General features: G+C 46.2%; 3 protein-coding genes, 1 non-coding gene and 2 pseudogenes across 6 annotated transcripts; 4 read left to right on the top strand and 2 right to left on the bottom strand.

Moving 5' to 3' along the window:
* Positions 1–7,689: 7,689 nt before the first annotated feature.
* Positions 7,690–8,651, bottom strand: LOC136142786 (poly(rC)-binding protein 2 pseudogene; annotated as a pseudogene).
* A 38,759-nt stretch (positions 8,652–47,410) lies between these two features.
* NHS (NHS actin remodeling regulator) lies at positions 47,411–391,218 on the top strand. 2 transcript variants are annotated; one of them, XM_065900994.1, is made up of 9 exons: positions 47,411–47,939; positions 330,850–331,002; positions 345,987–346,120; positions 378,312–378,374; positions 380,379–380,571; positions 383,460–383,591; positions 384,563–387,547; positions 387,847–387,973; positions 390,536–391,145. In XM_065900994.1, exons 1-9 carry the CDS (start codon positions 47,411–47,413, stop codon positions 391,143–391,145), a joined length of 4,926 nt encoding a protein of 1,641 aa, XP_065757066.1. The 2 variants fall into 2 exon arrangements, with proteins under 2 accessions (XP_065757066.1, XP_065757067.1); XM_065900995.1 differs by lacking the exon at positions 378,312–378,374 and having other exon boundaries at positions 390,536–391,218.
* TRNAR-UCU (transfer RNA arginine (anticodon UCU)) lies at positions 353,003–353,075 on the top strand. The gene has a single exon. It is a non-coding gene; the product is annotated as a tRNA-Arg (tRNA).
* A 7,803-nt stretch (positions 391,219–399,021) lies between the features above and the next one.
* SCML1 (Scm polycomb group protein like 1) lies at positions 399,022–407,699 on the top strand. Its single transcript, XM_065901062.1, has 6 exons — positions 399,022–399,051; positions 400,611–400,688; positions 403,837–403,941; positions 404,340–404,832; positions 406,114–406,265; positions 407,547–407,699. The coding sequence occupies exons 1-6, from the start codon at positions 399,022–399,024 to the stop codon at positions 407,697–407,699; spliced, it is 1,011 nt and encodes a 336-aa protein (XP_065757134.1).
* A 24,040-nt stretch (positions 407,700–431,739) lies between these two features.
* On the bottom strand, positions 431,740–433,320 carry RAI2 (retinoic acid induced 2). Of its 2 annotated transcripts, XM_065901261.1 has the most exons (2): positions 433,186–433,320; positions 431,740–433,035 (listed from the first exon to the last, which is right to left on the bottom strand). In XM_065901261.1, the coding sequence occupies exons 1-2, from the start codon at positions 433,318–433,320 to the stop codon at positions 431,740–431,742; spliced, it is 1,431 nt and encodes a 476-aa protein (XP_065757333.1). The 2 variants fall into 2 exon arrangements, with proteins under 2 accessions (XP_065757333.1, XP_065757332.1); XM_065901260.1 differs by having other exon boundaries at positions 431,740–433,320.
* A 129,836-nt stretch (positions 433,321–563,156) lies between these two features.
* Positions 563,157–564,605, top strand: LOC136142789 (protein Mdm4 pseudogene; annotated as a pseudogene).
* The last annotated feature ends 12,111 nt before the right edge of the window (positions 564,606–576,716 follow it).

A 576,716-nucleotide genomic window follows, 5' to 3' on the forward strand; every position in this document is an offset into this window, starting at 1 on the left:
CCATGAATATAAATTGTATCTTATTACAACACTCATAAGTTCTTTAGGGACGGAGATCATATTTTTATTCATTCATGCATCCATGCACGCATGCATTCATGCATTTACAGTAAGTCCCCTACGTACGAACCTTCAAGTCGCGAACTTTCAAAGATGCGAACACGCGTAAATTAGTAAATGTGTAAATTTACATGCGTAAATTAGTTCAAGTGTCTGGCGTACCTTGTCACGTGCGTGCATCCTCTACAAATGGTTGTGCTTTTGTGTACTTTACTGTGTTTGTTTTTTTATGTATTATTTGTGTGAAAAGTATTATAACCCTATTACAGTATAGTACGGCACTCTATAGCCAACTGTGTTAGTTGGGTACCAAGGCTAACTTTGTTGGACTTACGAACAAATTGGACTTACGAATGTGCTCTCGGAACGGAACTTGTTTGTACGTAGGGGACTTACTGTATTCAACAAATGTATTGAATGCCTACTATGAGTCACTAGGGATGGGAGGGAGTGCAAGGTGAAGCGGAAGAGGAGCTAAAGATGTCCCAACCCCTCCAGTGCCTGCCCATATCACTCAGAGTACAAGCCCAGGTCTTCATAACCATCTTTAAAATCTGTCCTGATTCCCAAGTCCTTTCCCACCCCTCTGGCATCTTGATATCCGTGGTCTGGCTGGAAGAACAGAAGGCTGTTACGTGAGGTTAGAAGGGGTGACTAGTTTTCATTAATTTAATTTCACTTGGTGTAATTGATTTATTCATGCATTCACTTGTTTGACACGCATTTATTGATTATCACCTCCATGTCAGGGCCTGTGCTAAACACTGGGTTATCGGTGGTAGATGATGTTTCAGTCCTCATGAACCTTATACTGTAGTCTGTAGAGAGGAACCCGAGCAATAAGCAGATAGGCAGCTGTCTAAGCAACCATACCTGGTGATAAGCTCTCTGAAGAAAAAGCAAGACATAGGGACAAGAATAATGGGAGAAACCTAATTTGTACTGAGGGTCAGGAAAGGCATCCCTGGGGGGAGTAGCCTTTAAATTGAGGCCCTAAAGAGAAAGATAAGTCAGACAGGGGTAGAGGTGAGAGCGGAGGTTTTTCAGCAGAGGTTCTGAGGATTGCCAGGGAGGTTCTGAACTTGGCACACTGATATGCCTCTGCTCTACCCTTGTGCTTCGGATCCACTCTGCATGAGGCATCCTTGTGGACCACTCTGCCCTTGAGAAACCAGCAGAGGCAGGTGTGTGGAAGCAGGGAGGTTGAAATATATGGAGAGTCTCTGGAGACGGAGCCAACTCAACACACAAGGGTTCTGGGAGGAGAATTATAGAGAGTGATCGCATGAGGCTGACCATCTCCCCGCCACACACACACACACACACACACACACACACACACACACTCATGCTCGGACACACTTAGTTGGCCAGAAGTAAGTAGGGTTTACTCCCATTTCTATCAGTGACAAAATGTGCAAATCAGGAAAATTTCTCTTTGTTTTCTTCCTCAGCTTCCCTAGGATTTCATCCCACAAAACTGACCTCTGTTCTCTGCACACTGAGCTTAGAATCAGAAGGCTCTCCCACTTGTTACTTGAACGTGAATTACTTGAAGCTTAATTTTCCTTGTCTGTAGCATGAGGATACTGTATTTGCCCTATCTCTTCACAGCAACTTTTATGCAAGGGCTTTAGGAAATATAAATCACTATACAATATTTTTTAATTTAATAGACTTTTAAATTGTGTGTATATATAATTTTTAGTATATTTATTTATTTATTTTCAGCTGTGTTGGGTCTTCGTTGCTGCACAAGGGCTTCCTCTAGTTGCGGCGAGCGGGGGCTGCTCTTCGTTGCGGTGCGCGGGCTTCTCATTGCGGTGGCTTCTCTTGTAGCGGAGCACAGGCTCTAGGTGCGCGGGCTTCAGTAGTTGTGGTGTGCGGGCTTCAGTAGTTGTGGCACGCGGGCTTCAGTAGTTGTGGCGCACGGGCTCAGTAGTTGTGGCTCGCGGGCTCTAGAACGCAGGCCCAGTAGTTGTGGCGCACGGGCTTAGTTGCTCCGCGGCATGTGGGTTTTTCCCAGACCAGGGCCTGAACCCGTGTCCCCTGCATTGGCAGGTGGATTCTTAACCACTGAGCCACCAGGGAAGTCCCTATGTATATATTTTTAATTGAAGTATAGTTGATGTACAATAGATTTTATTTTTAAAAGCAGTTTTAGGTTCACAGCAAGACTGAGTAGAAAGTTCAGAGATTTCCCGTATAATCCCTGCTCCCCGCCACCACACACACAGCTTCCCCGTACTATCAGTGCCCCCCGCCAGAGTGGTACATCTGTTATGATTGATGAGCCTACGTTGATGTATCATTGTCACTCAGAATCCGTAGTTTACATTAGGTTTCACTCTTGCTGTTGTACATTGTGTGGGTTTTGAGCATTGTAAAACATAATAGTAATAATTGTGCTGGCTATTCTTCACCCCCACCCCCAAGATGCGTCCTCCACCCTCTTTGCCTGGTTCTGTGCCCCTAGAGGCAGACTACATCACCCAGATTCCCTGGCAGCTGACTTCTGATGGGGTTCTGCCAATGGGTGGGCCCAGCAAGAGATCAGAAGACAGGAGGAGAGAGAGGCTGAAATATTGCTTCCCTGGTCCTTGCCTGTTTCAGCGCTCCATCTCTGGCGAGAGCTGGGTCCCCCCATGACCACAGAATCTGACCTGTGGCCCCTCGGCCCCAGCTCTCACTGCAATCCAGTGATGCCGTGTCCTCCCTTTGTCCCCTTCAGCACATGGTAATGGCACCTTGTCATAGTCTCTGGACTTTAACATCTCTCGTTTGTTCCCTTAACCTGCCCACAAAGTAGTCCCTTCACTGGAATCTCTTCATTTGAACCATTTGGGCTGAGTTCTGTTTCTTGTTGGAATTCTCACTCATATAATCATAACAGCAAAAGTGGCAATAACAACTCAACCACAACTTTATTACGTGTTTGCCATGGGCCAGTTTCTATGTTAATTCTTTCAAAAACATTGGCTGGATTAAAGGTTAATTTTCAGAACCTTAGCATACGGTATTTGTTTTTCTCTTTCTGACTTACTTCACCCTGTATCACCTAGGGGCAGGACAGGAATAAAGATGCAGACGTAGAGAATGGACTTGAGGACACGGGGAGGGGGAAGGGTAAGCTGGGAAGAAGTGAGAGAGTGGCATGGACATATATATACACTACCAAATGTAAAACCGGTAGCTAGTGGGAAGCAGCCGCATAGCACAGGGAGATCAGCTCGGTGCTTTGTGACCACCTAGAGGGGTGGGATAGGGAGGGTGGGAGGGAGATGCCAGAGGGAGGAGATATGGGGATATATGTATACGTATAGCTGATTCACTCCGTTATACAGCAGAAACTAACACACCACTGTCAAGCAATTATACTCCAGTAAAGATGTTAAAAAAAAATAAAGGTTGGGCTTCCCTGGTGGCGCAGTGGTTGAGAGTCCGCCTGCCGATGCAGGGGACGCGGGTTCGTGCCCCGGTCCGGGAGGATCCCACGTGCCACGGAGCGGCTGGGCCCGTGAGCCACGGCCGCTGAGCCTGCGCGTCCGGAGCCTGTGCTCCGCAACGGGAGAGGCCACAACAGTGAGAGGCCCGCGTACAGCATAAAAAGAAAAAAAAAATAAATAAATAAAGGTTAATTTTCAAGAAAACCTCATCTATGACTTTCATACAGATGTAAAGGGAACACACGTTGACTGACAAAGACTCTCTCCTCACCCTAACTCTAGTCAGGCTCCTCTAAGTCCTCAAGGCCCAGCTTTGGGCGCTGTCGTTGGTCTGCTTATTCAAGAGTCTCACTGAGTCAGTTTAGCCACAGTCCTCCACTGTTTGAATGCCACCGCTCTTGTATCCGATCATATTTCTCATCCCCTCTCCCTGGGCATCGTATGACCCTGGCCTGCCTTCAGCAAGGGTCCTATCAAATCAGTTTAGCCAGAATCTCCCTCATCCCTGATCCTCTCAGCAGTTTTCCATCCACTGACCCCCCTGGCCCCACCTTTGGCTATAAACCTTCACTTGTCCTTGTTTTTGGAGTTGAGTCTGATCTCCCTCCCCCTGTGCAAAACCTAACCCCCCTGGATAAAGTCTGCCTTACTGTCTTTAGTAAGTGTCACGAAATTTTTTCTTTAACATGACAAAGACTCTTTCCTTGACCAAACTCGAGACAGGCTCCTCTGAGGTCTCTTTTTGACTAGGCCTCATCTTTGGGCCTTGTCGTTGGCCTGCCTAGTCTAGTGTTAGCAAGAATCCTTCTAAATCAGGTTAGTGAGAATCACTCCATTCCTGATATCTGATCACCCTCGATATCTGATCAGATTCCCCATCGTCCATCCTTGGTATCTCATCAGCCTGGCCTGCGTTCACCAAGAATCCTCCTATACTTGATGTTTCCTCTTAGTAATTTTAGACCCACTGCTTCCTTCACTCTGCTCATTGGCTGTAAATCCCCAGCTGTCTTTGCCATATTCTGAGTTGAGCCCGACCTCTCTCCACCATTGTAGTAGTCCTGACACCTATCGCAATAGTGTTGAATAAAGTCTTCCTTACCATTTTAACAACTGTCAGAATAACTTTTTCTTCAACGATATTAAATATTTTATTCATTAATGAGGGAACTGATAGGATGGTAGAACCTGTTCAAGAACAGACACATTTATAGATCAGGGATGTTGAAATGAATATGCAAACACGGGCAAATTTGATCTCTCCCACGGGACGGGCGGCACATCAATGGAACCTCTAATGGACAGAATTTGCATGTCTATAGACAAGAACAATTTTGCAAATCCAGAGTCGTAAAATGGCTCAATGGCTACTGAGAAAGGTGTGCTCTAGCCTACTGCCCATGGGCCAAATGCAGCCCACCGCCTGCCTTTGTCAATAAAGTTTTATGGGAACGCGGCCACGCACATTCATTTGTGTATTTCCTCTGGTTGCTTCCATGCTCCAGTGGCAGAACTGAGTAGTTGCAGCAGTGGCCAGGTAGCCCACAAAACCTTAAATATTTACTCTCTGGCTGTTTACAGGAAAGGTTACTTGACCTCCCTGCTATGGAGACTGTATTGTTTTCCATTGGAGCTGATAAGGAATATATCAGTATGGGCTCCATTTTACAAGTAAAAAAACTAATACCAGTTAAGTGACAGAGCCTGAGCTCTAACCTAGGTCAGCCTGATTCCGTCCTTAGTGCTGGCATCAGCAAGCAGTTTAGCTGACCCTAATAACGAAAAACACCTTAGAAATTATTTCACCTTTAAGAAAGAAGATGTCTTCAGAAAGGCATGTGTGTGTGCGTGTGTGCGTGCGTGTGCGTGTGTGTGTGTGTGTGCGAGCGTGTGCGTGTGCGTGTGTGTGCGCGCGTGTGTGTGCGTGTGTGTGTGTGCGTGTGTGTGTGTGTGCGTGTGTGTAGTGGGGGACACAGTTAAGAAAAGAGTGACTGCTTTGATAACTGCTTAGCTTAATTTTACTTTGATTCCTTGGTGTAAAACTACTTTCACAAGAGCACATGAACTAAATTGTACAAGGCAGGACACGGGTTGTACATCGCTGAACGAGGATCTGAACCAGAAACTGAAAATTCTGAAACAGTTTTGTACTGTTTTTCTTTGGGATGTTTGCTCTTTCTGAACCTAGCCGGCGTCAGAGTCCCCCATAGTCAGTGCGAGTTAACATCTGTGGTCGCCTTCTTCAATAGTCAGCTCCTCCCTCCCTCCCCGTTTATTACATTTTTCTTCTAGTTTAAAGCTGTTGAAAGTGCTAGTCTCTGAAAGGGATTAAGTGGGTTAATTAGCATTAAAAAGGCCCTTGATTTAGGCGGTATTTAAAATCTCGAAACACTGCCTCTGCTGGCCACCCCTCCCCCCATTTTGTGAATGGGAAAGTGGGCTGGAAAAACTCCAGCTATAAGGAGAATGTCTGAGCCTCAACCCAGCCCAGCCCGTTCCCCAGTCCAATTCGGAAATCATCTCTTTCGTATCAGGTTGCACGTGAAGTCTTTGTCAAATCTTTTTCGGTACGCGCTCCTAAATAATACTTCCCAGAGTATGACTAATAGTCAAAAGACGCAGTGGGTGAATTTCAATGGCTGAACCGCTGGGGAGAAAATGAATGGACTGTTAATAGGATCGCTCTGGAAATAATAAATAAATTATTAAACTGTAGTGTGGTGGGTGTCCCTTCCTCTGTGTGGCAAATTAGATTGGAAGGTGCCACTGTGAACGTCTCAGGAATATTACATTGCTCAGCTCTGTGGAGGGATTTAAACCTTTTCTGTAGCCTTCTCTCCTTCACCAGAGTTCGTGTCTATTTCTCTTTTTCTTTAGCTTTTATTAGTAGAGGGTGGAGCAGACAGTGTTGGTTTTCTGCCACACCCCCTCGGTACCCACCTCTACGCCAAAGGCTCTTTACTCCAAACACCTGCAAGCCTCGGCCAGCAGGACCTTTTTGAGCCCTGAGAGCATGTGGGTCCACCCTCAGGGGAAACCCAGAGTTCCTGAGAACTAATCCCTCCATGGCCGCCCTCCTGTAACGATGGGTGTGAATCGGTGGATAAAAACCCAGCCTCCTAACCCCTCCATTGGAGCAACGATGGGTAACTCTAAGGTAGAGGGCAACCGGGGGCTCTGGGATTCCCCAGCAGGACTGCACTCCAGTGACCCCAGTGTTTGATAACGTTCCATTTATTGGCTGCCTCTCCTTCCTGTCTCACTTCCTCTACTGCCGTTTCCTGGAATCACCACACAAAGAAACGATTTGCACTCAAATCCTCGTCTTAGGTCCTGCTTCTAGGGTAACCCACACCAAGACAGAGAGTCAGTAGAAAGATTTTTCCTCACCAGTTATCCTGCAGCAAAGGGGACACTTTATAATTCCTTTTCACAGAAGCACTTCACCATGTCCCCTGCTCCGACTGGAGGGCGGCATGTTGCAGTGGGAAAGCCGTGAGCTTTGGGGTGAGATTCAATCTGGAGTTCAAATCCCGCCTTTGCCATTGGCCGGCTGTTTGACCTGTGTGACCTTGCTGAAGTGATTTTGCCTCAGTGACCCTTCATTTGCCCACTTATTTTGAGGGCAAAAAATACCTCCCTCCAGAATTGCTGAGAGAATTAAGGACGTAATGTAGGTCCATGGCTCAGGACAATGCTTAGCGTATAGGAGTAAACCGATAGATGGCCGTTCTTTGACCTCCAAAAGGCTGCGCCACGGTCACTACCAAGAGAATGTAATGTTCTTGTCCTTGAAGCTTTTGTCATGGGAGAATAGAGCAAACGGATACCCAGTCCATCTTTTAATTCGTTTTTGAGAACTTTCTGACATCATGGACTAAACCGCATTGTATTAATATTCTAGTCTTCTAGTTCTATGACAAACAAAAAAATGCATGAGCACAAAACCCCAAAGTAAAACAAAACAGGGAGAAGCTTAGAAAACTAAATATGGAACTCAGCTCTAACAGCTGAATGGAGAAAGGAATTCGAATAATTTAAAAATCACAAGTGGATGTAAAGTGTAAAGAAATGGAAACTTACAGACTATTTAAAACCTGGAATTGCTGACTGTTCAGAAACGACACAGATGGATCAAGAGTGGTGAACAGCCAGAAAGGATTGTGGATGGATCTGCATTGCTTTAGCGGCTCCCCGTGCCACCTGTCTCTGAGGACAGCCAGACAATTTGGGATGGAAGCAGGCTAATGCTGGCAGCAGATCCAGTGACGGTAACCAGCCTAACGGTAGATCCTTCCACTGGGTTTGCAATGACGAACTGTGCCCCAGACGTCTGGTGGCTCTTATTGATTTGGGCGCCCTAATGCCCCATTGTGCAGCCAATTAAAAGGCTTGAAATGCGAGTTTATGAGTAGTCTCAGTAGATACATCCAAACCTGCCCAATAGCCTTTCATCTCTGGAGAGTGGATTCAATGTCACCGAATCCAGGGTTGCCACGCATCATAGGAAAACAAGACTGTTGCAGTGCCGGCCTCCAGAGAGAGTTCCTCTAGGTCATGGTTGAGGCACGTGGATGGGTGGGGAGTGGGGGTGAGGAAAGCCCACACCGTTGCTGCCTGTGTGGCATGTGTCCTGACCACCTGCAAAGATGACCAGAGAGCTGGTTGGGGTCAGGGTGACTCCAACATGACTGCACAGGCTTGTTGGACACACTCAGTGATGGCTTGCCCAACACCAGCAGTTATAATGGCCTGCTCAGTTGAGTCGGGAGGCTTATTCTCTGCCACCTGGCCCTGAGCCCCTGTACTCTCTCGTCATATTTCCTTGATCTCGAAACCTCCTTTCCCAATGAGAGAGCCACACTGCTAGCAAGGACCACCAGGCTCAGGGTGACCAGGGTCTGCTGGCAGCTGTGCTGTTGTGCTGACGTCCTCTCCCAGTGCATCCGTGATCATAGCAAAGGCTTTAAAGATGGCATTCATGGGTCCAGCCAAAGTGATAATGTTGATATGTACAACACTCTCCCCACACATCTTCTTAACTGATTCTCTGTTCTTTCTGACGAGGCTGCCAACTTCCTTTCCATGCATAAAGAGCTGTATGGTGAAAGTGACATTCAATCCACTTGCAGTCATACCCTCCATCCGCCCCTGTTGCCTTCTTGACAACCCCTCTTGTTCCTCCTCTGGCCTTCTACCCTTCCCCTTCCCACCCACTCCCCTTTTTTTCTCCAGCCTACAGTTTTTGGCTTTGACCACCACCAGTGACCAATGACTTGACCATTTCAAGTCTAGCTCCTTGGAATACCGCTGGACATAGAGACAGATATTATTACAGGTGTCACACGAAGCACGAAGCATAAAAGGAAAACAACTGATACATTCGATTACGTTTAAATGAAGAACTTCTGTTCAACAGAAGACCCCATTAGGAAAGAGAAAAAACAAGCCGAAGAGCAAGAGAATACATTTGCAACTCCTGTACCCAACAAAGGACTTCTATCTAGAATAGATAAAGAACTCCTATGCATTAAGAAAGACATAGAAACTCTGTAAAGAAGTGAGCAAAAGGCTTGAACATGAGCTGCACAAAAGAGGCTATACAAATGACCAGTAAATGTAATGAAATGTGCTCAGCCTCCTTACTGAACAGAGAAATGCAAATTCAAAACTCCACCGCCCATTGAGTAGATTGGCAAAAAATGAAAACATCTGACATTACCAACTATAACCTAGGATGTGGAGCAACTGGAACTCTCGTACACTGATGATAGGAGTGTCAGTTGGTACCCTTTCCCTCAATTTGGGAAAGAGTTTGACATCTGTTGAAGTTGAAGATACTTACACCCTCCGCCCCTCCAATGCATACCGTGTAATTCCATTTTTATAGCTTTCAAAAATAGACAAAGCAAGTGTATCATTTAGGTATATGTACTAGGTGGCAAAAGAATAAAACACTGCAAGGAAGTTATTACCATAAAGTCTGGGAAATGGTCCCCTCTGGAGAGGAATGAGGAAATTGTAATGGCCCAGGAATGCACAGGGGTCTGGTGGAGGTGTTGACAATGCTCTACTTCTTGAGCAGGAGGGTAGTCAAAAGAGTATTTGGTCTACGGTAATTCATTATGCTGCCTGTTTGTGCTTCATCTACTTCTCCATATGTGTGCTGTATTTCACTGTAAGAAAGTTTAAAAAAAAACTTTCTCAGAGTGTTTTCTGAGAAACGTTGCGTAATGAGGTCTTAATATATGTTACTCACAAAAAGGATTCTATGGTCAAAGACATCTCAGCACTGGAATAAGTGAAGACAAATAGGTCTTTAATATGCCAAGGTACATTGTGAAATTCCAAGAAGGATCAAGAGTATACAATAATTTATATGACCACGGAACCCTTTTCCTAAGGGAGATTTTACAGAGCATATACTTAGGAAAAGTAGATGGAAAAAAATCATAGAGCAAGTTTCAGTTTCACGAGCCAGTTGACCTGATCCAACCAAAGGCTTCAGGAGCTTTATGCAAAGCGTGAAATACAAAAGAGCAAACAAATGACGTTTTAGGTGGCGCTGAACTGGAGGCTCTCACTATTGCTAAAATCCTCATAATTTCAAGTGTCGGATCCCAAACGCTGAAGGGGTTAGCCCATCCCCGTCCCCCTCCTCTGTAGTTATGTTTGTTCCAGTTTTCATAGTCACCGTGATGTAACTGTGTGTCTGTGGATGGATGGACCAACTGGTGTTTGCTCACTTGTTTTTATATCGATGTCCATCACAGCTGTTTATAAACAAAATCGTTCTGATGGAATCCAACTTCTGCCCCAGTGCTGGTGCTACAACCCTGCTCTCACTGGGACACGGGGTCAGTTAGCTTTCACTGTGTAACAAACCACCCCACAGAGACCTAGTGGCTTAAAACAATGACCACAATTTTGTGCTCTGGAAATTTGGACTGGGCTCAGATGGATGAGCCTTCCGCTGGTCTCAACTAGGTGTCACTCACATGTGTCTGCAGGCAGCTGCCGGGTCAGCTAGGATGTTGGCTGGCCGTTAGCTGAGGCAGCCATTTGAGTTCCCGCCATGGTTTTCTCTTATTCATCAGGCAGCCCTAGATGGGCTTGTTCACGTGGTAGCTATAACAAGAGTCCTAAGAATAGCAAGAGAGAGATAGCCCCAATGTGCACGTGTTTTTCAAGTCTTTGCTAGCATCACGTTTGTTATTGTGCTGTCGATCAGACAATCACATGGCCAAGTCTAGGGTCAGGGTAGAAGGAGACTACCCAAGGGTATGGATACAGAGAGACTTGAACAAATTGGGAGCCATTGCTACATCAATCTGCCACAGGTACTCTGGGCATCATAGTCATTCATTATCAAAACTATCTCTAAAACTGCACTGACTTACGGTACCTCTGATACCAGTCGATTTCACTACTGAGCTGTATTTTTAAAAACAGATGTGTTGGGCTTCCCTAGTGGCGCAGTGGTTGAGAGTCCGCCTGCCGATGCAGGGGACGCGGGTTCGTGCCCCGGTCCGGGAAGATCCCACATGCCGCGGAGCGGCTGGGCCCGTGAGCCATGGCCGCTGAGCCTGCGCGTCCGGAGCCTGTGCTCCGCAACGGGAAGAGGCCACAACAGTGAGGGGTCCACATACTGCAAAAAAAAAAACAAAAAAAAACAGACGTATTCGTCAGCCTTTTAAAGGAATGATCCAAATAGGAAAGCTTGATTAAAATAGAGATCGATTACATTTTCAAAGATATGATGAAATGTAAACGGTTTCCCCTAAGGAAAGTATGCAAGATGATTGTTCAAGGAGAAATTTAATTACCACCTAAAAATCACAGGGATTCTCGCAGATACAGATTATCGTTAGATTGTATTCGTTACAGAAATACAAAGATGATGACCTTTCCTTTAGTTTCACTTGTTTTTATTTAACAAACTCTGTTCCTTGGCTTTTTTCAACATGACTCTGTTTAATTGTTGCAGGCTTGAAATTATTATCTAAGCCTGCACATATTAATCCTGTCTGTTGGAAGAAAAGAAGCCTGTCACGTGGGGTAATTGTGGCTGCGGGGGGCAATAATGAATGGGCAGAATAGAGCCAGGCCTGCTTTCTGTTGTCCTCAAGCATTGACAATCGATGGCTGTGGCCATGCTGAGTTGGGAAAGGATCACACCTCTAAGTCACAGCAGTATTTGGGGGTAATTTCTCAGGAAATGACAAGGATCATGAGGTAACTCCAGATGGTATTACCAATCTTTTTTTTTTTTTTTTTTTTTTTTTATAAATTTATTTATTCATTTATTTATTTTTGGCTGTGTTGGGTCTTCGTTTCTGTGCGAGGGCTTTCTCTAGTTGTGGCAAGCGGGGGCCACTCCTCATCGCGGTGCGCGGGCCTCTCACTGTCGCGGCCTCTCTTGCTGCGGAGCACAGGCTCCAGACGCGCAGAGCTCAGTATTTGTAGCTCACGGGCCCAGCTGCTCCGTGGCACGTGGGATCTTCCCAGACCAGGGCTTGAACCCGTGTCCCCTGCATTGGCAGGCAGACTCTCAACCACTGCGCCACCAGGGAAGCCCGGTATTACCAATCTTGATTCCATTTGACCACCTGAGGCCACCATCTTGTACTGATTTTACACTATCAAGACCACAAGAAAGGTTTGTCACCAAGAATTTTGGACTCTCAGTTCTGTCTTCCATGGCAGAGTTCTCCTTTTTCTTTGCCTTGGATGACATTGAAGTCTGTGGATGATTTAGAATGTGATGAAATCATAGTTTCTAAACTTTTTATTGCTAAATTGAGATGATGATGGTGATAGAGAGGAGCAGCTCTTGCCAAGTTCTTGACAAGAATCGTATCATTTAGTCTTCACGATGCCCTCTTATCTCTATTTGACACCAGGAGATTAACTAATGTGCCCAAGGACCCACGACTTGTAAGTGGTGGCAACAGAATTTGAACCCAGGTCCAATCTGACTCTGAAGTTCTGCTTTTAACGAGTCAGCCACACCACCCCCCTTCTGAGAGCTGGCTAGGTATGTCTGAGCCTCCTCCCCCTCCTCACCTATACTTCTGTTGAGCATTCGCTGTTTGTAGAGTGTACAGAACTGTGTTAGAAATGCGGTATAAAAAATGCCTCTTGTACAGTAGAATATGGGATAAACAACCTTATAAATAGCTTTCTCTTGGTGGTGGTCTTGGTGGAGAGGGAAAGCAGAAATTATAAGGACCTTGTCAACTGACAAACCTGTTCTTAGGTAGAGGTTTCACACTGTCCACCTCCCTCAACACATCCCTCTCAGAGAGTTGATAGCAAGCAACACGATGGAACCATTTGACAGCTAGCACATCTTCACCACCACATCCACCCTCGTACTTTATTGCTTGATGAAATCGTATGAAGTTAGGAAACCCAAGAGAGACCAGGGAGCATGCTGGATATCTCATAGCTGTAACTTTCAGATACCAACTCATTAAGAAATAACCTTGCGTATTTACATATGGTTTTGCCTCTGTCTTATGCCAGTTAAAGGCACAGACTCAGGAAACAGACTGCTTGGGATCAACCACAGATCTGCCATTTTACTAGCTGTGTGACCTTGCACAAGTTATTAAACCACTCTGAGCCTCACTTTCCTCAGCCAGAAAAAGGAAATGATAATAGTGTTCTTTGCAAAAGAATACTGTTTTGCAAAAGAATGCAAAACATGTAGTGCCTTGGCACATAGCAAGTGCTATTTAAATGTTAGCTATTAATACTATTACTCTGTTAAACAGCTTAAGTCAGGTATAGAGTTTCATTTCTTTTATTTAAAAATTTTAAAAAGTAATTAAAAAATTTTTTATGTTCTTGGTGGCAGCCAGTTATTTTATTTAGAAAGATTCATTTAGCATCCAGCGGTTGTACGCTAGGTATATTTTGGAATAAGTGTGTCACTTCGATATTGATTTACGTACATTAAGATCATTCAGACGGCTAATGATTTTCTTTTATTTTTTCTATTTTTTCCTTCAATTTTTTTATTGAAGTATAGTCGATGTACAATATTATGTTAGTTACAGGTATATAACATAGTGATTACAAATTTAAAGATTATATTCCATTTATAGTTACTACAAAATACTTGTTATATTCTCTGCTGTACAGTACATCCTTGTAGCTTATTTATTTCATACATAATAGTTTGTACCTCCCAATCCCCCACCCCCACATGGCCCCTTCCCCCTTCCCTCTCCCCACTGGTAACCACTAGTTTGTTCTCTATTTCTGTGAGTCTGTTTCTTTTTTGTTATATTCACTAGTTTCTTTTATTTCTTAGCTTCCACATATAAGTGATATCATACAGTATTTATCTTTCTCTGACTTATGTCACTTAGCATAATGCCCTCCATGTACATTCATGTTGTTGCACATGGGAAAAATTCATTCTTTTCTATGGCTAATATTCCATTGTATATATGGCACATCTTCTTTATCCATGCTCCTGTTGATGGACATTTAGGTTGCTTCCATATCTTGGCAATTGTGTATAACACTGCTGTGAACGTCGGGGTGCATGTATCTTTTCGAATTAGTGTTTTCATTTTTTTCGGATATATACCCAGGAGTGGAATTGCTGGGTCATATGGTAGTTCTATTTTTAGTTTCTTGAGAAACCTCCGTACTGTTTTCCACAGTAGTTGCACCAATTTACATTCCTACCAACAGTGCATGCATACCAGCAGAGGCTTCCCTTTTCTCCACATCCTCACCAACATTTGTTATTTGCGTTCTTTTTGATGGTAGCCATTCTGACAGGTGTGAGGTGACACCTCATTGTGGTTTTGATTTTCATTTCCCTGATGATTAACTGTGTCAAGCATCTTTTCATATGACTCCTGACCATCCACATTTCCTCTTTGGAAAAATGTCTATTCAGGTCTTCTGCCCATTTTAAAACTAGGTTGTTTGTTTTTCTGATGTTGAGTTGTATGAGCTGCTTATATATTTTGGATATTACCCCTTTATCAGTCACATCATCAGAAAATATTTTCTCTCATTCAGTAGGTTGTCTTTTTGTTTTGCCAATGGTTTCCTTTGCTGTGCAAAAGCTTTTAAGTTTAATTCAGTTCCATCTGTTTATTTTTGCTTTTATTTCCTTTGCTTTGGGAAACATATCCAAAAAAATATTGCTATAATTTATGTCAAACAGTGTTCTGCGTGTGTTTTCCTCTAGGAGTTTTATAGTATCTGGTCTTACATTTAGATCTTGGATCCATATTGAATTTATCTTTGTATATGGTGTTAGAGAATGTTCTAATTACATTCTTTTACATGTAGCTGTCCAGTTTTCCCAGCACCACTTATTGAAGAGACTGTCTTTTCTCCATTGTATTGGTAGATTCTTGCCTCCTGTGTTGTAGATTAATGGACCATAGGAGCCTGGGTTTATTTCTGGGCTTTATATCCTCTTCCACTGATCTATGTGTCTGTTTTTGTGGCAGTGCCTTACTGTTTTGATGACTATAGCTTTGTAGTATAGTCTGAAGTCAGAGAGCATGATTCCTCCAGCTCTGTTCTTCTTTCTCAAGATTGTTTAGGCTAGTCAGGGTCTTTTGTATTTCCATACAACTTTTTAAATTATTTGTTCTAGTTTTTTGAAAAATGCCATTGGTATTTTGATAGGGATTGCATTGAATCTGTAGATTGCCTTGGGTCGTGTGGTCATTTTAATAATCTTAATTCTTCCAGTCCATGAACATGGTATATCTTCCAATGGTTTGTGTCATCTTCAATTTCTTTCATCACTGTCTTATAGTTTTCTGAGTACAGATCTTTTACCTCCTTAGATTTATTCCTAGGTATTTTATTCTTTTTGATGTGATGGTAAATGGGATTGTTTCTTTCATTTCTCTTTCTGGTGGTTCATTGTTGGCGTATAGAAATGCAGCAGATGTCTGGGTATTAATTTTGTATCCTGCGACTTAATCAAATTCATTGATATGCTCTAGTACTTTTCTGGCGGCGTCTTTAGGATTTTCTATGTATAGTGTCCTGTCATCTGCAAACAGTGACAGTTTTATTTCTTCCTTTCCAATTTGGATTGCTTTTATCAGCAGTATGCTATTTAACAACCAATGTGTCACTAAAGAAATCAGAAAATATCTGGAGACAAATGAAAACAAAAACACAAAGATCCAAAATCTGTGGGATGCAGCAAAAGCAATTCTAAGAGGGAAGTTTATAGCAATACAAGTTTACCTCAGGAAACAAGAAAAATCTCAAATAAACAATCTAACCTTACACCTAAAGGAATTTAAAAAAAAGAAGAACAAACAAAGCCTAAAGTTAATAGAATGAAAGAAATCGTAAAGATCAGAGCAGAAATAAATGAAATAGTGTCTAAAAAGACAAAAGTAAAGATCAATGAAACTACAAGCTGGTTCTTTGAAAAGGTAAAGAAAATTGATAAATCTTTACCCAGACTCCTCAAGAAAAAAAGGGAGAGGGCCCAAATAAAATCAGAAATGAAAAAGGAGAAGTTACAACCAACACCACAGAAATACAAAGGATCCTAAGAGACTACTATGAACAAGTATATGCCAATAAAATAGACAACGAAGAAGAAATGGACAAATTCTTAGAAATGTACAATCCCCCAAGACGGAACCAGGAAGATATAGAAAATATGAACAGACCAATTACCAGTAATGAAATTAAATTAGTAATTTAAAATCTCCCAACAAACAAAAGTCCAGGTCCAGATGGCTTCACAGGTGAAATCTACCAAACATTCAGAGAAGTTAACACCTATCCTTCTGAAACTATTCCAAAAAGTTGCACAGGAAGAAATGCTTCCAAATTAATTAGCCGAGGCCAGCGTCACCCTGGTACCCCAACCAGACAAAGATATCACCAGAAAATGAAAATTACAGGCCAGTATCACTGATGAACTTTGATGCAAAAATCCTCAGCAAAATATTAGCAACCTGAATCCAACAATACCCTAAAAGGCTCATACACCATGATCAAGTGGGATTTATCCCAGGGATGCAAGGAGTTTTCAATATCTACAAATCAGTCAGTGTGGTACACCACATTAACAAATTGAAGCACAAAAACCGTATGGTCATCTCCATAGATGCAGAAAAAGCTTTTAACAAAATTCAACATCCATTTATGATAAAAAAAAAAACTCTCCAGAAAGTGGGCATAGAGGGAACATACCTCAACATAATAAAGACCAAATATGACAAACCTACAGCTAACATCATACTCAATGGTGAAAAGCTGAAAGCATTTCCTCTCATATCAGGAATAAGAGAAGGATGCCCACTCACGACACTTTTTTTTCTAATATAAATTTATTTATTTTATTTTTGGCTGCGTTGGGTCTTCATTGCTGCGTGCAGCCTTTCTCTAGTTGTGGCGAGCGGGGGCTGCTCTTTGTTGTGGTGCACAGGTTTCTCATTGCGGTGGCTTCTCTTGTTGTGGAGCATGGGCTCTAGGGGCGGAGGCTTCAGCAGTGGCTTGTGGGCTCTTGAGTGCAGGCTCAGTAGTTGTGGCTCAAGGGCTTAGTTGCTCCGCGACATGTGGGATCTTCCCATGGGCTCTAACCCATGTCTCCTGCATTGGCAGGCAGATTCTTAACCACTGAGCCACCAGGGAAGCCCCTCGACACTTTTATTCAACATAGTAGTATTGGAAGTTCTAGCCATAACAATTAGACAGGAAAAAGAAATTTTAAACTTTTAAATAGAAAAGGCGGTTTTTTTCTTATTTTAAGAGTAATGCGTGTTCATTGTAAAAGTATAGAAAATACAGTCATAAAAAATGGCCTTAAAATTTTCAGTGTTCAGTATTTAAATATAGCAAACCAGAACTTAGTAGCTTGAAACAATAATCAATTTTTACTTCATAATTCTGTGGGTTGGCAGGTTGGGCTTAGCGTATCTATGTAGTCTTTTGGAGGCTTGGTTGCGGCTGGATGGTGGAGCATGACCTCACTCACAGCCTGCAGTTGGCAGGCCGTTGGCCACGGCACCTCAGATTTCCTCCACATGACCTATTCATGCGATGTTCACCTGCTGGAGAATAAACAGACTGTTCTCCTATTCATATGGTGGTTTCAGGATTCCAAGTGCAGCAACAAGAGTCTGAGCACAAGAGCCCAAGCATTTTTCAGGCCTCTGCTAGTACCATATCTGCTGATGTCCCCTTGGCCAAACAAGCTACATGGCTAAGTAAGCACAAATTCAAGGGATCAGGACAGACATTTCACCTTTTGATCTGAGGAGAGCCAAAGTCACATTCCAAAGGTACAGGCATGCAGAGATAGGAGAAATTTATGGCTATTTTTAGCAATTCACCACAGATAAATACTGTTAAAATTACATATATATAAAATACATGTATGTGTATGTGTGTATTATACATTTACATGTGTTTCACACATAGAAATACATGGAAAAATATATGCCCAAACAAAAGTGATCTTATTAAACATTTTTTACCTTTTTTCCCGCCATTGATGACTTCCTAAGGTCATTTTAATGTCCTCATTTTAAGATGTGCATAATACTACATTGTATAGACTTACCATGAAATATTTAAGCCAAGTCTCTTGTACGACTTTTAGGTTGTTTCCAATTTTGCAATAAACGGAATATGTAGAGTTTTCTACGTTTTCCTCATTAGTTCCTTATTTTGACCTCTGACATATTGTAAGAATACTCTACTGAAAGATTGCATCCAGAGATAATATTCAAAATACTCAACAACATTGTAGATCCTGACCTTAGCATGGAGCAAGGTCCTGAGGGTAATCCTTTAATTGCTAGATTCGGAGGTCCAGGTCCCAAGGGAGAGGGCCATGCAGGTGGGGTAGCGGGTGCTACTCAAGGTGGTTAGTGGTGGGATAACCGTTATTTACCTTTACAACCATACTAAATATCAACCACAGAGAAGTGTGTGGGAATGTCTGTTTCCCAACACCTCTCCAGCTATCGATGTCGTCCGTCTTTTTAATCTTTGCCAACCTGACCTGTGATAACAACAAAAATAATACCATCTTTATATTGAATTTTCCTAATCACAAGTGAGGGCACTTTTTTGTCTCATCACCATTTGTATTGGGTTGTTATTGTTGATTTCAGTGAATCACCTGTTTACGTCATCGGTCCATTTTTCTTTGAAATGTTACTCTTTTAATTAGAAAGCTAATATTTATTGGTGCCTTACAATGTGTCACTATTCTAAGCCCTTAATAGGCATTATCTATTTTAGTATTCATCATGACCCTATGAAGTTATTATTATTCCCATTTTAGAGATGTAAAAATAGAGGCAGAGGTGCAGTAATGTGTCCACCAGGATCTTGTTTGTAAGTGCTGAAGCCAGGATTCAAAACCAAGCAGGCAGATCCCATAACTCAGGTTCTTAATCATTCTTATCTGTTCTATTGCTCCTGCAGTATTTACTTATAAGAGCTTTTTACATAGGGATATTAATTTTTTAATACGTATTGTACATTTTTCCTAGTTTGTCCTTCTACTTTTTACTTTCCTTATTGTGGTGTTTGCTATACAGAAATTTAAAAATCTTATGGATGCGCTTTTCTATATGAATTTTTCAGCTTGATAGAGGTTTAATTGAGAAATAAAATTGTAATATATTTAAAGTGTACAAAGTGATGATTTGATATATGTATACATTGTGAAAGGATTCTGACTATTGAGTTAATTAACACGTTCATCACCTCACATATTTACCTTTTCTTTGGTGAGAACACTTAAGTTCTACTCTCAGCAAATTTCAGTTATACCATACAGTATTATCAACTAGTTACCATGTTATACATTAGATCCTTAGAGCTTATTCATCTTATAACTGATAGTTGTATACAGTTTAGGAATATTTAATATGGTCAAATATCTCATGCTTTTTTCTTAGTGGATTTTGTCTGTAATATTCTCAGATGTTCCTATCTAAAGGATATAAAAATATTCATGTGTATTTTCTTCTATATAGAGCTTCAGAATTGCCTGTATTAACAAAATATACATGCTTAGGCCCCAACTCAGACCTGTTGAATCAGAATTTGTACAACAAGAACTAGATGTTTCTGCTTTTAAAAAGATACACAAAATTACAGTCCAGAGAACTGCAAATACACACATTTATCTCTTTTTATTTCCCTAAACACATGACATTGAAGAAATAATAAATTAAGAATAGATCCACAAAATCAATTCCAGATGGGTTAAAAAGTTAGTTGTGAAATCCCAAACTTAACTTTTAGAACAACACATAGGAGAATATCTGTATTAGTCAGAGTTCTCTAGAGAAATGGAACCAGTGGGATGTGTGTGTGTGTGTGTGTGTGTGTGTGTGTGTGTGTGTATGTAAATACTCGATGTATGTGTGTGAAATATATACGTGTGTGTGTGCGTGTGTATATATGTATGTATAAGAGAGAGAGAGAGATTGATTGATTTAGTTATTTTAAGGAATTGACTGACACAGTTCTAGGGGTGGGACTGGAAAGTCTAAAATCCCCAGGGCAGGCCAGCAGGTTGGAAATTCTGGCAAGAATTTGTGTTACAGTCTTGAATCTGAAGATGGTTTGGAGACCAAATTCCTTCTTCCTTGAGGAAGCTCAGTCTTTTAAGGCTCTCAGCTGATTCGATAAGGCCCATGCACGCTATGGATGGTAATCTCCTTTAGCAAAGTCTACTGATGTAGATGTCAAATCACATTTGTAAAATACCTTCACAGCAATATCAAGACTGGCGTTTGACCAAATAACCGGGCACCATAGCCTAGCCACGTTGAAAAATTAACCATCACAATAGCTTTATGACCCTGTGGTAGGGAAGGATTTTTAAACAAGATACACACAGGCCTTGATAAATGGCTTGAACAGAGGAAAAATGTTGTGTTTTCCTACCTGTGCCTTTCTTCCCCTTCATGTGAGATGCCCCCAAGCAGAGCAGAATCCGTATGAGATGATATGCTTCATGGGATTATTCCAAGTTGCTTCCCTGCCAAAGAGCTCTTGTCTTTCTTTCACTTCTGTGATTCCAGGTAAACACCAAGAGACACAGTGCAAGAACATAAAAGAGACAAGTGTGTTTTAATTTAGGTTCCACAAACCTAGATATTACCTGTGGTGCCACAGTATCCCAAGCCAAAATGCCAAACACTGATGGATTTATCGTGGCCCTAACTTAAAACAAGCCTGATTTCTTTGTTAAAATGCAACCTCAAAACACAGCTCAGCAGACGTGATTAGGAATGTATTATATGCCTAACCAGAAAACAAAACACTCCTCGCTACAGTGGACTTGAAAATTGTCTTGCTATTAATAGATCTCCCGGACGGTATGATCTCTGGGATTTGATATGTTCAGATTTTGGCAGCCGCTGAGGACTGAAAACAAGACGTTCCATGTGTTATTACTTAATCAAGAAACTAGGCCATGAAGTAGCCCTTTGGTCATTTTTTTAAAAAAGATTTTGAAGAGCCCAATTCCTCTTTCATAAGTCCTTGTCACCAAGTATGTTTGCCACAACAGCAATGTGATTGGCAGACTCCTTCTCCAGAGCTGTGTGAAATTGAGAGCAACTTGGGGAACCTGTTACTTTCATCTCTCCATCTGGCACAGATGCCTCAAACACTGTACACCTGCAACAAATATTTGCTGAATCGAGAAGCATCCCTGTCTTTCCTTTTTATTTTGAGGGCCTGACACTGAGCTGATTCAAATGTTTAGACTGAGGACCTTGGCGAACATATCTGTTCGACAGAGAACACCATTCTCAAGAGTTTAAGATAACACTGGGGGCTTCCCTGGTGGCGCAGTGGTTAAGAATCCGCCTGCTGGGCTTCCCCAGTGGTGCAGAGGTTGAGAGTCCGCCTGCCGATGCAGGGGACACGGGTTCGTGCCCCGGTCCGGGAAGTCCCACATGCCGCGGAGCGGCTGGGCCCGTGAGCCATGGCCGCTGAGCCTGCGCGTCCAGAGCCTGTGCTCTGCAACGGGAGAGGCCACAGCAGTGAGAGGCCCGCGTACCGGTAAAAAAAAAAAAAAAAAAAAAATCCGCCTGCCAATGCAGGGGACACGGGTTCAAGCCCTGGTCCGGGAAGATCCCACATGCCGCGGAGCTACTAAGCCCATGCACCACAACTACTGAGCCCACATGCCTAGAGCCCGTGCTCCGCAACAAGAGAAGCCACCGCAAAGAGAAGCCCGCCCACGGCAACGAAGAGTAGCCCCCGCTCGCCACAACTAGAGAAAGCCCACACGCAGTAACGAAGACCCAACGCAGTCAAAAATAAATAAATAAATTTAAGATAACACTGATCTCTTCTGATATGCTCAAAATATTTAAAAATGTTTAATTGGATATTGCTGCCCACTCGTCTCTTTAAAAACAAAGCTTAAAAAAAGAGAGATTACAAACAAAAAACAAACAAGGAGAAGAAGCTTTAGAGGATTTTAAGGTTTGGGTTTTTTATTTCAAGAAATACTTGTTTTAGGTTGGATTCCGCAGTAGTAGACTCTGAGATGAAGGTTCATAAAAACCAGTATGGAAATGGAACTGGAAAGGGAAGAACTCCAAGGAGGGGTGATACATCAAGCCAAGTCCCCGGGAGGGTAACCTCGCTCAGTCCTGGTCTGGGGATAGTGTAATTCCTCATCAGGGGATGAGGGAGCTGGAGTAGTTATAGGCCCGCATCCCCCGCCATGATAATCAGTGGATCAGAACTCACCGCACCATAGATTCCCAGGCACTTCTGTACCTTCTTGCATAGACAAAGTGGGTTCTAGCAGCCTGAGGACTTTCCTCCAACAGAGATGCAGGCTCCAGCTGGAGGGGGATGGGGAGTGACAGATGTGCATGAAGATGGTGGAGGCCTCTAAGGGGACATGTGCCGACCTCACTATTAAACTAGGGATAGTTTGTCAAGGTCTCTCCACAAATTCAGAGCAGGCCTAGGGACGAAGGGAAGGAGGGGTACTGTGTCCCTGATGTAAGGTTTGCGACAAGTCACCGTCTTTTCTCCAGTGTCTCCCCTGGTTGAGTCAGTAGGAAGGAGGTTAAAGAGGAGTTTGGTTTGAAGACAGAGAGCTCTGTGGTCCTTTCCTCATGGGGCGACCCCACCAATAGATCCCAAAGGCCGGGAGGCGGTGGACAGCGCGCAGGTCTGGAGAACAGGCAAAAAGTCAATCCTGAAGGGGATACTTGGGTCAAAGACAGGAAAATGGGCTCAAGCCAGGGCTTCACTGGGGAGAAGAAGGAAAAGGGGATTGGGGAAAATGCTGGCACTGGAATAACCATTCTTTTAATTATAATATGATTATAAAGCTATATTTAACAGCATATATAATAATGTAATATATGAGTTATTTAAATAACTGTGATACATATCGAATGCACGTTATCCACATTTCAAGTACTTAATAGCCACATGGGGCTAGCAGCTACTGTATTAGACAGTGTAGCTCTAGAACATTCCATCATCACAGAAAGTTCTGTTGGACAGTGCTTACTAGAGCTTACTGAATGGATCAAGGGTCAAGATGTAATGGGCCTCCTTCTCATCTCAAACTCTCATTTTCTTCCTTCCCGTATTCAGCTTATAAATTTTGCCACTGGGACTTTCCTGAAAAATTTGGAGTAGCTAGTTAAAGGACAATCATTTAAAGATAATTTTTAAACTTGCTGCGTGGAGTTACCTTCGTTAAATGACTTTTGCCTCCTTGGGTCTAACCTGAGTTTTTAGCAGTTAAATGTTAACTCAGATTTCGTATACGCTGAGCTTCCAGTGAGCTATTACAACAACCCAACAGTCATCTTCTTCGATTGCTGCTCTCCCTGACCTACTTGTGTGTGTACATTTTAATCTTTACAAGGAAAAGGAACAAAATGTGATCTTAAGAGGCAGGAGGCAAGAAGCCACGCAGGAGTAGAAGAAGTGGTCGACTCTAACTTGCTCACTCTTTTCCGATTTCCACACGGCCAGGGCAGGACAGTTCTGCTTAGCTGCTGGGACAAATTCTTCTGAGATCCAGTGACCCAGTCCGATTTGCGCACAGTATTTCCAACAGCATGGGACTGTCTGCTGCTCTTGTTGCTATCCAGGAGCACTTTTAAGGTGCAGATTGCCTCCTGGGCCACCAGTCAAAAGTCCATGTTTGAGGAGATCCTGTGTTTTCTTTGATCACCTTTTCTTCCAAAGTTGAGTTCCAGAGTATCTTAATCGGGGCACCCCCAGAAGAGGACCCTGACACAAGGATTCAAGTGCAAAGTACTTTGTTTATGGGGTAACTCCAGGAAACACCAGTAGTGCGTGGTGGGGAAGAGGGAGGAAAAAGAAGGAAGCGTATTAAGATACCCTGTCAAGCAAGTTTCCCCCCGGGGGAGCTCTGGGAGCCACTGCCTCAGAATTATCCCACTGAAGGGTGAGAAAGCTGGAGCATTTATCCGTCATTTCTCATCAGTCATTGGTTGAGGGATGGTGGGGGAGAGGCAGTACAGGACCTACTGTGTGCATGAGCCGAGAACGCCTTCAGACAAAGAAATACACATGCAAGCACTCGGACTGACGTGCAGGGATATGCCAGCATGGAAGCACGCGGGTGGGGCATTTACAGTATTGGCTGCACACACTTTAGTTTTAAATGGACAAAATAGACCTAAGACTCTTAGTGTCCAGCCCATCCACGTCCTTGTAGGGCTGATCTACTGGCGCAGAGGAGATAATCACTGCCAAACGGAGAAACAAAAGGATCTTTAATGGGCAACTTGACCTCTGGTCAGAACATCCCAGACAGTGGAGAGTGCGGACAGAGCCTTTGGTATTAAATGCCTCTGAATGGAAAGGGCGGGGAGGCAGCGTTCAGGCCTTCGTGCTTAAGACGAGGAGTAAGTTCTTTTAACCGCTTGTCAGAGCGTACATGCGTGGCTCGTGCATTCTGGAGTTTCGGAGAGAGTCTTACCAAGTGCTTTCTGCTGAGGCTGACGAAGCCAAGCTGGGGCAGCTGCATGCCAGGAATCTATGGTTGCATATGTGCCACTGTTTATCTGTTTGCAAAATATGCCATATGTTGACAGCCTGACATATGTTGAGCTATATGGAAGACGAGTCAGAGAGAAAGAGCCAGAGTATAAGAAAGAGAGGGAGAAGGAGAAACAGGAAAGTGAACACAAACGCTGGTGACTTTGGCTAGATGGTGAATTCCTTGAGCGTGCGGGGTTTATCTCGATCACCTTTAATCCCTAGTGCCTGCAGTTTTGCTGGGCACGTAGTAGATGCTTAGTTAGTGCATCCTGAGGATGAAAAGAGCACATGCCAGGTGCCTAGAACCACGTCTTCTAGCATATATGATGCACGGTAAGTGTAGATTGAATTAACCCATGAGAGGATGCTTAGAGCTAGAGAGACTCTTGGAGTTTCATTCTATCACGCTTTTACACATAAAACTGAATCTTGGAGGAGCATGAGAATGATGGCAGCCACAGTAACCTCTGGGCCTGGCTGTTGGAGCTGGTGCTTGTGTCCCGAGGTGTCATCCGCCATCTTCTTTGCCGCACTGCTCTTGCTGCTGGTGTCTGGACCCCACGTGTTCCTGCTGTAGCCACCTCTGGTGCCCTCGGGCTTCTCACTGCAAGCCAAGGCCCTGTGCAACTGGTAAGTTTTTGGGCTGGTGACGTTCAAAACGATAAAACTCCTGGAAGAAAACGAAGAGAAAAGGCTTCATGACACTGGATTTGGCAATGATTTCTTGGATATGACACCAAAAGCACAGGCAAGAAAGGCAAAAATAGATAAACCGGACAACATAAAACTTAAAAACTTTTGTTCATCAAAGGACATAATCAACAAAGTGGAAAGGCAACCTGCAGAATTAGAGAAAATATTGCAAATCATATATTTGATACGGGGTTAATATCCAGAATATGCAAAGAACTCCTGCAACTCAACAACAAACAAAAAAAATCAAGTAACCCAATTAAAAAATGGGCAAAGGACTTGAATAGGCATTTCTCCAGAGCTGATATACAAATGGCCAACAAGCATATGAAAAGATGTTCAACATCACTAATCATCAGACAGATGCATATCTAAACCACAATGAGACATCACCTCACACCCGTTAGGACAACTACTATCGAAAACCCAGAAAATACAGGTGTTGGTGGGGATGTGGAAAAGTTGGAACCCTTGTGCGCTGTTAGTGGGAACGCAGAGCAACGTAACCGCTATGGAAACACGATGGAGGTTCCTCCAAAAATTAAAAATAGAACCACCATATGATCCAGAAATTGCACTTCTGGATATATCTCCAAAAGAATCGAAACCAGAGCCTCAAAGAGATAGCAGTGTCCAACGTTCTCCATTCCTAAATGACGAAACCGAATCCGGAGGTCTCGTGAGCCAATGAATAGAAGATCAGGAGGAGAACACCCAGAGTGCTGACTCCATCCCAACTCTCCTTCCATTCTTGGCTTCAGTTTCGTGCAGGTCCACATGCCGGCCCACCTGCAGCCTATCTGCCTTGTCTCCTCCCGTCCATCCTTCCAGTCCCTTGGTCTCCTGTCATCCCTAATGCCCATTGTGCTGCAGCTGAGCTTCTACATCCACTCTTCCCAGGCATAACCCTCCCCCCATTTGCTCTGGGCCTTTGTCCCCTTTGTTTCCCTTTGCCTCCCTTCCCTCCTAATCTGACTATCAAAATCCCAACCATCTTCTGGGTCAATCCAAATGGCACTTTGGCGTGCATCCTTCCCTAGAATACAAGACTGGAAAGAATTTCCCCATCCTCTGTATTTCTATGGCATTCTGTGTTCCAATCAGACCATCCATTAGTTCTGCCTCGTATGATCGTTGTTTATGCTCATTTTTCTCTATAAAATTATAATCCACTTGCATGCAGACATTCTTTCATCTTTGACCCTCCTCAGTGCCTATCACAGAAGCTTCAACATAGGAATAATAATCAGTGGCAGTCATTGAGTGTTTACTATACGTTAAGCACCCCATGAATTGGTCATTTACTTCTCCCGGTAACCCTATGAAGCAAATACCATCATTAGTCTCATTTTACACATGAGGACCCTGAAACACAGAGAGGTTAAGAACCTTGCCTGAGATAACACAGCCGGGGAGTCAGTCTCAGGGGTGCTGATGCCAAAGTTCAGGGTCTTACCTACAGTGCTACACTTCCTTCTAAGGACCATCTGAGGATTTGGATTTATTTCACTGTTATCAAATACTGAAAAGATAATTTTTATTTAAAAAATAATTCAGGGGCTTCCCTGGTGGCGCAGTGGTTGAGAGTCCGCCTGCCGATGCAGGGGACGCGGGGTCGTGCCCCGGTCCGGGAAGATCCCACACGCCGCGGAGCGGCTGGGCCCGTGAGCCGTGGCCGCTGAACCTGCGCGTCCGGAGCCTGTGCTCCGCAACGGGAGAGGCCACGGCAGTGAGAGGCCCGCGTACCGCAAAATACTACTACTACTACTAATAATAATAATTCAATATTGAAATCTATAAGAAGAGTTGTCCTGCCAGAAAGAAAGCACAGAATAAAAGGTTAAGATTGCCCAGATTTTCCTCAGTAAAATGTTAAATGAGCTTCATCAAATTATTTAAATTTTTAAAAATCTCCTCCCTCTATCTAAAGAGCAAAGTCTGAGTCCTCATCCCTGCCACCCAAATGATTTTATGAAGTGTTGTGTTGTTTATGAAACCTTTAAAATCCAAGGAAGGATAGAGAAAAACATGAGTCATTATTAGTTGGCTTAAATTTTGTGAGACCTCTTGTGGCTTCAGAAGGGCAGGAATCAGCTCAGTCTGCCTTTCTTGGGTGGATGTAGGCTTATTATGCTTTAGTTTTATCACCTCAAGTGGGACATAGCCAACGACAGCAGTGTCAGCTCTGTGGGAGCCTAAAGATTAGTATAGGGCTCCTTTTCCTCCCCAAACCCCTAAATCGCTAGCTAGCTGAAGGGATCTTAAGGGCAAGGGTACATAACCAACCACTCCTCAGAACAAGACCTTCTGAAGCATTTGGCCTGAAAAAAAGAAACCTGAGGAGTTACATCGCAGTTGGCTAGAGTAACTATTATACTTTGCCTGGAAAACTGACAAGGGGATGGGTTGGCAGGTGGGACACAGCTTTGGGTTTACCTGAGAAGCTGTGTGGTGAAGTGCCGAAGCAGCAGACCGAAGCCAGGCCATCCAGCCATTTAGTAGTTTGGTGCACTTTCCTCCTGTGTCAGGTAGGGAGAATGATACTCATCTTAAAAGGCTGTTATTATGACAAGAGCACAGTTCAGATCCCCTGTGGGCAGGGTTCAAGGAAACCGGCTAAGGGATAGTGCAAGGATCCAAGACTAGCAGTTGTGGGGAGGTGTTATCATGCCAGGCCCGAAGGGGGCAAGAGAAGCAAGCATGGGCAGAACTGGGGAGCATATAGAAAAGGCTGCAAGACCGGGGCCCAAGCAAACTGCAGCGACACCCACTGGGGAGGAAGCCGGGGACTGAACTAGTACACCAGCCTCACTCTCCTGCTCCCCCGTCTCCTGCTGGGGCTCCCCATTGGCTGAACCCAGCCAGAAGCAAGGGAGCCCATGATATGACCAGTCTCCAGGGAGGAGGAGCGAAGAGAGTGGGTGGATAGGGAGGGGCCGATGGAACCAGTGCCACTCACCGCCTCTATTAGCATTTTCCCATTTCCCCCTTTAACACAAACGCCCTTTTATTAACTGAAATATAGTTACTTTAAAAAGGGAACTTTTCTTTTTTTTTTGTTTTTTTTTTTGCAGTACGTGGACCCCTCACTGTTGTGGCCTCTTCCCGTTGCGGAGCACAGGCTCCGGACGCGCAGGCTCAGCGGCCACGGCTCACGGGCCCAGCCGCTCCGCGGCATGTGGGATCTTGCCGGACCGGGGCACGAACCCGTGTCCCCTGCATTGGCAGGCGGGCTCTCAACCACTGCGCCACTAGGGAAGCCCTAAAAAGGCAACTTTTATGGTTTGTCCTAAGCAGAGATATCTGTGAAACCACAGACTGAACGTGCTGGTTTTTTCTCTGTAATATATACTTCGGGAAGCTCTGCCTCAGTTCAGCATTTGGAACATAGTAAATACTCAATAAGTGATCATCTCTGTTGCTAGGAGTCACAGATGAACGCACAGTGGAGCACATTGTGCACATTGAAACTTTTTTTTTTTTTGGCTGCGTTGGGTCTTTGGTGCTGCATGCGGCTTTCTCTAGTTGTGGTGAGTGGGGGCTACTCTTCGTTGAGGTGCGCGAGCTTCTCATCGCGGTGGCTTCTCGTTGTGGAGCACGGGCTCTGGGCGTGTGGGCTCAGTAGTTGTGGCTTGCGGGCTCTAGAGCGCAGGCTCAGTAGTTGTAGCGCACAGGCTTAGTTGCTCCGCGGCATGTGGGATCTTCCTGGACCAGGGCTCAGACCCATGTCCCCTGCATCGGCAGGTGGATTCTTAACCACTGCGCCACCAGGGAAGCTCCTGAAACTAACTTTTAAAAACATATGTTACTATCAACAATGCGATCTTTTTCCCAATATATTTGCTAACTGGAGATTGCTAATTTATAAAAAAAAGAGGATAGAAATGAGTTTTGTGTATATGTTTTATAAACGGCCCATGTTAATGAATTTGATTATTTGGCCCATTGGTTTTTCATTAGATTCTTTGGTTTCTCAGGGCAAACAAGTAAATCATCTGGGAATGCTGATAAGTTTTTCCTTCCAAACTTGTTGCTGTTTAAGGTCTTATCATAGTGGCTAGAACCTACAGGGCAATGTTCAACGACAATGAACAACAATGAACAACAATGGTGATATCAGGACTTCTTTGTTTCTTCCTTGCTTTAATGGAAACTTCTAGCTCTTTTGTTGTTCGTTTATTTGGTAACATTCAACATGATGTTGGCTGTTGGTTTATGAGAGAGATTCTTTATCTTGTTAAGGAAGTGTCCTTATATTCTTGGTTGACTAAATTATTGTCAGGAAGGGGCATTATGTCTTATCAAATGCTTCTTAGATGTCTATTGAGACCTTACAATCCTGGAATAAATCCTGCTAGATTAAGATGTATAATTCTTTTAGTATATTGCTCTATTTTTTTTTCCTAGAAGAGCTCCATCTTGATGAGAGAAAAGGACAGTGTATGTGCCTAAAGTCATTTTCAGGATTTTGAGGAACTAAAAAAAGTGCATAAAATTAAAATGCAAATTACTTATAAAGAAAATAATAATGTAAAATTGTATATTATACATACAATAATGTTTAAAATAACATTGTATGAGAAGTAACTGTTGTTGTAGGCTCCCAACAAAATGGGAACATTCCTCAACCGCCCGCAGGCCACTGAGTCTCCCTTTTACCTCCAGCACCTTAGCAGTTTCTCGAAGAATATAGAGACTGAAAAGTTGGAAGATGCTGGATATTGAAAGTTGAATATTCAAGATAGAATTCCAAGCTAAGGTGAATTGGGGTCTTGCAGATCTGCCTATGTTTCTGAAACTAGATGCAACTTGAGACTTTTCTCTTTGTCTTTACTTAGGGTAGGTAAATTTAGCCCAGTATGAGCAAGGACAACTAACTAAGCAAGTGACAAGCCAAAATATAAGTAAGAAAATTAAGCGTATGTTGTAACAGTTGTATGTGGGATGGGGGTGGGGGGGGACGTGCATAAATCCCAGCCACCTTCCTGTCCACCTCAGCTCAGTGCTACGTTCACAAGAAACACCACTCCAACAACCCAAACTAACTGAAAAGCTATTTAAATTTTTCGTGTCATATCAACAAAACGTAAAGAAGGAATAGCATTTGTAGCACACAGCCAAGTTCCTCTTCACTTATCTTTCTCCCCAAAGCTCCATTTCCTTACAGCCCAAAACTTGCCCCTCTTTTTCCCGGTGTCTCTCTCCCAGCATCCCTCGACTTTGTCTCCAACTCAGCCTGACCTGGCGTTTGTCCTCTTTCCCCTCCTAGATCCATTCTTTTTTCTGCCCTTGTCATTGTGAAGCAGTCAAGTTCTTTTTGGTTCAGTGCCTCGCCCATTGCCCCGATCTGCACATTAAGGCCCAAGAACTATCAGGCAAAGGCAGACCTCTTAGCAGGCAGGATTTTTATTGTGTTTTGTTTTATTTTTCTCTCACACATGCAGAAACAAAATTCCCAGGCTGTCCCCAAAGCTCTGCTTACCCGGGACTTGAATTGTCCTCCCCCAGTGAACGTGTCACCATGTTCTACTTTGCCAGTCTAATCTCCCCACCCCCACCAATTCAGTGACAGAACTCATAAACAACGAAGAGGTCAAGAGCAGGGAGACAAAGAGAGACCTGGGTAGTCCAGGACCTGGGAAAGGAACTCTGTGAGTAATGGGGGGTTGGGTCTGTTGGCCAAATTATGGTCACGAAAAGTGCCGTCTCTTCTACTTGGCCTGGTTCCTCTGAAGCTGAAGTTTCCCCAAAAGTATTATTAAGGCCTCAAGAAAGAGGAACAAGGCGGCATTAAGCTGTCTTTCTGCTTCCTAATAAAGCTGGAGGTTTTTCAAGGGCCGAGGTGCAGGGAGATAGAGGAGGAGGGTCCTCCCTGCCTTGCGCGTCCGGCCTTTGCCCTCTGCCACCCGCTCAGTCTCTAAAGCCCCCTCCAGCAGAGTGAGGAGCCTGTTTTTAAAGACCAGGCCTACTCTGAATGAATAATGACTCCGCTTTTTCTCCACCCGGTGCCAATCAGTGACTCATCAACCATTTTCTAAATGACTATGTTTTCATTCCCCAGTTTCCTTCGTGCTGCGGTATTAGAGAAGATTAAGTGCAGCCCCTAGCTGCCTCCCTCTGCTTTTCTACGTCTTGTTCCAAAGATGGTAATGCCCCCCAAATAGAAGCATTTCATTGAATGCCGATCATTTAGTGACAAGTGAACACACACACACACACACACACACACACACACACACACTGCTGTGCTAGCGAAAGCTCTGTCCATCTTCCAGGAGGACATTGGGTGAAAAGAGAAGGAAGTGGAGTCTTGGACTATGAAAAATGAGATATCTCAACTGGACCCCATTCCCTGCCCCCACACGTCACCCCCGATTTCCAGGCCGAGGCCCTTTATCACAGACCCCGACTACACGTTGTACAGCCCCCTTCTAGTCCACGCTCTTCTCTGCCCGATATTTGTTTTCCTTTATGAGCCCTTCTGCTCTGTCCCTCCACCCTGGCACCTTTTCTTGCCCCGACAGTACCCTATGTAGTTCCCTGTGGTCCTCCCAGCAGCCCCGGGGGAACTTGACTTCTTTGCCAGGCTTTTCTCTTCCTACTCCTACCCCTGGGTGTGGCTCTTTTCAAAATGAGGCTTGTCTTTTGCCCCGTGAGCGGAGAGAGGGTTTGATGGTGAATATAAACCCATCATCATTTCTGAGATAAAGTCAGCCTATCCTGCTGCTGATGGGCCTGTGGTCTTATCTTTACACACACACACACACACACACACACACACACACACACGCACGCACGCACCCCAAAAGAACCCATCACAGATTTCCCCACTATCTGAAAGTAGAGTGTTTTACGAAAACTTACATAAGCAAAAAATGGCGTAAAGCAAAGAAGCGACTACCTTAGGACACATCTTGCTAAGGGACGCACAAAATAAATCGAGATACAGCACAGGTGCTCACAGACACAGGTGAAAGCTCTGGCGGCTGGATGCTGAGATGCTGAGCGCGGTTCCCGGGAAGGAGCTTGGCGGGGCCACTCTCGCTGCTCAGGATGGGCGCTGCCTCTGTAACGGCTGCTTGCAAAACAAACGCTGAGTGCTATTTCCGATTCTCACCCTTTTTCGTAAAAGTGAGAATCCTCTTCGGATTTCTTTCGGTTAGGGAAAACAGGTATTGATGTAGGTCTTTTGTAAAAGCAAAGTGCCATAAGGCGAACTTGCCAAAAGCGGGGGGTGGGGCGGGGGGGGCGGCCGTGGGGATACCTGCCGTCAGCCTTATGTATTCCTCATCACCCGGGCCGGATGTCTGCTGCTTGCCGTCTCCATCCTTCTCCAGCCTGCTCTGTGGCCTGGGTACTATGTGGATTATGTCAACAGGGTTCCCTTGTGCAGAGACTTCCAGTTGGGTTTAAATTATGGGGAGTTCTGGCAGTAGATCAGAAGGTGGGAGGACAATAAGGTCCAGACATTTATTCTGCTCAGTTGCCTCTTTGGGCTGACTCTGTCCCTTGACCTAAGGCCACTGCTTCTTTCAGGGAAGGCTGCGTGACTCTCTTCTTCCGGAAACCTCTCTCCCCTCACCTCTGTAGGCCTAGGGGTGGTAACAGCTCTGCTGCCTGTTGCCCCGAGTTCCCGCATTTTCCCACCCACTGCCATTGGTCGCTGCCAATGTGTAATTAGCCCCTCTGTAAAAGAACCCTCTTCAAATCACCCTCATTTGAATATGCCATCTGTTTCCTGTTGGGACCCTGACTGGCCCTATCTCCCTCTCCTCTCCATCCCCACCCCACCTCTTGGCTCTGTTTTGCTCTGATTTTTCTCCCGCAGCGTCTTCTGCACTCCTCAGGCAGTGGTCTGAGTGTACGGCACACAAACATCAGTTGCCCAACACATACTTGCTGGGAAGAAAGGCTAAGGATGGATGTGGAGCTGGATTATTGACTCTGTCCTTAAACCCTCCACGTTACAATCTACTTGTTCTGAGCCTGCGGGCCTTCTTACTCTGTGAAACATTCTGGGATCATTTAAGGCCACGGGATATCTATAGCGACTGACTCGCAATCATCATAATCGTCATGATCACCATCATGGCTGCCAATTGCTGATCGCCAACTCTGAACCAGGCACTGTGCCTGGTGTTTTGCCTCTGTACATCAGATGGAAGTTTCCATCTCACTCTTCAGGGTTGCTTCCCCACCGTATTTGGGAAAGGGATGGATTGAATCCCAGCGCCCTCTCAAGCTGTCCACCGGCGTCGCTCCACTTCTCTGCGTCGTGTGTTACTCCAGGCTCCACCAGGGGGCGCTGCAAACGTCAGTTGGGGTGGAGGTCCACCGCTCGGGAGGACCTTCCCCTTGGTAAGTCGCTGTTCCCTCTGCAAGGATCTTTGGGAGCTTTAGGAAGTAATTGGAAGGCCCGGCTCTCACTTTCCTCCCTTGCACAGCCACATCCTTATGCGGGTCTGTCAGTCTGTGCTCAGGGTTTGAGGAGCATCAGAGGGGAAAAACCATATGTGAAGGAAAGACTGTGAAACCTCGGAAACCCGCGAGGACTTTAAGCTTTCACAAGGGGACTCTTGGAGGCAGACCCCGGTTCCTGAGCTTGCTCCCTTGCCCTCAAGTCGGCTCCTTTCTGTGGAATACCCTCCTTCTACCTCTGCCTTTTGGAAATGTTTATCCACTGGAGCTGTTCTCACACCAGGATACATTCCTTTTCCCCCAGTGGGACCCTTTCCCCCCGTGTGAATCAGTCCACCAGCGGTGTTCTGTTCACTGTTCCTCCGGATCTGCCTCCCAGGTGAGGGGGACATACATGCGTTTACTCTTCAGATTATCCAGCAGTAGCTGTGGATCTTGTCTCTCTCTCTCTCTCTCTCTCTCTTTCTCCCCACCCCCCACTCTTTCCCCCTGGGCCTGTGGCAACAGGGTCTTTAGTGGACTCCCCTTTAGCTATATGAAAACCCAGCCCAGGGACTGAAATGACCACTTGTGAGAGCCATTTCATTTCTTAGCCAAGGTCCCTCCTCTGCCCTCATCTCTGAGATGGGGGTTGGTTTCATTGCCCCAGTTTCATGTGCTTTGGCTCTAGACCCTCACAACCTTCTGGGGTGGCTAAGGTTCTTTTCTCACATTCTGCCCCAGTGAATGACCCCTCAGTCTTGGCACCTGGGAATTGGCCTTCTTCCCTTTTTCTCTCTCATCCCTATATCATATCCATCACCAAGTCCTGGAGATGTTATCTCCTTGACTTTTTCTGGAACCTATCTACTTCTCCCCATCCCCCCCTTCTCCACCCCACTCCCCACTGCCTCCGTGTTGGCTGCCAGTCCCTCTCATTATCCTCCCATCCTTTATCTGACATTGCTATTTAATTTTCACTACTTGTATATGGTCACGCCTCCCCCAACTAAACTGTAAGCTCCACGAGGGCAGGGAGTCTGTCTATCGAGTCTGTACCCCTGATGCCTTGCACAGTGCCTGGGAGGTAGTAGGCACTCTATACTTTTTGCCAAATGAATGAATAAATTGTTAAGTCCAATTCACTTATCTTGGAAACTGGAGAGAGAAGGTCCCTAGCACTGTCTTACACACAACAAGCTGTCAAGGAATACCTATTGGATAACTGAATATTTCTTTTGCTCAAGGCTACAGAGCTAATTAGTGGCAGTATTTAAATCAAATCTCCTCACTCCAGTTGATTCTTAGCCTTGGTTGAATATTAGAACCATCTGGGGAGTTAAAAAAATTCAGATGCCCAGGCTGCACCCTAGACCAATTAAACCAGACCTTCTTGGTGGGGTTGGTGATAGGAAGCCAGGTATCAATCCTTTTTAAAGCTTTCCAGGTGATTCCAATGTGCAGACAAGGTTGAGAACCACATAGAATCTTGAAGTAGGCCCAAGGTAATCCCCTGTTTCTCATACTACATCTAACAGAAAATTATTGAGAAAAATAAGAAAACCTTACTGAATTCAGATGTGCAGAAATAGTGGCAGCTGTGGGAGGAGAGGAGCACGTCCTCGTGTTGGGTTGGGACCACACCGTGGTAGGAACCAGCATGTGTTCATTTTTGGAAGTATACCCTGAAGGCAGAGAAATGGTTTTGTAAGGTGGGTGGAGGCACTGGAAGAAAGTAAGTAACGGGAATGTATTTGGGACTGGTTACCGGGAAGCCATTGCCTAATGAGTCTCTTAGACCACAGAAGAGTAACTCCAGAGGTTTAGGGAGGATTCTTTGCTTTGCGTCATTTGAAATGGACAAACCTCCAGTTGTGTGTACCAAGGAAACCATTTTAGACAGTGATGGAGAAAAGGCTACAGGAGTCATTTTCTCCCAGAAATGCATCGTGCTGGAGACTGCAGTACTTGGTGGTTCATTTCATAAACAAATCGCCAAGCCCCTTGGTTGAGGCTTGGTTTCGGAACTGCCATATGTAAAGATAGGAATTATGACTTGAAAGAGAAGCAAGATAAGAAAGGACGAGTAGCTTGCCCAGGGAATGTCATTGAAATCCCTGAGAGAGAGTGCTGTGCCGAAAGAGATTCTGAGTCCCAGGCTCCACCGTTTGGACGCTACCCTAACCATGGGGGGCTAACTTCATACCATTTGAACTCTTTACAGTGACAACTTCTTAAATCCATTATAGGATGTCTTAAAATGTGAGGAAGGAGGAAAGGAAACCGCCCTTCAGTAGCACAGAATTGGATTTGCTTTTGTCTATTTGCAGCATATATAATAAATAGATGTCAACATTAATATACAAAGAACTCATATAAAGTACTTAAGTTAGGTATTGTAACTCAATATAGTATTTAATCAATATGCTATCTTTAAAATTGATCAGTACTTCTATTTACAAAGAATTGCCCGGGGGGGGGGGGATTTTGCAGAGCTCTGGCGGTGCACGGGCAGACCTGTCAGTCAGTTCTAGGTTTTAGCCACTCCGTTGACATGTGTGGGAGAAAGAGACTAAGGAGGAAGAAAGGTCATACAGATTTAATAAGGCTTAATAAGATGGGCTTATTAATAAGCTTTAATAAGATGGAATCCTGTGTTTTTGGTGGGAAAACCCACACCAGTTGTTGTAAAGCTGATGAGTTAGTTGGTCCAAATGGAAACTTGATTTGGGTATCTTTTCTTATCTTCCAGATCACAGTTTTCTCTGGTTATCTTCACTGTACGCATTGCTCTGTGCTTGTTGGCTTGGGTTAATATTGAGCGTCAGTGGTTGGAAACATGTAATCTTAGAATTGAAAGGGTCATTTAGTTCATTTCCTTCCCTCTAGGTATTTGAATGTTTAAACACCAAGATGATGAGTTTGGAGACATTCTAAAATATCTCTAGGGCTGGAGAATCCATAAACTCAGTTCAGGGTTTCACCAGTCAAGAGACTTGTATTGCTTGGTTCATTTCACATCCCAGTGTACTTTTTCCTTGAGTAAGTCTAGTATTCTTGTTTCAAAAAATACAGTACGACAAGACACGTTCTAGGGCAGAGGAAGGCTCCATGAGTTGTAGGAGACCAACGAGGGAGTTAGCTTAGAGGTGGGCAATAAAAGAATGGGGCAGCGTGGGAAAATGTCCTGTTTTTAATTACCTAAGTACTGTTAGCTTACTACCTACTAATATAATGGCAGATAAATAAAGGTCCCTAGGCATGCTACAGCTCCCAGTTCAAGTTATGACAGGACAATCATAGTTATTCAGATCATATGCAACTCCAGAGAGCAACTATTTCAGCACTTCCATTTTATGGACACTTGAACCCCTTTGAAAGTGACCTGCCATCTTTTCAGTCCTTTAAAATGTTAAAAAATCATTTTATCTTTTTTATATAGTGGACGATAAAATATCTGATTTTAAGCAAATACTGTTTAATTTTGGATTAACAGATAATTAAAAGTTATACTAGGAAATTCATTTTAAAGCAATTTTAACACTATTCAAAATCTAGAAAGATAAATTTTGATATTTTTCTATTTAACAAGTGACACAATTTTATTTACCCTAAGTTGCTTATATAAGAATGTCAACAAATTCATTTTAAATTGATATATTGTTTCATATGTGGTTTTAGACCGAATGTATATTAAAGTTTAGTGAAAATTTAATGTTCAGGCATCAAAATAGACAAAAACTATTTTCATGACATGATTTTAATAATTCTTTCATTTTGTGCTTTTTATATGTGACATATTTGTTGGGTTTTGGTCTTGTTTTGTTTTTTTACTTTTGGCTGCACCACACAGCATGTGGGACCTCAGTTCCCCTACCAGGGATCGAACCTGCACCCCTGCATTACAAGCACGGAGTCTTAACCACCGAATTGCCAGGGCAGTCCCAGGGGGGTTTTAAAAATAATATTGGAGGTGAGGTCTTTGGGAAGTGATTAGGTTTACATGAAGTCATGAGGGTGGAGCCCCCATGAGGGGATTAGTGCCCTTATAGGAAGAGAAAGAGACCAAAGCCCTTTCTCTCCACCATGTGAGGACACAGCGAGAAGGCAGCCTACAAGCTAGGAGAAGGGTCCTCACCAGAACCCAACCATGCAGGCACCCTTTCAGACTCCCAGCCTCCAGAACTGTGAGAAATAAATTACTGTTGTTTAAGTCTCCCCGTCTATAGGATTTTGTTATGGCAGCCTGAGCAGACTAAGACATAATATGAAAGTTTTGGTGCTATTATTTATGAGTATAACAAATCACAGTGTGCATACTATTTATTCCCAGTAAATGCAAATGCAAGATGGATATAATCATCGTGATACTTTATTATTTTTTGAGGTACCAGCAACATCCTGATGTGTGCATAAGATTTGGATCAGTTGAATACTGGTCTAGAGGAAATTTTCATAACTTTTCTTGTTTTTATACTTCTCATGAAATTCTCTTTCAACATTAAGAAGCTTGATGCATCTTTTCTTATCTGGTGGTCAACAGAAGGTGAAACTTAAATGGTTTGCTATTGTTAGAACAATTAGGATGTTGTACTGGTCAGAACCAACATGGTGGCTAGCTGTATTTAGCTGAATAATAATAAACTGAGTTATAAGTCAGCCCCTCTAATATCTGTGAACCTTAATTCAAACAAGAAAGTTTTCAGACAGTTTGTTCAAATGGGGGAAATGAAAACATTATACTCTGCCCCCTGGAGGCAGACCCTGTCTTTGGTAGGGTTCTCAAGAGCAGAGCCTGAGGTGGGGAGTGTTTGGTGCAGATGATGTAGTGAGGGAGCAGAGTTGAGGTGTGAGGGAAGCAGGGCTGGCAGGGTAAGCAAAGATGTGGGTTCAGGACAAGGCAGCCTCAGCCCGAGCCTACAGAGAGCTCTGGGGTGTGGATACTGGCACAGAGTGTGTTCCACACCGTACCAATGAGTCACTGGCCATGGGCTGCCCTTCTGGAGGGATGTAACTTCCCCGGTAGCTCTGGTGAGATACAGGAAATCCTCCGGAGCGGGTTGCAGCCAACATCCACGGCAGTGTGGGGCTGGGTGCTCCAGCCAGGTGAGGGAATTCTGGAAGGAACTCTGCTACAGACATCACTTCTTTTGATTATTTTAAGTATATGAACCCAGTAGAGTCATCTTCTTTCCTTCCAGTTTGATTGAGGTATAATTGACGTATAGCACTGTATATGTTTAAGGTGTACAGCATCGTAATTTGACTGACATCCATCATGAAATGATTATCACAGTAAGTTTAGTGAACATCCATCATCTTATACAGACACAAAATTAAAGAAATAGAAAAAAAGGTTTTTTCTTGTGATGAGAACTCTTAGGATGTACTCTCTTAACTTTTGTATATAACATACAGCCGTGTTAATTATATTTGTCAGGTTGTACATTACATCCCTAGTACTTTATCTTAGAACTGGACTACAACCACCTTTTTTTGTTTGTTTCTTTGTTTTTTTGCGGTACGCGGGCCTCTCACTGTTGTGGCCTCTCCCGTTGCGGAGCACAGGCTCCGGACGCGCAGGCTCAGCGGCCATGGCTCACGGGCCCAGCCGCTCCGCGGCATGTGGGATCTTCCCGGACCGGGGCACGAACCTGTGTCACCTGCATCGGCAGGCGGACTCTCAACCACTGCGCCACCAGGGAAGCCCTAAAACCATCTTTTGAATACATAAACTTTTGTTATTGGACAATGATTATTTAATGCTGTTTAACTGGAAGGGAAACACCTTGAGGGCAGGTCTTTGTTTTGTTTCATTCAAAGATGATTCCTTGTTTCCTAGAAGAGTCACAGACACGTAGTAGGTACAGTATTTGTTTCTTGAATGACACCTGTGCAATGAATGAATGAGGAAGATCCTGAGCCCTGGTATTCTGAATGTTAGAGCGATGCTTTGTAAGGAAGTGGTAATCCAGTCGGTCAGAACTGCATCTGACCATGTGTAGTAGCTGACCCGAATACAGGGTTATTTTTTTCACAATACAAGAACTCTGGAGTGGGGGAGGCTGGGTCTGGGGCAGCACTCTGCTCCATCATTTACATTCCAAGAGCCTTATCCCTTTGCTTTCATCCTCATGTATGTCACAGTCGCAGGACAGCCCTTCTCTGTCACCCTCGAGTCCATTCTCCAGGGCCAAAGAAGAAGAAGGAAGCCTATCCAGGACTGCATCATCTGGCCAATCCTGAATGCAAGGGCGTCTAGGATGGGTAGGAGATTGGCTGGGGCCATTGCCACCCAGAACAAAATTGAGATTCTGTTAGAAAAGGAGAAGGGGTGAGTGGGGAGGCTGATGACAGTGTCTGTCACTGTAGCAAAACTGAGCAAGGCTATGAGTGGTTGAAAATGAACACCTTCTCAAGGGCAAATAGAGGCAAAATTCAAATAAAAATGGAAAATAACTTAAAAACCTCAAATCCCTTTTTTCTCTTTTGCTCCTTCCCCATCCTTTTATGTTGACTTTCCTAGTAACCAGGGCTGAAGTTCTTCCCAAAGTCCATAGGAAATACTTGAAACATGTTTCAAAACAAATCGAGACGAGCCTATAATCCAGGCACTCTCGCTTACCCCCTTTTTTTTCCCAACAGAATTCTCGGACAACTGTTTTATTTTTGTCTTGGTGGCCTGATACTCCATCTGTACACTAGTGAGTGTGGATGACGATCACCTTTAAAATTCTTTTTCTTTTAAGGAGGAAATTCGGACTGCTGCAATGTTTCTGCTGCTGTTGCCGTTACTATAGGAGACTCCTAGGAGCTGCCGTTTCTTATGGTGGGTCTTGTGTTTCTCCACGGAGAAGCTTTCATTATTTCCAGATTCCTATTGAACCCACTATGAGACCACTGAGACAGGATGGGAAATAAAAATGTCTACTTTGTTCACTGGGCTGTTATTCCTGGATCTTTACAATTGAGGTGGAGAAAGAAAACACCTCCTGAAAAATAATTTAAGAGGCATGGCTGGTCGGTTGTCTCCTGTTTGATCCCAGGAGCCCTGCAGTTCATGCGCAAATATGAAAAGGGCCACGGAAGTAAATTTCAGTGACATTTTTTATTTCAAAATCTCCCGCCGACAAAATCACCTTTCCCACCAAGGGTCATTTTGGTGCACGATTTAAAGGCTTGGCCTGTCCAGTGAAGTACCTTTGTGCCAAGAATTGTGGATTTTTCTTTACAGGGTTCTTTCTCTGAGTGGTCGTGCTGGGTTTGAATTAGTGCAGTGACCTTTTTCAGCCTTTGTGTTCCCCATTCATAAAAAAATTGGCTGTACTTCTTGGTTATATTGATGTGGAGGCACCAGGTCAATTATCCTGACCCCAAAATACCTACCTCACACCAGCAGCATCATTTTGCCAGGCAAGACACCATTTCTGCAAGTAGATTTATAAGCCAGTTTTATCTGAAGGGTGTAACAGTTTCTTATCATTTATACAAGGTTCGTATTCTTCCCTGACCCCCTGATCTCGTAAAGGAAATAGAGGGGAAAATGGGGAGGGGGAAGCGAGGAGGAGACACAAATCAGGCTGAGCCATAGCCGTTTCCAGGGCCTGCACTTAACATCAGTGATTAATCAAACTAATGGGGATTTCTAATTCGGTGCTCTGCTACCCCTAAGCCCTGTAATTGCGGTGTCTCTGAACCCAAAGGAAACACGTTGCGCTCTGCGTGCCCAGGCACATAGCTTTTAAATCTTCATAACTCTGTAATTACTCCAGCGCTTTCCTTCAAATCTGGCTTCATTTCACTTCCTTAATGAGCACGACGATCTTGATAAAAGTTTGAAGTTTGCTGCCTCTGCCGTTCCCAAGGACTCAATCCCAGACTGATAATGTGAGTTGTAGATTTCACTCCCTCAGGGTCCTCTCAGAAAGAGCTGATTTATTTCAGGACCACCACAGTCCAAAGCACTTCCTGTGGGTCAAGGCCAGCACTGGGTGTTTTCATCGCAGAAGGGTGCTTGGAGAGCAAATTCTGAACAGTTTAAAAAAAAAAAAAAGAAGGAGGTGCAGGGAGTGGGGAGGCGGGAAGCTTATGAACCCTTGGGAAATGGCTGTTTCACTTTATTAGCGCCATGTGCTCCAGAGACTGTGGTTCATTTTACCCAATCGAAGACTTTGCTTTATAGTAAATACATTAAAAATCCACTTCCTCTTTCTAAACCGAGCCCTGCCAAAGAGTGAACATTTCATGTCAGCTTAAAAAAAAGCAACATAATTTCCACATTCTTTCTGCTACCAACTGGTTTGCAGGATTTGGAAAAGGTTTGTTGGAAATGCCCTTTAATGATACTAGTCAAAAGCTCATCTTCTCCTAAAGCTGGTTGGAGGGTCTCAGTTTTGGCCACCCTGTTTCGCTTTTAACCATGTGGTGATGCTTGGTCTCAGCTTCAGTCTTTCCTTTCTAAGCTGTAAGAAGCAGCCCTGAAAGCCATGTTGCTTTTAGAATCCCTGCTCCAGTCTGTATTCCCCCCAGACAGTGTTAATCGCTCTGGGATTCTGGGCAGCACGTAATTCCTATCTCTATTATAGCTTTTGCCGGCATTGAGCTGCCATTGTTTGTTTACATGTCTATCTACCCTACTAGACTCCACCCTTTGAAAGCGATGTTTGTGTCTTCTTTCCTTTTATATATCCCTGGCAGCAAACAGAGGCCTGAGCACCCAATAAATGTTTGCACTCAGTAAATAAAGCTTCCGGTAAATGTTTGTTGCATAACCAGAGGAACGAATAAGTGAATGAAACTCCCTTGTTGTTTGCTCCATCTGCTTTAACTCTGTCCGTTATTTTGATGTATTTGCAGTTCTGACTAGATCCAGATTTGGCATGTTTAAAATTACATTCAGTTGTAAAATGTGAGGCTAGGATTTTTGAAGATAAGAAAGAAATCAAAATCTCTCCCATTGGAAACAATGTGAGTAATCAACAGTTCTTTGCAGGGAAGATAAAAAGGCTGGTTGGAACAATCTTTGGATTTGCTGTCTTTGGCATTTTGGGAAAACCATTTAATAGCATCATTGTTTTTCTCCCCATGTTTCCCTGCCAGTAAAACGCAGAGAAAAACCTCTGTCCTGCATACTTAATAGACTAGATGAGGATTTTTTGAGGAAGAAAAGCACAAAGGAAAACAAAGGAAACCCTTTTGTAGTGGTATATAGTCTTTTTACCCCGCCGGTGGTTCCTGGGAACACGGGTACACGAGACCAAATTTAAGGTTCTTGAACTAGAAGGACTTGGACTTTTGAGTTTCAAAAACAAAGCCATGAAGGCTTTGGACATAACGTTCACGGTGCGAACCACAGATCTGGGAGAAAGCATGCTCCCCCCCGACAGTATGGCATAGAAGCACAGGCTGCCGGCTTCCTCCCGGGACCCAGCACAGCTAAAGGAGAGAGGGAGCTGGTGAATCTCAGAGCTCAGCAACTAACGGAACACTGGGGGAGAGAACCTCCTTGGGAGCACTGATGTGGAGGAGAGAGGGGCCAGTAACATCTTCTGTTGGTTGTGCCTATGTCTTCTTCCCATATGTTTCACGGCTCTCTCATCTTCAGCTTTTATTTTGCCCTCAAGGTGTTTTTCTGTGCCCTAGCTTTATTCGAGGGTACAGTTTGAGTATAGGATAACGATGAGCTCCAAAAAGTGTTCAGCTTGAATGTGAGCCACATGACTCTCCAGTAGTTTCCCAAGAATGGCAACCTCTCCGTTCTTCTCCAGCCCTTGCTACAGACTCTGAAATCTGTGCTTCTGCCTCTAGCAAGTGTAAGGCACCTCCAGTTACAAGATATTTTCACATTACGTTTTATGGTTTACGTTCATTCACTTTCAAATTGTTGCTTTTTCCTTATGTAAACGTGATAGATTTTCCTATCTGCGAAATGGTTTGGGTAACTTGGGTTGGGATGGGAGGCTCATAATTTTGCCCAATAAAATTACTGAAAACGTTTTTTATTTAACAGCTTTTTACTCAGCGGCAGGGCTTTTCGGAGTGAATTAAAGTGATTCAGTGAGGAATAGGTGCAATTGGGTGAAGGAAGGGAGACTCCAGCCACTGTAATTACATGATTATGCTAACAAGCCCGTGTGTCTCCCGGAATTTCTTGGACAAAAGCAATATTTTTCAAGTATAAATAATGGCGGTGCAGTGTCTATGCTGGAATATTTGAAACAGAACAGACATTTTTGGTGAAGGAACTTTCAGGAATCTCTGCTTTGTTGCTTGTGAGGTTCCAGAGGGCGGAGGGGCTGTGTGGCTTCTCAATGCCAGTCCTTTCCTTCAACAAAGACCTTGTCCCCGCTGGCCTGCAGCAGGCAGGAGTGTAACTGTGGGGCGTGGTGACACAGGATACTTCGTTCGTTTTACAATGGCAAAGGGTATATACTGACCGAACGTTCGAGTTTATGGGAGAATTGTGCTGGCCTTTGAGCTGCATGAATGACTGCCCGGAATTAGGCAGTGGGGTCATTTTTAAATGCTGCCTTTCTTTTCCCTTTTGGCTATAAGCTCATGGTGATAAATATGTGTACATGGCGTGGGGGGTGGGTATGTGATCTCCAGAGATCAACACACACATAAGTAGATGTAACAGTCTGGCTTCAGATGTCAACCTCGATTTCATCAGAGCTTTTTGTGGGAAAACTCGGAGTCAAATGGGGCAATCCGGGATTTGAGTAAGAGCGACACAGCTCCTGGATGTATGGAAAATTCATCAGCACGAAGAATATTCGTGCACCCCATCACCATGACATGATTTAAATGTTTCGGGTCTATAAAGTAGCAGCCAAACTGAAGCTGTGGGCGTAGGGTGAGGGCGGAGCTTGAAGTGGGAGGGGCACAGTGAGGCCCCCAGGTGGTCTGAAGCTGCCCTTGCAACAAGGCTAGCGCACAGTTTTTTAGGCAGCGTCTCGGATGTTTAACGATCACTTCTCTAAAAGTGCCTTTATTCACACCTTCCAGTGGACCGAGAAACACATCAGCCCACCGTGTTAATGCATATTTTAATTAGTATTAGTTTTATTTTTGGTGACTTTGAAAGGAAAGCTGTCCTTCAAAGTCATCAGAAATAAAATACTGAAGTGACCTTGGAGAGGTCCCTTGCCGACTACCAAAGAGGGTCCAGGGGCAGTGAGAACGGAGGCGATCAAAGGCCACAATCAGAGCTTTTTATTTTGCCCACATGGCTTTATTAGCACATGACCGGGAGGCCAGGAGATTCCAAAGAGTTTCTCTTTTTACACCGCTGAACCGTACTTTGAATCGTTTGAGATGTTGACTTGAGTCTCTGCTGGCCATTTTGGGGCAGACAGCAAGGTAGCTAGCGTGTTGTAGAACTTAACTACCCCCTGGAATCCTACCCCTCCTGGGCCCAGAGGAGGGCTCCCCCTCCCATGGAATTTTTCCGTCCTCCCCTTCAATCACCTCTGTCTGGTGGAGAGGACCCCTGGATGCTGGGACTAGGGCAGTGCCGGGGGAGGGGCAGTGAGCAGTGGGGCAGACTTGCCACAAGGGCCTCTAACTGGAGGCCTTTAAATACCCCTCATTGTTCTTTCTGCCTCAGTGTGTTTAGGGAGGAGCACGTGGCTTGGCTACCTAGCAGAACTCATGTTCGGAATTGTGAACATATTAAAAAAGTCAAGCTAGATTTGAAAACAGCCAGCTCTAAGCTCTTTAGATTTGTGAGATGAAAAAACAACTCCCCAAAGACCCTTTTACAAAATATTCTTTTTTTTCCCCACTTTTTATTTGGAAACAAACCCAAATTTAAAGTTGCAAGAAATGTACGATGAATCCCAATCTGCCCTTCACCTAGACTCAGTATTTACCTATTTTGTCATATTTTCTTTTGTCTCCACATACATTATTATCATCACTCTTCTTGTTGCTACTGAAACACTTATGTGTACCTTGCAGACATCATGACCTTTTACCCCCAAATCCCCAGCCTGGATCTTTTATGAACAAGCATACTCCCTCGCCAAAAATGTTATATTTTGAGGTAGAATAGGAAGGGGGGGGGTCTATTGAAGCCTTTATAACTGAAGTCTGGGCCAGTCCAGAGTGCCGAGTGGCGGGCCCCACCACCGGTCTGGAGGGCTTTATTGTTGCCATAAAACATATTTTTTCCATGTTCTCTTTAGACACATGAAATGAAGTCTGCATTCCCAAGATCTGGCTTGTGGCTTTAAAATAAAAAATATTTTTACAGTATTCTTTTTGGAGGGATGAAAGCATGCATTTTATTAACATTTCTCAAACTCTTTTTTAGGTTTTAGGCTGACAGCATCCAGCCTTCGACTGCTGCAATCGAAATAGTGTACATGCCTTTTGAGAACTTATACCTTTCAGTTAACCAAATGGGAAAATCTTCCTTTCTTCCGTGAATCATCAGCTCTCTGATGGAGAACTTTAACATTCCCGTGTCTGATCAGCAGAGTAGGGTGACAGGGAGATAATATGGCTTATCCTACCTAACGCGTCAATGAGTTTGGCAAGCAGTTTTCTGGGGGTTTTGCTCATGGGTGGTTTGGGTCTCATTCATGATGTTCTATAGAGACCTGGCCCAGCGTAGCGGCCGGCCGAGGGATGCCCGGGAAGGGGTATAAATAGCGTCCTGCCCACTCTGGCCACCCCAAGATGCGCCCACGCCCCGTCACCCTCCCCAGCTGTGTCACAGCGCTCACAGAGCCCAGGGCACTCTAAGGGGCAGCCCAGTTTTCCCAGCTAAGAACCCAAAGAACTTGCTCAGAGCTGGAATTCGGCGAAGCAACTTGCTCCAACACGTCAAATCTGCCGCATCCCCAGCACCCCACCCTCCTGCCTCTGCGCTCGCCACCCACACCGGCAACCCCAACTTGAGGACTCCCCGCCCTCACCGCGCTGACAGTCTCAATCCTCACCCCTCGGATGCGAGGAAGTGTCTTTAAAGGCATCAGAACAAGCCTGGAGAGGCGAGGCCACCAGTGACTCCCAGCGGCCGCACAGGGCGCTGCGCCCCGCTCGCCCGGGCCTCTCCCCCCCACCCCTCCCCTCCCTTCCCCTGCCCTGCGTCCGCCCCGCCGCCCCCGCGCCGCCTCCTGCGCCTGGGCTGGAGGCGGATTCCTCTCTCCGGGTTTTCGAAGCGCCTTTCCGAAACCTCCTCCCAGCCCAGAGAGGGAGAGAGATCCCGGGCGCAATTGCTCCCCGGAGCGGCCGAGGGGCGCGCGGGGAGAGGCCTGCGCCGGGGTACTTTCAAACTGAGGCGCGCGCACACCCACCCACCCAGACACACACGCGCGCGGGTGCGCGCGCACACGCGCACACACACACACACACACACACACACACACACACACGCCCATTTATATAGGCGGTGGCGGCGGCAGCGGCCGGGGCGGCGGCGGCGGCGGCGGCGAGCGCAGGAATGATGGAGCTGAGCCAGCCGACCCGGGTTGGAAGCAAGTGAGGAGAGCCAAGGCGCGCCCCGGGATTTCTGTGCCCCGCGCTTGTCATCCTCCTCAGGGAACGGTGCACGCGGAGGAGGAGCGGCTGGACTGATTTGCTAAGGGGAGGGCGGGGACGAGGAGGAGGCCAGGTGAGCGAGGAGCCCCCTGCGTATCCGGACTCCCCGAACGCGCCTTTGCCCGACTCCTAACCCCTCTCCACCCAGGTGGGCGCGCCCGTTTCCCCGCTCGCCCGGGGCGCTTTGAGGAGACCAGAAAGTCGCGGCCCGGCTGCGCGGGATGCCTTTCGCCAAGCGGATCGTGGAGCCGCAGTGGCTGTGCCGGCAGCGACGCCCGGCGCCTGACCCGGCGGAGGACGCGAACAGAGGCAGCGCTGAACCGCCGCCGCCGCCCCTGCAGCTGCCCGGCCGACGGGACGAGGCCGTGGCGCCGGCGCCGGAGGATCCTCCCCGCGCGCCCCGCGCGCTGCCCGCGCCAACCGACCAGGCGCTGCCGCCGCACGGAGAGGCGCCCGCGGCGGGCGAGGAGAGCGCGGCAGGGGTTTTGGAGGCGGCGTCAGCGGCCGGCGAGGCGTCCTCGGCGGCGGCCGCGGCCGTGTTGCTCATGCTGGACCTGTGCGCGGTCAGCAACGCGGCGCTGGCCCGCGTCCTCCGGCAGCTCTCGGACGTGGCCCGGCACGCGTGCAGCCTCTTCCAGGAGCTCGAGAGCGACATCCAGCTCACTCACCGTCGCGTCTGGGCGCTGCAGGGCAAGCTCGGTGGCGTGCAGCGCGTGCTCGGCACGCTGGACCCCAAGCAGGAGGCAGTGCGTGAGTACCCGCGCCGTCCTCCCGCCCGCCCGGCGCTCCGCGTCGGCGCCGCACCCTCGCGCCCTCCGCGGTCGCCGCAATCCCGGCGCCGCGCCTGCTGCAGCTTTGCACCTTACGCTTGCCTCCCCTGAGACCCACCCCAGGCCTCCCGGAGTTCGGGGCAGGGACGCAGACGCGGAGGGGAGAAAGTTAAAGGGGCAGTCTCGGGACTCGAAGGCAGCCGTGGGCTGAGAGGGAGCATTTATGGGGACACAGGAGACAGAGGGGCCTGTCATTCACCTCTGGGGCTCGGTTTCTCGGTCCCTCCCCGGCGGGGCGGGAGGTTGGTGCAACTTCTGTGGTTTCCAGTAGCCCATCCCGGAGCCCTGTGGTCCCCCCACCCCCACCCCCACCCCAGTGCGTGCTTGGGCCGCTCGAGGAGCAGTGAGTGTCCTCTCAGGGCTTCTGCAACGCCGTGGCGTTTTTGTCCCTCTTACTGTGACCTCACGGGCTGCACCAAGCCCCGAACTTGTGCCTTGCGTTTGTGTGCGACGTAGCGCGGCGCCATTCGCCTCCCGGAGTGAACTCCGAAGAGCTCTGCTCCAGCCTTCTGGCCTGGGAGGGGCGTGGATGGAGGAGTGTCCCCGGCCCTGGGGAGATCGATGAGACCCCTGGGCATCTCTTCTGCCCTGAACAGAACAGGGTTCCTACTAAATGGCTGTCTGTGCCATCTTCCCTCCGAGAATCTCGGAGGGGTTCCGCCCCCCTCCCTTTCCCCCAACGTGGAATGTCGCCCACATTCACCCGTGTGTACAAGACCCCTGGACACCTTTGCTGCCCGTTAACTTCACTCTTGCGACATCCCAGGGCTCCCAATAAATGTCATTCTGGCGCTCGGGAGAGTCCCCTGGCACACGGTTGGCTAAATCGGGAGGCGTTGGAGTCATTTAGGAACAACCGGACGGTGGGCGGGGGCCGTAAGCCAGCACGCCGGTCCTTTGGCGCCTAGTCCAGCGGCTGCGACGCTCGCAGCGAAGGTGATGTCAGCGGCTCTGACTTACATAAGAAGCTTCCCCGGTTGCTGCAGCAGCTGCGCCGGTGGCGGTGGCCTCGGAGCGCACGGGGCGGGGGCGCCCTCACGGCATCCTTCCCCGGGGACTTCCGGGCACCTCAGTCCCGCAACCCGCACAGCCTCCTGACCGACCCCCCCCGCCCCGTTCGCGCACTCCCCCCTCCCAAAAAAAACCCCTCTGAACCCCGCCCGGGGAATTCACTGCTTTTCTGCAATAACAATAATAATAAGCGTAATGAATAAATGATGTGCGCGATCGGTTTTCGCAGCTATGAAAGACCCGGAGTTGGGTTAATGACTGGTTGTTTAAAAGGGCAATTCTGGGGATGAGTTCTGGAAAGAATTAGGACTGCCGTAGGCCAAGTCGTATTTTACTTCTGGGACTTGAAATGAGCGCTTTAATCCTGCCTCCTTTTTACCTCAAACCACACAGCAGGGACCGGCCCTTCACTTTCAACAGCGCTGATATCTGGGGAGTGTGGTCGGGGTGAGTGGTGATTTCACTTCAAAAGAAGTGGAGGGAAGTTTTGCAGACTGTTGAGTGGTGCATACATTTCCCGTATGTGTGTGTGTGTGTGTGTGACCCACTGCACCTTAAATTAGATTTCTCACAAGTGAAACTCAGCGATGGAGCAGAATGAGTCCTCTTCTCTCCTTTTTCTTCAGAGGCAGGAGTGGGTAGTTATGTACCCAGAATTTAATATAATCTTTTTCACTGTTTGGAGTACAAACTAATGGTGAATGGAGAAAAGAGGGGATTTTTGGTGTGTGCATACGATTGATGAACATATACTCTATTTGTGCATATTTATACGTGAATAAATAAATGAAGATGGAGCTCATAGAATACAAGGGTTAGACTTAAAATCTATTATTTTTACGTTTTTCAAAAACGGTATCTCCATACTTCGTGCACAGACCTCTCCTCTTGTCCAGATACATTTAGGATGGCATTGTTCCTGTTTGATGTCATAAAAGGCATTACCTTCGGGAGGAAAAGCACAGTATTATGTATCTTAATTTGGGCTTCCCAGTGTGCAGAGACGGAGGCAAGGATTTCTGTGCAAGGAGTTTATTTGAGAGGGGATCCCAGGAAGCACAGGGAGGGAGTGGGGAAGTGGGCAACTGGGGTTCAATCCAGCACACACCTCAGAAGTGTCCCACTGAGGAGTGAGGAAGCTGCAGTATTTCTCCAGCAACTTCCATCGCTCACTGATGGAGAGCACCTGGAGTATGAACTCCCTGGCTCCTGGGGCCTGCCCCCGGGGTGAGCTCAGCAGGCTCCCAGGCCAGGTAGAAAGATGCTAAAAGCCTATGGTGTGTACCGGAATGTCTGCAGGGGTTGCCTGGGGAGGGGAGAGGGGCTGTGTGTGGGTGGAGTACCAGTGGCATCTGCTACCTCATGCATCTCCCTTTAGCATTGCTCAAGGCCTCGGGGAGTTTCAAAGGGAGAGGGAGCCTGGAAGTGACCGAAGTTCTCTTTTCTCTCCCTTTGAATGTGTCTGGGTGCCTCCATACCCCCTGTATAGCCTTCCCACCCGGGTCACCATTCTCCATGCTGCTTCATCCTTGGACAGCTGCTTCCTGTTGCCCTGAGACAGGCTGGAGTGGTTTTTGCAGGGGTGACATGATCTGACACATGCTTTAGCAAAGTCGCTCCGGAGGCAAGTCCGGAGCTGGTAGACCAGTTAGACAGTGTGAGTGGTGACCGTGGCTGGGACTAGGGTGACAGTGAACAGTGCTTGGATTCTGAATTCATTTTGGAAATAGAATTGACGGGACTTACCAGTTGGTTTGGGTACAGGGTATAAGAGCAAATAATGATACTAATTGTGGATGACACCCAGTGTTGTTGTTGTTTTTGGCTTAAACAGCTCACAAAAGGTCCATTTCCAGAAATGGGTAAGGTTCGTGGAAGAGTGGATCTTTTATCTTTGGGGGCGGGGATGGAATCAGTGCTTTTCTGTTTGTGTCATGTTAACTTGAGCTGCTTATGTCTTAGACAATTAGACGTGTGAGTTCAGAACTCAAGAGAGAGGTCCAGGCTGGAGATGTAGATGTGAGATGTAAGGGTAGAGACGATACGCGAAGCCCTGGAGCTCGGGACCATGTAGAGAGTAAAGGAAAGGGGACCAAGATTTAGCCTCGGGCAGTCCAACTTCGGAATTTTAGTACAGGAGAAGAAAGACTGAGGAAGAGCAGTGAGCAAGCTAGAAGGGAAATCAGGAGGGCATGGTATGATGGAAGCCAGGAGAAGGTGTCTCAGGAACGGAGGAGGAATCGTTTTGGTCAAATGCTTCTGAGAGGAAGATGAGCGCTGAGGCAAGGCCATTGAGCTTGGTACGTTGTCAGCAATGAGCGGCCCTGCTAAGTGCTGTTTAAGTGGAGAGGTGGAGAGGAAGGCCACATAAGAGAGGATGAAGAGAGAACAGGTATGGTATGGTCTTTTTTATTTTTACTTTTTACATCTTTATTAGGGTATAATTGCTTTACAGTGGTGTGTTAGTTTCTGCTTTATAACAAAGTGAGTCAGTTATACATATGTTCCCCTATCTCTTCCCTCTTGCGTCTCCCTCCCTCCCACCCTCCCTCTCCCACCCCTCCAGGCGGTCACAAAGCACCGAGCTGATCTCCCCGTGCTATGCGGCTGCTTCCCACTAGCTATCTACCTTACATTTGGTAGTGTATATATGGCCATTGTAGCTACTCTGTGGGTAGCTAATAAAAATCTCATTGTGGTTTTAATTTGCATTTTGCTGATGGCTTGTGAGATTGAACACCTTTTCATATATATTTTTGACCGCTTGAATATTCTCTTTTGTGAATTCCCTGTTCGAGGCCTTTACTCACTTTCCAGTAAGGTTCTTTGTATGTTTTTTTCTTGTAGGAGTTCTTTATATATTGTGTATGTGAGTTATTTGTGAGCTATAGATATTACAATTACCGTCTCTCTGTTGTGTGCCTTTTCACTCTTAGTGTTACCTCTTGGTGAGCAGAAGTTCTTATTTTTATGTAGTCCAACTTATGGATCCTTTTCTTTATGGTTAGTGGTCTTCGTGCTCTGTTCTGTTTGTTCTTAAATTCTTCACTGACCCCACGGTCGTGAGGATATTCTTTTATGTTCTAGAATTTTTTTTTTCTTTTGCCTTTGTCATTTAGATCCATGATTCACGTGGAATTGATATTTGCAAATAGTATGAGGTAGGGATCAAGATGCATTTTTTCCACGTGGATGCACAGTTAATCCATTGCCATGTCCTGAAAAGACCATCGTTTTCCCATCTCACTGCAGTAACACGTTTGTCATCTAGCGAGTAGATTTATTTTATTTTTAGTTAACATTTATTCAGTTCTGCTCCATGTCGGGCCCTATGCTAAGATTTTATATGAATCGTCTTATTTAATCTTCACAGTGACTCTATGAGAGTTATTTTCGTACTTTACTGAGGACTAGCAACTTGCTCTGGGGAGCAACAGCTAGAAAGTGCTGGAGCCTAGAGTTAGGGTCCAGGTCTGAGTGCACAAACTGTATTCCCAGACATCAGTCTTTTCTCCCACGCGTTGCTGCACAAATCCAGGGGAATTACGGTATTAAAATCAAGGCCCTTCTCGATACGCTTCCGTCCACTTGACATGTCCCTCCCTGCCTCCCCCACATTCCACCCCAGTCCAGTCACACTGAACTACTGGCTGTACCCCAACTTGCCAGGCTTTCTCATTCTTCGGGCCAATGTGTATACTACTCTTTTCTTCTGGAACATTTTACTGGCTCATTTCTGCTCTTTCTTTGATAATCAGTGGACACGTCATCTTCTCTGTGAAGTGGAATCTGATTCCTTGCCTGCCACCTCCCGCCTCCGAGTTTTCTAGAACCCTGTGCTAACCTTTATCTTAGCTTTTCTCCTTCTGGACAGCAGACTGTGTTGGCGCCCTGCTAGATTCCTTCAGCCCTCACCTCTCATTCTGATGGCTGCTAACTGCCAACTCCTGTGACTCTGCCTAGGGCTTTTTTTCTTTTCTGACTGATGGACCGCGCTGGGCCTCGCACACAGGGAAAGCCAGAAGTGCAAGCGAATCATTGCCTCTGAAGTAGTACTCGATCAATGATGGACGGGACGTTGGTGGACCAGTGGCCTCACTTCCTTGCGCCTTGGAGGAGAGAGCTCTGAGGCACGTTCTACACCATCTCTCAGAGTTCCCAGAGGACTGAGCCGCAGTTGCCCACAGTGGCGACTTACTTGAAAACACACTGTGTATTCACTGCCTTCTTTTCTCCGTCTCACTTCTGAGTTACCTATGGGTGCTTCCTGGGGTCGCCTCCCGCAAAAACTTCTTGCACCTGAACTTGCATTTGTACTCATCAGGTCTGGGAGAACCCATGTCAAAACAACCTGTTTAATCTTTGAACTGTGAGCACAAAGACCTAGGGCTGGGAGTGTGGTAGAGGTGACGCTTCTCATTCTTTTTCCCTAAACTCCTTCCCCAAGGGTTATTAGATTCGTCACATGGCCAAGCCCTCCAGTCCCTCTGTGCTGGGTCTGGAAATAACTTACTACCCTTGAGTGGGCTCACAGTCTAACCTCTCATTGGCGTAGGAGGAGATCGTCAGTGCTTCAGAGGTGAGAAGAGGCTGGAAAGGAGCTCAGGTCCACGATGACCAAGACACACCCCCTCAGTTCCTCAGCGTTTCCTCGGCCAGCCTTTGAGAGGACTGCTTATCGTCCTGTAGAATGGGCAAGTGATGACGGCCCCGAGAGATCCACGCTCCCTGTGTGAGATGCGCCATTTCAGCCAGAGCAGACCCAGGAACTGCTAAGCCCAGAAGTAGACTAGGAAGTTACACAGGGGGTGAATCGATCATTTGGGGTCGGTATGGCAGTGCTAATTGTGGGTTCAGCCTGATTTGGAAGGATCATCCTTTTCCTCCCCGTTCTGTTCGTTCTACCACTCACAGAAACCCTTTGCAGTCTGCTTAATGTGTTTTTAGTGGGGGTTATTTTCGTAACTGTCGTTAGGTGTCTTTTCCTCCTGGCTCTACTCAGTGAGTTCTTTTGAGGCATTATGATATCCGAATAGCTCCATTGAAAGCTGCTTTTAAACGCATCACGGAGCTACCGAGAAAAACACAATCTTTCAAGTGTTAATAATTCATGGGTGTCATTTCCTCATAACCAGTAACAGCAGCACATTTCTTTCTGGACTTTTCTTGTTGTACTGGATTGGGTATTTATTTATTTATTTATTTAGCCGTGCCGGGTCTTAGTTGCAGCATGCGGACTCTTAGTTGCGGCGTGCAGGATCTAGTTCCCTGACCAGGGATCAAACCTGGGCCCCCTGCATGGGGAGCGTGGAGTCTTAACCACTTGGGCCACCAGGGGAGTCCCTGGATTGGGCTTTTAAATCAAAACTACCAAACTACTTTACCTAGGAAATCCTTGAGGTTCTGTTGGGCTGACATTGCTAAGATGGTAACAATGAAGATTCCTTTCTTCCCGTTTGTGGAGGCGTTTTCCACACAATGCCATCGGGAAAGTGTAAATGCCGCATAAGTGCTCAGAAACATCTTCAGTCTCAGGGCTTCTGGTCTACGGTGGGCATCACCTTTAAGTTCCAGTCACATATGACATCTTTCCTGTTGTCCCACGTTAGCGCAAACGTCTGGAAGATCCATTGACTTCATATAATGCTTTGAATTTTTCTTTTGTGGCCGCATCCGTGCCTTGCGGGATCTTAGTTCTCTGACCAGGGATCAAACCCTGGCCCCCTGTAGTGGAAGCGCAGAGTCCTAACCACTGGACTGCCAGGTAATTCCCAACGCTTTGAAATTTTAGAACAAAGGCAGTTTTAAATGCAGTTGGGATTTTGTTTTGATAGTTCAGTTGAATTTCATTTTACTCTAGTAAAAATCGTGAACCAAAAGATTTTGTGGGACCCTCGGTTAAAAACAATCATGGGAAGAGTGTCTCAAGACCAAACTATCAATCACAAAAATTCCTGCAAGTTCTTTTTGCATCAAGAATTCCTCATGAATCACATCTTGATAGTTAAGCGAAAACAAAAGATAATGAGGTGAGAATGGTTTCTGAATGTAAGGCTCTCATTCTAAGGTCTAAATTTGTTGAAATAAGGTTTTGGAGAGCACTCTTAACCAGACTGTAAGCCCACAAAGGGCAGAGACCCTGTCTAGCTCATCTCTGTAAATGACTAAGACAGGCAGGGTCAATTTTTGTTTCTGACGCTAATGTCTGTCCCTCAATCTATTAATGAACATGAGAAGGTTTGAGTGTACTGAAATAGGAATCTGAGGACCTGGGCATCCGTGTGCTGAAAAATTCCTTAATTATGAAACACCCAAGTCCTTCAAAGTGAAATTAACCAAGAACAAAATGAGGTTAACAAGTGTTGGACAGTCTTGGGATCTTAGAGTTGGGAAAGACCCTAGTGTCCCTCAAATCCAGCCTCCCACTCAGGGTGAGACTCTTTTTTAAAGATGTCCCAAGTGGAAGCCCATCTAGTTTCTGTGCCCTCTGAGACTCCTAGGCGTGGCCACCCACACCCCAACTTTATTGCTGTATAGCTCCCATTCTCAAATAATCCTTATCTACACTGAGACTAAATCTGTCTTTTGGCAATGCCTGCCTTTCAGTCCTAATCTGCTGTCTGGAGCCATATGGAATCTGCTTATAATCTCTTTTCCAGGACCTCTTTAAGTGTCTAGAGGTGACTGCTATTGTCCCTTCTAAGCTTTCTTCATCCCAGGTGAAACAACTTCACTTCCTTCAACCAGGAATCTTAATGCCACATTTCCTATCCCCTTCCAGTCTGGTCGCCCCCTGCCACAGGAATGGACCCATTCCTTTCTCCATCTTCACGCCCCTCCTAGGACTAAGGGGGCCCTTGTTGCCTTAACCTTTTGCACGACACCACTGGTGCGTGATTGCTCTTATAGCCCAACAAACCCCTTTCCTTTATGGTGGCAGTTCCTTTACATGAGGCTTCCTCTGTTCCATTTGTGTAGTTGGTATTTTGAACTTAAATTTCACAGGACTCCCCCATTGTCTCTGTTAAATTGAATCTTGCTTGCTTTGCTCTTTCATTTCCAGTCAGTGGCGATGGTTTACAATCTTGATTCGGTGTGTCAGCTACTGCCCACAGCGTTTTGCTCTTTGCAGACATCCTCAACATGACGCTACCCCATCACCCACGTCCTTGATAAAATTATTGTTCCGATGTACTCAAGGCCGGAGCACACTGGCAGGCGGTGCTAACAACATCCCTCCAGGCTGACGTCTATTAATCACTGTTCCTTGGGTACCATTGTTGCAGCAGCCCCGAACGCTCCCCCTACCTTCCCATTCAAACCACATTTCTCCACCTTGCCCACAAGATCTATCATCATGAGTGATTGTCAGATGGTTTGCTGAAATCAAGATACCATATGTCTGGAGCATTTCTTTGATCTCCCAGTCTAATAACCCTACTCAAAAGGGAAATGAGGTTAGTCTGGCTCACACTGGACTCACAGCCATCAGAGGGGCTATTTAAATTTCCTTGTGTATAACGGATAAAGAGTTTATTTGGGGGAACCTGCTTTGGTGTTCGCCATCGAAGGACTGTAAAGCTGGACGGCAAGGGAACTCTCTGGGTCCTAGAGTCCATTCCTCTGGCTCCAAAGTGCCTGGTTTGTCCAAGGCAGAGAATCCAAGTGCCTGTCCCTGCCTTTCTTTGAGGATACGTGGTGAGAACTTTATGTCCTTGTGCTCTGTTCCTTCAAGAAAGGTTTGGAATTCACAACCTTCGGAGTTTGCTTGGGCTCAGTTTGAGCAAGGTTGTCAGGTATCTGGTTTATCTAGTTATCGAGAGGAAGCTAGTGCGTGGTTAAGAGTACGGATGCTGAAGTTAGACCACGCGCTTCAAATCCTGGGTCCCTGGTCTTCATCTATTATGGGGTGGAGATAAAAACAGTACCTGCTACATTCGTTTGTTGACAGGGCCAAAGGAGTCAGGTTGAGCGCTCAGGCACTTAGAGCTGCGCCTGGTACATGGTGAGCCCCTGGTAATTATTGGCTGTTATTTTATTGGTACTATAATTGGATCATGCAGAGTGGGAGGCCTGTGTTAATTTTTTCCAAGCAGGTGTAAACCTGTACCTGAATCTGTGAAATGCTGGGTCAGGGGGAAGGAGACAGCTGACCAAGCAGTTCTCTGTCCCTCTCTGTGGTCAGACGGCTATTAAGATCTCTGTGTTCTTTGTCGCCTCTTTTTTTGTTTGTTTGTTTTTGCGGTACGCGGGCCTCTCACTGTTGTGGCCTCTCCCGTTGCGGAGCGCAGGCTCCGGACGCGCAGGCCCAGCGGCCATGGCTCACGGGCCCAGCCGTTCCGCGGCATGTGGGATCCTCCCGGACCGGGGCACGAACCCGCGTCCCCTGCATCGGCAGGCGGACTCTCAACCACTGCGCCACCAGGGAAGCCCTCCGTGGCCTCTTTTTGTTATGCAGAGAGGTATCAAAATAAAATGACCAATGATCTTAGCATCCAGGGTCATTCATTTATTGTATTCCAGGCACTCTTCTAGGCCCTTGAGTTTCACCAGTGAACAAAAAGTTCCAAACAGTTTACAGAGGAGAGAGAGAAACCATAAACAACAAACCTAGTGTTACTTGTAAGGAGTACAAAGCACGTTAGCAGGTGTTAAGTGTTATGGGCGAAAAGCAACTAGCGCAGGATGAGGGCGGTCCAGAGGACTGGAGTGAGGTTGCCGTTTTCAGTGGGGCGGTCAGGTGGGCCTCATTGAGGAAACGGCATTTGAGTGAAGATTGGGAAAAGGTGAGGGAGTTAATGAGGTAGTGCGCTGGAGGACGTGTTTCGGCAGAGGAAACCGGAGATCCTGCCAAGGCCCTGAGCTGAGAGCGTGCCTGGTGTGGTGGAGCGCTGGTAAGGAGGCCAGTGTGGTGGCTTTGGGGCATGCAGGGAGGAGAGTGGGAGGAGAGGAGGCCGGGGAGGGGGGCTGGACGACGGCCCGGCGGGGTAGAGTGTAGTAGGCCATCGTGAGTGAGGACTCTGCCCTTTGCTCTGAGTGAAGTGGGGACTCACTGGACGGTTTCAAGCCTAGCAGTAACATGATTGACTTCTTAGAGGTTAAAAGGATCACTTTGGCTACTCGGTCAAGGAGAGACTGTGGGAGAGGCAGGGGTAGAAGCAGACAGACCCAGTCCGAGGCTGTCCTGGTGAGAGACAGTGGTAGTTTGGTGGAAGTAATGAGAAGCGGTTGGATCCAGCTTAGAGCTGTTGGCATCTTTTGTTTCATGTTCAGGGCTGGGCACCTCGGCCCACACAGAAGGGCATAAAATTGAAAAGGAAAGGACCTCCCCACCCCTCACTCTGCCGGACTTGCTCCAAGGGAAGCCATGTTATAACGTTTCACGCTCCTGCTAGGAGGAGCGAAAGCAAATTCTCACACGTGTCTAATGCGTTTTGCAAAGCCAGTTCTTTATTTTTACTTTTTTTTTTACATCTTTATTGGAGTATAATTGCTTTACAATGGTGCGCTAGTTTCTGCTTTATAACAAAGTGAATCAGTTATACATATACATATGTTCCCATATCTCTTCCCTGCAAAGCCACTTCTAAACGTCCAGGCAGGCACTTCTCTGAGAGCCTTGTTGATTAATCTTATTTTGCTGTCTCAGGGCAATCGAAAAGGTGTCCTAACAATAGTCCTTTTACAACAGAAACTAACACAACATTGTAAAGCAATTATACTCCAATAAAGATGTTTTTAAAAAGTCCATGTATAATTTGCAGTGAAATGTACAGCTCTCAAGTGTGTAGTTTTGTGAGTTTTAACAACCGTATTCACCTGTGTAACCGACCCTCCTATTAAGATGGCGACTCTTCCGTCTCTTCAGAGAGAGAGTACTCTTTTGAGTACTAACTGTTAGAAAACAGTTTTTGAACTCTGGTGCCCTCACACCAGCCCCTGTCAGGCGTGTTGTATGAATGTGGGCGTGGAAGATAAGAATTCCACAGAAACTTCGGGACCATCCAGTAGGATCAGGCTAAGAACTAGCGATTCCATGTTTGAGATTTGCAAGGGAGCAAACTTCCAGTTATAACATAAAAGTCCTGGGGATGTAATGCACAGCATGGTGAGTATAGTCAATAATAACGTACATTTGAAAGTTGCTAAGAGGGTAGATCTTCAAAGTTCTCATCACAAGAAAAAAAAATTGTCACTGTAAGATAGTGGATGTTAAGTAGGCTTCTTGTAGCAGTCATTGCACACCTGAAACTAATGCAATGTATGGCAGTTGTATCCCAATTAAAAAAAGACAAAGAAAAAAAACAGATTTCTAACACAAACTGGGACAGTGGAGTTTCCTCACTTTGGTCTGATGGCGCTGACTGTTTATAACATCTTGGTGCCGAGCTCTAGGGAGAGCACCGCTTGACACAAGGATAAGAATCTGGCCTCAGAGGCCCCAGGGGTAACTTAGAAGTAGGAGTTTTTCTAAGATAAAGCTAAAATAACATTTAAAAAGAGGCGGGAAGAGAAAGAACTTATTACTCTTAAGCAAACTTGTAAGTAGCAGGGAATGCTGATTTGTAACTGTTTTCAGCTGATGCTTGAAGCCTGGCTGGAGGATGAAGAAAGTTGTTTAAAATGTGATTTCTAATTATTATATCTAAGTGCATTTATCTAAGTGATTTCTAATTATTATATCTAAGTACATCTAAGTTGTTTAAAATGTGATTTCTAATTATTATATCTAAGAAGCCCCACTCTGGAGTTCAGCTACTCTTGATTTTTACTACTAGACAACTGAGGGAGGAAAGAAGTAGGAGCTATGAGGAAGGATGACAGCCAGTGAGACAGTGTTCATTAGATTATAATATCAATATTTATGTTTCTCTCCAAAGTGCATCTGGACTCTGTTCCTCGAGCCTGGGTTTATATGTATATATTTTAACATCTTTATTGGAGTATAATTGCTTTACAGTGGTGTGTTAGTTTCTGCTTTGTAACAAAGTGAATCAGCTATACCTATACATATGTCCCCATATCCCCTCCCTCTTGCGACTCCCTCCCTCCCACCCTCCCTGTCCCACCCCTCTAGGTGGACACAAAGCACCGAGCTGATCTCCCTGTGCTGTGCGGCTGCTTCCCACTATGGATTTATATTTTAATAATACGAGTAAAGCTGTATTTTCCATGTGAATTTCGCATCAAAGTTCTGCTGCCTCAGCCAGCCCCCTCCTCGCCCCTGAAGTGCTCCCATTTACAAGATGGTACATGTTTATTGAGACTTTGATTCTAGGGATGAACTTTGGGGGCGGGGAGAGTGCAGCATGAATAAATAGCACAGAAATCCTTTTCCATGTGAGAGTCATGGGGCTTTCTGCTTCATAAATAGGAGAGAAGGATGCTTCAAAGTTTGGGGCAGTGTTGGGGGAAAGTGGGCAAACCAAGAAGAGACACCGGGAAGGCTGTCGTGGAAGGCTTTCGGAGAGTTTCACTTGGGTTAAATGCCTTCAGTGTGAGAGAAGAGATTTTGGAGCCTTGCTCAGGTATCAGATGTCACTAGAGCTCATCTGGCAAAGTTTGAGCTTTCGCTAATTAAAACTAATCCAGTTGCACGAAGGAAAATATATTGCATAAGGTTGCTGCTTGTGTGGCTTTATTTTAACCCTTTCCCCGTAGCCTAGGACCGGCGAATCTCAGGCTGGTGTTAGGGTGGGAGGTGATAGTGAGAAATGAGATTCACTTACACACTCGTTTGAGTAAAGACAGTGAGAGGTGTAGCCTATTAAGAGTATTGGCTGGTCAAGGTCAATTTGGAAGCCCTTTTGGGTTTTCTTGATTGATTTGCCGATTCACAGTTTTTAACAGCTGTTGAGTGAGAAGGAAAATTTAAAACAAAACAAAACAAAACCCAAACCAAAGAGACACCCTCCTTTACTTCTCAGGTTGGACTTTCTTTCCAAGTTGCTCTGTATACTTTTCTGTGGCCTGTTCACCTTGGTTGGATCAAGCCCCCTTTAGGAAGCTTGGGTTCAAGGTTTGTACCCTGAGGGTCTGGGATTTTTTGTCAATGATCACAGGCTGTGTTCCTAATCGCAGTTGCCTTTCTAGTGAAAGGCCTTTGATTCTCTCAGTTCTGATACTTGCCAGCTATGCAACCTTGGACAAATTTGTAGCCTTTTTGTCTTAGTTTCCTTATCTGTGAAATGGGGATAGTGTTAGGACTCACCACAGAGAATGGTTGTGAAGACTGAGCGAATCAATCCATAGACGGGTCCAGCCGTGTGTGACTATTTTTGTTGTTGTTTTATCATTATTATTATCAGGGGGCTTGGGTAAAGGAAACAGATGTGAAAATGGATAATACCCAGCCCCTGTCGCTCCTCAACCAGCATAAATATTCTGGCTGGCTGGATGCAGGGTGCAAATGAGAGCAGAAGAATCTCAGCCCGCTTTCTGGCTTGGCTAGCCTAACTCATGTCATGGGATACTGCAAGGACAATTTAGCGTCGGCTGCCATTACACCTTCATTGTTTTGGGGGACGTGGACTTGTGCCGATGGCGGGGGAGGCCCGGCTGAGGACGTGTACCATTGTGGAAGTGGTGCTGAGTGCAGACACCCGTGCCCTCACTTTCTGGGACTGTCTCTATCATGTCCGGTAATGACTTGCTTTGCCCTTTCCGAACCCTGGGCAACACAGACTACATTTCCCAGCCTCCCTTGCATTTAGGTGGGACCATGTAACTGAGTTCTGTCCAATGGAATGTGAGAGGAATAATTGCTCTCCTCTGGGATGGGCGTATAAAAGCTCCTACCTGATCCTCTGCAGTTTATTTCCTCCCCGCTGTGCTGGTTGCATGCAGAGGACCCAGCAGAGGACTCCAAGGCCCTGAAGGATGGTAGAGCCACCAGACAGAAGGAGCCTGAGTCCCAGGATCATCACATAAAAGGCTGTATGCCGCCACCTGATTGGCTTTCACATAAGGGAGAAGTAAACTTTCCTTGTGAGGTTGAGAGGATATTTGTTACAGCAGTTAGCTGACCCTGACTAATGTAGAGATACAGCACAGGGAGAAAAAACGACTGGTTTTCCTGAAAATGAACAGGTGACGAAAGTACTCCAGAGTACTTTCACGGAATAAAAGGGGCTCTAAATATAGAGTCTTTTCCCCTGAGACACATAAAGAGTTTCTGTGTGTGCCCAGAGCAGTGTAACAGCTTTCCTCAAGTAAGCAAATGGAAATGAAGACTTGTTAACAGAGTTCTGGTTTCTAGAGAAATGTTGCTACCTGTAACCAACAGAATTCATTCCTATTCATTCTCTTTCTCTCCCACCATATAAAAACGACATACGCATATTTAATTATAACACAAAGCAATGTGCACAAGTTATAAATGTACAGCTCAATGAATCTTTACGCATTGAACGTACCTCTTTAACCAGCACCTGGAATAAGAAACAGCATTCACAGCCCTCTGGAAATCCTGCCAGTTCCTTTCCAAGCATGCCCCCCGCTCCCCACCTAGTTGGCCATTATCCTGACTTCTAACAGTCTGTTTTGGTCTGTTGTGTCGTCATCCAGTATGTGCTTTTTTATATATGGATTTTTTTGTCTGCTCAAAATTATATCTGTGTGACCCATCTATGTTGTATGTAAGTGTCGTTCGTTTATTTTCGTTGCTGTATAGTATTCCTTTGTATGACTGTACCGTGATTTATTTGTCCATTCTGTTGTTGATGGGCATTTGGATAGTTTCCTGTTTGGGTTATTCTGAATAATGCTGCGACGAACATTCTAGTTCCTATCTTCTGGTGAACGTACCTACGCTTTTCTTTTGAGTGAAAACTCCCTGCCTTGTAGTTTTACAAAACTCTCTTCCTCAGTAAGGTGTTTCAAGGCTCTGACAGCGACTGTTCTTATTCCTTGCCGTCTCTTGGCTTCTAGGCTAAGCAAAAGTTTCGTTCTGCTTTTCTGGAATGGAAAGATGATGACTGATCTGTAATGGCAAAGTTTGGGCGTCTAAAATGAAGGAAATGTGATTTACTTCAAAGGACCTTGTTTCCGCCTCTTTTTATATTAAAGCATAGCCATGGAGCCTTTTGATTCTCAGACGAGGGCTGTTCACAGAGCTGTGTTTCAGATCGCTTGGAAACCCCTTGTAATCGGAGTTTGCCATTGGAATCTTTACTGGCGCCGCTTCAGCTCTTCCTCTGTGAGAAGGAGAATCCTTTTGGATTTTCAGATCGCTTCCTTCCCTTGGGGAGGGAATGGAGGACAAATCGAGTGATGAGTCCTCTAATCCCTTGGAGGGATTAGCTTTAGAGCTGTCGGGAGTTGCCTCCTCTATTTGCCCCTACTGTCAAGATTTTATGCAAAATCTAGGCAAAGCAGAACATTTCCTCAGGAGGGCAAGAGGCAACGAAGAGTGGAAAGCCTTTCTGTCCCCCTGAGAGGGTTTCTTCTCGTGGCTCTGCTTTCAGGGCCTTGGATATCTGATCCACAAAGTAGCAACCCGGACTAGACGGAACTTTGTGGATTCTGGGGGTTGAAAAGGCGTCAAGCAGGTTCTAAAAAGCCACCCACCGGACTTTCCTTCAAACCTCCGACACAGGCTCAGCTTCCCAGACGCCACTGCTGAGGCTAGAAGTCCTGGACTCAGTGAGTAGTGTAACCCCCGTAACCCCACCCCAGCCCCCCAGGCTTCCTCACTCTTTGGTTTGAAATGACCAAGACTGGAGAATTGAGGCCCGACTGTTTGAGTCTGAGCCTTTTCCTTCAAGCCTCCTGGAAATATCCGAAACATCTTGGGGGCTCCAGCAGCCGTACGGCCGCCTGGTGTTTCGACGGAACGTTTGGTTCCTTTGGGTGTGAAAGTGTGTGAAGCCTTTACAGTTTAGTCTGACAAATGGCTGTGAAAAGGCCCCGGGGACCCCTGCTGCCGAGTGACACACAGCTGAGCCTTTGAAAGGGGGGGCGGTTTATGATAAATTTGAACATGGTTTTCAGCTTCACTGTACTTTGCGATATTCCTTCTCCCAGCTAGAGGATAAGTGAGCTGATTCTTTCCATGGGGGAACTGCTTTGGACCGTTAACCCAGATTTTCTTCAAATGCAGAGAAGACTGTAACTGACTTTTGGCTTTTAAAAGCTGGAGGCCTGATGAGACGGCTCTGTGAGGTCAGAAGTTGCAGCTGGGGCCAGGGTATGCTCTTCTCTACAAACCAGGTGTGAAATGCGAAAGAGATTTATGCAGAATAAGGGGCCTTTAAAAACCCAGATTTACTCTGAGGACCGGGGTAGCTCTTGCTTAAATCCACTGCTTGGCTCGAGTTGCCCTTCTCTTCTGGGGGGGCCCCAGCCGAAACCAGGGCCTACAATTACTTCTTCACCCCTGAAATTTTTTTTGTGTGGCCAGCCCTGCCCCTAGTTTTTAGAAAATGGCTGAAGTTTTGCATGAGCTGACTGTCATCAAGGAGATTCTTCTGGACCTGTTGAGGCGGACATCAGGCAAATTCGCGGGCACACTCACGTTTCCTTTACATTTGTTGTGTGACTGCTTTCTGCTAGTACATGTTATTCATGTTATTTCACAAGCCCCTCAGAATGCTGTGATGGAAATGTGATTTTTTTTTGTAGATGAGGAAACGGAGGCTCTCCTGGTGGCTCTAAGAGCACACTGCTTAAAAGGGCCTCAGCCAGGATCCAGACATGGCTCTCTGTCTTCAGCTTTGGTCCTCTGTTTACCCTGCCCAGCTCCTTATCGCCACTGAGATAGCCTTCCGCCTCCAGTTGATGATGGGGAAGCAGAGGCATTAAAAAAAAAAAAAAAAGACATACGGACGATGTCCAGGTGGGACCTTGGATGCTCAGAAGGGCTGGGATTGGGACGTCTGGACAGAAAGGTTCACGAATCAAGGAGTACCAGCCATGCATCTGATGGCAGGCATATGGCTTTGTTGGATGTTAGCACGTGTGATGGGGCCAGGCAGTGGCTACGTGTCTGGCTGTAACTGGTTGTTTGATGGTAACTTAGTAGATTGGGTAAAATAAGGCATTGGCTGTAGCAGGAGTCATCTTCTATATCAAGGCCTTTACTACCTGGACCCAAAAGATTGCCCTCCTGGATACACGGGATTCTTTCCTAGCTCGGTGGTTGCCTATTTGTATTCTATAGTGTTGCTTGAAGGTGGGTGTAAATTAACTGTGAGTGACCTCAATTCAGATAACTAATCAAGCCAAAATAAAATAAGTTGCCATTTTTCTCATTTATTCAAGTAGGCCAAAATGAAATACTGATAATGGTCAGGTTTGGGGTGGGAATGAGGATGGGGTGGGTATAAGGGTACTTTCAGACGCTGCTGATGGAAGTGTGAATTGGTATCATTTCCAGACACTGCTGACAGAAGTGTGGAATTGGTGTAAATTTTCTAGTAAGCAGTGGGCCTTTATGAAATTAATATACAAAAACACCGTATGCAAGAGACGTCACTGAGAAAATAAGTATCTAAGTAAAAGAATGTATAGATGCCTCAGTGTTGCTTATAATTAAGAATTATTGGAAATACATTAAATGATTAGCAATAGAAAATTGATCAAACAAACAACACTACTATACATTAGTACAGCAAACAACATGACTACATGCTGGAATGGTGAAATAGTCTACTGCCATTAAAATGATACAAATAGATATTGATTAACTCAAAATTGTGTTTATGTTATATTCCAAAGTTAAAAACTCTTACTACTAATTAGTATGCAGATTATTGCATGTTCATTAAGAAGATGTAAGAATATAGGGAAAAAACGTCTGGAAGGATATATACCAAATCAGTACTTTTTTTTTTTCTCACTGTTGTGGCCTCTCCCATTGCGGGGCAGAGGCTCCGGACGCGCAGGCTCAGCAGCCATGGCTCACGGGCCCAGCTGCTCCGTGGCATGTGGGATCTTCCCGGACCGGGACACGAACCCATGTCCCCTGCATTGGCAGGCGGACTCTCAACCGCTGCGCCACCAGGGAAGCCCCCAAATCAGTACTTTTAAAACATATTTTGATCATGATCCACAGTGAGAAATATGTTTTACATTTGTGATCCAGTAGATGCCTGTAGCTGAGACAATAGTTTTAGCAACAATACTACTTTTCTCTATGTAATGCGTTCTGATATATTTATTTTTTTCTTTCTTTACTATATTATTCTATCTTTCCCTCCTGTATTTTACTTTATTCCAATTCTATTCCTCTTCTCCTTTTCTCTGTTTCATTTTTTAAGATGCTGGTCATGACCCACTAAGTTGATTTCATGATTTCCTAATGGGCCACAAGCCATAGTTTGAAAAACACTGCTCTGGAATGTTAACAGTGGTGATCTCTGGCAGGTGGGATTATACTAGATAACTTTTTTTTTCTTTTTGAGAAGGGAGGTCCTTTTTGCTTTTCCATGTTACTTATGTAATACAAAGGCTAATGAAAATTTTAAATTGACAACGATTCCATTGAAAAACAAATTGATACCCTGCAACTTTTAAGGAATGTATTGATTGTATAAAATAAGATGCCTACTCTACACCATAATTATTGGGCATGCAGAGTATTCTGGGGACCTTAAAGAACTTTACGGCAGGACAAATATATCCACTGAGGCACAGAGTTTAAATAATAGAATAACAAGACAGTGAAACGTGGCCTTATCTCTTCAAACTCAAAAGGTCACCAGGCATCCCTGCTTGCTGTTTTACCCCAGTGATGTTGCATCAGTTCTCTGGGATTTATTTCTATTTCTGTTCCAGATTGCACTTTGTTGTGCTCATTCCCCACCTTAAAAGAAATAGATATTAAATTCATCAGACTACTTTCTGGCCAGATTATCTTGGCTTACAGCACTGTCAAACTTAGCATCCTTTAAAGCTAAAGATGATTTTAAATAGTCGTTAAGAACTTAGAGCAGGAAGCAGAAGCTTTAAAGGAGGACAGGAAGAATCCCTGGCCTGAGTCAATGCACTTCCCTGTGGGCTTCCTGCTCTCGACACACAGCTGGAAATCTGTAGACCCACCTGCATCATGGCCACTCAACCAAAGTGGGTAGCATACGAAGTGAGCTTTCGCTGGGAAGACAGTGGACAAGTGGGGCAGAGATTTCTGCAGAAGGTTCTGTTTATGTAGGGCACAAGTAAGTCTTTGGGCATGTGTGCGAACTGCCAAGTCGGGGAGGGTGATCCATACGGTTGGGGCTGGGGAGAGGCTGGCTGACATTTGCAGAGTTGGGGGCCTGAGAGATGCTTCCTGACCTTGAAAGGAATTGATAGGAAATCTGAGAAAATAACTGGGGTTGCTTTCCAAGAGGTACTAATTTAGTTACCGTTGTTTCAGACTGTGCCAAGAGCAGTCTGACAATGCTAAAAAGGTTATTGGGAGCCTGGACTTCCACTGAGGGAGAAGGCTAACATTCATTCTGTCTCTGAAAGATTGTGAATAACGTGTCAAAGTTATTCATGTACTCATTTATTATCCGATGAATTATCGAATCATGTAGTCATTTGTCTATTCATTCATTCTTCCATCCATCCATCCATCCATCCATATATCCACCCACCTACTGATCCATTTATCTAAGCATCCAGTTACATGGCCAGATGCTTTGTACTGTGGGGCAAGCAGCAAGCATGGGGGTAGGGAAGGAACTCCAAAAGGGGGAAGAGCAGTCTGTGTAGTTGAGTTGCTCACAGTCTGGCAGAGCAGACAGACAAGTAAACAACTAATTCCCACATAGTGTGGGCAGTGCTACCAGAGGGGCCAGCCTGGCTTGATTCATGCAAAATTAAGTCTCCCCTTCTGGCCTGGACTCACGGAATGTTAGCCCGAGAGAAGCCTTAGGAAAACTGAATGGCACAATGCTTTCCAGACTTTATCCACAGAGTTCTGGGGTGCCACTTCAGGGAGTGGAGGTGGGAGAAAGAGGGGGGAGTTAGAGGGAAGCTGAAAAGATGGGGTTTAGCTTCTTTGAGAACCAGGGCAGGTCCTTTTTTTATCTGTTTCATATATTGAGGTTCCTTGGAGAGTATCATTTGAGGAAGGGCCTTGTCTGCTTAACGATGTTTGCAAAACACTGGGCCAGTCCACCATCTTTCCTTGTGTCTCTGGTTTAGAAACTGAGGCCCAAAAGGGTGGAGTGACTAATCCAAGGTTAAAGAATTGGTTAGTTAACAATCCAGGAATAGACCTGGGCTTCTAATTTATGTGGGCATAAATACATTACTTCAGTTAGCTTCTGCTTTGTAACAGATAACCCCCGAACTTAGTAGCTTAAAACAACCACTACTTAGGCCATAATTCTGTGAGTTGGCAATTTGGGCTAGACTCAGCTGGGATCGTTCTTCTGGTCTCAGCTGAGCTCACTCATGTCTGTGATGAGCTGCTGATCCACTGGCAAGTCACGGTCGAACAGGCCAGTCTAAGATGGCCTTCCGTCCAAGGGATGGCTGGGAATTGGCTGGGGTAAGCAGGTAACTGAGTCCGGAATCTCTCATGATCAGGATTCCAGCAGGGAAATATCCATAACCTCTTGAGGCCTAGGCTTAGGGCTGGTCAAAGCAAACCACAGGACCAACTCAGACTCAGGAGGTGGAGAAAGAGGCTCTACTTCTTCACTGGAGAATTGTAAGAGTTGTGGTTACAGGAAGGAAAGAATCATTGCCCTTTTTGCTATCTACCACAAGAATACTGAGTTATTACCGTGTCTTCTCTTCTTAATTTGGGCATTGGAAAAATGTGTGTTTGAAAATACTATCTAGGGCTTCCCTGGTGGCGCAGTCGTTGAGAGTCCGCCTGCCGATGCAGGGGACGCGGGTTCGCGCCCTGGTCCGGGGAGATCCCACATGCCGCTCACGGGAGCGGCTGGGCCCGTGAGCCATGGCCGCTGAGCCTGCGCTTCCGGAGCCTGTGCTCCGCAACGGGAGAGGCCACAACAGTGAGAGGCCCGCGTACCGCAAAAAAAAAAAAAAAGAAAATACTATGTAGTTCCAAAGCCATCTTTATAAGAAGACCATAGTCATGACTCTTTCTATATGCTGTGAGGCCTCTTGCTTACTTGAGTGTTTGAGACAGGTGGTATTTACTGCTTGTAGTAAGGGACGTTGTACCCTAAGAACATCCCTACCTTAATCCCAGTCACAGTCTTTGCATCAACAGCCCTTTCCATGGAAAGGACCCTTCAGCTCTTGGTTACTGTGATTCTCATCATTTCCATAAATATTTATTGAGTGACTCCTATGTAGCAGACACATGACTAGATATTGAGGATATAAATGTGTCTAAGGTGGGCCCCTAACCTCAGGTAACTCACAGTCTGGAAGGGAAGGAGGAAGGGTAAATACATTATTGTAGTGAAATATGATGGGGAAGAGGGCTGGAAGTTGAATTTCTTTTTAGTGGTCATTATTACCTTTGTAATTAGAAGGTGCAGCCACACGGTCAACTAAGTAGATGCAGAAAAAAATTCAAGAAAATTCAGCACCCTTTCTTGACAAAAACATTTAACAAACTAGGAACAGAAGGAAACTTCCTCAACCTGATAAAGTACATCTATGAAAACTGACAGCAGGCATCATACTTTGTAGTGCAGAATTGAATGATTTTCCTCCTAAGATGAGACACAGGACAACACTGTCCATTCTTGCCATTTCTATTTAACATTATACTGGAGATTCTAGCCAGAGCAATTAGGAAAGAAAAAAAAGGCATTCAGATTGGAAAGGTAGAAGTAAAAGTATCTCTATTTACAGATGACATGATCTTGTATAAAGAAATTCCTAAGGAATCCGTACGCGCGCGCACACACACACACACACACACACACACACACACAACCATTACAACCAATAAATGAATTTAGCAAGCTTTGAGGATACGAGATCAATATACAAAAATCAGTTGTATTCTGTACATTAGCAAGGACCAATTAGACAAGGACAAGAAATGAAGAGAACAACTCCTTTTACATAGCATCTAAAAGAATAAGATACTTAGGAATAAGTTTTACAAAAGTGCAAGACTTGTACACGAAAAAGTATGAAACATCATTAAAGAAAATTAAGGAAGACCTAAATAAATGAAAAGACATTCCATGTTAATGGATCAGAAGACTTAATACTATTAAGATGGCAGTATTCCCCGACTGATATAGCGATTGGTTTCAATCCATATTAAAATCCCAGCTGATTTTTGTTTTGCAGAAATTGATAAGTTGATTCTAAAATTCATATGGAAATGCAAGGTACCCAACATAGCCAAAACAATGTTGAAAAAGAACAAAGTTGGAGGACTCACACTTCCCAGTTTCCAAATTTATAACAAAACAACAGTAATCAAGACAGTGTGGTAGTGGTGTAAGGGTAGACCTATAGATGAATGGAATAGAATCAAGAGTCCAGAAATAAATCCTTACATTTATGGTCATAAGATTTTTGACAAGGGTATTAAGATAATTCAATGTGGGAAATGATCATCTTTATAACAGATGGCTCTGGGACAACTGAATATCCATAGGCAAAATAAGTTGAACCCCTCCCTCCCCCACATTATTACAACGGAAATTAACTCAGAATGGATCACAGACTTAAATTTAAGAGTTAAAACTGTAAAACTCTTAGAAGAAAACATAGGAGTAAATCTTCATGACCTTGGGTTAGGCAGTGATTTCTTAGATATGACACTAGTAGAAGTGACGAAAGAAAAAAATTAGATAAATAGCACTTCATCAAAATTAAAAACTTTTGGCCCTCAAGGGATACCATCAAAAACTGAAGAGTCATCCCACAGAATGGGAGAAAATATTTGCAAATCACGTATCTGAGAAGAGACTTTGTATTAGTTTCCTAGGGCTGCTGTAACTACCTACCACAAACTAGGTGGATTAAGACAACGGAAATTTATTCTTTCACAGTTTATGAAGCTAGAAGTCCAAAATCATGGTGTCAGCAGGGCTATACTCACTCTGAAGGCTCTAAGGATGAATCCTTGTTTGCCTCTGTCCTGGCTTCCGGTGGTTGTCAGCAATACTTGGTGTTCCCTGGTTTGCAGACACATTCCGTTCTGTCTCCCTCTTCACGTGGCGCTCTCCTCTCTGTGTGTCTCAGTGTCTTAATATGCCCTTCTTATAAGAATACCAGTCATTGGAGTTAGGGCTAACCTTAATCCAGTATGACCTCATCTTTACTTGATTCCATCTGCAAGGAATGTATTTCACTTTCATCGGTACCAGGGGTTAGGACTTCAACATATTTGCGGGGGGCAGGGGCAGCACAATTCAGCCCACAACAGACTTGTGTCTAGAATTATAAAACAATCTTAAAACTCAACAGAAAAAGACAATTTAATTTTTAAAAGGGGTAGAGGATTTGAATAGACATTTCTCCAAAGAAGACATAAAAGTCGTCATAAGCACACGGAAGGATGCTTGATACCGATCAAAACCACGAGATATCATTTCATACCCATTAGGATGGCTAATATAAAAAAGACAGTAATGTGTTGATGAGGATGTGGAAAATTGGAACCCTTACACATTGCTGGTGGGAAGGTTCAATAGTGCAGTAGCTTTGGAGAACAGTTTTGGCAGCTCCTGAAGATGTTAGACATAATTACCTTATGACCCAGCAGTGCTCCTCCTACGTGTGTACATACCCAAGAGAACTGAAAACATATGTTCAAACAAAAACATGTATATGAATGATCACTGCAGTATTATTTGTAGTAGTCAAAAGGTCAGAATAGCCCAAATGTTCATCAACTGATAAATGGATAAAGAAAATGTGGTATATCCATGCAACGCATTATTGTTTGGCAATAAAGGTGGTAAAAGATAATACAAATGATTGACACATGCTACAACATGGATAAACCATGGATAAACCTTGAACACGGTTATGTTAAGTGAAAGAAGCCAGTCATACAAGAATACACACTGTATGGTCCCGATGATATGAAACGTCCAGAACAGGCAAATTCATTGAGACATAAAGCAGGTCAGTGGTTGCCTAGTGCTGGGGGATGGAGAGAAAAGAAAGTGACTGCTCATGAGTTCAGGGTTTCTCTTAGGGGTGGTGAAAATGTTCTAAAATTAGACAGTGGTGGTGCTTTCGGAACTCTGTGAATATGCTCAAAACCACTGAATTGTACATTTTAAAGGGTGAACTTTGTTGTGTGTAAATTGTATCTCAATAAAGCTGTTAAAATCACTGGCATAGAAAACGACCTAGCAGCATCATATGCTATCACTTATATGTGGAATCTTTAAAAAAAAAATGGTACAAATGAACTTGTATACAAAATGGAAACAAACTCACAGACATAGAAAACAAACTTACGGTTACCAAAGGGGATAGTGGTGGGGGGGAGGATAAACTAGGAGTTTGGAGTTAGCAGATACAAACTGCTATATATAAAATAAACAAATAGGTCCTACTGTAGAGCACAGGGAACTATATTCAACATCCTATAGTAAATGATAATGGAAAAGAATGAGAAAAAGAGACATACATATATATTATATAATGGATAACTGACTCACTTTGCTGGGTACCTGAAACTAACAACATTGTAAACCAACTATACCTCAATTTAAAAAAAAAAAGGTGCACTTCTTTGTGAGGGGAAGCGGATGTTAGGAAACTTGAGGAAAGTGGTAACAATTTGGAATCCTCACTCAAAAGAATGGGGGAAAGAGCTGTGTGAGTTATGCTAGGTCAGCTACAGCAACCAGCCGCCCCCAACTTTCAGTGGCAGAGCACAGGAAAGTTTCTTTCATCCAGTTGTCTGATCCTAGCCAGGTCACCATCCTTGGTGGGTATTCTTCTCCAAGTGGTGCCTCAGGGACCTAGGTTCTTTCCATCTTTTGTCTCTGCCCTCGTTGAGAACTTGGGCGCCCTCTTCTTTCAGCTGCTGGCTGGGGAAGGGAGAGTGGAGGGTTGAGAGTTTTGTGATCTAGGCCTGGCTGAGGAGCTGGAAGTTCTCTTCCACTCACAGTGCACTGGCCGGAACTGGGTCTCATGACTACACCTCCCTGCGGGGGAGATTGGCGCATACCATCTGCTCGTGTGTCGGAGAAGAAAAAGGAAACAGGTGTGCTGACCAGCTAGCCAGCCTCTGTCACAAGGGCTGACCAAGGGCAAGGAGAAATGTGGCAGGCTCAGAGCCCAGCTGGAGGTGGCATGGGTTTGTGGTCACCAGTGAGAGTAGGCCTGCCTCGTCCCCCCCACCCCCCACCCCACCGCTCTTCTTGGCGGTACAGTCCCAGGTCGAAAGTACTGCTACGGGGCACATTCCTGCTGGTGCTTGTAGCCCGGCTTCCATTAGTAACGCCAGGGGAAGGATGTAAAGACCAGGGCAACCTGGAGCATTTTAGCATCTCACCAGTGGAATGACAAAGCCACATTGTCGGTCAGAGGGGAGCAAGAGATGAATGTGGGAAATAAACCGCTGTTTCTTTGCACTTGGACATGGGATGAATAAAAATACGAATCTGTCCCCTTTTAAGATTGTGCTTTAAATAGAAATCTGCCCCAGGCCCTTCGTGATCTTTTTCTTCTTGGCTTGCTCGGAGTGTCCTTCACTCCCAGCCACATCTGCTCCTTTGTGGCCGAGGGACTTGAGCTCTACTTGGGAACCAGGTCGCTTGAGTGGATCCCTCCGATGGAAGCTCCCTCCTCCCAGTACCTTATGTTTTCAGGGCTGCCATGACAGGCCGGCTATTTTAGTGACATTTCTGTAGTGATTGTCCCTGCCCTTCTAGATGAGTGCTGCCTGTCTTTCTGACAGCCTGTTTGTTTGTGTCTAGCTGCTAAGGCCATAGTGAAAGTCACCTTTACTGGCCTGTCCTTGTTTTCAGTGGCACTTGTCTCTTGGTGTAATGCTGGATGTTTAACGAGCTTTGTTTATGGAGAGTGTAAGATGGGATAGGACTGCCTCTTCTTTTGTGGCATCAGCCCCCGTGGGCTTTGCTGAAAGGCATGCTGGGACCTTGAGGACAGGCTGGCAGGAAGAGGGGAAGGGGGAGCACCAGGGCCAGGGAGAGTGATTCTGCTGAGACTGGGCCCTTAGAGAAGACGGCCAACTGTCCAAATCACAATGGCCGAGGTTTGGGGTCATGGTGGGTGGGGTCTGGGCTGACGTCAGTGCCCAAGGGTCTGGTGCATGGAAGAGGTTTCCGGTTGGTCACTGTGTTTGCCTGTCTTGTCCTCCCCTAACCCGTTGTCTATACTCCTGCAGAGTGCAAGGCACAAATCCAGTCACATCACTCCCCGGTTCACATTCTTCCATGGCTTCTTATGGCTCTTCCTGGTAGCATCTAAATGAATTGGTTTTCGAGATCATATGAGTCTGGTCCCAGCCTCTCTGCAGCCTCATCTCTCCATCTGTCTCCCTAGACTCATCGCTTTGGTCCCAGTTCTAAGATTGCTCGGGATCCTCTTATATGGAGAGCTCTCTAGCTCCTCCAGCTTCACCTGGTCCTGGCCTTTGTGCCCCTTTCTCCTAGTTGCCTTGTTGACTAACTCCTTCACTGAGCCAGCAGCCACTGCCCTGTGTCTCCCTCTCCACGCCAGGTATCTCGCTCTGTTGTAATTTCCTGTTTGTTTTTGCGCACCTCCACGAAACCGAAAACTTTGTAGGCTCAGGGACCATGTCTCGTTCCCCATCATACTCCCAGGTGTTTTAGACAGGGTGGACTAATTTCTGTAACACAGACCCCCAGACATCTAAGTGACTAATTTCTTGCCCACATGACAATTCATTGTGGGTGTTCGGTAGATGGCCTTCCACACAGTTCCTCAGAAATCTAGGCCCCTTTCTTGTTGTAGCTCTCTCATCCCCTAGGGCTGTTCTCTTTTTCCAAGTCTGCCTCCGACAGGCAAATGGGAGAAGGGACAATGGAGATCATATGAGTGTTCTTATGGGTCATGCTCGGAAGTTATTCAGTTGGCCAGAACTCAGTCACATGACCACATATAATTGCAGGGGATGCTGGGAAATGGCATCCAGCAGTGAGCAGGCTGGGTGAACAAGTAGCTGGTCTCTGACACCCCAGTGCTTGCCTCGCGCATCGTGGGAACTGAGTAAATCTTTGTTGAATTTGTTGAACGGGTGAACATTGTATGCTAGGCTCCATCTTGATTCTTAGGTGATTTAATTTACTCATCAGGAGGGACATGTGATAACAGATCACAGAGAAAGAGCCCAGTGGATTCCAGGGGCCCGAGCACCGTGGAAGTGTTACAGACAGTGGCAGAGGGAAGGGCAGTGTAGTCTGGGAATCTGGCACCCAGACAGCGAGGTGCTACCCTTCCAAGTCCTCCAGGGGGACAGATTTTTATTAATACTAAAAGTTATTTTCTCAGAGGGGACAAAAGAGATAACAGAGAGGAGGAGTGAGGACTGCTTCTTTAATTTTGTAGAAGGTAATGGTGTCAGCTTTTTTCACACGTTGCTGCTAGGTGTATGTGGAGGAAGAGCGTGGCGTGCCCGTGCATGTGCCCGGCTGCCTCTCTCTCTCCTGCCCGGCGGGGAGCAGGTGTGTAACACATGTGACGTGGCCATTCTCTCTTGCACGGTCAGAACATCCCTGAGGCCATGCTCCCTTCTGATTGGAGTGTCCACCTGGGCTTCTCCTACGACCCAGCCCCCTATGGGTGCAAAACCTCATTCCCCACACAGATAGGAAGATGCAAGAGAACCACGCGGTGATAGCTACCGGTGACCAACAATTTAGTTTGCAAATTAACCTCCAAAGACTCACCTTCTGGATGGGCTGGGATATAGTAACTCCTTGCCTGTGGGTGGCTCTAGAATCTTCCAAAGCACTTTCTCACACCTTATCTCATTTCACCCTCATCACAACATGGTGAGGTCAGAAAAGCCAAGGGTGATTATGTCTACTTTACAGGTGAGCAAACCGAGGCTCACGTACCTCAGCTGACTTTCTCAAGCCCATGGGGCTGCGCTTCCACACTGGCCATTTCCACCTCGGGCCCCATCGCTCAAATCTGCAAACTGTGTTCCAGAAGATTCCCTCATAGCTTGCGATTCGGGAGACTGGAAAATATGTCTGATGGCCGACCTTCCCTCTCAACACTGCCCGGGTCTTTTCCTGTCTAAACAAGCGGGTCTGCAAGAAGCTACCACACGATCCTCCCCGGTGTTTAGATCCTGTGTGCTGTGGATTGTGACCTCCCTCCGAGTGCTGGCAGAGAAAACCAAAGACAGCTAAAACCATTTCCTAGTTGCCGCGCCCCACATCCCAGTTAATTAAAACAGGGGCTAGGTGGGGTTGTACCTTGGGACTCTTTCTTATTAAAACAAAACCAAACCAAATGCCCAGAGCTGGATGTTTCCATAACTGTCCACGTGCACGCTTGCTGGCAAGCACGAGTGTCGTATTCCCAGGACTCTTTAGCACTCTCTCCCGACCTCACTCAGACGGAAAGCCGACATTAACCTTGCTATCCTATCTAATTAAAGGTGAAGGCTGTAGTTTGCGCAAGTCTGTCATAATCTGGTTTCTGGTTTTGCCAGCACAGAGGAGGAGGGAAATGCTGAAGGCTGGCTATAATGTGGGAGGATGCAAGAAAGGGCAGAGGGGGTCAGGATGAGTTCCTTACCCCACAGAACCTAAAGCAGAATTTCTACCATCAGAATCCTCACAGCGCAAAGAAGGTATCCTGGTGGAGGAAAGGATGGCTAACGTCAGTTCCTAAACCTCCCTCCCTCCGTCCCACTGGCTCAGGTATACCTGGGAAACCCCCATCTTCTGGCATGGTCTCCCATGCATTGTTTTCTCAGGAGCAGAGCATGACCGCCGTCTAGTAGAGTCTATGTTGGTATCTGTCTCAGCAAATCCCTTTCCATGTTAAAAGATTAATGTGGTACATCCAGAGTTAGTGGGAGACTGTGATGTTTCCTCTTCTGCCATCAGAGACTTGTTTATTACCACTGTTTTCTGTGTTCCTTTTCTGCTCTCCCCTCACATCCCGATAAACCATATTTTGAAGCCGTCCTCCAGTTTCTCACTTTTCCTAATAGTAATAAAAAGCCCAAACAATTTGGATGGCATCTGTGCTTCGTCTAACAGAGAAGTTACAGGTCTATATGATCTGGCCTAAGGTCCCTTGTGTGAGGTTGACATGAAGAAGTAATGCTTGGTCCGTAAAATTTGAGGAAAGGCTCTGAATAGCGGGCTGTCTCTGAGGAACACTGATACTGCTTTTTGGAGGGATTATTTTGCCACTGTTCAGGTAGGAATTCAAACCTGCTTCTGTCACTCTTCCTGACAGCCTCGCGGTGTGCTTACTTCAGATACTGTGCTATGTGCCACGCAATGACCACTTGCTTTGAATTGTACATTAAGACGTGTTACCACAGAAGCTTTTCTGCGAGCCGAACATTTGCCTAATGGAGCTGAGGATGAGGCTGTTACTCGTTCATCTTTTGCGAGCACCTGCTGTTCACAGGGCACCATACTGGTCAGACTCCTTCCTTTCGAGATATTCCCGGGTAAGTCAGCCAGTCCGAGACCAGCTCAGGGAGAAGATGGTGAGATTCTGAAGACCATGTGGTGAGAAGGCCATGGGGTGTTTGTCCCCCAACCTACCCACTGGTTATTGATTCTGCCCATGGTTGAGCAGTACGTGCACCTCTATGAAGAACAATGAGTTGATCAATAATTGTGTATTACCTGGTTCAACTGCCAGCACCATGTTTAATAGCACGTGGTAGGTGCTCAGCGAGTGTTTGTGGGGTTGAAGTACAGTAATATGTTTGCTCAATGTATTTCCCATTAGATTTTGAGTTCTTCGGCATCAGGGCCCATGTATCATTGGCATTTGTGTCCCCAGCTCCACGCCCAGTGCCTGACACATAATGAATATTTATTGTGCTCCCACAGAACACCTATCTGTCTGTTAGGGATCGTTCAAATCCCCCCTTCCTTATGATGAGCGCTTTTTCATCCTAGTGTCTTAGTCCCGAGAGAAATTCCTTTCATGTGATCACCAACTCATCTCATCGTATGCCCACATGACTAGTCCCAATGTGTATTAGTCAGATCAGGCTGCCATAACAAAGCACCACAGACTGGGTGGCCTAAACAACAGAAATTTATTTCTCATAGTAACGGAGGCTGGAAGTCCAAGGTCAAGGTCCCGGTCTATTCAGTTTCTGGTGAGAACTCTCTTCCTGGCTTGCAGATGGCCCCATCCTCACTGTATCCTCACATGGTAGAGAGAGAGAAAGAGCTCTCTGGTGTCTCTTCTCATAAAGACACTAATTCTGTTGGATCAGGGCCCCATTCTTATGACCTTATTTAACTTCAGCTACCTCCTTGGAGGCCCCATCTCCAAACGGAGTCACACTGGGAGATTAAGACTTCAAAATATGAATTCGGGGTGGGCACAAGCATTCAGTTGATAACACAATGTACTTGTTGCCTAATGTAACATCTGGAATTTCCTGGTCAAGGAAAGGGTGATGAAAAATAAACGCAGTACTAGACTGTTCCTGTAAATAAGCATAGTACCATGCATGAAATGTCTGAAAGGAGTCAGGTAGGAGCACTTAATGAAAGTCTGTGGTTGATTGAACCTAATTTTACCATGCCCTTGTCTTTCCCTTTCATTATGAATTTTTTTTTGAATCCACGGGAATTTTCCCGAACGTGTCTATTGCAGAAAGATACTCATGTTTTGAAGACAGGGCAGCAGTAGTCAAAGGAAGTGGAATAGGAAAGTCAGGATAAGCTGGGTTATGCTGTGATGATAAACATCCCCCAAATCCCAGCGGCTCACTGTGACAAAAGTTTGTTTCTCCTTCCCACTCCGTGCCTAAGGTGTGTCAACAGGGGTGCTCTGCTGGTTGTAATTGTTCTGGGATCCAGGCTGACGGAGGTTCCATTTTGACACATGTGTCACAAAGGGGAACGTAGTAAATGGCATACTGCCTCTTTAAGGTTTCCCCTTCATGCTTATCGTTGATTGGCTAAAGTAAGCCACATGGCCACATCTAACCGTAAAGAGACTGATGAAATGAAGGAGGAAAGGTAAAGTGTTTGGTGCTTCAAAAAGGCTTTATCCTTATGATGGGGTAATAATGAGGCTTAGGTAAACGTGGATAGAACTTGAGCAGAATTTGTGGCACAAATGAGAAGTTTTAAAATTCTTTAAAAAAAAAATCTGTTTGCAGAAGAGCTCTCACAGCTAGGATTTCTTGCCTAGCTGAGCATTTCTGTGCCTGGAATGAGATCCAGAGAATGAAGCCATTTTTCATTGAGATCATGAGAGTTGCCTTTCAAGTGTCCATAGAGTATAAATAACAATAGCCTCAAAGAAACAATTAAAAGCTCTCCAGGTGGCTTATCTCAGATCCACTGAGAAATGAAAACCCCCAAACATGCCAAAACATTAAAAAAAAATGGCCATGTCTGAGGGTGGTCTCCTTGTAATGATAAAGCTTTCTCCCCATCCTTCCTGAAAGTGATACCAGTGTGATGTTAGCAGAGTATCGCTGTCTGGAAGGGGATGGCTGAATCTGGTGGGATTACGTTTGAGCTGCATAAACACAGGTCGAATTAAGCGTGGTGAGTTGGTGATGGGGAGCGGAGAAAGAGTCAAGACCTTCCGTTGAGATAATAACTAGTTCCTTATCTACCCAGATAAAAGTCCTACAGGCTTTCAGCAACAGCATGGAAAGGAGACTAGACTGACCTTTCTGACAGCAACTCTCTGCTCCATTTTTTTGAAAAACAGACCTTAGAACACCAGTGAGTAAGGAAATTATTGTTCCTTCTGACACCCTTCCTTCCCCTTCCCTAGCCTGTCCAGTACACAGGCCTTTCACGCCCATTGATTTTGGAGTGGCTGCCTTTGTTTAAACTACTTATAATGGAAAATTCCTGGAAAAATCTCAAATAAGCCCATGAATAAATGTTATTAGATTACATCTCCGGCATTTTTTTGTTTTTTTTTTTTTTTTTGTGGTACGCGGGCCTCTCACCGTTGCGGCCTCTCCCGTTGCGGAGCACAGGCTCCGGACGCGCAGGCTCAGCGGCCATGGCTCACGGGCCCAGCCGCTCCGCGGCATGTGGGATCCTCCCGGACCGGGGCACGAACCTGCGTCCCCTGCATCGGCAGGCGGACTCTCAACCACTGCGCCACCAGGGAAGCCCCATCTCCCGCATTTTTACACACTCTTTTCCACCTCTTCCTCACTCCTCAATTTTGTCTTCACATCAAAAGGCAAAAATGCTGTCACTTAGTCAAAGGAAACTTCTGCCTCTTGTCCTGAATCTTCCAGTTGTCCTTCAAAGAGCCCATTATGGATCGTTGGAAGGAGGCAGCCTGCCGTATTATCTTTGTGTGGAACTTAGCAAGCGTTGTGGTGTGGATGGGGTACTTGCGCTCGGAACGAGAAATGATAGTTCCAAGGGGCTTTCAAGACATTCAGGGTGTTTTAGCATCCTGAGTTAAGCAACAGCAGCTTAAACTTTTCCCGGGAGACGGTGCTTTTGGCTAAGTGTCATAAAAGTGTTACCCCAAAGCCAGAGATGCCGATGACGTTTCAAGTGAATGATTTTTCCCTTATTCATTTTGCATAATCGTTTTAATACACAGTCATTTTAATATGTTCTGTAACGGACTGGCAAACCCTGGGCAATATATTTTCTTTCCACTGCCTTAGAAACCTTGTCAGTAAAATGAAGACTAGTAATACAGATTTCTTACGTGACAATCATTTTTCTTTGTGAGAGGAGTTGCTTCAGTAAGAGGAATGGCCTGTGTTGAATGCCAGATCATAACGAGGCCTGCTGGCTCCAATAAATTACATTTGCTCTAGGTTGACTATCTATGGAATGAGGTCACGTACCCTTGATCCAAATCATGAATGTGACAGTCTGCATCTACATACAGAATAACCCAATCATTGCTACCCTACAAAATTTCATCACCGTCTCTGTCATCTGTAGGGCATGGGTTTGACGGAGGATGACAGGAATGATGTGTATTATGCTCAGCCCTTAGCCTCAGACAGTCAAAGCCTTACATTTAGATTTTTTCAAAAAGATAATTTCATATCACCTAGGGATAATTAATGGGTTCCGTGTGAGAAATGAAATGAGAATTGTTAAATTTAGAAATAGAGGGGAAAATGGAATATTCCTTGAAATAGATTCAGATAGTATAGAATAAGTTGTGACCAGATTCTGTAACCGTTTCCTCTCCCTGGCTGCCTGCCCCATGTTTATATTCGCCCCACATGCACTTTTAAACACACAACATGAGAAAAAAGAACGTGAGCGATAAGAACAAGTAATTTTGGGGGGAAATAGGATCATCTCATCTGGTAAGGGGTAAGTGGATGTTACACCCAGGAAAGATATGTGTGAGAAATGTATTTCACAATGGTATTAGAATTACACGTAGCTTCATACCTTTTGGTGACAGGGGGTTTCAGTTGGCTGTTCAGTGGTCCCTGACTGTTATACGTCTTCCTGAATTTTGCACTGAGATAGAATGAAATGAAAGTGAACGATAGTAAATGTAGTTATGGAGTTGTGTGCGTCTGTCCATATGAAATAATAGGAAAAATCCTGTGCATGTATGAAGCTCTTGAAACACATTTGAGTAATATTTGTGTAGCTCCATCTCAATGATACTTATATGCTTAAGTAATGTATTTATAGTACATATTATATGTTAGAGTAATATATATCTATTACAGCATCATATCAGGAACATAGCTCAAAAACATTTCCAAAGAAATTAAGGTTCAAAATAAAGATAGTAATTACACTAAGTCTCAAAAGTTTCTCTTACCCGAATTCTTAGCCTGTCATGATACTTAACAACAAGCTTCCAGTAATTTGGGGAAAAAAAGGGTTTAGAGCTTGTTGAATCAGACCTGAACAATGAGTACAGGCTGACTTATGTGTGAGTGAGAAGGTATTCGTTCTCTTCATCAGGGATTGGCAAACTTTCTCTGTAAAGATTTAGATAGTAAATTTTTTAAGTTTGCAGGCTATACAGTCTCTGTTGCAACTTCTCAACTTTGTCATTGTAACTCAAGAGCAGCCATAGACAATATGTGAGTGAGTGAGCACGGCTGTGTCCCAATAAAACTTTATTTATAAAAACAGTTGATGGGCCAGTTTGGCTGGGGGCCTGAAGTTTGTCAGTCCCCGATCTTTAACCTAGGAAGCTTTTTAAGTGTAGCCTAATTGAAAAGCAATGTATAGATGGCACCTAGTTGAATCTGAGAATACCTGTATATTTAGTGCACGCACGTGCACCCAAACGTGTGTGTGCGAGCGATGCACACACACAAGAATAAGATGGAGTATTTAGAGGCCTTTTAAAGATCAGTCTAGAAGAATTCCTGTATATGTAATTTTGTCTTACAGTAAATAAACATGCCCCATTTTCTAAATAAATATTCTGATTCTCTCTGGGATTGTGGCTACCTTATCCATCTAAAGTCCGTGCCGTGTTGTCATTGCTGTCTTTTCTCCTCTCAAGTTCATTGCTTCATGATCATAGGGGCTGCTTAATTAATACTCTTTAGTGGTGATGATGTTACTCACGTGGGCTTTTTTTTTTTTTTAATGTGGGCTATGCAAGTCGCCTTTGTCATGAGTCATTCTCTATTGATGTCATTATACAGTTTTCGAGGAGGCATTAATTGAAACGAAACCACAGGTTTGGTCAGACTGATCAGTCTTTTCAGACTCTCTTCAAAATACTTTTCTTCCTTCCCAGAAAAAACAACAACAACAAAAAACTGTAGTCATTTGCCCAGAAATGGGAGAGGACAGTGCTTTCCTACACGATCAGTCTGTTTGCTTTGAGAAGTGGATTTACTGGGATGATAAAGCTGGCTTGTACTACGAGCTCACCTGTTTGTCCTCAGGGGAACTATCACTCTTTATTAATCCTTTTACACTGGAAACGTTGAAATGATAGACAGTTTCAAAAGTTGGACTAAAAAAAGCTGATAAGGATTGAAAAAAAATGCCTCTTCTACTTCAGATACGTGCTGGATCAGCATCCGGGAGCGTCTCCTTACGAGAGACAGGCAGTCAGATGTGCTGTGCCTTTTTATAGCTGGGTCTGCCTTGTATTTGTGAAGCTCTGTCTTTAAAGAGATTCAGGCAGCGGGTCTTACTTTCTAACTCTTGGACTAAACATCTTTCTTTCTTTTTTTTTTTTTTTTTTGCCAAAGAAACAACTGATTTGTTTTCCTAAATAGGAAGAATTTAAGTTAAAAGGCTGATTTTCACTCACGAAATGACAGGGCAGGTAAGTTTAGAAGTTCAAATAAGAAATGCAGATATCATTTACATTTTATTTCTAGGAAATGACCTTTTATTTTCCTAAAGAGTTTTCTTGAGATTCCCTCCCTACAAGAAGGGGTATTCTGCCCCCCTCCCCGCCTTCAGCCATAACGGATACCATCTGAGTTTTCTAAGGCAGCACAAAGCACACACAAACGGTCAAAAAAAAAAGAAAAAAACTAAGAGAAGAGTTAATGTAGACCTTTTTGAGGCACCCCTCAAAAAAACCGTCAGAAGGCATATGGAAACAGAATAACCCCTTCATCACGGGAGGGAGCTCATTTTAGCAAAATCTAAATGAAATCCAGTTAGACACTTCTTAACATGGGCAAGCCTGAGGAAACATTCTTGTAATTTTTTTTTATTGATCCTCATTTCCTTTTGACGCACCTCACATCTCCACCGAAAGCCTGGAAAGCCACACCAAATGACATTGGCTCATCCTTTTTTATTATTAATTTTTATTGGAGTATAGTTGCCTTACAGTGCTGTGTTAGTTTCTCCTGTACAGCAAAATGAATCAGCTATATGTATACATATATGCCCTCTTATTTGTTTTCTTAAAAAATTAATTATTATTATTATTTTTTTTTGCGGTACGCGGGCCTCTCACTGTTGTGGCCTCTCCCGCTGAGGAGCACAGGCTCCGGACACGCAGGCTCAGCGGCCATGGCTCACGGGCCCAGCCACTGCGCGGCATGTGCGATCTTCCCGGACTGGGGCACGGACCTGTGTCCCCTGCCTCGGCAGGCGGACTCTCAACCACTGCACCACCGGGGAAGCCCCTAATTATATTATTTATTTTTGGCTACGTAGGGTCTTTGTTGCTGTGCGCGGGCTTTCTCTAGCTGCGGCGAGCAGCGGCTACTCTTCGTTGCGGTGCGCGGGCTTCTCATTGCGGTGGCTTCTCTTGTTGTGGAGCTCGGGCTCCAGGTGCGTGGGCTCAGTAGTTGTGGCGCACGGGCTTAGTTGCTCCGCGGCATGTGGGATCTTTCCAGACCAGGGATCGAACCCATGTCCCCTGCATTGGCAGGCGGATTCTCAACCACTGTGCCACCAGGGAAGTCCATCCCGTCTTATTTGGATTTCCTTCCCATTTAGGTCACCACAGTGCCTTAAGTAGAGTTCCCTGTGCTATACAGTAGGTTCTCATTTGTTACCTGTTTTATACATAGTATCAATATGTATTGATATGTATATGTGTCAATCCCAATCTCCCAATTCCTCCCACCCCCTCCGTTTCCCGCATCCTTTTTAAATGTTAGCACCCCTTGGGGCCCGGGCTACTACTTCTGGGCATTTTTTCCACCAGGTTTTATTAGGGGGGACTGGCCCAGACAGTGTCCAGATGAGAATTTGTTTTCCCTTGCTTGCTTCTGTGCCAAACCACCCACGTTCTCTTCACCTTAGTCCGCTTCTTTGTAAAATGAGCTAATCCTTAGCATAAGACGGCAGCAAGCAAAGATGTAAAAGTCACCTTGAGGGGGTAAGGAGAGAAATGAATCCGTGTGGCTCCGGGTGCAGTGGTGCCTCCGTAGATCCCCTCAGCACGTGCAGTTACGGATGTTAGTGTGACAGTTCAATCCTTTCATCATTGGCAGTGGTGTGCTTTCCTGTGCTATCTGTTCTTAAAAATATGTGCGCTTTCAAGTTTTTCATTTCATAACGTTTTCTCCCCTCGGTGAAATAATTGGGTAATATGTGCAAAAGGGTGCCTCTTCTTAGCGGGGCCTCTTGGCTCCAAGAGGTTCCTCGCTGTGTGCTCGTTAGCAGCAGCAAGGAAATGGCACCCTTGCAGCTTTTGCGAACGGGATCCACTGGGACCCGAGAGGTGGGCGACTGGCTGAGCGGCCAGGGCCGCAGCAGTTTTAGCAGAAGGGGAAAAGGGAAATAAGGACTTGTCTAGCCTCTGATGTTTTCGTGCATCCACTCTGCAAAGCAGGTGAGGATAATGAATTCCCCTTTAAGATGGGCAACACAGAGGGAAAGACAGACAGATGTGCACACGCACACTGAGGCTGAACAAAGAGATGAGAGATTCAGGGTGGAGCAGCAGGGCCCTCAGTCATGGGTCTTTGGAGTCATCTTTAATCTTCGTCCTTCCAGGAAAGGGGGGTAGAAAGGCAGAAGAGAAAACGGTGAATATTACTCAGCCGTAAAAAAGAATGAGATATTGCCATTTGCAGCAACATGGCTGGACCTAGAGACGATTATGCTTAGTGAAGTAAGCCAGACAGAGCAAGACAAATAGCATATGATATCACTTAGATGTGGAATCTAAAGAAATGGTATGAAAGAACTTATTTACAAAACAGAAATAGATTCACAGGCATAGAAAACAAACTTACGGTTACCAAAGGGGAAAGAGGGAGGAGGGATAAATTAGGAGTTTGGGATTAACAGATACAAACTACTATATATAAAATAGATAATCAACAAGGATCTACTGCCTAGCACAGGGAACTCTACTCAGTATCTTGTAATAACCTCTAACAAAAAAGAATCTGAGAAAGAATAGATATATATATGTATATACATGTATAACTGAATCACTTGCTGTACACCTGAAACTAACAGAGCGTTGTAAATTAACTATACTTCAGGTAGAGAAATGGTTATTAAAAAAGAAAAAGAAATTGGCACAGCAGCAGTTCTCTGTTGCCCTTGGCAACACTGCAGGAGGTCGGTGGGGGGCGGGGGACGACTGGCGTCTTGGGAGCAGGCCTGCCCTGCCCTGGGGAGGTCACGGGACATCACAGAGGGGTGGACACCTCTCTGGGGAGGGCTAAGCAGTGTGGTGATCACAAGACTGCGCTGGCAACAAGCAAACCTTCCTTGCTGGACACTGCGGCTCTACCTGGTTCCTTCTAGCACCTTCTGAACATGGTCCCTGGGGCAGTCTATAGTCCCCTTATGGACCCTGTAGGACTCCCCGCCCCCACCCCGCCCCAGTTCAGTGTATCAATTCATCAAAGTAAAATCTGGCCAAGAATAAGAGTGGGGAATGAAACAATCCCCCAGACTCCTCTCTCCTCCCCCTCCTGAGTCTCCATGGTGTCGGATGGCTGGTTGCAGCCATTTACTTCTGATTGAGCGCTCTGATTTCTTTAGTCTCTTATCTCCTCCTCCCCCACCCCATTCACCCCAGTCCCCTCTGCTCTCCTCTCCCCACAGCGTTGGTAAGAAAGAGCCAGCCTTGAATTCAAACATAATTGCTCGGTAGGGGGGACTTCCTTGAAAAAACCTCAAATTTTTGGGCTGTAACAGTGGAAATCTGTTTGAACCCTTGAACTTCCTTTATTGTTGAAATGACCACCTACAGAAACATGCTGGGGGAAAGTAGCAGAAGCACAGTGGTCCCTTTTATGGGAAAAACAGTAGCTGGAATTATTTCACTTTTGCAAGAATTCTATAATGAGGAGGCATTTCTGAAGGGGAGTGTGGAGCAAACATTCCACAAGTTGGAGATGTCTGGGCTGCGATCGGGATATTGTAATAATCGATGCTTCTGGGGCTTGGAAACAAGAGTCTTCATTCTTTTTTGACCATGAGTACAAAAGCTGGTAACTGTGGCATTTCTGTCTACTTTTGTTGCCATTTGCAGGGCTCTGCTCGGGATACTGGGGATTTTCAGACACACAGCGACAGTAGGGAGGAGAAGGGTTTTCGCCTCTTATGAAGTATAATTGGCACGCTATGACTGTCCTGTAGTTTCCAACGAACAGATCGCGTGAACTCTCTCTTCGGTTCACCCAGGCACTAGGATATCTTCCATTTATGGAGGCCCTTTCACTGGGTGTGCTGGGGAGGGCTCGTGGGTGGACACACACTGATAAATCTGGGAAGATGTTGCTTTATGTCTCTCTCCCCCTTCATCCTCCTCCAACTCACCTCCAGTGTTATCGTTTTTTTTTTTTTTTTTAATCTTTGGGCACACTGTACAGCATGCCGGATTACGGGATCTTAGTTCCCTGACCAAGGGTCGAACCCGTGCCCCCTGCGTTGGAAGCATGGAGTCTCAACCACTGGACCACCAGGGAAGTCTCCAATGTTATCTTAAAACAGAAAGAGCCTGTCATTTCTCTGCTTAAGAAGCGCCTATAGCCCCCACCTTTAAAGATAAAGGTGAGACTCCTTAGCAGGGCATAGGTCTGACCCCAGCCCACTTTTTCAGCTCACCCCTTTGAACTTCCCCGGAGCTCCAACCCGCACACACAGTGTGTATGTATCCCTGCACCCGCCATGTCCGTTTCACTTCCCTGCCTAGGCTGTTCCCACTGCTTCCGTGCCCTTTGTTCTCCTCTTCACTGGAAACAACTCCTACTCAGACTTCAAGCCCCAAGCCAAACGTCACTTCCTCCCTGAAGTCTTCCCTAATTTCAGCATCTGTTCTCTCCCTCCATTTTGCTGCCAAAATATTCTCATATTTTACAGATATTCCTCTGGACAGTACTTACCACATGGGGCCATAATTATTTGTGACATGCCTGTTGCAGTCCGTTGCCAGCCTGGTGAGGGCGGGGAGCAGGTCTTCTTTCTTCTGCTTTGGCTTCTCGGGGCCCAGCAGAGTCCCTGACATCCAGTGGGCGTTCAGTAAATATTTACTGAATGAATGAATGGGGCCCATGAGGAAATTGTGGAAGTGTGTGTGTGTGTGTTTGTGTTTGTGTGTGTGTATGAGAGAGGGAGAGAGAGAGAGAGAGAGAGAGAGGGAGAGAGAGAGAGAGAAGTTACTTGTATTAGTCTTGTCATCTAATTACAAGATTACAAGAGTCATCGTTTTCTTGAAATGAGCATTGAAAGAGGGGATGTTTCCTTCCAGAAATAGCAAGAAAATTACATCTACCCTCTTTATCAGCCTTCTGGACAGACACCCAGTATTGCTAGGAGATGACACAATGCTTCTGTACTTTACTGAGATTTGTGGGTCTGTGTGAATTTCAGAAGACACACATACGCAAACTCTCGGTTTAAAAAACACACACATCGACATTTTTTTTCATTGCGTAATTACATACCAGGGGTCAGCAAACTTTTTCTGTAAAGGGCCAGATAGTAAATATTTTAGGCTTTGTGAGACATGTAGTCTTTTTTATAACTGCTCAAGTTGGCCTTGTAGAGAGAAAGCAGCCATAGACGATACATAACTTACAAAACATAATTTTAAAAAAAAGATTTTTAACTTTACATACAAAGTCTCTGCTTTTGAATAGTGAATACTCAGCAATGACTTTATCTTAAAATTATTTTTTCCTGCAACTTTTTGGGACTACATAAACCACATGAAGGGAGATACAGTGGGAGCAAATGCCCTGAGAATGGGCGATCAGAAGATTGGAATCAGTTTTGTTTTCATGTCAACCACAAATATTTATGATGAAATTCTTCAAACTGCCACAAGTAAAATAAAATGCAATACAAAATCCAAGTTTTTGGCAATAAGTTTACTTACTTACGCCCTCCACGGTTCATTTTCTCATTTGCAATGGTTAAACATTGGCTTATCTGAGAAAGATGAATTTTTCCAGAGAAGATTACTGTTTCTTTTTGGCATTGCGTTGATCAGAACATTTAGAATTGGGCATCAGAAATATGTTTGTAGAAGTTACAGCATGGCCAGGGTGTCTGCATATTTGGTAACAGCGCTGCAGAGTATTCCGTGAACCACTCTAGCTAGCGATGTGCGTTTGGATGAGGAATAAGGGACCATGGGTTTTGTGCGTCAATGTCATGCCTTTGGTTAATTTTGCAATTTCTTGTTTTGTCAGCTGTGGCCTTCCTTTGCAGCCACATTCACAAAGGCCTCACTTTAGGCAACTCAGGTCCGGATCACGTGTGCCACCTGAGAGCACGGGGACAAGCAGTCCGGAAATGGCAAGTCCCACAGAAGCGTGGGCTTTGATGTCACTATTTATCACGGGGCTGCTCGCATCTCCACTTAAGCGTGGAGCTCACTGACTTCACTGCAGCATATTTGCAAGGTTGTAGCCTGTTCTTGTACGTCGAGAGCTTCTGACAACACTAAGCAGTAAGAAGTCAATGCAAAAAGAAGAGATAAACCACAAGGAGCTGAATGATGAACGAATGTGTTAATACCGAAATATTGTGAGAAAGCAAGATGGTGCATTCAGAGAATTCATTCCTTCTCTGAGTACTAGAGTCTTTTCACGAGTGCTCATTTTTAAAAAAGGGTTGGAGGTGTAGCGCTGACCTCTTCATCACCCTAGCAGGGGCTGGCCCTTCCCTGCTCCTCCCTTCCAGCGTGCTCTGGCCTCCCCAGGACATGCCTGCTCTGCCCAGGGTCCCTACCTGCCTGGCCCAGGCTGGTCTGTGTCATTTCCCTCCCAGGAGTCCTAGTTTCTTCTGCTGGGCCTGCCTGGAGCCTGTCCTCAGAGGCCTCAAATCCAGTCTTTCGGGACACCAGAGTTTCTTTCTTCTCACGCTTGGCTGCCCTCAATCCAATGCCGAGGAGGCTGGGAAGTTCCCTCAGCTTCTTGCATGTTCACGCCAACTTTGTAGAAAGAAACGTCTCTACCCTCTGAGGATTTGTTAATCCTCAGATGGCTGGGTGGCCTTGAAGCCTATGATACATTTTCTTGAAGGCCTGCGCCAAGGGTTCTTGCCAGTGCATTTTGCCGGGGCTTACCTTCGTGATGATATTCATCCAGCCCATATAATAGTAAGTGAAGGAAAGAGATTGCAAGTCGGAGAATGATTAAGGAAAACTAGAAGGAGGAGGAGGAGGGAAAGAAGGAGCAAATCTATCGGCAAGAGGCCAATAGAAGAAGACACTGACGTTCAGGCTGGTGACTGATAAACATAAATTTCACAGCTAAAGCCCTCGGAGCAGAGACCTCTCCTTCTGGCTCATGTACATGGATTTGTGGATAGGACCGCAAGTAAGTGGGACTGTTCTGTTGTAAGTATTTTTGTTGCAGTTTTATATTAGCGACTTCATGGTTCAACATACATCTTTGCTTTGATGAATATATCTTAAAGGCAGCAAGCTTTGCTGTAGACTTCTAAAACCAGAATTTTCTCTTTTTAGTGTGGAGCCTGGAAATCTAAAGAGCATGGTCCTTCTGGGCAGTTCTTTTGTTTAAAATCTAGAGTGACTTGTCATCAGCACCAGGAACATTTTCAAACTGGATTCTGGACTATTATCTTTGGTTTGCGTTAAAATTCTCGACGGAGACTTTTTTCTTTTTCAAGTGGAACTTCTGAACTTGGATGTAAACTTCCACAATCTAGCATATTTCTCAGAATAGTAACACTCAAAGAAAGCTTTTGTCTAACTATCATTTCCGGCTTGAAGTGAGAGCAAAAGTGTAGACACAGTGCACAGGTATGAAACACGAAAAGACAATAACTGTTGTCTTTAATGTCTGTGGGAAACCTGGGTGGTATTTGCTCTGGGCCGCTTATGCTTATATAATGTTACTTAAACTTGGTTTGATGCTTCAGGAACCATCTGTGTGTCCATGTGTGGGCATGTGTGATACAAAGAATATCTCTGGATTTGGTGTATAAACAATAATTGGTTAGAAGGTGAGAAACCATTAGTTGTGACCACGATCCGCCCAGCCCAGGGTTCTGCCGTCGACTACCTTTAAGGCATGTGCCATAAAAAGCTAAAATTGTTCCCTGAACGTCACTTTTAAAGGTGAGGCGTACGATACCTTCTTTCTCAGTTTTGAATTATTTAAGTGTCCTGCTTATACACACTTTAGAATAAGTGGTTGTGCAGATTGTTCCTAACATTTCTAAATGTGGGGAGCAATCTGTGTTCACTTTATTCCGGCACTTTATGGATTTACAGATTTCTGTTGTATTAACCTTGGCTTTCGTCAACAAATCTGATAGCTGAATGGCAGCTGTAGACTGTTTCTTTAACATCTCGGTGTCATGGTGTTCTGTCTCAGTATGCGATCTGCTCATTCCTTCACTTCTGTAAAATATGGTTCTATTTTAATTCTTAACATTGACAGGTGTTAACTAAGGACCTACTATGAACCTGACGCTGAGAAACGTTGTAAGTAGATGTCTATGGAAACAAGTTGGGAAGCTAAAAATAGTTTGCCAAAGTATATAATCCGTCTGATAGCACTTTGTTCGTTCATCCTTCACCCACTAACCTGACGTTCATCTTCTCATCCCTCTACCTGCTCTTCCCATCACTCGTGCATCCGTGCATCCATCCCCACATTCCTTCATCCTTCCCTCTCCCCATCCATTCATCCCCCCATCCCTTTATCCCTCCTTCCCCCATCTGTGCATCGTCCCATCCATCAATCATTCACCAGACAGATGCTGAAGGCTGATGATGGTTTTGCACATGTCTTGGTATTTTAAATACAAAGTTGACAGAATAGTCCCTGTCCTCTGGAAGCTCAAAATCTGAGTGGGGAGACAGGATAAATAAAAGAATTCTTTATAAAGATTTTAAACTAGTGGAAAAGCATTCTTCAATCGCACAGAGGCCTAATCACAATAAATGTGTGTTGGGCATTCTTTAATAGTTACTGTTTTAAAAGACAGTACTAAGGTTTACTTTGGCAACTGAATATCCTCTTCCTGTCCTCTCTGACTTCTTCTATACAGGTAGAGCATTTTTATAATCTATAAGGTATGCTTTTAAAATGGAGGTAAGAAATATAGAGGCAGGTGTTCCATGGTGTTAAGGGGCTACCGGAATGTGGGAATTGATTAGGGGGACATAGCTGAGAATTTACTGGTTTTAAAAAGACCATCTTCTTTTCAGTAGCAGGAAACCAGTGATCTTTTTATTTGTTTCTTGGGAGGGAGCGGGCACAGACAGTTTCTTAATTATGAAATGCAATTGCTTAGATTTTACGTAGTAGTATTTTTGTTATGAGCTGCCCCAGGCAGCCACATCAGAGGCAGTGCTGTGTGTGTGTGTGTGTGTGTGTGTGTGTGTGTGTGTGTGGTGCTGGCTTGGATCTTGGAGACAGATCTGGTCTGTCAGACTTGGATTTAATTTCATTGTTTGAATGGGAAATAAGTTAGTGTGTTCTTTCTGGCTGAGAGAGTCATTTTTTCCCCCTGCTTTGTTTCCTAGCGATCAAGTCTATATTTGCATTTTAATTAAGAAAGACAACTCTTGCGGCTGAAATTTGGATGAAAGCTGTGCATATCTATCATTGGAAAGAACCTTGTTAACATAAGTCTACCTGTTTAAAACCGTAGTTTTAAACTTTTATACTGTGGCTGAGTTTTGTACTTTGTGTTTTTAATTAATGTTTTCCTTTTTAAACGGATCTTAAGTGTACAGCTTGGTAAATTTTTGTGTGTTCACACACATCTGACCACCAACCAGATCCATATGTAGAACATTTCCAGCGTTCCAAAAAGTTCCCTTGTGCCCATTTCAGTCATGAGTTGTATCCCACCTCTTGCGACAGTAACCGCTCTTCTGACCTCTCTCATAGATTCATTTTGCTTATTTTTGAACTTCATAAAAATGGAGTCATACAGTATATATCTTTTGTGTCGAGGCTTCTTTGATCAATATTACACCTCTGTAATTCATCTATGTTGTTGTGTATTGAAGAGCTGTTCTTTTGGGGGGAGGGGCGGATTGCTGTGTTGTATTTTTATATAATGACTGACTTTTTTTTTTTTCTTTTTGCTGTACGCGGGCCTCTCACTGTCGTGGCCTCTCCCGTTGCGGAGCGCAGGCTCCGGACGCGCAGGCTCAGCGGCCATGGCTCACGGGCCAAGCCGCTCGGCGGCACGTGGGATCCTCCCGGACCGGGGCACGAACCCGTGTCGCCTGCATCGGCAGGCGGACTCTCGACCACTGCGCCACCAGGGAAGCCCCTATAATGACTGACTTTTGACAGCTTCCCCGGGTGTGTTATCTTAAAACCATACTGAGATTGAGCTAAAGTGTTCTGTTTCTTTTTCCATTTATATTCGGTTGTTTGCCCCCCTCCCTCATGATGTAATTATGGTCCGCGATCGGCAGTCAATTAACGAATTTTCTTTACACCTACTATGTATCCAGCATCACTGGGGATAAAGGAAGTATATGCCGTGATCCCTACCATCAAATATCTCATAGTTGATTTAAAGTAGATAAACTATATGCTTTCGTTCACAGACAGAATGATCAGGGTTTCTGCCTGGGTTCTAAGAAAGTGGAATTGCTACCTGTGTTGCTCTTAGTTGGGTGTGTCCGATTTCTTCATTTTGTTGTGACAGCGGGGGCTGGTCCCAGTGATAGAGGCGGCTGATGGTTTAGTCCGTCAGGCTGTCGGGGTTTTATTGAAATCTCACTTACTGTGTGCTCAGCGTGTGCTTCACCGAGATGGTTCTCTTCTAATCCAGTTTCTCATCCTCAGCACTATTGACACTGGAGGCTGGCTCATGCTTTGCAGTCGGGGCTGTCCTGTGCACTGTAGGCTAACCAGCAGCATCCCTAACCTCTGCCCACTAGACGCCAGTTGCATCCATGCCACGCTCCCGTGCCAGCCATGACAACCAGAGATGTCTCCGGACGTTGCCAGATGACCCCTGGGGGCATAATCACCCCCAGTCGAAAACCACTGACTTCAACGTAGCGCTGCTGCTTCCTCCATTTTCGTTCGTATGCCTTTTTGGATACTTACTGCGCGCTTCTAATCGGAAGGACCTACGAGGGGTTTTGGAGGAATGGGGAGGGTGGTCTCCACCTTCGCCATTTGTCACGTACCTGGATGTGCGAAGCACGCAGAGTTCACTTCTAGGGCTGGAGGATAGTGTGAAAAAAAAGCACGACGGTAGAAATTGGTAAGCTTGGATGGTAGCTGGCGACAGGGCAAACGGTCAGACTTAAAAGCGGCAATTCTGAAGACTGTGCTAGCAGTCCGAATCTCCAGGAGATTTTGAGAGCTTTTGAAAATTCAAGCACTTCTGAGACCACCAGAGTTTGGAATTCTGCCTTGAGTAATAGGCCTGGGGTAGACATCAAGTTCCTATACTGCATTTAATTGTGAGGTTTTGACCAGGGTTCCAACTGGCTTTTGCAGCTGAGGTTTTGGTCAGAGAAAGTCTGGTCCTCAAATAGGAGAAAACTTGGATAATAAAAGCACCGTGCTGATGCCTTTTCATGTATTTGTTAAGAACCTGCCTTGGGTCCAGGACGGGTTTAAGGTGGCTGTCCTTCAGCGCATATGCCGTCTTCAGCATTGGTTGAAAATTCCCAGGAGGGTGGCGATCTCGAGAGAGGAACGTCAGAGTCTTGGCTCAGAAGACGACTGGAGAGGCATCTGTTCTCCATCCTCCTCCATCTAACCTTCAAAAAGAACCTGCCCTAACCAGACAGTTCAGTGAAATCGTGAATTAATTATGGACTCGGAAGGGTTAGCATGAGAGTCTTGTCTCTCTTGCCTCTGGCTCTCTGTCTGCTCGGGCTCCCTCCTGGTTGGGAGCTGTTGGCAGCACTCAGGTTGGGGATGAGATACCTCGGCAGGCCTGGGTGGGCATCAGAGACACTGGCAAGGAGCCCAGCCCAGGTTCTGGCAGTGTTGTCTGTCACCGGCTTTTATGCCCGTGTTCAAAATACTCCATTTCCCCATCTGTGAAATGGAGATAATCCTTCCTCACCTTGCAGGGCTGTTGGGAGGATCAATTAGCTAATGTTCCTCAAGTGCTTTGAAGATGAAGAAGCCTGTGGAAATGCTAAGCGGTCTTAAGGAAAGGCAGAGTGCCTGTTGGAAGGGCCCTTGTTTCCCCCATTCTCTTTTCAGCAGTTGCGTCTCTCTTGACTTTTAAGTGCGTTTCATGACACAGTGCCGCCTGGTGGGCAGGACGGGGTGCTGATCGCTAGAGAACAAAGGCGGTGCCGCCCTGTTTTATGCCTTGGTTCTTAATCTCCTTTGGGGTGGAGGGTTCTCTCAAAATGGAGGTCAGTTTCGAAGTTATGAAAGGCGAGAAAGACGGCCAGGGAGAGAGAAGCTGAGCGGAAAATGCTCTGTGTCCTCCTCCGCACTTTTGCAAACAGCACTAGGACTTCCACTGTCCCAGCGGCAGCTTGCTTCTCCAGGCTGTCATGCCTTCTGATGACGTCTTTCAAGAGGTGAATTTCTCCTTCCTAGCCCAGACTTAGAAGAGGGATTCCATGCGGGTGCCCAGACCATGAGGAGGATTGATTGGTCATGACGGTGGCGGCTAATCAGTTCGTCCTTTGCTGCCCTGAGGTTTCTGCATCTGGGTGGAGCTCACGGTGACGGGGCTGTGTTGAGAAGTATGTCTCCTACTCTTGGACTGGTGGCTTCTTTAGATCCTGCAACTTCCCGAGGGTCTTTTCGAGGCATGTTATTGTTTGTGATAACCCCCTTGAGCCTAAAAGAAGAGAGGTGGTAGTACCAGCTGTACTTGAGTTGAATATTGTCATCTTAGAAATTCGATCTCATTCTTCTGAGAGGTTTCTGTGGTCGTTGATTTTGAAGACCACCTTGCTTTAGAGAATGCGTATGTTCCTGAAATGCTGAGGGCAAACCAGATATTAGTTAATCAGGTTATCTTAGGGGTCCCACAGGAGTTTGTCAGTTAAATGATGCTTAGAGGGAATCCTTGTCTAAGGCAAAGTATCTTGTGTATTCTGTATCTTTCAGGAACTTAGATCTGTTGACTTTGTCATGGGTGTGTGGGGAGATGAGACTAAAGACCAATAGGCAACATATGGCAAGATGTCCCCCCAAGTGACCCTCTGGAAAGGGTTGCAGGTATGTCATTTTGGTGGGGTGGATCATAGGGTCAAGAAACCAGGGAGAAAGCTGAGAGACTGGCATTTATAGGTCTTTCTCTTTAAATCAGGTCTGCTTATGATCTGTCTGGTATTTATTCTCCTCCATTTCTAAAACCGAGGCCCCAGATTCCCTTCTCTTCAACGGCCTCTTGGCAACCTTCCAAGTAATGGCAGAGTTCGTTCTGATTGGTGTCCGGTGAGTGTAGCTCAACTGTGATGGAGCTCAACCTGTCAGACTCGCAGAAAAATGTCCATTACATATTCCATCTGTTCCTTAAACATGCTCCCTAAGAGCTATTTCCATTTGTTAGCTGTCAGAACCATGTAGAGGAATTGCTCCAGACCCTCGGATGTCATCAGCCACCTTTGTTTATACACCATTGTTTTTTCTCCATTAGCCAATCAGTGTTTGGCAAAGAGGACGCACAGGCTAAGAACTTTGCCTGATGAGTTGCTAACCCCAGCCTTGGAGCTCTTCTCAGCGAAAGGAAATTGAGAGGAATTTGGTTTTTCATGTTTTCCTGCCTATTTATGAGACCTGTGGAGGGCTGCCCAAACTGAATGCGAGCACCCCCATTGACATTGGCAAACATGGAAACTGGATCCCACTGCTGCTGGGAAAGGAATGCTTGGTTGCCCAGAGCATTAAGATAGGTAATGTTGAATCCACCTGTCAACGCTCCTGCCTGGAGTCATCAGAGATGCAAGTGACTTTTCGAGACTTTGATTCTCTCTGGGTCCCTTGGACATTGGAACTGGAGGCTTTGGGGTTCAGTGAATGAGGGGGTGGGGTATGCTGCTAGAATTTTTCCGACAAACCTGGATTTTTTTTCCTCGTGAGGCGAAAGGTCATTCTATCTTCCAATCCCAGTCATTTGGACTTCTCAGAAATTCCAGTGGCGTGCCGGCGTCAGCTTGCACCAGCCCTCGAGAGCTGATTGTAGACATCTCTCCCCAGCTTGTGTTCAATGACAACACATCGGTAGCTTGAAATCTGCCATGGAGGGAGTGTTTATACCACAGAAATAGACACGTGGTGGAAGTCAGCGTTCCCCACCACCCAGGCTGGTTGTTAAATGTCTACTAGCACAAACCGGAAGTTATCCTCACTCCTGACATCCCCTCAGCCTCAGTTATGGGACTGGTTAGCTTAGAGGGAAGAGATTCCCTTTGCTCTGGTTTCATTGTGTGTACCTGCTGTGAACAGGCAGACCGCCCGTTGTTCTCTCATCTACAGTACTCAGCCTGAGAGAGAGGATCGCAAGGTGAGGCTGTGTGGCAGAAGATCACCAGGGTGATGATTCTGTTCCTTTCACTAATAAGCTGCATGACAGGTCATTATACCTCTCTAGTCCTCAGCTGCCTCTTCACCGTAATGAAAATAATTTGAATCATTAGCTGGTCGCTCAGTTTCCTTTTAGCTCTGACATTCGGCGATTCAGTGAGGGCTTAGCTGCTGGGAAATGGCATGTCTTTTAAAGGCTCGGGACCCTTCAAAGCTCTGTTGTTTTCTTGTCGGATTTTGGGCTCCCAATCATTTCACTTCTATCTAGACTTCTACCTCCATCATGAATGAATGGGGGCTGCTCCAGGTGAGAACATCGGTAATTAGTTCCTTTTCTCTGGAGGTGTCAACGCACTTTCGAGGCAGCAGCCCTGAGGAAGGCTGCGTGAGTGTGCCTGTTTTGCAAGGGGTCTATGATGGTAGTGAACTGAGGGTCTGGAATTAGTGACTTCTCTTCTCTTGATCAGAAGAGAGGCTACTTCTTGGTCTTAAAGAAGTTCCAGTTTTGAGAGTAATCGGCTGTCTCTAGCCCCCGATAATGTGGCCTGGCTGACTTGCCAACAGAGCTGTGTATATTTTCCATCTCTCTGAAGTGGAAATACGCTCGAATAGGTTTTGGCTAGTCCAGAAGATTTTGGAACACATGTTTAAATAAAGCTTTCTCTTCAGATTTCTTTAAAAAGAGTGGTGTGGGTTTGTATGGGGGATTGAGGGTAGACTTAATGGGGGGGGCGTGTCTGGAAGGAGAAGGGTGAGTGATGGGGAAGTTGGGACTGACTACAGATTTGGGCAGCTTTGCGATTTTGCTAAGAATCTTGTCAAGACATGTAGGCCCCTATTTCAGCACTTGTAGAGATATACGTCCATGGGATGAGCCTTCTCTGCCCAAATGTGCACATTGACATGTGCCAATTCATACCAGCTGTTACTGTGATTGCGTTTATGGGCCATTCACTCTTTAAAAAAATTTTTTATTGAAGTATAGTTGATTTACAGTGTTGTGTTAGTTTCGTGTGTACAGCAAAGTGAAAGAGATTCAGTTATACATATATAATATATACATCTATATATTCTTTTTCAGATTCTTTTCCATTATAGGTTATTGCAAAGCATTGAATATAGTTCCCTGTGCTATATGGTAGGTCCTTGTTGGTTATCTATTTTATATATAGTCGTGTGTATTTGTTAATTCCAGGCTCCTAATTTATCCCTTCCCTGTCCCTTTCCCATTTGGTAACCATAAGTTTGCTTTCTATGTCTGTGAGTCTGTTTCTGTTTTGTAAATAAGTTCATTTGTATCATGTTTTTGGATTCCACATGTAAGTGATATCATATGATATTTGTCTGTCTCTGTCTGATTTGCTTCACTTAGTATGATCATCTCTAGGTCCATCCATGTTGCTGCAAATGGCATTATTTCATTCTTCTTTATGGCTGAGTAGTATTCCATTGTATATATGTACCACATCTCCTTTATCCATTCCTCTGGCAACAGGTACCTAGGTTGCTTCCATGTCTTGGCTATTGTGAATAGTGCTACTTTCAACATTAGGGTGCATGTATCCTCTTGAATTCGAGTTTTCATCTTTTCCAGACATTTGCCCGGGAGGCCACGTACTCTTGAATCAGGAATCCTGAGTGCTTTACTGACTGTTATAGCAAGGTTGCTTACCCACCCTGACATCCCAGCAAGGCTCTTTGCATTCAGCAGCTGCGGCCGTGATTCCCACACCTGAAGGTTTGGGCCACTGAGTCTGCCACCAGAAGCGTAAGCTACACGAAGGGCTAGCAAAGCAGTAAATTCCTCTGGGATTCAACTTCAGAGGAAAAGTAGAGTTCTTCCCTGCACGGACAGCAGAGGCTGGATGCAAACCTCTTATCCTCAGACTGCCAACAGTGGCCCAGATCAGAGGTCCTCAAACTTTTCTTACAGGAATATTTCGTCAATATATTTTAAAAAGTCAAGCACCCCTTATACATTTTATATTTGATATCTGAATTTTTAAATAAGTTGAATTCATTGCAAAAAGTGTATCTCCCAGCACATTTTATATTCTCACGGTTCAAAGTGTGATTCACGGACCAGTAACCTCAGCATCCTCTGGGAATTTGCTAGAAATGCAGAATCTTGAGTCTTCCCTAGACCCGCTAAATCAGAGTCCGCATTGTAATAAGATTTCCAGGTGATTTATATGCACATTAAAGAAGCATTGGTGTATGTCATATACGTGCTTCAAGTATATCTTCATCGAAACCTTTCAATTTATGAAGAAAGGTCTGTTATATGCCCTCATGGGAGAAGCCATTTCTTTTTGTCCAACCAGTCAGCCAAACTAGACTTGCTTTCAGTCAGTAAAAAGAACTGACTTTCTTTGTTGATTCACCTGAATGTGTTAATAGGTGTGCTCGGCCAATCTTCTCCCTTCTGAGTTCTGATTCTAGGATGGGTGGGTGGCTGCATTGGCTAGATAAATATGTAAGGCGCAAAGCTCTGCCGTGAATTTGTCACCTGAATAAAATACGGCACTGTAGTCTTCAGTATTTTTTTTTTAAAAGAAGGATATTTATTTATTTAATTAATTGATTTATTTTTTGGCGGTCCGCGGGCCTCTCACTGCTGTGGCCTCTCCCGTTGCGGAGCACAGGCTCCGGACGCGCAGGCTCAGCGGCCATGGCTCACGGGCGCAGCCACTCTGCGGCACGTAGGATCCTCCCGGACCGGGGCACGAACCCGTGTCGCCTGCATTGGCAGGCGGACTCTCAACCACTGCGCCACCAGGGAAGCCCTCTTCAGTATTTCTTATTGAAGCTTCCTTTGCTTGACTCTTGGGATTGGCCCTGTAAACTGTTGCTGTCTTAAATTATTCTCTTTGTTTGGGTACCAGGAGATGTTTACTCCCTGGGTTAATGCACCCTGGCAGGGTTGAGGATAGGTGGGCAATACACATTTCTTTAGGAAGCGGGGAGGGGGAGCTGTGAAGGAGAAGCAGGAGACCACAGACCTGGCAGGTCAGCTTTCAAACAAATGGAAACTGAAGATCTGGATACCCAGCATACTGCCAGAAAGTCTTTGGGGACCCCAGTGGTAGGTGAACCTCAGTTTAGATATACTGAATTGGAGAATATTGATACCCCTGTGGAACTTACTGGATTCAAACCTTTTAGTCTCTTGAATTCGTGTGTGCGTGTGCGTGCGCACATATGCACACGCACATATGCACACGCACATATGCACACATGTACAAGTATGTTAAACAAAAGAAATTTAGCCCCGGTTCACCAGGACCAAAGCTTCTTCCTTTTCTCTCATCTGCTCTTGCATCCCAACTTCAATTGAATTGACCAAATATTTAACACCTGCTGGGCATCGGGCACTGCACCATGCATTGGGGATGTAGAGGTTACCAACGTATACACGGGGACAGTCATCATTTAGTAACCAGTATGGAAACGGTTGTGGGAATCATACAGAGATTTTCATAGGATTCCGAAAGAAGGGCTGGCGAGAAACTCCCATCGTTAACCTAGCAGCTCAACCTCCTTATTGGGGGAGGTTCCTCAAGAAGGGATAATGAAGTATCTTAGAGGAAAGATGCATCCTCCCTCCTGTGTGTGTGTGCGTGCACGCACACGTGCGTGTGCCTTGTAGCTCAAATGCATCAGACATGCAATGTTATCCGAGTGCTTTAATGTTTAATTCCCTTTGATTTGGTCCACGGTAACATCAAGTGTTTCTGCGGGCAATTCCAAGGCATCCGAGGAGCCTTGCTGGGAATCAAAATCCAGTAAGACCTTCAGAGAAATTGGAGAAGGGGAACTTTATTGGTTTTTTAGGCCAGTCTTATAATTTCATTCTGTTTTCCATCTGAGACAAACATGCACAGAATCTTTTATCACCCGTTAGGCATGTGTCCTGCCAATCACAAGATTTAAGATGCGAAAAAGAAGCAAATGCTTAATTGGGAAGACAGCAAGCAGGGCCATTAGGGCCCTGGGGCTGTACCTGCACTGGGCCGTCAGACAAACCCAGGATCCAGGTGTCAGAAGAGAAACGCTACAGAGGCTCTAATGCCCTCCTTGAGCTGTGACCCACGGTAACTTGTCAACTCTGGTCCTGGGGTCAGGTTACTGCTGAGCTGCTGTTAGCATTAATAATTGTAAAATGGCCCTTTTATTTTTCTACCTAAGGTGAGATTATTTGGGTGCTTGTAGGGAGAATGTTCTCTGGGCGGCAACACAGAACTTCCCGCCAGTACTGTTTGGGGGACCCTTGGCCCCAGGCCCCTCCCCACCGTGCCTGTCACTGCAACCCAGCCTGTGGCACTTGTCGCCTTCTGCCCTCCTCCCTTTGGTTAACTTGACCGAGGGCTGGAGAGCTCATGAAGGAAGCTCACGGCTGTAAGGGGGCGGACATTTGGGCATTGTTAAATACCTAGAGACCAGAAGCGGTTACTGCCGGCTCGCTCTCTTTCTTCTTCTTTGTCTTTAATTTGATAATTTAACTTTTTAAAAATATCATTTCAAACTTACAGAAAAGTTGCAAGAATAATACAAAGGGCCCTTTCCTGACACTGACGTTGACTTTCATAACATGGATATCTTTGACGAGTTCAGGCCAGTTACTTCATAGAATTTTCCTTATTTGGAGTTTGCCTGATATTTTTGCATGAAATTCAGTTCACTCATTTAAAGCATACGGTTCAGCGGATTTTAGTAGATTCATGGTCGTGCCACCCTCGCTACAATCTATTTTAGACAACTGTCGTTGTCCCCCAAAGAAACCCTGTACCCATTGGGAGTCACTCCCCAGTTGCCCCTCCCCACAGCCCCTGGCAATCACTCATCTCTCTCTGTCTCTGCAGATTTGCCTGTTCTGGACATTTCACATAAATGGAATCACATCATACGTGACGTTTTACGTCTGGCTTCTTTGACTTAGCGTCATGTTTTCAAGGTTCATCCATGTTGTAGCCTGTGTCAGTATTTCGTTCCTTTTTACAGCTGACTAACATTCCACCGTGTGGCTCCACCACATTTTGCTTATCCAGTCGTCTGCTGGGTTGTGTTCTTGGCACTTTTCGACCAGTATGAATGATGCTACTGTAGCCATTTGTGTACAAGGTGTTGCGTGAGCACATATTTTCGTTTCTTTTTGGTCTGTGTCTACAAGCGGACTCGCTGGGTCGTATGGTAGCACCGTATGACTTCTGGAGGAACACGTTATGCAGTTGTGACCTGTTTTTGTCCGCTGAGGCTTGAAGGTAGGAAAGGGGAGGGTAAGTTGTTATATATAGGGTACAGAGCTAGGGATTTTTTATTTTTAACCTCTCTTGAGGGACGCCTGTGAAACACGACCCCCTGGAGTGCTTGGTGGACTGTCAGCCCCGTATCTGTGGGGAACACAAACCAGCTAGCTGTTCAGCTCCATTAGCTCCCGTCTTATCTCGAAGTGCCTTTGGTAGGTCCCCCCGGAACAATGGCCCAAGTGATAGCCTTGCAGTTGCCAGCCCCCTTTAATTGGGTCCTTCGTTTCATAGCCTGTTATTTGCATGGTGTCTGGGCCTTGACTGGAGGGCCACGCTTTCTCTGAAACTCGACAGTTTAGTAAGATGTTTGATGGAATCCGGTGATTCATCTATTCCATGAAGAATGGGAGGGGTGCATGCGTGTGTGTGTGTGTGTGTGTGTGTGTGTGTGTGTGTGTGTGTGTGCAGTGGTGAGGGGGCACACGGGGCACCAAAGAGAAGTCACCTTTAAAACAGAATCAGATCAGGCTGGAAACACCTCTGCTTTCCATACAGGACCCCCTTCCGAGGGCCTTTCATGACTAAAATGACAGAAGTGTCTGGTCGCGTAGTTTCACTGATAAATGTCCCCCCCCCCCCCCCCGGCATGGATTTCCATGGCACTGGCCATGCCAAGTGAGACCTTCATCACTTACGTTCTGGGGCACATAGAACAACCTTCTTGTGCTTTGTCGAATCGTCCTGTATTTGGGGTGGAAGGCCTTCCCTGACTTGCGCCACTGGCAGGTTTACACAAGTTGCATTTATGTGTTTTCATCCCGTGCGTAGCCCTGTCTCAGATCATGGCAAAGACTGGGCTTGAAATTCTTTGCCCTGGAATTCCAGACCATTCATGATTTAGGGTGTGGTGGATAAGAGCGAAGGCCGTGGAGTAAGACTGCCTGGGGCTAATCCGGCTCTGGGTGACCCTGAGCAAGTAATTTAACCTCTTGGAGCCTTCCTTGGTAAAATGTGAATAAAAATACCTACCTCGTGCAGTAGTCCGGTGGATTAAGTAGGTTGACAGATGTAAGACACTTAGAATGTGCTTAGGTCGTGCTCAGTTGCCTCTGTTGTTATTTTCCTCTGCTCCATCCACTGATGGCTACTGGCCCAGCTCAGGTGCCGCCTCCTCTATGGAGCTGCGCCTGCGCGTGTGTCTGTCTGGCTCTCTGCTGCGTGCGCAGCACCAAACATGGTGCCTGGCGTATAATAAATGCTCAATAAATATTTGTTGACTGAATGTATGCATGCCTTTTCCTCTCTGGGAGCAAGCCACTGCTCCTCGAGGCCTTGCTACCACTTTGTCTCTACCTCCTTTTATGGCGTTTTATACATTTCACCTTTATTGGAGTTAATTGTGCTCTAAATGTAACTCCCTTATCCAGATGGTCAGCCCTTAGGGAGTGGAGCCTGGCTCAGTCATTTTGGTATTTCCTGTGAGGCCTTGCTTGGAGGGCAATAAATATTTGGTAAATAATTAATCCCTTTTGGAAGTGATGGTCTTAAGCCATTAAATTGCTGGGTGTTTTTGTTTTTGTTTTTTTTTTTACTGGATGCAAACACAGAAACGTAAGCATACGGAGAGGGTATCTCTCCAACAGTTTCGTGGCATGTGGCTTGCTTTCTTTTTTTGCTAAAGGAAGTGATAACGGTAAAAGTTAAAGAGGTGGGTGACAGTGGGAGCCAGAGACTCGTAATAAATAAAAATGTGAGTTCAGTTCAAAGAACAGGTTGATGTTAAAGTTTTATCAGAGTCTAGCGATTTTAGAAAATATATAGGTTTCATTCTGCTTTGAACTCCTGCAACTGTTGCGTTTAAAAAAAAATAAAAGCGCATAAAAATCCTTTGGTTCTATCTGAAAAATAATGGATTATTTGCATCGGGTTCTAGATTCTGAAGCTAATCACCGTTGCTGTGCTTCTTTGGTTCATGGTCAGGAATGCTGTGGTTATCTGGTTGGGAGGCAAGGCCTGTCTCTTCTTGGGCATAGCTGGTTAGAGAGAACAGAAGTGGTGCAGAATAGGGCAGACTTGGTCCCCGCGCAGGCCGGGGTCCTTCCCGGATTCCCAGAGGACAGGTGATCGGTCAAAGGGAGGTGGATGCCAGTGGTACCTAAGGATACCTCCCCATTGTATTTAGGGTCAGGTAACGCTTGGCCAGGTTGGGAGGTAGAGAAGTGAGTTACCCTGTACCAGACCCCACATGTTCTGCGGAAAGAAGCCTGTGCATCGGAACGGCAGTATGGAGTAAGTCAGGCGAGTTTTCTTCCCTTTGACCTTTGCATTTATGCATTCCATGTACCCTGAAGTTTTGGTAAACTGGTGAAAAAAATTTTTAAGTACAGTCAACCTTTGATCAACACGAGTCTGAACTTACACGTGGGAGGTTTTTCCGTAGTAAATACTGCATGACTTGTGGTTGGTGGATTCTGCAGATGCGGAACCTCAGATACAGAGGAACTGCAGACGGGGAGGGCCGAGTGTCAGTTACACGTGGATTTTTGATCACGGGCGCCGTCGGCGCCCCTATCCCCGGCGTTGTTCAAGGGTCAGCTGTGTGCTTCCCACGGTCAGCTACCTGATGTAGCACCCTCGAACCTCAGTGACTTATCCTGGTAAATGTTTGTCACTCACGCCGCAGTCATTCAAGGCCCCAGGCTCCTTCCATCTTGTGGCTCCACCCTCCCTAAGGGCCTCAGAGTCCTCCACTGGATCCCCAAATTCCGCCAGCGGTCAAGAGACGAGAGAGAGCGGGTGTGGGCAAAGTGAAGGCAATTTTTATGGGCTGGGTCTGGCAGTGGCATTGCTCGCTGCTCCCCACACCCCAGTGGCCAGCCCCAGTTCCTGGCCACACCTAGCCACAGGGAGGCTGGGACATGTGGTCTAGCAGTGAGCCCAGAGGAAAGGGAAATGGTTTGGTAAAAAACTAGTCAGTCTCTGCCACCACAACCGAACTGGAAACTTCCCCTCTCAGTTGCCCTAAAGAGGGTCAGGGTATCTCACTGTGCTTTGGAAGACGCTTGATTTAAAATTTGCTCCCAGTGTGTCCTAGGGAAGGCGGCCAGCAGTGACTCAACCAAGGGCAGTCGTTCATTCAGTTTTCTGTTAAGCATCTACCCGGGATCGGGCATCCTCTTGGGCCCAGGGGCCGTGATGGTGAACAATACCAGAACCGGTCCCTGTCCCCTTAGAGCTGACGCCTGTCAGATGGCAGGCAACTGGACGTGCATGGGGTGTACGGAGGGATCACTTCTCCCCAGAGCTCTCGCGGGGCTCCACCGACACCGAGACCCGCCCCGCAGGGCCTAATGGACACACCACCTTTGGTGGTTTGGGGGAAGGTAGGGCCAGAGGAAGGTTGGAGTATGTAAAAGTCGGCCTCTCTCTCTGATTTCTTAAGCAGAGAAGGGCCACAGTCAGGCCCTGCCCGCCACCGGCTGGAGCCTGTGTTCCCCGGGGGCCGGGGCTGCAGCTGCAGCCCCGGAATTGTGGGCCCACCATTCAGCAAGCTGGCCAGCCTTCGGGCAAGGGCTCCTTTAGAAGGAACCCGTTGGGATTTATCTGGTCAGCATGGGGTCCTGCGCACAGTGGAGGGGTTCACAGGCTACCGTTTCTAGCCCCCTCTCGGGCCTGCCAGTCTGCTCCCTCAGAAATGAGGCGAACACAGAGGCCCTAGGCCTCATGCCTTCCCCAGGATGCACCGTTCTGCTCATGTATTGGGAAGCTCCTGGAACATCCTTGGTAGCAAATACGCACCTGCTCACCCATGAAGAGTGACCTTAACATGAAAAGCAAAACTGTGCTCCTTTTTGGAAAGCATAAAGCCTTAACCTTACAGTTTTATCATCCAAACGGCAGAATTGGAGGCATAAAAATATTGGGGCCAGGTATGGAATCAGAGTCAGAACTGTGTCTCTCAGAAGGCTGTGAGGTCTGAGGGGATTCATCCCAAATGTAGAGGTGAGCTTGTTTAAGAATAAAACTGAAGGCAAAGTTTAGACCCGTTCTGCCCTCTCATGGTGTCCTCTTGGGCACACATTTTTCCAGGCATCCTGGATGCTGGGTGTGGGGAAAAGGTTTGGAAATGGTCTGTCTCTGGCTACTTACATTGTAGATTTATATGAATATCTAGAAACTGCCTTAAAATAAAATTATGGTGATCATATACTACAGCCATTTGGCCAGAAGATTTCAGGGAAACATGTAGGCTAAAAAAGTCAAGCCCCGCTCCCCCATCAGTTTGCACTGTGGGTGATCAGCCACTACGGCAATATGGCACCCGGCTTGGACTTTCTCAGGTATTGCAATGTGACACCCGGCTGACTGGCCGGGTCACCATTGCCAGACAGCAAGAATGAGCCGTGGCGGACAGGAAAACCTGCTAGAGTCCAAGACGTCCAGCAGAGTCAACTTGGCTTCTCTGCCAGAAACAACCCCCTTCTCCAACTCAAGGGCTCTTACGTCTCAGTTTTCCCACTTGACACATGGAAAAACAGAAGAGCTGAGAGGTCAACGACCCGGTCCAAGGTCAGACAACTGTTGAGTGGCAAAGCCGGGACTAGAAACCTGGTCTCCTGAAGCTCAGGGATAACTCCTTACCTTAACAGGGATGGCAGTCAAGTTTTCAAATGCATGCCTGTCTTCATCATTTGATAGCGGTTGTGGAAACACTGTGTTGAGAAGGATTCTGAGGCTCAGTATTCACTGACTAAGAAGTGCCCTGAGTCATTAGCTTGGTCTGCCTCGGGTATAGTTGAGAGGAGTTGCTGCACTTTGTGTCTCCAGCTGTTAAACCATGCTGTGTTTTTAACTTTAGAGTAGGTTCTAGAGCTCCTGTTGCCTCCACTCCTCTGGTAGTGTAAGCCAAGCTTCTTCAGGGTAACCTGACAGCTGCGTTTGCCGGCCCCGCAGGCAAGCCCTGGGGGAGGGCAACAGAGGCTTCTCAGGCTACCGGGGCACTTTCTCTTGACGCTTCTGAATGAGGCCCAACAGAACTCGTGGCCTTAGAATGTTCCACTCGGCGTCTCTACTGTACCTTTCAGGGAGTGGAAAATGAAATCAAAACAATGCTCTCAGCCACCCTGCTGAGACAGTGCTGACAACACTCCAAGGCAGTGGCACTGCGGAGGTTTGCTGTCGAGTACACGAGATTGCATATCGGTAAGGCTAGTGCCTCTGAAACCTTAACATGCGTGCGGGTCGTCTGGGATCTTACTTCAAATGCAGGTCCTGACTTAGTAGATCTGGGCTGAGGGCCTGGGCTTCTGCATTTCTAAGGAGCTCCCAGGTGATGGTGATGCTCCTGGTCTGTGGACCGCACTTTGAGAAGCAAGAGTTCAGAGGACCATAGGCCAGCGCTGCCCTGTAAGTTTGGAGCAGCCAGAAACTGCATGGCCAGTTTGGTGGACTGGTGTTTCCTGCAGTGGTGACCTGCTGTAGATGAATGGACCAATACTGAAGCCCAGCTCTGACAAGCCAGGTTCCCGTCCCGGCAGAGTACTGAGGGACAGTGAGCGTGCCCCTTCTATCCCTCGGCCTTGGCGGCTCTCCCGTCTTTAAAGAAAACGGCAGCTTAGGTATCACTCTTGCCCTTCCCAGATTGGTCCTCAGCCCGGCATCACTGGGTTGCCTCAGACCTCCTGCACCTGAAGCTGCATTTTAAGAAGATCGCCAGGGGACTCACTTGCATGTTAACGTTGGAGGAGCGCTGGTCTAAGACTCCTTCCAGCCACACGATTCCGTTTATTTGTTAGGTTCTAACTCTAGCTGTGAGGACAGAAATCTTAGAAATCAGTCACTCCATTTACACAATAGATAGGCCTTTATCAAGAAATATCCTCTTTTAGTTCAACATTCTCCTTGGCGATGTACAGAGAAGGTCAAACCAGTAAAATTCATTCCAAAGCAGCCCTTGCCTGAACTCGATCGAGCGAGACGGGAGGGTGTTGAGAATCCCCGTAGAGTTGGAAACCAGGTGCTGGATGCCATATGCATCATTAGGGGCGGTGCTGATCGACAACAGACTTTGTGGCTTAGATTCTGCAGCTCTTTTGCACTATGTTCCCTGGAGTAACGGCTTCCGCTGCCAACGCACCTCTCAGATCCTCGATGAATTGCAGCATGGTCTCCCTGTCTTTCCCGGACCTAGCACCAGCTGGGTGCTCGTTTTTCAGGGCAGGATTTTTCAGAGTGCGTTGTGACCCATTGATGGGTCATGAATTCAAACCAATGGGTTGTAACTGGCACGGAAGAAAGTGGAATCGAATCGGAAATAGAATCAGACACATTAGAGAAGATCAGAATATGTTCCCCATGGTTAAGAGGAGTCACTGTTTCATCAAAGTTGTTTCAGTGACAAGGTGACATAGTTTACATTGACACGCAGTTACCTTGTCATTGAAACAAGTTCGAGGAAATTAAACTCACTGTGGATCACAGTCAGCCTAGGGATGGGCTTGCTCGTTGGAGGCCGTGTGTATCTTTGGCTTTGGTAGACCTTGCCAAATTCCTCTTCTAAGTATACCAGTTCCCCTTCTGTGAGTTTTTAAGTCAAAAAGCTCAAGGAAAAAAGGACCCCAAGGTCAGAGGGAAGCTGGAGGACGAAGAAGAAAAAATGCTGACAGTTTCCACGCTCGTCTTGCCTGCTTTTCCAACCCTAGGCAGACATTGTGGGGGGGTTTTGACCTTGTAAATTTGCTTCTCATCTTAAAAAAGAAAAAAAGTTTAGAAGGAAATTCCTCGTCTTCCTGTCTCTCTCGCCTCAGTTCAGGAAGAGGCGAGCTAGAAGGAGGTAATAAATAAGCAACCCCCTTCCTTTTTGGAATCCAGTAATAACAAGTCTGACGAGAGCTGTGTCTAACCTTTGCTCTGGAACTGCCGTGCTCAGGTTCTCACAGTTGGACAAAGATTTCTCTGGGTCATCAGCAATGGTGCCATCGTTGTTGCTTGTTTAGAAATGAAGCAGGGATTTGGGGAGTCTGGTCAGTTCCCGCTCCAGTCCTGAACCCCTGCAGGAAGGCCAAGCCCTCTGTGAATGGATTGCTGGCTGGCTTGCACCCTGTTTTCCTGGAAATGTGTACCCGTGTATTCTCTCCCCCCACCGCCCCCTCCCCCCAGCGCTGCACAAACAAGACCTCAAGTTGCAAAGAAGGCAGGTTTGGAGGGGAGGGAACCCCTGAGCCCTTGACCTGGCCCCTCGTCCATGCCAGTCCCTACCATTCACCATCTCAGTTGATCCTTACAACACCCCATTCTATAGATGAGGAAACTGAGGCTCAGAGGTGGCTTGCCCAGGTCGTTCTAGGATATCACTCCTAGCCTCATCGAGCACTTTCTTTACACTAGGCATTGTTCTAAGCACCGGACACAGTTCCTCTTTAAATCCTCATCCCAGTGAGGGTAGGTACCATTTTTATCCCAACTTCACAGGTGAGGAAACCGAGAGACCAAAAGGTTAAATCACTGGCCTGAAATTGCACAGCCAGTTAGTACAGAAGCCCAGATTTGAGCCCAGAAAGTCTGCCACGCTTGGGAAATCACTGACTGAAACAATAGGTAGGATTTTGAAAAGTGCAAGGAATAGGAAATGAGTCTGATCTGTGTATTAGTCAGAGTAGGTTAACTCTCCTGACAAACAAGCCCTAAAGTCTCCTCGGGGTGATGCGGTAAAGCGTTATTTCTTGTTTTGTTACAGTCTGGTGTGGGTTTGTCGGGGAGTTCTCTGCTCCATGCAGGCATTCAGGGCCCCAGGCTCCTTTGCTCTGTGGCTCTGCCGCTCCCTGGGGACCTGCAGTCCTGCATTGGAGCATCTGAATCTAGCCAGCGGCTGAGAGAAGAGGAAATGGAGAGTTGTTCAGCAGGCTTTTATGTGCCAGGCCTAAAGGAGAAACGTGTCACTGCTGCCCACGTGCCATTGGCCAGAACTCACACAGTTCTGCTTTACTGCAAGGCAGTCTGGGAAATGTGTTTCAGCCGAGTGCCTGGGTAGAAAAGGGAGCAGAGAATGAATATACAGCAGTCTTTGCCACAGCCTATTTGAGGGTCCTCAAGGAACCTGATTTGACTGGAAAGGAACCGTCATGGTGAGAGAATAAATGAACGTCTCGTGCTCTTCCAAGGAAATCTGCTACAGACAGTTCAGCTCATTATTTAGCATCATTATAGCGGAGCTGCAGAATGGGAAAAATAATCACCAGATTTAGGCCCAGACGCTCGTCATTGAAAAACTGTTACATAACTTCTCTGTACCTGTTTTCTTCCTTATAAAAATTGGGATGAGAGTTACGAAAGTCGCTAGCCCAGTGTGAAGCACATAACAACAGAGAGTAGTTCTTTCCGTGTTTCCTGCGCTTAGACGGACAGACGGACCCCAGCTGTGTGGCACTGGGCGCCCCTTCACATGGGCAGCTGTGGGATTCAGCTTTTACAGAACATAGGCACAAGCCCCATCTCAGCAGTTAGGCGGCTGTCCCGGAGGCTGCAGCGTGGTGCCTCAGACATAGCCCAGGGAATCAGGCCCGAGGGCGCCGCCCGCCGGGCCTGCGTCCACAGCGAGATTCATTTCATACTTGGCCTTGGGAGTTGCACTGCCTGGAATCTTTGTGCCTCGGCTTCCTCCTGTGTGAAAAGGGGCTAATCGTATTACCCACCTCCTATGACTGTTGTGACGATGGGATGAGAAAAAGCTAAGGACTCTGCTGAGGAGTAGGGGATAAAGATTCATGAATTGCCTCGTCCGCCATTTCTCCCTCTTGGCGTCATTAGCTGAGGCCAGTATGGAGGTTCTTGGGGCATATAAACCCCTTAGCTTTTGTTTGATCTTAGGGTGGCCGTCCTCGGCCTGGCAGAGTCCTGCCCGCTTCCCACAAGTTGAGTGCCTTTCAGTTATTCAGAGAGGGCCCTGAACTGTCGATGGACGTGAACTCAGTCTGCGGGAGGAGGCGGTGGGAAAGTCTCTCAGCTCTTCCTCCGGGCTGCGCCTGCCTGTTTGATCAGTGGACCGAGCAGCAGAGAGGAAAGTCTCCTGGGCTCCTCGAGGGCAGTACTGAGGCCCGAAGGTCCCCCTGACATTCCGGCACCAGTGCAAGTCTCCTTCACTTCACCTTGTTATTGGCTCCCCTCAGGTCTGGGCCCTTTAAAAGGCTTTCTCTCCCCCTTGTTCAAACGGTGCAATTGTGGGTGATTGAAAACACATTTTTATATGTGTCAAAATCAGTTCAGCCCTTCGAAAGAAATCATAGTATAAATTGGATCATGTATCCTAAGTGGATGCCACCAGCTAATTCGTTTGTTAGACTGTTCAGCTACATAGGATTAAGTGAGCGTTTACTCTTAAGCAGTCCCATGTGGGTCTCATTAATGCAGACTCTGGTCTGGCTTGTGCCTAATATCTTGTCAAATCGGGGGGCATAGGGAAGGCCCTCGTAAACCACCAAACGGCAGGGAGCCCTCACTTCCCGAGCAGCCTCTAGTGATTAATGGGTCGGGAGCCAGGAGGGGGCTGGCTGCCGTTCTCTGACTTGACGTTCCAGACACTTGGTGTCCTCCACTTCTGTTGACCTCTCTCTAAAGCAGAGGAGGGCAGAAGCCTCCCGCACATCTGCTTTAGTCCAAAGGGACGCAGACTTGGAATCCCATTGTGTGTACGTGGGCATAAGGGGCTAGGAAAGAGCTTGGGAGGAGCGTTCCCTCCGCCTTACTGAAACGCACACTCAGTAAGTTGCGTGCAGCCTCAGAGGCTGTGGTCTGTACCCTTGCAGGTCCAAGTGGGGTTCAGGAGCGGAAAGCACCAGCAGCAGCGCGTTCTCGGGCCCCGCCCAGACCTACTGAATCAGAATCTGATTTTTCCTATGCGATGGAGACACATTAAGGTTTTGTTTTGTTTTCTTTTTTTTTTGCGGTACACGGGCCTCTCACCGTTGTGGCCTCTCCCGTCGCGGAGCACAGGCTCCGGACGCGCAGGCTCAGCGGCCACGGCTCACGGGCCCAGCCGCTCCGCGGCGTGTGGGATCTTCCCGGACCGGGGCACGAACCCGCGTCCCCCGCATCGGCAGGCGGACTCTCAACCGCTGCGCCACCGGGGAAGCCCCGCCCCGCCCATTAAGGTTTAATATGTGCTGCTCTAAACCGTTGCTCTCAATCTTAGCTGCACATTGGATTCATCTGGAGGGTTTTAACGATGTTAATGCCTGCATCCCATCCCCCACCCCCAGAGACTTAAAGGTCATTGTTTTGGGGTCGGGCCTGGGCATCGGGATTTTTAAAAGTTCCCTGGGCGATCATAACGCACAGCCAAGGTCAGGAAGCACTACCCTAAGGGCTGTGCCTCAGTCCCCCAGTGTTTAGGGGAGATTGCAATTCCCCAAATCCTCCCAGCTGCCTGGACACTGAGTGTGAGAATGTTGGGAACCGATGCTGAGAAGCGTTCAGGAACGCGTAGGCATTATTTTCATCCAGAACTGTCTTGTTGGCTGTCCTTGTGTTTTTTTGCAACATGACAGCAAAAGCTTCATTTGTGTGTGTGTGTGTGTGTGTGTGTGTGTTCATCCCTGTTTCATTTATTTATTGTGATTTTGCATAGCCAGCCAGTGGGAACCCAAGTGTGGAGAAGAACGAGTCTGGAAACACTCCCTTCCTGGTACGTGTACTGGAATCCAGATTCATATAGTGTGTGTGAAATTCCGGATGAGCGTGTTGTTGGCTGGTCCTGGCGTAGATCAGAGCCCCAAGGGCACAGCAGGCATGTCATTTGGCCACCAGATCTGTCTTTTATGAGGGGGTAGGTCAGGTGTTTTGACACAGGACTGACTCCTGGCCTGGGTGGCCCACACGAGCTGCCAGAGATTCATCCCTCCCAGCTCCCCGCCAACTAAGTACAGCTAGAAACACTGCAAGACACTAAATCATGCTCTGAGGCCTCACTTAGCCCAAGGGTAACTCCCGCCGTAACTTCTGACGTCATAGTGTTGTTTTCGTGTTTTAGGTAAATGAATCATTTAGTTTCTGCGCTTTTGTGTCTGACTTCTTCCGCTCAGTATCGTGTTTGTGAGATCCGCCGTGTGCAGTTGTAGATTGTAGTAGGGAAGAATTTCAACCAACTGTTGATCTTGGACTCTCGGCAGAGTTAGGACTTGAGTAAAACTAAATGTAGCAGCGTTTAAATTTTTGTTTCTTAGTATAGAAGCCTAAGACCTGCACAATGAACCAAATTTTAAAAGATCAACACAATAAAATAATAAAAGTAATCCCTACATCTGTCACCCAAAGAGAATCACTCTTAATGTTTTAGCGTGTATCCTCCAGGTCTTTTCCGACGTATTTTAATAAAATGGGCTTATAATCTACGTATTGCTTTGTTAACTGATTTTCACTTATTAGAACAAGGACATCTTTGTGTGTCAGCAAATATTCTTCTGTAACATCCTCTTTAATGGTTCCATTGTTTTTGTTTGTATAGCCAAATTAGGCTTAATATATTAAAAAAAAAGTTTTTTGGCGTGAGGTTTATGAGCTGCCTTAAACAGCTTTTATTGTCCTAAGAAATGTAATCAGTAAGTCACATCGCCAACTCTTTTGAAGGAAAGCAGGCTTTAATTTGTGCCTTAATGATGTGTTTGCCCCAAGCTTTTGGGTGCCAGTTGGTGTCTGCTGGGTGGCGAGAAGCTGGGTGGGCACAGTTGCAAAATGAGAAGGTCTCCATGTGTTTCTTTCTTTTTTTTTTTTTTTTTTTCTTTTTTGCTTGCGGTACGCGGGCCTCTCACTGTTGTGGCCTCTCCCATTGCGGGGCACAGGCTCCGGACGCACAGGCTCAGCGGCCATGGCTCACGGGCCCAGCCGCTCCGCGGCGTGTGGGATCTTCCCGGACCGGGGCACGAACCCGCGTCCCCTGCATCGGCAGGCGGACTCTCAACCACTGCGCCACCAGGGAAGCCCTTCATGTGTTTCTGAAATGAAGGCCAGCATTAGGTGTCTAGTGTCCTGATCTCAGGTTACTTTCAGAAAGTAAAGAGCTAAGGGGTGATTTTTCATTAATTCACCTTTAGGTTGGGATTAGGAATTTTCTCAGCCCGGCCTGCCAAAAAGTCAGGCTGTGTCCGCTAGGCATTAGGGTCACAAGATTCTCATTTTGAAGGCATACCTTTTTAATTTTATGAAATTATTCACCTCTGTTCACTAGCACCTGTGGGCATTGGTTGCCCTTTTTCCTTTTTACTGAAAGAGATTAAATGGTAATCAGTTCCCTAATTCTTATGCACTCTTCTAAACTGAGGCCCAGACAGGTGGACATTGTCATTTTTATTGGGGATGCTATTAGAATGTTTATAAACCACGGAACTACTTTGGAGGACTTTAAAGCGCTTTGAGCCAGTAAGCTCATTAATGATGAGGAAAAGGAAATAAAATTTCATTGTCTTTATACACATGCTGTGGCTAAAGTCCAAGTCAGTTTGGCTTCTGTCAACGCTTTGAGAACAGATAGACACAGTCTTAGCAAGATTTTGAGTCAACAGTACAAGTGGGACTGTGGTCACACGCACACGGTGAGGGGCTGGGGATGTGTGTGTGTGTGTGTGTGAGAGAGAGAGAGAGAGAGAGAGAGAGAGAGAGAGAGAATGAGAAGGTTTTAGTCCTTTCTCCATTAATCATAAAAGAAGAAGAAACTGCTAGTTCTGAAATTCTTTGAGGCCCTTCCTTATGTGTGTCCTAAAGAGGTATAACTATTTCTGCTTAGAAAGACCTTTTAAAATTTCGTACAATAAATACCCGGCCTTCCTGGGATTTCAGGAGTCTTTAAGCTCCATCACTGTCCCATCACCCCGACCCCCTCCCCCAACCCCTGCCCCTTGTTGAACTGACCTTTAAGGTTGGGTTTTGAGTTGCTTCCTTCTGACCCTCTTGGGCAGTAAGTATAACAGTATATTTTCGTTCCATGCTCACCTCCTGGGTGAGATGCCTGAGAGAAATACGTTACGGGAGGTTTGTAATAATACTAGAAAATGTTGGACTTCCCTAGTGGCGCAGTGGTTAGGAATCCGCCTGCCAGTGCAGGGGACACGGGTTCAAGCCCTGGTCCGGGAAGATCCCACATGCCGCGGAGCAGCTAAGCCCGTGCACCACAACTACTGAGCCTGTACTCTGGAGCCCACGAACCACAACTACTGAAGCCCACGTGCCACAACTACTGAAGCCCGCGTGCCTAGAGCCCGTGCTCCGCAACAAGAGAAGCCACCGCAATGAGAAGCCCGCGCACCGCAATGAAGAGTAGCCCTCACTCACCGCAACTAGAGAAAAGCCCGCGCGAAGCGACGAAGACCTAACGCAGCCATAAATAAATAAATAAATTTATTTATTTTTAAAAAAAGAAGAAAAGAAAATGTTTTAGTAGGAACGTTTCTTACTTTGTTCATAGCACCTCTGAAAATTTTCAGTGCCGTCTAGGAAAAAAATCTTCACAGCTGTTAAATGTTCCTTGATGCTGCCGAATGCCACTTACCCATCTCTCTGCAGCCCTGGGGCTTTGGGACATTTTGTAGGTGGTATGGAGTTCTAGAGGTGGATGGAATTCCTAAGATGATATCCTGGGACGAGTGGATTTTAGATCTAGTGTTCGCTCTCGTGCGAATGAGAATAACCCACTTCCCTTTCTCCTCTTCTGAATACCCGCTCTGGTTTGGGGCCAGAAGTCTTGTCTCCCGCCAGTATTTTAGGGCCATTTTGTGAATTCCAGCTCACACAGTGTCACCTCAGCACGAGCGAACCCAGCATGCATTCAGGGAGTGAGACGTTTGCGTTCCCCAGACCTGCTTACGGCAGATATGTTCCTTTATGAATGAGGTTCCTCTCCCCGTTTTACGCTCTGTTTACTTTGATCTTTTGCCTCTGGGTTTTAATGAGCAGGAGCTTTTTAGGAAGGTTGGGAGGATCTTTGTCACCTGTATCCTGAGATGAGGGGAGTTGAAGGTGCATTGCACCTTCGTTGGTCTATACTCTACCCTTCAGATGTCTCGCATGAAGGCATGAAGGATATTGTCTAATAATAAGAAGAATGAGAATCAGAATAGCTCATCTTTATGCAGTACCACATTTCAAGCGCTGTTCTAGGCATTGAATCCTTACAACGCCTGATGAAGTAGGTACTGTTGCTATCCCCATTTTTCGGGGGAGGACACTGAGGCACAGAGAAGTGAAGAAACTTACCTGAGGTCACACAGCTAGGAAGTGGCCAAGCCAGCTTCAAACCCAGGCTGGCTGGCCCCAGCTCTTCACTTGCATGCTCGACTGAAAAGGAGGTCCCCAGGAGAAGCAACGCCTCCTCGCCTGCTGCAGCCCAGCACCTGCTGGCTGTGGATGACGTCCTCCAGAGCAATACCAGCAGTGGATTTGGACACCTGGGACAGTGTGTTGACGCATTGGAGTCAGTGGACCTGAGAGGAGCTGTCGGGATGTCATCCTCTCGAGGGCTGCTTCGCTGGTGCCCTGTTGGGGTATCAGGTTGTAAAAATGAGATAGATCTTGTGTCCTTGGTCACTTTCTCCTGTTCCCTTTCCATAATTTGCTTAAGTACGTGCTCGAGGACGCCGGAAAGAGAAGGGAGGCATATTTATATGGAGTTCAAAACCAGGCAAAGCTAATCTATGGAGAGAGAGGTCGGAGGAGTGGTTACAAATAAGATTTATGTGAGTGATACCTCAAGAAAAAAGTAAATAAAAACGGAGGTGTCAATATTGACGTGTGACAGTACTGTTGAAGCCTGGCCAAGGAATGCCGGGGAGGAGAAGTAGATGCATCTGAGCATCGGGAGTTTAGAGGTGCAGGTAGCTCTTCACCTGTGAGAACCAGAGGTTATTTCCAGGAAGACATAATTGCTTGTATTCAGCAGACGCTAATTTTATTACTCTTAATTTCTTCTTTATTTTCATGGTTTGTATTCTGGCTTCTAACGCCCCTGACCACTTGTGTGTCTGGCCTGTCTTCATTTGATCCTGGCTCTGCCTTTTAAAACGGTTGCTGCAGCTGCCTCTCCCAAATTCAGAATGACTTACAAATGTTTGAACAGAGAAACAAAGACAGAAAATGGGAGACATGGTCTGGTTTGTTGCAAATGGCTTTTCCTGCCAAGCTGTGGGGAGTGGTGTTGGGGCCAGCTTTGCCTTCCTAATTGGAACCATAGCTCCTCAGATTGCCTCTCGATTACAAACTTGAGGGCCCGCCACCCTTCAAGGGACCATTTCCCTCTGGGACGCTGTGTACCGGGCTTCTCACTTGCATTGGCCTGTAAGAGAGGACAGCAGAGTTGCCTACTCCGTTTGGGTAACACCGCAAGGGAAGTAGCTAACCTCTAAACCTCTATAGGTTTTATACTTCTTTGCTGATCTCTTCCCGCCCCGCTCTGGAGCTGTAATAATAACACTAGTTAACATTTATTGAAAGCTTACTACGTGCCTGATGCAGTTCTAAGCATTTTGCATGTGTTAGTTCATTTACTCTTCAACTCTGGAAGCTGGTATTGCTATTGCCCTGTTACAGATGAAGAAGTTAGACACAGGGAGATAAAGTCCCTTGCCCAAGGTCAGACAGCTGGTAAGTGACAAAGACAGCCTCCGAACCAGAGTCTGAGCTCTTATCCACTGTCTAAATAAAATGTAGACAGTCTGATTTCCAGTGGGGCGATCCCCATAGCTCTCACCATGCTAGCTAGACCAGTATAGCAGCCCCTAGCCACACGTGGCCATCGAGCACCTGAAACGTATCTAGAAGATCACTGTGCGTGTAAAATACACACCCGGCTTCTAAGACTTAGTATGAGAAAAATAATGTAAAATATATTATCAATACATTTTTATATTGATTGTATATTGAAATAACATTTTAGATGTATTGGGTTAAAGAAAAAATATTAATTTCACCTGTTTCTTTTTACTTTTTTTTTTTTTTTTTTTTTTTACTGTGGCTCCTGGAAAAGTTACCATTACTATATATGGCTCGTGCTGTATTTCTGTTTTGCTCTCGGGCACTGACCTAAACCTTCTTTCCAGCATGTTCCAAGTAGAGTAAAAGTTGGTTCCAGCACAGTCACGGGTAGAATGGATTTAGGAGTAACATGCCACAGAGCAAATTCCTGTTTTCTACCGCTACCACCACCTTGCTGACTATGTACAATTAAAAAACTTGTATATATGAGGGAAAAGATCTAAACCTTTAATGAATGTTATGTACCAGTTAGTGTACCAAGTCCTTTCACATAATGGTTGCATTTTCATCTTCCTAACTCTTCTACAAGATAAGCGTCATTAGCCCCATTGTACGACAGGGAAATGGAGGCTTGGTCTAGCAACTTGTCTAAGTTTCTTTCCTTTTTTTTTTTTTGTCATTTTATTCTTTAGCTGTTCCTAGAATCCATTTCAAACAAAAGAATAAAAGCGATCATATAAATAGGTTAGGGAAGGGGAAAGGAAGATAGAAATGCTTACAAGTTGCAAACAGGAAAAAGAAATTAGGACATCAGGGCTTCAGAAAGGCTGCAAACACATTCATGAACAAAGACTGCCCTGGAGCAACCCTCATGTTTGTCTTTGCTCTGATGGTGCGGTGTGGTCTAGTGGTCTGACCAACTGGGAATCCAGCGCCTGGGTTCTCAGTTTTGCTTCAGACTCACTGTTCTGTACTGATTGGCCTTGGACTGGATGGTCTTGGACAGGGTTTCTTGATCTGAGAGATAGGCAGATTTCCCAGGTGAGAGGCTCAATGTTTATAAGTGGAAAGGTTGCAGAGGGGTGAAGAACATTGTTCCAACTAAAGCAAGGCTGTCATGGATGAACTATCAATGCGAGGTGTTTTATTTTTACTTGCACGTTTGGAGGCAAAACGCCAATCTTCTCCGCCCCTTATAGTGTGGTTGTTTGTTTTGTTGAGGTCCCTGCTAATCTAGGCAGTTTGCAAAGGGCTGGGGAGTGTGTGTGAGGAGCAAAGAGAATCACCTATTGTAAGTTTCTGTTAGTAATAAGTGGTGGGGCCGGGATTTGGATATATGTCATCTGACTCTAGTGCTAATGGTAGTTTTCCCCCAAGATGATCTATCTTGGACAGTATGTATCTCATGGTATATGCATTGTGTTGGAGATGTTTCTCCATGTCTTACTCTCTCATATTAGTTAAATCCTTATGGGAAGTTCACAGTAAACGTTCATTGAACTGAATTGCCTTAACAACTGTTATGTGAGAGGCCTTAATTCTAATATTCTCCTATAGGGTTTGGTATCTGCTCCATTATTTTCCTCTTTAGAGCTGTGGCTAGGTCACTAAGCTTCCATCATTAAATTATTTTTGTATACCTATGACTTGCTGTAGAAACTTCATTCATTGATGGATTCAATAAAATTATGAACTACAGTATATACTGTAGGACATTTACTGTGCCAAGCCCTGGAAATCCAAAGGAGACCAACAGGGTTCCTGCCCACAAAAAACTTATGGTCTGAAGTGAGATAGAGATAGATACGTAGGCATTACAGTGAACATTGTCCCTATGTTGTTAAGGAGAGGGGAAAGGGGCTTGTGAGCACATTGTTGGGGCACCTCACCCAATCTTCGAGTTTATAGGAGGCTTCCCGGAGGAAGGGGAAGAAGATGCTAAGTTTCAGTTCCAGGTTAGTGAAAATTAAAATGTGATTTTTTTTGCCCCCCATGAACCCTCTGAATTCCATTCAGAGGACAGAAGTGGAAGGCAGGGTGAATCTGAGGCCACCCTAGAGACCCATCATTGGGGCTCATGGTCTCCAGTGCAGTGCTCCACCATTAGTTGGACTCAGATTCTTTCTGGGTTCTTCCTTCTTATGACCCTGAGCCGTTCTTCCTTCTTACGACCCTGAGCCAAAGTCTGGCTTGCTTCTATGTTTTCTTTTAGCTTTGACTCCCACTTAGAATTGCCTCCTTACGGTACGTCTCAGTCCATATTCTTGAGCAGAGTATGAGAAAGAGAGGCTGTTTGACCCAGATTCTCCCCCCACCCCCACCCCCCCAAAAAAAATCAAGCTATATCATCGGCTGCTGACCAGTCAGTAGTTAGGCTGCTCTTGAAGCTGGTGTTCACTCTTGATCCAATCAACCGTGGCATGAGGAGGGGTGGGGACATGGTATAAACAGTGGCCGCCAAAGTCAGCCTCCTACATATATACCTTTTCTGGTCTGTGGTGGGTTGGACAGTTTATCCAAGGATGTGGCATGGCGGGCCTGATCACTGGTCTAGAAAGTTCTTTTAATACAAAGAGAAACAATATAATGGATAACAAGTGAGTGAGTTAGAAGCCTCCCTCTTTCATTTTACCAGGGCAGGTCTCTGCATCCCTTGCGTTGGGATTGTTTTAGCTGTGGTTTCACCATGCTTGTAAGGCCATGCCCCAGAACATCATCTTTTCTTCATTGTCAGGGGCTCAGTTCAATATTTAGAAATTGTCCCTCTACCCTCTCCAACAACGACTAGTTGTTGGCATACTCCTTATTGGTGTGCATGGCTCATCCATACCTCCTTCAGCAATCCATCAGGGTAGCCTCTCTCTGGGAGAAGAGTTGATCCTAACCTGGAATGACCCTGCCTAAAGTGGTATGTGGATAGAATTCACGAAGTTTGGGAGGAAATGACATCTTCAGTTTCACTAAGCTTAACCTGAAATTTGGCATTTCCTTCAATTCTGAATAAAGCCATAAACCACAGGAGTGTACTTGTGACTTGGTTGCTGATAGAAATCATAGACATTGATGTATTGTGTTGCAACTACTAGAGAGATCTCAAAATAGGCTCATTACTTCAAAATCATGGTGGTATTAGACTCACCATTAGATCTTGTTATTTCACGTGTTAGAGAAACAAGCACACGTAATACTCTATGACCAGTTTTCTGTTTAGTATTCAGATGACTGCGTTTTTGATAGAATTGATTTGCTCTGTGAGCCTATATATTTTATTTTACGCATAAAGCGTTCTGAGGAGGCCTTCCCCAGCCCGCCGAAGGGGGCACGGCACAGCGAGGTTTAGGAACTCCTGCTAAAGGAAGCCATCCTCTGATGCACGTACTCATTGTGGAGGCTGCCGCTCACCCCGGGGTCTCTAATTCATCAGAGCTGCACTGGTGTGTATTAGTCTGAAGGAGCGAAAGACTGAAGCTGAAATCCTACCGTGGTCCTGGGGAGCATGATTCGGGTGGTTTGCAGTCTAGGGACAAAGCTATCAAGGAGTGGAGCAATGGCTTAAAGAGGACAGTGGCGGGCAGCCTTTAATTAAAGTCACCCTGGTGCACTCACCCTGTGGTACGTGTATGAACGTGCACCATGGAGTGCATGTCTTCTTGTCTGGCGTTAACTGGCCCCGTATGCTTTGTGTTATGGAATGAACTGAGACTTTAATTGCCTCTCTTTCCTGGTTTAAAACGGAGTAGAGTGGGCACATTTTTGTTCAGGAGCCCAAGTCTGAGTCTTTGGACCTTTGTTAATTTCCTAGGCTCTTTGGTGTCATTGGCGCTCATTTAGGCTGGGTTATCCATGCCTTAGCCATTGGAGAGCCACATAAGGGAAGCTACTGGGTGGGCTGGCATGAGGGAATAAACTCGGGGCAGAAGGGGCCACAGAAGATATGGGCTGGAGGCAAGTTGAGAACTTTTCATGGATACCGTCTTGTCAGTGTCCCTGGCCACTGCCAATCCCAGATGCACATTCACGTAGGTTAGCTCTGGGGCCCCCCTGATACCTACACTCAGGGCTACTGGCTTCTCCCCTATTCTAGTCACAAGCGATCCATCCTCTCATTCTGCCGGTGAGGAGTTCAGAAGCTCAGTTCAACAGCTGAATGTTTCCTGGGGGAAAGGAGCGCAAGTCTGGTGTAAGGAGACTGAGGTTCTAACTTTTCCTGTTCTGGTGACAGCTGTGTGACCTTGGGAGTGGCGGATTGCCTCCGTCCACTTCAGTTTCCTGACCTGATACGTGAGTTCCACCAGGGCCCCGCTTAGGATTCTTACGAGCACCGAAGGATATGAAAACACGTGGAGAAGAACAGAACCTGGCGAGAGCACGAGAGAATCTCCTAAGGCACCTGTGGGCTCCATCACAAGAGCCTCATGGCGATTGAACCTTGTCTTCCCACTTCCCACTTCTCCTCTCTTCCCACTGAAGAGAAGAGTCTAAAGCCCTGAGGTTTGTTTTCTGCCTGGAACACGTCTAGTGGTCAGCTGGCAAATTACAATGAAAGGTCTTCATTTTATGCTTAATTACAGCAGGGTCCCTGTTGGTTTCTCCCCTTACCGGGTTGAGCACCAAGCTTGAGGACGAGGGTTGGGGAGTGGGTGGGTTTCTTTCTATTCATGGGTCCAATTTGGCCATCACAGAGGGTACCAGAAGAGAGGGGATCGTGGGGACCGGTGGAGAGCAGAGTGGAATCCTTCTCCTCCTCCTAATCTTCCTCCTCATTCCCATCATCATCACATTATCATCACGATCACCACATATCCTGTAGTTCACCCCTGCGTGGGGCACCGTGGCGTTTAGCTCCCACACCTGTACTCCACTGCCCTTAGGCACCTGAGGCTTAGAGAAGCCACGTGACTTGTCCAAGGACACAGCTGGTCACATGGTAGAACTGGAAATCGAGCAGGTCTGCTTGAACACAAAGCCTCTGCCGTCAGCCATGATGCCCTATGTGGTCTCTTTGGTACTTGACTGAAGTGTGATGAACACATGAGCAAATGGATAAAAGAATAAATACCACAGGGTGAAAAAAAAGGACTGGAGGTCATAGTCGTAGTGGATTTACTGAGGTGTCATTTATTCTTTTGTTGTCTCTTCACTTCCCATCCCAACTAGTATAAACACTGTTGCTCGGTTCCTGTAAATCTCAACTCAGCGTGTGTCTGCCTTTGCTTCTTGTGCCAGTTGAACCTCTCCCTAAAGGGCCCTTGAGCCATGGATCGGGGGTGGTGCTCAGTTTGTAGCCAAGGCAGGCAGAACTGAGTCCCTCACAGAATTTCCTGGAGATGTTTACAGGCAAGTAGACCCCTCCTGAGAGGAAGGAGTGTAGAATTTGCAGAGAGAATGTGAGTTCCAGTTTGTTACCTGTCGTCTCGGCTGGCCAGATACCAGGCTGGACACTGTCTTTTCGAGGCGGGCAGGCCAGGAGTGTCTTGGTTTGGATAAACTGTGAGCTCCTGGCCCCTGGGAGGCCTTATGCTAAATTATAACATGAAGTCCGTTCGTTAACCCAGAAGAGTTTGGCCTATAGGTTTATAAAAACATGCCCATGGCGAGGCCTCTGAGCCGGTTGAGATAAATAGAGATGGCGAATAATTGTCTGCAGACCTGGGATCTCAGACAGGGCAGGGGAGAGAGGGAAGAGGGCTGAGCTGCTATCTTTTAATCTAATTGTCCTCAATTCCATGGTGGGGATCAATAAACTGTGAACACAGGAAGTAAAAGCTCCAGGGGAGAGAACCAGTTGCAGCTGGCAGAAGTGGCCCACCATGGCAAGTGGTAATGCCATTTTAATTAGGCGAAAGCCTGAATGGGAGCCGCGTGTAGACCTTCTCCTGGGTGCCCTGGGTTGCTGCGAGAGAGAACATGTGCCCTTTGTGTACTTTGCCAAAACCCACCGGCTGCCACCTCGCAGGAGACTTACATTGGAGTCACTGGTTTCCAGAAGGGTGACAAGCGCACTGTGTGTCACTGAATGAGGGGGCGCGTCTTGCCTGACCCTGCCAGCTTGGGCCTGGACTCGAGCCATTGCGGCAATGGCCCTGATTTCTGAACGGGTCGGGTGTTTCCAGAAGCTTTTGCGAGAGCCGATTGGGGGTGAACAGGAAAAATAAGGGTGGAGGAAGGAAGCGGTAAGGCTGGGCTGGGCCTTTCCAGGCTCGGAAGGCTTGTTTTATCTCCCCACTTCTCAGTTTCACACCTTATAAGCCGAATAGCTTTTATTGTCCTAAGAAATGTAATCAGTAAGTCACATCGCCAACTCTCTTGAAGGAAAGCAGGCTTTAATTTGTGCCTTAATGATGTGTTTGCCCCAAGCACTGAACAACCACTTTCTAGGTACCAGGCACTGTTCTGAGTGCATCCATCTGCACGCTAGTCCTTTCACAGGGTTTCTACTGTTAGCCCCGTTTTAGGGATAAAGAAACAGAAGCACAGAGAGGTTAAGTAACTTACCCTAAGACCCAGAGCCGGCAAGCCAGGATTCAGATCCAGGGACTGTGGCATTCCAGCCAGAGGTGGATCTCAGAAAAGGCTCCAGTGTGCTCTGGACTCAAGTATGGAGAACGTCACCTGCAGAGGAACCTCAGACTCTCAGCTTTAGGAAAGCAGGAACCACATATGTCATGCTCACTGTGGGATCCAGGACAGAATGTTTTAGGCACAGTCCTTGTGCTCTTTCAGTGCTTTTTGGTACACTGATTTTTGACAAGGCCGAGAGATGCACTACCAGGACCTGCGATTTTTGTTACATACAGTTCAACGGATGGACGCTTATTCATTCACTCATTCACTCCGTAAACATTCCATCGAGCATGTGTACCAGGCATTGTACTAGGTGTTAGAAGTAGAGAAATGAATGCGATGAGGTCTTTGCCTGCAGAGAACTCACGTCTGGAGGTAGATGCACACAGACGTAACGTGCACACACAGGTATTGCTTCGGCCCAACCTCTCCTCGCCGTTTCCCTCACTTGCTGCCTGGGTCTCTCCTCAGGCTAAGACTTACCACGTTTTACACCTACGTGTCTTGTGTCCACCAAGACATTCATGGCTCTTTGAGGCCAGCTGTGCCCCTAGAACAGTGCTCCTCCAAGTCTGGTCCACACACCGGCGGCATTAGCATCACCTGGGAGCTGGTTGGAAATGCTGACTTTTACTGACTGAAGAGCTCTGGGGGTAGGGTCCAGGAATTCGTGTTTTCCCGTTTCTCCGGGCGATCCTGATGCGTGCTGAAGTTTAGATGAGCTGCTAGGGTAGGGAGCCCAGGTCCTGTCACGTGTGGGTGCTCCATAAATAATCTTTGGATGATTGCATGCATATTGACGTTGAGTGGGGGAGCTGGGTTGGTCTTACTAGGTCTGGGCAGGACTCCAGGTATCCGGTTTGCCAAGTACGAAGAGGCTGTGGGGAGATGGAGTCATGTTTCTTCCCCTCTCAAAAAATTTGGATGGAGGCACTAAATGGCTGGGAAGATCGACTCCACCAGCGTTGAAGAGCAACTGAGCATGTGACCTGATGGGAACCGAGTGACCGGGCCAGTTTATAATGAAGGCCAGGAGATGAAACAGGGCGGAGTGAGAACTCCGTGCAGATGGTTTGGGACAGTATGCTAAAGCCACAAGCGGAGAAGAATTGTATGTTTGGGACTCTTGTCTGCTCCAGGGCCTTATTGCAAATTAAACCTCCCCTCTTCTTGCCTATGTGGCAGAGCCTTGGTGTAAGTCTATTTCAAACTAGGGTTTCTCTCCCATCCCGTTTCCCTTTTCACTTTCTTGAACTCTCCCGTTGTTCCTCGGCTCCCTCCTTGTTTCTGCCCAAGAGGGTATTGTTGTCCAGACTTTGATCAGGATTCAAGCTACCCTGTGGCCTGACATTTGTCAAGGGCAGGGATGTGTGGGCTTCTGTGAGTAATCAGCAGCTGTTTCTGGAGTCATGGTTTTAAGGAATCTCCCTCCCTCAACAGTGTGATCGTCCCCCCACAACACCTCCCCCTCCCCCTCCCCCCCCCCCCCCGAAAAACCTTGCCTAAGAGCAGTTGGCTCAGTATAATAAAACCCAGCTTGGCATCAGGAGCTACATACACAAGAGACATTTAATAACCTGCGTAGCATTTTGGCAGTGGGAGGGACAGTAGCACCCAAAGAGACACGTATGGTGGGCTTCACAGCGTCCTGGACTCATGGGAAGAGGAGCCCTGGGTTTAGCTGCCCGGGGTGAGGAGGTGTGGTGAACAAGGGGTTAGAGAGACTAGGCTGGTTCAGCGTCCTTGGGAACACTGCTCTACCTAGGTTTTCCCAAGGACAAGGCTTATTTATGTGATCTGATAAACACTTAGGTACTGGTCATTTTCGGCCAGGCACTGTTCTCTAAACCCTTTGCATATTTTAATTTTTTTAATTTTTTGTCTTTTAATGGCTTTATTGACGTAGAATTCACCTACCAATTTACCCGTTTAAAGTGCAATTCAATGGCTTTTAGTATATTCACAAAGTTGTGCGACCATCACCATAATCTAATTTTAGAACTTTTTTTTTTTACATCTTTATTGGAGTATAGTTGCTTTACAATGGTGTGTTAGTTTCTGCTTTATAACAAAGTGAAGCAGTTATATATATACATATGTTCCCATATCTCTTCCCTCTTGCGTCTCCCTCCCTCCCACCCTCCCTATCCCACCCCTCCAGGCGGTCACAAAGCACCGAGCTGATCTCCCTGTGCTATGCGGCTGCTTCCCACTAGCTATCTATTTTACGTTTGGTAGTGTATATATGTCCATGCCACTCTCTCGCTTTGTCCCAGCTTACCCTTCCCCCTCCCCGTATCCTCAAGTCCTTTCTCTAGTAGGTCTGTGTCTTTATTCCTGTCTTACCCCTAGGTTCTTCATGACATTTTAAAAAAATTCCATATATATGTGTTAGCATACGGTACCTGTCTCTCTCTTTCTGACTGACTTCACTCTGTATGACAGACTCTAGCTCCATCCACCTCATTACAAATAGCTCAATTTCGTTTCTTTTTATGGCTGAGTAATATTCCATTGTATATATGTGCCACATCTTCTTTATCCATTCATCCGATGACGGACACTTAGGTTGTTTCCATCTCCGGGCCACATGTCCTTTGCATGTTTTTAAAGAGCTTTCTTGAGGTGTCGTTTACATACCATAAAATTCACCTGTTTTGAGGGTACCATTCAATGATTTCTTTATAGTAAGTTTACAGAATTGTGCTACCATCATCACGATCTGATTGTGGAACGTTCCTCTCAGCCCTCGTGCCCATTTACAGTCAATTCCCAATCTCACCTCCAGTGCCAGGCAACCACAAACCTACTTTCTGTCTCTATGAATTTGCCTTTTCCAGAAAGGTCGTATAAATGAAATCATGTAATATGCGATCTTTTGTGATTGGCTTCTTTCACTGAGCGTAACGTGCCTGAAGTTTATTCCTTTTTATTGCCAAATAGTATTCTGTGGTATCGTAACTGTGCTTTATATTTATCACGTCGGTTCTTCCTCACGACGGCATCATGACTCACAGACGTGGAAACTGAGGTGCCGTTAGTACTTCGGAGGGTAATGATTCAAACCCAGGCCGTCTGGCATTAGAGTGCGTGCTCTTATTTAGTCTCTCTTGCTGTGCTGCCTCTCCATGGGTACAAAATATGTCTTCATTTCTAACTTGGGGAGTTTCTTTTATGTAACGACCGCTGGATTTCTAAAACTGTAATGCTTAGTTTTATGCAATCTGATAAGATTTTCTTGAATGCCTGATTTGTGCCTGGAGCTTTACTAGGTGCTGTGAGGGATGGAGACAAGTTTCTGCTTTCGAAGAATTTAGCGTTTTGCTTGGTAGATAAGACTCAGATGCACACGGTAACATAGCTCCCCGACGGCCACGTGGGATCATATACGATCTAAAGCCTAAATGCGTACTCCAGGTAGAGGAAGTCCCCCAAGAAGAGGCTGATGTCGGTGAGAAGAGCTGAGGACAACTTTTCAGAGGCCATGGCTGTGAGCCAGTTCTAGCCCCTTGGCCTAATCAGTCCCAAGTTGCATGAGTGGAAGCTTGTAATTGTCGAGAACCCGCACTGTGTTTTAATGTCCCTTCCACCCACAAAGTTTTCTGCTTGTTATGTTCCAACTTTTAGATGCCATCTGTGTGTCTATAATTATACCAGGAAGCTTTTCCTCTTAAGCTGTTTTTAATAGAAATGTCTTGAGGGGGTTTTGCTCTCTTTAGAAAAACTGGTTAGCCAAGGCACAGGGCTTGATGTGTGTGTGTGTGTGTGTGTGTGTGTGTGTTTATTGTAAAATGCCTTATAGCATCCACTTGTTAGGCTGGCCACCGAAGCCTGGCAGACAAGGATTCAGGAGTAAGAATAGTACATGGAACTGCATTTAAACTCTAGAAGGCCTGGTTTAGGTAGCTTGTGCTGTGTAACAAACCACCTCAGAACTTAATGGCTTAAAACAACAACCATTTATTTGGCTCCTAATTTTGTGGATCGTCCGGGCAGTTCTTTCTGGACTGGCTCAGCTTACCTCATGTATGTATCTGTGGCCAGCAGGCGGGTCAGCTCATGACTGGGCCGCAAGTCTGCCTCTTGGCAGGCTTTTGGTCAGGGTATGGCTCTTGGCTAGGGTGCCTTAGTTCTCGTCCATGTGGCCTCTCATCTCCAGCAGGCTAGCTCAGGCTTGTTCACAGGGTGGACACAGGGCTCCCGAGAGCAGCAGCGGAGGGCAGGTCCCAGTTCACAAGCGCTCTTCTAAGCCACTGCCGCATAGTGTTTGTTAATGGTCCGTTGGCCAAAGCAAGTCACGTGACCAGCTCCGATTCAAGGAGTGGGGAAATCAGCTCCACCGCTTGATGGGAGATCTGCAGTGTCATATTTCAAGGGTGTGAATGCAGGGAGAGGATGAATCTGTGGCCATTTTAGTAATCATTCTCAAAGTCAGAGCATATAATGGCAATAAGGTTAGCCAACATCTACTGAATGCTTACAAGCTGTAGGTACTATTAGAAGTAGTTCATATATGTATCTTAAGTCATTTCAATCACACAGTGGCCCTGAGAGCTAGGTGTTAACCATTTCCCGCATTTTTCAGAGGAACAACTTGAGTCTCTGAGAGGCTAAGTAACTTGCCCAAAGTCACACAAATAGTGAGAGGTGGCCCAGGATTCTCATCCAGGCAGCCTTGCTCCAGAGCCTGTGGGCTCTCGCCCGTTGTGCCATCTTGCCCGGTACAGGCTTAGTGAAATTTAGTTGATTCGCCACCAAACTACAGCAAGAAGACTAATATTTACTAACGTGTATTGAAGACGTAGGATATGCCTGGCTCTGTTCCAAGCACTTTCCACACATCGTGGCATTTCGTTCCCATGACCGTCTGCCCCATCAAGGACTGCGTTTATCCCCATTTTCTAGATGAGGAAACCCAAGCTCCGGGAAGTAATTTATATGTCGTAGGCCGCACAGCTTGTACACGGGCAAGCTGAGATTCAACTCTCCAAAGCGTCTACACTCTTAGCTAATTCGCAGCCTCGTTTCACTCACCCAGACTTTATTTCATAGTCTCAACTTACAGTGGTGGAGGAGCGGGATCTGGGAACTCTCCAGAGCATAGATAATAATAAAGAAGAGGAAAAAAGACATCTAGAGTTGCAGCTAGAGTTGTCATCACGAAGCCCATGCATTTGCCGGGGGAGTTTATTAGTTCGTTGTCCACTGTACCAAGTGGAGCCAACTGTGCCCTGTCCCCACTCCAGGGCCTGGTTTTCTACCTTGTAGAGATTAGGGAAGCAAATAAAACAGGATTAGGTTAAAAAGTCTGACGATATCTTGTAAGGGGGCACCACCATCGGACAATGAAGGAAGAGTCAGAAGAACTAGTTTACCAAAAGCACAAGAAGTCAAAGTACGAGAGTTTGGGGGTGTTGGTGTAGGGCCAAAGAGCCCATAAAAAGTTCCGTAGCTCCTGGGAGGGGGTCACCATCTTACTACTTGGTATAGTAATTGGTTTTTAGAGAGGAAAAACGGTTAGGTTACATTCAGATGCTTCGTTGATCAGGGAGGGAACTAAATAATGAAATTTTGAAAGATTTGTCATAGATGATGACGATGAGATGAATGTTTCTTGGGTGGAGCACCTCATACCCTGAGATGACAGGCAGATGAGACTTTATGGAAACTGACATCTCAGGGTTGCAGTGGCCTCTTGGGGTCACTTTGACTTTTCCTATTTTTCCTCTTGGGTTTCTGCAGGGTGGATGTAATTCTAAATGAAGATGAGTGAAGGCTCTCAGGGATCAAGGCGGTGGCCAACGACCATTAAGACTTGTGCAAAAGCAGCTTTTTGACTCCAGAGGTGGGTTTACACCTGGCCTTCGGGGTAGTTCTTCAAGGCAGATAGAGTCTGATGGTCTGGCTGGCAATATTTGGACACTGGTATTATGTTGCAAAATGCCTTCAGTTCCTGGGATGAAAGATGCAGAGCAGAAGATGGGCATAGTCTCGCCACCGGATTGTGGGAGCATTCTCAGCAGCTGGTGAGTCATGGACGCACATGTGCGTCTTCAGTGGGGCCGGGAGAGAAAGGAGACCCACGTTTCAAGGTAAGGTGGTTTGAGCGATTACACGTGTGGATTGTAGGTGTCTGGGGTGCAGAGTTTGACCAGGACTCGGGAGCTTTTGGATGGGTTCGGTGAAGGTACGATGATACTAAACGATGCGCTTGGCTGTTCAGCTCGTTAAGGTCTTCGTGAATGCCCCAGAGCCAGAAATATGGAAAGAATTAAAGTAGCCCTTTGGAGGCCTCCACTGAAATTTCTTCTCTGTGTGTCACATGTGGTCAAGACAGCAGCAGACAGCATGAAAGGAGAGGGCTCTTTGTGCCCTTGTCAGTGTGGGGCTCAGATGGGGTGAGCTTGTTCATCGTTAATCCTTGTAATGATATCTGTGGAGGCGAAGAAGAAACGAAATTCCCTTCCAGCTAATTTCTCCGATTGCCGGAGCAGTCGATGGAGGCTCAAGAACTGGGTTGCCTGAATCTCGGAAGCATCTGCTCTCCCAAGGGAAAGAAAATGTCCTCCTTACACAGTGGAGGCTAGCGTCTAGGAGAGCGTTTTCTTTCTCTGGGAACACACCATTTTCTGTTCCTGTTTTTCACCCTTCCGTACTTGTATGTGCAGAAATTTCCATTGGTCTGTTCGCCTTGTCTGTTTTTAAAGCATCAGGTTTTTCGGTGTACGCTGCTGGTTCATTGTGAGTAGCATCCAGCCCGCCAAAGCTGTTTCATATACGTTTCCCGGTGGCGTGGAAATCTGGCTAGGTGCTTATCCAGCAGCGCCCTTCTGGCCGCCAGGCGAAGCGGCCTTTTGCCTGTCCCTTCTCTCGCGTGTGGCCTGCCTTTGGTGTATAATGGGATTTGAATGTGTAGCCTATGGGAATTAGCTGTGACACCGGCTGTGCACGAGTGTGCTGTGAAATGACACGTATCCACATGCATGTGCCTTCCTGCAAAGGCATGAGAACACACATGCTTATTGTGGGGCTAATCAAATAAAGTTTTGCCCTCCTGCCCCTGCGGGCATCATATTTACCTCACTGAGCGCGAGAGAGCTGCAGTGGAGCGGGCGGGTGGGCAAGGACGGGGAGGGGAGTTTGAGATGCCATATGGAAGTCGTTGCAAAACAGATGGGGGAAGTCTGGAAAAATCCAATTTGTTGTCCTCGGGTATTTTAAGGAATGTCGTGACATTAAGGTGTTAGAAAGGATTTCAGTGCCCAAGACGGGTTAGAATTAGATGGTACAAAGCAACTTCCCAGGTAGGATTGGTATATAACTAACCACTGAATAATGATGTTTCATTCGGGGCCGATGGGTCAGTAGAAAGGCTAGTAGGTCTGTCTATTAGGCAGGGTTTGGGTGGAAGGAGTTGGCCAGAGTTGGGGTAGTCACGCACCTCTTAGTGGAAAGAAAGAAGTATGCAGATAATCTTATTGTAATCTCGTCAACAGTAAGAATGGAAGGGAGGAACAGAAAGTTGCTTTGCATCGCTGGGGAAGGAGCTGTTGCCAGTAGATTGGTTATACGGCGTCAGACCCCAAATATGTCATTTTTAATGATCGTCTCTGAGGGGGATTTTGATGCAGTCCAGAAACGTAGACCTTCCCGCCCTGGACCACGCACCCATCCAACTTGGATGCTATTGACTGTACCTTTAGAGGTGATGGAAGCTCATTTGATGTGTTTGATCCCATGATGGGAGCAATACCACACCCTCTTCAGGGGTTCCTTTCGTGGGCTTCTATTGAAGAAATCCCATTTGCGGTCACATGGAAGCCTCGGATGTCCTTGTGAACCAGCTGTTAAGGGGTCATGGCCAGTGGCTCCACTCGGAGTGAAGGCTTTCTCTCTCTTAGCTCCCATGCTCAGCATCTAGTCCCAGGGCTGGAGAGCTTAGAAGGCCTGGGAGGGCTTCAGACCTCTGGATCTTAGCCGTGCTGACATGACGGAAGTGCTCCTGGGTCTGCCTCGTTCCTGATCCAGTGCCCCTGCTGTTCTGCTGTCTGTTTGCTAATTTCTCTTGTCCCCTACATTACCGTAATGCTCCTAAGGAACGGTGATGGTCCTATCAGAGTTGCCTTTCCTTTCCTTTAAATTTCAAAAGAAGACAGAAATGCACTTTTACTTACTACAGGGGGTGCATCTAGTTTCCCCAACCTCTCGCTCTTTCCTTTTGGTGTCAGATGTGCATCTCATCTCTTGGTTTCATCTCCAACTGAACAAATGAACTTAATAAGGTTGCATTGTAATAAGAGCTGGGCATATGGGTTCCTACTATTTCAGGACTTTTTCTTGAGGGCGGGGATCATAGAGGGGTGACATCAGCTTTCATAGTAATTCAAGTTGGATTTGCAGTTTACCATTCTTCAAAATGATAATTTTGCCAGTTGTAATCAAACATGTTTTAAGAACCTGAATTTTCTCACTTAAAGTTATTCCCCTAGACACACTTTAAAAATTTTAAATTAATTACCATTTCACTAATTAATTACTTAATTGGCTCTTAGCCCAATAACTGAATAGATTTTAACAGAAAAAGCCAAAAAGAAAACAAAACCAAAGCCAAACAAAATCTACACAAGGATTTTTTCTTAACTAGAAATATTTCTGGAATGATCAGACATTAAAATCTGTACTACACAGGTGAAACTGGGATTTTAAAAATTTTTGAGGAAAAGACATATCATTGTAATTGATAGGAGTCAAGATTTCAATCTAATTGATTGGCTTTTAAAATTTTGGGTCAGTTAAAAGCACATGAAATATACTTGCTCTTCATGGGAAAGAACAAATTTACAGATTTGAACACATTCATGTAAATCATCGTTTTGATTTTTCTCTCTCAGCATACCCACTCCTACCCTGGGCACTTGGGAATGGGCTGTTTCTGGTTATATTATGAACATATAAAACTGGACTCACTGATCTACTGTAACAGACCAAGGAAACAAAGCCATGTGATTTCTAGGCACGACATGGTATTTGTACACGTACTCTTTTCACCTACCCAATCCACTGCTGGCTCTTCTGATAGTGCTATTTGCCAGTATTAAAAAAGAGGTGGGGCTTCCCTGGTGGCGCAGCGGTTAAGAATCCGCCTGCCAGTGCAGGGGACACGGGTTCAATCCCTGGTCTGGGAAGATCCAGCATGCCGCAGAGCAACTAAGCCCGTGCGCCACAACTACTGAGCCTGGGCTCTAGAGCCTGCGAGCCACAACTACTGAGCCCACGTGCCACAACTACTGAGCCCACGTGCCACAACTACTGAAGCCCCTGTGCCTAGAACCCACGCTTTGCAACAAGAGAAGCCACCGCAACGAAGAGTAGCCCCCGCTCACTGCAACTAGAGAAAGCCCGCACGCAGCAACGAAGACCCAATGCTGCCAAAAATAAATTAATTAATAAAAAAAAAATAAGATACTAAAAAAAAAAGAGGGAGAAGAGGAATAAGCTCTCCATGCCATCAAAATATAAAGTCCCTCACCATCCATCGCAGTCCATATAATTCTTGAAAACCTTTCTCTTGAGGTGTGAGCCTTTGGCAGGTTCAGCCATGTACAGGGTGGCCTGAAAGAAGCAAGTATCTGTCAGGGTGGGGTTTGCTGTCCTTTTCACTCCCAGCACGCTGTTTGAAGGACTTCGGAGAGGGTGACATCCTGGTGGTGGCACCAAAAGCCGATGATCACACGAAGGTCTAGTTCCCATCAGAGTTCGACCTCACCAAGAATTCTTTTCCAATACACTTTAAAATTGAAGTAGAACCTAAACATAGAAGAGGGACCACAGTTAACAGTACAGCTTGATGAATTTTCACAAGCTCAACACGGAACAAGCAACAGAATGTTACCAGCACCCAGACGCCCTCGTTGGCTCTATCCACACACCGTCCCCTCGCCCCCCGCCCACAGGAAAATCGTATTCTGACTAATAACACCATGGATTCATTTTGCTTATTTTCATACTTTATATAAATGGAATCATACAGTATGTGCCTTTTTGTATCTGGCCTCTTCTGCTCCACATATGTTTGTGAGATTCAAGCCTGTGGTGGGTAGAGCAGGGCTCATTCATCCACATCGCTGTATGGCATTCCATCGTGCAAGTAGGCTGTGGTGCATTTATTTATCCAGCCTGTTGTCCATGGGCATTTGGGTCTTTTATGGTTTAGGGCTATTCCTAATAGCGCTTCTATGAACATTCTTGTCCGTGACTTTTGGAGAACATGTGTTTCTGTTTCTTTTGGATGGATATATATCCAAGAGGGGAAATTCTGGGTCATTCAAGAGGGATTATTTATCCAGAAACCTTTTGTTCCCCCGCCCCCCATCATCTGCTACAGGTGAAGGTACTTATGGCTGGTGTTTTTCTCATTCTTGCCCCCTGTGCTCTAGAGCTCAGGGGCTTCACTGAGGGGAGGGGGAGCTGAGCTTGGGTGGGTCCCTCGGAGCAGTGGCCCTTTTATCTGGCTCAGAGAGCTGTTGGAATTCCACACAGTATCTTGTTTTAAGAATGAGTTCTATAGGTTTAAAAAGATGAGTTTGGAAACAGGTGATTTTGGTTAAGAGAGGGCAAACAGGCCTCCATGGCAGCCTGCTGCCACTTCATGGCTTTTCCTTCGCTCAGTCCTCACCTCAGTCCTGCGAGGCTGCCACGGCTTCCTCCCTAGTTTACAGCTGAGGAAACCAAAGGGTAAAGCGGTTAGGTGACATTCCTACAGACACACATCTGAAAGAGAGCTGAACCCAGGCAGCCTGACTCCAGGACTCCCCTCCTTAATTATCCAAACCAGAACAGTCTGCTCCCACGCACTGCCCATTTCACAATCTCTCCCAGACTGTCAAGGGCCTGCGTGATACATTATGGTGACAGTGGTTGACCTTTTTGGTCCAAATTTTCATTTCTCTGGTAAAGCTATTGCCTAACGAGCCACGGTACATAGGGACAGGCCCAAATAAAAATGATCCCACTAGCTTTCCTTTTCCCCTAAGTCCATTTCAGAGCAGAATCTCACCCTTTGTATTTGCCCTTCTACGTGCTCAGTCCTCTGTGATTGTTGCTCTAAACCTGGGAGATAAGCACGATAAATATTACTAGCCCTTATTTTGTCCTTCTCCCTGCTCAGATACCCCAACCCCTTCAGTGCGCTCTAGCCACACTGGCCTCCTCAGTATGCCTCAGGACCTTTGCACTTGCTATCCCCTCCGGCAGGAATTCTATTTCCCGCATATTCTCATGGCTCACTTTCTCATTTCCTTCAGGGCCCTGCTGAAAGTCACTGAATTAAAAGAGACCTTTTCTGACCTCCCTGTGTAAAATGAACTCTTCGTTGCTTTCCACTTCCTGAGCCACTTTACTTTTCTTTCAGGTATTTCTGCTACCTGGCATGTGATATATTGATTTGCTTTGTTTGTTTTATATCAGTTGACAGACAAGGTAGGCTTCAGATGGGTTGGGGCGTTTGAGATCTTGGGGCGTCCCTGGCACACCAATAAATATTGAATGAATTAACGAAACTGGCTTTAAAATTCAGAAAATCGATACCCAAAGAGGGTAGCTGGAACTGACGTTTAATGGGGGAAACTCTTATGTGCCATATCCCTTTATGTTTCCAATATTATTTATTTTTGCGTTCTTTCTTTTTTTCTTGATTATTCTTACCAGAGGTTTATCTTTTCAAAGAACCAGCTTTTGGTTTGGTTGAGCCTTTTGTTCTAGGCCTTTCTTCTTGTTCAGCTCTGTATTCATTTACTTCGGTTTGTATATGTCTGTTTTATCTCCACACATTAAAGGTTGTTTGAGTGCTGAGACCGTAGCCAACCACAACTGTGATGAGGCCTGCTGACTCAGTTAGACCTTGAACCTCCGTGTCTGGGAGTCTGTGCTTTAGGCCTATTCTCCTGCCCTCCTGGTTTTACATGAGCCACTGGAGTGGAAAAGAGCAACACTTAGATTTTTAAAAAGGAACAGATGATCCAGTTATCATTTAAACCAAGCTAGTTTTAAACAACATCCCAATTGCTATGGATCGGTTTCTGACCTGCGAGTATGATTGCTATTATAGTATCATTTGTTAATTCCCTTCTAACAGACGTCTTCTGTTATTTGCAGTGTTCCTTGTATGATTTTACTGTTGTAATTAAAACCATGGGGAGATGAAGGTGACGCTAGAATGAAAAAGTTCAAACCACATTTTGAGGTTCTTTGGCTCTAAGTAAAATCTAACTATGTTAGAGTAACAAGATAGAAAATCGATCTCTATAATTAGGAAATGAGCAGAGCCAGAATGAAGTAGTAGGAAGGTACATTGCTAAGGGATGCTTCTCCCAGTGCATACAGAAGCCAGTAGCAATTAAAACCTATGTGGACAAGGAGAATCCTGTGCACGGACCTTCAGGGGTGGAGATGTGTGCTTGAGGGGCAGGGAAGCGACCGATGGCAGCCTAATATCTAGTTAAAGCGCTTAACCTCCGGGGTGAAATCTTGGTCCAGAGAACACTGAATGGTTTCACAGGAAAAACGATGAACCCCGCCTTGTAAAGCGGTGGAGGAGTGATCATAAATTTGTTCGGAGATTCTTATGTCTCATTCTGGCTTTGGTTTGCAATCCGATAGGCTTGATTTTCCCCGGGAGTCTCCCGACACCATGTCCGTTTGTGTTAAGATTAAGCCATTTGGTTGCTATGTGAAACGTGATCAGGGAAAGCACCAAGGATTCTGCATCTTGGGGGGATCATCTCTGACTTGAGGGGAAATTGGGGGCAAGAAATAAAGAGAAAGTGAAAGGGGGGAGAGAGAGGTGACGAGCAAGCGTGGGAGACACAGCAACAGACGGACACATTTGGGCTGTTCAGGATAATGAAAAAGTGGATCTGTACTGCCCTCCCAAAGATGAAAATTTCTCCCAATCCAACTTTTCAGACTCCCGCCACCGAGGTGCACAGCGAGAGGTGAGTTGATTCCTAGTGTTCCTTCCAGCTGGAACCTCCTTTGATTCCAAATACAAGAAGCACATTGTCTGCGAGGCAGGATAGCTTTCAGCATACCTTGAGAGGTCAAAGGTCAGCGGTTGTCACCTAGTGCCGTCCAACTGTGAATACAGGAAATGTTCCCTGCAGGTTCTGGGTACAGGGGTATTTGGGTCCAGTGTCTAGACAGTCATAGATCCAGGATAAGGGACTTTGTCCAGTCCAGTGGGAGTCAGTCTGGATTCTTTGGACTCCAGGTATGCTGATCCAGCGCGATGGTGTAGCCACTACGTGCAGAGCTATTTTCACTGGTCAGTCCCTCAGTGTGTGATACTAAGGCGATGTTTCCTTTTAGCAAATGGAATTTAAGTTCCAGATAGCAGCTGTAGCAGGAGGAAAAGGTTATGTTCTACTTCTTCAAAGGTTTCAAAGGAACAGAGTGTATTAAGTACAAGTCTGAGTGTAAAGAAGATTCAGATTTTCCAATGATACGCAGAGAGTGAAAACTTTCAATGTAAACACACGTGATTTATTTACCACACTGTATCAAGACTGTCAAGCCAGGCCATGAGGCGTGAGTGTGCCAGTAAAATCTTGACAAATACCGGAAGGAAAATGAGAACCCAACTTACTAAGTGGTGGGAAAGAATCAGTGGTGATAGATGGAATTCTTTTTATAGAGCCCATGTAGAAATAAGTGTAGTGTTCTCAACAGTGGCCCATTTACACCGGAAGATTTCTCTTTGACGTATACAAGCAAGCCAGATCACGGAGAGGGATGACGCTTCTCCCCATCGGAAGAGTAACCTGATTGTTTTTTTCTCAGCTAAATAACTAGTTTATTATCGACCCAGAATATTCAGTTGTCAAGGACTCTAAGGCTGTGCTATCCAATATGGCAGCCCTAGCCACTGGTGGCTATCTGTATACTTGAAATGTGGCTAGTGTCATTAAAGAGCTGAATTTTAAATGTTATTTCATTGTAAGTAATTTCAATTAAAAGACTGACATTGGATTCGGTTATTGGGCAAGGTTCAGTATCTTTGGAGCAGTCATGATACTGTGAATCTACTTTTCCAACTGTCTATTTCATGAAATCAAAATGCAGCTCGGGTATTTCTGATGAAAATTTGCCACCCAAATTGAGACGTGCTTTAGGTGTAAAAAACACATGGGATTTCAAAGACTTAATATGAGAAAGAGAACGTAAAGTATCTCGTTAGTAATTTTTTACATTGATCACATGTTGAAATGATAGTATTTTAGACATTTTGAGCTCAATAAAGTCCATTATTAGACTTAATTTCACCTGATGCTCTTACGTTTTTTTTTTTTCTTTTTAAAATATGACTACCGGAAAAAGTAATGTTACATATGTGGCTTGTATTCTTGCATTATAGCTCATTTGCACAGTCCTTTAGGCACTGCATTGGATGGTGAAGGCTAGCTTTGCCGCTGAAGTTTGAAATGAATTGGAATCTCAGGAAAACGGTGGCCCCTCTAGCCTCCCGTGGAACTGGAAGCTTGCCCTGCACTTTCCTTCTGTTTCTGAACCCAACCATTAGGTGAGTTATCTAATGCAAATCTCTGTGTGAGGAGAAAGCTAGGTTTTACTGGATTCTGGTGTTACGTTTAAGCCTTAAGCTCAGTGAAGAATCTAGTTGGTAAATGGTTTCAGGACACTGGGCTTCTTCCTAGCAGTTCTCTTAGGCTGGGTTCCCTGGACAGACTCTGAGACGGAGGTTTGTGTACAGGAAGCTTACTGAGGGTGTCTGTGGGATCAACGCCTTCTGTGGCAGTTCTCAGAGCAGGAAACAGCTGTGAGCCCTCAGCAGCCCACACCCCCAGCAGCTGGGGGAAGGAGTCGCTCCATCTAGAACGTGGTGTCTCGGTGGCACAGCACAGCGTCCACCGCAATGTTTCAATCTTGCTCTAAGCATCAGCCCCCCCCCCAGCCAGACTCTGCCACGCCACACCTTTCAAGCGCCGCCATCCTAGACCCAGCCCAGCAGGCAGTCAGAAACGTGGGGCGGGACGGGCAAGGAGGAAACTGGTCCCAGAGCAGACACCCTGTCCCGATCCGTTTAGAAGGAAATCAAGACCCTCAGTGTAGACTAGTAGTCCAGTGGCTTCCAGCCACACAGAGGACGAGTGTCACTCAGGTGACAAGCCAAGAAAGAGAGCAGGTCCCGGTCCCCAGGGGTTCCAGAGAGTGACCCGCCGTTGCTGCAGTGGAAATAAGAGCTTAGGGGCCACTTGGTCCCGGAGACGTTGACTCTGATTTTTTTTTCTGTGTGTCTGTCTATCCATCCATCCATCTGATTGTTCTGTTTCCTCTTTTCTCTTTTGTCCTCCGGGCCGAGTTTACATCATGGTACTACTTCTTCCCAAGCATCTCCCCTGCCTATTTGGAAATGCCCAGTAGCCTGTGATCATTGGACAGGAGCATTTTCCCATCGGCCTCTTCCGCTTCTCCGGCTCATTTTCCATAAGTTAACAGCTGGGCGTGTCACACGTGTCTGTGCTCACACAGGGAGGCGCACATTCTAACTCGTACACACCTCTAAAAGCGTGCCAGTGCAAACTGGGTTAAAGCTGCCCTCAGCTACCTCATTTCCCCTCCTGCCCCCCTCGTCCCTTTCCTATCTCCAGCCGCCTCGCTCTTTGCCTCTCATTTCACGCTGCCTCTGAGAGAGAAATCTCATTATTTCTGATTCAGGGCGTCCTGTGCCCTCCCCTGCTACATGTCATGCCCATTGCCAGCTTATTACAGCATCACAAGGGAATTCGGAGCTCTGATTTAGCCGCCAGAGGGAATGACCGGAGGGGGGATTGACAGAGAAGAACCTCAGTTTTCACAGCTTCGGGATGCTTGGATTAGTTGGGTTAGGTCACGTGACGCATGTAGTGCATTTGATCAGTAGTCTAAAGAAGAAGCAGGGCAGGCTTTATTTAATTTTAGAGATGGGCTGCGGACGCGTCACTGGGGCTCTGGGAGAGCTGTTGAGGAAAGCTACGATGGGCTTTTTAATCCTTCTCTCCCTTTTCGTCCTGGAAAGTCGTATGTGGTGTGGATGGTCATATCGTTCATAACTTAACAGCTTCATGTCTCCCTCTGCCCCACTCATCAGGCAGGAATTAGACATCTTCTGTTGGGCTCAGTACATGGGTCTGGCACGTAGTGGGGGCTCAGAAAATGTCCGCTCAGCGTGTCATCAGCCAGGTCTCTCAGCTGTCTTGGGTTTGGTTCTCCCGGAAATAAACTCGAGACAGTGAGGGAGGTATATAGGTAGTTTACTTGGGGGATTCAGGCACACTGATAGATCATGAGGATATGATACAGGGAAGCGGGGAAGCCAGTAAAGGGGCATTATCAGGCTTAGTCCTGCAGGAGAACCCAAGGGGCGAGGGAGCCCCGGAGTATTTATACTCCAGCCTCCTGAGTCCTTGGCTGGGGGCTGCTTCTGGGGGTGTTAGTTCCCCAGCATTTCTGGGCCACGTCACGCACGGGCACCGTACTGGTTCAGGAAAATTGGCCCTCAGGCTCAGAGATGCAGGCGCCAGCAGCTGGAAACCTACTGGCACTTGCCTGAAAGGTCTGATAGGCATGGAGCGCTGACAGGGTCATTCATTCACTCAACAAATATTTGTTGGGCCGCCTCCGTGTTCCTGGCACTGTCCTAAGTGTTGAGGATAGAGCAGTAAACAAAACACATGCAAGCCTCTGCCGACAGAGAGCTCACAGTCCAGGCAGGAGACTAGACTATGAGGAGACCACCGTAAACAAAATACGTACATTATATAGCTTGTCAGGTGGTGAGAATGCCATGAAAAGAATAAAGATGGAGGGTGAGGCTTGCTGAGGGTGCCGTATCAAATCAGGCGGTCGGGGGAAGCCTCACTGAGATGTGAGTAAGAACCTGGCGGGAGTGAATCATGTGGATATCTGGGAGCAAACAGTTCCAAGCAGAGGCACCCACTCCTGCCTCAGGACCTGTGCACTTAGTATTTCCTCTGCCATTTACTCGGAATGAGATGGGGAGCCATCGAAGGGCTTTTAGTAAAGAAGGGACGTATTCTGGCTTACGTTACTGTGTGGAGGACATACCAAGGCAGGGCAGGGGTGGATGGAAGCAGGGAGGCTCATCAGGAAGCACATCTTCTAGAACCTTCCATATTACTGCATAATAAATGAATAAAAGTTAAGAGTCAGAACAGACCTCTTGAGGCTTACATGTGGTATGACACAGTTTCTGCTGCATTCTGTTGGCTGAAACAAGTCAAAAAATAAGCCTCGATTCAAAGGAAGGAGAAATGGTCTCACCTCTTGATGGGAGGAGCTGCAGAGTCGTTTCGTGTAGGGGTGTGGAGAAAGGAAGGGGAACTTATCGTGACTCTTTTGGCAAACAGTCTACCGTGGCAGACAGTGTCATGTTGAACTTCCAATATCCCTGTTCTTAGAATATCCCTGGGCCGCCCCACCTTCTATGATGGAGTACAGTGGAAGGTCCAGGAACATGTGCCTTGTCCATTGTAGACCACGGTGACCATCTCTGCCAGTGGGTGTGCGTATGGGGGCGCGGGACAAATTGGAAAAGCACTTCACGTGATTGCTTTGCTCCTCTTTGCCCTATGACATGGCCCTTTGTTAGCTCCCTTCTTCCCTTCTCATTGCTGCCTCTTCCAGGCCTCCATGTGCTCCTTTCTTGAGAACAAACACCCATCCCTTGTGTCACAAAGAGCACTTCGCCAGATCTTCGGTAACTTTGCTCTTGACCACTTTGCACTGAATCTTCCCATCCACTTCCAGTAGCTTCCAAGGGACTTTTCCCAGCCAAAATCAGGACCCCCCAACCCTAACCCCCCACATGATTTGTGTGCCAGTTATTGATACTCCTTTTCCACCTGCTTCGCTAATGGATGGGCTTCATTTGAGAACTGAAGCTGTTCGGGGTTGTTCTCTGTGTTGTGTGCAGACTAGTATTCTGAACGTCGTGTTGACCAGAGGTCTGGTACTAGGTTCTTGTATTCGAGTAATCGACGGGTACGTTTCTTGAAGCCAAGGTCTCTACCTGTTTCTCTGATTTTCTTCCCAACACCTAGTAGCTGGTAGAGTTTCAATTAACGCGACCGTGGAATTGAAGTCAGTTTCTCCAATAGTCTACCTGATACCTCAGACCTTCCCCTCTTCTTGTCAAGATAGGAGGGAAGGATCTTGAAGCATCTCTGCAGATGGACCAGATTTTTGTAATCTGGACCAGCGCTGTCCCATAGAACTTTGCGTGGTGATGGAAATGTTCCGTATCTGCGCTAATATGGTCGCCACCGGCCACTTGTGGCTGCTCAGCACTTAACATGTGGTTAGCGCAACTGAGGAACTGAATTTTTAACTCGCCTTAATTTTATTTAAAATTTTAATTAATCTAAATTTGAACTTAAATACCAGAGTAGACTGTGCAGTTCTAGATGGTACTTCTCAAACTTTTCTACTGAAGCGTTCTTGGTGGTAGAGAAAAGAGAATTAATACCTCGATGGTTTGGGGGGTACAAGTTTTCGAGTACAAAATTACTTGGAAGTCTTAGCTTGAAAATACACGGCGATTTTGCATTTATAATATGTGTGTGATTTTGAGTATGTATACTCTACTTTGGAGCGAAATGGTCTAGGGAAGATGTATGCCCGACCTCCTTAGCACACGCTGCCGTGTACTCTTGGGAGCTCATGAGTGCCGGTTGAGATAGGTGAATGCGCTGGCTTAAAGTTGAAACATCACATTCTTCCTATTTTGAGCGCAGCCTGAGAATGAAAACGTCTCATCCGACACCCCTTCCGTGTTAGGAATGACCTCCCAGCTGGGGTGAGATAGAACCTTCGTGCTGCAATGCAAACCTATCGGTTAAAAAAGAATTCTCCCCCAGAAAGCCCTTCAAGTGCATTTAATGAATAAGGTGGGGTCCGTAACTTTCTGTGACATTTACTTTAAAAGCCGTGGGAGTGATTTAGTGGTCAGTGGGCACTGACATTTGAGGAAGGAAAGACAAAGTTGGCTTCTCCTGACGTGACTTTTTTCTTCTCCTCTTGACTTACGGCCTTGCATCCATGGAAACTTTGTTTCCTGAGAGACATATTGTGTTCTCTGGGTTTTGGAATTAATCTATTTTTTTTCTTTCGATACGCAGCCACAAATTAATTTCTCCTTTGTGTGTCTGATGGCGCAATTATTTGTAGTGAGTAGAGTATGTTTTCTATGGTATTTGAACTTGGTCTTGTTGTGAGGGGTGTGCATGTGTATGCGTGTGCCTGTGTGTGTCTGTGTGTGTCTGCACATGCTTTTCCTCAATATAGAATTTGCTCCATCTTGTTTAGAAGAAAAACACATGGAAAAAAGAGGATTGAAGAAAGCAGATTTGAAAATATTACACAGATGCATATATAACTACACCTATAACCATGGCTCTGTACAAGTGTATGACTACCTCCCAGATCAAGATAGAGAACATTGTCAGCACCCCCACGAGCGTCTCTTTTGTCCCCTGCCAGTCCATATATCCCACCCAGAAGTAACTATTCTGACATCTGTCACCAGAGATTAGTTGTGGCTGTTCTTGAACGTCACATAAATGGAATCACACAAAATGTGTTTTACAGCATTTTGTCCTTAAGACTCATGCATGTTGCTGTGTGAATCAGTCCTTTATTTTTTAATTGCTCTTCAGTATTTCGCTATATGAATATACCACAGTTGATTTATCCATTTCCCCGTTGATGGATGATGTTTGGGTTGGTTCTAGGTTTGGACTATTATGAGCAAAGCTGCTGTGAATATTCTTGCACCTGTCGTTTGTTTGTTTGTTTGTTTTTGCGGTACGCGGGCCTCGCACTGTTGTGGCCTCTCCCGTTGCGGAGCAACAGGCTCCGGACGCGCAGGCTCAGCGGCCATGACTCACGGGCCCAGCCGCTCCGCGGCATGTGGGATCTTCCCGGGCCGGGCCACGAACCCGTGTCCCCTGCGTCGGCAGGCGGACTCTCAACCACTGCGCCACCAGGGAAGCGTGCACCTGTCTTCTGATAGGCTTCTGCCCTCCTTTCTTTTGGCACATACCTAGAAGTGGAGTTACTGGGTTGTCAGATTAAAAGGAAGGTTTGGTTACTCTAACAAAGACCCCACCTAACAGTGGTTTAGACAAGGTAGAAGTTTACTTCTTCCTCATATGGTAGTCAGAGACGCAGGGTCTGTCCATCGGGGTGCTCTGTCACTTCCAGTGAGATGCCCCTGTTCTGGTGGCCCAAGATGGCTGACCACCATGCCCACATTCCAGGCTAAAGGATGGGAGTACAAGGGGGGAAGTCGGCAGCATGCACCTTCCCTGCAAAGACAGACCTCCTGAGATCGGGGCACATGACTTCCACTGAGACTGCCTGCGCCAGAACTTGCTTTACCGCCACTCTCCCCCGAAATGCCAGAGGTCATCTTTATTTTGAGAAGCCTCGTGCTGGGGGAGAGACACTGAGATATTATGAAAAGTCTCTGCCACAGCTTACTTCTTGGTGTTGGCATCCACCCCAACAGGGGGAATAAGAGTGCAGGTGTCAGTGTTCAGCTCTTTTACACCCCGGACCAGGAGAACCTCCGAGGACTTTGCTGACTCCTTGGAGCAGTTAAACCAGCCATCCCACCTAAACTCTTTTACTAATCATGGATTGTGTTCACTCATCACTTGTATACAGATGTCTCCCCAATAATGTTTTGGTTTTGTTGGTTTTGTTTTTAATATTCTGAAAACAGAGTGTTACTACTCTTATTATTTTCAACATTATTACTCTTTTTCTAGTAGGAGCCTGCATCTTGGCTCAGTCACTTATAAGTTTGTGTGGTCTGGGAATAGTTGCTTGTTCTCTCTGAGCCTCTGTTTCACCATCCACAAAATGGGAATAAAAATGTCTACCTTGAAGAACCGTTTTAAGTAATATATTTTACAGAGGTAATATATTTTACACCCGGTATAACTGGAGCTCCACGTGGTCCAGTCTTGGTATACTGTCATGATAAAAACTATCTAGCAACCAGAAGATTAAATATAATTTTTGCTTCTCAAAATGTTTCTCAAAATGTTAAAGAAGATCCAAGTTATAACTCAGAGAAATAGTTCTCAAAACATACACCCCCCCCCCAAAACCTTCCTCTTTTCAGCTCTCAGACACACCTAAGCATCTTGAAAGCTTCTCTCTCTCCTTGCCCTCAGTTCCTCTCAGTTCTCGCAAACTCTCCCAGACTGTCTCCCCACCTACGTGAGTGCTTATCTTTCGTCCCTCTTCCCATTTCTTTCCACCTCTGTTCTTTTTCTCTCGCTCAAGTAAATCTGAGGGAGAGAGGTGGTGACTTTTCTTACATCATTAGCGTTTTCTCCTGTAACACAGGTCAAATATCTGTCACTTAGTCCACAATCGGTGGTTGCTATTTTCGTAACCATCCAGATGATGAAGACTGTTAGCTCTCTTTGCTTATCTAGGACCCTCCTAAGAGTTTGAGTGGAGGTGAATGCCACTGAGGTTGACTCTGAGAGCGGGGGTGTGCGATGGGTGGCTGTGTGCTCTGTGACCTCACATCCGAGGTGGAAATAGGGGCGCTCTGCCTCAGAAAGCCTTGCTGGAGGGATGGCGTGACAAGGAGAGCAGTTTACCAAGTGTTTGCATTTCATTCATTCATTTGTCTCACTGATACCGATTTGTTTATTTATTGGTATCCTGGAACAGCTTTGAAAGAGTCGACAGAAAATATATCTAGCATAGGATGAAGTGAATAAATGCTGAGTACGATCAAAGGGAAATAACACCGAGGCCCGAAAATGCATCCCCCAAGCTGGTGCTCATCTCAGAGGCATTGGGGAAGCTGGAGGTATGAGCCTCACTGTTATTTTGAGGAATGAACCACGGGAATACTTTCCCGGTATAAAGTGCTTGCCAGTTAGGTAGCGGAATGAGCTTTGTGCCGTCTGTGTACAGTTTTCATGACTGTGGTGGATGCCCGGTCTTTCTTTGCCTGATCCCAGCATTTGCTGCCCCAGCAATTGGCTTTGACCAGAAGAGGTACAGTGCTATCAGCTCCCAAGATCTTGCTGCTCAGCTGGGTCTCAAATACCTTTAGTCACTTGTTATTCATCACGGACCTGTAGCGAGTTTTTGGTATTCTGAGAACTATTAAAAGACGAGCTTTTTCATAACACGTCTGGGTGCTGGGTCCCGGGCTGTGGTGTCCTGGAGCCAGCTTGTACCGGTTCACAGAAGCCATCCGTGCACATGTCTTACCAACTTGGCGTTCGGTGACATCAACTTGGTAGCTTGAAATCAGCCAAGGTGTGGGTATTTACGTCACAGAAATCAGCAAACGCTACAAGTTAGGGCGTTTTCTTTTTCCTGTGCGACGTCAGTAAAACATTCACTAGCGTATCACTGGTGCTCAGCGTATGATTATGTCAAGTAAAACAGATGCCACTGTTCGGGAAAGGAGATGGTCACAAGGCCTTCTGTGGACTCAAAGGCACTGCGGGAAATTGCAGAAGAATTCTGAATAATGCTTATATCTGATCTGAGAGCATCAGTGAATCTATCAGAATTTTAGAGTGGGCAACTCAGAGGTTGAACGCTGTGATGAATGCTCTTGATTTGTTTGAAAGTCACATGGGAGAAAGGAGGTCGGGGTTTTCTGCTGAAGCTGGAAGCGGAAAGCCTGAGACCACCGAGGGGCAGACTCACCTCAGGACACCATAGAGTTCAGCTGAAATGATCCTTCCTGACACATCCCTGGAGGAGAAGGAAACCAGGAAGGGTTGTCTCCGTGCAGCTGATGCCCTCGTCATAGTAACTCAGCTGACAGAGGCATCCTTTGGCTCCCAGTCGTCCGATCAACCAGCACTTTCGTCTCTTCAAGTTCAGTATCCAAGGCTGATGTGTTGACTATAGCCAAAGAGTTATCCAGGATCAAAAGTCCACTCATTTGAAAAGAGACACGCCCCGCGATGTTCACGGCAGCACTATTTACAATAGCCAAGACGTGGAAACAACCCGAGTGCCCATCAACAGATGAATGGATAAAGAAGATGTGGTAGAAATATGCAATGCACTACAACTCGGCCATAAAAGAAAGAATGAAAGTCTGCCATTTACAGCAATGTGGCTAGACCTAGAGAGTATTGGGCTTAGGGAAATACATCAGAGAAAGATAAATACTGTGCCGAGGTTGGTCAAGGAGAGGGGAAGACGGTGGGCAGAAGCTTTTTACTGTGGTTTCCAAGGGAAAGCACGGGTGAGACCGAGTAAGCAGATTTAGGATTGGCCACTTGGACTAATGTCACCGGGCTCTGGAGTATAGGAGCTGTCCCTAGTTGACCTGGGGTGCTGAGGGCAGGTGGAGACTGGCCTGGAGAGCAAGAGTCCGTAAAGGAGGCGGGTGCGAGTCTGGGCTGTGGATTGGTTAGCTTGCGTCGGAGAGATGGGCTCCCAGGGGAGTTGTTGACTGTCTCGAGGAATTAGCGAGCCCTGGGAGAGGCAGTCCCTCCGGGGTCATCAAGGCCCCCAAGGTGTCAAAGCATCAGAAGTAGAGAATAAAAAGACACGACTAATACAGAAGCCCACATTGTCCTGAGAGTAGAAGGCCGCAGCGTTAGATTGGCGTGGTTTCCAAATAAGTGGCGTGAGATGCCCGCCTGCCGCCTTGAGCCTCCGCTGGTGAGAATGGCTCATGTTGCACACGCTGGCAGCTACAGCTGTCCTCGTAAGAAGCGTGACAGAAAGTACGCGCGGAGGTTTACGGCCAGTTTAGAGCTTGAGGTAACTGTGCTATCATCGGTCTACGAGGTCCCCAGCCTCAGCCTTCTGTGTGCGTGCATTCAGACTTTAGGGGACAGACATTTTACATTTCCAGAAACCAAGTGAGTGTTTAGAAGAAATAAACACTCACCGGTTGTTTTCACGCTACCACGTTCTGTGTTGCGCTTAAGAAGAGAAATATGCCTTCTAGAGAGTTGTAAACACGCTGCACCCGAGGCCCATTGTTCCAGGGCTCATAGTGGAGTCCAAATGGAGTGGCCTGCAGACTAAACCCTTTCTTTATCCCCAGGGCCGAGGCAGAGGGCAGTGAGGGCAGCACGGGTGAAATGGCTTCTCAGGTGCCGTCTGACTCTGAAATGTGCTGACCTGGAGTTTCGCCAGTTGGCGCAGGTTGGATAATAGGCTCTTAGATGGCCTACATCGAAGGGATGATAAAATAGCGGCTTGGCCCTTGATCCCTGCCCCTGCCAGGTTCTAAAGAGCATCATTTATTGGAGGAGTTTCCAGATGGACTGCTTTGCAATTCCCCCGAGCCTCAGAAAAGATGTTGGCCGTTAAAGACGGGGATTGCTTTAGCCTGAGGGAGAGAGAGAGATACAACTTACCGCCTTTCCCATCCCAGGTGCGAGCTGGGTTTTAGCCAGGAAAAAGATGGCAGTGCTTTGGATTCTGAACATCAGTGGCAACTTGGAGGCTGTAGAACTTTCCACAGAGCTGAGAGGATCCTGGACACTGACAGCCTTCCTGCTGAGCAGACACATGCCTGGCTAAAGACTTCGGTGGATTCCAGTGGTGATCATGGCATGCCAGCCTTCCTCCCCTGGCCAGGACTCAGGCATCACAGGGCACGATTTGGCTTTCTAAGAATCAGCGTGTTAGGCAGTGGAAGGTGGTTTCACTGCAGGAATTAAATGCGGATACTGCTGAAGCAGGTGTTTCCGCAGCACCTAGCGTGGTGCCTGTGTGTAGTAGGTGCTCAGTAAATGGTGGTCGAGTGAATGAACAGATGCTTGTTTTATATATCCTGTAGCGGAAAGACAACTGTTCTTCTTCTTGTTTCTTTTTTAGAATGAGTGTTGTCCAAAAACAGAATGGAGTGTTTTAAGGTTTAGCATTAAAACCTCCGAAGTATCCAAGCTGTAGCTGACTTGTAAAGCTAATGATAATAACTAGCAGTCAGCCATGGCTGAGTAACAAATAACCCCCAAACTCAGTGGCTTAGAACAATTAGTATTATTCTTAGGCTTCCAGTTTTGCACGTCAGCTGTGGTGACTCTGCTTTGAGCTGCAGGTCTGCAAATGGGCTAATCTTGTCCGGGCTTGGCTCTGGTTTTCAGGTTTGATTCCAGTCGGCTTCACATGACTTCTGTCCTTCTAGGACCAGTGGCCTAACCGGGGCTCATTCTTTTCACAGCCATGGCAGAAGCACAGGAGGACCAGCCCCGCAGCTCAAGCACATTTGAAGCTTTAGCTTACATCAGATTTTTCCAACTTCCCCTTGGCTGAGAAAGTCATATAGCCAAGCCCAAAAGCCATAGGTGGTAAAGTATAGTCTGCCCTCAGTGGGACCATGAGGGCAGTGGGTGATCACTGAGCAGTAATTCAGACTCCCATAACAGTGACCGTTTATTGACTGTTTCCCTGTGCCAGGCACCACTCTAACCATTTTATATAGATAAACTCGTTTAACCATCGTGACGACCCCAGGGGGTAGGAGCCATTGTGTTTAAGCTCCATTTTACAGATAAGATAGTTGAGGCACAGAATTACCAGTGAACTTGCAGGAGGACACACCTGTAGGAGGCAGCCCAACCAGGATTCACACGCCAGCAGTCCAGTCACAACACCTGCTCTCTTAACCCCCCTGTTCTCCCACTCCAGACAGCAGGAAGCGTGCTGAGCGACACGGGAGCGCCTCCAGGTCGGCTGCATGCTAGCACAGGTATTAGCTCATCTACCTTTTGTGGGAGCCCAGGTAGCGGAGGTCTTGCTCTCTATGTTTACTATGGATGAGGGGCCTGAGGCTCAGAGAGGTTAAGGGACTTGGCCACGTCACACAGCTGGGGAGCAGCTGAGCCAGCACAGCGGCCTGGGCCTGGCTCCTGGCGGGAACTTCTCCTCTGAATGAGGAACGCACTCAGCAGCTACCAAGCGGCTTTTTCTTCCTCATTGTGCCTTCGGTCCTTGGGAGGCTTCTGAGTTAGGGCTCCCACCCTACAGGGCAGCCTTTTACTTTACTTCTTTATTTATTTTCCGGCCGGGGGATCGCGCCCTGGTGCCTTGGCATGGGCTGTGTGCCGTGGCCAGATAGCTGCGCGTTAGTTCCCACGGTCTCCAAGTCCTTAGTTTCTCATGACATGGCATATCCCTGAGTGTCCCCGGCCCTCCCCCCCGTGCACCCCGCCCTGGCTGGCTTCCTCCATCAAGTACTGTGGCAGCCCTGGCTGTCCCAGGGTGTCCGGTTACAGGCTCCGAAGGGCGAGGCCAGTTGCGTGGCTGTGATTTTAGTGCTGGATGAAAGGCCGGGGAAACGAAGGGGCTCTTTATGTCGTGTTGACAGGTGTCCCCAAGCCACAAGTCTCTGTCTCCTGGAGCTGACGAGATAGCAATGTTTTCACCCCAAAGACAGGAGAGGATCCGAAGCCACCGGTTTGGGGGAGCTCCAGGGACTTGGAAGCTCCCAACCCCCAAACGAAGCGCACGTCGGCAGCTCCGAACATAACCTTGTATTTGCTGCCCATCAGCTGGGGAAGTTGTGCCAGTATATCCGCCCACCCTTGCAACCGGTTCAGAAACATCTCCAAGCCAGCAAAAACCCGGTGCAAGTATTTCCCCTCACCTGTTTCTGCTGGCGTCTCACCTGGCCCTTCCTTCCCACCTCCCAACTTCTGTCCTGTCACAATCTGGCTGCGACAGCCCTGCCACTCTGGAGTCTTCGCTACAGGCAGAGATCCCCATAGATAAGGCACAAACAATCCAGAAAGGGCAAGCAGAGAAGAGTGGTACTTTTCTTTGGCCCGCTGCCCCACGTTTCTTAACCCATTGCCTGAATTCTCTTTGGTACCAGAGGCAGGGCTTATCTCCAAGCCACTGGAGGCTTCCAGATGCTCCCAGCCCCCTGCCCCCCTTCTCAGTGCTCCAGTCACAGTGACATTTGGGCTTGAAGGCTGAAGGACCTACATTTTTTGGAGGGGGAAGGGACGGGAGATTTAGGCCTCCTGTGGGCACGCAGGGGCGTGGGGCGGGACAGCGCTTCCCCGGGCAGGTGTGCAGTCCCTCTGTGTCCTGACCTCGAGGTGGGATTCCTAACCTTCTCTTGGCCATGGACCCCAGTGGTGGCCTGGCGAAACCTGGACCCTTCCCCGAGTAAGATTTGAAAATGTAAAAACATCTGGAATTACCAGGGACCAGCAGTTACTAAACACAGTGACTAAAGAAACAGGGTTATTAAAATATTAACATAGGAATTTGTGATGTAGTGAAATGAGAGCTTCTTATTAACTCACTAAGGATCGAGATGTAGTTGAAGGGTTAGAAGAGTGGTATTTTGAGATCCTTGGAAGGACAGTGACTAGGACCTGAAAATGCCTGTGGTTTCTCTTGGTGACAGAGTCCTGCTTATATCACTGTGGTTTGCTGCCTGCATGCATAACTGAAAGAAATTCAACCCTTTAGTTAGAGGTGAGTGAAGTAAGATGTCAAACTCCCCTCCAGGCCCCTGGGCCCCCTGAATTCTAGGTTACGAACCCCTGATGTAGGATCGGGTTGCACGGCAGTTTGTAAGTTCTTTGAGGGCAGCTGTTACGTTCAAACCACTTACATACTTGAATTCTGCTTTTTAAAAAGAACAATTTTTGGAAAACGTTGAACATACAATAAAGTAAGCAGAACAATCCGGTGACCCTCTCCCAGGTGTCCACCAACCCAGCCCCAACTCTTACTGACTCCAGTCAGTCACGCTTCACCTGTACCCTCACCCTTCCCATATTATCTTGAAGCAAATCCCAGACGTTGTATCACTTCATCCCGTACTTTGATTTCTATATAGCAGATGGGCCACTAAATCTCTACGGATTGCTAGAGGCTTAATTCAGCAGTGCCGTTAGCAGCAATTGGTTCTCATGGCTCAGTGTCCCAGGAACATGGAGCTGGGTCAGAGGACCGCATTCCCCGTCTCTGTCCCTCCTGTGCTTTCCAGCCTGTATGTGATGCTGTATTATTTATTTGTTTACTTCCACGTAGATTTTTTGGGTCTCTTTCCACCGCATGGAAGCCCCACGTGAGAAAAGGCACGGTGCCTGGCACAGTAAGTGCTTAGTAATCGCGGCACATTTTGAATGAGTGAATGGCTGAAAAGAGAAAAGTAGGCGATGGGGACACGTATGATGTTACTACTCAAAGTGGGGTCCCTGGACCACAGCATCTGGAAGGCTTGCTGGAAATCCAGAATCTCAGGTCCTACCCCGCACCTCCTGCATCAGAGCCTGCATTTTAATGAGATTCCGGGTGACGCTATAGGAACATCACAGTTTAAGGGACCCTGATTTGCCCCCTTCACCCGGAAGAGTGAGCATACCAACCAGGAAGAGCTTCCCACTGTGATTTCAAAGATCTCACCCACCGGGAGGGGCGGGGAGTGCGTTCACCTGTGAGTCAGCCGTCCCCGGTGTGAACTCACCTTTGCCCACTTACTGGTTATATAGGCCTCTATTTTCTCATCTCAGAAATGGGGTGAATGAGGCATATCTCCCAGAGATATCATGGAAAGATCAAGTGAGGCAGTAACTGCGGTATGGAGTACAGAGCAGGTTGTAAATAATTCCTGGGCTAATTCCACTTGGCTGTCTTCGCAAAATACGAGGGAATGACATCTTTCGAAAGCTCTCATAATTTTGATTTCTGGTAATTTTGACTCGCTTTGCAAGTCCTTTCCCCTCTGGTTTGATCATGGTAACCGAGGGCGCTTAGCAAACTTGTGAAGTGGGAAGCGTGGCTCGGGTGCCCCAGCCCCTCACTTTCGCATCTTTTCCCCTTTTCTGTGACATCCTTCTCCTTCCGGGACGTCACATATCCTGTCTCCTGAGAGCCTGCTTCCAGGCAAAACACCCTATATCAGCGATCACAAAGCATTCCATTCCCTAAGGACTTTGGGTCCTTGATCGTGGAATTAAAGTTTGTTTTTTCCCCTGATGTAGGTATCAGGAGACTGGTGGGGGGAAAACTTAAAAAAAAAAAAAACCAACTTTGCGTGTGTGTGTGTGTGTGTGTGTGTGTGTGTGTCTAGAATCGCATCCCATGGACAGGTGATGGTCACGTCTACCTTTAGCTGGAACCATGGATCAGCAAGTTTGAGTCAGTTCAGCTCAAGGGTAGTCAGAGAGTTTGGGACAACTTCTCCCTTTTCTAATCTGGAGGGATTCTTTTACAACTGAGCCCTGCAGGGAGGCAGAACCCAAGATTTTTAATAATTCCAGGGAATAGTGATGGCCAAGGTGAATGTTTCACACTGCCCTCCCCACCGCCCATCACTCCCCAGGCTTGCCTCACACATCCATTACATGATACACTGTGTTTACCTAGGGCTTGTTCCAACAGAGCTCAGCAATCCTACTTCTAGCTGGGCCTGGCTGTGTATTTACACGGTAAACATTTCTACAAAAGAAAGGGAAATATTCACTTTAAAATATCTTATAAAAATTGCCCTTTAGAGGTGAGTGGATAGGAAAGAGGAAACATTTCATATTTATAAAATGAATCGTTTTATAAAAATGTTACCCATAGACCAAAACTTAATAACAACAATATTGCTGAGAGTATAGTAATACTTGCTTAGGTTTCTTTAGCATTCTGTAGATACAGAGGCCCTTTCCTATACATCATTTCATCTAAGCTTCTCAGCAGTCAATCCAGTAGACACTGTCAGCTCCATTTAAAAATGAGAAAATTAAGGCTTAGAAAGGTTATGTAAATGGCCGATGTCACAGCCCTTGGCAGTGAGAGCAGGAAAATGAGCCTAGGTCTTCTGACTCAAAACCAAATGCCACATCAGCCAAGAGTAACTTATAAGCCAGCTGTAAACGATTTGGTACAGAGCTGCCTCCGAGTGTGTGTACCATTCAGCATTTAACCAGGATAATGGAACCATTCTAGGTATTTCACAAAGAGAGAATTTAATACAGGGAATTGGTTACGCTGACTGTGGAAGAGCTGAGAAGCCAAACAGAGAATGACGAGGGAAGCCAGAGAACTTCTTCCCTCCTCCGCCCTCCAGCCTCCTCTCAGGCCCTCCCATTGGCTGTGCCTAGCCGGCGGCCAAAGGCCCTGGAAGATGCAGCCTGCAGGGGTGAGGCTTCCCTGTGATGCCCAGCAGAGCAGGGGAAGAAGAGGAATTGATCTGGGGGTAACAAGCCCAGCGCGGCATCTTCCACTCCTGGGCATGGGTATACTCCCAGAACTAGGCTTGTGGTCTTCCTCCTCCAAGGATCCCCGATTCCCCCTGGTTTCTTGGTGACACCCACTCCCATTGACCTTCCTCCCTCTCCAGCAGGTTTGGTAGACATCTATTTCTGACTACTCTTCAGGGCCAAAAAAAAAAAAAGGAGCTTGCAAAGATGAGCGAAAGTGGTTTAGATAGGTCCAGTTACACATTTAAGGCCCAGACAGAAACTTCTGTCGCTCTGGGACACGGAGACCAGAGCTCCAGTGAGCCCACAAAGGACTGCGTCAGTGAGTATCTTGGCAAGCAGATGTCCACGAGAACGCTGCCAGATGCCCCGCCAGGAGAACTGGTTTGGCAACAAGCTGATAGGCCCCAAGGACTGGCATCCATCGCCCATTCTTCTGGATACCACTTAATTCGCCCGATTAAAATACTCATTTCAACCTTTGTCGTTTTGTAAAACTACAGAGTAGTTGTGTAGTTTTGTAAAACCCTCTCCCCATGTGCCGGATTCTGTAGGCTTGTTGTTGCCCTCTGTTTACCACCCCCCTCCACCCCCCAGGGCTCCATTTTCCATCTGTCTTTCTCTCGTAAAGGTAAGCTTGTTTGCCGGACCTGTCCCCCCTCCCTTCCAGAACCTTCTGTGTGGATAATTGGACACGTCTGATGCCCTTAAACCAAAATGGCGTAAGAAAAATCATTTCTGTGCTTCATAGCACAGTTCTGTGGACTCTTAGCAATGAAAAGGGAAACTCGTGGTCATTTGGGTTCACGATTGGGAAGAGATAAAAGGGAAACCCTACACCTCGTTCAGGGCCAGGCGCACAATAGGTTCTCAAAAAAGAAATGCTCGCTGAGTGGATGGGAACGTGCAAAATGTACAGTACCCTGTTCATTTCCTTCGACAGGCGCCTTTTTGTTTTAAATACACATGGAAGCATTTGATAGCAAGGAACCAACGTCTTGGAGTTGTTCTGAGGATTTGTAATAAAGTCTGTGCGAGGTTTCGTTTGGTTTCAGTTGTTTCAGGGAGTTACTACCTGCGCTCTCTGTACTGTTGAGTTTATGATGAATTTGCGGGCTTCCGTTTACGTTGAGTCATTTTATCAGCTTGATCATTTTTATGTTCTGTAGCTTTAAATATTTACTGTGCAGGCTTTCAAACTGAGCATAGCATGACAGCCACGTACCCACCCTCCGATTCTATCAAAGCTGACGTTTCTCCCGTGCTTGCTTTGTATTTGTTGAAAGAAAGAAAATGTTGCAGTTACAATCGAAAGCCCCTATGTCCCCTCTGTAATCTGATTACCCCCTCCTTCCCCAGTGGTAACTGTTATCCTCATTTTGGTGTTGGTCAGTCCTCGCCTCGATCTGTCTGAGTACTTTTACTGCAATACTGCGTGTGTCCTTCTGTAACTTGCTTTATGACTCAAACATGTTGGCCCGCATGGCTCTACTGGATTCATCTTTCACTGCCCTGAGGAATGCTGTTAGAGGGATTCAGTGCAATTTATTTATGCCCCCTCCTATTGATGGGTATTTAGGTTAGTCCCCATTTCTTGCTCCTGCAAACAATGTTGCCACAAGCAATTATGTCCAGCGTCCTTATGGCACGTGGGAGAAAGAAGGTCTCGAGGCGCTGGATCTCAACCTTTCTCTCCATATCAGAATTGCCCAGGGAGCTTTGAACCGTCCCGGGGCCAGGCTGCACCTAGCCCGATTCAATCCACATCACCGGGGCTGGGAACTAGGCACCTGCATATTTTTTAAACTCCCCCAGAAAATTCCGCTGTGCAGCCGGCCTTGACAACCATTGCTTTAGGGTAGCCGGCTAGAAACCAAATTCATGGGTCCAGGGGTTTGTTCCTCTTCAGCTTTGTAGATGTTGCCAAATTACCCTCCAAAGTGGTCCCTCCGGTGGCAAGGGCACCAGCAGAGTATGAGGTCTCTTGTCCCTGTGGCTCGTCTCCTCCCCTAGACTTTATTGATCTTGTCACCTCGGGGATCTCCAAGGAGACAGAGAGCTATCCCTTTGATGGCCTCCCACGCCTGCCTCTACCTGATTCATACCCTGATAAAATCTTGCCTGGCCCCAGGGTTGCAGAGGAGGAAGTGTTCTCACAAAGCATAACTCAAAGCTTGGGGCACCTAAAATGCCACGCTATTTTGCAACTTAAAGTGCTGCGGTCAACAGGTTCCTGCCATCCGTGCTACTCGGTGTAGTCGAAGAGGCTTTTCAGGGTGTGGTTTGGTGCTCATCTGTGTTGTCTAGTTTGGGGGGACCAAGTAACAAAGGGCACAGGCCAGGTGGCTCTGGTGTTGAAGCTGGAGAGACAGGATGTTCAGCCAGGCCCAGACTTCCATGGTGGTTCCATCAGAGCGATTGCAGACACACATCAAAGAGAGCCTAGTCGTGGGCTTCCCTGGTGGCGCAGTGGTTGAGAGTCCGCCTGCCGATGCAGGGGACACGGGTTCGTGCCCCGGTCCGGGAAGATCCCTTGTGCCGCGGAGCGGCTGGGCCCGTGAGCCGTGGCCGCTGAGCCTGCGCGTCCGGAGCCTGTGCTCCGCGACGGGAGAGGCCACAGCAGTGAGAGGCCCGCGTACCGCAAAACAAAAACAAAAAAGAGAGCCTGGTCGTGGCCTTTCTCAAACCCTGGCAGCGTAGACATATCTTTTCGCCGTGATCTTCTTTCTCTTTGGACATTATGGACGGTTCGCTGAGGCTTTCTCACCTGCTCACACACTGAAAGCTCATACTGGTCTTCCTCTCTCTGGGTTTGGGAAGATTTGGAAAATTGAACGGGTGAAAATTGGTGAGGCTGTCCTTGTTTTCCACTTTGAACTTAGCCACCTTAACCCTCATAGAGTCAACTTCCTCGTGGTATGCACGTGAGGACCAAAAAAATGGTTCAAACGTGTAAACTTCTGGGCCAACGAAGTTAAGGAAAAATGGAGCGAGTCTACATAACTACCTGGCCAGGCGTTCAAGGAGTCTGACTGTGGGATCCGGATCTGTCCCAGTGCAGTGTCTGGTGGCATTCTCTGGTGGCAGTGGCCCCCTCTGGCTTAAATGTCAACAGGGGCCATTCTGGGTCCCCTGGGTGGCTTGGGTATTCCAGGAATCTCCTGGTGACTTGGCACCTCTCTTATTGGCCTGTCTGCCAAGACTAGACCGGGAGAATCCTGGGGACTTGCAGGACTAACTCTCCTCCCCCCTCCCTGTGTCATTTGCCGAGACACAGTTGCCTACCTTTTCCTGGTCCAGCCTCACCTTCCCGTCCGTATTCCTTCCATCCCTCACCCCCCGAATGAGAGCTTTGCCTTTCTGTTTGAAGGCAGAACCATCGCCAACCGCACTGCTTAACGTTGCTTCTAACTTTGTGTCTTGGGGCAGGTTCCCGAGAGGCAGCGCCCGAGGCAGGGATTCTAGTGTGTGGGGTTTATCGGGGGAGGGCTCTCAGGAGAAACGGCTGAGGGCATGCAGGCAGCCTGATGGGGCAGGGGCTGTTGCCAAGCTGCGGCGTGCTCTCAGATAGAGCCTGGCTTTGCTCTCAGCTCTAGAGACAGGGCTTGTGTACCTTCTCTCAGGCAGTCGGTGGCTGGGAGCTGCCCGTGAACGGCGTGGCCCTAACGTCCCAGGCCAGGTGGCTTTGCTCAGCCAAGGGCACCTCTCCTGAGAAGGGGGCAGTTGGGAGCCGCTAGCAGCTCCCACTCACAGCAGCTAGAGGACGGGTGCTGCGGCCGGTAAAGAACAGCTGGGTGGGGCACCATTGTCCCTACTGACCCCCGGGATACCCGGTAGACTGGCAACAGATGATAACACTCCCAGCTCTCATGTACTGCCATGTGGGGCTCTGCAAGGAGACAGGCTTCACGTAGGTAGGCAATAGAAAGCACGATCTCCTATCGTGGACATAGTGAAAGGACTATGTTTAAAAATGCATCTTTGGGACTTCCCTGGCGGTCCAGTGGTTAAGACTTCACCTTCCAATGCAGGGGGCACGGGTTCGATCCCTGGTCGGGGAGCTAAGATCCCACATGCCTCGCGGCCAAAACAACCGACAAAACATAAGAAAACCAGAAGCAATACTGTAACAAATTCAATAAAGACTTTAAAAACGGTCCACGTCAAAAAAATCTAAAAAAAAAAAAAATAATAATAATACGCATCTTTCTTCTGGCTCCAGATCTGAGTATAGCTTTGCTATTTTCGTCGTGATCCTGGAATTGAGTCTGGGACTTTCATTGTGCCTGTGAGCCGCTGTGTATGTTGAAAAGCGTTCTAAGGTACACGTGTGAACTGAGAACCAGAAGTGTCGTGATGAGATTAATCCCCTAGTGGATGGAAAAGGAAGGCCACTGCCTTTCCTAGTCTGGGCTCCCAAGCTGGGAGATGATTCACAAGCTGGTGCTTTGAGGCCTGGAGAGCAAACAGCAGACCCGGGAGCCTTGGATGCAGTCGCTTCCGTAAGCCATAAACCTGGGCAACCCAGATAACTGAAGTGAATGTTTGCTGGGCCGAGGTCAGGTCTTATTTTTCTGGGAGCCTTCCTTGATCCCGATCGTGTCTTATCATTTGTTTGTCAGCTGGAGGTTGTGCTGGGGGCGGCGGGTGAGGAGGGGGGAAGGATTCATCGAACGGCTGAGATCCTGTTGTTGCCTGTTGTAAGTGTGCGGCCGTGTTTCCTCCTGGGGTATTTGGTTAGAACTTCCACTCTGAAGAAACAGCACCAGAAATAAAGAGCTAAGATTGCGGCTCCCTTTCTGTGGGAGGTGAGAGAAAGGAGTCTGTGAGCGTTACATGGCGACTCAACGGGGAAATGACGTCTCCGCGGATATCTTCAGCTATTCCTTCAGGACAAGCGTGTGGGGACTGGTCTTGACCTCGGTTCCACCACTTATCGACTGTGGGAGCTTCCTTAGCTGAGGCCCTTCACTGCTCCCAGACTCTATTGTTCCACCTGCAAGTGGGGAGAATAACACCTGTCGGGGGGGCGGTGGTGAAGGATTAAGTTAGATAGTGTATAAATTACCTGTCACATTGTAAATACTCGATAAATGGCAGCTGTGATGGCTTCCTAAGAAAGTTCCGTTGCATTCCTGGTTTATGGGAGCCTAGACATAGACCGGAGCTCACGGCCCTTCTTGGAGAGACCAAGAAAGGTATTAGGATATTTTGAGAGTCTCCCTTGAGACCCAGCCACAGCAGGAAAAAGACAGGTCAGAGGCATCCCATCCAGATGTGCGGGCAGGGTGGCCATGTGTCTCGAGTATTCCAGGACAGTTACGATTTCAGATATTCTGCCTCAGGGGGCAACCAAATGTACAGATTCGGCGTTCGTAAAATATGATCACTGTTCTTGTGGGAAAAATACAGCTCTGGACCAAGCTGCCTGGGGATATGAGGAGTCCTTGGAGCGTCTTCAAAGAAAGCGGTTTCCTCACGGGGTTACTTTTGGTGTTTAGGACTGCACTTTAAATTGTTTGGTGGAGAGTCCATGTACGTCAGTGGATTCCTTTTTTTTTTTTTTTTTTAACCTCAGTGTTCAATATCATAGGCCAAGTCAAGCACCAGGTTAAATGGATGCCCATTTCAGCTCAGGAAAAAAAGAGTCCATTTGTCTCTGGTTCCTGCCATCTTTTTCTGTCTGCGTTGGTTGACGTCCCGCTCTCCCCACCGAATATTTGGAAGCACTCTTCCAACGCTCGGGAGGGACCCGTTTCCCAAGGATGGTCGGGTGAATGAGGTCCCAGGAGCACTTTGTCATCCTTGCCCAGCTTTTCACTCTGCGGTTGGGGAGGGCGAGCAGGGGGCAGTGGAGAGGCGGCCACTGGCCCTTCTTCTCCTCTTTCCTGTCCCTTCTCTTTCTGGAGCCTTCTCCACGCTCCAGTTAACAAATCCGCATTTCAGCGTTCAGGCTGAAAGTCAAGTGCTAACACGAGGCAACTAATGTCAGATGACTGGAGCAGAGCCTGTATGTAAGGAGTCAGGGCTTCCTACTCAGCCCAACACACCTGCCTGAAAACAAATTAAAGGGGAGGGAGAAACCCCAGCCCATCTTCAGAATGCTGACTTTATCCACTTTGCTCCCAGAAACACCTCCATGTCCCTCTGAGCTCCACTAACCCCACATTTTTTTTTTTTTTGCGGTACGCGGGCCTCTCACTGTCGCGGCCTTTCCCGTTGCCGGAGCACAGGCTCCGGACGCGCAGGCTCAGCGGCCATGGCTCACGGACCCAGCCGCACCGGGGCACAAACCCGTGTCCCCTGCATCGGCAGGCGGACTCTCAACCACTGCGCCAGCAGGGAAGCCCTAACCCCACTTTTGACTCTCCCCTCCTGTGTTCTGAGTCTATAGTTCCCACCCTCCCATCCCCAATGCCGAATGTGAGCATCCTTTTTAAAAATGACCTGATCTTTCTAGAACCTTAAGCCTGGCAAGAAAAACAAATCAGTGTATCCCTTGCCTTCCTGGCCCACATATATATACTTATAATTACACAGTACGTGTTTCTAGAGGGAGAAGTGTTATTTGAATTCTTGAGATTTGCTCTGGCAATGGGGAGTTAGCTTATCTAGCACTTACTGTAGGCCAGGCATTGGCCTGTGTGCTTTACAAATAACAGCTCACTTAATCCTTATCTCAGTCCTCTGTGGCAGAGACTACCGTTATCTTCATTCTTCAGATAAGGAAATGGGAGGCCCATAGAGGTCGAGTAACTTGCCTGAGGTCCTGCAGGATGCTGGGGTTAGAACCCAGGCATTCTGGCTCCAGAGTCCCGGCTCTGAACCGCTGGCTCTGTTCCCTTTTGAGGATTTTCTGGGGCTCCATTTCCTTATTTGTATGATGAATTTGGGGATGAGCCATATTCTTTCTAAATTCTATTCTAGGACTGATGTGATGGAGGACAGTGATAGCTTCCCAGGGTTTCTTTAGCCGCAGCACCTGACTTTCATCATTTTTGCCCTAATCCACATGTTGAAATAGTGCTTTCAGGTACCATATTCTGTGGCGTAGCTTCTACTTCCCATACCCATTCTCTGATCTCAACGTTGAGGAGGAGAAACAACCCCTGAATGAACTGACTTCTCAGAGCTCATTCCGAGGCTCACTAATCCAGCACCAGGCTTAAAAGAAAGGGTTCCCAGGCAGGAATTTGGGGAAGCACTGCAGGCCGTGTCTCACCCTCTGGGAATTCACAGTGCACGTGAACTTGTGAAAGGAACCTAGATGTTCCACAGTTGAGAAACCAATTCCACTTTGATTATTCAAGTGTTTACCATCCTTGTGTTGCCATGGAATCCAATCTTGGGGTAGCGTTTTATTAATGTCCCCCAGAGCTGGGGTTCTGGCAGACTCTAGGGACACATGGCTTACTCATTCTTTGTAAGTAGTGTCTCCAGTTTTGAATCTGCAAGGATTTGAAAGTTCAGCTCTTTTGTCCTGGTGCCCATCTGTGTATATATAGCTGAATAAGTATTAGGGACAACAGGAGTCTTCTGCTACTTCTTGGGATTCTCAGCTAACAAGAAATGTGTGCTTCACCCACAGCCATCCTTGTGGTGAAAATAGTCGCTTGAATACAAATGGTACGGGCTTCCCTGGTGGCGCAGTGGTTGAGGGTCCGCCTGCCGATGCAGGGGACGCGGGTTCGTGCCCCGGTCCGGGAAGATCCCACATGCCGCGGAGCGGCTGGGCCCGTGAGCCGTGGCCGCTGAGCCTGCGCGTCCGGAGCCTGTGCTCCGCGACGGGAGAGGCCACAGCAGTGAGAGGCCCGCGTACCGCAAAAAAAAAAAAAAAAAAAAAAAAAAATACAAATGGTACGTTTCAGATGTGAAGTTGTCCCCCGAGGCATCTCTCCCGTCACTGCCGCTCATCAGCTTGAGAATACGGTTCTCTGTTGATTTCTCCTCACCCTCTTCTTACACCTTATTTTCTCCCCATTTATTCCTGGGCTCCTTCCATATTTATTTTCCTTGGCTTTCCACTCCAGTTTCCCTCTGCCACCTCTACCTCTCAGGATTCCCAAGGACAAGGGTGTCCAGGGAGAGAGGACCGGCAGCTGGGAGAAGAGTGTTTCCTAAACCCTGAGCCTGGGCCACCTTGTGCCGCATCCCGGTGTTTCCATTTGCTATTTCTTGGTTATTTTTACGACGCCCACATGCAAAAAAGGCTTCTTTACTCCATTTGCTGGTTTTCTTTTATGCTGTGTAATTTGAAATTAAAAACAAAATAAAGTAGGTGCACAGGATTACAAAGAAAACCTCCAACTGCAAAGAAAGGAAGAAAATAAAATGAGACGTGAAAGCCTTCCTCTCCCCTGAGTTGGACTTCTTCTCTCCAAAGATAAGCACCCACAACGGGTTCACGTGTGTCATTCCAGGAAGGTCTTACTCAATTACCTGTGTGTGTGTGTTTGTGTGATTATCTCTCAGTCTATCTCATACTACACACGATTTTCATTATCTGGCGTTTTAGTTAACTTAATAACAAACCTTCAAAATCTTTCCAGGTCCGGATGAGCTACTTATTCTTTTCATCAGACGCGTAGTATTTACAACTCTATAATTTATTGAACCAGTCCCCACTGATAGAGATAAGATTTTCCATTTTCTGCCACCAGCATTGCTTCATCGTATGTTCCTTTACTTAGAACTTGGCTTCCTTTTGCAAGTATATCTGGGAATTGCCAGTTCAAAGGGTGCCACGTTTTGTAGCTGGAGAGATACTGCCAAATTGCCCTCCGATTAGGTTGACTATTGATGCTTTGCCCCTGTGTGGATGAGAGCCTTCTTTATTCCAACCTGCAGCAACTCTGAGTCTAACCAAGGTGTTAACCTTTGCTCGCCTGAAATAGGTGACGCCAGGAATATTTACCGATTTCAAACGACACCGCTCACGTTTATTGTGATTTCTTTTACAGAATACCTCAGACTCCATTCTCTTGTTTAATCTGCAGAATGAATGGTAATGTTAGGACTAGTGTTGTTTTCCATACGAGGAAGCTGAGGCTCAGAGAGGAAAAGTGGCCAGAGCCAGGCACTGAGGGAACAGAGAATCAAAACCAGGTTTCCTGCCTCAAGATTTAATTTGTTTTCCCTAAATTGCATTGTCCCTCCAGCAGGGCTGAGTGTGGAAACATTGTGTGGATGTGCGGCTAATATGGCACCAGGAGCTGAGAAGGAAGATGGCTGAACACAGGCTCTTTCTCTTCTGCTCCCAACCGTTCCCCTTAATACCCTGCAAAATTTGCATTTGGGCCTCAGGTCCTTCCCGCTACATCATCCGCTTTAGTTCTCACACCAGCATTCTTATTCCTCATCTGACTTCCAGCCAGATCATCACTGTGGATCCCACCGAAATAGAACCAGGGAATAGGAAATTAGGCGCCATGTGTGAAATTTAAGCTAGAACGATCTAAGAAATTTGTCACCTCACATCTCGAAAGCACTCAGTCCTAGAAGCAGCGTACACAGGCTGCCTCTCCCATCTCTTATTCTCATAAACATATTTGCCAGAAAGATGCGAACATTACACACGACGTGTGATTAAAGGCAGGTGACCCTTGCGCTGCTAGCACCGGAGAACCTTTGGGGACTTTTTCATCTCTGCTCTTCTCTCCTTGTGACTGTTGGTAATTCCTTGCGAGCGGGGAGCTACAGGAGTCTCTGTCTCGCTGATTATTGACAAGATGGTGCATTGGCCCCTGGCAGCCAGTTTTACCTCCTTGTAGCAAGCTTTCCTGTCCTTTACTGGTGACGCTGGAAAGCTCGAAACTACATTTCCCAAACTCTCCTGCAGGGGTCCTAGCTGGAAATTAGATTTTGTCAAGCAGATATAGCTGTGCCTTTTGGAATCTGCTGGCGGTTTTTCAGATTCACTGGTTTCTAGGGAATAAATCTGAGATGTATCTTCCCCTGGACACACTTAAGGCTGAGGAGAACACCATTCATGTTAGATGACCAATCTTACATGATAGAGTGTATTTTGAAGTGTCTACTTTTAAGGTTCCTTACTACCTTCTATAGTTTTTTTTTTTTTTTTTTTTTCAGGCTGTATCTGAGTTTCTACAATCCCGTTGGCTAGTCTTTATTAGGCTTTTTGCTAAAACAAACAATCCCCGAATAGCCAATAAACAAAACTGGTACAAAAAAAAAAGTCTACCCTTTCATTTGTAAAAGGTGACATCTTCAGATGCCATATTTCATGGGCTTCATAAATGGATACTTAGCTCATGGGTCATTAACAATCCTGAAATGAGTGAAGAGAGGGTTTTATTGCTGTTTTGACATTTGGGGTATTTATGTGATGACATCTTTTCTACCGTGACTTGTACGCTCCTGTGAACTTGTCTGTCACACCTTTCCCGGTCTTTACTTGTGCTGGATTTTTGCTTTGAGCTGGGAAAAAAAACACAAAACACAAATACCTAAAACCACACCTCACCACACTGTAATGAAGATCAAAGTGAAACAGTGAAGAATGGCAAGGCATCCCAGGTGTGTCTTTAAATCTCTGGAAAATTTCGCCCCTGGGGATTCTCCATGCTGCTTGCCAGAAAGAACTTTCCCTTTCAGAATGTAAAAAACAGTTGCTTCTTTTTCTGTTGTAGATGGGGAGTTTGAGGGGAGACCCGGCCTGCTGTCACCCTGGTCTACCTGGGGCACCTGGTCACTGTCATATTGGCACTTGCCCAAGACTTAGACAAAACCGCTAGAGGACCGTGGGGTTCATTAGGTGAGGTAAAGGGATATGTTCATCTGTTTTTAGAGTACACGTTAGATGAGCTTTTTTTTTATTAGGAGCCAAGAACGACATTCACTGTGAATCTAGTTCGTCCCTCATAGTGTCGCTTTGCTGAGTGTTTCACCCTCTTCCTCTGAGAGGTGTGGGCAGGTGATAAAGGTCAGCATTTATTGAGTGTTTACTCTGTGCCAGGCCTAGTGCTAAGTGTTTTCACACGCACCGTCTCATTTAACCCTCATAGTCAGCCCGAGGGTGGGATTGTTATTGTTTTTAGAATCGTCTTGTTTTAATCGAGGTGAAATCTACATAACGCACAATTCAGCATTTTAAAGTTAATGATTCGGTGGCATGTAGGACATTCACCGTTGTGCAACCACCACCTCTATCTAGTTCCAAAATATCCTCATCACCCTAGGAGGAAACGCCATACCCATTAAGCAGTTGGTACCCGTGTCTCCTTCCCTCAGCCCTGGCGACCCCCAGTCTGCTTTTCAGTTCTCTGGATCTGCGTGTTCTGGGCATTTCCCAGAATTGGAGTCATACAATATTTGTCCCTTTGTGTCTGGCTCCTTCCATGAGCATGATGTTTTCAAGGTTCATGCGTGTTGCAGCCTGTGTCGGTACTTCATTCCTTTTGATGGCTGAACAAGATTCCATTGTATGCACAGACCGTGTTTTCTTGATCTGTTTATCCACTGACGTCCCTTTGAGCTCTTTCTACCTTGTGGCTACTGTGGAGAATGCTGCACGAACATGCGTGTACAGGTGCTTGCTTGCCTACCAGTTTTCGTTTCTTTGGGGTTTATATGAGGTTGGTATTATTTCCATCAGTATTTTATGTGGAAACTTGATACAGAGAAGCTACGTATGCTAATAAGGTGCTGTCCCCGGCATCCTTCCTGGGGAACTAACTTGCCCACAACACAGTCTCTTTAGCATTGACACCTGAAGTCTAGCGGCAATGGAAGGACTTCATGTGGGATCCCCTTAAAGCTTCCACTGCTCTCCAGTAAAAAGTGTTGTTGGGAGGCATCCTTCTTTATTCTTGAACTTCAGCTAACAGTTAAAACTAATTTGAATCTATATGGCAAGTTACTTTTATAAAAGATTTTTGCACAGGGTTTTCATTTGGCCCTTAGAACAGCCATCTGACGTCGGGAGGGCCAGCTTTATAACTTGCATCTCCGTTTTGCACGTGAAGAAACTGGGGCTCACAGAGGTTAAGGAACTTGCTCAGGGCCACACAGCTTAAAGGTAGGTGATCCAGGGCTTGTGCTGCGTTTCTGTGGTCTTTCTGCTGTGCCATGCAGTTATACAAACTGCCTTCTTTAAATCGAAAGCCAGTTGTAATAAAGGAATGTAATTTTAAAGCGATCACATATAATCCAGCACAGTAACCTTCTGCCGACATGTGCTCATCGGCACCTTAGTATTCAAAATAAGCATCATAAAAGCTCTCAGCCCCCGAAGGTACACCTCGTACCCCAGGGTCTATCTCAGAGTTTCTCTCTGGAAGCTGTTCACCCTTGGTGACGTTACGGTTTGGCTACAAACCGTAGTTATTTTTAACAAAAATAAATAACAAAAAACTTTGTTATTTTTTCTCTTTTTAAATACCTTCCCCTATCTTCCAGTTTTCTCAGGTCATAGGGACCACATCCTTTTTGAGATGAGGACCCTGGAAATGAGAGACATCGGGTGGGCAGTAAGAGCTGGACTCAGAATTCCAGGCGCCTTTCTGGAACTCCCCACATTGTTTTGCCTTCCCATGGAGGGCCGGTCCCACCACACTTCACCCCAAGTAATGGACGTGGGCTTTTACATAGCCTCTGGTCTGTCTCATTCCTCATGGCGGGTTTACTGGTCTACCGCTACCCACCTCCTCCTTTCCTGCTGGCATATTTGTTCAGAAGATGTCGCATGGAGGTGGGTTCTGTGTGATGAACTGCCATTAATGAGCACCGGGGAAAGCACTGCTTTCCAGGATGCCCAACACAAACACAGGGCCAAGGTTAGCACTGTTTCTATAGCAGCAGCCGAGGTGGTACTTAAGTAGTGAGATTATAAATTGAGTGGTGAAGCTGTTTAGATTTTCCCAAAGGAGCCCGAGTGGCTGGTCTCTCCATCTTCCCTTCGCCATGAGGGACGATTCTGCCCTGCTGACTCATACACTGCCGCGTGTAAAAATAAACTCCAGCCTCATTACTCGGACATTTTATTTCTGGGCTTTTTGGATGCAGCCATAAGGCTTCGATGGCCAATTTAACTCGAGAGCAACATTTTCCATCCAGTTATTTCATTCCGTTTCATAGAGGAGGAGTTTGTTCGCCTGACCGGGCTTGGAAATGAACCGTATTTCGGGTTAAGGAAAAATAAGGAATTGAAGCTGATGCACCCCAGATTGACCCTGGTGGTAGATGGGGCTGCAGAATTCCAGCTCTGTGCCTGACCGCGGTAGTGAGGTGCGATTGCCTTGGCCGTAAGCTCTAGAAGATTAAATGTACAGCAATTTCCTGAAGCTGAGTTATCTCGAGGATGAGAGGAGCTATTCTGGGGCCTTAAGTGACCTTGCTTGTGGGCGGGCAGGATGTGACCTTGGACGGGAGGCCCGCGTGCCTGGTCCCTCGCTCTCCATAAGCCACTCACTGCCGTGGAAGATTAAGGCGAGAGGCGAACGACGACAGCTGGCCTGCCACCCCATGTTGTCTTCTGAGAGTGGGTGCAGTGGGGGGTGGAGGGGCTGAGCCTCATCACCTCAGGCCTCTGCCACAGTGATTTCTAGTCCCTCTTCTGTCCCTGGGGCTCAGCACGGGGACTTCTGTGGCCAGTAGGCATCTCGCAGAACTAGAGGGTTACTGGTTTGGCAATGTTTCCCGAGCTTGCCGCTGAGGCAGTCACCTTTGGAGGGTGGCAGTGGTGGGGAGGGAGTGTTGTGGACCGTAAAGAAGCTCCGTAGGCTCTTCCTCTGGAGAATTTGGTTCAACGGATGTGGGGTGGGACCCAGGAATCTGTATTTTAACAAGCCTCAGGTGATTCCTTGTACCAGGCATGCTTGGAAGATGCTGGCTTATAGTCAGAGGCCCTTGTCTTCTTTTCTTCTGCAGTGTTTTCCCCTTTTTTGCCTTCATGGCTCCTAGGGAGATGACTCACATCCCATGGGTCTTGCCAGTTCAGTGTGCTCCGGGGGGATTTCCATCTGTCAACCAGTGCATCTTCTTGCCTTCCCGAGGGCTCAACAGGCTGGAATTAACACCCCCGGGAGCAGCCCTCACCCGGGACTGGAGAGGAGTTGGTGTATAAATACCGCTGCTCCCTCGCCTCTCAGGTGGCATAAAATCTGAGCGGCATCTCGTACCACTGGGCTTGAACTCCGGTCTCCCACAGTAGTAACGTGCATGACAGCGTACTCTTTATAGGCTGCCTTTCCTTCCTGTCTCACTTCCTCGTTTCCTTACCCGCATTCCCCTTGCCTCTCAAATTTTCTCCAGTCAGTTCTACTATAACATGGCATGAGTTCCTAGAAAAATCACGCCACTTAAAAACTTAGTAGCACATGAAAAGTAAGATGGGAACCTAATAAAAATGATAGCGCGGTTTGGCACGTGTTGTACGGTTAAGAAATGCATAAGTACAATAGTTATGGCGCTCTACCTAGAAAAATCCCTGCAGGCGGCTTGCGGAAGTGGGCATCAGAAGGGTTGCGACTTGTGAGTTATTGTGAAGGGGTAGTTGGAGGATTATTGGGAACCAGACGGGCAGTTGTAACCCCAGGTGTGGATGGCAGGGGATCCTGATGTGAACTGAGGGAGCTGTTAGATGTTTGAGGTGTGTGCATTTCGTAAACGTGGCTCCATTCAGCTGGGTGCGCTTTTCGTGTTCCTCTACTGTTTCTTGCAGGCAGAACTGCACATAAACAGATACGAAATTTGCGTGATGTTCAAATCCTTCCCTAATACATCAGTCAGGTTGGAACGGATGTGTGTTTTCAAGAGAAGGGTTAAAGCAGCGACTGTACTTGCATAGGCTTCCCGGTTGCAGGGCTTGTTTCTAAACCTAAAGTAAGATACCTATTGATGGCAGCTTTATGTTGGTTTTATTTCTTAATTGGACCTTTCTTGGGTTGAACAAAGGTGCTCTCAAAACACAGGCCCCTTCACACCCAGATGAGTTCAACAGAGACTGTGGCTGGAGGTAGGAAGTGGCATCTCCAGCCAAAATGTCCCCACAGGAGGCTCTGCACCCCCAAACCATACGGTCTCACCCACCCATTATCTTGTAAGTCACTAGGGGACTGCGACCCTCTAGTACAAGTCCTCAAAGTCTTGGTTGCCTATTTGCAGTTTCTTGCAACTGATTTAAACCTAAAATCGAATGTCAGATTACCATGAGCTGGAGCAGAATTCTGCAGATGCTCAGTTCCTTCCTTTATTCGGAAAAAGAAAGGTTAACATAGAACCTTGGTAGATACATTATTCACCTGCATTCAGTGCTTCCCAGGAGGTAGAGTTACAGCATGACCTCAGCTCATTCTAAATTTCCCATGGTAGGTTACGAATGGGTTCTTTTCTGTTCTACAGCTTCTTTAATCTCAGTACTGCCTGATTTCTCCCACATGTAGCTGTACACAGTCAAGCAACTTTTATACCACATGGCTTATTTGTTTAACCGGTCCTGCTTTAGTTTCAGAGTCATACCTTCTGTAGCCTTGATTTTTGACCTGGGCACGCACCCAGGCTGCAAGATCAATGTTTTTCAGAGTGTGGACTTTCAGACCACCCACATCAGAATCCCTAGGGAGCTCGTTATAAACACAGCTTCTTGGGCTCCACCCCAGACCGCCTGAATCAAAATATCTTGGGAGTGGGGCTCAGGGATGTACCTTTTCTACAAGCTACCAAATGATGCTTATGTGCACTCAAAGTTGAAACTCAAAGGTTTAGGTCAGTGAGTCTCAACTGGGGCCAGCTCTGCCCGCACACACCTGCCGCGGGGATATTTGGCCGGGTCTGGAGACATTGCGGTTGCCGTAGCTCAGCGGGGAGTGCTAGTGGCATCTAGTAGGTGGAGGCCAGGGATGCCGCTGAACATCCTACAGCGCGCAGGACGGCCCTACCGCAAAGAATGATCTGGCTCCCGATGTCAGTGGTGCCAAGACTGAGAAACCCCGGTCTGGACCCTTAGGGATTTCTCCAGAGTTGGCTGCACTTACAGGGCTGTTTCCTTTGTCATTATTGGCCTTGGTTTCTTCACATCTGGGTGGTTTAAAAGTGACAGAGTTCTCTGGATGAGCATGTTGGACAGCCTGGCAGCTTCAGGTAGGTGGAGTCAGTGTGGTTCCAGGTGGGGTTGATAGCTGATTCTTTTTTTTTTTTTTTTTTTTTTGCGGTACGCGGGCCTCTCACTGTCGTGGCCTCTCCTGTTGCGGAGCGCAGGCTCAGCGGCCATGGCTCACGGGCCCAGGACCGGGGCACGAACCCGTGTCCCTTGCATCGGCAGGCGGACTCCCAACCATTGCGCCACCAGGGAAGCCCGATAGCTGATTCTTAAAAGATGCCTTCTCCAGCATCCAGGAGTCGGACTGAAAATCAGGTCAGCTTAAGTCATCCTAGAGATTAAGGGCTCTTGCAGAGTTGAGCAAATACCGCAAATTTGGAGATGTAGAAATGGGCCTTGCTGCCGGTGTGTGTAGATTTTTTTGTCAAACATAGTCGATTTTTCGTACCTCACTGATACGTGCATGATACAGTGAAAGCTAGCCCTATCTGTCAGCTAGGATAGTGCCTGCACTGGGACTTGCACGCTTCATTTGTTATTGACCCTTGCTTACTGAAAGATCTGGAAGCACCTTCTAAATCATCAGAGAGGAGTTTGTGTCATTTCAACACTGGGAGTATTCCATTGTGCCATGAGTTTTGGAAAACTGGTAATTCACGTATCGCATCTCTATCATATGCTGAAGAAAACGTACCTCCATTATAAGCCCGTCATGCAGTGATAAGGTTTCTCAGGTAATCTACAAAGAAGGATGGCTGGAGTGCTACTTAGTGATATTTTACAAGTTCATGTTTATTATTAAAATGTTTTGTGTATGTCCTAGCTTGACGGTGGAACCTCTTTCATCCGTAGCCTATTAAAGTCTGGAAAACACTTTGGGATCTTTTAAAATTCTGGAAATGTCAACATGGTTGGGATAATTCGAATACCTGACAGCTATTGAGCGCTCACACCTGCCGGGTGCTGTTCTAAACATCATCTATTTATTTTGCTCATTTAATACAACTCTGTGGGGTAGAAGTATGATAATTACCGTTTTACAGATGAGGTTAAATACCAGGCATACACAGAGGTCCAGCGGGCCGAACTCCAGTGGGAGCTCAGGCAGTCTGGGTTCTTAACAAGAGTATTATTCTGCCCCAACCTCGTCAAGTGTCGTCAGCAGTTTGTCACTTGTGGCTTGAACCAAGTGGAACAAACATTAAAATGATTCTCTTATTCCAACACTATCTAGTAGAAGTAGAACACAAGTCACATATGTAATTGCAAATTTTCTAGGAACAAAATCCTTTAAAGAGAAGTTTTAAAGACATTTTTCCAGAAACAGGTGAAATTTTTTTGGAGAAGATATTCTGTTAACTCAACATATCTAAAACATTACAGTTTCAAGATGTGATCACGATAGAATAGTATCCATGAGATATTTTACATTTTTATTTTGTACTCAGCCTTTGAAATCCGCTGTATATTTATTTTATACTTAAGCACTTCTTAATTCGGACAAGCCATGTTTTAAGTGTTCAAAAGCCATGTGTGGCTAGTGGCCACCATATTGGACGGTGCTGATACTGGCCTCAGCCGATACTTGATGAGAACCTTTAGGCTTTGAAAAGTGAGCTGGAATGATTTTTGAAAAGGCAGAGAGGTGATTTTCCAATCCTGCTTAGCTCGAGTCAGAGAGAGACGTTAAATGGCTCTCTGTATTTTGACAGAGTTTTGTGGTTACTTCTGTCCAGGGGCAGGCTTCTGCAAATGGGCCCAAGCATTTATACTCTTCTTTGCACACCCAGCGATATTTAACTGCCAACGAATATTCTTGAAAGGGGGTTGAACTTACAAATACACACACACACACACACACACACTTTTGTCATCAATGTACTGATTTTCATTTTCATTGGATTGAAGATTTAATACAAGTGTACAGGAAGGGAGAGATGTTTTATTTGTACTTATATGATCCTTTTCTTCGTTTGGCTGACCTTTCAACATTCACATAACTACCATCCTGGCCCCAGTGCAGTCTAAATGGAATATATATTTTTAAATATAGGTATTATATAAATTAATAGATAGTATATAAATGTATAGTATATATTATATAAATTGAATGGAATATATGTTCTATTTTATAATATATGTTTATATAAATTATATACACACACACACACACACACACACACACACACACACACACACACACATATATACACATACGCACCCAGCAGTGGGAGTGTATGGATTTACAGCCTTAAGGGCAAACAGGATTGTCGTGTAGCTAGCTCAGAACTCCAGCAGAGCTCCCATGCCTGTCTAATGATGACACTAAGCTTCACGAAAGACATCAACTCAGAAAAGTACAGGGTTGTTTTATTAAAGTCTTGAAAAGCAAGTGCGTCTTGTGTGCCTTTCTAGCAGAAGATAGCAATCCCTGATTGATGACTAAAATACACAGACGTGCCCTTGAACGCTCAGACAGGCCAACAGGAGCGCTAGCCGTTGGTACTGTCACCTTTCTGTTTATTAAACTCATGGGAGCAAGTGAGAAACAACATACTCCAGTGGGAAGGTCATGGACCAAAGGATTTAGTCTTGACCTCTGCCATTAACTAGCTATTTGACGTCCATCCCTCTGGGCCTTTGGGGTAAGAAAGGGGAGTGGGGTTAGATTCCAATCCAGGATGCACGTTAGAGACACCGGGACCTGCTGATGCTCAGGCCCAGTTCTAGACCAATGAAATCAGAATCTCTGGGGTTGAGGCTGTTGGTGTCAGAAATGAGCCCTCCCTTTTTTGGGGAAAATTAGAGGACCAGGGAGAGAGAAGTGGGGCATGGAGGTATCTAATTTCAAATGCTGTTTGTTTGTAATGTACTTAGAGAAAATCCATTTGTTTTAATTTAATTTCAATTAGGCCGTTTCTCATCTCAGAAAGGACTTAAGGTATCAGGGGAGGGGAACTAATATTGAATGTCTCCATCTCTTCCTCCTGGGAAGAGTTTCATAGAGAAGAGAATGCTGTGGTGTATCTCAACTCTAAAGCATAGATGAAATCAGAGTATTCTAAAGGTAGTTGATTGTATCAGTCAGGATAGACCTGGTAACAAGTGACCCCCCCCCAGATCTCAGTGGCTTACAACGGTAAAAGTTGATTTCCTGCTCGTGAAAAATGTCTCTCGTGAGTCAGCTGCAGCTCTATCCTTCACTACCTTCGCTCTAGGACTGAGGTTGATAGGGTCATTGTCTGCCTAGAACGCTGCTGGTCCAAGTGGTAGGTGGGGGAAGAGAAAATGGCTATCACGCGCTTGCTTTTAACGCTTACGTTGGAAAGTGACACAACATTAGTGCTTACCCTTAATTGGCAAAAGCAAGTCATGTGGCCAGGCCAGCTCTGAATTTAACATAGCAGAGATGGGGATGTGTCAACCTTCTGCAGGGATAAGGGTGAGAACAATAATACAACCCATCACAGCAGCAAAAGATGATGTAGTAAGAAGCGTGCTAAACTCCCATCTACCCAAGTGGTGCCCGAGTGGCCACAATCTGAGGTTGGCTCGTAGCTGGCATGGCCCGCCTCTCTTTTTCCCCCTGGTGGTCTACCAGAGTTCACTTTCACTCTGAACACACCAAAGGAGAGCCCCTGAGGCCTATTATAGCAGTAACTCCTGTCAGGCTGGCCTCTGCTGACCTTTGGCCTTTCCAAAATCCTTTCATCTGCTGAAAGATACTCGTTTGCTCTCCACGTGGACTTGCTGATGACCTGAACAGAGACCTAGGCTGGGCCCAGCCTATTCAGCGCTTCTTTCTTTTCTGAAGAGGCCGTCAAGAGCGATGGTGGGCGACATTGGTTCTCCAGTTTGGTTGCCCCTGAAAGTCACCTGAGGAGCTTTCCAAACTACTGATGTTTAAATCCTACCCCCAGCTTGGGCCTGGGTGATTCTAACGCAAACTCTGAGGACCTCTGGTTCAAAGCACCTGCTTCCGAGCCGGCTGAGACCTGGGTTCTGAACCTGGCTTCTCCATTTCAGAGCTGTGTTGCTTTTGTCCAAGTTACTTTATTTCTCCACTCCCTGACTTCTTTTTTTCCTCTAAGTACAGTTTCTTCTTTAATGATCCTGAAGGTGGTAACTACTTCGAACACAGATGTTAGAGTCGAAAGAGAAGTGTCTAGAGATTCCCGCTGTTGTCAGAAGTAGTTGCTGATGGTTTGGGTAGACTTTGGTGGTGACGATTATACGTTTTTGTTTTTTGTTTTTTTTGCGGTACGCGGGCCTCTCGCCGTTGTGGCCTCCCCCGTCGCGGAGCACGGGCTCCGGACGCGCAGGCTCAGCGGCCATGGCTCACGGGCCCAGCCGCTCCGCGGCACGTGGGATCCTCCCGGACCGGGGCACGAACCCGCGTCCCCTGCATCGGCAGGCGGACCCTCAACCACTGCGCCACCAGGGAAGCCCGGTGATGATCGTATGAGAGGTGGCTAAAGCAGTAAGCGTTGTGCTGCCGCAGCGCCTTCTGGAGAATCCAGCTGTTCTCAGAGGTTGGCTGATGAAGGAATGGGGTGCTGTAAAAGCCACGCTGTGCTAGTCAACATGATTGCACTTAGCCATGGTCTGGGTTAAAGTAATGAAGGCAGCTCTCAGCTTTCCCTGACTTCTCAGGGCCTCAGAGAAGAAAAACGGGTCGGGATCTCCTTGGGCCCTCACTGCTCTTTCTCCCGTATGCAGCCCGGAGGGCTTCTTTGGGGAGGAAGCTTTTATGTTCAAAGAAAAAAAGAATGAAAAGCAGCGATTTCAAAACGTCTTTCCGTGGCTCTGCTGCTCGTTTGACTTTTTCCCGCATGAATGAGCGGGCTGTTTGGAAGTGGGGCTCGTTTCCCTTTCTCCCAGGGCCTTCCCCAGCCAGCTGGGCTCGGACCACAGGAGTGCTTGTTCCCCGGATGTTCCTGCATGTGTTTGGGTTTCACTTTGAAATTAAACAGGACGCGTGAGAAGTGCCGGGAAGAGGCTGGGTGGCGACCAGCTTAAAAGAGCTCTAACCACTTGCTTCTGATCTGATCATGTGTCTTTGTGGTTAATGATAACCCGCTGGGACCACCATCCTGGGAGACTTCCCTTAGGGAGGGGGGAGGTTGTCACTGTGGTACCTCCCATCATCCCTACTCCTTTTAAAATAAGCCTGCACGGCTGTTCAGCCTTTGAATGTTGATTTGGTAAGTTCCTTGCCTCTTAGTGTCTCAGTTCCTGAGATTGAGTCTCCCTGCCCACCCCACCACCCCATTTTTGGTCCTGGAGCTTTAAATAATTTAATGAGTCAATGTTACGACTTACATTTCTGTTTCCAGGAACTATTTCCCGATCGTTCCTAATTCTTTGCATATGATACACACATCAGAGAGTTAGTTCCGTTTGACATTTACGAATTTATGGGAAATCTCATCTTTGTAGACATTTAAAACTTGGCCGCACCCATCGAATCGGCCCGAGGGAACAATTTTGCAAGAGTCCCTGAAGGATCAGGCCAGGTGACCAGTGAAATACCATCTCTGTAAATTCTGATTTCTGTGGGCTTTTGGTGAGAAAGATTTTTTTTTCACTTTCCTTCCCCCCCACCCCACCAACATGGAAAAGAGGAATGTCTCGGAATGATTAAGATCTAAGAGTGGATGACGAAAGCACAGACAGTGGTAGTGTCACGGCTGCCAAGACGGCCGGCTCTGTAGGGATTTGGGGCTGGCTCGGAGCACAGCCTGGATTGCTCACACTCTATTTAGACAGAAAGGAGAGCGGCGGGACCCACAGCATTTTACCCCTTTTAGGAATTGCTTCTAGAGTTGTGGCCCTCCAGCTGGGCTGGCTGCAGGACATCAAGCTTAAGGTCGTGTTGAGAGGAATCGTAGGGGGAGAGACGGAGAGGGTGGATGGAAGGAAATTAGCAATTTGTACGTGGACTTTTCTGAAGAATGACTGGAAAGCAGAAACACATTTCCGTCCATCCCGAATGACGCCCTCAGTGTAATGGGATGAGATTTTGCAAGCGCGACCCCTCTTTTGTAATTGAAAGTTTGATTGGAAGATGGAGGAGAGACCGGAAGGGGAGAGCGCATCCGCAGCCCTTATCCCCTTCGTTGCTGGCTGTATTTTAGAGCCTGGTTTCTCAAAGTGGGGTCAGTGGAACCAGCAGCGTTGCATCGCCTGGGAGATCGTGAGAAGTGGAGGCCCTCAGCCCCGCCTCAGACACCGTGAATCAGAGCCTGCATTTCAACAAGAGCCTGGGCTGCGTGGACTGCATGCACAGTACGGTCTAGGAGGCGTTGCTCTTGGGAGTTTCCAAAAGCCACAGAGGGTTCTCTTGCTGGGTTGGCTCTCCCTAACTCAGTCACGTCCCATGTAGGGGCCCGATTGGGCCCTCCCCGAGGAGCACGGAGCGAGAGGCTGGCTGTGTGCTCTGTGACCTCACATCCGAGGTGGAAATAGGGGCGCTCTGCCTCAGAAAGCCTTGCTGGAGGGATGGCGTGGGCAGGGGGCGGCAGGGCATCAGTTGGAGGCTCCTCTCCTTGTCACGTGTGACCCGTGAGACCTTGCAGAATTAAACTGGGTTCTCCCAGTTCTCTGTTTCTGCCACTGAGGACATCTCCTGCTGACTATCCCCTTCCCTTGCCACGCAAATATTTGTTGTCTGGTGCCTTACGTATTTCCAAAAGTGCTTCTTTGGGAAGAGATGGTGCTTTCGCTGGCTGAATTTTCTTCGTTCACTCATTCATTCATTTGGCAAAACCAGATCTCTTTTTATTTGCTGCTAGCGCACTCCGAATATCAAGCTGGCTAAGGCCGGGGTGCCCGTAGCTGAAGCAAAGTGGAAAATTAAGAAATGACCTCCGTTTTGCTCTGTGGCCTTGGCGGGTCGGGGATTGGCTCCCGTTCTCTGGACAGTTGCCTCGTTGCTGCGTTGTGCTTTGCAGGGGAAGCAGCCCCGCATGCTTGGCCCGTAACTGTGTTTCGTGAAATCAGAACAGCTCCGTCTCTGCCCCCCTGGAGGCTGTGGGGGACTTGGAGGACAGAGACAGATGGGCCCTGGGCCGTAGCCACCTCCAGCGCCCGGGCCACTCGGGAGATGCAGTCCACTGTACTCCGTGGCATTTTAAGGTCGTTCTTCTCGAATCATCGCTCTGTCCAGCCCCTGAGTCGCCTGGAGCCAGCTGTCACATTAGCGTTTGGATTCCGGCCTCAGAGAAGTGCAGGGACTCCTCCAGCCACCAGGCTGTCCTGTCGATTGTGTGGGCCGCGGGGGGACTGACTTGGGAATGTTGTGGCCTTGGCTGTGTCAGGATGGTTTGGCCTGCTGGGTGCCATAGACTCTGAAGGGAACCTCTCGGGGGCGGGGGGTGGGTAGGGCTCTGCGCCAGTCCCACAATTTCCCCCTGGGGCAGCGCACACACATCTGCTCAGAGAGTAGCCGGAAGCCTCTGCGAAGCAGCCCAGAACCCTCTGTGGTCCAGGTTTCAGGAGCAGCGGCCCTGGCAGCTCTTCCGAAGCTCCTGGTGCTGCCATCTGGGAAACCCGGCCTGGACGCTGCTCAGGCCGGGCTCGGAGCAGCTGCGGCCTTGCCTGGAGCAAGGGGCCCCTTGCTTTGTGAAGCGTTGGCTGAAGGGCCCAGAACGTTGGCTTCTGGCTGTGGCTGCTGGCCTGCGAGGAGCTGTCTTGTGACACTCTCCCCGAATCTCTTTCCTTTCTTAGAATAATTCCTCTCGAAGGTACACGGGAACCCAGCACCTGAACCCCCAGTGACCGTGGTTGGGGCGGTGATGCGGCTCCTTTGTGCAGTTACGATGGACCTTTTTCCTGGTGCCTGCCTGGCCCCACCCAGAAGTCAGGTTTGCGCGGCAGTGAGACTCTAGAGGTCGGGGGTCATCTCTGCGGTTACTCGATCCAAGGCTTGTTAGGAAAAGAATGGATAGGGAAGACGCTTAACCTGGGAAAAACTCTCACGTTGGTGACTGTCCTTTGAAGGGTTGACCTTTCAGTTGACCTTCGCAGCCAGCAAGGACGCTTCCGGCACTGTCTGAGCATCCTGTGTCGGGCTGGGGTACTCACGGAGGTGGAGTCTGGTGAGAGGGGGTGACAGCAGGCAGCGCGACGCGCAGCAAACCAGTAGGTGGCACTTGAGCGACAGAGACCTGCTTCTCCTGGCAGGGATGTTCTTCCAGGGCCCACCCCGCCCCAGGGTGGCAGGGCCCACACAGCAGGATTGCTTATCTCCACTAAGCAGATGAGAAAACTGAGCAGCCATGAGACCTCCAAGGCCCCCGATGGCCCAGAGGCAGAGCCGGTAATGGGGACAGTTACTCCAGATGAGCTGCCCGCAGTGGATCTTTCCGTGGAAGGTGGAAGACCGTCGAGACGGGGTAGCAGCCAGCACCCCAGGGGACCATCTCGGGACCTGTGAGTTCTAGCCTGTCTCTGTCTCGGCTGCCCAGGCCCCTTGCGCCTCCGTAAAAGCACAGGCACTCTCACGGCGGTGCCAGCACGCGAGCCGCACAGCCTCCAACCACCAACATGGAAAAGCCCCAGGAAGAAAATGTTCAAAAGGAATCGAACTGTGGCCTGGAGTGGTTTCAATTTCCTTACTTTCAAGACGCACGTCGTCCCAGAGTGCCAGGGGCCTGTGGTCACAAAGGCTCCATCTCAGAAGACTCTAAGAGGGGGTCCTTTCTGGGGAAGGCTCTGGACAGCACCTCGGAAGGTGGCTGGGAAGGGAACCTGCTCCCCCCCGGTCGACTGCTCGGTGGGTCCAACCTGGCCATGCCCGCCGCTGGCAAACCTCCGAGTTTGTGACGTTGCTTGTCGGTTTTCCTTTTTATTTCTAGGAAAGTCGCGTGAACGATACGAAGAAGTCCTGGATATTTTTACCTAGGTTCACTACCACATTCCTGTTTTATCTCTTCGCTCTTTCTCCGTTTACGCGGACCTGTGCTCAGACACACACACACATTCATGTATATATGGAAATTTTTTCCTGAACCATTTACCGGTAAGCTGTTGATATCAAACTCCCTTTCCCCCTTGTATTTCCTAAGAACAGGAATATTCTCTTACGTAACTACAAACGGCTATTAAATTTAGGAAATGTAACATTGATTTAACACTTCTGTCTAATCCAGAGTCCGTATTCCAATTTTGTCCCAATAATGCCCGTGATAACACTTTTCTTATGATTCGCAAGCTAGTTCCGAATCCCACGTTACATTTTAATTGTCCTTCTCTTTCGTTTCTCTGAACCCACAACAATTTATGTTTTCCTTTGTCTTGTATGACCCTGGCCTTTTTGAACAGTGCTGGCCAGTTATTTTATAGAATGTCCCTTAATTTACGATCCTCTGATGTCTCCTTGTGTTTCAATTCCGATATATGCATCTTTGGCTGGAATGCTATGTAAGTGATGTAGGTGACCTGTCCTTCTCTGGGGGCCGTATCAAGAGGCGCAGATGTCCATTTGCGCCTTATTGGTGATGTCAGGTCTGATCACTTGGTTCGGGTGGTCTCTGTGTAGTCACTCTTTTCCCTTTTGGGATGAACAAGTATACTTTGTAGGAAGATACTTTGACACTATGTAAATATCCCATTCCTCCTCAGATTCTCTCCACCTGGTCTTAGTGCTCATCGATGATTCTTGCCTGAATGATGGTTGACTCTGAAGGTTGCATCCATCGTCCCTGCTGTCTTTCTGAATGCAGAGTAGTCCTGGATGGGGTGGGCAGGCACATCCCTCCTGTGGAGCTCAGTAGCTGAATTCACGGGGAGGAAGGGCCTTGACATCTTCCTTCGGCCCTGTAAAGCAGTCCTGGTCTGTTGCGTGTGTTTTGACATGTGTAGTAACTCATTTTGGAAATACTTATCGGATACTAGATGACTTTGGAATAACCTTCTTTTCTTTCCAGTTTTATTGAGAAAGAATTTACATACATCACGACGTAAGCTGGAATAACTTTAAATGCTCTACGAAAAAGGGTGGCTTTTGGTCACATGTGTGATAAATTATTTTTGTGGCATCTGCTGGTAAAATTACACCTGGACCTCTTACAAAGTGTTGATCAGCAGAAATCTGATCGTAAAGAGAGTATTATTAATACCTTCTCACCGTCTGCACCCTGCTCCAGAGAACGGGGGGAAATTAGAGAGACTGTTTGAACTCTGAGAAGGAGGGTTGGGCTGGAAAGGAAAACTAGCTATTAGAAGCAGATGAATTAAGTAAAAGATGAACTTCCAGGAACGCTTCACAGTGCTTGTGTGGGAGCTCTATTGGGGGTGGGGGGGGGGAGGTGGGGTGAAGCCGTGAATGGCCTTGCTAGGAGTTTGGGCTTTTGACTGATTGGATTCGAAATGCTTAACCAGTATCTAACTCGTTTGTTTGGCTCTAGTTTTTGCAAGCCATTTACTGCCACTTGCAGAAGGGGTTTCTGTGGGAGAACCTCTGTTGTTTTACTGGGGCTGGAATATTAGGTTCTTGGTCTTGAGTTTTACCTTTTCAAATAGTTCTGTATAGCCCACCGAAGGATCGAAGGAACTGTGTGGGAGGTTTCTCAGCTCTTGTGTGCTGTTATAACACTGGTCCTTCCAGTTCCCATTAAGGTAACTTTTTAGAACGGCAGTGAAAGCTGAAAGTGGACTGTGAAGGAGAAGCGGCTGTTTTCCATAAAACCTACAGATGAACAAACGCCAGTGAGTCCCGTGATGTGTGTCCTTCTGGAGCAGTCCTTCCCCTGTGTTCCGCGGGATGTGCATATGTGTGGACGCGGAGAACAGAGAAGAGTGAAGGAGAGAGGAAGCTTGTGGTCCCAGACATTTCAAAAACGCTGCGAGTCCTAACTCCCTCTCGGAGGATCTGCAGGGAAAAGAGTTCGGTCAGTGCTCTGCAGGGAAGAGAGCTCAGTCGGGGCTCTGCAGGGAAGAGAGCTCAGTCGGTGCCCTGGACGGTACGCCTTTGCCGGGGAACAAAGCACCCCACAACTTAGCGGCTAGAAACAACAAACGTGTATCTCGTCTGTGGTTGAGCTGGGTGGCTCTCCTGTCCGGGCCTGGCCTGGCCCCTCTTGGCTGGGTCCGTCATGTGCCCACAGTCCACTGGCAGGTCAGCTGGGGACTGACTGACCTCGACTGGCCTCGTCCAGGGTGTTTCTCCTGGAGGTGTTCGCTTGACCTCCAGCAGGTTAGCCCAAGCTTACTCACGTCCTGGTCACAAGATTCCGAGCCCGTGGGCGGAAGCCCCGCTGAGACTCAGGCTCAGAATTCATGCGACGCCACTTCGGCCGCAGTGTATTGGCCGGAGCAAGTCCCGTAACCGAGCCTAGATCCGGGGGTACCAGAGAAAGACCGCATCTCTTGATGGGACGGCCTGCAAGGTTCTCCTTGCAAAGGGGTGGAGATGCCGGGAAGGGATGCTGGGGGCCATTTTCGCAGTCTTGCGCAGAGACCAACTCAATCCGTGGCTGGTTGTTATTTTTAGCTACATTTCTGCATTTGGGAAAATGCATAGGGAAGGAGGAAAATTAGATACAGATACTTTATAGTTACAGAAGTCATTTAAAAAGCTTCAGTGTGGATCTAATGAGTGAATCCAAGTTAGGCGCTTTGAACTAGCATGCAGTACGTGCTCTGTAAGCGTTGATGCTGTTACTATTATAATGAAGGGGTGTGCGGCCTTACCTAGAAATGAAGGTGAGGATTCACTTGACACAAGGTGAACAAGCTTCAGATACGTTCGCAAAATGGATAACCGAATGCATTGCAGCAACAGTTGAGTGCGGACCAGACAACTTCTTCCTCTCGGGCGCCGGCTGCTGGAAGAGATGTCCAGCGTCGCCTTCTCTGACCAGTTCACCCTGTTTGGCTTGTTTCTGACAGAGGTCAGAGTTTGGCGGGGTTATTGCTAGACTGGAGTCTGTAATAAAGAGGGTACCCAGGTGTGCAGGTTTTTATTTTCTCAAGACTTCTTCTTTGTTTATTTAGTTAGCCTTTATGAAGTGCTCTGCAGGCTCCTTTGTTATTTGATGAAGACGGCGCCTAACTTTCCAGTGACTGATCTGGCTCCTGAAAGAGGAGGGGGTGGCCTTGCCAGCTTCCCCAGACCTGTCCCTTCCAAGCACCTGGGGGAGCAGTCCACCGACTACAGCCAAATGCCCTTGAATTCTGCCCGCGCTCTTGACTCCAGGGGTGGGGGGCCTGGGAAGGAAACCTTCTCTGCCCCTCTTTCACTTGTTGGTCTCAGCGGTTCCCCTGCCCTCCCTATGCCAACCCCCCTGCCATTCGGCGTGTGTGTGTGTGTGTGTGTGTGTGTCTAGAAGACAAATTCTCGGAGGATTAAAAGCAGACACGATAGAGGGAGTGCTCCCTCTTGCTTTAATCACTTCGGGGTGCTATGTGTTGGCAGAAAGTGTGGTTACTCTTCAGGTTTAAAGAAAGGAGCATTCAGGCTGGCGCTTGGAGTCTTTTTATTGCGTGGAATTCTTCAAGTAAGTTTGATAAGCTATCTGCTGAGCCTCGAGACACTCCCTTTTTAATTGGCTTCTCTGCCCCTTTGGCCTGCTCACAAAGGCACCGCTACCTTCCAAGGGCCCCATATCCCGGCGACTTCTTGGGTTGGAAGACTCTCCTCTCCCTGGGTCTTATCTGCAAGTTGAACTGGAATTTGAATTCTTCTTGGCCGCAGCCTGTGAGGTCTTCGTGTGTTTTCCTTCCATCTCTGTTCCCCCTTCTCTATAATTCTTCCTCTCTTCTCTTTTGTGTCCCCACCCCACCCCCGCATTGATTGGTGCCTGGTGACTCGTTCCACTGTTCCCTCTTGTCTCCTTTGGCTTCCGTCTGGGGCCCTGCTTCCCAGCTGGGGTGTGACTCTGCCCCACTCGCAGTGCGGCCTCTCGCTCCCTCCTTCCAGGAGAGGACTGTTCTTGTGTCTTGTGTTGCTTACGTCATCCCAGCCTTTAAATAAGTTAGATCCCCAGAAGGAGAGAATACTCCCTTCAGGGTGCTACTGCCCCTTGAGTCCTGAAGTCCGCAAGAATAACTGGCTCACGTCAGCACTGGGAACTCGGAGCGGAAGTCCCAGTTCCGGGTGGCTTGGGGCGGCAGCTGTGTCGGGTTGAGCCACACGGGAGCTTCATGGCGGCTAATCTCTGACTCTGCTCTGCGGAAGCAGTTCTCTCGGGGAGTGCTGACTAACTCACCCCTTCTTCAAAGAGTGCTTGTGTGGCTTTAGGGTAGGATCGCTGGCTTCAAAAAAACAACAAAAAAGGGAAGAAATAAATGAAAACACCCACACTTCAAGGCGACCCCTATGAATATATGTTACACTGGCAATGCCCCATTTCTCAAATATTTATAAATGTGTGGTCTCCTCAGAATGTTCCAGATCTGTCATTTGCAAAAGTTAGCCAGCCCTGGGCCACCATCCTTCTTTGTTAGCGTGGTACACTGTAACCAACCCCAGACTTACAGCTGACGGAGGCCCAGGGTGGTGGTGGTGGGTTGACCCGTGTTGACCCAGACCTGAGCCGTGGAGCTGGCTATGCCTTTCCTGACACCAGCCCGGCAGCAATATTGTCTGGAAGGTGGCCACTCCCGGGATAGCTCCTTCGTCTTCCCCTCTCCTAGGGTCATTTCAGTAAACACCGAGTCATGTCTGTGGCGTGCGTCCTGTGTGCCAGGCACCCTGGGAGGCTTTGGAGAGGTGGCGGTGAACACAGCCGTCAGAGCCTCTGCCCAACTGGAGCTGCCATTCTAGCGGGGGGAGACAGACAATGCAGGATGCACAGAATGATGTGTGATGTGATGCCAGGTAGTACTGAGTGCTCCGATGAGCGGGGATAGAATGTGGTGGTGGTGGTGGTGGGGGGGGGGATGAGGGCGAGCTCTCAGGGGAAGTGGCATTGAGCAGACACCGGAAGGAGGCAGGGGAGCCAGGCCTGAGTGGCTCGCTCTCTGGGGAAGAGCATTCCGGCAGACGGACGTGCAAGGGCACAGGCCCTGAGGTGGGGACGTGCTTGGCAGAGCCGTGGAGGAACCACATCTTCGGCCCCGGGAGGCCAGGGGCGGGAACTTGGGTGTTGGCTCTGAGCGTGAGAGGGGCCAGTGGTGGCTTTGTGGTGGGGATTGACATGCCAACTGTGCCTCCCAGAAGGGGCGCTTTGGCAGGTGGAGACTAGACATCGGGAGGCCAGGGCCCCGGCAGGGAGCCAGTTGCGAGGTCACGGCCGCAACCTGAGAGAGACGCTGGTGGCTTGGACTTGCCTGCCCTTTCTGGCTCCCAGGCTCTGTCCATGGCCAGTGTGCTGCTTTGTTGTCGGTTCCCTCCAGGGGAGGGAGTCAGGGGAGGTAGAGTCACCCTTTGTCTTCCTGGGGTAGACCGATGAATCTTGAGAGCCCCCAAAGATGCCGAGGAGGGCCTGTGCGCTTAGGGTCGGGAGAACAAGGACCTAGCGGGGGTTTGGGCCCCTCCCCCCTCCCCCCTCCCCCCTCCCTTTCTTAGCACATCAGCACGAAGGGACCACAGCTTGACTTTCTGAAGCCGGTCAACCAGCATGGGCTGCTTGTCAGGAAGGGTGCCCCGTAAGCTGAAATGCTGCTCTCATTTCCACATTAGCCCTTCCTGCTGCTTGGTGAGTTTTTTAATTAGAAGACGCCGTATTTTCTAGGGAAAACATTTTGAACAGAAGAAGACCTGATTTAGCTGGAAACGGATGCCTTTATTACGTGTCAGGGAGCTAAAAAAAAAATTGCCCATGAGCTGTCCATGTGTGGATGTCTCCAAACACAGGACAACACGGCACCAGAGCGATCAGAAGAGACACAGGGAGGGCTAGGGGCACGGTGGATGGCCTGATCCCCGCTCGGGAGCGTGCAGGCTTCGGCTGGCTCCAGTCTGGCTAACGCTCTGAGCTGGCCCAGAGAGCTGACTCGCTGGTTTTCCAGGGGAAAAACTCCGCTCCCTCTACATTCCCGCTGCAGACAAGCAGCGTAAAACCGAAATGAGACCCAGCCGCCCAGAGTCCACAGAGACTCCAACTCAGAGTCTTTGAATGATTTATTCAATTCTTGCCACTTTGCACATTTTCCTTAAAAAAAAAAAAAAAAAGAAAGAAAAGAAAAGGAAAATCAGTTTACAGTAGCTGTTAAAAGCAGGAAGGTGACCTTCTCATCAGGATTCGACTGGTCCCAAGAGAGAACTTGTAAGTGTCATTCTCGTGAGGAGATTTCATGTTTGGGAGATGACAATGTGAATTTCACCGGACAGGAAGTCAGCTAAAACTCACCTGCTTTCTGTTTACCTGTGTTGTTTCTCTGTTTGTTTTGTTTGTCCTCCCCTTTGTGTCTCCTTTTGGCCTGTGCCCTTCACTCACTCTGCTTCCAGGCTCCCTGGATGGCCGTGCGAGTTTGTGGCTTTTGGCGCCTTGGTGGCAGCCGAGGGGGATAGGATCCCTCTATTTCTGGGCCACAGAGAGGAAAGAACAGAGATGCTTTCCCTGCAAAGATGCTTTCTCTCCAAACTTGAACTAATAAAACTCCCCTCTTAAAGGACCTAATGGTTTAAAAATAGCTCGAGGAGAACTTGAAAATGAATTTCAGCAAACACACCTAGTAATCTCTGGATTCCAATCTCTTATGTCCTCTCCAGCCAGGCTGTTGGATGGGGTGGGTTATTCTGATCTCCTGGGTGGGTTTCCAGCCCTGCTGAGTGAGGGGCCTGTGTTGGGCTTTCCCTGGAAGAAGTTGGGCTAAAGAGCATGCCGTCTTTCAGGTTTCTGGAGAGATGATGATCTGGCTTTGTGTTGACAGCTTTTTTGTCACTGGTGAGCACATGAATGGTCTGCTCACCTTGGACCCTTGGACCCTCGCTGCTCAAAGTGTGGTCCTGCTGCTAGTAGAATCATCACCTTGGGAACTGGTTAGAAATGTGGGATCTTAGGCTCCACCCCTGACTACTAGAGTCAGAACTTGCTGTTTAACACGATCCCCAGGGGATTCATATACACATTAGTGGTTCTCAAACTTGAGTGTACATCAGAATTGCCCACTTTAGCCATCATGCTGAAACATGGATCTCTGGGCCCTGCTCTCGGATCCATCAGGTCTGGAGCAAGGCCCGAGAATCTGAATTCATTCATTCATTCATTCTTACTCAGCTTTACTGAGGTATAATTGACGCAACTGTGAGGTATTTAAAGTATAAATCATGGTGATTTGGTGTCTTTCTACACTGTGAAAGGACTCCTCCCATCTAGTTACTTAACATCATCCATCACCTCACATATTTACCTTTGTTTTTTTTCATGAGAACATTTAAATTCTACTGTCTCAGCAGAGTTCAGTTATACAATACAGTGTTGGAAAATCTGCATTTCTAATGGGTTCCCTGGTGATGGCGTGGGGCTAGGGTCTAGGACCACACTTGGAGATCCCTGGACCCTCGCTCAGCCCGTGTTTCCCGTCTCCTTATAACTCATCCACACTAACGCGGGCCCCCCTACTCTGTCCCCTTGATTCCCCTCTTTGGGGAGGCAAGTTCCTCCCCCTTAAGAACCTCCCCACTTCGTGCCTCTGAATCCAGGCCCACCTCACCTCTCTCGAGCCCTCTGAGCTTCCCCTCCCCCTCCAGCAGCTTCCCAGTTCTCCTCCAGTGCCCCCAACTTCCCAGTTAGGTTGTAAGTCCCCTGTGGACCTCCCTCCCCGTCCCCCCACATCCCATCTATCACCAGATCATTTGTTTCACCTCCCAAGCGCCTCCCCTCCACCCTGACCACCTGCACTGTGGTCTCCCTGGCAGCAGTCCTCAAAGTGGTCTGCCTGTGGCCTCTCTCGCCTTCATCCAGTTTTTTTTCCAGCCGCAAGTTCCAGTGACCTTTTTAGAGTCTCCCTCACCATCACTCCCTCTCCTCCCCTGCCACTGCTTCAGCCCTTTCAGTGGCTAACCATGGGTTAATACCAGTCAAGCCCTTCTGTACGGGGAAAGACGGAGGGATTTGTCCAGTAAAGCATCTTACACGTCTCATAGAAAAGCCTTGTGCAGCCGCTTGACGTGTTACAGAGCCATTGTCACCTTCACACCTCTCTCTACAGCCAGACTGTCCGGGTTTGAGTCCCAACTCTGCCACTTAACTCCAGCCAAGTCACTTAACCTCCCCGTGCCTCGATTGCCTCATCTGTGAAATGGGGATCTTAGCCTACAATCCCGAGCATGGCCAGGAGTCACTGTGGGTGGCTCCTGCTGCGCTCACCCTGCTCTGCCCTCTGCTCCAGCCACACTAGCCTACCGTCAGGCCCCACGGGGCCTTTGCACGAGCTGAGACGCCCCCCCGGCAACCTCACCTGATTAGTGCCTCAGCAGCCTTCAGATTGCTCTCCAAGCTTCCCCAGGGAGGCCTGTTGTGACCCCTTCCCAACTGGGGCTTTCCTTTGTTACAGACCCACGGTCTCACGCTCAGAGTCTTTCTTGCTCTTTGAGATTGTACATTCAGAGTGTCGTGATTGAGTCAGTGGCCGTCTCTGCTCGTGGACTGTAAGTTCTATGGAGCAGGGACCCGATTCATTTGTGTTGGTCCCTGTATTTTCCGGAGCGGGCGTCCGGAATGCACCCAGTAAACAGCTGCTGATGAAGTCAGCGGCATCCTTTGCGACTCGGTGCAGTGGCGTGCGCGCTGTGCCCATCTCGGGTGGACCGTGTGCCTCGGGTAGGGGCTGTAGGGGAGTACAGATCTCCTAAAATATGATACTGAGAAACAAAAGCCAGACTCCCCTCCAAATCTTTAACAACTGTCTTTTAAAAACTGTCTTACATATATAAGAATTCGGCTGTGAATGTCTCCGTAATTGGTAGCACGAGGCGGCCCTCGAAGTCAGGAAGGTTTCTTTGCTCTGGCTTTAATTAGGACAAGCGGAAACCACTTCTCTGTGAATTAACCAGGCCATCGATGTACGCTTCTTCAGCCCTGACTGTATGCCAGGTGGCGGGCTGCAGCCCTAGGAGACGGAGCTGAATGATGCACTTTCTGCCCTCGAGGGGCCAGGAGGCAGGTGGCAGGCCCCAGAGAGTTTAACCGCGGGGTGGAATTCGGTAACACTATGGACGAGGGCGTCAGAAGCGAACTTTGACCTTAGCCCCAAGCTAACTTTTGCAAATGACAGATCTGGAACATTCTGAGGAGACCACACATTTATAAATATTTGAGAAATGGGGCATTGCCAGTGTAACATATATTCATAGGGGTCGCCTTGAAGTGTGGGTGTTTTCATTTATTTCTTCCCTTTTTTGTTGTTTTTTTGAAGCCAGCGATCCTACCCTAAAGCCACACAAGCACTCTTTGAAGAAGCAGCTGGAGCTGGGGAGCAATCCTGACCCTGTCGCTCACCGGTGCCCAACTTGAACACTTTTCTGACCTTCTCTGAGCCTCAGTTTCCTCATCTGTGAAATGAGAATAATAATATCTACCTAGAGAGCCACGGTGAGGGAATGAGCAAAATGACCTATTTAGCACAGCGCCTGTAGGTAGAGACGCTGGATGTCTTGTCAAGATCCATTTCAGGCCTGCAGAGCAGTGCCTACCGAAGACTTATGTGGACTTTTCTATGAGGAGCAACAGCCATCACCCAGCCTGTGAAGTTGCTGGCAGGCATCTGCCCTGCCCACCACACAGGACTGCTGGGGCATCAAAGAAGTGCGGGCGGGTCAAAGCTCTTGAAACAGTGAAGGTCACTGACATGCCTTTATATGGCATCTTTCCTAGTGCCTGAGTCCATGTGCTTCCACAGTTTATTACTCTAAGTCCTTTACTTATTTTTCAACAACCTTTTTTGTAAGGCTTCTTGTTGTCTTGTAAAATTATGGATTGAAAAAAAGTATGTCTAAAGCCATCAGGGAATCATCACTTCCAAGTACTGGGCACAAAGTGTCGACTCCTGCTAGGTAGGAAGGTAGGTGGGCCTTCGAGGCGCGGGCATAGCCTTGGGTTTCAGAGAACCGGGTTTGTAACCTGACGCAACCCCTTGGGCTCTGTGACCTTGGGCAGGCCCCGTGGCCTCTCTAAGTCTCGTTTTGTAGCCTGTACAGTGTGGTTTATAGTAATGCTTATTCCAAGGGCTGTGTTGAGGAGTAAATGACATAGATAGAAAAGTGTCTTAAAAACCTGTCCAGTGAATTGTCAGTTTCCCTTCTCTTTCCATCAATATGCACTTTCTCTAAGCGGAAGTCTTGTCAGCACTTAACAGAATTAATTACAAAACCAAATTAAGAGAGTCTGTGAGTGTGATAGTTTACTATTTTCTCTTTTTGATGATGATTTCTCTCACCTTCTGAGGGAAGGAAAGGCTTCTGCAGAGTCTGTCTGAAAAGTCGTGTGTGTGTGTGTGTGTGTGTGTGTGTGTGTCCACCCCCATGTTAAGAAACTTTTCCCGGGACACACTCATGACGCCCTGGCAGCTGATGGGTCTTTGGAAGGATTTCTATAGGTTTGGGACCACGACTTAATTTCGTGAGCCAAAAATTGTATATTTTGATGATGGAACGTTAGAGGATGCCTCCTGGTCACGAGGAGGCCAGTGTGGCCAGTGGTGCCTGGGACATTGGCTTCTGGGAGGCGATGCCGTGCTTTCCTTCCCCCTGCCCCGTGGCTACCTTTGTTCACCACGCACACACCCTCAGGAACCAGTGTGCTTAGAAACCTTGGTGGCCTGTGCTGGATTTTGTGTTGCTGTAGCTCTCCTGTTTCGAAAGTTAGGGACTGGGGCTGGGAAAGCCAGCAACCACTTCAAAGAGAGAAATGAAAAGTGCAGTTATGGCTCTAGCGGCCGCATAAATGGCAACGCCCTGGTGCCTGGGGCTTCCTGAAGGACCCTTGGCCAGATCTGCTTTGGGGGTCCAAAACTGAACAGTATAAACTGTTCCACACGTAAAGACAAGCGTTTAAAAAATAATCTGGGCAGTTTGAGCCCAGGTTGTTTGATTCACATACTAAATAAGTGACTGGAGGCACTGTTCAGCTTAGGTCTTGGCATCTCTAGCAGATGCTACGGGTGCCCACCCATGTGTTCTTTTTATTTTTTTTAAATAAATTTATTTATTTATCTATTTTATTTTTGGCTGCGTTGGGTCTTCGTTGCTACACGCGGGCTTTCTCTAGTTGTGGTGAGCGAGGCCTACTCTTCCTTGCGGTATGCGGGCTTCTCATTGCGGTGGCTTCTCTTGTTGCGGAGCATAGGCTCTAGGCATGTGGGCTTCAGTAGTTGTGACACGTGGGCTCAGTAGTTGTGGGTCGTGGGCTCTAGAGTGTAGGCTCAGTAGTTGTGGCGCACGGGCTTAGTTGCTCCACGGCATGTGGGGTCTTCTCGGACCAGGGATCGAACCCGTGTCCCCTGCATTGGCAGGCGGATTCTTAACCATTGCGCCACCAGGGAAGTCCCCACCCATGTGTTCTTGATGTCTGCTGTTCCGGTACATACCTGGACAGCGTCCCACTCCAAGGAGCTACAATTCTCAGCCTGAGAGCTTTTTCTCAGCCTGCGAATTAATGCCCCTGGGAGCAGCCTTCAGTCAATAAAGAATGAAGCCGGAGGATCAATACCCCAGCTTTCTCACTGCTCAGGTGGGACACATCTGAACTGTGTTTTACAGTATCCCCCCAGAGTCCCCCAAAAAGATGGAACCTCTGTGGCCCATGGTGGGAACCTGTTTGATAACCTACCCTTTATGGCTGCCTTTCCTTCCCCGTGTCACTTCCCCACTTGCGCTACCGCGCTTCCCAAATATACTACTTACACTTGAATCTTCGCCTTGGGGTTGGCTAATTCCCAGGGGGAATCCATCCTAAGGCAACGTTTCAGGGTGCCCCTGAAAGAGAAAAGTGATGATCTCATTTACTGCAGTTTAATATAAAACCTGGGTTACCAATCCCAGCCACGTTGCTGTCTCCGGCCTTGGGCAATTCACTTCATTTCTTGAGATCTCGCCTTCTGTAAATGAGGGTCATGGGGTGCTTCAGCCGGGGTGCGAGAGGTGGTTTGGCTGGGACAGTGACTTGTGTGGGATGAACTGGGCATCCCAGGTCATCTTGCATCTCTGGCCATGCCTGCTAAAACCAGTAGTAGTGGGAGGCCCTCCCCTAGTCATAGTGAAACAAAACACCCCCCGCGCTGCCAAATACCTGCAAGAGGCAGTGCCACCCCCCAGTCGAGAACTGCTCCTAGATCATTTCTGAAGTCCTTTCTAGTTTGGACATTCTCCGATTAGTTTATCCACCAAGAACCTCAGACATGGAGCGGCGTCCACCATGGCATATTTCAGTTGCGGGGTGTGGTTCAGTGATGACTCTGGAGTAGATTCTGTGATGTCAGATATAACCGCTGACTTGCCTCCTCCTTAAAACGTTGAAGAAGGAAACGTTTAACTCGGTCCCTCTGCCTCCTTAAATTCCTTGACCCGTTTTCCCCTTTTTTTCATTTGTAGCCAGTGAGGAACTTTAAAAGTTTGCATTGGCTCTTTCTTAGAGCAGGCTCACCCTTGGGTAACAGCATCTCTGGTTATCTCTACCTTGTCAGAGACCCACAGGTATGGTATAGAAGAAGAGAGAAGGAGAGCGTTCTAGAAGGTTGGCTTTGCCTTAAGCAGAGTCAGATTTGCGATTTATTCCCGAGCCATTTATTGTTCTACCACTGGAGTGTTCTGGGGCCACCACCATTTTCCTTTTCATTTCTTACAAGAGGGTGCCAGGACCCCAATAAATTGCTTCTTTTTCTTGAAGAAAATCTAAAAATATGTCCCAGTGTGGGAAAGACTGGTCTCGTTATGCCACACACCTAGCCACTGTCTGACAGGTAGGAAACTTTTCGTAAATGTGGACTGGACTGACTAATCAACAAGTTGTTCACTACAGGAGACCTTTGAGAACTTTTCTTTGCAAAGATTTTTTTTTCCATTCTAAAAAGGCATTGGAAGACCATGCTACCATGCTTCTTTGGTGTGAGGTGAGCTTAATATTTCCAGGACGGAAAGTCTAGGGGAATTTTTATCTTGATTTTCCATAAAATGATTGAATTGTGGAGATAAAGTGAAATGTGAGTCGTAAAACTTATTGAAGTAGCAGCAAAGTCCTGCCAGATAGGAAGCAAAGCAATTACTCTTGTCATGTCCAGGCAAGACAAGGACCAATCCAAAAGGGGAAGAAAAAAGGGGGCATTTTGCTCCCATCTTTCAGGCAGGCATATGGCATCAACCTCGAAGTGGAGTTTCTGGAAGACATTTTGCCTGTTCTGTTAGGCTTTGGCGTCAGCAAAGTTCACCAGCCGAGCGCTGGCCAAAGCACCACGGGGAGATGGGGGAGCTTGATCTTTAGATTGGATTCCAAGCATAATGAACGATGAAATAGCTATGATGACCAGTTTAAGTGGGGGGCAAATCTACCTGTAGAAGTAGAACAAGACAGAATCTCTTTGCATAAGGAGGAGAAAGCGAAATGAGTTAGAACTCGGTTATGTAGAAACTGAAGATTTTCTGGAAAACATGCTTCCCAGTCTGTCCCAGGCAGAGGTAACCACAGGGTCCTGCCTGGTGTTACCCTGACGATGTCAACTTTTCACAACTCTTTAACTAACCCTGAGGAGGTTAATTTCTGTAAAAGGACAAAGCCGAACTTCAAAAGAGGAAGGCTTCCGCTCACAAAAAATGGAGGCTCAGCACAGGGGCTCAGGCCACCAGTAAATGCGACGTCTGGCCTGGTGGTGACAGGGGAGCGCGTCGAGACAGAGGTCAGCAAAGCCAAAGGGTTTCAAAGCAGTGGGGCATGGGGACTGTCCTGATCAGCGTCCTGACCCGCCAGGCTGATGTCAGAGGGTTTATTCAGATTTGAGGGCCTTTGTTTGGGGGGATTGGAGTGGTTCCTAAGAGACAATACCGGACTGGAGGCTGGAGGCGCACGACGCCGGAATTGAATTTGGACAGTTGCTGAGCAGATGGGGATCAGAGGGACGAACAAAGGGGAGGCTGTTCCCAGCACATCCACAGGAAGGGGGTGGGGGAGCGGCAGAGCCAGCCACCGGCAGGAGGGCTTCCTGCGTGGCCTGGATGGGGGGCCGCTGGGCCCCCATCTTGTGGGAGACAAAGCCTCCCCGGGGCTTGTGGGGCTCTGCCCGCTTTGCAGCCAGGTCCGTGAACTTGTCCCGCAGCTCACATTTCAGGGGTTTTGTGCCATGGCCTCATCTGGGGGCTGGGGAGGTTCCTGGCTGCGTAGGCTGTAGAGCAGAAAGTGGCCCCCTGGCTAATCCAGTCCCACACCCTCCTTTTAAGTGCGTTGAAGGCAACTTTCGAGACTCGGGCGTGAAATGCTTTTCCTGGCTCGGGCAGTGTCTCCGACGGGCTTACTCTAAAGACAGACCCAAGGCCGCGTGGAGCGCGAGCCGTGTGTTCGGAGGTGATCCCAGGAAGCCGCTCAGGGACTGGGGAGGGGAACCAGGGTCCCCACGGTCGTGAGCAGCGACCAGTGGGCAACCGGGGCTCAACGTGCTGGGGACCTCGGAAGACAGCAGCACACGCTTCAGAGCTTCCCACCCGGAGGGGCCAGTTGATCCACAATTCCTGCCCCTCGTCGGTTGAGAGCTGCTCTCAGAGGCCTGGAGCCCATGGCGCTTCTGAGCTCCCGTGGCCAGAGAAAGCCCTCGGGCAGAATGTCACAGGTGCCCCGGCCATGTCCAGGATGGGGTGGATTCACCCGAGGGGGTCTTAGTCAAGCTCTTGCCAACCCCTCCGCCAGTGGGGAGGCCGGCCTTTCTGAATCCAGGCACGCACATCTCTGAGTGTTCAACACCCCACAGATCAAAAACGCTTTTCTGTGCTCTTCGGGGTGCACGCTCCTCTCTTCCTGGGAGCACATTAGATGTTCAAGTGACACGTCCAGCGACTCTCCCTCCAGCCACTGCCCTTGTCTCCCTGCCTCGCTTTTAGCCAAGCTTTAACGAAGGCTGCGTGCCCGGCAGAGCCCTCCACCTGCATGGCTCGCCTATTTGTCCTCTTTATCCCAACTGAACTGCCTCCTTGTTATTGCTGGAAACACACAAGGTTCCGCCTCAGGGCCTTTGCCCTTCTGGTCCCCTCTGCCCCGAGCCCTTTCCCCTACTTTACCGTCCTCTTTAGGGCGTCACTCTCAGCTTGCCCTTCCTGACCCCTTCATTTAAAATGTGACACACACACACACACACAAAATAAATTAAAACAAATAAAATAAAATAAAATGTGGGGCTTCCCAGGTGGCGCAGTGGTTGAGGGTCCGCCTGCCAGTGCAGGGGACACGGGTTCGAGCCCTGGTCCGGGAAGATCCCACGTGCCACGGAGCAGCTAAGCCCGTGCGCCACAACTACTGAGCCTGCGCTCTAGAGCCCGCGCTCCACAACGGGGGAAGCCACCGCAATGAGAAGCCCACGCCCCGCAACGAAGAGTAGCCCCCGCTCGCCGCAACTGGAGAGAAGCCGGCGTGAAGCAACAAAGACCCAATGCGGCCAAAAATAAATAAATTAATTAATTTTTAAAGAGTTAAAGGGCCTGAGTTGTTAAAAATAAATAAAATAAAATGTGCCGCAACCACTGGCCTCCTCTGTCTTCCTCCCCTGCTTGCTTGTTCTCCGTAGCCCTCAGTGCCCGTGGCACGCCGTAGAATGTTGGTTTAGTTTCACCTCACCCATCTCCTTGTCCGAGTGGCCTCTCTAGAATATAACCTTCGTGAAGGCAGGGACCGCTGTCTGTTTGGTTCACAGTTGCGTCCCCAGTGCCTAGAACCGCGCCTGGCACATGGTAGATGTGAAATAAAATGGTTGACCCAGTGAATGGTACCATGGGGGTCCACGGAGATTAGACGACATTCCTCCTTTCCCCGAAGGCTCACAGGCTCTCTCCGCCCTAAAGCTGAACCGCCACAGAGCCTTCTCCTCGTGCAGTAGACAGAGGAGAGGCTTTGGGAGCCAAGCGACCTTGGCCGGAACCTCTCGGTTCAGAGCCCACTTCCCTCAATGTCCTAGATGTTAGTCGCTCACCAGTATCCAGCTCTCCTCTCCTCCCGGGCACGTGGAAGATTACACTCCTCGGCACTCTTCAGTGGTGCAGGGCCACGTGACTGCTTCCGGCCAACAGATTTTCAGTGGAAATGGCTCGTCACTTCCTGGCGGAGGTATAGCTGAGCAGGTGTGAAGCCTCCATGTGCCCTGTCGCCTGCCTCAGTAAACTCTCAAGCCAGCATGTGGAGATGGTGGATCTTCTGAGTAATGATGTAGAGCAGAGCCCCCACTCTCTTGCTTTGGACATACGACATGGGCCAAAGCAAACCTTTAATTTGGGGGTAATTTTGTTATTGTGGCATGACCTAGCCTATCCCAACTAATATCATCAAGTACTAGTGGTAGTGTTGTGGGTAAGTCAGTTCACTCTGAACCCCTGTTTTCTCATTCACAAAGTAAGCAGTCTTTGTACCGTAAGGCAGATATTCAGCATGGGGGAGGGGGCGGTGCATGGGCGAGACAGGGCACATGCTTTAACTTGTGCCTTCCACGGTAGCCCTAGGGAGGAGATAGTATCTCGTCCAGGTGGAAATAGCATGCTGCCTTTGGAGTCAGAAGAGGAAACAAATTCCATGATGTCAGACTATCAGGGCATCAGGGGGTTTCTTGGTGAATTTGTACCTTGACCTGGATTCTTTAGATCGAAGAGATTATCACCAGGAATGGCAGAACCGATTGTGAGTGATAAAAGCTAAAGCATTCTGGGCTGGGACAGTTAGATATGACATCTGGGGCTACACAGCAGGTGACTTCGGTATTTGAGAAGGTGGAATGTCGGCCCGAGGGAAAAAGATTAGTTGATCAGACCAGGACCACCAAGCATCTGTTGTTGTTCTCGTTGTTGTTTTGCTGTATTTTATAATTTTTTTCACGTCTTTATTGGAGTATAATTGCTTTACGATGGGGTGCTAGTTTCTGCTGTACAACACGTTGAATCAGCTATACGTATACATATGTTCCCATATCTCCTCCCTCTTGAGCCTCCCTCCCTCCCACCCTCCCTATCCCACCCCTCTGGGTGGTCACAAAGCGCGGAGCTGATCTCCCTGTGCTGTGCCGGTGCTTCCCACTAGCCATCCGTTTTACATTTGGTAGTGTAGATATGTCCATGCTGCTCTCTCACTTCATACCAGCTTCCCCTTCCCCCCACACCGTGCCCTCAAGTGCATTCTCTACATCTGTGTCTTTATGCCTGCCCTGCCCCTAGGTTCCTCAGTACCGCCTTTTTAAATTCCATATATATGCATTAGCATACGGTATTTCTTTTTCTCTTTCTGACTTAACTTCACTCTGTATGACAGTCTCTAGGTCCATCCACCTCACTACAAATAACTCAATTTCGTTCCTTTTTATGGCTGAGTAATATTCCATTGTATATATGCCAAGCATCTGACTTGGGTGGTGGAGAGAGGGCGGATAGAAAGAGACAGCAATGGGGATCCTCGTTCTTGATAAACAGTCAGCCCTCTGAAGAGATTTGGAAAATTAAACCTGGTTAGGGCAAAACACCAGGCATTTCCCAAGAGGCTGTGAATAATGACGTCATCACGACCGTAAGAGTTCCCACTGAGTGAATGTTCACTGCTCGCCAGCAACTTGGCTTCAGTGGGTCACTTGACTCACCTCATGTCACTCTCTCCATCACGCTCCGAGGGGGACAATGCTATGATCCCCATTTCACAGATGAGGAAATCGAGGCACAGAGAGGTTAAGCGACTTGCCTGGAGTTAAGTTGCAGAGTTGGGATTCAAACCCAGACGCTCTGGCTTCCGAGTGAGGTGTGAAGGTGACAGTGGTTCTGTGATGCATCAGGTGACTGTACGAGGCTTTTCACGAGATTAGTAAAATGCTTTTAATGGAAAAATCTCTCTTTCTTTCCCTCTGGAAGAGGGGTTACTTGGTATCTGTCTTTTGTCTTCCTCATGGGCGCATTGTGAAGGTGAACAGCTTGGTCAGTTGGTAGCCCATCACTCAGTTCAGTGAGCGTGCTCAGAGATGCTAATAGATGTTGATAACGATAGTGATGATTTTTAACTCACAGGTGACACTTACCACGTTTTTTTTTTTTATTGAAGTACCCTTGATTTACAATGATAATTATCACTGTACAGCAAAGTGATTTAATGATATAAACATTTTTTTATATTCTTTTCCATTATGGTTTATCATAGGATATTGAATATAGTTCTCTGTGCTACACAGTAAGACCTTGTTGTTTATCCATTCTGTATATAAAGGCTCACATCTGCTCACCCCAACCTCCTACTCCATCTCTCCCCCAACCCCGTCCCCCTCGGCAACCACCAGTCTGTTCTCTGTTTCCGTTATCAAATGTTAATAAAACGGGAGGAAAGGTGTGTGTGGTAAAGGATGTAGGGGTTCTGTCTAGACCCTCAGAATTCTTTTAGGGTGCCCCCAACACTCCAGCTTTGATGGCTCTCTCAGTGGCACGCACCCCTGGTTCATCTTCCAAGGACCGTCCCTGGGCTTCTAGACCTGCTTTGCCCACAGGCTGGCAGAGACATATACACACACTTGCATGCACAGACGGACATGCCCACGTACACACAGGCTTTAGCTAAAGACTGAAGAAGGGGACAAGAGCCCAGCTCCCTTGCCACAAGCTCCAACGACTCTGAGCTGCAGCTTCCCCTCCAGAGTTCCCCACAGCCTCGCGGGAGCTTTGCCCGAGACCCCACCTTTGCTCGGCTCTTCCCCTTCTCTGTCCTGCTTCTCCTGCCTTACCTGTCTCTCCTGAGAGCATCTCTTTGATAAATCACATGCGCATGAATCTTCTTTCAGGAGTCTTTTGGGGTCTGCTTTCTGTAGAACGTGACCTAAGAAAGCGGAATACCAAAGGTCAAAAAAACTCTACCCGGTAGCCGATAATCCCAATTGCAACGGGGAAGGGTGAGAAGAGGAGACATTGAAAAACACCCCTGTAGGGGCATCTAAACATTTCAGAGAGGTGTGGCGGAGAGAGCTGAATCTCCTTGGTGTGGTCAGGCATCGCCCGCTTAGTTGTTCCGGAGCTGGGCCTGCTGCGAACTGATCTCCACCCTGGTGCCCTTCCAGCAGCATCGTGCAAGGCGGCCAGAGCCTTTGCAAGCAGCCTGCGGAGAGCCTGCCAGGGTTCGCTGTGCTTGCACACCCGCTCCCCAGTTGTGAGAAGCAGTTTTTACATTTCTGCCGCTTGCCTGACCTGCTGTGGCAAAGCAGCCCGCGCGGGGGCGGGGGTGCGAAGACTGGAGGGGGATGGCCATTTCCTTACAGCTTCCTGTCTCCTAGAAGTTGTGGCTTCCTGGGTCAGCCTCATAGGCGTGTATTGTTCAGATGCCTGAATCCAACAAGGAGATACCTCAGGGGCCTTTTCCTCGAGGAAGTCCTGAATCGAGAGAGGGAGAGAGGGAGAGACCGGGGGGAGGGGGGGGGGGGGAGGGGGAGAGAGGGAGAGAATATGAATGGTTTATAAAGAAACCAGTGCTTCTCAAACTTCAGTATGCTTAAGGATCACCAGGAGAGAGTTGGTAAAAATGCAGATTTCTGAGCCCCACCCTCAGAGATTGTGATTCCACAGGTCTGCCTTTCTAACAAGGTCCTGGTGATGCTGGTGCTACTGGTCCACGGACCATACTTTGAGTAGCATCGCTATAAACCACAGGACAGCATTATCCTTACCTGCAGTGGATATTCTGAAGCTTTGAGGGTTGGATGCGATGCATTTCATCTTAGCCCACGCCACGAGCTACGCGTGGGATCGTGTGACTTTGACCTGACTGCAACTCCTGTTTCATTTGGCTGCAGAGTTCATGCTTCACGTTGTCCTAAGCACTGGTAAGACAGGAAGGCAGGAGCTAATGCCGAGGAGAAGTGACGTAACTAAGAAAGGCCGAGAGCTTGAAGGCTGATCCCGCCTCTGAACTTGAACGTAGTTAGGAGTCAGAGCGTATTGTCATCACAGAGGAGTGAGGGTTCCCCTTCCCCGGGAAGGCAGTGGAGCTGATGGAGGGAACTGTGTTCTTCTCTGCTTTTCTTGCACAGAGTTCGTGCAGAGAAGAAAATAAGAGTGCTTCAGAAATACTCTTTGGGCAGTTCTTGATTTATTTTTTCTTTTGTAGTTATGAGTCATGCAAATCAAATACCGCACCTATCAAAATAAAGGGCTAGATTGCCCTCAGTGTCCTGTCCGTTTCCCCTTACATCTTCCTATGCAGCGCCTTCACGCAGAGTTTGGGATTTTGCTCTCTTCTCCATATCCTGCCTTTTTTCCCTTGATACCAGAGGCTCCTCCAACTCACAACTGCCTGGACTTGGGGAGTTCCAGAGTTTGGATCTCCCTGAGGACAAAAGGCAAGAGAAAGGGAGCTATAGGGCATCCAGAAATCATGGTCTCTTTTTTTTGTGATGTCTTGCCACATTTTCCCAATAGCCTACCATGAGGAAATATCACTTATATAATCAGAAAGCCTCACTCCTCTTTTCTTTCAATCAAGATTGGTAATTCTGTACATAGTCTACAGCAACAGCTGACATTTCCCAAGTGCTTTGCCTCAGCCGGGCAGACACTGTGCTAAGCGCTTTCAAGCATGCCATCACTGGATTCTTGCCACGAGGTGAAACGAGGTGTGAATCATTCTCCCCATTTTACAGGTGAAGAAATGGAGACACAAAGAGGTGAAGTCACTTGTTTGAGGCTGTAGATCTAGGAAGGGGCCGAGATAGGCTTCAGATCTGATATTTTGAACTCAGTTTTGAACCATAATGCTTCAGTTGTATATAACTATAACCACGTAAAAAATATAAGCCGGGCAAAAATTCTGGAAGGAAATATAGCAGCATTTTGACGCTGATTTGTCTGCATGGTGCAGTCATACAACTGTGCACCTTTTCCATCTGCTCTGATTTTCTGGTTGCTGTTCCCATGACCGTGTATTAATTTACAATCCATAGACTTACTAGTTGAAAGAAAAATCACTAGCTCAGTCTCTTTCTCCTAGTTCAGTGTCTGAAGTCATCCCAGGCAGGTGATCTTCTGTTGTTCTGTGAGGGGTCCCAGGAATACAGACTCTGCAGGAGCCCATCAATTCGGTTAATCATTCTGTAGATTGACCTGCGTGAGGCCCCCGAAAGGGGCTGACTCCATGCATTATCTGGATGGAAGGGCTCCTTGTAATCATGCTCTTTCTTGCTGGGCAGGGACCAGCTGTCAGGAGGCTGTGCCCTTTGAGCTGTTCTTCCAGTTGTTCAAAGGAGCTTCTGCTGATCACCCAAATTCCTGTTTAGCCACCTTCATGCCCCGAACCCTCCCGCAGAGAGCTGGACGTCCAGGCCTAGAGATCAAACTCACGCCCTTGGCCTCTATTGGTTGGGGTTTATTGCTGCAGCAAGCAGCCCTCAAATCTCCGCAGCTTAGTGCGATAGGCGTGTATCGTGTGCTCAGCTAAGAGTTTCATTTCATCGTTTTCTATTTCCACATTTGGCAGGAGATCCTCCCCTTGGCCCGAGACTAGGCCCTTCCCCCTTGTGGTCCTGCCTCACAGTCTTCCTTATCCTGTACATCTGACCAGTGGACAGGGGAGTCTCACCCATGGGAGATGTCCGTGGGCCAGGTCTGGAAGTGGCACAGATCACATCTGCATTTTCCATTGGCCAGTACCTGGTCACATGGCCACCATAATTGCAAAGGAGGCTGGGAAATGTAGTCCAGCTGTGTTCAGAGAAGAAGGGATAACAGGTCCTGGGGAGCACATAACAGTCTCAGGTACAGGCACATTCATTTGTTCAATGAATATTTTTGGAGTGTCTGCTGCGTCAGGCCCATTGATGCCGTGTGTGTCCTGTTGGCTGTAGGCATGAGTTAGTTTTGTCTTTTGTCTTTTTGGTCAGAGCCGAATTTGGAGGGTCCTACTCTAGACTACGTAGAGGTCCCTGTGCCTGACTTCGGGGAGTGCCCAAGGCACTGCTGCCCCTAGAAACACCCTGGTTCCCATATCAGTCAGGATGCAGCCAGGAAGAGAGCGACCATGCCAACTATTTTAACCGAGGCCATTGGTTAAGCAGGCATTAGAAGTGAAACAGAGGTGGGAACTGCAAGAAGTAGTGACCACCCCTAGGACTGGGGGAACAAAGGGAATGGGTCGAGGTTATCAAAACTGAGAAGTTCGTGACAGAGGATTAATCTCCAAAATATACAAGCAGCTCATGCAGCTCAATATCAAAGAAACAAACAACCCAATCCAAAAATGGGCAGAAGACCTAAATGGACATTTCTCCAAAGAGGATATACAGATTGCCAACAAACACGTGAAAGGATGCTCAACATCACTAATCATTAGAGAAAGGCAAATCAAAACTACAAGGAGGTCTCACCTCACATCGGTCAGAATGGCCATCATCAAAAAATCTACAAACAATAAATGCTGGAGAGGGTGTGGAGAAAAGGGAACTCTCTTGCACTGTTGGTGGGAATGTGGATTGGTACAGCCACTATGGAGAACAGTATGGAGGTTCCTTAAAAAATCTAAAAATCAAACTACCGTACGACCCACCAGTCCCACTACTGGGCATATACCCTGAGAAAACCATAATTCAAAAAGAGTCATGTACCACAATGTTCATTGCAGCTCTATTTACAATAGCCAGGACATGGAAGCAACCTGAGTGTCCATCGACAGATGAATGGATAAAGGACATGTGGCACATATATACAGTGGAATACTACTCAGCCATAAAAGGAAATGAAATTGAGTTATTTGTAGTGAGGTGGATGGACCTAGAGTCTGCCATACAGAGTGAAGTAAGCCAGAAAGAGAAAAACAAATACCGTATGCTAACACATATATATGGAAACTAAAAGAAAAAAAGGTTCTGAAGAACCTAGGGGCAGGGCAGGGCAGGAATAAAGGCGCAGACATAGAGAATGGACTTGAGGACAAGGGGAGGGGGAAGGGTAACCTGGGACGAAGTGAGACAGTGGCATGGACGTATATACACTACCAAACGTAAAATAGATAGCTAGTGGGAAGCAGCCGCATAGCACAGGGAGATCAGCTCGGTGCTTTATGACCACCGAGAAGGGTGGGATAGGGAGTGTAGGAGGGAGACACAAGAGGGAGGAGATATGGGAACATATGTATATGTATAGCTGACTTACTTTGTTATACAGCAGAAACTAACACAACATTGTAAAGCAGTTATATATACTCCGATAAAGATGTGGGAAAAAAAGAAGTCTGGAGGTGATACCCAGCAGAGCTGAGACCCAGAGCCCTGAGGACGAAACGCTGCCTGGCTACTGTCGGTGTGTCAGGGGTGTGTGCGAGGCTGGTTCCGGGATTGCCAACAGAAAACAAAACAAAACACAACACAACGATTCTGGAACCTGTGGCCGCTGCCCTAATAAAGGGCTGTTACTGAAGGGATGCTCGTGGAAACCGGAAGCCAAGAGGCAGAAGTTCCTTCTTCCTGCAGTCGCCAGTCTCCCTCTAGCTCCCCCTACTGGCAGAGCCCAGCAGGGAGCAGCTGGCAAAGCAGGAAGGAGGTGTGCAGAGTCCCAGCTCCAGCATTACAGAGCAGGGTGTAGAAAGGGTGGATTTGGAACTGAGAGACAGTAACTTAATAACTGGTGCCAGCTCACATGATTTATGTCTTGGTTACATGGTGCAACCACAGTGGAATCTCACAGGGTCACTCAGAGAGACCTCCAAGTACAGTCCACTCGTTCATCGGTTCACTGAACACATTCTTGCATGCCAGGCGTGTGCTCGATATTGGGGATGGAGCTATAAATAAGGCAGCTCTTGCCCACAAGGAGTTCACACCACATGCACGTGTGTACACATAAGCAGGCATGCACACACGTGGTATAAATGAGGAATAGCAAAGCACTGAAAGCCACCTGGGCTTGAGAGTAGAGTGTGGTTCTTCTTCGCTGCCTCCATTAGAGGATTGTGTGGCAGTGGGTTTAGCTCTTCTCGTTGGAGAAAAGAGAGGAGGAGAAAGTGGCAGTGAGCGCGGCCTTGGCCTGGCTTGGAGAGCATCGATTGTTCTGCTGCCTGGATTTGCCCTCCAGCGAGCAGCCTTCCTGTTCAGGGGGCAAATCAAGGGGAGGTTGACCGTGACCGAACAGAATGAGAGAAGTAGAAATTAAATGAGGGCAGTCAATGCACGCCGGCCTCTTGGAAGCCTGTGCTTTCCGCCCTGGGGTGCGCAGGGGAGTCTGGCCCTTTGATTTGCGTCTTTTAGGCATTTGCTGCTGAGCTCTCAGAGCTGAATTGTTTCTAGCACGTTGGGAAGGTGGTACGTTTTCTGTGACTCTGTGGGGGGGGAGAGGAAGGGCCCTGCGGTTATGAACGGTAGATTGTTCCTTTAAGTTTTCCGCATTCATGGCCTCATTTGACATTGATTGAGCACCTGCTGTGTGCCAGTGACAAAGAACGAGAGAGATCCTGTGGCCTTGAATCCGTGGATGGTGTGTACTGCGGAGGCTCACCGCCATCCCTCTGATGCAGGAAAGTCACCAGTCATCCAGACACCCCCTTTATAAAAATATGAGTGTCATCTTGCAGAGGAGGCCTGCCATTAGTTTTAGGACTGACGGAAGCCATTCACCTCCTTGGGCCTCTGTTTTCTCATCTTTAAAACGGCAAGTCAGATTACACTATCGAGAGTTCGGGATCCAGCCAGTACGTATTGAGGGCTTACTCTGTGCCATTTCTACGCTGTTGTTACGGTGACGTGTTTACCTTAGCATTTCTGAGACGGTCCTGATTTCCTGTAATTTGATTCGTTTCAATAAAGGCAACCTCTAAACAGATAACCCGGTGCGATCTAATGTTTTCTCTTGTCTGTAGACTTTTTTTTTTTTTTTTTTTTTTTTGCGGTATGCGGGCCTCTCACTGTTGTGGCCTCTCCCGTTGCGGAGCACAAGCTCCGGACGCGCGGGCTCAGCGGCCATGGCCCATGGGCCCAGCCGCTCCACGGCATGTGGGATCCTCCCGGACCGGGACACGAACCCATGTCCCCTGCATCGGCAGGTGGACTCTCAACCACTGCGCCACCAGGGAAGCCCTTGTCTGTAGACTTTTGATCTGAGTTAGAAAATAGTGAGGTCAGGTTTAGAGGTGGTGGCTGTGGTGAGGTAGTGGAGGTTATCTGTTAACTTTCGCTGCAACTTAGTGACCTACAGGCACACATGCTTATTCTTTCCCATGATCCTGTAGGTCCGTGGGCAGATCTGCTCTGGGCTGGCCTGGCCAGGCCAGAGCTGGAAGGTCTAGGCTGGCCCACCCCCAGGGCTGGGGTCTCAGCCTGGACGGCTGTGGTAGCTGGGCCTCCTCCCCACGTGATTGCTCATCCTCCAGGGGGCTAGCCCAGGCTGGTTCCCGTGGTGGGGGAAGGCCCCCCAGCAGCAAGAGAGGGCAAGCCTCCAGGTCCTTCTGCCTTTCTCTCTTTGAGTCAGGTTTGCTGTTGCTTCTTGGGCCAAAGCAAGTGGCAAGGCCGGAGTCAGCATGGGTGGGGATGACCCAAGGGCCACATTGCCCACAGTTTCCACAGGAGGTAAGAGAGGCTTGAGACATTTTGGCGCCTTGTTTACAAGTGGGCGCCAGTGAGAGAGACGCGGGCTGTGAATGGTGTCAAGGGCAAGGACCAGATTCGCCGAATGAGATTTTGTTTCTTCGCAGGTTGAGGTGCTCTCACCCCACTATGAACAGGCTACTCGGGGTCGTTCCACACATACTTCCTGAGCGCCGTCTCTTTGCCAGATCTGCAGATCCCCTAGGACAGAGGCTGAGGTGGAGGCAGTAATGTAGTGGAAACGTACGAGTTCTTGCCATGGAGATGATGGGAGAAGAGATGAGAGACTTGAGACTCCGCTGGAATCTAGAGACACACGTGCATACAGGCACAAGCGTGCGGGGGCCCTACTCGTGTGTGCTCAACCCCCCTACATGTCCACGCGGCCACGTGTCTGCACGCTCACACACCGCCCATGCGTACACACACCACGCACACGCGCGATGTGTACCTGCATGCACGACCTTCCAGACAGTCTCAGAGGACTTACAGAAGCTGGTCCCAGGGGATCCTTGAAATGCCAAACCAAAAGCAGGCTGCGCAGACGGGAGAGGGAAGAGGGTGGACAGTAGGCCCCAGGGGAGAGCGGCCCCTCTTTTCTTGAAGTTGAACGTAGATTCCGGAAACCACCACGCTCTGCTCTAGAGAATGGTTCTTGAAGTACATTTTTGTGTATGAGACTTGTCCCGTCTCTTTAAAGAATAGGGTTGACACGTCTGTTTAAATGAATTTTCCCGTCTCGATGGACACATTTTGGGGGAACAAGTTTTCATGGTGATAACAGAGAATCAGGGCGGTGGGGTGGGAAGAAAAAGGGGAGGAGACCTATTGAAAAAGGTTTCAAGATGAGTAGGCCCCTCATTTAAAGAAAAAAAAGGCCAGGCTGGACATTAGCATCAGAAAAGCAGCCCACTTCAGTGCCTGCTTTCCATTAGGGCCTGCGGTGGCCAGTTATGTTGGTGGCTGTGAATAATAGGCTCTTTTGGAAAATGGGGAAGCCACCGAGCTTCGTCCCTGCTTCCCCGAGGGGCTTAGTTTTTTCCTGTAAGTCCTCCCCTGGTCTCATCATCCCGGACACTTGTCAGTCAAAATGTGGGCCTCAGCCCGCGGGATGCAAGAGAAAGGCGAGCCGTCGGTGGCCCCTCCCAAGCAGCTGGGGCCTTCCTCCTGTTTGTGTTTCGAGGTTTTCAGATCACCGGAGTGTCATCTTCCATCCAGCACTCAATGGCTTTACAGCCGCTCTCGGCGGTGGTGAGTGTGAGAGCGCCGACGGCAGGAAAGCTCGGTCCCGTTTGGCAGAAGCGAGAGGGGACAGGGTGGCGGCTGAGGCCACGCTCCCTTACAGAAACGGCCACTGTTGTTTCTCCCAGGGGAAGCTGATTTTCTCCGAGGTGGAAGGCCCGCTGAGAGCAGCACCGGGGAAGCAGCTGGGGGACTTGGGGGGCAGGGGTAGCGGAGAGAGAGAATTTATAAAGCCCTTAAACCCCAGCTCAGGAACAAGTGTGTTCAGATCGGGCCACATCTTTGGTCTGGAGGAGAGGACTTGCCCGAGACCCGTTGAGCCTGCAAGGGGAGTGAGATAGGCACCACGAAGGCTTTGGAAGAAACACTGAAGTTCAAATGCTCGGCCTTTGGGCTACTAACCATAGGGCTGTGGTTTTCCTTAAGAGGAAAAAAGTCAATGTAAAGAAACAGGTAAGGAGGTGATTTCTTGATACCCCAAGCACCCAGAGACAATTACCTATTTTCTCTAGTTCTTTCACCATCTTGTGTGTGTGTGCGTTCATTCACACACACACACACACACACACACACACACACACACACACACACACACACACACACACACACACACCCCACACACACACACACAGCCCAGCCAGCTGGCTCTGTGAGACAGAAAGGAATTCACCTCACAGGACTTTCTGAGCTTCTTCCTGACCACAGGTTTAACTCTTCCTTTTTAAAAATTATAAACCTTCCTTGGACTTGGCATCACCTCTCAAGGTCATACCCTAGGGAGACGACTGCTTTATTGTTTGGGTGCCTGTCAGGATTCTGGCTAAAGATCGGGCTGGCAGGTGCTTGGGTCGGCCTCTGGTGGTACCATGGTGTTGCAGCAGTGAACAGTCCAAGGCGCGATGTGGCCTGGGGCACCCGGCTTTTGCTGTCACTTAGTCACAGAGTAGCCATTGGACACCCAGGTCTGGAGGCGATCTGCTCCAGGTGGAGCCTGGGGGGGGGGTCCTGCCTGGAGGGACAGAGGTGGTCTGTTTTTATGCCCACGGGGCTCCTCGGGTTGCCCCAGCTCTACCCCAACGCCCTGGAGTTCTGGAGCTTAGCAGGGTGAGGTGACGCAAAGTGCCATCATCTGGCCCCGTGGATGACTGCGACGGCCTCCTGTCTCCCTGCTTCTGCCCTTGCCAGCATCTAGTTCGTTCTGCATACAGCCGCTAGAAGAGGCCTTTTAGAACAGGTCACATCGTGTCCCTCCTCTGCTCAAAGCCATCCAAAAGTCACGTGTCTCACTGAGGGTAAAGCCCGACCCCTCACCTTGGGGCGGCCCACAAGCCCCGCACGATGGGCCCCGGCATCTCTCTTCCCCCGCTCCCCTCGCTCTCCTGCTCTGGCTGTAGTGGACTCCTGGCCGCTCCCAGAACACACCCAGCACTTCCGCCTCGGGGCTTCCGCTCTTGCTGTTCCTCTGCCTGGAACACTCTCCCACCAGATGTTTGAATGGCTTCCTTCCGTCGCCTCCTTCAAAATTCGCCTTCACAGTGAGGTCTTTGCTGACCACCCTCTAGGCCCTCTGAATCCCCCTTCCTCACTTAATTTTTCTCCATAGCGTTGATCACCATCTAACGAACTATATATTTTACGCCTGTATTTTATTCTCCTCCTGCACTAGAATGTAAGCTCTGTGACGGCAAAGATTTTTGTCGTATTCTCCACTGTAGCAGCAAGGCCTGTGACAGTGCTCGGTGCATAGAGGAGCTCAAGAAATATTCGTAGAAAGGATGAATGGACCCACACCAGAGGCTGCTTTTCGGGATGGTACTAGAATGGTCCTAAATCCTGGTGCTTCCACTGAGCTGCAGAAGCCAAGCTCTCTCTCAGCTCCCGTGGCCACACCTCTTGGCACAGAGAGGGATAGCGTGTTTCCATGGCATCTGTTAGAACTCCTAGGTCTGGTGATGAGGCGGTTTCCCCAGGACATGGCCTGAATTCACAGCTTGACAGCGGTGGGGTGCAAGGGCTCCAGTGATGAAACTGCTGTCCCCATAAGTGGTGGCACACACTAGACGCTCCAGGGCAGGTGATCAAGTGGAGTAGGGCAGCCTCTGAACGGGCCTCCCTGATGTACAGACATCCCTCTCCTCCCTGCACGCCCCCTCGCCCTCCCCGCACCCCTCCACAGATGTCCCCGGCAGAAGCCTGGGCCTGACACACTGCAGCTGTGCGAGCAGGAGACCCTTATCTAGGCTGCCATCATTCAAGGCAGGTGCTCCAAACAGACGCCAGCACAGATCGAGTGCCGTTTTCTGTAATAATATCTGCTATTTGTGGTGTATCTGCTATGTGCCAGGTGTTTTACACATATCTTTAATCTTTACAAGAATCCTTCTGAGGAAGCATTATTATTTCTCTTTAAAGAGAGGGAACTGAGGCTCAGAGAGGTTACATAGCTGGTCCGGGGCCAATTAGGAGAGCAAGTAATGGAACTGGGTTTCTACCAAGGTCTGGCTCCAAACACCATGTGCTGCGTGACCTCCAAGATCGCCTTGTACGGGAATGCAGGTGGTGCACTGCACAGCCCCTAAGGCATCGTGAATGATGCTCTGTAGGGGACACAACCCCCCTGACTATCTGCTGGAGTAGTACTTGGCTTAGGGAGGCTGGTTGTATCGGTTGGGAATGCATCGCACTGGAAGGAATAGAAAAGCTGAACTCTTGCGGGGCGGGGGCGTTGAACAGTGTGGGATTTTGGTTTTCTCACACAGGCAAAGGTCTGGAGGAAGGTGGCTGCCGAGATTGGGTCAGTGGCTCAACAGTGCTGGGTTTAGTGCCTCAGATTCTCTTGGCCTTTTCGTCATTGTTGCAAGATAGCTGCTGTAGCTCAAACCATCACATCTGTGTTCTAGGGAGAAAGGAGATGGGGAAGGGGGCTGTCAGTCGCATCGGTTCCCTTTTTATCATGAAAACTAAACTTTCCCAGTCTTCCATCTCCAGCTCCCAGAAGGTTTCTGCTCATGACTCATCCACCAGAGCTCGAGAACAGGGGCACCCCTAACTGTAGACTGGAAAGAAGTATTTTAAATTTCAAGGCTTTGAAGTGGATGGCAACAAGGAAGAGGGTTGGAGAGGGAACTGCGGACCAGCAGTGCCTGCCACAGCAATGTTTCCGACTCCCTGGCCGGGAGCATTTTCAGCAGACCCTGTGGCCAGCAGTGTCCCATTCTTTATTGGCTATGCCAAGGCAGTAGGACGTACTCGTCCTCCTGGGCTGAAGTGTGGAAGAGGGATTAGGAGGCAGAGGGATGCTCTGATATGGTGTGTGACCTTCCTCAAATAGGCAGTGATTCTAGATCCCTGACGATGACGTCAGCCTGGACCCTCTAAATCAGAATCTGCACTTGAGCTCAATGCCTGGGTGACCCACGTGAACATCAGTGTTTCTAGAACATAGACCAAGAACACGGGATCTTCTCCCTGGCCTCCCCCAGCGTTCTCACAGCTTTCAACTCTAGCATGACTGACACATCCCAGTTTGCCCAGGGCTGTCCTGCTTTTAGCACTGGCAGTCCCATGCCCTGAGAAACTCCCCAGGCCTGGGCAAACCACCCTCTATCAGCTTTTGTCTACGGAGGGTTCCTTGTCTCCCGCTGCCTTTACGAAGGCAGAGCCAATAGCTAAACGCCTAGAAAGCTTCCTTGCAGAGGTCAGGAAAGACAGCTAGAAGGCCTTTCGCTTGGGATATGGGATTGAACAAGGCCTGAGCTGTGACTTCTCAGCAGAGGAACATGGTGAGGCCCTGCCCTCCTGGGGGAAGGTGTGGAGAGCTGGCGAGGAGACGCTTAAGAACCCGGTGGGCTTTTCATCCGGGTGGTTCGGAGGTATCATTACTGGACTTGATCACACATCGACAGCCAGCATGAATGGGCTTTGGGTTAAGAACCCGGTAACACAGCAGATTAACTCTTTCCTCACTCCTTTCTTCCACCCCTTCGTGTTGCTTTCTTCCTTCTGCCAAGAAAACAGAAGAGAAATGCCTGAATCCCACACAGGAAGCACTTGTCGTGAGTCGCACTGGTGACTCAGAGTTATTTTTTAGTCCTGCCAGCCAAGAGCAACAGGAATGAGCTGGAGTGATCTGATTTATTAGTGGAAAAAACCCAACTTTTCCTGACCTCGCGCCTCTTCTGAGCCCTCCCCCTCCTGCTTCATGCCCTGGGCGGCCCGTGTGGCTGCCCGGAAACTCCTGTGTCGGGGGCCTCGGGGCCGACGGATTTCTCAGGCCTCGCGCTCCATTAACAAGTATGTGCCCCGGGCCTGCTGGAGTGGAAAGGAGAAGACGGGGCCCGGCTACTGAAGCCCGGTGTCTGGGAGCCACTCGGCAAGACACACAGTGCCACACGCTAGGACTTCTGTATGCCGCCTGTGGGAGGGGGCGAGAAATCCCAGAGCAGCTGGGGCGACTTCTTTAAGAGCTTGGATTTGGTCCTTTAGCGCCACCGTTCTGATCGTGAGCGCGGTGGCTCTCTGCCACACAGCCAGGGACAGAGAGTACTGTCCCCAGGGCCTTAAGTCAGCTCACTGAGGCCAGTGCCTCTGTGTTTGTCCCCTTAACCGCTTTGCTCTTGTCTGAGCGATGTTTGGGACCCAGACAAATGGCACAGCCAGGAGCCTTGCTGTAGAATTTGCTGCGTTGCTTCAGACACTCTCCTGTCGTCTAGAAAGACAGCTGTGGGGTATCGGGGTGTAGTTCCTCAAGCCAGGCTTCTGTGATTGAGTTTCGCCAATGCCTGTCCTCAGGAAACTAGACGGAGACCTTTTAAATGCCTCGTGTCCCCAGACACAGGCCAGAGCTGCAGGGGGACATAGGTCATGATGACGGGCAGGGGTGACGAGGTGGGTGACACAAGGGCAGCGGCCGCCGAGTCTCCCGCCTGGAGTGCAGAAGCTCCCTGTCGTGCCGAACTAGGAACCGCGGTGTGGTCGGCCCGATAAGGACCATTCTGGAAGGAGCCATTTCTCACTGACTGGGATCCGGTGAGATGAAGTGCTGTCTCATTCTTCATTGTTTGGTCTCTAAGAGTTTGAAACCCAACTGGAAGACATTTGTCGCTGTTTGCAGTACCGGAAGAAACAGCTCAGGGTCAGTGGCCGTGTTTACAACCCTGGTGACCATTCACCCTCTTCCAGTCAGAAGACCCTTCCTGTCAGTGAGCGCGTCGTGTGGCTGCAGCGAGGGGCTGCCCGGGGGCTGCTGAGCTAGTGGGAGGGCCCGCAGGGGACTGTGGTCTTTCGGCCCTTGGTTTGGATTTGATTCGCATTCAGTAGTTCATCTGTCCCCTCTCCAGACTGCAGTGACGGATTCGAGCTCCAGGGTCACGGGTCTCCGCTGTGTGTGGCCGACTACCTAAAGCAGGGCTCCTCCTATGGGAGCGTGCACAGAATCACCTGGAATGCTTGGCAGCGCCCAGATTGCGGAGCCCCACGCTCAGAGATTCAGATTCAGTGGGTCTGGAGTGGGGCTCGAGAACTGACAGCTCTTGTAACCTTTTATTTTATACTGGAGTATAGTTGATGGACCATGTTGTGATCGTTTCAGGCATGCAGCGGAGTGATTCAGTTTCGCATAGACACGTATCTCTTCTTTTCCAAATTCTTTTCCCATTTAGGTTGTTACATAATATTGAGCAGAATTCCCTGTGCTCTACAGTAGGTCCTTGTTGGTTACCTATCTCATATATAGCAGTATGTGCGTGTCAATCCCAAGCTCCCTAACTATCCCTTGAGAATCGACATTTCTGAAGGCTCCCTGGTGATGCCCAGGGTGCTCGTCCAGGGGCTGCACCTGGCGTAGCAGTGGCTCCACAGAGATGCCGAGTGCTCTGCCCCTCACTAGCCACACCCCCGTAGCACGGATTGACTGTACCAGGATAAGAAGAACTCCTTTGCTTTTGAGCCTAGCGCTTCATTTCCGCTCCCCCAATCCTCGTTTATGGGGGGAAGTTAAGATACCATTTCGGAGTGTGAAGCGGGAATCCGAGGTGCTCAGGGCTCAGCCCGGCCGCCCCCCATGCTTCCCCTCCCGTCCACCCCCCCCCCCAGGGGACCTTGGGGGCCCGGGAGTTCCTGCTGGTGCTGCGGTAGCAGGCAGTTTGCATCTGGAGTTACACCCTTCAAAGGTCTCTGGAGGAGCAGGAACAAACCGGAGGAGAAAATTACATTTGAAATAATTTATTTTCACATGCAGGGGAGAAATCACATTTGGTCTAGATTCATGTAAAGAAAACAGAGATTAGATTTTAAAAAATGTGTTGCTGGCAAGAGAGAAGAGCAGACGGGTTTGGATAAAATACACTTTCTGTTGAACCTGGCCTTCAGTCCCAGGCTGCATTTAAAGGGGCTTGGAGTTAGATTATGGAGGAGAATCAAGGCTGGATTTTATTTTCAGTTCATTTTTCTTTTGAAATACTTCCTAGGTTGGGACTGGAAGTGACAGAAACATTTACACTGCAGGAAAAGGTTGTTCCTAGAATTTCGAGCTTTTTGGGTCTGCTGTGGAGGAGGCTGATTTAGAAGTCTCATCTGAGGAGAGAGAGGATATTCCTTTGGGATTTCTAGCCGAAACCCGAGGCTCAATCCTGAGGAAGGCGACAGGGGGAGGTACAGTAAGAGCCCCCGAGCAGAGTGAAGGACACACGTGCCAGTGGCCACACCCCAGAGGCTGTCTCTATAGGCCCTTGGGGTGGCAGTGGGTCACTGTCAGGGTAAACCCATCACGGGGATGCTTAAGGAAACAACCACAGCACCCGCTCTCGTTTATTGGGTTCTCAGCATGTACCTGGCTGAATGCACATCATCGTGTTAAAACCTCACCTATCATCATCTCCGTGTTTTAGATGAAGCAAATGAAGAGAAATTATTTTCGATAAAGCCCCAGCATTATCATTGTGAATAAAGGGCCATCGTTTACATGTCTGAAAATTTATTAGGTTGAATCAAATGAAAGAGCTATTTTTGTAGGTTAAAAAGATGGTTGAATATTGGTAATTTCATATGGCTCAACCAAATATACATATATATGCAAATGTATGCATATATGTATATATGGCGAGAGAGAGAGAGAGAGAGAGAGAGTGTGTGTGTGTGTGTGAGGGCCACATAGCAAGCATATATGTATGAGTTCATTGTCTAGAGAGGGGATAAATAAATTGTGATGTAAGTAAATGATGGATTTCTATAAGGAATGAAAAATGGATGACTTTAAGCCATTAATGACTTAAAATGGTTGTATATAAAAATATACTACTGATCGAACTATCTAGTTGCAGAAGGATACAGGGACTATAATACAATTTATATATAGATGAATATATAGAAAGCTATATTTTGTTAAGGGGTATATATATACACACATACACACACACACACACACACACATACATACACACATACATACATACATACATACATACATACATACATACATATATCTTGCCTTCCAGAGTCTGGTTCCAGAGAGTGGTTACTTTTGGGGTGGGAGGCCAGGAAGGGAATACGATTAAGGTGAAAATACAAAATGGACTTTAAGTGTGTTTATAATTTTTTTCTTAAGCTGAGTGAGCAGTAGACAAATACTCACTATATTATTCTTTGTACCTCTTTGTACTAGTTATCTATGGCTGCATAACAAATCATCCCAGAATTTAGTGGCTTAAAACAACAGCATTTATGATCTCAGTCTCTGTGGGTCAGGAATCTGGACACAGCTTAGCTGGGCCTGTCGCAGGCAGCATCAACGTGTCAGCTGGGGCTGCAGTCATCTGAAGGCCCAACTAGGGGTGGGTTTGCTTCCAAGCTCACTCAGTGGCTGTTGGCGGGATTTGGATTTATTGTCATGGGCTGTTGGACCGAGGGTCTCAGCTCTTCGCTAGCTCTTGCCTAAAGGCCACCCTCAGTTCCTTGCTACATGGCCCACTTCAGAGGGCAGCTTACATCGTGGCAGGCAGATTTATCGGAGGGTTTTGAGAGACAGAGGGTGGGAGGGGGTGGGAGGAGTTACAATCTTTTATAACCTATTTATGGATGGGATATTTCATCATTTTACTAGAAGCCAGTCACACTCAAGGGGAGGGGATTACACAAGGGCATGAATACCAAGAGGTGAGGAACATTGGGGACATCTTAAGAGGTTTGCTTATTGTAATATGCCTGAAATATCTTATAATAAATTTTAAAAGAAAAATCTGTTCACAGGTGAAATATAACTGACTGCTGGCATTGTAAACTCTCTAATCCTCCATGGTAGCCACATATTTGGCTACTGCTAAATCTTGCCCAGGCTCCCACCCCCATCTCATTCTCCCCAAAGGACATCTTAATCAACAACACAATCAGTTAACGATGTTTTTCTCATTACCGGAATTAGAGAGATGTCAGTGTCATATCAAAAGTGCTTTTCATTTCTTCAACTATACTTTTGCTAAGTTGCTAATTAATATTTTAGAAGTCTGTCCTCTCAGATCCCCCACTGGCCAGGGCAGTGGGGTGTGCATGAGCTTTGCAGCCAGAGTTGGGTCCTGACCCCTGTTCCACCCCTTACCAGCTACATAACCTTGGGAAAGTTACACTCTCTGAAAATTAGTCTTCTCATCCAATAAATGAGAGGAATAATACCCGTCTCAAGGATTCCTGGAGGATTAAATACATGAGGAAAAAAACCATGTGCAGATGGAAGAGCAGTGCCCAGCACGCAGTAAGAACTTGACAAGGTGAGGAAAGGCTCCTGCAGACCCCTTCCCGCCCACTTCACGCACACGTTGCGCAAACTGTGCTTTGGAAGGTGACGAGGTGGGGATGCCGTAAAAAGACCAGGTGTTCATCGTAATTTCTCATTTGATCTCAAGGTGAATCTCCTACTTGTAGACTTGAAGTTTGTTTCATTTATTCACTGGTTGTCTGTTCATTCCTGTACTCATTCAACAAATAGTATTTCTTGAAGAGAGGGAAGACCAGTCTTCTTCAAAACTCGGATGCCTTTTGATCTCCCAGGAGCGGGAAAGGGAATCTGACTTAATTGGTGAGCAGTTCCTCATGTCCAGGGTAGCAGAAGCATCAGAAGTGGCTCCGATCTACCTCTTTTCTGTGCGACTACTTGGGTAGGGTTGTTCTATGAAGTGAAGATGCTCCAGTGAATGCTGGCCTTTGGGATTTTTGCTTAGCAGAGGACAGGAGCTGATGGCCTGAAAGAAATGCAGCACTGTGGATGGAAGTCAATGTAGACGTGTTCTCTGTGGAGCCCTGCCTGCCACTAGGATGCCCGCCATCCCTGCTCGTTGACCGAGAGCTAGCCATCGGCCTTGGCATCTGAAGGAGGTTGTAATGTTTGACTCTGGAGACCTTTAAGTAGAGGCTTGATTCTGGCCTCACAGCTAAGGCAAAGAGAGGTGCTCTTAGAGCATGGGTTAAAGCAGTGGCCTCCATGCAGTCTGATCAATGTGAAAACAATAGAGCCCACGGTATTTATTTAGAAGTTGTATGCATGGGTAGCTGTAGTAATATGTCGCTTTCTGTAGCAGCCCCTGCCCACCTCCCTGAGCCTTCACACTTACGGCAAGCCTTCTGATAGCCAGCTGCCAGATTCTCCATCTTTTTGCCTGTGGGCTTTCTCTAAAGATGCGGAAGACCCCTCTGCTTGCTCCCTGGGCAGGCCAGAAGTGCAGGGGGATTCACATACCCCTGGAGAGTTCTCATCCCATTAATGATGGGGGCCGGTGTATAAATGCCTCAGCTCCCGTGGAGGTGTCGGTTCTCTGCCGCTTTTGCGGAGTCTCCCAGGGAGACTGAGCTCCAGTTACTTGCTAGCCCTCTCTTGAGTGGCTTCCTTCCCTTCTCTGTTTTACTTTGTCACGCCCCTCCCGGGAGTGCCTTGCCCCTCCCCAATAAACTTGTTACCCTTGAATCCTTGACTCTGAGTCTGCTAGAGAAACCCAATTTACTTATATTCTCAAACAATTACCTCTTAAAAGACACGTAAAGATAGAAAATGTGAAAGGAGGAGATGAACATACATACACACATCCGTGGCCTGATGTTTTTCTTTGCTCGCACTCTGCATTGCAAAGGCCACTGGTTTAAGGAAGCTGGGAGCTCCCCTTCCAGTCTCGCGAGTTGTCACGAGGTTGTTGTCCCAGCACTCTCTCCGTGGGTGCCTGCTTCCAGGACCCGTTTGACTTATTTCAGGTGGCTTGCTGGACTTTCACATTGATCTGTGGTGGCGGTTTGGGGGTCACAGGCTACCCGACTGAAAGATCTTCAGGACTGGTTGCTAGACTCTCCTGTATCTGAAAGAGTAATTTCCGTACCTTGGACTTCCAATGATGTAAAAAGAAATCTCCAAGTTCAGAATCAGGGAAAAGTTCCCCACAGATGCTTGGCTGCCCTTGGGAAACCCATGGTTCTCTCTGTCCAGCTCTCCATGCAAGGAGGACCATGCAACGTGTATATGTTGAATGGGCAGCCTCATGGTCTCAGGGTGGCGTGAATATTCTCATTTGCCAGCTGTCACTCCAACACATGGCTCGGCACTGTGTAGACATGTAAACATACGCAGTCTTCAGCTTGAAAACAGATTCCATTGGCCTCAGGATAAAGATTTGGGAGGGCAGAATGCTCCCTTATTTTCTGTCTTCCTGGAACAAAGCCTCCTATTGTCTTTCAGGTGATCACATTTTGTAAGCCGTCCAGATTCGAGTTGCTCCTTAACCAGTTGAACTGTAGAGGCCCACTCTGCTGGCTCGGCCAGGCTGACGGGGCAGCACGAGCTAACATTTTCCCCAGGGCCTCCCGGTGGCCTTTAAATGAGGTGGCCTTCACCATCCTGAGAACAGTCTCCAGACCACTCATCTGAGGAGAACTTTGCAGCCAGAGTTGGGTCCCGACCTCTATTCCATCCCTTACCAGCTACGTGACCTTGGGAAAGTTACACCCTCTGAAAATCAGTCTTCTCATCCGATAAATGAGAAGAATCGTACCCGTCTCAAGGATTCTTGGAAGATTAAATACATGAGGAAACTTGTGCAGATGGAAGAGCAGTGCCCAGCACGCAGTAAGAACTTGACAAAGGCTGCCCACTAGTTCTGCTCAAGAATAACTCCCATGTCTTTGTACAACAGCTTATTCCCTTGGCGATGAAACTGAAGCAGAGGGATGTCCAGTGAGGCCTGGTTTATAGGGAAAGCCTTGGGCATCCCTCTGCCCTGCCAGGTTGACCATCCAGGGCCTGAGGTCCACGAGCCTTGTCTTGCTCTAAGTTCCCTTGAATTTCCCACTGACGCCGTATTGCTCAGCTGGATCGACGTCATGGTTGTGTAGTAGTGGAAAACAGTATCTGTGATGATGGAACAGGCAGAAATACGAACCTTTCTCTTGCTGTTTCCTCATTCCCAACCCCCATGGGCCTCTCCTTTTACTTTTGCCAGATCACCCACTTGGGAGGGGTGCAGAGGTATGTCTCCACTCCACTGTCTGGTGGGGGGGGCAGCGTTCACACAAGTGTCGTGAGTGTATTGCAATGAAAAGTCCTCCCTTGCGGGGCCTTGGAGGGAGTGAGAGCAAAGAGGAGCCCTCTTGCCTGCATTCTCAGCTCTTGACTTCTCAAGCCAGTCGATAGGGTCACTTTGAGGTCTACACACATGCAGGTGTACACACACACACACACACACACACACACACACACAAATCATGCCTTCTCAAAGCATGGTTTGGCTTGGCAGGGCTGGATTAGAGCTTGGAGAGCTGCCCACAGTGTGGTGCCAACTTTTAGAAAGAAAAGAAATAACCCAGGCTCATGGGCAAAGTTCTGATGAGAAATAACAGGCACTGAAGCAGTCAGGGAAGAGACCCTCTCCCTGGGAACAGAAAACATGATGTTAATTTCCCCACAATAGGGCACTGAAATCTTGAAAAGCTTTTAAGGGGTTGTGAGAGGAAAGGTTAGGGAGTTGAGGGTACATTTGTCTAACCTTGGATGATGATACAAGAGATCTAAATGTGTATTTTGGTCAGGAACAGAATCCTAGTCCAGGTGAACCAGGGTCTGAAGTGTCTGGCTTTCATCTTTCCTGAAATTTGTTCTCAGCCTTCTCCCTAATACGTGTGTATGTGCACAGAATGTAGAAAAACCCTGTGCTACTGCTCCCAAGTGGCAAATACTGTAAGTGGTTTGTGGATGGTCATCTTAGTTTGGGCTCCCCAGAAGTAAACCTTGAGACAAAGGCTGAAGTGCAAGTAGTTTACTTGAGAGGTGAAGGAAACACTTGGTAGTAGAGTGGGTAAGGGAGATGGGGAAGGAAATGCAGCCATGAAAGGGTTATCAAGCGAATTACCACTGTGAGCAACTGGAGCTGAATCCCAAGGGAGATGCCAGGAGTGAAGAACACTCAAGAGTGCTCCCGCCTAAGGGGTGAGGGAGCTGGGGTATTTATACTCCAACCCTGAATAGTCATTCGTTAAGAGATGCTCCTGGGGGTTGCTAATTCCCCAGCATTTCTGGGCGAGCCTGTGGATCGAGTGGCCTTCCTCAGTTATGGAAAGAAAATCCAGATACACAGATGCAGATAGAGACCTTTGGAAGTCAGGTGCAGTACACCGAGGTGAGAGGTCCAAGGGCTATGGGGAGGAGGGGAACCTCTGGCAGTGACTGCTACAATCACATAGGGGTATGTATTGTATGTTGTTGGGGAGGGGGACTTTCTCACAGTTAAGGTATCTATAAACATTTCTACCCTTTAATTAGATACAACAGAAGATTTGGAATAATAAACGAAAACGTTTTTTGAAGAAAGATTTTCAAGGTATGGGTTCCGTGGTATATATTTACACATTTGTCAAAATTACTTATATTGTACGTTTCAAATCTGTGCATTTTACTGTGTGTGAATTATACGTAAATAGAAAAAGAAGCAAGTGTGAAATTCTAGATTTTAATACCTTTCAGTAGAATCCTTAGTTCCTGCATATTTGGGGTACACTTGCCTGAATCCTTAAAATTCTGCCTGTGGACCAACAAATGAAGCCCTTGCTCTAGAATTACAGTCAGGTAAAATTGGGGTCCTGGCAAATCAGTGACTTCCCCCCCCCCCACCCCGTAACAAAGCAGCCTCCTTCAGCTACTTCTGTGCCATGGTTTGTGCCCAGGCAGCCACGGCTAAGTTCTCCCGGTGACTGTGGGCTGCATTTTGTGAAAGCAGTGGCTAGGGATTCCATATCTGAGGCCACAGGTCAGACATCTTCAAGGCAGAAGAAACTGACAGAGGGTCTGATCTTATGAGGCCACAGCTGGATAGGGAAATAAGGACGAGATGATGTTTTAGGATGGGCACTAGGCCAGGTTCAGTTTCAATGCCTGGCACATAGTGGGCACTCAATAAATGTTTGATGGGACGAGCAGATTCCCTCCAGCTCACTGATACCTCCTGGGACCAGCCTCAGCCGAGAACAGAAAGGGGTGGAGGTGGGGTGGAGATGGGAGAAGCACCGATACAGTGGAGGCCGTTGGGCCCTTCTTTTCTTTCTCAGAAGCCCCAGATCTGGAGCTGACGAGGTGGGCCTTCACAGCGGAGGGCCTTTCTAATGACTTCTCAATTAATTGACTTGACGCTGGTGGGGAGAACGCCAGAGGCTGCAAAAGATGAAAGGCATTGAAAGGGAAAAGCTTTGATGTCACTGCAGTCCTGTTCAGATTCGGGAAGGTTTTTTCAGGAACTTTATATCTTAACCACAAAAGCCTCACAGGGTCGATCAGTCACGCAAGAAAATTTTTGTCATTCTCTGGGATTGCTGGGTGATGAGAGGGTGAGTGGAAAGCCAAGAAGGAGGGGCCAGGTATGGTTTCTGTGGGTGGCGAGTGTGTGTGGTGGTGGGACGGGGCGGGAGAGCAAAGGTGCCCTAGGAGGGGCAGAGCGTGAGGCAGTGTGTAGGCGTGAGTCACATTTGTAGGCCAGCGGTGTGCTTGTGCTACAAAATTGGCACAGATGTGTGTTTTTCCAACAGGTTGTGTTCTCCCAGACTCAGTGTCTTCTTACTGGGTTTGTTCCTAAAGCTAATCTACTGATCACCCGATACCATCTGGCCATTTAGATACACACACCCCTAGGCAACTTCTTCATACGAAATCTAAATGATCAGGAAACTCGAAGAAGTGCGTCGTCATCACAGATACATAATATGTAGAATTTTAGAAGTAGACAGAACACCTGAAAAGCAATTGTGTTATTTCCTATTAAAGATGAGGAAATGGAGCCCGGACATGGAAATTGACCTCTCAGCTACCTAGACCAGGACTTCTTAACTTTGGCACTAGTGACATTCAGGGCCACGTAATTCTCTGCTGTGGTGGACTGTCTTGGGAATAGGTGTTTAGCAGCATCCCTGGCCTCTAACCACTTGATGCCAGTATCACCTCCCCCGAGTTGCTGCATTCAAAAATACCTCCAGACGTCGCTAATATCCCCAGAGGGGCAAAATCGTCCCTAATCGAGAGCCACTAGCCTAGATACAGGCCTAGTGGGTCCTAGGATCCAACGCTCTTTGTACTGCTCTGTGCGATTTGGGGGTTCACATGGTGCCTCATATATCTTCAGAGTCAGTCACATTTAAGTGGAATGATTCCACGTGTGGTGTGCATGAGAGAATTGGCAGTGTTCACACGACCCACCAAGATTCGTCTTAGCAGGCACTCCATTCTCCAACAGCTCTAAATCAGATGGCATTTTTTTCAGCATGGCTTAGGTTAGAGCCTATGAAATGGCCATTTTTTGAGGCTCAATTGGTCAAATATCAAGCAGTTTTCGTATGGTTCAACCTAAACACACAGTCTTAAGAGGTACGTCCTGAACACCTTTCAGAACTCCCCAGTTCTGGGATGTGGAAATGTTTCTTTAGGCTCAGGACTCTTCTCAGGCACATTTCTAAGGTGAGTCCAATGTTTTCCATGCAGAGCCTCATACCCCAAGCTAACCACACTGCAAAACTCCCCTCCAGATTTCTCTCCCACTCTGCAGTGAATTCAGTATGGCCACAAATTCTTTGCAGTGATTCCCATTAAGGGGTGGAGTCTGTGCTCCACCCTGTTGACTCTGGGCTGACCCTGTGACTTGTTTTGAGCAACAGAATCTGGTGGAAGTGGCGTTGTTCAAGTTCTAGAGCTTAGACCTTTAAGAGGCCTTGCAGCTTCTGCCTTGGCCCTCCTGGCCACTGTCCTGAGACTTCCCTGGAAGGAAGATGGCATCACTTACTGGCGGATGAGTGGCCACGTGGAGGAGGGCTAAGGCAGCCCGCTAACAGCCAGCACCACCAGCCGGACGTGTTGGACCTTCACGGTCTACTCCCCCCAGGTAAATGCAGTCACATGAGTGAGGCCACGTGAAACCCGCAGGACCACCCAGCGGATCCATATAATCATGAGAAATGATAAATCATTGCTGTTTTTTTAAAAATAAATTTATTTATTTTATTTATTTATTTTTGGCTGCGTTGGGTCTTCGTTGCTGTGAGCTGCTGCGTGCGGGCTTTCTCTAGTTGCGTTGAGCGGGGGCTACTTTTGGTTGCGGTGCGCTGGCTTCTTATGCGGTGACTTCTCTTGTTGCAGAGCACGGGCTTTAGGTGCACGGGCTTCAGTAGTTGCGGCACGTGGGCTCAGTAGTTGTGGCTCGTGGGCTCTAAAGCGCAGGCTCAGTAGTTGTGGCACACGGGCTTAGTTATTCCGTGGCATGTGGGATCTTCCCAGACCAGGGCTCGAACCCACGTCCCCTGCACTGGCAGGCGGATTCTTAACTACTGCACCACCAGGGAAGTCCCATCATTGCTGTTTTAAGCCACAAAGTTTTGGGATGGTTTGTTAGGTAGCAGTTGATAACTGATACACACCTACTGGCACTTTTATGGTTTTTAACAACCTATGAGAGCGTGACTTCAAATAAAGAGCAGCAAAGCCATGCTCGCCTGGACTGCCAGATGGTTGGCTGACATCACTCACTAGGCAAGTGTCTCAGGCACTCACACCAGCCTCCCCATGGGCACTATTTGGTCACATTCTTTAGGAAAACTGCTGATTTCTATATTTGGAAGCCACAAGAAAGGCTCAAAAACTTATGAGTAAAAGCTACAAAGGCCAAGTGTGCTGTACAGAATGACGCCCTGCAGAGCGTCTGGATGTAGGGGACGCCTCACCGTCCTGCTCCTGCGTATATACCACGTACCAACGTCACACATACGTAGCCACTTTCACCATGCTCGGCTTGACCGTGACACATCTCCTAGGCACGGTTATGTGATGGAAAATATCTTCAGCCTCCATTTCCCACTGTCACACTTTGGAAGGGGATATTTCAAACATTTGTAAGAATTTCCTCACAAATGGTGGACATTAATCGACTTTTTATCTTAATGCTTTCACTGAATATTGCTTTTGATCTAAAGCAGATGCCTTAGGAAGCCCTTGCTTTATTATCTAAATAAAGCTGTAGTTAGCACTCACGACGGTAATTCTTTGTGAGTTCGTTGTTTAATGTGGCACATACCGGCACCCACCGGGCTTTACTTACATGAGAAGAGAAATTCTGTCTTTCTCTTTGCTCATGGCATCCCCGGCACATAGCACAGGGTTTGACTCCTGGTCGCTCCTCAACGCATTTGTGGGTGGATAGATAGATGGATGGATGGATGGATGGATGAGTAAATGAGTGAATTAGAGAAGCTGAGATCTGGGAGAGGGCTTGGAATTCATCACCTTCCATCTCCTGCTCCGCTTGATGGGTGAAGACACTGAGATTCAGAGAGGATTAGCGTTTGTTGTTTTTTTTTGTATTCCAGGACTTTATTCCTTTAAAAAGCCACTTGACACACCTGATGGTCTGATCTGTCACAGCTTGTGATTATGGGAGAGGAAACGTTGAGAATTCCCTCTTGGGCTCAGTGGGACACGCTGTGAACATCCCTGATTTGGGCTGGCTTGGTGCCATTGGGAGCAGGCTTCTGCCCACCCTGCTGGGCCCTGTGAGGGGCAGCCAGGCCCACCCGGGCACTGAGTAGGTGCCAGATGTACGTCTCTGAGTTACATTGGTATTACTGTTCGTCAGCCTGGGAAGCCGCGTCCTCTTCTGTGCTGCAGAATAGGAAAGCAAAATTGCCTTTTCTGAGATGAAGCTAATAATAGTTCTCATCTCGAGTCTACTTAACCCTGAACTGAAGATTTGGCCTGTAGGGTGAGGCTTATAGTTAATTCATTCACTTTGAAAATAATTACGGAAGGCATAAAAGAAATGTCCCCACGCGGGCCAAGAATGGGCTGATTCTCCGTGTTTCTCAGTAACCAGTTGTACGCTGGGTGCTTGAAAGGATGAGACCGGGGCGACCCTGCAGCCTTGGGCGGAAGGCAAAGCTGCAGTGGGAGGCGCTCTGCCTGTCCCCCTGCCACCCTCTCACTCCGTTTTCTCTGATGACCTAAATGAGAAAGACAGTTGGTTTCCTTCCCCCTCAGCTCGGTCTCCCACACAGACAAACAGGCTGTGTCTCTGGCAGACTGCACTGGGGTTACATGCTGTCTCCTCTACTCAAGGGTGATCTATAGCTTCGAAGGGAAAAATAAATAAACAAGCAGCGTCCACCCTGCCCTTTGTCTCAGAGGACATAGATGGGCTCCCCGGCTTCCACCACCTCCCCTCCATGCCGCCCTGCCCCAAGCCCCAGCGAGGGGGCAGCCAGGGAAGAAAAGAAGCTGTTGCCAATTGTGTGTGTGTGTGTGTGTGTGTGTGTGTGTGTGTGTGTGTGTGTGTGTGTATGTGTGTATGTGGGCACGTGAGACAGAGACAGAGAGGTAGAGTGAGAGAGAGGGAGAGGGAGACCTGGGGGAGAGCGAGAGAGAAGAGAAAGAGAGAGGGGGAGACAAAAAGAGGGAAGGAGCCCTCGGGGAGGGGGAGGGAGGAAAAGCAAGCCAGAGGGAAGAAGACAGGGAGCGAGGAAAAGGGACCCCCTGAAAAGAAGGCAAAGGGGTGATTCAAAGTGTGACTAAAGCTGTAAAAGTATCTTTCCCCTCCCTAATTTCCCGGCCTTGTCCTTCCAGGTGGAGTGGTAGGTGCGCCCCCCGCCCCCCATCTGTCCTCAAAAGCAGTAGATAAATCAGGCATCCCCATGGGAGCTGCCCCTCTGCCGCACTGCCATGTGGCCGCAAAGGTCAAGGCGACAGGACCCCATGTTCCCGGGGTGTCAGCCAGCTCACCTGAAAACCACCGGTGGGTCGCTGGGCTTGCCGGACAGAACCGGCCGTGTCTCGACTCTTGTAATCTCAGAGTGTCACCTGGGTGCCCCGTCCCGCGTAGAAGGCGGTCCTGCAGAGGGCCTTCGCCCTGCACGCAAGCTGGATGGAATGTTCCTAGTAGCGCCGTGGAGAGCTCATGTGGTCTGCCGTGTGTATTAGTACCATTTAGGGTAAAAACTAAGCGAGATCATCCACGTCACGCATATGGCACGTAGTAAGTGGTCGGGAACTATTAGTTCCTGCGACCTGATCGCACCATAATAATAGCTAACAGTTTTTTTCGAGCACCGTCTGTGCCAGACACAAGCAAGCCTTAACCGTGTGGTAGGCGCTATTTCATCCTCTTGTAACAGACGGGAACTGAGGCACGGGATAGCCCCGTTCCCAGGATCTAGACCTGAGGCTCTGTTTTAACATGGCATCCAATCATCACGAGGCGAGCCGGAGACAACAAGGGCAGAAGAGAATTCACTCCCATCCGCCTCCTTTTCTCCCCCTCTGACACCACTGCCCCAGACCAGGCCACCACCTCCTCTGTGCCTGGACCACAGAAGTCGCCTCCTCTCTGGCCTATGTCCACTCGTGGGCCGCACACTGGCCTGCCCCTCTACAAGCTCTTCATCATTCCCTTCCCATTGTGCTTGGAATGAAATCCACGCTCCCCCGCCATGCTGGCCTGTCACCAGTCCTTAAATCCACGCAAGCTCTTTCTTGTATGCCGTTCCTCTGTGCTTTTCCCCATCACTTCATCTGTCAGAACCCTGCTCATCCTTCAGTAGCCCCTCCTTTCCCATTTTTCTCTATCGCAGCACCCTCTTTTTATCCTTCCTTGAGCTTCTCACAATTGAGAAGTATTTTTATCTGCTTGCTTACGTCCTTGCTTTCTTTCTACTTCCCTCACTAAAATGCAGGCTTATAATCATGGTGATATTGTTTGCTCTTGTGTCCTCAGCCCTTAGCATGGGGTCTGGCTCCTGGTAGGTGGTGTGCAGTCAGTATTTGTTGGTACACGAATGGCTGGTGTATCTGGAATGTCTGGGATGTGTATTTGGAGATGTGACAGGCTGTGGCTGGGGATCACCTCGCTTCACTCCCCCGGCTACCAAAAGTCTTACTTGCACACTGTCGCCTGCCGTCATGTGTTTCAGACCCGAGTGTGGACCTCTTTCATTCCAGAGAGTTGTGCCCTCATTGGAATTTCAATGGAAAGAGCCCACAGATCTCTTGCACGGCAGGAAAAGAGGGTGTCTGTGGCTGTCGGTTCTCTTGGCCTGTGGCAGGACGCAGAACGAGAGGTAGAAGGATATTAGATGTTCAGTAGTTCTCCTGTTGTCCCGCGTGTCCACACGGTAGTCAGTCATGTGTATATTCATATTCACCCTCAAATAATAGTACAGAACGTGAACCAGTAACCTAAAATTCAGTGTCCACTTGAGAACTTGGCTTGGTACCACTGGCAGTTCATTTCTCCTTTGTGTCACTCGAGACATTCTCTGATAAAAGGAAAGAGGTGGATAGATTTCAGTCTCTGTCCACCTTCCAGACATTCCTTGAATTTTTCTTAGAAAGATTGATACAAGGCAAATCTCAGTTTTTCTTACCCCCCCCCACTTTTGTCCCGGCCGAGGGGTGAACTGTGGGAAGATCTCATGGGTGGTGTTCTAAACAACTTTCCCTTGATTAAATAATCCTTCTCCCAAGGGCTACTTGTGTGGTTTAAGTTACTTAAAAAACAAAACAAACAATCCAGGGTAAGAGAATCAGTCTGAAAAAATAGAAGGTTACCAACAGACTTGCCGTGTACAGCTGGGAAAGATGTGAAAAGCACAGGCTCCAAGCAGCAAAGAGGATAAATAAATGTGTCGCAAGTGCCGTTAAGAAAACACATCTGCACACTGTCAGCAGTAAGGATAAACACCCAGTTGTTTTCCCTTTCACAGGGAGCAGTGACGGGGAGAGGCGACATGATGGACCCCATCCAGGTCTGTTCCGCTTACATCTTCTTAAGGTTGAGGGATGGGCACTTATCTAGACTTGATGCATTCCCAGAATCTCTCATCAGAAGGAAATCTTCAAACAAAACAAATGGTATATTCATTCTCCTCCCAGCTCACAGACAGGAAAACAAACAAGAAAAGAAAGAAAAGCTTATCTGGTAGACCTCAGTGGCCCAAGATTGGGGTTTTGGACGTGACATCCTTCTCTGGTTTGCTTCCTTCTCCTAATTGGCCCTGCCAGTGGGAAGAGCAATTGGAACTGACGTGACTGTCCCTTATAGTTGTTGAATGTAGCCAATGTTTCTTCCCTTAGCCCGCAACTCAAGACTTCCAGGGTCCATCAACTTCCCTTGTGTCTCAGTGAGTAGCTTTATAAGTTGGTATGGACCATAATGAGAATTCATGAATGGTAACTAGGAGCCTAGGGAGTTGTGATGGATCCACTGAAATCCTCATGGACCTAATTTGAGAAAAGGTTCAGATGCACAAGGAAATAAAGATGACCTCTGGAGATGCCAGCATCCTGGAACCTCCACGCTGTCTATTCCTAGGGTTACTGACAGTTCACTATTTAAATTTTAAATGGAACCTTGTTCGTTTTGATTAGGTCAAATACGTCTTCTATTATGTGCCTAAATCAGGGAATGAAATATGATGACTGTCTTAAAGCAGGCTTAGATTCTAACATCTATGTGTCCTTAGTCACCCAAATTTCAAAATTTGGTCTAGAATGAATGAAATACAATTCCAACCTCAATTTTTCATACTATTAGAAAGTGGCCAAAGACAAATATCATATGATATCACTCATATGTGGAATCTAAAAAAAAAAAACGATACAAATGAACTTATTTACAAAACAGAAATAGACTCACAGGCGTAGAAAACAAACTTATGGTTACCGAAGGGGAAAGAGGCGGGAGAGGGATAAATTAGGAATTTGGGATTAATGGATACACAGTACTGTATATAAAATAGATAAATAACAAGGACCCACTGTATAGCACAGGGAACTATACTCAGTATTTTGTAATAACCTATAAGGGAAAAGAATCTGAAAAAAATAGATACATATGTACGTATAACTGAATCACTTTGCTGTACAGCTGAAACTAACACAACACTGTAAATCAACTACACTTCAATAAAACGTATATATAAAAATTTTTTAAGTAGCCAGAAAATTGCCAACACCTCAGAAATTATTCACATTTGACTTTGGAAGGTGTCCCTGGTCTGTTAGCTGACATGCTGAACGTTGGCTTCCAATGCCATCATGGAGAAATGGCAGGAACCGAGTCAGGTGGAGTTAGAAACCTGTCTTCTCTCCCCTCCCCTCCCTTCTCAACTTCATTAAACTCTATTTCCTCATCTCTACAAAGGGGTGGGAGTAGAGAGTTAGATTAGAGTATGTCTAGGGACTCTGGCAGTACCATAGTTCTGAGAAAATGGATGCCCTGATTTAACTCTCAGCTATTCATTCATTTAACAAATTTGTTTGAGTGCCAGTTAGGTCCTACTGTGCTAGTCAAGAAAGATAAGGGTAAGCTGTGACAAAGCGAGAGAGTGGCATGGACATATATACACTACCAAACGTAAAATAGATAGCTAGTGGGAAGCAGCCGCATAGCACAGGGAGATCAGCTCGGTGCTTTGTGACCACCTAGAGGGGTGGGATAGGGAGGGTGGGAGGGAGGGAGACGCAAGAGGGAAGAGATATGGGAACATATGTATATGTATAACTGACTCACTTTGTTATAAAGCAGAAACTAACACACACCATCGTAAAGCAATTATACTCCAGTAAAGATGTAAAAAAAAAAAAAAGATGAGATGCCATTCTTATCCTAGAAAGGGTATAACTGTCTGTTAAATATGCAGCGAGCACTTCATAAATGCCGATGAAGGGCGTGCAAAGTTGATGTTATACCAGCCGTACTGAATGATGCTAGAATTAATGATGCTGTTTAATTTTGCCAACATTCAATATCTCATATTAGAGACTTACTTAGCTTTTTCCAGCTGTTGGAAATGATCAGAGAAGTGTATACACCCAATAACTGAAGAACGCTCTCAGACACAGAGGCCCGGAGGATTCTATACCACGTCAAGGTTACACGTGGGTAGAGGTCGAGCCTGGCCTAGGGTCCAGCCCTCGTGCGTCCCAGCATTGGGTTAGTTGATCGTTAAGAAAGTGGGCTTGGAGCCCAACTGCCAGGTTCAGATTCTGGCTCTGCCGCTTACAGGTTTAGTGACCTTGGGCAAGTTATTTCACTTCTCTTAGTTTCCCTCTCCATCACATGGGACTAGAAGAGTAATTGGTTGCATAGGGTGTGTGGATTAAGTGAGTTCCGACATATCAAAATGCTCAGAGCATAAGTAGTATAGTTTCATATTTAATAACAGCCGTTAGCAACTAGAAGTAAGGCTAGAATGCATTCTGACCTACAGCCTAAAATCAATTGGCAGTACGAAACAATCAAAACTAGTAGTATAGCCAGGTCTTAGATCTGTCTAAGATATTTCATGAGTAAGTTGTGTCTCTGTCAAAAATGAAGACCCTCTCGACAGTGGTACCTGGCACATAGTAAGTGTTCAAGAGGTGTTAGCCGTTACCTGTGTCGCGATACTGCTTCCCTTTCCTGCAGTGTTGGACAGGAGGTTTTAAGAGCTTCACTGGAGCCCAGAGATGCTGCTGCCACCCCGCCCCCCCGTTCTGTGCGGGCACGTGTGAGTGTGTGCCCGTGGACAAGGTGTGTGTGTCGTGGCTGAGATCAGCCAAAAGATCCATTGCAGGAGATCAAATTCAGATCTGTAAGCCTGGTGAGATTCAAATTCCTTTTAAACACTTATTGCCGTTTCTAGGCAAGAAACATTTCCCCCGATCAGATTGTTTTGGCCAGGAAATCTTGCATTTTCAAAGCAAGTAAGAAGTGAAAAAAAATAATTCTCGGTACGTGACACAATTTACAGTTAGCTTCTCAGGAATGTGTGTCATGTTTTAAACTTGAGTAGGTTGATGCTCTGCAAACATCCCAGTGCCTCACATTTATAGCGCGCTTTATTTTAGTGTTAACAATGAATGAGGGAAAAAAGCGCGGAACTTTCTGCAGGCACTTTTTTGTCTTGATGCTGTTTTGATTTGGAGGCGGTCTTGTTTCTCCTCTTTTTCAACCGCCACAGGATTCCATTCTCTTGCTCGCTCTCTTTTATTCCCCAAAGGAAACACTTCAGTTGCTTTTATTGATGAGGAGAGGAAAAATCTAAACCATAGGCAACTGGGCTAATGAGAGACAGGCTGATGTGAAAACTAACGAAGAACAAAACCAATTACGCCTCGTCATGTAGGTGTACCGGGCCACCCGGGGGTCACCTGTAGCTCAGTAGACAGTCCGCTGCCCACCTCAGCTTCTGACTGCAGCCTCTCTGTCCGAGGGCTTTCTCAGGAGTGTGCTCCACACCTCTATACACACACACACACACACAGCAACCTTCACCCGAAGAGAGTAGGGAGATTTGGTAGAAGAATACTCTGGATTCCTCCTCCCCACTTAGTGGGACGATCCTGAGATGCACTCCACACTCTCTCAGAGGGTCCACTGCGGAATCGAGCCCGCATCGCCCACAGTGACTTGCATTGGCTTCCTTCCTTCCCCTGTCTCTCGCCCAGCCCCCGCCCACTCTTGCTGGGCTTTCCAGAATCACATCTTGCACCTAAATCATCCATTCAGGGGCTGCTTTTTTGGGGAACCCCAAATAGGACATGAACCTAAAAATATTTACCCAGTTATATGCCTTATCCCGTCCCCCTTCCCCACGCCGTCTGAGTGCCAGAATCAAAGATGGGAAAAGACTGTACATATAGCTAGAATTGGGTCCCTCTCGTTGCAGCATTTTTAATGCCATACTCTAATGTGGAATGTACAGTTCTCTTTAGGTTCGGAAGCTAAGGTTTCTTTGCCTGCTGGGTTTCATTAATTCACTCGGCAAATCTTTATTGAGCACCTACTATGTACCACATACGATTCTGGGTGCTGGCATTATATCATTGAGGACAGGGGTCCTGTCTGCAATTTTAACTTGGCTTGTCAGTCACTTTTCTGTCTCCTGCAGAGGGGAAATGGTGGAGCTTGATTCTGGGACCAGCCGCCCCCCGCCTCCAGACAGCCCCCTTCTCTCTCCTCATTTTCCAAATCAGCCTCCAAGGAGAAGCTAAAGACAGGAAACAAATGTCTCTCTTCTCTGCAGATGAAGTTTCTTGCTCACGTTGACTTCTTTGCTCATAACCTGGAGCTTGGCTAACACTCCTGTGTTAGACTTGATGTATTTCCACCAAGAAGGAAATGGTCAATGCGTGACGCATGCGTGCCAGGAACTGCCTCTCTGTCTGAAGCCCAGTTGAACTTTCATGGCCAACCTTGCCAGAGCCCGGGCCGCTAGGGCAGGAAGGGCAGGGAGGAAGTGGGAGAGCATGCCTGGTCCCAGTTCCCCCGTAATTACAAATGAAGCTTAATGATTAGTTTCAAGGGCGGGGCGGGTAGCTCTCGTGCACAGTGGAGAAATTTGAGTTTCACCCTCTCTTGCCTCCTGGGACCAGGCGTACATGATACTGGAACAAAGGGCTGGTCTCAGAGGTGCAGCATTGGACGTGGTTACCAAGGAGACAGGGAGCAGGGGACAGTTTTCATATCCCTCCCCACACGGTGGCATCGGTGGTTAAGGACGGAGCTCAGGTTTCTTATGATAGCCCCTATTCCAGGGGTTATTCCCAGAGAGGAGGAGAAGTGTGGCAAGAGAACTGGGCCAGGTCAGTGGTTGGGGAGGAAGATGGCGGGCTGGTGTCGGGGCAGGAATGGCCACTTGCACCGAAGGGCTGGCCGTAGAGAACTCCCCCTCCCCAGAGGTGGGAAGAGACCCGGGGGGGCGGGGGTGGTGGTGGTGAGAGGAACCAAAGAAGCCACCTGGGAGGGAGGGCGTTCGGGGCACTGGGACCACCAGCCGTGAAGCGAACTGAAGGAAGAGTGTCAAGTCAAAGACACAGCAGAATCCTGTTGGAGTTGGCTAATAATTCCAGAAAAGTAAAATGAGATTGTCTGCTTTATCCTCTGCTGTGTGATGTCTGTGGAATTGCTTGGGGGAAAGGCAGGCTGATCTAGTCTTCGAAATTAAGGGGTTAATTAGAAAATGGGGATTTCCTGCTTCTTTGAGTTGCCTCTCACCCCAGCCCACCCCCCGTCCCCCCCTCAGTGACTTGAGACGTTTGAAGGCAAGATCCTCCGTGAACGTTTAGGATGAAACACTTTGTCGGGAAAACAAGCAAATAAATTTGACAGCTGCTTGATGTAGGACGGTCATTAAATTTTCAAGAGTGTAGGTCTTCTATTATTTAGTGACGTTAATCTCTCTTCCAAAAAAGAAAAAAAAAAGTGGAGTCCAGGATTGCAGAGTGAGGAAGTTGTGTTGTTTGCTTTGCTGAAAGTTGCCAAGGGCTCTGCCTCCGCCCCCCGCCCCGCCCCTGGCTCCCTTTCTTCACGGGGCTACTAAGCTGGGCCTGTCGGGCCAGCATCTGTCAATAATTTGGTTGGGTTTTCAGGGGCTGGTGTTCAGACCTTGCTTTCATTCAGTCCCCTCACTTGCATCCTCTTTTTCTATGCGTTTTTGTCTATTTCTTCACTTTTTAGACCCCGCCCCCAATGGGGGAAATGGGATGAAGAAATAGAACTCAAGTCAGTCATTCATTTTGCTGCTTGGGGTGTCTGTGGGAGGAAGATGTGGTAGGAAGTGCAGCTGAAATGCTGGCCAAAAGGAAAGTTTAGAAAAATCTGTGCCTTGCTTTGTGCCCTGGTACTTAGGGGGGATGACTAAGAATTGATGTATTTCTTTTCCAAGAAAGGCTGAAACACCAGAGGGGATTTTTGTTTGTTAGTTTGGTTTTTTTTTTTTTTTTTTTTTTTTTTTTTGCGGTACACGGGCCTCTCACTGTCGTGGCCTCTCCCGTTGCGGAGCACAGGCTCCGGACGCGCAGGCTCAGCGGCCGTGGCTCACGGGCCCAGCCGCTCCGCGGCACGTGGGATCTTCCCGGACCGGGGCACGAACCCGCGTCCCCTGCATCGGCAGGCGGACTCTCAACCACTTCGCCACCAGGGAAGCCCACCAGAGGGGATTTTTAAGAAAAGGTTATAGAGCAGTGTTCCGTCTCGACTCCATGCAGCCCGGAAGTGAGACGGGATGTCCAGCTGGCGGGGGCAGGGTAGGCGGCAGGGAGGGTTGACAAGGACTGCTCTTCTGGTGGCTTTGAGAAGAAGAGAGAGACCTTTGAGCTTTTCCTCAGACATGGAGGAGAAGGATGGCGCTCTCCCTGGGCCTGCGGGGGCACAGCCGGACTCTGTGCTGAGAGGCCTCCTGGGTGCACTGTCTGGTCCCCCGCGGTCTAGGTGGGTGCAACTAAGTGAATACATCGGTAACCGAGCGCTCAGGGGTGAATCCTATCTTTGCAACTTGCCAGCTGCATGAGCCGGGTCTAGTCGCTAGTCTCTGTGTACCTCTTCTGTCCAATAAAGATAATAAACCCAAGTTCTAAACGCTGTGTCCACAGGCAGACACACCCACCCACGTGTGAAACACTCCATGAGGCTCTTCCTTCATGCCATTTGGGATGCCACTCTCCAATGATATCCCATAGCTAATGTAGTCATGAGTCTCATTCAGCAAGTATTTATTAGGTACCTACTACATAATTCTAGGTGTTGGAGATATAATGGGTTGCTAATCAGATAAGGTCCCTGACCTCATAGAGCTTATATTCCAGGAAAGAGAGGCAGGCAATACACTATGTCAGGTGGTGATATGTGTCAGGAGTGCTACGGAAAAGATGTCCCAAGTCCATCTCTCAACAAGTAATGCCTTCAAATTCATTCCTTCATTTCTTCAGAAGGTCTTGAGGGAGCAGTTGGGGGTGTGAAGAGCTGTCTGACCTCCAAGTGTTGTTTACACAAATCATCCGTCGCCCCTTCCTCCCCAAACTAGGCATTTTGCATTCAACAGAATGACCCGGGGCAGTTAATCTGGAGTCAAAGTCATTCAGCGCGGCGGTGTCCGCCAGGCATGGCCACCCCAGACAGATGACTTCCGGCAAAGGAATTATACACGTGCATTTTGTGGGCCTTGAGCTGAACTGGCAGCTGGGGAAGGAATTCCCAGCACATACAGGACTCCAGAAGGAAATGAGGGGAAGTTGGTCTTCATGCTGCCCCAGAATGTCCCTCTTCGTGCTCAGGCCAAATGTGCCCCCGTGTGATTGTAGATTTCCCTGTACTGTTTCCTTTATTGGGCTGGACTAGGTATCATCTCTCTAGTGAGGATTCTCTGCTATTAAGTGAGTTGTAAGTTGACTCTTACCGAGTTTTCAGGACAATGTTCACGTAAAAGTATGTTTAGGCCATTTCCGAAATGGAGATTATTGATCCAATTATGCACGCGTCCCCGATTCTTTCTTTCTCTTTGTTTTCTGAGAGGGCTGGAAGTTGGCACAGAGGAGGCCCTGATCAAAATGGATAAGTTCGTCTCTGAGACAGGCCGTTTGTGTCTGTGTCAGAAGACAGGACGCTTTCCTTTTGAGGGGATGATAGACAGTGAGGAGAGGTGGGGTGGCCGAGTTTTCTAGATTCTCTGATTTGAAAATCAGGGACTCAAAGGAAGTCTGTGCTTCCCAAGTAATTGCATCCCGACACTGTCGAGCTTCCTCTGGGTTTCAGCTTTCACCCCAGCCAGGCTACGAGGAGGGAGGACAAAGCAGAGGGTGCCCAGCCCGGCCCCACAGGCTGCTCCGGGTGACTGCAGCTCCGCTTCCTGGGCAGAGGAGCTGGTGTCCTGTTTCTCCTTCTCTTGCTGGACGCCTCTGTGGGCCTCTCACTGCCTTTTGTGCACGTCGGTGTCTACAAGGTGGCCGCCACACAAAGTTGTGTTTCACAAAAGGAGGTGACACCAAAGGCATTTGCAGTTGGGTTTGGCAGTAATGCGTGAATTTCATTCAGCTGCTCTGTCCTTGTAATACGAACAAAACTTATTGGACCGGAGGCCACTCGTGTGGAATCTGAGATGTTGGTTCACCAAGAACCAGAAAAAGAATAATGCTGGGACTGCTGAGAGAATGCATAAAATGCTTCTAAAGAGGACCTGGCTTCGACACTTAAAGATGAAAAACTCTACTTTTGAAAGTAATATTTCACAGCTTACGCTCATTGCTAACATAAGGACTTACCGTTTTTCCAGTTAGTCTTAATGAGGTTCACTTTACAGTTTGCTTACCTCTTTTTACTTAAAGAAGTAATATCGTTATTTGCTTGTGGCAAAAAAATATAATAAGGTAAAACAGTAAGGTATACAAGTTTTCAGAAGTGGAAAGTGGACTCTCTTCAAACCATTCCCCAGCCTTAAGCATGGTTTATTGCTCCAGCTGTGTGTCCTTGGGCAGGATGCCTGACTCTTCTGTGCCTCAGTTTCTCCATCCATAAAAGGGGGATGATATTAGTACTCATCTCGTAGGTGGTTGGGAGGATTTAGTACACCGTCTGACCTATATTCTGACTAGAGCAATATTAGCTGCCGTTGTCAGTAGTATGCATTTTTTCCGTACATCAGTGTTGACTTTGCATCCTTCCTGGATTCAGACCTTTCAGGGTATGGCCAAGCCTCAACGAGCAGTATTATGCCAACAGCATTTTCACTCAGGATAGGGTCTGTGTAAGTGAAGGAGTCCCGCCCTCCACGTGACTGTCTCTAGAGGGATCCACTGTGGTTCCATTTTCTTCATGGCTTCTAAGGAACGCCAAGCTTTCTTGAGTAGGAGAGGGGACAACTTGGAATGGGCCTTTGGCTCCGAGGAGGGACCTGACAGATCACGCCCTTCCTTCCCTTGTCAGCCCCTGTGAGGCCTTAATGTGGGTACCATCACCCAGAGGAGCCTCCACTTCCCAGGAATATGCTGGGGGACTGACAGCCAAAAGAATAGCTCAGAGCGACTTAGCTGGAAAGAAGAGGGGGCCAAGGTGTCGTGCTTGACGAGCTGATGGAAAATTATATGCGGGTTTAGTTTTGTTTTCTTTTTTTTAATGAAGTGGGAAAAAAGAGCTGTGTTTGTTCCTTCTGCCAATTTCACTACGAGAGACACAGTAAGACTATATGTGTGCGGTTGTTCGTACACCTGACAAAAGGCAAGACCAGACTGGAGAGAGTTGTTTGCTTGCTTGCTTGTGTCTCTCTCCAAAACCGAGGGCATTTGTTAACAGATCACTTTTCAGTGAAGGAGTCAGAACCTGTCTCGTTGGCCCTGTCCCACCATGTGCAGCCGGGACCGAGTTACTTAACCTCTCCGGGCCCAGGTGTCTCACCTATTTAAGAAAATGGGGCTAGAAGTGCTATTTGCCCGTGGTGGGGGGGGTTGGGGAATGAGAGAAGTGACAGTGGGTCGCGCTGTCACCTTGTTGGGTGAGTGTGGGCATATCTGTCCATTCTCTCCTGGAGGCTTTCCTCTCAGTGTGGAGAACTCTGGGTGCCCGGCCTTAGAAGGGCTACGAGAGAAGCAGAAGACGAGCCACTGCCCTCAAGGGCCTTAGAAACAAAGAGGACCCAAAGCACAGGTGTAAAAGCTGCCTGAACACTTACTAAGGCAAAGGATAAAATGAGAGTCAGCACCAGAATATTTCAGAATAAGACGATAGATGCCGAGAGAAAATATGGCTGGAAACGCACATGGAGTCGACAGAGTGACAGGATACCTTGTCAGTTGCTTTTTCAGTAGAGAGATCAGGTTCCCCGTTTGAGCCACATTTCCCCTGGTCATCTTCTGTGAACAAACACAGCCATAGACTTGAGGTCTGAGAGTGCCCCTGATGTTGCTTGACCTCTGATAGGACCAGAATCCATGACTTGCCCTCTAATCAACCCTGCCTGCCTACCAGGGCTTGGGAAGCCAGGCTGAGATGCCATAAACAAAAGCCTGCAACAGCAGTGAGAAGCATAGGCGCACTGCTCTGTGGGCAAGATGGTGGAGTAGCCCTGAAATCAATCCTTCGCTACGCTGTGGGCTTTGCGTAGACTCGTGATGTTTCTTTTCTGAACCTCTGAGGTTGACAGGACAGGGAATGCTAATGAGATTTTTCTCTGAACTTCGTGTCTGACTGGTTTATTAGAGAATTGTGCGGGGGAGGGTTGAGACCTAAAACATTGGTTTTCCTCATACCGAAGACGGTGCTGATTTGGTAAGTTGGTGTTCCTAGGGGAAGATACAAATACGTTGACGTCTATTAACTTACTGAGTCATTAATTTATGCAGTGACTGCAAGCCTACATTAAAGAATGCAAATTTTTTTTCACTTAATGATAAAGTGAATCGCCTCTCGTACTCTTCTTTAGCGTCTTCCAAAAACACACTACCCAACTGGTAACCGTCCAGTTGGAAGTGGAGTCAGTCAGACGGGTGCCCAAGTTAATTGTTGAACTGAGCAGTATAAAAACCACATAATAACCACCTAGCACAATGAGTCCGTTCCCCTCCTCGGCGGGTCTGCTGCTTTGGGGGGTAGGGGGTAGGACCCTCAAGGTTTGAGTCTACCAAAAATCACTTCCTTGGCCACGTACTAAAAGCGAGTCTTCCATGCAATGCCTTTTGGGCTGAAGCCGGTGGTCCACTAAATCTGCTTGGGAACCGACTTGTTAATTATTCTTTTCTTTTCGTGACATTCTTCAAGATAAACTTGCTTGGGCCAGCCTCCTAGAAAACCTTTGAAAATGCTAATTGTGCAGTTGTGCGAATGATGTAAAAATAAGTCATGTGGTGCACTCAGCACTTGACTGATTAACGAGCACTAAATGAACCCTTGCCTGGCGAATTCTGCCCTGGACTGTAGGAATGGCAGAGAGCTTCATGGAGCCTCAGTTGGAAGAGTCTGGTTTTAAGTTAATAGGTTCTTACAGGAATTGGCCAGTGAAAATCAAGTATTTTGGGGCATAGCGCTATCTTTTATCAAAGTTGAACGTAATTGGTGGATTCAATTCAGGGAGTGTTTGCTGAGCGCCTGGAGGGCCCTGTGATAGGCCTGAGGAACAGGGATAGAAAGGTGAATTAGACACAAAGGATGCCCTTAAAAGTCAATAATCTAGTGAAAGACAGTGGTGAGTAATCAAAGACAGTAGTAGGATGCTTTGACAGAATACCCAACTAATGGTGGCTTAAATGATAAAGATATTGAATTATCTTAGAAAATATAACGTCTGAAGGTAGGTGGTTCTAGGATTGGTTCAGTAATTTGACAGTGTCGTTCCACCAGGCTCTTCCCATTCTTTTGCTTTGCCATCCTCATCATGTGGGCTTTCTGTCTTAGGCTTGTTGTCTCATAGTTGCGATATGATTGTCTTGCTCCAAGTATCATATTCTCAAATGACAGAGCTCATAAGCAGTAAGCAAGACAGGGGGGCGGTGGTATGGGACTTCCCTTGTGGCGCAGTGGTTAAGAATCCGCCTGCCAATGCAGGGGACACGGGTTCGAGCCCTGGTCCGGGAAGATCCCACATGCCGCGGAGCAACTAAGCCCGTGCGCCACAACTACAGAGCCTGTGCTCTAGAGCCCGTGAGCCACACCTGTTGAGCCCGCACGCCACAACTACTGAAGCCCACGCACCCCCACGCACCTAGAGCCCATGCTCCGCAACAAGAGAAGCCCGCGCACTGCAACAAAGAGTAGCCCCTGCTCGCTGTAACTAGGGAAAGCCACATGCAGCAACGAAGACCCAACAAAGCCAAAAATAAATAAATAAAATAAATTAATTTAAAAAAAAAGGCAGGGGCGGTAGAAGATCTTGTTCACTCACATGCTATTCACCATAACAAGTCACCTGGCCACACCTACCTGCAAAGGGGGAGGTTGCCTAGAAATCCCCTTTGGCTGGGCAGCAGCCGCTTTCCGTCATCAACTCAGTCCCTGTGATCCATCCCTACGGAAGGGATTTTAAAAGTTTGTTGGGCAATGAGACATCTCTGCCACATAATACCATAAGTGCTCGTAACACACTAAGTGCAGATGTGTAGAGTATGGAGACAGTTAATTCTACCTGGAAAAATGATGGAAGGTTTTGTAGAGGACCTGACATTTGAGCTGAGTCCCCAGGTGGATGGGGAGAGAAATCCAATCAGGAAACCCGATGGGCAGAGACATAGAGGCACGAAACAGCTTGTCAGATTCTTGTGCTGTTTGTTTGTATTTTCTTGCCCTCTTCCCCCCATCTTTTGGTCAAACCTCTAGCAGGTCATTGAACTCCTCGGGGTCTCAGAGTCCTCAGTTATAAAAATGAGGCGGTTGCATCCTGTAGTTGTAAACAGGTCTCCAAAGTGCTCTCATTCATTCCTTCTCTAACTTCCCAGGTTTAAGGAGACGTTACCAGGCAGTCTCACACCATTTCTTACATGGACAGCAGAGTCGTTCTTTAATCTTACCTCCTCTATAAAAATACATTTCAAACATTTCTCGGGGAAACAGTACGGTTTCGTAGGCAGAGCATGAGATTGGGAATCACAGATCTGAATTGAACACCAAACTTTGTCATCTACTCGCGGTGTGACCTTGAGAAGACGCTTCAGATCGCCACACCTCAGTTTCCTCACCTGTAAAGTGGAGATGATGGTATTTTTCTTGCTTGGTTCTTTGGAAGACTTAGTTGTTATTAAACATGGAGCACAGTGCTGGATGCTTATTAAGGTCTCAGTAACGCACAAGGAAATAAAAATGGCCGATATACAAAGTTTTAAATGTTCAGTGAGAAATAACTGTGTGTGTTATTGTACGTGTATAGCAAACGGGCAAAGGATTTTTAAATTGGTGATCCCCAGGGTGGGCGAGGTTACGGTGGGACAGGGACTCTCGGGGACCGCTAATGAGAATATGAGGTGATAATGACGCTTCTCGGGGACAGTGTGGCCATTAGAATCTGTCTCTTGAAAATGTTCAAACCCTTTGACCCGGTAATTCAAAATCTAAGAATTTATGCCTGGTGGATAACCAATGATGTGAACATAGGGTATGGTTTCATAAGGCTGTTCGTCCTGGTGTTGTTTGGAATTAAAAGCATCGGCATCAACACAAATGGCAAACATTAGACGGTCGTTAAATGAATTAAGCTCCGTTCACATATTTTAATATTACCCAGATATTAACAGTCATGTTTTTGGAAGATATTTGATGATATGGGGGAAACGGCCATGATATAATACTTATGTGAAAAGGGCAGTCTTTAGAACAGTATATGCAGTATGGTCTCAGTTTTGTAAAAGTAAATAAGTACCATGCTTAGAAAAGTGACTGGAAGGTAAAACACCAAAATGTGAGAATGATTATCTCCGGTACCAGAAAAACAAGGTGTTTTTATTTTTTCTATGCTGCTCTGAATTCTCCAGGTTGTCTTGCACTGCACACGTAATGACAAGGAAAAACACTTATAAACTTAAGAGAAAATATCAGGTTAGAAAAGTTACCCTCCAAAGCAGAATACACGGACCCTAAGTATGCAAGAATACCCACACCTCCTAAAAGAAAAAGAAGATTGGAAGGAAATATGTCCAGATCTTACCAGTGATTTTTTCTGGATGATGGATTATTGCCATTTTCTTCTTTATGCTAGGTTGTATTTTCCTACTTTTCCATGAATGGTATATATTATTTTTATGAGCAGAAAAAGAAAATCACCATGCCTCCTGAATACACCAGGTCCCACATTCTCAAAGGCAGAGGGATAAGGTCAGAGTCCCTGGTGATGGGGCAGGTGAGTGAATTTTGCTGGTATAAGAAATTGCAGTAGAACCCGTGCTCCAGGCTGCAGGCACTGAGGAGCAGCCTGCTTTTTTAAAAACGTGTGCTTGCTGATCCAATAGGTGCCTCTGGCTGGATGCGTGGAGCTCTCTGGTGGCCAAGAGGTGTCAACGCAACAATTTTTGTACTCCCGGAGCTAAACCCAAGACCTGCTAGCCAAGCCAGAATGTTCAGAAACTGCTGCATACTTGCAGATTAACTTTCAAGCCCTCATAATGGGTAGGAAAATATCTGTCTCCGTGATTCCCATAGCATTTCCTATGAAGGTGGAACCCTCCGTACCTTCCGGATAAAGTGGGCACCTTCTCTGACTTCCTGGCCACGTCACAGTCACTTGACACTGCTTGGTTTTGTTACAGCTGTTTCTTAACTTGCGCAAGGTACACCAACTCATGTGTGAGCCTTGACTGCGTTGCTTGTCCCAGAAGTCCATACTGTGGGAAATTGCCCTCGTGGGTTATTTTTCAAGGGGGTCTTGATAGCATCGTAGAATGTTGAGGCTGGAAGGAGCCTTAGGACCAAAGAGACTGAGCTCCAGTGAAGTCGAGCGGCTTAAAGAAATGACTCATTACTGGCTGATCCAGGAATGGAACGTATTCCAATCTTAAGAATTTTGTCCAGCAGACTCCCCCACTTCCCTGATGCTGCTTTTAACCAAGGTCGCCGACTTGAAACCCAAACTAAGGCTTCAGACTCTCATTGTCCCTGGGTCATCTTGTGTTTCTCTATGTTTGCATCACACTGTGACTATGGGCATCTGAGATGGGGTGGTCAGCCTGTGTGTGTGTGTGTGTGTGTGTGTGTGTGTACACGCGTGTGTGTAGCACTGTGCGGTCATAAGTCTATGTATGTAACTGTCACTGTATTTCTGTGTATCTCTGTCTTTTTATTTGGGCGTATTCTTTACACTCAACCATATTATAAATTCCTTGAAAGTGATCTTCTGTGTCTTTTGTGTTCCAATATAATATTCTCTAGAGGTGTTGGGACCATTGACACAATTCATTTTACTTTCTTTGTAACCCATGAATAAGAATAATGTCAGAATCATTTGGGTCCTTAGACTCAGGACTTTGTTTATAGGATATTGTTCTATATTTAACTTTCGTATTGGCACTGGCATTTAGAGGAGCCTGAAGATTTGTGGGAACTTACCCCTGGGGTATTCCATTGAGAGGTAATTAAGGGAAGGAAAAGGAACAATTTGTACTGCCCAACTGGCAAGCCAACTATTTGGTTATATATTTATTTTTGCTAGAGCAAAAGTCGTCTCAACAATCGCCATGGTAGCTTAGCGATGGCACCTTAGAACTTTGCCAGGCGGTTGGAAGTCTGAGGTTAAGCCTTGAAATGTTCTCTACAGTCAATTTGAATATTTTATCAAATATATTAATTGTGACAAGTTTCCTTTAAAAAAGAGAGAATGATACGTAAGAAATGATCAGATAAAGTGGGCCCTGGGAAGTGCTGCAGTGGTGCTCAGTGCTAGGAAGAAAGCAGGGACCAGCATGGCAAGGGGTTTTGGAGCCAGACCTACAGGGTTTGATTTTTGGCATTGCCAGGAAAGGAGGGTGAAGTGGAAGGGGGTGTGAATGGGGCAGATGGACCCTGGATGGTTGTCGTATATGTGTGATGAGTACCTGGGGTTTCACAGTTTAGTTCTATCTACTTTGGGGATAAATTAGAAATTCTCCATAAGAAATGAAACTGCCCCCCCCCCAATAAAAAAGAAATAGAAGAAACTTGGCCAAGGTCACTTAACAAGTAAGTGGCAGAAAAAAACAACATACTTAATACAAGACTATAGTTACTAAAACACCATAGCACAAAGGTTATCATAAGCACAGACTTTGAAGGAGGACGTGAGTTCAAATCATGTGTGTTACTCCAAGACCCTGGGCAAGTCACTGACCTTTGGTTTCCTTGGCTGTAAAATGAGAATAAACATCCACCTCCCAGAGCTGTTGGGACCGTGAGAAATTAACATCTGTCCATCACCTAGAACTCTACCTGGCCTTGGTACGCATTCCCTGAAAGTGGTCCCTGCTTTTTTTTTATTAATACTCTAAGTGGATTAAGAGTCCCACTGGATTCCAGTGGGCCCACTGGGAGGGAGCCTGTTTGGGAGCAGTTATTCCTTCAGTGTTCAGGAAAACAGCAGCTCTCAGGTCACACACAGAGGACCGGCCCAGCAGTTCCAATTTCTTGGAACTTGATGATTTGGGAGCCTCTTCCAGGCTGCAACAAGAATTCAATGGGGGAGAATTTCCCATCAAATCCCAAGGGATACCTAGTTGTTTCATTGGATGGGAGTGCAAGAATCCTACACACAGGAAGGACTTCTGAAATAAATGATTTCTCAGTGTGGAACAGAGCCCTAAAACGGACCTGAGGAAAAATGCCTGTTCGTCTCTGTGTTCCGAGAGTAGGGTTTAAGTTTTCAGTTTCTTTTTTATACCTTACTTGTCTTTTAAGAAAATTCTCACTGGGCTTCCCTGGTGGCGCAGTGGTTAAGAATCCGCCTGCCAATGCGGGGGACACGGGTTCGATCCCTGGCCCGGGAAGATCCCACATGCCGCGGAGCAACTAAGCCCGTGCGCCACAACTACTGAGCCCGCGTGCTGCAACTACTGAAGCCCGTGCGCCTAGAGCCCGTGCTTCACAACCAGAGAAGCCACCGCAATGAGAAACCCGCGCACCGCAACGAAGAGTAGCCCCCGCTCGCCACAACTAGAGAAAGCCCGCGCGCAGCAGCGAGGACCCAATGCAGCCAAGAATTAAATAAATAAATAAATAAATAATTCTCACTAAGAAGAACCGGTGATATACCAGATAGTCTACCACTGGGTGCCTTTTGTGTACCAGGCAGGGTATCAGTGAACCCTGAGTTTTTGTATCATTTAATGCTCACAACACTCTATGAGGTTGGCCTTATTAATATCATTTTACAGAAGAAGAAATCCGCGCTCAGAAAGATTGAAGAACTTGCCCAAGTTCACATACCATGTAAGCCCATGCTCTTCATGTACGTCATGCAGTGCAGGCATAATTACAGCAAAAACCATTGATATAGAAGTGAGGAAGAAAGTCACTAACCCAAACACGTTGCTAAGAGGCAGGGGGTCACTAATCAGAAGAAAGTCCAATGGAAGAAAGAGCGTCTTCACTTGGATATACATTGGAGGGTGGGCGGCAGATGAGAGGAGGTCATGGATCAATGGAAGCAGCAGAGAGGTATCAGCCAGTCTTATGCTCTCAGGCTTCTCCTCCAAGTGGAATTCAGTCACTGGTTGGAAGGAGTCAAGTGGATTCCTCTGTCTCAGTTCTGCCTGGGGTACCTCTGGGTTGAAGCTACTGCACCTGCCCACAGGGGCAGCCTCTGCACACAGATTCTCAGGCAGCCTGGAGATGGTGAAAGAGGACCAGACGTCCTGCCTGTCCTGCTGTCCTTGCACCAGATTCGGAAACAGGAGCAGCACAGGAGCAGAAACTAAGACATTGCTTTTTGTGCGTGTGCTTCATCAAGGGCGTGCTCTCAAGAGACGGGGAGGAAGGGAAGCAGGACAGGGCAAAGGGAAAAGATCTGAGCACGTCTGTGGTAGAGACCACCGCAGCGTTGATCCCACCGTGAAGCAAGCGCTGGCCTTCTTTTCACCGGATTGGTCAGTCGCTAGCTGTGGGCTGCCCCTGGGGAAGGGGGCATGACCTCCTGGGCTGGGTGACTCTCATTGACTAAGGACAGTTCTCCAGAGAAGGGATCAGCCATGAGCTGCCGTTATCAGCCGACACTCGTAGCAGCTGGGGAAGGGGATTTCAGCCCAGTTAAGGGGATCTGGGTAGGGCATCAACGGTATCCACTACACCCACCAAGCGCCGTCTGTGTACCCGCTGGCCTGGAGTGTATGCGGAATTTCTGCGGGTATCTTGGCCATCGCCCTTCTCATCCACATGGAGACTGACTTGTTGAGATAGCCCACCTGGATGTTCATTCTCTGACCCTGGAGGAGAGGGGGTACCAAGCAAGGATCCTTCCCAGGAGCCTGTCAGTCTAGAGACTTTCCCCACTCTTTATTGGCCGTCTGCTGCTGGGATTGCCCCCACCCCCAGACTCAGCTGAAACTGGATGTCCTTGGTTAAGTCTATCCTAGGGTTTTTACTCTAATGGCATTTGTCATGCACGGTCCCCTTTGATGGAGGGCAGCCACCATCATCACTTCTAGGCGATACCTTCTATTCCCAAGTTTTATTTCTCCTTTTCGTTCACATGTTCCCCATATTCCGGCTAAACTCCTATCCAACCCTTCCCTCTCTATTCCTCTTAATACTTAACCAGGGCTCAAGGTTCCTTTGGGTGAAGGACAATGAGAAAGCAGTCAAGCTGGCTTGGAGTGCTAAGGGAATGAATATTAGTTGTGTGTCCAGTTCCTAAGAGTGTGCCTTTCTTTCTGCTCAAGATTGAAAGAAACCAACGGATGTAGACTTTTTTTCTTGCCTTTAGACCTTAAGGATTAGTCATAGGGTTTTTGTGAGATTATTCGATTCAGAAATAAGTGATTAACATTTAACTTTCTTAATGGGCAGTTAGTCAACAGCTATGCCAGTGGGTAAATATTTACCCATCACCTATTCCGAGGAGTGAATGTTGAGTCAAACAGTTACTTGTGTTGGTTCTTTAATAGTGGAAAAGTGACTTTCGTGTAGCTCTAAGAGCTCCAATTTCCTGCCAAGTGAGAACTGACGGAAGGATGTTCAGAGCCCTGAGGTGGGCTTAAATTACAGAAAGTTTACTCACCTACTCCCTCACTCCAAAACAATAACAGAGAAACAAACAAACAAAAAAACACTGAAGATCTGTTATACTCACGACTATTCACTGAAATCTGGCAGCCCCCAAACTCACAAAGTCAAATATAATAAATCAACTCAGTTTCTCAGTCTGTAGGTCTGTGTCAGCCTCCGTTTACCACAAGGCTGCCTGTTTCTTGACATTATGGATGCAAGTCAGAGCACCGGAAAAGCCAAGATGCTGAGCGGCTTGTTCTTTGTAATGTGTTTGTAATTATTCTGCTTTAGAATGGGAAGAGTGGCTTGGGAGAACTTGTCCAGCTTGGAGGGAGTTGGCAGCTTCCAGTCTCTTTATTGTTTGTCTACACCGCAGCCAGCAGGACTAATTCAAATATCCTGAACATGCCCACGTGGACACACAGAGCATATGGCCTGACGACTCAGTTAAGGGAATAATGGTCACCATTTCTGAGACTTTGAGTTCGCTTCCAACAAGTACATTTTAATCAACAGGCAGAAAACCATATTTAAAAGTTGAAACATGAACCAAGGTTACAGGTGGAGGGTCAGGACTTGGGACTCTGATGCTAATACTCCAGGTACAGCCTACCATGCAGAGAGTCAAAGACACCCGCACAGGGAACCACTGAGAGGACCGGAGTGTCCACCCTGGTAGAAAGAAGTTTGAGAGTCTGGAACTTGGTACATTAGTCAAGGTAGGCAAACTGCTTTGCCAACTACTCCAAGTCTCAGGGCTTCATACAAATTAAGGCTTATTTCTTGCGCATGTCACATTCCAAGGGAAAGAGGGCTGCCTTCCTGCAGGCGTTCAGAAATCCGAACTCCTAACATTTTATGGCTTCACTCTCCCCTGGGACCTTCCAGTCCTCTCTACCTCCAGATCTGCTGCATCCAGCCAGCAGATGAGGCCAGAAAAGAGCATGGGGACTTCCCTGGTGGCGCAGTGGTTAAGAATCCCCCTGGCAAAGCAGGGGACACGGGTTTGAGCCCTGGTCCGGGAAGATCCCACATGCCACAGAGCAGCTAAGCCCGTGTGCCACAACTGCTGAGCCTGTGCTCTAGAGCCTGAGGTCACAACTGCTGAGCCCTCGTGCCGCAACTACTGACGCCCGTGCGCCTAGAGCCCGAGCTCCGCAACAAGAGAAGCCACCGCAATGAGAAGCCCGCGCACCGCAACGAAGAGTAGCCCCCGCTCCCCGCAACTAGAGAAAGCCCGCTCACAGCAACGAAGACCCAACGCAGCCAAAAATAAATATAATAAATAAATAAATTTATTTTTTTTAAAAGAGAGAGCATGGTGGGTAGCGCGGGAAGTTTTACGGGCGCGTCCACATTCTGGCCGGAGCTGTCACATGACCCCCACAGCCATGCAAAGGAGGCTGGGAAATCTGTGTGCCCGAGACGTAAAGAGAAACGGTTTTGTGTAAAAGCAGCCAGTCTGCCGCACATGGTTTGAAGAACTTGAGACCATTCATCTAAAAAAAAAAAAAGGAAAGGAAAAGGGTGGGAGTTGGGGGGATTCTCTCCTCCAGCCAGCGTTTGGAAGAAAGCTGGAGAAAAAGCTGAGAAAGAGGGCAGGCAAGAAACTAGTTAACAGTTAGTGGGCTATTCCAGGAGAGTTGCCAAGTTAGAGTAGATTCACTTACACACATAATAGGAGATAAAAATTGTTCTCATTTGGGTTATTTTGTTCAGGCACAGGCTTTAGAGGGTGAGTTCAACTTCCTGAAGCAAAGGATGAGATGAGAGGGAAATGTGCTTTGATTGAGGACCCAGCTGAGTCAGAAAGTAACCAGGTGAGAGGAGCGGGGCGAGCCCCGTGGCAGGCGCCTAATTGTCGTGGACTCGGGGGGTGACCTGTAGCACTGGAGGCTCCCCAGGCCCCTCGTTCACTAGGGATGTTTTGGGAAGAACAGACTCAATGGAGAGAGCGGTTGGGCCCAGGCTCATTTCTGGAAAGCTAGGACCCCCCTGCTCTGTTCTCTCTCTCTCTCTCGCTCTCTCTCTCTCTCTCTCTCTCTCTCTCTCTCTCTCTCTCTCTCTCTCTCTCTTTCTTTCTTTTCTTTTCCTGTCTGTGAATGCAGCCCTGTCCCTGTCAGCTTTTTGGGGGAGGAGACCTGTGATGGAAGGGAAGGTTCTGGCAGGGAGCTGGAGGAGAGGCAATGGCTCAGGTGGCGTCAGGGGGCCTCCAGCCTGGCGTGGGGCCTGGTGTGGCTCTTCACTGCATCGTGTTCTCCCTCCCCAGCAATTCCCACAGGCCCTCTGGGGCGGACTCTCCTGTGGCAGTTTCTGGCAGTCCCAAATGTGGCTCGTTGTCAAGTCTCTGGACTGGTTCCCAGGAGCCTGTTGGAAGTCCAGACTCCCAGTAAAGAACAGAATTAATTGGCTGAGCACCAAGATAATATTTTCCCTCATAGTCAAGAACTCTGCCCAGGAAAGAAGTTCAACCCCTCTTATTTTCTTAACTCTTCTTCAATCTCCTTTAGAGTGGTGATCATTAAAAGGCTTGTTTTTAAAGTGCACCCCCCCCCAAGAAAACTGTTTTATTTATTTAACAAACACATATGGTACTTAGTCTGGGCCTTACACTATTCTAAGTATGGTACAAATATTAACTCATTGGATCCTCACAACAATCCCATAACATAGGTACTATTATTATCCTACTTTACAGGTGAGGACAGAGAGGTAAGAAAGGCTTAATGGCTTACCCAGCACCATGAAACTTATAGGTAGTAAGCCTAGAACTTGAACCACGGCCATGTAGTTTCAGAGTCTGTATTTGTAACTCAACTAGGCCACCTCTTTATATGTTCTTTCCCCGAAGAGAATGTGGGTTGCTTTTGTAAAACGGTATCACACACGTGCAGAAAAATGCACAAATCCTAACTGTACAGCTGAATGAATTTTCACAAACTGAACACACCCAAGTACCCAACATCCCCCCACAAGCAGAGCACCACCAGGCCCAGAGGAGCCCCCTCACCTCTACCTTGACCCTAAGGGTAACCCGTATTCTGACTTTTATCAACATGGATTAGTTTGAACTGTTTTTGAAATTTTATACAAATAGAATCACGTGGTATGATTTCTTCCGTGTCTGATTTCTTTCCCTCTGCAGCAACTTTGTTATTGGATACGGTTGAAATGTATTTGTTCTCATTGCTATGTAGTATTTCAGCTTTTGAGCGTATCACAATTGATTTGTCCATTTTATTACTGATGGACATTTTGCTAATATCCAGTTTGGGGTTTTATGAATAGTGCTGCTATGTACACATCTTTTGGTGAACTCACAGACATATTTCTGTTGGGGATATACCTAGAAGTGCAAGATCATAGGGAATAGAAATATTCGGCTTTAGTAGATACGGCCAAGCAGTCTTCCAGACTGGGTGTACCGTCTTGTAATCTCATCAACAGTGTGAGAGAGCTCCAGTTGCCCTACACTCTTGTCAACACTTGGAATTTTCTGTCTTTTTATTTTTAGCCATTCTGGCAGGTGGCATGTATCACACTTTTCAAAAACAAATAGCCTATTTATAGAAGAGTTTTAGACTTACGGAAAATTGAGAAATGGTACAGAGAACTCCCACGTACCCTACACCCAAGTTTCCCCTACTGTTAACACCTTACGTTAATATGGTACATTTGTTACAATGATTGAACCAGTATTGATACCTTATCCTTCATGTAATGCTTGTTAAACAGCAAACACACCTGAGAAATGGATTAACGGTGTTAATATCTTCTCCCAATGTCAAATTGAGGACTGTTAGGTAACAGTTTCACGGTCAGATTATTCAAATGGACCAGAGCGGGGTTGATAACGCTGGTGAATTCTTTGCTTGATAAAGTCAAACCCACCAGATGATGTGGGACGTTGTTACCTGGTATAAACCTTTAGGATCATTGTTCTTTTTTTTTTTATTTTAAAATTTTATTTATTTACTTTTACAGCAGGTTCTTATTAGTTATCCATTTTATACATTATTAGTGTATATATGTCAATCCCAATCTCCCAATTCATCGCACCGCCACCGCCACCACCACCACCACCACCACCCCACCCCACCCCACCCCACCCCACCCCACCCCAGCCACTTTCCCCGCTTGGTGTCCATACGTTTGTTCTCTACATCTGTGTCTCAATTTCTGCCCTGCAAACCGGTTCATCTGTACCATTTTTCTAGGTTCCACATACGTGCGTTAATATACGATATTTGTTTTTCTCTTTCTGACTCACTTCACTCTGTGTGACAGTCTCTAGATTCATCCACGTCTCAACAGACGACCCAGTTTCATTCCTTTTTATGGTTGAGTAATATTCCATTGTATGTATGTACCGCATACGATCACTGTTCTTGATTGGGGTTTCTCCAAACATGGACCGTAGAAGCGCGTGGGGCTCCTGTTAAACTGCCTGTTCTTGGGCTCCATCCCACACTAAGAATCAAAACCTCTGGGGTTGGAGGCCGAGAATGTACCTTTTGAACAAGAAACTTCAGGTGGTTCTAATGCACGCTAAATCCTTATAGCGTGTGTTCTAGACATAGAAAATCAAGCCCAGTTAATAGTGCTGTTATTGTTACACGTCCAGGGGGCCTATTTTCCAGGCTGGGCGTCTAGTACTAAGACACTCATTTGGTTCACATTGTATTTATTTTCATAAAATAAAGGCTTATGGGCAAAAAGGCAGCCTATTAATACCAGCGTCCTAAGGAGGATGACTCTTGAGTTAGGTTTCCCAAGACCTTGACTAGAAAAGATTGCATCAGAAAACATAAATGGTGCAGCTGGTCCCCAGTGGGTGAGGAAGCTTAGGCAGAGGGTTAGGGCTCTTGGCCCTCTTGGAATCTCAAAAGGAACTTTCATGTCAAAGAGGGTGTGGAGGACAGCAGGAAGAGATCAGTGTGTAAAATATTCCAGTGGCAAATTCCAGAAAAGCAACAGTCAGAGCTAAATGGGACAAGAGACAATACACATTAATTTAAGATGACGTCATCAATTTCATGGCATGTTTATTGAAACAGCCCTCCATGTTCTAAAAATAACACTGGGGTACAGACCTCTGAATCCCTGCAGGGAACTACAAATTCCTGGGAGGGGACAGCAGCCCCAATCCTGACTTTAATAACAAAAGGCAATTATTTTTAGTATTTTCCAGTAGATCTCAGCTGTCTGGTATCGTCAGGCTCTGTTCCTGGAGAGGTGGCATTTAGAGAGACCGAATTAAGTGAGTGGGGATGGGAGGAGAGAGGGGATAAAAGAAGGAAAGAGAACGAAGGAGAAGATGAGTGGGTGCCTATAAGCTTTTTCACTCTGGTACATCATGCGACGTGGCGGACCCCAAGACAGAGGTGCCAGTCATATAATAATAAATGCCGAGACCAGACCTCCAGGAACAAATTTACGGGGGCTCTAAAAGAAGCAATGTGTCAGACTGGTTTCGGGGTACAGGGGAGTGTAAAGAAACTAGAGAGAAAGTAGGTCAGTGATAAATTCTGGTGGAAGCACCTGGGAAACCATCGTGGGTGCTGGCATTGCCACTCACTAAGAAGTGGTGAGACCATGGGAGGTGGTGGCATCGCACGGGGTGGTGGCAGGTTGTGGAGGGGAGGAAGGGGATGGAATTCATTTTTTAAGCTGCTTGGAAAACCCCAACTTGTAGGCTCAGCCGATCTGATGAATGAATAGCTTGGCTGGTGGAGAAATGGGCACCCTGTCTCTTTCCAGTGTTTTGAAAAATCGTGGGGAAGCAGGAAGGTTGTCGAGTAGAGAGATGACCTTGCAGAGCGTTTGTGTTTCATGGCGGCGGGGGGACGGGGCACGTAAAGCACTGTCTCGCCCATTTCAGGCCAGAAAACCAGCCTTAGTTCCCTATCGAAGTAAAGAATAAACCCCGAAGGAAAATAGTAAAAGATCTGGGCATTGCAGAATTGTTTGCTGTGGGCAGCTTACACATCTTAAATGAAGATAAATGGATTTGATGGTGGAAAAGAGCCGTTATCCTCAAAATTACATAATTATTGGGCGAGGAAGGAGAACGTTACGTCTGGAGCTTTAAAAGATGTTTCTGTGCTGTGTTAGAAAATCTTGCTTGAAAAACTCCTTCAGGTTGGCCTGGATACCAGCAGTCTCACCTAAGTTTTTAAGCGGCCAAAGGAGCACAGTCCCCAAACGATAACTTACAGAAACATTTCCACCTGGGATGAACACGGGTACTTGTTTTTTAAGGGTTGGCTGTTAAATGGCACTTCCACTGACCTCACCCTCGTATTCTGGGAAAAGAGCAACAAGCTGACAGGTCTTTTTAGCACGGTGAGAAGAGGGATCAGCCTCTTTTACGTAAAAGGAGATTTCAACTCAGACGTTAAGTCACTGTCTCAAGTCACAAAGCGCATTAAAAAAAAAAAAAAAAAAAAAAAACAGCTCAGGACTTCCCTGTTGGCGCAGTGGTTAAGAATCCGCCTGCCAATGCAGGGGACACGGGTTCAAGCCCTGGTCAGGGAAGATCCCACGTGCCGCGAAGCAACTCAGCCCGTGCGCCACAACTACTGAGCCCGCATGCCACAACTACTGCAGCCCGCACGCCTAGAGCCCGTGCTCCGCAACAAGAGAAGCCACCGCAATGAGAAGCCCGTGCACCGCAACGAAGAGTAGCCCCCGCTCGACACAACTAGAGAAAGCCCGCACGCAGCAACGAAGACCAAACGCAGCCAAAAGTGAAAATAAATAAAATAAACTTATTTTTCAAAAACCCAAATCAAGTTTTAAGTGCTGTTATTTAAACTGAGAGTCACTTTCCATCAGTTCTCTTATAAACTGGAGTGTAACGTGTAACCGGCAGCTGGCCCTGCACGCCAGGAAGGAAGCAGGACCAGTAGCAAAGTTCTCCTGAGGAGCTTAGAGCTATCGGGTAGGACAGTGAACACAATTTCTCCTTCTAAATAATGCAAGCTAGGCTTCCTAAAGAACATGTATCTCTCTCTTTCACACACACACACATGCAACATACACACACAAACACAACCAGAGAATCAGACCTATGTGATCCTCAAGCTCTTCCTTGGTGCACTAGAGAGAATCTGAGAAATCCTTTTCGAGTCTTCCCGGGAAAGCATACTGAATACTTAGAATTGGTGAGACAGAAAACGGATGGTGAGTCACAGCTTCCTGCCACACGGGCCTCTGGTCTTTGGTAGTAACTAAAGAGGCCTCATCACAAACTGGGTCAGATAGGCTTCTGGCTAAGAAAAGAGAAGATTGCTCCACTGGAGATGGCCCAGTACCCTGGAAGGAAGGAAGGGAGGGTGGAAGGAAGGAAGGTGCCGTGAGACAGCACTAGAGAAAGGGGGTGTGTTTGCTGTGACTGGAGACGAGGTACCTTGGGGAGGGACCTGTGGCCATGGTGGCAAGCAGTATGGGGTGGCCTAGCGTGGATGCTGAAAGTTCGGCTCTGCTTGCTAATAAGCAGGTCACCTTTCCCCTTCTCTCTCTGAGAACAGTGTTTAAGGAAAGAAGAAAATTCTTTACACTTCTCTAAGTGGGGTTCCTCCTCTGTGTGGGAGTCCCTTAGAGCGTAAGGCTACTTGGCAACAACCCAGCTACTGTTAACACGATACACTTACTAAACGTTTAATTTCCACTCTTACATACATTCGCACACACGCTTGCACTTTTTTCCCTCAGGCATTGAGCAACAGTGATTTCAGGCTTGGGTGTGTAAATCAAGATAAACCACTTTCCTTCTTTCTGAAGGGCAGGATTCGAGAACTACGTCAGCCAAGAGCCAGAACAGCCTCAGACAAAACACGCTGGCTTCGTTTGGGGACACTGAATTGATACTTGCCACAATGTCAGACTTCTCTCCAAGATATGTCAGAGCTCAGAAAAATAGAACAAAAGGAATTTGCATTCTTTTCTTCTCTCTCCAGAGTCCGCAGCTTCTCACGACTGCCTGCCAAACCTACTATATACTTAGACATTCATTCAGTCATCCCCATTCCCATTATTAATGGTTCAAACAAAGAACATAATCAAATATAGTTATCAGTCTAAAAGATGTTGCTATGACTTTACACCATGGCTCAACACCATCCTAATGTTCCTGCTTCCACAGCCAAGTCATTCAGCCTCTTTAGTCCTAACTCTGATTGGCACCCAAAGCTCAAGTGGCAGTAAGAGAGGGGCACATGTTTTAATAAGCTACTAGAACTTTCTTTGCCCAAGCCCCTGGGACCCACGGCCCCAGAGGAAAACAAATTGGCTTGGTTTCAGTGACCTCTCAGAGAAGACTGTAAATTCCTTGAGGGCCATGAATTTGCCTCTTTGATGACTTAGTATCTCTACCCCACAGCATCCTACTCTTGGCCCTTAAGAATCTCACTTAGACCGTTCTTGTGTCCTGATAATAAACTATGTTAATAGTATTTTTAATAAGAGTTAAAAGACATTGGTCAAGTTAACAATAATGTAAGGCATTTTATGTATGTACGAGTATATGTTAATAAATACATCTCCAGGGCTTCCCGGGCAGCGCAGTGATTGAGAATCCGCCTGCCAATGCAGGGGACACGGGTTCGAGCCCTGGTCTGGGAACATCCCACGTGCCACGGAGCAACTAAGCCCGTGCGCCACAACTACGGAAGCCCGCGCGCCTAGAGCCCGTGCTCCGCAACGAGAGAAGCCACCGCAATGAGAAGCCCACGCACCACGACAAAGAGTAGGCCCTGCTCGCCGCAACTAGAGAAAGCCCGCGCGCAGCAACGAAGACCCAACACAGCCAAAAATAATAAAAATAAACAAATGCATACATACATCTCCAGACTGGGAGACAAGTGAAGGGTGCATTGTTTCAGTGAAGTGTTGCCCAAACTACGTGGGTTCCTCAGGATATTAGTAGGTCACACACATTTCTGTGGTCAAGAAGGTTGGAGAAAACTGGATGAGTTAAAAAAGAAAAAAAGTTGCTTTACTGCAGAACCTATGAGAGCCTTTCATAATCTGAAGTACATTGTGACTCTCTGAGAAGGCCCAAGCAGGGAGCATTTCCGAAATTCATTTGACCATAGGGATCCGTTAACACATTTGAGTCTTGGGTTGCATGAAACACATTGCAGGAGAAGCTGTTTTAGAAAGCCTCCAGCAATAAAGAATTGCTGGGGCTTCTCAGGGGGAGGAAGAGGGGAAGGAGTTGGGGAAAGAGGGTGATCAGGTATCTGAGTTAGCAAGGTCTTGAACTCTTTGAGGCCAGAAACTCCATGAGGACCCCTTGAGGTCACTCTTACCAGCATCTGACATAAGCCTTGGATACTTGATTGTTGGCTGAATGAATGCTTTCTCCAAGCTTGAGTTAAGCCAAGCACCAGCTGATCCTGGTTATCCTTTGACCCAAGGGGTCATATGAGAATATAAAATGCATCCTGAGGGTTTGGGATCCCATACACTAGATAAATGACCAAATCAGGTGAAGAAATACCAGAACTGGCTCACCTTGGGTGTCCTAGAACTGTAGCCTGACCCCAATAAAATACTCCAGAGCAATGCAGGTTGGGGCAAGAGGTGCCTGCTGCTTCCCACTCTGACGTGGGAAAGATGAAAGCATGTCTGGTCTCAGTTTGAGGGGGGCTTGGAGGGCGGCACGGGAATAGTCCCCCTGCCCCGTGCTGCTATAATGGGACATTGGTTCTCAGACGCAGGTCCCCTGACACATCCGTGTGTCGCTCGTAGGCTCAAGTTGTAAGCCTCAAGTACTTTGTTATTGCTGGCAGACATTTGGGAACGATTTACTTTTAAATATAAATTAGGGTGGATTTAAGGGTACAGCTAACATCACTTTCATCCTATTTTGATATGCTTTTTCAAGTGAGAGAGGAAATAGCTTGCTTACTAGGAACTGTAAAGGCGTGCTCCAGCCTGGAACAAAAACGGTGAGGATGCTGTAGCAGACGTTAGGGAAGTGCGCCTCCACGCAAACGCTGAGCCAGGAAACTAGGTAAAGAGTCCGTCCCATGACCCTTAAATGCAGGTCAGTGAGTTGCTTGGTTAACGTAGATTTGCTTTCCTTTCTTTGGGGTTCCTCGTGTTTTCCCTGGGGCGCGAGTCATGATCCTTCCTCCTCTTGGGGGCCAGTGGTGTGGCAGTCTTAAAGACCTCTCACCTGTGGTCTTTCCCTCACGGGATCAGCCCTAAGTCCAATCCTTATCATTCGTTGCCAAGGAAGCCCCAGTGGCCACCCTTTGCCCCCAGGCCGGGGTGGGGTCAAGCTTTTCTGCATTGCATCCTGTCCCGCGTCAGTTAGCAGGGAGTGGCAGGCCTCCTTCTATGGAGGTTTATCACCGTGCGTAAAGGGTTGACAGAACCCTTTCCCCTTCCGTGTGGAAATCGGTCCCTATGTTAACTTCCCAGCCCTGTTGCCCTGGAAACCTGGTAAAGGTGGAATGTCAGCCGTGTTACCGAGGCTATGTTGCTTATAGTAAAAATGAGCCAATCGTTAAATTGCTCTGGTGCAGCAGGATTGTAAACGAAGCTGAATAGCTGGCAGGAAGCCGTAGCTTGGGGCTTCCCCAAGTGCGCAGCGCTGGGTACTGGCATGTCCCTTCTGGAGCGCCTGGAAACTCTAGTTGCTCACTATATTGGATATGCACTCCCGTGGGGCAGGCGGCTTGTAAGCCAAGATGGACCCTGCCCTCTCTGACGTGCATCTTGTCTGTTTGCACCTGAGCTGCTGCTTGCGGGGCCAGAGACCAGCCCCTGGACAGCACGTGAGCACGTGTAAGGACCTCCACAGACGAGGGGTCGGTGCCGGGGGCTGCCCTGCTGGCCAGTGGCGGCTCCTCGTCAGTTTCCTTCTGAATTGGCTCCCACCCATGGTGTGGCCTATGGGGCTGCCGCAACCTGTTGTCTAACTGCCACGTTTCAGAACCCAGGCTGGTCTGGCCCTTCAAATCTCAGTTCGTGGGGAGCCCTTCCTGTGTCACTGGAAGACATTCAGAGCCCATTTCCATTCAAAACAACCCAGTGGATTTATCTTCCTGGCACAAAAGTGACCAGCTGGAGGGACGGAAAAGGATTTCCACCCTCACTTTTTCGGAAAGTTTTATGTTTCTTATTGATGGAGTGGTTCCTTCTGCTTTTAAATCTCTCAAATACCTCAACACTCCCAGAAGCCTCCTAACATACATGCTTCGGGTGGCTGGAGCAGATTTTCAGTGTTTCATCTTATTCAGCACAGTCAGCTCTGCTGCTCTTGTGAGTTCATTGGCAACGATGCAGACTGAGGCTCCTCATTTAGCAGGATGGGCTTGGCAGGAGCAGTTCAATAGCTAACATGTCTTGAGCACTTATTACGAGCCCAGAACTGCTCCAAGTGCTTGATGTGGATTAACATGCAAACAACATCCCTATGAGGTAAGAGCTCTCATTTATCTTCCTCACTTTAAAGACCAGGCAACTGAAGCACAGAGCAGGTTAGATGGCCTCCGCCAGGGCCACGCAGCTCATAAGTGGCAGAGCCAGTGTTCGCACCCACGGAGTCGAGTTTTCAACTCCTACGGCAAGCTGCCCCTCCCAGTCTCACAATGAAGGCAGGATTTTGTCCAGCCTCGGGGAGTTGAGGATGGAGGCTGTTGGAGAGTGTCCCTGGTGGTCCCTGGTATACTTGGTGGCTCCAAACAGCAGCTTCCCCCCCGACCAAGCGGAAGATGTTTTAGTTTCCTGCCTCATAGAGGAAATTAGCGACATCCCACCCCACTGGGATCACTCATCCAACCAACACTTACTCAGCACGTGCCCTTAAGCACTGACGTGGCTGCAAAGGCTACAGCAGTGAACCAGAGGGCTCCAGCTCCCTGCCCTTGAGGAGATTCCATTCTGGTGTACATCCTGATCAGATTCTCCCATCCACAAAGATGAGGAAGAGGGGAATCGGGTAGGAAAATAAGTAGAAAAGCAGGGAAAGAGGAGGAAGGAGAAATGTTCCAGGAGTTTCTGTTCCCCCCCCCCACCCCGTGATAAGGAGTTTTCTGTTTCCCAGCAAGACTCTTCCCACCCCCATCCCCCCACCCCAAGCCAAACAAAGTCAAATCACTGGTAACACTGCCCAATAGAACTTTCTGGGTGATGGAAGTGTTCTTCATCTATGCTGTTCAATAGAGTAGCCCCGGGCTTCCCTGGTGGCGCAGTGGTTGAGAGTCGCCTGCCGATGCAGAGGACACGGGTTCGTGCCCCGGTCCGGGAAGATCCCACATGCCGCGGAGCGGCTGGGCCCACGAGCCATGGCCGCTGAGCCCGCGCGTCCGGAGCCTGTGCTCCGCAACGGGAGAGGCTGCAACGGTGAGAGGCCCGCGTACCGCAAAAATAAATAAATAAATTTAAAAAATAGAGTAGACCCTAGCTATAAGTGGCTCTCAAGCACTTGAAATGTGGCTAGTGTGACTAAAGAACTGAATTTTAAATCGATTTATTTTTAATTAATTGAAATTGAAATTGAAATAGCCACGTGTGACTAGTGGCTTCTGTAGTGGACTGCAGCCTGGTCCAGATGATTCTAAGTTCCTAAATTTCACCAGGAAAAGTTTGTATAGGGGGGCCAGAGCTGCAGCTTTCAAATGTGCACTGTTGGATTAAAACTTAAATCCATGAACATGGGCCACAAAACCCCGAGTTCAGTCTTTCTCTTCAGAGTTGAATTTCTTCCCACTGCTACTTACTTTGAACACATTTCCAGGTGGCTAACAGGAGCTGCTTCAAATTTGTTTTTTTTAAAAAAAAAGGCAAGTGGAAGGTAAGAGAAAGGGCAGGAGGAGAGTGAAAGAAAGGCCGATATTGTAGCATCCTACCAGTCTTTGTTTCTAAATCACAGCGGCCTTGAAAGAGAACATTAAGATATCTTTTACTCTCCAGCCTGGCTTCCCAGAAGGGAGACGTAAATGAAAGCCCGCTTTGTGTGGTTATACTGTGACTGCACAGACAATGAAAAAGCTTTCGGGGGGAGGAGGAATATGTGTGTGTGTGCTGAAGCCTTTGCCACTACAAAGCAGTCAGATGCTGTCCACCTTTTTGGCTCCAGTCTTTGTAAAAATGATGAGAGTAACTTTTCTTTAATCTTTCTTTTCTTTATTGACGTATAGTTGATTTACAGTGTTGTACCAGTCTCTGCTGTACAGCAAAGTGACTCAGTTTTACACATACAGACATTCTTCTTCTAATATTCTTTTCCATTGTGGCCTATCCCGGGAGACTGGAAATAGCGAGAGTAACTTTTTTTAACCTTGTGTCTACGCTCAGGGCAATCTGTTGGATTCTGAAGGATTCAACCAGCAGTACTCAAGGTGTCAGGCCCTAGCTAACCTAATCAGCTTGAAACCTGAGCGGTTTTTAAAGACTGAATCAGACCTGGGACACCCTTCACTGAAACCCTGATCACTGGGCTGTGGCCAAGGTTGATCTGCAGTTGGGATGCACCAGCCCAGCCAGGAACCCACTTGATTGGTCAGTGCCCATGCTGCACAGTTATTAAATATTTTTAATATCACCCCTGGATATCATGGGTGTGCCCAGCCTCCAGGAAATGAAATTAGTTCAGTGAGAAGGCACTGAGCCACCCCGTCATTGACTTATTTAACATCAAATTGAGTCAGACGGTGAGGGAGACAGACAGGCAAACAAATAATTACCTTATGGAAAACCTGAGCCAGTGCTAAAATGGAAGTGTTTATAAAAAGCTGCGGGAGAGGGGCTTCCCTGGTGGCGCAGTGGCTGAGAGTCCGCCTGCCGATGCAGGGGACACGGGTTCGTGCCCCGGTCCGGGAAGATCCCACATGCCGCGGAGCGGCTGGGCCCGTGAGCCATGGCCGCTGAGCCTGCGCGTCCGGAGCCTGTGCTCCGCAGCGGGAGAGGCCACAACAGTGCGAGGCCCGGGTACCGCAAAAAAAATCTGTGGGAGGCCAGAGGAGGAGGAGGTCTTTACTTTGACATGGGGGTATCAGGGAAGTGGGAAGAAGAAAGTGATATTTGATCTGGGTCTTGAAAGATGAGTAGACGTTCATCATGACACAGGGCATTCCAGGCAGAAGGTGCAGTAAGTGAAAGCCCCAAGGTGTGAAACAGGAGAGAGGACTTACAGGGCCATGTGTTTGGAGCATAGAGTTTGGATGGTGGTGATCGGGGTGGGGAGTCCAATAGGAGATGAAGTGGGAGATCTATGTTGGTGTCATGTTCTGGCGTGCTTGGAATGTCATGCCAGAAATAGACTTAATTCTGTAAGCACCAGGGAGCCAATAAAGTTTATTTTAGCACCTAAGTGATGGCAGGGTTTGATTTGAAGGAAGATGACATTTACAGGCATGGGAGAGAGTGATCAGAGGGGAGAAATGGACCGGTGTCAGGGAAACCAGCGAGGACGCACCAGTTACCATGACAGTTACAGGGACCATTGGCCTCTAGCAGCAGCTGAGGCAACAGAGAGGAGGAGATGGATAGAGTGGAGAGCCATTACCAGACAGGATCCAGAGTGGTTGGTTATTGGATTCGGAAGGCAGGGAGGAGGTGAAGATGGTTCTGAGGATTCCGGCTCAGTGGACCTGGTGGAAGTGGACGTTCTTAACTAAGATCCATCAGCCTTGGGTGAAAATGGGATTTTCAGCCCTGGAGAGGAGACTTTGGAGGTGCTTGGAAACCTATCAGCATGGTTTTCCAGCCCTACAATTAATTGGGTATGAAGTCTTCTCTATTTCGGTTCTTTCTGAGTTGTTAATGATCTGTTCTCCTTGACTGACTTTCCTCATTCATCCAATCAAATAACCAAGGTCCCATGGTGACTGCGGAGTTTCTACCTAAGAGGACTTAAAGATGCCTGCCTGGCTGGAAGGGGGGCTTCTCTGGAAGCGCTGTTGCATAGGAAGCACGTTGCTTTTGACTGAATCGTGTATTACAGGTTTATAAAAACAGGGCAAGGAAGAAGACAAATATAAAATAAATCATTATAGAAATATTACCAGAACACAGTTCTTTACTTCCTACATGAGTGATGTCACCAGCCGCCCAGTACTGATCAACACAAAAGGCAGAAAACAGACGTGGTTAATGAAAACGCGTAGCTACGCACTTTGTTCTCATTTCAAACGATACTTAAATGGTTTAGAGAGGCCGAAATATTATTTGTTCATTTCAGGGAGGTTTTGGTGGGAGTTGATGGCGATTTGGAGGGACTGACAGCCCTCTAAGCTGTCCTTTGGTGCCACCATGATAAAGACTTCGTTCCAGTATGTCAGGCCGAACAGTTTCTTCACTAACATCCAGGTTTATCAGTGCGGTGGCTGCGCTGCTTCTTGAAGATCCTGTTTCCACTGCAGAGATTTAGCTACTGAAGCTTTGCTTGTTTCTACTGGGCTGGATTCTCTATCTCTTGAACTGTTTCTCTCATGAATCATTCACAGGATATGGCCAAAGTGATGTAACTTTGTCCCTCTTCATTAAGGCTTTCATTCCCCCTAGTCTCAGCAGAGATAACGCTCGTTTCTGGAAAGGCTGTGAGAAGGCATTGTATGCAGTGAATTTAGATCCCTTCGTGCGTCTGCGATCTGCAAACTTCGCTCCGTGTAATCACATAGATCTGTAACCGCTCCTCATGTATGAACTTTGGTGCAGTCCTGCTAGAGATTACAGCAGATATGCCCATTTAGGAACTTTTACTGGCTACTGTTTTGTTTCATGATGGCTGGCGGAACCACAAATTGAGCTTAAGATGTATCTTGAAACCCTTTAGCCATGCCCCACATTTGATCAGAATCAGCAAACTCCTTTGAAAGTTATCAGGAAACAAATAGGGGAGATAAAAGCGAAATGCTGAGTGGCTGAGGTGAAACAGACCCCTTGTTTTGGTTGGTTATTTGATCTCCAACCGTATCCTGTCATTAGGCACGTTGTCAGATTTAAGAACTAACTCCAGACTTCCATTTATGTGAGGGAAGCCAGTGAACGCAGTGGAGGGGAGGGGAAACCTACACAATTCCCTGGATTCCTCCCCCAGCCTCTGTTCTCCTTGTTCTAGAGGCACCTCTCCTGCACTCAGGCCCAGGGCTGTGCCTGCAGAGAGGCACACAGGGACCTACATCAGAGGGCAAACTGGCCTCTTGGACAGCCGAAGGCTCTCCAACGTAACATTTGATTCCCTGGTTTAAAGCAAAAGTTGAGGGGAAGAACTATCAATGGGAAAGAAACATTTTTTTAAGTTTTTCTTTTTACCTAATAGAACCTTGCTTGGGTTTTTCATCATAAAGTTGACCCAGCAGTGTTAGTTCCATTTAAATTCCCATTCATTGGGAATTTAGGGAAGACAGTAGGGCAAAATTCTCAAACTTGCAATGTTTTCAGCAAACAAGAGCTAAATTATCCATACCCAGGTACTTAGAAGAAGAGAGGAGAGTCTTTATCGGGTGGCTAAGTTTCGAAATATTGTTTTACCAGCAGAGAGCGCTTCTCTTGGTTTCTACGTGAATGTGTGAAAGAGTGTGTCCCCTTGGGGGTGAAAGGCAGGGGTCTTCAAATCTACACTGTCCAGCCATCAAGCAGGGGACCTTGCCAGATTTGTGTGTTCTCAGGGAGCATAGACATGGCCAGTTAGAGAACTGTCAGGGAAGCAAATGATGTCAGTCTCCATTGCTGTTCGGATCCTGTGCATTGGAAGTAAACTAGAATTGAAGTTTCAGGAGGACATAGATGCGTGGTCGGTCGATGAGATTCAACAACAGTTTCTTCTAGGACTGTTTCCCCTGCCCCCAGTATTTTATTACGAAAAATTTCAAACAGCACAGTTTTTCCGGAGTACCCAGCATCACCTAGCTGGAGCAAATAGCAGGAATTCAAATCAGATGGACTCAGACGCCACATTTACTTTGTGTATTTCCCCGTGAAGCTTTGGGTGCTTGTTATTATCGTGAAAAGATGGTTATTCATCTTGTTGGAAATAGACACACATCGCCTTCTGGCACTTTGAGCACCAGGTCTTTGAAACACACCCTTTCCGCCCCCTCCCCCAGGTTCCATGTTCCCACTTCCCAGACCCGAAAATTCAGAGCCACCTTTGGTGTTCCCTGTCCTTTTCTTCCCCATGTCCAGCTAGGTCCTGACGGGTCTCCCTTGGAAACATCTCTCCCAGCCTTCTCTGTTCCTTTTAGCTGCCACTGCCCTTCTGCCCCCAGATGTGTTGAGTGTTTTTCCTGTACCGGCCCCCATGCAAAGCACTTTTTACATCTTATCCCATTTAATCCTCACAGCAATCCAACGAGGAAGGTAATTATTATCCCCATTTTACAGATGGAAAAGTAGATCCGCATTTATGCCCAGACTGCTGTAGCATTCCCCACTGCACCCTGGAAATGCCTTGGATCTTCCCATTTCTTGGCCATTGTTTCCCCTGTTTTATGTGCCTTCTGTCGCTACCAACCAAATTCTACTCATTTCTCCAGGCCAGCCTGGGCTTCCACAGCTGGAAGTGACCTCCCCTTAAATTACAGCTCTAACCGCCTGTACCAGTCCCTTGGTTACCCTGAGACGCAGCCTTGCAAGTCATTCTTTCCCCCACGTGCGTGTCTCATCTCCCCGACTAGATGCATCCCCTCCGCTGCATGTGGGTAATAGGTATGCCGTATAGATGTATTGAGCGATTATTTTTCAGGAGTAACCAGTGTTGTCATCACTCTTGCACACATCTCATAGGAATGGCACGATAATGACACTGAACCAAAAAACTGCCGGTGCTAAGGGGCTGGTGAGGGCGGCGTCTCACTCTCCGTCTTTACGGTAGTGTTGCAGTGCTTTCAGACTCCAGAATCAAGATCTGAGTGGCCATTTTTACTAAAAGTAATAACTCCCCCAGATTCGGTTCATTTGGAGACCTGGCTTCATTTCCTTTAGACCTTGTACTTGTTCTGATTGTTACATGCGTGGAACAAGTGCTCTTTCTTTCTTTCTGCCTTTGCCTGTGATGAAAGCAGCATTTTCCAGCCCCCCTTTTTTGAGCTTGAAATACTGAGTTTCTGAAGGCACATCTAAAGGCACAGCAGTGAGAGCAAAACGATTCCCTGATGTCTGACTTCAACCCAAGTCCGTGTTTCAAGCACCCCCAACTTCTGTTTCATAATTTCCCCTCATAGAAGACCCTTCCCCTCCGCAGGACATTGGCTTCGTTCAGTTCCTCTCAAGATGTCCTTTGAAAGAAGTTTTTGAGGTTGACTGTGACAGTGGGATAAATGCGGAGAACCAAGTTAAGCTCTTGGGACTTTCACTTTGCCCAATGGTCGTCTGGATCATTCTGACCAACGAGTCTGTTGAAGACAACTAGAAATAATGGATAAAATGGAAAGAAGCTTCAGCTCCCAGAGCTCCTGTGAAATGGAATTAATGAATGGTTTTGTGGTTTATCTGCTGGTAAACCTTCTCTTTCGCTCCGTATGCACTTTCTTTGGCGGGTGGGAACAGGAACACAGTGTTTGGTTTGTTCTCGTGAGATTAAAAGAGACGCCTGGTATCAGTTAGTATTGATCGGGGTGGCGAGGTGCTGTTAAAACGCTGAGCGTTCTCCAGAAGGTCTGCCTTGTTGAGAAGTGATACGGGGAGAGAGTGGGGATGAGTGATCACTGGAAGCAGTGGCCCTCACTTTTCAGAGGCATGGAGCTGTTGACAGAACAAATAATCACATCGGAAAGACTTTGAAGCTCCCCACATGGTCAGCAGACAAGGGGCCACAAGGCTCAGCCGTAAACGCTGGAATTGGTTCAGAGATCGGGAGGGGCTTGCGTGCGCTTCAAGCCAAAACCAGTCTGAAAGCACAGAACCTCTGCCCGAGGGCTCGGCCAAGAGCTCGCGTTTGAAACCTGAGCTCCTGTTGCTGTGGGAGTGGGCAGCCGGGGCAATTGGTGTCTGTTCCACTTGTACAAGCAATCCCTCTGATAATTTTGACCCCGCAAAAATTACATAATCCTTTCATCACAGTGGGTTACATTTTCCAAGGGCAGAGCTTTGATTTTCAGCTGATTATAGGTGTATTGTTAGGACTCTTGCAGCCACGCTCAACGTGTGTTTGTTTTATTTCCAGTGTTTCACGTATTAAGTGTCAACAGTCTACACTCATGCTCCCTCCTGTTTGAAAATTAACTCAGGAAATTCCAAGGAGAAGATTTTCCCCCCTTGGCAATTTCCCATCTTCGCTGTATGATAAAAGTTTTTGGTAACAGCCAAGGCCAGCACTAGGCATACATGGGTCTGTGGGTCTGTTATCCGTGTCCTGTGTTAACCCAGACGTGCTTCCAAAGAGTTTGCAGTGCTGCCTTTTTACACATTGTGTCAAATGTTTTCTTCCTCCCATGCTCCTTGATCTTGCTTCACAGTACCACCATTAACTCCATCTTCTCTTCCCTTACTGCCAACGATAGCCCGGTCTTCCTCCCCGGTGCCTTTTGCAATATATGCCCCCTCTTTGCCATTTTTCCTTCCCCGGTGCCAGGGCAGGCTGCAGACATGTATCGCTTGGAATAATGCTCTGATCTCCGTGAGCCTGTCATTCCTGTCTTCGAAAACCACACTGGTCCCAAATGATTCGTTTCGTGTACCTGGTTCTTGATCATCTGGCCTCTTTGGACATTTCCAGCCTCATCCTTTAGGACTTCCCTCCTTTACCCCCTCACCATTCCCTGAACACACGGTGCACTAACCCACGTCCTTTCCTGGGCTCGGGCTGTTTCCGTCATGTGCGATGCCTCCTCCCCCTTCCCCACTGATAAAGTCCTCCTTGTCTATCAAGGTGCATGTTACACGCTACCGCATGGAAAGCCCACCCTGATCTCCCCTCATCAGTCTTCATCCTGTACTTCTGGAGCCCTTTGACGTGAGCTCAATTTCAGCATTTATTTCAACCTGAAATAAGTAACTAGAAAACAACCCAGTTAGTTAATTACATTCATGGAAACAACTAGACTGCAAGCCTGGGGCTGATGTCTCATTTGTCTCTGGGCCCTGCTATAGCATCTAGCAAGTGGCCAGGCCCTAAGGAGAGCTTGATAAATGAACTGAGTGAACGATAACCCAGTGTGGGAGGTAAAGGGGGGTTAGCATCCACTGCTACTCTTGAGTAGCACCGTCCCATAGAAACACGATGTGAACCATAGATGTAATGTTTTAAAAATACTTATTTACTTGGTTGGGCCGGGTCTTAGTTGTGGCTCGCCAGCTCCTTAGTTGCGGTGCGTGGTTGCGGCACGCGGGCTCCTGAGTTGCGGCGTGCATGTGGGATCTGGTTACCTGACCAGGGGTCGAACGCGTGTCCCTGCATTGGGAGCGCAGAGTCTTATCCACTGCGCCACCAGGGAAGTCCCCGTAGATGTAATTTTAAATTGTCTACTACTCAAACTTGAAAAGCAAAAAGGAGTGACATTAATTTTAATAATATATTTTATTTAGCCCAATACATCAAATCTGTTGTTTCAGAATGCAACAATTATTTAAAAATTATTAATGAGGTGTGCCACATTTTTTGGTCCCGAGTCTTCAAACGCCATGTGCATTATATACTTACAACACATCTTCATGCGCGTGCTAAATGTTCATCAGAATGTACTTGATCTGTGTTTAGATTGTGTAAAATTCACAGTTGAAAAAGTAGACTCACATATCCACGTTCTTCGAAAATGCGTTTAAATTTCTTCCAGTAAGTGAACTTAACAGCAGCTTTTAAATTTAAACTAATTAAAATGAAATAGAAATTTAAAAGTCCATTCCTCAGTTGCACTTGTCGCATTTCAAATGCTCAGTAGCCGAATATGTGGCGAATGGCTACCATCTTGCGACTCGCAGCCCTCGGGTCCAAAGATTCCTGAGTGTCATTTTGCTCATTCCTCTTCTACAGCTTAATGTAAAAAAAAAAAAAAAAGAAAAATGTGAGGGAGCGAGCTATTAAAGAACTCCGATTAGCCAGCCTTGCCCCCAAGTTCTTCGTGAAACTGGGGCCTGCTGCCTGCTGGCTTCCCGGGGGGAAATGACCCGTGTAATTCCCAGGCTTGTTGGCCAGGCTGGATTGAGGATCGGGGTCTGTGTCTACACAGCAGCTGGCCCACACAACCACACTGATCTGTGCCTCCTTGTGCCATCGAGGTCTACACCAGCGTCTGACAGCGCGTGTCGATCGCATGTTTTATCATCCGCGGCACTGGGATGACACGTTTTTCGATGCTCTCGGTTTTTATCGGGTTAGAACATATTTGAGGTTTCAGTGCTGAACTGCTTTGGAGTGATCAAATATGTGGAAAACATCTTTCTCTGCCAAACAGCATATTTTCCAAATCCAAAGTAGCCGAGTATATCTTTTCCTCTTCCTTCAAGTTTCCCATTGAATGGTACCCCAGAGACCGATTTAAAGGGGGAAAAGGTGAGAGCAAAAATGTTCTGGAACAAAGGAAAATGAGGTGTGTCACCTCACCCGGTATCTAGCCGCTGTGTCTCATGGAGAGCCGTGAAAGCATTCGGCATTATTTATACTAGGAAACCGGGGTTAGGCATTGATTTCCCCAGAATTCTGTGAGTGTGAGGCATGGCCCCATGGCTGGCTCTGATGTGAGATTTGAGGCCTAAGGGGAAACTTAAAGTGACTCTAGACCCTTAAGGGTTTTGAAACAGGTGCGGCGTCTCTTTCCCTCCGGGAGCTGTGCTGTCCACAGTCGGATGAGTACTTCAGCGGCAGTTTGTCGAGCTCGTGCGTGAAAATGGCAAATTTCTCCCCAAACGAGCTTATTATCTGCTGCTGTTGGGTGCAAGGCATCCTTGAGCTATGGCGGGAATTACAGCTTCCATCTGTTCCTTAATGTGAAAAGTGTGCGCAGGCCTCTGTGCTACCACGCTCCATGAACTTGAGCCATTCAGATCTGCTGACACATTTGAGTCACAGCCCTCGAAATCGCTTTTGTCGGTTATTTCATTACATATCCAAACAACCATCCTGAGGGTGGTCTGGATTTGTCATCTGTGATGGTGTGTTGCTGACACATTTCTTGCCCTTGGAGCTATCTGTTTTTTTGGCTTTGTTTAGGAATAGTTACAGCCAAATCTGTATCATGAATTCTTGGCTTCTTCCCAGCATCTCCAGTCTTTCACCTTGCTCCGTGATTTTGTTCCAACATCAAATAATGCTTTGTGCTTAGAGAGCAACTTTCATCAGAAGATTGCAAGGTCCTCTGCAAACTTTTGTTTCTGTAAGCACAAATAGATACCTTCAGAGAACCGTGTATGTTTAAGTGTGTTTATTTGCGCTGGGTTTTTTCAACAAGCCGAGAAAAATGATGGCCTTCTATGTGTTCACTTTGGAATGTAGACACGTAATGTGCAGGCTTGTCCGGCTTGACGTATTTAATAAGTAGCCCTTGAGAAAGTGATCAGCATTCGTTTCTTCTACTAAGTTTATACACGTGAACATTTCTAGGGTTACATCCTGTGCATTCGATGGAAAAAATTACTTTCATCTGTTAATAACTGTTTGTTTCCAGTTGTCAACTGGAAGAGAAAATGCTTTGAGTAAGCAGGATTAACTCACCAACTGGAAAAAGCAGTCACCATGGTTTAATTCTTTGTGCTCAGTGGTTAATGGTTTGCTTTGCACAATGCCGCCGCTCTATTGTCACTGCATTGACCCGGTCTGTATCTTTTCTCGCTGTTAAGTGTCCTTGTGGCAGAGACGACGCTAGGTGTTCACCCAACCCCATTTTCCTTTCTTCCCAGACACACAGATAGACTACATTCCCCAGCATTCCTTGTAGTTAGATGGACCCCTGTGACTGAGTTATGACCGATGGGATGTGAGCAGAAGTAATCGAATCCTCTTTCAGCCCTGGCCTTAAACTCTTTCCTTTCCACCCTCCACACACTCTCTCTTCCTTTGCCCGTTACCTAGGAACAGAGAATCTGGTGGAGGACCCCAGGCCCCTGGGGGACGGTGGGACCACAGTACTGGCGTCTGGTTCCCTGAATGACTGCATGGAGCAGAGCATCTCAGCTGAACCGTCTCGAGTGTGACATAAGCAAGAAATTGAATTTTGTTGTATAAAGCCAGTGAGATTTGGGGGTTTGTGACACGAGTTAGCCTACCCTAACTAATATTCTTATAGTTGTAGCAGAGAATCAATACTCTCTTTATGCACGTTCCACATCTTTCAAGGGGGCATGGGACAGGCAGAGCATGTTGCTGGTGTGGTTGTGAAAATGCGTAACCAATGAGCCATGTGGCTCTTTGATCACCATGTCCAATTAAGCCACATGGTTACTGTGATTTTCCGGTTTGAGTCAACCTTTTATTTGGGGCAGATGCAACCATGGGCAGTTTCATGTAGTGGAAACTGATCATTTCGGTAAGCAGCTTCCCCAGAGGAGGGTGGGGAGGGTGCAGAAATCCACATGAATTACCAAGGACTTCAGGTTTTAGCTTCAATTTTTTTTTTTTTTCTCTGAAAAGACTTTCCTAACTCCCAACCATGTCTGGTTTGCTTGCCGCCCATGCTTCCCACTCTGTGGTCTTGTCACCGCCCATGTGCTTTCATCAGACTCTTACCTCACTGGCTGGTAATGTCTCGCTTGCCTCTCTTCCCCCTGTGGACCACATGAAATGGCAGAGTTTGTTTCAGGTTGCCTCACTGTTGCCCCCCGCCCCCCCGTATTCTGTCCAACGCCTGGCACATGCGTGCTGTTGACTGAGTGATGGAGGCAATGAATGACAATGTGATTCTCCTTATCAGGGACGAGCAATAGTCAGGATTATCACGAGCTGGTCCTCAGACCACTTAAGTGAGACGGGCTGGATAGACTTTTTCCTTTTTCTAAACAGGAAACTTGAGGAGGTAAACTGACTTCAGCTTAATCCTCAGTCAGAACACAAATCGGTACTGTATTAGGAACAAGAGCAGGACCTATTTTTCAGGTTTCATTTTTCTCAGCCGCCGTGAGTTTTTGAGAGCTGGAGCTCAGTTAATTGATGGCCCAAGTCCCTTAGTGAATACATTTGCGAACAAACATACAAGTAGCAGTTAGAGCCAAGTCACCTTGTTTAAGGCCCAGGACGGATCTTGATGTTTTACACTTTCACGCATTCATCTGCCAAGCATTTATTGAGCTTCTTCCAGGGCGCAGAGCCTGCTTCCAGATGCTGGGACGCAGTGGCGCACAAGACGAAGAATGGCCCAGTGCTCCAAGTGGGGGACAGACCAACAATAAACACACAAGAAAATGTCCGATGGAGAGAATGTTCTGTGAAAAGAAATCCAAAGAGGTCAACGTTATTGAAAATGCCCAGGTTAGGAAGATTCCATCAGTGGTGAGAAAGGCCTCTGGGAAACAGGTATTCCCATGACATGTAAGCTGAAGCCTGCATGACAGGCAGAAGCCACCCATATAGGGAAGAGAACATTCTAGGCAAAGGGACACGCTAACGGTTTTATGTGGCCCTGAGGGTAGAGAGTAGCTTGTCAAGGACTAGGAGAACGACTGGAGTGGCAGGAACAGAGGGTGTGTTTGGTGTGGAAGGAGGGGGGTGGGAACGCAAAGGGAATGATGGCGAGAGAAGGAGGCAGAGGGCCGTTTGCGGAGAGCCTTGCTTGCTGTTTCCGGAATCTGGACTGTAGCCTGTGAGCAGTGGGAGGCATGAGAAAGACTAAGCGGACCGGAGAAATGAGCTGCGTGTTTCAGGAAGGGCGTCACATCGGCCGCTCTGTGCAAAAACTGCCGCGCCCCAAGCCCCCAGTGGAGGCCTTCGTAGCGGGACGGTCAGAAGTTGTGAAAGGGAAAAGCCAGTTTCAGAGCTCCCTGGGAGATGGAATTCACGGCGCCCGGAAATAGATAGGATGTGGGGACTGAGGCGTTCCCAGGTGTCTGGCTTGGGCAGTGGATGTAGACATGGGGGTGCTCTCCTCTGAGACGGGGAACCCTGGGGAGGAAAGGCTGTGCACGGGAGACTGAGGGCTCCTGGACGTGGCGAATCTGAGGTACCCGTAGCCTCGCCGGCAGGGAATATTCAGGAGACAACTGAACATGTGGCTAGGCCAAGAGCCGAGGAGCGCGTTCTGAGGAAGCAATCAGATGTTAAGTTAACGAAGAGGAGGGACGCGAGGGAAGGAAGTTCGAGGTCCGATTCTGAACCCCAGCCACTTGATTTCAGGTGACATCTGACTTTTTTTTTTTTTTTTGGCCTTCCTCGCCCATCTCCTTTTCAAGATGCTGAAGAGTCATTTCTGCCTCTCCAAGCTAGTCTGCCCCCATCTTTTTTTTAAAATTGAAGTATAGTTGACTCACGGTGTTTCAGGTGTACAGCAAAGTGATTCAGATATATATATATATATATATATATAAATATCTTATATAGAGATATAATATATAGAGAGATATATACTTTTCCAGATTCTTTTCCATTATGAGTTATTACAGGATATTGAATGTAGTTCCCTGTGCTATACAGTAGGTCCTGTTGTTTATCTGTCTCATATATAGTAGTGTGTGTATGTTAATCCCAAATTCCTAATTTATCCCTCCCCCCGCTTCCCCTTTGGTAACCGTAAGTTTGTCTTCTATGTCTGTGAGTCTATTTCTGTTTTGTAAGTAAGTTCATTTGTATCATACTTTAGATTCCGCATGCAAGTGATATCATACGGTATTTGTCTTTCTCTGACTTACTTCGCTTGGTATGAGATTCCGGTCTGCCCCCATCTTAGCTGCTTCTGGTCTCCACGCTGCTTCTAGCCCCTTCCCCTCACGTGGTCTTGCTGCTTGGTTCATTCCTCTTCTGCAGCTCTAAGGAACGAGCCCCGAAGGATGGCTCACGGCCTGAACCCCACCGATGAGTCAGGCGCCGCTGGGGTCTGGCTGTGGCCTGGGTCGAGGCCTGAGCTCTGGCGCCCTCTAGCTGCGTGATCCAGGCTTCTTTTCCTCATTCCTACAATGAGGGGATTGGATTGAAGAGTACTTTGAGCTGTAACGTTTTCTGATTGTAAGTTGTCTCGGCCCCTCAGGGTGAAGCGAGTCGCCTCTTCCAGAACTGGCAGTCGGAGCTGGTATAATAGCCATCAGTACCTGAGAGAGAATAGCTTTTGTTCTTTTGCGTGAGGCCCCGGGGAGGCTGGGTGGGCTGCAGCTGTTCAGCTCAATTAAAAACACACACAAGCCTCCCACTTTGTTTCGGTTTCCAACCTCGGCCGTCTGACTGAGCACATCTGAATTCCTCAGGCTCTGGTGAAGGCGTGAGGAGGCCCCAGTCCATGGGCCTCATTCCACCCTTCCACCCGCTAACCGAATTTCATTTACTGAGGCCAGGAGAGGTTTCAAAGTCTTGGGAATACGAGGAGAAAACATACCTTGGCTTTGAAGCCGCCGGCAAGCAGATTCCAGCACACAGTGATCCATCCCCAGTCGAGGGCTCCCTAAAGGCCCTCGAATGCTTATGCGCCCTGGCGTCTGGGCAAACGTTTCTCAGTAGCTGAAGAGAGAAAATGGGTCTGTCCGTGATGAAGACAGTCTCCCAGCTGGGTCTGCGGTCATCCCGAAGCGACGTTCCCTCCTCCAGCCCAGACCAGAGTCAGGACTTCCGAATGGAATCTTGCTGTGGAACGTCGGGCAGCTGTCACGTCACTTCATGGTGTGACCGTGCACAGGATTGAGGCAGCATGTGTCCCCGCCCGGGCATCGTCTCCAGGCTTTTGGGGCACAGGGGGTGACCAGGGCAGAAGCAGAGATGCCGCTGAGCGGCCGTGGTGGCCCAGCCACAAGGATCCGGGCAGGCGTAGGATACGATGGGTGTCGTGGTCCTGCTAGCTGCGGGTTCAGGGAAGGTCTGAGAGGTCGAGCGGGCGGCAGACTTGAGCCCAGAGGCCAGGTGACTGGGAGCGCTCCACGTGAGTCCCGGTGCCTTGGCAGAGGGGAACCTCTCTTGTACGGCCCCCGCCAAGTGCTGTTGGCTCTCCAGGAAGGAAGAAGGGAGTCCCCATGAGGCGGAGACGGCCCCTCAGCGGTGTGCACGCTCTCCTCGTCCTCCTGGGCACGCACCAGGTGTTTGAGTGGGAAAGTGTTCACAGCAACTGCCGGAGGACTCCGAGGTGGGCGAGGAGATATGGGATGGGCCGTCAGCAGCACGTGCTACCAAGTCCTTCTAGAATAGCAGTTCTCCAAGTTTTGGATCTCAGGATGCCTCTACACTCCTTGTTTTTTTAAAAAAATATTTGCAAATTATATATATTTTTAAAAATTTTATTTTTATTTGGCCGCGCCGGGTCTTAGTTGCAACATGCAGGATCTTTAGTTGCGACGTGCGGGATCTAGTCCCCTGACCAGGGATCGAACCCGGGCCCCCTGCACTGGGAGTGCGGAGTCTTACCCACTGGACCGCCAGTGAAGTCCCGCCTCTACACTCTTAAAAATTATTGAGGACCCCGAAGAGCTTTAGCTCTTATGAGTTAATATCAATCTTTATTTACTTATTAGGAATTAAAACTGAGAAGTAAAAAAGATTTACTTGGTAGTTTATTCCAAAATTAACAATAATAAGTACATGTTCTACATTATATATACTACATGTTTATAAATAAAATACTTTGAAGAAAAATAATTACATTTTCCAAGACGAACGTAAGTGAGAAGAGTGACGTTCTTTTACCTTTTTTTTGCAAATACCTTGCATAGAAGGCTGGCTTAGTAGAAGGCTGCCGGATTCTCACATCTGCTTCTGCATTCCAGCTGGTATGGTATCACATGTCACCCAGGAGAGAATGAGAGCAGAAAAGGCAAGGAATGTCTCCGTATCATTATGATCATAGTTTTGACTTTACAGATTCCCTGAAACGTTTTCAGAGACCCCCAAGGGTCCCCTGACCAAGACTGGAGGACCACTGTTGTAGAACACGCCAGCCAGCCCGGCTTTAGCCTGGAAACCTCTAGTGAACCGGTGCCCCCGAGTTGGCCCACTCACTGAGGGGTTTTGCTAACTTACTCCAAACCACCATGAGTTAATTCACTTTAGCTGATTAAAAACTCATATTTTCTTCTTGACGTATAATCCGTACTTTTACATGCAACGATTTGGAATGTTTTGATTTTATTCATTCAAAATCAGCGATGACCATTAGAAATACAATTCAAGTCACTTACATATTTTAAAAATGTTAGTAGCCGCCTAAAAAAGTGCAAAAGAAACAAGTGAAACTAATTTTAATGATGCATCTTGTTTGACCCAATAGTTATAAAATATTCTGTATCATTTCAGCATACAAGATCAACAAAACATCATATGAAAATCAAATCATAAAATTGATACAAAACATTGATGACATATTTTTACACCCTTTTTTCGTATTAAGTCTCCAGAATCCAGGGTGTATTTTCTTGTATAGCGCATCTCAATTTAGATGCTAAATTTGCATCCAAAATACTTGATCTGTATTTAGATTTCATGAAGTTCTACAAAAATTGAAAAAGTAGGTTCATATTCAAGTTCTCCCAACAATTGGAGTGTGAGTATTCAAGTTAAAATTAAATGAAAGAAAAAATTCGGGGGATTCCCTGGTGGCGCACTGGTTAACAATCCGCCTGCCAATGCAGGAGACACGGGTTCGAGCCCTGGTCCGGGAAGATCCCACAGGCCGCAGAGCAGCTAAGCCTGTGAGCCACAACTGCTGAGCCCGCATGCCACAACTACTGAAAGCTGGGCACCTAGACCCTGTGCTCCACAACAAGAGAAGCCACCACAGTGAGAAGCCCACACACCGCAACAAAGAGTAGCCCCCGCTCACCGCAACCAGAGAAAAGCCCGCGTGCGGCAACAAAGACCCAATGCAGCCAAAATAAATAAATAAGTAAAATAAAGATAATAAAATAAATTAAAAAAAAATTCAGTTCCCCATTCACAGTAGCCACATGTCAAGTGCTCGATAGCCAGATATAGATAGTGGCTGTCATGTTGGGCGGAGCAGGTCTCAACTTTTCCTCTGTTTCCCTTATTCTTCCCATCCTGCGGTTCTTTCAGTGCTTAGAAGCCTGGTTAGGAAAGGTTAATCATTCTCATTATTTTTCTAGAAAGCTGGCACCACAGTGGGTTTCTTCATAGGCTGGTTAGGATGTTTGACAGACAGCTGGGATTGGGAGAGGCACGCTGCAGCCACAGCTAGCAGTGGCAGATTCCCTTTTGGCTTGGCTTCCAGGACCTTCTCGTTTGATGTCTTCACGTGTGTAGAATAATCTCACATTGTTACCGATGCAGCTGTGACATATACTGCTGGGCACGGCCAGCCCTGGAATGGATCTCTCTCTGATTGGACATGGCAGAAGCTTAAATGGGATGCCACCATGAAGGCCTTAGGCTGGTGTGCTTGTTGGGACCAAGCCCTGGAGACTTTGCTAAGTTCTCAGTGATGAACTCCACATCAGAACTCCAGGAAGACCAAGGGCAGGTTTGCTGGCCCTTGGTCTTCCTGTCTTCATGCATTGGTGTGCTTTCCAAAAGGTAAAAGAAAGTCAAGACTTTGTCCTGTTTGTGAATTGTTGACACATCCTCTCCAGAGCATTTCAAATTCAAGAGAATGAAAAGCTACCACCTTTGACACATTGGGGGAATCTCTTACGTGTACTCCCCAAATGAAAAAGACTAGAATTCCAAGCCTAACCATTTGGTCCCATTACTGCAAGTTTTGTGGCTGGTGGGGGTTGGATTCCTGTCGTTGTGTGAGCAAATGAGAGAAATGACTTTTACCTCTTTCACATGTTCTTTGTTCCCCACGTTGACTACTTAAGCTTTTAGCCAGTTTTATCATTCCATCATATCCATTCTCCTAGTGTTGGACTCCCTCAAGAATCCTGAATCTGAGTGCATGATGTCATTTCTCATAAATCTGAAAGGAACTGGAAAGCTTCTGGAATTTACTTATCTGAGGTAGCCAGACTAGCTCAACTTAATTCACATCCATCAGGAGCTCAGTGAAAGCTAGCACCATTCCGGTTGAAGTGATTTCACACGAAATGACACTGGCTCCTTATGGAACTGCGTGGCCTAACTTTCCTGTCTCCAGGTCCACAAAATGCCTTTCAATTCATACACTCAACTGTTAGGGTCAAGAATTACCTACGACAGCAGTTGTGCCGCCATCTTGAACACATCTGGATTTGGGGAAGCCAAGTCTTTTCTTCAGCACTTAACACGAAGGAGCCAGAGTCATAAAAAGATGAAAAGAAAGAAAAAGTTAAATCAGAATGTTAGAACTATTAGGGACCTTGGAGATTTATCTAATGCTCTCTCTCTGTCCCTGAGTGATCTTTGCTCTTAAGACCATTTTAGTGTTCTTTCCCCTTCCTGGGTAGTTTTGCTTTTGTTCAGATCCCCCAAGAAATCTTAAGTTAAGGTTAGCTAGTTCTAGAATTATAGAAAGCCCACTGGTTTCTCCTCCCCTTCCGTGCCCACATTCTCTTCCACCTGCTGACTTTTCAGGTTTATCCTTTCAGCATTAGGCCTGTAATTGCTATTAAAATGCAAATTCAGTAGGGAAGGCTAATGCTTAAACCATTGTGAGGTGTTTTCACTTTGGAGCTGGGAAGGATCAAAGTAAAGAATGGTTAGTTTTTCGGGGGTTTTTTTTGTGGTTTTTTTTTTTTGCGGTACGCGGGCCTCTCACTGTTGTGGCCTCTCCCGTTGCGGAGCACAGGCTCCGGACGCGCAGGCTCAGCGGCCACGGCTCACGGGCCCAGCCGCTCCTCGCATGTGGGATCTTCCCGGACCGGGGCACGAACCCGCGTCCCCCCTGCATCGGCAGGCGGACTCGCAACCACTGCGCCACCAGGGAAGCCCAGGAATGGTTAGTTTTGATTCAGTAAGGCGAGGGGGTCGGAGAGGAGGAGGGAGTGCCAGCGTGAAAGGTAAAGAGACCCAAAGTGGAAACTTGGGGGCCCTACTTGTGACTCAACAGACTCTGGCCTCTTCTCCCCAAACATTTGCATTTGTATGAATTTATCCTAGACTCCTTGTGGAGATCCAGGTACTCGATAGTTGTTCTTGTCAACTGGAGCCCCTGCCAAGTAGAAGGTTCTGGTACTGAGGCCCAGGGTGAGGGTTCCCAGCCTTGCCAGAGTGGTATGTTAGTGGCTTTCCCTTCCCAGTTTGTGGAAACAGCAGTGGGGAGCCATGCAAGGTGAAGGAGGTTGGGGTCTCGTTTTCAACTTTATTATGAATGGGAAACACTCATCCAGGCTCAAGGGAGAGCTTTACATAGGAGTGTATATGTAGCCACCCATGCATGCACACACCCGTGGACTTAAAACACACGCACACGCACACACACCCAGAGCTCCATCTGCACATAAATGTTCCTCCTGAAACACTCAGCCAAGCAAGTGACAGGTATTTCCTGTGGGTAGCTGGGATTTCAACCCTGCTCTTGCCTCATTGTTAACTTGGGTTTGGGATGTGAGTGATGGGAGATGGTGAGTGTGTGCTCATAGAATAGTTGTGAGAATTAACTGCAATAGCACATACGAAGCATGTAAAACAATGCTTGACACCTAGTACGTGCTCAATAAATATCTGCTGAATGAATAGACTATTCATTTTATCATCATTATATTATTACCATGAGGAAACTTGACATGGTGGCTTCAGATTTAGTGGGCAGAGCGAGGAGAGCTCTATTAGGAATCGTGACTTCCGTTCTTCTGGTAGGGCCAGATTGCCACGCAGATTCACTGCACAGAATTCTCAGTTTATGAAGGAAAGGAAAAACAATGAAATGTCTCAGAACAAAACAAATGATGAAATCCGGGATGAGACCGAGAGGGAGATTGACATCTTACAATTAAATAAAGGCATTGCCACAGAGCAGCTTCTGGAGAGACAGTCGAGCCAGGCCTCGGTTTTTCATTTTCCTAGCTCCAGACTTGGGTTGGAAGTGTTGAGCTTCCACTTGGATTTGAATGAACCACAAAAGGAAAACATTCCCTTTTTTTTTTTTTTTTTTTTTTTTTTTTTAGCACTCCTCACTCTTCACTCCCTCCTCTGCTTCCTTTCCTGGAAATCTGCTCCAATATAAGAAACAAAACGGTGGCACCTCCTTGATGAGAGCAGAGACTGAGTCGCGGTGGGGTGGGGCTCTTTAGGGGGATGGAGCGCTACGTACACTGCACTTGGCTGATCTCCTGACGAAAAGCAACTGAGAGATGGGGAACTGAGGAGTGCTTTACCATTAAACAAGGAGAAAAGGCGTTCACCCAACTTTTTCCTGAAGTACCAGAGGAAAGAAACAGGTCAGTGGTGAATACAAAATTAGCTTTTGGCCAGTCTCCAGAGTGATTTGACCTATTTAGGAGTCATTGAGAACAAGCCAGAGGAAGCTCCGTAGCCTGCATCTTGATTTGTCAGGGGAGAAGAGAGATGGGACGGGCCGCCAGGTGTCTGGAGTCCCTGAGTGGCTTGTTCGGGAACATATGAGTGAATATGGCTGGAACTCATGAGAAGGACTCTGGGATATTGACTTTGGGCCAGCTCCTGGCGCAACTTAGCAAGCAGATGATAACCCCAGCAGATGCATTGGTAATTGGTGTGCCCACTCAGGCGCCCTGATCCTTGAAAGGACCGTATCGGATTCTGAAAACCTTCCTACAGGTTAAACTTTTCTCCAAGACCCTTGTGTGAAAGGTAAACTCAGGCCAAGTCAGCAAGGGGAGTGTAGACGTGAAGGTTTCCATGAAGAGCAAAGCCACGAAAGTACTGAGGCCAGCTCCACTCCGGTCTAGCAGGTTGGAGTTGGAAGTGGTTGCTGTTGGTGCCCTGCCTGTATCTCCTTTATCAGCTGGCGCCCTCCTCCTCCAGCTGCTGGGAGTGTTGGCCATTGAAGGCTACAGCTGCCTTCCCCAGAGCACTGCTGTCTGCCAAATGGTGTAACCTGTATTACGGAGCTCCCTGCGGGATCAGGCTGAACCACATCTCCAGCTGAGGCCACGTCCCTGTCGAGTCCCGTGCCCACCCCCCAGCTGCATCCTGCTTCCCTGTGCCCCCTCCACTGAGAGTACCCCTTCCATCCGTCATGTGAATAAGAAGCCCCATCATAGACTTCACTTCAAAGTAACCCAACCTAAGAGAGAGTTGAGGGGAGGGGGGCATTTCAGAACACTTCCAAACCTGACTACACATCGGAATCCCCAGGGTAGCTGTAAAAACACAGATTCCTAGGGCTTCCCTGGTGGCGCAGTGGTTGAGAGTCCGCCTGCCGATGCAGGGGACAGGGGTTCATGCCCCGGTCCGGGAATATCCCACATGCCGCGGAGCGGCTGGGCCCGTGAGCCGTGGCCGCTGAGCCTGCGCGTCCGGAGCCTGTGCTCTGCAACGGGAGAGGCCACAACGGTGAGAGGCCCGCGTACCGCAAAAATAAATAAATAAATAAATAAATAAATAAATAAATACAGATTCCTAGGCCCTACACCCAGATATTCTGATTCAGTGGGTCTAGGGTGGCGCCTGAGATACTGTAGTTTTCCTACATGGATCCTTGGTAATTTGAATGCAGCCAGTCCTTTGACCAATGGGAACCACGCCTGCTAACTCATGGCATTTATTTCCTTCCTTAGATCTTTTAGGAAACGTTTATTGATTGAGTTCGGGAACAAACCACACAATCTGTGAAAGGCACTAAGAAGGGGAGATTTAAGTAAAAGGATCCACAGTTCTTGGCAAGTCTCTTGAAGTCCAGCCTACTACGCTTGACTCTCAGAACTTTTTAAGCAAATAGTATCTTTACATTTTTTTCGTGTGTGTCCTGAAACGTAAAGGTCTGTCTGGTTGGGAAAAGGGAGTCTCTTTTGAGGCACTGAGTTGCCATGGAGCTTTCCAAAAAGGGGCATTTGACCGAACTTAGAGTTTAATTAAGGCTTTCCAGTCACCACGCTCAGAAGTATTAACGTCCTAAGCCCTCCCCTCCCTGTTTCATTAAGAGGCCTAGATTTTCTTTTATTGGTTGTGTGGATGATTTGGTGATGAAATTCAGAGGGAAATACTTTGTTCTGTTATCAGGGACCCTGAGATAGAAAGACTCATGAACAGGTTCTCATGAAAGACACAATACTGAGGAATTTTTTTTACAACTCATTAATTAAATAACTGAATGAAGATGGTTCAGCCTGATGCAGAATAAGGGAACATTCTGGATTTTGCAACAATAATGATAATAGTGATAAGAATAGCAGCAAAACTTGCTATCGCTAAGATTTGTTTGAGTGTTTACTATGTCTAAGGCCCAGCACTGATTACTTGGTCTGTATTATCTTTTTAATCCTCCCAGCAACTCTTTGAGGTAAATATATCCATTGGGGATTAACAAAGGCTTCAAAAAGATGGAACTTTATTCCTCTCTTACGTAAAAGAAGTCCAGGGCCTGTATGGAGACCAAGGCTCCTACCAGCTCTTGGTTCCACATCTTTGTGGCCCTCATCTTCTCAGTCCAAGATGGCTACTGGAGCTCCAGCCATCACATCATTGGCCCAAACAGGAGAATGAAAGGAGCATGGCTCTTGTGTTCTAAAGAGACTTTTTAGAAATCCCACAGCACAATTGCCTTGATCTTATTGGCCACATAGCAGCCCCTAGTTACAAGGGAGGCCTGGACATGGAGCCTTTTGGTTGTCTGGCAATGGACCCAGTTTAAAAAATTGAGGTCAGCAGCCGCATAGCACAGGGAGATCAGCTCGGTGCTTTGTGACCACCTAGAGGGGTGGGATAGGGAGGGTAGGAGGGAGACGCAAGAGAGAGGAGATATGCACATATATGTATATGTATATGTATACCTGATTCACTTCGTTATACAGCAGAAACTAACACACCATTGTAAAGCAATTATACTCCAATAGAGATGTTAAAAAAAATTGAGGTCTTATGAATTTGAAAGGGAAGGCAAATATGGAAGATTTAGTAGGAAATGAACAGTTTCTGCCATAGTAGGTAATATTCTTATCACCGTTTTGCAGATACGGAAAATGAGGCACTGAGAGAGACTGTGTGACTTAGCCATGTTCACATAACTCGTAGGCAGCAGAGCCACGGCAGAAGCCCAATCTCTCTGACTCAAGGGTCCCTCTCTTTTTTTTTTGGCTGCGTTGGGTCTTCATTGCTGTGCGGGGGCTTTCTCTAGTTGCTGCGAGCAGGGGCTACTCTTTGTAGCGGTGCACGTGCTTCTCATTGTTGCAGGGCACAGGCTCCAGGTGCGCCGGCTTCAGTAGTTGTGGCACGCGGACTCAGTAGTTGTGGCGCACGGGCTTAGTTGCTCCGCGGCATGTGGGATCTTTCCGGACCAGCGATCGAACCCATGTCCTCTGCACTGGCAGGCGGATTCTTAACCACTGCGCCACAGGGAAGTCCAAGGGTCCCTCTCTTAACTGCTATTCCCTGCTAGCTCTTTTGCTACTCCCTCCTGCTATTTTTGCCATTTTGTAAAACAGTTGTGTTTCCTTAGAGGTTCGTTTATTCAGTTCCTGTTTTCTTCCCAGTGTGCCTTTTACCCTCTTCTTTGCAAACATCCCAGCCGTGCTTCCCAGCTCATCTCCAAGGCCCCAGAAAGCCCCTCCTTGCACCCCAAGCTGCTTTCTTCAGTAAATATTTATTGAACACCTACTATGTGCTAGGCACTGTTCTAGGCGCTTGGGCTTCATCGGTGAAAAAAAACAAAGACTCCTGCTAGCTTAATAGGTGTGTGGTCTTGATCAAGTTCTTTAAGGTTTCTGGGCCTCGGTTTCCTCATCTGTAAAATGGGAATAATAAAACTCACTGCACAGGGTTACTGTAAGGGTTAAATAAGATATTATACGGAAAGCTCAGTCAGTGGTACATCATTATATTTTGAAAAATGGTACCTATCGCCATTATTATGGTGGTTATCCTGAACATGTCTGTCTTGCCCAATAGGCTGTAAACTTCTCATGGGCAGGAATCGTAGCCAAGGCCTCTGGTCTCACCCAAATATCTTACTGACCAAAGAGGGAGGGCTTAGTAAATGTTTGTTGAGTGGTTACAAAGGGTCCTGGTGTGGAGAGAACTTCCTCTTTTCGTATGCTGCTAGATTTAGGAAACCGAGAAACAGACTAGGCCCCATAGGAACTTTTTTTTTTTTTTTTGCCTGATTTAAGCTGTGAGTTGTGGTGGGTGGTATGCTAAAGAGAAACAAGACTGAAAAAACCGAACACTCATCTCGTCCTCATACTCTCCTGGAAGGCTGCAGAAAGAGCATATATTCTTTTCCTTTTAGGGTGGTTTTTTTTTTTTTTTCCACCTTCTCTGATAGATTAGACTGAGTGTCCCAGCAAGTCCTGCTGACCTCTTCTTGTGTCTTTTCTGTCTCCTAATTCTCTCCTCCATACTTCTCCATTGCTCACCTTGGTCTCTGCCTCCTGTGGGAATAGTGCTGTTGGCCTACTGTCCACAGAAGCAACTTCTGGAAGTCCAGAGGCACTGTGCATCCGGGGTCCCAGAGCTGTTGCACTCTAGTCCCACAGGCAGACGCCCACAGAGAGCTAAGCAGCAATTCCATCAGGACCACGTGCTGAACTTCCTCCATTTTGTCTTCTCAGCCCGGCCTTCCCCTCGGCCCTTCTGCAAAGGTGAAAGGCAAGTTCGCGGGATACGGGGCCTTCTTTCTTCCCTGACATCTGGTTTGATTCTGGGCCGCTAAATAGTGGCTTTGCCATGAACAACAAAAGCTAATTCACTGTGGTTTTTAAACACCAAGTGCAAATATTTTTCCTTTTCAGCTTGGGGTCACTGGAAGGGAAAAAACAGGGCTGAGAAGGAGACTAACCTTTTAAAAACTCTTACGAGTTCCCATAGAAAATAAAACAACGGCCTCGTTTCCTTCCCTCCATGAGTCTTTTTATGAGTGATTGTTGTTTGAGGCAAGACTGGGAATCCAAAGGTTTTTAAATACTTTGTTAGCTTGGTTTTCGACTCAGAAGCCCACCGTGAGGGCTTTTAAGGGCCTGCACAAATCCCAGGATAGCCCAGGGCCACCCCCTTTGCTTTCTCTCTGCTCCCCCTTCCTCCCTGGCTGGCTTTCCCTCTACCTTCTCTCCAGCCCTCAGGATTGGAGGAGGCGAGGGTCAGGCCAGCCACTGATGCTGCTCACAGGTGCTTGGAAGGCTGAGGAATCGGTCTGGCTCCGGGTTCCAGGCAGACTTTCTGTTGATCTGGGCTGTCCTAACGCATCCCGAGCCTCGCGCCCAGCAGTTGCTCTTCAGACACGAAGTCGCGCCCGTTCTGTTAGTTGTTTCAGCGTTCTCTCTGGACTGCAAAACAAACGCTCTTCTCGGACCTTCCCTTCGTTTCTCTCCTTTCCTTGTCTCCTCCCTCCAGCTTTTGTGCATGGATTCAGTTGCTGGGTTCAGCTGGGAGGTGAAGCACGTGCTGGGATGACATAGAGGCTGTGAGAGCAAAGCGGTCGAAGTCTCTGACTTCTCCCTTTCTTGCCAAGGGGACGATCTGAACAGGCTCCAGGATGGCTGATGTCGGTGAAAGGGCTCGCAGATACTTGCCATGTACTATTACTGTTGTTATTGCCCTCGCAAGAGTCTGACATGTTGATACAGGTGGTGTGTGCGCTGGGGCTGGGAGGGGATCCGATATTGGTTTGCAACCTGCAAAGAGCAAACTTCAGTTGTATCCTTCCCCTCATCCTTTCAGCGTGTGCACAGATATTTGCAGACCTGTTGAATGGCTCAGCCTCGCACCAACCTAGCATTTTTTCACAGCCAAGTGAACCAGCCCCAGCCGGGTGAGGAGGGTGGGGGGAGGGGAGCGACGTGGGGCAGCCGTGGGGTGATGGGATGGGGTGTATCCCTTCCCGCGGCTGGACACTTGGCACCGGGGCTGGGCTGCTGTGGCTCCCTGAGTGTTAGTGTTTGGCCAGCTTCCTGTCTCTGGCGGCGTGCTAACAGTTGCCATAGCCACGTGGCACGTGGCAGAGCTTCTCCAACTGGCAGGGCCTGAGAGTCTGCATTTCTAGCAAGCTCCCAAGTGAGGCCAGTGTGCTGCTGACTCCCTGGCCTGTATTGCACTTGGAGCAGGGAGGCTGTAAAAAAGTACCAGTGCTTTGGGAACTCCTCCAGGGCTGAGGAAGGAGAGTGCAGCTAGGCCCCTCCTCTGGAGACAGGGTGTGTCGAGGCTGCCCTGGAGTCCTGATTTGCCATTCAAGTGAACCCCGGAGGGATTAGCAGCTGGCCCAGCACTTGGGTGAGACCATCTCCCCCTCCAGGGGGGGAGTCCCGGAGGCAGCGCAGATGTTGTGTGAAAATCTGCCACCCTCCTTGCCGAAGGTTGCCCTCTCTCGCCCTCCCACCCCCCCCTGCTCTGCCTGCCGACTTAAGCAGATCAGCTTTCAGCTCCCTGGGACTCCAAGAGGGCTTTGGAATGAAAGAAAAGGCCCGTCCTTAAGAAGCAGAGCGGGAATCCAAGCATGCCTCTCGCCTGCTGCATGCCCAAGAATGCAGGTACTTGGGGTTTGCAACATTTCCTGGCAAGACAAAGGGGAAGGGGAGCCGGCGTGGGGGGCGGGGGGTGGGGGGAGGAGGCCGGCCTGATGGGAGAGGGGCTCGCGCTGCAGCAGCGTCCTAATCTGGGGGGAACGAGGAGAAAGCGAGCCCTTTCACGGGAACAGACGTGAGCAAGGGAGGCCATGCCTGACCCTCAGGGATGACCTTCACTTTTGTGCCCAGCGGCTCCTAAGCTCTGGGGACTTCGGGTTGTTCTTTCTGGCTGGCCAACTTGGCGACTCTGTGTTCCTTCTGAGCTGCTGGACCACTTAAGACAGAGAGGACAAGCCTTTCTTCCTCCTCGTCTTCTGCTCTGACGGTGGCCTGTCTTCCAAGAGGGCGCACAGGGTATCCCGAGGTGCGGTCGGGGCAGCATTCTCGGGCTCTGGCCTGGGCGGCTGGGGGAGGCCAGGCTCGGCCCCGCGTCCTGCACCGGCTGGCGCTGGGCCTAGCCTGCTGGCCCCTCGCTTCTCCTCCATCACCCCGCCCCCGCTGTCTTGTTGAGACTCCTCAGTATCCTGCCCTCATCCTGAGGTCACACACAGAGACTTCTTTCTCTCCCTGTGGCTCCCAAACAGCCCTGAAGTGGGAGTCCCCAGACCCAAGTTGCCCAATGTCTAGTTTCTATTCCACCTCCAGTGGCCTTAACCTATTCGGGGCCATCTTGACTTCTTTGGTCCTAAACCCCTCTTCCTGATAGTTCTTCACTGTATAAGGTCAGCCACACAATCGAACCTGTTTGAAAAGTGTTGAACTCTTTGCAGTATTCGTCCTGCACTGTGGTTAGTCCTTCCGTTTTAACTCGGGCTCCGGCATGGCAGGGACAGTGCCTTTCTTATATTTCTTCTAGAGACGCCACCACCGTCCCCGTCACGGTGAGCGTTCGGCAGGGCGGGGGCGGCGTGATGGCTGAGGCTGGCACTCTCCTCGGCCCCGCTAAGCCACCTGAGTGCACATTGGCCTCCACTGTCTCTGCGGAGACTGAGGCAGTGCGTGGCCACGCTCTAAGGACCACCCGTTGGCCTAACCACTACTAACATGGTCGTCTGCAGCCCCGCCCAGTGACAGTGTTGTTCTGCCCTGCCATCTGGCAACACTCCCTCTGAGTTGCTTTTCCAGGTGTGGTGAGGGGAGGAAACAGGCCTGTGGACCAGGCGGCTTCTGGTGGGCACCACAGAACCTGCGTCAGCTGCTTCAGGGCATCGCGGTTTCCGAATTTGGGGGGTGGAGAAATTGTTCAGTCCGCATCTCAAATATCATATATGCTCACGATAAATAGCCATTATTTGATGTGCAGGCCAATTCAGTCAGAATCTCTGGGGATGGACCCAGGCATCAGGGCGTTTCTTTAAAAGCTCCCCAGATGGAGTCCAGTGTGCAGCCAGGGTTGAGAACCACTGCCTTAGGTAAGAAGTAAGAAGTTCGCCCCCACTCTAACGCCCACTTTCCCTCAGGGAACCGAGTGAGACAATTCAGGACCTAAATTCACACATTCTCATGAGGATCAGTGGATTCAGGAGAGAGAGAACAGCCAGGGAGTGTTCATCAGGCTGGAAGGAGTGAGTAATGGGAGGGGGTGTCAAAGGAATAAGGCCCCCCCCTCCAGGTGCCTGCCAGAAGTTTCCAGTCTGTGCTCAAGGAGAAAGATGGGGAAAAGACCTTTAGGACAGCTTGACCCAGTTTTCCTTGGAGACCTGAAGATGCAAGGCATGGGGGTTGCTGGCAGGCCACGGAGGGATGGAGAAGGTTGCAGGGCCACGTGGCAGAGGACTCAACCTTCACAGAGCGGCTGGCTCTTTGTGAACTTGGCCATCTTCTGGCATTAGCTTCAGCAAGGTCATGGCACCCCCGCCAGCTGTGGACAGCTCACAAGTGGGGAGACCAGGCCCTTAATCAAAGATGCCTCCAAGTAGGACTTGGCAGCTCTTGCATTCAGCACAATAAAAGCTGAGGGGGAAATGACTGCTTTTTGCTCCAACACAAATTTTATTACACCAGGTTTCATTATAAAAATGTAATAGTTTTGGGTGTGTGTTTCTTACATAAACAGTAGAGTTACTGTGATCTTCACCATCTTTCAACCCGGAATCGCAAAGGGAGTCTTATTGACTAGATTTAAAGCCATGGAACAATTGTTTCCTACGATTGCCTTATAAGCACAGGAATAATTCAGGGAAAAATAAAACTCTCTGCTTTCTTTCCTCCTCAGCCCCTGCTGAATCTCCCCAACCCAGAGGCAGGCACAGCCATGCGCTGACCGTGGTAGATCCCGTAGCTGATAAGCTATATCTGGGTAGACTTCAGTGGGATAGTGAGGTCTTCAGGAGGACAGGAGAGTGGGACTCAAGCTTCAGGCTCCTGTTGGGTGTCATGGTGGCTTGGGCAGGTGTGAGAACCACCTAAGCTGATCAGGCAAGGTCTTAGGGCCCAGACCCCTACACCAACCCCTAGTCAGGGGCCAGAGGGCCCAACAGCTATTGCCCTTATTTATGCCCCGATCTCTGGGCATCCATAGTTACCAGAAGCGAAGCTTTCACATTAATATGAATGTCAGCTCAGGTCCGTTGGTTCGTTCCTGGGAACTCCACATTCAGAGGGCGTGGGGTGGAGACTGCCACCATCTTATGACAAAGTCTGTTTTGTCCATTTTATTGGTGTTTTCCATTTTTAATTCGTTTATCTGGTTTTATACCCACTTCCTTGAGATTTTAAACCTTTTTTTCTGTTTCTTAAGTTGAATCCTTAATTTAAGAAATAAATATGAGAATCGATAAGCTATAAATTTACCTCAGAGAACAGCTTTGGTAATTTCCATTGGTCTTACTATGTGGGCTCGTTGTTAAGGGTTTCGTCCTCTAGATCGTTAGGTTTTATGAGAGGCAGCATGGTGTGGGGATGCTTTAGTATCTGCCAGATCTGGATTTGAATCCTTACTCTGCCGTTTATCAGTTGTGTGACTTTGGTCAAATTACAGGATTGCGACTTCCTTGTTTCTACAATAGAGATGGTGAAAATCTGCCTCGTATATTCTTTAAATGAGGATGAAATGAACGAATGCAGGCAAAGGACTTCGCGTAGCTCACCTAGTAACTGCTCCAACCGTAGTAGCTATGGACGATAATCATATTTAAAATAATATGCCTTTGGCACAGGCAAAAGCTTCATGGCTGGGAAGCTGCTCTCCATTTGCATGTCTTAGGCAGAGGGCCAGGACAGTGGGCATCTTTTCTGGATCAACCCACTTATCCTAATGTCCTCCAGAGGCACTAGCAGATGGGACATGAAAATACCAACAGTGTGCCTAGGGAAGGGCATGCAGCCAAGTGTTACACTGGATCGAGCGTGCCGAGGCAAGCCGGGAAAACACTCGGCGTAACACAGAAATTCACCATTGAGAGATTCCTCCAAAATGTCTTAGTCTCTGTCTCTTGTGGAATGTTCCTCAGTAGAATATTTGAGCTGCTCTGTCCCAGACCTGGCTTCTTTCCCGGCCGCCCAACTAGGTCACTTCCCACTCGGTGAGGGCCTTGACTTCTTGGCACGGCCAGGGCCTTGAAGGAGGCGAGCATCGGGGGAGCTAAACTGTATGGAGCAGCATCTCTGTGCAGGGCACCAGGCTTGGCTGTGGGCCTCAGACATGACTAAGGCACTCTTCTGCCCTTGAGGACTTCCAAGTCAGGAGGATACTGACCCGTGAGCACCAGAAAGGCCGGTCACGGTACCTCAGGGCCCAGCCAGAGGAAGAAGGGACCAGCTCTCCCTCGTCGGGTGTGGCATGGCCGGCCAAGTGTAGCCTATGGCGCAGAGGACCTTTGAACTGACTACGTTAGGGTTAATAGGTTAAGGTGTATCAAGTTTCGGGTGGATTTCTGTCTGTGGGGTTTTTTGTTTGCTTGTGTGTTTTGTAAACTTCCGTGGAAGTTACTTGTCTGTGATTAAGGCAGAATCTCTGGGTCTTCTCTGAAGCTGACCTGTGCTTCTGAATACTCTGTCGGGTAGCCTGGCTCTCTCCCTCCTGGGTGCCTCTTTTTGGGTCAGCAGGGATACTGAGAAAGTCTACTCTCCTGAGGGATGCTGGCCTTGCATGTGGCTGTAACTCACTGACCTTGAGTGTGTTGGCAGCCACTGGCTCCCAAAATGGCAGAAAGGAGATGTGGAAGGGAATTCATCTCAGCCGTATCCTCTCACATCTGAAACACAGGACTGGTTCTTCAGCGTCCAGAGGCCAAATGTCAAACGCCAATAAGGGGAAAGATGCAAATGTTTCCTCAGCTTTGACGAACTGAGGCCTCCCGGGAATGTTATCTTTGCTCACCTCTGGCCCCCCGCTCGACAACAGAGCGAGGAAGAGGTTTTGATTTATTCGTAAAGATAGAGTACATCGCTCTCCTCTCACCACCTCGTCTTTGTGTCATGCTTGCCATGGATGGCATTTGGCCTTTAACAACTAGGATCCCTCTTGCATCTAAGTTTTTATCCCTGGAAACCTTCACCAGCAAGATAGAGCCGGATGATTAATTTTGAAATAAGGACGTGCTCGGGAACAGGCCGGGGGCACACATCAACAGCCACAGGGCCCTTGGCTTAAATGGTTAATAAATTACTCATCCCAACTGATGCAGGCCTCTAGCTCCTGCTCTGAAAGCCAGAGGTGATGATGGGGGCCACGGGTTTCTGGTACTTTCCACAGCTACCTTGGAAAGCAAGCAAAATGGCCATCTGGGAGAATTAAGATTAATTGTGTATTGAATGCTTTTCCTTGAAAAGAAGTTGACTTGTAGCTTTTCTTGATTAGCCTTTTTATTTTTCCCTTCTGCCTCTCTCCTCGTGGCATTTACTTGCTTCTTCTGCTGCCGCTTTTCTTTTTACGCTAAAGACATCATGGGCAAGAAGAGGAGATTTTATTTTGAAGAACAGTGATCACAGTAACAAGGTGACAGCAGATAAGCTGAAAGTCGCTCCATTGTCTTCTGGGGAAAAAAATGTGCTTTGCCGCCAAATCACATCCGCTTCTCTTTGTCTCCTTTTAGAGGAGGGTGGCCGGCCCAGCCACTGATGGACTCGAAAGAAATCACTGGCAGATAAGATGTACCCTTGATTCATACAAGAAGAGAAGCTTTTGAGTTCAAGGATAAAAAATGACTTCCTATCCTGTTCCACAGCATTCTTGTGGCTGGAACTCTCTGTACCACGGTGACATTCCTCTCCCCTTGGTCCAGGGCATCAAGCCGAAAATAACTATGACATTTGAAACTTGGTAAAAGGCGAAAATCCAACTCATTGCGGTTTCATAGGTATCTAGGCCTGGATCAGACGCTGTAGGTACAGAATCTCCCTACATCCTGCCCCATATTGGGGGCAAAACTGAGGACTCGCCCTACCTTTAAGGTATTGTAGCTACATCCAAAGATACAACCAGCACTCAGTGAAAGAGCATTCGTCTGGTGTATGACTGCGAGTCCAAGCGTGTCTATTAAAAAACAAACAAACCAACCAAGCTTCAGAATGATTGAAGAGAAAGTGAATGAGGGATGGAGGAGGTGAAGAGGGAAAGGGAAGGAGGCTCCCTGAGGGAGGTGAGCTTTACTCTGATGGATTGGTAGGAATTTGTTGGCCAGTAGAAGCATTCCAGGGTCATAGCTCTCTAAGCTGAGGTTCCTTTGGCAAAATCTCATAGGCTTGTTGTGAAGACTGAATGATGTAATGAAAATAAAGCACAGGGCACAGTGCTTGGCAGGTGACGATAAGGACTGGGTAACTGTTTGCTGTCGTCGTCCTCCTCATCATCAGATGGGTCCTTCCTAGGGAAGGGAGGCTATTAGAGGTCCTCTTCCCTCTAATTTTACCCCTTTTTCTGAGACTTGACTCTCATCTTTATATCTCGGCAGACTTTGGTCAATATTAGTTCACCTCTGGCAAAATGAAAGCAGATTCAACCAAGTATCAACAGATGTTTTTAACGCTACTCCATCTCTCGATATAACACCTTATATACGCTGGTTTATAATTTCAGTAGTGGGTGGATATTTGCGTGGAGGTAGAAATATAAAACCAGTGGCTTATGCTAGCATTTCTCTTGGGTCTTTGTTTTCAACAACTCATTTCAGCGACTTCAAAAAGTATTCACTCGATATGTTTTTTCTTCTAATCTGTTTATCCTCCTGTGGTTTCACTTGGGTCACAGAGGAAAGGTATTTCTGGAAAGAAGCAATGAAACTTATTTCTTCTAAAGTTTAGCGGTTACAATAGAAGGCTACGTACTTTGCCATTGCCATTGGGGGCGGAGGAGATTTGGGGCCCAGAGGTTGGGGAAAACCAGATGTTAATATTAAAAGTCCTTTAACGACCCCTTATTGTGTGCTCAGCAGGGCTATGCAAGTTGCGCTGTCACACTCGCTCCTCATTGCGACCCTGTGAGGCAGGCAGAACGAGCTCCTCATGCTCGTTCCCTAGATGAGGAAAATGAGGCTTAGGGTATTTACATAACTCGCCCACGATTACAGCTCAGACGATACAGAGCCAGGACTTGGACGCAAGTCTGTCTGGTTCCGAAGCCCAGGCTTTTTACCTACCACCAGGTTATACTCTGCCCGTAAGGATTGGAAAATAATGACTCCGAACTAAATGTGGGAATGATATTTTTAGGTAATCATACAGGTTAAGAGTTAAAAGATGTGCTATGGCTTACGCTACAGTCTCTGCTTAGGTCATCCAAAGTGAAGGAAACTTAGTTTTTATTTGAAGGAGCAAAAGCCGATCAGCAGAGGTGGCCCCGGTCAAAATATGAGAATGTGAGCTGAGGTGTCAGGCGAGGGACAGAACCAGTAGTGTCCCGTGTCTTCAGGAAACAAGAGTGGAATAGGTAAGGCCTTTGACTTTCTCTTTCAGTTCCTAAGCTAGTTCACTTGACGGCCTGTAACTGATATATTTATTACCCGGCATTGTTTATCAGTGACATATTGTCCAAATATTCATTTCCTAGGAGAGGGCTGTAAATGTCTTCTGGAATCATAAAAGGTGATGGATTGACAAGTGCTAGAGGTGGTGGCAGGTCAAGGAGTTACGATGCAGGATTTCCCACACCGCTGCTTGCAAGTGTTGGCAGTTCAGATGTTGTTTCTCAGTGGTGAGGAAGGGGATAGCCTGTCCTCTGATGTCCTAACTTCAGCGTCCCGGTGAAGGTGTTTGCGGGGATCATACTTTATCTCATTCAAAGTTTCTGAGCAAAGTAACAAGTAGCAGGTACGATTACAGCTCTTCCTGGAGTTGCAAAACTCTGATTTTAAATGTCTCCCTTCTACACTTGGCCATCTTCATACCATCATCTGCTTTCCCAGAGTTCCCAAGGCCACTTGCTCTGGATAGCTACCCAGCTGCTCTGTGCCGACAGCACTACCTGTTGGTTAGAAGAGAGAACTCCCGGACTCATCATCCTTTCTGGTACTTTGAGATGAAAATGCATGTGTCTCTGAAGTTCCCTACACCAGCCGGGAGTTTCAGCCGTGCAAAACCGTTTGCATTTTCTCATCACATCACGCTGTCTCACACACCCCCAGGCCGGTATACACTGTCCCCTCCCTAGAATGTTTTTGTGACCAGTTTCATCCTAGTCCATTTGGAAGCCTTGGCTTAAGCATCACCTTCCTTGGGAAGCCCTTCCTGAAATTGCCCAGGGGGATTTTGACATCTCCCCTTCCATAGCCCATATGCTATACGTGCCTATATTTTAGTGGTGCTTCCAAGGGCAGGCAGAGGATGAACTAGTACCCCTAAGGTGGAGCTGGAGACGGGGAGACTCAGGTACGGCCCAGAGCAGCCTTCCAGAGATCTTTAAGATTTCTTCGTAATTGTATGCATCTATAAAATCTGCACTCTTCTCTACATTGTTTAATATAAAACAGTCTCCCCCCAGACAATTATTGAGTAGAACTAGCGGTCCAGGAAGATTCCCCACGTTTATCCTGTGGCTTCCTGAACCCTCAGACACAACACACTGTATCTCGGGAGTATGTGTAAGTCTCTCTGAAAAGCGTGTATAGCAGTGTCTTTCTAGTCGGCTGTTCTGTGAGCTTCTTCAGAGCAGGGTCTAGGTCTTTCATCTCTGCTATAATATTTATAAGATTTTGGATACTCAAAAAATGTTCCTTGAATGAGTGAATCTTTCTTGTGATCTTGGGCATAATAAAGAACCAGTGTTATTAATCCTCCAAGAGATGAGACACTCCAGTTGTAGACCCCAAGGTCTCCATCAGCCCGCTATTCTGTCTAGTTATTCTTGCATTTCGTTGGGCACTGGCATTTAAGATTAATTTTTGAAACCGTCTTCTGGGGAGTTATGTTAACATTTATTCACTACCACGATACCGGTATTGTTTTCAACTCCTGTTCATGGCAAATGCATATTTCCCCAGCAATACTGCGGAAGAAAGAAGCCTTGATGGGCAGACTTGGAACTCTAAATGCTATTTGTCACTTCTTTTCTATGGGAAAATTTGTCTTGAATTAAAAAGAAGAACTTAGAGATGAACTCTGGAACACTCTGAGGCTGGAGACTGACTGTATTCAAGCTTCTGTTTATAGGGCTTTACTGCCCACAGCCTGAGGGAAGGGGAAGGAGGCCTAAAGCCCGAGTCACAAAGTGACATCCAGAATCACTGGAGTGGTCAGGGATGACCTCAGATTGGTCCTTCCTTCGGGTCTCTCGGGTTCTACCAGCATCGTCATTGGGCTACCTTGGGTGTGTAATGTACATCCCAGGAAGCCAGAAACATTCATTTTTACGCATCCTACTGACATTTGCATCTGTGTAATCCTAAACTCTTGTTTCTCTCAGGTTCAGACAAGTGAACACTTGAAGCATCTATTATCTCTCCTTTAAAAAAAAACTCAATTAAAAAAGTCTTAAGTTTCTTAATAAATATTTGAGTAAAGGAGCTCCTCTGTACAAAGCAACTTTCAACACATGATCCATTTATGATGAAATTATTCTTCAGAAACTTCCCACTGGTACCCTTCCTTCTTTAGAAATCAGTTACTCTTCGTAGAAATGAAACACCCTGCAAGAACAGGCCAAACTATGCCTCAGTTGTCCTCTGTGTCGCACTCCAGCTGGCTTCTCTAGTGTACCTCCTGGTACGTCATAGGGAGTGCACCCGGTCATTTCTCTTTCTGTTGTTCAACTTGACCCCATCCTTCAATGAAGGAACCTTCCCTCCCAGCTGGGCACGTAATAACTCCTTTTCTGTTTCCTCTGATCCGGATGTTTCAGTTCTGATTCCACCTGGAAGGCAACTCATGGAGGTCCCAGCCCAGAGCCTGAATCCATGTTCTCAAACTGGGCAAAGCTGTTGGGAAGCAGGGTCAGAGCCTGAAATGGGCAAAGCTGCAAACACTGGTATAGAGAGGGTTGTTTGTTTTTTTTAATTCGTAAAGTTTCTCAGTAAAACATCCCCTTTTCGGGAACATAATTAGTACGTGTTGAGCCACAAATGTAGAAAAATCATTGAGGGCACAGACCAACATATTTTCACAGAGCTACAAAGAAGGTTTCCTATTTCTCCTTTTCCTTTATACGCTCCTTATAAAACCTTGCCGGAGTCAACTAACAGGGACCCCCCCCCCTTTCATCACATACACTTTTTCCCAAGAAGTAAAATAAACTAAATTAATTCATTCACTCAGTACTGTAAATACCGAATGAAAAAACCATAGGTATATAGATGTCAATACTGCCTCTGTAATTATGTTTTGTGTTTGTATAACTAGAGGACACCGAGAGAAAGAAAAGAGAAATTATTCGAAGTGCAAAGGTTCCCGGGTTTACTAAGAAAATTAGAAAAGAAAAGAGCCCAAGCACCCACACGTGAAGATAGCTGAATACTCAACTCACGTGTTACTTTCCAGCATTTTCTTCAAAAGAAGTGGCTTTTGATGAAACTGCTAGGAACTCCAAATGCTGAACGTTTTTCCTATTGAATAAAGTTAGTAATTAATGTAGCAATTACGAGTGCAGGAATTGAGTTCACTATGTTGAAATTGCAACGTACAGCCAAGGTTGAGGACTACTGTTGGAGGTATTGAGTTGTAACCGTTATTTCTTCCTTTCTTAGATTGTCGAGTGTGGCCCTAATTTAGTTTGTAATCATTCTTTTCTTCCTTTTGAGGGTCTCCATCTGTAAGTTTCCCAGGTGTGTGGGAAGGAGAAGGGTATGCATCTCTTTCCCCCTGCCCACCTGTGTCTTTGGATACCCTCTCTTCTTAAGAAGACGGCCATGACCGCTGTTGTTGACTATTACAAAACTGACACCACACCCTAATACACTGTAGTTCTTCTTGTTCCAGGGCGTTACTCCTCTTTTTCCCTGAGGGGGTTCTGGGGTTGAACACATCCTCTCCCTTCACTTCCTTCTGTCCACGGATCGACTCTTGAGGGTGGCTCTGGGCCACTCCCCTTGGCGAGTCTTTTCCCCGGACCACGTGACCCAACATCAGCCTGGCCAGCCCAGGACTGAGGAGGGGAAGGTGGGTTTCTGGGGCCGAAGGCTATTCATAGGAAGCGTCGCTGAATTGGCACTTTCACGGGATGAGAGTGCCGTGATAAATAAATGAGATGATGTGAAGACTTTGAGCTGTGGCAATATTTGGACCCACCAAAAAGAAATGCGTTTTTTTAAAGAAGGTTTTAGTTGATTGATATCTGCACTTAAATGAACAATCCTCAACCCTTAGCATCTGTTTTGACAAGTGGTTAAAAATTTAATGAACTTCCTCAGTTGGTCTTTTCTGGGTAACAAAACACCCCAGTATTTAGTGGCTTAAAATTTAATGGGTGGTCCTTCTGGTTGAGCCCTGCAGGGCTTGCTTATGTGTCTGTAGTCACTCAGCTGGCACTAGATGCGCTAGGGTGGCCTCATTCACATGTCTGGTGGTTAGCAGGCTATGGGTCAGAATGAGGGGGAAAGTGGGCCCCGTGTGTCTCAGCAGCCAAGAGAATAGCCTAGCCCAGCCTTCTTCACAGCGTGGCAGTAAGCCTGGGTAGGCACCAAGATCAGCAGAAGTAGAAGTTGGAACGCATCTTGAGGCCTAGGCTCAGAACAGGTTCAGTGTCACTTCCACTACATTCTGTTGGCCAAATTAAGTCACAAGGCCTGCTCAGATTCAGGGTGGAGAAATAGATTGCACCAAGAGCTGAAAAGCACTGTAGCTCTTTTTGGAAATCGATACAATAACCAAGCACCCTTATTTGCAATTTTTTAAATATATAAATGAAAATGGATTTGGATTCCATATATATGCGTTCAGAGTTCTTCCACTAATAAGGTAACTCTCACCTGCGTTCAGATAGACTTTGTAAGTGGGACAGAAGGGGTAGGAATTGCCCGTGGCGATGACAACGAGTGATCCATGTAAATACTATCTACCGTGTGGGTCATAGTGATAAAGGATTGTGAACAGCTATCCAAAAGGCAGTGTGGCGAGGTGGAAAGAGCATGAATCTTGGAATCAGACAGATCCAAGTTCAAACTCCATCTCCCCACCTTTTAGCCGGATGGCCTCGGACAAGTTACTTAACCTCTCTAAGCATCAACTTCCTCAACCATAAAACAGGGCTAGTAATACCTAAGGCATAGGGCTGTTGTGAGGATTAAATGAGATTATGGTGTAACACCCAGTACACAGTAAAGAGCCATTTCATGCTAGTTTCCTTCCCCATCCCCTTAATTTTTTTTTTGAAATTCACGTGCAGTGGACGTAGTAACTTCTACTTAGAATCAAAGCTGCCCAGTTGCTTTCTCTGCCAGCTACCAGTTTTTCTTTTTCCACATACTGTCTATTTTAGAGAGATGACCGTGCTATAGTATTTTTCAACCTGGGATCCTGGCAGTATTTGTAAACATAAGCTTACAGCTAACAATTCCAAGCCAATTCTTAGTTTTGGTGCTACAAATTATTTCACATTTTTGAATTGTACATAGGTTGGTTTTCTTGATGGTCTGGATATGCTGAGGAATTCTGGAAACTCACCATCAGGAAAGAAGGCTTTGAAATGATGATGGGAATGATGTTCTCTCAGAAAGGATGCATCTACGTTGGATAAAGTTTGCAAACATCTAGGAGCTCTGAATAGTGAGGCTGGTGTTTGGGGGCTTAAAGCAGGCCAGATTGGGCAAAACCTGTGCTTCTCTGATGCATTCCGTGGGGCTCCATTTTGGCTAAATCATCGTAATTCCCATCAAGACAGCACAGAATGATAATGGTTTTATTTATTATTTTATATGCACTGCCAGTATATGCAAAGCTTTACAGCTTGCCGTAAATCGAGAGGGATTATCACAGCTGTTACTTATTTTAACAGGTTACAATACAGTAGTTGATGCCAGATGGTTTTGAGAATTTTGAGAGAGAAATGTTGTACAGGCAGCCATATAGATACTAGCTTGGGTAGTTGGGCCCCTGAAATTAATTTACATTTGTCATGATATAAAATATACATGAATAAACACATAGTTCCTTATGAACGAGTGAGCCACTTTATAGCAGTGATTTCTTGTGGAAGTCGCGGGGTCTCCTGGGAGCAGTGGGCGGGGGGCAGCAGTAGCGACGTGCTCCTGCTAATAGGAGAGATCAGGAGTAAGGCTCCGCCGCAGCCACAGCTATGCGGGGGCATCCAGCTTGCTCCAGGGAAATAAACTTGGGCGGCCAAACTGGGTTTCTGGCATTGGAGCCAAAGAGAGTAAAGCGGGGAAGCCACCTTAGGGAAACATACGGAGAGGGTGTGTATCCTGGAGAGTGGAGCTGGAATTGGGATCCCCAAGGTCACCAACAAGGTCAGCCTGGGGCAAAAAGGTTACCCAGGCTGGGCAGATGCCAGAACATATTATTGCCCTTGCAGATGCTGAAATTTACGCGTAGGGTGGTCAGTTCTGGATGATCAGTAGAAATGGCAAGAAGAAATAAGCACTGATGTTGAGGAATCATTTCAGAAGGTGGTGCTGGTTCCAGGTTTCATAGAACAATAGGCTTCCAGCGTGAGAGACCTAGCGAAAACCTCCCAGATCTCATCTCCACCCTCCTTGTTCTCTAGATGAAGAAACAGACCAAAAGGATCGCTTACATACGGTCATCTTGGTTCTTTCCATAAAATAGTGAAATCAGACTGTCAGGGTATGTGGAGTCTGTAGGCCTCTCCCCAGATCTCTCCCCGTGATGTGCCCCACCAACGTGTTTCCTGCTGCCCATCTCATGCTGGGAGAGGACCGCAGCCCCACCGATGAGAATACTCCAAAGACCAGGTCTAAAGCACAGCTGGGCTTCCTTGCTGAATTGTCCCAAGATATAAAGCTAATATACCACCTCTGGAACAGGAATAAAATTGTTTAGCCTTTTCCAGTCGATTCTTCTAGCTCCTATAATATAGGTGTCAACAAAATAATTAAGCAGGAAAGGCGAGTTTAAAACAGATTTGGGGGCTTCCCTGGTGGCGCAGTGGTTGAGAGTCCGCCTGCCGATGCAGGGGACACGGCTTCGTGCCCCGGTCCGGAAGGATCCCACATGCCGCGGAGCGGCTGGGGCCGTGAGCCGTGGCCGCTGAGCCTGCGCGTCCGGAGCCTGTGCTCCGCAACGGGAGAGGCTGCAGCGGTGAGAGGCCCGCGCACCGCAAAACAAAACAAAACAAAACAAAACAAAAACAGATCTGGGGCATATGATGGGTATCCTCTATGTGTAGAAAATGAGGAAGTGACAGTATTTTGAAAGTTGAATAGCCCATGCATGTCAAGGGACGGAATTAGAACCTTTATTGTAGATTCCCCCAAGATGACTAGTAGGAGAATTAAAGCTTTGAAAACTTGTAGGCTAGACAATACCAAAATGCCCCACTCTTTTCAGAGATGCTGAGCTTCCAATAACTTCAGCTCTCTGGAACACAGCACTAAGCCTGAAAGTAAGTGCAAGGAGTTTCCCAAGGCTGCAAATGGTTGTCAGCAAGCCCACGCTTCTCACTTAGGTTCTCGGTCAGACCACTAGTAACTCTTCTTCAATGGGCAGATGTTACCCAGCCATGGTGTCTGTTTTCCTCAGCCCACCGTGGATTCAAACTATGGGGAAGGACCTAGAAGAAGGGTGAGAGAGGAATGACAGTGGGGACTAAACATGAGGGAAAGAGCTTGGAAATCCGAAAAGGAGTCTTTGAAATGTGTTGCCATAGAGACCAATAATAAGCCTTCTTAATAAAGACCCTAAGTAATCAATCAGCAAAGCATTAAATTGTGTTTTGTAGCATCTGATTAAAGAGATAGGAAAGTGAATTGTTCAAGGTAGGCTAATTCTGGTAATCAACCCCCACCATTTCAGTGGCTTCGTTCTCACACTGCAGTCTAATGCAGGTCGGCATGCAGTCATTTGGTACCCAGGCGCCTTCCATCTTGGGGTTTCTCCACCCTGTAGAGCCTCTGTGTTCCTCCTGCGGGGGAGAGAAGGGAGCGTGTGTAGGAACGGGCAGGAGCTCTCCCGGGCCAGACCTGGAGGCACACAGCCCTTTCCCACATCCCCCTGGCTAGCACACAGTTACATGGCTGCGCCTGACTGCGAGGGAGGCTGGCTGGAGGAGAAAGGCGGAGACAGTTTGCTGAACAACAAACTAGCCAGTCTTTTCTGGGGAAAGTATAAAATATGCTCTAACAAACACAACAGGGAGCTTCAGTAAACTGCTCTTGGTTGGATAAACTTGAATTGTATGGAAAATCACCTATGTAGACTTATACACTTCCTGGTAATACCAGTGAAAGGGAATAGTCCTGTCCCGAGTCACACTGAAGGATCAGAGGCTGGCAAACTAGGGCCCTCAGGCCAAATCCCACCCCCCACCCCCCACCCCCCGTCTGTTCTGTGCATACAATTTTATTGGAACACAGCCACATCCATCCATTTATGCCTTTTGAGCTATAACAGCAGGGTGGAGTCATAGCAGCAGAGACTGCAGGGCTTTCAGAGCCTGAAATATTTATTACCTGGCCCTTTACAGAAGGAGTTTGCTGATCCCTGCTCTAGATCATCACTGTCCTAAAGGGAGGACACATTTGCAGTTCTTTTCCTCCTGAGACCTGGTACCCTTGGCTTACAGAAAAAACAAGCAGGACACCCACATGGGCTGGGACGTAAACTCCGCCCTTTGAATGCCAGCTCCAGCAGGGCTCAGAGTCTGCTCTTTCCCCGCCAGAACCCAGCACAGTAGCTGGCGTCTAAGAGACGTTCAATAAGTACTTCTTTTTGGACCCTCAAGCCATAGGAAGCAACAGGGACCCCAACCACCGTGAAGCGGGTAGGGAACTCAGAAAAACTCCAATATGAGCGTGTGCGGGGAGGTCTCAAGGAAGGAACTACCTTCACTGGGCTTTGATTATGTGTCAGGCACCATCGTGGTGCTTGGTATCTATCATTTTATTTCCTCTTTCTAACAACCCTATAAATTAGGCATTCCTCTTTACATTTTACAGGTGAGGAAACCAAGGTTCAGGGAAGTCAAATGATTTTCCAGAGGCCATACTGCTGAGAGTGGAGGAGCTAGGATTCAAACACAGGTCTTTCCGGGACCAAAGTCCAGGGTTGTTTGGGGGTTTTTTTTTCCTCTCTCTCTTTTTTCTCTATACCGCAGGACTTGCTAAAACCTTATCCAGATGTAAGTAATCTAGTTATATCATTATTTTCATCACCACTGTTAACAACCACCTCGTAATTGTAAAGATCAGTGCGAAGGGCAAGACACGGATGGCCATTTTCATCCCTTAATAGAGTCCTGCAGGCCTCACTGCCAAGGCTCTCCCTTGATAGAGCAGCCCTGAGAACCCGGAGCAACGCGGTTCATCTCCTTGGGATGTGTGATTAGTAATTTGGCCACCAGCTCCCCACGATCTTGCCAGGGATCGCTGTAGAGGGCGGCCATTTTGCTTGTCCGAACATAAACTCTCGTTTCGGGGCCTGAGCGGCTTGAGTCCACACACGGCGGGGCTCCCCATGCCCTAGTGGAGTCTGTCCCGGAGCTCTCTGTGTACCTTTAACAGGCTCCCGGGTGCTGCTGGTCCTTTGATGAGCAAGTCTAAGGGAAAGACTTCCCTTTGCTTTTCAGCAGCTCTGACTGGCCTCCCCGCCCACCCCACACACCCCCGTGGCCACTCCACTAGGCCTCCTGGAGACTAAGGAGCGGTGGGTACTGCCCCCACTGACCCCTCAGTGACGTCTGGCATTCTTGATCATGCCGCCTTCGTGAAACCCTTTGGTCCCTCGGTTTCTAAGAGGGGGCCCTCCCTCCCTCCTGGTCTGTGTCTCTGACTCCTCTCTCTCTCTCTCTCTCTCTCTCTCTCTCTCTCTCTCTCTGTCTCTGGGGGGCTCTTTTCCCTTGCCTACCCACCCCTTAAACTTTGGGGTTCATGACTCTTCTCAGCCTCACTGGGGGAGTGACAGTGCCACCTCCTCCCACTCCATCCTTCCTGACCTAGCCACGCTCTGTCTTCCAGGGGGGACTCCAGCCACATCCTCCAGTCTCTGCTGGAGGCTGGCAGCCCTCTGAGGAGGTTGGTGTGAGTGGGGTCAGGGGAGAGCAGCCAACCCAGACTAACTTGGGTTGCATGTGGTACTTTATGTGACCACAGTCATAATTCATAGTAATGCCAATTAGGAAGTACTCTCTACCAGTGCTTGCGCAAACCCTGTGATTTCTTGTGACCTTGGCAAGTCGAGTGTTTCACCACAATTTGTGAATTATGGAAGAGTCAGGGGCCTCGTGGACGCAGTACTGCTCTGGCATGCAAATCTGCCCAGGGCGTAAATCTCCCTATTTGAAGATAGGTAGCCTGGTCAAAAAATAGTCAAGTTTTCCCTAAATGGGTTTCCGAGGCATCAAGACAAATTACCGAAAACTGCCTCCCACAAGGCACATTTTGGATAATTTCATTCACTGGTTTTTCCCTTGTTATATATTAGGATATATCCCATAAGTGTTGTGTTTTGCGTGGCCCTAAATGGCTTTCTGTCTTCTGCATGTGGTTGTTACGTAGAGAACCTGCCAGCCTAAGGCATGGGCACACACTGCCATGGCTTTTAACCCTGGTTCATCCTCAGAGCTGGTTGAATTACCCTTCCCTGGAGATCAGCACGTCGCTGGGAAGGCACTGTCTTTGCAGTGTTTTGAAGCCCGGGCAGGGTGACTTGTGTCTAGGCTGCGAGGTTTCGGAGATGACTAGGGGGAGGGACGCAATGTTACAGTATTCGGGCCGCTCTGATCCCGTTACGCGCGTGGGCACATGCTCCACGCCAGTCTCTGCCCTCCCTCTTGCCCCGGCTGGAGGAGTTGGCACGATCGGCGTCTCTGATTCCTCTGCTGTTGGCCAGAGACCAGGGAGCCGGGAGGTGAGAAGGGAGCCACGGGGGTGCGGTGCTGAGCAGCCGCGGTCGGTCCAGCCTGATGGTGATGTGCCGAGCCCGCCGCCACTCTGGGCACGGGTAACGCGCAGCACCAGCGGTCGCGCTACCGGAGAAGGAAACGCACAGGTGCCAGAAATCCGGATCCGGGATCCTCCGCAGCCCCCCGCTTGTCTCAGTGCACAGGGCCCGCGTCGTGGCCGGCTCCCGCGCGCCACCGAGTTTGGGGCTGGGGTCTGAGTCCTGCAGCTCACTGCGGCTGGCAGCAGGGGACGGATTATTTTTAGCAGGTTCCCTTTAGCCCAGTGGAGCCAGGAGATGCTCACAGAGCTGGGCGGCTGTCTGCAGAGCGTTGGTGCAGCCGTGCCTGCTGCCCGGGAGGTTTGGCTGCCGCAGTCCCCTCCATTCCCTGGGCTGTAAATCGAAGCTGTCTACACAGGCAAGGCGCTCGATCCCGGCGTGGCCCTGGGGCTACGTCCCGCCCAGGTCTCCGGGCACCTGATTTCCCAGTGGTCAATTAGGTGTCTCTGCCTGCAGCACTGAAGCAGTGGAGGGGCCAATGCCCGGGCTTTGATGGAGTGCGCCGTGCGCAGAGACCTCCCCAGTCGACTTCCTCATCAGAAGGCAGCATCCATTCATAATTCTCTCTCAGCCTGTGGACCGAGTTTGGCTGGAGCTGGGCATGGACTCCTGCGATCTCCCCTTTTGCATCTGAAGCAGAAACTAATATAAAAAGGAAAAGGAAGGGGGAATGCGGTCCTAACGCAACGAGGCGCTGAAAAGCCCCCGAGAGGCCTCTCCTTTGCGTGGAGAGGGAGAAGAGGCAGATCGCGAGCCCCGCGCCCCAGCCAGCTGCTGCTTCGCTGCGGAGCCGGCACGCATGCCTACCTCACCTGACGGCCGAATTCCTGGGGAGCCGGCGCGGGGCCCGGCGGCGCGCCCAGGGCGCACGGGCGGTAGGATTTCTGCAGCGGGGGAACGATGCGCCGGCGGGCTTCCCAGGGCCGAGCCCGAGCCTGAGCCTGAGCGGGCACCCGGGGAGGCTAGCCTCGGCGCGGCGCCCCACCGCAACCCCCCGGGATGCTCTGCGACTCACAGCCCAGGCCACGCGGGTGTGTTTGAGATGGGACCAGCGTGGGGAGGGGGGAGGGGGTGTGGGTAGGTGACATCATTTTTAACTAATTTTTCACACCTCTGGGTGGTGGGTGAACTTAGGCAACGGAGGAAGCAAGAGCCACAGCCCCGCCGCGCGCTAGCCTGAGGAAATAACCCCGGCCGTGGTCTGAGAGCCGGGTTCCCTTGGCAGAGAAGAGTGAGGATGAGCGGGCGGTCAAGGTGGACCGCACATAGCTCCAAGGGAGGAGGGGAGCCTCTCTGGCTTTCAGGGGTCTTTCTTTTTTCTTTCTTTCTTTCTTTTTTTTTTTTGAAGCATATCGCAGCTGCAGTTTTGAAGTTTGCCGCCTCCTCCCCACCCCCCAGCCCGGGTTTGGGGGAGGGGCGGCACTCTTCCACGCCGCTGCCAGGGCCTTTACTAGCTGGGTAGAGGGGGCTGCAGGGGTTGCCTGGTCTGGTGGCGACAGGGACTCGAAGGCGCTGTTAAGTGGGGAGGGCACCCTGAGGCTCGGCCTTCCAAGGGCTCTGAGGGCTAGGGAGAAGTTGGGGGATACCTCTTGGTGCCCCATCCTGTTTTCCTGCCCTGCCACTTGGTGTTGGGTGACATTCTGCCTGTGCAGGGGTTTCACTGTCATGGAGCTGGCTGTGATGCTGTAAGGCAAATGGACTGTTAAGGATGAGCTGGAAAAGAGAGGCGAGAGAGCTGGAGCTTTTCCTCCTGTGGCAGTGTTAACCCCATCAAGCCTGCTCCCTTGGCACACCTGTCCACCTGGGTCACCGTCTGTGGGTGTGAGTAGGGCTGCCGGCTGACTAGCCCTGCCGGCCGGTGGGCCAAAGCTGGACCTGCCCAGGGCCTGCCAGGCCCGGAATGGGTGGACAGTAAAAGAGCAAAGCCCCACCTGGTGCCCCCTCAGGGGAAGATTAAGCAGGCCCGCCGTGATGGTGCGCAGTGTTTTAGCCATAGTGTGCTCTGCTCTTGAGTTCGGGAGCTCTTGCTTTATGAGGTTTTTACTTTATAGTTTCGTGCCTCCTGGTCACCAGTTTGTTTTTCACAGCTGCTTGTGAGCAAGACAAAGATAACAGCGTCTAAAAATACCCTGCGGCTGGAGGCGCAGCTTAGCTTGACCCCACTATTACAAGGATGGGGTCTCCCTTCCCAGCTGCGTGAGGGTGAGCCACACTGGGCCCCCAGACAGCCTGTGACCAGGTGCACACATCCTTCAGAGCAGTTCAGCCACCAGTCTCAGGACAGGGTGGGCATGCTAGGAAGCTGATCTGTGTGAGAGAGCAGCAGCCCATCCATCCCTCTGTGAGGTCCTAAGCAACTGGGCTGCAAGATTGGGGGATGGGAGTCCAGACAGAGACCCCTCCCCAGCCCCCAGCCATGGGTATCTGCAGCTTTACATTCCCTCCGAGTTCTGCCTAGCCACGTGTGAGGCTTCCTCCTCTGTGCCTAGGGGCCAGCAGGCCACTCCCCGCAGTGGAGTTTGGCCCAGAATACACAGAGGCCAAAGGGTCCAGGTGGTGCTTAAATCATGCCAGCTTCCTGGGTGCAGGTAGTAGCTGGGGTGCCCCTCTTTCTTTTCCAGATGGAAATCCCTGGAAAGCCACATGTGGGGCTTCCTCCTCTGTGCCTAGGGGCCAGCAGGCCACTCCCCGCAGTGGAGTTTGGCCCAGAATACAGAGAGACCAAAGGGTCCAGGTGGTGCTTAAATCATGCCAGCTTCCTGGGTACAGATAGTAGCTGGGGTGCCCCTCTTTCTTTTCCAGATGGAAATCCCTGGACAGTTGAGTGAGGAATCTCTTCTTGGAAATTGAGAGGTACCCAGTCTGTCTGAAGGGGACCAGCCCCAGCTGATGGGGAAGGTGCCACATGGAAGGGAGACAGGAAGGGACTGAGGACTTCAGTGATCCTAGTGGATGGTGGGAAGCTCAGATCTCTTCCTGCGGGTTCTGGATCCCTTGAGCCTGCCAGGGCTCTCCCGTTATTTATTTTCAAAAGCCTTAATTTCCCCCATGTTCGCCTTTTCTTTGGCAGCAAAGATGGCAAAGTCCAGCTTGAAGAAAACAGGCCCCATCTGTTCTTGATCTGGTTGAATGATAGGATTTTTTTTTTTTTTTTTTTTTTTTGCAAAAATGCATTGGTAACGGCTGAAAAAATGTAAATGCCTAACTTTTTAACCGTGAAAGAAATAAACTAAAGAGTATGGGAATTTAGGAGGGAAGGTGTAAATTACCACCATCAGTTCGCTATTCAAGATGGAACCTACTGGGTGATTCTCTCCTCCTCTTCAAAGTGAATTTTGATTTAAAAATTTTACCTTTATTTTCTGTAGGTAGGTCAGAAATATAATCATCGGGACAATATTAAGATAGAGTTTGATTTGGGAGAAGGAAGAGACTGGGAAAGAAAGCACCTCTGGTAAATCCTCTGATCATTCCTGATTAGTCTTCTCTTAGAGGCTTGAGAGTATTTGCTGGTTTATCTTTAAAATGCCCCTCATCTTTGTGTTCCCTACAGAAGATGCAAGATTACTGATGATTCAGTGTAGCCAAAAGGCCCAGTGCAACAGTGGCTAACTCTTTGGCACCCTGAGAAGGGCCCGTGGGAGGGCCGTGAGTTGGGATTCAGATTTCCTAAAGACTTCATTGTCTTGGCTCTGCCTCTACAAATAAGACGCCAGTGATCTCTTGCACTTAAACAGAAAAAGGCTGCTTCCTCTTGAAGCTCAGAACCCGAATCAGCCATTAACTAGAGACTCACACTGAGTGTATGGATTAGGTTATACTGTAACAAGTCAGTCCCAGATCTCGGGATGTTAACACAATGCAGTTTTTCTGTTTTTAATCATATAAAGTCTAATCAACTTTTGGCTTGTGATGACAAGGAACCTGGTCTCATGCCCTCTTGCAGCTCTGCTATCCCCTGGGGCCTTGGAGTCCCTCCTGGGTTCCTTTGTATCTAGCCAGCAGAAGGGGAAAGAGAGAGCACGGTACGGAGGACTGGAAGTAGCACACCTCACCACCACCACCCACATTCCACTGGCCAGAACTCAATCACATGGCCACATCAAACTGCAAGGGAAGCTGGGAAATGTAGTCTGTGCCGCGGCAATAAGCTCTCTGGCACGGAAGATGCCCCTGTTCTGCTCTCCTTTGGGATTGGATTTGGCTCTGGGCAAGCCACGTGGCCAAATACATATCTCCATCTTTAAAACGGTCGTCATTCCACTTGCCCTCTCCTGTCTCAGGATTTGGAAAGGTATTGAGACATAAAAGGTTCCTAGAGGGACCATCTGGTCTAGCCTCTTTAGGCAAGGTCACTGTATCATCCCCCATGTTATAGATCACTTGCCCAATGTGACACAGCTAGTTTATGGCAGGGCTGCAGTTAGAATGTAGGTCTCCATCTCTTGGCTCAGTGCTCCTTCTGCCATGCTCGGTTCACTCTGCCCTCTTATGAAAAGTTATATGGGATATAGTTTCAGAAAGCTGATACACAGCCCCTAGATAGCCTTCATCTTGTATAGTCCCTAGAAACAGCTATTTGTGTTACTTAAGGTCCATGTGAGTTTTTGTTTTTTGGGGGTTTTTTGTTTTGTTTTGTTTTGTTTTGTTTTGTTTACTGTAGAACCACTTAGAGTTAGGCTCAGAAGAGCCAGGCACTGGTCTATGCCCTGTACATATATTATTAACTCACTTAATCCTCACAGTAACCCTGCGAGTGAGGGACTATTATTATCCCAACTTTATAGATAAGGATGCTGAGGCACAGAGAAGTAACGTAACTTGCCCAGGGTTTTACAGCTAACAAGTGACAGATCTGGGATTTGATCCCAGGTGATCTGGCTCCAGAATCCAGCCCTGGATCATCTTGCTACACTCCATCTCTGACCTGGTGGGCTCCGTGTGCAGCCCTCCCTAGCGTGTCCAATCAATGCTGACCCTGAATCTCAGGATTCAATATTCTGAGTTTCTTCTCTTAGTGAATGACCTTGGAGGTCCATGACAGGGAGCCATTTGTAAACTTACTGGGGCATGAATTTGAGCCCCCAGCATATGAAAATGATACACAGGATTAAGCTACATGGCTAGTGAGAGAGCCCAATCCCTGACCTCCGGCGCCGACAGCCTAGTGAGGATTAGTTTTCTCCTTAAAAATTTTTTGGTCTATTCATCACTGGGTAGGCGGTAACTATTAGGATGTAATAAAAATGTCGGTTTCCTTGTGAAAAGCGGCCATCAAATGAGGAAGGACTCTTCAGTTCAACCTTAAAAGGCAGTTGACTTGATAGGGGTGGGGCGAGGCCAGCATAGCCCTTTGACTCGAGGTAATTGCTAGTTAGGGTTGTTTTGTCTATCTGTTGTTGTGTACGAATCCATCCCAAAACTTAATGGCTTAAGAAACAACAGCCAATCGGCTGGTCCAAGATTCTGCAGTGTCGGACGCGCTCACTGGGCAGTTCTTGTGATAGTCTTGCCGGTGGCCAGTCAGTTGCTGTGTCACCTGGGGGCTAGGCTCCGCTGGGATGCTGGGTTGGCTGTGCTTCTGTCTCTTTCTGTGTAGTAGTCTCAGGGCCTGGTCCAAGTGGCCTTGCCAGAAGTCCAGAAGCTGGACTTCTTACCTAGTGGCTTAGGGTCCCCAAGAGCGCAATGGCAGAAGCTTCCAGGCCTTCTCAAGGCTGGGCCTGTGACTTGTTTTACCCACAGGATGACACAAGTCACAGGACCAGCCCAGACTCCAGGGCAGGGAATTAACCAAGGGCGTGAATACCAGGAGGGGTGGAAACAGACGACCTAGCACAGTGGTGAACTCTGAAGCTTCTGTATTTACAGATTCGAGCATTCCCAAAGGTCTCAGGAGAAGCTGACTGTACATGGAAATGTAGGTTAAATACATCTATTCCTTTTACTCCAGTGGAGAAAGACAGTTATATATGCCTGGTGCTTTCTCCGTCCCCAGACTAATGAACCACTTGTGACCATGGAAGCAGTGAGGCTGCACGTGTGACTGCCCAAAAGCAAAGGGAACTGAAGTGTGTGACTTCTGTTCTCTGGCCCCTTGCAGACTGTGTCTCGGAGCTATTGATTTTTTTTTAAAGTATCAGTACCCACCCTCAAGGCAGGAGCATGCCAGTTGGATCAGGGGACAAGACTATTTCTGATCTCCACCTCCTCTTTCCCAGCAAGTCACACATTCTGAGGTGACTTAGCACGCACAACAGGATGGAGAGCTGCTCTCCTGTACACATGGGCTCGTGGGTTCAATCTGTCAGGGTTCCATTTCGGATCATCTTCCCCAGGCCCTTGAGTCGCTGTAGCCAGTGGAGGTGCAGTGGCTACTTTGATGCACCACCTATATCCCCCTTCCTCATCAGGACTCAAGCGCTTGCTCCCCAAGCACTCATTCGTCAGAGCTGGGCACTGGTGGCTGACGCCTCACAGCCAAGTCCCTCTTTGGGAATTGTCCTTGAAGAGAGCCACCTTGCCCAAAGGTCACAGCCCTTCCCAGGTCAGCGCACATCCAACGACTGGTCACGCGGCAATTCAGGACAATTCTGCAGAGCTATCCCAGCTCCAGAGCTCCCCCAATGGGGCTGGCTGATCCTCTGTCGTGACGGTATCACAGCGCAACTTCTCTCTCTGCCCAGTCCTGCTTAATTCCCTCCAGAGGTCTTGACCTGAAGAGCATTTGCTAGTAAGCTTCCCACACACCACTGTCTATCTCAAAGTCTGCTTCCAGGAGACCTGACCCAAGATAGGAGGCTTGTAGACCACGTTACTTCCTGCTACGGACTGGGCCACTGTGAGCACACACAGAAGCAGGACACACAGCACGGGCCTTCCCCAAACTCTTCCAGTTGGGAAGAGATGACAAGTACTTAAGCAACAATATGAGAAAACGAGCAAACATAATGTAAGTCTGGTGCCTCAATGATTTCTTCCCCTCCTTGCTCTACCCCTCACAACTTGCCCCAAAGTTATGTTTTTTAGGGGATGGGTGATCCATGACATTGATTATATGGTTAACGATTGTGCCTAAGCGCTCTCCCACCTGATTATTCCTTCCTTTCGGCATGGCACCGGCAATCAAAATTTATCTTTCGAATTAAGGCTATAATTATATTTTGATAAAGATCTAGCAATTCAATGAGAATGAAATTCTGAGGGTTGCCAGGATACGGATGACTCTGGGTTATGGAGAAGGGTTTGCATGCAGAATACTAATAGGCGGTTCGGCACTCTTATCTAGACCTTTCCAATAGAGTCTGATAATGTAGGCCCGTCAAGTACTGTTTCTCTGCTATTATTCTAGGAGGATAAAAGCGATGAAAGATATAAGCAGGGTTTTATGAATGAAAAGGTGATTCATCAGATGTCTTTTGGTCTCTCGCACTAGAGTTAAGAAACAGAGTAATAATTATGTGGTGTCACCTCAAAAGGAGGTAGGAGACAAAAGCTTTCTCTTATTTCCTTGCCTCTTTTTATTGTAAATAAAAGCAAGATGTCTTAGACATTGGGTTATTGTTATGTGTTGGGAGACAGGGACCTGCGTTTGCAATGGTGTTCACTCCCGGAAAAATGGAAACAGTGGAATTACGTGTGGTGTCGTATTCTGGTTTTCCTTTACCTTTTATTTCTCTTTTACACTGTCTGATTATTACTCATTCACTGATTCGACAAATATGGAGTCCCAAGTATCGTGCGGGTCCTGCCGAGGGATCTAGGAAAGTTTAAAATGGATAACTGCATATGAAAATCATAACAGTACATTACAGTAGCACCCAACAGGGTTTTCTGGGGGTGGTGGAAGGAGTAATTTTAAAATTGAGATATAGTTTAACATACAGTTAAGTTGTGTACACATTTTAAGTGTTGAGTTCAATGAGCTGTGACATATACGTCTGTGCAACCACCTCCCAAAATAATATATAGTACAGTTCCATCACCCCCCAAATTTTAGTACCCCTTTCCAGTCTTCCACCCGCTTTGTCAACCGTTATTATGATTTCTGTCACATAGATTAGATTTGCCCGTTCAAGCACCACATGTAAATTGAATCGTACAGTATGATTTTTAAAAAATATCTGGGCTCTTTCATTCAGCGTAATACTTTTTGAAATTTACTCACATTGTTTTATGTATCAGTAGTTCATTCCTTTCGACTGCTGAGCCAGTAATCCATTGTAAGAATACAGCACAGTTTACCTATTTAGTTGAGCCGTATCCAGTTTGGGGCCGTTATGAATGAAAGCCGACAGGAATACTTTTGTACAAGTCTTCTTGTAGATTTACATTTTCATTTCTCTTGGGTAAATATCTAGGAGGGAAAATGCTTAGTCACAGGCTAAGTGTATGTTTAGTTTTATAAGAAACTGGCAGAGCTTCTTCCAAAATGGTTGTACCATTTTACACTCCCACCAGCAATGTGTCAGAGCTCTAGTTGCTCTGTATCCCCGCTAACGCTTGGTACGTCAGTAGTCGTTACAGTGGATATGAAATGGTATCTCATTGTGGTTTTAATTTGAATTTCTCTGCTGACAAATAACGTTGAGTGTCTTTTCACGAGCTTACTAGACATTCATATATCTACCTTCTCTTCTGAAATGTCATTATGCCTTCTCCTCATTTTTAATTGGGTTCTTTGTTTCTTTTATTATTGATTTGTAGTAGCTCTTTCTATACTCTGAATGAAAGTTCTGTGTCAAATATATGGATTGCAAATATTTATTCCCAGCCCGTGCCTTGCCAATTTATTTCTAAATGGCATTCTTTTGCTGAGCAGACATTTTAAAAATTTTGACAAAGTCCAGTTCATCAGTATTCTCTTGTGTGGCTAGTCCCTTTGAACCCTGTCAGAGAAATCTGCTTCCCTTAAGTTCATGAAGATTTTGTCATGTATTTTGTTCCAGAGATTTTACAGTTCTAGCTTTTGTGTTTAGGTCTGTGATCTTCATGTAATTACTTGTGTATGGAGTGAAGTAGGGGTCAAAATTAATTTTTTCCCATACGTATATTCATTTGTTCGAGAACCATCTGTAAAACAAACAAACAAAAAACCAAAAACCTTTCTTTTCCCCCACTGAATTTTAACGCCTTTTTCGAAAAATCAATCAGCTGTTTGTGTGTGGTTCTATTTCCGGACCCTTTGTTCTGCCCCACTGATCTGTACGTCTGCTCTCTTGCCAAAACCACCCTGTCTTGACCTCTGTAGATTTATACTAAGTCTTGAAATCGGGTGGCATAAATCCTCCCAATTTGTTCTTCTCTTTCAAGATTATTTTAGCTATTCTAGAACCTATGCATTTTCACATACATCTCAGAATCAGCCTGTCAATTTCTTTTCAAAATGCTGGGATTTTGATTGGCCATTGATTTGAATCGATAGATGCATCTGGGGAGAATAGACATCTTTAACAATGTTGTGTCTTCTAATCCCTGAATATAGTATAGCTTTTGATCACCTAGGCCTTCCATAATTTCTCTTAGGAATGTTTTGCAGTTTTTAGGGTAGAGGACACACAATCTTCTGTTAGACTTACATATTTGATAATATTGTAAATGGTATTCCTTTTTATTTAATTCTCCACGTTTTGATTACTAGTATATATATATATATATATATATATAGAGAGAGAGAGAGAGAGAGAGAGAGAGAGAGAAATACAATTGATTTTTTTAATATACTGACCAGTGACTTCTAATTTTACTCTTTAGTTCTAGCAGTTTTTGTAGATTTCATAGGGTTTTAAACCTACACAATCATTTTGCTGAAAATGACAGTATTTGCTACTTCCTTTCGTATCTTTGTGTCTTACTATACTGGTGAAAGTAGATGTTTTGATTTCTTCCCTATCTTAGAGAAAGCAGCCAATGTTTAACCATTAAATATGATGTTAGCTATAGATGTTTTAGAAGTGCCTTTCATCAGGTTTTGGTGTCAAGGTTATACAAACTTCATACAATGTATTGGGAAATGTTCTCCTCTATTTTCTGAAAGAATTTTTGTAAATCGGATTATTTCTTCCTAAAATGTTTTATGGAATTCACTGGTGAAGCCATCTGGGCCTGGAATTTCCTCTGTGGGAAAGGTTTTGATTTAGAATTCAATTTCTTTAGGACATATAGGACTATTTCTCTTCTCTCTCTCTGTCCCTTGCTAGTTTTTTTCCAAGGAATTGTCCGTTTCATCGAAGTTGCTGAATATATTAATACTATAGACTGGGGTAGACAGAAAGACCAAAGATATCACTTGAGGTGGGACTCTGAAGAGAGAAAGGGACTTAGGCAGACAAGGAGGGGAATTCTGAGGAAACAGTGGTGTGAGAAAAGACATGGGAGTGGGATCACCAATGGTGTGGGTTGCTGGACACGGATTATGCCAATCTGGTTGAAGGAGAAGAGGAAAATAATGTTAGAGAGATAGCTCAGAACTGGATCAATGCCAGATTAAAGAGTTTGGACCTTATGTGGGCAATGAAAGAAAGACCCCCCCCCGCCGCCCCGAATGATTTTCAGACGGGGGCATGACCTATAGAAATGGTACTTCAGGGAGATGGATTTGGGATGATGGGCTGGTAGGAAGGACAGAGTGGTGGTGAATGCAGTTTTTGGTTTTGTTTTGTTTTTTTTTTTTAGAACTGGCACAGTATGCAGGGGTGAGCACTGTCTAGAAAAAAGGATAAAGAATGAAACTAGGAAGAGAGTATAGTTGAAGTTTTCTAAAGGTAAAGGCCTCTGAATGTTTATTTCTCTGCACATAACACAATGTTATGCACCCTGTACACACTTATCACACTGTATTATTATCATTATCGTCTCTGCTCCCATCTCCATCTCCTCACCTAGATAGCCACCTCTTCTCCAGGGGAAGAACCCAAGGTATATTCATGCTAAAGTACTAGTGTCCAGCCATGTAGTAGGCACTTAATTAATATCAAGTGAACCAATGACATCTGAATGAGTGGATGAATGAATGAATAGGCAGAATAAAAGAGAATGTATTAGTCAGGATAGGCTACGCTATGCTATGCTAACAGACAAACCAACAAAGCTCAGTGCTTTAAGACAATAATAGTTCTGTTTCTTCCTCACACGCAGTCTGACGTAAGCCTAGAATGTGCAGTTCCCAAGCAGTGGAGGAAAAGAGAGAAGCAAGGCTCCTGGGAGGTTTTATAAGGACCAAGCCTTGAAGTGGTGTACATTAATTCTGCCTGTGTCCCGCTGGCTAGTAGCTGACACTCTGTCGTTCGGCCTCAGTCTGACTACGTAGGAAGCTGGAAACGTAGATGTACACATAGACATTTGGTAATCACTAAGGACAAGAAAGGGGGTGAAACGGAGCCCTAAAAACTATCCGTGATTGCTTCCAGCCTGAGAGAAACCGGAATCCTAGAGACGCTAGGGGACTTCCTGGGGACCACCCACACAGACCGCAGCCCAGTTGTGCCCACCTTTCAGGCCTTCATAGCTAACACCTCAGGGCTCGCTCACTGCTAACCAACTTTGAGACGCCAGCTCCTCCACCAGGAACTCTGAGCCAAATGAAGCACTCATAGACTCCCACACGTCGGTTACCTGGTAGCTCCCGCCAGAAGCACAAATGGAGAGAGTCGCGATGTGGGTCAGGGCAGGAGGTTTTGATGATGGACCTCCCAGGAGGCAGCAAAGCAGTCCTGCTCCGGGAGGCATCTGTGCTAAGCTCATGCCAGCTGCCTAAAAAGAACTGCACATCCCGTGTGATCTGGAGTCTCCTATTCAGGATCAAAGTAACTGCCTTGGCAGGGCCCAGAATGCATGGTGAGGGCACTGTGGCCACGGGAGTCGCTGCTGAGGTGTGTCCCGTGTAGCCAGAGGAATGAGGGGAGCGCCTCGGCCGCTGTGGGAGGGAAGCTTGCCTCCCTGGGCTGGGCTGTAGTTACTGTCTGGTTTTCAGAGTTGGTGTGAGGGTCAGAGATGATGACGGTCAAACAAATGGCCCGAAGTTCAGCAGATAATGGGTTCTCAGGAGAAGGTGTCCTTGACAATGATGATGGCGATGGAGCAGGAGAAGATGATCTGTCTCCCATCTTCTAAAAGAATTTGGGGGAGGGGGGCGCCACTGCAGGGAGCCTGCGGCTTTTCGCCTGGAGGCTGCCTCCCTAAGCAGGGCTGTGGACGGTCCAGCTTCCCTGCCCCAATCAGTGGTAGACGCATTTTATTTAAATGGCAGAACTCTCAGAAAAAGAGCCATCAGAGAAACGAGAAGTGAACCAACTGGAGGAAATAGTGAAAGAAAGGACTAAAGGAGATATCGTAACTATGAGATGAGGAAAGTGAGAAAGATGTTCTCTAATACCTCTTGCTTACCCCGCTTGGGGACCAAGCGTTCTCCCACGGCCAGAAAAATAACTGCCCCCAGGCAGAGGGCCTCAGGGGCTCACGGGGAGCAGCCTCCGCGTGCCCAGGTGAATGCCGCGGGGATGCTGGCAAGGCACCGAGCCCGTCTGCTACACCAGTCTTTAGTCCTTTACCCCACTTCTTTGCTTCCTCACAGAACATATACCACCTGATATCGTATCTATGTGTTTATCTGTCCCCTGTGTCTCCTACTAGACAGCAAGCTCCAGGAGGACAGAGACTTCATACCTCAGTGCCTCAGGGAGGGAGAGCACTCAGTGGATGCACAGTAATTATTTGTTGAGTGAGTGTTCAGAGAAAGATGGTAATTATTTGTTGAGTGAGTGTTCAGAGAAAGATGGCAAGTTGTTGTCGACATCACGATCATCGTCCGCACGTGAAAGCGGGAGAAGCAGGCCTGAAGTAAGTTGTAGGAACAAGGGTGAACGTTACTCAATGGCGGGCCATGCAGGTGCCTGACTAATACCTGTTGCGTGAGCATCGTTGGTGTGTGTGTGTGTGTGTGTGTGTGTGTGTGTTAGTGGATAAAGAGTGAAGATCAGAGAATGACAAGTCATTCCTTTCTTGGTTTGACTTTTCTCAGTACTCAATGATTTCATTCTTGTCATGGCCATAATAGCTACTACTTTGGCCCTGTACACCAAATGGAAGAAAAACCCCAACAAAAAAACCCCACCACCACCAGGACTTTCTTTACAGGCTGAAAAATGTAACATATCCAAAAAGGGCAGGCTAGTCTTGGTCTGTTAGTCTGTTAGAGACCCAGGCCCTCGCCCAGGACAAAAGGGAAAGGAGTGTGAAGGGGACAGAGAAAGGAAGTGGAGTAAGAGCGTGATGGAGACGTGCGGTCCAGGGAAGCAGGAGGCGAAGGGAGGGCCTAACGGTCTGGGAGTCCTAGCTAACAAGTAAATATTCAACTAGGATTTTCTCAATTGTTGAGATGAGCCTTTTGGGGTCTATCCAAATCAATACAAAAGCTCAAGTCCATATTTGTTACTAGAAAGGCCCTGACAGTCCTACAGTTCAGACCCTGAACGGCCTGCTCCGGGCCACTGGCTTGAATGCACCCCAGGAGGAGGGATCTTCTGGAGTCTGCTATCCCTGAAAAGGCAGTTTGCCTGGAAAGTCCCAGTAGATCCTGCCTTCTGTGGGTCTGCAGAAAACGCCACCACACAGGACACTGGTATTTCTGGAATGGGCTTTAGCCAGTAGCCAATACCTGAAGACCTGGGAGGGCACACTGGTAAGCTGACGCAGTGGTGAGAGAGATGGGAATCTGGACACCTCTGCATGTCACTTGTCCCAGGTGGCTATTGTTCTGGAAAGAACAAACCTTTACGCGTGGATAAAAGGTAAATAAATGTGCTCACCGAAGCTATTGCTTTGACAGCCTTTATAGAAAATTTGTTTTAAGAAAAGAGAACATTGGCTGAACCTCATTCTTAACTAAAAGGAGATCGCCACGTTTTGTTTAAGTACCACCTGCCTTCTCTCCACTCTCTTCACCTCTTCATGTAAACATCCTTGCCCTAATATCTAATTCCCTGCAGAAATGACAGAAGGGGGCCCCATGACAGCCCACTAAAAGGGGTCTGTCCCATGTCTACGCAGGACTGAATCTATACCTTTGATTGAATTCACTGGCAGCTTTCGGGAAACAGCCAGTTTAGAAGGTGGTCTATGGGTTGGGTAAGTGTAATGAAGTAATAAGTGCTTCTCATTTATTACTGGGAAGAGAAACGGACTAGCCAGCTGTTTCTTCAGTGGGGGAAATTCTGTCAGAAGTGCCTCTTTCTGAGGTCAGTCTGTTGTTAGATCAAAGCAAGGTGACCTACGTGTGACTTGGACGGTTGCTTGGGCTCAAAACAGGTCTCGGAGCTGGTGTCACTGACTCATGCCATTTGGTGTGCAGGTCAGTGGCATCTGTGTTTTAACCTCAATTCGTACTGCTGCGTGGGTCTGAGGCTGTAAAAGAAAAACAACCGTAAAAGAATTGCTTTACTCTTCAAGGTTATACAGTATAGCCTGTTCTTTTCCTGATCTTGCTCTTTTGCCATATCAGTCTGGCCTTGGTGTCTCTGACCAGCGAAGCTCTGCTTTGTGACACTCAAAGACAAGTTGCTATCTACCTGGAGCAGGAGGGCAGTGTGAAGGCGAGAGCCTGTGTGGGGCTGGGCGACTTGCTCTGAGGGCGCTGAGAAGGCACTGCCTTTCTCTCCAAGGCCAATACCCAGCTGCGCGTGCATTGCCTGGGTATTGGCCTTGGAGAGAGATCGAGCCCAGTATTTTGGCTGAGTGGGTGCTTGCAGCTTTCACTGGGTAGGTGACTTCGGGAGGCGTGTGTCAGGATAAAGAATGACTCTGCCTGGAGACTCCCAGGGATAATTTGGAGGTAGAGTTTGGGAAGAAAGAACAAAGGTGGGGAAAAGCCAGCACTTAGCAAAGCAGCAGGAAAGCAGAGTCCTACTTAGTGTGCCCTCCCGCACAATCCTCATTTCTTTGGACGCCCCAGAGCGACTCGGAATTCAGCCTGACTTCTATGCATTCGGTTTTCAAGGAAAAGCTTTTGTTAATGCTGACTGTAAACTGACGGGGCGGGGGGCGGCGGGGGGGGGGGGCTTTAAAGATGCTTCCTGAAGAACAAAAACTTGTGCAGATTACGTCCATAGCACATCAGTGTGTTTAACAACATTAAATAACCCTATTCGTTCCTTCAGCAAGCATTTACTGAGCACCTACTATGTGCCTGACTGTGCCTCGTGCTGAGATATAGACAAGAAGTACTCTTTTTGTCCTGAAAAAGTCAACAGTCTGACAGGGAGATAAGCAGCTATACCTGTGTAAGCAGTACTGTCATATTGACCAGGCCCCACCAATTCGGAAATGATCATAATTCGGGGAAGGACTGTATTTGTGGTAGTCTAGAAAACACGTCTTCTAAGCCCACTGAAAGAGAAAACGTCGATCATTCCCCTACCTAAAAGTACAAACGACTCAAAGGGCCATAAAAGCACCCATTGACAGGATGCAGCAGTGAAAGCGGAATCCCGCTTTAATGAGCAGATAAGATATCAAAGCACTCACCTTGGAAGGGCAGGCCTCTGACTGCACTGTTGCCATCTGAGTTGAGGGGGTGCGACCTACAGAAAGAAAAAGGGAACTAAGGGTACAAAGGTAAACAGTAATATGATAAGACCATGTCCTAGGCTGAGAATGGGTCAAATGAATAGCCATGGCAATGACACAGTGACTTCAGTGACTTAGTGTAACGTGAGCTGTCAAAACAAATAACCCCCACTGTTTCACTGGCTTGATAAAATTCAGGTTCATTCTTCACTTGCATAATGTCCAAAATGGGTTTTTCGTCACTGGTGGGTAGCTGCTCTCCGAGCCGGAGTTCAAGGATCCAGGCTCTTTTTTTATCTTGTGAAACTACCATCTTCAGTATATGGCTTCTAAGGTCTCAAGAACATGCAGGAAAACATGTGGGAGATTTTTACGAGCTATGCTGGAAGTGGTGCAGATCGCTTCTGCTCACGTGTCACTGCTAGACCTCAACACATGGCTACACCCAACTGTAAGGGAGGCTGGGAAATGTAGTCCAGCTGCGTGCCGAAAAAGAGGAGATGACTTTGGTAACGAGCTAGGCCAGACTGCCACACTCAGCTAGAGGAAGAGCTCATTCCTCTAGAGGTCAGCGCCACATGGACAGGCACCCTCTCTCTCTCCCTTACTTTGGCATCTCTGATGCCTAGTTGAGAATCTCAGGCCTTCCTGGTCATCTACTGTCATTTACTCCATGCCGTGCCTCCCAGTAGCCTTGCTCTCTCTCACCCCCGTGCTTTATTTCATCAGAGTGCCTATTATTACCCGATTAGATCCTTCCTTATCAGTCAGTTTTTTACTTCCTAGCCTTCCTCCTTCCTGGATGTGACCTCCACGAGGGCAAGGACTGTGTCTGTCATGTCCACCACTGGCAGTGCCTGGCACACGGCAAGTCCTTAATCACTCACTGCTCAATAAATGAATGAACCTATTGGGCCCTGGGGTCCATGAATCTTGAATGGATTCATGGAGAAGGTACAACTTGAGCTGGGCAGTGAGTAGAATTTATAAAAGAAAGAAAGGTAGATTAAAGGAGAGAGAAAGGGCCACAAAGATGTATAGCCTGAATCATTTATGGAGTTGAATCACATCCATTCAACCAAAATACTTGAGCTCCTATAACATACAGGTCCATATTCTAGACCCGTTGCTTAGGTGGAAGATGCAAAAAATAAACAAGGAAGCCCATCTCTATCCTTAAACAAACAGCTTGTCTTGAGCTCTGCTGTGGGGCACCTACGACACTCCCCGTCATATAGCAGGTTCCTCAACCCGGCCAGCAGGGCTCTCCACTGAATGACTTCAGTCTTCCTTTCCAGGATGACCGTGGCCTTCCCGCACAGATATCTGCTCCTGTGTGGGGCAGTGGTGTGGGTTAGAAAGCCGGGTAGCAAGGCAGAAAGGGGTATGGGGCTTCGGACTCAGATGTACTCACCTTGAGTCCTGGCTCTCCCATTTATAACCTCTGGGGCCTTGGGCAAGTTCTTAACCTCTCTGTGCCTATTCAGCAAATTAGAGATAATCAAATGTGTTTCCTGGGTTTACTGTGGGAACCAAATGATATTATCCAGAGCCTATCTCGGAGTCTGGTCCCTGCACATCATGCTCACTAAGTAGTGTTGTCTTCCTTCCTGGCAGCCCCTAACCTGCCCCCTTTGCTTCACACAATCCCTGGTCCAGCGGCAGTAAACTCCTCCTGGGACCTGCACTGACACTCTTTCCAACCTTCATACTGGGTTGCCTCATAGGAAATCGCCAATATTCAGACGTTTCTTACCTCAAAATGGAAATTTCATACGGTTCTCTTCCAGCGTTTTCCAACCTCCCTGCTAATTCTATCAACCCTGACTCCACTTCAAGTACTACCTCTTCCCTGTACCCCTTCCCGAACCAGAGAGCGTTTCTCTTAGACCTGTATGGCACTCTGTACCGTTCGCAGGGGGCACACTTGGTCCCACTGGGCTCATCATCTAATCTGTCTAATGTGGCTACCAGGTTAGACATTCCTGAGGGCACTGATGGCATCTCCTTCTCTTTAAAGTACACCTGCACAGTATGTACCTTGAACTTAATAAGAGGTTACACATTCCGTTTCCCAGACCCAAATGTGATTAGACAGGGACTCCGGTACGCTCGGCAGGACTGGGGTCAAGATCTACTGGTGAGCCTCTGAACTGTGCCAGCCAGCGCTGGGGCCCAAGTCCCTTGTCCTCTAATGCGACCCTCTAGAACCAGCTGCCTGCTATAGCTTTTTTCTCTCTTTTCCTCTCACTCTACCTGCCTCCTTAGCAAATCAACCTGAGAAGAGAAACATGACAAATGCCTGAAACCTGGGAGGGAGAAGTAGGGGGGTCATTTATCTCTTTCGAAAGATTGCTGAGTTCTTGGATTCTCATTTGCTTATTTAAGGGCTATACAGTTGAACCAGATGAAATCAACAATATTTCTAACCATTTTGACCTACAAAAATATCCATTTCATATGGTACAGCCTAGTGTCTTGGTATTTGGACTCATTTACAGACATTCATAGGTGACGTAGTCTGATCGCTGTGTGTGGTCCACTCACCCACATCCTTGGAGAGATTCCCTAGGACAGGCTACTCAGCTTCTGATGGGCCCACGGCCTTCCGTAGATTCTGCCATTGCTTATGGAGTTTCCATCAGAGGCTCTGGATTCAAAAATGGCTAGTTCATTTCCCTCTTCCCTGCAGGTACCAACATACGTGTTTGATCTCTGGGCTAAATGTCAAGACCTCCAGGCTTGAGTTTTCAAGTCTTCTGGAGATTAAAGGCTCTCCTCATCACTACGTGGGCTTCTCTGCGCTGGTACTCAACAAAGCCAGTCCAGCCCCTCCGAGGGCCAGTGGCAGAACATCCCAGAGGCAAGGAGGGAAGGGAAGGAACTCCTAGTTTTCTAAATATGGCAACACACGGGGCAGATGAGCGTGAAGGACAAGAGGGCTCGTATGTTTTTCTCAAGTAAGCCGTAAATTAAAAATGCAGAAGCTGTAGACGGATTTTTAGTAATTTACGAACTACATCCACCTGAATGGGGCAGTCGGGAGCCTCTCTTGTTTCTCTCATTTCACGCACCCAAAGGAATATACAGAACCTTAACAATTATTGGATTCAACACCTTCAATCATTTCATGTGACTTTTAAACAGAGTACTTCTTACTGTCCACCTCTAGTAGAAAATATCCTAAAGACAAAAAGCAAAACAAAAAGGTATCTAAAACTGAATTCAGTTGTCTTATTGTAGTCATTTTGAGACTACTCAAGTAAGAAATTATGCCACTGTCGTTAAGAATCAAGATTTTCAGCCTAAGAGAAAAGAGATCAATTATAAAATCAAGAAAGTTAGACTGAAACCCGTAATCTTAAGATTTGAATTGGAAATAGCGGTTTCAACACATGATTTATCTTCACCTTCGAAAACTCACCTATTTTCTAGTCTTGTCTATCGAAGAAGCTTAGAGTCAACGACAACCCAGCAACGATGAATACCCCTGGCGTGCAGAATGCGGTCCCTAAAGCCTGTTCCCTCCGAGAAGAGCCAGGACTTCTTGGGGAAAGGGCTGATTCCAGGTCTGGGGCAGCAAGTATGCAAGAGGAACCTGGGCTACCATATCATGCCTAAAACTCCAGAGTTGGAAAGAGACTGTAGGAGGTCCAGTGACCTGCCCAGTGCCACACAGGAGGCAGGACCCTGGGCATAGCCAGAGCCCCTAGTCCATGCCTCTACAGAAGGCAGCCTCCCCTCAGCCAGGCCTCCAGGCCGTGGCCCTCCCAGCTAATGTTCCAACCAGGATCCAGAGTTGTGTGACCAGGGGTTTTTCACTGCCACTCTTGGGGGATTTTTGACAACAAATCCACGTTAAGCTACTTTGGCACTGGAGAACTTTAACAATTAGCCAGGAGAGCAATCAAGACCTCCCCAGTCTGAAGTGCAAACGCTTGTCCTCTAAGGGCCACACTCCTAAAACCCCCAAGACTATTAGTGCTCTGTCCACATTCCCCCACCCTTATTACTTCAGTGCACAGCAGCCTGACTTACAGCTCCCACGCCCTGCATTCCTTCTCTGACTAAGGAGCCTGCTTTTCTGGAAGTACCAGGGAAATACTGTTCTGGCACCTAGGCAGCCTTCAACCAATGATTGATAGGAAGTGGTAGATAAATATCCCAACTCCCTCGCCTCTAAGGGGTGTGTTCTGCACTAGCTCCCCCAAGGGGATCCAGCCCCAGTTACCTACCATGATAACATGCTTATACGTACACCCTTTATTGGCTTCCTTCCCTTCCCTTCCTCACTTCCCTCCTCCCCCTACTGGTAGCTTCTTAGTATCACCTCCCGAACCTTTGCCTCAATGCCTGTCCTGGGGAACCATTCTCTGAGCCTGTCCTCCCGGGGGCAGATCGAGAAAGAGCCATTGTCCATGAAGAGTGGGCCTCCTTCAGTATTGCTGCAGACTCGGCTAGACTCAGGCTGAGCCAAAAGACCACACATCTTTTCTGACTCCAGATTCAATATATCATGTGTTAACTATGTGTGGCTTTTATTGAGAGCACCCAACTCATTATAAACGTCTTGGCTTTGGGAGTGGAAAGGTCCTTGGAAAAGAATTCCTTTTGGCTTCCTTTTGGCTTGCAGGCTCATATATTTATTCCTTCTTTGTTGGCCCAATAAAGGGCATCACTTCTCCGCCTATGAAGCTACTAATTAGCAAGTAAGTAATTCTAAGTGCAGTGCACTGGAGGTGGTATGTGGGACCTTTTGTAAGTATTTTTAAAATTTCCATCCTTGCTGATGATCTCTAAGTAAATTTTAAGAGACTAACTAACCTCTACGTAGGAGAAGAGACTTATTAGCATGTGTAACTGGATGTCATGTGCTAATTACCTTACCGCTTCACGATTTAACCAAGCCAAGGGCATCTGTCCAAGAGGACCAGAGAGTCTCTGGGCACCATAATGGAAACGGAAAGAACCCTTCCCTCTTACATCCAGTGGCTGTATGCAGTGTCTCCTGAATAGAAAGGTGATTTTCACATGCTTTTTCTGATCTCCCTCTCCCACTCCAGCTCCACGTTCTTCCCTGGAATGTCAAAGGTACCTGTGTTCATAACAGCACATCTGTAGTTTGAGCAGGAATGAAGGGACTTTAGAACACTACATTCATCTTTGTGGGTAGAGTGCCTTCCTTCCTCTCCATCTTCCTGCTTTCAAGGAACCAAGGACACCGAAAGCTGATACTCATGTCCTCCCTGTAACCAGCCTCTCCTGGTTCTCTGCAAATAATGAAAATAGCTTTGTGACAATTCACCCTTTTCTGAATCTTTGAAGTATTCCTTAGCGATCCATCTGGCTCTCCTGAAAGATCAGATTCCTTGTTTCTGATGGGTATTATCTTTTCTATACGTTAACTTGTTTGCGAACAAACATGTAAGACTGCCAGTGTCTCTTTAAGGCAAGGGTGGAGCCAGGCTCCCACTCTGATTTAAGCTCAGGCATGCAAGTCTTGAAAGCTGGCACCAAGGTGTCATGACTTGGTGGTGGACTGGTCATTTTCAGCCCAGGTTTGCTGGAAAGCAGGCGTTTTACCACTGTCCGAGAACATCACGGCCCCCCTGGTAAAGCTAACCTTGGGGTTGATCTAATTGTTAGACCGCGCTATTGAGATGGTTTTTGTAGAGCAAAACAGTTGAGTGTCACTAATTTAATATTGTTCAATCTAATACCTACCCTGTTGCCTCAGCATCTATAAACCAGTGGTTTAGTCCATGTGTGGGAGCATCGGCAGCCCCGGGAAACTTGTTCTTTGCTCCCCGGGCCGAAGCGTTTCTGGCGTCCCGAAATGAAAACAGCTAGTTTCTTAGATGACAGGTGAAAAGCGTGTGTTGTGAGTTTCGGGTTTTGTTTTCGGAAGGACAACCCGATAGATGTGACAGATAGCAAATAAGCACTGAGAGAGACGAAGGGCGCAGCGGCCAGGCTGAACGTTGCCAAGGGAAGTGCGCGTGGACCCGGGGTCAGGAGACCTAAGCTTTGTTTTTGCCTCTGCCAAAAATCAACTCTGTGATCTTGGGTCATATCTTTGAACCTTGATTTCCTCCTCAGTACCTGCGAGGGGTGGCCTAAACATCAGCTCTCAGTGTGTTGACTGCTGCCCAGAGCAAGAAATACATGTTTACATCACTCCCCGGCATGCACACGTATGTGACAGAACCAAGAGCGTCACGAAACAGTACTACATGAGGTGCACTGTGGTATTTTCTATTCTACTCTCTTCTATTTCATTGTTTAAAAAATGCTCGTCTTGATCTGCTGAACGGATTTCACAATCCACTAAAGGGTCACGCCCTGTGGCTTGAAAAAACACAGAACGCCATAATTTCCGAGGTCTCTTCAGTAGTAGAATCCAGTGACTCTGCTAGATGCCTAAAGGAATTTTCTGAAAACAATAGCCGAGCTGTGACAGATGGCTACGTGCTTGCATTCTGGAGGAAGTGCGTGGTGTAGAACATGGCAGCAGAGTGACCCAAAGATAAACAGGAGAATTATAAATCGTTTCCCAGGAGAACGTATAGTACTGCAGCTCTGACAGTGACTCAGAGAATTAGGATCTCTAAGTCATTACACTGAACGCTGCCCAAGTCAACTGGTATCAGAGACCGGGGACATCCAACCTGTCAGAGAGGTCACAGGCTCCCTGGTTGTAGGCAGCTTTCTTTTCAGTTTCCAGATTGTAAGATACCCACCCCCCCCCACCCCCCCCCGCCGACCCTCCACCAAGAGAGTGATCTCTAGTAGCCTCATTTTTGTTTACACTTGACTCACCATGAAGACGGGAAAATAAAGAAAACAGGGAGTTGGAGAGCTCCAGACTTCCGTCTTTTGAACTTGGACCCCAATCCTGGCTTCTTCATCTTCTTCTGTTCCCACCGCAGGAAGGGGAACTAATATTTAGTAAGCAAGGGACATGTCAAGGACTTCATCATCTCCCTGGATCCTACGAACCATTCTGTGAAGGCTCTAGGATCCCCACTTACAGAGGCCCAGAGATTTCAGGCCCTTGTTCTGGATCCACTGCTGCTGTGCTGAATCAGCACCGTTCCATCCCAGAGGCCAGGCTCTTTCCCCCAGTGCATCCTGCCATAGCTTGAATACAGAGTCTTTCTGGGGGGGCTGATGCAACCTCATTTAATTTCGGTGACTGGTAGAAAGCAGAGGCATGAACAGAGCAGACAGGACTCTGTCAGACAGCAGGAAGGCCAAACCCTGATTTGTAAAGATGGGGAACTTGAATCCTGGGAACGTTCAGTGACTTGCCCAAGGGCACAGAACTGCGAGTAGAACCCAGGCTTCTGGTGGCCTTTCCACAGGATGTCGAACATTGAAACAACAGCAGCAATAATTAAACAGTACTCCTAGTGTGAAGCATCATTTCGTTTTAGAAGTTAGAGAAACACTTACATGGGAAAAATCGCTCTGGCTCCTCTTCGCGCGTAAATAAATACACAGCCACGTTCTCCTATTCTGTGGGTGCTGGAACTTGGCAGGAAGCCTAGGTTTTTCCGATGCTGAGGGGTCCATGGTGGATGCTTTGTCCACAGTGGGGAACAAGTCTGAATTACTGTGGTTCTGCGGAAAAGGAAGCCCAGCAGGGGCAGACTGTGGGCACCTGGCTCTGGCGCTGGGTTGTTCAACAGGTAGCAGGAGCCTTGGTGCTCCCTACCCTGCTCCCTCCTCCACACTGCCAAGCAGAGTTGGCGGGGGGATGAATAGTTTCGAGTGGAGAAAGCCCCTCCCTTGCTCCCTAACGGATCTGGGAAGTCAGGCAGTAGCACCAGAGACGCTGAGATTTCCATTTTGCTTACCAAGCTGGTGACTGCTGAGGATCGGCTGCAGCCTAGCAGGGACCCAGAGAGCAAACCGCCGACGTATCTGCGATGCAATTTCAGATGCTCATTAATACAGTGATGTGCTAAACGTGTTCCTTGCTGCTTCCTGTCAGAAGGCATCGGGATGGACGGTTTGTGTTCCCAGCAAGAAAGCGGTGTGATGGGGGTGGGTGTGATGGGTGGAAGGGTGGGAAGGAAGGTTAGCGAGGTACATGTGGGTAGTTAGTCCTGTGGACACTCTAAGAACATTTTAAAAAAATCCCTTCCCCCCCCCCCCGAAGGGGTAGAAATTCCGTGTCTGCGTCGCTCTGCACATTTTTCTGAAATTTTCACGACATGTAACATTCAGACTTTGATTTCAGCTGTCACCTTCCCCTTATAAATTCTTGAGAGCCTGGGAGAAGGAAGAAGGAGTAGCTTGCGGAGAGAGCCAGCGGCAGGTATGGGGACTCGGGGTAGAGGGGCCTTCTAGGAAGAGAGGCCAAGAATAAGCATTTTGCACTCCTCTAAGGGCAGTCAAGCTTTAAGGGAGTGATAAGCTCATGAGGCCAGGAAAGGCAGTACTGAACAAGTACCAACCCTAGACCGGGGGCTGGAGAGGCATGGCGCAAGGTTGTATTCGCCCCTGATTTTTACCCCCTCCCGACAATTCCTAAAGCCGAGCCTCCACCCGTCCGTAGAAGTGAACCTGGGGACTTCCCTGGTGGTCCAGTGGCTAAGAATCTGCGCTCCCAATGCAGGAGACCTGGGTTCGATCCCTCGTCAGGGAACTGGATCCCGCACGCGCATGCCGCAACTAAGAGCCGGCACAGCCTAAATAAATACATACGTACATACGTACTTAAAGAAAAAAAAAAAGAAAGAAATGACCCTGGCCTTTCCAAGAGAGGGGCAGATGCCAATCTTCCTCAGTTTCCAAGTCAGCTCATTTCAGATGAACCCAGTGACCACATCCATGCTGTCAGTACATCACTACGAGTCAAGGTCTAGACAATCCCATTATCTTCAGAGTTCGACAGGGGGATCAGCTAAGTTCAGTCTAGAAAGACTTTTCACTGCCCTGTGGATGTTTCCTGCAATGGCATTTTCTTTCAGCAGTTTGGTTTTATGGTATCTGTTTGTAGTGCTGTTTGTATTTCTGGAATATGACATATCTCCTGGGCACTTTGTGAAAGAGTCACTCACTTCTTGGTTACACCTAATGCTATGGGTGACTGACAGAGTAGCAGTTATGAATCCTTTACTTCTTTCTTTTTTTGAGAAGCACTAGATACTTTTCACGTGGCAGACAGCCACTTCACATCCCCCTCCCCCAATCAGCCTTAGTTTAGGCAAATTTATCTCAATATCGGTTTGGGGAAAAACAGCAGCTTGGAAGCCAGAGATGGTTTCTAATCCCAGATCTTCTACATGCCAGGTGTGTGACTTTGCACATTTACTCACTTTCTCTGGGCTTCTGTTTCCTCATTGGTAAAATGGGAGCACTGCTTTAATCTCTGGGTGGTGTGAAGGTACCATGAGTATAACGCACCTGGCGCAGTGCTTGGCATACGGCTGGAGCTCCCTGCAAGAGCCTACAGTCTTGGACAGGAAAACTGGTAACATGCACATAACCTTTTTCCTGTGTAGGGGATAAAAACGAGACATATATAGCCCTATTTCCCACTGTAACCTGTGCCATTATCTGCCCCTTCCCTGGGAGGAGTGACAGAGGAAGGAGAGGACAAATACCAGGCAAGGCAAGAAACTGGCTGTAGGGAAGCAGATGAAATAGTGGGAGGGTGTGTTCCTTTTCTAATATCGTACAACATATTGCCACAAACGTAGCAGCTTAAAACAGCGCCCACTTACGATCTTGAAATTTCTGTGGCTCAGGAATCTGGGCACGGGGTTAACTGGGTCTTTTGCTCAGGGTCCCCTTGGCTTGCCATCAAAGTTTTGGTTGGGGCTGAGTTCTCATCTGAGGCTCAGGGGCCTCTGGGTTGTCGGCAGAATTCAGTTCCTTGAGGTTTGTAGGACCGAGGCCCTCAGCTCCTAGAGGCCCCATTACTTGCCACCTGGCCTTCCCTACAATGTGGCAGTTTGCTTTTTCAAGGCCAACAGGAGAGTATCACTGCTTCTGCTTGTCTTTTTTTTTTTTTTTAAGGGCTCACCTGATTAGACCAGATACACCACACTAGTTATCCCCCTTTTGATCAACTCAAAGTCAGTTGAAGAGGGATCTTAAAATCCCATAATTCACAGATTCCACCTACACTCAAGGGGAGGGGACTATACAGGTTATGTACACGAGAAGGCAGGAATGAATCTTGGGGGCTACCCCAAGAATTCTGCCTACCGGACAGTTCCCTGGATATACCCAAATAAGCTGAGGAGAGACCTTCTTGCTTCTCATTGTATTATTTTTATGAGACCAAACGTTAAGTAAGAGAACTAAACCTACTACCTTGCATGGCTCAGCCAGGGTGAAATTGTTAAGTAGGGAAGAAAAGGGGGCAGGGTGAACCTGAAGATGTGGGACAACCTTGCACTGGCAGTGGCGCAGCGAGCTTATGAGTGAGTGGATTCAACTTTTGTTGAACTGTTACTTAGGAAAAGGAATCGACTTTTTAAAGAAGGAAAATGGGATAGTTTTCCCTAGAAGAGCTCCATTAGTGCCTGTCTGCCTGCCTCTGGTGGACACACAGTACTAGGTAATGAATGCTCTGTAACCAAAGGACAAAACTGAAAGCAAAAGCTGTTCCCCACACAAAGATGGAGGGGCCACGGCCACTCAACCTCGTTTCTGAGGGGCTATCAAAATATAAGACCCTGAGCGTCTGGTCTGTGGTGCTGAGGGAATGAGGGGCTATAAGGCTCTCTGGTCTACCCCCAAGTCACCTGGGTCCAGCCCCAAATCCTGGCTTCTGCCTTCCCGCTGAAAGGATGAGCCTGGGAGAGGAGGTGCTCAGAAGTCCCTCTACTTCAGGGACTTCCTGCCTCTTCTTTCCACCAGGCAAGCTTTCTGCTCTGTCCCTTCTCCCAGCTGTCACTAGCACATGAATTCACAGCCATCTCCGCTGAGTTTGGTAATGACCTCTGTCCTGTTGGGTGGGAGCTGACCTCTGCATCCAGGGAGAGGCTGACTTTTCAATCAGTCCTGGTCACTGAACCAGAGCATTCCTCTGAGGGGGGCTAAATAAAGGCTCTGTCTTCAGCACTTCCCCCTACTCTACACATGAGAGAAGGAGAGCTCTGATCCAGATGTGGCCCACCCTTTCTACCCCGAGGCCTCCCACACCTCATCTCAATGACCCCTGACTGGTTCACCAAGCACTTATGGTTTCCAATGACAGGGTTGAGGTTATAGAGTAACGCAAGAAAGAAAAGTTGCTGCCTTTATTCTTGGCCCCATAGAACCTTCCCCTAAAAATACTCTTCCCCTACCCAGGAAGATAATCCTGTGATCTCTAACCCTCGGGCTTGAAGTCCTCTCGGAGATAAAACACCAAGTGAGAATAAATCTAGGTCAAAGGGAGTCATCTGCTCTGTAGCTGAGGGTGCAAGAATATGATAGATAGTACACTCTGGTTACGGTGGTACAATACAATAGCTACCTGTGGCTATTTAAACTTAAGTTAAATAAAATTAAAGGTACTTGGTAGCCAGTGTGGCTAGTGGTTACCACATTGGACTGTACAGCTAATACAGCATTTCATCATCACAGAATTCTATTTGACGGCACTGTTTCAGAGGCATAGATAGCATTGTCCCTTTGACCCTGTCCATGTGATGTTTCTTTAGCATCTCTGGAAATATGTCCTTGTTTCTACCGGTGGTCCTTGTGGTTAGGATGTATTATTCTAGGGGGGGGAAAAACACTGCTAAAGACTGCTTAAGAAAACAAAAACAAAAACAACTGCTGTAAATGCAGTGCCGGGGGAGGGGGGGACTAATATCAAAAGGCTGCGTTTTCCCAATTTTCTTTCTTCTATTCCCGCCCGCCCCTTCTACAAAAGTATCTTCCCTTCTTTTACGTTTGCCTTCCTGCTTTATCTGTAGAGTGTCATGTTTTATGTAAGGCTTCCCAGACAAAGTGAAATGCTAGACCAGATTTCAAAAACAAAAGGATCGGACAGGAACCAAAAGTTTGTTTGCGGCACAGGAATAAACAGTGGGACAGAATGCGCCCAAATCACACCCTGGGAAGAAAAGGAAAAGCAGAAGGAGAGGACGAGACTTGGGAGATGCAGGGTAGGTCTTGTCCAGATAGTAGGTCTGGAGGGTAAAGCAGACTGGGGCATCTCGCCATTCCTGAGGCTGGCAGGCTGCCCAGGTGCTCAGGAGCTCCTCTGTGCAGTAACTTCCTAATCAGACTCTTCCTGCTTAGGAACAGTGCCTTCCATAAGAATTGATCTTTGACTCACGGGTGACCTCCGTCTTAGGCTCAGTGTGTGCATGAAGAAGACATAATAGGTTAAATGCTGTGTTTGCGGGAAGGAGGCCTTCTTCCTTGAGCTCTTGGAGGAGTCGCAAGGACCGTGTCCCTCTCCTCGCCAGCACTGTCTGGTTTCCCTCCCTTAACACCAGTCACCCCTTAATGGGTTCTTTAATGCCTGTGCTCTCCCTGGGCAAAACTAGGGAAGCTAAGCAATGCTTTGAAAGAAGGCAGACAGTGGAGATGGCAAGTAGAAGGCAGGATAATGCTCAATAGTGAGGGTCGGGGGCCGGGGGGGTCACAGGAGACAGAAAGCAGGGCAAGGGAGGGGCAAAGTTCAAGTGGGCATCAGGAGCAGGTGTGCAGAACTATAGTTCTGAGGGCCTGCGGCCAGAAGACTGGAGCTGGGGCAAGCTTTTCCGCTCACTCCTGAGGCTCTTCTCTGCCTTCTTGGAAGGCAGGCCCTCACCCCACCCTGAAGCATGGCTGGCCAGGGGCTTGTCCAGGTTCACGAACAACCGTGTCAGACAGTGAGAAGTGAGGGTGTAGAGAGGAAACTGGCTGGTCGCAGACAGATGGTTGGTGTCCCGGGGTCTCCCACCCCTTGGCTTGGGGGCCCTATCTGTATCTATCCTATCTGTATCGTAAACTTCAGACCTTCCTCCAGCCGTAAGCAAGCTCCTCTTGTGAATGCAGCAGTCTGGATTTCTGCTCCACTCCACCCAGACTCCACCCCTGTCCCGCCCCAGGGTCTGCCAAATGCACAACTGAAAGCTTCGGATGGATAATGCCCTGTTTTCCTCTTTTGTCTTGCAGCTGTCTCCAACCTGGACATCGAGAGCAAGCTGAGCGTGTACTACCGTGCACCGTGGCACCAGCAGAGAAACATCTTCCTCCCGGCCACCAGGCCGCCCTGCGTGGAGGAGCTGCACCGCCACGCCCGGCAGAGCCTGCAAGCCCTGCGCAGAGGTGACTGATCTCGGGCTTGTGGGCATTTCGGGGAGAGAACTTGGAGCTCGTACCATCAAGGGGTTGTTTTCTGTCCCCTCGGTCCCGATACCTCCCCTTGTTAATAGCGAGTACTTTGAAATGCTCCCGTTTTCTACCCTGAAGTGAAATTCATGGGTAATATAACCTGCCTATTGATGTAACTAAAAATAGCATTATGGCCTGAATATGATAATAAAGAGAACTTAAAAGGAAAATTATTTATAATAATGATATTTGCAATATGCAAATGCCCAGGCACAGCTGCAGTAGAAGACATAATGAAGAAGTCAGATGTTTGTGCCTATCAAAAGTAGGTTTGGATTAAGTAAAGACAGAGGTCGTTCTGAACACAAAGCACAGAGAAATGAAAGAGTCAGGGGGCAGGAGGACACAACCATAGAAACTGGTGCATTCAGCACATATTATACGTGAGCAAAAAAAAAAAAAAAAACCCTCTGGATTTTAATTAAAAGAGAATTAGTTTTGACTCAGAAGTAGGTTCTAGGCTTTTCCCTTACAAGAAATTCTGGCGGGCTATCTGTGGGACCTGGGGCACTGTTTCAGTGTTCAGGACTGTACTACGCGTTGTAGGATGGCTGTCATCCTTGGCTCCAGCCCAATCATCTAACAACCAACCAGAACCTTCCCCAGGGGGTTTCTTCTGCTGCTGTTGAGAACCAGTGATCTGGTCCATTCTGCAGCAGAGCAGAGGTCTGGTCCATTCTGCAGCAGAGCAGAGGCCCTACAGAGGTCAGGACACTTGCTGAGGGTCACATGCAGCAGGTTAGGTACAGTGCCAGGACCCAGACCCCGCCCCCACCCCCGCCAGCCAGAGCTCTTTTCCTCCGCACCATACACTGTGTCCTAGGGAAATAAATAGTTCTAGTTCTCTCACAGTCCCGAGAAAGCCGGAGATAGGCACACAGCATTCAAGGTAGAAGATACAGCCTCCTCTTCCACTGGTTACTTTTCAGTGCCTTAAAGCCACTCTAATTAGGACAAGGAGATTAAAAACTGGCATCATCCTTTTCAGAGCCCCCTCCCTTGGTGTCAGAAGTCGGCATGCCAGCTTTTTTGGCCTTTAGATTTTTGCTATGGAGACACATGGGGTCTGTACATTCAGTGTCTTTGTTCCAAATTCCCTATGCTCCTTTAAGGAATGGTATTTTGCGGGAGTATTAAAATTCAAATAAAATATTTTTATGTCACTATCAAGATGATGGAGAAATAAAACGACAAATGTTGTTTTCAGCTTTTTTCTTCCTCACGTGTATGACTCCTCCCTTTTGCCCATCCCTTGTCTTTTTTTCCTTTTAATGAAAGAGCTAACCTACTAATACCCCTAATGCAACTGTTTCTAAAAATTCCCCTTGGTTATTAGTAGCAGATACTGTGACCCTTATAATGAAGGGTGACAGTATCCTCTCAACCTATCGCTGGCATTCTTACTATTCACTTCAATTTTATAGTTGGCTGAAAAGTTCTTTACCAAATTTTTAGTGCCAGCCACCTTCCAGAAAGCTCCGTTAACACTCTTACTGTTCCTCTGCAGCCTGGATTAGGCGCCCGTGCCATAATCGCCTGTGCATCGCCCCACTGTGCTGCGTATAAGCTTACAGCCTAATTAACCACTTACGGGCTTGTCTTCTACCATTAGTCCATGAGCAACTCAAGGACAAGGATGATATCTTATAAATTTTTTTTTTACCTTTTTCTTTTCTTTTTTTTCTTTTCTTTTTTTTTTTTTTTGGCCACACCACGCGGCTTGTGGGATCTTAGTTCCCTGACCAGGGATTGAACCCCGGCCCTCGGCAGTGAGAGCACAGAGTCCTAACCACTGGACCGCCAGGGAATTCCCATAAATTATTTTTATTCAAAGCATTCAGCATGACCCTGACATAATAGTAGGTCCTCAATGAATGTCTGTGCAACTGAATCAAATTCTGCAGAAAACTGGTCGAGTACTGAGGGCAGAGAATGACGACAGAGGAATCTAATCATTCTCACTAAATACTTTCTCTGATCCCATCATTAGAGAGCTTGAGTAACGTTAGCCCTTTAGACATAATTATTTTTATCCCTTTATTATTATTCATAAGTCATCTCTGATTAGATTTTTCCAGATTCAACCAGATAACATTAAGCTGCTCGTAAGCTATCACGTTGCACTGTGTTGTCAGCTTTGGACTTAACAGCAGAACTAAGGAACAGCAAGCGCCAATATCAATTTTCTCAGAACTTCCTCCTGGGGGCTGAGAGATGGATATGGGGCCTCCTGGGGTTTGTAAGGAAGACGGAGGAGCTGCATCTTGCCCTCCACAGACAGGCTTGCTTTGTGGTTGTCTCAATAGCAAATCTTGGGTGTAGGAGTTTTAATGGCACTGCAGAGAGCCATAAACAGGAATTATAGGCATCACAGAATTAAAAACATGCAGTGTAGAATTAAAATTAGAAAGGGACTTTTTTTTTTTTTTTAACTTGTCCAAGAAAGAGTAGCTTAGTAGTGCATTCATCAGAATACCACTTCTGCCATCTGGTGGCCATGACTAATACTGACCTATCAGACAAGGCCTTGCTCACAAATGAGCTTCCCTGTAGGTTCTCTATTTGGACAGCTGGAATGTCCTGGCTTCCACCAGGAGGGAGTGGATGATGAAGCACAGACAAGCCAGGCTGTGGTGGCAGCAGCAGCGTGCTCCTTTTGGAAATGGGGCTATAAGGAGGGAGCTGGGGGACTGAGATCAGAACCGAGAAATTGGCTGCCTTCGAGATCTGCTCAACAGCCAAGCCCTCAACAAAGTCTCTCGAGGGCCAGGCACTGTGCTACACCTAGGATTCAGAGAGCAACAGTGTGTGGTCCTTGCCCACAAGGAATTCCTGGTCTACTGAGGGAGACAGGCAAGTAACCAGGTAATTTCAACACAGTGATATGGGGGCTCAGAGGAAAGGCACTGATGATGCCATGGAGCTTCAGGGAAGGCTCCTCAGAGGAAGCAGCATCCTAATGGATTTCAAGTTATTTAGAATCTGATTCCTCTTTTTTTCCTTTTTTTCTTAGCAGTTCTTTATGCTCAGAGCCAATAATGGCTTGAAGTGGTACCAATGTTTATGTTTGTGAGACAGGGAGAGATTACTAAGAGGCGATAAAGAGAGATTTATATTTTATATTTCCTTTCCTTTCGAGTTTCAGGGCTGGGGTCTAAATTTCATTGGTCTAAGGGAATAAGCACCAAGAGTCTACTGCAGTTTCAGGCTCTAGTTGACGAATGTTCTCCTCACACCACCACCAGAAAGAAGTATTAGGGACCCATTAATCTACCTGCCTACTCCCGGCCTGGGGCAAATGAAAGGGCAGGAGGGGAGAAATTGAATGGGAAATTGAGTTGATATCTCCCTCCAGACTCCTCCCTTCCTTCTACCTTTTCCTAGCTAGTGACACCTATATTTTACTCTTCATTATGCATTTAAGAATATAAAAGCTTTTCCTTACACGGCCCATTTAGAAAAGCCCACTGTTTCCTTGCAGAGAAAAATGAGGGTGGTGCTGGAGGTGGGCACTTTAACACGGAAGACATTTATCTCAAAAAGACCTCTTGGAAGGGAGATCAAGCTGGCAGAGTAGGACGTGGAGCTCACTTTCCCCCCTACAAATACATAAAAAAAATACAGCTTCACCGGGAACGACTCTCACAGGATACCAGCTGAAAGCTGTCAAAAGATCTCATACAACCAAAGCTGCAAGAAAGATCCCCACATAACCGGGTAGGACGAAAGGACAGGAAAAAAAGAAGGAATCAGGATGGGACCTGCACCCCTGGAAGGGAGCTGTGAAAGAGGAAGGGTTCCCTCACCCTGGGAACCTCCTTCGCTGGCGGGAAGGTCCGCCAGGACAAGGGAGCTGCAGGGGCCTGGAATTTGCAAGAGAGGAGTGTGCCCGGGCCGACTTGCTGCCAAGCAAGATACAGAGGGACCGGCTGACAGCTGCCGTGCTGCCACACTTCCCGGCCTGAGATGCGTGCCTGCTGGTATGCACAGCTCGTGGGTGCTGAAACTCAGGCTTCAGTGGACAGACACGGGAAGAGGACTTGCTTTGGCTGCGCAGAGACATCCTGAAGAGCCTGGAGTGTGGTCTGGGCTGTAACTGGGGCTGCACACAGGACAGGGCACAGGTCCGCCAAAGGACCCCATTATCGACGCATGAAGGGCCGGGTACGGGTCCACCATAGATGCCTCACTGTCAGTGTGCTCGCTGCGGGGGTGCGGCTCCAGCCACACCAGACTTTGGGAGCACGCACGTACCGGGGCTGACGCCAGAGCCAATTATCAGCACTCCCACCACGGGGCGCAGCTCCGGCAGGCCTTGGGAGCTCATGCTTTGTGAACCTGCACACTTCAAAGGCAAGGCTGACGCTCGAGCCAATTATCAGCGCTCCCACAGCCGAGACGGGTCTCAGGGCGGCACCAGCAGCAGCGGATCTTGTGGGTGTGCACACCGGGTGGCAGGAGGCCTCACAGAGTCACAGGTCCTGGCGGACAGCTCCTGAGGAGGAACGCACAGCGGCTCCCAGAGGGAGTGCTCCGGTCCCGCCTACCTCACACTGCAGCTGAGAACCAGATCTCAGGGCCTCCCTGCCCCTGACAGGGCTGTGACAACCACAAAGCAAAGACGAGGCCCCACCCGACATACAGTGCAGGCTCTGGCCAGCACAACACCAAACACAACCCCATCAAGGGGGAACAGTGGCCAGCACATGCTGAGGAAAGATGTGGCAGACATCCATACCAAATAGAGCCCTCACGCCAAAAATAATGGACTCACACAGTCTACCCCAGCACACTCCCACATAAAAACAGCCTTTCAAGACCACAGCAGATAACTGTTTCTCCTAAATTCGTGGAGTTAGAGAAATATAAGTAAAACAAAAATGCAGAGGAACTACTCCCAATTTAAAAGAATAAGAGAAATCCCCTGAGAGAACGATGAAACAAACCTCGCCAGTCTACCAGGCCCTGAGTTCAAAAAGGAGGTAATAAAAATGCTAAAGAACCTAAGAAACACTACTGATAGAAATGTAGATCACTGTAACAAGGAACTATTCAATAGAAACCACGAACAGGAGCCAGTCAAAATTAGACAACTCAATTGCCAAGCTAAAAACCGAGCTAAAGTCAGTAAACAGCAGACTTAAATAAGTCTAAATAGCAGAATGAATAAGTCATCTGGAAGATAAAATAACACAAACCACCCAATCAGAACAGCAAACAGAAAGACAAGTGAAAAAAAAAAGTGAAAGCAACATACGAGATCCATGGGATAATATAAAGTGTGCACATAATACGGATTCCAGGAGAAGAAGAAAGAGAAAAAGGGATCGAAAATGTACCTGAAGAAATTCTGGCTGAAAACTTCCCAAACCTAAAGAAGGAAACAGATATCCAGGTACAGGAATCACAGACCATCCCAAACAAGATGAACCCAAACTGATCCACACCAAGACACGTAATTAAAATGGCAAAAGTGAAAAATAAAGAGAGGATTCTAAAGGCAGCAAGAGAAAAACAGAGTCATTTACAAGGGAATATCATAAGGCTATCAGCTGACTTCTCTACAGAAACTTTGCAGGCCAGAAGGGAGTGGCAAGATACATTCAAAGTTCTGAAAGGAAAAAACCTGCAACCTCGGATACTCTGCCCAGCAAGATTATCATTCAGAATAGAAGGAGGGAGAAAGAATTTCTCAGACGAGCAAAAAACTAAAAGAATACAGCAACACGGCAATACTCATGAAAAGATATTCAGCATCACTAATTATTAGAGAAATGCAAATCAAAACTACATTGAGGGCTTCCCTGGTGGCACAGTGGCTGAGAATCCACCTGCCAGTGCAGGGGACACGGGTGCGATCCCTGGTCCGGGAATATCCCGCATGCCATGGAGCAACTAAGCCCATGCGCCACAACCGATGAGCCTGTGCTCTAGAGCCCGCGTGCCACAACTACTGAGCCTGCATGCTGCAACTACTGAAACCCGCGTGCCTAGAGCCTGTGCTCTCAAGAGAAGCCACCGCAATGAGAAGCCCGCGCACTGCAACAAAGAGTAGCCCCTACTCGCCGCAACTAGAGGAAGCCTGTGAGCAGCAACGAAGACCCAACACAGCCAAAAATAAATCTGTAAAAATTAGTAAATAATAATAAAAAAAACTGCATTGAGATATCACCTCACACCAGTCAGAGTGGCTATCATCAAAAAATCCAGAAACAGTAAATGCTGGAGAGGGTGTGGAGAAAAGGGAACCCTCCTACACTGCTGATGGGAATGTAAATTGGTACAGCCACTATGGAGCAGAGTATGGAGGTTCCTTAAAAAACTAAAAATAGACCTACCGTATGATCCTGCAATCCCACTCCTGGGCATATATCCAGAGAAAAACATGGTCTGAGAGGATACATGCACCCCAATGTTCATTGCAGCACTGACAATAGCCAAGACACGCAAGCAACCTAAATGTCCATCAACAGAGGAATGCATAAAGAAGATGTGGTGTATATATACAATGGAATATTACTCAGCCATTAAAAAGAATGAAATAATGCCATCTGCAGCAACATGGATGGACCCAGAGAGTGTCATACTGACTGAAGGAAGTCAGACAGAAAAAGTGAGATAGATATCATATGATATTGCTTATATGCAGAATCTTAAAAAAAATGATACAAATGTACTTATTTAAGAAATCAAAACAGACTCACAGACTTAGAGAACAAACTTATGGTTCCAGGGCAAGGGTGGCTAGTCAGGGAGTTTGGGATGGACATGTACACACTGCTATACTTAAAATGGATAACCAACAAGGACCTACTGTGTAAAACAGGGGACTCTGCTCAATATTATGTAACAACCTAAATGGGAAAAGAATTTGATAAAGAATAGATACGTGCATATGTATAACTAAATCACTTTGCTGTATACCTGGAGCTAACACAACATTGTTAATCAACTATACTCCAGTATAAAATAAAAAGTTAAAAAAAAGAAGAATATAGAAATACTAAGCCTATCCTAAAAGAAATATTGAAAGGTCTCCTCTAAACAGAAAAGAAGCAAGAATCTATAGGAAAGGGAAAATCAGAACAGAAAGGCAAATATATAAAAGGACTGAAGATCACTTAAATAAGCCAGTACATAAACTTTAAAACAATCAAAAAATTTGTGAAAGCAATTATAACTATAAGGAACAACAAAAGGATAAACATGAAGACGTAAAAGAGGACATCAGAATCACATAATGTGGGAGAGGGGAGAAAGAATATGTCGTTTTTTTAGAATGTGTTTGAGCTTACACGACTATCAGTCTAAGGCAAGAAGATACAGTTACGGTTTAACATACTTGAAAACCAGGGTAACCACAAATTAAAAACATACAGTGGTCTCACAAAAGCCAAAAAGAAAGGAACTCAAGCATAATACAAAAGAAAACCATAAAACTACAAAAGGAAAAACAAAAAGAAGGAACAAAGAAGAAATACAAAATCAACTGGAAAACAAGGTTTAAAATGGCAATAAATACATACTTATCAATAATTACTTTAAATGTCAATAGACTAAATGCTCTGATAAAAAGACATAGATTGGCAGATTGGATAGTAAAACAAGAACCTACAATCTGCTGCCTATAAGAGACCCACTGTAGGGTTAAAGACATGCATAGATTGAAAGTGAGGGGATGGAAAAAGATATTTCATGCAAATGGAAATGACAAGAAAGCGAGGGTAGCGATACTCATATCAGAAAAAATAGACTTTAAAACAAAGGCCATGAATAAAGACAAAGAAGGACCCTGTATTAATGATAAAAGGATCAATATAAGAAGAGGATGATATTACACTCATTAACGTATATGTATGCAATATAGGAGCACCTAAATACATGAAACAAATACTAACAGACATAAAAGGAGAAACTGATGGGAATACGATAGTAGCAGGAGATTTTAACACCCCACTGACATCAATGGACAGATCTTCCAAACAGAAAATCAATAAGGCAACAGAGACTCTAAATTACACATTACAACAGACTTAATTGATATCTACAGGACACTACATCCAAGAAAACCAAAATACACACTCTTTTCAAGTACACATGGAACATTCTCTAGGGTAGACCACATACTAAGACACAAAACAAGCCTCAACAAATTTAAGAGAAAAGAAATTACCTCAAGCATCTTCTCTGACCACAATGGCATGAAACTAGAAATCAAACACAGAAAGAAAAATGAGAAAAAAATGATTACATAGAGACTAAACAACATGCTACTAAAAAAAATGAGTCAACAATTAAATCAAAGAGAAAATTTTTAAAAATACCTCAAGACAAAGGAAAATAAAAACACATGGGCTTCCCTGGTGGCGCAGTGGTTGAGATTCCACCTGCCAATGCAGGGGACATGGGTTCGTGCCCCAGTCCAGGAAGATACCACATGCCGCGGAGCGGCTAGGCCCGTGAACCATGGCCGCTGAGCCTGTGCTCCGCAACGGGAGAGGCCACAACAGTGAGAGGCCCGCGTAACACACACACACACACACACACACACACACACACACACACACACACACAAAGCCCACAGCCATCCGAAATCTATGGGATGCAGTCCTGAGAGAGAAGCTTCCAGCAATACACGTTTTCCTCAAAAAATAAGAAAAATCTCAAACAACCTAACCTTCCACCTAAAAGGATTAGAAAAGAACATACAAAACCTAAAGTCAGCAGACGGAAGGAAATAAAGATCAGAGAGGAAATAAATAAAATAGAATTACAAATAATAAAAAAGTCAATAAAACCAAGAGCTGTTTTTTGAAAGGGTAAAACAAAATCGATGAACCTCTAGCCAGGCTCACCAAGAACAAAAGAGAGAGGACCCAAATAAACAAAATAAGAAATGAAAGAGAAACAACAACCAATACCGCAGAAGCACAAAAAATCTTAAGAAAAAAACCATGAACAGTTTATATGCCAACAAAATGGACAACCTAGAAGAAACTGACAAGTTTCTAGAAACATACAGCCTGCCAAAACTGAATCAAAAAGAAACAGATAATTTGAACAGCCCAATCACTAGAAGTAAAATAGAATCTGTATAAAACAACAACAACAACAACAACAAACCTCCCTGCAAACAAAAGTCTAGGACCAGATGGCTTCACTGGGGAATTCTACCAAACAAAAAGAAGAACTCATACCTATCTTTCTCAAACTATTCCAAACGACTGAAGAGGAGGGAACACTCCCAAAATCATTTTATGAAGCCACTATCACCCTTATACCAAAACCAGACGATACTACAAAAAAACAAAATCACAGGTCAGTATCTTTGATGAATATAGATGGAAAATTCCTCAACAAAATATTAGCAAACTGAATCCAACAACACATAAGAAGGATCATACACCATGATCAAGTTGGATTCATTCCAAGGTCACAAGGATGGTTCAACATACACAAATCAATCAACATGATACACCGTATCAACAAAAGAAAAGACAAAAACAACATGATCATCTCAATAGATGCAGAAAAAGCATTTGATAAAATTCAACATCCATTCATGATAAAAATTCTCACCAAAGCAGGTATAGAGGGATCATATCTCAACATAATAAAATCCATTTACAACAAACCCACAGCGCATATAATACTCAACAGTGAAAAGGTGAAATCCTTCCCACTAAATTCTGGAACAAGATAAGGATGCCCACTCTCACCGCTTCTGTTCAACACAGTATTGGAAGTCCTAGCCACAGCAGTCAGACAAGAAAAAGAAATAAAAGGTATCCAAATTGGAAGGGAAGAGATAAAATTGTTATTGTACGCAGATGACATGACACTCTATATAGAAGACCCTAAAGACTCCACACAAAAACTGTTAGAATAAATGAATTCAGCAAGGTAGCAGGATACAAGATCAATATACAGAAATCTGTTGCATTTCTTTATACTAACAATGAAATATCAGAAAGAGAAAGTAAAAAAACAATCCCGTTTACAATTGTGCAAAGGGCTTCCCTGGTGGCACAGTGGTTAAGAATCCACCTGCCAACGCAGGGGACACGGGTTCGAGCCCTGGCCTGGGAAGATCCCACATGCCGCGGAGCAACTAAGCCCGTGCGCCACAACTACTGAGGCTGCGCTCTAGAGCCTGTGTGCCACAACTACTGAGCCCCCGTGCCACAACTACTGAAGCCTGCACACCTAGAGCCTGTGCTCTGCAACAAGAGAGGCCACCGCGATGAGAAGCCCGTGCACTGCAACAAAGAGTAGCCCCCGCTCGCCGCAACTAGAGAAAGCCCACACGCAGCAATGAAGACCCAAAGTAGCCAAAAAGATAAAATAAAATAAATTTAAATAAATAAATAAATAAATAAAACCTAACCAAAGAGATGAAAGACCTATACGCTGAGAACTATAAAACACTGATAAAGGAAACTGAAAATGATACGAAGAAATGGAAAGCTATCCCATGCTCTTGGATTGGAATAATTAATATTGTTAAAACAGCCATACTACCCAAAGCAATCTACAGATTCCACATGATCTCTATCAAATTACCCGTGATATTTTTCACAGAGCTAGAACACAGAATCCTAAAATTTATATGGAACTACAAAAGACCAAGAATTGCCAAGGCAACTCTGAGGGAAAAGAACAAAGCTGGAGGCATAACCCTCCCAGATTTCAGACAATACTGCAAAGCTACAGTAATCCAAACAGCATGGTATTGGTACAAAAACAGACATATAGATCAAAAGAACAGAATAGAGATCCCAGAAATAAACCCACACACCTACAGTCAATTAATCTTCAACAAAGGAGGCAAGAATATACAATGGAGAAAAGACAGTCCCTTCAGCAAGTGGTGTTGGGAAAGCTGGACAGCCTCATGTAAATCAGTGAAGTTAGAACACAACCTCACACCATACACAAAAATAAACCTAAAATGGCTTAAAGACTTAAACATAAGATATGACACCATAAAACTCCTGGAAGAGAACATAGGCAAAACATTCTCGGACATAAATTGTAGTAATGTTTTCTTAGATCAGTCTCCCAAGGTAAAAGAAGTAAACGCAAAAATAAATAAATGGAACCTAGTCAAACTTACAGGCTTTTTCACAGCAAAGCAAACCATAAACAAAATGAAAAGACAACCTACAGACTGGGAAAAAATATTTGCAAACGATGAGAACGACAAGGGCTTAATTTCCAAAATATACAGACACCTCATACAACTCAGTATCAAAAAACAAACAAACAACCCAATCAATAACTGGGAAGACCTAAATAGACATTTCTCCAGAGACGACATACAGTTGGCCAACAGGCACATGAAAAAATGCTCAACATCGCTAATTATTGGGAAAATGCAAATTAAAACTACAAGGAGTTATCACCTCACACCAGTCAGAATGGCCATCATCAAAAAGTCTAAAAATAATAAATGCTGGAGATGGTGTGGAGAACAGGGAACCCTCCTATGCCGTTGGTGGAATGTAAATTGGTGCAGCCACTATGGAGAACAGTATGGAGGTTCCTTAAAAAACTAAAAATAGAGTTACCATATGATCCAGCAAACCCACTCCTGGGCATATACCTAGACACAACTATAATTCAAAAAGATACATGCACTGCTATGTTCATTGCAGCACTATTTACAACAGCCAAGACATAGAAGCAACCTGAGAGTCCATCAATAGATGAATGGATAAAGAAGATGTGGTGTATATACAATGGAATATTACTCGGCACTAAAAAAGAATGAAATATTGCCATTTGCAGCAACATGGATGGACCTAGAGATTATCATACCAAGTAAGTCAGACAGAGAAAGACAAATATTATATGATATCACTTATGTGTGGAATCTAAAAAAAAAAAATACAAATTCATTTATTGACCAAACAGAAACAGACTCATAGACATAGAAAACAAACTTATGGTTACCAAAGGGGAAAGGGGAGGCGGAGGGATAAATCAGGAGTATGGGATTAACAGATACACAGCACTATATATAAAATAGATAAACAACAAGGATTTACTGTATAGCACAGGGAACTATATTCAGCATCTTGTAATAACCTATATTGGAAAAGAATCTGAAGCTGTATGCCTGAAACTAACACAGTATTGTATTCCATCGGTTTTTTTCCTTAATTAATTTATTTTTCGCTGCATTGGGTCTTCATTGCTGCGTGCAGGCTTGTCTCCAGTTGCGGCGAGCGGGGGCTACTCTTTGTTGCGGTGCACGGGCTTCTCATTGCAGTGGCTTCTCTTGTTGTGGAGCGTGGGCTTCAGTAGTTGTGGCTCGCAGGCTTGGCTGCTCTGTGGCATGTGGAATCTTCCCGGACCAGGGCTCGAACCCGTGAACCCTTTATTGGCAGGCAAATTCTTAACCACTGCCCCACCAGGGAAGTCCCACAATATTGTAAATCAACTATATAATTTATTTTTAAGTCTTCCTGATGAACAATGGCTATGGTGGCAGTTTAGCAAAGACCACCTATGTGGGGTTGAGGACTTTTCTCTGGTTGTGAATGGGAGTCAACATTTGTCTAAAGAATCCCAAGCAGGGCTTCCCTGGTGGCGCAGTGGTTGAGAATCTGCCTACTAATGCAGGGGACACGGGTTCGAGTCCTGGTCTGGGAAGATCCCACATGCCGCGGAGCAACTAGAGCCGTGAGCCACAACTACTGAGCCTGCGCATCTGGAGCCTGTGCTCTGCAACGAGAGGCCGCGATAGTGAGAGGCCCGTGCACCGCGATGAAGAGTGGCCCCCGCTTGCCACAACTAGAGAAGCCCTCGCACAGAAACTAAGACCCAACACAGCCAAAAATAAATTAATTAATTAAGGAGCCAGATTAAAAAAAAAAAAAAAGAATCCTAAGCAAAGGTAGGTGAGAAATACTGCCACATTTTCCTGACACAGACAAAGTCGGCAGTTGAGGCAGGGAGGCCCACAGCCAGGCCAGTCAGACATGGACAGAAACCAGAAGGCTCAAGAGTGCTCAGGTACTGGTTTAGAGTACAGCACACTGACTACAGCAAAGAGGAAAGAGGCCAGCATTAGGGCAGCCAGTGTAAATAGGCAACAGGACCAGAGAACGACCTAACAGCAAGGGCACAGCGAGGGCACTAACTAACTACACAGCCCATGGGAAAGGTAGGGCTTTAAAGTACATTCTACTGTTACAAAAGCAGACCTTAACGAAAGCATTAATTTGTTCTTCCTTTCAGTCACTCCACAAACATTTATTGAGAACCCACTGTATCACAGGCACAGCAGGGCACTGCAACAGAAAGCTGAATATAATCTCTGTTGTCCAGGGGCAGCCTTCTACAAAAGAGGCAGACATATAGAGAGATCCTGATGTTTATCAATACAATGAGGGAGATGAAATGGCCACTGGCACTACAGGGCCTTCAGAGGAAGGGCCTCTGACGCCACCTGAGAGGGTCAGTGTAGTTAGCTGTTTCCTAACACGGGTAAACGAATTAGTGTCTTATGAGTAGCCAAATATTCTATATTATCAACGTCCAAAGAATTAGAATGTGATAAAATGTAATTATAATCAAATACTATCAAATCCCAGCAGTCTTGCTCTGATTAGCGAGGTGTGTTTGGACCTTCTAGAGCTTACAGGTCAAGAAGTGGTCAAGAGCAGAGCCCTGGGGCCAAGTGTGTACCACTGACAGCTCGGCAATGACTTAGCCTCCCTGATTGGTTTAGGCATCTGCAGGAGAGGGACACTATCAGTGCCTACTTCGTGCAGTTGTCAAGATAACGCACCTAAAAGCTTTTGCAAAGCATCTTTGATGCATGGCGATTGCTCAATAAATATTGGGCATCATAATTATTATCGCAGACGTGCTGAGTAATGGCAACTTTAAACAACACAAGACAGATTAAGACATCTGCTGCACAAATTTCTACCTTGGTCATATTGGGTGGGAGTCACGAGATTTCAGGCCCTAGGCATGAGTGTGGGCTGGGTTTTGGCAGGCAGGGAAGCCTTTGGTGTGGCCAGTATGTTGGGTAGGACGTGCTCTGGGGCTCACTGAGACACCCAGAAAGCTAAGCTGTGCTCTTGATGTCTCAGTGATTCTTGTCAATGAGTCAGGACCACTTCATCGCACACATGGAAATTTCTTGGTTTTTCCCAGAAGTACCTTTCTTCCTAAATCAGACCACCGTCACCATTGGGATTTCTTTACTTTCTTAGGAACACAGGATTTGAAAGCCATCTGAGTGTTGTGGGTGACAGAGCGTAGATGGGTACAACGGTGTTCAGGCCACAGGCTCTGTTTTTAAAAAATGTAATAAAGAAATAAATGAATAAGGCCCTGATGTGTAGGACTCTCCAGTTTCTGTGATATATATACTCCCACCGTAGCCTATTTCAAGCTACCAACAGTTTAAAAACTGGCCCGCAAAATTCCTGAACACATAGCAATCCGGGCCCCTGAGCCAATGTGAGCTGGCACCATCACCCACTGGATGGCTGTGAGCATCTGTCGCTACCACCCTGGGAGGCTCTGGTGTGTCTGTGCCCAAGGTCCACTCCAGGACTGATGTCAGCAGATCTTGCACCATTGTTCTAGTTTTTTTTTTTTTTTTTGCTCATGTTGTTTTGAAACGAGGCATGTTGAGAAATATACTACTTTTTCCAAACTTAGAGCGAACCATCTTGTACAATGATTATGAGATGGACCCACTGAAATGTAGGTGTCCAACTTCATGTGAAGTGAAAGTTTAGTTCAGAACCATTCTGAAAAGCTTATTTGGTATACAAATGAGCTGGATTAGCAAAAACCCACTTTTTTCAAGCCTTTTGCTCATCCTCCCAAGGGGGAAAGAGAAATTGAAAATGCCAAGTATGTTTCTGTATTATCGCTTTTTCTGCCCCCAGAACACCGGAGCCGGAGCGATCGCCGCGAGCAGAGAGCTGCTGCACCCCTTTCCGTAGTAGCTCCTCCACTGCCCGCCTACCCCCCAGCTCACAGCCAGAGAAGACGCGAACTTAAGGACCGGCACTTCTTAACGGTGAGCTTGATGGCCAGGCGGCAGCCCTGTACCTGCTCGGCGGGAAGTATGAGCGGGTCTTGGGCGTCAGTTTCACTCCTCCTACTGAAGGAGACTGGGCTGCCTGAAAGAGCTAATCATGGGCATTTGAAAACTGAATTTTTCCCCTTTCATTCCTGAAAGGAATGCCTCTCTTTGGGGGAACAGGGTGGGGATACAGATTTTTTTAAAAAAGTGTAATTGGCTGCACAATGCAGTAAAGCAATAATAGTTAAGGACTCTAAAATCAGGGAAATTAGGAATATTGGATTAGCAGATACACACCACTATATATAAAAAAGATAAACAACAAGGATTTATTGCATAGCACAGGGAACTCTTTTCAATATTTTGTAATAACCTATAATGGAAAAGAATCTGAAGAAAAAAATATGAAACTGAATCACTGTGTTGTATAACCGAAACTAACATAATATTGTAAATCAACCATCCTTCAATAAAAAATAAATAAAATAAAATCAGGGGAAAAATTGCTTCAAATCCTAATTCTTCTGCACACAAGCTGCAAGATTTAGGGCAGGTTATTTACCTTCCTTGTGCTCAGTTCCCTCATCTGTAATATGGGGATATTAACAGTAACTAGCTTATAGGGTTTGAGGCTTAAATGAAATAAGGCATGGAAAGAACTTAGCACAATGCCCAACATAGAGTAAGACCTCAGTAAATGTTAACTGCTGCAACCACTACTATTATTACTAGTCAGGCGATCGTGTGGCTGACTAGGTAGGGTGAACTGAGAAAGAACTTACATGATGTGAAAAATTACCATTTGAGGATGAATCATCTCGTAATTTCATGCTTCCCCCATTCTATAAGGGAGGGTGCTCTTCTGAGTAACCAGTTACCAGAGTGATGTCATCACCACTGGTGATGTCAGCCTTGCCTGGGTGGGTGTGGCTGTAACTCAGCTCAAGCCCCCAAGTATGGATCAGAGATGATGAAGCTGAGACCAGCTCAGAATACCTGGAAACACCATTACCCCAGGTGTGCCTTCTGAGGGCTCAGTGGGGACAGGTGAGCCCTTTGTGCCTCTGAGTAGGGCACCACTGAGGTGAGAGACTATGGTTTCTGTGACCAAATCAGCCTACACAGCCTGCCTGAATGGGTAGACCCCTGCACCCTTGTCATGCCAGTTTGAGGCCCTAAGTCTAAAGAAGTTACAATAGTGTAGGTAGAAGTTGAGGTTTTTATTTGAAATTAAGGTTGTATGTATAATTATAAACCCTGTACCCTTATGGCTTTACAATATGCAAATTAGATGCAAAATATTTGGGTCACATGATGCCAGACACCAAGCTGAGAACAGATTTCATCTAAATGACTCTCATGATATATCCAGATAGAACAGTGAGTGATATTGAACAGTACACATTTTTCCGACTCGTGGCTGGACAGTAGGTTTCATGTCCCTCAGGCTCATCAAGTGTCTACTAAGTGCCATATCAAACTCACCATACTGCTGCAATGCGGCCCAGGGATAAGAAAGGAAGGCAAGAGTCTCTTATGGCTTTCTGGGTCTTTATATAGAGCAGTTACAACATGCTAGTGATTTGTCATAAAAGCCCTGCTCGACAAAAGTTCCTATTAAGCTCAAATCTGCTTGCTGCAGCATTTGCTTTTAATGAGGCATTTTCTGCATAAAAATGCTAAAAATATTTTTCCCATTCATTATAATATGTTTTGTGGCTCATTAAGCTGGCTTTCTTGGCGGGGGGCGGGGGGCGGGGGGAGAGAAGAATGTTAAGCATTTACAGAAATGACATAAAAATATTACCCTTTGTCTTAATCTGCATAATTTTTAATAATGTCTAAATACCAAAATAAGACTATAGGAAAAAGCTTAAAATAATGAATAGCAATGAGTGTGCTTCATTTTCCCAACAAACATTAATAAGAGGTCATACTTATGTAAACCAGAAAATTTACCCATCTCAATAATAGTTAGTATTTCTAAGTAATTTGGGGAAATTTTAACTGTTCCATTTGTTTGACTGAGTTTCGGTCACCAAGGTCATTGGAAGATTTCCATTCAAGTTGAATCCCTCAGACCTGGAGCTGACTCCGACTAGAACACAGTTCTATCCATTAAGCTTTGTTTACAAAGGCTGTATACTGCTGCAAGAGAAAAGGCTGTAGGTATAGGGATAGGAAATTTGTAGCCAAATTGCTAGACAGACGTTTTCGTAAACAGCCACTCTTCTTTCCTTTACGAGACTTCAGTTAAACCATTTTTCTCCCTTTAAAAAAGCATTCATAATGAGATTCTGATATACACTCGTCCACAATTCTATAAACTGTTATACTGTACTTTGGTCATTAAAGACATGATCTGTGAAGCCAAACTGCCTGGAATTGAAGACCAAGCTCTACCATTTACGAGCTATGTGACCCTGGACAAGTTAACCATTTCAGTGTCTTGGGGATAATGAGAGATAGTACCTTATAAGTTTAAAACAAGGATTGAATGTGTTAATACATGTAAACAGTACCTGACACATAAAAAGCACTTAATATGTATTAGACATCATCATCATCATTATTATGATTAGGCAATCCAAGTCCCTGAGGTATCAGTGATATAGTGATAAGACCATGGGTCCAACTAGGCTTAAATCCCAGCTCTGTAAGCTGAAAATTCAAGGGCTGTCTCCTAATGAAAGCCCATATGGAAGTCCTCCCTCATCAAGGGTGGCAAAGGAGGTGATTTCAGGCCCAGATGGTTTCACAGAGGAATTCTACTAAACTTTCAAAGTCCAGATAATCTCAACGCTCTATAAGTTGTTTCAGCACATTGAAAATGAAGAACTTCGCCATTTCTTTTATGAAACTTTTCTGAAGGTTTGATACCTAAACCTGATAAAGATAGGAGGGAGGGAGGGAGGGAGGGAAGGGAGGGAGGGAGGGAGGGAGGGAGGGAGGGAAGGGAGGGAGGGAGGGAAGGGAGGGAGGGAGGGAGGGAGTACAGACCAATATCAACTCATGATTATTGATGCAAAAATGCTAAATTAAATGTGAGCAAACAGAATACAATATCATACTGAGAAATTAATATACCATGACTAAATGGGATTTATTCCAGGAATGGAAGGTTGGTTCAATATTAGGAAATCTATTAGTATCATATACTATATTAATAGATCTAAAGGGGGAAAATCCATATGATTACTTCCACAGATGGTGGAAAGGCCTTAAATAAAATTCAAGACCTATTCTTTATAAAAAGACTTGAGAAAATAGGAATTCAATGGTACTTCATTAACAGGATAAAATATATATGCCTTAGTCCTAAAGCCAGTATCTAACTTAATGGGGAAACATTAGAGGCATTTCCATTAAAATCAGAAACAAGGCAAGGATACTCACTATCTGCTACTAATTAGCATTATATTAGAGGGATTAATCAATGCAGTTGGACAAAATAAATCAATTACAGGCATAAGAATTGGTAAAGAAGAAGCAAACCTGTATCTAGTTGCAAATGATGTGATACTATACCAGGAAAATTCTAGAGAATCAATTATAAAACTAATTTAAACAATGAAAGAATTCAATAAGTAGCAGGATAAAAACACAAAAATCAATATCCTTCACTTACACAAAGGATAGACAATTAGAAGACCTAGTGTTATAGAAAACTCCATTTACAGCAATAACAAAGAAGGTTAAATACTTAGGAATTAATTTATCACAAATGTGCAGAACCTATATTAGGAAATTTGAAAGCATTCCTAGAAGACACAAAATTATACTTTCTCAAGTGGAAGGACACCCCTTGTTCTTGGATAGAATGATTCAGCACTATAAACAAGTCAGTTCTAAATAAATTTATAAGTTTAACACAATCCCAATAAAAATTACCAATAAGCTTTTTTAAAAATGGAGTTTGACCCATTGATACTAAAGTTCTTATGGAGAAATAAACATACAACAGCCAAAGGGAATTTGGGCCAAGATGGCAGAGTAGGAAGACCCTGAGCTCACCTCCTCTCACAAGCACACCCAAACCACAACTAGCTGCAGAACCATCTATGAAAAAGACCAAAACCTATCCGAAAAGATCTTTAACAACTAAGACATAAAGAAGGAACCACAACAAGATGGGCAGGAGGGGCAGACTTCTCATATAATCAAGTCCCATACCCCCAGATGAGTGACCCACAAACTGGAGAATAATTATATTGCAGGGGTTCTCCCACAGGAGAGTTCTGAGCCCCATATCAGGCTCCCCAGCCCAGGGGTCCTGCAATGCTCTGGGAAGATGAGCCGCCAAAGCACTTGGCTTTGAAGGCCAATGGGGTTTAATTCCAGGAGTCCCAAAGGGCTGCAGAAAATAGAGACTTCACTTTATTTATCTGATTGCACCAGGTCTTAGTTGAGGCAAGCGGGCTCCTTAGTTGCGGCACACGGGCTCCGTAGTTGTGGCATGAGAACTCTTAGTTGCAGCATGCATGTGGGATCTAGTTCCCTGACCAGGGATCGAACCCAGGCCACCTGCATTGGCAGCACGGAGTCGTATCCACTGCGCCACCAGGGAAGTCCCGACACCACTTTTAAAGGGCGCACACAAAACCTCATGTGCACCAGGACCCAGGGCAAAAGCAGTAACTTCATAGGAGCCAGGGCCAGAACTACCTGCTGGTCTTGAAGAGTCTCCCAAAGAGGTGGGGGGCAGCTGTGGCTCACCCTGGCGACATAGACACTGGCAGCAGCCATATTTGGGAGCTTTTTCTACCCCGTGGAAGCCAGTGCTGGTGGGTGCCATTAGCTCATTAGCACCAAGACCTGGCCCCACCCAACTGCCTGTAGGTACCAGTGCTGGGACAGCTCAAGCCAAATAACTAACTGGGTGGGGACACAGCCCCACCCATCAGCAGATAGGCTGCCTAAATAGACTTCCTGAGCTCACAGCCACCTCTAGACGTGGCCCTGCCCACCAGAGGGCCAAGACCCAGCTCCGCCCACCAGCTGGCAGGCACTGGCCTTCCCCTCCAGGAAGCCTGCACTAGCCACTAGACCAGCCTCACCCACCAGGGGGCAGATACCAGATGCCAGAAACCCACAATCCCATAGCCTGCAGACCCAGCCAGCCAAAAGCAGGCCAGACCCAACCCTGGGACAAGCTGGGCCCCGGCCCTGCCCACTAGCAGGCCAACACAAGTTTTGGGACACCCCAAACCTCATACCCAATTGTGTCAGGAACTGGCCCCTCCTACCCATCAGTGATCTGACAGCACTCTGGGATCCCTGGACCCTGCAGCCAGTGTTCAGGACCAGGCTCTGCCTACTAGTAGTCCAGCACTAACCCCAGGACCTGGCTTCACCCACCACTGGCGGGGGAGAATAGCCCCTGAGTCTTCTGGACCCTGATTCCTCCCACCAGTGAGCCAGCACTAGCCCCAGGGCCCCCTGGGGTTCTGCAGTCAGCCACCTCATGACCAGGCCCACCAACCAGCAGCATCCACACAAGGCAGGGCCTGGCAACCAATCACACTAGAGGCCGACCAAGCCTACCAGACCACCCAGACAGTCAGCCCACCACAACAGAAGGACCCACGCAGCCCTCTTAGGGGGAATCCCTAGAGCATGTAGCTTGGGTGACGAGAGGGGAGTGTGCTGCAGGGATGCATAGGACTTGTCCTACAGAAGGCCACTTCTCCAAGGTTGAGAAACATAACTAACCTACTACATACATAAAAATACCAACAGCAACTTAAAACAAAATGAGGTGGCAGAGGAACGTGTTCCAGATGAAGGAACAAGAAAAAACCCCAGAAAGAACTAAGGGAAGTGGAGATAGGCATTCTACCTGAGAAAGGCATTCTACCTGAGAAAGAATTCAGAGTAATGATTGTAAAGATGATTAAAGAACTCGGGATGAGAATGGATGCATAAAACAAGTTAGAACTTTTCAACAAAGAGTTAGAAAATATAAAGAACAACAAAACAGAGATGAAAAATAACTGAAATGAAAAATACACCAGAAGGAATCAATAGTAGACTAAATGATACTGAGGAACAGATCAGTGAGCTGGAAGACAGAGTAGTGGAAATCACTGCCACTGAACAGAAAAAAAGGAAAAAGAATAAAAAGAAATGAGGACAGTTTTAGAGACCTCTGGGACAACATCAAGCATACTAAAATTCACATTAAGTTCCAGCAGGAGAAGAGAGAGGAAAAGAGCCTGAGAACATATTTGAAAACCTAGTAGCTGAAAAATTCCCTAACCTGGGAAAGGAAACAGTCACCTAAGTCTAGAAAGCGCAGAGTCCCATACAGTAGAACCCAAAGAGGAACACACCAAGACACATTGTAATTAAAATGACAAAAATTAAAGATAAAGAGAGAATATTAAAAGCAGCAAGGGAAAAACAACAAGTAACATACGAGGGAACTCCCAAAAGGCTATCAGCTGATTTTTCAGCAGAAACTCTGCAGGCCAGGAGGGAATGGCACAATATACTCAAAGTGATGAAACAGAAAAACCTACAACCAAGCATACTCTACCCAGCAAGGCTCTCCTTCAGATTTGATAGAGATCAAATGCTTTACAGACAAGCTAAAAAGAGTTCAGCACCACCAAACCAGCTTTACAACAAATGTTAAAGGAACTTCTCTAGGTGAAAAAAGAAAAGGCCACAATTAGAAACAAGAAAATTACAAAATGAAACAGCTCACCAGTAAAGGCAAACATACAGTAAAGGTAGGCAATCATCCACACACAAAGCTAGCAGGGAGGTTAAAGACAAAAGTAATAAAATCATCTATATCCACAATAAGCAGTTAAGGGATACACAAAATAATTACATATAAAATATGATATCAAAAATAGTAATTGTGGGAATTCCCTGGTGGTCTAGTGGTTAGGACTCTGCACTTCTAATGCAGGGGGCACGGGTTCGATCCCTGGTTGGGGAGCTAAGATTCCACAAGCCTTGTGGCCAAAAGAAAAAAGAAAAAGTAATCATGAGGGGAGGAGAATACAAATGCAGGGTCTTTAAAATTTATTTGAAATTAAGAGATAAGCAACTTAAAACAATCACACACATACACACACACACACACACACACACATATATAGACTGCTATACAAAAACCTCATGGTATCTGCAAACCAAAAATCTGTAATAGATATACACACACAAAAGGAAAAAGGAATCCAAACATAATGCTAAAGACAGCCATCAAATCACAAGAGAAGAGAGCAAAAGAAGAAGAAAAGAAGACCTATAAAAACAAATCCAAAGCAACAAAATGGCAATAAGAACATATATATCAATAATTACCTTAAATATAAGTAGACTAAATTATCCAACCAAAAGACACAGAGTGGCTGAATGGATACAAAAACAAGACCCGTATATATGCTGCAACAAGAGCATCACTTCAGATCTAGAGACACACACAGACTAAAAGTTAGACAATGTAAAAAGGCATTCCATGCAAGTGGAAATCAAAAGAAAGTCAGCATAGCAATAAGTATATCACACAAAATAGACTTTAAAATAAAGGCCGTTACAAAAAAGGACACTACATAATGATCAAGGGATCAATCCAAGAAGATCTAACAATTGTAAATATATATGCACCCAACATAGGAGCACCTAAATATATAAAGCAAATATTTACAAACATAAAAGGAGAAATCGACAGTAACACAGTGACAGTAGAGGACACTAACACCCCACTCACATCAACGGACAGATCAGCCAGACAGAAAATCAATAAGGAAACTGGCCTTAAATGACATGTTAGACGAGACAAACTTAATTGATATACAGAGCATTCCATCCAAAAGCAGCAGAATACACTCTTTTCAAGTGCACACAGAACATGCTCCAGAATAGATCACACGCTAGGCCACAAAACAAGCCCTAGTAAATTTAAGAAAACTGAAATCTTATCAAGCATCTTTTCTGACCAAAACGCTATGAGACTAGGTATCAACTACAAGAAAAAAACTGCAAAAAACACAAACACATGGAGGCTAAACAATATGCTACTAAACAACCAATGGCTAACTGAAGAAATCAAAGAGGAAATAAATACGTAGAGACAAATGACAATGAAAACACAACGATCCAAAACCTAAGGGACGCAGCAAAAGCAGTTCTAAGAAGGAAGTTTATAGCAATACAATCTTACCTCAGGAAACAAGTAAGATCTCAAATAAACAAGCTAAACTTACACTTAAAGCAACTAGAGAAAGAAGAACAAACAAAACCCAAAGTTAGTAGCAGGAAAGAAATCATAAACATCAGAGCAGAAATAAATGAAACAGAGACTAAAAAATAATAGAAAAGATCAATGAAAGTGAAAGCTGGCTCTCTGAAAAGACAAACAAAATTGACAAACCTTTAGCCAGACTCATCAAGAAAAAATGGGAGAGGGCCCATATCAATAAAATCAAAATTAAAAAGGAGAAGTTACAATCAACACCACAGAAATGCAAAGGATCATAAGAGACTACTATGAACAGCTATATGCCAATAAAATGGACAACCTAGAAGAAATGGACAAACTCTTAGAAAGGTACACTATCCCAAGACTGAACCAGGAAGGAATAGAAAATATGAACAGACCAATTACCAGTAATGAAATTGAATCAGTAATTTTAAAACTCCCAAAAAACAAAAGTCTAGGACCAGATGGCTTCCCACGTGAACTCTACCAAACATTTAGAGAAGGGTTAAGACCCATGCTTCTCAAACTATTCCAAAAAACTGCAAGGGAAGGAGCACTTCCCAACTCATTCTATGAGGCCAGCATCACCCTGATACCAAAACCAGACAAAGATATCACGAAAAAAGAAAATTACAGGCCAATATCACTGATGAACATAGATGCAAAAATCCTCAATAAAATGTTAGCAAACCAAATCCAACACTACATTAAAAAGATCATACACCATCATCAAGTGGGATTTATCCGAGGGATGCAAGGATTTTTCAATATCTCCAAATCAATCATTGTAACACACTACATTAACAAATTGAAGAATAAAAACCATATGATCATCCCAATAGATGCAGAAAAATCTTCTGATAAAGTTCAACATCTGTTTATGATAAAAAAAAAAAAAAAAACTTCTCCAGAAAGTGGGCATAGAGGGAATATAACTCAACATAATAAAGGCCATACATGACAAACCCACAGCTACCATCGTACTCAGTGGTGAAAAGCTGAAAGCATTTCCTCTAAGATAAGGAACAAGACAAGGACGTTCACTCTTGCCACTTTTATTCAACATAGTTTTGGAAATACTAGCCATAGCAATCAGACAAGAAGAAGGAATTCAAATTGGAAAGGAAGAAGTAAAACTGTCACTGTTTGCAGATGACATGATACTATACATAGAAAATCCTAAAGATGCCACCAGAGAAGTACTGGAGCTCATCGATGAATTCGGTACAAAATTGAAGTACAGAAATCTGTTGCATTTCTATACACTAATAACGAACTATCAGAAAGAGAAATAAAGGAAACAATCCCACTTACCACTGCATCAAAAGGAATAAAATAACTAGGAGTAAACCTACCTAAGGAGGTAAAAGACCTGTACTTGGAAAACTGTAAGGCACTGATGAAAGAAACTGAAGACAACACAAACAGATGGAAAGATATAACATGTTTAGATTGGAAAAAGTGATATTGTTAAAAGGACCATACTACTGAAGGCAATCTACAGATTGACTGCAATCCCTATCAAAATACCAGTGGCATTTTTCAAAAAACTAGAAAAAATAATTTTAAAATTTATATGGAAACACAAAAGACCCTGGATAGTCAAAACAATCTTGAGAAAGAAGAACAGAGCTGGAGGAACCATGCTCCCAGACTTCAGACTATACTACAAGGCTGCAGTCATCGAAACAATGTGGTACTGGCACAAAAACAGACACATAGATCAAAGAAACAGAACAGAGAGCCCGGAAATAAACCCACACACTTATGATCAGTTAATCTATGACAAAGGAGGCAAAAATATACAATGGAGAAAAGACAGTCTCTTCAGTAAGTGGTGCTGAGAAACCTGGACAGCTACATGTAAAAGAATGAAAAATTAGGGGGCTTCCCTGGTGGCGCAGTGGTTGATAGTCCGCCTGCCGATGCAGGGGACACGGGTTCGTGCCCCGGTCCGGGAAGATCCCACATGCTGTGGAGCAGCTAGGCCCGTGAGCCATGGCCGCTGAGCCTGCACGTGCGGAGCCTGTGCTCCGCAACGGGAGAGGCCACAACAGTGAGAGGCCCGCATACCACGAAAAAAAAAAAAATGAAATTAGAACATTCTCTAACGTCATATACCAAAATAAACTCAAAATGGATTCAAGATCTAAATGTAAGACCAGATACTATAAAACTCCTAGAGGAAAACACAGGCAGAACAGTCTTTGACATAAATCACAGCAATATATTTTTTGATCCATCTCCTAAAGCAAAGGAAACAAAAGCAAAAATAAACAAATGGGACCTAATTAAACTTAAAAGCTTTTGCACAGCAAAGGAAACCATCAACAAAATGAAAAGATAACCTACTGAATGGGAAATGATTACTTGCAAATGATAATGACCAATAAGGGGTTAATATCTAACAACTATAAACAGCTCATACAACTCAACATCAAAAAAGCAAACAACCTGATTACCAAATGGGCGGAAAACCTGAATAGACATTTTTCCAAGAGGAAATGCAGATGGCCAACAGGCACATGAAAAGATGCTCAACATCACTAATTATTAGAGAAATGGAAGTCAAAACTACAATGAGGTATCACCTCACAGCAGTAAGAATGCTATCATGAAAAAGGCTACAAATAATAAATGCAGGAGAGGGTGTGGAGAAAAGGAAACCCTCATACACTGTTGGTGAGGATGTAAATTGGTGCAGCCTCTGTGGAAAAACAGTATGGAGATTTCTCTAAAAACTAAAAGTAGAACTACCATATGACCCAGCAATTCCACTCCTGGGTATATATCCAAAAAATCCATAAACACTAATTCAGAAAGATACACAAACCCCAGTATTCATAGCAGCATTATTTACAACTGCCAAGATATGGAAGCCACCTAAGTGTCATCAACAGAAGAATGGATAAAGAAGATGTGGTGTACATATACATGTATAATGGAATACTACTAGGCATAAAAAAATGAAATTTTGCTATTTGCAGCAACGTGGATGGACTTGGAAGGCTAAGTGAAATAAGGCAGACAGAGAAGGACAAATACTGTATGATATCACTTATATGTGGAATGTAAAAAATATTAATACAACAAGCTAGTGAATAAAACAAAAAAAGAAGCAGACTCCGAGACAGAGAGATCAAACTAGTGGTTACCATGGGGAAAGGGGAGGGGGGAGGGGTAATATAGAGGTGGGTGGGAAAAAAAGGTTATTATGGGATTATATGAAATCATGTGTATGAAACTTTTGAAAACTGTAAACCTCTATAGTATTTTAAGACTCATTCAATTAAAAAAATAGTCTATTAAATTTTAAAAAATAGCCAGAAAATCACTGAAAAAGGAAACCCATAAGGGGTGATTAGCCCTAACAGATATTAAAGTATTTTTAAAGCCTTTATAATTACAACCGTGTGGTACTGGCACAAATACACCAGCAGGATAGAATACAAAGGCCAGAAATGGACCCAAGTATATATGAAAACATCTGGTAACTGTGGTATCTCTAAACACTGAGTCAAAAAGATGGAGGGGTGTTTTTTTGTTTTGTTTTGTTTATTGTTTGCGGTACGTGGGCCTTTCACTGTTGTGGCTTTTTTTTTTTTTTTAATGATGCTGGAACAACTGGGTAGCCACTTGTTGAAGAAAAACATTTTATCAGAGTTTCTCAACCTCGACACTATTGACATTTTGAGTCGGATCATTCTTTGCTGTGGGAGGCTGTCCTGTGCACTGCAGGATGTTTAGCAGCATCCTTGGCCTCTACCCACTAGATGTCAGGAGCATTCTTCCCCCTAGTTTTGACAACCCAAAATGTCTCCTGACACTGCTACACGTCCCCTGGGGGGACAAAATCGCCCCTGGTTGAGAACCATTTAATTAGAGCCATACTTCACACCATACACAAGATTAAACTCCAAAGGGATCAGAGACCTAAACATTAAAAAATGCAACCATACAAGTACTGAAAGAAAATAGGGGTGAATTATTCTTTGACCTCAGTCTAGGAAACGGCTCTCTAACTGTGACTCAAAATAGAGGCAATAAAAGAGAATATTGATAAATTTGAACATTCAATGTTTTTGCATGCTCAAACACCATTAACAAAGTCAAATGACAACTAAAAACTGAGAGAAAATACGCGCAACATATACCACAGAAAGACTGAATCAGGAAGAAACAGAAAATATGAACAGACCAATCACAAGCACTGAAATTGAAACTGCAATTAAAAATCTTCCAACAGGGCTTCCCTGGTGGCACAATGGTTGAGAGTCCGCCTGCCGATGCAGGGAACACGGGTTCGTGCCCCGGTCTGGGAAGATCCCACATGCCGCGGAGCGGCTGGGCTTGGGAGCCATGGCCACTGAGCCTGCGCGTCCGGAGCCTGTGCTCCGTAATGGGAGAGGCCACAACAGTGAGAGGTCCGCATACCAAAAAAAAAAAAAAAAATCTTCCAACAAACAAAAGCCCAGGACCAGATGGCTTCACAGGCGAATTCTATCAAACATTTAGAGAAGAGCTAACACCTATCCTTCTCAAACTCTTCCAAAATATAGCAGAGGGAGGAACACGCCCAAACTCATTCTACGAGGCCACCATCACCCTGATACCAAAACCAGACAAAGATGTCACAAAGAAAGAAAACTACGGGCCAATATCACTGATGAACATAGATGCAAAAATCCTCAACAAAATACTAGCAAACAGAATCCAACAGCACATTAATAGGATCATACACCACGGTCAAGTGGGGTTTATTCCAGGAATGCAAGGATTCTTCAGTATACGCAAATCAATCAACGTGATACACCATATTAAAAAACTGAAGGACAGAACCATATGGTCATCTCAATAGACGCAGAGAAAGCTTTTGACAAAATTCAACACCCACTTATGATAAAAACCCTGCAGAAAGTAGGCATAGAGGGAACTTTCCTCAACATGATAAAGGCCATATATGACAAACCCACAGCCAACATCGTCCTCAATGGTGAAAAACTGAAAGCATTTCCACTAAGATCAGGAACAAGACAAGGTTGCCCACTCTCACCACTCTTATTCAACACAGTTTTGGAAGTTTCAGCCACAGCAATCAGAGAAGAAAAAGAAATAAAAGGACTCCAAATCGGAAAGGAAGAAGCAAAGCTGTCACTGTTTGCAGATGACATGATACTACTATACACAGAGAATCCTAAAGATGCTACCAGAAAACTACTAGAGCTAATCAATGAATTTGGTAAAGTTGCAGGGTACAAAATTAATGCACAGAAATCTCTGGCATTCCTATACACTAATGATGAAAAATCTGAAGGTGAAATTAAGAAAACACTCCCATTTACCATTGCAACAAAAAGAATAAAATATATAGGAATAAACCTACCTAAGGAGACAAAAGACCTGTATGCAGAAAATTATAAGATGCTGATGAAAGAAATTAAAGATGATACAAATAGATGGAGAGATATACCATGCTCTTGGACTGGAAGAATCAACATTGTGAAAATGACTCTACTACACAAAGCAAACTACAGATTCAATGCAATCCCTATCAAACTACCACTGGCATTTTTCACAGAACTAGGACAAAAAATTTCACAATTTGTATGGAAACACAAAAGACCCCGAATAGCCAAAGCAATCTTGAGAACGAAAAATGGAGCTGGAGGAATCAGGCTCCCTGACTTCAGACTATACTACAAAGCTACAGTAATCAAGACAGTATGGTACTGGCACAAAAACAGAAATATAGATCAGGGCTTCCCTGGTGGCGCAGTGGTTGAGAGTCCGCCTGCCGATGCAGGGGACACGGGTTCGTGCCCCGGTCCGGGAAGATCCCACGTGCCGTGGAGCGGCTAGGCCCGTGAGCCATGGCCGCTGAGCCTGCGCATCCGGAGCCTGTGCTCCACAACGGGAGAGCCCACAACAGTGAGAGGCCCACATACCACAAAAAAAAAAGAAAAAAAAAAGAAAAAGAAATACAGATCAATGGAACAGGATAGAAAGCCCAGAGATAAACCCATGCACATATGGTCACCTTATCTTTGATAAAGGAGGCAAGAATATACAGTGGAGAAAAGACAGCCTCTTCAATAAGTGGTGCTGGGAAGACTGGACAGGTACATGTAAAAGTATGAGATTAGAACACTCCCTAACACCATACACAAAAATAAACTCAAAATGGATTAAAGACCTAAATGCAAGGCCAGACACTATCAAACTCTTAAAGGAAAACATAGGCAGAACACTCTATGACATAAATCACAGCAAGATCCTTTTTGACCCACCTCCTAGAGAAATGGAAATAAAAATAAACAAATGGGACCTAATGAAACTTCAAAGCTTTTGCACAGCAAAGGAAACCATAAACAAGACCAAAAGACAACCCTCAGAATGGGAGGAAATATTTGCAAATGAAGCAACTGACAAAGGGTTAATCTCCAAAATTTAGTAGCAGCTCATGCAGCTCAGTAACAAAAAAACAAACAACCCAATCCAAAAATGGGCAGAAGACCTAAATAGACATTTCTCCAAAGAAGATATACAGATTGCCAACAAACACATGAAAGAATGCTCAACATCATTAATCATTAGAGAAATGCAAATCAAAACTACAATGAGATATCATCTCACACCGGTCAGAATGGCCATCATCAAAAAATCTAGAAACAATAAACGCTGGAGAGGGTGTGGAGAAAAGGGAACACTCTTGCACTGCTGGTGGGAATGTAAATTGATACAGCCACTATGGAGAACAGTATGGAGGTTCCTTACAAAACTAAAAATAGAACTACCATATGACCCAGCAATCCCACTACTGGGCATATACCCTGAGAAAACCATAATTCAAAAAGAGTCATGTACCAAAATGTTCATTGCACCTCTATTTACAATAGCCAGGACATGACTCTTTTTGAATGGAAGCAACCTAAGTGTCCATCATCGAATGAATGGATAAAGAAGATGTGGCACATATATACAATGGAATACTACTCAGCCATAAAAAGAAACAAAATTGAGTTATCTGTAGTGAGGTGGATGGACCTAGAGTCTGTCATATAGAGTGAAGTAAGTCAGAAACAGAAAAACAAATACTGTATGCTAACACGTATATATGGAATCTAAGAAAAAAAAAAGTCATGAAGAACCTCGGGGTAAGACGGGAATGGAGACGCAGACCTACTAGAGAATGGACTTGAGGATGTGGGGAGGGGGAAGGGTAGGCTGTGACAAAGTGAGAGCGTGGCATGGACATATATACACTACCATACGTAGAACAGACAGCTAGTGGGAAGCAGCCGCATAGCACAGGGAGATCAGCTCGGTGCTTTGTAACCACCTAGAGGGGTGGGATAGGGAGGGTGGGAGGGAGGGAGACGCAAGAGGGAAGAGATATGGGAACATGTGTATATGTATAACTGATTCACTTTGTTATAAAGCAGAAACTAACACACCACTGTAAAGCAATTATACTCCAATAAAAATGTTAAAAAAATAATAAGAAAAACATATACCACAGAAATAAAAGGACTAATATCCCTAATAGATAAATACCTCTTAGAATTCAGGGACAAAGAAAGGAGCAAAAACCTGGTAGAAAAATGGGGACGGGGGGAGAAGCCTGAACAGACAATCCAGAAAAAAACATTAAAATGTTTCTTAAACTTAGGGAAAATTGTTCAAACTCACTCGTAATTAGAGAAATGCAAACAATACAGATACCATTTATCACCTATTAGATTAGGAAAAATTAAACAATATGACAACATTCTATTGGTGAAACTGCGGGAAAAACAGGTACTCACATACAATGCTGGTGGAAATTCAAACTTTTTGGATAACCTACCTGGAAGGGAATTTGGCAGTATCTAACAAAACTACATATGCACTCACTTTTTGCCCTAGCAATCCCACCAAACCTTCACCTCCAATAATACAAAAAGGTTATTCATTGCAGTATTGTTTATGAGATATTGAAAACAACCAAGGTGCCTATACACAGATGGAAGTATTTATCCATTAGTGATTTTAACCCTTTTTCTGTGGTTATGTACATGCAGTGATGGAATAAACTATAGGACATCCACATAATGTAGTACTATGCAGCTGTTAAAAAAATGAGGAAGATTTTTATGAGCTAATAAGGAGTGATTTCCAGGACGTACTCTTAAGTGACAAAGGTAAAGCCCAAAAGAGTGTCTATAGTATGCTACCCTTCATGTTACAAAGAAGGGTATATATGAAAATATGCAGGTATCCACTTATTTGTGTAAAAGAAATAGTCAATTCTGCTATAGCACAACATAGCCATCCTTATAAATCTCTACATTATGCAGAACTGCACAATAAAAACCAAAGGGTTTATAGAGAAAACAGAGCACAACACTCAAAAAGCTTCTGTGACACACACACACACACACACACACACACACACACACACACACAGATAGGAACCTAATAAATAAACAGTAGCACAATTTTACACATGTGAAATGGTTAAGAAATACATAATACATGTGTCACTTTCCCTAAAAAAGGCCCTGAAGTTTGCTTGTGGAGTGGGCATCAGGAGGCGGGGTAGATGCAGGGGTACCTGAAATCAGAAGGCAGGCTGTAATAGCAGATGTGGACAGGGGTGGCTGCTAAGACACGGGGTGAATCGAGGGGGCACAGAGGTGTTTGAGGTGTGTGTATTTTGTGTGTTTTTACACAGCTCAGGTCAGCTGGGTGCAGTTTCTGCATTCACCTCGAGTTTCTCATGTGTGAAATTGTGCCTTGACACACGCAAAATTCACACTAAGCTCAACTTGTGCTCTAAGATATCAATCACGTTGGAACAAATTCACTTTTTCAAAACAAGAGTTACAGCAGAACTTACTGTATAGGAGAGATAAACCAGAAGCTAATGAGATTGGTTTACCAACAGGGCATAGGTGGGAATGGGGTAGAAAGGATGGGGGATGGGAAGGAGGTAGCAGGGTCAAGGCAGCGTGACACTCCTCTGAGTATATTTTTGGGGAGCTCTAACCCTTAGAACCTAGAGTAATATTTCACATACCCACCCCCGTAAATAAATAATTAACATCAGCCAGAATGTAAGGAGAATCCGAAGTGGAAAACACGCGGTAACAAATAAACCTAACTATATTACAAGCGAATATCCTAACCACACTGAAGGAGATGGGGAGGAAAATAGCTAACCTAAGTAACTTTGGAAAGAAGTATTTTTATTTTGTTGTTTTGTTTTAACCACAAATATTTATTGATGGATTGATGAATATAATTTTAAACAGAGCAATGAGACACAGCCATGGATTAAAACAGCGTGCTATACTGCCAAAAGAGGGCAAAGGCATAAATTTGCGAACTTTAAATATTCAAGTCAAAGAGCCTCTGAGGTACTGAATCGAAAATTATCAGACAATCTTCCCTTTTACACAATTCCTGTGTTACATCACTTGATCCTAAAGTCAGAATGGTACGTCATACAGAATTTCTCATTCATTTATACTTGAGCCATCTCGCCTGGCCACTCCTCTGTCCCCCATTCTTTTCCCTTCCCTTTGCAGTGGTGTTCTTTGGCCATTCCCTTCCTAAAGAATTGCTTCTTCTTAAGCAAGAAAGCAAGCAAGCACGTAGTGAGTCAGAGAATATCCACCACAGGCAGATACATGCATGAATGGACTTAGGTGTTAGGATGGCAACAGCCTAATTCAGTGAGGTCTAAACTAAGCTGACTGGCAAAGAAGCTGCCCTGGCTCCTGGCTTGCTGAAAGGTCTACAATCGTACCTCAGGTTGTGCCACCATTGCCAGACCCCGTGTTTCTAAGCGATTAGCAGTGGAGGTAGGAAGCCAGTGTAACCAGGCGGCTAATGTGACAATACAGTCAATGCTTTGAACCTCTACTGGGAGCTGACTATGGCTTCTGACATAATCATTTGCCAAGTGCAAAAACCTTCAGGATACTAAGGACGATCTTGAAATCTCTTGGACAGGATGAGTCAGGCATCTCCATAACTCTAATCTTTCTACTTGGAAACGTGAAGTGAAAAACATCCCAGGGCACGCAACACTCAGGTATAAGCCACGCTACGGAGGTGGTAACACAGGAAGCTTTTAGGGTGCCCAGCCTCCTTGTTCAAAGAGCCATGAGGAAGTCCCCAGGCAAATTGTCAGGGCGGCTCTTCTGGTGGCAACAGTGCCCCAAAGCTGACCAGACCAGCAGGCAGAATCAGAGGCCAGAGGTCGAGTGACCCGGGCAAGCCACCTAGAAGGGATGGCTCGACACATTTTAAGAAGAACATTTCCATCCAGTAGCCCTTTGATGACAGAGCAGAGTACAAGGGACCAACAGATGGTCACATTCTTCTGAAGAGAGATGCTCCTGGGGAGAGAACATCCCAGAGGCTCATTTGTGAGCAAAGGTAAATAAAAACTGCCAGACCACAGAACCATCTTGTCAAGTTAGACATATATTTAAAGGGGTGCCTGGTAGAAGAGAGCGGATTTTGAGGTGTAACAAAGAGCACGCAAACTGAAAGATCTAGTGAATGGGGGGTTGGGGGACAGAGAAACAGGACGCAAAGGACAACTGGGAAAGGCTGAAGGAGCATGCTGAGGCCACAGTCGGCATCCGTGAAAGAGCTTGTTTGGCGGCTTCTTGGCTTGAGTCCCTCTCTCACTTTCTCAGTCTGGATGGATGTGTGGCATTCAGCAGCATAACTGGGGGGATGATATTTATACATGGGGAACTGGCGAATGGGTAGTGAAGAGAAATAGACTGGGTGTGCCATTCTGTAATGCCCTGTGTACCGGGAAAAGCCAGTATCCATCTTGATCTCCTCAAGCTCTTCCCTCCACAGTAACGTGGAAGTCTGAGATCCCATCCCCATGCGGGAGCTTCCCGGGGAGCAGCTGCGGCTCAAGCAACCATGCAGATGAAAGACAAAAGGAACTGTACACAAATATTGTACTTTAGTTAGTAAATTTGTTCTTTACAAGAGAATGAGTTAGAAATTCTGAAACGACTTTTTGTGTATACTAGGATTGAACAAATAAATAAACATGTTATGGATAATGACAGTTTGTCACCATTGGAGAAAGGAGTTAGAAAGAAGGGAAGAAAGATGTCAAGGATGAATACTGTGGTGTTGGATTAGAATCTGAAGTATCAGTATAAATTCATACATATATTCTCACACACACACATACACACATACATGGATATGCAGGTGGGTAGGCACAAAATAAATATGTGCACATGTGCATGTATGAGTATACAAACATACTTCCTAGCTCTGTCACCTGAGAGTGCCTTAGAAGCAATGACACTGGGAACACTGAGCACATCTAGTGCCCAGATCTTGTTTCTAAATACCACTCTCTGATAAGAGAAACCAGGACTCCTTTCCAGGGCTGGCCAGGGAAAATAGAAGATAAGCCTGGAATATCTTGAGAGGCCATCAAGCAAGAAAGTACTAAAATAAATAATAATAGTGGCATGTCAGAAAGGCACAGGAGCCAACCTGAAGGTGCTCCCGATGGCCAAATCTGGGACAATACAATAATGATAGTAATAGATGATAACACACAGTATAAAAGAACTGCCTATGAGTCTGTACTGTCTATAAGTAATTGGGATAAGTAAATAAATACACGGGGGTGGGGTACCTCTTCCTTACAGAAGAATTCTAACTAATAAATGTAGAAATACTGATGGAAATTTTTTAAAATCACTGTTAGCCAAATATGACAGCAAAACTTTTTACAGACAGTAATCATCACAGGATGCTAAAATAGTTGGGTGAAATTATGTTGAGAAACAGGATACTTGCATACTTTCAAAATTTCGCCCCACAAGATACTTGTTGATTACAAACAGAAAATAGTAACTTCAGCTGCAAAAGCCTGGCAGACACGACCTTAACCAAGTGATCAAAGTTAACATCCGCAGTAAAAGGGCACGCCTATACATGAGCCCCCTGACATCATGCACTGAGGTAACACTTCTGTGGGATTCTTGCTAAAAATGAGTAACCTCAATCTAATCATAAGACAACATCAGACAACTCCAACTTGAAGGACATTCTAGAAAATAATTGGCTAGTACTCTTCAAAAGTGTCAAGGTCACGTAAGGCAAAGATTGAGGGACTATCACAAACTGAAGGACACTAAGGAGATTTGACAACTAAATGCAATGTGAGACCCTGGACTGGATCCTGGACCAGAGAAAGGACATTAGTGGGAGAACCGACAAAATCCAAATAAGGTTAATAGATTAGTTAATAGTATTTATGAATGTTAATCTCCTGGTTTCAATAAATGTACTATGGTTATGTAAGATGTTAACATTAGGAAAACCTAGATAAGGAGTATGTGGAAACTCTACTATTTTTTACAACTTCTCTGTTAAGTATAAAATTATTTCAAAATATAAAGTTAAAAATACATGTAAACTCTTAGCCATGGATATTTCACAATTGGGACTTAACACTCCAATGCCTATGATACATATATGGCTTCAGGAAAAGGTAGGTTCAACCAGGAAATGCTTAGTTCAGAATTTCTTTACTTTAAATAGCAAAATTTAGAAGACCACAGAAAATCTAATCTCAAATGGTTAGAAGTTGCCATGGTATATGACACTTTGGCCCTTAACGTACCATCATGGCATAGATTCCCATTTCAGAGTGTGGAGTCAGTTTATCATAGCAGTTCACCCTGATCCCCTGCTGAATGGAATGTCCAGCTTATCTGTTCTCATCGGTCAGGGCCCTTGGTCCACGCCCAGATCTGCGAATACGTGGAATATTCACGTGCTCTTGCCCTGCGTAAGCCTAAGGCAGGCATTCCCAAGAGATTATAGCACTCTTTCCCACATAGTCCCCACCGCCCCTACTGATCAGGGTCAGCACTTGAGCTGAACCATCTATTGCTGTGTTCGGCCTGCACTCAGGTCTATGGGGACTCTTGAGGTCTAAGTCCCTGCTTAGATTCTGCTGTCCAGATAGACAGGCATGGAAGTCACCCTTCCTCGAATATGGGAAGAGACTCCAGCAGTCTCACCAGTGTCCTTCTCCAAGCTTCATCAGTGATCCAGGGTAGACTGTCTAATGGTCCCTGTGGTATTAGATAAAGATGCTTGACATGAGATGGAGCCTGATGACAAAAGTTGACCAGGTTCCAGAGAAACACTGAGGCCTAAATCCTTATCATCAGGAGTGACAGTTAACTTATTCCAATCGTGTTCACAGTAATATTCTTTGTCAGACTTCATAAAATGAACGAGGAAAGAATATCAGAGATTCTTTGTCATTTCATAGCCTGACAGTAGTTTTCTAACTTATCACACTGTGGCATCCAGGGATATTAAAATAAAAACCTGTCAAGTCATACTTTTCTTATTAAGGGGATGCATTTGCAGGACGGGGGACATTCCAACAGCCTTATTCAGAAGTAAATGGAGGTCATCACTCAAATTCGGACCCAGACCCCTTTGGTCATAGTCCAGAGCTATAAACAATGACGATGTTTACTCTTCCATTTTCTATCGAGAAGAAAAAAATAGGACTTACCAGAAGGCAGCTTCTGAGAAAAACTAAACTAGCTTACAGAAGAATCAGAAGGCTGAGAGTGGAGTTCCGAGCCAGGAGAGATTAAAGACTAGTGCCGGCAGGAGAGGGTATTTCAGTAGTATTTACCCGCCCTAGGATAAAGACCTTCTCACTGCCTCACCCTCCCTCCCATCCCCAGCTCCCTCTTCTCTTATCCAGTCTCTCCCCTCCTTCCCTTTCTCCATGGGTGCACATTAGAGATTTTCAATATTCCAGTGGTTTATAAGAGTTAGGACTAAGAAACGCTACCAAGCCTTTCCTTTGCTATAAAAGAATTATACAGGGCTTCCCTGGTGGCGCAGTGGTTGAGAGTCCGCCTGCCGATGCAGGGGACACGGGTTCGTGCCCCGGTCCAGGAAGATCCCACATGCCGCGGAGCGGCTGGACCCGTGAGCCACGGCCTGCGCGTCTGGAGCCTGTGCTCCGCAGTGGGAGAGGCCACAACAGTGAGAGGCCCGCGTACCGCAAAAAAAAAATAATAATAATAATAATAATAATAATAATAATTATACATACCACAGAGTCCCAGACAAGTCTCGTTTTGCTTTTACAAAATATCTTCATAGTTTTGCAGGCTCTCTCAGAAGTATTCTGTTGTTTTATGACCTTTCTCAAAATGGTACTGTCCATCCAAATTAAGTCTCTCTTGCTTCAGCTTAGGTATTTCCCTTTATCTCATCTAGTTTGCTCCTTTAAACCAGTTCAGAAAAATTCTAACTTTGGTATGAAACCTTTGACATACAAATTCTTCCCTAATACTAAACCTTCTATTTCTCCATTCTGCCTAAAGAAATAATTTCAAATCCTTAGCCCAACTACTCTCCAGCCTCTGTGCAATCTGGTCCTAACTTACCTTCCCAGATGGATTTCCCACAAGTCCTTTGTACACACCCTAGACCTCAGCCAAACCAAACTCCATGTGCTTCTCTAGAAAAATATCCCGCACTCTCAAAACAATATTGCCACTTGGAATGCCCTTTCCCCTATTATAGCTTATTTATTTCTTCATTTTGAGAAAAAAAAATTAACCCAACACCTACTATTAATAAGTACTAGAAGGATACAAAAATGAATGAGACATAATCTCTGCCATCCAGAGTACATGACTACTAGAGGAAATTATGTGGTATTGAGTATCAGGTGTTAAGACCTAACTGGTGTGGGGTGTTAGAATGGGGTCAATGTTAGGATTAAACTTCATGGAAAAGGTAGCATTTGAGAAGACCCTGAAGGATGGGGTCGAATTCTGAAAAAGATTACAGGCCGAGGAAACCATGACAGCAAGCACACAGAGGCAGGAGAAAATGGAGTGTATATACATAAATTCAGATACTTTGCTTTGGCTGCAGTGCTTCAATAGACCAGATCTTGAAGGATCCTGAATGTCAGACTGAAATGTTTGAATTTATTCCATACGCAGAGGAAATTACTGAAGGGTTCTGAGCACAGAAATAACATGATCAGAAAGAGCAATGCTTTATGAAGATACGAGGCTGTGTGTGTACAGGATTAATTTCCTCCATTTCTAGTATGGTATTCTTCATGGTATACTAGGGAGAGAAAAGCCTGACTTGAGTTTCAAATATAGGATTGCAGGAGTGGGGATGCCTATCACACCCTCCATTTAACTCACCTGTCTGGTCTTTGCAGCAGGTAGACAGATCTGGGAAACTGGCCATAAGTAGTTTGTGACTCTGTAGCTGCTATTCCAATATGGTATTTTTCTTAGAGTAAATCAGCACAGCACCTAGCATGTGGAACACAGCTACTGACCCTAGCAAATACTTTTTCCCTCTATACCCATTTTCAAGGGTCATCAGAAGCAATCTGCTTTTGGCACTGTCAGCTCTCCTGCTCTCTGCCATAAACTGCAGAGATCATTATCATCTTGACACCCCACGGAACATCACACTTGTTCATGTTTTCCTCCCTTGACTGAGGAACTGGAAGTAGCAAGCACGTCAGATGCCTCAGACACAAGCAAGCCAGGGGCAAAAGCCTGGTACTTCATCAGTCAAGGTCCAGTCAGGAAAACAGAAACCACACCAGTTATTTTAAAAGAGAGAATTCAATACAGTGAAGGCATTATAAGACTGACATGGCAAATGGGAAACTGAGGTGACACAGATATAGTGACTGCAGAAAGCAGCTGACACTCCGAGGGCAGAACCTAAGAAGGAGCAGCTGGTGCGGAAATGTTTGCAGAGGCCCAGCAATAACAGTGCAGAGTATGGAAGAACAGATTTGCAGCTGACAGACAACAGCTTAATAGCCAGCACAATAGCTAAGGAAAGAATTAGCCAATGAGTCTGGTTCATATTAAATATTGTGAGAAATAAAGAAAATTCCCTATTGCTGACTTTAGCTTTGGAATTCTTTCTTTCTTTTTAAAACATTAGCCTGACTGTGGAACAGCCAATAAAATTACTTGTTTGTACACATCATTACAGAACATTCTCAGGTTGACATTCTCTTGCATGCCTGTGACATTTCATTGTTCAGAGTATAAGCAGACAATGGAATACTAGTTGCGATAAAAAGGAACGAATTACTGATACACACAAAAAAGGATGGATCTCAGAGGCATTATGCTGAGTGAAAGAAGCCAGTCTCAAAAGGTATGATTCCATTTATATGACACTTTCAAAAAGACAAAACCATAGTGATGGAGGACAGACTAGGGGTTGCCACAGGTAGGAGGAGGGGGAGACTGTGACCAGAAAGGGATAGCACGAGGGACTTTGCTGGGATAATGGGAAATGTTCTGAATCCTGACTGTGGTAGGGTTACAGGAGTCTATGCATGTGATAACATTCATAGAGCTGTACTCAAAAAGGAGTCAATTAAAAAAATGAAAAAAACGGGAAAGGTAAAGAAGGAGCATGCATGGCTTGTGTGCGAGAAAGTATTGCCTTTTTGTTTTTGTTTTTTAAATCTGCTGTGGTAAGGTCAAGTATGACTCCACGGAGCTTTTGCCACATCTGGCCTGAGTTACAAGGGGAAAGTGTCCCTTGGCGTGAGACCGGATGTTCAACAGCTCTTCGGTTACCGCACACCTCGGAGACCCCAGCTGAGGGCAAGGCACAGAGGGTGAGGGAGGAACCTCCCCACGCCTCTGGGCTGTTCTGGGACTCACACTGCCAGCTCCTATGATCTAGGGGAGGGTATTTGTGCTGTTCGCAGCAGTTCAAAGCCTCCTTCTTCCCTGCACTTCAAAGCCTGGCCTGCTTTTCCCCCACTCATGGCTTTTATTTGGCGCTAGCGACCTTTGAGGATTGACGCTGAGTGGACCTTGGCAGTGACCCCACTAATTGGCAAAGCTGGCCACAGGGGATGAATAAGATACTCACTGGCAGCAACATCACAGTGACTGTGGTCCAGTGAGCCTTGTTTTGTGTTCTTGACAGTCCAGAGCAGTTCCCATGAATAAACAACTGAGCGGCGGTGGGAAGCGTGCTTCCTCCCAGCCTGCCTGTAGTCCTCTTTTCCATTCGCGTGGAGACTACTTTCCACACATGCTTCAAAACGCAATTTTGTTGTGCTCTGCACATTTAAATTACTTCATTAATAGAATGCCATTAAACAAAGGGTTGCTGAACTTTGAAATACATACAGTCATTTTGCATTCCATCACCCTAAGAAGTTTTGTTCAATTCCAGCTGAGATCAAAAGGAGGGAGAGTCTCCGCAGTTCCACAGTCTTTCAGAAAGCCTCTCAGGGTGAAAACTGCACCACTGCCATTGCCACCGCTGTTCAAGCTCTGCTCAGTAGGGGCAGATCTCTCTCTCATACACAAAATGTCTATCAGTCTATCAACAGAATGGGATTCAAAAATGAATGAGCACGGTACTCTTTTGTGTGTGGCTTCTTTCGTTCCACGTGATTTTTTTGAGGTCAGTGTTATATGTATCAATGGCATGTTCTTGTTTATTACTGTGTAGTATTCCATGGTATGAATACAGTAGTCCACAACTTGTTTATCCTTTCTGCTGTTGGTGGATATTTCTAGTCAGGGCTTTTTTTTTTTTGCGGGGGGCGGGGGGAGGCTTTTATGAATAAACTTGCTGTAAATATTTTTGTGAAAGGCTTTTTGTGGACATACTCATATTTCTTACCTCCGTATACCTAAGAGGGAATTTAAAGGTAGACATATGTTCTATTGATACAAATAATAAATGCTGGAGAGAATGTGGAGAAAAGGGAACCCTCCTACACTGTTGGTGGGAATGTAAATTGATACAGCCACTATGGAGAACAGTATGGAGGTTCCTTAAAAAACTAAAAACAGAGGTACCATATGATCCAGCAATCCTACTCCTGGGCATATATCTGAAGAAAACTCTAATTCAAAAAGATACTTGCACCCCAATGTTTATAGCAGCACTATTCACAATAGCCAAGACATGGAAACAACCTAAGTGTCCATCGACAGATGAATGGATAAAGAAGATGTGGCACATACATACAATGGAATATTACTCAGCCACAGAAAGAAACAAAACTGAGTTATTTGTAGTGAGGTGGATGGACCAAGAGTCTGTCATACAGAGTGAAGTAAGTCAGAAAGAGAAAAACAAATACCGTATGCTAACACATATATGTAGAATCTAACCAAAAAAATGGTTCTCGTGAACCTAGGGACAGGGCAGGAATAAAGATGCAGACGTAGAGAATGGGCTTGCGGACACGGGGAGGGGGAAGTTGGTAACCTGGGACGAAGTGAGAGAGTGGCATGGACATATGTACACTACCAAATGTAAAATAGCTAGTGGGAAGCAGCCGCATAGCACAGGGAGATCAGCTCAGTGCTCTGTGACCACCCAGAGGGGTGGGATACGGAGGGTGGGAAGGGGGGAGATGCAAGAGGGAGGGGATATGGGGGTATATGTATACGTATAGCTGATTCACTGCATTATACAGCAGAAACTAACACAACACTGTAAAGCAATTATACGCCAATAAAGATGTTTTAATAAATAAATAAAAGAAAGGGATGACTTGGAAAAGCAGACATGACAATGATAAGGCCATTTTTCCCAGTCCTGAATATTTGTGTATTTTAGCACTTTAAATAGATATTAGTGTATACAGTGGTTAAAAGAAGAACTCAGTAGGCACCTGTTCCCAAATATCTTCCTCTTAGCCTACAACCACTGTCCAGAATTCTGCTTGAGAGATTTATTCCTTTGGGTTTATCACCAGGAGTTCTCAGCACGTTGATGTGAGCTCACCTGCAGGCTTCTTTCCAGCCTCGCAACTGGCTGGGAGAGTGGCATGAAGGGTTTGGGCACGTGGGGTGCTGCATTCAGGCCCTCTGGGGAAGTGTGAAGGCCTTGCTTTGCCTGGGAAAGAGTGGTGACAAAGGAGGAACCAGGAAAGGGACAGGGAAAGCTTAGGATGGGCCCTAAACTTTGACTTACCTCATCGTTTTGTTTTCCCCATGGTTGTACACTTTGGTAAAGGTTGGAGTTGAGAAGAAAGGAAAGGGAGAAGCACAGTAGGAGTTTAACGTGATGTTATTGAACATGTTTGGAAGATAGGAGCCCAGTGTGAGCCAGTAGGAGACTCTGGGACATTCTCAAGGGAATAACAGTGCTATGTAATTGTAGCAGTAAGAGCGATATGTGAAGAAGGTATTGCCAGACTCTTTTAAGCCTTCCAGAAAGATCAAAGCACTTCATATTTATGTACAACACATACACACACTCCAGTGAAGAAAAATCTGAGGCAGCCAAGTTCCCCTCTATCTCACAGACAGGCCATAATATGTGCAGAAACGCAAAGACTCGGTCTAAGGACAACAAGCCCCAGGGTAGAATGAGAATAAGATCTCAGATCACCTACTAGGAACCCAGCGTGGCCTGCAATGGACATCTTCGCTCTAAGGTTTTATTCCTGTATTCAAATGTGCCACAGCATCCGTTCTCTAGTAAACAATTCTCATGTTTAAGACAGCATGATAGTAATAAATCAGCTCTGAAAGTCTACTGGTATAAATGCCATGTGGTATCGGTTAGATCACAAACCAAAGCCAATTTTTCAAAACACTTCCTGCTGGAATTACCACAACATTTTAACAGATGTCTTTTGGAAAGTTCTGAAGCAAAACAAGCCCCCATCAGAGTATGAAATAAAACCAAAAACAAAGTAAACTGTGGACGGATTATTTTTTTTCTTTCGGCAGTAAGAGAAAGATTGGAGAAAGTCTTGAGATCTTTGGAGAAATACTTGTTCATAGCCACAAAAGTGGAGAAATTAACTTTTCTCTCACACACACACCACAAGGAGAAACTGGGGTTTGGAAAATATTCCTTCATCATTCACCAAAGAAATTTCTTTGACAGCTTTGAGTACAATGTCTGTTATTTCTTGCTCTGAACACTGGTTATAACTCCAGCTTTTGTTGAAGGAGTTCCATAGGAAGCTAGGGTAACAATTTGAGGCTATAACTAATGGGGCCAGCAGGGACAGAAATGCAGTGAAAGCATCAAAGAAGCATCTTTTGTCAGGGACAAGATGACTGGTGGTGGCTGATTCTAAAATGGTGCAGTACGGAGTCTGAGGCCTCTCAAAATCAGTGGGAGGACCAGAGTGGAAGCCTGGAAAAGGAAGGAGATATTTCTTTCTGCACCTTTCTTCAATGTTTTGTTATGAAAAGTTTCATGAAAAGTACAGAAAAGTCAAAAGAACCATACAGTGAACACGCATATAACTCATGAAGGTGATATTTGTTTTCATCTGACAATTTGTTTATACTGGGGCTGATTCTGACCCTCATCAAAGAAGTGCTTTTGAATGAATGAATGAGTGGTCTAACAATCTTGCCACACACTTACTCTGGGGAAGCCAATGTTGCTCACTGCTACTCGTGCATGGAGTAATAATTCCAAAAGCAGATTTCCCCATGGGTCTGCTTCTGTCATCTGCTGTTTCGGATGCTTCTTGTTCATGCTGATTTGTCTCCTCCTTGCCTTGTTATCTTTGACTTTGTGCTGGATGTTATACTGAAAAATTGTATGTAGAAATAATTTGACAGCTTCTTTTTTTTTTTTTTTTTGCAGTACGCGGGCCTCTCACTGCTGTGGCCTCTCCCGTCGCGGAGCACAGGCTCCGGACGCGCAGGCTCAGCGGCCATGGCTCACGGGCCCAGCCGCTCCGCGGCATGTGGGATCTTCCCGGACCAGGGCACGAACCCGTGTCCCCTGCATTGGCAGGCGGACTCTCAACCACTGCGCCACCAGGGAAGCCCTGACAGCTTCTTTATAGAAGATTTTTGTTTGCTTATGCCAGGCACACGGGGGTGTTAGCAGTACGACAAATATTTACTGAGTATTACTGAGGCAGTAGGAATACAGTTATGAACAAGAAATGGTTCCTGCCCTTACAAGTCTTAGTCTGAAATAAGCAACAGGATTAATTTAAATAGAGCCTTTAAAGAATAATTTCGTTCACACAAGTTTGATCAGCATGTAGCTTTTCCTAACCTTATCCATCTACGTTAAGGAATAGCATGCTGGGCCATGCAGAGATACCCCAAGGTAGCAGTTCTCTTGCAGTTTTATTTCTTAGATAAGTTAAGAAAAAACTGTATGAACTGACTATTGTATTTGCCATATAAAAACCTAATCAGAAATAATCAGAATGATTTTATTTCCTTTGACCAAATACCCAGGAAAGAGGATGCTTTAAAACACTTCGCTAGGGACTTCCCTTGTGGCGCAGTGGTTAAGAATCCGCCTGCCAACGCAGGGGACACCGGTTCGCGCCCTGGTCCCGGAAGATCCCACATGCCGCAGAGCAACTAAGCCCATGCGCCACAACTACTGAAGCCCACACACCTAGAGCCCGTGCTCCACAACAAAAGAAGCCACCGCAGTGAGAAGCCCGCGCACTGCAACGAAGAGTAGCCCCCGCTTGCCGCAACTAGAGAAAGCCTGCGCACAGCAACGAAGACCCAATGCAGCCAAAAATAAATAAATGAACAAATAAAAATAAATGTATATTAAAAAAACACTACACTAAGGCAGTTACTAATTCATGGCAAGAATAAAACCATAGCTCACGTGAATATTATAAACTTAAATACTCTACACAGACAGACCATCTGCAGGGGCTTGAGTGCTTGTGTCTAGGTGGTGGAACCAAAGAACACAATCCTTCCACACACGAGCTCAAGAGTACCTAGTTTCAGCCCTCACAAGCTGGAGGTTGGAGCTACTATCAAAAGAGTGGATTGTACACCTGAAAACTAACACAATATTGTAAATACTTCCATTTAAAAAATTAAATTTAAAAAAAGAGTGGAGACGCTGATTAGCTGAGAAGGAATCTTCTGTGGAGTGTAACCCACGCAGACCTTGATTTAATGATGGTGACCAAAACTGAATGGTCTGAGCTCTCTCTCTGGACTTGCCGTCCTTAGTCATGTCCAGGTGTTACCTCATGTTTGTTTAATGGGATGGGGGCGTTTCTCAAACAGATGAGAAATAAAAACCACGCCTCATCCCTCACTCCTGGAAAAAATACTCAACAGGAAAGCTGACTAAGGAGATTTAAGACAAACTACCAAAATTACTATATTAACATCACTAATATATTTTCTGCCTTGCAGTTCCCTCCTGTGTAATCTTTTGAAATCCTTTCATGAGACACCTTTTGTTTCTTGGAAACAGGTTCGATTTCCATGTAGGCTTTGCATTCAGGTTCCTTTTCCTACTTCCATGAGTTCTCTATTTTGCACACTACAGTGTCTTACTCGAGACCTGCACATCACTACCTATGACTGATTCTTATGACAGAGCCAAGTTAGCCTCTGGCCACATATACCACATCTGTCAAAATGATCGCTTTCAACGTGGGAGCCACAGACCCTATGAAATTATCTTCTTAAATAAGATCTAGATCAAAGTTAACTGGGCCTCAGGAGATGGCATTTGCTTTGCTTAAAAGTTAATGAGCAACCCTGTCAGTTAAAATTTAGAAACTTAGAACAGAATTAGACCTGGAGTGTTCCTCCCCTCTGAAACATGTCTGCCATAGGCTTAAGAAGAACTAGAACTGCACACACCAATGCTAAGCCTCTGATGGAACCGAGCATTCCTTGTGGTTTCCTCTATTTGTTTTCACCTCTTTGCACTAAGATGGTAAGTACCCTTGAAGTCCGTGGTGTCTGCTTCCTCCTGAGATCTTGAGCATGACCCTTACTTTATTTGGGTTTCCCATCACTGTTAAGACACACAGAGCTGGTATCATTCAAGTGCACAGATAATTTGTTGAGTTCTTGCAATGAGGAGGCATTCTGCTGACATCATGGAAGACTGAAAGGAAAATTAAATATGGCCCCTGACCTCTAGGAATTCATAAGCTAATAGATGAAAAGACACATCCAGGGATAATTCACGTTACAGTAAAGCAATGCTATATGGAAAGTGCTGTACTAGAGGGCTAACTGAATCCAAAGCTGACATGGTTTAGAGTTTAAAAGAGTTTCACTGTCCTTCTCAAGTAGATCCTGCAAAGGGGATTCTGGTTACTAGATTAGTCTCCTAACAGGATTGGCTACATGATTTGTGGGGCCCAGTGCAAAATGAAAATGCAGGACCCATTACTCGACAACTAAGAATTTCAAGACGGGGACAGCATCTAACCAAGCATGGAGCCCTTCTGAGCGTGGGGCCCTATGTGACTACACAGGTCACATGCCCATGAAACCGGTCCTGTCTTCAAATACAGACTATGAATATGAGGAAGGGGCAAATTTGGAGCAGTCCAGAGGAGGAAGTAATACACAAGAAAATTTCTTCCGAAGAGTTCAGAGGAAAATAAACTCACTCTAAGAAGATAATTTGGTCTTTCCCAAATTAGCAAACGGGATTGGGATCCAAAAGATATAAAGTTACAATTTACAAAGATAATTTCACAGATATTTTACAGCTACGTGGTAAGGATAATAATAATAGGAACAGTAGCTGACACTAACCCACAGAGCTTCTTAAGTGCCCAGATTCTTCTAAGCCTATTATTTATATTTACTCATTTAATCCTCAAAATGGCCCTGGAAGGTAGATACTATTCTTTTCCTATCTTAAGGACAAGAAAACTGACCTTAGAGCCCCTGGTCACGCAGCAAAGAAGTGGTAGAAGCAGGATTCAAACTCAGTCTAGCTCCAGAATCTGTGCTCTTAACCATAACCACTATTTATGCTACTTCTCATAAAACCAAGACGCATTCCGAAGGATGGAAGGGAGTGACCCCAATATATTCATTCATTAATATCATATATTTGACTTAACCAGATACTGTGTGTTGTGTGCATGTTCTTAATTTTTTCTTTTTTTGCATTTCATGTTCATAGTTTAACAGCACCCGTTCGCCCTCCCCCACTGAATGTTGCCACATGACCCCATGGAGTAGAAAGGTACTGGTTCTGAGAACGTTCCGTCACAGCCTATCCCATTCTCTCTATACACTTTCACTTTCTTCTCTCTTTCTTTATGGCAAACTGTGTTGTTTCTAACTAACTAACAGGTATTCTTTTAAATCAATTTAAAGAGCGGTATTTTCCTAACTTGAATTAAATAAAATATAAAGTAGACAGTAATATCATTGGCTTTTACATCCCCCCCCCTCCTCCAAGCTGCAATTAAGGCTTTGTTCAAGGCGTCACCTAACACCATCCCTGGATTCTGCAGTTTGGAGAAAAGAAATTTCAACTTGCCCTATATTTGTTAGAACTGTAAAGGTTCAGCTTCTCAAAGCAAAAGAGAACAGGACAAAAGGATTCGCCGTCAGCCAATTGTCCCTGTCACCATTAAATAAAAAGTGCTTTTGGCTGCCGGCCAGAGCCTGCAGTCAGGTCACTATTCTTTCTTGGTTTCCCAGTCCATTGTTATTCAAGGAAGGAATCGCCTACAAAATGTGGACTGTGGTGTGTGTCGCGGGGCAGGGGGTTCTCTCCAGCTCCTCCTCTCTCCCCCTCTCTGTCTCTCCGCACACACCAAACCTTTTTGTTTCCTTTTTGGAAGTTACCTAGGAAACAAAGTCTTTTGTGCTCCAACTTTATTTGAGCTATTTGCTTTGCTGGGAATCTGCACAAAAGCTGAAGAGAGAAAGAAGGTTGCAATGTTGTACTAAAAATGTTCATGGCGAACACCTTTTTCTCAAGGGGGGTAATCACATCCTGTTGGGTGTGTTGGGGGGCTTTGCAGGTACCTCTGACAAGGTAAGCAAATGCTGGGGGTTAGTTTAAAACAAGTGGCTCTGGAATCTTCTCTTTAAGGGGACTTTGACAATACGTGAAATCCTGAGTCAACAGGGCACGATGCTTCCAAATGTGAGAATGAGAATTTTTTTAATGATCCTGATTTTAGGACAATATTATTAAAACCTAACTGGAATAAGAGGAAAAAATGCTTATTTTACACAAACAGCCACCTTCCAACAAATTGTGGGAAGAAATAAAACTAGGTTGAGCAGCAAAAACTAAGTCTTTTAATAATCTGGTTTAGAAACCCAACCCTGAAATCAAACTTGGGATGGAGCCTTTTTAATAATCTGGGCTAGGAGCCCAACCCTGAAGTAAAAGTTAGACAGTATTACAATCGATCAAAGGTTTGGATGGAGAATTTGCAAATATCACATGGAAGTCAAGGTCTTTAAATACAAAGCTGGAAGAAAAGCTTCGCACTGCGAAGCTGAAAGAAAATAAACTAGGACTATTTTACTCTTCGGAATTTGAAAATGAAACCCACTTGGATCTTTCCCCCCAGTAACAGTATTTGTATTTTCCACTATCGTCGGTGGGAGGAGATTCCTCACTTCTGCTTTTCCACGTGCACAGCGTTGACAAAATTGCATTTTAAAATGTCATTCACAAATGCCATCATCCTGCAGTAAAATTAACTCCGTGTATTTGAATCTGGCCTCTCAGATTAGGTCAGCTTGTCCTTCTGGTTACTGTGTTCTGGAATGTCTCCTGACTCCAGGCTTTCTGGCCAGTTTTCCAAACCTTTTCATAGGCATCTAAATCATCTTCCCCCTTTGATCCTAGTCACCTAGAGCTTTCAAGAGTTTGAGTAGGAATTTATGGTGAGACAGCTATCCAGAAAGTGAATCTACCTCTCAGCGGATTAGAGACTCGCATCTTTCTTCAGTTTGAAGTTTGGGGATTTCTGACTACCTTGTCTCTCTGCTTAATTCCCTTTGACCCGAAAAGCATGTTTAACCTATTTTTTTTCTTTTGTGTTGCTTGACTACTGAAATCGTAACTTTCAGTTAGTTGTACTTACTAACTACGTCTAGGAATTCTTCCTTTGACCTGAAAGCTTATTTCTGACCTCATTTTTCTTAACTCTGAAATATATATGTGCTTATGTATAAACCCTGATGGCTGAGTCTGAATCTGAATGTACTTTGTTTGCAGTCCCATCCCCCCGAGGACGAAGATACAGATGTCATGCTAGGGCAGAGGCCGAAAAACCCAGTACACAATATCCCTTCCACACTGGACAAGCAGACCAACTGGAGCAAAGCACTACCTCTCCCGACGCCGGAGGAGAAGATGAAACAAGATGCCCAAGTGATTTCTTCTTGCATTATTCCCATCAATGTCACTGGTATCGTTCTGTTTTTTTCTTAGGGGCAGTCGGGTCAGAATATTCCATGTATTAAATATGGTCAAAATCTGTGCTGCTTGGTGGACCAGTTAAGAATACGTTTTGTAAACACATGATACCCTTTTCATCAGAATACGACCCAGAAGATGTTCAATATGCTTTTATCAGGTTTTGAACATCAATTTGCATATGTTCCGCTGGGCTGCCTGTTATGTAAATGATGGACAGTTTCTTTTTGGGGAAAAAAAAAAAGTCACCAAATAGCTCTCTGGCCATAGCTGACTGAAATAATGGAGAAAGCGGCAGTGATTAATCATACGATAATGATGCGTGGCACTGCAAGAGAGAAAACAGCAAGCCCCAGGTTTCCAAAACCGCAACTAGTGATCCTGTAGACCAACTATAAAATCTGTTTTCATGCTTCCTTGGATGGAGGTAGGCTTGTTTCAAAGATCGTCTAGACTCCTGCATTGATTTGGCGGATTTTTGACCTAAAAAATACATGGATTCATAGGTGAAGGCTGAATTCTACTCTAAACGCAGCAAGCCTGGCTTCCATTCACCCTCTGCTTTCCTCCTCCTGTGTATTGAGAGTTTGGCTATTAGTCTAGGTCGAAGGCAAGCCTGTGTGGACTTTTCTTGAAAAGTCTACTGGCAGCAATTGTAAAATCCAGAATTGGTGATCTCAGAATGTGGTAACCTTAGTTGTAAGTAAAATAATGCTATAAAATATTCTAACTTTCAAAGATAGAAATTAAATGATGTACCCATTGGGCTTTCTTTAAGCATCTCTAATAGTTAAATTCTAACTTATTCTTATATTGAAAATCTCAGAATGGCCATTTTATGACTGATTTCCATCCTGGTGCCTTGTAACTAAAGATTGTATGTTGCTCGAGATGCATTTTGGACATGGCTATTATTAACGTCACTCAAATTTGTCTCATATAAAGTGGGGAGCAAATGGTGACCAGGTATCAGGGTAAATATTATTTTCTTCCTGACAAAAGGAGTTCTAGTTGATCGGCTGGTTGTGAGCTGGGACTTAATTTTCCTGATGACCTATTCAACTTGTAGGATAAAGTATTCTAAAGATGTGCACTTTATCTGATCTCCGTAATCTAAATGAGATGGCTTAGGGGAGTTCAGCTGTCAAAATGAATCATTTTGGCATCCTCTTAAACTAACTTTCAGTTCTGGGAACATCTGATTATTAGCAGCACCTGCTTTCTTCATGGCACTGTAAGTAAAGTCTTGTTTTCAAATTTAGTCTTTCGAGTATGGGTCTTGTGATTCAGGAAAAGGGAAGCTCTCTCCTTCTGCTTTATTTCAGGAACTCTCAGACTAAAGCCTAGACTATATGTTGATTTCAAGAGCTTTAATGAGAAAGTTGTTAATTACGTCCATATGACACAAAATACCTGTGCCTGTAACATAATTATTATGATCAAAAGGAAGAATTTTAATCTTTGGTTAGAACTAAAAAAGGAAAATTTCATTAGTATGAATTCTGATGGTATTGAAAGTATTCAACATACAATATCTCATACAGATTTTTCAACATGAGTTCTACAAACTGTTGTCACTGTAAAGCTAAGCAGAACTCAACCTGCTTTACTGTATAGCTGAACCAAAGTTTAACATGCCATCCTGCCCCATGTTTAACAATCAGGATACATGATGAAGCAACCAGATTCCAAAGCACTTTTGGCTTATGGCTTTCTGAAGCAGTGCTCACTATGAAAAATTCCTGGCACATGCCTGTGCCAGGCAGGAGTTCAAGTTCCTCACCTCCTCCCTCATCATTCTAGTTTTGATAGGACTGCATGTAGTGTGTCAATAATGTAATTATGGAAAGAGAAACTAACAAGCATCATGGTTTCCCCCGTGTATTTACAAAAGAAAACAGACACGTGTAAAGACTGGGAATTCCAGCTTTACTTACAATTGGTACAGAAGATAGATCCACTTAAGTGAAGAACCGAGGACTGCCTTTTATTTTTATTTTATATTGATAAGACACTGCTGCTAAACCAAAATGTGTCCAATTTAGTCAGCAGAGGAAAGTAGACAGTTACATGATGATTTTAAAAACACATCTCTAGGCTGTTGTTTCCAGAGAGAGAGAGAGGAGAGAGGAGGGGGGGGGAGGGAGGGAGGGAGAAAGAGGGGGCGGAGGGAGAGAGGGAGAGAGAGGGAGAGAGACAGAGAGGGAGAGAGACAGAGAGGGAGAGAGACAGAGAGGGAGAGAGACAGAGAGGGAGGGAGAGGGGGAGAGGGAGAGGGGGAGAGGAAGAGGGAGGGAGGGAGGGAGGGAGGGTGTGAGTGTGAGTGTGAGTGTGTGTGTGTGTGTGTGTGTGTGTGTGTGTGTGTGTGTGTGTAGGGCTTGGGCAGAGTGCAGAGTAGGTAGAGGGGAAAAAAACCCTCACAAAGACACTTTTAATGCAGAAATGGGTCAGGATATGTTAGCTGAACTAATTCAGGTTAACATCTTGGCTACGTACCTACTATGCAAAGATATCAGCTTCAGAGAGCCCGGAAAGAGACCAGCAAAGAGTAGTAACTAAAGGCTGTAAGTCCTTAAGGAGCCATTTCTGTGTGAGAGTGATTCTTTGATGTTATTTTTCTCTCCTCTTTCTTTTGATTTTCCTTCTTTGCTTGTTACTTTTGGCAGTGCAAGCTGTTGTGGAGAGCTGCATTTAGAAGTAAAGTTTAATGTACTGCAGCATAATTTAAATAAGAGCTGAATAAGGGCTCCCTTATATTTGTTCACAGGCTTAATCCAAACTCTTCCTTTAGTTCCAATCAATAAATATCACTGTGTTCCAAGCAAATGAAAATTTGTTTGCCATTTCTAGAGGCTAATGAGACCTATTTGTGGGTTGCAGGAGTTGGTTTTGACAGAGAGGCTAGTATACGCTGCTCTCTTGTTCATTCACAATCCGTACTACAGCGGAGACGAAAACTGAGAAGGAGGAAAACCATCTCGGGTATCCCCAGAAGAGTCCAACAAGAAATAGGTGTGGTATAAAACTATTAATGGTTAACATTCTGTCGGGTGCCGATTATAAGGAGACGAAATGGAAACTAGCCTTTAACCAGCTTCCTTAAAAATAGTCAACATTGTAACTCGTAGAGGTTTTGAAATGATGTGTACTTGTTTTGTGTTCAGTAAGCCAGGTGGTATTACGTTTTAAATCTCCATTCTTCCAGGCTGTGAAGGCTTGACCTTATGGATTTAGCCATATACATTCAGATTTTATGGCTGAAATATAATATTTTGCTATTTTTAAAAAGTATTATTAAGGCAGAAATTAAGTAAAAATTAACAAGATGCAATGAAAGATTCTTTTAGAGAAATATACATTTATCTGGAGAGAGATATACTTTTATGGCATTAATTATTTTAAAAGGTAAACTTTAAGCATACTCAATTAAATATTGACTATTCATAATATGATACCCTTGGTGACGTTTTTTCTATTTTTTTCTGTTCAATGTGTTTAAGATATCTCTTCCTATGGTTTTTTAAATTATTATTATGATAGCATCTCCTGTAATTAAGATTTTTACTTCATATAATGCATTCTATGATTTTTATTTCATTATGTTTATACTGAGAAATAAAAGTGTATAGTGGCCAAGAAAATAAGATGTATTTTGGTTAAAAAAAATAGTAGACACTTATTGGGGCAAAGTAATTTGATCGTGAAGAGAGAGAGAGTTCACAAAAGATCTAAGAGCTTATCTTCTCTTAGTATACATACAGAGAGAGAGAGAGAGAGAGAGAGAGAGAGTCAGAAAGGTAAAGGGACAGAGAGAGACCGCCCAAAGCATTTTAACTTGCTCCTAATTTTATATGCTGATTTTTTTTTTTTTTCTGTAAGAAAAAGCTCCAACATGCCGGCACCCAGAATTGTGGACATCTCTCAGAATGTCTGTTTCTCTGCTGACGTATGAAGTATCTCACTGTGCTTTCCATGTGCCCTAGATTCTGATGAATCGCCCGTGGCCAGGGAAAGGAGTGTGATTGTGCACACAAATCCAGATCCTTCCAACGCTGTCAACAGGAGGTCTGGAACCAGGGACTCGGAGTGCCAAACTGAGGATATTCTGATCGCTGCTCCATCCAGAAGGAGAATCAGAGCTCAGAGGGGCCAAAGCATTGCAGCTTCCCTTTCTCATTCTGCTGGCAACATTTCTGCATTGGCAGACAAAGGCGACACCACGTTTACTCCTGCAGTGAGCAGCCGCACAAGATCTCGGAGCCTTCCCAGGGAGGGCAATAGAGGTGGGGATGCTGAGCCCAAAGTTGGTGCTAAACCCTCAGCATATGAAGAGGGGGAGCCTTTCGTGGGAGACCAAGAAAGAACCCTTAACGATTGCAGCGAGGCCCCCAGCAGCCCGAGTGCACAGGGGCACCAGCCTGCTTTGAGCCTGGCCTGTTCTCAACATCTTCACAGCCCCCAGCACAAGTTAAGTGAGAGAGGGAGGTCACGTCTGCCCCGGATGGCTGCCGACTCCGGCAGCTGTGACATCTCCTCCAACTCGGACACCTTTGGGAGCCCCATCCACTGCATCTCCACGGCTGGCGTCCTCCTCAGCAGCCACATGGACCAGAAAGATGACCACCAGTCATCCAGTGGCAACTGGAGTGGGAGCAGCTCCACGTGCCCCTCACAGACCTCAGAGACGATCCCTCCTGCAGCTTCTCCTCCCCTCACTGGCTCTTCACACTGTGACTCGGAGTTGTCACTAAACACAGCCCCTCACGCTAATGAGGACGCCAGTGTCTTCGTGACAGAGCAGTACAACGACCACCTGGATAAAGTGAGGGGCCACCGAGCAAACTCCTTTACCTCCACTGTGGCAGATCTGTTGGATGACCCCAACAATAGCAACACGAGTGACAGCGAGTGGAATTACCTACACCACCATCACGATGCCTCCTGCCGCCAGGATTTTAGCCCTGAGCGCCCCAAGGCAGACAGCCTGGGCTGCCCAAGCTTCACGAGCATGGCCACTTATGACAGCTTTCTGGAAAAGTCTCCATCGGACAAAGCAGACACTAGCTCTCACTTTTCGGTGGACACAGAAGGATACTACACCTCCATGCACTTTGACTGTGGTCTCAAAGGTAGTAAGAGTTATGTCTGTCACTATGCAGCCCTGGGCCCAGAGAATGGCCAGGGTGTCGGGGTTCCTCCTACTCTTCCAGACTGTGCCTGGCAGGACTACTTAGACCACAGGAGACAGGGGAGACCAAGCATCTCTTTCAGGAAACCAAAGGCAAAGCCGACTCCACCTAAACGTAGCTCATCATTGAGGAAGTCTGACGGAAATGCAGACATTTCTGAGAAGAAAGAACCAAAGATAAGCAGTGGCCAGCTCCTGCCTCACAGTTCCAGGGAAATGAAGCTGCCTCTTGATTTCTCCAACACGCCTTCTCGAATGGAAAATGCCAATCTGCCCACCAAGCAGGAACCTTCTTGGATGAACCAGAGTGAACACGGCATTAAGGAAGCTCAGTTAGACACTCCAGATGTTCCACCATTCAAAGATGAAGGTGCTGAATCAACTCACTATGCAGACCTCTGGCTTCTAAATGACTTGAAAACAAATGATCCTTACAGATCTTTATCTAATTCAAGCACTGCTACGGGTACCACAGTTATCGAATGCATCAAATCTCCAGAGAGCTCTGAATCCCAAACATCCCAGTCAGAATCTAGAGCCACCACCCCCTCCCTTCCTTCTGTTGACAATGAGTTTAAACTGGCTTCACCAGAAAAGCTGGCTGGCTTGGCATCTCCATCAAGTGGCTACTCAAGCCAGTCTGAAACGCCAACGTCCTCTTTCCCTACAGCTTTCTTTTCTGGCCCATTGTCTCCTGGAGGTAGCAAAAGAAAACCAAAAGTCCCAGAAAGGAAATCCTCACTACAGCAGCCCTCTTTAAAAGATGGAGTTCTATCACTGGGTAAAGACCTTGAACTTCCAATTATACCTCCTACCCATCTTGACCTAAGTGCTCTTCATAATGTCTTAAATAAACCATTCCACCACCGTCACCCATTGCATGTTTTCAGTCATAATAAGCAAAATGCAGTAGGAGAAACACTGAGGTCAAATCCTCCACCGTCTCTTGCAATTACACCAACAGTCCTGAAATCTGTCAACCTTAGGTCCATCAGTAGGTCTGAAGAAGTTAAGCAAAAAGAAGGCAACAATACAGATCTCCCCTACTTAGAGGAAAGCACTCTCACCATGGCTGCCCTGTCTCCAGGTAAGATTAGGCCACATATGACTAAGAAATCACTATCACGTCAGTACTCCACTGAAGACACCATACTGTCCTTTTTAGACTCCTCTGCAGTTGAGATGGAATCAGATAAGCTACAATTAGAAAATAACCGTTCTTTCGATGTGAAGAATCATTGTGATCCAGAAATAGTAACCTCAGCTGGTACCAATCTTCTAGATTCAAGTGTCACAAAAGACCAAATACATATGGAGAGTGAGCCTATTCCAGAAAACACAGCAAGTGAAAGTTGTGACTTTCCCACAGAAGGATTTCAGAGGGTCTCTGCTGCTCGCCCAAACGATTTGGATGGCAAAATACTACAATGTAGAGCTGGGCCAGATGGAGCCCTAGCGCAGGTCCACAAGGTATCTTCTGTCGACCGGGAGGAAGCTGCATACCCTGTGTCTGTGGACGTGCTCACATCTCAGTCAGACTCACCAACTAGAGTCACAGACATAAGCAACCAACTTAAGCATCAACTTGGGATGAGCCGCCACCATGACAAAGTGCCTGGGAATATCAGCTATGAAGCAGAGGTGCCAACCGTAAATCCATGCCCTGAAAAATGTTCTGAGCAGGAAAATATTGCTTCAGGTATTTCAGCCAAAAGTGCCTCTGATAACAGCGGAGCAGCAGAGGAGACCCAAGGAAGTGTGGATGAGGTTTCACTGAAAGGTCAGTTGTTGACACCTTTGTCACAATGGGAAGGTGTCTCCTGGCACTTTCTGAAGTTTTTCTTTCTTACCTTCCCCATAATACAGTACAGCCCGGGGTACTGGTTTCCCTCCTTCTTTTCACTTATTAAAACAATTAAGATAAAAGCTTTTATCATGGAGGGACTAAGTGTGACAGACAGCTCCTTCATTTTAAAAATGGTGGTCAGGTAACTGTTGCTTAGTTGTTCCCTGAGTCAGTGAAGCCCAGCAGCGTGCTGGGTGACTTCTTCCTAAAGATGCTTTTGTTCTTAATTTAAGAATCGTCACCGAGTGATGACTCTGTGATTTCACCACTAAGTGAAGACTCTCAGGCTGAAGCAGAAAGTGTGTTTGTGTCTCCAAATAAACCTCGAACAACGGAGGATTTATTTGCAGTCATTCACAGGTGAGGCAACAATACCAAAGGTTTTGCTTCTTACGTGCTTCTCGTCAAATGCAAATATGGAAAAGCCCTGGGTACTTGTGATACATTCAGCAAAAAACATAAGCAAGCAAAGAAAAATTATTTTTCCAAATCAAATTGATAGACATATTCAAGTTGGGAAATATGTGGCCTTATATACAGTTAGGTAGACCTCAGTTGAGAGGCTTTCCTAAGAACTGCTGAGGGAAGCTGTTGTTTTTTTCCCTAGGAAAGACATTCTGAAACAAGTTTTTAATTTGAAAACAATTTGTGGTCAAGTAACTTAAGGGTGAAAGCTCAAACTCTAGTGTAATCTCTGACATTTAAACAATTCCTTAACCTAAAAACACACGCTCAAAGCTATAATCCTACACTAGCAGGGATAAATGTAAGGTGACTCACTAAACACAGCCCCAAGTTTGAGACAAAACAGTATATAAACCTGCCCATTTCATAGCTCACAACTAATCACTGCTCCCTTTCTTCCCTCTCTTCCTAAAACTTACATTTCTTTAATAACACTGCCCTTCTCTTAACTGTAATGCTCCATATCCCATGAATAGGGGATGTCCTCTAGGCTGCTTTTCCAGGATAGTGTTGCATCCATGCTGACCATTCATATTCTCTCATCTGACCCCTGGACCCCTGTGATCAAGGCCCCTATTTGCAAGAATACTCCTTACAACCTGTGATCGAAGAACGAAACAGGAACCAGCCCCTGGAAACTGAACCCATATCAGACTGAGCTATCCAGTCATAACATAGCTACTCCTTTCACAGCTGCCACTGCCTACTTCACTAGGCCTTGGTGACCTAGATGCGACTCCCAAGGGACAAAGCTTGGGGACTGTCCTGTCTACCTCATGAAGTTATACTCTTTGAAGCAAGCTCTTTACAAGCAGCTTACCACTGTTTTTCCCGGGATCCTACTTTTTAGGGGAACTTGTGTTTTCTGTTGATGTGGTTCTCTCATAAAGAAGGAACACTGCCCTACAACAACTTTTTTTTTAAACGAGCCAATCACAAACACATTCTGTGAAGACCTTGGCAGGCTCACCTCTCCACTTGGAGGGTGTAGAATCATTATTTTTCTTTGTCCCTGATTATATTCTCCTCACCCCCTTTTATCCCCAACCTCAGGACAAGTTATTAAATGCTGTGAAGTTAAAAAACCAAATGCTAGTGTCTTGAAGAGTGGACAGAATGTAAGGAGTAGAGTCAGAAAGACCTGGAATTGAATCCCAATGCTGCCACTTCCTGTCCAGTCTTGAGTCAGTTAAAACCTGTGTACCTATTTCCCTTGCTGTAACTGGGGCTACCTATAGCTCACATATTCAGTTTTGATGATAAAATATCACGTCTGTGTCTAGAATATGGTAGATGCTAAAAGCAGACATTAGTTTGAAATCCCTACCCTGTTAGAGTGCCAGACACTGGCATACACGAGATAGCAACCACGAAGCTTTCAGTGAACCATAGTCAGGCTGGGGTCCAGTTGCACAACTGACATTTTCTCTAACCTACAGGCTTTTAGGTTGGTGAGAAAGCGTGCTGCCAGTACGTAGCAATGAACTGAGTCATGCTGACTCAGTGACTAAGTACACGGAATTTATGCCTGTTTATTTATCAAAAGAAATAATATAATAATAACGATGGCTGGGTGCCCAGGTTTGGTAGACTTACAGAGTTTGGTAATCTTAGATTTCCATTTATGCAGAATTTGTTCGTCTATTCATCTATGTGCAGCACGGTGACAATGAAAGTTCCCTTCTCTTGAGAGTTCACAGTGCGCAGAGCTTTAAGAGCTCCAGAGGTGGTCTAGGTTTCCAGCTCCTCCAGAAAGTTGGCTTACTGATTAATACACTGTAGACAGATATTCCTGGGCAGCTACGGCAAATGGGATCTGCAGCCAAAATGGACTGACTTACTCAAGAAGTCATGTAAGAAATTTCTTTATATGGAGGAATTTTAAGAGTAGACAGAATAGTATAACTCACCGCTGCCTGCCCCCACCCCCAGCCAAACGCACCACAGACATATCCATCACCCAAGCCTATCAACCATCAGCCTGTGGCCAGTCCTGTCCCATCCACACCTCCTTCCACTTGGCTCTCCTGGTATTCACTGGAAGCCAATCCCAGACATCAGAGGATTTCATCCGTATTGCAGACAGGCTGAATAAAAGTGACAGTCCTTCACCACCTACACTCTAACCAAGAGTCAGAGAGCAGTATTTTCTTGTGCTCTTGTGAAACTCCCAGTAAGCCCTCCCCTAGAACCTCTAGCCTCCACATTAGTCATTATTTGAAATGGTCATTTCCAAAACCTAATTCATATCCACTGGTTACTGGAGAATTTCCCTCAGGCTCTGAGTGCTGCGAGGGCAAGCAACGTATCTTAATCCTCACCCCTACAGCCCTAATGCTTAGTATCCCATCAGACAGGGTACAACAAACTGCTCTTTAAGGAGATGGCTGAGTGTGACGTAACACTTTTAGTTTCATTGAAGTGTATGTGGACTGAGATTGTTCCTTTTCTTGAAAGGTCCAAGAGGAAAGTACTTGGAAGAAAAGATTCTGGGGACATGTCTGTTCGAAGTAAATCTAGAGCTTCCCTGGGCAGCAGTAGCAGCAACAGTGCTGGTTCTGTCACCTCAACCAACAGCAATGTGACCACCCCAAACAGCCAGAGGTCTCCTGGCCTCATCTACCGAAATGCCAAAAAGTCCAACACATCGAATGAAGAGTTTAAGCTATTACTCCTCAAGAAAGGCAGTCGCTCGGATTCCAGTTACCGTATGTCTGCTACTGAGATCCTGAAGAGTCCCATCCTGCCCAAACCTCCTGGGGAACTCACAGCCGAGTCCCCCCAAAGCACCCACGAGGCCCATCAGGGGGCACCGGGAACTGAAGCGCTGTCCCCCCTCTCTCCATGCTCCCCACGGGTTAATGCAGAAGGTTTCTCCTCAAAGAACTTTGCCACCCCAGCATCGGCAAGGGTTGGACGTTCCCGGGCTCCCCCTGCGGCCAGCAGCAGCCGCTACAGTGTCCGCTGCAGGCTGTACAACGCGCCCATGCAGGCCATCTCCGAAGGCGAGACAGAAAATTCCGATGGGAGCCCACATGATGACCGATCCTCCCAGAGCTCAACATAGGTGGTCCATGCCAGGCTGGCTGTCAAAGGCCAAAACCTTAGTCATATGAGGATGGAGGAGCAGAACGGAAGACTGGGGAGAAGTCAGCACATGGTGGGGTACCATCACGCTTACCAACAAGTTCCTAAATATTTGCTGGGGAAATGGAAGGTGGTTTGGCCTTTCTTGATTATTTTCCATATTTTTAAGTAGCTACGCTGTCTTTCTTATTTTTCTTTAGGGTAGTTTGATTTACCCAATCTCATTCCTTTTGGTAATAGAGAAGTTGAAAATGTCTGCTTTTCATGAAACCTAGAAAAAGTTTTCCCAGAGCTGCCTATTCAGAAAACAAAGCCCTCACTGTCATAATTCTTAAGAGGATGAAATACTCTGGAGGTTCGGTATATTTTTACATTAAAATGAACTAAAGCAAAATTTAGAAGAACTACACACATGTAAATACCGTATTTTTGATAAAAATGTGTAAATAGATTTATGGATGACGAGTGGACATGTGGCCAATTATCTACCACACCAACTGCTTATAGAACACAACAAATAAAGTGTAATAATTGTATTCTGTGAATACCATTTTCGTATCAAATACCATATTTAAATGTCCACCAATATGATTTCTGAGTGGTAAACCTCAAAATATGAATTTTAAACTGGTGAAATAAAGGAAATCTTGAGGTCATATAGTGAAATGTGATTAATTTAAAATAATGAATCCACACTTAACCATTTTTGTGACAAACTGCAGCACCAAACAAACTACTGGTAACACGTGGCTGTGATTTGCCATGTGGTAATTCGGACAGAATGAAAAGCATGCTTTCGATTTAAAAAAAAAAAAAAATCAGTGAGAGAAATCATCATTCTCAACATAAAGCCCTGAACAACAGCACTTGACAGTGTCCTTTAAACTTCAATTTTTCAGTGGATTGCTTTAAAGAGAATGAGTAGGGAAAACAGTAGTTAATTTTAGGTTATGTTTTATATTACACTACTGGGGACATAAACAGTCCTAATCTGAGGACTAGAATCTTTAAACTCCTTAAACAGTTGAGCAATTAGCTCCAGGTTCTTTAACAAACGAAAATAAAACATAAGCACGCCACAGAGCTGTGGATTTATCAGTAAGTACCTGCAGTGAGTTTTCAGTGAAGCTTTCTCTCTGTGCTGATGAGATTCATGCTACCTAAAAATTAACAGAAATGACACTGTGAACAACGTAGTTGGGAAATAGGTATGTGTATATGCATTATTTAAATTCACTGTTAAAATGGGAATGGGGAGCAGCTCTGGTTCACAATGCTACATATAACTGAGTTTTTGTCTGATTTTACTCTATCTGCTTGATGGCAAAAGGGGAGGGTGGTGGGTGGGAAAGGAAATGTCAGGGCAAGTGCTCTGATAAAATGAAGGCAGGGAAACAAGCTGAATTACTTGAATTTTCTTGTCTTAAAACTGAAAAATAAATGTAGTTACAAGTTGAAATCTGCAAATGGGTTTTACACCTGTGATTTTGACATGAACTGATACTGTATGAAATGATATGTCGGAAATATAAGCAGCTATGTACTTGGAATGTTTTGAATGGGAGAAGGTAGAAAGTAGAGAACTAAGAAGGAATACGGCCTATATAAAAGAATAGAATGTGATTAGAGTGATAGAACATACCAGAGTTACCAAGAAGTTGATAAACAGCTGGCTTTAAGCTTATGCAAGTGGTATTTGGGAAAGTAGGACGTGTGAAAGGGGGTTTGTGGTTTTGGTTTAGTTCATGCAAAATGAAGGAGAAAGCCCGGTCTAAGAAGATGCTATCTTTCAATAGAAACACTTTTTAAGATGTTACAGAGTGAGAATTACAGAATCTGATTGCTGTTGGGTTTTTGTTTGTTTCTTTGGAAAGAAAAAAAAAATGTCTGGTTTATTCTATTTGTTTTCACTATCAAATTGTGTTTCTTAATTTCTTGTCATCCTCGTATGTAAAATGGGTGCTGGGGGTGGCGGGGTAGAGGAGGGAGAATGTGTGTGTGTGTGTGTGTGTGTGTTTGTGTGTGTGTGTGCGCGCACGCACGCGTGTGCTTGTGCAGGGATAGATAAGCTACCTGGTAAAGCGTACATATGAACATTTACGAAGTGTTATACCTTTTACTAAAAGAAAAATGTTTGGGGGTTTGAAAAAAATGGACCATCATTTCTCATTGGAACCCATTAGTTAAGAAAACCAGCATGGTTTGACACCACATGGGAACGTGAATAACTTTTTCTCATACTTTGAAAAGTATACTTGGCAAACTTTTAAAAGTAAGGTTTTTAGACAAATGCAATAAAAAAAAGTCATTTCCAGTCACAATAGGTGATTTTTTGTAATTCTCATAAAAGCAGCTCGTTTGCAGTACGGCTTTTGTGTAGTTAGGGGTTTTTTAAGCGTAAAGAAAGGTATGTAGGCTTTAAAAGTGATTCTAAATCTTGAACAGAAAACACACAAATTGGCTTTAACAAATATGTCACCTTATTATTGACATTAATTTAAGTAATGGTACTATATATATTTTAAAATACATATTGACTTGAACTGTGAGGCAATAAGATACCTTCTATATGTAATGATCACAGAACTAACCCTTAGAATATAGTTTTACTTATTTTGTTTACTCTAAAAATTTATAGCAGAGTTTCTCTATTTTATATTTCATAGATTTAAAAAAAAAACCCAGATAAAGATGGATTTAAAATTCACTGTGCAAAAGAGTATTGAGTAACAAACTGAGTTAAAAAAAAAAAAAAGGCAAGAAATTCCTTAGTAATTCTACATGGCTTTATCACGTAGCACGTAAGACCAAGATTTAGAGGGTTGTCTTCAACATCACTGCCGTCTTAAAGCAGGGTACACACATTAGGTATTGTGAACAACATCAACCCAAACTTTTCTTCTGTTGTTTGCACTGATGCTAATTTTTTCTTCCTTTGTGTTTATACAACATGCCTATGTTGTGTGGGGGAAATTTTTTTTCCTGATTTTTTGATTTTTTTTGGCTAAGTAGAGGACATGGACCAGTTGCAGCAAACAAAACACACTGTTTGCTCTTGCCAAAGTTCAGTGAGTACATTTGCTGCAGTGGTGGCAGACTGAAAGAACTAGATCATGACAAAGATTTACAACTATGAGGAAGGTTACAGTGTAACTCTTTTGGTACTAGAACCAGTTCATGCTGGCCGAAAGACAATGGTTTATGGACTTGCCTCCATTTTGTATTTTTGTAATATCTGTAAATATGAACTTTTTAAATCGTTGCAAAAATGGTTTCTTTTGTAAGATGTTTTCAACGTTTACATTCAATTCAAGCCTTTGTATATTTTAGAGCTGTGCAACACTTTAAGTCTTGTATTTATTTTTAGTAAAAATGGTGACAGTTTCATTGTGAACCCCTCTCAAAAAAAATGTACCAGAAAAGTTTGATTACCTAGAAAGTGTGTATAGAAACTGCAAATAAACGTGACTGCAATTAAACAACTGGCTGCTCTCTTCATTGCTATGTAATTGCACTCCTGGGGTTTAACAAGCGGCAAGTGTTTCATAGGGGTCTGGACATATGGGAGGGGAACTGCTATGGCAAAAGTATGAGCAAAATAATAACGATAATAACGAATACTCTCTCTGTAACCGGCTCCGATCTTGCTTTGTATTTGAGAGAAGAAAGAATACATTTCCAGTGTCCAGTATACTTTCCTGTACCTCTCCAGGCCAGAAAAATATTTATGGCTTTACTTTAAAGTTACCTGCTTTGCTTCTGATAATTACTCAGACTGTGCCTCCTTCCTCAGATGAACAACCTCGATGTGCCACTAAGTAATGTCATGTACCCTTTATTACGCAAACTTATGTGCCAGATACTGTTCTAAGTGCTTTGCCGACTCTAACTCAGGAAGCATCCCCCCACGTTGTGCCCATTTTACAGATGGGGAAACTGAAGCACAGAGCCATTTACCTGAGTTGCCCAAAGCCACAGAGCGCTTAACTGTTGGGGCTGGGGTACAAACCCAGCAAATCTGGCTCCAAGGTCTGTGTTACCTCACCCTGTGGAGAGATAACAACTTTTTAAAATAACTTTTCCCAGTATGTACCAAACCACAATTGCTAAAGCCCCGCTCCCGCTCCCTCCCCCTTCGAACTCCAGCACTGACGTGCACGCCTAGGATTGAGTCAATGTCGACGTCTGGGGTGCGTCACAGAGGGACGGGGAAGGAGGAGGAAAAGGGGGGAATTACATTAAAAAAAAAAAAAGCTTCAAAGAACTAACCGGGAGTGGGGAGGCCACGCACCTAAACGCCTCACCCCCCAGAGCCGCCTCCTTAAACCCGCTCCAACACAGAAAAAGTCGCGCGCGCCGGCGCTGCTGCACAACCGCACTAAACCCCTCTCAGCCTTAGAGGCTCGTGTTTTCAGTCTAGCACAGGGCTCCGATCCCACCAGCCCCAGCGAACAACGCCGATCTACAGGGGCTCAGAGGCCGGAAGTGCGGCCGCCCCGAGGGAACCAAAGCCTCTCCCCTTGGCAGTCGATTCTAGCGACGCCCGCTCCCCTGCAACGGCTCAGAGGTCCGCTGGATTGGTCGGCTGACGGCCCAGGCGTGTCTTGTAGCGGCCGCTGATTGGTCAGCGACCGGCTGCGCGCGTGGGAACCTAAGTATTCGGGTGCTCACAGGTACGAGCGTTGCGCCTCAGCTTCCGTGGGGCTCGCGGCCGGCGCGTCACGTGGGCGGGCCGTACTTCCGGCGCGAGGAACGTTTGAGGCGTTGATAACCGTTACAGCGGTTGCCGCCCGGGCAGAGGCGCCGTCCGTTGCTACCTGCGTCCGGCGCCCTCCGGAGGCCGATTTGGCGGGCTCTGCGCCAGCAAAGGCCTGTCAGGTGACACTTTTAATTCCCTTTGAACTTTCTTGTCTTAGATGTGCGCCTGAAGCAGGTGAGGAGGGATTCTACTTCACGGCTGTGGCGCTCCGAAGCGGGGTGGCGGGGGAGGAGGGTTTGCCTGAGGGAAGAGAAAGGGTTTGCCTTTTCGGAAAGACCGAGTCTACTCTGGAGTTTCAGCCGCGCTGCAGTTGGGGTGGCTTGGGGATGATTCGGAGTGGTTCCCACCGCCCCTCCCGGGATGCCAGCGCGTAGGCGCTTGAGATGTGGCCCCTTATTGAGTGGTTTGTGCTGACTTTCCGAGAGCCGATCCTTTTTCGTCCTTTCTCTTCCTTGGTGGGTGAGGGGGCGACGAACGACCAAGGCTCTCAGACTTGTTAGAATTTTGAGTTTGGAAAATCTATTAACCAGCGAGTTGGTTCGTTGTAACATTTTTTGAGGCGCAAACGTTGATTCTGAGGCTTGGATGGTAACCGCGATTGATCAGGCAGTGCAGCCTCAGTTGTAAATACGTACGCGAGGCTAAACAAAGTAAAGATGTGGATTGAGCACGGTAGTTTGATATCTTCGTCTCTTGGGGATCGCTGCCCCCCCTTTACCCGGCTCTCCCTGAAGTCGAACTGCTCTAGAGTTTTAAACTGGCTTAATGTTCACAAATCGTGATTTAACGAGCAACTTTTCTGCACGGTGTTTTATAAAGCACGGCATGGGCTCGATTCCCTGATGGGTGATGGGGATGCAGTTTGGACGGCATTATCCCCCCCCGCGCCCCCGCCCCAGGTCTGGCCGACTCCGTAGCCGCTGAAGTTTGATACGGCTGCTTTTGAGAGTCCTGACAGGATTTTTAGAAAGTGATCAGTGTATTGACACGATCTTGTTTTAAAAAAAAAAAAAATGTGGAGGGCTCTGGCTACTGCAATCTGCCCTGTTTTGCCGAGTAGTGGTTCTTGCCGAGTTTTAGCAGCATTGTAATTAAGCCATTAGGGAACTGTCTGTCAGAGTCTCTAATAATGGTTGGCAAACTTTGTCTATAAAAGGCCAGCTAGTAAGTATCTTAGGCTTAGAGCAAAGGGACAAGTGATAAGAGGTGACCTCTGAGCAGTGTGGAGGCACCTGACTGTAAAGACCTTGTAGGCCACGGTAGGAGTTCTGGATTTTATTTTGTTCTTTGTCGAAAAGGGATTCCAGGTGATTTTAATAATGAAGAAGTAAAGCGCATAGGCTCTGGAGTCGTACTGCACTACTTACTATGAGACCTGGGTAGGTTACTTGAAGTCTCTTTGCCTCAGTTTTCTCTTAAGGAAAATGGGGATGATAATAGAGCCTGCCCTGTAGGGTTGGCAGGAATGCTAAATGAATTAACATACATCACATGCTTAGAACATTGCCTGACACAGAGTAAGCAGTAAAATCTGTCAGATGCTATTATCTGTACTTTGTGGCATAGTTCAAATTTAAAGAAAAATTATATATTTAAATCTCTAAAACAAAGTTGTTAGAAATACAGTCAGAGTATAAGAAATGGTCCCTAGAGTTGGGAAACTTTAACTCACTATTCTCTTTCTGTGTGAGTTCAGGTAGAGGTGGGAGCCTGCTCTGCAGTGTTCTTTGTAAGAGCAAGACTTGAGGAGTGACTTTTGAATATCCATGACTTGGGACTAGTTAAATAAATCATGGCCTATGTGCAAGATAGGAAACGAAGAAGTTGAAGGTGACTATGGTATATCTAAAGTTATTAATTTAGAAAGACTTCTTTTACTTTTGCCTCTTTTTGAGCTCATACACTGTATTCTTTTCTGGGTCTGGCTTTTACTCAAGGTTGTAGTTTTGAGATTCCTGAGATGGGTCCTCCTCGCTGTGTGTAGCAATAATTGGTTTATTCTCATAGCTGTGTAGTCTTCCTTTGTATGAAAACACCAGTTTAAGTATCCATAACTTGTATTAGTTGTATAATCAGAAAAAATAAACATAGTCTAAAAAAGTAAAATTTGGTTCAAGTTACAGCTCAAATTGGAGGTATTTAATAACTTGAATTTATTCCACATTATTAGACTGCATTTGTCTAACTTGAGAGTTACTTTTCCCTTCATTCCGCCTCATTCCTGCCCTGGCTCAGGATGGATAAAGGGAACCTAGCTCTCTCATTAACGCCCCTCCCAGTACTGTGATGCCAGCGTTCAAATCTACTACGAGATATGATATGACAGCATTGCACTCAACGTCTTCCTGGTGGCAGAGATGAATGACTCAGAACCATAACCAAGCCTACATAATTCTAGAAGAGTTTTTGGCTTATTTTGCACATACAGTCCTTTAGGTTTAATATAAAATTTAACTATTTATTTTATAATATAAAATTTAAGCACTGAAATGACCTTAGACGTAATCTCACCCAGTTTTCACCGAGCAGGGGAGGAGGCGATGTCTTTAGTGGTCTTTCCAGGCCGCACCGTGGTGGGCGGCCCCAAGCCACAAGAGACTCCTGACTCACATTTGGAGGCCCGCAGTCTCCCTGAGTAAAAAGCTTCTGAGCTCCTTGACAAAAGCAGTTAGGACTCATATGCTCTGTTGTTCATTTGTCTCCAGCACTTACTCTGTAGCCTTTAGGTTGTGGAGCATCCGCTTCACAATTTGGAAATGTGTTCGATCTGGATTCTTATTCCTACGCGTGGGCAATAAAACCCTTCACTTTTTAAAGGTTTATTCTAAATCACTAATGGAAGAATTCTCATTTTGTCGCTCTCTAAACTTCAGCCAGGACTCCAATTCAACTTGAGTTGGTATTCTGAGAACATATCCATGTTAAGTTTATTAAGGCGATAAGTGGGTGAAGTAACTTTTTTATGCGTTGCTTTTCAGGAATTGAAGATTTACCAGTCCTACATGGCCAAGGAGTTTCGCAAATAACCCGCCAGCAAGTTTAAAAATAATTAGGCCCAACTCAGAGAAAGCGGAGTTGCTCTGGTTGCACAAAAAAGATGTCTAGCTGCTCCAGTGAAGTCGATGTGGTTTGTATTTCAAATTGAAAATCTGTCTTTGTTCTTTTCATTGTGTTCTATTTTTTTTCTAAGTTGAATTGAATTTTGTACAGTGAAATGCAGAGGTTGTAAATACACAGTTCATGAGTTTTGGACACTGATGTATAAAGCTGCTATGAACATTTGTGTGCAAGTTTTTAAATTTTAACTACCTACCAAGAGTCCTTTTTTTTCCTGACTCTTTTCACATAATTATGTGAAAGCACTTTGCAAAGCATACCTATACAAAGCATACCTACCTATACAAAGGTAACATGGTATATTTTTATAAGTATTAATATGTAGCCCAATTCCACATTATTTTGTCTTTTGAAACAGACATACATACTTCTATGTAGGCTTAAAATTATTCCTATAGTTCATAATCCACTCTTAGAATAAAGAGTTATTAAGTGAAATGTAATGGCTGTTTACTGTCTATTTACTTACTTATGCACTGTCTTATTCCCCCCAAAATGTTTTAGGTGATTTAGAGATTAATTTATCAAGAAACATAGGTGTGGGGAATTCCCTGGTGGTTCAGTGCTTCGGACTCCAACCTTCTATCCCTGGTGGAGGAACTAAGATCCCACAAGCCTCCAAGTACAGGGGAAAAAAAAAAAAAAAAAAGATAGTTGCTTAAGTGTTTCCTATTTTGTCCACAGAGTGGTACTGTTGGGCTATTTAAAAATCAAAAGCCATGAACAGGATTCTTTGTAGTTAGAAATACTTGCTTTTACAGCAGTTCTGCTGCCAGATTACTAGAAAAATAGTCTTTCTACCCTGAGGTACACAAGAGGAAAACGATGTCTTAAGTGTGGTTCAGTTAATGAGAAAACAGTTTTGCAAGGACATCTTTTCCTATAGTCATAGTATTTACAAAGGTCCCTTGATAGCACAAATTGGCTTTTGGAGCTTCTCGAAAGTGAAATTGAAGTCCTCAGTTTTTAAGTTCTATCGTCTTTCCTTTTAATTTATTAATAAATTTTCCTTAGATAAGAACACGAATCTCTACTTATGATGATGGTAACACTGTTCTTTATGCATATGAACCAAATACTGCATATTTCAATAATGTAAGTAATGTTAATTGCCATTTGCCAAATATATTAACACTTAACCACTTTAAAAAAAAATTCTTCATAGACTTACTGTAAACTCACTCAAGAAAATATTAGTCTCTCCTGAATTTGTCTGATTCCTTTCATTAGACAATGAGCAATTAACCATTTCACTTCCCTCTTTTCCTTGTAGAAAATTCACAGCAGTTTTTACTCATTTTTTTCAGTGCAAAATTCTAAACCTCCGTCCTTCTGATATAATAAATTCTTTGCTTAATCCCTTTCTTAATTAGCAGTGATCATCTTCATTCTCATAATAACATGAGTTTTTTTATTTTGTCTCTGCTTTAGATTAATATTTCTGAAACTCTCTGAAAAACTAGTGAAAAATAAAAGCAAGTTAAATAAATAGTGTTTTTTCCCCACTTACTTGTTCAGTTTGACTTTCATAGAAGTGAAGTATTAACTACTCAATTTTTAAAATATCAGCAGGGAAGTGTCGTGTCTAACACATCCTGCAACGAAGAGCAACAAAAAACAATTCTGAATGTCCTTACTCACTGCCAGGTACAAAAAGTTCTATCTCTCAAATGTAGTTTTCTAAAATATTAAGCTTAAATTCTCTTTATATCATATAAAGAGGTGGACAATTGAAATTTTGCTGTATCAAATTGCTTATGATTATCGCTCTCATTGTGATGATTTTTTTAAACAATTTCTAGTTAGAATAGCATCTTCAGGTGAAAGTTTTGAAATAGCAATATGGAGGTTTCATAGCCTTTTGTAAAAGCCCTTAACTGATGAAATGTATAATAGTTATGTCTCCTTCATCTAAATTGCTCAATACTGAATTAATTTCCCCTACAAAATCTTTAAAGGAAGTTGGCTGATTTGGATAAAACTTAGTATGTGCCTAAATGCATGTCAAGATATCTCAATTGAAACAAAATGGCAGCCCACCATTTTTTAAACAGTTTATCTTCCAGTTTTGAGGGGATTTTGTAAAAATTGACGTGTTGGTGGAGATTGATAGAAGTATGTAATTATCAAGGATTTTGTGAGCGGCATACCCTAGAAGCAATGAACATTTATAAACAAATACATGTTTCTTAACATATAAAAAAGTTTCTTGAATACAATGAACATACTTTGAAAAGTAAAAAATGTTTATGGGAGTCTTTATCATTATAGAGAACAGCAGTGGAATACTTAAAGGGAACGTGTCTTGTCTTCCGGGGAAGGATGTACAGAGAGTGGGAATGCAGGGACGACGTAGGGAGTTCTGATTTTTGAGCAGTGCTCTCCCCTGCTTGCTTTACATCAGCTTCCACGATGAACTGGGTTGACACTGCTCTGCCAGGGCCTTCTGAGCGATTGTGCAAGATGTGTTGGGATAGAGTATCTCCGCTAAGACATGCCCAGGTTCCAAAGTCACAGCTAAGGGATGCTCTCCATTTCTCCTAATGTGCTAGCTCCCTCCTTTCTTCGGCGCCTTCCCTTACCAATCTAGACCACACGGTGCAGCACCTCCATCTGTTCTTTTTTAATCCTCGCCCAGCACCCCCTTTAGTAAAACCCCAGCCCTGTCCAGGCTGGGAAGCAGAGGGGAGGACCTCCACTGGGGACTGGTGATCCTCAGACAACCCCGATCCTGTTCTCTTATTTCGTGGAGAAAATGGAGGGTGTGGAGCAGAAATCCCCTCCAAGTCCTGATTCCTCTCCCCACAGCCCTCACACTTGCCTGGATCCATCTCTGACGACCTCCTTCCTGACCACTGGAGTGGGAAAAGTGTTTCCTCTGTAAGGCTAACACCTCTGCTGGTTTCTGCAACTGACCCTCTTTCCCTGTGCTCAGACACCTCCCTTCATCCCTCTGTCTCTTGTGTCTTCAGCCTCTGTCTCCATCACTCTCAGCGTAGTCATTCTCCCACAGGTTTAAAAAAACCACTTCTTTTTGCCTCCCATCCCTCTATAGCTGTCATCCTCTCTCTCTCCTTCCCATCATAACCCAGCTCTTTGATCGTCATTTATGTTCACTTTCTAAACATTTGACTTCCTGTTTTCTGTTTGGGTGTTTTTAATTTCTGTTTTAATATTTTTTATTGAAGTATAGCTGATTTGTAATATTGTGTTAGTTCCGGGTGTAGAGCATAGTAATTCGGGGGTTTTGCTGATTATATTCCATTATAGGTTGTTATAAGATTTGGGGTATAATTCCCTGTGCTCTACAGTAAATCCTTGTTTATCGTTTTATGTATAGTAGTTTATGTCAGTTAATCCCATACTCCTAATTTGTTGGGTATTTTAGAATATACTGTTCCTTCTGCCCTGTATGCTCCTCTGTACATCTCTACCTAGTGAACACCTTCTCATCTTTTCATTCTCAGCGCAGATACCTCCTTCTTCGAGAATCCTGCCACGACTGTCAGGCTGGATTAGGTCTTGCTCTTCTGTGCACGCTTAGCCTCTTGTTCTTATCTGTAGCGTGGCAATGATACTACTACTAGATGATTGAGCACCATCAGACCAGTCATCATGGACTATTATTATTATGTTGGTATTAATACTGTAGCACGTTGTCTTGTCCTCAGCAGAACGGAGAGAGGATTTCATCCCGATTCTATTTATAAGGAAATTGAACAACAGAGAAGTTAAGTAACTTGAACCCAACTGTGTTCCCCTAGAGCCTGTGCTAGTTATTCAGGGCTGAGAGCCAGTGGGTCTCATGCTTCATCGTGCATCAGAATCACCTAGAGGGCTTGTGAAAACACAGATCACTGCCCTCGATCTCAGAGTTCCCAGTTCAGTAGATCTGAGGTGGGAGATTTTTCATTTCCAACAAGCTCGTAGATGGTGTTGATGCTGCTGGTCCACGGAGCACACTGAAATCCGCTGCTCCAGGCGGCCGATCACTTGCTCTGTTGACCTTGTCTCTTTACTTGTCTCTCTCCAGCTAAAATGGGAGTTCCTTAGGGTAGGAGCTGGTTTTTTCTTCCTTTGTCTTTATCTTTTTTTTTTCTTTTTAATGTCCACATTCCCAGCATCTAGCAAAGTAGTTCTCACAGGTGGTAGGCCTTCAATAAATGTTTCTTTGAACGAATGATGTAATTAATGGTTCTGGCCTTTTAAGTGTATTTTTGCCCGAATGAAATTTCTGTGTATTTCAAGAATTCTCCGGTTTTATCAGTCACATGCTTGATTGGCATACAGGGGTCGCGTACTCAAAGGTTTTGTAAGGTTAATTGTTAATTGCAAGACTTTAAAGTACTCTGAAGCCAAAGGTCACATCTGTTGTATTTGGCTCACTGTTCTTTCCAGAGTGGACCCCTCACTGCCTATTAGGTTATACCATCACTATATGGAAAGAGGCTCTTTGGCCTTTTAGCAGGTTTGAAAATTTCTTTCCTAAAGTAGCACCTTCCTTGATGTAAAATGACTCCATCATAAATGTGATGGCTTATAGGAATTGCGGTACATTTACTTCCCAGTATTCAAGCTTCGTAAAATGCCTGTGTGACATGGAGTAGTTGAGTGGGAGGTTGGCGCGCCTTATCTCAGCCAGCTCGGCTCTGGGTCCCCAACAGCCAGGCATCAAGTGGGAAACAAGAGATTTCTGACGGCTTGAAAACTTTCAGACTTTGACTTTGGCTTAATGGTATTTTTTATGTTCCTTTCCTTTTGAAGTAGAAACCACTAATAGTCTGTATTATAATAGGTCATCTATGATGCTATTCAAAAACTGGATAAGAAGTTTGATGTTATGCATGCAAAGGTTACAAAAATCAACCGTCTTCGTGTGAAGTCATGGTTGCAAAGTCGTGTAAGTGTTATAAAAATATTTTCAAAACTAAACTAATAAACCTCTGGTTTCTAAAGATGCCAGTCAGAAGTGAGAGAGAACTAATAACTGTGAGATAAGCAAGGCTGATCTATACTTGCTGTAGCAGCAGATGGGAGACTAAACCTCTGCCGGAAGAATGCTGAAGTTTACGTTTGAGAAATGTACGACAATGGGTATTTTTATGTTTGTAACCGTAATACATAAAGTGCAATTAAAATGTAGGGTTGAAGAGGAAATCATGTAATCAAAATAGAGCATTTATCTTTAATAATATAAAGCAATCTTCCATGGAAAGTAATTATGGATGTATTTACTATTTATTTCCTTTTTCTTTCACTCACTCACAGTTGGTTTATGCTGGGTTTGTGTCATTTCAGAAGCCACTTGGATATACATTTAAAGATTATAATTACCTGCTTTCTAAAAAGATCAGATACCAGAAAATGAGGAAGAAGCGGTGTCTCTCTGCATCGCCTTGCCCTAAAAGTTATAGCCCCACTATTCCAGTACAAAGGCCGGAAAATGATTCCCAGAGCAACCCTCTAGAAGCACCTTTTGAGTCCCGGATGCCTCTGGATCTGGAGCAATGCCTTAGCCTGAGCCCGACGGTCCCCTCCACCTACCGCAGGCATTCCTACCAGGAGTACTACTCGCCCGAGGACCCCACGCAGGGCTCCTCCAGTCCAGAGGCCCACAACACCTGCAGTCTTTTCTTAGACACCCAGTCCACTGCAGTCGAGCCTGCAACCGTGCTGACCCAGAGTGAACGCAGTCCAGCACATAGCCCTGACATGATGACCTACCCAGCTTTACTGGAAAACAATAGATTCAGCCAGGCTGGCTCACCTCTCTACGTCCCGACCAGCTTCGGTGAGTGTGAACTGACACATGTTACAAGTAGCATTATTTACCCTATATCCCTCAACACCCTTGATGCAAGCTTGTGGAAGCTGTTTGTTTCCCATCTTGAGGGCTAGCTTGGGGCAGCACTCTGAACGATGACTAAGACTTCTTGAGTGTCTGTGATGTGCCTGCACTGTGCCAGTCAACGGACAGGCCTCTTCTCCACTAATACTCATAATGATCCCATTGTGAGTTTTTTATCTTCTGTTTTTCTTTACCCTTTCCCTGTGTAAATAATTAAAATGCTCCTAAAATGGCCAGAGCCCAGATGACAGGAGAGAAAAGGTACACTTTAGGCTAATTCACAGGAACAAAGGTCAAATTTGTGTTGACGGTCCGGCGAATTACAAAAGCCGCTTCCGTCACCACACGCTAACTTTAGGGAGTCGAGCACTCTGGCTGAGTAAATGAGTACCTGTCTGGACACAAAGAAGTTTCAGTACAACGTAGTGAATGGCACACCTAAAACGTTTTGAGGTATGAGCACCTAAATTGTTTCATGCCTCACGTTATTTCTTTTTAAAACATAAACCTTCAACCAAAATATCTATGACCATGCAGTAAAACTTGAAAGAGGTATTCAGTGTAATGTTAAAGTTACTTCTGACCTAGCTGAGCAGAAGTCTTGTTGTTTTCAAAATTCAGATACACCTCTAAGCCTTGAGAGACGTTAATTTTAAAGCCATGGAAGAGATTCAGTAAAGAACTGATTTGGTTCTCAAAGATAATGGGGGTTATTGAAATTCACTGATTAAAGTGAATAATTTAAGCAATTATAAAACTAAATTCTGGGGATTTCCATTGCAATTAGCTAGTAAAATAAACCTCATCTGGAGAGACCAAGAGGACAGAGATTAAGCATTTCAAAGAATTTCTCTCAAAGTAAGAGAGCAATAGGTTATCTTAGATTAACCTAATTTAACCCAAGTAACAGATCTTTTGCTGTATTTTGCCTGTGGACCAAGAGGCCTCAGATTGCTCAGTCTGTTTTATGATCTTTGAAGCTTTAAGGTGTCTTCCGAAGCTGCTTTTGTTGTTTGGGGGAGGTCAGGTGGGACATTCTTGAGTAGCCATCCTCAGGTCATCTTTGTCTAGGCTTTCCCTGGATTTTACCTTGGAGTCCTGGGTCCATGCCGGGGTACTTCACACAAGGTTCCAGGAATGAGACAATTACTCCCTACCTAACATCTCTTCTTTCAGGATAATGATCAGGTCAAGTATGATTTGTCTTTTTTCCCCCCGTTGAAGCTCCAAGTTCACCAGTTGGAAGTGACCCGGGTGTCCTCAAACAGAGCCTCCCTGATGACCCTTCAACCTGGTCTGTGGATGAAGTGATCCTGTTTCTGAAATACCTAGATCCTCAGTTATCAAGCGCCCTCGCCGACCTCTTCATGAAACATGTAATGTATCTTTTGATCCGGTTTTCCTGCCGTAATGACTTTGAATGACCTCTGTGCAGGCCCTTCAGTTGGATACTGATTAGTGTGGATGGTGGGGGAACCCTATCAACTGATTATTCCATATGCGAGAAAGTTTACTTTGCCCAAAGTTAAAGCCTTAAAGGGTGGAGGCTGGATCTGTGCTTTAAATGGGTACCCGGGTACCTAAAATACTACAAGTCTTCAAGTTCTCAAGAGAAGATGATTCGGCATGGCCACCCTCAGGTTTCTTCTCCTTTCTAACAACAGCTACAAGGATCCTCCTCCCCACCTGCTCCCTGCTCGGCCCGAGGACCGTGAGTAGGAGGGGTGACCACAGCTGTGACAGGGTGTCCTCCTTGTTATGACGCCCGATGAATCCAGCAACTGATTCCATTTGGCTCAGTTCTGTTGACCTTATATGGTTATTGATGATTTGGAATGCTGATACCCTTATGCCATTTACAAAGTAACATCATGGACTAAATTTTAAATTCTAATTTCTTTAATTTCTAGTTTTACTTAGTAGAAAATGTATAGATGGTACCTGACCAAGGCAGTACTGTGAGGGATTTCAGGTCCCTTCAGCCAGTGATATATGATTCAGTACAGTTTTATTTTTAAACCAGAACTTGTGAAAACCAAATAATATGCTTCAGCAGCATCATTTGGTCAATTAATTCTTTTTTACATTTGGAGGATACCTTGTGACTATCAAGTAATGTTTTTTATAGGGTTTCCTAATGAATACAATTAGTGCCCACATATCTGATGTACCCTTTTCAACATGGTAAGAAAATCAGCAATTAGTTTTTAGCATCTAATTAGCTTCCGACAACTGATTCGCTTTCAGTGTTAAGACAGCACTGTATAGCACACTTATAGCTGACATACTCATGTTCCCAGCCCTTCTAAGAAAGGTAATGACCATCTGAAATTCATTTTTACCATTCATAGTTTTTACTTTTTGTCACAGCTATGCAGTATTTTGTTCAACACACGATATTTAAAATTAGGTAGTTTGATGCTTAGGACGTTTTTAAGATATTAGGTTAAATTTCCTTTTTCTTAAAATTTGAAGCAAATTTACAGATGATTAAGTGATGCTTCACGGTTTCCATCAAGCAGTTGCGCATTCAGAGAGTATACATCTGGAATGAGCTGCCCTCTAACTGGTGTTACATGTTCTTACATAGAAAGGAAGAACCATTCTGACAAAATATGACAGCTTTATTAATTATTTTAATTTCCTTCTCTCTGTAGGACATTGATGGGAAAGCTCTGCTACTGCTCAAGAACGACATGATGATGAAGTACATGGGGCTCAAGCTGGGGACAGCTCTGAAGCTGTGCCACTACATTGAAATGCTTAAAGACAGACAGATACCTCAACAATTTAAAAAGTGTGTAGATTAGACTGGACTTAATTCTGGCGAGACCAATGCCACCTTTTCTCTCTGCCCTTAGAAGTTTTTGTTGTGTAGAAGGTTCCTCTAAAATACGGTGTATCCAAAATCACAGAACCCTGGGACAGTCCAGTCTACTCCTTTAGAAGCCATTTAACATGCTAGCACTAGCATAGTCAAACTGGTGGTTTGTTCTTTTCATTATTTTCCTTGCATAGTTTACAGATAGCTAGTTACACTTCATGCAGGAAAACAGAGAAACACCTTTGATTTTGGTTAATGTTTATATGTAAAACCAAAACAGCCAAATCCCAAAGGGGAAAGTAGTCAGGGAGGGATTGACGGGTTCTCTAATGAAAAAAAATCATAAGGTAGATAGTCATTTTATGCAAGAGATATTACACTACAAGGGTGGGTTGGATGGAGTCTGACTATATTCTTTTCAATTAATATGTTTTATTTTTAAACTTCCTTATTTTGTCTAAGCTTCAACATTTAACTAGGCATTCATTGTTCACATCTCCATGAAGATGCCTATGTCCAAGTTTTTTAAACATGTGTTTTATTATCTGTTTATTCCTCATATGGGTACTGTTTCATATTTATATTTTGTTCTGTATCTGAAGTATCCACACAAGTAAATCTTTTTTTTAATTTAAAATGGCACTTTACACTTCCACAGAGGTAAAGATCAACTCTACATATAGTGAGTTTTTTTATTCTGTAAAACATATGCACGTCGTTTGACATCACTGGTACCTCTCAGCTCACACTTCAGGGTTTCCATACAGGGAAGTTCTGTCTTGTGCAATGTTTCTAGTTAATTTCCTTTCTGAGCCATTTATCCTACTAAACTTTGGAAGGTACATCAGTTCTGATTTGTCATTTTAAACTTTATTTTAAAAATCAGAACTTTCACATGGAACATGTTCATTGTTGTTTTATTTATTACAGCATTATATTGTATAATATTTAGTGTAATGTTATAAGCTATGAGAAATGGTGCTAATTGTATTAGCCATTTGTTATAAATGCCAGTAAGATGTTCACCAGGGGTAAGATTGTACGTTTTCTTTTTAGAAAACCAAGTGTACTTTATAAGCAAATGCAACTATTTACTGGGCGTATATGATTTAAAGGGCTTTTTCATCCGTGTTATTTCTTTTGTCTTATAAGACAAGATTCTAATTTAAACTTGTCCTTCTTTCAAACTGTCAGTGTGAAGATGCTGTGCCACTTGAACAGTTCTCAGGTGTTTGTATAAACACTATGTTTTACAGTTTTTAGATTTTAAAATATAATAAAGTTTAATAACCGCAACCATTAATGTCAGAGCCTCAGATTTGATTTTACTTGCTTGAAGACTTAGAGCAAGCAGTGATACATGTCATGAGTAGTTATACTCTGTGACAACTTCACTAGAGAATTCTCTCTCCATCCTGAATATCAAGGCAAAAGTATGGCTAACACAATAACTTTCATTAATGCAGACAATTAGCAGAACTAGAATTTAACATCCACTGAAACATATTTTCCTCTCTAAAATTACCCTCATCTCCCATGAAACGCAGCCAAATCAAGACTAAATTTGTTTACAGAATAAGTCTGGTCAATTGACCACATAGGGTCCTCCTAACTGGCTGTGGTGGAATTCAGAAGTAGTCTCAGACTGAATTCCCAAAAGGCCTCTCAAAGCCAGGAAAGCCATGCCAAAGGCCTGCTGTTAGCCTGCACCTCAGTGGATTTCTCTCTTCTAGAGAATCCCTAAAACATCGTGATTCCTGCACATGCCAGGAGACAGTCTTTCCCATTCACCTGATAAGGCTGCTCAGAACCCAAGAGTCTCCAGTGTCTGGAGAGACCAGGCAGAGAGAAGAGAAAAAATGTTTCCATTCTACCCAAAACTAACTTGAGGGGAAGGACTTCCCTATATCTGGAAAACACAGATCAAAACCAGTAATATTCCAGACAAAAACCATAAAAATTATAACCATATTCACCAGTTCACTCAGTAACCGATCCATTAACTTTTTATGAAGCCTCAAGTTTTCCATTAGGATTTTTTAATATCTTACCCAGTTCAGTAGTATGATCTAAAATTTATCAGAGACCTGTACTTGTCAAAAGGGCCTTCCTATGGATCATCTTGAAGATGAAACTCTTTTGCAAAAGCATCAGAATACAATAACTTCCTATAAATGACAGAAGACTTTAAAAGGCGCGGTTAAACATCTGATTACAATGTAATCCATAAAGAAACTTGGTTACAATAACTAGAATTATGACCAATGATAATCTCAACCCTTGAAAACCTTAATCACCAGCAAAAACCAAGAAGCAAGTAACTGTGAACTGTTTGTCATACCAACATTTCCTGATTGGAAAACTTATGCTCTAGTTTTCCTCTCCTAAGAAAGCAAAGGTAGGTAAATTTAGATCTGCCCAGCAATTAATGTTCCAGTATTTTATCCTGTTTGAAATGACGCAGGTAGTCAGTGAATTCTCTTAACTTGGTTTAGTTTCAAGTTACCAAAATCTGGAAAGACTATTTTAGATAGACCTTCCCAAAATGTAATTATTCCTATAGAGTTTACCTAAAAGCTCTTACTTATGTTTACCTAAAGTTTCATCACATCAAGTTATTTTCCTTGCTGACGTATTTGCAACAGATACAGTAAGGTGTTATTTGATCTCTAGTAAACCTAGGTACAACAGAAGTGTTATAATTAATATTGATGATTCTAAAGACATGTCTATGTTAATCAAACCAACAAGCTTAAGCTAGCTTCAATACCAGATACCAATTCAGTACTGAATATTTCCCAGGCCACGTGAACCTGAAATTCATTCAAGCCAGTCTTTTTTATATTTCTGAGAATTTACATAAGCGTTTAATTTCTTTTAAGCCAATTAAACAGCTCATCCACAAACCAATCTTGGCAATGCCATTTGGAAGCAGACACTTCATATTTATAAGGTACGCAGAGACATACATTTACATATATAGACAAAGAGATCTCACAGTTTTCCTGCTAAAATTTTAAAAGGCCTCTTTTTGAATGAAATAATGCCATCTGCAGCAACATGGGTGGACCCATATTGAGATCATCATACCAGGTGAAGTAAGACACAGAAAGACATATCGTATGATATCACTCAGTGTGGAATCCAAAAAAAAAAGGTTCAAATGAACAAACAGACTCACAGACATAGAAAACAAACTTATGGGTCCCAAAGGGGAAAGGCGGGGAGGAGGGATAAATTAGGAGTTTGGGATTAGCAGACACAAGCTACTCTATATAAAATAGATAAACAACAAGGTCCTACTGTATAGCACAGGGAACTATATTCAACATCTTACAATAAACTAATGGGAAAGACTCTGAAAAGGACTAGATAAATGTATACCTGAATCACTTCGCTGTAAACCTGAAACTAACACAGCATTGTAAATCAACTCTACTTCAATTTTTTTAAAAAAAAGATAAAAGGTGATTAAAGTTCCAGAGAGCCCAGGTAGATCATTTACATCGCAAAGGCACAGGAAGAGAAATACCAATTCCTTCTAGAAAGCTAACTTCCTCTAAGGGCATATGCAAAAACCAGTTTTAGAATGTCAAAAGAGTCCCATCGTGGATATTTTCAGGGATTTTTTTTTCAGTTTCTAAAAAGCCAGTTTAGTTTAAACAACAGTAAGAGGCAATAATAACACGTATCAGTCACTCACATGCACATGCCTCACTTTCAGAGGAGAAACAACCGGCGTTCAAGTTAACCTTCACCTCAGCTGTTAGCTCGGCCTCCGTGGCCTTTCTCGGTATAAAACGCACCTGCCAGCCCACAGCTGCGGCCACTTCGTTTTCCCACCGTAATGGCGCCAATATCTCCGCCATGGCCTTGGGGTGACTATGAGTCCTCGGTACTGTCTTGGCAGCCCCATTCATCAAGGCCAGCCACCCTAGGGCCCCACATACTAGCGGACGGCCACCCCGGGATTTCCCCTGCAACTTTCAGGATCACCCCTGGAACTTTCAGGCCCCTCATGCTAGGTGACGCCCCTGCAACTTTCCGTTGCGCGTCCTTATTTCCTGACGTCTCGGCGCTCACAGGAGCTTCCTCGGTCTCCCCGCTGGCTCTACCAACTGGGATGCACCCCGCAGGCCTACAAGGCCTGTACTTGCCCAGCTACAAGACCAAAGAAAGGGCCCAGAGTCGGCGACGGAGACTTCATGGCTTAGTGGGCGGGGGAGCTTACCTGTCTGAAGCAAGGCCCTGGAGCAACACCCGACTGTGTGCGGCGGCCGGCGGGCAGGACATGGCGGCAGGCTTCGCTCCCCAGGAGAGGGGGAGGTTCCCAGTTATAGTGGAAATTGACATCAGGTTGGCTCATCAGTTACCAGGGAAACCAGCCGAGGGGCACGCCCCTCACCTCCCCTTTGATGAGCTATCAGGTGGAGATGTTTGCTAAAGATTAGATGAAGCAGGCACTGGCCCAGCAGGGGGATGTACAGAGAGCAAGAGAACAGCCATCTTGGGTGGCCTGACCATACAGACTCCCTCTGTAAGCATGAAAAAGCCATGCCCTTCTGTAATAATATTAGAAATTAAAAATTAAACATCATGACTAGGAACAGTGATGATGGGAGGAAAAGTGCTGCTTTTTCAAGCTGCATAAGGAACTGTAGTCACAGTTGGCTGAATAAATGAGGTGTGTTTAAGTTTCTGGGGCTGTTTCTACAGCGTGGTGCTGGGACTTGCTTCTATTTATAAGTCCTCCGAGGTTGAGGACTCCCGATGTTTCCCCTGTTTTACCTTGGTGAAGTTGAACCCTGAAAGCAGCTCTCCACTCTCACTGCTATACTAGAGGCAACTCTGGTGTTACAGGGCCACGTCCTCTGGCTTTAGGGGTGCTATCAGCACTGAGGGGAGAGGTTTAAGATATAAGGGGGAAAGGAAATAAATCCCTTTGTCCGAAAAGGTTCAATTCCATCCAAGCTGCTGGACAAAACAGGGGAAACATCACATTGCGAGGGAGCGGAAGCAAACTGTCCGCCCTGCATTCCAAAGGTGGGCCCTGGTCTGCATGTCCTCCCTACCCTAGAGCCCTCCCCATTCCCTGGATCAGCCTCGGAGCACTTATAAATATAAGCAAGTCTCTCTCACATATACCGGAAAAAGCCCCCCCGTGGTTCGTTTTTGCCAGTATACCCTGATCCCCATGAAGTATGGTCATTCGTGGCTTGGCCAAGCTCCACCTCTTGCTTTTTCCTTCGGTGACATCAGTTCCAAAACCCCCAGCAAACCATAGGGGAGGAGGCAGAGAAGACTGATGCCGTCCACGGAGGTGAGCCTGTGGGTCGCAGGTACAGCACTGTAGGTGGAAGCTGAGGCGAGAAGAGCCCTGCTAGGAGCACATGCTGGGAATGGTTGTGTGGTTTTTTTAACGTATTTCAAAAAGTTGAGTTAGGAGAACGTACACCCAGAAAGGCCCTAAACGACGGGCAGCTCGGCATATAAGAGTAAACAAAATAGGTGAAACCCCTTACCTTAGACTGCTTCCTATCTATCTGGGAAGACAGCGTTAGAAAACACAAATATTTGGCTAATTGATGAGTGTATAAAATGCGGCAAAGGTGAAGTAGCCATGAGAAGCATGACATCTCTAGAGGATTCTATTGTGTGTTTGTATACAGATGTGCTTACATATTGGGAAGACATTTGGGAAGACAGATACAAACATGTTTACAGAGGGCATCTATGGGTAGGTAGGATTCTGAATATGTTTCATTTCATTTTCCTTATCTTTCTGATTTGTCTGCAGTGTATTGCTTTTATAATAATTGTTTAATTACAAAAACACAGGCCATATCATGTTTACATCACTGTGGAAGATAAAAGGAAATACCACATTGCCATTTAGCGGGAGGCAGAAAGAGCAAAACCTAAGAAAAAAGCATAATGTGTCAGAAGACCAACTTAATTTAATATCATGTATAAATAGATTAAACGCCCATATTAAAAAAGATTCAAGGGTGGATCTTAACAATTATATGCTTTTACCTACCTTGTCATTTGCTCTAAACATTAAAAAATAAAGCACTGGACAGAAATTCATCTGCAAATAAACAAAAAATAGGCCACAATGATACTATTGATCCCGGCAAGGTAGAATTACAGGCAAAAAGCAGTCAATGCATCAGGAGTCCTTACGTTGGTGAGAGGTTCAAGTACAGGGACGACAGATCATGAACTTGTGTTTAACCAATTACACAGAATCAAAAGCAGAAAGCAAAACCAGATAGTCCATATGCATAATTTAATAAAATTGCAGTAGAAAAAAAAAGACTTTATTGTATCATTCAGTCTTTGACATAAGGAAGCAAAATTAAAGGGCAGATACTGGTATAATTAAAAAGGCATTATTGATAGACATTAGATTCAAAGAGAAAATTCACTGTTAAGAATCCATGGAGCTTTCACAAAATTGAGTACATACTAAGCTACATAGAACACTCTGAATCACAGGAAACAAAGTTAGTACAGGCTACAGTCTGGGACATAAAATTCAGAAGTTAATGAGATACTCTGAAATGCTAACAAGAAAAACAATAAGCACCCCTACCTTTGTAAGAAGCCACAGCTTCTTTCCTGAACTTTCTCCTTGAGTTCTAGGCCTGGGTATGTCACTGTCTACTGATGTCTCCACCTGCAAGCCCACAGCATCTCCTCCTCATCACACCTGAATCTTTCCCCACCTTCCTTTGCTGATGTGCCCCTCTCCAGTCCCTGCCTTAACAGCGCCTCACCCACTGATGCATCCGGGCACCTGACAGAGTGCCTGCCAGTGTTGGCCTCAACTCCTCATCGTCCACAGCCCACCGCAGCCCTGACGTCACCTGGTCCCAGGCATCCTACCTCTCACAGCTCTCTCTCGTCTGGGCCCCCCAGTCTGTTGTTTCCGGAGTTTGCTGCCAGATGCCACTTCAGAAATGCTAAGTTTCTTTCCTATGAGCACTTCCAGGGCTGATACTTTTATTTATTATTGTATTCCCAGGATTTAGCATACTACCTCCTACATAATAGATACTTAGATGTTGGTTGACGGAAAAAAACACAAAAGCAAATTTTCTTCTTAAAAACACGGCCGTTTCCAGTACCTCTCCCAGTTTACAAGAAAATCATTTTTATTGATGCTTGTACTTCATTAATGCAGTGTGGCTCCCCGCCACCACCATGGAGCAGCTCAGATGTGTCTGAACGGTCATGGGAGATGGCCGATCCAGAGGACTCTCAGGGCAAAGGCAGTTAGGCCCAGAGATTTGGGGCTTGTTGTAGGAGAACTGAAAAAATCCCTCATCTTTATAAATATACTGAAAGATTTGTCAGAGACACAAACGAAGTGCTTTCAATAAATCTGTTGGTGTTTTGCATGCGCGCGCGCGCGCGCGTGTGTGTGTGTTTAGCTAGGATTTGAAGATGTAACTGTGAGCTGTAAACCCTTAAGATTAACAAAGCTGTCCCACGTCCTCCTGACAATTTATATCTTATGTCTGCAAACCAGTTGCTGGGTGGTTCCATTTTGATTGAGCCAGGCTAATATTTTTCTCTCCTATTTAGGAGCCACCTTTTGCATGCTTTGGAGTTGGAATTTAAAAATATAAATATAGAAGGTCAAAGTTGTGCTCGCTGTTGATAGCTCCTGTAAAACACCTGACTCAATGAGCAAATATTAGCTCTATCAGCTACTTTTAAAAAAAGCTTCATTGTAGTACATTTCAAGTACATGTGAAAATAAGGATAGTGAAGGGACACCACCCAGCTCCAATAATTATCAGCTCATAACCCATCTTGTTTCATCCACACTCCCACTCACATCTCCCATTTCCACGTTGTTTTGAAGCAAATCTGATAGATCATTTAATGTATAAATAGGTCAGTATGTATATCTAAAAGATAAACTTTTTAAAAAGTGACCATACCATTATCATACTTTAAAAATTAATAATTCATTTCTAACACCATGCTGTAATGAGAGGAACCAGGGCTCCTTGGAGAAATGACCGATTCTAGGACTGGGGCGGGGAATGTACAAGTTGAGCCTGGAGCGTCTTGTAAGTGTCGAAGGGTGTGCTCCAAGAAAGCACAACAATGAGGAATGTCAAAGGGACACAGGAGCGAACTGAAAGAGCTTCCAGTGGCCAGGCAGTCTGGAATGGTTTGAGCAACAAAATAAAGCAGTATTGGATTATAATCCAAAGTATAACAAATCCAAAGTATAACAAAACCCTGAGTCCATACTGCTGTAAATCAACGATTGAATCAGTAAATAGGGGAGAAGAGAGAAATCTGTGCAGAAGAATCCCAAATTATGTAGACACTCACCCTCAAGGAGGTGGAGCGTTACTCCCCACTCCTTAAGTGTGTGCTGTGCAGAGAAGTATGTGCTTCCTTCCAAAGAGGGCAGTATGGAAAGGGGGGGAAAGAGGAACTCTCCAGGGGAGAGACCTGACAAACACCCTCAGCCAGGTGGTCAAGGTCAACATCAACAGCGAGAAGTCCTGTTCATAGTATGTACCCTTGATGTGATAGCATGAGAATGGCCCCTTATCGCTGAGGTTTTCCTCCCCAAAACCCATGACACCAGTTTCATCGCGAAGAAAATCATCAGACAAATCCCAATTGGGGAACATTCTGCAACATACCTAACCAGTCCTCCTCCAAACTGTCTAGGTCATCAAAAACAAGGAAAGTCTGAGGATCTGTCACAGTCTAGAGGAGCCCAAGGAGACATGATGAGTAAACATAATATGGGATCCTGGAACAGAGAAAGTGAAAGGGAAATGTGAATACGGTGTAGGCTTTAGTTAATAATAATGTACAAATATTGATTCATTAGTTGTGGTAAATGTACCACAATATAAAATAGTAATAATGTATGAAAATGGGTGTGGGTACTGTCTCCACTATCTTAATAACTTTTCTGTAAGTTAAAACTGTTCTAAAATTAAAAGTTTATTAAAAAAATTAGCAATTCCCTTCTATCATCCTACATTCATGCAGTGTTCTGTTTAAAGTCCCGATCTCTCTAATCTGAGGTGTGAAAATCTTCGCCAAAAGTCCCACTGAGACTTTGAGGGAGTGACTGCTCTTCCTTGAAAAGGAAAATATGCAAAGTTTCTTCTTGGTGCATGAAATATTTGATATGTGCAACCTGCTCCAGTAGTTATTTTTAGATCTCATCTCTGATGAGTGCCTGGGCCTTGTTTTCACTTGTGTTTCAATGTTTGTGTGTGATTGAATGTCAACTCCCAGAAAGGAGTTACAGCATATGCTTTAAGGGGAAGTTATGTATGTCCATGTAGATTGATTTCTACTTTTTCTTCTTTGCCTTTTCTTCCTTTAAAAATATTTTGTTGTTGCTTGCTTTCCCCACACAGGAGTATATATCTCGTTTCTATGTGGAAAACTGATCTATAATGTACAATCAGCATATGAGTGTCACCATTTAGAAGTGTTCATTAAGTGAGGCTTACTGGTTTCCAATGTTGCATCTGGCTTCATTAATTTTTTTTTTTTTTTTTTGCGGTACGCGGGCCTGTCACTGTTGTGGCCTCTCCCGTTGCGGAGCACAGGCTCCGAACACGCAGGCTCAGCGGCCATGGCTCACGGGCCCAGCCGCTCCGCGGCGTGTGGGATCTTCCCGGACCGGGGCACAAACCCGTGTCCCCTGCATCGGCAGGCGGACTCTCAACCACTGCGCCACCAGGGAAGCCCTTTATTAATTTTTGTATCAGTATATTTCAGAAGTTAGCATGGATGCTGGCAAAATCAATAGCAACGTTGCTGTTAGAAAAAGTGCAAGAACGTAAGGAATGACTCTGGTTGGAAAAGGGTGTCCTGATATAATCCTTTCCTGAAATGCTTGAGTTAGTCAGTGACATATGAACCTCCCCCCATCTGGGCACTATGAACAGGCCCTGGTCAGGGTGGGCAATGGCGGCAATGAGCACCCAGTTCCACTCCAGACATTGCCAGTGTTTATAGTACCTGTTAAATGGATATACTCATGACAATTGTGCGAAGAATTTTAAGCTTTATTATTATGTAATAAGTAAACTGCCTGATTAAGTGTGGTTTTGGTGACTACGCTTATATCAGCCAGGATAAACTGTGCTTTGCTGCAGTAACAAACAAACCCTGAAATCTCAGTGGTTTTGCTTTTCTCCCAGGCAAAGTCTGACTCTCCAGAGCTACTGCTTTTTTTTTTTCCTTTTTTTTGGCCTTGCCATGTGGCATGCGGGATCTTAGCTCCCCGACCACGGATCGAACCTGTGCCCCCTGCAGTGGAAGTGTGGAGTCTAAGCCAGGGAAGTCCTGAGAGCTACCGCTTCTTTTGTGACTCTGCCCATGTAACGCATGGCCTCCAAGAATATTTCTGTTGCCCAGAGCTGACATGTGGCACTTCTACTTGGAGCCCACTGTTTGAACTAGTTACGTGGCCCTGCTTAAGTGCAAGAGAGTTGCGTAGAGTGGCTTTCTCGAGAACAGGGAGAAGGAAATGGAAGATTTGGTAAACACATAACATTGTTTCTACCACAAGGGTTTAAACATTTTTTTCAGGCTAAAATGATTGCAGACATGCTTTGGGGCTGGGCCAGGTTGGTGGCCTAACTGGAAGAAGCTGGTTGGGTGTAGTGCATAGGTGCGCACAGGTGAATGGAAGGGGCTGCGTCTAGCGGGAGCCCAACCGATGCCGATGCAAGATTTTGAGTCTTATGTTACAGTTCTTCCAAGTTTTCAAAAGCAAGTGGAAAAGCAGATTTTAATGTGAAATCTCCCGATTTCAAAATGTAGGCTGAAGTAGATGAAAACACAGGCCAAACAAAATGTGCTTGCAGGTCTCATCGGACCTATGTGCCACCAACGTTAAGATCTTAATTAGCTCTCTGGCCTACAGACTTGGGATCTTGAATGGCCCTTTATCTATCTGTGAGGTAGGGCTACATTTCTAAGAATCTGGCTCTGCGTGTGAGCATTCCCTCAGCCCACCCTGGTTCAAGGTTCAAATCCTTCGTCCTTGCACAAGCTCAGCTGACCGCTGGAGCACTTGGAGCCACACTTAAAGGACAACAGATTCCTTGCATTCCGGTCATTGCCAGGCTATGTAATCTTCAGGCATTTGGGAAACCACAAAGTGTTGAGAAAGAATGAAATAGGGATGGGTGTTGGGGAGCCGTTATGAACGTGGAACAGAGGGCCCGTATGTCAGTTTCAGACGAATCTCAAGGGCTGTGGGAGGCAATTAAAAGATTATAAATGGGGGAGGGGTCACACAGACCTGCAGCTCTCGGGGGCAGGGAGGAGAGCTCTCAGCAAAGGGAACTGATCGTCCACGGTGCGCCTTGTCATCCCATCCACGTATTGTCCTTGGGGGCGACTCCAGCGATTTCATTCCACCTTTTCTGAGCTCTTCTCAGAGGCGTAGGCGTCCCTCTGAGGGCGGCCCGAGTGGTTTGTTGGGTTCAGCACGGCCCGCAGACGGTCCAGCACAACCACCTCTTCCTTTCAAATGACACTAGCGGTTACTTTCCAGATCGCCCGAGGTCTGGGAAGGCCAGCTTGTAGCAGGGGTCTTAGGTGAGCTTTTGGGCCGGGGAAGAACCCAGGAAGGCAACCAGAAGCCTCGACCGCCGGCCAGCTGGGTTCCACGCTGCCAACCCGGACGCACCGCCCTCAGGAGCAGAAAGTTCCGGGCCCGAGGGGGAGGGCGGCGGGCGCTGCGGCCGTTTCTTGGCACGAAAGTGTGATGGGGTGTGGACGGGCCTCCCCACCCCACCCAGGCGCCCAGGAGCCACGCACTGCGGCCAGGAAGCCACGTGGGGCTCGAGTCGCCGCCAGAAAGAAGGCAAGTGAGGAGAGGTCCCGAGTCCTGTGCCACCACCTGGGGCGGGGGGGGGGGGGGGGGAGGGGGGGGCGCCGCACTGCTGCCCGGAGCCGGGGTCCCAGGCCCAGGCTCAGCCTGGGAGGCACACAAGCTGTTGTCACACTTTCCTCGCCCGACGCCACCACCTCTTTGTAGGTCACACAGCAGTGGAGAGGGGTTGGCTCTTATTTACCCCTGTGTCCTCCCTCGAGAGTCTTTCCTATTCTCAGCCCCCATCGTAGCCCCATCTTTTCCCCCCAATCTCTCACGCACATCCCCCCCGACGTGCACGTATACGCATGCGCACACATACACACATCTCTGCGTTAATGACCCAGTGGGATCCAGTTTCACAACCGCTGGGACGCACGCAGGCCGTGCTCTGTGCCTCTTCTGGGCCTTTCCCTGTCTCTACAAAGAGAACAGAAGCCAGGCAAGGATCCTGTGCCGGCACCACAGGGATTGCAGAGCGACGCCCCTCAGGAGTTGTTACAGATCCCCTGACGATGCCGGGCGCAGCCAGCGTCGGGAACAGTGAGTGAGGACGGTGACCAGTGTGCTGGCTGCCCTCTCTTGGGAGCAAGGGCTGGAGTCTGGGCCCCGTGCTCCCCAGGTCGCCCACCGTTGCTTCTCCAGCTCCCTTGGGGACCAGGCTTTCCGTCCTCCTCTCTGTTGCATCCCAAGAGCCCCGCCGACCTTTCCCTGCTCTATTTTTCGCACCCCCGCAAACGCTGAGGTCGTGGCTTCAGCTCCATACACTGTGCGGCGGGCGGCGTCCCTCAGCTTGTATTTTCGCCTGTAGGGCCCGCGAGCCTCTCTCGCTGGCTTGGCTGGAACACAGCTTTCCGTTACTAAAGGGTGAGGAGCCTCCTTCCTGAAAACCTGGGCCGTCGAGGATTTTCAGTCTGGTTCCTTCCCACGGATGTCCTCGGATGCTCCCAGACCAGCTTCCTCCAGAGGACCCAGGTCGCTAGCCTGGTGCCTGTGTCAGGACCACTTCCGCGCGGCGGGGCCCCGTGGTTGTCGCCGCGGCTGCCGGCAGAGGGCGCTGTCCTCCCAGCGCCGGCGGAGTGGGGACCGGGGGTTTCTCCCCAGCAGGCCCGCAGAGAAGCAGCCGCTGTTCTGACTTTTTGACAGTTCCTTTGCTGCAAAGGCTCCTCTTCCTGTGGCGGAGAGATCAGCAGCTCTTACACAGGATAAGCAAGGGATTCCTTTTCTATACTCACCTCACAAACGCTTTTCTGTAGTTATTTCAAATACAGTTGCCCCAAATTTGTTTGGTGAGAGGTTGCCCCGCTAGACTGTGCTTAAAGGGCACTCAAGAAAGCCCTCTCACTGAAAAAACAAACTTCCGTTATCTCTTGTGAGTTTGTATTTCTAATTCAAATAAAAGATTTCTCTTCTCTGAGACATCATAAATTTATAGGGAGGGGTTGATAAAAGGGAGTACAGCTCTGTATGTTTACCTGGGGGAAGGTCCCATCGCCCTGCTCACCAGGCCTGCAGGTTTTGGGGGCTGCACAGTCCCATGGGGCCACTACGGAGCTGCCCCTGGGGCATGGCCTTCAATGGGCCCTGTGGCTGGGCGGCACCCTCCCCTTCCTGTCTTTACAAAGAGAACAGAAGCTGGGCAAGGGTCCTGTGCCGACACCACCACGTGGAGTGCAGAGCGACGCCCCTCAGGCGGCACCCTCCCCTGGACAGTCCCTGGGCCTGTCCTTGCACCCTCCCCACACCCTTCCCTGAGCCCCATTCCCACCCTGGGGGCCTATCCGCTGAGGAAGAGGAACGGAAAGGTGGCCTGTGTGCGCCTCCTACTTACAGGCCTGTGCCTTATGTCGTCAATCACCACGCGAAAGGCAGCCGAGTCATGGTTTTACAGACGAGGAATCCAAAGCAGAGTGAGGCCTGAGAACACAAACCACTGACTCTGTGGCCAGTCTTGCCCTTGAGATTTTCTCTCCCAGCCCGTGTCTCTTTTTCTCCTTTTCTAACTAGTCCATTTTCCTGCTGATGGCCAAGTGATCAACCCCTCCCTCAAACCCAAAGGAAGGACAATGAGATGACATTTATGTTGTTTCAACTATTAGTCCGTATTCTGGAGGAAGGCATGAAAGTGCCTGGCTAGAGACCCCCCTCTGTGGAGCAAAGGGGAACTTAAAAATATGACAGCTGCAATGCAAGTCTTTGTGAAATTAGGCATTTCCATGACCTTTGATGGCCTTGCTCTCTGTTACTATCCGTAAACAAGTATAATAGGAACTCATTGGGCACTCTGTCCTTGGTGCCCCGGAAGTGCTAACTTGGGTGCTTGCAGATATTGTATTACTCCCATTTGACAGACTGGGAAATGGGGGCAGAGAGATTAAGTGACTTGCCCAAAGTCACACAGCTAGGAGACAGTGGAGGTGGGAACTGAATCCAGACTCCATAGCTCTAAAGCTAGTACTCCTAACTTCTGCCCAGGGTCCTCAGCCACCCTGTCGCTTAGATGTAGTGACACAAACTGTTCCTGGTGCTGATACAGAAACATCTTGTGCTTGGGTATTTTCCACATTTCAAGACAGAGTGATACCTGGATTTAAAGCTTCACTCACTCAGTTGAAAGATTTAGAATATTCTCATTATATTGTAACCCAGGGCGGTACATAAGATGATGAACTGGGGCACAGAAAGAAAATATTGAACCTCCTTATATGTGTTTCATTCTCTCAGAATTTTTATTTTTGCACCTATTTTATAATCTATGCATTTGTAGTCCCTGCCTGTAACTTATACGTAAATACACAAACTCTGAGCAGGTGAATGCCAAAACATTTTCTTTGTACACCACTGATGAGATTTTGACGATGGCTCGCTTTCTGTTCTAAATATATTTCTAGAAGAGTGTAGAAAGCACGTCTGAAGAAGCCACCTTGTTTTGAAGCATAGTGAACCAGATGATCTAAAAGAATCAATCAGTACATCTTTTTTTTTGCAAAGGGAATTACAGATTCCAGATATTTCTATGTTGTACGCCTGGATTTCCACATGCTAGTTCGGAAGGGCATACTTGTGCTATCCCTGTGGGTTCAGTTCAGTCCACACACATTTATTGAGGGCCCCCTAAATGCCAAGCTCTGTGCTAGGCATGTGAGATACAGGGTACTTGACCTTGGCCCTAGAGGAGTTTATGGTGTAGCGGGGTGGACAGAGACATGCTTTCAGTGGAACGAGGTGGACAAGACGATGCAAGCACGTACACGGTGCTGCGGGGAGCTGGAGCTTAAGCCCTGGAAAGTTTTCGGGAGGAGGTGTTGTTTGGAGCTAAATCTTGAAGGATTAGACAGAGTAAGAAGGTGGGGAGGGAGTGTCAGGCCACTCAAGAGTAGAACTACAGAGGCTTGTGCTGGGAACTGTCAACCCCCTGTGTTCTTGGAGCTTATACATGGGGGAGGGGGCACGCGGGGAGCTCCAGCCACAGAGGTAGGTGGTCTGGGGCCTGCTCTCAGGAGGCCTGGCGCAGGAGGCCTCTGCGGGGTATGAGGGTGCATCTAACAGCAAACGCTTTTAGGCAGCAGAATGATATGGTGAGAATTGTTTTTTACCAAAACTATTCTGGTGAAGGTATAGGAGATTTGGGGGGGGCTAAGAATGGAGGCAAAGGCCCACCCAGTTCGGAGGCCATTTCAAAATGGCCTTTGCCTAAATTTCATGTGGGCAGAGGATCATGTGGGTTGAGTCAAGAACAGGAAGTGTAGAGGAAAGGAATGATGGACCTGAGGAGTATCAAGGAGGCAAAGTCAGCACGACAGGGCATGTGGGAGGTAAAGCGAAAGAGCAGCCATGGAGGATGCTGCCGTGTTTCCCACTTGGGCACCAGGAAGGGGGCGGCAGCAGAGCACAGGCGACGCGCTGGGATCTGGGCCGGGGCGGGAAAGACAGAAGCTGAGTTAAGTTTTAGGGGTGATGAGTCTGAGGTACCTCTAGGACCACCCTGTGAAGATGGTGGGTTGGACCTTGGGTATTTGAATCTGGAGAGCGAGAGCGAGAGAGGGAGAGAGGATGAGAAAGGGGTAGAAGGAGGGAGAAGTCAGGGCTAGACTAGAGATAGGGAGGAATAAACACAATAAAGATGCTGGAAATGACTAGGGGAGCGGATGAGGTCCCCGTAGGAGAGCACGGGAATGAGAGCTGTGGGCCTGGGACAGAGCCTGCGATGGAGGGAGAAAGAGAAAGACGAGGAGAGGCCAAAGGAAGACACAATCAGAGAGGCAAGAGGATGCAGAGAGAGATGTGCCTGGAAAGCTGAGGAGGGAGAGAGGGGTAAGAGCATCCCATACCTCTGAAGGGTCAGGAAGATGAGACCTGAGAGGCAACTAGGGGTCCCTGGGTAATTACTGTCACTTGTAAAATTCAACAGAAGCAGCACTTCTGGGCGTTATTTTAAAAAGGGAAATAAAGAAAGAGAGGGAAGGAGAAAGAAAGAAAAAGAGAGAGAGAGGGAAGGAGAAAGAAAGAAAAAGAGAGAGAGAGGGAAGGAGAAAGAAAGAAAAAGAGAGAGAGAGGGAAGGAGAAAGAAAGAAAAGAGAGAGGGAAGGAGGGAGGAAAGAAGGAAAGAAGAAAAGAGAGAGAGGGAAGGAGGAAGGAGGGAAGGAAGGGGAGAAAGAAGGAGCTTCAGTAAAACACTAATTAAAACTTTATTAATTTAGAAATTTGCAATGTCTCAGGTGGGCTCTACTGGATTTTAACCTTCATGGTGGCAACAAGGGAAGGGTCTAAAGAGTAAACAAATAGGACAGGTGGGCTGTAAGTGGAGTGTCTAAAACACAGTGTCCTGTCTGTCTGGTGCTTGCACTGACTGTCCTTGACCAAGATCCAGAACAGGCCCAAAGCAGAAGGGCCTGACAGTGGCCAAGCCCAGGGCAGGGGCCAGTAGAGCCATCAAGTGATAAATAAGAAAGTAAAGAAGGCACTCTGTGTTTCACTTCAAAAAGCAATTGTGGAGGCTTTCCCAGCTACTCTGCACTGTGGGCCAGAAGCTGAGGACCCAGCGATCGTTTCCATGTCAAGAGCCTGTCTCAGGGAGCTTGCGGCCTGAGGGCCGGAGACTCGCTAGGTAAGGCGGGAGAGGCCTTCCCCAGCAGTGTCAGTCCCCTGCAGTGGGTCTCAGAGAAGCATGCGAAGAAAGGAGCTGGGGAAGATGTTCCCAGAGGTGGCACTGGGGCCAGGCCTTGCAGGGCGGTGAGGAGACACTTGCCTGGAGAGTGGGGACCGTTTCATGCTGTGGGTCAGCTTGCGTATGAGAGCCAGTTGTCCAGCAGCAGTTGTCCAGGCATGCCCTGCTGTCCTGGATGCTGAGAAGGGACACAATTGGAAGAGATTTTTTTTTTTTTAATGAGAAAGAAGAGAGGCACCAGTGTGGAGCGGGCACTGGGGACAGGGGGGCCAACGCTGTTGGAGACAAACAGCCTCCCTTCCCTGGAGGGCATCGTGGCCTTCCAGCCCAGGCCAGGCACCAAGGGCAGAACAATGACTGAGTCAAGGAAGGCCTTCCTCTGACAGATACTTGATGCATTTTGAAAAGATTCCCATTGAAAACAGTTGCAATAAAAAGTCTCAGAGCTTAGAGAATTAGCCCTTCATTATCTGGCTCGCCCACTGCCTGCTAGCGGCATTCCCCAGCCACACAAAGAAAACAGACAGCTCGCACCCACTCTCAAGTACCTTAGGAGCACTGTTCACTTACAGAGAGCTGATACCCTCTTTACAAATAATGTTATCCCTGTGTTAAGATGATCCCCCCAAGGACTTCTGCCAGGCAAGACCTTGTTAGCTGGTTTGCATTCGTGCAGTACTTGCAATCATAAAGCTGCATAAAAAAAAAAATCACTTGTTATCAAAAAACCGTTAACTCCAAGTGCTGGCCTTGCCTCAAGGAAGACTGAATTCCTGAGGGCATTTTGGTTGTCTGCAGTGTGTGGCCACCTTGGGGGCTGACACCTGCCGACATCCTGTAATCACGGGGTGAGTTTTTGTTTTGCAAGGACAGCACCTGGATCCTTGGATACTTGACTGTTTCTCTGGTCTGGAACCCAGCTCCCCTTCCAGGGCAGGGACCAGGTTCCCAACCATCATTCCCTGCCAGGAAGATGCCTTGGAAAATCTGTAAAACCAAAGGGAAGTGAGGATGTATTACAGGCATACAACTGATCAAAGATGGGCAGTAACCATTCAGTTCTAGGAGGCTTTGCTGCGACCCACAGGCACTCCCCAAATTTCTATCTGGGGTTCTTTTACTGTTTTAAAAAAGATAACAGCTTTATTGAGATAGAATTCACATGCCATACAATTCAAGCATTAAGAGTGTACAATTCAATGTTTTGTTCTGTTTTCTTAGCATGTCCACAGAGTTGTGCGATCATCACCACAATCGATTTTAGAACGTTTTCACCACCTACTTGGAGTCCTGACTCTACAAAGTAGATGGAGAAATTGGGGAAAGAGCGACCAAGATGACAAAAGGAGCATAAAGTTGGAGCTCAGGGAGTGTGAGAGGAAATGGGACCTCTGAGTTCAAGGGAAGGACGCTGAGAAAAGATCTGGTGTTTAAATAGGAAACTACCCAAAGGAGGAGATTTGGCCTTTGTTTCCATTAAGGACAAACAAAACACTGGCTGGATCACAGCAAGAAGGATTTAGGTAAAACCTAAGGGGAAAAAAACACACCCAGCTTCCTGGCAATGTTTGTAAATAATTCCTGGGTTATGCTGCCCTTGGAAACAAGACTGAGGAACAGCCATCACGGAGTCCTTGCAGTTTCACGGTGTTGGTAAAGTAATGAGGCATCCCTTCAGAACCGGCTGAGTGAGCGCCTGCCCTTTTTGTGACAGGGGGTAGTCTTGCTGAACCCCGTTGACTAGGGAGAAGCTTCTAGAGGACCGTGTTACATGCTGGATGAGTGATGGCCCTTTGGATGGATGAATGGAGGTTCCCAATAACAGTTTCCTGGTCAGATCGGCCCTGAGGTAGTAAACCAGAAAATATGAACGGGGCCCCAGAGATCAGAGCTACAGATCTCTCTTTCTGCTTGTCTCCTGATTAAATTCAGTCTTCAAAGAATTTTTGAGCTCCGCTGTGGGCCAGGTGTTAGACAGATCCTAGAAATAAAGTAGAGTGGTTCTCAACCAGGGGTGACTTTGCCCCCCAGGGTACTTGTGCCCATGTCTGCAGACGTTGGTGTTGTCGCAGTTGGGGCAGTGGGAGGGGTGATATGGGTAGCTCGTGGCTAGAGACCAGAGGTGCTGTAAACATCCCGCAGGACAGCCTCACGACAGAGAACCATCCAGTCTCAGATACCAAAAGTGCCGAGGTGGAGAAACCTTGAGATACATAAGCTTCAGTCCCTGCTCGCAAAGAATCTGGTCTGTTCGTTGTGGTGCTTCTTAATATGGCTTGAAATGTGTCCTAATGAACATTTCTGCATTGAAGAAACTCTTCAAGTTCCTTATTTGAAGAGTTAGAAATAAAACTGAATTCCTGACACCATTTGGGACTGACAGCATGGTACTATCAATGTGAAGGGGCTCATCGCATTCTTACCAATTGACTGGGTTATCAAACCTTAGCTTTTAAAAAATGATTTCGCAGAGGGAGGACAGGATCCAGGTGGCCTCTACCATCGTTACCAGCAGCACGAGCCTATGCTTTCGAGTGTCTGTACAGAATACAGTCGGATGGAAAATAACCTACGAGTTGCGTTAACATAGTAAACCTCAACAGTTCATCCCCTTTAACTTGAACTTGTTCATAATTTTGGCAGAGCACAGCTAAAATCTCGCTCTGCTGAAAAATCCCCTGGCCTAATAACAGTTGCAGATGGCTGATTTGCAGTATTTTGGAACTAGTTCTTTCAAGTGCTCATACATACTACTTACTATCACATACCCAATATGGTAATTAAAATAAAATCTCAATCTATTAAAACGGCACCCTGAAGACCTCAAATACACCCTATTTTGTTTCACTGACGTGGGAGGTCAGTTATTTGACCTGGTGGTAGGTAGTGGGCTGTTCTGGAAAATTGCCTTTTCTATTTAATGAGGAGTAAAGTCGGCCAGAATGACCTCTGACGCTTCCCCCACCCCACCCACCCCACCCACCCCTCCCCGCTGTTTAAGTCTTCAGCTCAGAAGCTTTTGAGTGTGGCCTTTAGAGGCTTGGCATCCGCACCCTTCAGCTTGAAATCTCCCCTTTACCATTGTGCCAAGTGCTCTGGGCGTTCCAGTTAACTGGAATGGTCTTGAAAATAATTGAAAAAAAAACTGTAATTCAGACTCTTCATTAATTCATACTGGTTTTTGCCCCCAAAGGATCCAAATTCCTGTGGGTTCATGGGGCTTCAAACCCAATATTTAAGAATCATTGCAAAGTACATAGTTTTCAGTCGGTGATGCTTAACAACTGAGGCAGGAGGCTCTTCTGAGCCTCAATTTTCTCACTTGTAAAATGAAATCTAAACCCTTTCCTGCTTTATTAATTAGGCTATTTTAAAAGATAATGACTAAATTGACATACTCTCTCAGTAATCGGCAACCTTCTTCCTCCCTTCCTTCTTCTTGGAGTTGGGGAGTTTTTACCATTGCAGACATATTGTCTTCATGCTTAAACTGTGAGAGTTTTGCCTTTGAATCCAAACAAATGTTTGACCTCACTTTCGAACTCTCTACTCACTGTCAAGGACTTCCTTGGTTAAGGACAGTAACTGTACCCTCTTTAAATCTTTCTTTTTTTTCCCCTCTAGATCAACTAGTTTTTACTTTACCAGGAGGATCACCACCCCCAAATATGAATGTTAGTAACTTGTTCCAATTTTTTTTCACTTCTGAACTGAAGCCAACTGAAGCCATCTTGACAAGTCTGAGCAAATGTCAACATTCCTGGGGACTAATCATATTTCCTGAAAGACTCTGAAAAGCTGTTCTTTAGGCTAGTTGGCCAAAACATTTTTTTGAGAAGAGATGGGAAATTAAGGCGTAAGAAAAACCCTGATGGAAATCCTGCATGGCTGAAACCTGAAAGTAGGTTAGCTGGAGATGGTTGTGAGGCGTGGGGCACTAAGAGTGACCATAGCTGGCCGAATCAAGGAGAACCGTGATGGGGCCTGAGTTTGCCAGTGGCCTCCTCTATGCGCCCTGTGGGAATCACATGTCTCAGACCAGGAAGCATGGGTCCAGGATGATGGTTCTTACTTAAGGTTTGTGTGGAAGGCTGCAAACTTCTGACTAGGAAGGGAGAGTGGGATTGAGCCACCAGGGATGAACCCTAGGCTCACTCCGGTGCAACAGCAGGCCCTTCGCCCTTCTCTTGATTCCCTAGCGAAGTAGATTCTGGTTTCCACCGAAGGCTGAGAGGGGGGCAGGCAGAGGGTGTCACTGCCCCTGTAGCACAACCCTGGTCCCAACACAACACTCTTGTGTCTAGGGTTCACAGATCTCATTGAGCAAGTCTCCCAACTCGACAGCCAATCCCCACCACAAAGGCCTCTCTCCAAAGACCCCCAGTAATGACTGGCAAGGCCCATGGATGGGCACGGCTGGGATGGGAGCAGAGGCCTGTTCCAGGGCTGGGGGATGGCCCACGCTGGCTCAACGCCCACGGTTGGCAGTGGAGCCAGCTTTTCTCACCAAACCAGAGCCGACATCTGAAGAGAAAAGGGCATCTCCAGATACAACAAAGAGGAATTCGCAGCCTCATGTTTATAACGTGATTACAGGTTACAGATGCCTTCCTTTCCACCTAGATGTCACTCAGTCAGCTTTAAACACTTGCTTCTAAAGGGCAAATTGAGAATTCTGTTCCCTCAAAGACCGATGAGCGCAGCTTTTCCCAGTACGTTGTGAAGACAGGGGCCCTGCTGGCTGGTGCAGAAACTACCACAGACATGGTGAGAAAAGGACAGCAGGTGAATGGGAAACGCTAGTGCCCAGGCACATCTGTGTTGGTTGTATATGAAACTGGAATGCGCACGCCATGCTCAGGAAACATGGCCAGAAACCCACAATGGGAGTCAAACTGCAAAAGATGGCTCCATGCAGAATCTTAAAGGATGGAGTCTGGCTGGCGTAAGAGAATGGGACTAGTCAGCCTCACGAGAAACAACTATTTGGTTATTTCTCATCGTGTCACACTTTGAAAGAGAAATTTTAGCAACACAGGCAGAGAGCAGGAAAAAGAAAATCCATTATAGGGGTATGGTACAGGACCAGCTAAAACTGTAACCCTATACACGGAGGGCCTGGTAATAAAAGAACAGACTCGCAACTGCTTTCCCTCCTGTTCGTGTTCACGGTAACAGCTGGATACATACTAATTGCAAGAAGTGAAAGAAAGAGGCTGAACTTTAAAAGCAGGCATGCTGCAATGAGTCTCTCACCAGCACAATTTCAGACCCAAGTGTGCTGTGCCGCCTAGCAGGTCTATTTTAAACGTACACTCACGGTTCCTCGTTGGTATGGATGGCTTCGTGCTGTTCTCTCCTTCCAGGTGCATCGCTTCTGTCCATCGAGAGATGGTTTAACAGCGGGTTCTCAGCCTCAGTGCTGTGGACATGGGGATTGGAACACCCTCTGCCCTGGGGGCTGCCCTGTGCACTGTGGGACGCTTAGGAGCATCCCGGTCTCTGCCCACCAGGTGCCAGGAGCACCCCCCCCCCCATCCCCAAGCCACGGCAACCAAAAGCGTATCCAGGCATTGTCAGATGTTCCCTGGAGGGCATGATCACCCCCAGTTGGGAATCACTGAGATAAACTAGTAAGGAATGGCTTTCTCTTCCCCCCTCAACCCCACTCCCAAACATCTCTACCCAGGGCCGGGAACCTGCGTGAGACACCTCCTAATCCACTGGACTGCCCTCTTGTTCTGAGTGGCCTTCGCTAATACTTTTGACTTGCAAGACTATTAGTCATTCAGAACAGTGCTCCTACTACCCTTGAAGAGAAAGTCCTTTCAGCTAAATTTTGGGAGGAGGGAGGAAAAGAAGCAGGTAAATTGCCCTTTAGAGACATCTGTCTGTTTTAGTCTATGGAAGGTTTCAGACAGAATTCTGCACATCCAGGGTCTCTGTGAACATTGGGGGGGGGGGGGATTGGGTACTTGAAACTCACCTCCCCACCCCCTGCCTTTGCCACATTTCTACAGATGAAGAAAGGGGCCAGAAGGGGAAATGACTTGCTCAAGGTCATACATATTCCTAATCCTCCTTTTCTTTTTTTTTTTAAACATCTTTATTGGAGTATAATTGCTTTACAATGGTGTGTTAGTTGCTGCTGTATATAACAAAGTGAATCAGCTATACATATACATACATCGTCATATCCCCTCCCTTTTGCGCCTCCCTCCCACCCTCCCTGTCCCACCCCTCTAGGTGGACGGACACAAAGCGCCGAGGTGATCTCCCTGTGCTACGCGGCTGCTTCCCACTAGCTAGCTATTTTACATTTGGTCGTGTATATATATGTCCATGCCACTCTCTCACTTCGTCCCAGCTTACCCTTCCCCCTCCCCGTGTCCTCAAGTCCATTTTCTACATCTGCATCTTTATTCCTGTCCTGCCCCTAATCCTCCTTTTCTGAGGACATAGGCCAATATGACTCTTCTTTGCCCAATATGCCCGAAGAGCTTCGGTCTCTAAACACGGATAGCTTGCAGTGCTTCACAAGCGACAGTTTTGGCCAAACCCTGCCAGTGCAGGAATGCAGATCTTATAAATGATAGAATACTGCAACCAGTTAGTGCAAACAAACATTTATTGTGAAATATTCATCCTACCCTTTATTAGGTATTACATCATCAAAGCACTTTGTGGCAATGAAAATAGCTTTTTTTACCCCTCTGATTCACCCAATATTCCATTAAAGCTGCAAAAAAATGTGCAATCTGCTTGAAAAATAGGTTGCTCTTATTTACTCATTTGTGAAAAGTCAAAAATTAAAAAAGAAAATGAAACTTGCTTGGAGCCAATTTGCCTTCCCACTTCCCAGCTACTCCCCAAAATAATTAACAAAGATAATTTGTTTTAAATGCCTTTTTATAAAACCAATGCACCTTTCCCCATATTATAATCATAAAAATTTTAAAAAGCCGTTATTTACTTCCTTGGAAAAAAGGTGGCCAGCCGTTGTTTTTTGATTGGGAGCACGTGTATTTCCTGGGAGTTCACTTTCTTTAACTTTATGCTCCGGTTTTTGACGGGTTTCCTAAGGGGCTCCGCGTTTCCCATGGACTCTTCTCCTGGGCTGTTGATGTCATAGCCCTGAAGCATGGAGTCTTCTCGTTTGAAGGAGAAGTTTTTGGTGGACACCCCCGAGAGGCCTTTGATCTTGCCACAGAAGATGGTAGGCACAGTGTCTTCCACGGAGACGATCACCTTGGCCGCCTGGGACTCGCTCACAATCTCAATGTTATTTTCAGCCTTGACCTCACCGCTGGGCTGGCTGGGCGGCTCGGCAGCAACGCTGCTGCCCATGTGACTATCCATCACGGCTGAGGCCTCGTGGGGCGTGGTGGGGGCAAAGGGCACTTCCGTGCCACTGGGAAGTTTCTCCATCACAGTGTGACCTGGGCTGTCCGCTGACCCGCTGCTGTCGTACAATGTCTCAGGGGGGGGCTCAGATTTCCGGTGAGCTGCCAGTGACAGGTCTAGGGCTGCATCTTCCTGGCACATCGGGGGACTGACTTCGCCAGCCTTGAGCCAGGGCACCGACTTCATGGAGAGATCCAGGGCCTCGTTCTCACTCCCCATCTTGATGACGGTGTGGCGGCCGAGCTGGAAGTACTCCCTCGGTGGGAGGAGGTCGAAGGGCTTCAGTTCCTCCTTCTGGAGAGGGGTCTGGGTGCCTTTAAACGGGTGTAGGCCGAAGGAAGATGGCGGCTTTCGGAAGCTGGGGCTGAACTTGGATTCAGAACTCTGAGGCACCGGGATGGGGATGGGAATGGGGACCGGCACAGGCAAGGGGACGATCACAGGGTAGGGAACCAAGAGGGTGGCTGGCGGGACCAGGGGGGACAAGGGGGAGTTAAACGGCTGGGGGGGCACAGGGGCGTATCCCGGCGGAGGCTGACAGGGTGGAGGGCCGAGAGCGCCCTGCGAAGGAAACAAATTCTGGAGCACGGCTTCGAAGGGCAACGTGGGCTCCTGCGGCTGGCTGGGGATCCTGAGGTCCAGGAGCTGGGGCTGGGCCTCGGGGTCCTCGGCTCCCTGGAAGAGGTTGCTGTGGATGGCGCTGGAGGAGCACGGGGCCTCCTGTGGCAGGACCAGAGGGGAGTTGAGGTGCTGGAAGACGTGCTGCTCCAGCACCACCGGCAGCTGCACGGGGCCCTGTGTGGTCATGACGTAAGTGGCGTTGCCGTTAGGGTTGAGCTCAGGCGCGGGGCTGCCCTCCACCTGCATGTGAATGGGCATCACCACCGGGCTCTCCCCGAGGCACAGGGGCTGAAGCACGGTGGCCGCTACCTTCAGAGCCATGCCGCTCTGGGACTCAGCCGGGGGGTTCAGAATGGACGGGGCCGGCACGGTCACCAGGGCCTTCTTTACCAGGTCAGTGGAGTTGATGTTCCAGGCCTCAGTGGTGATCAGCTGGGCCATGCCGTTCTCCAGTCTGTTATTGGCCAAGGCAGGGGAGGAGTCGGTCATGTCCATGGAGAGGTTCTGGGACTGCAGATCGTCCATCACTCAGCTCTGATGCTACTCGGCCTGCAACACAGAACACACCATATGAATCTTCCTTCCGAGACAATGTATAATTGCCTTGAGAGCTCTCTCTACATCTTTTAAAAGTTTCCACATCTTAGTTAACCGGGGAGCACACCCATCTCTCTGTGTATACATACATGTTACAGATATTTCCTAACATATACGAACACACCCATACGATCAGCTATGCGTGGACAGCCCCAATTTAACAGACGATTAAACTATAAACACAGATGATGTAATGACGAAATAGCCAAGTGCGGTTAAACAGAGTATTGTGAAGCCGAATACTCACTCAGCTTATGCGCTCAGCCTGCGACAAACACAAAGTTTCGTTCCACATTGTTCTATCGGACAGTTAAGATATGCGGGGATTGGACTCGTTCAAATTCAAATATGCAGCAAAGACTTACTTTCCTTTAAGAAAAAAAATAGAACCCTGTCACGTTAGAATATTGTATGGAATTGGAAGGGGGCCATCCCAGTTATGGAAAGCATTTAAAAAACTCTTTGTAGCAGCAATAATTCTTCCAAAAGAGGCTTGATGAGAGGAACAGCAGTGTATTTATACGAGGCTCATTATAGTTGTCTGCCTCCAACCAGTGACACCCTCTTTCCTCCAGTAATAGGAAAAGCCACTCCGAGGAGTGAAGACAGGATAACTCGCACGAATGCTCACTGGGTCCAGCGTCACTGTCCCCGTTCCGTCTGTCTGACCTGTGACCTCTCTCTCTCCTAACTTCTAGCTATCAAGAGGAACAGCTGTTGACGAATCTAGGGCCGGGGAAACGGAACCCTTGCTGGAAACAAACATCCTCAGAGGTGAGATATACTTTCTTGATGTCCGCGGCACCACTGGCCACCTCCTGAGACGCCAAAGAAGCCCAGCGCTGGTGCTTCCTGGAGGAAGCGGGGCTGCAGCTGCGATATGGCTCTCCATGGAAACGCGTCCATATTTAGCCTTGTTACCATGGAGAAGGCAGGCACCATGTCTAACTCGGGGATCTGTGCAGCCCTGGAGTCTGGTTGGGCTCAACAATAATTCAATAATCCTCAGTCTTGCTGGGCAGGCCTTGGGCAACTCCGATTCTTGACCTCACCTGTCTAAGCGGTCTAGACTTTCGTCCTGGGGTCAACTTGTCCTTCTCTCCTCACCCCGAAATTACCAACACAACCTCCAAAACAAGAGGGGCGGCCCAGCACACCATGGGATTAGAAGTGAACAAACGAGGCCTCACTACAGGAAGGCAGCTTTAAGAAATGAACAACTCTGTGATATTTCCAGACAATCACAACGTGTCAAATGCACAGAACAAGGAGTTTCTCTGAAGCGGGAGGAGGGGAGGACGAGGGGAAGGATGCTGTGCAAAGAACTTTATGGAGAAGGAACGGTGAGTGATGCCCTCGGCAGGGCACACTGCAGAGCCTCTGAGGAAGCCTGTCCCCAGGGAGCCCTAGGGGGCTTGCCCCAGCCGAAGGGCCTGGTTTTTCCTGAGAGGAGTGCTCCCTGATCCAGCCCAGAAAATGCCATGCCTCCAGTACACCATCATTCATTCTTCCATGCATTCATTCATCCATCCAACCAATCAATTTGCTGAACATCTACTGCCTGCCCAACGCTTTGCTGGGGGCTGGAGATGCTGCCATGATCTTGGAGATGCTCCTGCTTTCATGGGGATTAGAGTCTACCGGGGGTGCGTGCCGTTGATCGGACAGAGACTGGCTAGCGTGAGAAGGCGTCAGCGTGAAGCCACGAGGGGCATCAGCCTCGGCAGGACAGAGCTCTGTCGGCCACTCACAGACAGCCCTCCGAAGGCCCTGAGCACCCAGGGCCTCCTCCAGAAGGGCCGCCCTGTCCCTCACAGTGGCCAGAGCTCAGGGCGGGGTGGCAGAAGGCTGAAGGGAAGCTTGGGCGGGGCTGGTGCGGACAAGGACAGCAGCGGTCAGAGGAGGCACCGCGGCCACCCGTCCGGCCCGTGAGGCAGGCCGCCAGGAGAAGCCACGTCCCGTGTTTCCCGCGGGCTTGGGACTACCCGGCTGTGAGGCTGCTTTCTCATAACAGGCTACACCTTCTCGGCGCCTCCCCGACCGGCTCCTGGCACATACCTTCGGCTCCGGCGGCGGCTCTCACCTCTCCCCGCGCAGCCTCACTCCTCTCCCGGCCTGGCCCTGGCCCTAGGACTGCTAAGCCTCCAGAACCTTCCCGCTCAGAGTACGAGGAGGCCGTCCTGCCAGAGGTGAGGGTGCCGCCCACAGGGGGCGCTCGGTGCCTTTAAACTCTCGCCATCAGGCCCCTTGCCGGGGCCTCAAGCCTCTGGGGACAGGGCCGGGGCCAGATGCGATGTGGGACGGGCCAGGATGCAGGTGGCGGTGTGCCGCATCTCGGGGGGGGGGGGGGGGGGGGGGGGGGGGGCGGGGGGCAAGGGCGCGGCTACCACCCCTGCCTCCTCCCACGTGACAGCTTTGCACCTGCCTGATGACTGAGCCAAGCAGGCCCGGGGAGCAGCCGCAGTCGCTCACCTAGAGGCCTGCTGAGACGATGCCCACCGCTCCCCACCGGGGACTGAGCACCCGCTCCGCGTCGCGTACCACGCGGGGCCCAGGACCACACTGCCTTCGTCAAGCACCCTCCCGCCTCCCAGGGGGCTCTTCCCCTCTTCCGCCCCGCTCCTCCTCCCCTCATTCACCCTGACAGCACGCCCCCCGACTCTGGGTCAGCAGCTGGGGGGCCTGAGTGGCTGTCACTGTTGTAGGAGCCAGTGCTGGAAGCCCCAGGGATGCCCTGAGGAAAACCACCGGCTCCTGAGGTGAGGGCTCACAGCGCAAGTCTGTGTCCCTGAGGACAAGCCAGAGGTCGGATGCCAACTGGAGAGGTCGTGTCACAGAAACCATCACGTAATGCTCACGCTGAGGGGGTGCCATTTCTTCAGAGGTGGCAGGGAGCCTTTTGTTTGGGTTTTTCAAAATATTAAATGGATTTAAATGAGATCGGCCATCCATTCGGCCTGCACCCATTACCCCTGGGGGTATGGGGCGGGGCGTAAAGGGAGGGGAAGTGGGCGATCTGGATCCGCGGGTGCTGGAGACCCTCGCTCTCTTGGCCCGTGGCCAGTTGCCTACGTGCCCCCCCAGATGGAGACCCTGCGGAGAAGCCTCAGGGCACACAGCAGCTGGGGAGGTGAGGAAGGACTGTCTGGGGCAGTAATTGGGCTCAGAGACCTGTGGGTCACCTGAACCCCTCGTCTAACTCTCACGAAGATCTAAGGATACCAGAGGCACAATGTCCCCAGGATCTGCCCCTCAGCTTGGAGCCCTCTCGGGCCTTGACCTTCACCCAGCCAACTCCTGCTCACCTGTCAGACGCTGGACTCTCATCCTCTGAGATCTCCCCCAACCCCACTGAGCTCCCACAGGACCCCAACTTACCTTGGCAAGTCCTGAACCTCCCCCTCATACTGGCATTGCCAGTATGAGAAACAACTTTCTCACCTGCTCATCTTTATAACCGTAGCTGGTGAATCCTTTCAGAAAGGAGGGCATGAATGAGTATCTAGGCCTTTCGCAGCCTGGCGTTCTCATAACCAGCGTCTTGTCACATTTATAGAATCATGGCATATCAAGACTGGCAGGGACATTAAAGCTTACATCTCTGTCCTCTTCCCGATCTTTTTTACAGATGAGGAAACCGTGACCCAGAAAGGCTGAATAAAACTCGCCAGAGGCCAGTTATCACAGAGGTCACCCTGCTCTTGGTGTGGAGAGAGCAGAGGGTCAGGCCCACAGGTGCCACGGAGGGGAACATGGCAGTCACCCACCTTCACCAGCCAGGGGGAGACTCCAATGACGAGACAGTAGATGCGAAAGCACTTTGTGGACAGTGAAGAGTCTGACACGGTGACCTGTGAATGGATTCATCCTAGGGTCCCGTGTTTCTCTGACACACACACACAAAGAAAACCAAAGCAAAGCGACACGTGTGCCGTTTTCCTGATAAGGCGTTACATTCGTGAAGAAGCCAACCTGGGGCCCAACTCCCAGGCAGTAGGTCAGTGACCCGCCCCACATCTGCACCCCACTGGGTGCCCTGCAAGCCGGGCCTGCCTCTCAGGCCTCCTGCCTCCAGAGCATCGCACGAAGGACTCAATTTACCTTACAGGCTTCCATACAAATTGACATTTTTTGGACAAGGATTCATTTATAGCTTAATTTCAAAAGTGAAAACAGTTGACCACTCAGATAATTTAGACTATTCTCTAGGTCGTAGAGTCCATCTATTTTCCCTGTTGTGGGCATTTAACACCTAATCTCCCTCTCCCTCTCTCTCTCTCTACACACATACACACACACACACACACACACACACACTCACACACTCACACACTCAACCTAATACCCTCAGCTACATCCTAAATGATCCCATGGGGACCCCCTGAGGAGCCTGCACCGACTCCAACTGAAGGAAGTTCAGAATGTGACTGTGAACCCCACTTTAACCCAGAACAGGATCCCCGAGACCGCCTCACGCAGCGCTTGATTTCTGAGCTGGGAATTTGGACAAAAGCCCTGTGGGCATGCCAGGAGCCCTAAATCACCTTCTAGAGAGGGGCTTGATTTTGTACCGTGAATTGAGAGCATTTTCACCACAGAAACAACTATCAAGACGACCACAAGGCCCCTGGTCTGCAGCGCCAAGCGCCCCTGAGGAAATGCTTGAGGACTGGGTTCCTAGGTCTGGTGGGCAGGGTCACCTCGTGGTAACGCAAGCCAGGGGCCACTGGCTGCCTGGGAGCCCTGTGAGGACCCTGGGACCACTGGAGCGAGGTCACGTGGAAGTGAGCTCAGCCTCAGGGGAAGCAGTCTTAGTGATCTGGGCAGATTCCACCTCCAGGACCTGGATGATCTAGGGCGGGCCATTCTGGAGTCCCCTGGGCCCGATCCTGGGGACACCCCCTTCAGCCCGAACAGCCTGCAGATGTGACCTGCCCTCCTCTTCCCCTGAAGTCAGCCTCACCTAGATATTTTATCAAGATAAATTTCTTCCTTTAAGACATTCATTTTCAGGACTTCCCTGGTGGCGCAGTGGTTAAGAGTCCGCCTGCCAACGCAGGAGACACGCGTTCGAGCCCTGGTCCGGGAAGACCCCACATGCCGCGGGGCAACTAAGCCCGTGCGCCACAACTACTGAGCCCGTGAGCCATAACTACTGAGCCCGTGAGCCACAACTACTGAGCCCTCGTGCCTAGAGACCGTGCTCCGCAACTACTGGGCCTGCGCTCTAGAGCCCGCGAGCCACAACTCCTGAGCCCACGAGCCATAACTACTGAAGCCCGTGTGCCTAGAGCCCGAGCTCCGCAACGAGAGAAGCCACCGCAATGAGAAGCCCGCGCACCGCAACAAAGAGCAGCCCCCGCTCGCTGCAACTGGAGAAAGCCCGCGCGCAGCAATGAAGACCCAATGCAGCCAAAAATAAATAAATAAAAATAAATAAATTTATTTTAAAAAAGACATTCATTTTCTAAAAATATATCCCGATACTATGTGTTTTCCAACTGTAAAATATCAACAGCTTTGGTTTTTATGGAGCCTGTAGGCAGCCATCATTTTTTCAGGTCAGAATTGGATCGTCGATGTCCTTGGAGCAGCAGCATTACCTGAGAGCCTGCTAAAAATGCAGAGTCTCGGGCCCCACCCCAGACCACCTGAATGCGCACCTGCGTCTCGACAAGCACGTTCACATCTGACCGGTGCTGGCTTAGCTCTGGTCCTCAACTCGGCTACACGTTAGAATCACCCGGAAGCTTTAAAAAATACTGATGCCTGGGTCCCACCACCAAGACTCTGACTTAATTGGTCTGGGGTACAGCCGGGGCATTGGGGTTTTGAAAAATACCCCAGGTGACCCTACAGTCAGAATGACGTGCAGTCAGAATGGCCTTAATCCAAAGGCCAGAGAACAAGGCACCTGGTCAGCCAACCTTCTTCTTAGTGGCTCATCTTGCTTCTTACTTCACAGAAAAGACTAAAGCCATCAAGTCCGGAATTCCCTCAACTTCCACCCTGGCCGTCACAGAGTCTTCCCATGTGCCCCCGCCCCCGGGAAAAAGTGAGGTGTCACTCCTTCTTGCAAGGCTGACTTCCCAGAGACCTCTGTAAGTATCCTCCCCCTCCCAACTGCACCTTATTCTAAATCTATTTCTCGCTTTCGATCCAGCACTTAAAACTACAGCCTCAATGATCAACCTAATGGTGTATAAAAATCACCAGCCGCTTACTATGAGGGAAATGAGCAAAGCATAACTCGCATCCTTTAATCCAACGTAGATACGGTTTCACCATTCAGGACCTGATATGCACTAAATATCTAAGAAGTAATTCCAACTGGGTAAAAAATGGTTTTGCTCTCCCCATAGGGTGTAATGATTGTCAATTACTTGCCCCAGTGATTAAATTTTCTGAGCTTCAGACATCAGCACAGGGCGTTTCTACTGAAGCTGTGAACATAATTATCACATGAATGGATTCCCAAATTGGCTACAATAGGGCGCCGAGTACACAAAATAGTCACCTGGCTTACAGCCGATTGCCTTTTACACGCGGAGATCTCCACGGCCCTCCGAAAGGACTAGGACAACCCAAGCTAGCTTTGGGAACGAGTCCCCAACACGTTACTTCATTTATTAAAACGGTGGTGGCCATGCAGCTCGTGACTGAGTCTCACCTTCGTGAAGGTGGGCAGCGGCTGTGGGGAGTTCTGCCAGAGAGGACTGAGTGCAAATCTTAGCTCTGATGTGATGTGATATTGGCGAAAGATGGGAGCTGTGAGACAGTCGGGCAGGAGGAAGCAGCGAGCCTGAGCACGGTAAACTGGCCACTGACACCAGGGCACTCCCAGGCCTTCCCGGGGAGCAGGGTAAAGTCGTCATAAAACTTATTTATGTCCATTTTACCATCTCATCCTTTTGATTCTCATTTTTCTATTTTATGGCATATGTAATAAATAAATACAGGAAGACATATATAATTTAACAATGTGTATGTGCTGAGGGGTGTTCAATTCTTTCTTTTGTTTCTGATAGGAGTGTAAGCATGAAAACGGTGGAACTCGGCCGGAGAGACAGAGCTTCCAAGGCCCGGCGAGACTTCCAAGGGTCTCCCCCTGCCTGAACGAGTCTTGGGGTCACTGGCCCAGGCCACCCCTCACATTCTGCAGAGCAGGAAGCTGAGGTTCACTGGTTGAGTGAGGCTCAGGGGTTGTAGGCATGCAAGACTCTCAGACCTGTGCTCCTTCAAAAGCACAGTCCCTCAGCCATTGCCTTGGGTTCAAATTTCACTTGAGTCAAAGGGGTCCCCTGCTACGTCTGTATCCCTTAACCAGAGTCCAACACCAAAGTATGTGGGATGGTCTGATTCAACCATCAGACTGTCAAATAGAGTTTGATGGGTGAGGAGCTTGATGAAAAAGATGAAATAAACCCTCGAGTGCATGGTATCTAATAGATAAGAAATTGAAATAGAAGTAAAAGATGAGATTCAAGACACACACACACACACACACACACACACACACACACGAGCTCTTTGTGACTGGGGTAAAGTCATTTTGTGTCCCTGGGACTCAGTTTCCTCTTCTGTAACGTGGGGTACTGCCCCCCTCTCATGGTGGGGTGGAAAGTTAACTCAGGCCTCCCACGAGTGAGTGGTGTCTGCGGGAAGGAGTCAAACCCGGCCTTCTAGGAATTGCTGCGGGTCCTGAGGGATGGGGACGTGTGGGAATTCAAGAGACTTGGATGGAAGAGGGAAAGGGCACAAGGGGTGGGGGAAGGGCAGAATGGGGGCGGGTCTTTCTGGGCCACGCCCATGACCCCCCCCACCCCGCCCCCAGAAGCCGCCATTCCCTATCCTCCCAACTCCAAAGCCCACAGCGTGGGTGAGGGGAGCAGCTTGGAGGGAGGGACCAGGAATGGTGAAGAGGGAAAGGTTAGAGAAAGGAGGCAGGCTCTTTTGGGAGTTCTGGTTCATCTTTAAACCAGGCCAGGGGAGAAGAGAAGGCCAAAAGGAGGGGAGAAGGTAAGAAGAGCCTTCGGCTTCAGTCAGAGCATGGTTTATCTCTCTTGGGACTCGACCTCCAGAGCAGGGCAGGGTCTGTGGGGTGAAGACATCACAGCGCTGTCGGGAACCCACGATGTGCCAAACGTCCCTACGACGTGGTAGGATTCCACCAGAGCACAGGAGGGATCTGGGGGTCTGGCTGTGGAGGGTGCCACGCAGTTGCCCTGGTTCCTTTCTGGCCCAGGAGGAGACTGTCAGATGTCTTTGCATTTCCCATCTCATTTTAGACTCCCAAGTACCTCCAGCCTGCCCACAGAGGACCTATGGCGGCCCTCGGGCTGCAGGCCTGGGTGCGGGGCCGGAATAGAGAACTAGGTTCACGTCCAGTCATGTATGTATTCTTTCAAAAACTATCTGAGTGCCTTCACTGCGTGCCAGGTGTGCATCTCCTAGCCCTCCACCCTGATGCTGTTTTCTCCACAGGCTCATCGCCTTCTCTCTCAGCTCAATTCCCCAAGGATTCACCAACCGATACTCTCCCAGGGCGATCTGCTTCTAACAGGGCTCCCTCAAGGTGCACAGTTCTTGCAGAGGTAAAGGAGTAAGTCTCTAAAAGGATGCCAGTCCCTAGACAGCAATGGGAAGAGATGTCAGTGCGAGGACCCCTCTAAGGTAGAGGAGAAATGCTTACTGCTCAGGGAGGGTTGCCCCTGAAACTATGAGGAAAGAAGCACCCTCCTCAAGTCTTGGTGAGCCCAGGGGAAGGGGAGAGACACAGATCAGAATCACCAGAGAAAATCATAAAGAACTGCTGGTGGTGGCAGGGGACACCCACCTGGATGTGGGCTGTGAGAGCCCAGGAGTGTCCACCCCTGCACTCGGCCAAGGTCCCAGAGCCTTAAGCTGGACACACAGCACCCGAACACCCTCAGGTGCTGGTGCCGGAGTGGCCATCTCGTGCAGGAGCACAGGTCATGCTCAAGATCTCTGGCCAGGGTCTATCATCTTAAAAGGCTATGGTGTTTGGAGATTTTTCTGGCAATAAAGAAACCTCTTAAATAAGGAACAAAGAGGGAAAAAAACCTGCTCCTGGAAGAGAAAATACTTCTAATTAGATTGAGATACAAAGGTTAAATTTTTGTTCTGGGAAAAGGACTGTTTATAATCCCGTGTCATTAGCAGGACATTTTCCAGAGACTAGTGTGCCAGAAATAGACCCTCCGAGGGGGTCACTGGAAGGAAGGGGTGCAGATCTGCGAGGTGCAAAGGACTGGAGTTCAGATTTTCCCTTTATCCTACCTAACGCACACGAGCCGCTCACCAACTCTCGGCATGAAAACTGTGCCAGCCTCACCTGGGCACTGCCCTCTGCCCGCCACTCCCGAGAGGGGTCAGAAGTACAAGCTTCGAACTCAGACAGGCCTAGGTTCAAATTTCAGCTCTGCCTAACTTTGCTACCTGTGTGACCTTGGGCAAGTTAGTTCTAAGCCTCAGTTTCCCTCTGTGCAAAATGGAGGTTAAAAAAGACCTGGGGTGGGGGGAAGAGCTGGACTGTTGTAAGGATGAAAGGAAATCATCAGTGTAAAGTAGCTGGCACAGGGCCTGGCACTTAGAAAGTTCCCAATAAAACATGGCTAGGGCTTCCCTGGTGGCGCAGTGGTTAAGAATCCACCTGCCGATGCAGGGGACACGGGTTCGAGCCCTGGGCCGGGAAGATCCCACATGCCGCGGAGCAACTGAGCCCGTGCGCCACAACTACCGAGCCTGAGCTCTAGAGCCCGCGAGCCACAACTACCGAGCCCGCACATCTAGAGCCCGTGCTCCGCAACAAGAGAAGCCACCGCAGTGAGAAGCCCGCTCACCGCAACTAGAGAAAGCCTGCGTGCAGCAACGAAGACCCAGCGCAGCCAAAAAAAAAAAAAAAAAAGTTGGTGATAATGTTGAGAATAACATGGCTGACATCATCATCACCGCTACTGTCACCATCGTCATCACCACTGTCATTGTCTTCAGCTCCATCATCATCAGTCTCACTGTCACAGCCATCATAGCATCACCATCATTACTGTCACCTTGTCACCAGCATCACTGTCACCATTATCAGATCCACTGCCTATATTTCCTCTCAGCGTCTTAAGTAGCATTACAAACGCTCCCAGTGGGTTTGTACATTCAGTTTCTGAGTTGAAACCCTGTTTGTTCAGAGGTTCGTTTTAAAAGCAGCTGCTAGGAACTGGGAAAGCATTTACCATAGAATTAATATTACATCTGATGGCGAGGTTTCCACAAAAACTCACTTAACCCCCAGCATAGCTGAAATATTGAACATCTGCGGTGAAGATAGAAAACAACACTGTTGCCCTACAGGAAATGAAAGACAATGGGAAAACAATTCAATAAATACAAAAATCTACTTCTCATTCAGGCTGGGAGGCTGGGGGAGAAAGAAGAGGTGGCCAGAGCCTTTTGTATCTGGAATATGGACTCATGAGCATTTGTAAAGTTCCAAAGTTATAGCTGATTGGCTGTGATGCGTCATTTCACTTCAGATCCTACAGTTTTCTTTCTCCGTGACAGAAGGGCCTGAATAGCTCTCTCCTCTCCTGCCTAGCTGCAAGATTAGGGGCATTTTCTCAAAAACAAGGGAGGGGTGGAAGAGGAGAGCAATTGGGTAAGGACAAGAGGGAGAGAGAAAGCAGAAGAATTTTCTGAGATAACTGGGCAAGAGTTGCAGGAAAGAAGGTTGCTCAGCTGGAAGAGAGAAAACCCAGAAACTGAGGAAAGCGGTGAGAAAAGCGCGGAATGACCTTTATTCAGCTGCCCAAAAGGGATCGCTGTTGAGCTACAACCACTTGGTTGCTGTGCAGCGTGGTGGAGGGAGAGGCGGGAGTGGAGCTTCCCAGCAGAATGAGGGAAAATAGGAAATTGTTCACCAGCACTAGAGGTACACGAGAAAGGTGATCCGAATTCGGGGAAAGCTTCTCCCATGCTTTTAAAACCACCAAGCACATTCACTTATGACTTGACTCGTCAGTCGTAGAAAACAACATAGATTAGTCTTCTTTTGGTGTCTGATCTTTGTCTTTGCTTACCTCTCAGCCTCTCCTTGGGCAGTCAGAATTGGGTTTCCTCTACCAGAATTGGGTGTTCCAGAATGGAGCTGATAAACTCATTCTCAATGAGGTCTATGACTAATAGGTTCAAGAATTATGTTTCCTTTATTGGTATAATAAACTGAATTCAGTCAGTGATAATGTTATGGACGAAGAAATGAAATCCTAACTGAGCGATTTCAGATACCAACCAAAGGGAGAAATCTTACTTATCTTGAAATCCCTCCACAGAGACGAGAGCCTACAACTACGTCCAAGTTTGCTGGCTCCATTAAAAGGCACTTGACATGCAAAAAGGGGATGGGACATGGCCTCAACCTTTAAGCCTTCAGAGCTTACAGAGGAAGTGAATGCGAGTCAATTCTTCAGGGCCCTGTTACTGAACTGGCTACCTCCTCCAGCCCTGGTCTCTGTCTCACCAGGTTTCTCTGCAGAGGTCAGGGGTCTCAAAGGACTGCACACCCATGCACACATGCTACTGCAATGTCACAGCCACGGTGGAAGCCTAACGACCACCAACTGTGGCAGACACGGTAAGCGGGGGGGGGGAAGCTGTTGGGTTTTGATGTTCCCAACTGGCTCCTTATCTTAGTTTGGGCTCCTCCACAGACTGGCTTGACTGCAAGAAGTTTCTTTGGCAGAAGATCTAGAAAACACCAGCAGAGAAGTGAAGCAGTGAGACTTGGAAAGGAAAGAAGCCAACTTATCAAGTTAGTTACCACCGCGGGCAACGGGGGCTCAGCTGGTCACAGGTAACGCTGGGAGACAGTGGAGAACACCTGCCTGGGAGGTGGGGCATTTATTCACCAACCCCCAACCATCAGACGTCAAGGGCTGCTCCTGGACGATGTGTTAATTCCTTGGCACTTCCAGCCAGCCCAACACGCGGGCCTAGTGCACTCCTGAGACTAAGAAAAAAAAACCTGAGGGAAAACCACAGGTATTTTCAGTGAGCAGCCTCTGGAGTACAGGGGTCACCCTGAGAGGGCACGGGGACAGGATGTCAACCATGTCTGCTACACCAGCCATGCCCTGGAAAGTTCTAGTGCTTATTATGTGACGACTCAAATGTCACCAGCTCAGGCCACCATGACCAGGTGTTTCCCCAACTGCTGGCACTTTCTATGAGCCCTGTGAAGAAGACACTCTGTTATGGTAACAATCTCCAAGCCACAGAGGGATCTGCTAGAAGTGTGCCTTGAGATCTCATAAAGAGTCAGGCACACGACGAGGCCAGAGACAGCTCCCTTTCCAAAAGCAAAATGTTCCAGAGATGCTCAGCTTGGCTAATGTGCTCCTTTGCTAGAATATAATTTGGGCCCTCAAGAAGGTTCTTTTAATCATATTTGTGCTGGCTGGAATGCAAGATGTTCCTGGGATGAGTCACAGAGGGAGTTTCTCTTCTAGTGATCTTGTGTTCCAACTCAGGGCCCAAAAAACAATAAATAAACAAATGCCACTTCACTTCATCAGCTGCATACCGCCTAAAAATAATAATAATAATAGTAACCTCGACCTGAGAAGTACACAGACAATGCAGGAAGAGGGCGGAGAATGCTCGTCTTTTCAACAGGGAGCCTTCTTTCTGGAATTCTGTTTTGTCAGAAGCACCCCTCTGCCCGGAGACAAGCTCTCTCAAGAACAGAACAAGACACTCTGCAGAATCTTTGGGTCGGTGAGTCTTTGGAAATTCTAGAAATGCACTATATTTCTCGTAAAGCAAGTGTCGTGGTCGCAGCTAATATGGCATAAACGACGCACGGGTGCTGCATGGGGGGGAAAAGCTGCAGTGTAACACCTGGCTAGTCGACGATGAAGATTATAGGTGTTATTTCCTATTTTCTTTCAGGGAAGAGTTCTGGAACGTGTGTTCACACACACACATGCATACACCCCACGGTGGGCAGGCAGATTCGAATGAGTCCGCCTGTCGTCCCTCTAACACTCAAGGTGGTCCCCAAACCAGGATCCATGCTAATTCTCCTTTGTCCTCACCTGCTCCACCCCTGAGCTCCAGTCATTCAACCTTTACTCCCAGAAGTGACAATGTGAACCGGGTCTTGCCACGGGGCAGGATTTCAGTAGAGGAGGTGGTGGAATGAGCGGGGCAGGCGGTCCAGAAGCAGGAGGAAAGGCACCAGAGGAAAGGTGTGGAGCCCGGGGCCCGGGCCTGGGGAGGGTCTGAGGGAGAGACAGGGTGCTGTGAACATGAGAGGCGTGTCTGGCTCCTCCAAAGGGGGTTAAAAGTTGCCCTTCGGCAATGAACCCGTGCGCCAAAGGATTGCTGACTCAACCAACACAATTTTGATGTTTCCACAGGCCCTGCTGAACAGAAGGTCATGATTCAGTCATGAGACCATTAGATAGGGAGGAAAAGAGTGAGTAGATTAATTTGCGGGACTTAGCTAGCTCTCCCCTCACCCCCCCCCCCCACACACACACTCACACACTCACACTCACAAGATGAGAATAATAAGCTATTTACTAGGCATTTGCTTATTATGTGCCAGGTGCCCCGCTAGGCATTTCACATTCATTTTCTCGTCCACTTTCTCAGCAGCCCCAGCACATCAGTACCACCTTGGTTTGAATTGGTTTGTTCCCTTTTCTTTTTCCCCCACAAACTGAGCTGTGAATCCCCGGGGAATGGTTGCTCTGATGCGAGGAAGGGACAGAGCTTTCCAAGAATGTGAAGGACACATTGCAGGGAAGGCAGGTCTGGGGGACGGGAGAGGGGAAGAGAGGGCCCCATGTGGGGGGGCTGCTGAGGGTGGCGAAGGGGGAGTGTCTTCTTGCCTCCGACCAGAGCTTAGAACTCCCTGGCCTGCTTCTGCCCCTGCGGCAGGCCTCAACCTGAGCTCCCCGCTCCACCACTGCCCCTGCACCAGCCACCCCTGGCCCCTGAAGGACAGCTCTCTCTTCCTAAACCTCAACGAATCCCAGGTAAGGGTTCATTCCCACCCTTCCCAGAAAAGGATGTCATCTGCGGCCAACTGGCCAGCTGTTCGCCATACCCATCTCTTCATCTGCCTGGACTACGTTTCCCAGCCTCCCTGGTAGTTTGGTGTGGCCACGCACCTGAGTTCTAGCAAACAGAATGTGGGTGGAAGTGACGTACAGCACTTCCAGGACCGGCTGCTACCAACCTTCCACACACGATGCTCCAACCTCTTTCTCCTCCCCTCAGCTTGACGCACAGGGACCTCCTGGAAGCCACCTGATGCAGACAGTGGAGCCACAAGATGGAATCTGCACACCCGACTCACGGCTCGGTGGAGGGCGACCGGCCATTGGGAACACCCACTTTGGGCTTTATGTGAGGAAGGAGCAAACTTCTGCTGCGCTTGAGCCGCGATACACATTCGACTTGTTCAGAACAGCCGCTAGCATCACCTTACCCGACACCGTGCTCCCCGGGACGGACGGCTCTGTACACAGCGGGTGCTGGGGGCAGGCAGACTTGCAGCCTCCGAGCAACTCGAACCCCGCCCCACTGGCTGAAAACCAGAACGGCAGGAGCCACCCAAGTGCTCAGAGCCCAGTTCGGAGCCTCCACGTGCAAACTTTTCTGCACTGAAAGCACTGACTCCCGTGGCTGTTCTTCCTGACTTCAATCGATTTATGAACATGGGTTCGGGACCATTCTTTGCTTGGTTCCTGCGTAAGTCTCCACTGAAAGAGTCCATTTCCTTGGCATTCACAGAGCCGGCGGGGTCGGGAGAGGCCAGGGGGAGTGGAGCTGCCATCAGAGAGCAGAGAAGGCCAGACTTTTAGCATCCTTCCGCCCTGGAGACCCCCAGGGGCCCACCCGTGCGAGTGGGTAGGGGTGTGGGAGGGAGAAGCAGCGGGGCCCTGGCTCAACGCAGACAAACAGACCCAGGAAGCTGGCGGGCCTGGCATCTGGCCAGAGGAAGCTGCTAGGACCATAACACCCCCTTCTCTCTCTGTACCCTTTGATGCTTTGCTGGTTTGAAGAGCAGGGAGGCCTGGGACTTCTGCCCTTTCCCCAGGCACACGGGATTCTTTATAGGAAAGGTCCCTGTGCATCTTCCTTTCGGGCAGGTCCACCATCCATGCTTCAAGGGGCTCGGCCAGCTTTCCCTTGGTGCCCTACATCATTGATTATCCAGGCAAAGACTGCCCTTTCGAAAGTATCCTCCCCTCCACCAAACACATGTTTCACTACTCGCAGGCTCTCGTGCGATGTTTGACATTACTGCCCTCTTTCTGGGTTTCTCTCCAAAGTACGCATCCGTCTAAAGCCTCTGGGGCATTGCCACACTGGAGCAAACTTTCTACACAGTACGGGCACCCTCACCTACACTGGGACATTTCCTGCCCGTGACTTAACTTAAGTGAAGCCCTAACGCAGTCAGTCAGCCAGCGTTGTCATCAACACACTCCCCCCGGGTTGTGGGGAGGTGTGAGCTCAAGTTCAGACCAGGGAGGCCCAACCCTGGGCTGCTACCGGAGGAGTTCTAGCTATCCCTTCGTCTCTAGTAATACCTGAAGCCTGGCTAGCAGAGCACAGGGGATATTAGAAATGTTCTTTTGGTGGTAAAATGGGTGGCTTGCTTATTAGCGTGATGAGTTAGAAATGGGTAAAATTAGTGATAGTCAAGATACACAGATTGAAGTATTTGAGAGGCGCTCCCCACCCTCGTAGGGTTGGAGAAATCAGGAAGGCTGTAACCAGCACCCCCAGGGATGGTTCCGACGCTCGCCACCTAAGTGGTCCCATGCCTGGCAACTGGTTTTGGAGGATTTCCAGTTGCCCAGGCCAACTACAAGGTAAGAAATCGGAAATGTCATATCCCCGTTGCGTGGAGCTTTCATACCATGTGTGATCACAGAAGCTGAAAAGACAGCAGGATTGTGAACTGGCCTGTGCCTGCTGGCTACTTAAAGCTTAGATCCTCAGCGTCTGTGTGTGAGTGCGCGCGTGGGGCACGATCTGTCCCCCTGAGGTTGTCATGTTGGCATTCTGAGCTCCCCTCGCGGGAGCCCCCTCCCTCCTCCACTCTGACTCCTGGCCTGCCTCTTGCTTTGCCCTGCCTTCCCCCCCCCCCCCCCCCCCACTGGGGCTCTGGCCTTGAGCTTGCCCTGCGGCAGTCTGTAGACAGCCCTCAGGGCTGGAAAGACTCCGCTTCACGGACAGGGATGATAAACAGAAACCTCCGCACCATAAAAATGTAACGCTTCGCTTCCCCTCCACAGGATCTTTTCAGTGTCTGAGCTGGCATTGACTGACATGCTTGAAAATTCTTAAAAATGTCCTCTAAAAGAAAAACCTAAAGGATCATATCACATCCATTAGAATGACTAAAATGAGAAAGACCGTAACACCAAAAGTTGGTAAGGACACGGAGCAACTGGAACGCTCCTACACTGTTGGTAAAACGGCGCAGCCACTGTGGAGAACCGTCCGGCGGTTTCTAATGAGGTTAAACAACTGCCCATCCTCAGGCCGAGCAATTCCACTCTGAGGTATCCTCCCAAGAGAAATGAAAACATATATTCACAAAAGACTCGCGTACAGATGTTCATAGCAGTCTGGTCATAAGAGCCACAAACTGGAAACAACCCAAATGTCTGTCAACAGGTGAATGGATAAACACAATGGGCAACACCCACACGGTGGACCTCTACTTGGCAATAAAAAGCAGAGGACGCCTGCCACGAGCAATGACATCGATGTTTCGAAAACACTGTCTTGAGCAAAAGAAGCCAGATACAAAAGTGTACACGCTATAAGGTTTCATTGACACAATTCAAAAGCAAGCCAAAAAATGTATAATGATAGGAATCAGAAAGTGGTTACTCTGGGGAGTGGGGAGGGGGAAGGACTTTTCTGGGGTGATGGAAATTTTTATAGCCTTTTTCAGGCGGTGGTTACACAGATGCACACAATAGTCAACGCTGACGTATCTGGCCACTTAAGAATCATTTGACTTTATGTTAATTGTCCCTTGATTTAAGAAACTAGACACTGAAAATACTATCAAACTGCAAAAAAGAAAAAACCACCCCAAATGGTTCTGTGTGCGCACATGGTGAGTTTTGACCAATTCTGAGCATAGTGAAGGGAGGTAAGACGGAGCAGAGGATTCTGCTAGTGAGGGGGAGTAGGTTACCCCCAGGGCACCTGCCAGGGGCCCTTTATCCCAGGTACAATCGAAAGGACGCAGCCTCAGCCTCCAAACAAATGCTCAATGAAATAAAAGAACAGAGGCCCCGAAGGAAGCTGGCCCAAGAGTGTGGGATCGCTATCAGGCTTTGAGCCAAAACCACTTTCCAGGAAATGCCAATATTTTTGTGTTTGGGAAAGGGAGGGAGTATTAAGGCAAGCAAAAGCCAAAACGTGTTGGTCTTTGCACAACTGCTGCCCGACTGAGGGGCCCTGTGGGAGAAGCTTCAAAGTGCTGCTACCGAGACCCCCTCCAAGGGTCTCTGGGGTGGGGCACCCAGAAAAGCCTGGGCAGGAGCGGTAAAGTTGGAAGTTCGTTAAGGGCGAAGATCTATTTTGCACGGGGGAGAGGCATCTTCTATTTCCCTAGTAAGAGACCACAGCAGTCTCGCCCATTCGCCGTGGTGTTCAGCCCTCAAATAGCCCAGGGCGGCTTTTTGACATACTGGCACAGGCATGAGCTTGTGAATCAGGCCTGCCAGCCGACCCCTTGGCTCTGCCCCTTCAGAACTCTGAGGCCTTGGGCAAGTGACTCAGCCTCTCTGAGCTGCAGTTTCCCTGCCTGTGAAATGGGGAAAATAACGCCTACTGCCAAACTCTCGACTGGAGCAGAGACCTCCTCCAGACGAATTAGCATTCATTTTTAAATCTCTGGACCGCAGGTACACAGAATTTGTGCAGTCATCGTCTTTGGTTCATAACACTGTTCCATGCACGGCTTCCCTTGTTTTTCATTTGTTTTATTTTTAATATTATGACATTTAAAATAACAAAATAAACACTCATGAAGGCATGGTCCACTCAACAACACGTGGGTCTGTTTCTGGACTTTTTATTCTCTCCGTTCCTTTGTTTACCCCTGCACCAGCATCAGAGTGTCTTATTATACTTTCTGATGGGGCTAAGTGCTAAGAAGAAAGTAAATCAGGGTTAGTGACACAGGGGAATGGGGTGGGGGAGAGAGAGGAGAGGGAGAGACACAGAGAGACGGAGAGAGACAGAGACAGGGAGACAGAGGAGGGCCACCTACTTTTCATTTCACAAAGACTACCTAGTATAAGCCATTTTGCAGATGAGGAAACAAAGGTAGAGAAAAGGCGACCTGCCCCAGGCCACACATCCGGGGACAAGATTATGGCTCGAATTCCAAGTCCCCTCTGTTCAAGGCGATGGTTCCTGACAACGCACTGCTCCTCTGGGCCCTCAAATGCCTCCAAGCGGCTTTCAGGTAATGAGCTGACAAGTAGCATATTGAAATGGTGTTCTTCCAACCAGAAGTTCTTTATTGCAAAAAAGATTATTAGGGTTCTGACATTTTTTAATGGCCTTAAGGGCCATGTCAAAATCCACGTGAATATTTCCAAGGTATTTTCTTGTCATGGGTGATATTCTCAAGAGAAAAATCAAGGATACGCTGGTGATGTTCTCTGAAATCTGAGGTGGGTGCTATGATCACATAAGCAGGACAAAGAATTTTTCTTAATAATCTACAAATAAGTGAGAAATATACAAGTAGTAGATTAATACTTTTACATGTGTTTTAATGCCATCCCTTCGGTTCAACACATAAAAATTCTTACTCCTAAAATATGGATGGTAATATTAAGGTCAGAGAGTTTAAAGGCTCACCTACCCTTTTCTTTTGAAAGTCTGAGCCGGGTACAAGATAAAACCGGGACGGAGCGCCGTGACTAAAGACACTGGAGTCAGTCTGACCTGCGTTCCCTATTAAACCTTCAGGGTAAATGGATTTCTCAAATCTGTTTTCCTCGTTGACCGGCTAATCCCTTCCTTCTAGGAGGAGATTTCAGCCCCTCCACTCTGCGACTCTTCTGTGGCAACAGACCCACGTGCTGTTTCCATCCTGTGTCCCCACACTGAGCTCCAATACAACTGCAGAAATTATGACTCAAGAGATCACAATTACTGACTTCCGAGAGCCTCTGACTTCTCCCGGGAGAATAAGCAGATGAGAAGCTCTACGTATTTTCAAAGAGACAAATTCAGGCTGTTTCGGAATCATGCCCAGGCTTTTCCCTGCCTCTCATTTTTCTTGTGAGGACAATCCTGAAAGTACACAGATGTGAGGGCGCTAATGGCAGAAGGGCCTGACATCTTTTGGCGCAGGTAAGAACCGTCTGCTTTTAGTTACTTAAGCTGTGTCTCCAGGGTGGATGCAACTAAAGTGACTCAGACTTTTGGCCGAGAAGCTGTTGAATGATTCCCTTGCTAAGCTCTCTGCGCTAAGCCATTCTTTGCCACTGTGGAAGAATCGGGACGCTGGTAGACCTCACAGGTGTACCCTCACTCACACCCCGAAGCTCCAACTGGAGAAAGAAAATACAATGCTGAAGCATAAGTAATCCAAGACAGTCCCTTCCGACTGGTGGAGAAGAGCCTCACTTAATGAAATGGGTTGGAGATGCCCAGCTCAGCCACAGACCGGCTGTGGGTGCAGGAGCAATTCCTGAGCCTCTCTATGCCTCAGTTTACTCATCTGTACAATGGGGGTCAGAGCAGTACCTGTGTTGCAGGGTTGTGAAAGGGAGTGAGCGGGTTACCATGCAAAACACTTAGAACAGTTCCTGGCACACAGTAAGCGCTCAATAGGGGCGAGCTATTATTATAATAAGGACAGGGAGCCAAAGGACCCTCACTGTGGGACACTAAATAAATGAGGGGAGCATTTCATGTTAAACTGTAAGTAAGCAATGAATGAGATGAAAAGAAGGTGACTTTGCTTCTCGGCAGTTTTAAGCCTGGCATGGCGCTGGCCACGGTGGGCAAGGTGTGCAAGGGAACGGTAACTGCCGTTAAGTCTGAAGTGACAAGTGCAAGGTCGAGAGCAGAGGCAGTAGGGACCTGATGGAGGGCTTTCATTAGGCCAGACTCTCCGGGATGAAGAGTGTGGAGGAGGAATCAACTCGGGCTGCACACGAGACTCGGCTGGGGAGCTTTGAAAGATCCAGATACCCAGGCCACATCCCAGACCAATGAAATCAGTATCTTCCACGGTCGGCCCGGGCGTCAGGATCTGTTAGAGCTCCTTAGGTGATGAGAATGTGCAGTCAGGGGCGAGGACCCCACCTTCAGGGCTGCCCACCCACGCCCCAACACGAACGAGCGCTTTTCCTGGTCAGTCCTCAGGAGGCCCAGACACACAGTCTCAATTCTCATCACAGAGACAGAGAAAACCCACCAGCCCATCCAGGGCAGGAGCTGATTAGTATTTGTGTATGAGTCCACAGTGCCTGGGACACCGTCTTGGTGAGGAATCCCTGAGTGAACAGACACATGGATGGATGCGTGAATGAATGAGTGGATACTGTACCATAGCAAATGTCTGCTGATATGGAAGAAAACTTGGTTAAAACCTTTCTGGAGGGCAGTTTAAAAGCATTCATACCCACTGACCCAGAAAATCTACTTCTTGGCATCACCCCAAGGCAATGAAGGCCCGGGCTGGATTTTCTCCCAAGGGCCTGCAGTTCTGATTAAAGAGAGATCCGTGGGCAACAGAACAGGAAGAGTGGAGAGTCCAGGGTGCCCATGCTCTTGACATTCCACTTCCGTGGGAAGGTGGGAAAAGGGCACCCTCAGGCAAGGCCAGTGTTTTTTTTTCTTTCATGAGGGATTGAGATTTGCACAGACTTTCAGATAAGAACTCAGCCTAGACCCCCAGAGCTCAGAGGAGTAAGCACAAGAGAGGTTCTCCCAGATAGGAGAGAGATTACAGAAACCCAGCAGCTAGTCACCTAGGCTATTAAAAACAAAAAATCACAGGAAGGCAGGGCCCAATGTTAGACTGTGAGCAGAGCGGGCCCCTCTCAGCCCCTCCCCAACCCCAGGACGGGTTAACTACAAAATGTGCCCCCAAGTGGTTACTGACGGGACCCAGTCCTGCCAGGCGGTAAAGACAAAGGTGTTGGCTTTCTGAAGCCTTGTCTAACACACTGAAGATGGGTATTTGCCTTGAGGAAGTCAAAAACCTTCCCCCTCTGAAGACAGGATGGGTTCGCCTTTGAGTTCGTCTTGAAGGCACTATACATGAGGGTGAATCCGTTTGTCCAGAACCAAGGTCCGCCCCTCGGGACGGAACCTCTACCGGGCAGGTGATGAGGGATCTTCTACACTGTGTGTGCAACAGCGTTAAAATAATGAAACTGTGAATCAGGAGCTGGAATCAAGAAGAACTCTTGCAAATATGCCTTTAAAAAGTCAAACCATCCCATCTGAAGCCATTAAATGTGTTTGTATGTGTACGTACTTCTTGGTACTTAAGAAAAAATAGAATCATCTTTAAATTTAAAAACATTCCCCGGGTAAGACCACTTATAAGAAGTTTAGTCCAGAAAAAATATTATTCTTGTGTTACAAAATCAAAGCAGTGGAGGAAAAAAAAAAATCAAAGGGAACGATCAGTCAGGAAAAATGTCAGGGTTCCAAAATGCTGCGGGAGACCGCAGAAAAAGCACGGTCATATTTAAGCTTGGGCTAAACATACTTTTTTCTACAGTCACTTTTCAGCAAGTGTAAGTTTATATATGCTTTGTCAAATGCCTCTTTGAGGATTTATCCTGAGGGATTTCCTACAATTCTTGGGCTTAAAAGTTCAGGCAAGGTTACAGAGGTGGGTGGACTTTAGAAGTGAAAGGCCATACAGAGGACAGCTGTCAGAACATGGCACTGGAGGCTCAGGCCACCACTCTGAGCCCTGCGTGGCCCACCTAGGAGGGGCCTGCGTAGTTCTCCCATGTCACAGGCAGCCCCCAGCCTCGGGCAGCCATTCTGCAATGAACCTGGGTCATGGATCGCCCAGAGGCCCAGAGGCTGTTTGTGGCTGGGCTTGCACTGTCCCGCAACTGGAAACACCGAAGAGGTTGACGGCAGGCACTTGGTGACGTCATGGACACCAAGGATGACATCACCACCACCACCATCATTGTGACCATTGCTGTTAGTTGAGAGAACTGAAGCCAAATTAACTCCGTGAAAGCTGACCAAAGCAGTGTTAAGGACTGTTATCAAATTATTGATCCCTTGCAACGCAAATGCCTATTCCTTGGTGAGACTGTATGTTCTAAAACCAAAAGACAGAGGGCGCACCTGCCGTCTACTTCTCCGCTGCAATAGTTCTCATTACGTCATGTTGACCACGTGGCCAGATCCACTGAGTCAGCCCTCATGTTACTCATCTCTATAGCGTTCCACACGGTTGGCCATTCCTTCCTTCTTTTCAAACATAAATCAGAGTGCTTTACTCAGCTCACTGGCTTCTCACTGGACTTGAAACAAAAAGCCGAGTCCTACAAAGCCCTATGAGACTGGCCCCACTTTACCCCTTTCCAACCTCTGCTCCTATCACTTTCCTCCTCCATCAGAATACTTCTTTTCTTAGAACCACCACACTCTTTCCTGCCTCAGGGCCTTTGCCCTGGCCGTTTCCTCGGCTTGGAATGTCCTTCTCACAGCTGGTTCCTGGTCAGGCTTTAAGTCTGAAAACCAGTCTCGTCAGAGAAGATTCTATGACCATCTGTAAGCCCCCAACTTCATCCCAGCTGTTCTGTCTCACATCAACTTCTATGTGTCTCTCCTTCAGCATTTGCAAGTTATCTTTTTTCCCCTTGATTTACTATTTATAGTCTGTCTCCTCCATTCCGTCTGGAAGGTGAGCTCTTCATCTGCCATGTTCATCGCAGTATCCCCAGCACCTGGAATAACACTCGGTCTATAGACAGTGCTCAGTGGCTACTTGGAGCAAGGAAGGGAGCGGAAGAAAGAGGGAAGGAGAGAGGGAGGGAGGGAGGACAGTGTTCCCAACCAGTGCACCTAACGACTGGAATACCTCAAATTCTTCAGAGAGGTGCCGCTAAATTTTGAATAGTGGGTTCCATGTATTTTGGCCATAGCTGAAGCTATACAGAGTTGAGTCGCTGTCAGACGGAGAGTTGAGCTGACGGCAAGGTGAACTAGGGTTCCGCTTATGATAAACAAGAAGCACCGCGTGGGGTGCTAAGGCCGGATGGTGTGTCCACTGGGATACCGAGGGCTTTCCTTGGGGACTATATAGGAGAGCAATGGCCAGGGCAGTGCTTCTCACTAATTTACTTACTGGCTTAACACACCGAAGTTACTGTTGGCTCATGGCCAAACTCTGAGCACCTGGAAGGTAGGGGTGGGGCCTTGTTCAACACCGAATAAACATTTGTTGAATGGCTGTATTTAACGGAGGTTCTGCGTCCAGATTATTTATGTTTTATTTACAGAACACTTACACAAAGTGCTCATTATGTGCTGGTACTCTTCTAAATGCTTATAAGCATCCAATCCTCACCAACAACCCCACAAGGGAGACGCTGTTATTATCACTAGGGATGAGGAAACAGTGGCATGAAGAGAACAGGGGACTTGCTGCTCGGTGGCAGAGCTAGGATTTGAACTGGGGCCACAGCACTGTGTACCAAGGACAGGTGGGAGGGAGGGCAGCAAGGAGAAAGGGGAGGTGGGAAAGTTGGAGGCTTACCTACCCCTTAAGGGAACCTGGGTGGTGCAGGGTTTATATGCCTGAGGGAAGGTGGGGAGATGGAATTTGGGGGCCCCCTGCCCCCCACAGCAGATCTCTTCCTCCTTTCCTATTTCTACTCTAGGTCTCGGCCAGCGAGTCTCAACCTGGTGTGATTCTGTCCCTGCTGCCAAGGGGACATCTGGCAATGTCTGGAGACATTTTTTGTTGTCGCAACTTGTGAGAGGAGGGTGCTAAGGCATCTAGGGAGTGGAGGCCACGGATGCTGCCGAAACATCCTACAGCGCACAGGGCGGGCCCTACAACAAAGACAGACCTGGTCCACGTCCACAGTGCCAAGGGGGAGCGACCCTGCTGATCCAGAGACCACCTTTCAGAAAACTCACGAACACGGCGGCAAGGCCAGCAAGGGGACGCCCATCCGGGAATCCCTGAGAAATGCCGCCTGGGTCCTGCTTCACCTCTACCGAGTCTGAAGGGCAGAAGGCCAGCGCCGCCCCCCACCCTCCGCCCCGGGCCCTCCTCTCTGCCGTCTCCTGGCCCCGCAGCCGCTCCCTCCTGCTGAGAAGCTAAGAGCAGCCCGGCCCACCCGGCACACAGCAGAGGCTGCTAATATCCACTTCCTTTGGCAGCTTCGTAAGACTCTTGGCTTGGAACCTGGTATTCCTCGAGCCCTTTTTCTTAATTACATTCTAGAGCTGAAGGGCAGCCTATGTATAATTCAGAAACGAACAGTCCTACCCCTGATGGCCCTCAAACATGCCAAATCAGAACAGAACGTGCCGTTCCTCCAAAGAAATGATGACGGTCTCTTGAGAAGCCAGTGGACCTTCAGGAGCCCAGCTGGGGCTGAACAAGATCTCCAAGCTGGACCCCAGGGCAGAGCCACAGATGACTTAAAACGCTCTTTACAGATGACAGCAAGAAGAAAGTGCAGAGGCAGACCTGGGCTTGGAGAGAGTGGGGGGAACTAGGCCGGGGTGAATCCCGAAGGCCCGGCTTCAATGCTGTCGGTGCCCCTGAGCTCCGGATCATCACCCCACCTCACCCACTTGTGAAGTGGGGGTCCCGACACCCCCGGAAAGATGCTGCGCGGGTCAGCAGGGGATGCTGTAAAGGGCCTCACACCGTGTAGATGAGAGTAGAGCCTCGTCAAACGTTTGTTCGCTCCCTAGCCAACTATCACCATTTATCCTTTTAACCATCCCGACACCCGAGGGATCCGAAAGCCATTTATATCTCTCGCCCACCAACCCAGGAGCAGTCAGATGTCCTGGGTACTCAGCACAATGGTAACAAACAAAAATAAACCTTGAGAAGCCCTGTATGGGGCTTGATTCAAAGTCATTTAAAGGAATCATATAGTTCATTGGATTTTAAAATTGGGCTTCAGCTAATGAATGAACGAACGTATAATCCAGGGTCAATGGCATTTGCAGAGATGCCATTTCATGGCCAGCTGTGTGGCAAAAAATTGTCTGGGATGGTACGGATAGGATCCTGTCCAGAGGAATGGACGAGGCCAGCAGTTCTCAAATTGGGCTAATCGTCAACATCCCCAGGAGAGCCCTCTGAGCATACAGATTCTCTATGTGACCCTCACGTGCCTGGCCGCCCAGTACATCGGACGGGGTCCGGAAATGTGCAGGTCCCAAACTCCCGCCAGGTGATTCTAAGGTCAGTCGATTGGATTTGGGAACCTCTTGATGAGGTTTCTAAATTGTGTGAGGCAACTGACCGAGTGCCAGGCATTAAACCACGATCCTTAAATCACTTTCAAAATCCTTAACCAAGATACTTCCCGAGCATTGTTTGAAGCTGCGTTTGCTTTTACATCAAAGAGAACATTTTTAGATACGGGATTTGTTTTCCTTCCAGCAAGATGCTCTACATCACTACTACCAATTAGGCAAGTTCATTTAAAAGCTTTGAATCCATACTTGTAAAATTCCCCCTTTGCTCATCCAACTTTATGTCTAAACAGTGCAGATGACGGCCGTACAGTTCCACTTATGAATTCTGCTCTTGTGAATGTATTTCCAAAATTGTCTCAGAATTTCTTTGTCTGGGAAAGCCAGAACTGCTGTTTTTAATAATAACATGGTTTAAACATAGCTATCCAGGTCACCCCAAAACGCAGCACACAGCACCCAGAGAACCTTCTCTGTTAAAAATGAAGACTGCCCCCACCCAACTGCACCCTTTCCTCTTACAAAAGGTCTATCTACCTCCTTAACTCCCTCCTGGAACAAGTTTTTCTTTAGAGAGAGTAACCTAGTTCAAGAGAATGAAAACTGAGGTTAGACCAAACAAAAACCAAGTCCTGCCTCTGGTTAAACAAAACTCATCGGCATCACAAAGTGATCCTCGACAGTGGCTTCCACCCAATAGGTGCTCAATCACCAAGTGAATGAATTCAATTGTTTGATAGAACGCTTGCACCTCTGTTTAAGAAAACCGAGACAAGAATTCTCTGAACAACTGAGACATTCCATAGCGTTCACATCTGAGAATGTGTTCTATTACATAATCAACAAAGTAAAAAGAACTTTATTTTTAGCTACTGAACTTCACAGGGAAGATCTGAGTCCTATTTAAACTTCTCTTTCATCCCTAACCTTCAAATGACACTCCTATGATTTGCTTTTTCAATTTGTATTTTTTAAAGAAAAGACTCAAAGATGGCCTTGGGCGTATTTAAAACAATACAAAACAACAAGAGAAATAAACCAGATGGCAAAAACTCATAAATCAGGACAAGTGTGCTGAACTAGCTACAAAGGAAGGCATCGTCAAACTGTAAAGGAAAGAGGCGCTTCGTTCCTCATGGCTAAGTCTCCATTATTGCTTCCTTTCGGAGGAAAGCTCGGAGGTCATCTAGGGGAGGGCGTCATGGTCCCTCCCTAACCCGCCACAGCTCGACGGCAAAGGGCTGCATGATAATTGGGAACCCCCAAGGGTCACTACTCAGAGCAGGTGGGTGGTACACTGCTTCCCACGTGATAGAAAAGAAAAATCGTTTGGAAGGACTTGCTTTAACTGCACAGTGGTAAAGGCAGGGCAAGAAGCGAAACAAATGAAACAAAAGAAAAAAACAAACCCTCACCCCACAGATCTGTGCTAACGCACGATGAAAGTTCCCCTCTAGAAAAAATCCTCCACCCCTATCTTTTCTAGAGACACCAATAAAAGCACACACCTTACAGAAACACCACTCACACCGTCTAGGCTGAGAAATATAAGAAAGAGACTCTGAGATTCAAGACCCATCCTGCTTGGCTATGTCTTTGACGATGGACTAAATGTTTGGACCTTCTTCTCATGGAGGTAAGGGCTTTCATCGGGGGGATTTTTTTTTTTTTTTTTTTTTTGGTACGCGGGCCCTCTCACTGTTGTGGCCTCTCCCGTTGCGGAGCGCAGGCTCCCGACGCGCAGGCTCCCGACGCGCAGGCTCAGCGGCCACGGCTCACGGGCCCAGCCGCTCCGCGGCGTGTGGGAACCTTCCCGGACCGGGGCACGAACCCGTGTCCCCCGCATCGGCAGGCGGACTCTCAACCACTGCGCCACCAGGGAAGCCCTGGGGGACTTTTTTGTTGGTGCTACGTGATGGCTGGGTGGAAAGTAAAATATTCAGGGGCATATATGTCAATAGATATCTGTGAAATGAATGGAAAATGAACAAACCTGCACTGGGCTAGCCTTTCAGATCTTACAACAGCTGCCATATATTTCCAATGCATTAAACTGTTTTTCTTTTTAAACCAACAATAACTGGGCCTCTTAGGCAAGAACACATGTCTATTAGTTTTACATACTTAGAAGTACATGCTGTTCTGTTCTGGCACTAACTTTTCACTCCTAGAGCCCTGTTTCCAAACATACTGAATTATTAACCCCAGTACATCATCCCTGCCCCCTCCCCTCCCCACAATATTTTATCAACACGACCCAAAAAGACGGCAGCAGGTTTACCAGGCCATGCTCATCAGTGTGGATTCACGCGCACGGACAACTCCAAGATCTCACCACACAACTGCCTGCTCTGCACCGCCCAACAGGTGCCCTCTGAGCGGGAGAAATGCAGGGAGGCACACCCGGGGGTCTGAGCGGGTTCGGAGGATCACAAAGAAGACCTAAATCTGTCTACTTCCTTATCACCCCCCAGCCCCACCTTTTTTTTTGTTCCACGGCCATTCTGAACGCATCAGTTTGCTGTAAATTGCTTTTCTGAGCAGCTCAAGAACTTTGTGGATATGCAAAGGAGCTCAAGGATCAGTGGTGCACTGTCTTCCCCACCTGCTTCCGTAGCGTCCAGGATTTTCCCAATTAAAAGTATTGCCTTATTATCCCTATCAGAGCAAGCACTGCCCTGGACTGCAATCACTTCTTTAAATCCCACCTTTCCCTCTAGAGGAAGTACTCTGGAAGGGGGGCCGGCACCACTACTGCCTTGTTGATTAGCACTCTACCCCCAAACCTTGCAAGGTGCATGGTCTGTCCTAAAAGTTCAATATTATTCGTTAACTGAATGCACAGATAAGTGAGTGAAAAGGTCTTCCTCTTGTAGGGCGACCAACCATCCTGGACTGAGGGGCTTCTCAGGACCTGGGATTTTCAGCGCTCACCCTGAGACAGGCCCGGGCAAAAGAGACTGTTAAACGGCTTACCCTCTCCCTTCGTTTCCACATCACCAGATCCAGCTGGCAAAGCTGCCCTGCCCAGAAGGTCCCAGCCCTGCCGCACCTGTATATACAGTTGCTGGCCTTACCCATCAGCTGGAGGGCGGGGGCGGCCTTCTAAGATGACAACCCTTTGTGCTCCATTTCCGCCCAACGACAAATGCCTACCCTAGCCCTACTGCCTGGTCACTTTCTTCTTCTTCTTCTTTTTTTTCCTTTTTAAATTATTTATTTATTTATTTAAGCCTGCATTGGGTCTTCACTGCTGCGCGTAGGCTTGTCTCTAGCTGCGTCGAGCGGGGGCTACTCTTCGTTGCGGTGCGCGGGCTTCTCATTGCGGTGGCTTCTCTTGTTGCGGAGCACGGGCTCTAGGTGACCGGGCTTCAGCAGTTGCGGCTCACAGGTTCAGTTCCTCCGCGGCATGTGGGATCTTCCTGGACCAGGCCTCGAACCCGTGTCCCCTGTGTCGGCAGGCGGATTCTTATCCACTGCGCCACCAGGGAAGTCCCTGATCGCTTTCTTTATGAGAGATGAGAATGGTTTCTTTATTTCCCAGATTCAGAGAATGGGAAGGTGTCAGAATGATCAGGAAGGATGCCCACATTTAAGCCACGTCCCTGAGTCTGCCCGAAGGTGGGCATGGTGCCAGATACACAGGCACTCCAGATGAGAAGCTGCTCCTCTCCCTTCCTCGCTGCTTTCAAACCCACCCCAAGGCCCACCCTCCCATCTGTTTGCTAAGCTGTCTCGTCATAACTGGCCGCAGGCCCTGCTCACCTCCCCTTCCTCCATCTCAGGGATAACGGAGGCAAGGCGATGAAGCAGCCTCCTCGCCCCACAATTCTGTGGGGGATAGGATGAGAGAACATGAAGCTGGCTTGATTCTTAGGAGGAAGATAACCCAAGACTGTCCTTTCATTCAGGAGACAGGACACTTGCTTATGGGATGGTGGGTAGATTTTGCTCCCAGTTTGCAACAAGTTCACCCATGGGCATATCATTCTTGCTTATTTCTGGATGCCCTTCTATAGACTATCTAGAAAAATAAGCTAAACCTGAAGCCAAGGGGGAAACTGGAAATAACCCAAATGTCCATCAATAATACATAAACTCCGCTGCTATCTTCACATAACAGAATATTACAGAGCAATAGCAGAGAGTGAATTACTGACACGCACAACAACATGGATGAATTTCACACGGAGTGAAAGAAAACAGACACAAAAGGACATTACTGCCTGATACACTTTATGTGAAGTTCAGAAACAGGCGACTGTTTTGAGAAACTGTTAGAAGTCAGGGTAGTGGTTACCTTGCGGGCAGGAGGAGGGCTTATACTGATTGGGAAGTGAGCTTTTTGCAGGGATGGAAATGATCTATATCTTAATTTGGATGGTGGCTATGTAAATGTACACATTGACAAACATTTATTAAGTTGTACCTTTAAGATAAACTCACTTGATGTACTTTTTATACATCAATTAAAGAAGTAAAGGGAAACGAAAACAACAAAAATACAAAAGCGACGGAGGAGCTCTCCACTTTCAGCCTGATCCAGCAAGCCCTGTCATTGAACCCCAGGAAGCTTTCTCACCACCACCACCCCCCACCCCCGTAAGTACATTATTCTACCTGCCTGCTTTGGTTGTCAAATTAAATTAGATGAAACTGAGTGGTGTGCTTGTTCAATCTCATTTGTTAAATGTACGCTCGACAAAGGCAGTGCTGTCAATCTCAATGAAATTAGGGTCTGTCAAATGAAAGATCTGATTTTTTCTATTTTTTTTTTTTTCATAAAAGACAGCTTTCTGCATTTAGAACTCACTCTCAAAAAATCTTTCCAGCAGCTGTATCTCTCAGCCTATTAGTCAAGGACAGGCACCCAGCCAGCTGTTTGCTGCATTCGACTTCCCTGTACATGATCATTTCAAAGGTCGTGTATATGTTAATTTACTACCTGGTTGTTATTTAAGAGGATTTTATTACATCATTTTATGTTGATTTATTCTTTCTCCTCCTCTAGGAGATTCTGGATTCTAAAGCAACCAATGGCGGGCTAGCTCTGGGTGAGTATGAGACTTCAAAGAAATCACTGTTGTCATTTTTCAAATTAAACGTGAACACACACGAGCAATACGTTTTAGCTGGACACGATTATGATCGCCGTTGTCTACTAGAAGAAAGAAGTGGTTTAAACAAAAAAATGTTCGTATTAAAAATTAAAAAGAAGGAGAGAGAGCAAGCTAAGAGAGACACCCACAGCAAGCCCTGTCCAAATAATTACTTCACAGTAGAAATGCCCAGATGGTGAATTTGACAATGTCTAGGTCTTAATAATTTGATTCAATTTACTTTTTTCCTGAGGGCAACCTAAAGGCTTTTAGCTATTGTATCATAAGGCTATGCAGTGCCATTTCCTATGGCTTCTGCGTGGCCAACAGTATCCTAAAGCTAGAATAATATCAGAAGAGAATAAAACACCAAGAGAAGAAGGAAGCTCCGGAGAAGGCCAGGTAAGAGAGGGGAGATGGCCAAGCCATGGGAGCTTACAGGATGGGAACGGAGGGCCGATAGCGTGGGATCCTGCACAAGGCTACCGCTACCCCAGATGAAGAGTTACAGAAAAGGTTCCTGTGGCCGTGGTTCGGCGGGGAGGGGGGGGGGTGCTGATGGGAAAGGGAAATGGCAGAGAGCCCCCAGAAGAGGCGACATGGAGAGATAAGGCGCAGATAAAAGCACTTCTTCGCTTCTAAATGAACAGTCCAGGGCCAGTTTACTTCTCAGCAGCACCTGCGATCTGTGGGACCTCACCCACACATGCTCCTGTGTGGGTTTCTCCATTGGTTTTGGAGAAACAAATGACTCAAGCTCAAAATCGTCAGTGCGTGATCACCACTGCTCTGCTCAAATGTCACATCCAGGCGCCCTTACGCTGCCATTCAGAAATCTATTAGCAACATCCCAAAGTCAGGAACTCCCCTGACCTACTTTTACCAGGCAGGGGAGGCTTCTAATTCCACAATCAGTGAAACAGCAGAACGTTTAGGAAATGTGTGTGGTGGTGTGCTGGATCAACACAGGCAAATACAGCCCTGGGGAAAGGTTAATAGAATGTAGCTTCAACGGCTTGCGTGCTTCTCAATGTGCCCGGGTGGACTTCCCTGGTGGCGCAGTGGTTGAGAATCCGCCCGACGAGGCAGGGGACGCGGGTTCGTGCCCCGGTCCGGGAGGATCTCACTGGCCGCGGAGCGGCTGGGCCCGTGAGCCATGGCCGCTGGGCCTGCGCGTCCGGAACCTGTGCTCCGCGGCGGGAGAGGCCACAGCAGTGAGAGGCCCGTGTACCGCAAAAAATAAAAAAAAAAAAAAAAAAAAAAGGATTTGAATGTGCCCGGGTGGTGAGGAGAAAGAACCAAGCCAAAGGGAGTTCTTCAGAACCCAGAACACACCCGCCCCTCTCCCGGTCCCTGGAGGGTGAGTTTATCTGTGCCCTCCACACAGAGGGACCACCGTCTGTATCTGCAACCTCACACCCTGCCCTCCCTCAGTGCTGCAGACCACCGATCGCCCCGGCCCCAAGGAGAGGTCTGCGTGTTTATCCTTTCAGAACGGCAAACTCAAACTCAAATCATCGAATGCTCTATCTAATTATACCTCTGTGCCCCCAACGCCACCTTCCTCCTCTGTTTCCCTTCTTCAGTTATGTGGAAAAATACCTCTCCAAGAAAGAAACTGCTGCTTTGTGCATTATGATTTTTCTCCCCCTAACAATTCATCTTAGAATCCTTTGAAGATGTTCACACCTACATTACAACCGCATTTTGGAAAAACAAAAACAAAAGGAAAAATTCATTCAGGAGTCTTATGCCCCCAACAGATCGAAACTATTTGATTTTGTTTTCATTTTTAAGGAAACAACCTATCGTGGCAGAGACAATTTTCGGCGTTTCTTTCTCGCTCTGTGTTTCATGATAAGCCATTTTCCTCGGGGGCTACAGAGTGGCTTGGAATCTCCTTAAGTAGCAATGCCCATCCCCCATCCTACTCCTCACACCTCCGTATTCCCCACACCCCCCGTGGGTGTCATTTTTAAATGATTTCATTTCACCGCAACTTTCCACAATGTCACACCCATCATGCACAGTACTGGGAGCAACACTGATGGGGAGTAATGGGAAGAAGGGTTGTCCGTCTTCACTGTAGCTTGAAAATGAAATACTATTGATCACTGTTCTCCCCTGGGTCAGCCACCGATCTCAAACTTCTCCACAGCAAAGGTAACTGGCACTGGCTTGGCTGAATCCCGGAGTGGGTGGTCAAAAGGCACCATGGAATTTGCAAAATTCCCAGACAAAATGAATGTATGTGCCGGAGAGCGTGTTTGGTTTGGGGAAAGGCACTGCTTCGCTTGGGATCCCCCGGAGCAGACCCTGAGACAGAGACTCAAGGGCAGAGAGCTGATGTGGGAAGGGTCCCAGGTAGCCCCAGGGCGGGGAGTCAGGGTGGGCATGCAGCTGGTCCCAGGCGCTCTGATGAGCAGGTCCTGCCATGGGCTGCGGGGCTCAGTCCCTCTGGGAGTTAATTTCACCTCAGGGCCATCCCCGCTGAGATGGGGAAGCCATAGGGTCTGCCTCCCAATTCCACTGTGCCACTGGTTGGGGGCTGCCCCTGGGGACATAAACTCCAGCACCTCTTGCTTGCTCTGCCTCCGGGCCAAGCATGCTCCCGGGGCCCCTGAAGAGTGCTGCGGAGAGCCCTGGGGGAAGGGCGTGGCGGTGTGCCGACAGGCAGGTGGATGGAGTGCCAGGGACGCAGGGGTCACCCCAGAGCTTCCATTGGAGAGCGTGGCTAGAGTGTAGGTGCTGCAGAAACCAGAGCGTCGGAAAGGGCCACTGGGCAGGTGCAGGCCTGTTGGTTCTTTTCTTCGCTCCCTGAAGTCCCTCCCTGTGTCCCGGGGTCAGGCGGCAGGCCGGCTGCTGCCCAGGTCCCAGCTCCCTCGGAGTGAGTTGGGGCATCGTTCGAAGTTGTCTGGACCCAGCCTTACAGGGCTCCCAGTGGGAAAATCCTGGCGTTAGAGCCCAAATCACAGCCCACAGACCCTGCAGCAGCTATTGGCCCATTCAAAGACCCCAGTTTACCCAAGTTACCCCTAAGGAGTAACTTTTACACTGGGAAACCCGGCTGCGGAAACAGCGCTGTCCTCAGAGGTGATGCCAGTTTTGCTGCAGAGTCTGAGCCCAGACAGCCTGCCGCTCTCCCCAAGGCGGAGGAGTGGTCCGAGTCAAGGCCAGCAAGTCGACTGCTTCCTTCTTCCTGGGAAACCTGCTGGAGTAAGTTGGGGCTTTCGCTGTTGTTGTTTGATTTCTGCAAGCTCTATCTTTGTCAGATGCTCTCACAGGCAACATTAAGACGGCTCTACATATGGCCACCAAAAGACATGTTCAAGAATGTTCGTAGCAGCTTTATTTGCAATAGCCCCAAACTGGAAACCGCCCAGATGTCCGTCAGCAGGAGAACAGATAAACAAACTGTGATACATCCATACAATGAGATGCTACGAGGCAATAAAAAGATGTGAATGCTGATGCACGCGGCAACACGGACGGGTCTCAAAAGCACTGTGCGAACTGAAGGCGGCCAAGCACAAAACACCACGGGGTTCTAGAACAGACGAAACGAATCTACGGAGACAGAAGTTAGAATCATGGTTGCCTTTGGGTGATACTGACTGGGAAAGGGCACAAGGGGGCTTTATGAGGTGCTGGAGGTGGATTCTGTTTTGATCTGAGGGGTGGCTACACATGTAAACAACCATCAGATTTGTGCACTCCGTGCACTTTATGTGTTATATGTACCTCAGTGAAAAGGTAAAAGAGAACAGTAAGTACAAAAAAGAATAAAATAAGACGGCCCTAGAGGACACTGTGTCCCTTTCTCTAACTCTGTCAGGTGATGCAATGACCAGCAGGAAGAGCAGGAACTAGTGCTTCCCTAGAGCTTGGCCTCCCAAGGGACAGAAAGGTCAAGAGGGTTCTCTTGGGGGAAGCTGGCATCTTTGCCACAGGAAACAGGGGAGACAGGAGGAAAAACTCAAAGTGAGAAGCGTGGAGTCTCCAGTAGGCCACACTAATGCCTCGGGGGACTTAATCGGCACCCCCTCAAACACACCCACACACAGCCCACTCACACACGACCACTGGGACACCCCACATAGCCCACACGGTCACACACACCCAGAGCACTGCACACATCACACATACACGTCACACTCACATACACAACACACCGCACAGACCCCCCCAACACACAGCAGATGCTCACAGCACACACGGGATCTCACACACACACACACACACACACACACACACACAGGGGAGGAGCCCTTCTCAGAGGTCCAGCTCTGAAGGCCCCAGCGCCGTCCGAGTAACCACCTTCCTCCTCCTGCTGCCAACCAAGGCCACTGTCATCATCATCACCACCGTTCCGGGAACATCCCTCACGGACAGGACGTCTCAGCACATACACAGCTGTGCCCACAAAGACATCTGCCTGGAGCTGCCTGCTCGCCCCGAAAGCTGTCCAGGCACATCAGGCTTACGTCTGGTCCTGAGGAATGAGTGTCCTGTCACCTCCAGCTTCAGCCCCGGCAGGAACCTTGCGGCGACGTCCATACACCCTCCTCCTCCCTTTCTCCCTGGCCTACTGGCCACCGCCCCCTCCCCCAAAAGGAAGCCTGGCTTCACTTTTGTGCAGGGCAGTATCTTCCCTGGGGCCCAGATCAGCCCCGGCCTTGCAGACAATGCTGACCTCATTGCCAGAAGGTGGCAGGGAAAGCAGCCAATGCCCAGCAGGTGCCACCGCCTCTAGATGGGTAGATGGGATGCCAGGGCCTCCTCACTGTTAATCTCTGTCACGGGCTTGGAGCATACCTGCCACATTCTGAGATGCTGGAAACCCTTTCTTCCACTGTTCTTTGTTACCTTCACTTGAAGAACTAAACCCATCAAGTCCATTTCAGTATCTGCTGACCACCTGGACCTTCTGCAGAAATAGGTCTCCACGCACGGAAGGCAATGAGACGTGCCTGTCGGTGTACCCACAGCTCCCCTCTTAGGATTCTACCCGAGAGATATGCAAAGCATGTTGATCACAGCTCCTTTGTGTTATAAAGACTGAAACAACCTAAATGATAACCAAGAGGGAACTGGTTAACTATCGCAGATTGTTGCTGGTAATACAGAGTACTACCAGTCATTGCAAACTATGATACAGATTGGTATGTCCTGATATGGAAATAATGGCCAAGAAATTATTTAAGGGGAAAATAAGTGAAAAGGTCACGTGGCAGGAGAGAACCTAGATTTCCTTTTGTTAAATGTGTGTATACGTTCACAATGTAAAGAATAAAACCAAGCTTGTACCAGTTTTCTCTGGTAAGATTAAAGAGGGTGTTCCTTTCTTTGTTTTAGATGTCTATAATATTTTCTTTTTTAAAATATGTTACTTTTTCCCATCCAAAATACAAGATGAGAGACTAAAACCTTTTTTCTAAGGGCCCATCGCTGGCTCCCCACCCATTCTTTTTAAAGTCTTGGGTTACAGATACTCAGAGGTAGCTGGACCTTGAAGCCAGGCACACCAGGATAAAATAGTGAGTCCAGCATTTTCCAGATGTGCACCCTGGGCGTGCGACTCCGCCTCGCTGAGCCTTCTTTTCCTCCATCATCAACGAGCCTCACTGAGAGCCTACTCAACGCCACCTTCTGTGCCAGCCCTGAGGACCATCGTTGTGGACAAAATCCTCACCCCCTTCCCACTTGGAGTTGTACCTATGGCTGTAAAATGAGGGTAACGTCGCAGGCCTGATGAAAGGATTATTATTAACATAAACAATTCCTGGCAAATAAAAGGCCTTGGAAAGCTGCTGGCTATTCTTTTTTTTTTTTTTTAATATCCGTAGAGTATGACTTAGTTAAGGTAGGATAAGCTTATTTCTTGTTTATGTAACAGTCTAGGGTGAGGGCTCTGGATCAAGCACTTCCATTTCACACAGTGATCCTCTCCAGGCAGAGGAGGCTCAGCCACCTTCCTTCCAAGGCTACCCCGGGACTTTGCTCCATCCCAGACAGCCAGTGGATGAGAAAAAGAGTATGGAGGAAAACTTGGAAAGCTTTGATGATTGGACTAGAGGTGCACACATCATTTTCACTCACAGCCTATTGGTCAGAACTTAGTCACATGGCCACACATAAACCTGCAAGGGAGGCTGGGAAATGTAGTCTAGTTGGGTGCCCGGGAAGATGAACAGAACAGGTTTGGGGGACTAATCAGCAAGTGCTGTCACAGTGAACTAGAGGAAACACACCTCAGAGACTCTGTGTGTGTGTGTGTGTGTGTGTGTGTGTGTGTGTGTGTGTGTGTGTGTGTGTTTGTGTCCAGTCTGCGAAATTGCAATGCTCAGGAAGCCTTTGTTCTGGAAAGTTCCAAAGCTCTTTGCTGAACTCTAAGGGGATATCTTTTTAAACCTCTCTTTTTTATTATCAAGATTGTTCTGCCACCATCTGAGATATTACTAAAAAACATCATCAGCCCCCAGCTCTGACTTTCACAAGATTTGAGATGCTGTCAAAAATAAATGCCAACTCATCAGATTCTGTGTGAAAGAGATGCCAACACACATAACTCAAACTAAAAGCTACAGACATGAGCTTTACCGTGCACACAGTATCATCTCTCCTCTTCTAAAGGAATTATACGCCAGCCAGCGAATCCATGGACTTAATCACGGGAACTAAGCGGAACTAGAATTTTTTTCCTTAAGCTGGCTCTCTGCAGAACCAATAAGTATTGCGTCTGTCTGTCAGAAGCTTACATCAGAGATCCAGAGGGCTAGAAACCTAATTGTATAGTTCGGTTTACTTTTGTCATCCAGGAGATTACAGAAAGCCCACAGGTGTGCTTGAGATATGGCAAGATGTGTACAACATACTAGTCATCCATTCATTCATTCACTTAATAAATACATATTGAGTGATTCCTCAGTTACAGCACTGTGGGTCCTAGGTTGAGGATACCAAGATGGAAGGCCCACCCATTCACTGTCTAGTGAGGGAGTCAGCTAGGTAGACACGCAATAACAATGCACCAAGACATGTGCTGCAGGGGAAGCACAGATTATTAGAAAGGCCACTTGATTCTTTGCCACTGATGATTTACTTGGCACAGAAGCAAAAAGTAACTCATCAGAAAGTCTCCTATGCTCGTTAGATGAAATGACTGCAAATGCAAGGAGAAAGGCAGTGTTCTGGGACGCATGGGCTCTTTATTTCTGCTGTCATTGGAAAAAGAAGTGGGAACGATACGAGGAGCTAGAGATTTTGGAGCCTGTGTACCAAATATCATGCATACCTGTCACTGATTTTGTCAGGAAAGTATTATCACTGCCTATTTTACAGATAGCATCTCTGAGGCCCACAGAGATTAAGACTCTTGCCCCATTATGTAGCAATCTGCAGACCTGGGGATTTGGTCTGTTTGACTCCACAGACTGGGCACTTTTCACCGCCACCCCTCACTGCCTCCCCACGTGGATGATCAGGGAAAGCAGACCCAACAGACAGCCATGGGACCCATGGCTTAAATGTACTAGTCGGGAGAGGCAGCAAAGGAAGGTGGGGAAAGAGGTCGGCCTCAGGAGTCAGTGCTCACCTCCTGGAAGTAATGTGAGGATAAACTCTCACCACTCATTCACTGATTTGATTCAACAAATTTATCAAGCAACAGCTGGCTAGGTGCCAGGCGCTGTTCTAGGTGCTGGGGATACGGCAGTGAACAAGTGAGGTGGGAAGGGACAGTGGAAGAGCGGGGAGTAAATAAGCCAAATTTTTTGTCACACATGAGGGGGTAATAAACAGATGGCTTTTCATTCTTGACGTTGGTAATTAGAGAAATGTATGTTAACAGAGTTTTGGGGTGGGGGTGGGAATCAATTTAAGCACAAAAACACTTTGAATTGCGGAATATATCTTCCAAACTCCTGGAGAAGATAAAAGGACATACACACAGGAAAAAAAGACTCTTAAGGACAAGAACCCAAAACAATCATATTTATTCTTTTCTTGTCACCTTTCTATACTTGTAAATTTTCTAAAATAAGTATTATTACTTTTATAATCATAGAGAAACAAATTTACTCAAATGTTAAAGAAAAATAAACTTCACAAGAACCAGAACCTTCCTCTGCGAGCATCTAGGCAGTAACTGACAAGTCAGCCAGACAGGGTGATGCTTCACCGCTATAGTCACGCGGAATGATATCTTATTTCAACACACTGCCTGATTGTTTCAGAATTCACTCGCAGGGGCAGCCACAGGAGGAAATACACGCTCAGCACTGAGATATTAGGGACTGAGTCCTGAAGCTTAATTTTTCATTAGGGCATTGTGCCATTTTTCTATTAAGACAGGTTCATCTTTTTTTTTTTTTTTTTGAGAAGTGCTGATGTGTAAAACCTCATTTTCTTCCTCAGCACGCTGGCCTATGGATTTTATTTTTAATTGATTTCCAAGCGCTGCGTAGACTGGCAGAGAAACTGGGCTGGTGAGCTGTGTTGCCACAGTATTCCTGGTGCTGGAAAGGAAACTGCAGCTCTGTGAGAACAATGCCTTGGAAAATCTGTAAAACCCAGTCAAACACACCTAAGGTTTGTATGAAAGGGCAGGCATTACTCACGGTGCCTTTGACAGTGAGAACGGAGACTGAAAAGCCATCCAGCCCTTCAGCAATGAATGTGCCCGGATAAATCGGCCAGGTCTAATTTAGAAGCCAAGGAATAATCGTCTACTAATGTCTCAATATGGTGGATTCGATGCATTATCTTCCACGTTTTTTGAATAAAAGAAGATTCCTACCGCCCCTCCCCCACCAATATCAAACACAGAAATGGAAATATCCTCACTCGAACTAACAGGGTCTGTGAGGGACTTAGGATCTTAACATAAGATTCTGTTTCCTGCTAGAAATATTGTTTCAGAAAAAGTAGAAGCAATGATAGAAGGACCACAGGAAACATCTGTGTATACAAACAGGCCAGCTCACTAGGAATAAATATGCATTATGCATCACGAAGGTCTAAATATTTTTATTAACATAGTTTGTTAACCAAGAACTGAGAAATGACGTTCCCTAAGAGTCCCCCATCAAATGCTTTCTTCAATATTTCATTTTATTCTTAGGAGAGAAGTAACTCTGAAATCTTATCTTAGATTTTAGCAATGAGTTTTCTATTAAAAGTTATTTCTTTTCCATCTCAGGCTGAGCAAAGCTCTGGGCCAAGGGGGTTAGGGAATTTGTTTCATAAAACTGACAGCTTGGCGAGCATTCAATCACTCGGCACTACACAACCCAGGAGAACAAATAAGTCCTTTTCTGATGCCGCTCCAGAAACATTACGATGTATGTTCCATAGCTTTATTCCTGCATTCATCCTGTTTGCTTCCTGCAGCAACAAGAAAAGGAGGCAGAAAGCACATCGAAACCTACCAGGAAGCGAAATTAATCAATCACACTCTCATTTGGAAGTCGGAGAAAAACGAGCCTGTTGGGTAAGCTGTTTTAGCGGTGCCTGGCCCTCCTTTCCAGAAGGCCAACACGTTCGGGGAACTTTCGGCCATTTTGCTGTGCTGTCCCCAGTACCTCCAGACACGTGTCACGGCAAGATCTGACAGAGGCTTTAAGGAGGCAGATAAGGCAAGCTCGGTGGCTGCCTCTGGCAGAGGTGGTGCCAAGGGCAGGCAACTGGCTTGCAGCCTGGTCATCGTTCTGGGCAGCAGAGACCAGTCTGCCCCAAGCCCTGCGCTAGCAGGGCCCCAGCTCAGAAACTTCCTGTTTAACAGGCCTAACTCAGAGCAGCTAGAGAAAGGAAACTGTTACAGAATTTCTGCCCTCCTCCCTAAAAAAATTACGGGGAGTTTTGGGGTTATTTTTGTTTTGGTTTTTTTTTTTTGGGTACTCATACACAAAGCTCTGACTGAAAAAGTCTTGTGTGAGACAAAACTCATCTGTGCTGCGGGAAGATGGTGGTTACTGTTGGTGAGGGGTAATGAAGACGGCACAGGGGGCTTTGGGGAGCTGGTGTGGTCCCCTGTCTCCACCAGGATGCTAGTGATGTGAGTGTGCTGTTTGTGAAAAGTCTTCAAGCAGTGCACTTAATAACACATGCACTTTCCTGTATGTATGTTAGGAGTTCAGACGAAAATCTGAAAATAAAAATCTGTGATGGATAACTTTTAGGACTTCTCCCATCCACATAAGTGGCTTTAGAAGTCAAACTTTGCTAATAAAAGAATAAACCCTATCCCCTCACTGCTTAAAAATTCTGACCTATTTAAAGTGTATGTGAAATAGAAAACCTTTTTAAAATGCTGATACTATCATTTAAGCTTTTACCCACCAAGCCCTTTATGCTTGGGAAAGAATATACTGTAGGCAATTTTGCTACAACTAATATCCACTCCTCAGAAAGTGATCCAGAAGGGCACAGGGAAACGACAAAGCTCATTTTCACTCTCCGACTCACTTTAAGACAGGCTATTGTTGGAGGCTCCTTCCAAAGACCCAAGTCCCACTCGCGTCCTTTCTCGCTCCTATGCTATCTGAGCCTTGGGGCCTGAGGAATCTCATCCTTACTTTTTTCACATCGTCCTCTATTTTTCTCTTTCTCTTTTATTTCCCCGCACGGAATCTCTCCTTATTCCTGCTGCTGCTGTCCACCACAAGAATGGACTCTGATACCTTTCCCTGTCGCTGGTATCACTGGTGTCCTCAGATGAGTGTCACCTCACCCTCCATTTCTCTCTGCATTTCTGAATGGAGTGGAAGGCTTGTGTCAGGCCAGGCCTTCAAAGGAAAGAGCTGTTTCGTTAGTTTCCTATTCCAAGCGCTCCTCTGTCCTACCATTTGGGACACTCAGTCGGCTTATTTACTGAGGTTTATTTTGGAAGAGAAATAGTTGGGATGGGGGTGGGGAAGGGAAGTTTTGAGGACAAAAAAATTGTCATTTGGTTTCAAAAGGGTTATGAATAATGGAGGGCTGTGGTCGCTTTGCAAATGAAGATCTGAATGTTCTCCTGCTACAAATGATTCTGCATTTTGCTGCTTTTAAAAACATAAAAAGGCTTTTCTAACTATATTGGACATAGGAGCACATTATGTAAAGAAAGTGTTCTGCTCACCCAGGACCCAGTTTAACTCTTCCCACGTCTGGTTAAGGACTTGCAAGTCCAGGATGCCAGCAGGACCAGAGAATTTGTTCACTCACCTATAACGTTCACTGGAAATGCCCGGCTGAATCCCCACACGCGCAGGAGTTTAAGGAGCACGAGGCACAGGCTAGTTTCCAGGAAAGCAGAATGGAGCGCTCAGGCTCTTATTTTAAGAGAAGCGTTTTCATGCAGACCCAGAGAGGCTATGTGAAAGGGCTCGGGATATGTTCTTGCCTTTTCCATTCCCAAGCTCCCTTTCTGCCCTGTGGTGGCATCCCCATAACCGAGTCCCCAGGCTGAAATGAGTCTCCACTGCTTTCGCTCTGATCAGCCTGGCTGTCCAGACTGCAACTCCTCCCCCGGCAGGTGGGGTGACCAACTTGTCCCAGTTTGCCCAGGACTGCCGGGTTTTAAAGCTGCAAGTCCCACGTCCCAGGAACCCCCTCAATTCCAGGCCAACCAGAACAGTTGGTCACCTTGGTGGCAGGCCACCAGCCAAACTCCTCTCTACCAGCTGGGCCCAGTCAAAGCCTGAACCAGCAGGATTACCCATGTCCCCCAGTGCTTACAAATTCTGACCTATTTAAAGCATATGAACTTGGAAAGTGTATTTAAAGCTGCTGACTGAAGGTGCTCCTTGCTGTTGACTATGTCTGTCAGGTCTCCTTTCTTCCCCCATTTTCTGGTTCATTCACTCTTTTCATCATATTCCCTTCAGAACTGGGTGCTCATATGATTACGTGGGCCAGTGCCAAGGTTTTCTGACCACTCGCCTATATCTGGGCCGCCCCATCCCTGGCTACAAAGGGAGGGTGGGACCCAGGTACCCAAACTCCCCCCGCTCCTGGCCCATCAAGGGGCCTAAACGAGAGAAACCAGGCTGTTGTCACAATTTACTCTACCAGCCATTACCAAGTCTCACAGAGTCAGCCTCCTAGATGCTTCTGGAATCCGGCCACTTGCTTCCCCATTCACAGCCACCATGCCGCTTCAGCTCAAGGTCAAGGCCATTGGTCTCCCTGGATTTCTGCAAAGGAGCCTTTTTGGTCTACCTTCCCTCCTGCCCCAGTTCATTCTCCACTAGGGAGAAAAACAAAACATGTAGAGTAAATAATGTCACTGGCTGCTGTGAAACTGCTTAGGATAAAGTCCAAGTTCTTTACCAAGGCTTACAAGACCCATTATGATCTGGACCCCGCCCACCTTTTCTGCTCGTCGTCCGTAACCTGCCCTTCTGACACCTCAGTTTCCTCATCTGCAAATGAAAACAGCTGTTTCTAAATATTACTGTGCAGTTTTAAGTGAGAGCATGTAAATTAAATTCCTGTCCAGATGCTTCAGCTCCATCATGGTTTTGGAGAACTTGGAATCTCCACTCCACCCACAGAAGTGGAAAAAGGAACGGGGCACTTGGCACTGGCCATCCCAGAGAGGGGGGAAAGCAACAGATTTGAAGGAAGGGAAGAAGCATTCCATACAGTCGGGGGATTAAGAGCTTTGTGTTCCAAGCGTCCGAGATGGAGCTGAGAGTGGGTCCAGTTGAATAGAGGAAGGTGGGATGAGCGGTGGTGATTAAAAACAAGAGGGAAGTACTGAAAGCACAAGAATTTGACATTTCACCACCGATTAACGGGGACAGACCCCTGTAAATAAGAGAAATGAGGCTTCGAGTTCATGCCTTTGAAGACTTGCTTTCGGAAACGGACAAACGGGGAAAGTTGCCTAGCTGTAATTTTTTTAATTAAACGTATTATCAGCATCTAAGTACTACGGAGCATACTGCCAGGAGCCACGGAGGGTTGGGTTGTCCTAGATGGTGATTAAAATGAACTTTAGGAAGTGCTGCCTGGCTCAAGAGAATGAATGCTGGTTTGAGACCAAGCCACAAAAAAAAAAAAAAAAAAAAAAAAAGACACGTGATTCCTGCCCTCAAAACACAAAACAAAACAAAGAGGGGGAAACAGAGAAAGAAAAGAAAAAAAGCTCAGGTTCTGTGGGAGAAAATATGGATATGTGTACACTTAGGAAAAAAATGATTTTTTTTATTTTACAAATATTCATAAGAATAACAGCCTAGCAGCTACTTCTTTACATGTGTATTTATTTTTAACAAGAACAACATTCTCAGCAGGGATGAAAGCTAGATCAAGAATTAAGGTGGCCAGGGCTTCCCCGGTGGCACAGTGGTTAAGAATCCGCCTGCCAATGCATAGGACACGGGTTCGAGCCCTGGGCCGGGAAGATCCCACATGCTGAGGAGCAACTAAGCCTGTGCGCCACAACTACTGAGCCTGCGCTCTAGAGCCCGCAAGACACAACTACTGAGCCCGCGCTCCACGACAAGAGAAGCCACCGCAGTGAGAAGGAGCCTGCGCACACAACGAAGGGTAGCCCCAGCTCTCGGCAACTAGAGAAAGCCCGCGTGCATCAGTGAAGACCCAACGCGGCCAAAAATAAATAAATAAATAAATGTATATTTAAAAAAAAGAATCAAGGTGGCCAACACGACAGCACCCTTTCCAGGGACCTCTCTTGGCCCCCTGGCCATTCCCACCACTTCACCTCCAGTCCTGCCCCAGGGCATTTGTCCTTTGACCTCCAAAATGGACAAAGACCTTAATTAGGGTGAAGATACAAGGATGGGCGACTCAGCTTTGTCACCCGTCTGCCTTACCTGCTTCACTTTTTTTTTCTTTCCTGTTTAAGTTTTCTGCCACCGTTGAACTGCAGAGAACAGCAGCTCGGACAGTAAATGGGCCTCTCCGACCAGGCCTGCCCTACATGGTTAGGCAATTCCTAGAGATGATGCTTCTTCCTTCCCCCTGCCAGGCTTTCCAGCCCCTCCCAAGGAGCCCCTAGTTAAAATGAAGGCACTCCAGAACAACTGACAAGGGAGTGACCCAAGCTAACAGCGGTACAAGTAAAGTTGGGACTGACAGAGGGCCAGGTCCTCGGGACAGGAGCAGGAAGGCGGATTCTCCCAGCTGATGTGAGCCAGCAACCACTGCTCCTTGCGGGACCGGGAGGTAACAGCTAAGCCCCAGGCCACACCACTTTAAGAAGCAGGAATTAGTCCTTAAGCCCCGATAGATAATGTTCATCCAAAGATCCTAGCACCAGCAGCCCCAGAGCACCTGGGAACTTGTCAGAAATGCAAATTCTTGGGCCCCACTCCAGGCCTGCACGGGGAGCGGGTCCTAGGAACCTGTGTTTTAACCAGCCCTCCAGATGATTCTAATGCACGCTAAAGCTTAAGAACCACTGGTCTACGGGCCTCCAAGAAAGGGAGGAGCTGTGCCGGGCTGGGAGGGAGGAAGAGAGGCGCAAAGCGGCTGGGTGTTACAGGAGAGGTGCACACAAGCGAGAGCAGAGGGGCAGAATGGCACAGGGAAGCAAGCACGCTCTAGAGCTGCGCTGTCCAATATGGTAGCCACTAGCCACAAGTGGCAATTTACATTTAAAACAGAAAGACAAATACTGCATGATCTCACTTAAATGTAGAATATTTCGAAGGAAACCACAAAACCACATTTATAGTAACACAGAGTAGAATGGTGGTTACCAGAGGCTGGGATGTGAGGCAAAAGGGGAGACTGAAAAAGAAAATAGAAGGACGGTTGCCAGGGGTTGTTGGGAGGAGGGTGAATAGCAAGTTAGTGTTTAACGAGGACAGAGACTCAGGGCTCTGGAGACGGACCGTAGTCATTGCTGCACAATATGGATGTAGTTAACACCACTGAACGGTACAGTTAAAAATGGTTAAGAAAAAGATGAAAAAGTCAGGGCTCAGCCACACCAGTCACATTTCTAGCGCTCAACAGCGACTTACGGCTAGTGGCTACCATATTGGACAGCGTAGGACATGTCCGTCATCGCAGAAAGTTCTATTGAACCACACTGTAGAGAATCCCAGTTCCACCTCCTTTGAGCTGTGTGACCTTGTGTAAGTTACTAACCGTCTCTGAGCCCCCGATTCCTCCTTTATGAAATAAAGCTCATAACATCCACCTACCTCATATGGCTGTTATGGAGCTGGAACTAAAATAATAAATGTAAATCACCTGGTACAACTGTCCAGGCTATAGCAGGAGCTTGATAAGTAAGAGGTAATACTCTTGCTACTATGATTTTATAAGCAACCATCAGAGACATTTTCTAATAGAATGGACAATCTGCACTGGCTAAGATGGACTCCTTTCACTACGTTTTGACTGCAAATTTCGAAGCTTGTGGGAGTGGCTCTGTTTTCAGCAGGACAAGCCAGCAGTGCCATCCTGATGCAATACCCATTTGCTGGCAGGTCGAAAAATGGGGCATTCTAATCCAGAAGCAGTACTGAAGAAGACTTGTAGGAAGGCTACAATTCTTGAAGTCAGAGAGCCTCATTTTGTGTGGAGATTTTTCCTTTTTCCTTTTAAACCACCAATGTCACAATCCATGGGAAGGGGCCATTACATTAGACTCAAGGCTTCAGTGTTCTTCATCTAGAAAGATGCCCGAGAGATCTTGTAACCTTCCTGCAAACCTCCCCCCATAAAGAAAGCAAACAAAACATAGCCGAGATATCATCAAAAAGCCTACAAATAATAAAAGCTGGAGAGGGTGTGGAGAAAAGGGAACCCTCCTACACTGTTGGTGGGAATGTAAATTGATACAGCCACTGTGGAGAACAGTATGGAGGTTCCTCAAAAAACTAAAGGGAATTACCATATGACTCAGTAATCCCACTACTGGGCATATACTCAGACAAAACTATAATTTGAAAACATACATGCACCCCTGCGTTCACAGCAGCACCACTGCCAATAGCCAGGACGTGAAAACAGCCTAAATGTCCATCGACAGATGAACGGATAAAGATGTGTCATGCATACACACACACGCACACACGCACGCACGCACGCACACGCACACACACACACACACACACACACACATATAATGGAAAACTACTCAGCCATAAAAAAGAATGAAATAATGCCATTTGCAGCAACATGGATGGACCCAGAGATTATCATACTAAGTGAAGTAAGTCAGAGAAAACCAGGTATCTAAGATATCACTTATATGTGGAATCTAAAAAAATGATACAAAGGAGCTTATTTGCACAACAGAAATAGACTCACAGACATAGAAAACAAACTTATGATCTTATGATTACCAAAGCGGAAAGGGGGAGGAGGGATAAATTAGGAGTTTGGGATGAACAGATACATACTGCTGTATATAAAACAGATGAACAACAAGGCCGTACCGTATAGCACAGGGAACTATATTCAATATCTTGTAATTATCTATAATGGAAGAGGATCTGAAAAAGAATATATATATACAACTGAATCACTTTGCTGTACACCTGAAACTAACACAACATTGTAAATCAACTATCCTTCAATAAAACACACACACAGCGAAGAGCAACTGTACAACCTGGAAACATCCTCTGTGCTGAAGAGCAGTCATGAGGGAGAGAATGGGCTGGGAAAATGGGAATAATACTTCATATGGGGTTTTATTCTAATTAGGAAATAGGGAGTCACTGAATGTTCTTGAGCTAGAGTGACGAAGTTAGAGGGTTGCTTTAGCGAGAGGAAGAGCAGCTGGGGGAGCAAGACAGGAGTGGGGCAGAGTAGTAAGGAGACTGAGGATCCTGCCAGGTGAGCCATGCTGAGGCCTGTGCTCCCGACAGCGGTGGGCAGGGCTGAGGAGAGGAGGACGGTGGGTCGAGCCTATGTGAACCGGCAGCAGAGCTGACATGGGGAGCCAGGGATAAAGGGTCCAGGCTCCCGGCACTGAGGCTGCATGCTCAGACATCATGTCCAAGAGGCCAGTTTTCCCCTTCAAACTCCTTTGGAGGGACTTCCCTGGCAGTCCAGTGGTTAGGACTTTGCGCTTCCACTGCAGGGAGCCCGGGTTCGATCCCTGGTCATGGAACTAAAATCCTGCAAGCGGCACAGTGTGGCCAAAAAAAAAAAAAAGAAAATCAACTCCTCTGGAGAAGCATTTCCATTCTTCACATGGACTCTGGACAAAGCCAGCTCTGTGGGTAACGGGTCAGAAGAGTCAGGTAAGGGACTGGCAGCAGGACCCTTGCTCAGGTCGGGTTTTCTGGCTTAGAAATCATAACAAAGGCTCCCTTTCCTGATCTACTCAGGCCTCCTGGGTGAATCCCAGACTTTCTAATGTTCTGGATGAGTAACATTAAAAAAAAAGGAGGATCCAACATGAGTTGGACAACTTCCGACTTTGTCAAAGAAAGATGTTAAACTACAAATGTCATCATTCATAAAAGAGACTTTAACACTAAGAAAAGTGGGAAAGGCCATTTTAGAATAAAGGGAAGCTCTGTAAAATGGAAAAGGTTTAGCTTTAAAAAAGAGACTGAGTACATTTTCACTCTTCTTCCATTTAACTGTGCGTGGGTAGAAATTTTGTCCCACATGGCGTGGTAGTCCTCAAGCCCGGTCCGTAGGGATCACGGGTTCATGTGACTTTCCAAAACGGTTCCCTGTGCAGTTTGGGCTGTAAGAATCAGGCCTGATGACCCCAAACCCAACTGCCCAGCTCCTAAGAGCAAAAACAAGGCTTAAGGTTTCTGGCGTGGGTGTGTCTAACGTGGAAAGGCCAGGCAGAATCAGTCTCTTCTAGCCTTCTTAAAATGCAAGTGATAAGCCACAAAGATCCTAGAACAAATATTGATATTTTCACATTCAATAATTCCATATTTAGTCTAGCGGGTTAGTGATTTCTTTTTTTCACAAAAGGAAATTGCACCCAGAGCTAATTGCTCGATCTGAAATGTATCTGGACATTGTTTAGATGTTGGAAAGGAAACGGTAACACTGCAGAGTTTTAGCAAAGAGGAGGGCATTATTTGAGAAAAAAATGCAAATGTAAATTAATAGAAAATGCAGTCCTGAATGGTTTTCAAAGCTTCAATGTACACAGTGGAAATAGCGCCTCTATTTTGAGCTTTCCTTGACATTTTTCTTATTTTTAAATGCAAAAGGAAATTCATCGGCACAGGCTCAATCCATTCCCATCCATTGATTTGTCGGCCAATCAACGGCCACTGTAATCTGAAAAAAATAACACCAGTTTCTCTGAACCTTTCCAAGCGAGGCTGTGTTCAGCTAAGCTTAATAAAGAGAAAAACAGCAAGGACCATCTGGAAAACACTCTTCCGGAGTCGCGAAAGATAGTGGCAGCCTTTGCCCAACCTGCTATAAATAAGTGTCTCAGGAAAAAAAAAAAAACACCCGATTTTCAAATCTGTTTCTACTTAATACAGCTGCAATAGAGTTTATTTAGCTTTTCCCTATAGCAGGAAGACTGTTTGCATTTTTATGACAAGGGTCTAAATGTTTTTCACAGCCATTTCCATTGCCATTATTTTGAGGAACAACATACCACTTGGACCTGTCTGTTGGCTTCTGCAGCACAGTGGTGGCCCCAGTGGGCTCTGCACCACGAAACTGGCCTCCAAAGCCCAGATTTATGATCCTGCTTCCTCTCCCACTGTTGCAGCCATCACCCAAATCCTACCCTGCAAGGGCTGGGCAATTCAGAGTGACCAAGAGTCACGTGCTGCGTGTCAATTATTTATCTGCCTGGACCCAGCGCTCGGTGGATGCCTGCCAGCTCATTGCCTCTTCCTTCACGCTGACAAGGAAGAGTCCAACTACTCTTCAAGGGAGGCTAGAACCCACCACTGAGGGTCTAACTGCTGGCTTGGCCAACCCCTCCATGCTCAACTTTCCACCTTTCCTCACTGGCTAAGCCTGCAAAGGAATCCCTCTACGATCGACACTTGGAACTCCTTCGGACACTCTTTAGAAAAGGTCGGCCTGCCTCGGATGGCTGCAAAATGAAGTGGCCCCCAGTGATGTCTGCACTGAGCACCTGGCCATACCCTTGAGCACCCGCAAACACCCATCCCCCTCCAAAGACTGTCAGGGCAGGCTTGGTCCTGGGACACTGTCCTGTGGAACGAGCAATCCACCTCTCTGCTCTCTCTCCGTCCCCCAAGCGCCCATCCCATTTCCACGGATGGGCAGGGAATGGTTCAACCCCATGACACCTTCCCCGCGAAGGCAGGACCACCCCCCTTCTAGCCTTTCCAGGGACCACCAGTAGGAAGATGGCCGAGGGCTCATCCAGCGGCAGCATTCCATCTGTTACTGTTGACTGCAGGCATTACCAGGACGGAGCTGGCTGAAGGAGCCCTGCTGCCGTTCTCTTTCCCAAGCAGAACTGCTGCAGGGAGTAAGGGGGGGGAAACCGGAAGGGGTGGTGAGGCCCACCTGAATTTGAACGTCCAATAATTTTGAAAAATTCTCCATCTCCTCACCATTGACTTTCTCTCTCAACAGTGCTGGAAAACACAGAAGTGAGTGGTGGGTAAAGCGCTGCTACGATCTGAAATGAGTCTATTACGGTGTTTTGAGCAGAGCTCTCCCAAGTACACTAAAGGGCTAAATTAAATGGCTCAGGCTTAAGACACTACAGGAGAAATGACGGTGGGGGGCGGGGGTGGGGTAGAGGAAGATGCCTGGTGGCTTTGAAGGCATGCCTGGAATCAGGTGCATATGAAAAAGAAACTGGGGAGAAATAAACCTGTTCTCTTCATGAAGAAACAGAGGAGCTGTTAGTTGTTACAATGTGCCCCCCAATTACCTATGACTTATTTGATCACCTGACTTAAAAAAAAAATCTCTGGGGCTTCCCCGGTGACGCAGTGGTTGAGAGTCCGCCTGCCGATGCAGGGGACGCGGGTTTGTGCCCCGGTCCGGGAAGATCCCACATGCCGCGGAGCGGCTGGGCCCGTGAGCCGTGGCCGCTGAGCCTGCGCGTCCAGAGCCTGTGCTCCGCAACGGGAGAGGCCACAGCAGTGAGAGGCCCGCGTACCGCAAAAAACAAAAAAAATTCTCTGTATAATCTCTTATACAATCTCATAGACCCTTCCACCCACTTTAAAATTAAATCAGGCACATGACCCACTTCCAACTGTTAATTAATCACCCCCATGAATTGTACATGTAATTCAGAGGGCGAAATCGTGTCTTTTATTATTTCGAACTGAAAATTTCCAAAAGCCACAGATTACCTATTAAATCTTGGTCTAGACCAGTGGTTCTCAAGCAGGGTCCATTTTGCCCCAGAGGGGACATCTGGCAAGACCTGGAGACATTTTTGGCTGCCACAACGGGGGTGGGGAGGGGCCAACACTTCTGGCATCTGGTGGGTGGAGGCCAGGGATGCTGCTAAACAGCCTACAGGGCACACGGCAGCCCCGCAGCAGAGTGACCCGGCCTAAAATGTCAACAGGGCCAAGGTGGAGAAACCGCGCTCCGGATAAAGGCAAATACGCTTGGCCTTCAATATTTGTATCTTTGGCAGTCATCAAAGGAGAAAAAATCCCATTTTCCTTGAAATCTAAGGTTGGTTTACATGTATGTTTACTAAGGACATATTTACTCCTTTCCAAATAAATGAAGCAGGTTCTCAATCTGAATCTGGGAACATTAAAGAAATACTGTGATGATGGTGGAGCTAGGTAGGGTACATTTTAAATGCATATTTCATCAGTCTAAATGGATGGAAATTAATATCTCATAAAATAAAATGATTATCTAGTTACATTCCGTACAAAACCAAAATCAATACACTGCATCCTACTTAACCTGCAATTAGTGTTTTAAAAAACTAAACCAAGGAAATGCCATTCTTTCCCATTTCTTGCTAGCCGGGTACACACTTCTGAGCATGAGGCGTTAAAAAGCAAACAAGCAGACAAAGCCCCCCCCCTTTTTTAAGCAGATTTTTCCAGAGCATAAAAAGCTTTCTGAATCATTCTATTTTATTTACTATAGGTTCAATCATTCTTTAGTGAACAACACATGCAGCCCATTCTGCTGGCTACGCCTGCATGGCTTTCCAAATACCCTCAAAACTGGCATGATGAATCACATACTTCGTGGCCCCACTGTGTGTGCGTGTGTGTGGGGGGGGCGTGTGTGTGGGTGTGAGGTGGGTGTGGGAGTCCTTCAGCCAACTGTTTCCATAAAGTCTTAAGAGCAGGTGCAGAGATTCTCTAAAATTCCTTTAGTTCTAGAACATTCTGTGTGTCTGTGTGGTGTCCCCAGCATGAGGATGGGCTTCGGGCAGGAAAAAAAGCGTGTTCCTAGAGTTGGCCTAGAGCTTCCAGGCTAAAACCGTGGCGGAAAGAATGGCTGACAGCTATAGCATTTCGACCCTTCCAGGCCACCGTTCCTTTCCGTGAGTTATAAGGCCAAAGTGGGCAAACACACAAAGGCAAAAATAACAGCAGTGACAAAAACGCCAAAGCATACCCAGCCTTGGCTGCCAGTGAGGCCCAGTTCCGCTGCTGAGAAAGAACAGTTGCTACACTGCAGCTGGAGGAGCTTTTCCAGGGAACTGGTAATACCCTGGCTGTTAATGAATTATTTTTCGCCAGAATGTCGGATTCTTCCTGTGCTCCAGTAAACAGTCTGCTTCTGCCATGGGAAACAAAACCAGCTCCTTCCGAGGAGCTCAAGGAGGTCAGCCAAGGGTCCCCTGTGGGGGCAGCCCCCTCAGGAGCCAGAGCCACAGGCGCCTGACCTATAAATCACCGAAGCCCCAAGTTCATTATTCCAGCTCTTTCTGTTTCCTCGGGCCATGCCCAGGGCCCAGGGTAGGGCCCAGGAAGACCGCAGTGTCTGCCGTGAGCCTTCCCCCACCCTCCTGAACTGCCCCTTGCTCAGGGCTCCTCATCGGTGGCACCACATGTGTGTAAAACCGGCCTTCCTGGTGTTCATCCTGTCTCTCTCGCGGAAACTGCATTTATTCCCTTGCTCTTGTTTTCATCAAGCTGTCAGGAAATGACTATGTACATCCCCCTCTTTTCCTTTCTCTTCTTTAAGACTGGCCCCAGACCCAAATAACCCACTCTCGGCACAAGGCTGCCGACTTGGGACACTATTCTCCAAACACACATCCCCGGGAAGGATATTATTAGAGCAGGTGTCAAGGAAATCAGTCGCTCAGCAGGGAGACAGCTCTCCAGTGGGCAAGGACACTGGCCTGGGGTGGAGGAAAGGACGGCCAGCCCCGCCCACCCCACCCCTGTCTCGCTCTCTCATCTCCATTCAGTTTCAGGAGCCCGCATTCCTCACGGGAGGTGACTGAGCAAACATGCTCATGGGTAGGCTTGATGGGGACCCCCAAAATGGCACCTTAGCTACTGATAATCAAAGTTGCCTGGTGCCAGACTGGTGTGGCTCTTGAGTCAGTCCCATGCCTCCCACCTGCCATGGGGATGGAGGGCGTTTATGCCCCCCAAAACTTCTGGAGGTGCTACGAGGCTGAAGACACAGGCTGGTAGAGCAGAGCTAACAGAAATACGTATGTAATTTTAAGGTTTCTAGTGGGCCCATTAAAAAGATTAAAAGGAACAGGTGACGTTAATCTTAACGCTAGCTTATTTAACAAATATATTCAAAATATTATCATTTTAACATGCAATCAATGTAAAAATTATTAGTGAGCTATTCTGCATTCCTTCTTTGTACTAAGTCTTGGAAATCCTGTGCGTATGTTATCGTCATAGCATACCCTGCTTTGGACTAGCCACCTTTCACCTGCTGAAAAGCCACATGAGACTAGCGGCTACTATGTGGGATGGTGCAGGTATATTTCCGTCATCATAGAAAGTTCTATTAGACAGTGCTGGGCTGAAAGACCAAAAAAGCTGTGGAAAGAACAGTGACGTGTGAGAGCAGGATGGGCGATAAGAATTACAGCAGAAATGGGAACTGCAAGGATTGGGATGTTCTAGGAGCCCAGCCCTACCTCTAAGCGGAGATTAAAATGGGCTCTTACGAAAGGCCCAGGGCCCATGCCGACATGGTGGGGGGCTGCGGGCTGCCCTCACAGAGGTGGCAAGGCCAGCGAGTACAATCGTTACTTAAGGCATCTGCTGCTTGAGCAGCCTGTATCTTAGCTCTTCGGATCTGTTTAAGGCAGGGGCCGGGACAGAAGATCACCGAAGTCACGTATGTTCTTTCACTAACAATTCTGGGTTTGCAACCTAATTTGGTGAAGCAGATACAGAAACATGATCCAATTACATGCGCCTGTGTCTGCGCGTGCACGTGTGTTCCTATGAGTGTTCTTGGCTGGAGAGAGAAGGAGGGTCATGTGCGAAATCCAGAAGTACTAACGTGGCCGCCCAAATCACCTCCTCGGCAGCTGCCATCAGAACACAGCAGAGCGGTAGCCTTGAAAGGCTCATCAGAAATTGCGAGCCACAAAGGAGACGCCTTGAGTCTGGTAAAAATGAGATGATGGGCATCCGGGCAGACGGTCAGGTGGGAGGGAGAAGCGGCAATCAGAGGCATTCTCCAGGGACAAGCGCTGCCAACTCTGCAGCAAGGATGTCACCCTGATCCCCAAATCAAGCTTATTTCAGGGTCCCACACAGGCTTTTGTGCACGGGAGAGTGCAATTAGCCATCTTTCCCCTTCCTCAAGAGCCTCATTCTCTGAGGTCCCCCTCACATTCTGATCACGGAGGCAGCAGAGTCAGAAACAACTCATATGTGGATTCAAATCCTGGCTCTCCCAGTGGCCCCAGAATTTCTAGGGGGTTAAAGGCCACCATCTGGTTGGAAGGGGGCTAAAAGACTTGCTTTGATGGTGCAGTTGCAGAGCGAGAACCCACCTTATCTTTATTTAGAGTTTATTTGTTTGAGACGGTTAAGAGTCAGAAATACCTTACCTACCCTCTGGGCCCACCACAGACCTCAGGCTAATTACTTAATCTGTCTCATCCTCAGTTTCCTCGTGTATAAGATGGGAACGCCAATGCTCATCTCACAGGGGCTCGTAGGCTTGGAAACTACCCAGGGCTAGAACTGCAGCATGACACCAGGCGCTCCGAGACCCCAACCAAACACAAATCTCTGGATTTCTCCCTGCTGCTCTCCCTTGATAATAACTTACAGCTCCCTCCCGCCACCATTCACTCCATCAGTTCCATCGTTTAGTCACTCGACTCTCATTCATGAAGCAACGGTTGGGTGTTGGGAATTCCAAGATGAAAAGGCACGGTCTTTCCATCTGAAATAGTTAAGGGCTATTTGGGGTCTATCTACTTGGCACATAAGCATGTACCCTGGGTGGCTGGGCTGCCTCACTGGTGCCCCCCTCCCCCAGTTAGGTACTATATTCGGTAGGGGCTGAGGACTCCGGTCTCTGGGAGAAATAAATAAGAGACTTGGGGGAAGGGTAGAGGAACATGTTGCCCCTTTAAGTCATAACCACCGAAGTCTGGAATCAGACACTCAACTGGAAATTTCTCTGAGCCTCAGATTCCTTATCTGTAAAATAATGCCTCTGTTACATCATGGTTTCCCACATGTAAAGTGTCTGGCAGACAGAGGGCAACAACAAATGTTGATTTCCTCCTTGACTTATTTCCCTCCACTACCCTCCTTCCCTGAATCTAAGGTTACCGAAGGAGCCAGAGAATAGACGCTTGCTATTTTCTTACTGTAGATTCAGAGCACACTGTGTGTGGATGTCTCCACATACAGAATACCTCCATTCTGGGTCAAATGGGTCTGGGGAGACCAGTCCTATCTAGTTTTCAGGTCATTATAGCTAGGGCTATATTGGTCTTCCGGTGCTATACCACTTCCAGCAACGCCTCGTCACACACCTTCCAGCCTTTTTCTTTCTTTCTTTTCTTATTTTTTTTCCATTTCAGGGGTCCTGTCTTGGTGGCTCTGCTTTCTGGCTACAAGACTTTTCATTTATTTTACAGCGCTTGACCAAAATGCCCATCAACCAAGTTCTCATATTGGCAATTGGCATCACCTGGAAAGCTGTTTTCTCATTTGTTCCTGAGATGGGCAGATTTTCCTGAGCCAAAACTCACCTGTGGAGGTCTGGGGCTTCTTTGCATGATAAAGGACCTCTCTGGCTGGCTGAATGGTACCATGGGCTGGTGCCAAAGCAGCCAGTACCCCAAGATCCAGTCTGACTCGGCTCGTGGTGCCCGGCCACCTTGTCGACATCTCTAGTGGGCATCTGTCAGAATGAGGCGGAAGCGCCCATTCACAGGATATTGTGTGTGGGGTGGGGGGTAGGTGGCTTCCCTGGGCTTCCAAGGGGCAGAGAAATCGGGATGCCACCGGGCTTACAGCCTTCCAGCCACCCCGCCTTCAGAAAGTAGCAGAGCTCCCCGTGTTCCCCTTTGAGAAGAAAACACCGAGGACAAAACAGTGGGTAGGGACGTGATGCTGCTCGGGTGAGCAGCTCCCATTCACTCGCCGCCCCACTGCCCTCCTCCCGTGCTGCCACCCCTCTACTGGAACAAAGGCATATCACAACACATTTTCAAAGTTATCAAAAGTCTCTTGGTCAATCAACAAACGATTCTGATGACGCAAAAGGAGGAAGAGAGACGTCTAGAAAACGGTGGGAGATTCCTCGGGAAAAGCACACAAAACCTTGCCCGATGCACGCAAGGCTAAGAATTGTTTTCTCCCTGCTGGCTGCTTTTCTCTCTGTTCTAAAGAGCAGCTTCCAAGAATCAGCTAAATAAAGGGCTCACACTAGAGGATGAGAGATAATGCTAAACCAACAAAAACAAAGACCCAAATGAAACAGAGCCAGCCTGAGAATCCGCGGTTATCAAAACTTTGTTTGGCCGTATCTATTTATCATCGCTGCACACCCGGGCTCTGCGGAATATCATTCCGTTGATGTCACTTATCCTCAGCAAAATATTTACACATCCTTAAAAACGCCAGATGAGGGGGGGGCCGCCCCCGCACCGCCGCGAGCGGCCCCTCAAGCCCCGTCGCCGAGTTCTGGGTAGACCGTGAGGTGGCTAACGACGGTGGGTGGCTCCAGCGGGCACAGGTAAAAGCTGCTGACAGTTCCGGCAACGCGGCCACGCAGGCGCTGCGCCCTGCCCTGCCCACCTCTCCCCTACCTGACTCTGTAAGAAGCAGCCACATCCCCGATACGGTGTCAGCGTCTCCTCCTCCTCCTCCCCCTGCCTTTCTCATTGATTAAGTTCTCAAACCATTGTTAAAGCCGGGTTGCTTTTCCCCGGAAAACTGGGCTGAATTCATTAAGCTTCCCCCATCACAAAAGGAATATTCATAAAAGTTTGGCAGGCAGAGAGGGAAGCTGACTGCGTGCCTTGGGGGTGGGTGACAATTCGCTCCTCCACAGCCACCTTTTTCTTCCGTGCCCCATCCCTCTCTGCATCCATCCGTCGTGCCCCAAACCTACTCCAGGGACTTCTGACAGGGAAAAACAAAGCAGCAGCTGTCTGGCAACATTTCTACCCCCTCGCCGGCAACTGTGGTGGGATGCCATTTCCCCACTCAGGCGGAGCTTATCCTGAACAATAGTCGGGCTTTAAACGGCAAACAAGCAAACACACAGAGCATAACCCCAACCCCGAAAAAGCCAACGCGGAGGAAGGCAAGAACTCCCTCCGCAGCAAAAGGCACCGCTGAAACGCACGCAAAAAATGCAGCGAGAAGGCTGCTCGGTGCCTAACATGGCAGAAAGCCCGAGCTGGTGCGGCCACCCCGGGTCTGGGCATTGGGGGGCACGAAGGCTCGCGGGGCGCCGACGCACACTCACCCAGCTCCGGAAGGATGCGGGGCTGGCCGAGCGTCACAAAGACGAGCCCAGTGAGATCTGGCAAAACCCAACTTTCCACCCTGCTCGCCAGGGCCGCCAGATACGTCAACAGAATCCATCTTTCGAAGGGCCTGGAAGGCGCCGGGTTTTCCGGGCCAGGGCAGAGCGGCAGAGCCGAAGGCGGCCCGGTGCGATGCCCGGGCGCGGAGTCCGCCGCGCGCCGCCCTCTGCGCCCGGTGCCAGCGCCGGTGGCGGCCCGAAACCCACTTCGGGGCCCCCGCCCCGCCGCCCGGCGCCGCCTCCCCGGCCGGCCCCAGCCCCGCCGGCCAGTGCGCGGCGCCGGGAGCAGGAGCGGGGCCCGGGGACGCCGCGCGGGTGGCGGCCTCGGCTCGCGTCCCCGCCCCCGCCCGGCCCTCCCCGCTGGCCCCGGCCTCCGGGCGCCGTCCTGCCTCCGGGAGCAGGCCCCTCCCCGGGCGCCGGGCCCCGCCAGGCGCGCCCAGCCCGGCGCGCCCCCTGCGTCCCGGTGGCAGGTCCGCGCGGGGAGGGCACGGGGGGGGGGTACCCCGGCCCGCACGGGGGCGTCGCGGCCGCTACCTTGCAATCGCGGCCGCCGCCTCCAGGAAGCCAAGGGGTGGTCGCGGGTGCGGGAACTCTCCGGTCTGGCCTCGCCGCCGGCCGCCTGAAGGGGGTGCGCAGCGGTGGGAGCTGCCGTCGCCGCTGTCACCGAGCTGCTATCGCCGCCGCTGCTGCCGGTCGTGCGTGAGCGTGTGTGCGCCTGTGTCCAGACGAGTGTGTCTGCGTGCGGCGCCCGGCCTTTACTATATACACCGAGGGGTGGGAGGAGGCGGGGAAGGGGAGGGCTTGGGGGAGGTGGCGGAGGAGGGGGAGCAGGAGGGGGGCGAAAGGGTACCCGAGGAGGCGGCGGCGGAGGAGGGACAGGTGATCTCGCCCACGGGGAGGGCGTGGCTGTCGGAGGCGCGGGGTGGCGGGTGGAAGGGGTGCCGGGGCGCGGGGGGCGGAGCCGACGCCGGAGAGAGCCGGCGGAGCGGGGACCCTGCTGCCTCCCGGCGGGCTGGGGACCATTTCAGACCCCAGGATGCAGAGGAGAGAGAACATAGCCCAGGAGGGAGGAAGTGACTGGTGGATGGAGGCCGGAGAGGTGGTGAGGGCCCAGCGACCACCTCCTAAAATGCCAATTGTGATACAGGTCGGAGATCCTTCTCACAAGGTGTGAGATTATTGAAGACAAAATTAGCCCACAGACATAATCTCATTTCCGCATACTTGCCTTTAAGGTGATTCATCTGTTAATGTTAACATTTATGAAGCACCTAGTGTTTGCCAGACACTGGGCTAAGAACTGGCGTTACAGAGATGATGACTATGGGCTCGCTAACCAGTAAATAAATCATAGGTGTCAGTAGCAGTATTGATCATTTCAAAACAAAGTAAAAAACCTAAATCCTATAAATGTTTTAAGAGGGCAAAGGAAGCAACTCCATTGGTTTAATTAATCCCGAAAGGTGAAAAGATTTTTTTTTCTGGTAATCAAAACAGGATGCAGACATTTGAGAGAGAAGGGCAGAGAAGAAATTACTTGAATCAGAGCTGAGAGCAGTCGTTCAAACCTCCTTGAGTTTCAACACTCACATGAGTAGTGGCTATGACTTCCCTCTTGTAGAATTTGGGGTGGCCAGAGGGTACAGTACATAGAGAGCAGTCTGGCAAGTTCATGATTAGTATGGGAACCTGAACTTGTGTTTGAAAGGTTCTACTCTAACCCTGTCGTGCTGCAAGCATGATGTGGTAGAAACCAGGACCACGTTATACCTTTCGTGGGCCCTTTGCCTTTGTGGACTCTTTCCTCCATAGAAAAAATAGTAAAAACTACATTTTACGACTGCATTGGTGTGAAGACGAATGAATCAATATTATCTATTAAAACAACTTCTTCGACCTCGAAGATCACATTTTCTTCTGATTTTAAAAGAAATGAAAACATTTCCCTGAGGCCCTGAAAATTATTTTGGGCCTCAGGCACCGTGCCTACTGGTCCTAAGGGAGAAGTCAGCCCTGGTGGTACCGTTCCTTGATACTGAATTTCCTCTTTTGAAAAAAAAAGAGTTCAACTAAGGAGTACCCAATCGACTTAAGGGCAGAAAGACACACAATGCAAGTTTAAGAACTGATAGAAATGAATATCAACAAAAAGTACCAGTTCCTACTTGTTTCAGTCAGGCTCTGGGAGTTTTAAGTCAGCTCCGAGTCATTAATGATACCTGTGGAAATATTTGTCTGTGAATTCGTCTTCAACCATTTCAGAAACCAAACACTTCCTCTATAGATCTCAGAACCGAGTCTCTGGGTCAGGTACGTGAGGTCTCGGTTGCCAGGACCGAGCCTGAATACAACTAAAGACACAGCTGGGCAATTATAATCGGGCAAGTTCATGGCCGAAAGATCCATAAAGGTTTTGTGTGTGTTGAGGGGGTATGTGTGTATAAGGTAGGGACTGATATCCTGGAAGGCAATTACTAGCCTATTTCTTTTGTTGGCCTCATCACAGCCCTGGGTTAATGTTTGATCCTCACTGGCAGTTGTGATTCATATTTGCTGCCCTTTGAGGTGCTTGTGTTTTCAGGAAGGACTATATTGATTCAGATTAATGCATAATAAACAGGCATCATGGCCCCCATTTCCAGAGAAATGTGCAGTGGCACCCCTCTGTATTTTCACTGTGGCTGCCCTTGCAGAGAGAAGGGGAAAAGAGGAGTCCATAAAGGAGGGTCTGGACTGGGGGGAGGAGATGTTTGGGGACAGAAATAGGACATTAATATGGAAGAACTGCATTCATACGGAAAACGGAGGGAGGAAAGGACATGCCCAAACAGCAGGAAAGAAGCGAAAAAATCTTTCAGGGTTGATCAGGGTGATTTTTGAGATCTAAAATTCAAATATTTGGTGATTTTAAATAAGGACTCAGGAAAGTTCCCATTTCAGATCTGATTCTTGATCTATATCCTGCTTCTCTAATACAGCATCTATTAATAATCTAGTTTTCACATACTTGCTAGACGAGTGATTCATTCATGTGTCCAGTAGACATCTATGAAGCATCTGCTGTATGCCAGTCACTGAGCTAGGGACTGCAGTGAGAGAGACGGTCAACATACGTTGCTGAGCTCAAGGAGCTCACAGGCCAGTAAATAAACTATTAATAGTACAGTGTGACACTATATGTACACGAGGAGTTGTAAAACGGGCTAGGCGAACCCCGAAGGAGTGGGCCCATCACTGTGTGGGAGTGGCATGGAGCAGGGCAGTCAGAAAAGATGGCATAGAGATGGTGACAAGAGCAGAGCAGTGAGAGATGAATGGGAGTTTTTCAAAGTAAGAAAAAGTCATTACAAGTGAACAGCAGGCACCGAAGCTCGGATGCAAAGCACGTTCTGGAGGCTGCAAATACTCTGTGAGGCCGGAGCAGGGGCTGTGAGGAACAGCAGCAGAGAGGGCTGGAGGAAGCTAGGGGTCAGTTGAGGTCCCTGGTCTGTCCTGTAAAGGAGCTTTTTCTTGTAGTCAATGGGGAGCCACTGAAGGACTTTAAGCAAGGGAGTGACCAGGGAAGATGTGGGTTGAGGAATGATCGCTCTGGTGTTGGGTGTGAAGGGCTGAATGGAGGGGGGTGAGATTGGCAGCAGGGAGACCAGGTGAGAGAGACTGTGCCAATGATCGGAGTTTGAGTCAAAGCAGTGCCAGCAGAGACGAAGGATCAGAACTTGAGTCGAGTGATACTCGGGATACGGAATCAACAGGACTTAGTGCCGGAGGAAACAGGAGTTGGAGTAACTCACGCCTGACTTTCTGAATTGGGTGACAGAGTGGGTGAGGGTGTGATCACTGAGACAGAGGTCCTTAGGAAGAGAAGCAGATTTGGGGCTGGGGATGATGAATGCTGTAGGGTCCCCCAGAAGCGGATCCTGAATGTGAAAGTGAAGGAAACACTGGTAGGGGAGTAGAGAAGGGAGAGAGGCGGGCGGCAGCCAATAGCGGGGATGTTATCAAGGCCAATTTCTACCATGGGCAGCTGCAGCTTAATCCCACAGGCAAACTCTTGGACACGATGAAAAACACTCACTTCAGAATTGTTCCATCAAGAGGTGAGGAAGCTGGTTAAGGACCCAGGGGGTGCTGAGTTTCTGGCACTTTTGACCTGCTACCCAGCATAGGCAGCGAGTCCTTCTCGGGTACAGGGAGAAGATACTGGCAGCTGGACGTCTGTGAAGCACGTTAAAATGGTAGCATCCCAGGGAGGGGGCTGGAGCACGGTCAGTGTGCGCTCCAGGGAGCTCTGGTTAGGACATCTTGAGTTGGAAGTACTCGTTGGGTAGCCACATAGACAAGTCCAATAGGCATTTGCCTAGATTTTGGAGTTCAAAATCTAAGCTGCAGACCTAGATTTGGGAGTTACTGGGCTCTGGGTGTTGGTCGAAGCAGCGGGTGTTGATGAGCTCCGCAGAAGACACACGTGACTTGAGTTGTTGGCCGAGCCCATCACCCTGGGCCGTGCCAACGTGATTTGATCTGATCTGCAATGAACACTGTTGCGGATTTCTGCAGGAGTTCCTGGAAGCCATGAAGTTGTTGATGTCAGTTAACGCTCATGGGTATGAATGTGACTGGGGGAAAGGGTCCACTGCTTAAAAGAAATTCTTAAGGGGCCTATATTTTATTGAAGTTGAATAATGTATTTAAAATTGAAACTCTTTAAAAATTTTTCTGTGGTCAAGAATATTTCCTGGATGATTAAGTGATTGAAAGTGGCAGGCATTTGAAAACATAGTCACAATGCAAAAGGGACAAATACTGGTAAAAAAATGCGAGGGGTAATTAAATCACAGAGGATTGAAATCCAACCCAGGCTCCGGGAAAGAAGATGGAGAGCATTGAGAGAGACAGTCCAGCTGCAATGACATTTTAACCTAAGGAATATACAGAGCCACAGGGTAAGGGAAAGGTTTTGACAATTTTGATAGAACAGAGACTTCCAATGTGGTCGGCATGGGGGCTTCAGTATTCTTCATTCAGAGATTTCATATGAAATTTCTTATGCCCTGATTTTATCCAAAGACCACAGTAGAGTCCATGTGAAATCTCTGATCATTTTAGCAAAGAGTGAATCAAAGGGTTTGTGAGTGGTCCTTCAGTTAGGCAATCGACAAGCGTATCTCAAACAGCTATTACTTTACAGTAATAAGCTACACGCTACAACACCCAGAGTAATGAGGTACCGTCCCTGTCAGGCAATGGAGTCTCTCACAGTCCAGTTGTAGCTCTGTCTAGTCTCAATCAGGAGGACATGTGATTTCAGAGGATTTGGGTAAATTGTTAAGAGTAAGAAGGAGGCTTATTATAAAGGGCATTGCTTGTGGCCGCTCCATTCTGCATTCTCCATTCCTCTTTCCTAACAGAAACCTAATGCTGTTCAGGTATCCATCCCTCTCCTATGAAATCACGTACCTTAAATTTGATCCTAACTTTAGGGTGGGGCCTGTTTGATCTGAGGCTAATTGCATCCCTCCTGCTATAACTTGGACCAAACAGATGAGAGGAGAGATTTGCTGGGGGCTTTATGGGTAAGTTCTTACCGTTCCAGGAGAGAATACCACCCTCTCCCAACGGACGTGAAGACAATGTAACCATAGTTGCAACTGGCAGCAAGAACGCGATGCAGGTGACCATATAATTGATCATCTAAACAGGGACACTACTGAGGATGAAAGGGGTTGCTGTTGCTAATTATGTCAGGGCAAAAGGCATAAACTGGGTTTTCGCAGCAAAGCAGGATGGATGGTCACTATGATGCTAGGAGGGAGCTGATGCTCAAGGCAGCACAACAGAAACAGAGAAAGAACCTGGAACTGTGAGGATGTTACTGAACTGCTAGAGCAACCAGCCACCTCTGGAGCCACCTGAACTTGCACTTCCTATTACGTACATCATTACACTGCTTCAAAGCTTCTTCTTCCACTCAGGTCTCTACTGCTTGCAACTGAAAGCGTCATAAGACGTACATGCAGGATTACAGGATTGTTTTTGTTTTGCTTTGTTTTGCTTGAGTCCCAGATAAGGGGTAAGGGCTGTTCTGAAATCAAGAGATCTAACAAAAATAAGTGGAGGGAGGAAGTAGGTCAGTAATTGATATTTTAAGTTGACTGAAGACAAGTGCAGAAAATGATCTGAACTGGAACGTGGTTGAAGTACATGGCTCTGCCGAATTTGGAAGCCCACTGTACACTGGTGGCTCTCACACTAGCAGCATCTTGGAGGCACTCCCCTGACTCTGACAGAGCGCTAAGAGTCCTGCGCCCAGGGTCAGGAGAATTTGTTTCTATCTCCTGTCCTCTCACTGCTCTGAGTGGCTTTGAGCCAGCAAGGTTCTCTCTTTGGACTTGGATCCCTTGTACCAGCAGTAGCTGCCATCACCCTTATGTCTTGTCTTTCTGACTTGACTGTCAATATCAAGGGAGGACCCACGGCTTACATCTCCCACAGAACCTACTTTAGTTCTCTTTATGTAGGGGGACTTCGACAAGTAATTGTTAAAGACATGGAAGCAACCTAAACGTCCATTGACAGAGGAATGGATAAAGAAGATGTGGTACATATATACAATGGAATATTACTCAGCCATAAAAAAGAATGAAATAATGCCATTTGCAGCAACATGGATGGACCTAGAGATGATCATACTAAGTGAAGTAAGTCAGAGAAAGACAAATACCATATGATATCACTTATATGTGGAATCTAAAAAAATGATACAAAGGAGCTTATTTACAAAACAGAAATAGACTCGTGGACACATAGAAAACCAACTTACAGTTACCAAAGGGGAAAGGTGGGGAGGGATAAACTAGGAGTTTGGGATGAACAGATACACGCTACTAAGTATAAAATAAATAAACAACAAAGACCTACTGTATAGCACAGGGAACTATATTCAATATCTTGTAACAACCTACAACGGAAAAGAATCTGGAAAAGAATATATATATATATATAGTTATATTATGTGTATATAATATAGTTATATGTATAACTGAATCACTTTGCTGTATACCTGAAACATTGTAAATCAAGTATACTTCAATAAAAATAAATATATTAAAAATAAATCTAAAAACAAGTAACGGTTAAATCCATGATTATCTCCCCTCACTCAGTAAGTGCTTTGGTCTTATTACTAAGGAGCATCAATATTCCCCATCTTGTACAAGTCTTACGACTGTCAAACGCACTTTCTTTTTCCATGTGGTGGGAGGATGTGGACTGAGTGAGTTTGGGGGTTGAAGCCGGGTGATCATCACCTGAGGCTTTCAGGGTTTGTCCAAATCAATGGAGAGCCCTGTACAAGCCAAGTGAGAAGCCAGGTTGCATGAGACAGAGTAGCATGCAGATTCGCCACCAAGAAAGGACCAGAAACAAAAATTATAGCTGGGAGAGAGAGCTGGACTCAGGGGCATGAAACAATAAGGCAGTGGATTTTGGTTAAGTGGAAAACACACCCAGATTTGGTTTTGGAGAGGCAAGTTAATTTGCTGGATGGGATAACAATGCCAACTATGACATGAGTGTGGTTGAAATACTGGCACACAAAGGACCAACGACAGGCTCTCTCAGAGATGGTCCCACACTGCCCAACCTTTCGATGGGGAAAATGATGCTCAGAGAACTACACACACACACACACACACACACACACACACACACACACACACACACACACACACCTTTACACCTGCCAACTCCTCTTCTCTTTCCAGGTGTCAGACTCACCTTTTCCTTTCTTAAAGATCCTTTCACAAATGAGCCAGACTGATCTCCCAATAAGAAAGGAAAAATCGACAAAGTTACCCTGGAGTAACTGAGCACTGACAATTAGAATATTAGCCAAAACAATCCTAAAAAATAACTGCTGAGACACTCCAAGGCATGAGTGTTCATGTTAAAGGGGACAACAAACAGTGGCCCCTTAATATCCCCAGTCACTGAAAACCACAGTCCCCTGTGCCTGGGGCTGTGGTCAGGACAAGATTCTATCTCTGCAGTTGTCTCGAGCAACTGAGGGCCTTCTCAGCCATCCAACCATCGGCTGTTGGGAGTGATTAGCTAGCTCTCCCATAGATACACCCTATTTGACCTAGCTAGCACGCCTCTTATAAACAAACGAGAACACAGCCATCAATTTCACAAATGCTTTATGCCACAAAATGCACCGCACACTCCTGCAGCTCCAGTGTGTGGATGGACCGTCAGGTTTGTCCGATTCAAGAGTGGCAAGTCTCTCTAACAGAACTGACAAGGTTTCTGTTGCTATAATTTCAAGGGTAAAAGGAGTTGCAAGGTCATTCATTTTGAACAGGACATCAATGTATAATACAGAACGGACTTCAATCATTTCTTTTTTCTTCAGCTGGGAAATTTCTCAGATCACAGAATTTTATGAACAGAGCAATTTTATAGAAGGAGGCAAAGAGAGCAGGAGTAAAAATCTCTCTGGCTAGGATGGCTAGCAGTTTTCATCGTTGGCCTTTGCATTTGTGGCCTCTCTGCCGGGTCAACATCCAAGTGCTCTCACGAGATTACTCTCCATCAGCCCCTGCCTACCTCGGCCCCTCCAGGTGAATCTCAATACTCTTCACTCCTAGGATTATCCCTGCCTAATTTCTGAGCCAGACCACCAGTGTGAGGATCTGAGATGAAGCTGGCTTCTCCCAGTGCCCCTGAGGCATCGCTTAGCCACATTCACCAGGTCACAGCATTCACCAGGTCGTCCTCTCCACGACCCTCCCCCACATTGGCCCCAGCCCTAGGATTAGGCTTCTGGGTCTGTTTCTCTGCATAGCTCTCATGACTTGCATTGGAAATGGAGCTCCACCACCAAACCTCACTCACCAGCATCCCCATCAGTCTCTGAGGTCCACATTGCTGTCTGTATAGGACAGAGCTGGTTTCTCATTCACTGACATCCTGCCTTAAAGAGACCGCCCCCAAACATGACAAGAGCATTTGCATACATTGCAGACTACCACCATCCTGGATTATCTCTTTCACTCCTATTAGATGGGTCCTCGTTAGAGATTTATAGTGGTTGTTTTTGTTTTTTTGAAGAACGAACATTTTATTTGCAAATAGAGGCGACCTTTTAAAAAGTACATTATTGCTTTAGAAAATATTCATGTTTAACGTAGAAGTACTGTACAATACATATAATTTATTCTTTTAAAAACGATTTTTCATTATAACATTCATTAAAAATTATAAGTGTAAAAGGCTATTCTATCTTCAGTATAAACATTCAATCACACCCACTCTCAAATATCTGTATATTCCCTTCAAGTTTTTCTCCTTATAGCACTTACTCAAGTGAAATAATATTATATATAATTTTAGCCCTGCTTTTGTCTCTTAATATCTTCAACTAATAAGTATTTCCAATAGCATTCTAATAATATTACATAATCAAAATAAACATTTTCAATGGTTCAATGGATAATTTTATTAAGTGGATTCATCACCATATACTTAGCTTTTGCCCTACTTTGGAAGTGTAGGTTATTTCCAAATTCTGCTGTTGTAAAGAACCCTACAATTAGTATCTTTGTGTATATCAATGTTTCCTATTAATAATTATTTCTCAGAATAAATACACAGCTGTAATATTTCTGGGGCAGACACAGAAACACTTACATGTTGCCAAACTGATTTTAAAAAGGATGTTCCAAGGGCTCCCCTGGTGGCACAGTGGTTGAGAGTCCGCCTGCCGATGCAGGGGACGCGGGTTCGTGCCCCGGTCCGGGAAGTTCCCACATGCCGCGGAGTGGCTGTGCCTGTGAGCCATGGCCACTGAGCCTGCGCGTCCGGAGCCTGTGCTCCGCAACGGGAGAGGCCACAACAGTGAGAGGCCCGCGAACCGCAAAAAAAAAAAAAAAAAAAAAGTATGTTCCACTTACAACCCCAAATAGGAGCTCTGAGAGTACTTGCCTTAGGACTACTCACTAGGCTACACCAAAATATTTGTCTCATTTTGTTTTAAATTATATTTCACTGATTCTAGGGAGACGGGCCATTTTTCTTTGTGTGCCTTCTCCTTGTATACCTAAGGGAATTGTGAGTTTACTGCTTTCACTCACTTATTAATTAAATCATGTTTGCATTTTATTTATGTGTGTGTCTTTTATTTAATACAAAATAAATGTATGTCATAATAGTGACAAACAAATCGCAGAAGTGAGAGTTCACAGGGTAGTTCTATTTTTAATTTTTTGAGGAAACTCCATACTGTTCTCCGTAATGGCTGCACCAATTTACATTCCCACCAACAGTACACGAGGGTTCCCTTTTCTCCACACCCTTGCCTATATTTGTTATCTGCTGTATTTTTTATAATAGCTGTCTTAACAGATGTGAGGCAATATCTCGTGGTTTTGATGTGCATTTCTCTGACGATTAGTGATGTTGAGCATCATTTCATATATGTGTGGGCTATCTGTGTGTCTTCCTTGGGAAAATGTCTATTCACATCCTTTGCCCATTTTTAAATCAGGTTGTGATTTTTTTTTGATATTGAGTTGTGTGAGATCCTTATATATTTTGGATATTAACCTCTCATATTATATACCTCAGATATAAGGTTTGCAAATATTTTCTCCCATTCCACGGGTTGCCTTTTCATTATGTTGATTGTTTCCTTTGCTGTCTAGAAGCTTTTTAGTTTGATGTACTCCTGCTTGTTTATTTTTGCTTTTATTGCTTTTGCTTTTGATGTCATATAAAAAAAATCACTGCCAAGACCACTGTCAAGGAGATTTTTCCCTGTGTTTCAGTTAATATCATACACAACAATGAAAAGCTAAAAGCTTTTCCTCTAAGATTAGGAATACCAGAACGGTGTCCACTCTCACTATTTCTATTTAACATAGTACTGCAAGTCCTAGATAGAACAATTAGACGAGAAAAAGAAATAAAAGGCATCCAATGGACCTAGACTCTGTCATACAGAGTGAAGTAAGTCAGAAAGAGAAAGACAAATACCGTATGCTAACACATATATATGGAATCTAAGAAAAAAACAAAAAATGTCATGAGGAACCTAGGGGTAAGATGGGAATAAAGACACAGACCTACTAGAGCATGGACTTGAGGATATGGGGAGGGGGAAGGGTAAGCTGGGACGAAGTGAGAGAGTGGCATGGACATGTATACACTACCAAACGTAGAACAGATAGCTAGTGGGAAGCAGCCGCATAGCACAGGGAGATCAGCTAGGTGGTTTGTGACCACCTAGAGGGGTGGGATAGGGAGGGTGGGAGGGAGGGAGACGCAAGAGGGAAGAGATATGGGAACATATGTATATGTATAACTGATTCACTTTGTTATAAAGCAGAAACTAACACACCATTGTAAAGCAATTATACTCCAATAAAGATGTAAAAAAAAAAAGGCATCCAAATCCAAAAGGAAGAAATTCAATTGTCTCTGTTTGCAGATAACGTGACCTTATACACAGCAAACCCTAAAGACTACACCAAAACACCGTTAGAATTAATAAATTCAGTAAAGTTGCAAGATAAAAGAATCAACGTATAAAAATCAGTTGCGTTTCTATACACTAACAGCAAACTATCTGAAAAGGAAATTAAGAAGACAATCCCAGTTACAACAGAGTCAAAAAGAAGAAAACACTTAGGAATTTTTTTTTTTTTTTTTTTTTTTTTTTTGCCGTGCCATGAGGTTTGTGGGATCTTAGTTCTCCGACCAAGGACCAAACCTGGGCCCTCATCAGTGAAAATGTGGAGTCTTAACCATTGGATCGCCTGGGAATTCCCAGGAATAAATTTAACCAAGGAGGTGAACAATCTATATATGGGAAACTATAAGACAATGATGAAAAGAAACTAAAGAAGACACAAATAAATGGAAAGATATCCCATGTTCGTGGACTGGAAGAATTAATATTGTTAAAATGTCCATACTAACTAAAGTGATCTACAGATTCAATGCAATCCCTATCAAAATTCCAATGGCATTTTCCACAGAAATGGAATAAACAATTCTGAAATTTGTATGGAACCACAAAAGTCCCCAAATAGCCACAGCAATCTTGAGAAAGAACAAAGCTGAGAGCGTGTATCATGAATGAGTATTAAATCTTGTCAAATGTATTTTCTCCATCAATTAATATTGATTATTTGGTTTTTCTTCTTTATTCTATTGATATGATAGATTTCATTGATTTATTTTTTAAAAGACTTTTTTTAACATCTTTATTGGAGTATAATTGCTTTACAGTGGTGTGTTAGTTTCTGCTTTATAACAAAGTGAATCAGTTATACATATACATATGTCCGCATATCTCCTCCCTCTTGCGTCTCCCTCCCTCCCACCCTCCCTATCCCACCCCTCCAGGAGGTCACAAAGCACCGAGCCGATCTCCCTGTGCCATGAGGCTGCTTCCCACTAGCTACCTACCTTACGTTTGGTAGTGTACATATGTCCATGCCACTCTCACTTCGTCCCAGCTTACCCTTCCCCCTCCCCGTATCCTCAAGTCCATTCTCTAGTAGGTCTGTGAGAAGACTTACTTTTTTAAAGAGCAGTTTTAGGTTCACAACAAAATTGAGAGGAAGGTACAGAGATTTCCCATATACCTCCTTCCCTCACACAAGCATAGCCTCTGCCATTATCAAGATCACCCACAAGAGGGGTACATTTGTTACAACTGGAGAACCTACACTGACATATCATAATCACCCAAAGCCTATGATTTACCTTAGATTTCACTCTTGATGTTGTGCATTCTATGAACTTTGACACATGTATAACGACATGTATCCATCGTCATAAATATACCGAGTGTTCTCACTGCCCTAAAAATCCTCTGTGCTCCACCTATTCATCTCTCCTCTGACCCCCAGCTCTTGGTAACCACTGATTTTTTTAACGTCTTCATAGTTTTTGCCTTTTCTAAAGTGTCATATAGTTGGAATCATACAATATTTAGCCTTTTCAGATTGGCTTCTTTCACTTAATAATAGGCATTTAGGTTTCCTCCATGTCTTTTCACGGCCTATAGGTCACTTCACTTTCGTGCTGAATAATATTCCATTGTCTGGATGTACCACAGTTTATTTATCTGTTTAACTACTGAAGGGCATCTTGGTTGCTTCAGAGTTTTGGCAATTATGAATAAAGCTGCTATAAACATCCATGTGCAGGTTTTTGTGCTGACAGAAGTTTTTAGCTCTTTTGGGTAAATACCAAGGAGTAGGGTTGCTGGATCCTATGGTAAGAGTATGTTTAATTTTGTAAGAGACCACCAAATTATCTTCCAAAGTAGCTGTACCATGTTGCATTCCCACCAGCAGTGTATGAGAATTCCTGTTGCTCTACACCCTCACCAGCATTTGGCGTTGTTAGTGTTCCAGATTTTGGCCATTTTAATAGGTGTGTAGTGGTATCTCATTGTTGTTCTAATTTTCATTTCCCTTATGACATACGATGTGGAGCATCTTTTCATATGCTTATTTGCCATCTATATATCTTCTTTGGTGAAGTGTCTGTTAAGGTCTTTGGTCAATTTTTTAATTGGGTTGTTTTCTTATGGTAGAATTTTAAGGGTTCTTTGTATATTTTGGATAACTGTCCTTTATCAGATGTGTCTTTTGTAGACCTTTTCTCCCAGGCTGTGGCTTATCTTCTAATTCTCTTGACATTGTCTTTTGCAAAGCAGAGCTTTTAACTTATAATGCAGCTTACCAATTATTTCTTTCATGAATCGTGCCTTTGGTGTTGTATCTAAAAGCCACTGCCATTTCCAAGGGCATCTAGGTTTTCTCCTGTGTCATCTTCTGGGAGTTTCATAGTTTTGCATTTTACATTTAGGTCTAGGATCCATTTTAAGTTAATTTTTGCGAAAGGTGCAAGGTCTGTGTGATTTTTTTTTTTTTTTGCATGTGATGTTCAGTTGTTCCAGCGCCATTTGTTTTGGGGGGTTTTTTTAGAATTTAAAAATGATTTCATTACAGAATAATCACCATTAGGGAGTATAATCTTTCAAGCCTACTGGATTGCTGACTAGCATTAGAGTTCTGGATTGCCCACTGGCGTTGGAGTAAGGGTCATTCTTTGACTTTTTAAATCATTCATTTATTCATTTAACAAATATTTGTTGTGCACCTACTATGTGCCAGGCACTGTTTAGGCTCTGGAAGCATAGCGGCAGCATCGTTTGTTGAAGAGACTCTCTTTACTCCACTGTATCGCGTTTGCTTCTTTGTCAAAGATCAGCATTTTGCCACTTCAAGTAAAGTGTGGAAATCTTACTTCCATTAGGTCCCTTTTACTCTCATTGCTTTCAAATATCTTTGTCTTGAGTATCAGATGGTGTTATGACTTTTGTTTCAATTGTAAAATATAACTTATAAAATTCATGAGAAGGACAGTCTATTGTATTCATCCATATTCATCCATATTCTGCTCTTTCTGTTGTTCAAGGAAGTAAGTAATAAAGGTAAGAGCAGAAATAAATGAAATAAAGACTAGAAAAAACAATAAAAAGATCAATAAAACTGAGGTTTTTTTGTGAAGGTAAAGTTGAAAAACCTTTAGCTAGACTAAGAAAAGAAAGAGAAGACTCAAACAAAATTATAAATGAAAGAGGAGACATTACAACTGATACCACAGAAATACAAAGGATCATAAAAGATTACTATGAAAATTATGTGCCAGTGAATTGGACAACCTAGAAAAAATGGATACATTTCTGGAAACGTACAACCTACCAAGACTGAATCACGAATAGAAAATCTGAACAGACCAATAATGATTAAGGTGTTTGAATCAGTAATAAAAAAACCTCTCAACAAAGAAAATCCCAGGACCAGATGGCTTCACTGGTGAACTCTATCAACCATTTAAAGAAGAATTTATGTCAGTCCTTCTCAAACTCTTTCAAAAAGTTGAGGAGGAAGGAACACTCCCAAACTCATTTTATTATGCCAGCATTACTCTGATACCAAAGCCAGACAAGTACACTACAAGAAAAGAAAATCACAGGCCAATATTCTCGATGAACACAGTGCAAAAGTTTTCAACAAAATACTAGCAACCGACTTTAACAGCATGTTAGAAGGATCATTCACCATGATCGAGTGGAGTTTATCCCTTGGATACAAGACAGTTGAACACACACAAGTCAACAAATGTGATAAACATCACATAACAGAATGAAGGATAAAAACCACATCATCTCAACATATATAGAAAAAGCATCTGAAAAAATTCAACATCCTTTCATGATAAAAACTCTCAACACATTAGGTATAGAAGGAATGTATCTCAACATGATGAAGGCCATATATGACAAGCCCATAGCTAACATCATACTCAAGGGTGAAAAGGTAAATGCAATTCCTGTAAGATCAGGAATAAGAAAAGGATGCCCACTCTCACCACTTCTATTTAAGAAAGCACTGGAAATCTTAGCCAGAGGAATTAGGCAAGAAAAAGAAATAAAAGGCATCTACATTGGAAAAAAAGAAGTATAATCGTCTCTGTTTGCAGATGTCACGATCCTATATATAGAAAATCCCAAACTCCACAAAAAAAACTCTTAGAAGTAATAATAAACATTCAGTAAAGTTTCAGCATACAAAATTAACTTTCTTCCTTCTTGATGCTTCAAGATTCCTTCTTTTATAAGCTCATTTCTGCTTGAAGGACATCCTTTTGCCAATATTTAAGAGTAGGTCTGGTAGCAAAAAATTCTCTTAATGTTTTTCATCTTCGAATGTCTTGATTCCCCTTCTCACCTAAAGAATGTCCTGGGTTGGCAGTTCCTTCCTCTCAGAATCTGAAATATATTGTACCTCTTCCTTCTGTCCTCCATGGTTTCAGATGAGAAATCCACTGTCATTCGAATTGGTGTTCCCTGATGATAGGTAATCATCATTTCTCTCCAGCTGCTTTCAAGATTTTATCTTTGCCTTTAGTTTTCAGAGGTTTAACTATGGTGTGTGAATATGAATTTCTTTGAATTTATCTTGTTTGGGGTTTGCTCAGATTCTTTTATCTTTATGTTTTCTTTTGCCAAATTTGGGGTGCTTTACATCATTACTTCTTCTAATATTCTTTCAGCCCCACTCTCTTTCTCCTCTTCTTCTGGGACTCCAATGACATGAATGTTGGATCTTTTCTTATTGTTCCACAGGTCCCCAAGAGTCTCTTCATTTTTTTCTAATCTGTTTTCTGTCTTTTTCAGATTGAGTAAATTTTATTAATTTTTCCTCAAGTTCATTGATTCTATCTGCTGGCATATTTACTCTACTATTGAGTCCATCAAGCAAGTTTTTTTTGAATCTATTTATTTTAATTTATTTTTGGCTGCATTGGGTTTTCATTGCTGTGGCAGGCTTTCCCTAGCTGCAGTGAGTGGGAGCTACTCTTCGTTGCAGTGTGTGGGCTTCCCATTGCAGTGGCTTCTCTTGTTGTGGAGCACGGGCTCCAGGCGCACAGGCTCCAGTAGTTGTGGCATGCGGGCTCAGGAGCTGTGGCTCACGGGCTCTAGAGCACAGGCTCAGTAGTTGTGGCGCACGGGCTTAGTTGCTCCGTGGCATGTGGGATTTTCCCGGACCAGGGCTCGAACCCATGTCCCCTGAGTTGGCAGGCGGATTCTTAACCACTGCGCCACCAGGGAAGCCCCATCAAGCAAGTTTTAAAAATTTTGGTATATTTTTCAGTTAGAAGATTTCCATTTAATTCTTTTCCATAACATAGCTCTTTGCTGAGATTTTCTATTTTTTCATTTGTTTCAAGAGAATTGGTTATTGCTTGTTGAAGTTTTGTTTTGTTATTGTTATGGCTACTTTAAACTCCTTGTCAGATAATTCCAACATCATACTGTGATTTTCCTGGCTCTTGATATGATGGGTGATTTTCTTTTTTTTCTGGCCACACCGCACAGCATGTGGGATCTTAGTTCCCTGACCAGGGATTGAACCTGTGCTCCCTGCAGTGGAAGCCGGAGTCCTAACCACTGGACCACCAGGAAATTCCCTGATGAGTGATTTTCAATAGTATCCTGGGGCTTCCCTGGTGGCGCAGTGGTTAAGAATCCACCGGCCAATGCAGGGGACACGGGTTCGAGCCCTGGTCCGGGAAGATCCCACGTGCCGTGGAGAAACTAAGCCCGTGCGCCCCAATTACTGAGCCTGCGCTCTAGAACCCACGGGCCACAACTGCTGAAGCCTGTGCACCTAGAGCCCATGCTCTGCAACAAGAGAAGCCACCGCAATGAGAAGCCCGTGCACCGCAAAGAAGAGTAGCCCCTGCTCACCACAGCTAGAGAAAGCCCGCACGCAGCAACGAAGACCCAACGCAGCCAAAAATAATAAATTTTATTTAAAAAACATTTTTACTATTATGTTGTAAGACTCTAGCTCCTATTTAAATCTTTTATTTTAGCAGGTAGTCACCTGTTTAGGTTTAGCATGCAGGTCCTGACCTACTTTTGTGGATTGTGGTTTGAATGACAGCTTACTTTTCACAGCTTCTGCAGTATTTTTTTGGCATGCTTGGTTTACCTGCTGCTGCTGGGGCTCCCACTGGTCCCTGATGGTGTTGCCTGAGAGGGCCAAAGGGGTTGCTCCAGGCAGGGTCATCTGATGTCTCTACGTGGAGGAAGGGAGTCAGGGGGCCCATAGGGACGAAGAGTGTTTCCTGGGCCAGGCAGCTTGTTGTGTGTGGCAGAATCTCTCTTGCCAGTGCCAACGTGTGTCACTAGGTGTCTCCCAGCAAGAGAGAGGAGTCTCCGGTCTGGCAAAAGAGAGGAGCACTTCCTTTAGCTGCTTGTTTTTAGTGGGGCTCCTGACCCATCCCCCTTGCCCGTGCTGTCAGGTTCACCTGGTGTTGTCAGAGGGCCTACTATTGCATCTGATGGAGGAAGGAGCCTACCTGGGCCACCCTGTGTTACTAGGTTGGGAGTCTGGAAATGCTAGGCCTGGGTTGCCTTCTTCCGTTGAGGGGAGGTACAGATGTAAGACATCCTGCTGCTGTGTTGTTCTCCTGAGATCCCTAAACAGCTCCTCTTTCCACATTTCAGAGTGCTCCTTTGGTTGCCTCTTAAGTTCTCTCCAGGGTTTATAGTTGTACTTAGCAGGGGGAATCAGGGAGAAATGGGTCCGAGCCATCTTGCCCAGACCAAAATTTCTTTTAATTGTTTATTTTAAGACCAAAGAATAACGGAAGAAGATGATCATTGTGATTATTATATGATTGATACCAGAAATAATTTTGGCATGGAAATAAAGGGCATTTAAAAAAATGATCTGGTCCAGGTGTCAAATATACTAGCTTTGCTACTGAGGGTGAGCAAAGTAAAAGGAGACATTAGAAAGGTTTTGAAGAAGCGCCTTGAAGCCAAGGGTAGAAAGAGTGTTAAATTTCTCTGGCATTTGGCTGCAGGATGGTTGCAGAATTCAGGACTATGGCATTCCAAGTCCATGGTAACAGCACACTGTTTCCCAGGGTGCCACTCTCAAACTCCAAACACAACCTTTGCTAGAAGATAGACGGCAACAGTCAAGTACCTTTTACCTATCTGGCAAAATTTTGAACAAAAAATTTCAATAGCAACAAATGTTTAGTAAATTTGACAAGTATTAAATGTCTTTTATTAACTGTCTTTTAATCATCCTGCTTGGACGGGGCTTAATGAATGTTCACGAATTCATTTCAAGATAATAATTACCAATGGAGTGCTTACTCCTAGAAGGAGAGTATTAAATGATAATTGGCGTTTGGATAAGTTTGTGAAACTGTATCTTATCCTTCTTTAAGCTTCTGACTTCTAGAATTTATCCTTGACAACTTCTAAAATGTCACATTTCTGAGTTTCATTTGCTCATGGTCACTTCCATATAAACTAAACCTTTGTTCCCAATGGTATATACAGGATCTCAGATAAAAGCTGACCATGTCCTAATTAAATGTGCTTCATTAGATCTTTCATTAGAGTCTTTCTCTCTATATAATGGTATCTATATTTCCGCCTTTTTCAGGGTCAATTTTTAGAAATCTAATGAAAGACTCACACACATTTTTATATATATAAAATTTAGATTTTTTTCCCAGAGAGAAATTGTTTTTAAAAGAAACTCAAGACCCAGCAATCCCACTACTGGGCATATACACTGAGAAAACCATAATTCAAAAAGAGTCATGTACCAAAATGTTCACTGCAGCTCTATTTACAATAGCCAGGACATGGAAGCAACCTAAGTGTCCATCATCGGATGAATGGATAAAGAAGATGTGGCACATATATACGATGGAATATTACTCAGCCATAAAAAGAGATGAAATTGAGTTATTTGTAGTGAGGTGGATGGACCTAGAGTCTGTCATACAGAGTGAAGTAAGTCAAAAAGTGAAAAACAAATCCCATATGCTAACACATATATATGGAATCTAAGAAAAAAAAAAAGATCATGAAGAACCTAGGGGTAAGACAGGAATAAAGACACAGACCTACTAGAGAATGGACTTGAGGATACGGGGAGGGAGAAGGGTAAGCTGGGACAAAGTGAGAGAGTGGCATGGACATATATACACTACCAAATGTAAAACAGATAGCTAGTGGAAAGCAGCCACAGAGCACAGGGAGATCAGCTCGGTGCTTTGTGACCACCTGGAGGGGTGGGATAGGGAGGGTGGGAGGGAGGGAGACACAAGAGGGGAGAGATATGGGGATATATGTATATGTATAGCTGATTCACTTTGTTATAAAGCAGAAACTAACACACCATTGTAAAGCAATTATACTCCAATAAAGATGTTAAAAAAAAAAAAAAGAAACTCAAGACAAGAGACCTTCTTCCCCCCAAAATCCTCCAGGAAAACTACCTCCAAATGAAATCAAACTGCAGATAGCATCCTGGATGAAATTTAGATCTTCACTACCCAATATAACAGGTTTATGCATTTTGATCGGTGTGATTGGGCAGTGAGTATTCGTTATACTGAGCCACAGGAAACTACTCACTGGAAATGGATTAAGGTATGTTTGGAAAATCTCTTAACTTTTAAGACGTTAGGATGCCATCTCACCCACCCCCAAATTTCTTCTGGCGCATTAAATGGCTTCCCAGCATCCCCAAAAAGTGAACCGAGCTTCCAAAAGTGTCCACATGCAGTTAGCTGACACCTATATATGAGGTGTAACTGATTTGGGGGGTCTTAACTTCCTCCTGCATGTCTTGTAGCATTTGTGGTAAAAGTTACAATGCTTTGTTAAGACCTTACCTCACAGCTGAGCTATTAAATCATGACTCTATGAGGAGGTGAGATGGCAAGGATCCGGGTAAGAATGATCAAGTTTATAAATTACAGGTGCAAAAATTCATCCAGTAGTATAAATTATTACTCAACCTGGGGGAACCTAAGGGTCAGAGCCACAAAATATCACTCGTATGATGTACAAGTGAAGCACCAAGAGGAGTGATACACTCGTTCATAGGGCAAGTTCTTACACCTATAATTTTGCAACTCAGGGCAGCAGGAAGCAAGTCTGCCCTTGCAAAGCTGCTTGGATGAAGCAGTAATATTATTAATTCTCTTCTTCATTTGTTCTTCAATATCATATCATCAACTGATGCTTCTATTCTCCTGCACCAAATACTGCCCTCATGTGAAGTGAACAGGTAGAAAGTCACTGTTATTTTCTCTGCAGTGTGGCTGGCTCTGCAGTACCAAAGCAAAGTGAAGAAATGATTATTTGATGTTAAATAATCATTTACTTATTTGATAGTAAAAAGAACCCAAATTATTATTGTGAACCAAATGTCTCCTGGGGGATATGAATGAGGTCAAATTAATCCAAACTTCCTGGCCCTTAACTCCACCTGCTAATTCAGAGTCACCAGTGCTGAGGTCTGAATATTTTTGTCCCCCTCAAAATGCATATGTTGAATCCTAGCCCCCAAACTGATGGCATTAGGAGCTGCAGCCTTTGGAAGGTGATGGGCCATGAGGGCGGGGCTTTCATCACTGGGACTAGTACTTTATAAAAGAGACCCCAGAGAGCCCCGTGACCTCTTCCACCATGTGAGGACACAGCAAGAAGTCAGCAGTCTGCAACCTAGAAGTGGACCTCCACTAGAACCTGACCATGTCGGCACCCCAATATTGGACTTCTCAGCCTCCAGAACTGTGGGAAATAAATTTCTATTGTTCATAGCCACCCAGTGCGTGACATTTTGTTATAGCAGCCCAAACAGACTGCTTTCTGGAGAAGCCCCCTCCCAGTCAAGTATTCTTGGATGTCCCTGGGGAGATTTCACAGGGAGCTCAGGAACCAGTATGGCAGCTACAAGCCCCACACATCCACTAGGATCAACAGCTTCCCTGTGTCAGTTTCACTTGCTCATAAGAGGAGTGAGAATCTCTTCCCAGTGTTACTGCTGCCGCTGAGAATCCCAACTTCCTCACCGAGTGTGCTCTCTTGCCACGCTCTCTAAATGGTCCATGTATGGTATTCTTTGTCACCTGAGCCCCAAAACAAAGACGCTTGTGTTCAGTCCCATCAGACTGCCTCATAAAATGGCTCCTTCCGTGTTGGATCTCAATAGTACCTTTCTCCATAAGGGCTCAAAACCATTCTACCAAACCAGGCAAGAACGAAAATCTTGCCTTCTCATCTGTCGCACTGATTTCTAATTTCTCCACCCTTCTCTACCTGCACACTTCATACATCTAATTCTTCTTTCTTCCTTCAGATACAGAACTCAAGGACTCATGGACATCATTTCAGAGAAATACTGCCCACTCTACCATACCCCCTGTGCCCCGAGTGGTGATTCTCTGTGAGAGAGTGGCTTCTTCATTGGCCTCAGTCCTCCACTTGGCTTTGGCTGTTTAGACATGGCCTTAGAGTCTCTAGAGCAGTGGTCTCCAAAATGGGGTGATCACACCCCAGGAGTGAGTGACATAACACACTGCGGTATAGGGAACAAATGTCAGCATGAATAGATAGATAGACTCAGTTTTACCACTATTTAATATATAGAATGTCACCGGTGCCCTCTCTTGGTCTGTGTGAGAGGGTCATATGCTTCATGTTTTACAAGGTGTCCTGAGGAAGGAGCGAATGTTCCACACTGGGAATGGTTGACAATGGAGCCCTCATGTGATCGTGCCTTTCAGCATATTGCAAAGTATTACGGTTTACATGTTCCTGGTCAGGTGGCATTACAAATTATGCTATCCAGTTTTAATTAATAACTCTTTCAAAACTGGCAAGTAACTTTTAAAAAATCCCTGCAAAGAAACCATAGATCAAGATACTACCATTAACTCAAGCTCACAAAAGTATAGGAAGATTGGCAGCGCTGCCAATTCTCCCATCCTAGTAATAGCTCAGCATATCACATAAAATAAGGAATTCTAATCAGATTACTTGATTTTTTATTTATTTAGATTTTAGGCCTCAACTCAGCGCTTGAGAGATCTTAGTTCCCCGACCGGGAATCAAACCCTGGCCTCCTGCAGAGGTAGCACAGAGTCCTAACCACAGGACTGCCAGGAAATTCCTTCAGATTACTTTAAAGTAGAAACTGTCAAGGAGATCATTTAAAAATATGTTATTAATAATTATCTTCATTTGGAGTCCCCCCAGAACAGACTCTAAGACCAGGATTTAGATGCAAGTATCTTACTTGGGAGGTGATTCCAGGATGTACAGTGAGGGGGTGGGGAAGTGACATAAAAAGGCAGCAAAGGGGGCTTCCCTGGGGGCGCAGTGGCTGCGAGTCCGCCTGCCGATGCAGGGGACGCGGGTTCGTGCCCCGGTCCGGGAGGATCCCGCATGCCGCGGAGCGGCTGGGCCCGTGAGCCATGGCCGCCGAGCCTGCGCATCCGGAGCCTGTGCTCCGCAACGGGAGAGGCCACAGCAGTGCGAGGCCCGTGTACAGAAAAAAAAAAAAAAAAAACCGCAGCAAAGCCACTAAAGGATATGTTGATGACTGGATTACTACTTTGGGCGACCAGGACTCTGTCCTGCTGGGGACCCTCTGAGGGACTTTGTGGAACAAAATTGCCCCTCTGATGTTTAAGGAAGTTGGGCTATTTATCCATTGACTCTCATCTCTCATTGGTTAAGCGTCATTCCTAGGGTGTGTTAGGTCCTTGGCACTTCCAGCCTCTCCTGTGCATACTGACCATGCTTTAATAGTCAGAGAATGCTTTCGTGAAGAGAGACACAGGAAGCTGTTGCTTATACAGGAAACTTCTGCAGGTGACCGATAGGGCCAAGGGGATCTTGGTTGGACACTGACAGCGCCTGTAACCACAACGAACCTTTCTGTGACTGTGTATAATTTCTTGACGTTTTAGAAAATTACAGTAGGAAGCTAACACAATTACCTTTTCCCCATTCCTTCAAAGTATATTTTTGTGTATGTGACTTATTACGTACGTAGTACATTAGATCAGGAGTACACAAATATAACCTAGAAACAAACGTGTCTCTATTGACGGTTCGTGCACAAAATATTTTTATTGATACAGGTGCCCTGGATCAAAACAGTTTTAGAGCTCACTCCTCTAAGCGGGGTTGGAATCTCAGAATGGTTTATGAACACTAACCACACATCCTGTTGAAATACCTCAGGCCACAGTAGAGCCTCAGAACAAAAATCATAAACCCCCTTTTTTTGCCCCAAAGTGTCTTACAAAGGACTCTCTCCCTCTGTTCTCACAAAGCTCCCGCAACTTGGTTGGTTAACTTCTCTTTGGGCATCATGGAATTTAAGAGCAGGTTGTCTTGCAGATGAAAATATCAGAATGCAGGATTCATGGTGGGCAAGAAGGGAAGAAAATTATAGAAGAAGATGGCGTTGAAAGGGTGGGGCCCTCACTTTACCTTCTGAGACAGGATGAGCTACCTCTCATGATGTTTGGCCATGAGGCCCTCCATGTTGAGAAGGGTCACTTCCCCAGGGAGTAGGGTGGGGGTGGGCAAGAGCCACCGGGTCCTAGTGGTTGATCAGATTGACCTTTCTGAGATACCATTTACAGACCTTTTGTCTTAAGTAACCAGAACTGGGCCAACAAACTTTCCTAAATCAAGAGTTTTCTGGGACCTGCTCTCGTCATTGGTAGTTGACACACCAACGGTCTATGTCAAGGGTTGAGATGAGGAAGTGTTAGGAGGAATAAGGTTGGGAAAGTGGAAGATGTGTTTAGGAGGATTCTGAAGTGAAGAGATTGTATAAAAGAAGACTGGGAGAAAAGAATGTAAAGGTCTGTCTGAAGATTTTGGAATTCATCCTGCAGGCAACTGGGAGTAAATGAATGCGTTTGAGTGGTGACAGGACATGATGGAAACCTTATTTTAGGACTATTTAATCTGGTTGCGGGATATTCCATGGTGTGGAGCAGGGGAGAGGAAGAGATACACACAGAAAGTACATGAAAGAGCTCGTGAATTTATTTAAGTTGTTTAAACGTCTATTTTATATAGTGTTCTTTCCAAACAGAGGTGAGGAAAGAGGTGCTTCTCGGGGAATTAAATTTTGGTGAGAAGCTTGGGCCAGCATTCCTCTCAGAAAAGTAGACAGAGGCAAACAAATGGAATTTGAGCTTTGGTCTTCCATTATTCAAGTTTTCCTAAAAAGTGACAGCATGGAAATCTTCAAGTCTGCTCTGAACCTGAGCCAGTTTGATGGGAGAATCTGCAGATTTTCAAGCAGTAAGTTGATCCGTGGTAGCCTTCAACCCAGGAGTGAGGAATTTTCTGTTTATAGTCTTGACTCAAAAAAGGTCCAAATTTGCCCCACCCTGGGAGTGCATCACAAAGGGGGAATTTTCGGTGTTTAAAAATGGTTTGTACTTATTGTGATAATCATTTTGTGATGCATGTAAGTCAAATATCATTGTGCTATACACCTTAAACTTATAAATGCTATATGTCATTTATGTCAATAAAACTGAAAAAAATGGTTTATAATAAGATCACGCTGAAATTTTCTTTTTTTTCCTCTGTGAAGATAAATGCAATGTGTGTGACACCGATACTAAATTAAGCAAGAGAATTGTGCTCTGAGGAGATACACACACACACACACACCATTGAGCATTGGACGGGTCTCTGCTCTGAGAGAGATGCTCGGGCATATTTCTGCATGAAGCAAAATCAATATGGGTGAACCTGAGAAACATCTGTTGGGAACCTTTGGAAAGGTAGATGGAAGAGGAAATGGGAGACAAGGGGGAAGACTTGGGAAACAATACTAGGAAGCTTTATCTATTCTCAAGTCATTATTTAACATTGATGTAGCCATCTGTGAGGCCCCAAGGCAAGCCCACGGACACCGCATGAAGGAGTCGAGAGTCAACATGGGGGTGGGTACAGTTGAAAACAAACTCTGGTAGCTGGAAATGTCCCGGATCCTTTGTTTTCTTGGGTTCCACCTCACTAGGCAACCCTTCTTCTCCTCTGTGGTTTCTCTCCTATTTCCTGCTTTTCTCCTACTTTAGCCACCACCCAGCTCCCTACGGGTTGAATAATAACTTAGCACAAGTTCAATATTTTTCAAAACGCTTTGCAATAAAAACTTATTGCTTTTGTTCTTTGTGGCTAGAGGGGTGGTGGCCTGGTACGACTGCCCCAATTTTAAAGACAGGAAAAATAGGGATAATGGATCGAGTGATTTGCCAGGGATGAAATGAATGAGACTAACACCGTTACTTTTTACCCCAGCAACTGAAATAAATACAAGAACTGGATTGTAGCAATTATTTGCGAAAGCACTGGAAAACATCATTCTTTGTGATTCTCATGGAATGAATGTGGTAACAAAGAAGATGGCTATGCCAGTTTTTAATTCAATGGAGGTTTTGAACATATTTCTAATTCCTTTGCCACATCCCTGGTTTTCTCAGGCATAAAATGGAGTGAATGCAATAATTAGTATCTACCTTATAGGGTGGTTTAAGGATCAAATGACTTAAAACACTTCGAGCACTTGGAACGGTACCTGGTATCTAATAAGCACTTAATACATTTACTATTTTTATTATCATTGCAATTGCAACAATAACTTATTTTAAAGTGACAACCTCAATATTCAGATCTTCCAAAAATTTATACCAGATAATGCCCTGCTGCAAAGGAATAATCCTGGTTTGCTTGAGAACATTACTAGAATGAAAAAATGATGGGTGGGAATTAATTAATGAGTGGTCTACCACTCTTCCAGAACATTTTGGAAATTAAACCCTTCATTAGGTTATTTGTATGAGGGCTGGCTGTGCCTATGAGAAAATGGAACCCAAAGGTTGCAGGTGCCACTCCTGTTCTCACCTACATGCACCCCATTGTAGCAAGAGCCATTTCCCAGCCGCTAAGAGATCAAGAGTGTATTGTGATTGGGTTCTGATGTGACACCAGATTTATCTGTGACTGCTGAGGCAGTCAATCCAGCTTGTCACACCTGTGTCGCCTCTCAAATATAAGCCCCACAGGTCATCTCTCCCCTCTCATACTTTCAGCCAAGGATTTCTTTGCTCTGCTTATCACCTCTCTTGCTCTTCCTGTCCCTCCCAATCCTGTCCACTGTGTCCACTGGAACTCCAGTGCCCCCTTCCACAGCAAGTAGCCCTGTGCACTGCCACTCCTCCATCACCTAGTGTTAAATGAATTCTGGCTCTCCCACGAAGCTCTACTTCCTAAAGCTCCTTTAGGCAGATACTGTTTATTCTACTGGGTTTCATGGAAATTATCATCATCATCCAACTGTCCTTCCTCCAAACTGTTGTTCCTCTACCTTTATATAAAAACCTTCTGGGGACCTTCCACTTCCAAGAAGATGGAATAGATGTACTTTTCCCTATTCCTTTCACTAAGTACAACTAAACCCCCTAGCCATTATATATGAAACAAACATAAGAAGAGTCTGAAAGGTGGAGAGAGGAAAGGAGACTGGCTAGGGACCTCAGGACGTGAGGAACAACAGGGTGGTGAATTCTCTGGGCTTTCTTTTTCTTTCTTCTTCTTCTTTTTTTTTTTTTTGCGATATGCGAGCCTCTCACTGTTGTGGCCTCTCCCGTTGCGGAGCACAGGCTCCAGATGCGCAGGCTCAGCGGCCGTGGCTCACGGGCCCAGCCGCTCCGCGGCATGTGGGATCTTCCCGGACGGGGGCACGAACCCGTGTCCCCTGCATCGGCAGGCGGACTCTCAACCACTGCGCCACCAGGGAAGCCCAGCCCTCTGGGTTTTCTTTTTGTCTCATATATCACAGAATATGAGCTGAAGAAGCTGACAATCTGGAACAACAAACACGTGCAGACAAAAAAAAAAGTCCAAACAAAAGCCTGCTGTCTCCAGCCAAAGTACCAGGAAAAGGACAGCCTAGCAACACAGAACCTTTAGAAAATAACCAGCTTACTTGAGAAAAACACCACTCAAAGAATTGTAGTCTAGACTACCCTCTCACCAGGGTGGGTGTCAGAGGAGGCTGAGTAGGGAGCCATGTCTTGCATCCCTGCTTGGTGGAAACAAACACACTTCCCTTGCAGTGTCAGTGGATACCATGTGGGAAGCGTGGACCCCCATCCCTACTTAGCAGTAATGAGACACCCCTCGCCCTCCCCTCCCCGCTGCGTGATGCCAGGGGAGGCCTAGTGGAGAGTCAGGACTTTCACCACTACCCAGTGATAGTGAGGCAACCACCCAGACATCAGTGAAGGCTATATGGGGAGTTGGCACTTCTCTAGGATGACAACAGAGGCTAGGTGGGGAATCTGGGCTTCTGCACTCACTTGTCAGGAAGAAAATGGCATTCCTACTTCCCCTGTCTGAGCAGTGTCAGAGGAAGCTAGCTAAAGCAGAAGGTTTAAATCACAGCCAGAGTACCACAGCATATACGTCCAGGTCTCAATAAAAAACATTACTCATCATACAAAGAATCAGGAAAATCTCAATGTGAATGAAAAAGACAATCAACAGATGACAACACTGAGATGACAGAGATGTTAGAATTATATGACAAAGACGTAAAAGCAGCCATCAGAAAAATGGTATCTAATAAGCACTTAATACATTTACTATTTTTATTACCTTGAAAGCAGTGAGAGAGAAACAACAAATTGCCTGGAGGGGAGAAACAATTTACATAACAGCAGATTTCTCATCACAAACCACGGGAGCCAGAATAAAGTGGCGCAACACTTTTCAAGTATTGAAAGCAAAAAGAACTGTTAATTCAGGGTTCCATATCCAGTGAAAATATCTTTCAGGAATGAAGAGGAAATAAAGGCATTCTCAGATGAAGAAAAACTAAGAGAATTTCTCACTAAAAGACCTAACTTAAGAGGATGGCTAAGGAAAGTTCTTTAAACAGAAAGGAAATGATAAAAGAAGGAGTCTTAGAACACCAGGAAGGAAGGAAGGAAGGAAGAACAACAGAAAGAGTAAAAATACGGCTAAATACATTTTCCTTCTCTTGAGTCTTCTAAATTATGTTTCATGAGTAAAGCAAAAATTATAACACTGTCTGATGTGTTTCTGAATGTATGCAGAGGAATTATTTAAGACAATTATAAACGAAGAAGGGTAAAGGGGTTAAGGTTTCTGTACTTCACTTGAATGGTAAAATGTCTAGTGGACTGCAATAAGTTGTGTATATATAATGTAATATGTAGAGCAACTACTAAAGAAGCTACACAGGGATACTCAAAACTCTATAGATAACTCAAAATTTAATTCTAAAAAACGTTCAAGTAACCCACAGGAAGGCATGAAGAACAGAACAGAGATGATAAACATAGAGAACAAATGGAAAACAAAATTATACAATGGAAGACTTAAGCCTTAACATACTAATAATTACACTAAATGTAACTGATTTAAACACCAATTAAAAGACAGAAATTGGCATAGTTGATAAAAAACACGATACAGGGCTTCCCTGGTGGCACAGTGGTGGAGAGTCCGCCTGCCGATGCAGGGGACACAGGTTCGTGCCCCGGTCCGGGAAGATCCCACATGCCGCGGAGCGGCTGGGCCCGTGAGCCATGGCCGCTGAGCCTGCGCTCCGCAACGGGAGAGGCCACAACAGTGAGAGGCCCGCATACCGCAAAAGACAAACAAACAAACAAAATAAAAAAACACAACACAACTATATAGTATCTACAAGGAACTAACTTTAAATATAATGATATAGGTAGGTTGAAAGTAAAAGGATGGCAAAAGATATATCATGCAAACAGTAAAAAGAAAGCAGAAGTGGTTACATTAATATCAGATAAAATAGAGCAAAGGAAATTACCAGAGACAGAGGGGCATATTACATAACAGTAAAAGAGTCAACCCATCAAGTACACAGAGCAATCTTAAATGTGTATATGCATTAAATGACAGAGCTGCAAAATCTGTGAAGCAATGAAATGATAAAGCTGAAAGGAGAAGTAGACAAATCCACAATCATATTTGGAAACTACAATACAATTGATAGAACATCTAGACAAGAAATCAAGAAGGATATAGAAGAACTCGACACTACTACCAACCAACAGGATCTAATATTTATACAACACCCTGCCCAACAACAGAAGAATACATATTCTTTCCAAGTTCCCACAGACCAGATGCCAAGATACCATATCCTGGCCATAAAGCAAACCTCAACTTATTTAAAATAATTGAAATAATACAGAGTATGTTCTCCAACCATCATGGATTCAAACTAGAAATCAATAACTGAAAGATAATGGGAAAATCTCCAAACAGCTGGAAATTAAACATACTTCTAAATAATCCATGTGTTAAAAAGGAAGTCTCAAGGGAAATTTTAAAAATACATTGAACTGAACAAAAATGAAAATACACACATCAAAATATGTGAGACCCAGCTAAAGCTGAGAGGGAAATTTATTGCACAAAATGTTTACATTAAAAAAGAGGAAAAACTTCAAAACAATACTATGCATATCCACCTCAAGAACCTAGAAAAAGAAAAGCAAAATAAGCCCAAAGCAAGTGGAAGGAAGGGAATAATAAGAACAAAAATCAATGAAATTGACAATGGAAAAACAATAGAGAAAATTAATTAAACAAAAGCTGGGTTTTTTTTAAATCAATAAAATTGACAAAACTCTAGCAAGACTGAAAAATAAAAAAGAGCGAAACACAAATTACCAATATCAGGAATCAAACAGGGGTTATCACAACAGACTCTGCAGACATAAAAGGATAAGGAAATACCAGGAAAACTGTACACATATAATTTGACAAGTTAGATGAAATGGACCAAGTCCTCAAAAAGTGCAAACCAGTATAACTCACCCAACAATAAATAAATAATTTGAATAGCCCTATAACTATTAAAGACATTGAATCTATAATTTTAAAACTCTCCCCAAAGAAATCTCCAGGCCCAGATGGATTTATTGGAGAACTCTACCAAATGTTTAAAGAGCAATTAACACCAATTCTACATAACCCCTTCCAGGAAATAGATGAGGAAGGAACACTTCTTAATTCATTTTATTAAACTAGTATTACTATGATACCAAACCAGACAAAGACAGTACCAAAAATATATATCTCTCATAAATATAGATACAAAAATCTTTAACAATATTTTGCAAATAAATTCACCAATATACAAAAGGAATTACACACTGTGCCCATGTGGGTCTTATTCTAAGGATGCAAGCCTGGTTCAAATTCAAAAATCAATCATAATAACAGGCTAAAGAAGTAAAATCATATGATCATATCAATTGATGCAGAAAAAGCAACTGACAAAATTCACCACCCATTCATAATAAATGAAAAATCTCAGAACTAGGAATAGAGGGGCACTTCCTCAACTTGATAAAGAATACCTACTAAAAACTACAGATATTACATTAATGATGAAAGACTGACTGCTTTCCTTCTAAGATCAGGGAAAAGGCAAGAATGTCTGCTCTTCTCATTCCTATTCAAGATAGTACTGGAGGTTCTACCAGTGTAATAAGTAAAGAAAAAGAAAGGAGACATAGAGTTTGGAAAGAAAGAAATGAACTGTCCCTATCTGCAGATGACATGATTGTCTATGTAGAAAATCCCAAGAAACCTACAAAACGGTCCTAGAATTAATGAGTTCAGCAAGGTGGCAGTATATAAAGTGAACATATAAAAGTCAGTCACATTTCTGTATACGAGCAATGAACATATGAACACTGAAATTAAAAATGCAATACCATTTACAGTCCCTAAAGTAAATACTTACGTGTAAATCTAACAAAACCTGTGTGGGACTTATATGCTGAAAACTACAGAACACTGATGAAAGAAATCAAACAAGATACACATAAATGGAGAGACATACCTTGCCCATGGATTGAAAGATTCAAAATAGAAAAAATGTCAGTGCTCACTAAATTGATATGCAGGTTTAATGCAATTCCTATCAAAATCCCAGCAAGATTTTTTTGTAGCTATAGATAAGATTATTCTACAATATATATATGGAAAGGTAAAGGAACTAGAATAGCTAAAGCAATTTGGGAAAAGAAGAATAAATTGGGAGAAATAGCTCTACATAACATTAATGCTTACTAAAGAGCTACCATAATCAGAACAGTGTGGTTGGCAGAGAGATAGACACATAGGTCAATGGAACAGAATAGAGAACCCAGAAATAGACCCGCATAAATATGTCCAAATGATTTTTGACAAAGGTGCAAAAACAATTCAAAAGAAGGATAGCCTTTTTAACAAATGGTGCTGGATCACAAACTTAAATGCAAAACGTAAAACTATAAAACATATTAGAAGAAAACACAGCAGAAGATCTTTGCCAGAGCTAGGCAAAAAATCCTTACACTTGACACCAAAGCATGATCCATAAAAAGAAAAACTGATAAGTTGGACTTTATCAAAATTAAGAACTTTTGCTCTGTGAAAACCCTGTAAGAGGATACAGGGGCAAGCTACAGACTGGGAGAAAATATTCGCAGACCACATATCCAACAAAGGACTATTGTCTAGAATATATAAAGAACTCTCAAAACTCAGCAATAAAATATGAACAATCCAAACAGAAAATGGGCAAAACACATGAACAGACATTTCACGGAAGAGGGTATACAGATGGCAAATAAACACAAGAAAAGGTGTTCAACATCGTGAACAACTAAAGAAAATGCAAATAAAAACCACAATGAGCTATCACTACACTTATCAGAACGACTAATATAAAAAACAGTGACAACACCAAATGCTGGCAAGGATGCATAGAAACCTGATGACTCACGAACTATTGATGGGAATGTAAAATGGCACAGCTACACTGGAAAATAGTTTTGCAATTATTTTTTAAAAATGAAACATGCAACTATCAAATGATTCAGCAATTGTACTGTTGGGCATTTATCCCAGAAAAATGAAAACTTATGTTCACAAAAAAACCTGTACATGAATGTCCATAGCTGCTTTATTCATAACAGCCTCAAACTGAAAACGAGATGCCCTACCACAGATGAATGCTTAAACAAGTTACAGTACTATTCAGCAACAAAAAGGAACAAACTATTGAGACACATACAAAAAGGTCCGGATGAATCTCCAGGGAATTATGCTGAGTGAAAAAAGCCAATCCCTAAAGATTACAAGCTGTATGATAATATTTATATAACATTTTTGAACTGACAAGGTTTTAGAAATGGAGAAATGAGTAATGGTTGCCAGTGGTTAGGGATGGGGTGGAGGGGTGAAAGATAGGTGCGTGTGGTTATTAAAGGGCAATAGACGTATCGCCGTGGTGATGGAAATGTTCAGTACCTTGACCATATCAGTGTCCGTATCCTTGTTGTGATATCGTACTATAGTTTTGCAAGATGCTACCCTTTGGGGAAACACTGGATCTCTCTGTGTTATTTCTTTTTTTTTCCTCTGTGTTATTTCTTAACTGCATGGGGATCTACAATTATCTTAAATAAAGGGTTTAATTTAATAAAAACATACAAAATAAACTTCCTGTTTTGAATCATTATCTTCTGGCTGTACCACTCACTATCTCTCTTCATCACTGTCATCTACCAGGTGTGAGTCAATGGCGACTTGGACTAGGGAGGAAGTTGTGAAAATAGTGAGAAGTGGGTGGTTTCTGGGTGTACGTTCAAGGTAGAACCAAAAGGATTTGTGGATGGACCAAATATGTGAAACAAATGGAGGAATTCAAACGTGACTCCAAATTTTTCCTGAGCCATCTAAATGATGGATTCATTATTTACTGAGATGCGGAAGACTGAGAAAGGAGCACGTTTTGGAGGAAGTTGAGAGTTTGGTATTGGATATGTTGAGTTGGAGATTCCTAGTAGAATTCCAAATGGAGACGTATAGCAGGCAGTTGGGTACATGTGTCTGGAGTGAAAAACAGAGGTTATATCTGGACAATCAAAGCGAGGAGTCACCAGCACAAGGATCATATTTAGTCATGAGTTTAGATAAGACCGTCTACGTAATATGTATAGGGGAGAAGCAGCTTGGGACTCCAAAGTTTAGAGGCCAGAGAAATGAGGAGAAAGCAGCAAAGACCCTGAGAAACAATGGCCATTGAGCTAGAGGAGAGCCATGAGAAAGTGGGGTTTGGGAAACCAAGGCTTAACTCTCTGACTATCCCTCCTTGACCTTTCTCATGTGAGCACTGGCCTCTGGTTTCATCTTCAGTCCTTTTAACTGTTATATATATTCAGATTCTCCCCCAAATTATTGTTTTCAGCATTGAGCTCTCCCTTGAAGTTCTAATTCATGAAATCTATTGATTGTTGGATACTCTGTTGAGACAGCACATAGGTACTCGTTCTAGTTATTCATTAATGCCTAACAAATCACCCCATAAACTTAGTGGCTTCAAACAATAACAATAATTTATTATCTCTCGTAGTTTCTATGGGTCAGGAACTTGAGATTGGTTGGCTGGGCAGGTTTTGGCCCCGGATCTCTCAGATGGATGCATATGGCTGGGGTTGAAATCATCTGAAAGCTCACTCATTCATATAGTCTGGCACCTGGGCTGGGAAGACTCAAACCATTGGTCCAGGTACACCTCATCAATCTTGGAGTTATACAATACACAATGCAATTGCAGGGTACGGTATTTTCAAGTATAAACAAAGTGGTATCCATCACCCTCAAACTCTCTGAGTTGGCACAGTCTAAGTACATACCAGAACTCACTGGTTTGGAACCAGAAGCAGATGTTGGTTTTCCAGGTATGGGTCAGAATCTTACCAGATAGGATCACATTATCCCTGTGTGTATATCCCAAGCAGTCTATCCTTCCGCAATGCCACTGTACCACAGATAAAATGGTTGATCTCAATCCCTAAAGTCACTGCATCCTCCATATGACATATAATAAGCAAATTTTACCATGTTGACAATCCCTACAAGCCTCTCTGTGAGCTCTGGAGAAGACTGCCATTGCATGAGCATTTATGTATCAGGGTTATCAGATGTTCCACTTTACCAAGACAAACATCTCAGTTTTTAAACCTGTTGCTCCATCCTAATGTTTAATAGTGCCCCCTTTATTCACCCTCAAAACTGTCCTTGTTAGTTGGTAAACAAACAAACAAACAAATAAGTATGTATGTATATATGATTTATTTCTCCCTGCAATCAGATCGTTTCAGAATCAGGCTGGAAGTACACGTTATTCCTCCAGGAGGCAACAGACTGATGTGTCAGCAAAGGGCTCTGAAGGAGAAAAGAACCAGCCTTTCCTTGAGTATGGGGCAGGGAACACATGAGAGCCCAAAGTATTCAACATCAAAAGGGAATCCAGAGACTTCCCTGGTGGTGCAGTGGTTAAGAATCCGCCTGCCAATGCAGGGCACACGGGGTTCGATCCCTGGTCCAGGAAGATCCCACATGCCGTGGAGCAACTAAGCCCGTGCGCCACAACCACTGAGCCTGCGCTCTAGAGCATGCGAGTCACAACTACCCACGCACACTAGGGCCCACGTGCCACAACTACTGAGCCCGTGTGATACAACTACTGAAGCCCAGGCACCTAGAGCCCATGCTCCGCAACAAGAGAAGCCGCCACAATGAGAAGCCTGCGCACCGCAACAAAGAGCAGCCCCCGCTCACGCGGGGGCTAGTAGAGAAAGCCCGTGCGCAGCAACGAAGACCCAACACAGCCAAAAAAAAGACTCCACACTCCCACTGCAGGGGGCACAGGTTCGATCCCTGGTCAGGGAACTAAGATCCTGTATGCCGCACAGCGTGGCCAAAAAGAAAAAGAAGTGGGGGGGGGGGGGCGGGAAATCCAGATAGACAGTAAATGTAAAGTAATCACTCCCATAATAGTAATAAGTAAAGCATGCAGAAGCTCTCAACCCATCTCTGCTTACTTGATTCACCTGATTAACCAATGCTCTCCACTGGAAATAATACTGATGCCCAGGACCTGAAACTGCTCAGAGCTAGAAGGCTACTCTCTAGGATACCAGAATACTTATGTTCCCACTGGTTGAGTTGTGTATTTAGCAAAGAGTGAGCTGAATTTGTCCCCAAACGTGTTTATGCTTGTAGCTGTCATTAGAATTCTGTAATCGATTTAGATATGACTTAAATTGATGGAAGGAAGACTATAAAAAGCCTGAGAGTTATTGGATAGACTTGATTAAGGCAAGTTGCTGGGGATATAAAAAGAAGGCTATTGGTTTGGATGTAGTAGATTTCAGGTGTAAAATATTAGGTGAATATTTAAAAACTCTCAAAAGAGTTTGTATTCAGATTTCCTCATAAAATATGAGGAAATTATAAGTTGTGACTACTCAGCATCTTTTGAAAACCCTTCCTAGGTTTGGAAAATTACCTTTCTCAAGATACAAGTCAGAATTCATTCTCCTAGCCTCCAGTGCAGCTGGGGAGCAGGCACAAGGCTCTGCCAATCAGGATTTAAGACGGAAGGGAGTGGGCTCCATGCAAAATTGGTCTGGGGGATGGGTGGTGGAGGAAGAAGCCTTCTTTCTGGGAGGCAGCAGTGGCAGAGCTTTGGGTGTTCATTAAGAGGGAGAAGTCTTTACGACAGAAGGTTTGAGAAAAATAACAGTAGCTCCATGTCAGGCTCATTTAAGTTGAGATGTGTATTAGACCTCCTAGTCAAGATGTCCAGTAGGCAGGTGGACATACAAATGTGGAGTTTAGAAGAGAGGTCTGAGCTAGAGTTACAAATTTGGGAGATATCAGTATACAGGTGTTTTAGGCTGTGGGCTTGGATAAAAATAACTAGGAAGTGAAGGAAATGAGAAAAGACATGAAGATCAAGCCTGGGGGTGCTCCAAAACTTAGAGGTCGGGAAGGTAAGGAAGTACTAGAGGAAAGGAGAGTGAGAAGGAGAATCCAGTAAGGAAAAGGAAAACCAAAAGAGGGTGGTGTCTCAGCGACAAAATAAGAATTTAGGGAAAAGATGGTGGTCAACTGTGTCACGACTACTGATGGGTTAAGCAGGATGAGGGCTAAGAACTGGCCATGGGATTTAGCAACATGGAGGTCATTAGCATCCTTTATAAGAGCAGTTTCAGTGGTTTATCTTTGGCTACCTGCAGTTCAGACCATCCTGTGCTCCCATTCAGGGACTGGTGGGGGCCATTGAGACAGCTTGATCAGTTCTCACCTCTATCAGGTGGGACTGCTTTTGAAGCTCTTTCCCCAGACTGGACAACACTGTCAAGGTTGGCTCCAGCAGCCTGTCTATTGGGTGGAATGGAAGTTCCTCCTGGCCAGTTGACCCTCTCAGACCCTCTAAACACAGTGCCCCTGAGGGGCCCATGAATTGTCCCAGACGTTGGGAAGGACCAAGTCAGCCCACTCTCACAGATTACTATTTCACACCATATCTTGTTTCTTCAGACCACAAACAATTCTCTCTCTTCCTTACACCTGATGACCTTGTTTCTTAAGTCCCATTTGTTTATTTTTGCTTATGCTTCCATTACTCTAGGAGACGGATCCAAAAAATATCGCTGCGATTTATGTCAAAGAGTGTCCTGCTTATGTTTTCCTCTAGGAGTTTTATAGTATCTGGTCTTACATTTATGTCTTTAATCTATTTTGAGTTTATTTTTGTATATGGTATTAGAGAATGTTCTAATTTCATTCTTTTTACGTGGTAGCTGTCCAGTTTTCCCCAGCATCACTTATTGAGGTAACTGTCTTTTCTCCATTGTATATGTGTGGGTTTATTTCTGGGCTTTCTATCCTGTTCCATGGATCTATGTGTCTGTTTTTGTGCCATATACTGTTTTGATTACTGTAGCTTTGTAGTACAGTCTGAAGTCAGGGAGTGTGATTCCTCCAGCATCGTTCTTCTTTCTCAAGACTGTTTTGGCTATTTGGGGTATTTTGTATTTCGTGCAAATTAAAAAATTTCTTGTTCCAGATCTGTGAAAAATGCCATTGGTAATTTCATAGGGATTGCATTGAATCTGTAGATTGCCTTGGGTAGTATCTGATGACCCTGTTTCTTATTCCACTGGAAAGGTAGAAGCAGTGAGAGGGAAGCCCCTCAGGTTCCCACCACCGATACATCCACCAACCTACCTTGATTGTGCCTCCCCTCCACTATGGACGAAGTGTCCGTTCTTAGCTAAGGCTGACCCTTCACTTGTGCACTGGTTACCATCCCCACTTGCAGGACCAGCTACACAATTTGGGAGGCCCAGTGCAGCATAAAAATGCAGGGTCCCTTATTCGAAAATTATTAAAAATGTCAAGACACCAACAGCAGAACATTAAGCCAAGCATGGTGCCCTTCTGAGGCCAGAGTCCTGTGTGACCACACAGGTCACATGTCCATGAAACTGGCCTCCATCCCTGGCCCAAGAAAGGATGCCCATTCCTTGGGCTACCCTCTCCCACAGAGAGAATCCTGGCAGTGGTGAGTGGGTCTCTCTCTGAGGTAACCTGAGGAGGTAATTTGGGGAACAGGCATTGTCTTCCAGAGAAGCAAGGACCCCCAGGAAGCCACGGCTAGGTGGCCAGCAGGGAGCCACTGCCATCTGGGGTCTTGAGACACTGCCTGGTAGCCACAGAATGAAACGGGGGTCCTTTGCCCTCAGCCTTGCATGTCTCAGGACAACCCAAGAAGAAGCTAAGGAGACACCAAAGGACTCCAAGGGTGCGTCGTGTGCTGCTGCCGTTGGTGAAGAGCAGCAAGCTGCCGCTGATGACTGATATGCACTCCGTGGGGGGGGAGAGCTGAATGGAGACAGAGTGAAAGAAGACTTGTCCAGAGGAGTGCAGGTGGAAGGGCCGAGCAGAGGGCAGTGTGCTTCCTCCACTGGGCTCCGGAGCCTGGATATCAAAACGGAAGGAGCCCTTGCAGGCACAGGGCGCTGGAAGGGGTCAGCAGCCACTCTGCACTGCTGGAGTGGGGCAGGTAGCCTGAGTCTGTGCCCTCTCTCTTTCTCAGCCTGCCCTCTGATGCCTTGGTGTCTGCCCGAGGACTTCTCCAGGGATGTTGTCTGCTGTCACTGCCACAGCCAAGGCTTAGAGGCAATCAGCGATGTCTACTCTGGCATCTTATGCCAGGGGGAACCCAGGGGAAGCCGCGTTTTAGAGTCCAAAGGGGTTCCCTGTTGGCAGTCCCTACATGTGGGCCTGGACAGGGAACAGCTTCTGATTTCAGGTCTAGGCTCTTAGCAGCAAGGGGCAGATGCGTGGTGGACGCTGGACACTGCCCACCACCCTGGGTGCCCGGAGAAGGAGGTCCCTCTGATGCCCCATCAACCTTCCTCCATTCTGAGTGTCTCTTCAGCCTGTCTCCCTCCTCCGGGAGGCTACCCTGTCCCCATCAGACTCAGGACAGCTGGAGGTGCTGAGGTGTGTCTGGATCTGCCTGTGCTTATATAGGTTGCTTGGCGTTACAAAATCAATGCCACGGGTGGCACACAGGAATGACCTCTTGTGTGTGTAGGACTGGATGTGCTTCTCTTAAATGCTGAGCTTCAGGAAGTACTGGCCACGGTGCAGGTGCGGTACCTGTGGGCTTGGTCATCTTCCCTGGGAGACCCAGGCCTGGCGACAGGGCAGGCAGAGGGCCCATGGTGTTCATGCTCAGCACTGGGGCCGCTGGCTTCCCTAGTTGGACAGAACTAGTGTCCACCCTGCCGGGCCACAACAAGGGAGTTAAGGACAAAGGTCAAGCAGACCCCACCCAGGCTGCCCGTCGCTAGGGAAGAATGTGGCGGGAGACCCCTAGGAGGTACTGTGTGGTAGAGGGGAATGGGCAGGGCCTCCAGGAACATGGCCAGTGCCAGGCCCTGCTCCAGAGATAAGATGACTGGGCCCAGGGTTAGGCAGAAGGAGGTCTGCCCACCTAGGGCCCCTGGGGCGCTGGGAGCACATGCTGTCTGGTCCATGCAGGCAGAGCAGGGAGAGTGGGATCTAGCACTTCCACGCCACATCCTTCAGGGTAGCCTGGGATACTGGGCAAACTGCAGCAGCTACCACGTGGTCTCACAGGTGCCCCTCTTCTCTCTTCACACGGTAAACTCTTACTCCAGGCCAGACACTTACATCACCCTGTTAAGGTCTTACAACAATCCCCCAAGAAAAGTGCTACATTGCCCATATAGGAAAAGAGGAAACCGAGGCTCAGAGAGCTGAAGTGACTTGTCATGCGGCTTCTAAATGGCACAGTCAAGAGTCAGACCTGGGTTCGTTTGAACCTGCTCCTTGCCCCCTACACGGTCCCCATAACAGGCTGGTCACTGGTGAGTCTCCAGCACCTGGCATGGTGCCTGGTGCAGAACTGACCCTCAAAACCTGTATTGACTGCATGGGGGAAAAGACGTGCAGCTTGCCCAGGATCCTCAAGGTCCGCAGGTGTGCGGTGCACTGGGAGCAAGCCCCTGGCATTCTCTAGGGCTCCATTTCCAGCTCTGCAAAATGGGCAGGCACCCAGCAGCTTCCCAGGGCCCTTCCCGCTCTGGGCTTCCGTCTCTGCCCTGGGATGTGCACAGCAAGAAAGAAAACTGACCCAAGGGAAGGGAGGCTTTCTTCAGCCCCAGGATCAGGCCAGGGCTCTCCTTGGAGGTAGGGCTTGTGAAGCCCCTCCAGCTGTGGGCAGGGCAGAAGTGGTTCCCTCTGAGCTGGGGTGGGGACAGCTGGGAAGAAGCTGGAGAAAGGGGCCAGAAAGATCGAGCAAGCTCTTCAGAGCAACTGGAAAGGACAGTGCATACAATGGGAGTAAGTGGGACAGGTCCACGGCTAAAGCTCTGACACGGGGATCCCCGTATCCTACCTCCTTGGGCACGCAGCCGCCAGGAGCCTGCATAAACACATCTCACCCCCACTCCCTGGCTTGGCTCCCCTAAAGCGGTGATGTGCTGGAGCTGGCTCGTACTGGTTCATACCAACTCACATCTGCCCCCACTGCTTACACCAGCGCACACCGGCTCACGAGAGCCGATTGTTCAATTTTTAGGAATTGAAACAGCCATTACTTAAAATTAAATTGAATAAACATACAATTTCATAAATCATATTAAAAACAAAGGTACTAAACACTCAGTGCTCATCATTGACTACTCATTTGATTATACTTTATATTATCTATGCTCCTAAGGGTTTCTTACTGTCTCGCGTCTGTACGATGGAAATAGTATATGATGCTGCGTTGCCTGCTGCGCGCCCCTCTCTAGCTCGTCTTCACCTTGGTAGCTTGAAATCAGCCACGGTGGGAGGATTTACACCATGGAAACTGGCAAAGGCTATAAATCAGGTTTTTAATTTTTACTAAGAGCTGGTTGTTCAACATTTGCCAGCACTCCACCGGAGAGAAAGGAGGGCAGATAAAGCCATCTTGCCCATCCTCTTCCGACTACAGACACCTAACATTCTGCATCTTGCACACCATCCCACCTGCAAAAGCCCCCATGCGTCTCCAAAAATCTGAGCCCTTATACATTTTTAAAGGGAAGATTTACAAACAGAGCACTTTAGGGGTTAGTAGGTGGCTACTAAAATTGATAAGAGCCGATATTAAGATAAAGGCTCAAGGCGAGATACTGCTTCACTTCTGCTGGCCGGAGAATTTCAAGGTGCTTCCCAGGAAAAGGACAGACCTGAGGCCCTGTCCCTCCTTAAGCATCGAGCTCACTCAAGGATGTTCTTCCTCAGCTCTAAGAACAGTGTCATTAGGGCAGAATTACCAGGAGAATCAGATGAGGTCATTGATGTAAAAAATATCTAGCGCAGTGGCTGGCATAGAGACGGTATTCGATACAAAATTTGTGGGGACCGGTTCAAAATCAAAATATGGGCCACCTTGTTTGAAAAGCAGGGGCAAAGGTGCTCAAGTATAAGGCCTTTTCCTTTCTTCCTCAGTCTCTCTCTCAACTCGTCGTGGCCCTTTTATTTGCTGTTCAGTGTCGTTCTAGGTAAAGAAAAGGGTCAAAGGTTTAAATTATTAGCATAAATTTTACTGCATGCGCTTGGGCCTGTTGGCTGCCGGGTTTCCCCTCCCACTAGCCTCCGTGCTGACCCACTGCACTGAGACTGGGGTGAGCTCTGCGGAAGTCCAGCCCAGCTCCCCATGGGTTTGTCTCCCTGATCCGAGGCAGTTGGATGACCCTTAAGGATATCTAAACCTGTGCGCCAAGGCACACGAGGTACCTGGATTGGCGGTGGGCGACAGGCTTGTCCCCACCAAGATGCAGCCTGTTAAGCTGCCTGGACATGCTGCGGCGTTGGCAACGCCAACCCTGGGGCAAGACGGCCACCGCCACAGCCTGCCCTAAAGCTCCCCGGGGTGTGCAAGCCTGAGCTCCACCACCCTGTCCCCAGGCCCCATTGGGAGTGGAGGAAGACAGCAGAAATCGGGTCCCCCTCCATCTCCCCGCAAGGCAACCCAGCCGCCATCCCAGGCAAAGGGCAGTGAGCTCGCGGGGCAGGGACTGGGGAGGGTGGAAGCCAGATGGGACCTGGGGCACTAAAGGGCTGGGGAGCAGGTGTGTAAGAACCTCTTCCAGGGAGCTGGAGAAGGCAGGACTGTGTGTGAGCCGAGCCTCCAACCCCTGGCACGTGTTCCTCTGCTCCTTTAGACTCTATTTACAAAGGAAGAAATACCAAGAGTTTCAAGACGGTGACAAGAGGGCACTAAACCGAGCACAGGGCCTTTCTGAGCATGGGGCCCTGGGCACCTGCATGGGTTGCAGGCCTGGATGCCAGTCCTACCCACGTGCCTTCTCAAGGACTCACCCCAGCCTTTCATCAATTTCCCCCTCTGTACAGGAGAATGCAGTACCAGCTTACAAGCACACTGAACATACTTCAAAACTTTTAAAACACACGCACCTCCCTCAACTCGATGTCCAATGTCACTTACTGCCCTAACGTTCTGCTCCCCTTTTCACCCAGATCCCTAGAATGAGTTGTTTATACTTGCCATCTTCACTTGCCTCTTTTTCGATCCCACTCCAGTCGGGTTCTGTCCATCACTCCATCGAAACTGCCACTCCCATTCCCTGAGCACCCCTGCAAGGGACGTTTCATAGGGCTGCCACTAGAGCTGTTGCTGTCTCTTTCTAAGGTTGAGAATGGAACTTGAATCGATCTCTCTGGGACCTGTCCCACCCGAGGCCTCTCTTCTTGGAGAACACCTCAGCCACGGCAAAGACTCGAAGGAAGAGTCAAGCTGCCTTCCCTTAGGGTGGCTGATTTCTTTTCCTCTTCCCTTTATTTCCCATCAGACGGAATGCCCGTGCAGACACGGCATGACAGTGTTGAAACTCTGAATTCAGAACGTCCTCAAGTTATCACTGCTCGCAAGATGTCTATCTAGAGACTAGTTTGAGTTCCACATTTTTCTATTGTTATTTTATACTTTAAACGGACGCCCCAAACTCAAATTAGGACCAAAAGCGTGCTGCTGCTAATTATGAAACACCTGGCTTTTGGGATACTTAAACAGCTATCCTCTAATTGTGGCCCCAGTTAATGCCTCAAAAAGCTAGAAACGTGTCGCCTCCTTTACAAGGTTTCTTTTTGAGATCACAACATCACTGTGTTCTTAAGAAAGGAGCTGGTTGGCACATTTGCTACATATATCATAAACTGGTCTCACTTTTAGGAAGTCCAGGGAGAAGGCCCACTTGATGTGAAATTCTTCTGGAGCATCAGCCATATGTAATGCATCACAGCTCTGTTCACACTAGACTTTCATGTGGGGGAAACATGTAAACGATCTTATTTTTCTGTATTTGACCTAATCATCCTCATGTTCCCTCCTGTTTATTAGCAGAGCAAGTTCGGCTTTTTAATTGATCATGTCTTCATCTCCCCCAGTTTTAAAACTTCCTTTTCAGTTAAAAAAAAAAAAACAAAAACCCTTTTCTGGGTTAATCTCCTTTACATATATAAAGAGCTCTTAAAGAAGAAAACGACCAAAAGCAAATTTTAAAAAATGGACAAATATAAATAAGACAGTCCAGAAAGAAATATGAACAAGTGATTCTTAAATGTAAGAAAATACGCTCAACTTCACACACGATAAGTTAAAACTACACATTTCACATCCATCCGTTGGGCAAAAATCCAAAAGCTTAACAAAACGCTTTGCTGGCAATGCTGTGCAGAAACAGGCGCTCTTCTACGTGGCGAGTGAAAGGGAAAAATGGTATAGCCACTATGGACGAGAATTTGGTAATACGTGATAAAACTACATTCACTCTCTTTACTACTGGAAATAGAGTCATCAGCATCTTTAAATCTAATCAGGTTAGAGAGCCAATTCCAGAAAGCCCAGAACCAATGCAGAAAACTCATCCTTAAAATTCTGTCCCTCTAGTACTACTTTTGGTACCAAAATCTGTATTAGTCAGGGCTATCCAGAGAAACAGAACCAACAGGAAAGATAAATAGGTCAATAAGGGATTGATTGTAGAAATTGGTTCGGGTCTTATGGAGGCCAAGAAGCCCTACAACCTGCCACGTGTGAGCTGGAGACCCAGGAAACACAGTGGGAAATTCAGGTCAAGTCTGAAGGCCTGAGAACCAGGGAGGCGCCACGGTGTAAGTCCTGCTATGAGTCCGAAAGCCTGAGAACCACGAGCACTGAGGGCAGGAGAAGATGGAGGTCTCACTTCGAGCAGAGAGAGAAAACCTGCCCTTCTTCCACCTTTTTGTTCTATTCAGGCCCTCAAGGGATTGGATGCTGTCCACCCACATTGGTGAGATGGATCTTCTTTACTCAGTCTAGTGATTCAAAGGCTAATTTCTTCCAGAAACACCCTCACAGACACATCGAGAAATAAGGGACTGGGCATCCCTTAGCCCAGTCAGGTTGACACATAAAATTTACCACCACAAAGACTAATGACAGGAATGGATTATAATGCTGCTTACTTTCAAATGTTTCAGAGAGAGAGAGAGAGAGAGAGAGAGAGAGAGAGAGAGAGAGAGAGAGAGAGAGAGAGAGAGGAGGAGGAGGAGAGAGGTCGGGGGAGAATAATGGAATAATGTCAGAATAATGGAGAGATGTTAGGGGACTCTTGGTGAAGAGTTTACAGGGGGTAATTGTATTATTCTTTCAGCTTTTCTTAACATTTAACAATTTTAGAAATAAAAATTTGGGGGAAGATCTGAGAAAAGTCCCTCCACTCAGCATCCTCAAGGGATGGGGGTGTGGGTAGGGAGTCAGAGACCTGCCATGTCCTCATGACACTCATCAAGTCCTTGCAGGCCTCAACAGCAATAACATCCCTGTTCTTTTGCCCCTGTTCACCCTGTTGTCTCTGCTGCTGGAAAAACTGGGACTCAGCCACTCAGGGCCCCACATCCTCTCTCCCGGCTCTTACACGGGCTGTGTATCCCCCGAAGTCCAGCTGGGCCCGCACAAGGCGCCCGGTCTGGGGTTCACCTCGCAGTCCTCAGTCCTGGGGTCAGTCTGCCCCCACCTAGAGCACCTCCTCTGGTGGGCTCACCAGCCAGCATCAAGGCTACTGTTGGCTTCCCTCTACAGCAGGGCTCCCCTACCTCCGGGCCGCAGACTGGTACCGGTCCACCGCGGCCTGCTAGGCACTGGGCCGCACAGCAGAAGGTGAGCAGTGGGCAAGCGAGTGAAGCTTCGTCTGCCGCTCCCCACCGCTCCCCATCACTCGCATTACTGCCTGAACCATTCCCCCCCCCCGCCCCCGCCCCCATCTGTGGAAAAACTGTCTTCCACGAAACTGGTCCCTGGTGCCAAAAAGGTTGGGGACCACTGCACAGGGCCCTTCTGGAAGCCTTCCCTGCTATCCCAGAGCCAATATCGCCAGGAAAAGGGCATGTGTCATTTCTATCCACATTTCATGGGCCAGTACTCAGTCATATGGCCCCCAAGCTAACTGCAAGGGAGGCTGGGAAATGTAAGGTTCCCGCATACCCAACAAGACAGTCCGCTGAGTACTTATAGTCTGGCTGTGTCATAATTACCTAGAGAGGCTAAGCAAGACCAGGACCCGCTGAGAGCTCAGACCAACCCCGTCAGACCTGAGAAGGGCTGGGGCAGCCTGACAGATGTGGGGAAGGGATGGGGAGCAAAGCCGGAGGGTTCCCAACAATTCAGGGGATGATAGGAATGTCACAGGCACATTACTTATGGTTGCCAGGCAAGTCAGCTGGTTGAAAGCCAGAGAGCCTGGTGGACTCAAGTCTCTCAATGCTGTTAAAATAGGACTTATTAAAATGGGACTGAAATAGACTATTTCAGGGACCCACCTAATGTCTAGATCAGGGTTTGTCAACCTTGGTACTGCTGATGTTTTGAGCTGGATCCCTCTTTGCTGTAGGGGGGCCGTCCTGCGCACTATTCAGCAGCAACCCTGGCCTCCACCCACTAGATGCCATGAGTACCCACTCCCCTGCTGTCAAAATCAAAAATGTCTCCAGACATTGCCAAGTGTCCTCTGGGGGCGCAAAATCACTATCATTTGAGAACCAGTGTTCTCAGGTTTCAGTGGATGTCAGAATCACATGGGGAGCCGTTTTAAGATGCTTCCCAGGCTTCACTTGTGGCGGAGTGGGGCGGAATTGGAGATGCTGGGGAGGGTCTGCCAGGTAAGTGAGATACAGAGCAAGGGGCCTTGCCCTCACATTAAATTCTAATTTGGTTTTAATTGGATAAAATGAGATTTACAAAGAATATCTCGGGGCCATCTACCGTCCAGAGGTTCTCAGTGGGGACAGTACTTCTCCCCCACCACGAGCCTAAGGGAAATTTGGTGATGTTTGAGGATGATTCTGATTGTCAAAGACAGAGCCTGTTTCTGGTACCTAGTGGGCAGGGGGCCAGGATGCCAAAGTTTCATTAGGTCCCATTTGTTTATTTCTGTTTTTATTTCCATTTCTTGAGGAGATGGGTCAAAAAGGATCTTGCTGTGATTTATGCCATAGAGGATTCTGGCTATATGTTCCTCTAAGAGTTTTATAGTGTCTGGCCTTACATTTAAGTCTTTAATCCATTTTGAGTTTGTCCCACCCAAGATGCCATTCAAAGTGCTGTTGAAAGACCACAAGGAGCGCAAGCAATTTTCGAGCTGTTTACACGACCTCATGAAAATCCTTTTTGCTCAGGATAGTTGTAAATCTAGAGATTACTGGGTTCGCTTAGGATATAAGCTTCCAGAAGGCTTAAATTGCTGGTAGATTTCTGAAGAGCATGCTGTGAACAGATGCTGACGCAAAAACTGGAGTCAGTTTTTCATGCCCAACGACAGACAAGATTTTTGGGGGGCCGTGAAGCTTTACAGAATTTGGTGAGGGAAGATGGTTTAAAAAGCATACAAAATAGCAGATACAAAATTAGGTACAAACATAAGTATTTACTAAGAATGAGAACAAAACTCACAACAAATTGTAAATTTCAAAAAAAAAAAAAAAAAGAGATAAATATCCCAAACAAAAATAAATAAAAATAAGATAATATTTTGTATTAATTAACTTCTTGAAATATATTTATAATATTTTTTCCCCTCCATTTTGGGCTGGATCCTCTTTGATCACATCTTCATGTGACAATAATTTTATAATATCATGTTCTATAGAAATAATAGAAATAATTCAGCTTACCTCCATCATGGCCAAATGAAATACGTCATAAAAAGACTGATAGCTGGGATGCATATAACATGCAACTTCACACACGCGTTCTTATCCTTTATAGTATTGCTACAAGCTTATGGAAACAAGCACAGGAATTCTATTTCTATTTCTTCTAATTAATAAAAGAAAAAAGACATATTATGTGCTTATAGTTGTAAACATTGCATTTATTAAGTGTATTCATTTCCTAGAGCTACTGTAACAAATTACCATACACTGGGTGGCTTAAAACAACAGAAGTTTATTCTCTCACAGTTCCGGAGGCCAGAAGTCCAAAACAGAGGTGTCAGCGGGACTGTGCTCCTTCCGAAGTTTGTGGGGGAGGGTCCTTCCACGCCTCTTCCAGCTCCCCGTGGCTCCTGGCATTCCTTAGCCTGTGGCAGCATCATTCCAACCTCTGCTTCCATCTTCACATGGCCTTCCTCTCTGTGTGTCTGTGTGCCTCTCTCCTCTTCTTATAAGGACATCAGCCATTGGCCTTAGGGCCCACTGTAATCCAGTATGACCTCATCTTAACTTAATTACACTGCAAGGTCACTATTTCCAAATAGGGTCACATTCTGAGGTTCCAGGTAGACATGAGTTTGGGGGGACACTACTCAACCCAGCATATCCAGTATATCCCTGTCAGGAGAACTTCCATTTATTATTATTATTATTTTTTTACTGGAGTATAGCTCCTTTGCAATATTGTGTTAGTTTATACGGTACAGCAAAGTGAATCAGCTCTACGTATACATATATCCCCTCTTTTTTGGATTTCCTTCCCATTTAGGTCACCACAGAGCACTGAGTAGAGTTCCCTGTGCTATACAGTAAGTTCTCTATTTTATACGGAGTGGTGTATATATGTCAATCACCATCTCCCAATTCATCCCACCCCCCTCTTTCCCCCTTGGTATCCATACATTTGTTCTCTACGTCTGTGTCTCTATTTCTGCTTGCAAACAAGATCATCCAAATCATTTTTCTAGATTCCACATATATGTGTTAATGTACGATATTTGCTTCTCTCTTTGACTTACTTCACTCTGTATGACAGTCTCTAGGTCCATCCAGAACTTCCAATTTGATTAAGCATCAATGAGAACTGAATCCTCCACTTGTGTCTGTTGATGGGAAGAGTCTTCTACAACATCAAGCTACCAAAGTTTCCAAACCTTCCTCATCCACTACTCACATATCTCTGGTACTAGGTGCTGTAGGTCCAGCTGATATCTCAATACGGCCAGGAGTCGTATCGTAACCTGAGTCTTCATGTCACAAGGCTGCATGTGTTGGCACAGTGGGGAGCAGAAGGATTCTGGAGTCACGCTTACAATGGGATGGCTAGCAATAAACTAACTATATACCCAAGTCACTGTGAACCACGTAAATATCTCCCACCAAGAGTAAACTAAGCGTACCCCCAACTCAAATTACCCAGTTTGATCTCAAAAATGTCCATGGCCACTTCACCACCACCAGACTTGAAGGGGAGGTAAGAACTTGAGACAGAGAACTTAACCAACTGTGGTCAGAACATCTTATTTTTGCAAATTTTGCAAAAATACATGACACCTGAACACATTGCTAGGGCCCCTTCCAAGACCGTGCAGGTGAGGGGCCTTGAAACTTAAGGTTTCTTAGCTCATGCCAGTTAACTTTTTTGCTAGGGCTATCAAACTATTAAACCAGGGAAAGGCCATAGACTGTGTATCTGGATTTCAGCGAAGGAGTTAGCCAAGATCTTCATCATTTCCTTTTTTTAAAAAATTAATTAATTTTTGGCTGCGTTGGGTCTTCGTTGCTGCACACGGGCTTTCTGTAGTTGCTGCAAGCAGGGGCTACTCTTCTTTGTGGTGTGCGGTCTTCTCACTGCGGTGGCTTCTCGTTGCGGAGCACAGGCTCTAAGCGCGCGGGCTTCAGTAGTTGTGGCACACCGGCTCAGTAGTTGTGGCGCACGGGCTTAGTTGCTCCACGGCATGTGGGATCTTCCCGGACCAGGGCTCGAACCCGTGTCCCCTGCATTGGCAGGCTGACTCTTAATCACTGCGCCACCAGGGAAGCCCATCGTTTCTTTTTTTTTTTTTTAACATCTTTATTGGGGTATAATTGCTTTACAGTGGTGTGTTGGTTTCTGCTTTATAACAAAGTGAATAAGTTATACATATACATATGTTCTCATATCTCTTCCCTCTTGCGTCTCCCTCCCTCCCACCCATCCTACCATCATTTCTTGATAAACAAATTATGGCCAACTGGATGGAAGTGAACAATCACATCTCAAGAGGGTTGCTGGTGGATCAGTGGGAACCTGAAAGAATACTCTGGGATACTCTACCTCATCTACTCTATTCCAGCCCTACTGGGTCCCCTTGCTTTTCCTCCCCTCTTCTGTGCCAGATACACCCCTGCCTCAGGCCTTTGCATTTGCTGTCCCTTCTGGCTAAAATGCTCTTCTCTCCCCCGCCACCACCCCCCGCCCCGCCGCCGAGATCCGCATGCTGGCTTCCTCAGTTCTTTGAGGGAAATGTTACTATGGCAGTAACATTAGCTGCTCACCAAAATTCATGCTCCCCTTCAATAGTGTAGAAAATGGTATAGTTTCTGTTGCATCTGGGTAAGGATATGTGCTAAGGCGACCAAGTCATCCCAGCATGGCTGGAACTTTCCTGGTTTGAGCACTGGAAGCCCCATATTTCAGGAAAACCCTCAATAACTGGCAAACTGGTACAGCTGGTCACCCTACATGTGGTTAAGTTTTGGTCAAGTGAATGCCAGTGAAAATGATTACACCATTTTCAGGCCTGACCCACAGAAACCCACAGAAACCTCTTAAACAACACTCTTTCTCTTCTCCCATCTGCTGGGTTGATGGCGACGCCCAGGGCAACTCTGGAAGCTCTGGGTTGTGGATGGCAGATCCTCTGTTAGCCTGTGGCCCTGAATGACCACATGGAACAGATTCCATCTAATGATTCCACAGTCTCTCCCTACAACCCTTGACTGGAGCAAGAAATAAACTATTGTGTGTAGCCACTGAGATTTGAGGGCTTATCTGTTATATCAGCTAGCATTATGTTAACTAATACAGTCACTTTCTCAGTGAGAGCTTCCCAAACTACCATGTTTAAAATTGTAACTACTTCCCCTCCACTCCTCCACTCCTGCTCTCTATTTTCCATCGTTGCTTAATTTTTCTCCATAAACTTATTACGATCTGACATAGCATTTAGGTTTCATGAAGACAGGAAGTGTCTGTTGTGTTCACTACCGTATCTCCAGCATCTAGAACAGCACTATCCAATAGAACTTTCTGTGACAATGTAAATATTATACATCTGTGTTGTCCAATGTGGTAGCCGCCAGCCACGTGTAACTGTTGAACACTTGAAATGTTGCTGGTATGACTGAGGACCTGAGTTTCTAATTTTACTTTATTTAAATAGCCATGTGTGACTAATGGCTATCCTATTGGACAGGGCAGATCTAGAACAATGGCTCAGCGTAGCCATCCAACAAATATTTGTTGAATGTAAGAATCAGTGAATGTATTCAATAGGCTTTTGCGGAGTCTGTTACGTGTCACACACAAATGAGACAGACACTGGTTACTCTTGGTGCATTGGCCTGGGGCTCAGCTCGATGTCTGAGAAACAAATCCAAATTTGCACCCTTCTCTGTGAGCTTAAGTTGGACAAGGTTCATTGCTAGAACATGTTATGTTCAACCTGGGTGGGAGAATTCCTTCACCACCACTTGCAATACTAAAGCCAAAATAATATCAGAGAAGAAAGTTCCCGTGCTTTGGGTAGTGATTCCCATGATTTGGAGAGAGTTGGAAAGGTTCATTTCCCAAGAGCATCCTTCTTCTTCCCTTCTCCCATAAGTCTGAGATCAACACTCAGAATGTGATAATTAAGTCAGCCCTCAGTATCTGTGGGGGACTAGTTCCACAGTGGAACTCTGTGGATACCAAAATCCGCGGCTGCTCAAGTACCTTATATAAAATGCTGCAGTATTTCCGTATAACCTACGCACATCCTCCCGTATACTTTAAATCAGCTCCAGATTACATATAATACCTAATACGATGCAAATATTATGTAAATAGCTGTAAATAAAATTTAAATGCTATGCAAATAGTTGCCAGTGAGCCGCAAATTCAAGTTTTGCTTTTTGGAACTTTGTGGAAGATTTTTCTTCAAATATTTTTTTCATCCGCAGTTGGTTGAATCCAAAGATGCAAAACCCATGGATACAGAGGGCCACATGTATACATGGTAGAGATGGTATCTGGTCTCCAAAAGTTATGTTCTTGTCTTCTCAAGCACACAGTTCCTTTTGCAGTTAGGTTTGGTCATGTGACTAAATTACCACTTGTGTGGTTCCTTTGCAGGTTATTTGTTTGTTTTTCTCTCTCTGGTTTCTTTTGAGATTTTTCTCCTCTGCTGGAATGCTCTGTAGTTTTACATTTTTCTATGTGTGGATTTATTTTAATTTACTTGCTTGGGACATGATATTCTTTTAGCCTAAAAATTCATGTCTTTTTTTAGTCCTAGAAAATTTTCTGCCATTATTTCTTAGGATAGTGTTTCTCCTCCATTTCCTTTTAATTTTTCATCTGCAACTTTGATTAGACATATGTTGGAACTTCCTCTAAATTACTACCATAGTCCATTTCTCTCTCTCTCTTTCTCTCCCTCTCCTCTCTCTCTCTCCCCCTCCCCCGACTCTGTGCCACATTTTGGGTAATTTCTTTACACATATCATTTAGTTCACTAATTCTCTTCTTACTGTTGTCTAGACTACTGTTTAACCTGTTGACTAATTTCTATGCCTATATTTTTCATTACTAGAAACTGTTTGGTTCTCATTCAAATCTCTCTGGTCTTTTTTCACATTATTTTGGGCTTTCATTTTGGTTTCTCTCTTTTATGTCTTCAACTATTTAAAATATACTTATTTTATGGTGTCTTTAAAATTAATCTATTATACCTACTGTGTGGTGCTAATTCTCTTATTTGCTGAGTTTTCTATCTGTCCCTCACAATGGATGCATTATTCCATATACATCCATAATCTTTTATTGTGAATTTCTCTTTAGCAAGTTATTTTTTTGCCCTGGCGTCCTGTGAGCCACTAGGTGTGAGAATGGACCTGTGGACTGGTTTTGCTTTTGTTTCAGTTGGGAATTCTGGAGGTGTCAAAGGTTTTAGATACGTTTTAATGATAGTTGTTTGGCTTGGGTTTCCTCTGCCATACAGGAACTGTGAATGTGAATTCGAAATCGAGTAGGGTGCAGTCCTGGGTTTTTCAACTCCTGCAGATGACTTCTTTCTACTCGAGGTCCCAGATGCCAGCCTCCTCATAAATTCCCTGGGCCGCAGTTGCTTCCCTAGCAAGTTTCCCAGTCCCCTTTTCAGAACCTGGATGGAACAGCTGTCTGAGATGGTGGCTCCCCTGCAGCGTCAAGGTCTGGATCCTCGTTTCCTGTACCATATAGGTATTAGAACCCCAGCCCCCAGTCTCTGGGTCCTGTATCTGGGTGTGCAATCTTCATCGTCTGCTGTGGTACCTATTTGGCCCTACTACTCTATGATTCCTTTCTTCCTGTCTGGCATGTGGGGGTTGCCCTTTTATCCTTTTCTGAGCGCATATATGTATTTAAATTCTGGGGATATGTTTTTACAGCATTACTATGTGTTAGTAATAGGAGAAAGGTCTTAGTCTGTCATATTGTTGGAAGGAGTCTGCTGTTGATTCTTTTGAGAATGTCTCAGAAGAACTCTACGATCTCTTTACTCTGATTTACTTCCAGCGTTCTTGTGACAGGGGTGGGAAGGGGACTGAAGGATGATCTGTGTGACATTCCTAATATAGACTGAATACCCCATCATGCAAAGAAATCATAGAGACACATAATTTATGTAAAATTAGTCCCAAAAAGACATGATATACTTGTGTATGCTCTTAATGATATACAATGTAAATGTCAGACAGTAGCTTGAAAATTAGGGTCAGGAAACAATGACCTTTGCATTCTGCCAAAGATGTCCTTGGGATAAATTGCATTTTTATTGCATTATATTATATTACATCACTGCAATTATATGAGACTCTTGTTAGATTTTGAATGCTTCTCTTTATCATTTTAAATATGCATGTATATTATATACGGCAATTTGAGTGTTCTAGAAACAAAATTCATGTATAAAAATGAAGAAAAATATGATAACTCAATAATTCACAGAAATATGTTCCAAAAATAATAGGATATAAAAGAAATTATACGGCTTCTAACAGTAAATATCTCAAGCAAATCAGACCATCATATCGGGCCTTGGACAAAGGATCACTTTTGTTTATTTTATCAATATTCCAAGAGAAAAATAAAAAGAAGAAATTCTCGGGCTTCCCTGGTGGCACAGTGGTTGAGAGTCTGCCTGCCGATGCTGGGGACACGGGTTCGTGCCCCGGTCTGGGAGGATCCCACATGCTGCGGAGCGGCTGAGCCTGCGCGTCCGGAGCCTGTGCTCCGCAACAGTGAGAGGCCCGCGTACCGCGAAAAAAAAAAAAAAAAAAAAAAGAAGAAATTCTCAAAGCCGCATAGCACAGGGAGATCAGCTCGGTGCTTTGTGACCGCCTGGAGGGGTGGGATAGGGAGGGTGGGAGGGAGACGCAAGAGGGAAGAGATATGAAAACATATGTATATGTATAACTGATTCACTTCGTTATAGAGCAGAAACTAACACACCACTGTAAAGCAATTATACTCTAATAAAGATTAAAAAATGAAATAATAATTAAGGTGTAACAGAAGGTTGTATTTTTCATGTTGGATGGTTCTGAAAAAATGGTAAAAAGGATCCTTTTGGCTTTTCCCAGCTCCCTTGAGAAAGATGCTGATAAGAAAGACAGGGAGAAAAAAATGCCAGAATTCTGTAACACAAACAAGACACACAAGCCATTTTCCTAACTTCACACGGTTCAGGAGAGTGACAAAACACCAATTTCCACAAGATGGTCTGTCTTTCAAATATGGAACACTTCCCATTCAAATAGGTATCTGGGGCATTCTGGGTAAGCCAGCCAAAACGGGTAGCAATAGCATGTAAATTAAAATAGCAACTGTCCCAATCCTGAGTATTCATCCGTGCCACTGACACACTGCAGAAAGGATGCCAGACCTGTCACTGACAGAAATCTCACGTCTGTAGCCTGCTGCAAGAGCTCCAAAAAGCACTGCTTCCAGAATGTAGGGTTCCTTTGTTGGTGACATGCAGCTGAGAGGAGGAAATAACACACCATTTGGTGTCCTCCGGGCAGGTCTGCGAACAGACTGGTGCTGGGTCCCTGTACTGCTTTTTCGAGATGTTCAGGATCTGCATGTGTTATGTGCTGCAACATCCAAGTGGCGTATAAACAAACCTGGGTTGATTTCCAGGAAAACGCAATTACCATTTTAGGAGAACCATCACATTTGTCTCAAGCCAAATGATTTGCAAAATGACAAATTGCAGCTTGTCAGTATGGCCTGTAAGACGACCACCTGATCCCCAGAAGTGCACACGTAGCCACAACTTCAAATGAGGCCTGGGCTATTGTAGCAGACACCGTCAGGGTTTGGCCTGTGTCCCCTTGTCCTTACCACTTCAGTGCATTCCAGCCTGACTTCCATGTGCCAGAGCCTGTATTTCTTTGCCTTTTCCGGCCCCTTAAGTCTGCACTGCCCTCCCATGTGGTAGGCCGGAAGTGCTGAGTAATTAATGCCAATTGCCCACGGTGATAATTGGCTTGATACCACACTCTTTATTGGCAGCCTTCTCTTCCCTGTTTCATTTCCCTGCTCCCCTACTGTGTTTCCTCGGACCAACTCTCCAATCAGCTCTGTGTGCTTGAGTCCCTGTTTTGGAGTCAGCCTCTGGAGGAACCCAAGCTAAGACAATTATCTTCTCCCAGAAGTCCTGGCAACCTGGCATTTTGGCAGGCTTCAAGATGTCAGGGTTTCAGGGGAGGAGGACGTATATTAGAATTCTGGATCATATGCACCCCTATGTTCACTGCAGCATTACTTACAATAGCCAAGATATGGAAGCAACCTAAGTGCCCATCGTTTGACAAATGGATAAAGATGTTGTATATATATATACAATGGAATATTACTCGGCCATAAAAAAGAATGAGTTCTTGTCATTTAGGACAACATGGACTGACTGAGAAGGTATTATGCTAGGTGAAGTAAGTCAGATGGAAAAAGACAAATACTGAATGATTTCATTTATCTGTGGAATCTAAAAAAAAAAAAAAAAAGAACAAACATAACAAAACCAAAATAGAGTTATAGGTACAGAGAACAGATAGGTGCTTGCCAGAGGGAAGGGGTTGGGGGGAGGAGTGAAATAGGTGAGGGAGATTAAGAGGTACAAACTTCCAGTTATAAAATAAATAAGTCAAAGGGTGTAATGTACAGCACAGAGGATATGGTCAATAATATTATAATAACTTTGTATGGTGACAGATGGTAACTAGACTTATCATGGTGACTATTTTGAAATGTATAAAAATATTGAATCACTGTGTTGTATACCTGAATAATACAATATTGTAAGTCAATTATACTTCAATTAAAAACAAGAATGCTCTACCAACTGAGCACACATTTCCAGTTTACCACTCATCTTAAAAGGTATTTTTGCATTCCAAGTTCACATCTGTATACCTAGCGTGTCTTCCTTCTTCACTGCTCAGATCAGCCTTGCTGTAAGGTTCCTGCGCTTCTAGCTTGCCAGAAGTTCTCTAGTGCCTAAAACATCCACAGGCTCCCTTCGTATGACGGTGAAGCCACTAATAGCCACGACAATAAACAGTCAACCAGGGCTTCCCTGGTGGCACGGTGGTTAAGAATCCGCCTGCCAATGCAGGGGACACGGGTTTGAGCCCTGGTCCGGGAAGATCCCACATGCTGCGGAGCAACTAAGCCCGTGCGCCACAACCACTGAGCCTGCGCTCTAGAGCCCACGAGCCACAACTACTGAGCCCGCGTGCTACAACTACTGAAGCCCATGTGCCTAGAGCCCGTGCTCTGCAACAAGAGAAGCCACCGCAATGAGAAGCCCGCACGCCGCAACTAGAGAAAGCCCGCGCACAGTAATGAAGACCCAACGCAGCCAAAAATAAATAAATAAACCTAAACTAAACAGTGAACCATTTTAGAGGACAGCCTCGAGAGAGGACACTAGACTGTGTTTGGAAGCAAAGTTTGAGTGGAGGTAAGGCCGGCATGGAATTAATACTGATCCATACACTTTGGAATTAAAATACCTGTTAAAATAACTAGAGTCTTGTTTGAAACTTACAGAGTCACTCCGGTGGCCTTGGGTCTTGTGGGCCTAAGAACACTTGTGAAAATTGTCATCATCTTCACCATCAACTTAACAAATGTTTACTGAGCATTTAGTAGGTGGGAGGCACTATTGCAAGCACTTTACATGTATTGACTTATTTAATCTCCACAAAATGCTAAGAAATAGGCATTATTATTATTATCCTTGTCTTATGCATGGAGGAGCTGAGAGATTAAATAAAGGTCACAGTGATCTTGATCTTGTGCTTACACCTCGAAGGAATGGCAGTACAGGTGGCCTTGTGGGAGCTGGAATGGAGCTGTAGGACCTTTTCATTGGTAGCTCATGGCTTCATGGCCGCCTTCTCTGGGCTCTGCCGTTTCTATGACTCTTGGACTCTGAAAAACTATGTGAGGCTCCATATTTGAAGAGGGATGGATAAGGTGACAGGCTTTTTTATTTCCTTTGTAAACTTTGGAAATTGAAGAATAACATACATAAAGACAGTGCACAAATCATAAGTGTACAGCCCAATGAATTTTTACAAGGTAAACACATGTGTGTAACCACCAGCCAGATCAAGATATGTAACAGGAGGCTTTTCTCAGGGCTCTGGAAGTGTTCCTTACCATTCTATAGTTCATAGGTCATAGGATCATAGAAGACGCTTTTGAAACAATTGGGCTAACATGAGCATTTTGCATAAACTAAACCCCATAGCAGTCAACTGTCATGCGAAAGACCATGCAGTTAGAGAGCATCTGTTTTTTTTTGTTTTGTTTTGTTCTAGAAAATCAAGAAGCTTTTACGTTGCTTAACTAAGTCAGTGCCTGTAGAGAAACCACCCCACCTCTCCACTTTCCCTATTTCTTTGTTCAACATGCCACATTAACTTTTCCTTTCCCATTTTGTGCTCACTTTATGGTTAAACCATCTAGGATCATGAATTCTTCTGGGATCTCTGTGCGTGGTGCCCGAAAAGCTGGCTCTCCTCTCATCTCAGTAGCCAGTGACAGCCTGTGGACGTGTGATGACATCAGTATAGAGCAGCTTTAGGGAGTGTGGGGAGAGTTTGGCTGGATTAAAGGGTCACTGAGAAAGGAAATAACCCTAAACGTCAGCAAAGGTTGTGCTTTTGATGCTTTTCCCAATTTGTATCTCGTTTTCAAATTCTCTTTGTTAAACATGTATTGTTTCTATAATGGAAATAGATGTATTTCATAAAAGCCTATGATAGTCATGTCTAGCTAATACTTTCATACGTGTTCACTGGAATTGAACAATTAAGTAAATGGATGGCAGATGGTGGGAGCCAGGTTTCCCACTGTTGGAGTGGAAATTTACAGATCAGCCAGGGAGCTAGAATGATCCATGTGGTAATGGATTAGTTGGAGACATCGGTATGAACTCATGTTTAGCTTAATATAGATACAGATGGATATATAAAGAAATATTTATAGATATGTATGTATGCATGGGTTAGTATACACACATATATTTCTTTACTCTGTCAGCTGAGACGGCCTAAAAGGAATGACACTCCAGTAACAACAAAGCCTAGTGCCCAGACCTTGGTTTCTAACACCATTTTCCAATAAAAGGAACCAGGGCTCCTTGGAGAAATGGCAGATTCTAGGGCTGAGGCAGGAAATACACCATATGAGCCTAAGCACCTTGTAGAGACAAAAAGTAAGGAAGTGCTCAGCTACACACACACACACACACACACACACACACACACACACTGAAGGGATTATGTCAAAGGGTCACAGGAGTCAAGTAAAAGAGCTCCCAATGGCCAAAGCTGGAACGATTTGAGTAACAAAATATATAAAGTAGTATCGGATTATAACCCAAAATGTAAAATAAATACCCCTGAAACCATACCGATATAAATGATTGAATATCTTAATAAGCGGAGAAGAGACAAGTTTCCTATGCAGAAGAATTCCAAGTAAATTATGTAGGTTCTCTCCCTAAAGGAGGTGGAGCCTCACTCCTCACTCCTTAGGTGCGAGCTGCACAGAGTGGCTTCCTTCTAAAGAGGACGGTATGGGGCTTCCCTGGTGGCGCAGTGGTTGAGAATCTGTCTGCCGACGCAGGGGACGTGGGCTCGAGCCCTGGTCTGGGAAGATCCCACATGCCGCGGAGCAACTAGGCCCGTGAGCCATGGCCGCTGAGCCTGCGCGTCTGGAACCTGTGCTCCGCAACAAGAGAGGCCCGCGCACCGTGATGAAGAGTGGCCCCCGCTCGCCGCAACTAGAGAAAGCCCTGGCACAGAAACAAAGATCCAACACAGCCAAAAATAAATTAATTAATTAAAGAGGACAGTATGGAAAGGGGGGAAAACGCTAACTTTATGGTGGAGAGACCTGGAAAAGAGACCTACTAGTCCTACTCCAGCCAGGTGATCAAGGCCAATATCAACAGTGATAAATCATGTTGATAGTATATACTGTTGATAAGATGTGATGAAAATGGCACTTTATCACTGTGATCTTCCTCCCCCAATCCATAACTCCACTCTAATCATGAGAAAAACATCAGCCAAATCCCAATGTTGGGGGGTGAGGGTGGAATTCAACGAAATACCACCAGTGCCCCTCAAAACTGTCAGGGTCATCAAAAACAAAGTCTGAGAAACCATCACAGCCAAGAGGAGCCCAAGGAGATGTCGTGACTATATGTAATGTATCCTGATAGCCAGAGAAAGGGCATTAAGTAAAAGCAAAGGAAATCTGAATAAAGTATGGTCTTTAGTTAATACTGATGTATTGATTGGTTCATTAAATGTAACAAATGTACCATACTAGTGTAAAGTGTCAATAACAGGGGAAACTGGGTGCAGGAGGCAGGTGTATGGAAAATCTTTGTACCATCTGCTCAACTTTTCCGTAAATCTAAAACTATTCTAAACAATAGAGTACAGTCAATTCTCTGTATTCTGACAGTTATGTTTTATAACATCTCTGCGAACACTGAATTGGTGCACGTTGAGCCATTACCCCCAGCTGAGAGCCTCTGGTCACAACATTTTTGGATCAATACATAAGCTTGTTTTACGTGTGTTTCTGTTTAAAGACACTTCATTTAATATACAATTGATTCATTAATATTAAATATCTGTGGTGAACAGCACTTTAACTCATTTCTGAACAAAGCTTATCTAACACATGTATTTCCTCCAGAAGGCGCATCACAGCCATCTTGCACTTAGGATCACTAGGCAGCACTTCAGCACTATGTTTGGGGAGCATTTTCAACAGCGATATCACTCACAAAAGGCACAAAAATGCCCAAAACTTGGCACGAAACAGACCACAGAAAGGACACTTGTTTGTAGTATGCGAGTTGCTACAAGAAGACAGAGCTTCCTCTCATTCCACCTCAGGTGGGAATGTGTGCACTGGACAACTCAATTTCTTTACCCTGTGCACATGCCATGCTCACGAATGACCACAGAAGTGTCATGAGTATTCATCTGGGGGTCACAAATAAATGTTAGTGAGTAGGTAAATTCATAAATATGGAATCCACGAATAATAAGGATCAACTGTATATTGATTTTTAAAAGCCTATGAACATGTTCCCCAATAGCCTAAGTTCTCTCCCTAACCCACTACAGATTGCTCATTTCTGAATCTAACTTACTAAAATTTATTTATTTGTCTATCTAGTTATTTAGTTAGCCTATACCTGTGCCGTACAGTAGCCACATGTGGCTATCAGTACTTTAAACGTGGCTAGTCCAACACTGAGGTGTGCTGTAAGGATTCACACCAGATTTTGAGGACTTAGTACAAAAAAAAGAATGTAAGTTATCTCATTAATACTTTGAATATTGATTACATATTAAAATGATAATATTTTAATATAATTGGTTAAATAAAATGTATCATTAAAATTAACTTCACCTGTTTCTTTTTACTTTTATAATGTGACCACTAGCAAATCTAAAATTACACATGTGATGTTATTTTATTTCTATTGGACAACCTGTATCATCTCCTGGGAAAATGAATTCCATCATAATATTTGTAACATAGGGAATGACATAGGACAATGGAATCATTTTATCCTTAGAAGGACTAGTCAATCCTCTCCTTTTAGGACACTAAGGCTCGGACAGGTGAAGTGCCTTGTTCAACTTCACACAGCCATTTGCTGGCAGAACAAGACTCAGACCCCAGTCTCCTGTCTTCCAGTCCAGTCTCTTTCCCCTTGACCTTCTCCCCTGCATGTCTCCACCCTGCCAATAAATAAAACCAACAGCCTACATAATCCTTTAAGAGAAAAACAGTGTTGGCTATTCCTGAATTGAAAGAGAACATTTCATAAAATCTTGCTAGATTTCTATAAGTAGGGCTACCAGATTCAGCAAATAAAAATATAGGATGCCCTGTTAAAATCTGCATTTCATGGAAAAGAATCTGAAAAAGAATGGATATAGGTATATGTATAACTGAATCACTTTGCTGTACACCTGAAACTAACACAGTGTTGTAAATCAACTATACTCCAAAATAAAATAAAAATTAAATTAAACATTTTTAATTTTAAGTTAAAAAAGTAAAATGAATAATTAATTATAAAACATTTGTATTTCATATAAACGAGAAATAATGTTTAATTGTAAGCATGGGATATGCTTATACATAAACATTATTCCTCGTTTATCTGAAATGTAAATGTAACTGAGCACCTGTGTTTTCAGTATAAGTATGTCCCATGAAATATTTCGGGACATATTTACACGCAAGAAAAGTGTTTGCTGTTAATCTGAAATGCACATTTAACTGGTGTCCTAAATTTAATCTGGCAACCCTACTGTAAAGCCTTTGAGGAAAGAACCTTTCCGCTAATTTCTCCCAGGCACTTAGGCACTTATCTTTCTGTGTTCCTCCAAGGAAGAGCCCAACCTAGTGAGTCATTCAGTGGCTCCGTAATAAACAAGGGAATCTCCAGACTTGCCTTCCCATCTGCAGGCTGTCTCGGCTGTCAATGCTATCTTTCTAAACAGCCAACTTACTGGGGAATCAAGCTGCAGATCTCAACTGTCCCTCCCAACCTTTATAATCAATCTGAGTTGGGCAAGATGCCAGCTTTTAAAAAAATGCACAGAACCAACTTTTGTAACTAGGGAAATAAGAGGGTAGGAAAAACCCAAGGAAACAGACAAGCTTTCCTTTTCTTTACAGAAGCTCTTCTAAATGTAACAGGCGACAATTGGTACAAACACTCCAGCCATTTCCTGCACATGTACACACATCAAAGAGAGAACGGGAAGAGTCAATCGGATTTTGCATTTTATGATTTTGCTTTTCTTCATTGCTATTATTTTGTGGCATACTAGTGAGGGGATGATAGAAGTGGTCCATACAAGGTGCAGGCAAAAAGGGGGTACAGGTAATAAGAGAATTTAAAAACAATTTAATGTCTGTAGAGAATTTAAAAACAATAATAAAACTGACTAAAAGTTGTTCTGCTTTTTATTACCCCATGTGCTGACAATTGTAAACAATGTCATTGATAAAATACTCCTCCCACTGCAACTTCCCTTCCCCCCAGAACCTTGGCAGTCCTGATATTAAGCAAGTCCATCAACTATTTTTAAAAACCCTGTTTTATGGAGCTTTGCTTTTTTTGCTGTTTGGGGCATGGTATGTAGGAGGTGGAAGGAGAGGAGAAGAGCTAGATGGAGATGCTTAACCCATCAAACAGCAAGAGTTTTAATCAATGGAGATTCCCCTCTCACGCACACATCGGACTATGTCTTAAGGTTTCCAAGGACCAAGAGGCAATATTATAGTAAAAGGAGCACTGGAGAAGGAGTCAGAATACCTGGGTTCAAGATGTGGCTCCATATCTGCATAGGTATGTAACTGAGGACAAAAGTTACAGCCTCTCTGAGCCTGTTTCCCTCCTTGTCAAGTAGATGCTCTGACCACTTCCCCATCTGTCTACTCCACCTGCTTGTCTTGTGAAGCTAAGAGATAAAACATATAAAAGTGCTTTGCAAACTGCAAGGTCCTTTACCCATGTAAATAACTGTATTTATTGTAACAGAGACCAAAATAGCAGCTGCTTAAATAAGATAGAAGATCTAGTTCTCTATAAAAGTCCAAGCTCATAGGCAGTTGATGGAGGTAGGATGACTTTCTTTCCCAAGGTCATCTAGGGACCCAGGTTCCTTCTCCGTTACTGTTCCATTATCCCAACAGGTATCTTTCTTATCTTTTATTTATTTATTTATTTTATAAATTTATTTATTTTTATTTATTTCTTTTTGGCTGCATTGGGTCTTCGTTGCTGCGCGTGGGCTTTCTCTGGCTGTGGCGAGCGGGGGCTACTCTTCATCGCAGTGCAGGGGCTTCTCTTTGCGGTGGCTTCTCTTGCTTCGGAGCACAGGCTCCAGGTATGCGGGCTTCAGTAGTTGTGGCACGTGGGCTCAGTAGTTGCGGCTTGCAGGCTCTGGAGGTCACGCTCAGTAACTGTGGCGCACAGGTTTATTTGCTCCGCGGCATGTGGGATCTTCCCGGACCAGGGCTCAAACCCATGTCCCCTGCACTGGCAGGCGGATTCTTAACCACTGTGCCACCAGGGAAGTCCTTTCTTATCTTTTAGATTGAAAGTAAACCACCACCCGACACAAACTCATTCTTACCCACATGAAGGAGAAAAGAATAAGTGGAGGAACATCACTTCTGTTCCTTTCTTATTGGTTAAAACTAAGTTACATGGTCTCACACTGCTGCCTCAGAGGCTGAGAAATATACTCTGGCTGGGAAGCCACGTGTCCAGCTAAAACCTGAAGGCTCTATTGCTAAAAGCTGATAATGGATACGGTGGATAATATGCAGTTTGACAACAGGTATTGTCATTATTTTTCAGGCTAGTGGATAAAGAACTGTTTGTTCTTTTATTGCTCTGAGGAACGAGAGATGAAAAGCCCTATCTTTCCACTGTGGCTCATGAGGTTTAGATATGTATCAATGTATCAATGCAAATGATCCTGGTTTAAATGAATGAATGAATTCCTAGAGCAGTGGATTTCAAAGCACTTTCATCGGGGGCCTGTGTAACTGGCTGTTCTCCTAGGAGACCTCTTCAGTGTGAATTTGGACACATCTTATGAATATAGCCCTGTGCCTCTCGGGGACCAAGCCCAAATCCCAGGAGAAACATGGAATTTAGACCACCTTACCACTCTACTGACCCTATTCAGCGAGCTCCTACTGAAAGAGTGGTACATCATCTGGTTAGTGCCTTATCATCCTCCAGCCCTTGTGTCACTGCCTCCATAATTAAACACAGACCATTAGCTATAACCCACTGCACCCACATCAATTATGCCAGTTTGGATAACAGACACAGAAACCCTCCTTTCCTGTCTTCTGCCTCTCTGGAAATAATCCTGGTCATATCACACCAGTATAGGTAGAACTGCCTTGGCTTTTATAAGATGTCAAATTAGCAAGGCTGCTATGTCATGATGGAGCAGAAGCATTGTTCTTCCATACACTGATTAAAAGGTAATTTAACCTCTTCCAAAGGTGGTCCAGCCAACCCCCAGCAGTATTGACATTGTGTTAATGAGAAATTGCTGTCCAGAGTGATAAATTAGCCTTCTGAGACTAGTATGCAAACCCCTCTTCACTGGATGGCCCAACCTTAAAAAGCAAACTTGGTAGTTTCATCACCCTCTGCCCCCTTCAATTAAATGTGGAGGGGCTCACACACCGCATCTGAAATCCCAGAGCTGTGCAGATTACAATACACGCTTGTAGCCTCCTTCGTACGGCAAGCTGTCCCAGTTTGCTGCTTTCCTCACGAGTGCTAGGCTAAGTTGACTGTAGCTCAGCGGCTATAGGACTGTGTAATCCACCTCATTCCTTAGAGATAAGAAAGTTTACCCTGAGAAAGAAGAGAACGAAGCCAAACGGTCTCTCAGAATGTGCGAGGAGCCTTAGCATTCACTGAATCTAATGGTTTCGTTTTGCACGTGAGGAAACTGAGGCCCAGGGAGGTGAAATATGGCCAAAGTTGTAGGATGCTCAAGCAGCAGAGATGGACGAGAATCCATTTTCTCTGACAACGGGGTCACTGTTTTCTACCCTCCTTCACACATCCTACCAAACCGATGACCACCTGTACACCAGTTGTCACGTCATCTAGAGATCCCCATTCCACCACCTTGGTTTTCTTCCCAGGTGAAGAAAGCACTCACCTTGCTTGAGGATGCTAGCCTGATTTCTTCCTGTGTAGCAGACACAAATCTCCATGCACAAACTTAGGTGAGCAAGGAACACTGTATGTCTTTATTTTCTAATAAAGAGACCAGCCCTGTCCTGCCAAGCAGGAAATTCAATCCCAAACATTCTTGAGGGCTCTTCCCCCACTCTTCCGGGGTGTCAAGGTTCTGGGTCTCAGAAAGTGCTAAGATATCAGGGTGACCTTCTGAATCTCAAGGAGGTACAGAGGTATCATCAAGATGTCAAAGACCCAGCCCACAGGGCCCCTTCAGCTCCCCAGACTGCAGGTTCTTGTCTGTGCTGGGGGCTGGGGAATCCCTGGTTGGCTGGGAGCCTAGGCCTTGGTCCTCCCTCCCTCAGCTCTATTGTCTAAAATTGGCCTGCTCTCCTGGTACAGTCAGGATGAAGACTATAGGGATCTGTGGCTCGCCAGGCTTTCAGACACCTTTCCTGTTCCAAGTCAGAGGAATTTCTTTCCAGTCTTAGGGAAATACTTCTTGTTCTCCTCAAAAATATTCTCTCTCTTGTCTCATACTCTAGGACACCATTACAATTACCTGGAGGGACCCAGGTTTTTTGAAACAAATGCCAGGAAGGAAAATGTAAGTAACTTCTACCCTTTGTCCAGCCCCAAACCTTCACCAGGACAAGAAAGAAGAGTGGGGAAAGAAATGGAAAAATGCAGGGAGGGGAAATACAAATTACTTCTCAAAAAAATGATACTGCACCTAGTGACTGAAAGTTCCATGAAAGGACAAACAACCCAAATTCCAGTTCAGTTTTTCTGGGAGAAAGAATGCTGGGGGAAATGGTCCCAGCTTCATCTTGAAAGGAGCATGAAAACCATGAGATCATTTCTCCACAATGGGAGAGGCTACTACATGCCCTAAAAACACAGCAATGACTGCACCAGCTCTCGGGCCTTCCTTACCACTTGATTGTTCCTTAACTCCTTGCCACCTGGCTACAGATGCCACCACTCTCCAAAACAACTCTGCAGAAGGTCCTCACTATCCAGTTGTCCAGTCCAGTGGCCAACTCTTTGTCTTCATCCTCTTTGACCTTCTCCTCCTCCCTGAAACTCTTTCCTCTGAGGGATGGTTGGTGACGTTGGATCTTACTGGTTCACCCATTACCTTTCAGACCATGTTCTCTTTTATTCCTTTACTGGCTTTTCTTCCTTTCCTTTCCACTAATCAAAGGCATCTTCTAGGGAGCTGATCTCTAGCCACTTCTATCTCTATTTAATCTTCCTCCTTGATTAATCCACTCCTACAACTTTTATTGTCTTTAAATCTACATCTCTAGCCCCACTCAATTTCTTGAATTCTAGACCCAGAATTCCAACTGCCTTTTGATTGTTTCCTGATGGATGTGCCACCAGTACCTCAAACCTGCCATGTTCAAAACCAACTCATCTTTCTTCCCTAAACCAGCTTCTCTTTGCGACGCCCTTGCTCCATTGATGCATGACCATTCTTCCAAACTTTGGATCCATCTTTGACTCCTCCTCTCTGTTGTCCTTACATCCAATACTATTTTAATCTAAACAGATTTTACCTCCTCAAATGGAACATTCCAGGTATTATACGACAAGTGCAGAATAAAGTGGAACTCTCCATCAGCACACCGTTTTTCTACTAATGCCATAGAACATTAAATTAATCATGGTTATCATTTTGGCTTTTATCCTTCCATAATTTCTTCTATACAAATAAGTATTTTTACATAAAAGGGATCACCCTGTTTTGGAACTTGTTTTGTCACTTATATCATGAACACTTTCTTATTCCATTAAATGTTCTTTTCTACAGTAATTCTCAGACTCTAAGTGTGTATTGGAATTATCTGAGGGCACTGGTTAATAAAGTATTTCCCTGGATCCTCCCCCAAAGACACTCATTTAGTACTCTGGGGAGGGCCTAGGAACCTGTATGTTTAACCAGTATCCCAGAAAACTCTAATGCATAAAGTTTTCGGATTGCAGGTGGAGAAATACTGTTGGTAAAGCACAATTTTTAAGAACTGCCTCATTTTCTTTTGTTTACATTTACAACAATTTAGTTACCAATCCCCACTAACATGTATTTAGGCTACTGTCCAATTTTTTAATAGTATTATTAGTTCTGCACTGACTTTATTTCTAGGCTTTCTCTTTACCATTCCCTCCACCCACACACACATATAATTTTTCTTTAGGATAAATTCCTAGAAGTAGAACTTCTGGGTCCAGAGGATATGCAATATCATAAACTATATATATATAGTAATATATGTCATTATATTATTCATTATATAATTATATATAATATATTAACACTACAGTAATATAATAACTATAATACAATAACTCGAAAATTAATGTTTTAATTACATGATATATAATGTAATAATATGTATTAATTTACATACGTCCAAGTGGGGTTTTATTTGGACCCTCATACAAGATTTACATTTATCCATGATAATTTCATCTGGTTATATCTCACCCATTGCTTCAAGGGTCCTGATATTTTCACATCCCTACACTCCATTAAAAGTATTTGTTATTTTTCTAATCTCCTGCATATCTGATGTGTATCTTCTATACTTTCATCCAAATTATGGGTGAGAAACAGTGAACGGGATAAGATTGAGAAACGTCTTACTGCTCTACCAGAAACCTACACTACCTAGCACTCTTGCTCGTTCTTTACACATTAATAACTTAATTTTAATAGTGATCGGCTTATGATTCTCCATCTCGTCTTTAAGGTTGTAGGGACAGAACTCACCACATGTCTGCTGAAGTTCGCATCCACTGCCATCGATTCCTTAACTGATCTGCCAACCAAAGGAGAAAAATATGGTGTACTGGTTTTCTATATTCATTTAATGAGGCTTAACACAGATTCATAATGCTGTAGTGGCATACAACATAAGGCTGTGTCCAGTTGTGTGTCTGAGCATGGACTGGGGGCTCTGTTCATCCAAGCAGCGTAAAAGTGTTGATGGCCCCTCTGGTGGGGGAGGGAGAGAGCAGGGGGAGGAAACAGAAGGCAGGATGCTGTGGGCTCACAGCAAAGGGAAGAAATTGGGAGGTGAGAAAGGGACAGAAGCAGAGGAGGGATGCAGTTTGCCTGGTACTGTTAATGATAGCAATAGTAATAATCTCTAACATCGACCAAATTTAGGAAGTGCCCAGCGCTCTGCTAAACGCTTCACATGGATGAACACATCTACTCTAACAACTCTGAAAGGTGAGTAATAGTATTCTCTCTATTTTGCAGATGGAGAAACTGAGGCACAGAGAGGCTAAGAATCATGCCCATCACCACAAAACCATTACCTGGCATAACCGGGATTTGAACTAGGCCAACTGATGCCCCCTGTTAAGCATGTGAACTGCTCACCGCAGCACACAGCATGTGTCACACTGTGATTATATCCTGGCTACTATGATTACTGGTGTACGTGTGTGTATGTGGGTACGTTCATGCACGCACACGCGCGCACACGCGCACACACACACACACACACACAAATGGCCAGGAAGTGAACTGCCATTGCCTTGGTTGCGTGCACATAAATGAGTTAGCCTTGGGAGTCTCTCCTTATGCTTACCTGCAAACGGTATTTTGAGGAAATGGACATCTGGGTGGTACCCATACTGAGGGTGACCAACTTGTCCCAGTTTTCCCCAGACTTCACCAGTTTTACGACCATAAGTCCCATGCCCAGGGAATCCTCTCTTTCCTGGGCAAACCGGAACAGTTGGTCACACTGTCCATACTAGTATGGAGAACCAACTGTATGTTTCGGTTTATTTTTTAACATCTTTATTGGAGTATAATTGCTTTACAATGGTGTGTTAGATTCTGCTTTATAACAAAGTGAATCAGTTATACATATACATATGTTCCCTTATCTCTTCCCTCTTGCGTCTCCCTCCCTCCCACCCTCCCTATCCCACCCCTCCAGGCTGTCACAAAGCACCGAGCTGATCTCCCTGTGCCACGCGGCTGCTTCCCACTAGGTATCTATTTTACGTTTGGTAGTGTATGTATGTCCATGCCACTCTCTCACTTTGTCACAGCTTACCCTTTCCCCTCCCCATATCCTCAAGTCCGTTCTCTAGTAGGTCTGTGTCTTTATTCCCGTCTTACCCCTAGGTTCTTCATGACCTTTTTTTTTCTTTCTTAGATTCTACATATACGTGTTAGCATACGGTATTTGTCTTTCTCTTCCTGACATACTTCACTCTGTAGGACAGACTCTAGGTTCATCCACCTCACTACAAATAACTCAATTTCGTTCCTTTTTATGGCTGAGTAGTATTCCATTGTATATATGTGCCACATCTGCTTTATCCATTCATCCGATGATGGACACTTAGGTTGCTTCCATGTCCTGGCTATTGTAAATAGAGCTGCAATGAACATTTTGGTACATGACTCTTTTTGAATTATGGTTTTCTCAGGGTATATGCCCAGTAGTGGGATTGCTGGGAAAACTGGACAGGTACATGTAAAAGTATGAGATTAGAACACTCCCTAACACCATACACAAAAATAAACTCAAAATGGATTACAGACCTAAATGTAAGGCCAGAAACTATCAAACTCTTAGAGGAAAACATAGGCAGTACACTCTATGACATAAATCACAGCAAGATCCGTTTTGACCCACGTCCTAGAGAAATGGAAATAAAAACAGAAATAAACAAATGGGACCTAATGAAACTTCAAAGCTTTTGCACAGCAAAGGAAACCATAAACAAGACCAAAAGACAACCCTCAGAATGGGAGAAAACATTTGCAAATGAAGTAACTGACAAAGGACTAATCTCCAAAATTTACAAGCAGCTCATGCAGCTCAATAACAAAAAAACAAACAACCCAATCCAAAAATGGGCAGAAGACCTAAATAGACATTTCTCCAAAGAAGATATACAGATTGCCAACAAACACATGAAAGGATGCTCGACATCACTAATCATTAGAGAAATGCAAAGCAAAACTACAATGAGATATCATCTCACACCAGTCAGAATGGCCATCATCGAAAAATCTACAAACAATAAATGCTGGAGAGGGTGTGGAGAAAAGGGAACACTCTTGCACTGCTGGTGGGAATGTACATTGCTACAGCCACTATGGAGAACAGTATGGAGGTTCCTTGAAAAACAACTGTATGTTTTGTTATTTCTTCCCACTGAATACACAAGGGGGCATTGTAACCATTCCGTCATGCATTCCTCAAACATTTATTGAGCGCCCAATTAGAGGTGTGACTGCTGCCCAAGAACCTAGCACCAAGGATGGGGTAGGGAAACAGGAAACTGAGAAACCTTCCACAATTCCCCGTCAGAAAGAATAAAACGTGTATTTAAATAAACAAACACTTCCATAGCACTGACTGTGTGCCAACCAGTGTAATGAGCACTTTACCTCCTAACTCATTTAATCCTCACAAATACCTTGTGGCACAGTTACTATTATTATCATCCCCATTGTAAAGAAACAGAGGCAAAGAGAGGTTAAGTACCTTGCCCATCACACAGCTGGCAAGTGGCAGGATTTGAACCCAGGCAGGCCCTCGTTGCTCCAGAATCCACGCCTTCAAGCTGCTGTGCTCTGCTGGGAAAAGGACTTTGAACCCTGGCAAGAACTCTGCATGGCCTCAGTCTCTCTTTCCAGCCCTGCTTAGGGGTTTTTCCCTAGCCTGGTGGTTCTTGAACCCTGAGCGCACATTAAAGTCACGCAAGGAGTCTGAAAAATAATACTCATTCCCCGGGGCCCCACTCACAGAGATTTTGATTTAACTAAGTCATTCTGATCTCGACCTCAGGATTTTTCAAAGCCGCCCACAAGGATCTACTGTGTGGCTGGGTCCGAGAACCGAGGTGGCTAGGTCCTCCCCTCTAGCAAGCTGGGCTACCGCCAAGCCCAGTCCTCTAATTTGGCGCTTCTCAAATGCTAATGTGAAAATTAGTCAGCTAAGGACCTGATTAAAATTCAGATTCTGATTCAGTAGGCTTGGGGTGGGGTGACTGGACCAGAAAGTCAGCATTTCTAACCAGCTCCCAGGGTTTGCTGATGCTGCTGGTACATGGACCACCTCTGGAGTAGCGGTGGTCCTTAGACCAGAAGCCTCTGCATCCCCCTGCTTGTTAGAAATGCAGACTCTCAGGCCCCACCCAACACCAACTGAGTCAAAATCTGCACCTTAATGCACATTCGAGTTTGGGAAGTGCTGCTCAAGTCCTGAGCTTCCCACAGGTGCTGGGAATGGGTTTCAGATGTGCCAAGGTATTGTCTCCCCTTAGCTCTCAGGAACTTGGTCAGCGACCTCCAGGGTCCAGCTGCAAGCAGCCTCACTGACCCCACGTGTATGCAAATATTCTAAGATTCGCCACTGACCACCATGGAGAAAAGGGTGAGAAATCCTGTTCTAATCGAGTCTTGCTGCCCCGTTGCCTCACACTTCCAGTAAGCCTTTGCTCACACTGTTTCTCCCAACTGGGTGGCCTCTGACCAACCTTACCTAATTTCTGAAGTTCAAGCTCATGTCCTAGCTCTTCTTCTATGGAACCATTCCCATTTCCATGTGGCCATTTCAGTCCAACAGACATTTTTCTCTTCGTATAACAAACACATGCTAGCGTTTCCTATGTGCCAGGCACTATTCTAAGCCCTTAACATTACTCATTCATTTAACTCCCATTTTACAGGTCAGAAAAACTGAGGCACAGAGCAGTGGGCTAAGTTTCAAGGCCACATAGCTAATGAATGGTAGTGTCAAGATTCAAACCCAAATAATCTGGCTTCGGAATCACCACACTGAACCACAACACTGAGATTCTTCTTGCTGCTGTGGGACTTAGAGAAGAATTTGCAAATGATACGGAGTGTGGACAGTGAACGAAAAGATATTTGTTTTCCGTGGCTGCTGCAACAAAGTACTACAAACCGGGTGGCTTTAAACAACAGAAATGTGTTCTTTCACAGTTCTGGAGACCAGAAGTCCAAGCTCACATTGTCGGCAGGGTCATGCTCCCTTTGGAGGCTCTAGGGAAGGATCCTTCTTTGCCTCTTTCTGGCTACTTGGTGGTCGCCAGCAGTCCTCCATGTTCCTTGGCTTACAGACACATCACCCCATCTCTGCCTCCATCATCACATGGCCTTCCACTCTGTGTCTCTCTGTGTCCTCTCCTCTCCTTAAAAGGACACCACTCATTGCCTCAGGGCCCACCCTGGTCCAGTATGGATGGATTCATCTTTAATTACATCTGCAGAGACCCTATTTCCAAATAAGGTCACATTCTGAGGTTCCAGGTGGACATGAATTGGGGGGGGCGGATGCCATTCAACCCAGAACAGAAGAGCACAGAGATTGTCTCAGGGAAGAAAGTGTCTCTTAAAACTCCTCAGCTGCTCACTGTTTGGAAATACTGCTGAAGCCTTTGGACCCGTTACCGACGCCCTCCAGATGCAGTGGAGGTACAGCAAGCAATCCACGGAGTAGCTGGCCATTCGGGTCAACGGACTGCAACTTCCTCAGTGCCAAAATGACAGCATTTTCCACGTCCATCCAGGGTTGAACATCTGATGGTGCTTGCAGGCTCTCCCCAGACCAAATCGATCAGACTGATTTTTGTGTACAACAGGTACAATAAAGCTGCCACTTCTGAGGATTTTGCAGGTGGCAGGTACAAAGGTGACACATGCACTGTGCAAGTGGTCAGGCAATATACAGGTCAGCGTATACTGGCGGAGGGATCCTGTGGTGGAGATCTTTCAGGAGAACTACTTGGACATCAGCACTTCTCTGTGAAATATCCAAGTCCTTTCTATGACAAGCTAAGAAGGAATCCTGTCACCACCACTCCAGGGCTACAGCGTGGATATTCCAAGCCAAGACCAACTGAAGCAACATGCAGAGGAAAGTTCCAACACCAGGGAAAGAACCGAAGAGGTTGGTATCCCTATGCTGCCGACCTTACCACATACATGCGGAAATCCTAGAGAGGGAGATATGTCCTACATTGTTTTAGGCACTCAGGATGACATGTGGATTTTGAATGAGTCAGCATTAGAGCAGTTAAATGCTGGAATAAAAGTGGAAGCTGCTAATACAGATCAAACAGGTAAAAAAAAAAAAAAAAGGAATGGAAGTGACAAAAGGTAATGGAAATAGAAAAAAATGACCGTGGGGACGCTACATCCTATGTACTGACACTGATGGAGAAGTTGCTTCTGAGGATGCGCGGCAGTGTTACTGAGTGCAAGAAATCAAACTCTTCAAACGAGAGGTGTTTCCATGCTGGGCCCTGAGGAAAGATCAGTATTCAAACTGTGCCGAGCGAACCCATTAGCTCTTCATTCCTGTTATCACTGCCCCACCTGAAAAGAAGGAAAATGAAGGAATTGATGTCCCTTATTGCCAAAGAACCATTTCGGCCTAAGATCTTATAAAAAGGGAAGAACAACACAAGACTTTTTTTTTTTTTTTCCTTTTTTTGTGGTACGTGGGCCTCTCACTGTTGTGGCCTCTCCCGTTGTGGAGCACAGGCTCCGGACGCGCAGGCTCAGCGGCCATGGCTCACGGGCCCAGCCGCTCCGCGGCATGTGGGATCTTCCCGGACTGGGGCACAAACCCGTGTCCCCTGGCATCGGCAGGAGGACTCTCAACCACTGCGCCACCAGGGAAGCCCAACACAAGACTTTTTGATCTCTGTAGCTCAGAGGAATTCTCGGATCTGGCTCACAGGTCTGAAAGCTCACAGACCAACCATCTCAAGCACAGGAGAACAATCAGGCGGCCCTTCGTAGCAGACAGCAATCTCTTGAAGCCGTGTAGCATGGGTGAGAAGCACCCATGAGATGGGAATATTATTCATGGAAGCACAGGCCACCTTGTCACTTGTCACAGCACCAGGAGATTAAAGAAGCCTGGGGCGTCATGCCCTCTTTGCAAGAAGATTCCGCCGGTTATTAAGATTTTATGGCCAAGCTGAATTGGTGAGTTGCAGAGAAATGATTATCAGGGCCAGGTCAGGATAAAATCATCGGTACTGAGCATCTCCACTCAGTGTGACGTGGGGCATCATCCATCGTTCATTGGTTCATGCAATTCATGCATTTTCTTTTCTAAATTCATACGGAATTCAAGAGCAATTCTTTAAAACTAGATGATCAATCTGTGGACTCCATTTCCATGAAAAGTTACTTTAATTACTACGTTGTTCTTCAAAAAAAGGTTCTGGGGGGGGAGCAATTACAAAGATAAATGGGAAAATACATTCATTGACCAAACTCTCTGAAGATTAACCTTTTTTTTTTAACATCTTTACTGGAGTATAATTGCTTTACAATGGTGTGTTAGTTTCTGCTTTATAACAAAGTGAATCAGTTATACATATATATATGTTCCCATATCTCTTCCCTCTTGCATCTCCCTCCCTCCCACCCTCCCTATCCCACCCCTCCAGGCGGTCACAAAGCACCGAGCCGATATCCCTGTGCCATGCGGCTGCTTCCCACTAGCTATCTATTTTACGTTTGGTAGTGTATATATGTCCATGCCACTCTCTCACTTTGTCACAGCTTACCCTTCCCCTTTCCCATATCCTCATGTCCATTCTCTAGTAGGTCTGTGTCTTTATTCCCGTCTTACCCCTAGGTTCTTCATGACCTTTTTTTTTTTCTTAGATTCCATATATATGTGTTAGCATATGGTATTTGTTTTTCTCTTTCTGACTTACTTCACTCTGTATGATAGACTCTAGGTCTATCCACCTCACTACACTACTGGACATACACCCTGAGAAAACCATAATTCAAAAAGAGTCATGTACCAAAATGTTCATTGCATCTCTATTTACAATAGCCAGGAGATGGAAACAACCTAAATGTCCATCATCGGATGAATGGATAAAGAAGATGTGGCACATATATACAATGAAGGTTAACCTTTTCCCTAGTTAATTTTACTCCCCACACTTCTCTTCTATTCCGCAGGAGAATGTCCTTAGGCATAAAAATCCAAGGTGGCTATGAGAAAAACACTAAAGGTAACAATCAAAAAACATAAATAATGTGACATGCTACTGACGACTTTATCTTACAGTCAAGCTACATGGTTCTGAGACACCTAAAGAAAGAGTAAGAATCTTGAAAGAAGAGAGATTTATTCCACATATGCCTAGAACAATGGTTATTAAACTTCTTGCTAACATACCCTTAAAAGAATTTTGAGAAACTGTACACTCTTTTCCACATTTTAAAAACTGAAGTGTAGTTAATAAGAAATAAAATACACAGATCTTAAGGGTTGCTTTCCTATGAACTGTAGACATGTGAGCACCCACAACTGAAAACAAGCTAAAGCAAATTTCCATCGCCCCAAAATCGCCCCTTATGCCCCTTTCCAGGCAATCCTCAACTTCCTGACTCTCACCCTAGACTAGTTTTCTTCTGGCACATCTTTAATTTGATTTCTAAAATTTTAAAATATACATAATTACTTACAAAGAAAAAAATGATTAGCTAAAGCTTTCCATAGTTCCTTGGTGCGGAAGGATTGAAAGTGAATATGGAACCACCTTGTATACTATTTGTAGTTTTCTATATACACACTTTGACTTAAAGGTGCCTAATTCTCACAGTTTGGGCTTTAGGTATTCCCTCAGTCTTTTCTTGGCACTCTTTATTTATTGTATCCTGAGTAAGATAACCTCACTGGGATTGGTAAGAACATTTGCAACTACGAGTTTAGTGCTCAACGTTAACCAATCAGGTTAACGGTATCCTTTCTAGAATGCTGCCTTCCTTAACAAGAGTTAGGAAGGGGAGGTAGGAAAGTGTGCTCCCTGCTATATTTGATCATTCCACTGGCATGTGTCATAGCCTGCCTTGAACCATTGGATAACTGTTTGTGGATGGTATATTTTATTCCCCAGCTAGACTGAGATATAATGACAAGGGAACAGAAACTGGAACCAGAAGACCTGGGTAGAAGATTCAATTCTGCCCTTATGTGATCACGGACAGATTCCTCAAGCTCTCTGAGCCTCTGCAGACTCTCTTAAATGGGACTAAAACCCACCTCGCTGGGAAAAAATTAGATAAGAAGAATAAAAGTGTTTTGTAAAATGTCAAGTTCTCATCACTGGGACTTTCTCATTATTCTTTTAATCAGGAGTTCACTCTTATGCTTCTTTTAACCCTCGTTGAGCGTTGCATGTAGAAGGTCTTAACAAATATGTGTTAACTGAGTGATATATTTGTTTATAATAAACAACAATAAAGAGTTGTAAATGTTATTTTTTAGGGAATCAAAAATTTACAAATTAGATTCTCCATTTGCACATACATATGAGTACAGAACTCTTATCTCTGCTTAAAATACGTATATAAGGTAGAAGAAACAAGCCACAGTTTACAAAAGAGTGATCTGCAAGTTTCCTTCCTTTATTAATTTGAAGATCTATATGTAAAATTACCACTACTTATTCTTCTTCCACCAGGAAAGTTAATATCAATACCACATAGTGTAACCTCTCTTTGGAGCATCTACTTTCCATCCTTAATCACATCTGTAGTTCTCCTGAGAACCGTTTCAAACATTTTCACACCTGTATAAATTGTAAAGCGCAGAATAAGAAATACTGTTCTGCTAAGAGCATGCCATAGTTGATTTTATGAATCTGGATAATTTAAAAGTCCACCAAGCAAACCACTGTTAAGGTCCCAAATACGAACCAGGTATTCAAACAGAAATTTGGATACAGAAACAAGAAGAAGGGGGGTGGGGTGCTGGCCAAGATGGATAAGCCCTCTACATCCTATCTGCCCCACTGATTACAACTGGAAGCTCTAGACAGGAGACAAAAATAACTACGACCACAGTTCACTGAGGACTTGGAAAATAAAATAATAGCAGGCAGATTGGAGAGGGAAATAAAACTTCAAGAAGTCAGTACTATGTTGAATTTCTTGTTGTTGCTGTTTTTCCTCTTTTATTTCCCGGTTTTGACCCCAAGGTAGCCCAAGTTGCAGAACTGTGCGGTGTCTCCATCCACCTTGAGGCTCCTCCTTCCCAAACATTCTGAGTCCTCTCTACTCAGCTGAGGGGAAAGAGAAGGAGGACCACATGTGAGAGGTTTTAATGGGCCAGGCCCATTCATGGGAATTGGTGCACATCACTTCCATCAACATTCCATTGGTCAGGACTCAGTCACATGGCCACCCCTGACTGCAAAGCATGCTGGGAAATGTAGTCCAGCTGTGAGCCCAAGAGGAAAAAAGTAAAATATGGATACTAGTTAGCACTAAAATAGTCTGCGCCACATAAGTGCTTTGGTAGACAAAGCGGTGTACAGGGAGCTTTGTGAACGTGGAGGAGGGACTTCTAAATCAGAACGGGGAGACAGAGACCAGAGAAGGCTTTCTGAAGGACAGGACATGAATTTTGCAGGATAATCAAGAGGGTGGAAAGGGGAGCATGGGAGGAGACCACAGCACGTGCAAAGATGCAGAGGCAGGAAATGTGCGAATGAATTTGGGAGAGCCCAAGTGATTCCCTCTTCCTTAGGCATTAGCTGTATGAAGAAAGAGCCAGGAGATGAGTCTGGAAAGGGAGGCAGGAGCCAAGATTTGAGCCAGAAAAACTCTGCAGCATCACTGATGTATTTAAAGCAGAGGCCCAGAGCAGTTGATTTCTAATTTAGAAAGAGCCTGGTAATTATGTAGAGGGTGGCTGGAGCCAGGAATAGGAATTAGGAGACTTCCCATTTTCTAGGCAAGAAGCAACATGGGCTTGAAGTAAGCAGTAGGGTACAGTGACAGGATCAGATATGAGATTTGAGATATTCATGAGTCAAAATCTATAGAACTTAGTAACTGATTGAGTGTGGCAGATGATATTACGACAGGAGTCAAGGAAAATTCCTAGCTTTCATTCATTTACTGACTCATTCATTCAATCAACAAATATTTATTGAATATCTACTGTGTGTGTGTTCCTCTAGGTGCTGGAGACACAAGAGTGAACAAACAAGCAAAGTTCCTGTCCTCATAGAGTTTACATTCTGGTGGAAGATTTTAAAACATTAACAAATATAAATTTATAGTGTGATTAGGGTTGCCATATTTAGCAAATAACATGTTATGTTTCAGATGTCCTTGTGGGACATCTGTGTGAGGGTTGGTTAACTGCATGTTATTTCTATGAGTCTGTTGCTCAGGAGACAAGCCTTGGCCACAGATGTAGATTTGGGAGTCATGAGCATATGGGTAGTTGTATGTGACAAAAAAAAAACAAAACCCAAAAACAGAAAACCAAGAAAACAACAACAAAAATCCAAGTAAGGGAATTCATTGGCTGAGGACACCAAAAAGGTCAGGGTTGTTTCTCCAGCTTCAAGGATAGCTGGATCCAAAGGTTTAAATGACAGTATTGGATTTCTGTCTTCTTTTTTCCTCTCTTGGACTTTCTTGGGCTTGATGGCCCCTGGCAACCCCAAAGTCCCCAATTCACATATATTCATTCAACAATTCAGCAGAAGTTTGCTTTTGTTTTGTTTTGGTTTGGTTCTTCTGATAGTTCCAGTGGAAAAGTCTCAGTGAAGGCTATGATTGGTACACTGGGGGTTACATGTCTATTTCTGAGCCAAGGCCTGTAACTCAGAGCATGACACTTGGGGGATGAATAGAAAAAGACAGCCCTGCAAAAGAGATGGAGAAGGAGTGGCCAGAGCAGTAGAAGAAGATCCTGAAGCCAGTGATGTCCCAGAAACCAACTCAGTGAGTTTCAAAAAGGACTGAGTCAACAGTCACAGAGGAGGCAGTGAAAACCAGGACAGGAGGAGATGCGACCCAGTACCCTGACCATAAAAGGCCATCAGGTAAAACGCTAGGCAGTGCCCTACGGAGGATGGAAGGTGGTACTAAGGAGAAGCTGATAGAAAGTACACCAGATGTCTGGGAGGAGGATCTGGGAAATTAACTAAATCAAATGGCTCTAAATGTCTCAGCTTCTCGAACTGAGAGGCGTATCAAGAGGACCAGGAAAGCCATGGGCTGAACACGAAGCATCTCTCCTGACTCTCAATTCTGCTATATTATGGTGCAGGATGCAAAAATCTGTGGGGATTTTAAGGGAAAACATTAAACTTTAAAGAGATTTGTACTTGGAAGAGGACTCCTTCAGACTATACTCCCAGAGTTCCTTGCAGTATGCAGTCCTTCCTCTCTGGCTGGGGCTATGTGGGTAAAAAGAACGGGAGGCATGGCTGTTAGTTGTTTGAGCACTTGCCTGCTGTTCTATGGGAAAAGAGATCACAATTCAAGGATGTTTTAGGACAGATCCACTTACAAATAATGATAATGATGCCTATCATTTGTGAAGCACTTCCCACATAACAGGCACTGTCCTAAGAGCTTGACCTTGGTTATGCCTCACAATAACCCCATGGGATGGAGCACTGTTATAATCACTCCTGTTTTAAAGATGAGGAAGCTGATGCACAGAGAGGTTAAATAACTTACCCAAAGTCACACAGCTCTGGATTTAAACCTAGGGAGTCTGGCTTTTGAGCCAGTGTCCCTAACCACTGCACTACTGCACCGTTGTTCATTCCCATAGTTTCCATACGGGCCAGTGCTTTTGCCAGACTGTAGCTTCTGATACAGGTTCAGAAAAGGTCATTCCTCATACAATGGTCTGTGAATTTCTGGAACAGGCAGGGTTGGGGAAGCACCATCTGGCAGCTGGGTCTCACCTCTGCCCTACCCAGCCTGTCAACTGGTGATTCAGTGGCCATGCCAGAGAGGCCCAGAAGCCCTACTCCCCAGGCAGCTTTGCACTGTAACCTTGGAACCATGGGAATTTGTTAGTCCACTGGGTGATGTTTATCTGAACCCTACAATTACCTTTTTGTTTGGACTTGCACTTTTAATTTTTATTGGTTTTAATGCATTCCCCAAATGAAAGAATAATTTCAGAGGTGCTTTATACAATAGCTGGCTTCATTAAAGCATTTCAAGTTAAGCTCTTTATACCCTAAGGATGAAGAAAAAAACAACTCTGCAATTTCACAGTACTGATCTGTTTTCTCTGAATTCATAGGCACAAATTACATTTTGCTTTATTTCTGAATGTGTAGAAAGGTAGCTCAAGCAGTATATGAACCCCCACAGCCCCGTCAACCAACAATAACCATTTACCCATGGCCAACCTCGCCCATTTCCTGCCCTCTCCCTATATCATCTTGAAGGAAAAACCAGACATCATATCATTTTATTCACAAAAATTTCAGGACATACTCCTAAAAGGATTACTTTAAAAAACATAGCCATGATACCATGATTATAATTCCTTCACACCAGCAAATAGCCGGTCCATGTTCGTATTTCCATAAATTAGTTTTAAAGTTCTGCTTATTCTACAGCTCTATACCCCTTCAATATTATTAACTTGACTGCTTTTATAATTGTTGATACATAGCTTAAATTTTTTTCATTATGAAAAATTCAAACCCACAAATGTAGAGAGAATTGTATGATGAACCCCTGGACCCATCACTCAGCTTCAACAACTATCTATATTTGGCCAGTCTTGCTTCATCTGTTTTCCCCTTTCCATCTTCCCCTTTCACTGGATGTTTATAAAGCAATCCTCAGATAACATTTCCTGTCATTGGGCGTACAGTCTTAGCTGGGTCAGCAGCAAGAAAATGCAGAGGTGTTTTCTGGTAGGCATTTACATATTTATTTCATTTCTAAATCCCTAGAAAAGGATTCGATTAAATGTAACATTTCTAGCGGATCAGATAAACTTACACTTGGTGTTTTGCTGTCTCTTTTTTTTTTTTCCCTGAGCAATATTTAAAATAAAACCAAATTCTGAACAAACGGCATTAATAGTCTATGACATGAATACCAAACAGAATATTTGTGTCACACACTCTCTGTCAGCTGTGCCCAGATCTTTTTTTTAAAATTATTTTATTTTATTTTATTTTTGGCTGTGTTGGGTCTTCGTTGCTGCGTGCAGGCTTTTCTCTGGTTGCGGTGAGTGGGGTCTGCTCTTCGTTGAGGTGCACGGGCTTCTCATTGTGGTGGCTTCTCTTGTTGCAGAGCACGGGCTCTAGGCACGCGGGCTTCAGTAGTTGTGGCACGTGGACTCAGTACTTGTGGCGCACGGGCTTAGTTGCTCCGCGGCATGTGGGATCTTCCCAGACCAGGGCTCGAACCTGTGTCCCCTGCATTCGCAGGGGGATTCTTAACCACTGCGCCACCAGGGAAGCCCCCAGATCTTTAAAAGTACACATTTTCCCAAGACTAACTGAATAAAAGCTGAAACGCAAAATTTTGAGCCTAACTATAATTTTGAAAAACAAGAAAACCCCAAAAAGTAAAGAGACACCATCAGCTGGCTTAGATTCCAAATGGGGCCTGAATCATGACATTCCGTTGGCAAAGCCCCTGGGTTCCTCTCCCACTCCTTCTGGGCTTTAGAATCCACTGTTTTCCAAACAGCTTTTGGGGGACTTTCGGGAATTGTGCATCTGCTTGCCTGGGAGACAGAAGAAATAGTTCCGGCTTTGGGTGCTCATAAGGTAACGCCACAGATCACAATTTGTTGAGATCTACTGAGATGACCTTGTTTTGTCTTGTGAAGAGTCACCATGAAATCCACAGTAACACCCACAGTAACTGTGAAATCATAGTGGGCCACCATATTGCTCAAGCTGCTGGTTGTTGCCACCACAAGCAAATGACAAATGACAGCCATACTGGCTTGGACACCATTAAGAACCCAGGGGGTAATGAAAACTTGTCACAGGTTAGGTCAAGCAACTAGAAAGAGAAGTGTGGTTCAGCATTTTCAGTGCGAACAGCAGAAAATCTGGGCAAACAGAAAGTGATTGGTTAGGATTGTAAATTGGTTCAATACTTTTGCAAAAGCTTTGGCAGTACCTATTAAAGCTAAACGTGCATACACCCTATGGTCCAGGCAATTCCACTGTATGGCGCTATAGGTCAGAACAGTGCTTACCCTGGGGCACTGGCTGAGGGGAGGGGCGGCAAGAGTGAGCTTTCTGGGGTTCTGGAAATGTTCTGTATCTTGATCTGATGGAGGTCACACAGGTGTGGACATAGGTAAACATTCACTGAACTGTGCACTCTCCTGTAAGTTGGCCTCAATAAAGAAAAGTAATTTATAAGAATTCAGAATAAAGAGGCTTTGCAAAGTGCTGGCAACTTAAGAGGACCTGTGTCTCTGGATTAAGACAAACTGCTATGCTCGCCAGGAACTCATAGCTTCTCAGGTAGAAAATCAAAAAAACCAAAAGCTGGGGCTTAGGGTGAAGTCTCTACTTTCCCCGAACACAGTTGGTCTCACCCATCCCTTTCTCCAAGAACTTGGGTCCCACTGAGATAAAGACCCACCTTTCCTGGGAGGGCATTGCTATATTTTCAGGCACTGATAAAGACCTTGCTTCTGGCACTGTTTGACTGTTCAAATGGCCTCTCTTTGATGAATTGAGTCCAATGGTTGATGGTCAGGTTGCTTTTGAATCGTCCTTTCTTGGCAAAGTCAGAACCGTCATATCACATCACAAATCACTTTTTAAAATTAAGTTACATGGCAGGCTCTGTTGATACTGCTTACTATTTGTTCATAGCTGTACTGCAGCCTCTGCCATTTAACACTGCATTTGAGTATCCTTTATTCATTTTCTGTTTAGTAATTCAGGTGCATCCATTTGGTGGTAAATCATTGAGAAGCCACCACAGCTAAGTTTCTACGTTGATATGCTACTGGCAGAGGCGTGTAACTCTCCCGATGCTTATACCTGGTGAGCATTACTTGCGCTAAGTTCCTCTCCATTCTCAGACGTCAGAGAACTTTTATTTTGTAAAGGGAGGCAGACCTGTACCTTAGGTCCTCAACCTGAGAAACAAATGGACTCCTGGTGACTCCAGCATTGAGACAGTCCCTCTTAAATCGCCAGCCCCTTGCAAAGGAGGCAGACCTGATGGAAAAGCATCAAGCTGTCAGTGGATGGATGTGGTTTTCAGTTTATGATGAGAAAATGGGAGAGACACAAACAAAAAACAAAACCCCAAAGTCTGAAGAGCACAGAGAAGCTTGGAGTCAAAATAGGAATAAATCCAAGCGCATTTTCTAGGTTAAAGTGGTTTTATGTTTGTTTACATGTAGGCATAGGAAATGTGTTAGTATTAATGCATGTATATGGCTATGATTTAGAAGGAATTGATGCTAAATTGGGAAACAAAGCGATGTTACATGAACCAAAACCGAACACTCTTTTATTATTTGTGACTTGGTATCACAACCTTACGGCATCTTTTAAATAAGAAAAAAAACCTGTTAGGATATAATGAATTAAAGCTGTGGAAGCCTTCTACAGATAAAAAGTGCTCTATATTTCAAGGCATTACATCCCCTGGATATTTTTATTTGATTTTAATTCAATGGTCAAATTTTTATGGCTGTGTGAACAGTTGAGAAAGGTTCCATCAGCTGCTTTTGAATTATCATAATAGGGGGAAACATACTATACCTTTGCTCTTTAAAAGATTTTTTAAAAGATCAGAACGTGTTCTACTTCATGGTATCAAACACAGAACAAAATGGCTCTAATTGGGAACATACTTGGGCAAACGACTAGATTAAAATGACTGAGAGTTATAAATGTCTGAAATGTCTATTTCAGGCACAAGTAGGGGAAATGGCACTAATTTCTAGAGTGCACACATAATGATTAAATTAGCCTGGAGAGATGAAGAGTATATCAGCATGTATCCTGGAGAAGAAACGCCATATGAATCAGGAATGAGCCAATCAACTCTTCAGTGAGTGGCGTCACCATGAGAAAGGCCTCGGCTGATCGCTGCTACCCCTCCAATCACGTGATCGTCTAACTAGCTCATTTCTCCAGAATCCCATTACCTTCCTCTGTAGCATCCACCAAACTAAATAAAATACAATCTGCAACTCCGTCCCTCAGCCAATTGCTCTTTTTGGTCCTTTTTAGATCCTTTTAAGTAAGTCCCAATAGATGGGCCAGGCTTATACTGGTAATAATGGAAAATGCCAACTAACCTTTGACTTTTGACTTAACCTCTGACCCCGTGGACGCCAACATGTATATCTTCTCCTCAGCCTTGCTTCTGGAATAAGTTGGTGGAGCATAACAATCAAGATATGCAAAGACCCAGATACGCACACATCTAGTCCCCGTGCACACGCAGGCACCTTGCTGCTCTTAGCTGCTAACTCCTGGGCCCAACGAACAAGATCAGGGCAAGTCCCCTGCCTCCCTTGTTTCAACCTATCTGGATGTGTGTGTGGTGAGAGAATATTCTAAGACGAGAGGAAATGGTCTGCATGGCAGCAGGTTTATGGTATGGATGCTGAGTAAAGGGACAGTCACTGTTGGTGGGGGCCCTGCCCACATCCCCTGTGCACTAACCTCTCCAGTATATGCTGACAGTGTGCTACTTCAAGCAGTATCTGCGATTCCCTGCCTGAGGTTTTCTCTTGGCCTGAGAATAGAGGAATCTAGAGGGGCCACGGCGTAAGCACCTCATGAAAGCAGCCCTCATTCGACACTTAATGGACTGAGAGGTAAATATACCAGCTTCCTTGCCCCTCAGTTGGATATAACTCCCTGAGTTCCCCGGTGGGATCGAGCCCCAGTTGCCCACGGAAGCGATACGCTCCATAACGTACCCTTTCCTGCCATGCTTCCCTGCTCCCTACCGGAGCTTCAGATCACCTCCCAAATAAACTTCCTGTCCTTAAATCCTTGTCTCAGGGTCTGTGCCTTTGTGACCTAACCTAGGCCAGATGGGTTTGGACTCGAGGAATCATAGCGATCAGAATTCAAAGAGGCGAATTTGCCTTGTCTTTGCCATTTGCTCTCTGTGCCCATAGGTGAATTATTTAACCTCTCTGAGCCTCAGTTTCTTCACTTATAAAATAGGGATAATAGTACACCTCTGCCGTCTAACACTGTTGTCGGGAGGTGTGAATGAGAAAACATATGTGTAAGCGTTAAACACTGTAAAGAACCACACAAATATTCATTATAGTTCATGAGAACTGTTCTCCTTACCCCACCCAGGCAAGACTTCTTTTCAACATTTTATTTGAAATAATTATAGACTCACAGGAAGTCGTAACAATTGTACAATACATAGAGTCCCATGTACCCTTCACCCAGCTTCCTCCAATGGTGACATCTAATGCGATGCTGGTGCGATAACAAAACCAGGAGACCGACGTTGCTACAGTGCCGTTACCTAGAGTACTGACCTTATTCTGTGTTACGCTTTTAAAGTACTTACTAATCTGCCATTCTATTTCTCCTCAGTCGTCTGGCCTCCATTCTCCCTGTCTCTAGTGATCTTTGAGGAGTCTAAACTAGCCACGTGGATCACTAACCCTTAGTGTCCACCCCATTAGAGCACGTACTTGACTGAGCACCTTCAACCACTGTCCTAACCACACTTCAAAACTGTGGAACAAAATTCTATTCCTTTTAATCTAAATCCCTCGTCACTGCCTCTTGGCCAGTAACAGGTAGGCTTCGCAGATGAAACCCCAAGATCCTGGATCCTGCTAAGCAACTTCCTAAAGTGGTGGATGCAGCAGTTACCGAAAGAGCTGTTTCCAAAGATGAATTGGATAACGGCATTTTCATTAGGAGGTTAATACATTTTCTTTCGTTGCTTTAGAAGTCTTGGATAAATGCCTCCTTGTTTAGTTGATTCATATCCTGCTTAATTTTTCACGTTGTCCTGTCACCCCTTCCTTAGTACTCCTGGGACTTCACCCTTAGTGCCCGAAGAAAAAGTGGGGGGAACCTTTTCTCCATCAATCCTCTCATGAAGCGAAGGGTCGCAGGGTCATTCGCAGTAGTGCCTCAGTAATCTCCTATTCTCTCTTTGAATGCAACCATTATTCCTCCTTGAACAGATAATTTATCTCCTCCCTGACTGCCTTCTTGGTTAAAGGTTAACAAAAATGACATAACGTTCAAGTTCCAACCCTTGGAATGCACAGACCCATGCTGCCAACAAAGTCTTTC

This window comes from Phocoena phocoena, chromosome X (assembly GCF_963924675.1).
Source record: "Phocoena phocoena chromosome X, mPhoPho1.1, whole genome shotgun sequence".
NCBI lineage: Eukaryota > Metazoa > Chordata > Mammalia > Artiodactyla > Phocoenidae > Phocoena > Phocoena phocoena.

Coding starts and splice junctions, on each gene's coding strand:
- NHS (XM_065900994.1), top strand. CDS start 47,411: ATGCCTTTCGCCAAGCGGATCGTGGAGCCGCAGTGGCTGTGCCGGCAG. Junction 383,592..384,562: donor AAGAGTCCAACAAGAAATAG/GTGTGGTATAAA, acceptor CATGTGCCCTAG/ATTCTGATGAATCGCCCGTG. Junction 387,548..387,846: donor GGATGAGGTTTCACTGAAAG/GTCAGTTGTTGA, acceptor TCTTAATTTAAG/AATCGTCACCGAGTGATGAC.
- SCML1 (XM_065901062.1), top strand. CDS start 399,022: ATGTCTAGCTGCTCCAGTGAAGTCGATGTG. Junction 399,052..400,610: donor GCTCCAGTGAAGTCGATGTG/GTTTGTATTTCA, acceptor TTAAAATATCAG/CAGGGAAGTGTCGTGTCTAA. Junction 403,942..404,339: donor AGTCATGGTTGCAAAGTCGT/GTAAGTGTTATA, acceptor GTGTCATTTCAG/AAGCCACTTGGATATACATT.
- RAI2 (XM_065901260.1), bottom strand. CDS start 433,320: ATGGACGATCTGCAGTCCCAGAACCTCTCCATGGACATGACCGACTCC.